This window comes from Megascapheus bottae, chromosome 17, assembly GCF_031878675.1.
Source record: "Megascapheus bottae isolate mThoBot1 chromosome 17, mThoBot2.hap1, whole genome shotgun sequence".
In the NCBI taxonomy this organism is placed as follows: Eukaryota; Metazoa; Chordata; class Mammalia; order Rodentia; family Geomyidae; genus Megascapheus; species Megascapheus bottae.
Genome location: NC_143525.1, coordinates 45,002,700 through 45,435,199, shown reverse-complemented (window position 1 = coordinate 45,435,199; position 432,500 = coordinate 45,002,700). Strand labels below are relative to the sequence as shown.

Here is a 432,500-nt window from a genome sequence, read left to right as displayed (position 1 = left end):
ATGTTAGCCCAAACTATATTTGATCAGTCAGGGACCAGACCTCCCAGCTGCCATCTATTTATTCATATAAGAAACATCCATGCGTGCTGTGGTTAATCAGCAAATACAGGGGCTTATGAGTGTGAGACAGACACCACTGGAAGAATGTAAACTGGCACAATCACTTTGGGATATAAATCAACTAGTAAGGCTGAAGATATGCACACCTGACCTGGAATTGCTCAGAATTGCTCCAGCCCAGAACAACCCAGATGTCCAACAACAGTGGATGGTTCGCCTGTGGTATGCTCATGTAAAAGTGAAGCAGCTACAATCAAAGGCAACAACACAGATGAATCCTAAAAGAACAGCGCTGCAGAAATTTAAACAATCACAGATGCACCTAGAGACAGATAGAATACTGTGTTCCTATTTGACAGACACCAAAAGAAAAAGATCCAAAAGAACAGAAGTAAAACATAACATGTAGGTGTTGAGGGTTATATTTAGAGGAGAAACAAAATACAGAGAAAATGCATAAAGTTACTTCTATTGAAATCTGGGGAGCTCCTCATTGCCCTGGGGAGGGGGGAGTGTGGGAAGAAAATGGTTCTCCATCTATACTTGCTATACTTGTGTTTTATTTAAAAATCCTTCATTGCTGTCCATTTGTTTGATGTCTTTTTTTCCTTCATGTTATAATTCACAGTATACAAGGTTAGACAAACACCACATTGATTTCCAGGAGTTCAGGATCCTGACAATAATTCAGCTCAGCACATTTCCTCTCTGTCAGCTTCATAGAATCCAAAACCTTGTTTGCCTTCTACCCTGGTATTGAGCACAGTACCTGTGGCCTGATCAAAGGCCTCCATAAATGTTTTCTCAGTTGTTCTAATTACCAGTATCTTAAAATTGCAGACCTGGACCTAACACATTGCTTTCCTTTCTTTGTCTTCATCCTGCAAAGCTTTCATAAATAATAAAGCTACTACCTTAAATGTTAGTTCTGTAAGTTTATACTCAGGCTGCCGTTGCTTTAGCAACTCTCTCTCCCTTCCATGCCGCCACAGAAGCAAAGGAAAAGCAAATAGACCAATCCTTGATCTTTCCTAATGAGAAAGCTTTCATTTGCCCCTGAGAATAACCCTGGGCTCATGATGTTGTTTACTAAGGAGTCACTTATTTTCCTGCTTTCCTGAGAAATGCCACCATGCCACTGGGGTTAATAAAAGCTTACAATCAGTCGTCCTTAAAAAGCAAGCTCCCTGTCCTGAACAGAAACCAAATCTCCATACACAACAGGAGTCAACTTGAAAACAATTTCAGTTAAAAAAAAAAAGAATCATTGTACAAACTGATAGAAAATGCTTGGAGTCTAAAGATTCGAACCGATACACACCGCAGTTACCTTCTGAAAACAAGATGCTCAAAACAAGTTTTAATTTTTCTTATACATGCTACTTAAAGCATTTCTTGTGATTGTGGGAGAAAAAAAAAGATTTAAATCTATCTTGCCTTAAGACCCAGTTCCAATGGCAACGGAAGCCACCAAACAGTTCCCAGGCGAGAGCTTTTTTTTTTTTTTTTACATTTCCTTGAACTGAATCTGGCCCACGTTTTACGCATCCGTGTGCACAAGCGCGTCCCCCTCTTAAGGGACACCCCGAGTTCCTACCTGCCGCCGGCGTGAGACCTCGGCGCAAACGCGTCCCGCCAGGATGCCAAGACGACTCGGAACCAGGGAAACTGTCTCCGCGTTTTTATGGAGGGGGGAACCAAAAATACCCCGCAGCGATCCCTCCTCCCCGCGCGTCAGGAGGTGAGTCAGAGCCGGGGGCAGGCGCGGGGCGCGCGCCGAGCCGCCTCCCGGGATCCGGGCCTCGGGCGGCCTCGGGAGGCGTCTCTCCCGGAACGCCCGCGGTGGTTGTGCATTCTGGGGCGGCTTCCATTCCCCCCGCAGCTCCAGGGAAGAGAGACACACGGGAGGGACAGCTCCGGCGTGGGGCTCCCCCAGGGAACACGGCGGCGCAGCTCGCGTCCCTCCCGCCCCGAGGCGGCCGGGGGGGGGCGCGCGGGGAGGCCAGGCCGGGGGTGCGGACTGCGGCCCCCATCCCACCCCGGGGGCCTCTCTCTTGGCTTTTCCTAGATCCCAGCTTCCCCCCGCGTGCCGGGCATTTCCCAGGAATTCTAGGAAAAGTTTGGATCCCTCCCCTGGGTCCTTGTTCCTTTAGGATCAGGGTTCGCCCCCACCCCGGCTCCATGCCACACCCCACGTCCGAAGCAGGACCCGGGCTGTCCCGAGGACACTCCGGGGGAAAGCTCGCCGGCCGGCACGCCCTGAGGTCTCGCCTGGTGGAAAGTGCAACCAAGTAGTTCAACCACGACACCCCTCCACGGGAAGCCGGCCTGGGCGAGCCCCTCCTCGTTCCTTCGCCTCTGGGATGCCCGAGCTACCCTGACCCAGACCGGCGCCCTCGGGAACATCTACTTCAATAAAGTGACTCGATCCGCGTTCAGGCCGGCAGCTCGGCCCACGTCGCCGGGGGGAGCCGGGGCGCTCGTCCGGGGCGCACGCCGATCCCCGCCACCCGCCGGCTCAGGCGGATACTCGGCGTCGCTGAACGTCGAGTGGATTCTCTCCAGGCGCAAGGCGGCCGTGGCCCCGGGGCCCCCCGCGCGGCTGGACGTGGACGGAGCCTCAGCGGGGACGGGGGGGGGGAGGCAGACCCGGGTGCTGGCGCCCCTGGGGTCCCAGGCCCGTGCGCGGCGGCAGAAGGGCGCTTAAGCGAGTTGGGGGGACGCGGAGGGTCTCCCCCCCTACTCGAAGGGGGAACAGAGCCGCCCCGGAGCAGGTGCGGACGCCCGCACAAAGTTTGCCAGACATTGGGGCCGCGCGGAGGTGGAGGGGCCCGACCTTCCGGGTCCGCCACCCCCCTCCCCACGCTGTCCCGGTGCATGCCAAGTCCCCACCCGGCCGGCCTCCTCCAGCCCAGCCTCCGGGCTCCCTACCGTCGCGGTGCGGCGCGGCTCGCGGCTGGGCTCTGTGCTCCGGCTCCGCTCCAGGCTTCTGCGGGCCGGGCGCGGCGCGCGCCTCCCGGCCCCCGCGCTCGCCTCCCGGCCCTTCCCTCACCCTCCCCCCGCCCCACTCCGCCCCCGCCCCTGGACGCGCGCACGCTCCCTGCGCCCGGCCGTCCGCTCCCGTGTGGGGAGCCCGGGGCGGGGGCGGAGGGTCCGAGCGGCCTCGGGGCGGTGGGGGCAGGGAAGGAGAAGCGCCGGGCGCTGCGCGTGCGCGCTCCGTCCTCTCTGCCCGCGGCGCGACCCGCGCGCCTCGGGCTCGGGTAGGGCGGCCGGGCACGCGGAGATGCCCGGCGGGCCCGGGCTGCGAGCTGTCCCGTCTCACGCACCTAGACCTCGGCGCTGCCGCAGCCGAGTGGGGAGGCGGCGGTGCAGGGATGGTGGCTCCGAGGCCGGTCTAGGTGTGCGAGGGAAAGGCGAGAGCACACCGAGCGGAGCCGGTGCGAGCGCCGAAGGTACTGACTAATCGCCGCCTCGCACCCACCACCCCCGCCGTCGGGCGCTGCAGAGCCCACGGGTGAGGCCAGGGGGCTCGGGGCACCTTCGGGCTGCATTTTGCTTAGACAGGTCTGGGCAGATGCCCGGGCCTCCGCCCGCACCGCCGCCCCACCCCGCAGGTGCCCACCGGCGCCCCGACCCCCCGGCAGGGCCTCCGGAGCCCGGGCTGGGCTCGCGAACTCGCGAGGCTTCGCTGGCCCCCTCTGGAATCTAGTGTTATCACTGTGACCATCGTCATCGTTATTTTAAGGTCTGCTCGGGTCTGCCTCCCTCCTTGGGGGTCCCGGACGGGGGAGGGGCGACACTGGGAGGTAGAAATGGCTCCTTCAAAGTTCCGCAGTCGGAACACCCAAGTCCTGACTCCATGCCCAGCCCTGCACTCGCCAGACCCAGCTCCTCACCGTGGTAAATCGCCGGCGTCACAACTGCTGAGCAGTCAAAGGAATAGTTACAGATTTGGGGGTGGGGGCGAGGAGGGAGGGCAGAGGTGGTTGGGGACCAACGTGTGCACCACGCTGTGGGTTTAAGCGTCCCACATCTCTAAGCTAAAGCTTTGAGGCTTTTAAAAAATGCTTTTCCTGATGCCATTGGCTTAGCCAGATTCAGAGCAACTCATGGGTGCTGGAATATCTAGAAGTTCTGTCTGCTTCCCAGACCAAAAAACATATAAATATAACATCAAAGCACTTGAGTGATAATCCCGGGAGAGCTGAAAAGGCCTAGACTGGGGGAATTTATTTTTGTCACCATTAAAAGCAGCAGAAGCTTCAAAAATTAACTTTCCTGAGAGAAAGAGAGAGAGAGAGAGAGAGAGAGAGAGAGAGAGAGAGAGAGAGAGAGAGAGAGAGAGAGAGAGAGAGGCGCAGATGGTTCAAGGTAAAGCACCAAGAGTTCGGATCTTGCCTAGAAAGGCATCTTCCCAGCACACAATGATCCCAGCAGCTTTATCTAATGACTTATTTTTGACATGCCAAATTTGCTATGGAAACAGCAAAATCCCTAATAGAAATGATTGCTTGTGGCTTACATTGCATCATTTCGACTTCTCCCCCAATAATTGAGTGACTCAGCAGCACAGATAACATCCCTCTTCAGATTCCAGCTTGTTTGTTACACAGAGCAGTTTTCCTGGACAAGCTCCAGGTAGTGTCAAGAAGCTGGGCTTTTCCCTGGACTGTGGGAACAGAAGCCTTGCGTGAAGAATCAGACCCAACATCAGTGAAAAGAGTAGAGGTATAGGAACAGAATGTGAGGTACAGGTAAAGGGCTAGAGATTAAGCAAAGTAAGAAGTGCTGAAGTCAGTAAAACCAGGTCATAACTGGACCTCTGCCTACAGGGGAGGGAGCTGCTTGGTGCCTTTCTGGCTTCTATCTGCCTCTGCAACAGAATGTTCTATATCTTCACACTCCAGTACAATAACCCTAGCACCGGCAAGTGGTTATTTAGTACTTAAAATGTGACTCTGGAAGTGAATTTTTGGTCTATTTTAGTCAACTTAAGTAGCCACATGTAGCTAGTGACTGCTTCAATGGGCAGCGCTTTCTGGAGCTAAGTTCATAGGTGGCAAGTATTCTAAGGACCACACACTACAAAAGTAGGTGGGGCCCAGCAAGGATTTAGGTTCTCCTGACTATAACTAAATAAACAGTGCTCACATGAGTGTGCTATGAAAACTGATGTGGTAGCCGGACTCGAGCTCCTCAGGAGGCTGAGAACTGAGGCTCAGAGTTCAAAGCCAGTCCGGGCACTAAAGTCTGTGAGACTCCTATATCCAATTAACCACTAGAAAACCAGAAGTGGTTTGTGGCTCAAGGCGTAGGGTGGTAGCCTTGAGCTGAAGAGCTCAGGGACAGTGCCCAGGCCCCGAGTTCAAGTTACACAACCAACGAAAAAAAAAAAAAGAAAACTGATGGACTAGACAAAGCAGGCAGAGGGTGGAACTTCTATTCTAATTAGCTTCTCCCACCTTCCTAATTCATCCTTCTTAGTTGCTTGATTAGTTACATAGCAACTATACATCTCGGTCACATAGGTTAATTAGGTTTATTACATGTAAAATGTTTGAGTTTTTATAATTCTCATAAAATTAGCTTGTCTAGCAATAAAGAAATGTCATATTATAAAAGAAAAAAATACCATCACTTTAACAAGTTAGCAGTTGTACTGCTTTGCCTTTTTTCTATGCAATGTTTTTGTTCTATTTATATAATCGTAATATAGTTTTTTTAATTAGGCATTATATAAGGGATGCATGTCTAGGTTGAGTATTGCAGTCTCTGAAATTTTCTGAACTTAATTCAACACTATGGCTGTAGCAATAATGCAATGATGAGCATTCCAAGATAAGCAACATCTTTTGTAAATAAAATGCACATCTGCTTCGTATAATTCCTACCACACCAGGGGGGAAACCTGGTGCTGCTAAAGGGAAGTCGTGATACACATTAGCACAAAAGCCTGAAGACTTGTCCTCAGGTTATGAAATGCTTAGCTCATCTCAAGCTGCTGAACATGCAAATGAAGGAACAGATTGTCAATGGAAGGGCAGGGAAGGTTCATAAAGGTTCAAAGGCACCATCTTGCCTAGTGTGGTGCACCTGCGTTTTACAGAGCCACAGCAGCAAATCCATTAAATTAGGGGAGTGGAAGTCTCAATTATTCCCCACCTGAGCCAATTTGCATGCATTGTTGTAAACATATCCCCTGTGCAAAGTGTCTCCCCAGACCTGACTGAGGAGTGTCTGGCTACATGCTGGATGAAAACTAGATTATCACCTTTCAGGAGAGAGCCTGGAAGAAGCTTCTGGTCCTCACATCCAACCTCCTCTTGCTGTGTGTGCTGGAAATCCAAGGCTTGCTTCTCTGCCCCTCTTAGTTTCCATGGAGACGCAACAGTTTACTTTTATCCCCCAGTTCTAAGCTGGTTATTTTTAACTGGAAAACTCGGAGCCAGGTCACAGCTGGGATCTGGATGATGCAATGACGTCTATAGCCACCCTTCTCTCCCACAAACGCCTTCTTTTCTACAGTTGCTGGGGGCTGAGGCACTCCTAGGAGACTGTGCTTTCAGAAGTTGTTTTTACTTTGCATTAAGTTAAAACCTATGCCTTAACTGAAGAGCTGACAGGTGTCCTGAATCCTGAATTGAAGCCATGCACAACCACAACAGGGTGTGTGTTTGTGCGTGTGTTGGTTCTGGGACTTGAATACAGAGCCTACTACTTGAGCCACAGCTCCACATCTGGCTTTTTTTGGGGGGTGGGGAGTTTAATGCCATTAAGCGTCTCATGGACTTTCCTGTCCAGGCTAGCTTTGAACTGTGATCCTCAGATCTCAGCCTTCAGACCTCAAGCCTCCCGGGTAGCTAGGCAGAACAGGGCCTTTTCTCACTGGGGAAGGAAGCAGGAAAGGCTGACATTGCTATTAGCTATTTAGGGCTGAATTTTAAACATGAGGGCACTGGCTCCTGCTCCTGTAAGAGAAGATTTACTTGTTGCAGCATGCCCTGAAAAAGAGAAGCCTAATGAGGCAAAGTTGGAAATGGCTGCAAAAATTTCCACCACTGCAAGGCAAAAAGGAAATTCACACCAAACTAAGGTCTGCAGAGTGCTGCCCATTCTCGTTGGTGCTGTGAATGGATCCACCCATCCTGTAGCCAGTGTGCCTACAAGAAATATCTCAACTGATCATTTTTAATAATTCTTTGGATAAACTATTCAATTTAACTGAAAATTGCTGGTTGACAACTCCCTAAAATAAGACAACTGAAATGAAAAACAATAACAACAACAAAACCAACTTAGACTTCTTAGCCTTAATTCAAAAATTGCATTTCATACGGGGAATATTTTGGTTTAACAGCTCAGTAGAATTAGACACATTAGATGTGTCTTGAGTTGGTAGTTGGCTATCCGTTTACTGGAAAAAAGAACAGCGTTTCAGCATTTTATTTTTTCATGGGTCATGGGGCTTGAACTCTGGGCCTGGACACTGTCCTTGAGCTCTTCAGCTCAAGGCTACCCCTGAGCCACAGCCCCACTTTCCTGTTTTCTAGTGATTAATCGGGGATAAGTGTCTCACACTCTTAGTGCGGGGGCTGGCTTTGAACTTCGATCCTCAGATCTCAGCCTCCTGAGTAGCTAGGATTATAGGTGTGAGCCATTTCACCATGCCTGGCTCAGTATTTTTTTATTTAAAAACTTTTTTTTTTAAAGAAAGTAGTTTTGTAGAAAGCATGTCACATAGATCGATATGTATCTATGACATACAAAGTCTCAGCTTAATTTTAATTATGTTCTAAAATGTATGTGCCAGTGATTGTATATATACTCCCTTCTTGAATACTTGTTTGTTAAACATGGCATTTGAAATATGATGTAAAAAAATCAATGTTAATAAAATCTTTTATTTAAAAAAAAAGGGGGGACCAGGAGTTTGGTCTAGTGGTAGAACATTTGCCTAGCATGCAAGAAGATACGGGTTAGATTCCTTGGTACCACATACATAGAAAAAAGCTGGAAGTGGTGCTATGGCTCAAGTGGTAGAGCTCTAGCCTTGAGAAAGTCCAAGGACAGTGCTCAGACCCTGAGTTCAAGCCCCACGACTGGCAAAAAAGAAAGAAGAAAAAGAAAAAAAAAAGTAGTTTTGGTTTCTCTTTTTGTGCTGGTACTGGAGCTTGATGTTAGTGCTTCACGCTCTTACTTGGCTTTTGGTACTCAGCCATACTTCTACTGTTGGCTTTTTGCTGGTTAGCTGGAAGTTAAGAGTCTCTCAGACTATTTATTTATTTATTTTTGCCAGTCTTGGGCTTGAGCTCAGGGCCTGAGCACTGTCCTTGGACTTTCTCAAGGCTAGAGCTCTACCACTTGAGCCTCAGCACCACTTCTGGCTTTTATCTATGTATGTGGTACCGAAGAATCGAACCCGGGTCTTCATGCATGCTAGGCAAGCACTTTAATCACTAGGCCAAACTCCCGGCCTCAGACTATTTATATCCCAACGGGCTTTGAATTTTGATCCTCAGATCTCAGCTTCTTGAAAGCTAAGAAAATGTCTCTTCTTTAAAACAACTGTGAAATCTTTCCATATTCTCTGATAGCGATTTGGTTTAAACTATGAACCAAGACAGTATTGTTATTATTATTTATTATTTTCAGTACTGGGGTTTGAACAGAGAGGCCTTGAACATCTCAGCTGGTATTCTCCCACTTGAACCATGTCTCCAAATCTCTTTTTTTGTTTGTTTTTTTTTGCTGGTTATTTTGGGGATAGGGTCTCATAGACTTCAAAATAACCAGTCCTGACTGGCCTTAAGCCTCCAGTCACTTAAAACCTTGACCAATGGAAAAAGATTGCTTGGTTAGGAAGAATTATCTGATGGTTCAGAAATCCATCCACTGTGCTCAAAGGTAGAAAGTAAGTATACCACACTCAACAACCCATCCCTTAAGAACACAGAACAAGTCTGGGCTAGCAAAATTTAACTACAGGGTTTTCAAAGACAAGGCAAATACAGTCATCTCCAAGGCTACATGTTAAATCTGTGTTGTTGTTGTTTTTAAGGACTCAGTTTTGGATTTTACAGTTTTTAGTAGGCAGTGTGTGCGTGTTCTACATTCCTCTTCCTTCCCTGATCTCCACAGGGAAGGGCAACAAACAAGTAACTCATTATGACAATGGAATTTTGTCAAATACCACATTCGTTCTTCCCCCCATTGCCTGTCTCTGGTTTGTAAACTGGGCTAACCAAATCAAAGGGCAGGTAATACCCTTTCACTGCAGTATAGCTCAGCTGCAGGAAGCCCGGACAATGAACAATGAACAGAAAAAGGACTCTTGACACTGGATATGGGAACTGTCCCAGTGTCTGCTTCTCAAAGGCAACATGACCACTTCTAATTCTGACGCACAGTTCCAAAGTTGGCTAACAAGGATGGCTAGTCAAATCCTCTTCACCTCTGTTCACATTCTCCAAGTCACTCAGCATCACTGTGACGATCAAGCTGCTCAGGACCTGCTTTACCTCACTTACATTTCACTAAAAGGGCTGGCTTCTGTGCTTAGCTTTTTTCTTTTTTTTGTAAGGAAACTTGGCAGAGCTTTATTGAGTAGGCAAATGAACAAGCAAATAGGCAGCAGGCCTGCAGGCAAACAGACAAACAGAAAGGTAGAGACATACTCTAACAGAGTGTGGGTGCTCTAGACAAGGGAAACTGTGCTTGCTTTTTGTTTTGTTTTGTTTTTGCCAGTCCTGGCTTGAATTCAAGACCTGAGCACTGTCCTTGGACTTTCTCAAGGCTAGAGCTCTACCACTTGAGCCACAAACACTACTTTTGGCTTTTTTCTATTTATGTGGTACTGAGGAATCGAACCCAGGTCTTTGTGCATGCTAGGCAAGCACTCTACCACTAGGCCAAACTCCCAGGCCCCGTGCTTAGTTTTAAAAGGAAATCTTTTATCTTTTGCTACCTCTTTATACATTGTAGTAGTGTCCCATTATACCAAATCTCAATACCAGCAAAAACACACACAAAAAAGCCAGATATGTACAAACTTTCAGTGTTTGTATGTGTTGAGAACAATAACTTAGCATGTATTTAGAAAGTATTCACAACGACATCCTTAAAAATACATGGATACATTCGAAGAGAAAAGGTTTTGCTGAATATGGTTGGTGACATAGCTTTATAATCTCAGCAGAAAGGGAGACAAGGCAGGAAGATCTTGAGTGGAAGGCCACTCTGGGTTACAAAGTAAGTCTATCTCAAGAAAATGAACAAGGAAAAGGAAAAATGAAAAAAGAAGAATGAGGAAAAGGAAGAGAATTGGGAGGAGACATATAATCTCATGACTCCTTTCAAGAATGCTACTCATAGGCTGGGAATGTGGCTTGGTGGTACAGTGCCTGCCAAGCACGCATGAGGCCCTAGGTTGGATCTCTCAGTACCACATAAGGCAAAAATAAACTTATAAGAAAAAAAAAATGTTAAGAAGAGCACTATTCACCCTAAATAAAGCTAGATTATCAAGAAACCCACTAAAGACAGATACAGGAAGTCTTAACTTTCACCAAGTTGAGTTAACCAAACCTGCAGTAACCCTACTATCTAAAATCTAGTCATTTGTATTTTAGCTTTATTTTCCTCTTTTTTCCCCAACCATGTTATTTCCTCATCATCTCTACTGGTCCTCAATCATCACTTGATGTTCAACAGGTTGCAAGGTTTTTATCAGTCTGTCCTACCATCCTCCTACTCCATTCTACAACAGCTGCCCTTTGTGTTCTACCAAATACATCCCTTGGCACCATTTTCCTCACTCCCACTGCTGCCTCCACACCATCCTCCACCCCCGATGTCTGGAACAGTCTCCTACTCCCATCTGCCATTTTTGCTCTCTTCTCCAACTTACCATTGCCTCAAAAGCCCACTTCTCTGAGGAAGTTTTCCTGAACCAAGATTAATGACAACAAATATCACCTGATACTGGGTCACTGCATCTCAAACTTTCTCAACAGGAATTGCCATTTATAGGTAAGAAGCGATGCCTTCATAACCAACTTAGGTTGATGGTGGTGGTAAAATGCAATTTCTAAGAGACATTACTATGCAAGAAAGAATTCCCACAGCTGTGTGTGCACCTACTCACACACACATGTGGGTGTAAGACCTCAGGGTCTTACACTTGCTAGGCACGCCCTCTACCACTAGAGTCACAACTTCAGTCTTCACGTGCCATCCATTTGAATTCCCTTAGATTCTAAGAGTGTTCATTTCTTATGTTCTAGATATCTATTAGCAAGTGGCATACATATTCCTATCAGCTTCAAGTTTTAGAAGATATAGGTAGTCAGGTAGCTCATGTTTGTCATTTTAACTACTCAGGAGGCTGAGATGAGGTAGATCAATGTTGGAGGCCAGCCTGGGAAAAATATTTACAAATCACTAAAAAGCTGGGTATGCCTATCTTTGCAGGTACCTCAGGCAGGAAGTTCAAAAAGGAAGAACCTATGTCAAAAATAATCAAAGCAAAAATAATCAAAGGGGCTGATAGCTTATTTAATCCTAGCTGGTCAGGAGGCCGAGATCTGAAGATCATGGTTCGGAGCCTACCCAGACAGTAAAGTCAGTGAGAATCTTACTTACAACTAACCACCCAAAAGCCAGAAGTGAAGCTGTAGCTCAAGTGGTACAGCACCAATCCCGAGTAGAAAAAAGCCCAATACCCAAGTTCAAGTCCTAAGACCAGAAAAATAACAAAGCAAATGGGCTGGAAACGTGGTTTGTAATAGATTTCATACTTAGCAAATGGCAAGGATCAGACTTCAAAGCTCAGTACCACCACCAAAAAACAACAAGAAACGGCTTAGCAGATACTTTCAACAAAACACATACTAATTAGATGTTGAAATGTTAAAGGAATTAAAGAATCAAACAGCTACTGTGGTGATTTGTGCAGACTTTAAAGAAGTTACTTTCATACACAACATTGCTTCCAACAGAAATTAGATTACTGTGACTGTGGGTTTAGTTTCTTATTTTGAAGAAAGGCTTGAGGACTAAGTTTTAGATGTGGTGGGGCTACTCACCCTCAACCCAGTGAGTCTCATATGAAGCTGCTTTGCTTCTGTTTTAAAAGCAGCTTTTATTGCAGGTTAAGGGAGGAAGGGTCCAGTCTTGATCCAAGCAAAGCTGAGGTTAGTTGCATCATCTCCATCACCAGGGCCCTGATATCCTGGGAGCCCAAGGTAAGAGCAGGGTTGAGTCCAGGACATGAGGACACACATTAGCAGAGACAGTGCAGAGTGTACGGTGGACGTTAAACACCCTAAGTGTGCATTCGTTACCAGAATATCCACACACCCATAAATTAGATAGCAAAACATTTTAATCCATTAACTCTAAAAATAACAGAGACATTTTATTTCCTGTACCACCTCCTCTAAAGTCTACTATAGATCAGACAGCCAGACTGCAAAATATAAAAGTCAGACATTCAAGTTACAAAGGCAGTTGGGGAGACAAGATTATCATGGGGAGGTTTTCATCCTATTTGCTCATAATCACAGGGTGTCAGCTTTAAAAATCACAAGAAAAGAAAGCATTCTCATGATCTTAAACAATTCGTTTTAATTGTGTCTGACATGTCTGATGGCAAAACACATGATTAGCAAACTTAAGCTCTCAAGTACAGGGTCTGAACTAGATTCTTGGTACTAAACACTGTGGTTTAGTTTGGTTCTATTTCTACCAACACTGTGATGTAAGGTACTATGGTTCTTGTTTTATTATAAGAGGTGTTAGGAATGAATGCCCACTTGCATTTAATAATAGCTTCTGTAGCACACACTCTACAGCACAATACCAACACAGGAGTTTCTTAAACCAGGAAAGAGATGAAAGCAGACATTAATTCAACTTAAGGTTTTCTTTGTCCTCTTTACAATGAGAATTCTGCTCAAAAACGAAACTCTTCAGAATGCTTATCCATCCTTCAACCCACAACATTCCAAACTTTTGACTTGCGTTCCCAAGCTTGTAGAGATTCAGGCTTTAGTGATATAGCCTTCTCGGATGAGGAAATCATAGATTTTCCGTGTTTTGTTCACATCTATCTTGATGAGAGCTCTTGCCTGTGCCAGTCTCAAGCCTCCTTGCTTGTTACATTCATTCAATAGAGCAGATTTGTATTCTAAATAGGCCCCCGGGACCAATCTCACCATCTGACAGAGCTGCAAGACATGGCAAATTTAATAAACATTAACATCTGTCATTCTCATAATTTAATCCAGCAGGTATAGCAAAAACAAAAAGTGACATCAACCTCTAACTATTTATAGAAGCTGTTGAGTGGCTGGACCACATTCCACTTAGTTTCTTCTACGGATAGAACACTCCCTAAGGATAAACGCCCCGGAAGAAAAAGCCAGGATGTAAAAAGCCAGGATGTGATGGCAGGAGAGCATTTGGCAAGGGCAAGCTAGCTCAGGGGCCTGGTTTTCTCAAGCCTCTGAGAAACACATGTGTTTTTGAGGCACAGCCTGGCTTACTCAGGATAGAGCTTGGGTAGAGACCAATACTAAGACTCATCTCTTATCAGGGATGAGTTAGAGGAAGTAGAGGGAAGAGCTGCAGTTGCGCAGATTCCTAAGTGGAAATCTTGTTAGTACTGGCATAAAGGAATACTGCCTGCTTTTGTGATTACATTTCCTGCTCTGAAGAAGAGGCCACCATGACTACTAAATACGTTGAAAATGAATTCAATTCCAGTTTACCTGCCATTATCAAGCAATAAGCAGTGTGAGGTCATCATTTTGAGGGTAAGATAAAAGGTGCTTGAAACTGAGCTCTGGTGGCTCATCTCTATAATCCTAGCTACCCAGAAGGCTAAGATCTAACGATTGCAATTCAAAGCCAGCTGGGGTAGGAAAGTCTATGAGATTCTTATACTCCAATTAACTGCTAGAGAGCAGGAAGTGGTGCTGTGGCTCAAGTGGTAGAGCACTAGCCTTGAGCAAAAAAACTCAAGGGACATGGCCCAGGCCCTGAGTTCAAGCCCCACAATGGACCAAAAATAAAAAAGTGTCAGAAATTCCAGGTCATTTTGTTGAACCAGTCAGCCTGAACTATGACTTCCTTCAGTACCTGCTTCCCCTAACTCCTAAACTACTCTTAGAGTTCTTTTTTTCCAAATGGACTTTAGAGCTAGGAAATACCCTTTTGATGATGATTTCTGTGAGGTGTATGGATTTAAATTTTAGAAACAGCCAAAAGAAATATAAAAACCAATGATTATTATAGGAAAGAAAAACAGGTCATGGTATTAAAAATAAAACAAACAAAAACCAGGTTTGAGGGGCGAGGAGTTTGGCCTAGTGGTAGAGAGCTTGCCTAGCATGCATGAAGACCCGGGTTCAATTCCTTGGTACCACATACATAGGAAAAAGCCAGAAGTGGTGCTGTGGCTCAAGTGGTAGAGCTGTAGCTTTGAGAAAACCCAAGGACAGTGCTCAGGCTCTGAGCCCAAGCCCAGAATTGGCAAAAACAACAACAACAAAAAACAGGTTCGATTCCTTAGTATCACCTAAACAGAAAAAGCCAGAAGTGTAGCTGGGGCTCAAGTGGTAGAGTGCTAGCCTTGAGCAAAAGAAGCTAAAGGACAGTGCCCAGGCCTTGAGTTCAACCCCCATGACTGACAAAAATAAAAATAAAATATAATAATTATTTGTTTATTTTTAAAAAGAAAACAAAAGAAAAACCTCATTTCTAACCACCTAAAAACTGGAAATGGAGTTGTTGCTCAAAGTGGTAGAGTGCTAGCTACAAGTAAAAAAGCTCACAGACAGTGTCCCCACCCCTGAGTTCAAGGTTCAAGCCCTAGGACTGACATACCCATACCTATTCACTACCCCTGGACACATAGAGAAAAAAAAAATTTTTTTTTTTTTGGTGGGTCATGGGGCTTGAACTCTGGGCCTGAGCACTGTCCCTAAAGCTCTTCAGCTCAAGGCTACCGCCCTACCCCGTGAGCCACAGCACCACTTCTGATTTTCTGGAGTTCAAAGTCTCATGGACTTTAGTGCCAGGCTGGCTTTGAATCTCGATCCTCAGATCTTAGACTCCTGAGTAGCTTGCAGGCATAGATTACAGTAGTTTGCAGGCTAGTAGTTTGCCTGGCTAGAAAAAAATTTTAAAAGTTATTTTATTGGGCCAGGAGTTTGGCCTAGTGGTTAAAGTGCTTGCCTAGCATGCACTTGGTACCACATACATAGAAAAAAAGCCAGAAGTGGTGCTGAGGCTCAAGTGGTAGAGCTCTAGCCTTGAGAAAGTCCAAGGACAGGGCTCAGGCTCTGAGCTCAAGCCCAGGACTGGCAAAAAAAAAAAAAAAGTTATTTTATTTACATAAAATACCTAGTAAAGTTTCTGACACAGAATAAAGGATATTTTTCTGAAATGTAAGACTATTAGTATATTTTTTTGTCTTCTGTTGGTCTTGGGGCTTGAACTATGCGCTTGGGGGTTGTCCCTGAGCTCTTTAGCTCAAGGCTACTGCCCTATCCCTTGAGTCATAGTGCCAGTTCCAGTGGTTAATTAGAGATAAGAGCCTCACGTTCTTCGGTGCCCAGGCTGGCTTTGAACCAGATCCTCAAAGTTCAGTCTCCTGAGTAGTGAGGATTACAGGCATAAGCCACCGTTCCTGGCTTATTTTCCTTACTTCTTCTTACCTCTTTTTCCTTCTCATTCAGTTTCTCTGTACCAGGGAGGCCAGTGAGGTTCAAGGGTGGTGCACTTCGTCTACCTACAGACACAGAAAGAAGAACTATTTTACACGAGTGACAATGGTTTACGTGAGCAGTACAGTACAATGAAGCAGTGTGACATAACAGAGCTCAGTGCAGCTAGGCTAGCTATGTACAGGAACATTACATTCTTGTAGGAAATCCATCTCTGCAGGGCTCGATAGTAGGCACACAGATACTTTAGCATCAAATACAAATCCTCACTGCAGTAATTATCACTATCTCTTCCTACCACATAAGAAACTCAAATCTTAAATCCAAATGTCATCCAGTTAAGAAATCTGCCTAGCTGGGAGCTGGTGGCTCACTCCTGTAATCCTATCTACTCAGAAGGCTGAGATCTGAGGATCACAGTTCAAAGCTAGCTCAGGCAGGAGAGTCTGTGACACTCACAACTCCAATTAACCACCCAAAAACCCGAAAGTGGAGTTGTGACTCAAGTGGTAGAGCAGCTAGCTTTGAGCAAAAAAAGCTCAGAGATGAGGAGCAGGCCCTGAGTTCAAGCCCCAGGATTAGCACGTGCATGCGTACTCATACACACACAAGGAGCTTGGAGCTCAGTAATGGAATGTTGCCTTGTATGTGTGAGTCCATACATCCAACCCTTAGTACTGGAAAATTAAAAAAGAAAAGAAACCATCGAAACAAATCAACAAATAAAATCTTGCCAGAGGAATAATTACCTGAATTCGAAGCCATTGGAATGGAAGGACTCAACCCAGAGTCGCTAAAAAACAAAAATAAAAAAGAGTTTAAACTGAGGTCTTATGAAAGAAGACAATTTCCAAAAGCCACTGTGTGACTGGGGGCCATTTATCATGAAGGTTGTCCAGAAAGAGATGTAATGAGATAGCCTATGTGTGTGTATGGGGGGGGGGGTCAGTGAGGGAGGGAAGGAGAGAGGGAGGGAGGGGGAGGGAGAAGGAGAGGGAGAGAGGGAGAGAAAAAGAGAGAGAGAGAGGGAGGGAGAGAGGGAGAGGGAGGGAGGGGGAGAGAAGGAGAGAAGGGGAGGAAGAGAGAGGGGGGAGAAGGAGGGGGAGAGAGAAAGAGAGAGAGAGGGAGAGAATGAATAGTGGCCTAACATCTGCTAGAGAAGCACTCTGTCACTGAACTGCACTTCTAACCTTTTTTGCACTAGTTGTTTTTATAATAGGGTCTTACTTTCTGCCTGGGTATGCTAACACTATGATAGAATTTTTTATTTTCCCATGGCGAGAATAACAGGTGCACATCGCTATACCCAGCTTCTTCCACAGATGGAATCTCATGTCTTTCCTTTCCTGGGCTAGAAACTACAATCCTTCCACAGATAGCATGACACATGCCACAGCGCCCAGTAATTGGTTGAGAAAGTCTCATGTGTATGCTCAAGCCTACCTCAATTTTCAGTTCCCCTTATCTCAGTCACCTGGGTAGTTAGGATTGGACCAATTGAGTAATAAGATGTGGAGACCATGAAAAAACTGTTCTGAGGGGGGGCAATCCCTCAGCTAAGAACAACTTTTAACATGGAATATCACTGATTCTATTCATGAGGAAGACACAGGAATCTGATCTTCAATGAAAATCATCCTAGTTGAGCTGGGCGTGGTGGCCCTTACTTGTAATCCTAACTATTTGGTAGGCAAAGATTGGGAGGACTGACATTCAAGGACAGCTCAGGCAGCAAGAAGTTCACACCATCTCAACCAGGAGCTGGGCAGAGTGACATACAAACGTCATCCCCAGTGAAGCAGACAAGCACGAGTGGGAGAATGGCAGACCAGGCTGGCCTAAGAAATAAGGCAAGATCTTACCTGGAAAATAGTGCAAAAAGGGCTGGAGGCATGGCTCAAGTGGTAGAACACCTGTCCAGTGAGTGTGAATCCCTGAATGCAAACCACAGTATCACCCAAAAAACAACAAAAATCTTACCAATCGTTAAGGAGTGAGAAAGAGAGAAAACATGAATGAGAGGTTTGGGGTAGTTACTACATTTTTTTGCTGTTGTCGTTGTTGTTTGTTTTTTGCCAGTTGGACTCAGGGCCTGAGCACTGTCCTTGGGCTTTCTCAAGGCTAGAACTCTACCACTTGAGCCATACCACTTCTAGCCTTTTTTTTTTTTTTTTTTTTTTTTACTATGTATGTGGTACTGAGGAATCAACCCAGGCCTTCATGCATGCTAGGCAAACACTCTACCACTAGGGGAAATTCCCAGCCCTACATTGTTGTTTTTTTTTTTTTTTTGCCAGTCCTGGGCTTTAGCTCAGGGCCTGAGCACTGTCCTTGAACTTTCTGAAGGCTAGAGCTCTACCACTTGAGCCTCAGCACCATTTCCAGCTTTTTTCTATGCATGTGGTACCATGGAATTGAACCCGGGTCTTCATGCATGCTAGGCAGGCACTCTACCATTAGGCCAAACTCCTGGCCCCTCCTACATTGTTTATAAAGTAGGAACAAAGTAGAAAAGTAAAACTGTAGAAGGGGTAGGGGTGTGTGTGTGCGTGTGTGGCCTCCACTCTAGGCTGGCACTCTTACCACTCAAGCCATACCTCCAGTTCCAGCTTTCACTGGTGAGAGATAACAGTTTGAGGAACCTTTCTGCCTGGGATGGCTCTGAATTACAATCTTCAGTTTCAGCCTTTTGAGCATGTTTCATAAAAATGTCAGTATTATCCTGCTTCTGAAACTGACTGAAAAAATCTTTCTGAATTCATGTAGGTACCCAATTAGTGTACTGGAGTACCTATAGAAGTGTCCCCAAACTTATGGGGAGGTCAAAGCCTCCTTCACCTTAGACTAAACACGCACATGTCGGCTTGCCGGCGGAGCCACTGCTGGCAGGCACTACTGTCCTGGATGTACTGGAGAACTTCAGAGAGCATGGTGCGTTTGAGGCGCTCTTCCTCCCTCGTCTTCTTTAGGTGATCATACGTCCTGGCACCTGGAAGGAGAGCAGTGACAACAGTGAGAATGCAATGGAAGTTAGAAGTTGGTAAGCAAGGGTTGGGTTCTTTTCCTTTGTAAAATCATTTTCACAGTTATTCTTCCAACAGACAAGCAGATTTCCCTGAGCTTGAAATCCATTTCTTGACTGTAAATATTTTTATTCCTTATCTTTTAAGAAATCGGGCATTTAAAACTGATTTGCCATGTGCTAATGCCTGTAACCAGGAGGCTGAAATCATAATGAAAATGATAATGGGTAACACCTAATCCCAGGACTGACAAATATATAAATGTAGATAGATAGACAGCTTGTGTTTTCTCCCCCTCCTCCACAAAAATATCCTCTTTGTTAAGCCCAGAGGTAGAACAATCAATTATCAGGAAACCAAAATAGATATCTGTACATTCATCTTGCTACCACAGAAGAGTTTTATATTATCTTCCACATGCTAACAAGGTTATATTGATTGCAAAATACCAAATCAATGGCTTTCTTTCTAACTCAATGAGACTTGGCACTGAAGCTTAAACAGAATCAGAGTGAGTAAACAGAAGTTAGAATGGAAGTAACCCGTCTAGTCTGAGTGTGTGTGCACTACAAAGCACTGACACTAATCTCCATTAATCACCAGATAATTGGAAATGGTGCTGTGGCTCAAGGGTAGGGCAGTAGAACACAGTGCCTAGGCCCAGAGTTCAAGACCCATGACCCCCCCCCCAAAAAAAAAATCAAAAGATGGGGCCAGGAGTGTGGCCCAGTGGTAGAGTGGTTGCTTAGCATGACTGCAGTTCAAAGCTAGCCTGGGCACAAAAGTCCAAAAGGCCATGAGACTCTTGGGGGGTAGGGAGGGTCATTGGACTTGAACTCTGGGCCTGGGCACTGTCCCTGAGTTCTTTTAGCTCAAGGCTACTGCCCTATGCCTGGAGCCACAGCCCCACTTCCCCTTTTCTAGTGATTAATTGAAGGTAAGAGTCTCAAGGTCTTTAGTGCCCAGGCTGACTTTGAACCTCGATCCTCAGATCTCAGACTCCTGAGTAGCTAGGATTACAGGGGTAAGCCACCTTGCACAGCTCCATGAGACTCTTGTCTCTAAGTAACCACCAGAAAATGGGAAGTGGAACTGTGGATTAAGTGGTAGAATAGTAGGACACTAGCTTTGAGCTGAAGAGCTCAGGGATCGTGTCCAGGTCCAGAGTTCAAGCCCCTCTACCAACCCCACTCCACCTAAAAGAAATTCAAAAGACAGTATGTAGGTAAAGCATACTTACTACAAAAATTGGTGATGCCTGCTATCCTGTATTCCTGGAGCCTCTTGATTTCCCTTCGGAGTTCAAATTCCACTGATTCCCCAAGAGAACAAAGGAGAGAAATAGGAAAAAAAAATATCAGTGAGTCCTTTGCGTCTTTAGTAATTATGTCTTTCATGAAAAGGCTGGACAATTTTATCAAGGAAATTCTTTTTACTGGTTACGTTTTCATTAGCAATTGTACCTAAGAGCTGAGAAAAGCCTACTCCACCTGTCTTCCAGTCTCTAGATGCAACAGCTGGAACTGTTCCCTAGAAAGCCTGAGTGAACTGGCTGAATTCATTTAGCTACAAAATTAATTAATCCTTTTTCTTTCCTTGCTTTTTTTTTTTTGGGGGGGGGGGGGTCCAAAATTAGACTCAGACTTGGTACCTGACACTTTTGCTCAGTCCCATGAAATCATTTTTAAATAGCTAAGTTTTTCTTTCTACCTGCTTTCTGTTAAAATGTCTACTCCCATAACCAACTTCTATATATGAAATGTCTCTAGTATTACTTGTGGCCCTGATGCAAGGGTGGACAAAACCTTTGCGCTCAAACCCTAGTTGTTTCTTTATAGCTTCTCTCTCTCCCCGAGGGACAAAAAGAGCATTGTATTTTTCACAAACCAAAGATTTCTGTCTTCTCAGAGCACACAGATCAGGTTCCACTGCTTGGGTCATTATATGAGAGACTATTCAAATTTGGGTACTTTTGAAACAGGATGAAGGAAAATCTATAGGGTGTGACACATGTATGGAGTGACACATAAACCAGACATAACACAAATTGGGACAGGAAATAAAGAACTAGTCATTCAGCACAAACCTCACAAAGAATGCCAACCAAACAAGGTGTTTCCTGAGGACATTCCACCTGGCTCAGATAAATGCCTGTGATACTATAGAAGGAAGAGGATTGGTTAAGAATCTTGGTAGAGAACCTTCCCAGCCAGGTGCTGGGGACTCATGCCTAGGTAATCAGGAGGCTGAGATAAGGGGATCATGGATCAAAGCCAGCCCAGGTGGATTTATAAATCCTCAGGACTCTATTTCCAATTAGCCAGCAAAAAACTAGAACTGCAGTTCTAGTTCTTCAAGTGACAGAGCACCAGCCTTCAGCAAAAAAACAACAACAACAACAAAAACACAAGAGTGCAAAGTTCTGAGTTCAAGTCCTTGGAGCTTCTTGATTTCCCCATTGGAAAAAGAAAAGACGGATGGACAGACAGACACATATCCTTCCCAGAACTAAACTAAGGAGCCAAATATACATCTTATCTCTCATGATGAAAAGCATAGACTAAACCACCATAGCCAGTTTGTCTTTAAGTATAGACAGACAACTTGTCTCCCTTCCCTTCCCTTTTCCCTTCCCTTTTCCCTTCCCTTCCCTTTTCCCTTCCCTTCCTTCCTTCTTTTTGTATGTGTGTGTCTGTCAGTACCACAGCTTAAAAGAAACCTTATAATCTTGCTTAGTTTTTTTTTTTTTTTTTTTTTTTTTTGCTCAAGGTGGGCCATACTTGTGGCCCAACTTCTGTTTTGTTTTGTTTTTTTTTTTTAATATAAAAATATCAAGGACTGGAAATGTGGCTTCGTTGTAGAGTGCATGTCTAGCATGCATGAAGCCCTAGGTTTGAGTCCTCAGTTTCATACAAACAGAAAAAGCCAGAAGTGGTGCTGTGGCTCAAGTGGTAAAGTGCTAGCCTTGAGCAAAAGAAACTCAGGGACAATGCTCAGGCCTGAGTTCAAGCCCCGGGACTGGGGAAAAATTCAAATTATAAAGCCAACTACTGGTGGCTCATGCCTATAATCCTAGATACTCCGGAGGCTGAGATCTGAGGATCACAGTTCAAAGCCAGCCTGGGCAGGAAAGTCCATGAGACTTTTATCTCCAATAAACTACTTAGAAAAATCCAGACTTGGCACTTTGGCTCAAGTGATAGAGTATTAGACTTGAGCACAAAGAGGCTCAAAAACAATGCCTAACCCCTGAGTTCAAGCCCCAGGGCTAGCAAAAATAAATATATAAGTAGAATTATAACTCGAAGGAAAACCAGGAAAAGGCAAGTAAGTAATACTTATACTACTTTCATGAATCATCCAACTCTTTTACCATTTTAACAAGTAGTTTTAATACTAAAATATTTGTGCATATTCCAATATGTCACTAGGCAATGAATCATAGCATGTAGTCTCAGCTACTTGGAAGGAGGAGTGTGGGAGGACTGCAGCTTGAGGCCAACCTGTGTAAAAAGTTATATGGAGATTTCATCTCCAATAAGCAGGTACAGTGGTTCATGCCTGTGACCTCAGCTATGCACAGGAGGGCAACTGTCTGAAGCCAAACCTAAGAAAAACTTGAGACCCTTCCTGAATACTAAAGGAGTATGTAACTGAAGGGCTACAGTACCTACTATATATAAATAAGTAAAAATAATTGAAATAAGATTTAATTTCTTCTAGAAATTATATACACATACATGTGTTCATATATGTCTGTGTATGTACATATATGCATATGTGCATATATATATATTTTTTTCTCTCCCTCTGTAATTTGCTTCAAATCAATTCAGTTGAGAGAAAGAGAAAAGGGGAGTAGTAAGTAGAGGTGAACTGGAGTGTCAGTGCGTTGATAATTACTAAAGCTGGTTAGAGGGATACAGAGGACTTCATTATATTATTACTTCTATTTCTATACAGATTTGAAGATGCTCACAAAAAAATGAAAAGATGCTGGTAAATGCCTGTAGTCCTAGCATCTGAAAACTAAACTTGAGGGTTTCCTGGGATATACAGCAACATCAAGACCCAATTTCAAGAAAAATAAAACAAATAAAAAAGTAAAAAACTACTACTAAACCGGGTTATCTACTATCTGAAAGGAAAAGGCAAGCCATTAGTTTTATGAAGTTTTTTTGGCCAGTCCTGGGGCTTAAACTCAGTGTCTCAGTTCTGTTCCTGAGCTTTTGTGGTCAAGGCTGGCTAGTCCTCTGCCATTTGAGCAACAGCTCTATATCTTTTTTTTTTCCCCCTTTCTTTCTTTGGTAGTTAACTAGAGGTAAGAGTCTCCTATGCAAAGCTGAATTCACACTTTCCCGCCTGGACTGTCTTTAAATTGTGATCCTCAGATCTCAGCCTGTTGAGTTGCTAGGACTACAGGTGTGAGTCAATGGTGTCTAGTATCCCCTCTTACCTTCACAGAGTTAAATTTGTCTCATGGTAATACAGAAATATCCATTATTTATTTGTTTACAATACATAAAATATGCCATTACGTCTCTTATTTATCTAAGCAAAGTCAACACAAAAATACCTGTTCCATGAGGTTTATAATCCACTTACGTGCATGACTTTCAATGAATTTATCATGTTCCACTGGCCCCACAATCCTTGCAAAACGTCTCATTGTTTCATAAAGGTCTTGGACCTCCTTGGGATAGCGACGTTCCATCACTCAAAGAAAGGAACACACAAACCATGTTATGAAGAGTGTGAAGACCTCTAGGATTGCTGTGTGGTTTTTTTGTTTACAAGAAATAAAGAAATAAAAAATGGAGGAGTGACACTGTCTAAGATGCATTGTACTCTTGGCTAGGGCAATGGGAAAGATAAATACCTACTAAGGGCCTGGGTACTGCCAGATGTGGTACTGTGGCTCAAGTAGTAGAGACTGTTAGCCTTGAGCAAAAGCAGCTCAGAGAAAGTACCCAGGCTCTGAGTTCAAGCCCCACAATTAGCAAAATAAATAAATTGAACCATGATCCTCAGAACTCAGCCTCCAGAGTAGCTAGGATTATAGTATTGAGCCATCATGCTCGATTTAAAAATGTAGTTTTGAAACATGACACTATCTAGAAAATCATCCATTAATATCCACATTCTAATTACTACTTAAGACATTTTACACAAATGCAAATAATAGTTCTTTATTATCAATATAGGAGCACTCTGAAAACTTCATTTGTTGTTGGTGATCTGTCATTTATTTTGGTGTATGTGGTGTGTGTGTGTGTGTGTGTGTGTGTGTGTGTGTGTACCAGGGGGTCAAACTCTAGGCCTCAAAAATACTCTTCTACCAAGACATGTGAAAGGGTATCAATGTATGTGAATTAATGCACCTTCTATCTGGCAAATATCATGTAACCCTTTTATTAATTACAATGAAAAATTAAAAAAAATACTCTTCTATTGAGTAACATATCCAGCCCCGTATTAGAATTTTTAAAAATCTTCCTAGGTAAAGCAACTTGGATTAAAAACCACTGCCATAAATAAATAATTTAAAACTACTTAGTAATATTAAAAAGTAGTTATAGATTTAAAAAGTTTATATGTGGGCCAGGAGCAAGCCCTATTGGTAGAGTGCTTGCCTAGCATACATGAAGGCCCGGGTTCAATTCTTTGGTGCCAGATACATAGAAAAAGCCAGAAGTGGTCCTGTGGTTCAAGAGGTAGAGTGTTGCCTTAAGAAAGCCCAATGACAGTGCTCAGGCCCTGTGTTCAAGCCCCAGGATTGGTTTAAAAAAAAATAGTTTATACTTACACTGAAACTTTCTAAGGTTGATTAATCCATGATCTCTTATAATTCTAGAATAAAAAATATTTATCTTAGAGTAAATTTCACATTTAATGTCTTCTATATGCAGCCTTTATTAGCCATCCTCAAAACAATAAAGTTACTCCTCACCAACTTTTGCAGGTCAGTAAATCACTAGCACAATTTTAGCATCTCAAGCAACCTCTTAAGTACAGCAGCGGGGTGAATAAATGGAACTAATTACCACTTACAAAAATATGTGTCACGTAAGCTTTTATTTTTGTGGGGTTTGAACTCTGGGCTTAGGCACTGTCCCTGAGCTCTTCAGCTCAAGTGTGCCACCCTACCCTTTGAGCCACAGCACCACTTCCAGTTTTCTGGTGGTTAATTGGAGATAAAACTCATTTTTTTTTTTTTTGGTGGGTCAGGGGGCTTGAATTCCACCTGGGCACTGTTCCTGAGCTCTTCAGCTCAAGGCTACCACTCTACCCTTGAGCCAAGTCCCACTTCCAGTTTTCTAGAGGTTAATTGGAGATATAAGAGTCTCAGGTCCTTTTGTGCCCAGGCTGGCTTTGAAGCTTGATCCTCAGATCTCAGTCTCCTGAGTAGCTAGGATTACAGGTGTGAGCTAGAGCGCCCGGGTATTTTTTAATCTCTTGATAGTGATTTCAGGAATGGTGGTTAGGACCTTGTCCCCTATCTCTGAGTTTGGTCATATCTGATGCTTGCCTCATGATTTGATGGCATTAATGGGTTTACAACATACTACAAGGGTAAAGGTACCCTCTGTATACCTTTCTCTCACCTATTAAAGTTTCTGTGATCCAGTGATGGACTAAGGTTTATAATTTCTAAATCCAAATATGTGTATATGTATGTATAATACATATCCATCCATCCATCCATCCATCCATCCATCCATCCATCTATCCATCCATCCATCCATCCTCACACAAACATACATACATGCTTTTTTTTTGTTAGGTTCTAGTTGAATGAATGAGTGAGATAAATTACTCAGGGTTTGCTCTACCACTGAGCTACACCTCCAGCCCTCAAGTGTAGCTCAATCGTAGACCAGATCTGCTGCAAAGGGAATGAATAACCAGAAACTGAATAACCATATAACATTTAAAAATCTGCTTACAGGCCGGGAGTTTAGCTTAGTGGTAGAGAGCTTGCCTAGCATGCACCAAGACCAGGGGTCGATTCCTCAGTACCACATACAGAGAAAAAAAAAACGGAGTTGGTGCTATAGCACCATTTTTTTTTTTTTTTTTTTTTTGGCCAGTACTGGACTTGCTCTCAGGGCCTAGACACTGTCCTTGGGCTTTCTCAAGGCTAATATCCTAACAACAACTGGCTCACTTCTGGTTCTTTTAGAGTATTTTGAACTACCTGGGCAGGGTGGCTATTCAGTAATCATAGCTACTCAGGAGGTGGAGATCTAAGGATCATGGTTCAAAGCCAGCCTGCACTAAAGTCCGTGAGACTCTTAACTCCAATTAACCACCAGGAAACCAGAAGTGGCGCTGTGGCTCAAGGGGCAGGGTGGGAGCCTTGAGCTGAAGAGCTCAGGGACAGTGTCAAGACCCAGAGCACCATCAACCAAAAAAAAAAAAAAAAAAAAAGAATACTTTGAACTGATCTTGTTCCTTTTTTTCCCCAAAGAGTTTTAAACAATATACTCACATTAAAATAAAGAAAAAGAGGGCCAGGAGTTTGCCCTAGTGGTAGAGTGCTTGCCTAGCATGCAGGCAGACCTGGGTTCAATTCCTCTGTACCACATACATAGAAAAAAGCTGAAGTGGTGCTGAGGCTCGAGTGGTAGAGCTCTAGCCTTGATGAAAAAGCCCTAAGTACAACCCCAGGACTAGGAAGGAAGGAAAGAAGGAAGGAAGGAAGGAAGGAAGGAAGGAAGGAAGGAAGGAAGGAAGGAAGGAAGGAAGGAAGAAAAGAATTTGAAAACAAGAAAAGAATGAATTTGAGGGCTGGGAGTTTGGCCTAGTGGTAGAGTGCTTGCCTAGCATGCACGAAGACCCGGGTTTGAGTCCTCAGTACCGCATACATAGCAAAAGGCCGGAAGTGGTGCTGAGGCTCAAGTGGTAGAGCTCTAGCCTTGAGAAAGTCCAAGGACAGTGCTCAGACCCTGAGCCCAAGCCAAGGACTGGCAAAAGAAAAAAAAAAAAAAAAAGAAAAGAATGAACTTGAAAACAAGACAGGATTATTGCCCCCATTTAAGAGAAACACTGAAGCTTAAGGACAGTAAGTATCTTCTCCAGATCAGAAAATGAGCTGAGTCCATGTTGCCATGGACTACTGCAACCAATGCAGTAATCCAAAGTCCAAAGAAGGCTGGACGGTTTTCTGTACTTACTTTTTTCGTCTTTGTCTTTCCTTTAGCCTGGAATGATAGATATCTACCACAGCCATCTTCAGAGCTATAAATACATTCATTTACATAAATTAATAGAAATAGTTTAAAAATCCATTACCCAATCTCTAAATCTAAAATTGCTATCTACTCCAATTCCACATTTGCCAATCTAGGAAATACTGCTTTGAATGGAACATAAAAATATCCTAGCCAGGCGCAGGGAGTTTGGCCCTGGTGTGGTGACTCAAGCCTGTAATCCTAGCTACTCCGAAGACTGAGATCTGAGGATCAAGATTCAAACTCAGTTGGCACAAAAGGTCCTCAGACTCTTATCTCCAATTAATCTCTAGAAAACAGGAAGTGGGGCTTGGCTCAGGGGTAGGATAGTAGACTTGAACTGAAAAGCTCAGGGACAGCGCCCAGGCCAAGTTCAAGCCCCATGACCCACAAAATGGAAAAAAAAAAAAAAAGAATATTCTAGCATATTGGGTGTTTTTTTTGGTCTTGTCTTTTTGTTACTAGGGTTTGAACTCAGGGACTCTCAATTACTAATTGGCATTCTACCATTTGAACCATATCTCTAGTCCTATTTTCTGATAGTTATTTGGAGATGGAATCCAGCAAACCTTCTTTTGGGTCTGGCCTTAATCTGTGATCCTTTACACCTCAGACTCCTAAGTACTGAGGTATAAGCCACCAGTGACCAGCTCCTGATTCCTTTATCAATAAATTGTAATGAAGTTATTTTTTCCTCTATGTATATATGTCATTACTTTCTTGTTACAATTTCCACTTAATACTAAGTGCCTATTTTGACTTACATATTTTACCACAGAATTTCTAAAAATCTACCAGCCTGTATAGTAAAGAATTTGGCTATATATGAGAATAACTTCTCTTCTCTCTCTTTTTTTTTTGGCCAGTCCTGGGGCTTGAACTCAGGGCCTGAGCACTGTCCTTGGGCTTTCCTACAGGGTAGCACACACGTGAGCCACAGCATCACTTCCAGCTTTTTCTATGTATGTGGTACTGAGGACTCAAACCCAGGTCTTCCTGAATGTTAGGTAAACACTCTACCCTTGGGCCAAACTCCCAGGCTGAGAATAACTTCTTTTAAGATAGTAAGCTTCATTCCAATCAGTCAAAAGCCTCTAGAATGCCAGTAATTCAAACAACAATGAAATTTCATCCTCATCAAAAGAATATGACATCCAAGTTTGAATTGAGCCACTGTGGAGGTGAGAGGGAGGGCAATGAGTCATGTTTCATTATAGTAAATATTTAAACATTGTTTTCCAACAAAACATTATTTGGCACAATAAGTCAGATCTGCTCTAGCTAAGCCTCCTACTCGAGAACCCCAGCTGCCTTGCCTAGCAAGCTGTCCTTGAGGGTATCTGCATGGAACAGTCTGAAACCCACACTTTTGCTGGAACTAGACTTTAAAGTAGAGAAAGGAAAACGTGTGACCAATCAAGTATAATGGATCATAAGAAGCTCAATTTTATTTTTTAGTATATGAAAGCAAATAAAAGTTGTTGGGCTAGCCAGGCGCTGGTGGCTCATGTCTGTAATCCTAGCTATTCAGGAGGCTGAAATCTGAGGATCATGGCTCAAAGCCAGCCCAGGCAGGAAAGTCCATGAAAGTCTGTGAGACTCTTATCTGCAATTAACCACCAGAAAACTGGAAGTGATGCTGTGGCTCAAGTGGTAGAGTACAAGTCTTCAGCTGAAGAGCTCAGGGACAGTGCCCAGACCCAAAGTTCAAGCCCTACAATTGACAGATAAAAAAAAAAAAAAAGTTGTTGGGCTATGTCCATTCCCACATTCCCAAAGCACTGTCAATTCCAGACACGTACTAACCCATTACTGTGTATCTTGCTGCTATCTACTCTTAGGATATTGTTAGATCAGATCGTTTAATATCAGAACCTTTCATGCTAGACTATGAGATATGTAGTTATGAGATATTATATCCAGGCTATGTAGCTATGAGATAGTATATCCAGGCCATTCTCTGAGGATCTGAGATTAAAACAAAACAAAGCAACAAAAACTAAATCTGGGGCTGGGAATGTGGCTTACGAGGCCCTATGTTCAATTCCTCAGTACCACATAACCAGAAAAAGCCAGAAGAAGTGCTGAGGCTCAAGTGGTAGCCCACACTAGCTTTGAGCAAAAGAAGCTCAGGGACAGTGCCCAGACCCTGTGTTCAAGCTCCAGGACTGACGCACGCACGCATGCACAAATAAAGAAAGAAAAGAAATATCTTGAAAAAACAATAAAAATTAGTACTAATTCCGATGAAGTGTTTCTGAAATTCTTGTCACACACTAAATTTATCAATTTGTTTCTGGAAATCTGTGTGGGAATGACTTAATTTAAAAAAAAAGATGAAGAGGAAAATGGGGACCAAGACATGAGAAAGGGTATCCATGTATGTGAAGTAATGCACCTTCTATCTGGTGAATATAATGTAACCCTTCTATTAATTACAATAAAAAATATAGAAAAAAAGAAAATAAGTACCAAAACAAAAAAAAGATGAAGATAGCAAAGATATGGAACCAACCCAGATGCCCCTCAGTTGATGAGTGGATCAACAAGATGTGGTATTTATACACAATGGAATTCTATGTTGCTGTCAGAAAGAATGACATCACCCTATTTGTAAGGAAATGGAAAGACTTAGAAAAAATCATATTAAGTGAAGTAAGCAGACTCAAAGGAACATCAGCTCAATGGTTTCCCTCATTTGTCATAATCAGTAGAAACCTTGGGCTCTCCTAGCAGAGATTTACAATAGAGCAAAACCTAAATACATAAGCCATATAGTATGACTCTAAATGAAAGGACCTCAGGATACAGAAACCAAAGCCATATAATGAGTGATTGTTGTCCTTAGTGTACTATGTTTTCTCTCATTTCTTTTGCTGTCCCTTGGTTATCTCATATTGGTACAGTATTTTACCTTGTTATCTGATATATTGTATATATGCTTATTTGGTTATTTGAAATAGGATAGGGAAGGGGAGAAAAAAAGATGAGGGGTGTGGTGGGGGGAGGGAAATGGTGACCAAGACATGAGAAAGGGTATTAATGTTTGTGAAGTAGTGCACCTTCTATTTGGTGAATATAATGTAATCCTTCTATTAATTACAATAAAATATATGAAAAAAAGATGAAGAGAGTATCTTTCCAAAATTATCAACAAACGGTATCAGTGGTTCCACTGCCTCATTGCTTCAGTAGTTTAAGCTTGAGGGGGGAAAAAAAGGAAACAAGCAGAAACTCTGGAACTCTCCTAAAGAAAACTAGTATTTTTCTCAAATTTTCTTTATAAAGTATAGTCAAGTAGCAGCAACTGATTACAACTGCATGATTAACCCAGGGAGACCACAACACAAGCAGAATAGAAATCAGAAAGCAGATACTACAAGAATGAGAACCTAATGGTTCTCATTAAAGCTACTGGAAGCTTCAGTAAGAGCTAGCAAACAAACAAAAAAAGAGATCATTAATCACGAGCCAACCAAAACCACCCATCATCTATCCACTGATATGAAGTCTCTGAAATCCCCGCTCTGAGGGAAGATCAGTGTGCCTGTGATTACACTGAGGACTGATAGTTTCCAAACTGCTGCCTTAAAATATTTCAAGAAGTAGGCAGAAGACAGAGGCAGTGCCTCCCACTGCAATGTATTTCTATCATTGTTCAAAATAGCTTGCAACATGTTTCTGTTTTCTGGACAGAAGGCACTTACTGCTTGCTTGGCAAGAAAATTAACTCAGAGTTTAACTTCAGAGGGGCCAATCAAAATCTTCACCCCAACAGCACAAGCACAAACCTGTGACTCAGGTATTCCTCGGAAGCAAAAAAAAAAAAAAAAAATTTTTTTTTTTGCTAAGTCCTGGGGGCTTGAACTCAGGGCTTGGGTACTGTCTTTGGACTTTCTCAAGACTAGAGCTCTAACACTTGAGCCACAACACCACTTCCAGCTTTTTCTATGTATGTGATACCAAAGAATTGAACCTGGGTTTTCATGCACTCTACCACTAGGGCAAGCTCCCAGCCCAGAAGTAAGGCTTCTACGACATTTCCTCTGTCAAGCTTTTGAGTTATCTAAGCTGCACACTAATAATTCTATGAAGGGAAAAAAGAGTATGTGACCATTGGTTAAAGTTAGCAAGTAGGAAGTCTTGGACAAATTACTTCTTATTCATTTTTCTGAGTACAATGGAAGATAGCTTTCTCTAAATTACAAAAAAGTAGTGAAGTTATAGAAGATAATAAATGTGCAAAAAAAGGAACAGCAAGAAAAATTCAAGAATACAAAGAACGAGTATGAGTATTGTGCAGTATTAAAAACATGAACTTTGGGGCCAGGGGTTTGGCCTAGTGGTAAGAGTGCTTGCCTAGCACCTCAGGTTCAATTCTAGGTTCAATTCCTCATTATCATATATATAGAAAAAAAGCTGGAAACGGTGCTATGGCTATAGTGGTAGAGCTCTAGCCTTGAGAAAGCCCAAGGACAGTGCTCACGCCTTGAGTTCATGGGCCACAACTGGCAAAAAATAAATAAATAAATAAATAAACAAACAAACATGAACTCAACATACACCAGTGGTTCATGTCTATAATATCATACCTAGCTACTCAGGAGGCTGAAAGCTGAGAATCAAGGTTTCAAAGCCTGCCCTGGCACAAAAATCTGTGAGACTCATCTCCAATTAACCACCAGAAAACTGCAAGTGGTGCTGTGGCTCAGGTGGTAGAGCACCAGCCTTGACCTGAAGAGCACAGGGCCAGCATCCAGGTCCACAGTTCAAGCTGTATGACTGGCAAAAAAAAACAAAACCCAACCATGATTGCTCACTCGTTGGCTACATATTTCAAGCAAGTTACTTGACCCTTTCAAGCTTCAATTTTCTCTTCTATAAAATAGAAATAATAACACTCAACTCATAAGGTTTTATGAGGATTAAATGACTTCAAAGAGCTGGGCACATGCTTAGAATCACGACACTTATGAGGCTGAAGAAGGAGGATCACAAGTTTGAGGCCAGCTTTGGGTTATAAGGACTCCATCATAAAACAACTTTGTCACTATAAAATGAAGGTCACTGTCAGCAAGTAAATGCACACAGAGACCCAAGTTGGACCTCTATCTACTAACTGTAAAAGATTTTAAACGCTAATATTACCTGAAGATGACAGTGGGGGGAGGAGTCCGTACCTAGCAGAGAAACTTTGCTGAAACTAGCTTCCCAAATAGAGGAAACTAAAGTACTAATATAGTACTAAAGTAAAATGTTGAGAAGTGCTGAAAACACAGACTTAGCACACAGGAGTTTATCATGCCTCTAGCTTGTACCACTGTGATATGACAACTAGATGGATGTCGCATCCCAAATTACAGGACTCCAAAAAAACTTAGTGAAAGAATAGTCCACAAATTTAGAAGAGGTTTTCATAACTGACAGGAGACAGGAAAAAAGATGTCAGCCAAAGGGAAATCAGCCCTGAGATCTCATAATATACCCTGAGATAGGAGAGTTCCAAGTTAGGAGTTTTCTATATCTCTTTCAGAACCAATAATCCTGTATATTAATAAAACAGAAGAAGTTACTATTCAGGCTTTTTTGGTTGTGGTTGTGGTTGGTTGTGGGGCCTGAACTCAACCTGGGCACTGTCCTTTAAGCTTTTTTAATGACTCCATAACTTCATTGTTGCTGTTTTTTCACTGCGTAACTTACAGTGCAGGGCTAGGAATATGACTCCATGGTAGAGTGCTTGCCTAACATACATGAAGGCCTGGGTTCAATTCCTCAGTACCACATAAACAGAAAAAGCCAGAAGTGGAGCTGTGGCTCAAATGGTAGAGTACTAGCCTTGAGCAAACTGCTCAGGGACAGTGCCTAGGCCCTGAGTTCAAGCCCCAGAGACTGGTGATCCCCACTGCCTCCACCCATTCCCCCCTCCCCCCAAAAAAGCCTCAGTGTCCTTTCTAAACCCATTCTGAAAAGTCTTTGGCATAACTGGATACCGTCTGCACACATCTCTCATTTCCATGCCATCTCCCCATACCAAGTAGTCAGCAGACACACTGTGCCCAATGGAGAGGACACAGGCAGAGAGACGGCTGCCAGGCTGGGGCTGCTGCTCCTCGCACTGCTTCTTTCCATGCATATTTATTCAAGCCAAATAGTTGTACCATTCAACTAACTCCTCCCAGAGTACCACTGCTGCCCCAAATTCAACTATTACCACCACTGGGGAAGGTGGCAGTGCCCTGCAGTCCACAGCTGGTCTTCCCGTGGTTTCACTCTCTTCTGTATCTCCACTGCTGGAGACTCTGGCCAAGCAATGGCTCTACTTCCCCATCTTCTCCACCCAACCTAAATGGCAACTAGAAGTCCTATGTGGCAAGAAAGAAAAGGGGTCTGCATCAAATCAACTGATTCCACAGCTTATTTTCTGGGCTCAGAAAGGGTTAGGAATTCCAAATTTGATTGAAGAACATGTGAAGGGTCTGACAGAGGATGAATGCCAATACTGAATCTGCTGGAGTTTCCTGTGGAGTTGAGATTTCCTCAAATGTGGCTTAAGAAACAGAAACCCTGAAGTCTGCCCTTAAAAACAACCATAAGGACCCGGGAGTTTGGCTTAGTGGTAGAGTGCTTGCCTACCATGCACGAAGACCCCGGTTCAATTCCAGCAAAAAGCTGGAAGTGGTATTGTGGCTCAAGTGATAAGAGCTCTAGCCTTGAGAAAAAGTCCAAGGACAGAGCACAGGCCCTGAGTTCAAGCCCATAAATGGAAAAAAAAAACAACCCACACACAACCATAGGTTTCTATCTAGAGATAAGGATGGACTATGGAATGGAAATACCATTTTAATTTTCTGGTTTATTAAACTTATTAGCTAGGCCATATGTCAATTAGATAATACAGAAGGCTCCCATGATTCTATTTATATGTACACTAGCAGAAACTACCAAGTATTATGATAAATTCTCAATGTATTGTCTCAGTGGTACTAATTTAATGCCCATTTACTAGAGGAAAAGTTTCATTGTTAAGCTGTCACTGTTTTGAAAATTCTGTTATTGTTTTCCTTCCCCTTTGTGACTTTGGAGTGGACATTACATGCCACATTGTTTGGATATGCCAGACCAATCATGGCCTAGAATCCACCACCAGTCCAAACATCCTGAGTAAATCCTATCCTTACAAAGTTAAAAAAAAAAAGTCTTTGGTATAACACTTCACTGTTATCCAAGGCAGTTTTATTAGACAAATTCCATAAATCAATGTAAGTCTTTAGGTAGAGCAAAGAAAAGGCTTGATGGCATCAGCTGATATCCCTTCTAGTAGTTATAAGTGAGAAATATAAAAAGAATGTAAATGTTCAGTAATAATAAGAGTATAATGGTATGGAATGGTAATAACACCAATCTGAATTGTGTACCATCATTCTTTGAAGATATTTATACTCTGACTAATTGGTATCACCCATTCTTTACAGGTAGGACACAGAAAGAAGTAGTAAGCAAGATTCCAAAGACTTGCCCAAGATGATAATGACTCAGAAGCAAGCCTAGGATTGAATCAGCACCCTAATTTCCACCAAATACATGCCTTTCTCTGTGCGCCAGGTATTTAAAAGCTCCTTCTCATCCTACCTGAGTTTACCTGGACTTCTAGAAGGATCTAGGGGGTATTTTTTTTTGTGTGTAACGTATAATCTACAGGGTATTTTGAGAGAGTCTACTCAGGACAGTATGCCCCAGACATGAGTCATGCTGTCACAGAGTTGCTCTTAAAAGCTCACAAAAAAAATCTCCATGGCATTGCCTACAAAGCATCCTTTTGGCTTCCAGTGTTTGTAAGTCTCTTAAAAACATCATCTCCTCAAAAATACCCTTAACATTAGGGAGTCAGCTCAGTAATCGAGTGCATGCTTAGTGTATGAGAGGCTCCTCAGTGAAAAAAAACTAGCACCCATATAAATATCTTCAGATTCTGCTTTGAGAGCAGTTTAGTGTTTTTTGGGTTGTTGTATTTTATTTTGAGTTCCGAGGGGATCAATAGCAGGACTTCACTTCATGCAAGACAAGCAAACCATACTAAACACATTCCTGACCCCAGTACCTAGATAGCCTACAATACTGGGCTGTGGGATTCTTTAGTGTTAAGAAATTACTTATGTATGAGAATTAATATCTGATGCTTCAGCTCTAGTTCAAATGAAAACCAGAGAATTATAAGATTCTATGTAGGAATTTCAGGAATTTCAGGTAGATAACTATCAAATTATAGGTTTGAAGAGCGAACTGAACTAAAATTTACTTATCAGCCAACTACTTGTGATGATTAAGTTTTTTTGTTTGTTTTGTTTTTTTTAACCAGTTCTTAGCTTGAGCTCAGGGCCTGAGCACTGTCCTTGGACTTTCTCAAGGCTAGAGCTCTACCACTTGAGCCTCAGCACCACTTCCAGCTTTTTTCTATGTATGTGGCACCAAGGAATTGAACCCGGGTCTTGATGCACGCTAGGCAAGCACTCTACCACTAGGCCAAACTTCTGATGATTAGTTTTATCTCCACTTACTTATAGAAAGAGCCACAAATGCATTTGAAGAAGTTATAAATCCTGCTGGGCGCCAGCAGCTCCTAGTTCTCAGGAGGCTGAGACCTAAGGATAGAGCTTTGAAGCCAGCCTGGGAAAGAACGTCTATGAGAATCAACTCCAAAAAACTAACAAAAAGCCGGAAGTAGGCCAGGAGTGTGGGCTAGTGGTAGAGTGCTTGCCTAGCATGCATGAAGCCCTGGGTTTGATTCCTTAGTACCACATGCACAGAAAAAACCTGGAAGTGGTGCTGTGGCTCAAGTGGTAGAGTGCTAGCCTTGAGAAAGCTTAAGGACAATGACCAGGCCCTAAGCACAAGCCCTAGGACCGACCACACACACACACACACACACACACACACACACACACACACACACACACACACACACACACGCACACTAGTCATTATATAAGTTTTCTTAATATTGTTGAGACATAAGAATGTAGACCTTGGATTAGAGCCTAGAGAAGTGATTCAGCAAGTCTCTTACACAGTTGAGCCATTATTAACATCAGAGCTTTTTACTTCCCAAAGTGTGGTCTTTTTTTTTTTTTCAGGGCTTGGACACTGTCCCTGAGCTTCTTTTGCTCAAGGCTAGCACTCTACCACTTGAGCTACAGTGCCACTTCTGGCTTTTTCGGTTTATATGGTACTGAGGAGCTGACTTAGGTATTCATGCATGCTAGGCAAGCACTCTACCACTAAGCCACAATCCCAAGCCCTGGTCATTTTTAATACTGTCTAAAAGGATATTTATGAAGCTCTTTTTTATTTATAATATAACAACCTAGTGTTTTGGTTAAGAAAGCTACAAGCAAGGAAACACTATCATTTTAACAAGAACTGGTATATAATATGTATGGCATTACTGGATGGCAATCTGCACATCACCTTAAAGAGAACAATACAAGAGAGAAAAGACAATATGAGTCACTGGAGTTTGAAGAGACTGACATGGAAAACTGAACAAACTCAATGGATCCAGTGAATGTTAAAGTAGCTTGCTTTCAAGCTTTCCTCTTTATAGTTCAATCTGCGTCACTTTGACTCTCCCAAAACTGTGTGGGAGAAAAAAAGAGGAATGAAAATTTGCAAGAAGAAATTTTGCTTTAAAAATATGTAGAAATAGTGCTTGCTTAGCATGCACAAAGACCCAGGTTCAATTCCTAGGTACTACATACATAGAAAAAAAAGCTGGAAGTGGTGCTGTGGTTCAGGGTAGAGCTCTAGCCTTGAGGAAAGCCCAAGGACAGTGCTCAGGCCCTGAGCTCAAGCCCAGGACTGGAGGAAAAAAAAAATGTAGAAATACCTGGGTGCCAGTGGCTCTCACCTGTAATCCTAGTTACTCAAGAGGCTGAGATCTGAGGATCTCGGTTCAAAGCCAGCCCAGGAACTAAACATGAAATTCTTATCTCCAATTAACCAGCAGAAATCCATAAGTGAGGGCCAGGAGTTTGGCCTAGTGGTAGAGTGCTTGCCTAGCATGCACAAAGACCTGGATTCGATTCCTCAGTACCACATACATAGGGAAAAAAAAAAGCCGGAAGCGGTGCTGAGGCTCGAATGGTAGAGCTCTAGCCTTGAGAAAGTCCAAGGACAGTGCTCATGCCATGAACTCAAGCCCAGGCCTGGCAAAAAAAAAAAAAAAAAAAAGTGGTGCTGTGGCTCAAGTGGTAGAGCGCTCTACCATATTCGACTTTGAGCTCAAAGAGAATATGGAGAATTATTTTAAGTATGAAATTCACTAAAAATCTAAAGAGAGGGAAAAATAGGCTCAATTAAGGTCTACTTTTTTGTTTGTTTTGTTTTTTTGTGCTAGGGATTGAATATAGGACCACCAGCATTCTAGACAAGCCCTCCATCATTGAGATGTAACATATTCAGCCCAACCACTAAGCTGTATATTCTATTAGGGCAGGGTACTTATTACATCCATCTTTTTGGGGGGTTGGTCATGGGACTTGAACTCTGGGCTTGGGTGTATTTTACCCATTTTTATAATGGTAGCATCCAACATCACCCATCACATATTTCAACTCAAAAAATTGAGGGAATAAAAACTTACCATGTAAAATGTCCGAGTCATCTTCAACAAAATCAATGTCTCTCAAGTCCCATTCTGCATAATTGTCAAACTCCTGTTAAGGAAAAACAAATCCCCACCCCAAGCCCATAGGTTTAATAATGCCTTATCAAGTTGCTATGCTTTACAAGCAGAAAATACACAAACCAGCATTTGTTAAGAGTTGGTGGTGGCTCACGCCTGTAATCCTAGCTACTCAGAAGGCTGAGATCTGAGGATCAAGGTTCAAAGCCAGCCCAGGCACAAAAGGATCTGAGACTCTTGTCTCCAATTAATTTCTAGAAAAAGGGAAGTGGGGCTTGGCTCAAGGATAGGATGGTAGCCTTGAGCTGAAGAGCTCAGGGTCAACACAAAGGCCCAGGGGTAGGGTGGTAGCCTTGAGTTGAAGAGCTCAGGGACAGCACCTAGGCCCTCAGGCCAAGTCCAAGCCCTAAGACCCACACCTACACCCCCACACAAAAAGAACTATTGGGTGGGAAGGATGGAGGAGAGGGGGAGTGGGAGAAAAATGTGTGGGGGGATAACAATGCTCAACAAGAAATGTAGACACTATCTTAGATATACAACTATAACCCCTCTATACATCATCCTGACAATAAAATTTTAAAATAAAAAAGAAATTTTAAATAAAAGAAATGTTAAGTGGCATAATAGTCCAGAATACTGATATAAGTAACAAAAAATGGGGGTAGGTGAGGGAGAGATAAGAGATCTGTAAGACTTTGGAGTAATAGTAGAAACAAAACATTAAAATAATTGTGTCTAAGAATGAGGTTTTAATCTATTCTAAAATTTTCCAAATAGCTTGTTGGTTCCCTCCAAAATGTAACTTCAATTAGATGTTCAAGTACATAAGAACATTGCCAACAGTAATTTGTTTACCTTTTGTTTCTTTTCCAGGGATCTAATGTGTACTTTTTGTTACCTTTTCAGGGATCTAGTTTAGTCAATACTACACATCATTCATACAGTTCAATTAGATTCAGTGAGTACAATGTGTTTGGGGTAGTGTCTATGAAGTCAGTCTACAATATCACCGGCCATGAAGAAGATACTGATTCAGGTATGGCCAGCAAAACTGTCTGTAGTTGTTAAACTTTTGTGATATATCCAAGAGCACTATAGATAGGGTATAGGTGATAGATCAAGATTCTTGTAATTATATTCACATGGTTTTTAATTCTTTTTTTTTTTTTGCCAGTCTTGGGCTTGGGCTCAGGGCCTGAGCACTGTCCTTGGACTTTCTCAAGGCTAGAGCTCTACCACTTGAGCCTCAGCACCACTTCCAGCTTTTTTCTATGTATGTGGTACCGAGGAATCGAACCCGGGTATTCGTGCATGCTGGCAAGCACTCTACCACTAGGCCAAACTCCTGCTAGGCAAGCACTCTACCACTAGGCCAAACTCCGGGCCCATGGTTTTTAATTCTATGGCTGAATGAGAAACGCCTGGTTTTTATACAAATTCATTGTTCTCACATATATAGGATATCATTCAGGAGTCAACAAATTACTGCTTGGTTTTGCACATAAAATTTTCTTTTTTATAACTAAAAGATTTTATTAACACTGATTTTTTTTTTTTTTTTTTTTGCCAGTCCTGGGCTTGAGCTCAGGGCCTGAGCATTGTCCTTGGACTTTCTCGAGGCTAGAACTCTACCACTTGAGCCTCAGCACCACTTCCAGCTTTTTCTATATATGTGGTACCAAGGAATCGAACCTAGGTCTTCGTGCATGCTAGGCAAGCACTTTAACCACTAGGCCAAACTCCTGGCCCCAACACTGATGTTTTTAAATCATATTTGAAATGTCAAGCTTAACAAACAAGTATTCAAGAATGGAATCCCTATATGCAGTCACTGGCACATAAATTTAAGACAAAATTAAAATTAAGCTGAGAGTTTGTGCATTATGGATATATATCAAGCTATATAATATCAATATGTCTATAGAATATATATCCCATCATAGATTAAATGTCTATATAGTTATATTTATGTCTCCAAGTTCATGTCAATGACCTTGAGTACTGAGTATTGAGTCATCGCTCTTGTACTGTTTGGATCTAATGTCCACATATCAAGGAGACCATGTACCTTCTGTTCCTTTGGTCCTGGCTTATCTCACTCAACATGATTTGCTCTAGTTTCATCCACTTCCCAGTGAATGCCCTTATTTTATCTTGTCTGGTGGCTATGTAGAATTCCATTGTATATATGTACATTTTTTGTAACCATTCATCTGTAGTGGGGCATCTGGGTTGCTTCCATTGCATGGCTATTGTGAATAGTGCAGAGATGAACATGGCTATGCAGATGTCCTTATCACATCCTGGGTTAGAATGCTCAGGGTAGATGCCCAGGAGTGGTATGGCTGGATTATAGGGAAGATCTATTTTTAGTTTTTTCAGGAACCTCCAAACTGCCCTCCAGAGTGTCTGTACTAGTTTACATTCCCATGAATAGTGCAGTAGGGTTCCTCTTTTTCCACATCCCCGTCAGCATTTGTTATCTGAGTTCAGAATATTGGCCATTCTGATTGGGGTAAGGTAGTATCCTAGGATTGGTTTTATTTGATGTGCAAAAAATTTTATAGGAACATGCAGACATACTCATCTGTTTACATATTATCTATGTTGCTTTTTTAGAATAACAAAAAGTTTTGTTGTGACAGAAATCTACTATGACCTGCAAAACTTAAAAATATGTACCACCTGCCCCTTAGTAGAAAGTTTGCCAACCCTTGATATTAATGAATAAGAACCAGACTGTAAAAATTCCACACCTACAAAGAAAGTGGGAACTAGCACTGAGAGAACTTAAATAGGTTTTTAGTACAAGTGAAATAGGTTTGTGCAAATGAAAATGTATACAAATGAAAAAATGAAGATATGACTGTACAAAAGTCATACAAACTATAGTGTTCTACAAAGCTCCTTTTAGTGATAAGAAACCTATGTGTAAAAAAAGTCCACTCAAAAACAAGGTTTTTCTCTTATGCTAACAATTTTCTCCTACCTCAACAAAATCTGCTCGGGCTGGCATGTATCCTGCCATGTCACGAGAAAGCAAGGAGTCAAAGGTAGGTCTCGGAGGGTCATCTGTAGCTGGAAGAATTAATAAATTTTTATTAACAAAATAGTGACAGGAAAAAAATATTTTACTCCCTATTTACACCAAGAAACATAAGTAAAATCAATTTTGGCCTGTCCTTAGTCTTAAACTCAGGGCCTTCGCACTGTCCTTGGGCTTTCTCAAGGTTAGAGCTCCATCATGTGAGCCATAGCACCACTTCCAGCCTTTTCTATGTATGTGATGCCGAGGAATCAAACCCGGGTTTTAATGCATGCTAGGCAAGCACTCTACCATGACCACACTCCTAGCCCTCAAAAGTTTTTAAGGACAAGAAAAAAAAGATATTAAAGGGCCAAGAGTGTGGCCCAGTGGTAGAGTGCTTGCCTAGTACACATGAAGCCCTGGGTTCCATTCTCCGATACCATATACACAGAAAAAGGCAGAAGTGGTGCTATGGCTCAAGTGGCAGGGCTCTAGCCTTGAGAAAGCCCAAGGACAGTGCCCAGGCCCTGAGTTCAAGCCCCAGGACTGGCAAAAAAAAAAAAAAATTATAGCAAGAAACTGATTTCTTCCTTTGTTTTCTTATGGTGGTGGGAACTGAACCTCAGGCCTTGCCCATACTAGGTACATGCTCTATCGCTGAGCTATACCCCAGCCTAGTTTAGGCTTCTTGACCCAGAATAATTTAAAACAGTCCAGAGTAGTTTCAAACTTAGATCATCCCGCCTCAGCCTCCCAAGTGGTGTGATTATGAGCATGTTCTACCACATCTAGCTCTGACTTGAGTTCTTTAAAAAGATAAACCCTACCTATTCAGGAAGCTGAGCTCTGAGGATCATGGTTTGAAGCCAACCTGGGCAGGAAACTCCATGAGACTCTTTTTTTTTTTTTTTTTCCAGTCCTGGGCTTGAGCTCAGGGCCTGAACAGTGTCCTTGGGCTTTCTCAAGGCTAGAGCTTTACCACTTGAGCCACAGCACTACTTACAGCTTTTTTTTATTTTTCTATGCTTGTGGTATCGAGAAATCGAACCCAGGTCTTTGTGCATGCTAGGCAAGCACTCTACCACTAGGCCAAACTCCTGGCCTCCATGAGACTCTTATCTCCAATAAAATAATTTAAAAAGCTGGAAGTGGCATTGTAGCTTAAGTGGTAGAGAGCCTGCTTTGAACAAAGAATCTCAGGGACAGCACCCAAAGTTCAAGCCCAAAGACAGGCAAAAAAATAAAAATAAGTAAATATAGGTAATACCCTTTGATTTTTGCTTTCTCAAAACAAAGGGAAACCAAAGACCTTTATTCTTTTTCTTTTTTTCCTCTTTTGGTGGTACCAGAGTTTAAATACAGCGTCTTAAGCTTGTTAGACATACTCTAGCCATTTTTATTTTTAGGTTATTTTTCAGATAATGTCTCATTTTTCCCCCCCAGGCCCCTAAGATTATAATCTACCTATCTATGCCTCCTTAGAAGTGAAATTATAGATCTGTACCACCATACCTTGTTTGTTTTAATGATCTCAGTATTTGCTAAATTTTCATCTTCTTTTTGGCCAGAATCTGGGCACTATACTTGTGCTCTCTTTTTTCTTTGCTAGTCCTGGACTTGAGCTCAGGATCTGAGCACTGTCCTTGGGCTTTCTCAAGGCTAGAGCTCTACACTTGAGCCTCAGCACCACTTCTGGCTTTTTTCTATGTGTGTGGTACCAAGGAATTGAACCCGGGTCTTTGTGCATGCTAGGCAAGCACTCTACCACTAGGCCAAATTCCGGGCCCCAAAATATTTGTGCTTTCAAAAAGCCAGAACTCTAACTTTGAGCCATAGCACCACTTCTGGCTTTTTCTCTGTATGTGGTACCAAGGAATCAAACCTAGGGCTTTGTGCATTCTAAACAACCACTTTACCACTAGGCCATACTTCTAGACCTAAATTTTTATTTTAACTGCCCTCAATCCACAATCCTCTCTTTCTCTGTTTCTCAAGTAGCAGGGATTACAGACATGAGCCATCATATGTACCCAAAAGCCCTTTTCTTCCCTTCTTTCTTCCCTCCCTCCCTCCCTTTTCTTTCTTTCTTTTTATGTTCATACTGGGGCTTGAACTCAGCCTCAAAACTGTCCCTTAGCTTTTTCATTCAAGGCTTGAGTTTTATCACTGGAACTACAGCTCCAATTCTGACTTTTTTTTTGATGGTTAACTCAGGATGAGTCTCATGGACTTTCTTGTCCAGTACAATTCTGACCCCTGGGATGTGTTCCCTCTTTGCCAGCCCATTCCTCTCAATAGCTATCCTATCGACAGCTCTTACCTTTCATCAGTTCTTGATTTATCCAACTCATCAAATCACTGTTTACCTACCCCGAAACAGGGCCTAAAAACAGGCTAATTAGGGGCCGGGAGTTTGGCCTAGTGGTTAAAGTGCTTGCCTAGCATGCATGAAGACCCGGGTTCGATTCCTCGGTACCACATACATAGAAAAAAGTCGGAAGTGGTGCTGAGGCTCAAGTGGTAGAGCTCTAGCCTTGAGAAAGTCCAAGGACAGTGCTCAGGCCCTGAGCTCAAGCCCAGGACTGGCAAACAAAAAAACAAAAAAACAAAAAAAAAAACCAGGCTAATTATTTGTTACAAAAATAGGAAGGGGCCAGGAGTTTGTCCTAGTAGTAGAGTGCTTGCCTAGTATGCACAAAGACCCAGGTTCGATTCCTCAGTACCACACACATAGGAAAAAGCCAGAATTGGTGCTGTGGCTCAAGTGATAGAGCTCTAGCCTTGACAAAGTCCAATGACCAAGCCCAAGACTGGCAAAAACAACAACATAAAAATAGAAAGGTACTTACAATGAAATGGAATGGCTGTGTCAGCAGTTTTAGCCTCCTCTGCTTGTTTCAGATTTAGCAGGGTAGATGCAAATAAAGGATTATTGATGAAATGCTTCATGTAGTGCTTCTCACACTCTTCCTTGGTCTTGGTGCACATCTGATTAGCTACATCCTGCCTATAGAAAAGAAAGAAGGATAATAGTACTTCCAGCTACGTATAATGAAGACATGGTTATTTCCACATTTTAAGTAAAGTTCTTAAAGTAGCAATAATCTGACACTTCCAAACTGGTATCATGAAAATATCAGAAAAATAGTGAGACACTATTGCTATAAACTGGTATTGCAAATCTTGCTATTCTAAGACACAGAAATGGCCCTTTCCTTGCCACTGTAAGAAAGGAATATGACTAGAGCTGGAAGCATGGCCTAGTGGTAGAGTGTTCACCTAACAGTTATGAAGCCCCAGATTCCATTCCTCATACCACATACTCAGAAAAAGCCAGAAGTGGCACTGTGGCTCGAGTGGCAGAACACTAGCCTTCAGCAAAAAGTGTCTGAGGATAGTGCCCAGGCCCCGAGTTCAAGCCCCAGGACTGTCAAAAAGAAGAAAGAAGGGACCGAGTTTGGCCTAGTGGTTAAAGTGCTTGCCTAGCATGCATGAAGACCTGGGTTCGATTCCTCGGTACCACATACATAGAAAAAAGCTGGAAGTGGTGCTGAGGCTCAAGTGGTAGAGCTCTAGCCTTGAGAAAGTCCAAGGACAGTGCTCAGGCCCTGAGCTCAAGCCCAGGACTGGCAAAAAAAAAAAAAAAAAAGAAGAAGAGAAAGCAGAAAGCAGAAGGGAATATGACTAAAAAAAATCTATAAACTTCCCTCTGAGAAAGGCCCTATGGAAATAATAGGTATAAATAGCAATATACAAAATGTTCCAAAGTGTAGTTTTATTTCTTTACTAGAGTGTTTATATGTCAGTCACTGAGCTATAAACATTCAAACATAATTACAGCTGGCTTTAGTATTACTACCTGGAGGTGTAATATTATCATTTCAGTTTTACAGGAAAAAAAAACAAAAAACAAAAAAACAAAGATAAGACAATATGCGATTTTTTTCCCCAAGAATATAAAGCTCCTTCCTAAGTGACAAAAGCAGAATACCATTGACTCAGGATACTCCAGTGATGAAGAGGTAAAGTGAAACTCCCCAAATCCCCTCCTCAAGCTCTCTTCCACAGCACCTCACTGGTCCTTCTCCTAAGACCCTACTCTGTTCCACTTTGTACTTTAACCATTTGTATATGCAGCGTGACTCCTCTACTAGATTATAAGCTTCTTAAGAGTAAGCATATAACTAATTCTAATCTCTAGTATTCTCATCACCAAGCTCATGACCTTACCCACAGAGAAACCAGATATAATTGTCTGCTTGCCTGCCTTTCTTCCTTCCTTTCCTTCATCCTTCTCTCCTTTTCCTTTTCATTTCTTTCGCCTTTGTCTTCCTTTCTGCTGCCATCACCCCACCCCTTTCCCCATATGTATGTACATGTGTGTTTCTAGGGATTAAATCTAGGGCTTCACCATGGTCCATGACTAAGCAGCTTTAAAAGGTCACTTTGGATGTCAACACAGGGAAGGCCGAACTACACTCAGCCTCAGAGAAGCATTTTGTTTGTGTGTGTGGTCTTATGAGATACAACTCAGGGCCTCTTACATCCCACATTCCTGTGAGGTATGTCAGGCTTGGAAAATACTGTGCAGAGAAAAGAACTTGTCAACAGAAGAGCGGGACAGCTTTCTTCTGAGACTCCTCTCTGCACCTATCAGCAATGATTTATTTTTTATTTTTATTTTTTTGCCAGTCCTGGCCTTGAGCTCGGGCCTGAGCACTGTCCTTGGACTTTCTCAAGGCTAGAGCTCTACCCCTTGAGCCACAGCACCACTTCCAGCTTTTTTCTATGTATGTGGTACCGAGGAATCGAACCTGGACCTTTGTGCATGCTAGGCAAGCACTTTACCACTAGGCCAAACTCCCGGCTCAGCAATGATTCTTTGAGTCTACTAGACCAGGACTACTCTTAACACCATGTTCTTACCAATTTCCAAAGCCACAGTCCATCACAGCTTCCAATAGGGCCATTTCTTCTTGAGCAGTCCAGCTGGGGTCAAGAACAGGAAAGTCAGAGGTCTAAGGGGAAAAAGGTTTTATCTAAGAAAGGAGAAAGAAACGACACCTAGGAATTTCAACTGTAGAATTATCATTCTGCATTGTTTTTGGTGCCAATACTGGGGCTTGAACCAAGGGCCTGAGTACTGCTCCTGAGCTTTTTCTGCTCAAGACTAGCACTCGAGTAATCTTACTTTTTATTTTATTTGTCTTTATGCGAAAGGTTCTATTTAGCCCAGGCTGACTTAGAACGTGCTATGTAGTCCAACCTGACCTGCCAAAAAAAATTTTCCTTACATTGCTCATAAACATTTCTAGTGCCCTGTTCAGAACCTTTAAATACTATTTCCCACTAGGTCTCCCTTAAAGACCTGGTGAAATGTAGTTCTAGGTCAGGAAATGAGTAATAAGGCTAGACTAGAACACTGGGTCACACTAAAAAACAAAGAGTTCTCAGACAGCTTGAAGGTTTCAAAAGCTAAATGACTGGAGCTTCTGGTTACCAAGCCTAGAATACTTGCATCAATAAAGATAATAACTGCAAAGGATTAACACATCAAATACCTGAAATATCTGAATGATGCTAGGCAACTGACTTTCAAAATCAATGAGTAAAGGACAGTATTTTTATTTTGGCTGGTAGTAAAGTTTGAACTCAGAGCTTCCTACTCTTCTTTGGCTTACTTGCTTGGCTGGTGGTCTACCGCTTAACCCTACATCTCCAGCCCAGTGCTTTACTGGTTCATTGAAGTTGGAATCTCTCAAGGCATTTTTACCAACCCTAATTAACAGAGATAATGATAATAACTCCATCTAACATAGTCAGTGAATACCACTCCAAATTTACAGAAGCAGGAGAGACAGAGAAATACATTAAAGAGCATAATCCAGGCTATACGAGTAACATCTAGTTTGTCGATACTAGACTATACTAATTACCTAGTGTGTCAAAATTTAATAAGTTATAAGAAATGAGACAGAAAAATTTCTGGATGATTCCTAAACATATAGAGCTTCCTGAAGGGTGGTGAAGCTAGAAGGGACATGGAAGCTTGCGCCCACACGCTCTACCAAATGTATCTCCTCTACCTAGTCATCTTTTAACATTAGCATTATTAATTAAGTCACCCTGATGTCACATAGCAACTGGTATGATGCAGTGAGAAAGCATTTTAGGCTTCTGTGGTCTCCCTAAGTACTCATAATCCAAAAGGAATCATATCAATCCTATGAAAAGAATCATTTTTGAGTATTTCACAAAATACATTTTGAGCTGCCTTTAGTCATAAACAAGAAGTTTTTTGTTGTTGTTGTTTTTGCTTTAATGATATCATGCCACACCTACTAAAATAGCCAAAAAGTTTAAGACTGACCTTGCATATGTGAAGCAATCACAACTGTCATAGACTCATGGGGGTATAAAATGAAAACTCTTTGGTCATTCATTTGAAATAGTTAATCATTTATTCTATGACAACAGTTCCACTAGTAGGCATTTATCCAAGAAAATGAAATGAAAATATATGAACACAGAAAGTCATATACAAGAACATTCACAACAGCATTATTCATAACAGCCAATAGCTGAGTCCATTAAAAGAAGAATGGGGTCGGGAGTTTGGCCTAGTGGTTAAAGTGCTTGCCTAGCATGCACGAAGACCCGGGTTCAATTCCTTGGTACCACATACATAGAAAAAAGCCGGAAGTGGTGCTGAGCCTCAAGTGATAGAGCTCTAGCCTTGAGAAAGTCCAAGGACAGTGCTCAGGCCCTGAGCTCAAGCCCAGGACTGGCAAAAAAAAAGAAGAATGGATAGACATGTTATGTATATTCATGCAACAAAATATTCTTCTGTAATTGAAAGAATTACCACTAATATATGCAATAAGAATTATGCACAAAAAATTGAAAAAAAAAGAAAAGAATTCATACACCATGATTCCATTTATATGTAATTCTACAATATCCAAACTACATCTGCATTGATAAAAATAATGCTGATTAGTACAGGGAGTTTGGCCTAGTGGTAGGAGTGCTTGCTTAGCATGCAAAAAGACCCAGGTTTGATTCCTTAGTACCACACAAAAAAAGTCAGAAGTGGTACTGTGGCTCAAGTGGCAGAGTGCTAGCCTTGAGAAAGCCTAAGGACAGTGCTCAGGCCCTGAGTTCAAGAGCCAGAACTGGTAATAGTAGTAATAGTAATAGTAGTAGTAATAATAATAATAATGCTGATTACCTTTATTTTTATTCTAAAAATAAAGACTTTAGCCTGCATAGGGTATATGAAGAGGTTCAATTCCTCAGCACCACAAAAACAGAAAAATTTGGAAATGGCCCTATGGCTCAGGTGGTAGAGAGCTAGCCTTGAGCATAAAAGCAGCTCTGCCGGGCGTTGTGGCTCACCCCTGTAATTCTAGCTACTCAGGAGGTTGAGGTCTGAGGATCAAGGTGCACAGCCAGCACAGGCCACTAAAAACAATGAGACTCTTATCTCCAATTAACCACCAGAAAACCCAAAGTGGCACTGTGGCTCAAGGGGTAGGTGGTAGCCTTGAGCTGAAGAGCTCAGGGACAATGCCCAAACCCACAGTTCAAGTCCCACAAACCGGGGCGGGGTGGGGGTGGGGGTGTGGTGGTGGTATAGGGTGGGGTGGGGGGAGAATTCCAGTTCAAAACCAGCCCAGGGTACCGAAAATTTAGCCTAGTGATAGAGTGCTTGCTTAGCATGCACAAAGACCCAGGTTCAATTCCTTGGGACCACATACATAGAAAAAAGCCAGAAAGGGCCTGGAGTTTGGCCTAGTGGTTAAAGTGCTTGCCTAGCATGCACGAAGACCCAGGTTCGATTCCACGGTACCACATACATAGAAAAAAGCCGGAAGTGGTGCTAAGGCTCAAGTGGTAGAGCTCTAGCCTTGAGAGAGTCCAAGGACAGTGCTCAGGCCCTGAGCTCAAGCCCAGGACTGGCAAAAAAAAAAAAAAAAAGAAAAAAAGAAAAAAGCCAGAAATGGTGCTGTGGCTCAAGTGGTAGAGCTCTAGCCTTGAGAAAATCCAAGGACAATGCCCAAGCCCTGAGTCAAGGCCCAGGACTGGTAAAAAAAACAAAAACAAAAACAAAAAAACACCAGTCCAGGCAGAGAAGCCTGATTCTTCTCTTCAATTAACAACAACAAAAAAACAGAAGAGATGGGCTATTCTTGGGCAAAAACAACCTAAAGAAGAGCACAGCAGCTGAATTCAAGCCCTAGTATTAGCACAATAAATAAATAAATAAATAAATAAATAAATAATTAATTAAATAGAAAAGTATGCTTAAAGATCTAATGAAAAACTAATGTTACATCTGCAGTCTCTGCTTAATAATAATCTGGAGAGCTGAGAGTTTAGATGAAATCTATGAGCTAATTTTATTTTTTTTTTAATTTTATTTATTTATTTTTTTGCCAGTCCTGGGCTTGAGCTCAGGGCCTGAGCACTGTCCTTGGACTTTCTCAAGGCTAGAGCTCTACTACTTGAGCCTCAGCACCACTTCTGGCTTTTTTCTATGTATGTGGTACCAAGGAATTGAACCCGGGTCTTCGTGCATGCTAGGCAAGCACTCTTGCTACTAGGCCAAACTTCCGGTCCTGAGCTAATAATTTTAAAAGCTAGCGACAGACATATGGAAATTTATTTCACTATGTGGTAATTGGTTACAATGGTGGCCCAGATGGGGCCCCAAATTCTGTTAGAATTCTTTTTTATTGTTTTTGGTTGGAGCCTATCAAGAAATAGTTGTTAATCTAAACACCTACATGAATGTGCCTAACATAATGAGGGCTAAAAAAAGAAATTTCAGGGGCTGGGAGTTTGGCCTAGTGGTACAGTGTTTGCCTAGCTTTGAGAAAGCCCAAGGACAGTGCTCAGGTCCTGAGTTCCGTCCCCACAACTGGCAAAAAATAAATAAATAAATAAAATAAAAAACAAAAATAATGAAAGGGTATCAATGTATGTGAATTAATGCACCTTCTATCTGGCAAATATCATGTAACCCTTCTATTAATTACAATAAAAAATATATGAAAAAAACAAAAATAAAAGAAAATACAAATAAAATAAATTTTAAAGTCCATGTCTGAATTTACAGAAATAGTTCTCAAACTATCAACTACCATGACAATACATAAACAACTCATCTAGTTAAGAACTTATTTGTAAAACTATTTTCAGAATACTAGTTATCTCTTACCAACTTTTATTGTGAAATACATAATGAGAACTTTCTGTGCTATGGGGGAAGGGCACAAGGCAGTGTTTTGTGAAGTTTAATCAGTGTTATTCAACACTGGCACAAACATAACCCTACTAAAGCCAGATTCTGTAACAATAGGAACTACCAAGCTGTATTTTGAACGTGTGAGGCAATTCTTATGTACTGAAGTTTAAGAATTATAAAGGGTGTGGTATAAAAAGCTGTATTCACTTCTTCAAAGTTCTAAGAATTACAAGACAAAAATAGGTATAGAACTCAGAAATCTTGATTATCGCACCACCCACCACAGCATGAGTAACACCCCCAAAAGACAGCACTGTGAGATTATAAAAGTACTGAAAACTATTTAAAGTTATGAGGTTTCATTTTGCAAAAGATCCAATTTTTAACAGCTTTCCTCCCTATAGAAACAAAAATTCATCTCAATAGATAAAACTAAAAAACGAAGAAAAAGAGTATTAGTAAGCCTACAAAACTCCACAAATTAAAGATCTCTGAAGTATTCTTACATTGGTGTTGAACACAGGAAAAAGATGATGCAGATAAAATTAAATGGACTTGGGAGAAAAACTAAAGTGCTTTTAGTATTCTGCAGATTTGCTCTCCAGGACAGCTAAAGAAAGCTCAGGCCAGCATTCCTATAATGAATAACCACAACTACCAGAATATCCAAACTATACTCCTGTACTCAATTATCCCTTGAGAAATTATTTTACCTTTTTTTTTTTTTTGGTGCTATTCTTGGGGCTTGAAGTCAGTCCTTGTGTTCCAACCTTGAGCTATTTTGCTCAAGGCTCTGTGACTACAGCCATATCTCGACTTCCAGCTTTTTGGTGGTTAACTAGAGATAAGAGTCTCATGGACTCATACTCAGGGTTGACTTCAAATCAAGACATTCAAAAATCTTGGTCTCATGAGTAGCTAGAAATATGGTGCCTGACTTATTTTACCATTTTAAGTAAATATAACTAGAGACTGATGATGTATTTGGTGATAGATAGATAGCACAGATGAGGCACAGGGTTCAAGCCCTAGCACAAAAGGAAAATAAAAGTAGCTGGTCAGCTGGGCACGGTGGCTCACACCTATAATCCTAGCTACTCAGGAGGCTGAGATCTGAGAAACACCAATCAAAGCTAGCCAGGGCACTAAGATCCATGAGACTCTTACCTTCAATTAACTACCAGAAAAAGGGAAGTGGATCAGTTGCTCAAGGGGCAGGGCAGTAGCCTTGAGCTGAAGAGCTCAGGGACAGTGCCCAGGCCCAAAGTTCATGTCCCACTACTGACCAAAAACGAATTTAAAAAAGTAGCTGGTCACGGGTGGCTCATGCCTATAGTTGTAGCTACTCAGGAGACTGAGATCTGAAAATGGTGGTTCAAAGCCAGCTCCAGCAAGAAAGTATATGAGACTCATCTCCAAGGAACCAAGAGAAACCACCCTAAGTAAGGCTGTGGTTCAAAGTGGTAGAGTGCTAGCCTTGAACAAAAGATCTCAGAGATAGTCCCCTGGCCCTGAGTTCAAGCTCCATGAAAAACAAAATTAATAAGCATAAAGAAAAGTCTGTATTTTAGCTCTGAGCATTTTTTTTGCCAGTCCTGGGCTTGGGCTCAGGGCGTAAATGCTGTCCTTGGGTTTTCTCAAGGCTAGAGTTTTACCACTTGAGCCACAGCACCACTTCTGGCTTTTCTCTATGTATGTGGTAGCAAGGAATCAAACTCTGGGTTTTCGTAGATGCTAGGCAAGCACTCTACCACTAGGCCAAACACCCTGTCCCAAGAGTCTCTCAAATCTTTAATGCCTCGACGGTTTTGAACGCAATCCTGAGCTCTCCACCTCCTCAGTAGCTAAAGGCATGAGCCACAGCACCCAGCAAAGAGGTTTTTTGTTTTGTTTTAATTCAAATCTTATAATTAGTAAGTAGAAAAAGAGACTGAAGGTGTTTTGAAATAAATAGGACTTGCCAGTTAGCTCCCAAGATCTTACTAAGTAGCTATAGTTTGATTCATTATAGTCTAGAATCTGAAGCAGTTTTATAATCCCAGAAATTCATTTTAAAAGGACGATACAAAAAATATCAGGCTCAGAGATGTTCTTTTCTTTTTTTTTTTTTGGTGATACTGGGGTTTGAACTCCTCAGGGCCTTTCAGTCTGGCTTTTCTTGCTGCTTCTTCTGAAGATGGAGTCTAGCATCTTGGTTATTTCCAAATATTGAGACTGAAGTAATACATTGTAAATTGTATAGTAGGGGAAAAAATGTAAATATATCCCCTCCTCCTCTTCTCAAGATTCTTGTTCAGTCATATAAAAACTGAGTATTGCTGTAAAGAGACTTTACAGATAGAACTAAAGTTACTAATAAACTTATCTTAAAACAGGGAAATTAATCTAGTTTATCCAGGTCAGTTCAGTGTAATCACATGGACTCTTCACAGAAGATATGGAGAAGAGAAATTCTGAGCAGCAGCAGTAGTTCACGCCTGTAATCCTAGCCTGTAATCCTATCTACTCAGGAGGCTGAGATCTGAAGATCAAGGTTCAAAGCTAGCCCAAGCACAAAAGGACCTGAGACTCTTATCTCTAAATAGCCTCTAGAAAAGGGAAGTGGGGCTTGACTCCAGGGTAGGGCCATAGCCTTGAGCCGAAGAGCTCAGGGACAGCGCCCAGGCCCAGTTCAAGCCCCTTGAACCAGAGAGAGAAGAGAGAGAGGAGAGAGAGGAAAGAGAAGAGAGAGAGAAGAGAGAAGAAAGAGAGAAGAGAGAAGAGAGAGAGGAGAGAGAGGAGAGGCGAGAGAGAGCGAGAGAGAGCGAGAGAGCGAGAGCGAGAGCGAGAGCGAGAGAGAGAGAGAGAGAGAGAGAGAGAGAGAGAGAGAGAGAGAGAAAGAGGCGCTGTACAGGAAAGATGGGGCAGAAAGTTACAGAAGCTGCAAGCTCCCAGACCCTTCTCCATGTTAATTTTCTAACTTAACTCTCAGTTAAGTAACTGGTCTCCCCAAGACAGGGAGATAGAGATCCAATGGGAACTTCTTCAGTACCTACACCAATGACATGAAAATGCTAACTGCACACACTGACAACACCCTGGCTATAATGTTTACTGACAAACTTGAAAAGCAAGCCTCTTATATTCATGTCAGAGTATCTTGAACAATATTCCCATTAAATATCTTCTAAATTTGGAAGCAAAATGTATAGATTTAGAACTACTTTTAAAATGCTTGCCTAGAAAATACAAGACTCGATCTCTAATACCACATAAAACTATTTTTATACTTAAAATACCTTTGTAGCTTGCACAAAACCCTCACAAAAGCTAATTGGTGATGGTTAACACAGAAGAAAAAAAAAGCTAAATGGAGATAAAACTAATAACCCATTGTAGTTTTTTGTTTTTTGGCCAGGCCTAAGGCTTGAACTCAGGGCCTGAGCCATGTCCCTGGGCACTCTACCACTTGAGCCACAGCACCACTTTTAGATTTTTTTTGTGTGTATGTGGTACTGAGGAATCAAACCCAGGGATTCAGGTATATTGGGCAAGATGCTACCACTAGGCCATGCTCCTGGTCCCATTGTAGTACTTTTTTAAAAGATGAATTGAAATTCCCAACAATTTTATTACCATTATTTCATAAGTATGATCACTTTGATGTTTCTTGTACTCAAATCCTCGAGTGAAACACTGCAAGGAAAGAAAAGTTAAATTATTAAAGGTTCCTTTAAAATACTTTCTTAAAAGACAGGTAGTTTGAGGTTGCTCTACTCTTGTAATCAGTGTCTTTTTTTTTTTTTTTTTTTTGCTAGTCCTGGGGCTTGAACTCAGCACCTCAGCACTGTCCTTGAATTTTCTCAAGGTTAGAGCTCTACCACTTGAGCCTCAGTACCACTTCCGGCTTTTCTATGTATGTGGTACTGAGGAATCGAACCTGGGTCTTCGTGCATGCTAGGCAAGCACTCTACCACTAGGCCAAACTCCCGGCCCCAATCTGTGTCATTTTTTATTTGGCTTTTGGGTATTTTAATAGTATAGGGCCTTGCTATCTAGTCTGGGAGGCCTGACTTGAACTCTTGATCCTCCTGCCTCAGCCTCTTGAGTGCTGGGATTATACATGTCACCATGCCTGATTCCTAAAGTCAGGATTCCTCCTACAACTAAAACTGTAACAAACCACAACTGTCATCAGCCACTTTTATATTATAACACCTTTTTTTTTGGGGGGGGGGCCCAGTCCTGAGGTTTGAACTCAGGGGCTGAGCACTGTCCTTGGGCTTTCTCAAGGCTAGAGCTCTACCACTTCAGCCCGAGTACCACTTCTGGCTTTTTCTGTGTATGCGGTACCGAGGAATCGAACCCAGGGCATCATGCATGCTAGGCAAGCACTCTACCACTAGGCCACACTCCCAACCACACATTAACATTTCTGAAGCTGGGATATTTTTCTTTCTTTCTTTCTCTCTTTCTTTAACTCAGGGCCTGGGCACTCTCTTTGGGCTTCTTCTGCTAGGCTAGCACTCTGCCACTTGAGCTACAGCACAACTTACAGCTTTTTTATCTATGTGGTACTGAGGAATCCAACCTGGGTCTTCGTGCATGCTAGACAAGTACTCTACATCTAATCCAAACTCATGGTGGGATATTTCTTATATGGATAATATTATGCCAGGTGAGATGGCTCACACCTGTAATCCTAGCTACTCAGGAGGCTGAGATCTGAGAATCAAAGTTCACAGCCAGCCCAGGCACTATAGCACTAAGGACCATGAAACTCTTATCTCCAAATAACCACCAGAAAACCAGAAGTGGTGCTATGGCTCAAGGTGGTGGCCTTGAGCTGAAGAGCACAGGGATAGCACCCAGGCCCGAAGTTCAAGCCCATGACCACCCCCCCCCAAAAAAAGATAATGTCGTAGATCTGATAAAATAAGACATTTGCTGTGTGACCTTAAGTAAACTACTTATCTGCTCTTTCCTTGAGTTTCATCTATAAAATGGAGATACTTATTCATTTCAAAGGATTATAATGATGCTTTATTGGTTAATTCATGTACAATACACAAAATACTGCCTGGTATACAGTAAGTATTTATAATTGGTGTTACTATTAAAGCCCACAAAATAGTCTGTCCCCTTGTTTATCTGTTTATTTATTGTGGGTCATGAGGCTTGAACTCTAGATTTGGGCACTGTCTCTGAGCTTTTCAGCTCTTCAGCTTTAGGCTCTGCCCTACCCCTTGAGCCACAGCCCCACTTCCTGTTTTCTAGTGATTAACTGGAGATAAGAGTCTCACTTCTTTAGTGGTTCTTTAATGCTCTGGCTGGCTTTGAATGGCAATCCTCAGATCTCAGCCTCCTGAGTAGCTAGGATTACAGATGTGAGACACTATGCCAGGCTTGTCCTCTTGTTTTGTCATCTGTACAGAAATAACTCCAGCAAGAAAATAAACAATGCCATCACATAGAACACTTTCATTTTTGATTCTTGTAATCCCAATACTTCGAATCTACTTGAAAAAAAAAATTATGCATTAGATTGAGATGCCTTTGTGAAACAGTTAAGAATTTGCCACAGCTAGTTTGTTTTTCCTTACATACTATACTTTAAAGTATGTAAGGAAAAGGACTGGGAGTTTGGCCTAGTGGCAGAGTGCTTGTTTAGCATGCACGAAGACCTGGGTTCAAGTCCTCCGTACCATGTACATAGAAAAAAGCCAGAAGTGGTGCTGTGGCTGACGTGATAGAGCACTAGCCTTGAGGAAAGCCCAAGGACAGTGCTCAGGTCCTGAGTTCAAGCCCCAGGACTGGCAAAAAAAAAAAAAAAAAAAAAAAAGTATGTAAGGGAAGACTGACTAGAAAAAATAGATAACAAGGTTTGGTCCTCTGAAGCAATCTATGGCAATCTCCATATTATTATATCCATAACACTAGACTAGAAAAGATAAGCCTAGTCTCAGTGAGTTACCTGCAAACAAAGGAAAAAGGGAGGTGGCCCACACTCAGCACACTTAATATAAGGCTCCATGAGGTAGGAGGAGCAGCCTCTGCAAGGTGGCTTATCCGAGGGATCATCTAGAACAAAAAACAACAACAGTAACAAATATACTAACTTTAAAAGCACCTTATGATCATCACAAATGCAAGGAGAAAATGTGCAAACAACTACAGATAAGTCAGTAAGGTATGTTGATAAAAGCATGGAGACAAGATGAGCTCATTCCATATAAGCAAAACAAAAATTATGCTCTTTTTTTCCTTTAGTGCAGCTTTGTTCCTTGCTATGGTGTAACCATTACTTAAACAGCAATAAGACAAATATAGCCCCCTGCACAGAAATTTATAAACAGATATTTTAAACTAAGTTTCATAAAATATAGCTTTATTTTTCCATGGAGGAAAAATGCGTACATAATAATACAACATATATATAAATAGAAAGTCTGACAAGATATAAATAATTGCGGAATCTAAGCAACGAGCACATAGTTTTTTGTTTTTTGAATAAGTTAGCACCACAGAAGTGGTACTATGGCTCAGGTAGTAGAGTGCTAGAGTGCTAGGCTTTGACAAAAGAAGCTCAGAGCCAGTGTTCAAGTTCTGAGTTCAAGACTCAGAGCTGGTTTAAAAAAAAAAAAAAAAGGTATTACACAAGAGGTCTTCTTTTCTAAAAAAAAAAATTATGTTTTGATTATTCTGTCTTCTTTTCCTTCTGTGTAGTGTATTCAAATGTCTATCTTGGAGGTGGTACAGAACTTGAGGGGAAAATGAAAAACTGCAGCAGTGGACACTGATGAAAGGGAACTTAGGTGATGGAGTTGGAAGGGAGGGAATGGGAGAGAGTAAGGGGTAGGGTGGTAGCCTTGAACTAATGAGCTCACAGACAACTCCCAGGCCCAGGGGTAGGGCAGTAGCCTTGAGCTGAAGTGCTCAGGAACAGTTCCCAGGCCCCAGAGTTCAAGCCCCATGACCCACACAAAAAAAAGAAAAAAAACCCAAAACCAACAAACAATAAAACAAGGGCAGCACTCAAGCCCTGAGCTCAAGCCCAGAACTGCGGGGGAAAAAAAGGCTGAGAGTACAACACAGTAGAAAAACTCTTACATGTGTAAGGTCCTGGGTTAAAATCTCCAGAAGTAAAAAAAAAATTGATAATCTCTACAAACTAATATAATCTTTAGAGCAGATTCTATTAAGTGGGAGAATGAAAGACAAAGTACAAAAGATGTGTAGTATGCCATCTTCCCTGTAAGAAATTACAGGGAAAAAAACAAAAAACAGAATATGGATCCTAGCACTCCAGAGATAGAGGCAGGAAGATTTCTGCTTGGGTTGTACAGTAAGATTCAAGGGAAAGGTAGAAGACGGGAGGAGACAGAGCAAAGGGAAAGAGAAAAAGGAGGGAAAAGGGAAGGAAAGGGAAAAGAATGATTAGTATTCACTGGAGGACCTGTTCCCACTGTACTTACTGCTAAAGGAACCCAAACAGTCCATTCTCTGTTCACTGCAGCTTTGACTTCCTCAATACAGAAACTTCTTCAAGATTTCAGAGGCCCACACATTCACAAAGGCTTGATAACCTTCCATGAACAAAAGAAGTGGTAAACGGATGAGAAAAATATTCAGAGACAGAAAATAAAAAAATGTATTCAGCCTAGATTCTGTATCACGTTGTAATGCTAAGCAAATTGGTTTGCCTTTCTGAATCCATTGCTGCTCTGGAAAAATGGGTACAGTAGAATCTATTTCCCCTAGTTGTTGCAGAATCAAATGTCAAAATCAAATATATACAATGTAGCATGATGCCTAGCCCATATTTTGGGGGAGGGGGTCTACAAATGCCACATATTACCTTTTGGTTTTTTCCTCTTCTAATTTTTGCTTTCTTGTTGAATCAGGGTCTATGCAGCTCAGGTTGGCCTCTTAGCTGAATCCCTTCCTGCCTCTTGTCTCCTGAGTTCTGCGGTTTTAGAAATACACTGCGCAAGCCAGAAAGCACGATGTAGCTCTAGCCAACAGCTGTTGGCTTTCACTGCCATGATTTCTCTCTTCAGTCTTCTTTCTTTGATATACTGACATTCTTCTTTTTTGGTATTGGTGGTGCTCCCAATCACAAACTTCACACCTCTACACTTTTAATGTAAGTTAAAGCAAGCATTTCCTTTTTTTCTTTTTTCTGTGGGTCATGGGGCTTGAACTCTGGGGCCTGGGCTACTACCCTTGAGCCAGGCACCACTTCACAGTTTTCTAGAGGTTAATTGGAGATGAGTTTCAGGTCCTTTGGTGCCTGGGCTGGCTTTGAACCTTGATCCTCTGATCTCAGCCTCCTGAGTAGCTAGGATTACAGGCATGAGCCACCAAGCTCGGCTTAAAGCAGACATTTCTTATAAAATCTTTCCAATAAAACTTGAACCCCAGAGCTCGGAGTGTGGCCTAGTGATAGAGTGCTCATCTAGCATGCACAAAATCCTGGGTTTGATTCCTTGGTACCACATACACAGAAAAATCCACAAGTGGTGCTGTGGCTCAAGAGTAGAGCACTGGGGGCCGGGAGTTTGGCCTAGTGGTTAAAGTTTGGCCTAGTGGCCCAGCATGCACGAAGACTCAGGTTCGATTCCTTGGTACCCCACATACATAGAAAAAAGCCGGAAATGGTGCTGAGGCTCAAGTGGTAGAGCTCTAGCCTTGAGAAAGTCCAAGGACAGTGCTCAGGCCCTGAGCTCAAGGCCAGGACTGGCAAAAAAAAAAAAAAAAAAAGAGTAGAGCACTAGCCTTGAGAAAGCCCAAGGAGAGTTCCTAGGCCCTGAGTTCAAGTCCCAGGACTGGGGGGGGGGGGGGGAAACTTGATCCTAAATGAGTTTCCCTTACTGGGAACCAAGGAATTCTATCTAGAATACATTGGTTCAGTAATCTACTCTTTCAGTCACTGAACAAAAAAGTACTTTTCTTGAAGGCAGAAATGAGATCATAGTTTACACTAGGAAATGTACCCCTTCCTTCTAAGCATCTCTTTTTGAGCTCACTCCTAGCAGTTTTCATTTTATACTTTAAGATTACTTCTGAATGTTTATTTTCCTCCCACCTTTAGACTAAATGAAATTAAAGCAGGAACTTCATCGAACACAAATTTGTATGCTGAACACACGGAAGAAAGTATGCACTGGGGGGCGGGGGGGGGGGGAAGAGGGAATTGCACAGTTGTAATTTCAACTCATAGAGGCTAAAGTAAGTTCAGAATTCAAGGCCAGCCTAAATTAAAGTAAGACTCTATTCCTTTAATAATAAATAAATACAGGGGCTGGGAATTTGGCCTAGTGGTAGAGTGCTTGCCTAGCATGCATGAAGCCCTGGGTTCCACTCCTCAGTACCACACAAAACAGAAGAGGAAGGAAATGGTATTGTGGCTCAAGTGGTAGAGCATTAGCCTTGAGCAAAAATAGCACAGGTATAGCATCCAAGCCTCGAGTTCAAGTTCCAAGACTGGCTAAAACAAATAAACTCACATGATGAAAACTAGAAGCTAGCTTGAGGAAACTCTTATCTCCAGTTAACTGCCGGAAAGCAGGAAGTAGAGCACTGGTTCAAATGGTAGAGTGCCAGATTATAGAGCTAAAGGACAGCATCCTGAGTTCAAGCTCCAATATCAGCACAATGCCATCACACACACATAGACAAACACACACACACACACACACACACACACACACACACACACACACACACCTCAAATAATAGATAAATAAATGCTAATTCTACAAAAGGTTAACTGATTTTACTTTTACCATAGTGACTTTTTCACACATTCATTTTTAGCTTAGAGAATAAGGTAAGTCCGATAATAAACGTATCTTTTTTAGGGTGGGGTGAATCTCCTATGTAGACTCAGGGGAAAAAAAATGGGTCTTCTAGGAAAAATTAGCAAGGAAATATTATATGCAGTAGTAACCTAATATATTATACCATAGTACTAAAGTAACATTTGTTGAACTTGCATGTCGGGTCCTGGTTGTATGAGGATTCTTTTTGAATTCTTCCAATCTTGCTGTTGGGCAAGTTGTTTTGTCAACAGAAAGGAGGCATGAAGATGCTGTACTTGCAGAGGTTAGGACCAACAAGCTGATAAATGCTCCTCAGTACCCAGGCCAGGCAGGAAAGTGCATAAGGTTTTTGTTTTTTTTTTCTTCTTTTGCCAGTCCTCAAGGCCTGGGCATTGTATCTGAGCTTCTTTTTGTTCAAGACTAGCACTGTACTATTTGAACCACAGTATCAATTTTGGCTTTTTCTGTTTATGTGGTACTGAAGAATTGAACCCAGTGCTTTGTGCATGCTAGGCAAGCACTGTACCACTAAGCCACATTCCTAGGCCCCATAAGACTTATCTCCAAACAACCACCAAGAATCTGAAAGCAAAGGTGTGTGGCCTAAGTCTAGAGAATCAGCCTTTGGGGTGGCGGGGAGGGAGAGGGGAGAATGAAAGGGCTATGCTGGGGCTAGGAATGTGGCTTAGTAGCAGAGTGCTTGCCTAGCATGCATGAAGCCCTGGGTTCCACTCCCCGACACCACATACACAGAAAAAGCTGGAAGTGGCACTCAAGTGGTAGAGTGCTAGACTTGAGTAAAGGAAGCTCAGGCCCTGAGTTCAAACCCAGGACTGGCAAAAAAGAAAAAGAAAAAAGGGAGTCTGGCCTACTGGTAGCGCACAAAGATCCGGGTTCGATGCCTCGGTACCAAATACATTTAAAAAAAAAAAAGCTGGAAGTGGTGCTGTGGCTCAAGTGGTAGAGCTCTAGCCTTGAGAAAACCCACGGACAGTGCTCAGGCCCTGAGTTCAAGGCCCCAGACTAGCAAATAAATAAACAAATACCTAAAGGACCATAGCCAGCACTGATTTAAAAAAAAAAAAAAGCGCCCAATTTTACAATTAGATTCTCCCCCACCCCTTTTTTTCTCTCATAAAAGATTATTCTGAGGCAGGCGAGGTGGCTCACGCCTATAATTCTAGCTACTCCGGAGGCCGAGATCTGAAATCGCATTAAAGATCAAGAGACTCTTCAATTAATCGTTGGAAAAGGGGAAGTGGCGCTGGGGCCCCAGGGGTAGGGCGCGGTGGTAGCCTAGAGCTGAAGAGCTCAGGGACAGCGCCCAGGCCCAGAGTTCAGACCCCACGACCGACCAGGGAAAAAAACACAAAGATTCTTCACGTCCTTCGGACTGGCTGCACTCGCGTGGGTCTAAAGCAAGGCCAGGACCGCGAGGTCGGGGCCCCGCGTGGGGCAGACAGGGGGCTTTGCAGTTCCGCAGCCCGTGTTCATCGTCCCCTGTTGGCTGTAGGGTCTTGGACGAGTCGTTTCCCCCGAGCCTCGGCTCCAGAACCGAGCTACAAACAGGTGGTCGGAAGGGGTCTGCGGCCACCCGCAGACACGCGGGTTAGCCGCGCCGCGCCGCGAGCCCGGAGCACTGAGGCGGGGACACCGCAGGCCGCCCGGGAACGGGGCGGGGCCTAAGAGGTCAGCCGGGCCGCGCCTTCCTCCCCCAACAGCGCCGCGTGGCCGGACGGCCGCCGCCGCCGCCCCTCGCCACCCCGCTTCCCCTCCGTGCCGCCACGGGGAGCACGCGCCCGCCCGCCGCCGTGAGCCACCCCGTCGATCGCCCGGCGCCTCACCTCCCGCGTTCGTCCCACCGCGGAACGAAGAAATCGCCCTTCGCGCGCACACGAGCGCGTTGCCCGGGGTCTCTACGTGCGCGCCTCCTGCGTGCGCGACTCCGCTTGACGTGCGCGCTCCCGATCCACGGCGGCCTCCGCCCCTTCGCTCCGTTCCTCAGCCTCGGAGTTCCCGCCCGCCGGCCCTCCCCACCCTGCCCGAGCTCGGGGCGGGGAAGCCGGCTCTCGGAGCCCCGCCGCCCGAGGACCGGGCGGATGAGGGCGAACCTCTGGCGACTCCCCAAGTCTAACCTCTTCCCCGGGGTGGCGCGTGGCCGGTCGCCAGAGGAGCCCTCTGCTGGTGCGGCCTGGTCCTGCCCGGGTGCGGTGAGGCCGAGCGGGCCGGGCTGGATTTCTGGCTCACGTTCCCGGTTCTCACCCCTGTGTTGCCAACGAAGGAGACTGAGATCGAAGCCCCAGGACCAAGTCGCGGCCGCCTTCCCATTCCCGGCCCCCCCGCAGTGCCATTCATGGATTAACCAGACCGAATGGCCTCAGGGATGAAGAGGGTTCGTGTCCTTCAGATGCTTCGGGGACGTGGACATTGTCATCTTTGAACAGAGCCATCCCCTGTGTGGGCTTTCACCTGCCCCAATGGCGGTGCGATGATGTCGTGGTCCACTCTGATGTCATTCTTGAGGGCTAGGTATGTCCCGACATCTCTTACGACTACTGGTAGTGATTATTGTAACGAGAGCTGCCACTTGTCAAGTGTTTATTGCATGCCAGGTATTGTACCAGACAGGTTACACAGAAGGTCTCATTTAACCTGCCTTATGGCCTAGGTACTGTTATTATCCTCATTTTCCAGGTGTCGAAATTTAGGCCGTGGGATATAGACTTAGCATCAAACTGCTGGAAAGCGTTGATTCCAGACCATGGTTTATCTTAATTGTGATATAGTTATGGTTCTCGTTGATCAATTTGCCCATTCCGTGTTACAATTCACTTATTCCTTCTGCTTCCCTTTTCCCCCTTTTAAAAAATAGATCTTGGGCCGGGAGGGTGACCTAGTGGTTGAGTGCTTGCCTACACACATAAAGACCAGGGTTTGATTCCTCGGTACCACATACACAGAAGAAGCTGTGGCTCAAGTGGTAGGGCTCTAGCCTTGAGAAAGCCCAAAGACAGTGCTTAGGCCTTGAGTTCAAGCACCAGGACTGACAAAAAAAAAAAATAGATCTTGGTCATGAGCGGTAGCTCATACCTGTAATCCTAGCTACTCAGGAGGCTGAGATCTGAGGATGGCGGTTCAAAGCCAGCCCCGGGCACTAAAAGACTATGAGACTCATCTCCTTTAACCTCTAGAAAATGGGAAGTGGGGCTTGGCTCAAGGGTGGTAGCCTTGAGCTGAAGAGCTGAAGGACAGCACCCAGGCCCAGAGTTCAAGCCCCATCACCCACAAAAAAAAAAAAAAGAAGAAGAAGATCTGGGGCCAGGAGTTTGGCCTACTGTAGAGTGAGTGCTTGCTTAGCTTGCACAAAGACCTGGGTTGGATTCCTCAGTACCACATACATAGAAAAGCCGGAAGTGGTGCTGTGACTCCAGTGGCATAACACTAACCTTAAAGAAAAACCCAAAGACAGTGTTGAGGCCCTGAGTTCAAGCTGGAGGGGGCGGGGGAGAATGTATCTGTACATTCAGTTCAGTTTTAGAAAAGAAGGACGTGCTGGGCAGGTGTGGCTTAAGGGCTAGGATGCCAGTCTTGAGTGGAAAAAGCCAAGCAAGAGTGCAAGGTCTTGAGTTCAAGCCCTAGTACTGGAAGAAAAAAAAAAGGGGGGGGGGCGGAATCTAGCCAGTCACCAGTGGCTCACTAGCTATTTAGGAGACTGAGATCCAAGGATGGTGGTTCAAAGCCAACCGGGGAAGGAAAGTTCATGAAACTCATCTTCAATTAACCACCAGAAAACCAGAAGTGGAGCTCTGTCTGACTCAAAGTGGTAGAGCACTGACCTTGAGCTAAAAGAGCTCAGCGACAGTGCCCAAGTCCTGAATTCAAGCCCTATAACCCACAAAATAAAAAGAAAGAGAAGTCTCATGAGCAAGAGTGAAGACCCACATTTGATTACTCTGTACCATATACAAAGAAAAAATCTAGAAATGGTACTGTGGCTCTAGTGGTAGAACACTCTAGCCTTGAAAAAGCCCAATGATAGTGCTTAGGCCCTGAGTTCAAGCTCCAGGACTGATTAAAAATAAAGAAATGTACTCTTTACCTTTCTTTATGTAACTGTAACTCCTCTGTATGTCACCCTTATAATAACAATAAAATCTATTTATTTATTTATTTTGGGGGTCATGAAGAAAGAAAGCAAGAAAGATTCTACATTTGGTGTGAGAGTGTGACTCAAATGATAGAAAGCCTGCCTGGCAAGTGCAATGCCCTGAGTTCAAACTCCAGTACTATCTAAAGAATTTGTTTGGGCCAGGTTGGCTAGTACTCAGCATTAGAATTATAAAGATGATATACAGTGGAGTTACTGTGACATAAGTCAGGAAAAGAGTACTTTTCTTTTTTTTTTTCTATGTATGTGGTACGGAGGAATCGAACCCCGGTCTTAGTGCATGCTAGGCAAGCACTCTACCACTAGGCCAAACTCCCCACCCCAAGAGCACTTTTCTTTTGGGACAGTTTCACCCCTTTCCTCACTCCCCCTTTTTCCCTCATGTCCCCCCCCACAAGTTGTATAGTTCAATTTCAACATAGTGTCTAATGCAGACCACTGCTGCATCTGTTCACTCTTGGTGTTTCTTCACACTGTGTTCCCTCCTTGCCCTCCCAAAGACAGATAAATGAATAAACAAAACAAAAAGAAAGCAAAAACAGCAACAAGGGGGAAAAAAACTTCCTGTTTCCATTTCCTGGATTTTTCTTTTTAATTAAAATCAGGGGCTCCTACTCAGCAGAACAGGCAACGAATCGGAATTTCTTTGGCTGCCTGCTTCTTTCTTGCTTCAAAAACCTGAAGTATACATTATCCCACAGGTCACAAGATAAATGCATAGTTGCAATCTCAGGTCGAAGACATAGTCTTGCTTCAATGGAGAAAAGCTCCGGAGCTATGTCCCATTTAATTGATGTTATGGATGACACACTTAGGTATTATGAACAATTAACTATAAGACTGTTCTTGGGTATAGAGTATTTTACTATTGTAATCAAAACTTACAAAAGGTTAATTTGATGCATACTTAATGATATGTGTAATTGTTGTGCTAGGCATGATAATTAGGCCTTAAATGTTCAATTGTTTACAGAAATGACTATAATTGGTTATTTTTACACAACCAACACATTTTCCCACTGTTTGCTCATTTTATTAACTTTCTAGAATCCTCAATCATTCCAAGGACATTTTTTCTCTGAGACTCTTTTCTATTTAGTCATAAGCTCATAACACATTCCTCTTCAAAATGACACAACAGAGTACCCCTCCCAACTAGCAACTAAAAATAGCTACTGTGCAAGTGCAAGATTCTCCATATATGTTTCTTCCACTTTAAGCCCCTAATAGACTCAAGGAAGGTGATATAAGCTGGGTGTAGTGGCTCATGCCTGTAATCCTAGCTACTCAGGAGGCTGAGATCTGAGGATCAAGGTTCAATGCCAGCCAAGCACTAAGAAGACCCTAAGACTCTTACCTCCAATTAATCACCAGAAAACCAGAAGTGGTGCTGTGGCTCAAGGGGTAAGGCAGTTGAGCTGAAGCGCTCAGGGACAGTGTCCAGGACCAGAGTTCAAGCCCTATGACTGATAAAAAACAAAACAAAACAAAAAAATCAAATAAACAAATTGGTTTGATTTGCTCACTACATACTGTATATGTGTATTAGAATATCACTTTGTATCCTATAAGCATAGTAAATTAAAAATAAAAGCAGAAGTTGGGTGTGGTGGCTCACACCTGTAATTCTCGCTACTCAGGAGGCTGGAATCTGAGGATCAAGGTTCAAAGCCAGTAGAAAATGGGAAGTAGAGCTTGGCTCAAGGGTAGAACTGTAGCCTAGAGCAGAGAAGCTCAGGGACAATGCCCAGGCCCAGGGGTAGGGTAGTAGCCTTGAGCTGAAGAGCTCAGGAACAGCACCCAGGCCGAGTTCAAGCCCCTTGAACCACTAAAAACAAAATGAAAGAAAGAAGGAAGGAAGGAGAGAGGAGAAAGAGAGAGATGAAAAAAAAAAAGAAAACAAAGAATAAATTGCAAAAACAAATTGAGAGTTCTTGAAGTTTTCCTAAATACGTTTGGTTTTGCAGGACTTTTAGGCATAAGCATTGATAGCTTTTTAAAACAACATAGAAGGGCTGGGAGTTTGGCCTTGTAGTAGAGTGCTTGCCTAGCATGCATGAAGACCCGGGTTCAATTCCTTGGTACCAAATACATGAGGCGGGGGAGCCAGAAGTGGTGCTGAGGCTCAAGTGGTAGAGCTCTAGACTTGAGATAAGTCCAGGCCCTGAGCCCAAGCCCAGGACCGGCAAAAAAAAAAAAAAGCATAGATGACAAGATAAAAACAAATTATTGCAACCCAGTGGGTTTTCTAGCACCTCAGAATAAGCAGCTGTAAACCTAAATTCTGAGGAATATTATGTTAGAAAATTACATTGGACGGCTGGGAGCTTGGCCTATTGGTAGAGTGCTTGTCTAGTATTCACAAAGATCCGGGTTCAATTCTTTCCTACCATGTACATAAAAAATTACATTGGAGCAGCCTAGAGTTTGGCTTAGTGGCTTGCCTAGCATGCCTGAAGACCCGGGTTTGATTCCTTGGTACCATACACTTAGAAAAAAAGCTGAAAGTGGTGCTGAGGCTCAAGTGGTAGAGCTCTAGCCTTGAGAAAAATCCAAGGACAGTGCTCAGGCCCTGAGCTTAAGCCCAGGACTGGGAAAAAAAAAAAAAGATCCTGGTTCAATTCCTCAGTACCTCATACATAGAAAAAAGCCGGAAGTGGTGCTGTGGCTCAAGTGGCAGAGCCTTAAGAAAGCCCAAGGACAGTGCTCAGGCCCAGAGTTCAAGCCCCAGGGCTGGAGAGAAAAAGAAGAAATTACATGGGATTGTAACCTGCATTACAGATAAGGGCTTAATATTCAGGAGTATACCCAAGATTACAACTCACCAAAAAGATTAACAATTTAGTTAAGAACCAAACAAGCTGGCTGCTGGTGTCTCACACCTGTGTTCCTAGCTGTTCAGGAGGCTGAGATTTGAGGATTATTACTAAAAGCCAGTCTGGGCAAGAAAGTCTATGAGACTTGGGGGGGGGGGGTGCCAGTCTTAGAGCTTGAACTCAGGGCCTGGGTACTGTTCCTGAGCCTCTTTGTGCTCAAGGCTAGCACTGTATCACTTGACATAACACCACTACAGGCTTTTTCTGAATGATTTATCGGAGATAAGAGTCTCATGGGCTTTCCTGCTCAGCTGACTTTCAAACTATGATCCTCAGATTTCAGCCTCCTGAACAGCTAGGAATACAGCAAGGTGTGAGACACCAGCGCCCCCCTAGTTTGTGAAACCCTTATCTCCAATTAATCACAGAAAAAGTTGAAAGTGCATTGTGGCTCACTGATAGAGCAACAGCCTTGAGCAAAGGAGCACAGGGACAGCGCCCAGGCCCAGAGTTCAAGCTCCAAGATTGGCTAAAAATAAAAAGAGGGCAATAAGAACTTTAACCAAGAGTCTGCACTGTTTTTTTGTTTTGTGGATAATGGGCACTGGTTGTCCCTGTGCTCTTCAGCTCAAGACTACTGCCCTACCCTTTAGCCAAGCCCTAGTTCCCGTTTTCTAGAGGTTAATTGGAAATAAAAGTCTCAGGTCCTTTTGTGGCCTGGCTGGCTTTGAACCTTGATCCTCAGATCTCAGCCTCCTGAGTAGCTAGGGTTAAAGGTGTGAGCCACCACACCCAGCTTAGTCTGCACTGCTTATAATTATTTTCCTATACATTAGGGGGAAGTACTGACCTGAATGGATACTTGAAGAGTCTGTGTATCATTTTATTCTGTGTAGATGTCATGCCAAACCTCCTAACATCATTCTTCATCCTATTTAAAGTTCTAGTTAAGTGGAACTTAACTAGGACAAAGGTTGGCTGGTATGAATGATTCCTTCTGCCATTGGCTCAGCAATACACACTTCACATTTGTTGTGATTTATCTGTTACATTTATTCATTTATATCCCCCCCCCCTTTTTTAGAGGATGTAATTTATAATTTCAGCCACTAGGTGGCATGAATTCACACAAATCCAGTGCAAGTTCCAAAACTAAATCTGAGCTGCATAGAATGTGTTAGGGAGAAGGAAAGCCTTCTGAGACCTGAGGTTTCAATATATGCATAGATCCACACCTCTTAGAAATTCAAATAAAGGTAAATTTTGGATGATTTGTAAGTTAGGTCATTTGACTGAGAAAAAAGGGAAAATGTGGTGGAATGAAGGACAAAAGAAAACAAAAGAGTCTAAGACAAAAGTATGAATGTAGAGCTTAGAGCAGGACTTAAATGGTGGAGGAGAAAGCTGTGAGTTCATGTTTCAGTACTCTACCTCCAAAATAAATCTAGAAAGATGAACTGAAGAATTATGAGCAATTATGGTATAGGCTCTGGTAGATTTGTTTCTCTTTAGTAACTATGAGCAACTTATATTTGGAAAGTTTTTTTTTTTAAAGCTTCTGTTTTGAGGGCTTGAACTCAGGGCCTGTCATTGGGCCTTTCCTCAAGGTTAGGGCTCTACCACTTGAGCCACTGCACCACTTCAGGCTTTTTTCTGTGTATGTGGTACCAGGGAATCAAACCCTGGTCTTTTTTTTTCTTCAGGGCCTGAGCACTGTCCTTGGACTTCCTCAAGGCTAGCACTCTACCACTTGAGCCTCAGCACCACTTCTGGCTTTTTTCTACGTATGTGGTACCGAGGAATCAAACCCGAGTCTTTGTGCATGCTGGGCAAGCACTCTACCACTAGGCCAAACTCCTGGCCCTATTTTTGCTTTTTTTGTAACAGTCTTGAGGCTTGAACAAAGGGCTGGGGTTCTGTCCTTGAGCTTTTTCACTCAAGGTTACTGTACCGATAGATACCTGTTTCCTGGCAGTAAAAAGAATTATCCACATTTGTTTTATAAGTGAAGCAACCTGTTACCTTCAAGCACTTATATGTTAACCCTGCTTTGTTTTTTTTTTTTTTCCCAACAAATGACATAAACACTTGCCTTTCCAGGCTGAGGGGCAAGTTGGCACTCACTGGTTCCAGATTGCAGGCCCCACTGCCTTTGCCTTCTCTATAACTGCTGGCATTGACACAGCTTTCTAGCTCCTCCGTGACATTGACCCTGAAAGGAGGAACATGAATGTTGCTTACTTTAGTGATGGATAAACGTCTGAATATTTTCTAAGCTTCTTTAGAACTATCTGTCCTGAACAAAAGGAGAAGATGGAGGGTGAATAGTCTCAAAAATAATTTATGTGCACATATGAAAACAGAACTTTGAAACCTGTTAAAACTGTTTTAAGAAGGGAAGAGGGGTTAAGGAGAGTGATAAAAAGGTGAAGTTGGGCTCAGAGTTTGGCCTAGTGGTAGAGTGCTTGCCTAGCATGCAGGAAGACCTGATATTAAATTGTGTGTGTGTGTGTGTGTGTGTGTGTGTGTGTGTGTGTGTGAATGTGGATGTGGATGTGTTAGGTATTAAAGGTTGAATAGCAAGGCAAGTATTTGAACCTGTTCTATCCAAGTCTTTAGCTCCTTTATTTGATTTTTGAGATAAGGTGTCATTAATTTTGCCCTAATAAGCCTCCAACTCAACTTCTTCCTGTTTCTGTCTCCCCAAGTAGCCTGGATTACAAGAACATACCTTGCAGTCACTTCTGATATTAAGCTTTTAATTGTGGCTCCAGTGACCTGAGTGTTCATAGGTTTAGGATGTAGGTATTAAATACTGCCAAGAATAAATGAGCACAGAGATACTGAATCTCATAAAAGCCTTTCACTAGCTTAGGATCCGTGTAAAGAAATAAACCTTATCTTGTTTGCCTATTATTCTTAAGGTCATAATAATAATAAAGATGGAAGGGTGTAACACCGTTGAAAGTTTCTTTTTTTTTAATAGAGGCGACTCCAAAGTCCAAGGAAGAACATGAAATGTAATGTGAAAGAATTATCGTTGTAAGTAAATTATTCTGGAAGGAGACTGAAGAAAACAAAAGGGAACTACCCCCTACCAAGCTTCATGTATTCAGTTTCATTCAATCAGCAAATGTTCACACATGGATTCCTTATACATGTTTGTGTACATGTTTGCATAAGGTATACAACCCAGAAACTGCTTCATTTGTATATATCAGTTGGATAATCTGACGACTCTCCCAAGGGAGTAAGCCAAGAAGAGGAGGGGGAATTGTGGGGCAGAACAGAGGAAGCAAACTACAATGAATACAGTAACTATGTTTTATATTAGGAGGGATGAATGCTACTAAAACCAGACAAAAATAAGTAAGTAGTCTGAGGAGCACAGATTATCAATAATTGGCAGTCTACTGAAGGATTTAGGGACATTGCCAATCCCAGAGTTCAAGTTTCACAATGCACAAAAAGAAGAATTGGTAGCCTACAACATAGGTTAGGTGACATTAAAGCGAGTCTTGAAGGAAGTGATGGGTTTTCCCAAGCAGAAGCCTGGAAAGTACTGCCTTTGGGGGAAAGGCAATGAGAGTAGGCTTCAAAGCTACAGTAGAGGAGTAGCAGAGTAGAAAGAGGTCAATGAAACATCCTGGAGTAAGCAGTCTGGGGAGGCAGTTTCAGAACGTGAAGATCTAGAGGAAACCGGTGGAAGGCCTAGCAGGCCAGTTTAAGGAATTTTGTGGTTTTTCTTTCCCCCTTTTCACTAGTGTTTGTGCCTTACTTTTGTTAGGCTGGCACTACACAGCCTGAGCCACCTCCAGCCTTGTTTTTTTGAAGGTTATTTTGGAGATAAAGTATAACGGACATTTCTGTCTGTGCTGGCATCAAACTTGGATTCTGTAGAGCTCAGCCTTCTGGGTAGCTAGGAGTATCGGTGGGAATGCCTGGCAGGACTTCAGGGTTTTTTTTGTTGGGGTTGGTAATGGTGGTGGTCCTGAGGCTTAAACTACTCAGGGCCTGGGCACTGTCCCTGAGCTCTTAGGCTCTGAACTTTTGCTCAAGGCTACACTCTACCACTTGAGTCCATCATCACAGCACCACTTCTGGCCTTTTATGTTTATGTGGTACTGAGCAATGGAACCCCGGCTCTTCGTATATGCTAGGCAAGCACTCTACCATTAAGCCACATTCCCACCCTCATTTATACTTTCAAAATATATTGGGGCCGGAGTTTGGCCTGGTGGTTAAAGTGCTTGCCTATCATGCATGAAGACCCGGGTTCGATTCCTCGGTACCACATATAGAAAAAAGCCGGAAGTGGTGCTGAGGCTCAAGTGGTAGAGCTCTAGCCTTGAGAAAGTCCAAGGACAGTGCTCAGGCCCTGAGCTCAAGCCCAGGACTGGCAAAAAAAAAAAAACAAAAAAAAAATCAAAATATATGACATACATGCTTGGACTATCCCATCCCTGCAAGAAATATAGTAAGTTGAACTGGGCACGGTGGCTCATACCTATAATCCTACCTACTCAGGAGGCTGAGATCTGAGGATCAAGGTTCAAAGCCAGCCCAGGCACAAAAGGACCTGAGACTCAAGAACTGGAGGATACAGAGACAGGCAAAGGAAGGAGACTTACTTTTCTCTACACACTCCTGTGCTGTTTGAATGCCTTACTGTGCACGCTCAAAATGAAATTTTTCAAGAAAAATCAAAGACTCATCAGAAGTTAAGATCATATGAACATCACAGAATGCCAGTGCCAAAAGAGATCTTAGAAATTAGAAAACTGATTTTCAAAGAGGACATAGATTTACAAGACAGAATGATTTAGGATAATTAATTTCCTTGTGGCTTTTACTGCCACACAGCACCAGCTGCCATTAAGGATTTCAACTAACAGTACCTACCTCTATCTGTCTCCCTTTTGGCTCTCACCTTTGCATATTAAAAAGGATCCAATCTAAAACTTGGTTTCCAGGGTTGAGTGACAGCTGGGGATGTCAGAGCTATCGCTTTGGGGTACAGCAGTGATTCTGAGGTTCTTCAGAATATGTTCAACCTCTGGCTTTCTCTCTGAATAAATGAGGTTGATTTTCACTTTGCTCCCAGAACTAAGGCACAGTAGGGTAGCCATCGTACAGTTTTGGATCACGGGTGGCCATTTTGGCTTCTGTGTAAGTTTCTGGAGGAAAAGTCAAACAGAAAACTACAGCCAGGCCTCTATCCAACCGTGCCTCACTAATCCCCTCCCCTTCATGATCCTTGTTAAACTCCACAGGTGGGCTGAGAGTGTGGCCTAGGGGTAGAGTGCTTGTCTAGCATGTACAAAGACCAGGGTTCAATTCCTTGGTACCACAAACAGAAAAGCCGGAAGTGGTGTTATGATTCAAGTGGTGGCCTTGAGAAAAGCCCAAACACAGTGCTCAGGCCCTGAGTTCAAGCCCCAGGGCTGACAAAACAAAACAAAACAAAAAACTCTGCAGGTGATTTCCTTTCTTTTAGTTCACCTCCTCTTTAGTAAATATTTCTGGTATCAAATGTTCAAGTCCTGCTTTTTTCTTTTTTTAAAATTTCTTCCTACCATGAGTCCCATGGAGAAAGTTGACTTCAATAAACTCAGTATAGAGAAATGCTCATAGATAGTTTAAGGCAGAGAGAGCTAGGCACTGCCTCCTCTTTCTTTCCATCTGCTTGATTTCTATAGGCCTATATTAGGCAAAAGATAATTTAAAAATTAGTTTCCCTAATCCCAACAGGGGTGTGTGTGTGTGTGTGTGTGTGTGTGTGTGTGTGTGTGTGTATGCACGCCTGTGTGTGTGTTAAAATAGTATATTAAAGATCTAGGTTAAGAAGTGGGTAGACAAGGCATTTTCAATAGATAAAGAAATATTGGAAGCCAAGCGCGGTGACTCACTCTTGTAATCCTAACTAGTCAGGAGGCTGAGATCTGAGGATTGTGGTTCAAAGCCAGCTAGGACTCTAAAGTCTGTGAGAGTCTTATCTCCAATTGACCCCTAGAAAGTGGTTCAAGAGGTAGGGTGGTAACTTTGAGTTGAAGAACTCAGGGACAATGCCCAGGTCCAGAGTTCAGATCCCACAACCAAAAAAAAAAAAAAAAAAGAATTATTGGAATGGCAAGATGATTTTGCAGAAAGGGTTCATTCCTTAACCTGTATTAACAAATTCCTGATGCTTCTCACATCCTTTCGGAAAAACCCAAGCAATTGTTCCACTTGGCAGCTGCTATCTCCAAAGTCTGGGTGGAAAGGGGACAAGACTTTACCCAGTATTTACTCATTAGAATTCTGGGCACGGGAGGAGAATGCAAAAGAATGAAATTCTTGCTCATTCAACTTGCAACTGGGGAAATCAAACCCTTCCTAAAAAAGACTTTTAAACATACAGCCAATTGTGTATAAGAAGTTAGCTTATTATAAAGGAAACTGAGTACCAACGTATCACTTTTAGGAGAAAAAAAGCGAAAAGAGTTAAGTAAAGTTCCTAAATTAATGAAAGACTAACCATCTTATTTCTTAAAAAAAAAAAGCTTATTTTTTCTTCTCCATCCTGTTCTATCTACCTGCGATACTAAGGAGACTCTTCAAAAGTTTATTATTACAATATAGTTTTTCACAGAAAAAGAGATCATAGTTACTTATACTTTATTACACTTATTTCTGCATCTTATGCTATTTTACCTTAATGCTGACTAGCTAATTTTAGAAATGTAGCATTTAGAGAACTCTGAAATTATAAATTTTTCTGGTGGCAGTACTGGGGTGTGAACTCAGAGCCTTACTGTCGCTTTGCTTTTTCACTCAAGGCTGTACTACTTGAGCCACACCTCTAGTTCCAGCTTTTTGCTGATTAATTGGAGATCCCCAGCATAGACTTTTCTGCCCAGGCTGGCTTTAAACTGTGATCCTCAGATCTCAGCCACAGCCCCACTCTGGCTTTTTCTGTTTATGAGGTAACGAGAAATCAAACCCACAGCTTCATTCATGCTAGGCAAACACTTTACCACTAAGCCATGTTTCCAGCCAGGACTTTTAAATTATTAGTCATATGACTAGGAAAGAAGAATGCCTCATATTCTCTGAAAACACCTGATTATGAAATAGATAGCTTTCTCTCTGGCTAAAGTTGCAGTCTTGTTTAAAGACGAGGATACAAGAAATAACTCCTAGAAAGTTTTACTTGTGGGAGACTCAGTACATCCAGATATGTTGGAAGAAATCCCAATAGCTAGTAAGCTTCTCTGAAAATTTTTTTACATTAGCCTAGAAAAGAGTTTACCTTTCTTGGAATCATAAGGTGCAACAATTAGTCTGAAGACCAAAATGGTATCCATGTTAGTTTGAACACTCTTTGCACACTTTTTTTTTTCAGTCCTGGGCCTTGACCTCAGGATCTGGGCACTGTCTCTGAGCTTCTTTGGCTCAAGGCTAGCACTCTACCACTTGATCCACTTCCAACCTTTTCTGTTTGTGTGGTACTGAGGAATTGAACACAGGGCCACATGCATGCTAGGTAAGCACTCTAACACTGAGCCACATTCCCAGCCCCCAAAGATAGATATTTTTAGCAAAGAAAACCTCATACAAAGATCTACAGAATTTTTTTTGTGTACAGAGGATCTCATTATGTAGGCTGGGTTGACCTGTAACTCATGATCCCTTTGCCTCTGTCTCCTAAGTGCTGAGATTACAGGTGTGTATCGTCATTCCAAATTCTAAAGGCTTTTTGGTTGAAGACACATGAAGATCTTCTCAGATATTTGCCTAAGTCCAAAGTCTCTACGTCTGTAAATATACTCAAATTTCAGACCCTGAGGATTTAGCTAGAGGCTAAAACTGATTGATGATAATACGAAGAAAACTTGGGGATGGCTTGGTGGTTCACTCCTGTAATTCCAGCATTGAAATTCAAGGCCTGTTTTGGCTTCATAGTGACATCCTATTATCTCAAAAACCAAACAACTTAATGAATAAGTTATTAAGTAAAAGGGGTCTGGTTTAAAGGATTTTCCACTCATGAAATTTGAATCTAATTATAATAAGTTAAATATCACCCTGTTTTCGGACATACAGAACTTGACATCTGGGCTAAAGTGACTGGGGAAATAAATGTAAAAGGAAAAGATGTCACTGAAAATCAACATGTTGGTTGACATGTGGAAAGATAAAAGGAAGTATTGGGCATTAAGTTTCAGAGCAAACCTTTGTTGATATTGTTGCTCCCTCTCCCATGTGCTATAGTTGCCTATTTCTCTTGGCACAGGAGGTGGCTACACAAGAATTAAACCGTGTCTTTACCTTCCTTGGTTTCATAATTTTTATTTACTATTTCCTCAACACAATTACAAGATTCTTTGCTTCCTGGTGATGGACCATTTACCTTGTTATTCTATTTAAAATTCTCTTTAGATGCCATGTGACAGTGCTGCCACCTGGCAGTGGGGTAGGAATGAGGTCTAGTCATTCTCATTCTCATCCTGTGTCACAAGAGGACAGAAGAGCTCACTTTTCCCATAGGCCAAAGATAAAGTAGAAAGTTTTCTTTCCAACTCTCAGAAACCTAACTGCCATTTTTTTCTTTTTAACTCGGGGGCTCCGAAATCAGCCTGTATTTTGGAGCAGGCCATACTATGGGATACTGCAATTAACACATCAAAGTATCTAATGATGGAGAAACAGACCCAGAGTTGTTTCTAGATGCTCCCACCAGCGTTTTAAGTGTTTGATATATGTGGTTAAAATGGAGAGTATCTCTTCTGATCTCTCCTCCCACGCAAACTTTTAGGAAGAAAAAGAGACTATAATCATACTAAGGAGATTTATGATGTGTCAGATTTTGAGCCGTGACCTCTGGAAGACAACAGGGAAAGACACACTAACTAGATGAATCGGAATGGGTCTGCAGGAGGAACACTTGACTAGAAATTAGGAGGCTTATCAAAGCAATAGATTAGGCTCTATAATTTGATTGAATTATTTTGAGCAAGTTATTTAGTAATTTTCTTTAATGAAGTGATTGGAAAAGATGACTTCCAAAAGCTTGAGTTTTAAAATCATCTTACCTTAGAGTGGGAGTGTGGTCTAGTGGTAGAATGCTTGCTAGCATGCATGAAGAGTCCCTGAGTTTGATTCCTTGGTACCACATACACAGAAAAAGCCAGAAGTGGTGCTGTGGCTCAAACGTAGAGTGCTAGCCTTGAGAAAGCTCAAGGATAGTGCATAGGCCCTGAGTTCAAGCCCAGGACTAGCAAAAAAAAAAAAATGTAAAGGCTGGATGATATATATTTTTTGCCAGTACTCTATCATTAGGCCATGCTCCCAGCCCTCTACACTTTTTAATGGTGCTTTTTATTATTATTTATTTATTTATTTATTTTGGATCATGGGGCTTGAACTGTGGCCTGGGCATTGTCCCTGAGCTGTTCAGCTCAAGGCTACTACACTACCCTTGAGCCACAGCCCCACTTCCGGTTTCCTAGTGATTAATTGGAGATAAGAGTCTCTTGGCTTTATATTGCCTGAGATGGCTTTGAACCAAGATCCTTAGGTCTCAGCCTCCTGCGTAGCTAGGATTATAGGTATGAGTCACCGTACCCGGCTTAATTTCTTTTATTTTATTTGTGTGTGTGTATCCTGGCGCTTGGGCCTGGGCACTGTACCTGAACTTCTCTTGCTCAAGGCTGGCACTACCTCTTGAGCCTTAGCGCCACTTCTAGCCTTTTCTGAGTTTTTTATTGGAGTTAAGAGTCTCACAGACTGCCAGGGCTGGCTTTGAACTGTGATTCTCAGATTTTGAGTAGGTAGGATTACAGGTGTGAGCCACCTAGAGCCTGGTTATATTATTTTTTAAATGCATTTTAATTGATAAAGTAATTATACACATTTATGAACTACAGTGTAATATTTTAATTGGCCATTATCTCCTCATACATACATCATTTTGTGCTAGAAACACTTAAGATCTGCTGTACTAGCTGTGTGTGAGTGTGTGTGTGTGTGTGTGTGTGTGTGTGTGTGTAGAAACCCAAGGCCTCCTGAATACTAAGCAAATGTTCATGCCTGAGCTACACCTCCAACACCTCTAATGGCTATTTTGACATATTTAATTTATTGTTGTCAACCATAGTTACCTTACTGTGCTACAGAACATTAGGAAATAGTCTTCCTATGCAAGTGTACCCTAGTGCCAATTGCCATCCTTTGTCTTTTTTCTTATCTTCAAATAGTTGCACAGAGGTTTTAATTTAACATGTTCATTTATGTGCGCAATACATCTTGATCAGTGTCACTCCTCCATCACTGTCCTTCCCACCATCTACCCCATCCTCATCCGTCTCAAGTTCCCTAGTCCCATTGCCCCAATCCTCTCTCCATGCATCCAACCCCCGCCCCTTAAACCTCCACACCCCTCAGACATTCAGTGTTCATTTTGTTCAACTGTTAGTTGTGCAAAGGAATCATACCAGGAAACCTATTCTGTGAATACCATACACTAGTCAGTTTTGTTCTATGGGTTTTCATATATGTCTCTATTTTAGGTCTAACTTTCACATATGAAAGAAAACACATACCTTTTATTTCTCTGAGCCTGACTTACTGCACTCAACATTATTTTCCAGTTCTTTCTATTTCTGTGCAAATGACCTAATATCATGTCTCCTGATAGAGGAATAAAATTGCAGTGTAGGTGTATATGTGTTTATGTATATATACATATATATATATAATTTTTCTTGATCCATTCATTGGTTATCTATGTACTTTAAAGTAAATTTTTCATTATACATAACACATTAACAACATTCCAGAAGTGTTCCTTATGTTCTCTTCTAGGTCATACCTATAACCTTCCATAAGGACTAAATATTACCTAGAGAAGACTGGGAATGTAGCTTAGTGGTAGAGTGCTTGTTTAGCATGCATGAAGCCCTGAGTTCAATTCCCTAACACCACATAAACAGAAAAAGCTAGAAGCAGTTCAAGTGGTAGAATGCTAGCCTTGAGCACAGAGAGGCTCAGAGACAGAGCTCATGCCCTGAGTTCAAGTCCCAGGGCAGGAAAGGGGGGGGAGAAGGGGGAGGGAGGGAAGAGACAGAGACAGAGAAGAGAGAGAGAAAGAGACAGGAGACAGACAGACAGACAGAAGGAGAAAGAAACATCGTGGGGCATCAGTGGCTTGTGCCTATAACCCTAGCTACTCAAGAGATTAAAATCTTAGGATCACAATTTGAACAGCCACTTGGTACAGGAAAGCTGGTGACTCTTATCTCCAATGAATTATCAAACAGCCAGAAATGGGGGCCTGGAGTTTGCCTAGTGGTAGAGTGCTTGCCTAGCATGCACGAAGACTCAGGTTCGATTCCTTGGTACCACATATATAGAAAAAATGCTGGAAATGGTGTTATGGCTCCAGTGGTACAGCTCTAGCATTGAGAAAGCCCAAGGACAATGCTCAGGACTCGAGTTCATGGCCCAGGACTGGCAAAAAAAAAAAAAAAAGCCAGAAATGGAGCTGTAGCACAAATGGTAGAGTGCTAGCCTTGAGCACAGGGAAAACCCCCAAACCCTGAGTTCAAGGCCCAGGACTTGCTTATGTGCGCATGCACGTGCACGCACACGCATGCACACGCACGCACGCGCGCACACAGACACCAAAAAGAGAAAAAGAAGAAGCATATTATGTACTCTATTATATTTGTAAAATTTATCCATATTGGGAAGGGAGCGTAGCCTAGAGGTAGAGTGCTCACCTAGCATACACAAAACCCTGGGTTCAATTCCTCAGTATCACATACTCAGAAAAAGCTGGAAGTGGCACTGTGGCTCAAGTGGCAGAACACTAGCCTTGAACAAAAAGTGTCCAAGAACAGTGCTCAGGCCCTGAGTTCAAGCCCCAGGACTGGCTGGCAAAAAAAAAATGTTTTCCAGTATATTCAAGTTGATCATTTGTTCTCTTTAGCATTTCTACTTGTGGTATATAAAAGTTTCTCATGTTTCACATTCTTTTTTTTTTTTTTGCCAGTCCTGGGCTTGAGCTCAGGGCCTGAGCACTGTCCTTGGACTTTCTCAAGGCTAGAGCTCTACCACTTGAGCCTCAGCACCATTTCTGGCTTTTTTCTATGTATGTGGTACCAAGGAATCGAACCCGGGTCTTCATGCATGCTAGGCAAGCACTTTAACCACTAGGCCAAACTCCCGGCCCTCATGTTTCACATTCTTGCCAAAAAGGCCAAAGAACCTTTTCTGTGTGGCGTGATAATGAGCTGACGCAGAGCCAGAGGTATCTTCACATAATGCCAACTCTTTTATTAGTCTCAGAATCTCAAGCCACAGACATTTGCTTCCTCCAAGAAAGAAAAGAGGATTCAACTTATTGCTAGGACCCTGCACCTGTGGAAATGAATTGACTAATAATTCCTGAATCAAGAGAACATCTACAGGGCATTCTGTTGTTGTGCTAAACCTACTAGGAAACAGGAGAAGGGAACATACAAGGGAAAATAACATGGCTCAGTGCTAGAGACTTTTCATTTTCTTTATATCACTTATTACACATGATCAACTTATGAAGTAGATCTCCTTCCTTCCTTCCTTCCTTCCTTCCTTCCTTCCTTCCTTCCTTCCCTCCCTCCCTCCCTCCCTCCCTCCCTCCCTCCCTCCCTCCCTCCCTCCCTCCCTTCTTTCTTTCTTTCTTTCTTTCTTTCTTTCTTTCTTTCTTTCTTTCTTTCTTTCTTTCTTTCTTTCTTCCTCTCTCCTCTCTCTCTCTCTCTCTCTCTCTCTCTCTCTCTCTCTCTCTCTCTTTCTTTCTTTCTTTTTTTGTGGGTCATGGAGCTTGAACTCTGGGCCTGGACACTGTCCCTGAGCTATTCAGCTCAAGGCTACCTCTAGAGCGACAGCCCCACTGTCCCCTTTTCTATTGGAGATAAGAGTCTCAGGTTCTTTAGTGCCCTGGCTGGATGTGAACAGCGATTCTCAGATCTCAACCTCCTGAGTAGTTTAGGATTACAGGTGTGAGCCACTGCACTGGCTTATAAAGTAGATTCATAGTACAAATGGATAGGCAAGGGGACTTGACTTCCAGGTCATAAACCTTAACAGAGTTAAGGTTTAAAATGTGGTCTCTGTGAATAAAGAGCTTAAGCTCTTTTTAATTTTAATACAGAGCACAGAGAAGGCTACTTCTTTTTTTTTTTTTTTTGTGGGTCTTGGGACTTGATCTCGATCTGGGCACTGCCCCTGAGCTCTTGCTCAAGGCTACACCTTACCCTTGAACCAAGCCCCACTTCCATTATCTAGGGGTTAATTAGAGATAAGAGTCTCAGGTCCTTTTGTGCCTGGGATGGCTTTGAACCTTGATCCTCAGATCTCAGTCTCCTAAGTAGCTAGGTTTACAGGCCTGAGCCACAGCACCCGGCTTGAGAAAGCTACTTTTAAGGAGTCTTTGCTTAAGATTGACAGCACCAAGATAATTGTGCATATCAGCATGGAAGGGCCACTAATCAGTAAATCAGACTTGTGAGATAGCTTTCTATTTATCTGCAGGTCTAGGCTGTTCACTGGAGAACAGGTCCTTTTGTGCCCAGGCTGGCTTTGAACCTTGATCCTCAGATCTCAGCCTCCTGAGTAGGTAGGGTGAACTTTGAGGATGAGTTCAATCACTATCTAGTATTGCTGAAACAAGCAAGCAATCAAGCAAGCAAACAAACAGGAAAGAAATAAAAGGGAAAAAAGGCCTTTGAAGCCTTTTCCAGGTATTTAATTGTAAAGTATATAGAACTTAGAAGTCTATTATATATTCATATTTAATCCTATCATATTTTTCATGAAGGAAGAAGCAAAGATTTGGTGACTGATTAAAGTGTAGTTAGGAACCAGAGATGCTTGAGATTAGTGATTATTGGGGAGGGAGAACTGAAATGCCATGTAAACACCCAAGTATCCTGTGACAACCCTGGTCTCCATGTGAAAATATTGTGAACAGTCTTCAGCATAAACAATCCTTCATTTTATAATTCTACCTTTCATTGTCCGGACCAGTATTATAAAGTGGCCTCCCTAAGGTAATTTCTGACTTGATGGAGTGAAGTTCCTTTAGGCTTGTGTGTGTGTGTGTATGTGTGTGCATATGTGTGAGTGTGGTGGTATGTGCTGGTCTTGGGCCTTGAACTCAGGGCCTGGGCACTATCATTGAGCTTTTGTATTCAAGGCTAGTACTCTAGCACTTGAGCCACATCTCCACTTTGGGCTTCCTTGGTGGTTAATTTAAGATGAGGGTTTTCAAACTTTCCTGGCTGGGCTGACTTCAAATCACAATTCTTAGATCTCAGCCTCCTGTGTAGCCAGTAGAATAGGCTTGAGCTCGCAGGTTGGCTTCTCTTAGGCTCTTAGCTTGGACAAACCAGAATGGGTTACCTGGATATAGGGGAGTAGTGTGTAGATAAGGTCTTTGTATTTTTGTTTATCTCACAAATGGAGTCACAGTACTTGGCAAGGCATTGACTTTCTTGATGAATTTTGATCATCTGTAAAGCAGCTGAGTATTGCACTAGAAGCTCTACCTCCCAAATATGAAGGGAAGACTGATAAAGCAGATATCAAGAGCACAATGACTTCTTGGGTACAGAATTAATCTTTGTTTTACTCAATGAAGCACTCACTAACAGCTACATCTGTTTCTACTTTAAGAGCTATATATAGGTTTTGTAAGTGATAAGAAATGCTCTTTGCTCAATACAATACACACAATTACAGCCTGCCTAAATGCTGAACTGTGATAGTAACTATACTTAATATTTGCTGTGAGAGGGCTGGGAGTTTGGCCTAGTGGTAGAGTGCTTGCCTAGCATGGTTCGATTTTTTGGTACCACATACATAGAAAAAGCTGCAAGTAGCTATGGCTCAAGTGGTAGAGTTCTAGCTTCAAGAAAGCTCAAGGACAGTGCTAAGACCTTGAGCTCAAGCCCAGGACTGGCAGAAAAAAAAATTTGCTGTAAGAATTCAGAGAAGAGACATTGATCCCTGAAAACTGGAGGAGCCCTTCTTGGAGAAAATGGATCTTGAAGGACTAGAAAAATTTAGAAAAACGAGAGGAATGAGGATGCCTGGTATTTTAAACAGGTACAGAACATTAAGTATAATTACAGCAAATGTGAGAAGCCAAATAAGAGTACACGACTATAGGAGAGTCAGTGGGAAATGACATGCCAGTTTTTCTGTCCTTTTCTACTTAGGAAACTTGGCACATAGGCATAGGGTACTTCTCTCTCTCTCTCTCTCTCTCCCTCCCACGCTCCTTCCTTTCTGTATCAGGCTGGTGCTCTACCACTTGAGCCATACACCTCCACTTCTGTCTTCTTGCTTGTGAATTGGAGAAAAGTCTCTCTGATGTCTGCTCTAACTCACTTTGCATTGCAGTCCTCAGATCTCACCCTCCTGAATATGTAGGATTGCAAGTATGAGCCATGAGTCCCTGGACATGGTTCCATTTTCTGTTAAGGTACTTTTGTTTTTTGGGGGGCTTGTTGGTTGTAGAGCTTGAACTCAGGGCCTGGTGGTTGTCTCCAAGTTATTTTGCTAAAGGCTAGCACTTTACCACTTTGAGCCCCAGTGCTCAAACTGTGTGTTTTATCTTCCCAAACAGATTTAATCACCTTAAAAACAATGATCTTTTTCCACAGTCGGGGATTTGTTCAGGAGAATTCCTGATATCTTTATTCAACCTTCTTGAAAATCCTGGGAAATGTTTGGTATTTGAGACCTTGTATTATTATAGGGTTGCTGTTACAAAGTATCAAACCATATAAGTCATATAAATTGATTTCTTCACATTTCTGGAGTTTACAGTTTCAAGTTCAGCGTAACTCGGTTTCGTCTGAGAAATTTCTTCTTGGTTTGTAGATGGCTGCTTTCTCCTTGTGTTTTCACAGGGTCTTCCCTCTGTGTGTGTCTACCTCCTTCTTGTTTTAAGGTCATTAGTCATATTTTATTAGGGTTTATCCTGATTATCTTATTCTAATTGCATCTTTAAAGACTCTGTCTTCAAATATATTCACATTTTGAGGAGTCTAGGAGATATAAATCAGCCCTCTAGTTTCAACTACTAGAAATATACCACTCATCTTCTCTTCTACCCGTTTGTCTTGTGTAATTAGTTTTCTACACCCTTTGGCTCTCCTTCTCTATTTCTTAAAGACATGCAATTTATGTAGCAAGAACTCATAGAGCAGCATGAAAGAATCTACAGAAAGGATGGGCAGGCTTGGACATGTACAAAACAGAAACTCCATAGTATTGTTGAAAGATACAACTCTATGTATGTATGTATGTATGTATGTATGTATGCATGCATGTTGTCAGTTGTGGGCCTTGAACTCAGAGCCTGTGCACTGTCCCCAGCCCTTCTTTTTTTTTTTTTTTTTGCCAGTCCTGGGCTTGAGCTCAGGGGCTTAGCCACTGTCCTTGGACTTTCTCAAGACTAGAGCTCTACCACTTGAGCCTCAGCACCACTTCTGGCTTTTTTCTATATGTGGTACCGAGGAATCGAACCCGGGTCTTCATGCATGCTAGGCAAGCACTTTAACCACTAGGCCAAACTCCCGGCCCCTGTCCCCAGCCCTTCTGCTGAAGGCTAACACTCTACCACTTAGAGCCACAGTACCACTTTCAGTCTTCTGGTGGTTAGTCGGAAATAAGAGTGTCAGTGACTTTCTTGTGCCAGCTCACTTTGAACCATGAGCCTCAGATTTTAGCCTCCTTTTCCTAGGGTTATATGCATGAGCCACCAGTGCCCAAAAAGACAGTGCCTGTTCTCTGCCCAGATGTATTAACATTTGGTGAACAGTTAGATCCACTGTTTAAGTGGTCTTCGTAGTGTCATGTATAACTCATCCTTCGTTTTCCTTTCCTTGTAGACTTTTCATCAGAAGTTGCCTTGGCTAAGGTGTGTGTGTGTGTGCTGGTACAGAGCTTGACTCAAGGCTTTTAGCTGTTGCTGGTTAATTGGAGATAAGACTCTCTGGGATTTATTTGTTTAGGTTGGTTCTGACCTTAGATTCTTATATCTCAGCCTCCTAAGTTGCTGAGATTATAGTTGTGAGCCATCAGTGCCCCCACTTAGCTGGTTTCTAGGGATAGTTTTGAGGGTAAATTTCTAGTTTTGTGACACTCCAAAAGCCACACCATAGAGAAGGAATTCTTGGGGAAAAGGTTCTACTACTTAGTAGGAACTAGAAAAGATAAAGGAAAAATAGAAGAGGCCACTTTGAGGTTTTTTATTTACTTCCTAAATAATTCCTTCATGGCAGCTTCAGAGTGCTCCACTATGGAGAGGCCAAGCTTCCTGTTCCCAGCCCATTTTTCAATTAAGTTAAACATCTTGTTAAACCTGAAAGTCTTGTTTTAAATTTCTGAGCTTCTTATGTTTGTCAAGTAACATTTATCCCAATGACACAGTTTATAGTAAAATATGGGTCACAGTTCTATAAAATGTAATTTTCAATTTGTTTTCAATCCCTATTACTTAAAAAAAAATGTATGGCTAAGCTTTTAGAGAGAAGACATTGTCTGAAGGTATGAGAGATCCTAGACATTATTCCTTCTTGATCTATCTTTCTTAGATTTCACCTAGGAACTTGTTTCCTGGGGTGTATAATTTTCCCCTATTCACTTTTTGCCCTCTGGCATAGACCTTTTTGTCAACTTGTCACTCTGTGCCTCTTCCAGTCTTCATCACAAACTGTGTAAGGATTGGGAAAGTACACAAGATGCTTCATTAAACTCCCAGAACAGGGGCTGGGAATGTGGCTTATTGGTAGAGTGCTGGCCTAGCTCGCATGAAGCCCTGGGTTCGATTCCTCAATACCAGGGACAATGTCCAGGCCCTGACTTTAAGCTCCAGGGCTGGCAAACAAAACCAAAAAAGCAAAACAACAGCCACGACAAAACTGCCCCAGAACAGGTTAGAATCCCCTCCGTCTCCTCAAGGCAGTTTCCCCCGGTTCCCCTTGACCTTGCCCAATGGTGTATTGTTGGATCCTCTGCCAGTTACTATTAATTTTTGAGTCTTGCTATGAAGTAACTGACAAAACTGAAACTAGGGAAATTGGTTGGCTTCTCCTTGAAGGCTCAGGGACAACCCCAGTGGAGGCTGGAAGGCAATCTCCATTCTGAGACGTCTGAACTCGCTGACAGTCGTGTCCCTGCGTGGTGCAGGCAGAAGATCGCAGTATTTGGCGGTGGGTGTACCTAGGGGACCTCCGCCCTTCTCCCCACACCTCTTAAGATCCAGCACCCTCGTTCCCCTTGGGGTGGCGTTGCAGGACCACGGCCAACCAGCCTGCCCTAACGAGGGTACCTGTGGCGGGACAACACCCACTTCTTCAAGGCTTAGGATTAAGAATGCTGAGATCGCACGAAGCCCGCACACCCCTAAGGTCCCAGGCCTGCCACACTTTCCGTGGCCCCAGTTCCTCTATCCCGGATGAGAGGTGCAAGCGGGACCATAGCCTTCACTCCTCTTCTCCAGGAGGGGGAGCCGGCGGGCTGGCCCCACATCCGCCTAGGCCGGCCAGGCGCCACGACCGCCGAGAGCCCGCCCGCCCCAGCGCCTCTCGGCCCCGAATGGCAGAGCCAGGCTCGGACCATCGGCATCGCCTCACGTCGCTCCGCCCCTCGTCGCCCGCCCATTGGCTGCAGCCGGCCCTCGCCCCGCCTCCTCCCACAGCCTCACCGACCGAGCTGCAGCCCAAAGAGGGGTCGGAGGTGAACGGCCCGGAGTAACCCCGGCCCTGGTCACCTCATGAGGCTCCGCCGCTGAGGTGGGAGGCGGGGGCGGGGCGGGGGCGGGGCGAGCCGGCTCTCTGAAGTCCCGCCCCGCCCCGCCCCTCCCCGTGCGCCCGGCCGGCCTGGTGCGCGCCTGTCAGCCATCGCCGGAGCCGCCGGCTTCTCCTCCCGCCCAGCACGCCTCCACGCGGGGGCTCGGTGACCACCGGATCTCGGACGCCGCCAGTCTGAGGTGAGGTGGGGACCCACCAGAGCCCAGGGCCCCGAACGCGGAGAAACTGAGGCAGGGGAAGGGTCGCGGCCGGCAGGGGCCCGCCTCCCAGCCTTCTCCGGCACGCGGCCCGGGCTCCATCCGGTCCAGACCGGGGACCCCGCTGCCCTGCCTGCTCCCCAGCTCTGGGGCCTTGCGGTTCCTTTCCTCCGAGCCTCGGACCTGCGAGGTGCACACCCAGGGCCCCTGCGACGGGGAGGGACGCGAGGGACGCGGAGGGACGGGGAGCCTCCCCCCTTCTCCCGCTAGGGTCCCGACGGGGGCCGGGTCTTTCCTGTGTGCCCCGCGCTCGGGAGGGGGAAGCCCACGTGGGAGGGAGAGGGTGGTGCGGGCTGGGTGTGGATGCTTGGAAAGTCGAGCCGCGGCTACTGTGGCTCTCGCTGTGTCTTTGTATGGCGGGGAGAGCTCGGGCCGGGCGTGCTGCCCGCGGCCGGTTCCTCTGGGCTTTCCGCCTCCCTGATTAAGAGCCGCTGTTGGAGAACCGGGCGCAGGAGGGTGATGTGGGTTTGAGGCTGAAGATCCTGCCCAGGCCCTAGCCAAATCCTGTGGATTTGGGGACCGGAAAGTGGGCATCAACGCACACTTGAGGTCAGGTCTAAGACCCAGGAACTTCTTGGGCCTGGTGGGAATTACAGAAGCATCTAAGAATGGAACTGCACCAATAGGAGAAATACTTGAATTTCCTATGTTTTGGTTTTGAAGTTTAAGACTGAAATTAGAAGACTCTAGGATTTCCTTATTCCGTTTTTTTTTTCCCCCAGAAATGTCCCAGTGTGTAGAATAAGCATAATAACGTTCATGGGCTTCAGTGTAAGAAGTTGCTCTGAGAAGTTGGTTTCCTTGATTATCTCCCTCCCCTATCCCATTTTAAAGATTGAGAAACACCTGTTTTTGTCTCCCTGAAGGGATAGAAATACTGTAGTTTGCTTCTTTCTTCGTTTTGGGAATGCCCAGGACATCTCTTGAGGATTTCTGTGCTTTCCTTGGAGCACGCACTTTTTGGGAAAACACTAAAGCAGGGACCCTTTTAGCATGAAGTACCTACTTGTTAAAATAAAACAAAACCAAGTCTCTTCCCATTTGTTTTGTGTCTATTTCTAAATACTACTTGATGCCTAATAGGAGAACTGATATAAACTCCAAAGTAAATCACACTACAACCTGGAGATATGTGTATGTATATATATATATATATATATATGGCAGTAAAGTATCAATTTTTGGAGCTGCTTGTGTCAGTATCATTCATTTTACCAATGCAGAATAGAAATACATCACACATTGGAGTACATTGTTTTTAAAATGAGAGGACACGTTGAAAATGTGACATTGCACTTCATGAGTTTATTCACCAGAGAGAAGATCATTACATGCTGACCACTCTGAAGTGGAGAGCAGGTTCAGGTGTAGAAAGCTCTCTGTAACATCCTGCACTACAGTATTTCCTTTTCTATCATTGACTGGGGAATTTTAAAATCTGTTACTGAGACTGGCTTAACACAACATAAGGCATTTTGTTGTTGTTGTTGTGTGTTTTGGTTTATTTTGAGGAAAGGTCTTGCTCTGTTGCCCAAGCTGTCTGGAACTTGCATTCCTGCTTCAAGCTTCTCAGTGCTGGGATTACAGGTATGCACCACCATACCAGGCTTTTTTTTTCCCCCTCAGTGCTGAGGATTGAACACAGCTTTATGCATGCCAAAGCGGCTGTTCTACTACTGAGCTATTCCCAGATTTTCTTTCATTTATTTTATTTTTTTCTTTTTCTGCATGGCTAGTATCCAAAGTCTTGGTTGAACAAAGAAGTAAATAAAAATAGGGACTGGGAGTTTGGCCTAGTGGTAGAATGCTTGCCCTAGCATGCATGAAGACCGGGGTTCAATTCTTTAGTACCACATACATAAAGCGAGAAGTGGTGAGGTGGCTCAAGTGGTAGAGTTTAGCCTTGAGAAAGCCCAAAGACAGTGCTCATGCCCTTAGTTCAAGGCCCAGGACTGACAAAAGTAAATAAATAAAAAATAAAGGTTGTGGAATAATACATTGTATTTTAACTTGAGGACCAGAAATTACTTTGGTAATTTAGAGAAACAAGTAGCCATCTCTTTAACACATTTCTTCTTCTTTTTTTTCCCCACATATTTCTAAAGGTAATTTGGAGAGGTATGTATTCAGTGATCAAGTGTCTTTGTGTGATTATGAAGAAATTTTAATAAACACTAAGACACACTGACTGATTAAAAACCTGTGTGTGGGTCTGGAAATGTGGCCTAGTGGTAGAGTGCTCTGCGAGCAGGCACAAAGCCCTAAGCCCTGGATTTGCTTCCTCCGTACCACATACACACAAAAATCTAGAAGTGGTGCTGTGGGTCAAGTGGTAGAGTGCTAGTCTTGAGAAAGCCCAAGGACTGGCAAAAATAAAACAAGAAAGCAACATAAAAGAAAGGTGGGAGTGTGCGCGCCTGTCCGCATGCTTGTGTGCGCTGGCAGTGGGGCTTGAACTTAGTGTCTGCATTCTCACTTGCTTTTTTGCTCAAGGATGGCACTCTAACACTTGATCCAGAGTTTCCGGGATTTGTGCTGATTAATTGGAAATAGTCTCAGACTTTTCTGCCCTGGCTAGCTTTGACCCTTAGTCCTCAGATCTCAACCTCCTGAGTAGCTAGGATTACAGACGTGAGCCATCAATGCCCACCTGTTAAAAACTCTTGATAACGTTTGTGGTGATCACCATATTCAGATAGTATTTTAACCGATTATTACTCAGCTTTTTCTTTTCTTTCCTTTTTTTTTTTTTTTTTTTACCAGTTGTGGGGTTTGAACTCAGGGCCTGAGCACTGTCCTTGGATTTTTCTCAAGGCTAGAGCTCTACCACTTGTATGTGGTACTGAGGAATCGAATGTGGGTCTTCGTGAATGCTAGACAAGCACTCTACCACTAGGCTAAACTCCCGGCCTCAGATACTTTTTTTTTTTTTTTTTTTTTTTGCCAGTTGGGGCTTGGACTCGGCCTGAGCACTGTCCTTGGACTTTCTCAAGGCTAGAGCTCTACCACTTGAGCCTTAGCACCACTTCTGGCTTTTTTTCTATGTATGTGGTACCGAGGAATTGAACCTGGGTCTTCGTGCATGCTAGGCAAGCACTCTACCACTAGGCTAAACTCTCGGCCCCTCATCTACTTTTTGTTTCTTTAATTTTTATAGAACTTTAGTAAGTATTTCTGGCTTTACTTGAATCTTCTGGTCTGTCTGAAGGTAATAGTGATGGGAAACTTGACAAATATTATTATACAAAATGTATATCTGATTTGGTATTAGTTCTTAAAGTTTGGCCAATTAGTCTTAAGTGTACTCTTATGATTCAGTTCTCTTACCAACTTATTACTTATTCAAGCTACTGTTACACTTGAGTTTCAGGACATGGAAAGAAGGCACAAGAAGCGTGGCTTTAGCAGAAAGAGGTGTTTAGTAACTAAAGAACAATGCCCTGTATGATCCCATATTCCAGTGATGTTATTTGATAAGCTCATTCTATCTTTCTTGCATGCCGTATTGATCCTTAATATAAGGAACTATAATAGTATTTACTGTTCTGTGACATTGGGAATTGAATGACTATATTAATTATGAAGTGGTCATTCTAGGTAGGATAAGCTTGTATAAATGAGTTTAAGTTTGAAAAGTAGACTCAGAAAGCTATGTGGAGTTACTACTAGTGGTTCACACCTGTAATTCAAGGTACTAAGGAGATGGAGATCTAAGGATCTCAGTTCAAAGCCAGTCTAGGCAGGAAAGTCCATGAGCCTTTTTTTTTTTTTTTTTTTTTTTTGGCCAGTCCTGGGCTTGGGCTCAGGGCTTGAGCACTATCCTTGGACTTTCTCAAGGCTAGAGCTCTACCACTTGAGCCTCAGCACCACTTCCAGCTTTTTGCTATGTATGTGGCATACTGAGGAATTGAACCCGGGTCTTCATGCATGCTAGGCAAGCACTCTACCACTAGGCCAAACTCCTGGCCCCGAGCCTTTTTTTTTTTTTTTTTGCTAGTCCTGGGGCTTGAACTCAAACTCAGGATCTGGGCACTGTCCTTGTGCTTTCTCAAGGCTAGCACTCTACCACTTGAGCAATAGTACCACATCTGTCTTTTTCTCTGTATGTGGTACTGAGGCATTGAACTCAGAGCTTCATGTATGTGAGGTAAACACTCTACCACTAGGCCATGTTTCCTTCATGAGACTTTTATGTCCAATTAATCACCAAAAAGCTGGAAATAAATGTGTGGCTCCAGTCAAAAAGTGGAAAAAGCTAAGGGACGACACCCAAGGTCCAAGTTCCAGACTCTGTATGGGGCTTCTAAGCAAGTAAAAAATGACTTTTTCTTTTAGACTTTTTTGCTCAAAGCAAAAAAAAAGAAAAGCTCTACCACCTGAGTCACAGCTCTGCTTCTCACTTTTTGGTAACTAATTTGGAGACACGAGTCTCATAGACTTTTTTGCCTGGGCTGGCTTCAAACCTGAATCCTCCGATCTCACTCATTTTATTAACTAACTACATTACAGGTGTGAGCCACTGGCTTGCACCTTGGTCTCTTAACATTGTGGGAGGAACTTTTTGTTGTTGTTGGTTGTAGGACTTGAACTCTGGGCCTGGGCGCTGTGCCTGCGCTCTTCAGCTCAAGGCTACCACTCCATCCCTCAAGCCACAGTGCCACTTCTGGTTTTCTAGTGATTAATTGAAGATTAAGTCTCACAGACTTAAGTGCTCTGGCTGGCTTTGAACCTTGATCCTCAGATCTCAGCCTCCTGAGTAGCTATGATTATAGGCATGAGCCATCGTGACCAACAGAACTTTTATATTTAAATTTTTATATTATACATATACATAGTTTGAAATATACAGTTTTATGAGTTGGTTTGAAAAACCTAGAAGTTCTCAGCCACTTCATGCTTTGGTTTCTTGTAACTAATATATCCTTATTTTTTCAATATTAAGAATTGCCTGTTAATATCACACTATGGAAAATAAGGATTTGGCTTTTATTCTACTCACCTCACTGTTCATCTTTCCCGTCTCTACCACATTTATGTTATAACTTTATTTCTGTAGTTACTTTATATTGATATTACATTAATAATTTGTAAATGTATAGAATTTAGTTGTGTGATATCCCACGATAACTTTTCTTTTCCTCATGGTTTGTTTCACTATTTCTAGAGCTAACAGTCTTTTTTTTTTGTTTTTGGTCTGTTGTGGGGCTTAGACTCTGGGCCTGGGCACTGTCCCTGAACTCTTCAGCTCAAGGATACCACCTTACCTTTGAGCCACCTCACCACTTTTGCTTTCCTTACCCTTGAGCCACCTCACCACTTCTGCTTTTCTAGTGGTTAATTGGAGATAAGAGTCTCTCTGTCTTTAGTGTCCAGGCTGGCTTTGAACCACAATCTTCAGATTTCAGCCTCCTGAGTAGCTAGGATTATAGGCATGAGCCAAGACACTCCTCTTCCTCCTCTTCCTCCTCCTCCTCCACCATCTCCTCCACCACCACCTCCACCACCACCTCCACCACCACCTCCTCCACCACCACCTCCTCCTCCTCCTCCTCCTCCTCCTCTTCCTCTTCCTCCTCAACTCAGAGTCTGGGCACTGTCCTTAGACACTTTTTGCTCAAGGCTAGTGCTCTGCCACTAGAGCCACAGCTCTACTTCCAGCTTTTTCTGTGTATGTGGTACCAAGGAATCAAACCCAGGGCTTCGTAGATGCTAGGCGAGCACTCTACCAGTAGGCCAAGCTCCTGGCCCAGTCATCTTTATTTCTGTTAGCTGTGTGTGTGTGTGTATGCGTGTGTATGCGTGTATGTGTGTGTTGGAACTGATACTGGGATTTTTGAACTCAGCATTATACCCTTGCTTAACTTTTTTTGCACAAGGCTGGTAACTCTACCATTCTACCATACTTCTACTTCCAGCTTTTTCCTAGTTTATTGGAGATGAAGGTTTATGGTCTGGGCTGGCTTTAAACCTTGATTCTCAGCTTTTAGCCTTCTGAATAGCTCGGATTACAGATGTGAGCCACTGGTGCCTAGCTCATTTTTGTTAGCTTTCAATGTATTTATCACTTATTTACTCTACCCTTGTTTTCTGAGTCTCTTAGGACATCGATAAGGGCCTGATGGTTCCATTAATTTTATCTTCTGTAAACTCTCTCTCAGACTCTTCTGACTGGCTCCAACCTAAATTGCTTGCCCTCTGCCTCTGGCACATAGCTGTCATCCTGGACTCATTCCTCATCATCATCCTGGGAATTCTCTTTACTTCTCTTCTGCTATGGAGAAAATTTTTTCCATGCCTTCCACATTATTTGTTTGTTCCTTCGTCTTGGTGGAGAATACCCTCTAGTGGCATCCTGAGAAAGAGTATGGGAGGTAAATATTTTTTAACTTTACTAAAAATTTTTAAATTTACAAAGAACAGTACAATAAATGCCCTGTATCCTTGACTTAAACTCACCAACATTTTTCCTTTTGCTTGTGTGCGCGCACGCGTGAGTGTGTGTGTGTGTGTGTGTGTGTGTATGTATGTATATATGTATGTGCTAGTACTAAGGCTTGTATTAGGACCTATGGAAGTGTTCTTTTTTTTTTGCCAGTCCTAGGCTAGAGCTCTACCACTTGAGCCTCAACATCACTTCTGGCTTTTTTTTTCTATGTATGTGGGACGGAGGAATTGAACCTGGGTCTTCATGCATGCTAGGCAAGCACTCTACCACTAGCCAAACTCCCGACCCCGGAAGTGTTCCTTTTTTTTAATCATCTATTTAGAACATAAGTGTTCATTTGAAAATTTAGAATTTGTGTATAAGGTTGTAGGTTTGAGCTCTGGCTTTTTTTTTCTATATGTGGTACCGAGGAATTGAACCCGGGGCTTCATGCATGCTAGGCAAGCACTTTAACCACTAGGTCAAACTCCCAGCCCCCTGGCTTTTTTCTGTATACGGAGAACTGAAGAATTGAACCCAGGGCTTCTTGGATGATGGGCACCACTCTACCACTAGGCCATGCTCCTGGCCCCGTAAATGAATTTCTTAAAATTTTACTGTATAAAAACACTCATGTTGGACCTTAGTTTACAAAACCCTCTTCACATGTTTGCAGTCTTCACAGCAATCATGGGGTAAATATGAGTACCTTATTATGTTTACAAAGAAGGGTCAGAGAGATGTTAAGTAACTTGTTCTAGTTTACACTGCCAGTACTTGACAGGACCAGTGTTTAATCCTGGATCCTGGGTTTTGACTTCAGCTCCATTGCACTTTGACTCTAGCTTTCTTGCACATTTGATTACTGATCCAAACTACTTCCTTTTCCCATCTTATCCTTTTCCTAACAAGTTGTAGAGAATAATGCTAGCTCAGAGCACATGATTCAGAAAATCCCAATTTCCCAATTAATGTGCCCTCAAGTCGTGTTCTTTGTCATTTAGGATCTTTCCTTAGAAGTTTGTGTGTATGTGTGTGTATGTGTGTGTGTATATGTGTTAGTCGTGGGGCTTGAACTCTGGGCCTGGGCATTGTCACTGAGCTCTTCAGCTCAAGGCTACCACCCTACCTCTTGGGCCACAGTTCCACTTGGATTTTCTGGTGGTTAATTGGAGATAGAGTCTCACGGATTTTTTTAGTGCTTGGGCTGGCTTTGAACCGCAAGCCTCAGATCTCAGCCTCCTGAGTAGCTAGGATTACAGGTGTGAGCACCATGCCCAGCTCCCTTAGAAGTTCTTATTTTCCCTCTTAGCATTGTAGTTTTTTCCCTTTTATTTTTCCTCTCTGCCCCTAACTAATGGTTAACAAGTCTTAATTTACAGTCTAATTTTGCAATTTAAAATTTTGATTGCTGGCCATTCTGACTGTATTTCTCCAATTCAGTAGATCTGGGATTGAATTTAGACATATATGTTTTGTTTGTTTTTGCCAGTCCCGGGGCTTGAACTCAGTCAGGGTCTGAGCACTGTCCTTGAGCGTTCTCAAGATTAGAGCTCTACCACTTGAACCCAGGACTTCATGCATGCTAAGCAAGTACCACTAGGCCAAACTCCATGAAGACGCGGGTTCGATTCCTCAGTACCACATATACATAGAAAAAGCCAGAAGTGGTGCTGTGGCTCATGTGGTAGAGCTCTAACTTTGAGAAAGCACAAGGACAGTGTTCAGGCCTTGAGTTCAAGGCCCAGGACTGGCCAAAAAAAAGAAAAAAAGCCACTAGGCCAAATTCCTGGCTCCAGCCAGCTGTCTTGTTGCACATGCAATTTTCCTGGAAAAGTCACCTTTCTGGAATGGTAAATTTATAATATTGTTTAATACTGTAATAAATAATGAAGTATTTGAGTGTTTAATGCTTCTGGTTTGCAGAATTGAATGATAAAATTCTGAACTTTACACTTCAAGTTAAATTATAGATTTGACAAGAAAAAATGGTAATTTGGTTATAATTACTTTTGTATTATACTAAGCTAAACAGGAGTTGATACAAATTTGGGATTCTTATAAGTTACCATATCATATCTGTATAAGGCAGGTTCATTGAGACATTTCCATATGTGCACACAGTATTCTACAACTTCATCCCTTCTATCACTCTCCCTTTTCTTCCCCTTCTTAAAAATGATTTCAGCAGGTTTTCTTATTGTTAATTCATACATGCATATAAAATACTTTCACAATATTCACCCTTTTTCATTAATTCCATTCATTCCTACCTTTTCGGATTGCTGCCTTCCAACAGAGCCTACTTTACTCTGCCATTTACTTTTCAGTGTATATTAATTATATTAAAGGATTTGTTATTTTACATGTGTACATATTGTATATTTTGTTAGAATAACTTCCTCTGTTGCTGTCTTTACCCAGCCACCTATTATTTAACAGTTTATAGTGGGATTCCTCATGCCATCTTTTTATATAGATGCAATTTATTTGGTATTATTCTCTTTTCCTCATTCCCCTTCTATACCTAGAAGTCCCATAGTTACACTTAAGTTATATGTATATATATAAGCATTTACAGGTATATCCTACGCTACACAAAATAGGAATTGGTACAAATAGGATTTTTCTAGTAACCTCAAATTTTTCTTTCTTCCTTTAGTTCTTTTTGGAGGTGGATATCTGCTCAGACAGTAAGAATTGTAAGAGGTCAGTTACAAATAATGCACTTTATTTACAGTGTAATTCAAAAGGTTGTTCATGTATTGAAATATTAAACGTTTACATTAAAAGTTGGCTTCACATAGAATATTGGCAGATGGGAGGAATAACCTGAAGTTTGGTATTCTACCTCTTCTCTGAAAATGGGACAGGTTGTGGAGCTTCTAGAATGTCTGGAGTACTCAGTGATTTTCCATACATGACCTGTCTTTCCTGGTGGTTTGCATGCTTGTGTTGGGGAATTCTATTCTCAACAGATGGTGGCTGCTGGACAAACTATTTAGCTGTTAATACTGAGCTGCTTCCTAAATGTCTAAAAAGACTGCCTTTGTCATCTTAGCAAGGAAAGAAAAGCTTGAATCTGTCCTTATCTATTAATTTCTTTCCTTTTCCCTTTATGGTGTCAAAGGATCATTCATTTCTCATGAATTTTATTTTATTTTGTAGGTGTGTATTAATTGGAATCTATACTTGAGTGTTTTACTCTCTTGTGAGGAAGGCAGCATTTATTTTCTGTTAGTTGGGATGGAATTTTTCTGGTTCTACTATGATTTATTTACTTATGGTTAGTCCTGGGGCTTTCCTCAAGGCTAGCATTCTACCACTTGAGCCACAGCACCACTTCCAGCTTTTTCTGTGTATGTGGTACCGATGAATTGAACCCACGTGTTTGTGTATGCTAGGCAAACACTCACTACTACGCCACACTCCTGGCCCCTTTGGTGGTTAATTGGAGATAAGAATCTCACAGACTTTCCTCTTCAGGCCAGGTTATAACCACAGTCCTTAGATTTCAGCCTTCCTCTACTATTATTATTATTATTATTATTTTGCCAGTCCTGGGCTTGAGCTCAGGGCCTGAGCACTGTCCTTGGACTTTCTCAAGGCTGGAGCTCTGCCACTTGAGTCTCAGCACCATTTCCGGCTTTTTTCTATGTATGTGGTACCGAGGAATTGAACCCTGGTCTTCATGCATGCTAGGCAAGCACGCTACCGCTAGGCCAAACTCCCGGCCCTCTACTGTCATTTTTAATCTTACTTGTTCTAAAATAGAAACGATTTTTTTTTTTTTTTTGGCCAGTCCTAGGGCTTGAACTCAGGACTTGGGCACTGCCTCAAGCTCCTTTTGCTCAAAGTTAGCACTCTACCACTTCCAGCCACAGCTTCACTTCCAGTTTTCTGGTGGTTAATTGGAGATAAGAGTCTCTTGGACTTTCCTGTCTGGGCTGGCTTTGAACTGTGATCCTCAGGTTGTATCTTCCTGAGTATCTAGGATTACAGATAAGAGTCACCAGTACCCTTCTTTAAATAAGCTTTTTTTTTTTTTTTACACCAGTAAGGTTTCATTGATCATAACTATCTCCTGGATTTTAAATTATAAAGAAATTTGCAATGGCTTATAGGTTTTTGAAAAGAAATTCTTTGGCAGAAAAATGAAGTTGTTTTAAATTTTTAGGCATCGTTAACCATGATCTCAATTCTTCTTCTTGTAGAAACATAGCCCTAAATAGAATAGCCAAGAAAGCAAATTCTGAAAATACCTTGCTTTTATAAGGGCAAGTAGTTGATTAGTTATAATATCTGAGTGTCCTCATCTATAAATTACTGTTCCTAACTTGCTCTTCTCACTCTTCATTATCCCAATAGCTTTGAGAGCTTTATTTAAAAGAATAATGGATGAACCATCTTCCCTGGCCAAACCTCTGGAGCTGAACCAGCATTCCCGATTTATAATCGGATCCGTGTCTGAAGATAACTCTGAAGATGAGATCAGCAATCTGGTGAAGCTGGACCTATTAGAAGAGAAGGAAGGCTCATTATCACCAGCCTCTGTCAGCTCAGATACCCTTTCTGATTTGGGGGTCTCTAGTTTACAGGATGGCTTGGCCTTACACATAAGGTAAGAGAGAATTTAATGGTGAATTTACTTCACTTATCTTAATAGTTCTGCAGATTATGTTCTGAAAACAATCATACTAACCAAGATTCCTTTATGTCTTCCAATATCACTGGATTCATAACTCTGTAGGAGCTGATGTATTTTTCAACTTTTGGAAGTACTTTTTCCTAAATATTCTCTTTAGTTTTTTCTGACCCTTTTACATGGTGTTTTAGTGAGAGTTAGGCTGAGGAATTTCAGTCTTTGTATAGTTTGACTAATATTATTATTACCATTACTTGGTACTGATCTTGGGCCTTGAACATGGCCTGGTCACTGTTTCTGAGCCTTTTTTTTTCTCCATACTGTTATTTTTGTTTCAATGTATAGAGGGGTTTTTGAGCCTTTTTGCTCATGGCTAATGCTCTTTTACTTGAACCATTGCTCTACTTCCAGTGTTTTGGTTGTTAATTGAGGTAATAGTTCCACATACTTTCCTGCCTCAGCTGACTTCAAGCTGTGATCCTCAGATCTCAGCCTCCTGAGAAGTTAGAATTTCAGGCCACAGCCACTGGTGCCCGCGAGCTTTTTTTTCTTTTCTTTTTTTTTTTTTTTTTGCCAGTTGGGGCTTGGACTCAGGGCCTGAGCACTGTCCTTGGGCTTTCTCAAGGCTACAGCTCTACCACTTGAGCCTCAGCACCACTTCTGGCTTTTTTTTCTATATATATGGTACCGAGGAATTGAACCTGGGTCTTCATGCATGCTAGGCAAGCACTCTACGACTAGGCCAAACTCCCGGCCCCGAGAGCATTTTCTAAAGAATGCTATGCAAGTGATTGTAATGTAACCAGAATGAAAATTATAGGTCTAACCTAGGTAAACATACATTGGGGTGGCTATTACTGTTATTATCTTGGTGCTCCTATTATTAATAGATTATAAAATAATTCAGTTCCTTTTCATGTACTCAAGATACTGACTCTATAGTAATATCTCATATGAGATCTGGCTAGATGTGACTGTTCTGCACATTGTTATCCTTGAAGTTTTAGATCCTGGTTTTTGAGAGAGATAATGATGTATATTAGAAATCACTCTCTCTTAGCTATATGGAGATCAAATGAAAGAGTAATGAGTTGATTTTGTTTTATTTCATAGATTCCCTAGAACTGCAATGACCTTGAAAAATAATTTAACCTAAGCTTTTTTTTTTCCTTTTGTGGGTCATGGGGCTTGAACTCTGGGCCTGGACACTGTCCCTGAGTTCTTCAGCTCAAGGCTACTGCCCTACCCCTGGAACCACAGCCCCACTTCCTTTTTTCTTTTTTTTTTTTTGTGATTAATTGGAGATAAGAGTCTCATGGTCTCTAGTGCCTGGGCTGGCTTTGAACCTCGATCCTCAGATCTCAGCCTCCTGTGAGGCTAGGATTATAGATGTGAGCCACTGCACCCGGCTCTAACCTAATCTTTGTTTTTGTTTTGGCTATGAGGCTTGAGCTCAGGGCCTAAGCACTGTCCTTGAGTTCTTTTTGCTCAAGCCTAGTGCTTTACCACTTTGAGCTACAGCACCACTTCCGGTTTTCTGGTGGTTAATTGTATGTAAGAGTCGCATAGACTTTACTGTGCTGGGTGGCTTTAAACCTTGATCCTCAGATTTTTTGCCTCCTGAGTAGCTGGGATTACTGGTGAGAGCCACCAATGCCTGGCTTAGCTTAATGTTTTCTTGTCTCTCCCCCGCTATCCAGAATTTCCATATGTAGCATTGACTTCATGATTCCAGCAAGCCTAAAGTTTTTTTTTTTTTAATTTTTTTTAATTGTAATTAGTAAAAGGGTTACATGATATTTGCCAGATAGAAGGTGCATTAATTCACATACATTGATACCCTTTCACATGTCTTGGTACCCATTTCCCTCCCCCCCCACACCCCCCACCTATCTTGGTTTTCCCCCCTTCCCTATCAAATTTCAAATAGCCAAATACAAATAAATTCAATATATCAGATAACAAAGTGAGATACTATACCAATATGGGATAACCAAGGGACAGCAAAGGAGATGAGAGACAACATAGTACATTAAGGACAACAATCATTCATTATATGGCTTTTGTTTCAATATCCTGGAGTTTCTACTCTCTCTGACAGTAAAAGTGTGTGGTGTGTGTGCTGCACACACACTTGAGGTGTGCTAGTCCTGGGGCTTGAACCCAGGACCTGAATACACCTTCCTTAGCTTTTTGGCTCAAGGCTAGTACTCTACCACTTGGCCCACAGCTCTTCTTGCAGCTTTTTGGTGGCTAATTGTCTTTTTGCCAGTGCTGGAGCTTGAACTCAGGGCCTGGGCACTGTTCTTGAGCTTTCTCAGGCTAGTGCTCTACCACTTGAACCACAACACACTTCTGGCCTTTTCTGTGTATGTGGTACCGAGGAATCAAACCCAGGGCTTGGTGCATGCTAGGCAAGCACTCTACCACTAGGGCCACTCTCCTGGCCCCTTTAGTGGTTACTCAGAGGTAGGAATCTCACAGAATTTCTTCCTAGACTAGCTTATAACCACAGTCCTTAGATTTCAGCTTACTGAGTAGCTAAAATTATAGGCAGGATCCACTGGTACCTGGCTTAATGTAAGTGTCTTAATTATGTAACTAGTCCAGACATGGAGTTCATGAACAAAGTATATTATACCTTTGCCTAAAAATGAGGAATTAGTGGCAGGGAAAATAGATTAGGTGTTTATGTAAACATTTTTATTACTTTATGGTTCACTTAAGATTATATTAAGATTAATACTGATGGTGTTATTTTCCCAAGGTCATTTGGAAGTATATGTGTAAGTTGTGATTGTTGTATTGAGAAGACAAAAGACCAATGATACTAAACTTTTGCAATATAGTGGATAATCCCACATAACCAAGTATTGTCTTCAAAATATCAGTCTCCTATTGAGGAAGGTTGGGTTACTTCTCAATTCTTGAGGTCACATACCACTTAGAGAAATTTGTGTAATTTAGTTCTATATGAAATGTGATATTCACTTGCTGAATTGGGAAACTGTGGGTTAGGCAATAGTATGATAAATGCCATTGTAGGAGATTGAGCTGATATTATGAGGCAGTTTTCAGTTGCCAGATCTTTCCCAGAGTTCATGGCAGTTGTGCGTAGATTGTGTGGACAGTGGCATGAATGCCAGAGAATGTCTGTTGAGGCTTTCCTTGTGCCAAACCCATGCTGTTCGCTCATGGGATAGTCACGGACAGAAGTGTGATCAGGAGCCTAGGAGGAAGATGGTTGCATTTCTTCTAGCTTCTCTAGTAGAATGTTCTAAAATAGAGCGAAGTGTTTCCTTTGGTCTATTTCTTTCTTTTTGTTTCTCTTTTTGGTTATACTGGAGTTTAAACTCTTGAGTCTCATGCTCACCTGCCAGGCACTGGAGCCATACTCCATAATGTTCTTTAGAATAATATAAAGTCTTCAAATTCTTTTGATAGGTGAAAAACTTTTGCTCTCACACCTGCAATTAATTAGGCATGTGCTCATTGACAATTCATGTTTTTTACTTAAACTAATTGTCTAGCTCCTGTCAAAATGGTGATGGTGATTTAGATATTCATTTTCACTCTGAACTCAAAGTTAAACAGAAACTGATTGGTTTCATTATCAGCTTCTAGAGTAAGTAAAGAGGTAGTCACATTACTAAGAGATGTTAACTAAAGTTAACAAATGCCAATTGATGTAACTACCATAATATGACATTGGCCTTTCTCTGAAACTGTCTCCTGTCCTTATGTTTAAGGCTTTATTAAGTGCTAAATGACAAGTCTTGTGCTATGATGGTTGAACCAGATTTTTAAAAAATAGACTTTTCAGTGATAGAGATCACTTTTTCTTGGGTGGGTGGGGGTGGGTTATGGAGCTTGAACTCTGGGCCTGGGCGCTGTCCCTGAGCTCTTCATCTCAAAGCTACTGTCACACCTCTTGAGCCATAGCCCCACTTCTGGTTTTCTAGTGATTCATTGGAGATGAGAGTCTCAGGGTCTTCAGTGCCTGGGCTGGCTTTGAACAGTGATCCCCAGATCTCAGCCTCCTGAGTAGCTAGGATTACAGGCGTGAGCCACCGTGCCTGGCTGGAGACCACTGTTAACATACTTTTCTAGAGTTCATTGAAAGATTGGGTGAATTTCTCCCAAATAAAAATGATATGAATATTTGAAAATATGGCCCTAAGAAAATAGTTATGAATTGGCAGGAAGATAAAGAACATATTGAGGATAATTGTTTTGTTTTTTTATTTTTAGATGAGGTCAGCTAGGAGTTGTCTATTAGCTAGGTTGATATATTTCTGAAACTTAATACTAGCATAAGAACATTGTTTAAAGACTGAGTGTAGACATCTTAATTTTGATTACTGATATATGATTTTGTGGCATAAAATAGAGAAGTCTGTTTAGGTTCTTGCCATTTGTTTCTAATGGAATGCTACTTGAGATTTGTTCAGTATTGTTCTGTATACCAAAAACACAACACATGCTGTCATCCTGTGCTACAGTCAACTAGGATTGTAAACAGATTTGTCAAGTTAGTATTTTTTTTTTGTTTGTTTTTGTTTTTTTTTTTGCCAGTCCTGGGCTTGAGCTCAGGGCCTGAGCACTGTCCTTGGACTTTCTCAAGGCTAGAGCTCTACCGCTTGAGCCTCAGCACCACTTCCGGCTTTTTTCTATGTATGTGGTACCGAGGAATCGAACCTGGGTCTTCATGCATGCTAGGCAAGCACTTTAACCACTAGGCCAAACTCCCGGCCTCAAGTTAGTATTTGTAACTAGCAGAATTACTGGTTGAAGTCAATTGGAAATAAGTAATCTCTGTTTTCGTCTTTTACATTTTGGGGGCAGTAAGATTGCTTTCTTCTTTGGCCAGTGCTGGGGCTTGAACTTAGGGCCTGAGCACTACCTCGGACTTTTTCAAGGCTAGAGCTCTACCACTTGAGTCACAACAACACTGCTTCCAACTTTTTCTTTTCTTTTTTTTTTTTCTTGCTAGTCCTGGGCTTAAGCTCAGGGCCTGAGCACTGTCCTTGGACTTTCTCAAGCTAGAGTTCTACCCTTGAGCCTCAGCACCATTTTCGGCTTTTTTTTTCTATGTATTTGGTACCAAGGAATCGAACCCGGGTCTTCGTGCATGCTAGGCAAGCACCACTAGGCCAAACTCCCGGCCCTGCTTCCAACTTTTTCTATATACATGGTACACAGGATTGGAACCTGGGTCTTTGTGCATGCTAGGCAAGCACTCTACCACTAGGCTAAACTCCTAGCCGTATGATTTCTTTTTTAATCACCTCCTTTGTGGTGTAGCATTTGAAACCCCATTTCAATTTTCTCGTATAGCAACTTAAATTATGTGCTCAAAATATTGATTAGCAAACATTTCATGCCTAGACAGCACGCTTAAAGTCTTTATCTGAGAACAGTCTTTAATCGTTGATATCTATATATACATAAATCTAGCATAACATGTCCTTTTTTTTTTTTTTTGGTGGGTCATGGGGCTTGGCCTGGGCACTGTCCCTCTGCTCTCAAGGCTACCACCCTACCCCTGGGCCTGGGCCTTGTACCTGAGCTCTTATCCTCAAGGCTACCACCTTACCTTTGAGCCAAGCTCCCCTTCCCCTTTTTTGGAAGTTAATTGGAGATAAGAGTCTCAGGTCCTTTTGTGTCCCGCTGGCTTTGAACCTTGATCCTCAGATCGCAGCCTCATGAGTAGCTAGGATTATAGGCGTGAGCCAGTGCGCCTAGCTTACATAACAGGGAAGTAGTGCTTCATGCTTGTAATCCTCCGGAGACAGATCTGAGGATCAGGGTTCAAAGCCAGCCCAGGCACTGAAGAACAAGAGACTCTTATTTCCAATTAATCACTAGAAAAAGGGAAGTGGGGCTGTGGCTTAAGGGGTAGGTCGGTATCCTTGAGCTGAAGAGCTCAGGGACAAAGCCCAGGGCCAGGGGTAGGGCAGTATCCTTGAGCTGAAGAGCTCAGAGACAGCGCCCAGACACAGAGTTTGAGCCCATGACCAACAAAACAAGAACAAAAAAGTTTGCTGCTTTGGAAGAAAATAACAAGTTTATTCAGGGAGAGCTTTCAGAAAGATCCCCTTTGGTTACAGGAAATAACCTTGGTTACTGAGTTTGCTTCTTTCCATTTGACAAATATTTATTATGAAGAGTTGTAGACACAGAAATCCTAAAAATTAAAATTATAGCTCCTGCTTTTTAGGGTTTCTTAGTAGTGACATGCTTCCTCATCCTGCATTCTTCTCTTGGAGAATGATAATTGGTATTATTTGTTTGGATTGGATCTCAGAAACTACCTACATAAACTGTGCTGTCTTCCTCCCTCTGGATTTCATGACCTAATTATTTTCTTAGCTTTCTTGTCTTGGTAAACTTTGCCTTCTTTTTATCCTGGGCCCTCCCTGCCAGGAGGGACAGTGGAACTTTTCCCTGGAGATTGTCAGGAGTAAGTGACAATAAAACATGTTTGCTGCTGCTGAAGCAGAGCTGTAGTTTTCTAGTTACCCTAGATTATTGTACATTCCATTCCCCTCACCTCCTTGTGGTTCTCTTGGGAAATCAGCTAATTCTGTATGTGATCCATGTGTAGGGTGAAAAATGTTTAAAAAAAAAGAAAGAAAAGGCAAGGAATATAGAAATTGAGGACAAAGTAGATAAAAGCCTGTAGTTTGAGGCTGTCAGTTCTCTAACCTGACTGAAGCAGGGCCAAGAAGTGGATGATGGCATAGTATCTCTTGTCCTCTTGGGTTTTAAGCAGCTGCAACGGGAGGAGGAACTGCGGCTTGTGTTTTCCAGGCCGACATCTGAAGAAAAAAGTTCCATCGTTTGACATCTTGATATGGAGAGTTTTGCTTAGGAATATAAGGAGATGAGCTATTACATGTTTCAAAGGTAAGTTTTAGGCAATGCATACTTTCAGTAAGACACTGACAGCTAAACCTTAGAATTTATGGGAAATTTGATGAATTTTTAAAATAACTGTGACAGTGAATGCTTTTTAAAATATTTTAAGGAGTGCAACTGAATATATTTGATCTTGAATTTCTAAATGATTTATGTTCATAATTTGAATAGAAGATATGTGAACATATATGTGTTACTATAACTACACTACAAATAAACATCTTGTGGACCTTGTTATACTATTAGTTTGTTAAGGTAGTTAGGTCTGTGCTAACTTTATCCACTCGGTTTTGCTGTCATTTGAAGAGTAAAGTCTTTTCACCCGTTGTGAAGGATGGGCATTCTTTATTGTGTGTAGCATTCTGTAGAAGCTGGTTTTACTGAAGACCTTCTCTCTCTCTCTCTCTCTCTCTCTCTCTCTTTCTCTCTCCCCCCCCCTTTCTCTTTCTTTCTTTTTTTTTTTGCCAGTCCCGGGATTTGAACTCAGGGCCTGGGCACTGTCCGTGTGTGTGTGTGTGTGTATTTGTGTATCTCAAGGCTAGTGCTCTCCCACTACTTTGGAGTTTTTGTGTATGTGTTTCTGAGGAACTGAACCCAGGGCACTCTACCACTAGGCCACACTCCAGGCCCTGAAGACCTTTCTTGAATAGTCTCTGAGGCCTGAAAAGGTACCTATAATAATTGTCTTGGCATAGAGCCAGACTGGAGTTGTTGAGAATGCCCAACTCTCTTATCATGGGAACTTTTTTGTTAGATGTCAGACTCAGGAGGAAATAAGTGGGGCTTTTTGGCTTCTTACAGATTTCTAGCTTCACAGGAGAGATTTGTCATGAAAGACTAATTGGAAAGTTCCCTCCATTATCTGTATGTTCTTTTACTTGCTTGGCTTGTAATCTAAAGTTTTTATTGTGAACAGAATTTCTTGAAAATTAAACAGGAGCTGGGCAAAGAACAAGAAATAAAAAAAACACCCACGGTCAATTGTGTATCTGTATGTGTACATATGCATACATTTGTGCACATATGTGTTTGTGTATGTGAATATATATTGGCCTTGAACTTAGAACTTCAGGCTCTCCCTTGGCTATTTTGCTTATGGCTGGCGCTCTACCACTTGATTCAGCTTCTGATTTTTTTTTTTTTGCCAGTCCTGGGCTTGAGCTCAGGGCCTGAGCACTATCCTTGGACTTTCTCAAGGCTAGAGCTCTACCACTTGAGCCTCAGCACCACTTCCGGCTTTTTTCTATGTATATGGTACTGAGGAATCGAACCCGGGTCTTCATGCATGCTAGGCAAGCACTTTAACCACTAGGCCAAACTCCCGGCCCCTCCTTGGACTTTCTTAAGGCTAGAGCTCTACCACTCGAGCCTCAGCACCACTTCCGGCTTTTTTTCTATGTATGTGGTACCGAGGAATCGAACCCGGGTCTTCATGCATGCTAGGCAAGCACTTTAACCACTAGGCCAAACTCCTGGCCCAAGCTTCTGAATTTTTGTTGGTTAATCGGAGATAAGAATCTTATAGACTTTCCTGCCTGGTCTGGTTCTGGACCATGATCTTCATACCTCAGGCTCCTGAATAGCCAGGATTATAGGAGTAAACCCCTAGTGTATGGTTGCTATAACATTTTTTTTTCAAATGGTCTATCAGGGTAAATTATTGTCTATCAGGGTATATTGTATTTCTGGAAACAATTTTAGAAGATTCAAATTCTTACAAATACAATGCTAACTGAATAAATTCAGACATATGCATAAAGATAATTTTCCACAAGAAAGTTGCACCACTAACACAAAGTGATGGAAGGATCAATTTTTGTAGATCACATGTATATAAATGCTTTGCAGTGGCCGAAGACAAAGAAGAATTATGTTTTACATTTATATGAATGTAAAGGAGAATATTAAAACCATTGGTGTCAATTCAACAACCACAAGTGAATAGATAACATTGTCATAAACATTTTATACAGTAATATTAGATAAACACTAGTAACTGGCAAAGTTGGTCAATATATAAAACTGTTATGTAAACTTGACTATCACTATAGTTATATTTTTTTGAGATTTTCTTTTTTTTAATTATTTTATTTTATTTTTTTATTAAAGAATTTATTAGCATTGTTTTTACATCATTTCAAATGACATGTTTAACAAACAAGTATTCAAGAAGGGAATCTCTATATAGAATTACTGGCACTTAGCCTAATTTTGATTATGTTCGAAAAACTAAGGGTTTGTATAGCATAGATACATATTAATCTATGTAATAAAGCAGTATGTCTATAGAGTCAAAGGTTTTTATGTCTATGTAGTTGTGTTTATATTTCTAATACCATTGGGTATGCAAATATTGAGTCCTCGCTCTTCTACTGTTTGGATCTAATAGCCACATATTAAGTTTACCATGTGCCTTTTGTTCCTTTGGTTTTGACTTGTCTCACTCAACATGACTCGCTCTAGATTCATCCACTTCCCTGCAAATGCCATTATTTTATCTTGTCTGTGCCATAATATTTTGATTTATATTTTTATTTTTTTTTTTAAATTTCTGTCCTGGGGCTTTAACTCAAGTGCTCTCCTTGAGCTTTTTAGCTTAAGGCTGTAGCACTGGAGTTAAATCTCTACTGGCTATTTGGCGGTAATTGGAGATAAAAGTCTCAGTACACTTTCTTTCCTAAGCATATTTCAAGTCCTCAAATCTCAGACTCCTGAGTGTTAGGATTACAGGTATGAACTACCAATACTCAGCTGACATAAAAGGTTTTTTTTTTTGTTTTTTTTTTTTGCCAGTCCTTGGCTTGAGTTCGGGGCTTGAGCACTGTCCTTGGACTTTCTGAAGCTCTACCACTTGAGCCTCAGCACCAATTCCAGCTTTTTACTATGTATTTGGTACCAAGAAATTGAAGCCGGGTCTTCGTGCATACTAGGCAAGCACTCTACCACTAGGCCAAACTCCTGGTCCAACATAGAAGTTTTTAAAAGTCAACTTTATTTAGTTATAATTTACAAGCAATCAAATATGCCCCTTTTTGTTGTATGTTTGTTTTTGGTTGATTGGTTTTGGGGCTTTAACTCTGGGCCTGGGCACTGTCCCTTAGCTTAGCTCTTTACTTCAAGGCTAATGCCCTATAACTTGAGCCACAGCGCCACTTCCAGTTTTCTTTTCTTTTTGTTTTTGTGGGTCACTGGGCTTGAACTCCGCCTGGGAGCTGTCCGTGAACTCTTCAGCTTAAGACTACCCCCCCTACCCTTGAGCCAAGCCAAGCCCCACTTCATTTTCTGGAGGTCCTTTTGTGCCTGGGCTGGCTTTGAATCTTGATCTTCAGATCGCAGCCTCCTGAGTAGCTAGGATTATAGGTTTGAACTACCACGCCTGGCTCACTTCCAGTTTTTTTTTTTTTTTTCCAGTCCTGGGCTTGGGCTCAGGGCTTGAGCACTGTCCCTGGGTTTTCTCAAGGCTAGAGCTCCACCACTTGAGCCACAGCACCACTTTGGCTTTTTGCTACGTATGTGGTACCGAGGGATCGTACCCAGGTCTTCGTGCATGCTAGGCAAGCACTCTACCACTAGGTCAAACTCCCGGCCCTCACTTCCAGTTTTCTAGAGGTTAATTAGGGATAAGAGTCTCACTGAGGGGCTAGGAATTTGGCCTAGTGGTACCACACACATAGAAAAAAGCCAGAAGTGGTGTTGAGGCTCAAGAAGTAGAGCTCTAGCCTTGAGAAAGTCCAAGGACAGTGCTCAGGCCCTGAGCTTAAGCCCAGGAATGGCAAAAAAAAAAAAAAAAAAGTCTTGCTGACTTTCGTTCCTGGGGCTGGTTTTGAACTTTGATCCTCAGATCTCAGCCTCCTGGAGTAGCTAGGATTACAGACATGATCCACCAGCTTACACCTGTTGTTGTTGTTGTTGTTGTTGTTTAATCTTTCTTTGCTCTCTCAATCTAACTGTGGGCCTGGTCACTGATTCTGAGCTAATTTTGCTCAGTGCTAGCATTGTACCACTTGAGCCACAGTTTTACTTCCAGCTTTTTCTGATTATGTGGTACTGAAAAATCGAACCAGGGCTTCATGCATGCTACCTAAGCACTCTACCACTATGCTACATTCCCAGCCCCAGAGTCCTAATTTTTAATATTCAGTGAAGTTTAGATCAAACTACCAACACAATAGGAATATAGGTATATAAAAGATGCCATCTATAGAAGTAAGTTATATTTCTGTTTTTCTTTCCTTTTAATTTTTAAGTGATTCCCCCTAGCAAATATTCCTTTAGTATCACTAGACCATTAATTGAAATCATGACCAATCCCTTCCATATCTTGTTTTGCTTTTTTTCTTTACATTATCTTGTTTCTATTTTTTTTTTTTTTTTTTTTGCCAGTCCTGGGCTTGAGCTCAGGGCACTGTCCTTGGACTTTCTCAAGGATAGAGCTCAACCACTTGAGCCTCAGCATCACTTCTGGCTTTTTTTTTTTTTTTTTTTTTTTTTGCCAGTCCTGGGCTTGAGCTCAGGGCCTGAGCACTGTCCTTGGACTTTCTCAAGGCTAGAGCTCTACCACTTGAGCCTCAGCACCACTTCTGGCTTTTTTTCTATGTATGTGGTACTGAGGAATCGAACCCGGGTCTTCATGCATGCTAGGCAAGCACTTTAACCACTAGGCCAAACTCCCGGCCCCTCTTGTTTCTATTTTTTTTTTTTTTTGCCAGTCCTGGGCTTGAGCTCAGGGCCTGAGCACTGTCCTTGGATTTTCTCAAGGCTAGAGCTCTACCACTTGAGCCTCAGCACCACTTCCGGCTTTTTTCTACATGTGGTACCGAGGAATTGAACCCGGGTCTTCATGCATGCTAGGCAAGCACTTTAACCACTAGGCCAAACTCCCGGCCCCTCTTGTTTCTATTTTTATATTGCTTTCTGTTTTCCCCTCTTTTCCTTCCTTGCTTCCTTTTTTTTTTTTTTTTTTTTTGGATGCTTGCCCTTGGCCTTGAACTCAGGGCCTCAAGGCTAATGCTCTACCACTTAAGTCACAATGCCACTTCCAGGTTTTTCTTTTTTTTTTTTTTTTTTGCCAGTCTTGGGCCTGAGCTCAGGGAGCACTGTCCTTGGACTTTCTCAAGGCTAGAGCTCTAGCTCTTGAGCCTCAGCACCACTTCCGGCTTTTTTCTATGTATGTGGTACCAAGGAATTGAACCCGGGTCTTCGTGCATGCTAGGCAAGCATTTTAACCACTAGGCCAAACTCCTGGCCCCTCTTCCAGGTTTTTCTGAGTAGTTTATTAGAGATAAGAGTCTCACAAATTTTCCCGCATGGACTGCCTTCAAGCTGTGATCCTCAGATCTCAGCTTCCAAGTTTCTAGAATTACAGATGGAAGCCACTAGTATATTAGTCCTCCCTCCCTTCCCTTCCTTGGATATGGAGATGGAACTTAGTGCCTTATGCTTACAAAGGAGGCACTCTCCTCTTGAACTAAATTCTGATCCCTCTTAAGTTTAAAAAGATGTCCTTTTTGTTGTATTTAGATCTGGAAACTATGTATATTTTAAATTTTATAATGGTTTTAATCTGTAATGTCTGTGAATTTTTTTTTGTGGGGGGAGAGGATGATGGGGCTTGAACTTGGGGCTGTCCCAGAGCTTTTCAGCTCAAGGCTACCACCCTACCCTTGAGTTGAGCCACAGCAGCACTTCCTGTTTTCTAGTAATTAGTTGGAGATAAGAGTCTCATGTATTTTAGTGCTGGGGTGGCTTTGAACCTTTACTCAGATGTCAGCCTCCTGAATAGCTAGGATTACAGGCGTGAGCCACTGCGCCTGACTAATTCTGTAAACTTTTTTGTCTAGACATTTGTAATATTGTGGCCTTCTGTATTTCCCTAGCATATATCTTCTAGGCCCTTGGAAAATGCTTTAGTTGCATTTGTGTCAGGTATATTTACACCTTGGACACACTTTTTTTTTGTTGGTTGTGGGCTTGAACTCCGGGTCTGGGCACTGTCCCTGAGCTCTTCAGAAGAGTTCAAGGCCAGTGCTGTCTTTTAAATGAGAAATGTTTTTTGTATGGTAATGGAATGATTAGTGGTTTGGAACTAGACTCCTGGATAACCTCTGGATGGGGCTGGTTGCCATGGAAATCAACCTGCGATTAGAAGGCTGGAACTTTCTGTCTCAATCCCTGATCTCCAAGGAGAGGAGAGGAGGCCCTAAAGGTACAGTGGATCACCAAAGACTTGAGATGCTGGAGCAAATTAATACAGCACAAAGAGCAGTTGTAAGAATCCTAATTTATTATTGATAGGTCAGAAGTACAAGTTATGGCCTGGGATTTGGCCTTTTGAAGAGGGTTGAAATCTTAAGGACTGATCTTCAGTATGGGCTCTGCTATTATATCCAGGTAGATAGTTTCAGAATTGAATTGGAGGACACCCAACTTAATGCTACAGAATCACTTGGTATATGGGGAAAATCAATTACACATGTGGTCACAGAAATGTTCATTGTTGTGAGAGTATAGTAACAGAAAACCTATTCTTTCTAAGTCTCTTACTGTTTATATAGATAATTTATATAATTTGTGTAAATAATAATACCATCCACAAATGATAGTTCAGTTTCTTCCTTTTTGATTTTTGTGACTTAAAAAAAATTGACTTTCTAGATCCTCCTTCAATTTTCTATTTATAGAGTTTCTAAAATCAAAGCATCCTTGCATATCTTGCATACCTTGGGATAAATTCAACTTGACCATCATGAAGTAATAATTCTTCTTCTTCTTTTTTTTTTGGGGGGGGGGGCACTGTCCCTCAGGCTCTTCAGCTCAAGGCTACTGCCTTCCCCCTTGAGCCACAGCGCCACTTCTGGTTTCTTGGTGGTTAATTGGAGATGAGTCTCAAGACTTTAGTGCTTGGGTTGGCTTTGAATTGTGATCCTCAGATCTTAGCCTCTTGAGTAGCTAGGATTATAGCTAGTAAACAATCGATTTTCTCCTTTCTGACTTCTCATTTACAGAACTGACCAGGAGAGAATGATTAAAAGTATCTTAGCCACACTGACAGAGAACAGAGTATAAAGGTAGGCCTGCAGTTGAGAGAAAGTACCTAAATAACTGGAACAATAAATATGCATATTTTATAAAGAAAAAAACAGAAGCTGAGAAAAATTGTCAGGGTTACTGGAGTTATTAAATGAACATATCTGGAATTTAAATGGAAACTTGTTCTGCTTCTGTCACTGTTTTGTTACAAGTGCTATTATTTTATGTACCTTTTGGAAAGTAGCACTACCAATTAAATAAGGCCTTAATGTAAGCTAGATATCAATTTCAGAGATACAGAATTTCTGTAAAGTTAAAAAAAAAGTGAGGGCAATTTTTTTCCCCTTGTGCCAGGCCTGGAGCTTTTTTTTTTTTTTTTTGGTACTGGGGATCGAACCCAGGACATTGTACTTGCTAGGCAAGCCCTTTGCCTCTGAGCTACATCCCAGCCCCAGACCTAGAGCTTTAACTTCAAGTCTTGTACTACTCTGGCTAGGCATTTTTACTCAAGATGGATACTTTACCATTTAAACTACACCTTTGGCTTTTTGGTGGTTCTGATTTTTTGTTGGTTAATTGGAGATAAGAGTCTCTCAAATTTGTTTGCCTAGCTATCTTCTTCAAATCTTGGCCACCTGAATAGTTAAAATTGTAGACAGATGCCACTGGTGCCTGAAATGAGGCTGCCTTAAAAATTGATAAAAATAAGCCTGGCGCTGTGGCTCATGCCTGTAATCCTAGCTACTTAGGCTAAGATCTGAGAATCACGGTCCAAAGGCAGCCTGGCCGCTGAAGACGGTGAGACTCTTATCTCCAGTTAACCACTAGAAAAGAAATGGTTCTGTGACTCCAGGGGTAGGGTGGTAGCTTTGAGCTGAAGAGCTTAGGGACAATGCTCAGTCCCAGAGGGTGGATGGTAGCCTTAAGTTGAAGAGCTCTGGGACAGCGCCCAGGCCCAGGGTTCAAACCTGTGACTGACCACCCCCCCCAAAAAAAAAAATTGACCAAATATGATATGTTTCTAAAGAACATGATTTTAGTTGCTGATTTTGACAACTGTGTGATAAGTAAACGCTTCATAGGTAATAATTGCAAGTGTGGAGTTCTAGCTCATAAGAACAGTAGAAATATAGAGATGATGGTCGTTTGTATGCCATGATTGTGATCCAGAAGCAGCCTAGCCAGGTTTTGGCATTCACCTGAGTCTTACATTTCTTAATTCTTTGTGATAGCATCTGTTGGCAAATCCTTATTTGTTGTTGCTGTTATTCAAGAGCTCAGGCCTCCCCTCCCCCCTTAAATTTTCCCAAGTAAGTTGTTTCTTTTTTTCTTTATGGTCATGGGGCTTAAACTCAGGGCCTGTTTGCTGTCCCTGATCTCTTCAGCTCCTGGTTAGAGTTCTACCACTTTGAGCCACAGCCCCATTTCCAGTGTTCTGGTGGTTAATTGGTAACTTTCATGCCTGTGCTGGATTTGAACCTTGATCCTTAGATCTCAGCCTCCTAAGCAGCTAGGATTATAGTGTGAGCCTCTGGTACCTGGCCTGTTGTTTGTTTTCTTTCTTCTGTTTGAAAGTGTGTGGTCTGCCAGCATGTAAACCCAAAGGTCTACTCTAGAAGTACTGTTATCAGTATAGTAATGAAATCAGATCTCCAGAGGATGTGGGTAATATGATGAACTCCTATCTATGTATTTTCACATTATCTCTCTTTTTATAGGTCCAGCATGTCTGGCTTGCACCTGGTAAAACAAGGTCGAGACCGAAAGAAAATAGACTCACAGCGAGATTTCACTGTGGCTTCACCAGCAGAATTTGTTACTCGTTTTGGGGGAAATAAAGTAATTGAGAAGGTAAGTTATAACTTACTGAACTGTTTAATCAAGAGTATGTGAGATTTAATTTTAGATTTGTTTAGATTATTTTTCTAAAATGATACTTAGATTTTCAGAGACTTTTTATTAAAAATTGTTCTTTACACTTCTAGCATCAGAATATAATTTTACTGTTTTCTGAAGTATATATTTATTGGTAATAAATTAGTTACTCCTGATTAAGGAAAAGAAACTGTGCCCATAAATTCCCTTTAAAAGATTTTGTGGTTTTTGTAAGGAAAATGGAGGAGAACGGAAAAGGAATAGGCTGGACTTGGGCTGGATTGTCAACAGGTGAGGACCGTTTTTTGAGGAACAACCGGGGGCACAGACCTTCCCATGGGATTGGAGGTTGTGCTAGGGACTGGATTTGGGGGTAGGTTTATGTAGGGCTTAACAAGGGAGCAAGATTAAAAGATAGGTGGTGGTCTCTTGGAGGCCCAGGGCGATGTGCTTGGCCAGGCCCACAGTGGAATGCTCCTCCTGGGGTGTGGGGGCGGAATGAGCTGCCTGCAGACTAGCAGTTGAGCAGACACCTTGGGGAATAGGACAGAACTCAATCCTAGGGACTAGGGGGAAGAGGCAGATCCTTCAGTTTTACAAGTAGAACTGTGCAGGGAGCATTTAAGGAACTGATTGACTTCTGGGATACTGGTGGAAGATAACGTGGGATAATATTGGACTTAGAACTAAAACAATGGAAAGTGCAGACTTAAACATTTTGTTGCACTGCGACGTCCTGATTTCTACCAGACAATACGGGATGTTTCAAGGGACTAGCCACCTTAAATACTTGAAGAGATTTTTCACATAGTTTAGATATGTCAGAGCTGAGAGAATAACTTTGATGAAGTAGTTTATTATAATTAAAAAATTAAAGGATGGGGGGCCGGGAGTTTGGCTTAGTGGTTAAAGTGCTTGCCTAGCATGCATGAAGACCCGGGTTCGATTCCTTGGTACCACATATAGAAAAAAAGCCGGAAGTGGTGCTGAGGCTCAAGTAGTAGAGCTCTAGCCTTGAGAAAAGTCCAAGGACAGTGCTCAGGCCCTGAGCTCAAGCCCAGGAATGGCAAAAAAAAAAAAAAAAAAAAATTAAAGGATGGGGACTAGTATTCCTACTCCTAAAAGTATCGCTTTATTGGTGTCTGTGTCCTTCTATTGTCTTTTTTGTTTCATTTTGTTTTTATTCCCAGTTCTGGGGCTTGAACTTAAGACCTGGGCACTATTCCTGAGCTTTTTTTTTGCTCAAGGATAGCACTGTATCACTGGAGACACAGCTTTACTTCTGGCTTCTTCCTAGTTAATTGGAGATAGGCATCTCATGGACTTTACTGCCCAGGCTGGATGTGAACCTTCATCCTCAGATTGCAGCCTCTTGAGTAGCTAGGTTCATAGGTGTGAGCCACTGACCTGCACCTGGTCTGTTAATCTTTCAGTTAAGGTAAATGATGTGTTTATTAGCCTATGTTATCCTTAGGGACAAGATTGAAAGACAATGAGGTAAAAAGTTTATTTACAGAGAAGACTCAGAATTATTTGATTCTTTCATTGCCTGCTTCCCTTCGTCCTTTCCTCCCTCTCTCCTCTCCCTCTTTTTCTGTCTTTTCCCCTCCCCCTCTCTCCCTTCCCCTACCCTCTATCTCCCTCTCTTCCTCCCTCTTTCTCCCTCTCCCTCCCCCGCTTCCCAGCAGTACTGGGTCTCACAGTTGCTAAGCAAGTGCTCTTAGACATAGCACTTGTGCCATGCTCTTACCCCTTGATTCTCTACCTAGATTCTCTACCACTAAGCCAACTTTCCTAGCCCTTGACCTGTTTTAGAGAGACAAATTTATAAAAATTCTCCCATTATTTTTCTTTTGTCATTGCGTTTCATTTTTCCCTTTTCTTTCAATTCCCATCTCCCTTCCATCCAGGTTCTTATAGCTAACAATGGAATTGCTGCAGTGAAATGCATGAGATCTATCCGTCGGTGGTCTTACGAAATGTTTCGAAATGAGCGTGCAATCAGATTCGTTGTCATGGTAACACCTGAAGACCTTAAAGCCAACGCAGGTGAGTTATTAGCTTTATATGTGACACCAAACATAAAACATCAAATGGAATAGCCTGTAATTAGGAGAATAGATTCTCAAATACAGAATTTCTTTCTTTCTTTCTTTCTTTCTTTCTTTCTTTCTTTCTTTCTTTCTTTCTTTCTTTCTTTTTTGTAGGTCGTGGGGCTTGAACTCTGGGCCTGCGTGCTGTCCCTGAGCTCTTCAGCTCAAGGCTGCCACCCTACCCCTGGGCCTGGGTGCTGTGCCTGAGCTCTTCAGCTCCAGGATACTGCCCTAACCTTGAGCCAAGCTCCACTTTCCCTTTTCTGGAAGTTAATTGGAGATTAACTTCTAGAGGCTAGGGACCTGGGCTGGCTTTTGAGCCTTGATCCTCAGATCTCAGACTCCTTAGTAGCTAGGATTACAGGCGTGAGCCACCACACAGGCTCCAAATACAGAATTTCTAGTGAAAGCTTATACAAAGAATTTCTTTTTAAAGAACTTCAATAATAGACATATAAAAGTGGTTATAGCTGGTGCAGCACAGTGCACAAAGAGACTTATGGACAGTGCCCAGGCTCTGAGTTGACACCCCAGGACTACCATAAAAAAAAAGTGATAGTTCTATAGTTATTCCTGTTTTCTAAGATAAATAGGTCAATATTTAGCACAAGTATTAAATTTGACCTTCAGATATATGCCTCTTTGAACATTACATATTTGCTATGCCACATAATTGAAAGGAAGCTCTATTTCCTTTATGAGTTATATTGATTGCTGGAGGAATTAAGAATAAAGTTTTTTGTTTTTTTTCTTTTAATCTCCTCTTCTTGAGGGAGAGACATGGAGGGACCTAAAGATTTTTATTTTGTTGTTCCCGAACTGGTGCTTGAACTCAGGGCCTGAGCATTGTTCCTGAACTACTTTTGCTCACGTGCTCTAAGATAAGTCTCATGGACTTTCCTGTGCAGATTTCAAACTATGATCTCAATCTTTGTAGAAGCTAGGATTATAGACATGAACCACCAGTGTCTGGCTTTAAAGGTTTATTTGCTAAGTAAGTTTTTCAGTATATTTTCTCTGAGCAAATGGTCCTGTGCACTTGTAGAGAAAGACTATTAGTATGGTTGAGATGTGTGGCTAGTCTTTTCTACACTTTATATCACTGAAGTATAATCTCTAAAGGTAGATAAAGATTGGGGGGGTGGGGGGGAGGGTAATGGGTACCAAGACATGTGAAAGGGTATCAATGTATGTGAATTAATGCACCTTCTATCTGGCAAATATCATGTAACCCTTTTACTAATTACAATAAAAAAAATTTAAAAAAAGGTAGATAAAGACTGTTCCTAAGGAGAATAGATTATTATATCATCTTATTCAGAAACGGTGAAGTCATTAGTTTATTAGAAACCAGAAATTTTCATGTTAACTCATTTAGATCACTTTGTAATGTCTTTGAGCTACAATTTTTGTGTAAGAAAAATGGTGATCATAATGTCTTTTACTGGAGAGTTTTAAAGATAAGATTATCTTTAATAAATGTAAACTACCTTCAGTTGTTGCTTTTCCCCAAATCCATTCTGCTTGGTACTCCTGTGAATTCATTTATTCATTCATGCCATGAACATGGAGACCCATGGTTGAATAAGATGTGATCTTGCTCTAGGGCACAAATAATTTCAATGTAACCAGGTAAGTGCTGTAATAACATACAGTGTTGTAAAAGGACTGTAAGAATATAGAAAAGAAACATCTAGCTCTTGGAGACACACTTAAGAAAGTATTCTGAAAGAGGTTATGCCTAACCCAGAATGAGTAAGAATTCGTGAACAAATTACAGGGCACTAACGTATGTACTAGGCAGCATATGTAAACATATGAGGGTGTGACACAAGTGGTTTTCTGGAAATTACAGGTGCTTATTAAAGTACAAGCCTTGATAAAGTATTCGTTAAGGATGTCCTTGTTTCCCATCCGTAAAAGTCAGACTTTGTTTGTTCGGTGTGGGTGTGTATTTTTATTTTTGTATGTTACACATAAAAGTTTTTGTAAGCCGGGTGTGGTGGCCCATACCCATAATCCTAGCTACTCTGGAGGCTGAGATCTGAGGATCAAAGGTTCAAAGACAGCCTGGGCATTAAAGTCCATGAGACTCTTATCTCCAGTTAACCATTAGAAAACTGGAAGTGGCACTGTGTCTCAAAGGGTAGGGTGGTAACCTTGAGCTGAAGAGCTGAGTGATAGTGCCCAGGCCCAGAGTTCAAGCCCCACAACGAACCAAAAAGAAAAAAAAAAGGCTTTTAATTTTAAACGGATAAGCTTTTTTTTTTTTTTGCCAAGTAAAAGTAGCCTCTTAAATAGCTGATGTTCCAGGTATGAGCTACAAATGCCTGGCTAAAGTTATTTTTTATTATCTTTTTTTTTTCTTTTTTTGCCCGTCCTAAGGCTTGAACTCAGGGCCTTAGCACTGTCTTTTGTTGGGAGCCGAGTGTGGAGTCAGGCTGACCCACAGATCTGCATCACTGAGTAAGATAACCACACAAAGAAATGAGCTGACGTGTATGACGCCATGCCTATGAACTTTGAGCTATATCGTCAGTATTGTGAATTTCCTGGCCTTATTGATTTATTGCTTTGTCACTTTCTGCTTAACTGATCTGAGACTTGATTACCATTTGGTACAAACGTATTACTGCTTTATCACTTTCTGATTAACTGATCTGAGACTTGATTACCATTTGGTACAAATGTAACCCCTGACAGTTTCTTGGTCTTAAGAGAGTATATAAGACTGGAACTAGAAATAAACGGGGCTACAGTCATAAGCTAACAGCCTTACACTACAGTCTTGGTCTGCGGAATTAAGCTGTAGACCTCCCAACCCCATCTGTTTCTTGTCCTTTTCTTTTCATATTCTCACCCCCTAAATTGGGAATCCCTCCTTGCTGCCGGCTGGCTCCGATAGTCTTTGGGCTTTTTCAAGGCTAGCACTCTACCAGTTGAGCCACAGCACCACGTCTGGGTTTTTTTTATGCATGTGGTACCAAGAAATCGAACCCGGGTCTTCATGCATGCTAGGCAAGCACTCTACCACTAGGCCAAACTCCTGGCCTCTTTTAATTAGTTTTATTTAGTTGTGCAAAGGGGTTTCAATTCAACATGTTATGATATTGGTATGCTGCATCTTGGTCACTGTCACCCTTCTATTGCATTGTAGTAGATGCTTTTTAGCATCTAGGATGTAGTATATCATGGAGCCAGGAATTTGGGCACACCAGCAAAGTAACAGAAATTAGGTTCAGCTGAGTACCAACAGCTCATGCCTATACTACTAACTACTCAGGAGGCTGAGATCTGAGGATCATGGTTTGAAGCTAGTCTGGGAAGGAAAGTTCATGAGACTTATTTCTAATTAATCAGCCAAAAGTTGGTAGTGAAGTTATAGCTTAAGTGGTAGAGCACTAATTTTGAGTGAAAAAGCTAAATGGTATTGCCTAGGCCCTGAGTTAAATAATAAAAATATAAAAGAAAAAGGATTGTACTTTCCTGGGTTGTTAGCTCCTGTCTGTATTCCTCACTGTTCAGTAGGCTGAGGTCTGAGGACCAAGGTTTGAAGCCAGGTTGAGTAGACAAATCTGAAAGACTCTTATCTGCAATTAACAAGCAAAAAACAAAAACTGAAACAAAACAAAAAACTGAAAAAAAAAAAAACCCAAAACCCAAAATTGCTGGGTACTAGTGGCTCACGTCTGTAATCATAGCCACTAAGGAAGCTTAGATCTGAGGATCGTGGTTCAGAGCCAGCCTAGGTAGAAAAGTCTGAGATTCTTTTTTTTTTGGCCAGTCCTGGGCTTGAGCTCAGGGCCTGAGTACTGTCCTTGGACTTTCTCAAGGCTAGAGCTCTACCACTTGAGCCTCAGCACCACTTCCGGCTTTTTCTATATATGTGGTACCAAGGAATCGAACCCGGGTCTTTGTGCATGCTAGGCAAGCACTTTAACCACTAGGCCAAATTCCAGGCCCCAAGTCTGAGATTCTTACCTCCTGTTAACCACTAAAAAGCTGAAGTGGAGCTGTGGCTCAAAGTAGCAGAGTGCTAGCTTTGAGCAAAAGAGCTCAGGGACAGCACCCAGGCCCTGAGTTCAAACCTCATGACTGACAATTAGAAAAGAAGCCAAAAATGGAGGTATGGCTCAAGTGATAGCTTTAAGTGGAAAAAGCTAATAAGGAAGAATTCAAGCCTGTGAGTTAGTTTCAGTACTGGCACACATACACACACATACACATAGCACAAAAGATTGTGCCCAAATTCTTCTCTTGTTAGACAGTTCACCATCTTAAAATGAATGCATCGTCCCTCTGGATAATTTTGATGATAGCTAGACTTAAATTGGTCTTCCTGAAATGGCTACTATTGGTCTTTAGTTTAGACTGTTGCCCAAAATCCTAGTCAGACATCTTTACCGGATCTTTAGCAACTTTTAGCTGAATTTCCTTTTCTAAGTTTATCACCTGAATCAGTTACAAGGCAGAATCTTTCCTCCAGGAGGTTGATCCAGAGACTCTGTGATAAAGTAGAGCAAACACAAGATTTAACTCAGTCTTAGTTCAAAGTCCTGATTGTGCTGCCAGTTAGTTGTGTGTCTTTGGATACTCTGTTTAACACTCATTTACTTTTGTATCAAGACTTGGAGGTACTAAACCTAATATTACAAATGGGCTTCTTCTGTCCTTGCTCATAGAGCAATGTGAGCTAATAACAGAAAGACAGAGTAGGACAGTAGCTAAGAATAAAGGTTTCAAGCAAGACCAGTCCTGCACCTGGACCCCACACATGTTTGCAGAGCCCTGCACGTTATTTAACTTTTCCTTTCCTCATGTATAAAGCAAACAGAATAGTAGTATGTTTGTTGCAGAGTTATTTTGAAGATTAAATAAGAAACATGCTAATACATAGTGCTTGATACTTAAAAATTAAAGTGAAATGTTAAAGAACTGTTGGATTAGCATAGGAGTACTCATTACAAGTAAATGGTAAAGAGAATTATTCATGTTTGTTCTGGGGCTACTTGTCATAGCCCTTTGACATAGTTTTGCTATGCCATTATATTTCTGAAGTCAAATCATGTGTTATTTATCTGCTTGTTTTTGCAGAATACATTAAGATGGCAGATCACTATGTGCCAGTGCCTGGAGGACCAAACAACAACAACTATGCAAATGTAGAATTAATTCTTGACATTGCCAAACGGATCCCAGTACAAGTAAGAGAGCCCTTTTGAAACAAATTCAGCATTTTATAGTTAGGTGCAAGCCTGTCAGCTTTTAGGTACAGCATCTGGTTTTGAATTTTTTTTTTTTGCCAGTCCCAAGGCTTGAACTCAGGGCCTGAGCACTGTCCTTGGGCTTTCTTAAGGCTAGAGCTCTACCACTTGAGTCACAGTACCACTTCTGGCTTTTTCTGTATATGTGGTACCAAGGAATTGAACTCTGGTCTTTGTGCATGCTACGCAAGCACTTTAACCACTAGGCCAAACTCCCGGCCCTGTTTTTGAATATTCTTAAGCACTTTTTTTGGTCCATTATGGGACTTGAATTCTGGGTCTGGTTTCTGTCTCTGAGCTACCTTCCTACTCCTAGAGCCACAGTGCCACTTCTGGTTTTCTGGTGGTTAATTGGAGATAAGAGTCTCATATTCTTCAGTGTCCGGGCTGGCTCTGAATTGGAATCCTCAGATCTCAGCCTTCTGAGTAGCTAGGATTATAGGTGTAAGCCACTGCACTTGGCTTCTTCAGCACTTTTATATGGGATATTTAAAACACAAGTAAAGATGGAAAGAAAATGATTAAAAATAAGATAAACACTATAAATAGACGGTCTAGAAGAGTCTTGGAAGAGATTTTTTTTTTTTTAAATTCTGTATATCTCACCTCTGTGCTATCACAAGTAAGTAAAAGTTCACTATTTCCTAGAGAATATACTTAGCCTAGAATATATCAGTGTTTTGTGAATAGATTATTTTTTCCTTATCACATTTGTTAGAAAATGTAGAGTAAATGCTTCAGACCAAAGAGAGAAAAAATCTACATTTACATGCTAGTGCCACCACTAGATACAAAGGAGGGGCAGGGTGACGAAAATAATAGTGTATCTGGGACATGGCCAGGATTTCCAGGGAGGGCTCTGTAGAGCCCAGGTGAATGTCTATGAATTGAATCCTCTAAAGAACAAGGCTAACTGTCTTGTAGTATCTTTTCTTGGTTTTGACCTCCTCGGAAGTTTTACTACAATGAACTGCTTACTGTTATTTGAAGAACTGTTTCCCAAAACAAGCATGTAAGCTGAATTAGCCATTTGGCTGCTGTGGAATTATTGTACTATGTAGTGGGGCCAGATTTGATAAAGAACAAAGCAGTGTATGGTTTAGGGTAGGACTTTTAAAGGTGAATCATATTCTATTCCTTTGTAGGCAGTGTGGGCTGGTTGGGGTCATGCTTCTGAGAACCCTAAGCTTCCAGAACTACTCTTGAAAAATGGCATCGCATTCATGGGTAAATCTTTATGTTATTAAAAAATTAGTCTGTCTGCCCTCCTGCCTACCCACCTGCTACCTTCCTTCCCCCTCCCCTCCCCTCCTTCCCCCTTCCCTCCCCTCCTTCCCCCTCCCCTCCCCTCCTTCCCTTCCTCCCTCCCTCCCTCCCTCCCTTCGTTCTTCAGCTCAAGGCTAGTGCTCTACCACTTTGAGCTATAGTACTACTTTGGGTTTTTGGGTGGTTAATTGGAGATAAAAGTCTGTCAGACTTTCCTACCTTTTCCTCCCCCCCTCTTTTTTTTTTTTTTAACTCCTTCCTTATCTCATTTTTCTTCTTGAGTGTTTTCTATCCAAATCCTTTTATTTGAGATATGAAAAAGACTAATTGCTAAAACTGGCCATTTGTCATTGGCCTATAGAAAATTAAAAGCCTCTTTTTAAGTAGTGAAGATAACTCAGGATATTCTGGCATTGTGCTCATAAATATGAATTAGTACTTTTGCATTTAGTTTATGTTCCTATGGATAATAGGATAATGGCAGAAAAAGAAATATGAAGGTTATATGGCTCAAACTCTTTCTCAGTTTTGATTGTCCTCAGTAAACATTATTAAAGATAAATCCCTTTGGGTTCTCTTAAGACAAAGAAAATATAATATTAGAAACGTGAACCCCAAATTTTACTGTCTTTTTTTTTTTTGTCAGTTGTGGGGCTTGAACTCTGGGACTGGGCACTGTCCGTGAACTCTTCCACACAAGGCTGCTGCTCTACCCCTTGAGCCACAGCACCACTTCCAGTTTTCTAGTGGTTAATTGGAGAGAAGAGTCTCATGGTCTTTAGTGCCCGGGCTTGTGTTGAACTGCAATCCTCAGATTTCAGCCTCCTGAGTAACTAGGATTACAGGCATGTGCTACCAAGCCCAGCTTACTGTTTTTATTCTTTTTTTTTTTTTTTTTTTTGCCAGTCCTGGGCTTGAGCTCAGGGCCTGAGCACTGTCCTTGGACTTTCTCAAGGCTAGAGCTCTACCACTTGAGCTTCAGCACCACGTCCGGCTTTTTTGTATGTATGTGGTACCAAGGAATCGAACCCAGGTCTTCGTGCACGCTAGGCAAACACTTTAACCAGTAGGCCAAACTCCTAGCCCTCATATTTTTTTTATTGTAATTAATAGAAGGGTTACATTATATTCACCAGATAGAAGGTACATTACTTCACAAACATTGATACCCCATTTCTCTCCCCCCACCCCTGTCCTTCATCTTGTTTCTCCCCTTCCCTATCCTATTTCAAATAACCAAATACCCATATATCAGATAACAAGGTGAAATACTGTAACAATATGAGATAACCAAGGGACAGCAAAAGAGATGAGATATAACATAGTACATTAAGGATAACAATCACTCATTATATGGCTTTTGTTTCTATATCCTGGAGGTCCTTGTCATACTACATGGCCTTAATGTATCTAGGTTTTGCTCTATTGTAAATCTCTGCTAGGAGAGTCCAAGGTTTCTACTGATTATGACAGATGAGGGAAACCATTGAGCCTTTGTTCCTTTGAGTCTGGCTTACTTCACTTAATATGATTTTTTCTAAGTCTTTCCATTTTCTTACAGATAAGGCGATGTCATTTTTTCTGACAGCAGTATAGAATACCACATCTTGTTGATCAACTCATCAACTGAGAGTCATCTGGGTTGATTCTATATCTTTTTTCCAGCTGTTTTCTATGTATATGGTACCTAGAAATTGAACCCGGGTCTTTGTGCATGCCAGGCAAGCACTCTACCACTAGGCTAAACTCCTGGCCCTATTTAGTTATGTTAAAAATTGTGCCGGTACTGGGCTTGAGCTCAGGGCCTAAGCACTGTCCTTGGGTTTTTTCAAGGCTAGAACCCTACCACTTGAGCCATAATACCACTTTCTGCTTTTTTTCCATATATGTGGTGCTAAGGAACTGAACCTGTGTCTTTATGCATGCTAGGCAAGTACTCTATCACTAGGCCAAACTTCTGCCCCCTTTTCCTCCCGCTTTTTAAGAAAAGACTTTGTTGATTTATAGAAGTAGATTTTTCAGTTATTTAGAATGTTTCTGCTTTTTTTTTTTTTTTTTTTGCCAGTCCTGGAACTTGAACTCAGGGCCTGAGCACTGTCCTTGGGTTTTCTCAAGGCTAGAACTCTACTACTTGAGCCCAGCACCACTTTGGGCTTTTTCTGTGTGTGTGGTAATGAGGAATCAAACCCTGGTTTTTGTGCATGCTAGGCAAGCACTCTACCCTTAGGCCAAACTCCTGGCCCGATATTTCTACATTTTGAGCTCCTATTGTGTACAAAAGCTTACTACAGTTTAAAGGGTACAAAAGTGATCAAAATAGTAGTCCCCATAATCAAGTTTATGATTCTTTTGATAGATGAGGAGCCCAAGAGAAATACACAAATACATATGTCAGAAATGAGACAGGAATAATATAGGTTCTTTTTCTGTTTTGTGTTTTAGGTCCTCCAAGCCAGGCGATGTGGGCTTTGGGAGATAAGATCGCATCTTCCATTGTAGCTCAGACTGCAGGTATCCCAACTCTTCCATGGAGTGGCAGTGGTAAGAAATAATGTTTTTGTATCTTTGTTTATTTTAGAGGGTGCTTGTCCTGGTGCTGCAACTCAGGGACTGGGTACTATTTCTGAGCTTTGTTTCTCAAAGCTAGTGCACTACCACTTGAGTCACTGTCTTTATTGGTGATTAATTAATTGGGAATATGAGTCTCATGGACTTTCTTGCTTGGAACCATGATCCTCCGGTCTCAGCCTCCTGGGTAGAGAGAATTACAAGCCCAAGTCACCAATGCCTTGTTTCTTGTTTGTACCTGAGTACAGAAAAACCTCAGGATATTTAGGTTTGTGGTATATGGCTTAAGTTTAAAATGTTGATTGGAAGACTTGAGAAAAAAATAGAATCCTGGTACTTCCTGGCTTAATTCATGAGATTTATTATGTTTTAGGACATATAAGTATAGTATCAGATATACTAATGCTAAACTGATCGGGAATGATTTTTAGAACTTGATGTAAAAGATTTTGGGAAAATGGCTTATCTAGAAATTCAGATCTCAGGCTAAAGGCTTCCTTGGAGATGTTAGACTTCTGGACAGCTATGAGTTAGAACTAAGCCTCTGGACAGCCTTCAGGTAGCTTGGATCACTAGGAAAAAACTTAAAGCCTTGTTACTTAGATGTTTAATTGCCTGTGTTTTCTTGATGTCTGTTCAGTCTGTGGATGAGGTTTTTTTCTTTTTTTTTTTTTTTCTTTTGGCTAGTCCTGGGGCTTGAACTCACGGCCTGAGCATTATCCTAGGTGGTACTGAAGAATTGAACCCTGGTCTTAATGCATGCTAGGCAAGCACTCTACCATTAGGCCAAACTCCTGGCCCTGCTGATTTGCTTTGAGTGTCTGACACCATTGAATCTTATTTGTCATTGATGTAGAAAATGAAGTTAATAATTTTTCTTTCAGTCATGTTGGAGGGATAAAATATTTTAAAATTGTTTTATTTAGGCAAGTTTATCTTAAAGAATGCTGTGTGAATTATAGTTAATAATAATATGAACTTCACCTAGGAAGTAGTGCAGTGTTTCAAAGTGGTAGACCACCAGCCTTGAGCCTGGGGGCTCTGAGTTCAAGCCCCACAAGTGGCCAAAAAAAAAGAATGTGAACTTCATTTTTCAAAAATTATTCATAAAAACATAAATTAAGACCTCCTTTAAACAAGTCTGACCATTGTCTTGAGACGTAATAATAGATTTGAACCCTGTTCCTCTAGCTTCTAGGGTGATAGCATATCTTTCCAGATTTACTGGGTCAAATGATTTAACAGGTTAAATTTTTTCTTGTTTGAATGGAGAGACCACAGTTTTCCCCTTGTGGCTGAGCACAGGCACAATCAGGGAGCATGGAATCATGACTCTACTGAGGCCAATAAAACCGCCATTTCCGTTTCCAAGGGCTCATAAAGATTGAATTATTTCTCAGACCTCTGGACCTGGAGCAGGCCTGAAAACACAAATTGAGGGTATATTGCCTGCTGGGTTTCTGTGACATGCCTAGCATGCTTTCCCTTCCACCTCCCTGGCCCTCCATTCCCCACCCCTTCTTATATGTCCCTGTGTTTTTGTAAGTTGCTGCATTAGTTCTGTTTTTTTCCAGCCTAGGAACCCAAAATGTCAGCCCATGCTATTGATAAATGGTGTTAATTCCAAAGACTGATCAGGCTTTTATGGTATCCTTTCTCCTACCTACTTTCAGTTTTGGAAAAATATTACAGCATTTTAAAGAAGATACAGAAGAAATTGACATGAGCTCTTGTACTTACTCTCAAGTCCCGGTTGTCTATTACAGGTCTTCGTGTGGACTGGCAAGAAAATGATTTTTCGAAACGTATCTTAAATGTTCCACAGGAGCTATATGAAAAAGGTTATGTGAAAGATGTGGATGATGGACTGCAGGTATGCTGCTAATCTAGAGAGTGATGGCTTACAGCTGACCACTTGCAATCAAAAATAGGGGAATTTTAAGCCTGGTTCATGATCTATACCCATACTGGCATGAGTGTCTTAAGACCAGAAGGTGTACTTATGGAGTGTATGTGAGTAAATGACTAAATAATTTTGTCTTAAAGCAAGATGTTCTTCTGGGCAGATAATTTCTTAGGTGATTAAATCAGTGTTTCAGTGACCTTCCATTCTGTAACCTTTTATTGTATGAGGGGGCCAACAAGCAATGCACTTTTTCCTTAATTTGAGTTCAGGGCCAAAAGGCAGGCAGATAGCGGCCAAAATATCAGCTTTATTATAAAAGAGATGTTAGTGAAAGTGGCTTACATGTATAGGAACAGTAAAGTTTACCAACTACGTGCCAGAGTGAATCAGGCTTACTGCTTCACTGGTTACTGGTAATGTCAAATAATCAGTTTCTCTTACACAGAGACACAACATTTTTATTTATTTATTGCCAGTCCTGGGGCTTAACCTCAGGGCCTAAACTCACTTCCTTCCTTCCTTCCTTCCTTCCTTCCTTCCTTCCTTCCTTCCTTCCTTCCTTCCTTCCTTCCTTCCTTCCTTCTTCTTTCATGAGTCATGGGGCTTGAACTTTGGGTCTGGGTACTGTCCCTGAGCTTTCCAGCTCAAGGCTACTGCCCTCCCCCTGGGCCTGTGCATTGTCCCTGAGCTCTTCAACTCAAGGAGCCAAACCCCACTAAGCGTGTTTTTGTTTTTTTGTTTTTTTTTAAGAGGTTAACTGAAGATAAGAGTCTCAGATCCTTTTGTGCCATTCTGGCGGAGCTGGCATTGAACCTTGGTCCTCAAATCTCAGCCTCTGGAGTAGTTAGGATTACAGGCGTGAGCAAATGTGCCTGGTGCTATCCTTGTGCTTTTTTTTGTTTTGTTTTGTTGTCTTTTGTGGGGCCTGAACTGGCCCTGGATGCTATCACTACACTCTTCAGCTCAAGGCTTCCTACCTTTGAGCCAAGCTCCACTTTTCTTTTTTCTAGAGGTTAATTGGAGATAAGAGTCTCAGGTCCTTTTGTTCCTGGGCTGGCTTTGAACCTGATCCTCAGATCTCAGCCTCCTGAGTAGCTAGGATTATAGGCGTGAGCCGCCGTGTCCAGATGTCCTTATGCTTTCTTAAGGCTAGCATTCTACCACTTGAGCCACAGCATTACTTCTGGCTTTTTCTATGTATGTGGTACCAAGGAATCAAACCTGGGTCTTCGTGCATGCTAGGTGAGCACTCTACCACTAGGCCAAACTCCTGACCCAGAGATGCAACTTTTATCCTTCTTTTTATTGTGTGGTTAAGAGCTGTTGAACATACTTTTTGTGCAGAAGAGAAAGGATGAGCTATGTATGCTCAAGTTTCTCCTTCCAAACTGACAGGTCAGAGCCTCTGAGTTACAGTTGCAACCCTTGTCATTCTAGTTATTTTTTAACATAGGGTCTGTGTTTTTTTTTCCTAGGGCAGCCTGAAATGAGATGCTCCAGTTTACATTTCCTATCATGGCTGTGCAGCTTTTTTTTTTTTTTTTTAATTGAGATGGGGTTTCATAAACTTTAAGAAAAAATTACCTCTAAATACTTCTACAAGGGAATTTCAAGTCACCATAAGTATAAGGCTTCTTGATTAATGTCATCATTTTTGTCATTCTACCCCACCTCTCCCAGACTTTCCTATCCCCTCATTTTTGGGAGGAGTGCAGCCTCTCATGTAGCTGAAATGACAAACCTAAGTCACTGTGCCCATCATTATTAACTTTTTTTTTGCTGAGAATTACATGGAACCTTGATCATTCTGATTTTAACTTCCCAAAGAGGATTACAGTATGAGCCACCATGTCTGGCTCTGATAGCTTTCTTAAGGAGAGAACATGCCAGTCCTACTAATTAATACAACTTTGTTTTTCCTTTTTTTGAAGGCAGCAGAAGAAGTTGGATATCCAGTGATGATCAAGGCCTCAGAAGGAGGAGGAGGAAAGGGAATCAGAAAAGTCAACAATGCAGATGACTTTCCTAATCTCTTCAGACAGGTAGATAGAGTACAAGTTGTTTTTATTTATTTGAACTAACACGTGTTTTAGGGCTGTGTGACATAACTCATATTGTGATTTGGATATCCAGAGAATAATTTTTAATTTTATCTGTATCTATGCTTTCTCTAGTCCTCACTTGTTTGTTATTAGCAATTAGGAAAATTTAATGAAATGTCCAGTTTAACTCAAGTTTATTCAGTTAGATAATTCAGAGATAGAATCTCAAATTATTGCTATTAACTTTTCATGTGGTATATTAAGTAACCAAGACAAAATAAATAGGCACACCAAGCTACCTAATTGAAAACCAAGAAGAAAACTCAAGGGCTTGGAGCATGGATCAAATTGTAGAGCAATTGCTTGGTAAGTGTGTGACCCTGAGTTTAGACAGCACAACCAAAAAAAGAAGTGAAAAAGAACAAAACAAAGTTGGTAGAAACAGATCCACAGAAGATTTAGTAATGAAGTCCTAGACTAGGAGGTACAAGGCCCATGCTTAATGCATTCAAGGAAGCTAATGGCAAGATTGTTACAGAAGAAAAAGTGAGGGGCTGGGAGTTTGTCCTAGTGGTAGAAGACCCGGGTTCAATTCCTTACTACCTCATTCATAGAAAAAGCTGGAAATGGTGCTGTGGCTCAAGCGGTAAAGCTCTAGCCTTGAGGAAAGCCCAAGGACAGTACCCAGGCCCTGAGTTCAGTTCCCAGAACTGGCAAAAAAAAAAAAAAAAAAAGAAAAGAAAAAGAAAAGAAAATCCTACAACTGAAAATCTAATCGCTGAAATTACATCAATATAAGAGTTTAATAACATGCAATTAAGTAAAGATTTAGTCACTGGAAAAGAGAAGATAATTCACTCTGAGGACTGGAGGGAGACAAAAAATGATAATATAGAGCAATCTGAGCTATGCTTTGCAGAGAAGACCGTGGAATTCATCTCTGTACCCCTTCCACTCTACCGTATAGGGTAGATATAGATAATGATATTCTTTCTCTTCCCATTAGAAAATAGAATCCCTTTTCTGCCCTTTCAATTTTAACTGGCTTTCGACTTGTTTTTGTTTTTTTGTTTTTGTTTTTGTCAGTCCTGGGGAGTAAACTCAGGGTCTTAGCACTGTCTTTGGACTTTCCTCAAGGCTTGTACTCTACCACTTGAGCCACAGCAACCCTTCTGGCTTTTTTTTTTTTTTTTTGCCAGTCCTAGGCTTGAGCTCAGGGCCTGAGCACTGTCCTTGGGCTTTCTCAAGGCTAGAGCTCTACCACTTGAGCCACAGCACCACTTCTGGCTTTATTTTTTTCTATGTGTGTGGTACTGAGGAATCGAACCCCGGTCTTTGTGCATGCTAGGCAAGCACTCTACCACTAGGCCAACTTCCCGGTCCCAAAGTCATGAATTTCTATACAAAGAACTGAAAGTGTCTATTGAGTGCATCTAGTTGTTTATGCTAAGAAATTACAGCAAATGAGCTGAAGAAGATACTTTATAAACCGAATTTGTAGAAAATGGAAAGAAGTTGGAACTTGTGTTTGAAAATATGCTGTTTCTGCCTTCCAGTTTCTCTAACTGCTAAAATATTTGCAATGTAAAAAAAAATGCCTCAGCTTAGGTCAGGGTAGTTCTCATCTATAATCCTAAGTACAAAGGAGACTGTAAGTAGAAAGATCAAAGTATGAGTCCAGTTAGGCTGAAACTAGTGCCTCTGTCTAAAAAAAATAAAAAATATATATATATGATGCAAAAAAGGTCTTATGGTTTGGCTCAAGTAAATGCTCTGAGTTCAGATCCCAGTACCACCAAAAAGGAAAGGAAAGGAAATGAATTAAAGATCAAGTCCAGAGTGCTGGTGACTTTTAAGACATCAGAAATTTATGTTGTACCTGGTACATTACCAGTGAAGCACTCTTTTAGTAATATTGAGGATGTTTTCCCACAGTACCTCGACATAATCTGAGTATAGAGAAGTCCAGATAGGAGTTCATTATGTATGTGGTTTTGAGTTAAGCTTTGAACCCCAATATGATTTATAGGAAATTCAAAAGTTGTGATGAGGTTTGTATTGATGATTGTACCAAAAGAATGAAAAGAGACAGAAGTAGCTTGAGATGAAAAAAGGGAATTAGCTTTCTGTCATTGTGACAAAATACTTGAAAACAATTTAAAAGAGTAATTTTCCTCATCCATTAGAAAGAATGATAACATCATTTGCAAAGATATGGATGGACCATGAAAAAAAATTAAGTGTAGTAAATCAGGCCTAGAGAGACTAGAACTAATTAATAATATACAAGTAAACATATATAGAGTTGTATGCAAGTGTGCATAGATGTATTAACTGGAGTATCATGGTGTAATTCCTTAGAACAACTCATAGTCTAACAAAATGAATACTGAGAAACTGGCTGAGTGCTAAGGGGATGGGGAGTAGATGAATGAAGAGAAGATGTGGGGGAGAATGCAGTTATAATACTCAATACAAAGCCTGTGAAACTAAGAAAAATGAAGCAGGGATTGAGTTGGTAGGGATGAGAGTGAATGATGAGAAATGGGATTCATTAATCAAGATGTACCTGTGTACTCATTTGTTGGATGCTAAATTCTTTGTACAACTAAAAGGTAATAAGAAATATACTTTTTTTTTTTTTTGCCAGTCCTGGGCTTGAGCTCAGGGCCTGAGCACTGTCCTTGGACTTTCTCAAGGCTAGAGCTCTACCACTTGAGCCTCAGCACCACTTCCGGCTTTTTTCTATGTATGTGGTACCGAGGAATCGAACCCGGGTCTTCGTGCATGCTAGGCAAGCACTTTAACCACTAGGCCAAACTCCCGGCCCAGAAATATACTTTTTTAAAAAGTGGAAAGATTTGTTTATTTGCTTATTTGCTTGTCAGTCCTGGGGCTGAACTCAGGGCATAGGTACTGTCCTTGGACACTTTTTGCTCAAGGCTAGCATTCTACTCCTTGAGCCATAGGGCTATTTCTCGCTCTTTTTTTGGTGGTACCAAGGAATTGAACCCAGGGCTTCGTGCATGCTAGGCGAGCACTCTACCACGAGGCTATAGTCCTGGCCAGAAATATTTATTTTGTCTCACAGTTTCAAAGATTTCAGTTCATGATTGCATGGTCCAGTGACTTTTGGGCCTATAAGGGAGTTTATCATGGCAGAATTAGTGTGGCAGAGGAAAGCTGCTTACCTCAAGGAGCTAGGAAGCAAAGTGAGCACAGGGTATAAGATTTATCTTTCAAGCATAGGTTTCTAGTTACCTAAAACCTCCAATAAGGTCCTTACTATCTAGTTTCTATCATATTCAATCGTCCCGTTCATTATGAATTGATTAGGAGGTTAGTCTGTCAGTGAGATAAGAGCTTACTTGATTTAAATCCCAAACCCCACCTATGGACATTGTTGCAGGGGGAGTCTGGAAGTGAGTATTTGGGGGATATTTTAGGCTCTATACAATAACAAAAGCCTTTGGGTTTTCAACTTTTTATGGACTGAGAAGGTTGCTGAGTTCTAATCATTAGTCATTTCTAATAAAAAGAGATTTTTTTCAGTAGAGTGGGCAAAGGTATGAGTGTCTGTGTGTTCATGTTTCATGTGAGTACAATTCTAAGAGTGTTCAGAACCATATTAAAATATCCATTCCTTAGAATAGAATCCCCATGTATTCATCTAGATTTTAAAATTGTTATGAACTGGTAACCACTGTTTACCTCTCATCATGTCTGTTTTGAACAGAAGTATCTTTTTTAGCTCTTTCTCATAATCATGTCATTAAATGTTGGAGGAATGGGCAGATAACTTGTCTTTTTAGTTTTCAGGCCTTTGGATCATTAGAAAGTGTATCTAGCCAGGTGAGGTGGCTCACACCTGTAATCCTAGCTACTCAGGACTCTGAGATCAGAGGATTGTTTTCAAATCTAGAATCATTAGAAACAGAAAGTGGGGCTATGGCTTAGGGTTAGTGTGGTAGCCTTGAGCTGAAGAGCCCAGGAACAATGCCCAGGCCCAGAGTTCAAGCCCCATGATCCACAAGAGAGCGGGGGCAGGGAGAGAGGGAGGGAGGAAGAGAAACTCTATCTGAGGAGGAGCTATACCTAATCTAACAAATCTTATTTACTTCTGGCCATGTGCCATGAAAAAAGTGGATGTCAAGCCTGATGCCATGGTTGGATGAGACTTGGGAGGTCATGGATGAGGGCAGGTCTAATTTACATGTGGGAGGTATGTGAATTATTGTGGCCTTAGAAGGACCATAGTAGATTGTTTGCAGAGCTGGCAGCAATAACTTCTCCTGTTCCTGTATGTACACCCGTTTCGGGGTGACTTTGCTATTCTTCCCTCAAGAGATGGCATTTCTTTCCTCATGGCTTGAATTGGAGTTGGCCTTGTTGATCGCTTAAACCGTGACTAAGTAGCCAAAGTGATATTTAAATTCTACAGCCTACACTTCAAGACTGCCACTTCTGCCTTGGCCTTCTAGGAACACTACTAAAGAAGCCTGGTTTAGTGAATTGCAAAATAAGATGGCACATGAAAGAGAAATAATCATGTTCTAATGTGGTTCCCTAGACCTCCCAGTGAACAGCCAGCAACAAATAGCCAGACATCTGAGTAGGACCACCAGTCCACCCTACTCTAGTTACCAGGTGGTGATATGCAAATGCATGTGCATAATCCAATAAATATCATAAACAAAGAGTTTGACCTACTAAATAAAACCAAACAGCTTAAAAAAAAAGAAGAACCAAAAAGCATACAAGACAGGTGAGATACAGCACAATGATTATTACATCATGTGCTTTAAGTCTCAGAGAAAAGAGAATGAAGCAGAAACAATATTTGAAGGAATAATGAAGCAGAAAAGTCTTATTTGAAGAGATTATTGCTAAGAATGTCCTTGAATGGCCGAAAGAGTTGCCAAGCACGGATTAAAAATACACTATGAGCCCAAAGCAAGACAAAACTTCACCTGAGCTTATTAGACTTAATTTTCTACCTGACCTACCCTGAACTTGGCTACAAAAGAAATATGATCCTAAAGCATCTGGAGGAAAAAAGTTTTTTTCAAAGGAGAAAGAAGACCAATAGTTGAAATCTCAGTGGAAACCCTAGACATTACCAATAGTCCTACTCACAGTGGTTTTCACAATTACAGATGGAAGTTCTTTGACTCCAACACCACTATATGTAATATACTGTGAACTGTCTAGTTTGGAGCAAGTTATACATTAGGCTGTATGGAGTACATGACAGTGTTTTACGTTGTTGCAGGGTTTGTACATTTATTGTCACATAGATTGTTAATCCTTGTAACATCCTGGATGTTGTATGTTTTTGAAATTTTAATAGAGTTAAATAAGAGTGTTATACTTTAAAAATCGACCAGGCTATGTACTATTTTTTATTCATCTTATTTTCTTACTGATCAGGAGCCTCTGACACTTCTAGGTATCTGCTTATGGAAATCAAAGTAAGTTATCAGTGTAGAACAAATATTTACTATTTAATAAGGATTTATTTTGTTTCCTTTTCTAACATAGGTTCAGGCTGAAGTTCCTGGATCTCCAATATTCGTGATGAGACTAGCTAAACAGTCTCGTCATTTGGAGGTGCAGATCCTAGCAGATCAATATGGCAATGCCATCTCTTTGTTTGGCCGTGATTGTTCTGTACAACGCAGGCATCAGAAGATTATTGAAGAAGCACCTGCTGCTATTGCTACCCCAGCAGTATTTGAACATATGGAACAGGTATGTCTAGTAAATGTTTTATTTTTTCTTTCCTTTTCAGTTCATATATAAACCTGACAGTAATGCAATTACAATTACAAGTAATGATTTTGAAATTGAAGGTTATTTTATCTTTCTCTTAGGAAAAAAAAATACAAAATGACATGTGAACTTTCAATATACTTAAAGTTTTAAGAAAATAATCCTATGAAGACTTGATGTTAATCAATCCAGAAAATGGAACTACTTGTTAAAAACCTCAAACAATCAGATTAAAAATGACAATATCAGCTGGGTGCTGGTGGCTTATACCTATAATCCTAACTACTTGGGAGGCTGAGATTTGAGGATTGCGGTTCAAAGCTAGCCCAGGCAGGAAAGTCCATAATGCTCTTTTTTTTTTGCTAGTCCTGGGCTTGAGCTCAGGGCCTGAGCCACTGTCCTTGGGTTTTCTCAAGGCTACAGCTCTTCCACTTGAGTCTCAGCACCACTTCTGACTTTTTTTTTCTATGTATGTATGTGGTACTGAGGAATCGAACCTGGGTCTTCATGCATGCTAGGCAAGCACTCTACCGCCACAGGCCACACTCCCTGTCCTCCATAATGCTCTTATCCCCAATAAACGACTCTGGAAAAGTCAAGGTGGTGCTGTGGCTCAAGTGGTAGATTGCTAGCCTTGAGCAAAAGAAGCTCAGGGACAGTGCCCAGGCTCCTAGAGCAAGCCCCAGTACTGGCCAATAAAAAAGTAAGTGAATAAGTATCACAATATCTCTACTCAAAATAGCACACTGAATTTTTAAACAATTCATTAACTACTTTTAGAGCATTGTAACTTTTTAAATTTATTTATTTTTGTCAGTTGTAGGACTTGGTTATTTTTGAAAAGCAGGTGGGGAAAGCCTACTGAATAATAGAAACCATTGGGGCAATCTCTAGGTTGTTACAATTTATTTTTGCCTATATTCCCTATCTTGTCTGATGGGTAAAGTTGATTGTGATCTGATGATGACATTGAGTTTATGATTCATGTCCTAGGATATTGCATTATAATGAAGGGTAAAACTTGCTGTCCAATAATCAAATCTTCAGTGGCTCTTCCAAACACTGGATAGTTGAGCCAGGGACTGTAGGTCATTGCAGTGATGGAGTAGCTGACTAAGATAATATATTTGTTTGTCTTCCAAGTGTGCCGTTAAACTTGCCAAAATGGTTGGTTATGTGAGTGCTGGAACTGTGGAATACTTGTATAGCCAGGATGGCAGCTTCTACTTTCTGGAACTTAACCCTCGGCTACAGGTAGAACACCCTTGTACAGAGATGGTAGCTGACGTCAATCTACCTGCAGCACAACTCCAGGTGAGTCACCCTGAACTGGGCTTCAGTTAGAATATAGAGAAGTTAGGAATGTTGGAGGTGCCTGAAAAACTTGTTTAACCAGTATCTGAATAAAGAGAAGTACCTCTTATCTGAGTCTCACCTAATGTTCGTTTCTCTTTTGCTTTTTGGGATTATACATGTGTGGGTTAGTTTTCTTGATGAGGTACAAATAGACATATTACTGCATTTTCTATTATAGCTTCTCCCCTTTTCCCCCCCATGCCCAGAGCCACGGACTGAACTGAGAGCCTTGCATTTGCCAGACAAGGGCTCTTCTGCTGAGCTAAATCCCCAATCAATCCCTATTACTGCATTTTCTAATCAGACATATCTGATACATGCTCTCATAGTTTAGAAAAATACTGTATATAGCTATATAGCAAACTTAGCTTTTTTTGGAGGGGCTTGGGGGCACTCTACCACATTGAGACACTTCCAGTTTTCTCGTAGTTAAATGGAGATAAAAGGGCCGGGAGTTTGGCCTAGTGGTAGAGTGCTTGCCTAGCATGCACGAAGACCCGGGTTCGATTCCTTGGTACCACATACATAGAAAAAAGCCGGAAGTGGTGCTGAGGCTCAAGTGGTAGAGCTCTAGCCTTGAGAAAGTCCAAGAACAGTGCTCAGGCCCTGAGCCCAAGCCCAGGACTGGCAAAAATAAATAAATGGAGATAAAAGTCTCATAGACCTTTATGCCCAGGCTGGCTTTGTACCTCGATCCTCAGATCTCAGTCTCCTGATTAGCTAGGATTACAGGCATGAGACGTCGGTGCCCAGCAAAAATTTGCAGTTTTGTAACTAGCCTTTATTCCTGTTTGTAGGGTTATTGTACTATTTTATTTATTTTTGCCAGTCCTGGGGCTTAGACTCAAGACTTGGGTACTGTCCCTGGGCTTCTTTTACTTAAAGCTAGTACTCTAACACTTGAGCCACAGCGCCACTTCTGGCCTTTTCTGGGATTAATTGGAGATTAGAGTTTCCGTAAACTTTGTTTACCAGGCTGGTTTTGAACTGCAATCCTTGTATCTCAGCCTTCTGAATAGCTAGGGTTATAGGTATGAGACACTGGAGGACCAGCTTTATTTCAGTAATTTTGTGGGGGGGAGGGGCTTGAACTCAGGGCCTGGATTCTATCCCTGAGCCTTTCTTTGCTAAAGGATAACACTCTACTACTTGTGCTACAGCGCCACTTCTGGCCATTTCTGTTTATGTGGTACTAAGGAATGGAACCCAGGGCTTCCTGCATGCTTAGCAAGATTAAGCAACTACCACTAAGCCACATTCTTAGTCGTATGTCAGTTAATTTTTATCAGAGTGGTGGTCTAGAATTTTTCTGGCAAGATTGTGATAGTACACATTTTGTTTTTATACCACATAAAGTCATTATTACTATTGAAGTATTGTTGTCTTCTCAGAGCCCATGAAACAAATTTTATCGGAAGCAGTAATAGGAAATGATAAAGTTTGATAATACTTTTTTTTTTCTTGACAGTCCTGGGCTTAGGCTCAGGGCCTAAGTATTATCCTTGGGTTTTCTCAAGGCTAGAGCTCTACCTCTTGAGCCACAGCACCACTTCTGGCTTTTTTCTTTATATGTGGTACTGAAGAATCGAACCCGGGTCTAGGCAAGCACTCTATCAGCAGGTAAAACTCCCAGCCCATGGTTTGATATTACTTTTAGTATTTTTTCTTTGTTCTTGGGAATACCTTCTAGTTAAAGAAAAAGTACTTTCTGTGGTTTGTGGGAATGAAAGAGATACTTCAAATATTGTTGATTTTTTTAAACAACTTCTTGGATTGCTGGTAACATCAGCTGTTGCATTGGTTAGTTTCATTCTTATCCCTTCATGGAGAAATGACAACAGAGGAAATATTAGATCTGTTGCATTCGGAATTTGAGGATATTTATTTATTTTTGCTGGTTGTGGGACTTGATCTCTGGGCCTGGGCACTGTCCCTGAGCTCTTCAGCTCAAGTCTATTGCTCTACCACTGGAGCCACAAGTGCCACTTTGATTTGAGGACATTTTTATGAGAAGGGAATACTCCAGTGACTTATCTGTGGTTATATATTGTATTTCAGGTAAGGTAGAGTTGTTGATTGTAAAATACATTTATAAGATTGGGATATTTAAGGTTGTGGTTACAAAAGAGAAAAAAAATCCCTTAAAGACTCTGATAGCTTCTATGCTTTAAGGAAAGTAACTGTGGTAAATGAATTATATGTTTCTTACTACCTTTCAGATTGCCATGGGGATCCCTCTATTTAGAATCAAGGATATCCGCATGATGTATGGAGTCTCTCCCTGGGGTGATAGTCCCATTGACTTTGAAAATTCTTCTCATGTTCCTAGTCCGAGAGGCCATGTTATTGCTGCTCGTATCACAAGTGAAAATCCTGATGAGGTAACCCCCACCACTTAAAATGTGTATGCTCCCCACTTCTCCCCCTCCGCCCCCACCCTGCCTTTCCTTTTAATCGTACTTCTGAAATATGTTGGAATTTCCTCTAAAGAGAGAAATTCATACAAGTTTCTCAGCAGGTGAGTGCTCGTTTCACTGTCCATTTTACTGTAGTGTCTTCAGTGGGTCTGTAGCACTGAGCCTGTTGGGCCTTTATGTATACAACTGTACATGATTTATACAAAACTTGAATATAGACTGTATCAATGCTGTCTTAGAAAAATGACATGGTCTCTTGTTACTCATTTTTGAACAGGGATTTAAGCCAAGCTCAGGAACAGTTCAGGAACTAAATTTCCGCAGCAATAAGAACGTTTGGGGTTATTTCAGTGTTGCTGCTGCAGGAGGACTTCATGAATTTGCTGATTCTCAGTTTGGTCACTGCTTTTCCTGGGGAGAAAACAGAGAAGAAGCCATTTCGTAAGTATAATAGCGTTTGTTTGCATTTTGCCAAACAAATTGTGCTAATCCTTAGTGAAAGTATAGACATGAGAATAGGAATCCCTTACCTTCTATGAAAATAATACTATAGATAGATCTTTAAAAATGTCTTGTAGGTATTTGCATTCATATTATGTCAATTTATGCAGTATTTGGCTCCATGTTGTTCTGTTAGTGCCTGTAGTCTTCACATTTTTCTGCATCTTGGTTTTGTTTTTGTGGTACTGGCTATTGGATGCTCTACCACTTGAACTACAGCCCCAAGTTCTCAAAACTTCTTTTTTTTTCCAGTCCTGAGGCTTGAGGTCTGGACACTGACCTTGGGCTTTCTCAAGGCTGCCACTCTACCACTTGAGCCGCAACACCACTTCCCACTTTTTCTGTGTATGTGGTACCTAGGAATTGAACCCAGGGCTTTGTGCATGCTAGGCAAGCACTCTACTACTAGTTTACATTCCTGGCTGCCTCAAGTATTCTTTTTGATGAACTTATAAAGTAATTCGTTTTAAAGGTATAATATTTTTCCCCACAGGATAGTATTATTGGAGAGAGCAGATTCTTAGTATCAAGAGCTTGGTATCAAATAACTCCTTTTGTTTTGTTTTTTTTTGCCAGTCCTGGGCTTGGGCTCAGGGCCTGAGCACTGTCCTTGGACTTTCTCAAGGCTTAGCACTCTACCACTTGAGACTCAGCACCACTTCCAGCTTTTTTTTTCTATGTATGTGGTAACAAGGAATCGAACCCGGGTCTTCGTGCATGCTAGGCAAGCACTCTACCACTAGGCCAAACTCCCGGCCCCGGTATCAAATAACTCCTAGAAATAAAGATACAACTGTAGGGTTTTTACCACCCTCCTCCACTACTCCAGCACCACTTCTGGTTTTCCAGTGGTTAATTGGGGATAAGAGTCTCATGGTCTTTAGTGCCTAGGCTGGCTTTGAACTGCAATCCTCAGATCTCGGCCTCCTGGGTAGCTAGGATTACTGGCGTGAGCCATTGTGTCTGGCAGAAAGTTTTTTTTTTTTTTGGCCAGTCCTGGGGCTTGAGTACAGGGCCTGATCACTGTCCTTGGTCTTTCCTTGACCACTGGAGCCACAGCACCACTTCTGGCTTTTCTATATATGTAGTACTGAGGAATCAACCCCAGGTCTTTGTGCATACTAGGCAAGCACTCTACCATTAGGCCAAACTTCCGGCCCACATGAACTTTTGTTTTTTTTTTTCATATGTTTTTATTGTAATTAATAGAAGGGTTACATTATATTCACCAGATAGAAGGTGCATTACTTCATCTACATTGATACCCTTTCTCATGTCTTGGTCCCCATTTCCCCGCCCCCCACTCCCACCCCTCATCTTGTTTTCCCCCTTCCCTATCCAATTTCAAATAACCAAATACCCATATATCCAATATATCAGATAACAAGGTAAAATATTGTAACAATATGAGATAACCAGGGGACAGCAAAAGAGGTGAGAGATAATATAGTACATTGAGGACAACCACTCATTATATGGCTTTTGTTTCTATATCCTGGAGGTCCTTTCATTTAGCATCGTTCTATATGGCCTTATGTATGTAGGTTTTGTTCTATTGTAAATCTCTGCTAGGAAAGCCTAAGGTGTCTACTGATTATGACAAATGAGGGAAACCATGGAGCCTATGATCCTTTGAGTCTGGCTTACTTCACTTAATAGGATTTTTTCTAAGTCTTTCCATTTCCTTACAAATGGGGAGATGTCATTCTTTCTGACAGCAGCATAGAATTCCATTGTGTATAAATACCACATCTTGTTGATCCACTCATCAACTAAGGGACATCTGGGTTGGTTCCATATCTTTGCTATGGTAAATAGTGCTGCAATGAACATTGTTGTGTTAGTGACTTTAGTATGTCCTTGTTTCTGGACGATTGGGTAAATGCCAAGGAGTAGAATTTCTGGGTCATAGGGGAGCTCTATGCTTAGTCTGTTGAGGAACTGCCATACTACTTTCCATAGTGGTTGAAAGAGTTTGCACTCCCACCAACAGTGTAGTAGTGATCCCTCTTGGCTGCATCCCCTCCAGCATCTGTTATTAGTTTTCTTGATCCTGGCCATTTTAACTGGAGTGAGGTGGAATCTTAGAGTTGTTTTGATTTGCATTTCTTTTATGGCCAGAAATGTCGAGCATTTCTTCATGTGTCTATAGGCCATTCTTATTTCTTCTTCAGAGAAGACTCTTAAGTCTTTGCCCCATCTTTTTTTTTTTTTTTTTTGCCAGTCCTGGGCTTAAGCTCAGGGCCTGAGCACTGTCCTTGGATTTTTCTCAAGGCTAGAGCTTTACCACTTGAGCCTTAGCACCACTTCTGGCTTTTTCTACGTATGCGGTACCGAGGAATTGAACCTGGGTCTTCGTGCATGCTAGGCAAGCACTCTACCACTAGGCCAAACTCCTGGCCCTAGCTCATCTTTTAATGGGATGGTTGTTTCTTTGGAGATTAGTTTTAGAGTGATTCAATTTTTGGAGCTGTTGATATATTTTAGATATGAGGCCTTTGTCTGTTGTATGGTTAGTGAAGATCTTCTCCCACTCTGAAGGTTTTTTAGTTAATTTGCTAGTTCTTTGCCATACAGAAGCTCTGCAGTTTAATGCATTCCCACTTTTCCAGACTTTCTCTGATTTGTTGTGTTTCTTGGTCCTTATTAAGAAAGTTTCAACTTGTCCCAAGGAGACCTAGTGTATCTCCTATTCTTTCTTGTAAAGTTTTCAGTGTATCTGCTTTTACCTTGAGGTCTTTAATCCATTTGGAGTTAATCCTGGTGCAGGGTGACAAAGAAGGATCTAACTTTAGCTTTCTGCAGGTGCTTAACCAGTTCTGCCAGCACCACTTGTTGAAGAGCTTTCTTTCTTCCATTCTACTTTTTTGGCTTCCTTATCAAAGATGGGGTGGCCATAGGTCTGTGGGTTAATATCTGGGGCCTCAGTTCTATTCCATTGGTCTCCAGGCCTGTTCTTGTGCCAGTACCAAGCTGTTTTGGTCACTGTAGCTCTGTAATAGCATCTAAAGTTTGGCATTGAAATTCCTCTTGCGCCACATGAAGTTTTATATCCTTAAGTTGTGAATTGCTAACTCAAGCTGTATGTGTGTGTGTGTGTGTGTGTGTGTGTGTGCACGTGTATATGCGTGCACACTTGCATGCATGTTCTCGCAGGCATGCGACTTAGACTTTGTGGGCACTCTGATTTGGTTTTGTTGCTCAAGGCTAGTGTTCTGCCACTTCCATTTCCACTTCAGCTTTTTGGAGATGAACTTTTATGGCTTCAAACTGAAATCCTCAGATCTTAGCCTCCTGAGTAGTAAAGACTATAGTTTGAATGTACTACCAGTACCTGGCTTAACTCAAGCTCTTTAGACATCTGTATTATTTTTCCACATACTTACCGTGTTTTTGTGGTAAGAGTGCTTTAAAATCTATCTTCCTTGAAAATTTCAGATATATGTGTTATTAACTATAGTCCCCAGATACGTTAGTCATGTAAAGTAGTAAAGTTATATTGTTCAGTTTATGGAAAGGGCCATAAAAGCATTGTCTACATTATACAAATAGGACTTGAGTGCTATAATGTATTGAACAGTTGATACTAGCATGTTATAAATGTTGGTTTACATCCTTTTAGTAATAAACTTTAAATGTAAAAATAATTATTTTGTTTTCTTAAAAACTTATGAGTTTTACGAGGTAATTTTGATAGCTTATCTATTTAAAAATATCTGTCCAGAATTGAAAATCGAACTGATATCTCTTTGTTTCTTGTTTTCTTTCTTTCTTTTTTGTGATATTGGTAAACTCAGGGCCTTCCTCATATGCTTGACATTTGTTCTTCCACAGAGCTGTACCCTTATCTTTTGATTTTAATTAATTTTTTATTGCCTTATACCACACATCTGATTGCATTCCTTTCACCTTTGAACTATACACATTGTAAACTAATCAATAAATATGAATATTCTTAGTTTTTATTTTATTTTTTATTTTTATTTTTTGGTCGGTCGTGGGGCTTGAACTCTGGGGCCCTCGGTGGTGTCTCTGAGCTCTTAAGACCTATCCCTTGAGCACAGCTCTACTTCCAGTTTTCTAGTGTTTAATTGGAGATAAGAGTCTCCCCGACTTTAGTGCTGGGGCTGGCTTTGAATTGCTATCCTCAGATCTCAGCCTCCTGAGTAGCTTGGATTATTGTCATGAGTCACCGCGCCCAGCTTAATATTCTTTTCAGATATAGAAAAATCTCTATTTCTTGTCTTTTTTTGTTCATGGGGCTTGAGCTCTGGGCCTGGGCACTGTCCCTGAGCTCTTCAGCTCAAGGTTACCACCCTACCCCTCGAACCACAACTTCACTTCTTGTTTTCTGATGATTAATTGGAGATATGAGTCACCTGGTCTTTAGTGCCCCTGCTGGCTTTGAACCATGATCCTCAGGTCTCAGCCTCCTGAGTAGCTAGGATTACAGGCGTGAGCCACTGCACCCAGCACTGTTTTGTTCTTTATGTCCTTCATTTGGTTAAAACCATAAGTAGAATTTTACAAGTTTATAAAGTGCTACTAGAAACCATACCAAACTAAGAAACCATACCAAACTAAGTAAGCATCGGCTCAATGTTACCCTTTACTGTCTCTTCCTGCTCTGCTAACTTCACACTAGAGCTTGTAAGCTTGGTAGCTTTGTAGCCACTATCAGTTTGTAGATTTTTTTTTTTTTTTTTTTTTTTGCCAGTCCCAGGCTTTGAGCTCAGGGCCTGAGCACTGTACTCAGTCTTTCTCAAGGCTAGATCTCTACCACTTGAGCCTCAGCATCACTTCTGGCTTTTTTCTATGTGTATCGTACCATGGAATTGAACCCGGGTCTTCGTGCATGCTAGGAAGCACTCTAACATTAGGCCAAACTCCTGGTCCCTGTAGATGTGTTTTAATCGGCTCACTATGGTTTGTTTTTTGCTTGATTGTTTTTAACTTGTCAATTGGAGATTAAAAATATGTATTTTTTTTTCTCCTCAAAAACACAAACCAAAGCAGAAAACAGATAATAATGACAAACAATATTGTTCTTTTAATCTGTATGGCAAAAGTTAAGTAAAGTTGTATGTGACTATGTTTTTTAGATGGGATGTAAACTGTAGTCTACTATACCCCATCCATGCACCTCATTTATGTTGGCGGACTGGCCTCTAGTGGTATTAAAGTTTAAGTCTTGATTAGGCAAGTCCACTGGTATTTTCTAAAGATATCACGTGACCTGGTTCACAAGCCTTGTTCCTTAATTTTGCCTTGCCCTGTTATATTTCTCTATAGAATAAACTAGGTTAACTTTTTGATATGTTAAAAATGTCTTCATAATAATCTTGCTTCTAGATAACATTCCAAAGTTACCAATAATTATCTATACACCAGCATTATCCATAGATTATGAGACTAGAAGAATATCTATCTTGTTACTGGTGTATTCTCTGTATGTGGCAGGCATTCAGGAAATACTTGTTGAATTTGCCTAGTAACTCTTCTCAGACCTTTTGCTTCAATTATACCATCCACTGACACAACCTACATTCTCTTTATTTTGTTCTTGCTGTTTCCCTCTGTTCATTTATTCATTCACACTACTCAATAAATATTAACTAGTAACTATTACGGTAATATCTGGTAATATCATACGGACCAAAATAGGGTCTCTGTCATCATGGAAATGTGTAATCTAGAGGAACAATACAGTGATGGAATGGGGGAAAATGAGGAGGAATGATGGAAGGGGTGACATTGGTCATGATATATTCTACTCATAATTTCACTTGTGGAAATGAAACTCCTTTGTACAACTACTTGTCAAAAAAAAAATTCATTTTTTTGCCAGTCCCTGGGCTGGAACTCAGGGCCTAAGCCCTGTCCTTGGGCTTTCTGCAGGCTTGAGCTCTACTATTTGAGCCACAGCACCATTTCTGCCTTTTTTTTTCTATGTATATGGTACCAAGGAATTGAACCCCAGGTCTCCATGTATGCTGGGCATGCATGCATTCTACCACTAGGCCAAACTCCTGGCCCCCCCGTTTCGTTTTTTTTTTTTTTTTTAATCCACAATGTAGTGGATGTGATGATGTTGGAATTATTGAAGTGTAGTAAAGGAGTTTACCACTGAATCAATTAACTTGGTCTAGTCCTGATAGGCTTCTCTTAGAAGGAAAAAATATACATATGCATACACACATATTTCTTATATGTATTTTGAATGATTACTGTCTTTATTTTTTCTTTCTCATGATCCTATTGTCTTGAGCATGTAGATATGTAGATACATAATAAGTATTGTTGAAAAAGTGGTTCAGGATAGACCCTTAGACATAAGAAAAATCCCATAGTTAAAATGCAGTCACTGGCCCAGGAGTATAGTCTAGTGGTGAATGATTACCTAGCACACATGAAGCTCTGAGTTTGATTCCTCTGTACCACATACACAGAAAAGTCTGAAAGTGGTGCTGTGGCTCAAGTGGTAGAGTGCTAGCCTTGAGCAAAAAATGTCCAAGGACAATACCCATGCCCTGTGTTCAAGACCCAGGACAGGCCAAAAAAAAAAAAGTAATCATTTAGTCAGGTGCTGGTGACTCATATCTATAAGCCTAGCTACTCAGGAGGCTGAAATGTGAGGATCATGGTTCAAAGCCTGTCTGAGGAAGAAAATCCTGAGACTCTTCTCTCCAATTCGCCAACTCAAAACCAGAAGTGAAGCTATGGCTCAAAGTTGTAGATTGCTAGCCTTGAACAAAAAAAGCTCAAGACAAGCACCTATGCTCTGAGTTCAAGCCCTAGGACCGACTTAAAAAAAATATATATATTTATATAAATAACAACAGCAACAATATTAATTATAATTATATTTTGATACTTTGGGAATGAATTAAAGTAATGAACAAGTCATCTGACACATGCCTAAAATGTAGCTTAAAAATATTCTCCTAGGTTTTGTCAGGCTGATATCTGTCAGTATCTAGCCAGTTGCCTAATTGTAGGAAACTTATAAATTAAAGTATATTAGAGGCCGGGAGTTTGGCCTACTGGTAGAGTGCTTGCCTAGCATGCATGAAGACCCGGGTTCGATTCCTCGGTACCACATACATAGCAAAAAAAGCCGGAAGTGTTGCTGAGGCTCAAGTGGTAGAGCTCTAGCCTTGAGAAAGTCCAAGGACAGTGCTCAAGCCCTGAGCCCAAGCCCAGGACTGGCAAAAATAAATAAATAAATAAATAAATAAAGTATATTAGAATTTATCAAAACTCATTGAACTCCTGTACTTGAAGTGTGTTTTGTTACATATAAATTACATGTAAGTAAGGTAAAAGGAGAAATTACATTTTAAATAAGATATATAGCACATGTTAGTTCTAGTTAACAATAAGTGAATGAATGAATGATGGAAAAAAATCTAACAGATGAATGTAGAGGGTGATTTACATATGATTTTTTCTATGTTCTGTGTGATAAAATGTATCTGATTTGCTAATGTTTTTATGCTACTATCAGAGAATTTGTAAGTATGCTTTCTTTTAAATTCTTCTATTTGGAATACATGTGAGTGAGTGTACTTAAATGTGTACCATTATTTATTCTTGGAACTTATCTGTGTCCTTGCCTTTGTAAAATTCCAAAGGAATGAAAACATTCTTTTAATATTATTGAAAAGCAATAAAACATTAGTGGCTGAAACAGATTGTCTTCTGTTCTTCCCATAGAAATATGGTGGTGGCTTTGAAGGAGCTATCTATTCGAGGTGATTTTCGAACTACAGTTGAATACCTGATCAAATTGTTAGAGACTGAAAGCTTTCAGTTGAATAGAATTGACACTGGCTGGTTGGACAGACTGATAGCAGAAAAAGTACAGGTATACATTTCTCTTCTTGCATAAATAATCTTTGGGACTAAGTTTTTTTGTTTGTTTTGCTGGTCCTGGGGACTGAACTCAGGGCCTGAGCACTGTCCTTGGGCTTTCCTCAAGGCTGGTGCTCTACCATTTGAGCCACTGCACCACTTCCAGCTTTTCTGTGTATGTAGTACTGAAGAATCGAACCCTCATCTTTGTGTACACTAGACAAGCACTCTACCACTAGGCCAAACTCCTGGCTCTGGGACTAGGTTTGTTTGTTTGTTTGTTTATTTATTGTTGTTGGGCTTGGATTCTGAGCCTGGGCACTGTCCCTGAGCTCTTCAGCTCATCTCAAGGCCACCACCCTCCCCATGTGCTACAGCACCACTTCGAGTTTTCTAGTGGTTAATTAGAGGTAAGAGTTTAACAGGCTTCATGCCAGGCTGGCTTTGAACTGCGATCTTCAGAAATCTCAGCCTCCTGAGTAGCTAGGAATATAGTCATGAACCACCATGCCCAGCTTAGGTTTTCTATTTTAATAGGCTTGTGTTATGATCAGTCCTTTTCCCCAGGTAAAATTTGATTGTATGTAGATGTTTTTTTTTTTTTTGGTTGGTCTTGGGACCAAAAATAGAGCTCTTCAGCTCTATTCTTGTGCTTACCACTTTGAGCCACAGCACTGGCTTTGAACTGATTCTCAGATCTCAGCCCCTTGAGTAGCTAGGATTATAGGCATGAGCCACTGGTGCCCAGCTGTGATTGATTATCTATCTAAAAATTTCAGTATCTGGGGCTGGGAGTTTGGCCTAGTGGTAGAGTGCTTGCCTAGCATGCATGAAGACCCGGGGTCGATTCCTCGGTACCATATACATAGAAAGAAGCTGGAAGTGGTGCTGTGGCTCAGGTGGTAGAGCTCTAGCCTTGAGAAAGTCCAAGGACAGTGCTCAGGCCCTGAGCTCAAGCCCAGGACTGGCAAAAAAAATAAAATAAATAAAAATTTCAGTATCAAAGTGTTTTTATTTGGTGCAATGGCTCCTACCTGTTGTCTGAGTTGCTTTGGTGATTGGAATTGGGAAGAACATGATTCATGGCCAACCTAGGCATTCCTGCGAGTCTCAATCAATAGCTGAGTAAAGTGGTTTGTGCCAACATCCCAGCTACACAGAAGGCTTAGATCATGAGAATTGTGGTTTCTGACAAAAACTGATATTCTTGTCTCAAATATAGAGCACAAAAAGGGCTGGAAGCATAGTTAGCAGGCATGTGGCCCTGAGGTCAACCTCTAGTACTACCAAAAACTAAAACAGTTCTTGGGCTGGGCTGGTGATTGAGATACATACTCACATAATTATGTTTCTACTAACCTACTGTGTACAGTGAAAATAATGTGTGTGTGCATTCCTACAACTGGGCAGTGGTCTGGATACTGCCAGTTATCAGCCTGACAATGCATCGGAGAATATCTTTAAGTTGCATTTTAGTCATCTGTCAGAAGACTTGTTCATTACTTCCATTGCACACACACCCACAACAATTCTTTTTTTTTTTTTTTTTTGCCAGTCCTGGGCTTGAGCTCAGGGCCTGAGCACTGTCCTTGGACTTTCTCAGGCTAGGGCTCTACTACTTGAGCCTCAGCACCACTTCCACCTTTTTTCTACGTATGTGGTACCATATCACTTTACTATCTCTTTTACTTGTTGTTCAATATGGTTTCAAGGTACCAGCTTCTACATCTTCAAAGTGTTGGTGAGAGGGACATGTTTAAGCTGTCATTTCTTATTCTTGAATGCTGAGCTATTTTAAGTTACTCAAAAATATGTTTTAAAACAGAAGTAACTGGCTGGGCATTGGTGGCTCAGGCCTGTAATTCTTGCTACTGTGGAGGCCGAGGGTCACATTTTAAAACCAGCCCTGCTCTGAAGTCTATAAAACTCTTATCTCTAATAAACTACCCCTGAAAAAAGCCTTGGCTGAAGTAGAGTGCTAGTGTTTTTTTTTTGGTTTTGTTTTTTTTTTTTTGGTGCCAGTCCTGGGCTTGAGCTCAGGGCCTGAGCACTGTCCTTGGACTTTCTCAAGGCTAGAGCTCTACCACTTGAGCCTCAGCACCACTTCTGGCTTTTTTCTATTTATGTGGTACCAAGGAATTGAACCCGGGTCTTCATGCATGCTAGGCAAGCACTCTACCATTAGACCAAACTCCTGGCCTAGAGTGCTAGTTTTGACTAAAAAAGCTCAGAGACAGGATTCAAGCCATGAGGTCAAGCCTTAGTACAGGTACAAAATAAGAAAGGGGAAAAAAAAAGAATATCAACTGATCAGAATTTTTAGTATATATTTATTATCTAAATTGCCAGAAGGTCCACATTTTTACTAGATATCAATAGCCAGATTTTTGTGTCCTTTTGAATTTGACAGTTTGTTTTTGAACTATACTTTGATTAACTCACTGAAAAGTTAGATTATAAAGTTTTTTGAAAATACTTTATATGATGCCTCTATTCAAATTCTAATAGTAAATGTCTTTATTTTTATCTCAAAACTAAGACAAAGGGTAGAGATTTTTTTACCTGTTTCTTCAGAACAAATTTGAGTAGTTTTACATTTTTCCAAGTGTCTAGGCTTTTGATATGTTCCCTTTTTCTTCCTTTCAGGCAGAGCGTCCTGACACCATGTTGGGAGTTGTATGTGGAGCGCTTCATGTGGCAGATGTGAGCTTGAGAAACAGTGTCTCTAACTTCCTTCACTCCTTAGAAAGGTAGTCTTTGTTTTTGTGGGCCGTGCAAGTCAATGAGACTAACACACTACAGTTGAAAAACAAATCGTTATTATTATTGTCATTTCCTAGCAGCTTGTGATTGCTATTTGTTGTTCATCGGCAGTAGTTGCAAGGAAGAGAGAGTATGTCTGGAAATGAGCATACCACAGTTACAACAGGTTGATTTATTTTTCCCCCCAGAAACTGTAGCAAATTTCTCCAGACTATGGTGATAAAGATCTGGTATTTTCTTCCTAGCATTAAACCCTAAGTATTTCCGTGTATTACTGGTACTACCTTTTAGGGATTAATAATTGAGGCTGATATTCAGGATGACCTCATGAGTTTTTCAAGTAGAAGGTCAGACGTGTATAGGACTAAACTAATTTCTCACACTGATTTCAGAGACTAAGCTTTGCCTTTGATTCCCCAGAGGAATGGTCCAAAGGGCTAATCATATTAAAGCACTTAATCACAGGCACTTTATTTCCTTCTGTGTCTCTAGACTTCTATCAACTCCCTTTTGAAGTGTCTGAAAGGAAGAAAAGAAACAAAATTTTCAAAATTGAACTGAGATTTCAGTTATTCAAGTCCTGTGATAAATATCTTTCACTATGTTAGTCTCATGCACTAAAACCTTCAGCAGCTTTCATTTTTCTCGTTATTCTCTTGTGTATCAAATCTAAATCCCTGTTTGACTTTCAGCTCACCGAACACTTGGTCTCTTCTTACCATTACAATCTTACTTATTTCTAGTGTCTACCTGCTTACATGATTTTTCTGTGGTATAAATGTGCCACTTAGAATTTTCATTATGACCTCTCTCCCCTTTTAACATTTTTTATTTTTAGTTTATCTTTTTTCTTGATTAAAAAAATTGTTATTTAGTGTACAGCGAGTTACCATTTCCTAAGAGTGGTAATGGAATATTTTTTTGGGGATCAGATTACCTCTTCCTTTGCTGTCTCCCAGTTTTTTCCTCCCATCCTTGCCCACAAGTTGTATAATTCAATATAGTGTCTATTGAGTACCACTGCTGCATTTGTTTACCCTTTTCGCTTATATTTAAAACTAACCCTCATTCACAAGTTGTTAATCATTCCATCTATTAATTTTCTATAATTATGCTTTTTTAAAAATATATTTTAATTGTAATTATATTCGCCAGATAGAAGGTACATTACTTCACAAATATTGCTACCCCTTCTCATGTTTTTGTCCCCATTTTCCTCCCTCCACCCTCTTCCCTCATCTTGTTTTCTTCCCTTCCCTCTCTTATTTCAAATTATAATTATGCTTTTTAAAATTAGCATATATTAGTTATACAGGGCAGTTTTCATGGTGAGTTAATTTTTCCAATTTTGATTTTATTTATTATGTTTATTGTTATTATAAAGGCGATACACAGATGTGTTATGGTTACATAGGTCAGGTAAAGAATTTTGTGTGTGGCCGGGAGTTTGGCCTAGTGGTTAAAGTGCTTGCCTAGCATGCATGAAGACCCGGGTTCGATTCCTCGGTACCACATACATAGAAAAAAGCCGGAAGTGGTGCTGAGGCTCAAGTGGTAGAGCTCTAGCCTTGAGAAAGTCCAAGGACAGTGCTCAGGCCCTGAGCTCAAGCCCAGGACTGGCAAAAAAAAAAAAAAAAAAAAAAAGAATTTTGTGTGTGTGTGGCTTGAACTCAGAGCCTGGGCACTTTCCTTGAGTTGTTTTGCTCAAAGCTACCCCTTTGCCACTTTGCATCATAGTGCCACTTCTGGTTTTCTAGAAATAAGAGTCTCATGGACTTTCCTGCTCAGATAGGCTTTGAATTGTAATCTTCAGATCTCAACCTCCTGAGTAGCTAGGATTATAGGCATTAGCCCCTGGTACCCTGTAAGAGTATTTAGTTTTTGGACAGTGTTATTCCTTCCTTGCTCTCGCCCAGTTTTTTCCTACCATCTCTATTCACAACTTATGAGGTTCATACAGGTCCATACAGGTTCGGTTTTATAGTTCAGGGTGTCCAATGAGAACCATTGCTGCATTTGTTCACCGGACATTCATTCATTCATTCATCCATTTATTGGTTATTGGTCTTGAATTCTGGGCTTGGGTGTTGTTCCTGAGCTCTTCAGCTCAAGGCTCTACCACTTGAGCCACAGCATTACTTCCAGTTTTCTGACATTTAACTGGAGATAAGAGTCTGAGACTTTTTGCGAGGGGCTGGCTTTGAATCAAGATCTTCTGATCTCAGCCTCTTGAGTAGCTAGGATTACAGGTATAAGCCACCGCACCCGGCTGTTTTATTTTTAAAGAATTTTTTTTTTTTTTTTTGGCTAGTCCTGGGCTTGAGCTCAGGACCTGAGCACTGTCCTTGAACTTTCTCAAGGCTTGAGCTCTACGTCACCATCTATGTTTGTGGTACTGAGGAATTGAACCTGGGTCTTGGTGCATGCTAGGCAAGCACCACTAGGCCAAACTCTTAGCCCTTTTATTTTTTAACTAGTTTTCTTTTTAGAATATGAGTGACAGCATGTTCTGAAACTGCTCTTTGTCATGCTTTTTTCACATAATGGTATGTTTTTGAATGTTTCTTACTAGTAAGCAGGATGTTTTACTTTTTAATGATTATATAGTATTTTGTTGTATATATGAGAAAATGCTCAACATCACTGATCATTTGGAAATACACCTGAAAACCACTATGATATATTACCTCACACCACTTAGGATGTCTATTATCAGAAAACAAAGTGACAGGCCAGGTGTAGTGGCTCACACCTGTAGTCCTGGAGGTGGTGCCCTGGCTCAAATGGTAGAGTGCTAGCCTTGAGTGAAGAGCTCAGGGCCTAGAGTTCAAGCCCCATGACCCACCAAAAAAAAAAAAAAAATGACAAGTATTGTTGAGGTTGTGGTGAATTTTAAGCGTTTGTACAGTATTGGAATGTAAAATGGTGGGACCATTTTGTAACATAGTATAAAATTAATATGTAATCTAGCAATGGTACTTCTGGATATGTCCAAAGATTTGCAAGCAGAGTCTAATTGAGATAGTTTTATGTTCATAGCAGCATTATTTAATGCCCCAAATGCCTACTGGAATGAATAAACAAAATAAGGCATGTATGTAACAATGCAATGTTATTCAGCCTTGGTAAGGAAGAATATTCTGACACAAGTTAAAAAATAAATTTTAAAGTTATTAGCATCTGTGAAATGAGCTTATCACAAAAAAGACAAATATAGTATAATTTCAATATCTCAAGCTAGCAAGAACATATAAACTTATAGAAAGAAAATAAAAACAGGGACTTGGGCTTGTTCACTAAGTAGACCCTTAGTATTGGCTAACATACGTTTATGAGGACACAGCTGTTGAAGAAAAACTGAATGCTTATGATGATGAGTTGAGTACAGTTTTATGGCTGCTTGATTTATTTTCTCCATAATGCAGCTCAGCTTGCGTTGAGGACATACCACCTGTCAACAAATCTAAAATTTTTGCTTTGTTAATTAAATACATTAACTTTTGCCTTGCCTTTTGGTTACTGTTTGCTTTTGAGGAAGAATATTTTCATAAAACTAAGAGCAGGAAAACAGCAGAGTACACAAAGATTTACTCGTAAATGGTAACAGTATAGGACTGACAAAGCTTCTCTGCATCTACTGTGTATGAAAACTTGAATATATTTCCTATACTGAGAAAATAGCTATACACTTAAAAATAGTTTAAAAAAGTAGTATATATATATGTGTGTTTGTGTATATGTATGCACACATACATATTTTGCCCCAATCACAACATTTTGGGGGAGTCAATCATGGGGCTTGAATTCTGGGCCTGGGCCCTGTCCCTTGAGCTCTTCAGCTCAGGGCTACCACCCTACCTCTTGAGCTACAGCACCACCTCCAGTAGTTGATTGGAGATAAGGGTGTCACAGACTTTAGTGCCTGGGCTGGCTTTGAACAGTGATTTCAGATCACACAGCCTCCTGAGTAGCTAAGGATTACAAGTGTAAGCCACCACGCCCGGTTTCCTTACAACTTTCTAAAATGTCTCTTATATTGTCTTTAGGGGTCAAGTTCTTCCTGCTCATACACTTCTGAACACAGTAGATGTTGAACTGATCTATGAAGGAGTCAAGTATGTACTTAAGGTATGTGATCCCCACAAGCCTGCTCTTCAGTTTTTGTCTCTTAGTTAATTAGTTTTCTTTAGCTCAAAAGATGGGAGAAGTCAGATATGGTGACTCACACTATTATCCTAGCTACTGAAGAGGCAGACAGAAAAATTTTAAGACTTATCTCCAAGATAACCAGTAAAAATTTGTAACTACAGCTCAAGTGGTAGCATGTAAGAAAACTGAATGAGCCGAAGGATTTTGAGTTCAGACCCAGTATGGGGATGGAGAGAGGGAAGAGAGAGAGAGACAGAGGCAGATAAACAGGATAAATTTTCATCAATTGAAGAGGTGAAGATCAGCAAGGTTGAGTTGTTAAGTCAATACTATGAAGCATTATTTGATGATTGTATGGAAATTTTTTGACTTCTTAACTTACTCCCACGAGCTAAAGGGGAAGAAAATTCTGACACTGCAGAGAACAGCAACTGAAGTACTTGACTTATTTTCAGTAGGACTATGCCATGCTCACAGACACTGGTGCCGATAGTGTGAGTGCTGTTAATTAATTATTCTTTTTAAAAATGTTCATCCTGGGGCCGGGAGTTTGGCCTAGTGGTTGAGTGCTTGCCTAGCATGCACGAAGACCCTGGTTCAATTCCTTGGTACCACATACATAGAAAAAAAAGACTGGAAGTGGTGCTGAAGCTCAAATGGTAGAGCTCTAGCCTTGAGAATGTCCAAGGACAATGCCTAGACCCTGAGCTCAAGCCCAGGACTGGCAAAAAAAAAAAAAAAAATTTGATCCTGTGGCTTGAGCTCAGGGTCTAGGCATTGTCCCTGAGCTCTTCAGCTCAAGGCTACCACCCTACCCTTGAGCCAAGCCCTACTTCCAGTTTTCTAGAGGTTAATTGGAGATAAAAATCTCAGGTCCTTTTGTGCCAGGGTGACTTTGAACTTTGAGCCACTTGAGCTCCTATTCTGTCTTTTTGGTGGTTAATTGGAGATAAGAGTCTTACAGAAGTTCCTGCTTGGGCTGGCTTCAAACTGCAGTCCTTAGATCTCTGCCTCCTAAGTAGCTAGGATTACAGATGTGAGCGCTCAGATTTTTTTTTTTCCTCCTACCCTGACTTGCCACTTCTGGTTTTGTTTACTGTAGGTGACTCGACAGTCCCCCAATTCCTATGTGGTAATCATGAATGGATCGTGTGTAGAAGTGGATGTGCACCGGCTAAGTGATGGAGGACTGCTCTTGTCTTATGATGGTAGTAGTTACACCACATACATGAAGGAGGAAGTAGATCGGTGAGTGGCTATTCCTAGACCTATTTGCTTGCTGGTCATTGTATTAAGTTTTCCACTTTGTTAGTCACTAGCTTTGAGGATGTTCTTAGACTTATTTTGCTATATTCATATTTATTTATTTATTTATTTATTTATTTATTTATTTATTTATTTTTGGTATGTTGGTCTTGGGGCTTTATATCTGGGCCTGGGTGCTATCCCTGAACTCTTCAGCTCAAGGCTGAAGAGCCACAGCGTCACTACTCGTTTTCTAGTAGTTAATTTGAGATAAGAGTCTCAGGTTCTTTAATGCCTGTGCTGGCTTTTCAGATCTCAGCCTCCAGAGTAGCTAGGATTATAGGTGTGAACCATCTTCATTTTTATTAAAAAATTTTAATGTCAAGAATGTGAAAGTATTTACAGTTGAAAATATCACATGTGAAAGGGATGTTGAATTTGTAATTAATTCAGAAAAATTTTACATTCCTATGATCCCCAGCTACTTTGGAGACTGAGGCAGGAAGGTCACTTGAACCCAGGACTTTGGAGTCTGTATGACAATTTGATTTGAGACCTGTTTAAGGAGAAAAAAGAAAAACATGTCTCTCTTTCATGCCAATTTATACAGACAATGAAAATTGTGTGTCTTTATAATCAACCACTGTTAATAATTTTTATGTATTTTTGTAGAACTCTTATGATGCATATATAAATTATATGTATATTCTGTGTATCATTTAAGTATTTTCACAAATAATATTCTTTAATTAGTCAATAAAAGAAAAGATGAACTGGACAGTTTTCAACAAAAGAAGTACAAATAGCCAATAAATATGTGAAAATATGTCCAGTATTCCTGTCAGGGAAATGGATACTGAAACTACATCTAGGATGGAGTCACAGCCTAGTGGTAGAGTGCTTGCCTAGCACACATGAAGCCCTGGGTTCGATTCCTCGGTACCACATACTCAGAAAAATCTGGAAGTGGTGCTATGGCTCAAGTGGCAGGGTATTAGCCTTGAGCAAAGTGTGTCCAAGAACAGTGCCCAGGCCTTGAGTTTAAGCCCCAGGACTGGCAAAACCAAAAACTACATCTAAGTGCCAGGTATGGTGGTGCATATTGTAATCTCAACTCTATTGGCTGTATAGAGATCAGGCCAGTTAGTTAGTGAGAAACTTTACCCCAGAGGAATTAGACATGACGATACAAAAGTAGGAGGATACATTAGGATACAGAAGTAGGATTATGATGTGAGGTATTAGCTAGGGCAAAGTATGAGACCAGCCAGGTTCTGTTTGTTCATACCCGTAATCTTATACATGACTGAAATAATAATGATTATATCATTTGTAAGAAAATGGAGACTATAAAACAAATATAAATACAAAAATAAACATATCACGTTTTCTCTAATGTACAAAATCTAGATTAAAAGGAAAAGACCAGATGCCCATGACTTACCTGTAATCCTAGCTATCAGAGATTTGAGTATTGTTATTCAAAGGATTGTAATTCAAACCAGCCCAGGCAGCAAAGTCCATGAGACTCTTATCTCCAGTTAACCATCAAAAAGCCAGAAATGGAGCTGTGACTCCAGTGGTAGAGCACTATCCTTGACTATGAAAGGTCAGGAATAGTGTCCAGGCCCTAAGTTTCAGCCCTAGAACTAACACACATACACTCACTCATTCTCCTCTCCCTCCCTCCCTCCGCCCCCTCCCAGTTTAAGCTCCAGGACCAACACACACACTCACAAAGGGCTTTGGCCTAAGGGCAGTGACTTGAGATGGCCTTAAGAAAGTCTATTTGTTCAGATTCCTTTGAACTCTGTACACAGAGTTGAAAACTGTTTGGCATAAAGTTTTTAGGACTACTTTTTTTTTGTGTGTGTGTGTGTGTGTGTGTGTGTGTGTGTGTGTGTGTGTTGGGGGGGGTTGTTCATGAGGCTTGAACTCTGAGCCTGGACACTGTTCCAGAGCTCTTCAGCTCAAGGCTACTGCCCTACCCCTTGAGTCATAGCCCCACTTCCCATTTTTAGTGATTAATTGGAGATAAGCATTTTTTTTAGTGATTAATTGAAGATATGCTTTTTAGTGATTAATTGAAGATAAGCATCTCATGTTATTTAGTGCCCAGGCTAGCTTTGAACTGTGATCCTCAAATCTCAGCCTCCTGAGTAGCTAGGATTACAGATGGAAGCCACTACTCCTGGCTAGGACCTACTTTGGAACAGGTAGGTCAGAGTATTTATTTATTTATTTTTTGCCAGTCCTGGAGCTTGAACTCAGAGCCTAAACACTGTCCTTGGGCTTTCTTCAAACAAAGAGCTCTACCCCTTGAGCCACAGCACCACTTTCAGCTTTTTCTATGTACGTGGTACCAAGGAATTGAACCCAGGTCTTCGTACATGCTAGGCAAGCACTCTACCACTAGGCCAAACTCCCTGCCATCAGAGTATTTTTTTATGGTCATATTTCAATTTTTCTATTTATTTCAGTTAACAAGTATGTGCCATCATGTCCAGCCTTTTTTTTTTCTTATTTTTTGTTGGTTGTGGGGCTTGAACTTAGGGCCTGGGCTCTGTCCCTGATCTCTTTTATGAAAGGCTAATGTTCATCCACTTTGAGCTACAGCCCTACTTTCAGTTTTTGAGTGCTTAATGGGAGATAAGAATCTCATGGGGACTTTTTTGCCTGGGGCTTCAAATCACGATCCTGAAGATCTTAGCCTCCTTAGTAGCTAGAATTATAGAATTGTGATAATCCAAGGTACCGGTGCTGAGTTCAAGCCCTAGGACTGGAAGAAAAAAATAAAAAGATTCGAAATTAGAAGTAGGGGCTGTTTGGGAAAAAGATTAGCAGAAGGTAAGATAAGCAGAAAAGGATTATTAGGAATTAATATGATCAAAGTATAGATAGATAGATAGAAATATTGGAGGAAACTGTTAATGAAAATGTAATGAAAAATTACAATGAAGGTCCTATGTGCTTACATGCTTGTGTTTGTACAGGATAAATTTTTCTGTTATTGCTTTAAAAGATAGACATTTTTGCCATTTGTTTTTATATTCTGAGTGTTTTATTGGCTAACATTACCACTTATCTTCTAGATACCGTATCACCATTGGTAATAAAACTTGTGTATTTGAGAAGGAAAATGACCCATCAGTGATGCGCTCACCTTCTGCTGGGAAGTTAATCCAGTACATTGTGGAAGATGGAGGCCATGTGTTTGCTGGCCAGTGCTATGCTGAGATTGAGGTCAGGATGGTGAATAAACCATTGGGTCATGGGAGGGAAAAATGGTTGGCTGGCATGGACTAGGAGTGAAAAACAACAGAAAAATAGAAAGGAAAGACATTAGTTGGTTTAATTGGGGTTGTGAACCTTAAGATTTTGAGAACAAATAATAAAGCTTACCGTTTCCTTTGACACGTAAAACTATAAATATAGATTGTAGGCAATAGTTTTTACTGGCTGTTAGATGCTGTGCTAATTGATTAGTAGCTACATTAAAAAAATGTGATTGTAGAGTTAGAGCACAAAACAGACAAGTAATAAATTCTGAGTAAACTGAGCAGAAAATACAGAGCACTACCTGTACTGAATTGAGATAGGGTAGAAAAGAGCCTATCTCAAAAGGCATCCTTGAAAGGCAGGGTATTTCATCTCTTTTTTTTTTTTTTTAAAGGATAAATAGTACTAGATCAGATGATAGAGGGTAGAGGAGGAGTGTTCAGAGTTGTGGGAATACCATGTGTACAGGCACAGAAGGAAGAGTGGCGCCTTTAGGGAGCACAGTCATGTTTTAGTATTGCTTGAGAATAGCCTAAAATTGGATTTGGAGTGGCAAGCAAACATGCTTAACAGATAATGTGAAGTCTTAGTCTTAAATGTGAGTTCATGAATGCCAACTTGCAAATTTAGATTATCCTAAAGGTACTAGGGAATCATTTAGGATTTTAAGCAGAAAAGTGATGCATGATGAGATTTGGGTTCTAGAATAATCGTTTTGGGGGAGCCTTGTTGGAGATACAATGCCAGGTAGGAAAATCTCTTCAGAGGTTTTTGCAGTACATAACAGGAGATTTTAGAGAGGTTTAGAAGATATTCTTGGCTGGCACTGTAAATGGGAGAAAGAGGAATGAAGAGTAACTCTTAGATTTTGGCCTCCTGGACATTTTAGTAGACTATAGTGAGGACTCAGTTCCACTAATAAGAACAAGTGAACAGTGAACTTAAGGCACTTGTCATTAGTATAAAACAAGACCATAAACTGTAGCAAATTGATTTAAAAGTTAGAAACACAAATGTCACTAACTCTTCTTAATCCTCATAGCTAGGTCTTGAGAAATACTTAGTCGGCCTTGGTACTCAACAGGGGATTTTGACAGATTCTCATTTTAACTAAGTTGAATTAAGTATAGTTCAATCAGGATACTAAGGGGAAAGCTGACCTCTTTTTTTTTTTTTTTTTTCCTGTGCCAGTCCTGGGCTTGAGTTGAGGGCCTGAGCACTGTCCTTGGACTTTGAGCCTCAACACCACTTCTGGCTTTTTTCTATGTATGTGGTACCGAGGAATCGAACCAGGGTTTTTCGTGCATGCTAGGCAAGCACTCAACCACTAGGCCAAACTCCCGGCCTGGAAAGCTGACCTCTTTAAAACATTTATCTGTACAAAGAGAGATTTGACCAACTTGCATATTTTGCATTTATAGGTAATGAAGATGGTGATGACCTTAACAGCTGCAGAATCTGGCTGCATCCATTATGTGAAGAGATCTGGAGCAGCTCTGGACCCTGGCTGTGTAATAGCCAAAATGCAGCTGGACAACCCAAGCAAGGTTCAGCAGGTGAGGAGGAGGAGGTACTGTGAATATTGTTCTTTAAGAACTGAAGAATGTGGTTGTTTGAGGGGCAGTTGCTTAATTTGACAGCTTCTTAAACTCTTTCACTCCACTCTGTTGCCTTGTGTTTGTGCCTGTAATATTGTAGAACTAGAGTCTGTAATATTCTGTAATGTCCTTTTTGTATTTCTTTTACTTCTAATGACTGGGCACAGTGAAGGGATATCTCAATTTTCAGTAGTATTGAAATGTTGAATAGAAGGTAATGAATGGCAATCTCTCATTGGGATTGACAGGCTGAGCTTCACACGGGTAGTCTGCCACAAATCCAGAGCACAGCTCTCCGCGGGGAGAAGCTCCATCGAGTGTTCCACTATGTCCTGGATAACTTGGTCAATGTGATGAATGGATACTGCCTTCCAGATCCTTTCTTCAGCAACAGGGTATGAATGGCCTCTCTTGGGAAGGGGGTGTAACAAATGGAGCTGCTATTTTCCAAAGTAGTTTTTTTTTTTGCCAGTCCTGGGCTTGAGCTCAGGGCCTGAGCACTGTCCTTGGACTTTCTCAAGGCTAGAGCTCTACCGCTTGAGCCTCAGCACCACTTTTGGCTTTTTTCTATATATGTGGTACTGAGGAATCGAACCCGGGTCTTTGTGCATGCTAGGCAAGCACTCTACCGCTAGGCAAGCACTCTACCACTAGGCCAAACCCCCGGCCCTCTCCAAAGTAGTTTTAAATCTCAGAATCTTTCAGAGGGAAGGAAAGAAAGCTGTGTCATCTGAAACTCCCACCTTTAGTTGTGGGATTTGAAGTCTTTACTTGCTTTTTAGCTTTTTTATGGACTTCGTATTTACTTGGGATTACTGCTTTTTAAATTAGAGAGTAGGAGCAGTGCTTGATGCTTAACTGCAGGGTTTTTTTGTTTTGTTTTTTGCCAGTCCTGGGCCTTGAGCTCAGGGCCTGAGCATTGTCCTTGGACTTTCTCAAGGCTAGAGCTCTATCACTTGAGTCACAGCACCATTTCTGGCTTTTTTCTATGTATGTGGTACCGAGGAATCGAACCTGGGCTTTCATGCATGCTAGGCAAGCACTCTACTACTAGGCTAAACTCTAAACCCTACCACTAGGCTAAACTGGCCCAAACTGCAGTTTTAAAGTAAGTATTACATAATAATGAATTTAGATACTTTATCTTAGGAACTGTGCTAACTTTGGATCTTATTTAATTCATTCTTCTCAGGTAAAAGACTGGGTAGAACGGTTGATGAAAACTCTCAGAGATCCCTCCCTGCCTCTCCTAGAATTGCAAGATATCATGACCAGTGTCTCTGGCCGAATCCCGCTCAATGTGGAGAAGTCTATCAAGAAGGAAATGGCTCAGTATGCTAGCAATATCACATCAGTCCTATGTCAGTTTCCCAGCCAGCAGGTACTTACAGGAAACACTTTCATTGTCCAGACTACCCCTGGAGTTTATATTGTAGGATTCTTTGGCGTTTAGACTTTGCTTTCTATCTGGCCATAGTACTTTTACAATTTTAAACATTGTATCTTTCATAAAACTGCCTTAGCAGTTTTTTTCCATAATTGAAAGCACTGTACGTGAAAGTTTACCTATATAGATTAAATCTTAAGGTTATTCCCTAATTAGACATATTTTCGTAAATTTAAAGGGTAGTTTTAGTTTTACTGAGGTTTGAACTCTTGTCCTGAGTGCTTTTGTAGTTCAAGGTTAGTGCACTTGAGCCACAGGTCCACTAACAGCCTTTTCTGTAATTAATTGGAATTAAGAGTGTCTTAGACCTCTTGACATGGCTGGCTTCGAACCGCTATCCTCAGTCTCAGCCTCCTGAGTAGGATATAAGAGTGAGCCACTGGCTCCCAGCTTGTTTCAGTTTTGTTTACCTGAAAGGCTGATGTATATAGGGAATAAAGCTGGGCAAGTGCTGAGTAAAATTTGGATCTAGCCCTTAGATGTTTTTGCCCATCAAAATTGCTAGGAGACTATGGTTTTTGTGATCTAGCTATGAATTCATCTGGACAGGAAAAAAAAGAAGCCTGGGCACTGAAGTCTGTGAGACTCTTACCTCCAGTTAACCACTAGAAAACTGGAAGTGATGCTGTGGCTCATAGGGTAGGGCAGTAGCCTTGAGCTGAAGAGCTCAGGGACAACTCCCAGGCCCAGGGGTAGAGTGGTAGCCTCGATTTGAAGTGCTCAGGGACAGTGCCCAGGCCCAGAGTTCAAGTCCCATGACCGACCAAAAAAAAAAAAAAGTGAAAAGTGATAAAAGTTACAGTAATGTTTAGCTGCTGGTAATGTGTCAAGGTAGGAATTGTCATGACTAAGAAGATTCCTAGAAGTGGTGCTATATTGGCTAATACTTTTAGTCCCTTTGTTAGACTGGGCTTCATTTCTTTTTCCCTTTACATTCTTAGATTGCCAACATCCTAGATAGTCATGCAGCTACACTGAACCGGAAATCTGAAAGGGAAGTCTTCTTCATGAACACTCAGAGCATTGTCCAGCTGGTACAGAGGTACTTAATATGCAACTCCAGATTCCAGGAACTGTCTACTTTTGTACTTTCTTCCTCTTTTAAGTTGTTATACAGAGATTTACCTCAGTTCTGACTTGGAAAATAAAAAGCAGTTTATCTATTATAAAATACTATATGTCTTTGAAATATCTTAGAATTGTGGTATAACTTTCATGCACTTATTGTGGATTCTTTATTTTTTGGTTCTGATCTTGGTGCTTAACTCAAGGCCTAGGCTCTGTGCCTGAGCTTTGTTGCTCAAGGCTAGCACTCTGCTTCTTGAGCCACGCTCCACTTTTGGGTTTTTAATGGTTAATTGGAGATGAGAGTATTTACTCCCTGGGCTGCTTGGAATTATGATCCTCATATCTCATTCTCTTGAGTAACTAGAATTATAGGCTTGCCCAGTTTTATCGTAATTTCCTTTCTTTCTTCCCACCCCCCTCCCTTAGTCCCAGGGCTTGAACTCAGGGCCTGAGCACTGTCCTTGGGCTTTTTCAAGGCTAGAATTCTACCACTTGAGCCACAGCACCACTTCTGGTTTATTTCTATATATGTGGTAACGAGGAATTGAACCCTGGTCTTTGTTCATGCTAGGCAAGCACTCTACCACTAGGCCAAACTCCCAGCTCTGTCATTTCTTTATATTCTTTCCATTAGTTACTAAGGCAAAGCAATTGTTAGTAGTTTTCATCCTAACTTCAAGGTACTTACAAATATTTCAGAAATTCCTTAGCCATTTCAAGAGTGTGCTAATAATTTCTACTTAGCAGTAGAAACTGAATCTGAATGGAATTAAATATGAAGTTTTTTTGTTTTGTTCTTATTTTTATCTCCTCTTTTCCTTCATAGGAGGCACTTTCTATAGAGAAATTTAAGGCGTAGAATTAATCTGGTTGTATGATTGAATTAACAACCTAAAAATACAAATCACATCCCTGCTCTAGAGCTTTAGATTCAAAGGGAAACGTGGTTCAGTGGAGTATCCATAAAGTAAATTTGTCTCAGGGCTTATTATTTAATAGTTTTTACCTATCAAGTTTTTCAGTGGGGAAACTTGCCTGAGCACTGTCCATGGGCTTTCTCAAGGCTACCACTTGAGCCATAGCACCATTTCCAGCTTTTTCTGTGTATGTGGTACCAATGAATTGAACCCGGGTCTTTGAGCATGCTAGGCAAGCACTCTGCCACTAGGCCAAACTCCCAGCCCTCAGTGGGGAAACTTTTTTTTGTTTGCTTAGGTACCGAAGTGGCATCCGAGGCCATATGAAGGCTGTGGTGATGGATCTGCTCCGTCAGTACCTGCGAGTAGAGACACAATTCCAGAATGGTAAGCTTCTTTCTGGGGACTCCCACAGAAAGTTTCTAAGTCTTATCACCAAACCATATAGAATACGACTGTGTAATAGCTAAGCCAGTTTACGCCTTTACTAAGACTTTCTTTTAACAAACATTCTACTTTTACCCGTCTCAAAATCTAGACTTCCATAGCCCACTAGTTCCAAGGAACGAGCAACAATAAAACACAGCTTGATGAAAGTGTAAACCCGTTTTGCCTCTGGGAAAGGCCTGATATAACCTGTCTAGCAGAGATTAGCATTCCCTGTTGACATCTTCTTGACCTTGTATAGTGAGAGTTGGTTGAGTCATGACCAGGCTGAAATTGAAATTTCGTATCTAAAGAGCTTGCCTTTCAGCTACTAATCCATAGGTTGAACCACAGGCATATGGGAAGGCTTGGATTTTGCACTATTTTTTTTTTTTTTTTAGTATATCATTAGATGGAATTTATCCCCAAATTTCTCTGAAGAGCTTTACTAAATGATTTGTTGTCTTTTAAGTGTGGCTGTAATTTTAAAGCTATGTACTGTTGGTGTTGCTTCCTGCCACAAGATGGCAGTTAAACACCATGAAACTGAAAACATTAGCTGAGGTTGTTTCTTATCCATTCTGGTCTCACTTAAAAACATAATTCTGTCAGTTGCGACCAGCCAAATCCTTAACTAGATATTAGCAAGCTGAACTCAACAATGTCATAACCAAGTTCGCTTTATCTCACTGATAAAAGGTTGATTTATGTTACTTATCATGTAGTAATAGATTAAAGGAGGAATAAATAAGCTTATCTCAAGAAATGGGAAGAAAAGCAAAGGTGAACATTTGTTCACAATAAACTCTTGAAAATGAGGAAAAGTCATTGGAATTGGTTTTTTTGCAATATTGGGGATATAAGTCAGGCCCTTGTGCATGCTGGGGAAGTCCAACCCCCCCACCCCCATGGAGCTTTTTAATCTTATAAAAGGGACTAACAAAATAATTAGCTATAGGATATATGTAGTTAAATAACATGTTTTTTTAAATTTTATTTCACTTTTAGCAAGCAGTAAACAAGAGGTTCTCCATGTAGGCAAGTGTTGTGTTATTGCCCCTCTTACTTGCTTTACTGACCACTTAGAACCCTGGTCAGTGCTCCTGTCATAAAGAGAAAAAGATACAATCTGATAAAGAGTTGGGAATATTCTGGAGTGCATTTTTTTTGTTATTTAATTTTATTGTAAAGGTGCTATACAGTTATATGTTACAGAAGTTATATATGTTATATAAGTTAAGTAATGAATATGAAAACATGGTTTTTAAAATCATGTTTTAAGCAAAGGTGCTTGTTATTAGCATCAGATCGAAGTTCTAGCCAGTACAATAAAACGAGAGAAGAAAGTAAAATATGTGAGGATTAGAAAGGAATAAGACTGTTGCTGATAGACATAATGTCTACTTAAAAGATTCAGAGGGACCGGGAGTTTGGCCTAGTGGTTAAAGTGCTTGCCTAGCATGCGTGAAGACCCGGGTTCGATTCCTTGGTACCACATACTTACAAAAAAGCTGGAAGTGGTGCTGAGGCTCAAGTGGTAGAGCTCTAGCCTTGAGAAAGTCCAAGGACAGTGCTCAGGCCCTGAGCTCAAGCCCAGGACTGGCAAAAAAAAAAAAAAAAAAAAAAAAGATTCAGAGTGGAAGTGGTGCTGTGGCTCAAGGGGTAGAGCAGTACCCTTGAGCTGAAGCTCAGGGACAGCACCCAGATCCAGAGTTCAAGCTCCATGACTGACCCCTCTCCCAAAAAATATAAAGGGTTCAGAGTGCCCAGATTTATTATTGTTTAAAGCCTAGCAAAATTGTTGGGTGCAAAAGTCAACATACAAAATCTCATTGTGCCAGGCACTGGTAGCTCATGCCTGTAATCCTAGCTACTCAGGAAGCTGAGATCTGTGGATCATGGTTCAAAGGTTCAAAGCCAGCTTTGGATTGAAAGTCCCATGAGACTCATCTCCAGTTAATCACCAGAAAACCAGAAGTGGCGCTGTGGCTCAATGAGATAGAGGGATATCCTTGAGTTGAAGTACTCAGCGACTGCACCCAGGCCCAGAGTTCAAGCCCCACAACCGACAAAATAAATAAATAATAAAATAAAAATAAAATCTCATTGTAAATGCTTGCCTAGGATATGGAAAGTCTTGGGTTTTATCTGCCACTCTACCATCACCTGAGAAAAAGTCTGAGGTGGTATAGCCCTTTGGAGGTAGAAGCTGGAAAATCATGAGTTTGAGGCCAGTCCTTAGCTACATAGTGAGTCTCTACCTTAAACCCTTTTCTACCAAAAAATTGGGGCTTGTATTTTTTTAATAGTAGAATAGTTGTTTAGAGAATAAATTTAGAAAAATGTACTATTTAAAATAGCAACCAAAATATAAAGTACTAAATCTAACAAAAAGTGTGCCAGACTTTTGGAAGAAATTATAGTCAGTGACTAGTAATAAAAAATATCCATGTAATTATCAAAGTCTTAGGTTCAACTATGTGCCACTGCAAAGGTATTACTTCCCAAATTCATCTGTCGGCTCATTGACATTCTAATTACTAATATGTTACTAGCATACTTTTGTGGAATTTTTCATGCCAATTTAAAAATTTACATAAGTCTTCCAATAGCTGAGGTATTTCTGGGGAAATAAGATTTGCTTGATATATCAAGATCTAACTAAAAGCCATATTAATTAAGCAGTAATGGCATTTGTGTAGGGACTTATTTTTAGATCAAAGAAGCATAAAAACCCAGAAACTAATCTATACATGTGTGAAACTCATTTTATGGTAGAACAGACATTGTAGATGATGAGAAAAGAATGGACTTTTTCTATAAATATTGGGATAGTGAGCTGTTGCTTTTTTTTTTTTTTTAAGGAGAGGTAGAAATAATTGGATCTCCTACTATACATAAATAATTTTAAATGAATTAAAATTAAATATTTGCCAAGGAAGCAAAACTATTAAGTTTATAGATTCTCCTTAAGATCTCAGAGACATAACAAATATAACCTAAAAGAAGAGTTTCTCTCTTCAGAACTTCTGCTTATAACTGGGGTCATGGCTGAAGTAGTAGAGTGCCTGCCTAGCGATTCCTTGAGTTCATATCCTATTACCACCTCACCCACTTTAAGAAAACAGCTGCATCAAAATGTATCATTAAGAGACTAAATAAAATGTAGGCCATAGTATGAAAGAAGGTAAAATAGACAACTAAGATTAGCATTTAGAGCTTTTCTGAGTCAATAAGTAAAAGCAAACTAATAGAAAAAGGGACAAAAGATAGAAAAAGATATTTCAGATATATTTTTGTGGAAATTATCCCTAAATTAACAATAAAATGCACACTAATCAGATAAATGTGAACCAAAACCACATGTGATTGGCAAAGCCACATCTTTGTGTTTTATACTTCTTGTAAGTGGGAGTACAAGTTGTCGTGACTGCTTTAGAAAAGTTTGTCAATACCTAACAAAGTTGAACTTTTTTGTTTTTGGTCGGTTTTGGGGCTTGTACTCGGCCTGGGCGCTGTCCCTTAGTTCTTCAGATCAAGACTAGTACTCTACTACTTGAGGCATTTCTGGTTGTCTGGTGGTTAATTGGAGATGAGCGTCTCAGAGACTTCCGTGCCCAGAATGGCTCTGAACAGCGATCCTCAGATCTCAGCTTCTTGAGCAGCTAGGATTATAGGTGTGGGCCACCAGCCTTTAACTTATTTTTTTCCACCTAGTCATTTTACCCGAAGATGAAACAGGCATGGGCCACTAGCCTTTTAACTTACTTTTTTCAACCTAGTCATTTTTACCCCAAGATGAAACTCTTTTACAGTTGTTTATTAGGAGGCAGATACAGGACTGTTTAGTGTCATCATTGTTCCAAAATGTTTGGAAATAATCTATGCACAGTAAAATAGACTTTTTTTCCCTGTTTGGGTGCTGTCCCTGAGCTCTTCAGCTCAAGGCTACCACCCTACCTTTGAGCCAAGTCCCACTTCACATTTTCTAGAAGTTAATTGGAGATAAGAGTGTCAAGTCCTTTTGTGCTTGGGCTGGCTTTGAGTCTTTTGTGCCCAGGATGGCTGTGAACACTGATCCTCAGATCTCAGCCTCCTGAGTAGCTAGGATTACAGATGTGAGCCACCGTGCCCAGCGGGTGAAATAGACTGTTGATTTCTGTAATAGTCCTTTAACAGATTATGTCATATGTAGTGATAATGGATGGCCCAAGATATATACATATGAGCACACAGGAAAAATTAAGCTGTTTAAACTGTGGTAAAAAACAAAAGTTATTGTGAAATTCAGCTTAGTAATATTTTCTGAGAGGAAAACCATAGAAATTTTCAAAGGCACTAAAACAGTGCCATTAAAATTTAGTAGCTTTTAGTCTGGACATAGTAGAGAATGCTATAATCCTCAGCATTCGGGAGGTGAAAGCAGGAGTTCAAGATGAGATAGCAAGGCTCTATCTCAAAACAAATAAAACAGCTTTGAAATATCACTTAAGATATTTATTTTGGCTGTTGACATGTGTTTTATTCTGTGTGTATAATAGCACAGTGAGGGTTGGGGGAGCGAATCACCTGGCTAGTAAGTATTCGAACCCTAGTTTAAACCTGAGGACTAGGGCAGGAAGCATAGTGCTCGCCTAGCTTGCACAACATCCTGGGTTTGATTCCTCGGTACCACATATACCACAAAAGCTGGAAGTAGTGCTGTGGCTCAAGTGGCAGAGCACTATCCTTGAGCAAAATGTGTCCAAGGACAGTGCCCAGGCCCTGAGTTCAAGCCCCAGGACTAGCAAAACAAAAGAAACAAAAAAACCCTGAGTACCAGACTCCCTATTAAAAAAATAGCTTTGAAATAACACATGAGCATATTGTTAGTATATATTTTATGTATCTACCTGTATCTAGGTAGATAGAGATACATAACAGTAGTTTTAATAAAGAGAATGCTTGGTGTCAGTGCTTTCCTTGGCTGTGTCCTATAACCCTGAATGCATGTGTTGTTTTTTAATTCCCCCTCTTCCTAATAATTGCACTGCTGAAGTATTCCGTTGCTACTTCAAAATTATTTCTTAGGAGGAAGAAATAGGAAATTAGGACAGTACTGGGGCTTGAACTCAGGGCCTGGGCACTATTCTTGAGCTTTCTCAAGGCTAGTACTCTGCTATTTGAGCCACAGCACCACTTTTTCTTTGTATGTGATAACAAGAAATTGAACCAGGGGTTCATGTGTGCTAGGTAAGCTCCCTATTGCTAGGCCAAATTCCCGGCCCATTCCCTAATTAAAACAGATAAACTAAAATGCTAGTCAAATGCTAGCTTTCTAGAAAACCATGGTAATACAGTTCGAGAATCACTGTTCTGCTTTGTAACTTCATATGGAATCTCAACTGAGGTGTGTTAATGGTTTAGTATTTTTATGATTTCATAAATTGCTGACTCATGAATATTTAAACACTGACTTTTTTACTCAGACAATTCTGAGCTAAGCTGTTTTCTGAAGAAGTAAATGTTACACATCTGCAATACACTGGAAGCTTACATTTGAGTTGCAGAACACAGCTTTCCCACCTAGAACTAACCTATCCCTTACGGAAGGGGCAAGTGCAAATAACACAGCTCTGGTTTCTCTAGAGACCTTTTGACTTAATGCAAGGTTCTCCTTGGTCTATACCTTGGTTTGTATTTGGAGTTTCTAGAAATTGGTTAGCTGTTTCATGGGATTATAGGGGAAAGCGTTGATTCCTGAGGTAGCAGTCACATTTCTTGCAGGTATTGATAAGTTTGGTGTGGTTTTGTTTCCTAGTAGAGTGAAGCATTTTCATGTGCCAAACATTGAACGAGAATCTTAAGCTGAAACTTTAAAGATCAAGTTTATTGTTTTTGGTATTTGTTTTGAAGCAGCATAGTTCTCTCTTTTAAGGAAATTATTCCTTCAACTTAAATGAAAGTGGTTAGAGTAAGGGTAATATTGGTCATATCTACTCTCCCCAGTCTTTATGCCACATTCAAATGTTTTGCTAAAGACCACACAGTAAATGAGCCACAGGGATAGACCTTGAGTCTAGATCTTACATGATCCACCTGATTACTCACTAACCTGTACTGCCAGTTCAATACAAATTACCCAATCTCAGTGCTTATCAGGTAAATTATTGACATTAAGAAATGGTGAGTAGCCGGGTGCAGTGGCTCATGTCTGTGATCCTAGCTCCTCAGGAGGCTGAGATATGAGGATCTCAGTTCAGAGTCAGCCCTGGCACCAAAGTCCTTATTATCTCCAATTAACCACCAGAAAAGTTCAAGGGGTAGGGCGGTAGACTTGAGCTGAAGAACTCAGCGACAGTGCCCAGGGCCAGAATTCAAGCCCTATGACCGACAAAAAAAAAAAAGAAAAAAGAAAAGAAAAGAAAAAAGCCTTTATACAGGGTGAAGACTAGTTCTTTCTGCTGCTTGCAGGTCACTATGACAAATGCGTGTTTGCTCTTCGGGAAGAGAACAAAAGTGACATGAACACTGTACTAAATTACATCTTCTCTCATGCTCAAGTCACCAAGAAGAATCTACTGGTTACAATGCTTATTGTGAGTATCAGTTTTCAAAAACTCAAAGGATGATCAATGCTATTAAAAGGTTGTCCCATTGCCTGTCCTCCCCAGCCCTCATGCCACAATCAGAGGAAAATCTGCTGTGTCTTTAAATTATGAGGCGAGTAGAATTCCTTTTTTTTTCCTTTCCATTATCAGTTTCTTGCATCTAACTTTCTACTTAATCTGAAGAAAATCACCACTTATAAATTGCTCTGTTTATTATCTGGTAATTATGCATACAACATTTATAAGAAGTTAAACCTCTTGGCCTTACTTAGAAGATCTTTCACTTCCCCATTGCTGCTGTTGTCATAACCGTAGCTTCAATTTTGTTGTTTTTATTTTATTCTATTTAATTTTTTACCAGTCTCATACCAGTCTATGTATGTGGTACTGAGGAATCGAACCGGGTCTTCGTGCACTCTACCACTAGGCCACACTCCCGGCCCCGTGTTTTTTATTTTTTTGTGCCAATATTGCGTCTTGAACTCAGGCCTGGGTGCTATTTTTTTAGCTTTTTTGCTCAAGTGTACCAGAACTTCTGGCTTTTGCCAAGTAATTGGAGAAAAGAGTCTCACAGAATTTGCAGCCCTGGCTGGCTTTGCATCTTGAATTCTTGATCTCATCCTCTTATAGTTAGGAACTTATAGGCATGAGCCACCGGTGCCCTGCATGACAGTAGCTTAAAAAAAGCCATCTAACCAGTGAGCCTTTTCTTTTCTTTTCTTTTTTTATAGGGATAAGTAATAAATCTCGTTAATTTTTTTAAGTTATAAATTTAATACTGGTCCTCTTCCACCAAAGAAATTCAGATGTATTTTGCATCTTCTTTGGTCTTTTAAAATTTTACTTACATGAAAATCTTAAGCTCTGATTATTATATTGGTATGAAATATATTATTTTGTCCCTATAACCCAGTAATATTAGAATTAAGTGCTCAAGCCTATAATCCTAGCTCCTTGGGAAACAGATTGGGTATTTAAGAACAAGGTCAACCTGGCAAAAATAAGTTTGCAAGACTATCTGAACCATTGTATACATGTGGTGGCACAAGACTATATTTCCCAGTTTAAGGGAATCACAAGGGCTAGGAGCAGTGATATGTACCTGTCAACCCCAGTGACATAGGGAGGTTATAAGTTGGAAGATCACAGGCCAGCCCAGACATAAAGGGAGGTCCTACTTTGAAAATAAACAGTGGAAAACAACCTGACTATTGTAGCTCCCATGTAACAGTACCTGTCTAGCAAGCATGAGGTCTTAGTCCAATTTCAGTATTGTTAAAAGAAAAACAACAACAACAAAAAAACCCTGAAACAAAACACAGACACACATACGAGAGAGAGAGAGAGAAAGAGACAGAAGACAAAATGGGAATCAAGGATGAGACCAGGAAGTTGTTTATAGGCCTAATGTACATTTGACTTATGCGTAGAAGTTTTGCAGACTTAAGATTTGTGAAGTTCATTTGCAGGACCTTCATTCCTAGATATTTCTACTTGATTTAATTCTAGGAGTCTGAGAACAGTAGGATTTAGAGTCTCTTACCTGTGGTTCTGAGGGATTGTCTTGCTACATACTTGTCTTTTTATGAGACTATAGTACCCTTTTTAATTTTCGAATTTCCTTTGAAGAGTGGGCTTTCTTTTTGTTACTTTAATTCTATTATTTTTCTTAGAAGAAAAATCCCACAAATCTCTGCTACCATTTTTTTTTTTAAATTTCATACTACTAAGCCAAGGGAACTATCTTCCTCATGCCTCAGGCTAACAATGTTGCCACTCAACCATTTGCCTAGAGTATTAACTCTAAAAGACAACATGTTTTAGATAGCCAGTTAAAAAAATACATAATTACAAAAAAAGTATCTAATTACAGGGACAGTTTACTACCTTCTTCACCCTGAAGTAGCCAGATGGTGTGGCAAGATACATGAAAAAGGGAAAAAACACATATTAGACATCTATAATATATATCAAGTAAAAGCTTCCTGCAAAAAGATTATGTAATATGTGGCAATTTGTTAATTTATTCTCAACCAAAAGAGGGAACAAATCTCTGACTTTTTTTTTTCCTTCAAATTTTAATGTAAGGCTTGTTAATTCTTACTTGGATAAAGTTAAGACATTCCAGCAAGAATGGGTAATGACAAGAGGGTAGAAGAATCCATCAGTTTGGACCTAAAATAGGATGGAATTCGCCTTTATAAGAAGCTAATTATAGTGAATTTTTCATCTTATTATGATTACCTTTTTAAGAACTTAACAGTTTTCAGCACTAAAAATATACCAAAGCCCAGAATCCTTGGAGCAGCAGAAGAGTAATGATTGTCCAGGACTGTCGCTGGGTTTCTTAAATTCTAATTTGTAAGATATAGGGGCTCGGCTCGCTCCTTTTGCGGAGTGATTGTAAGTAACGCTTGCCTTAAGAATCTCATTATTGGAACACGGAGCCATATTTCCTCTGAGAATTCTGGAGTAGCTTTGAGCCAGGGCTGTTCATTTCTCAAGTAATCACGCTGGTGTGATGGAGAGAGAAAATGGCAGCTGTTCGGAGCTCAGGCCTTCAATTTTCTTCAGAGTCCAGTCACTCAAGTGTGTAATTACACGGGGGTGCTGCAGAGGCGTTGGGCCCTGTCAGAGAACTGGTTTGAGGCTTTGCTTTCTGCTTTTGCCAGCCAGGACAGGCAGAAGCCAATGGGACCCTGACTTGCTGCTTTTCTTTTTTCACCCCAGCCTTGTCATTCTGATTACTTCTTACTTGCATGGGTAGTACCCAAACTTTCTTTCCAATGGACTGAGTGAGCTCTTTGGTGAAAAAAGCTCTTTCAGAACATCTGGGTTTGGATGGATAGAATTAAGAGGAAGAGGAGGAGCCAGGAGGCTAAATTTGTAAACCATGCAACTGGATTATTTTAACATCTTCACATCCCCGCCCCCCCCCCCCAAAAAAAAAACAGCCATAAAATGTGACTTGGTCTGATAGGATATCTGGCTTTGCATGCTATATTTTTTTTCTGATATCACTTATTTTTACCTTATTTTAGAGATTTGGAAACCAAGAAATTAATTGACATAACTGAACTCAGAGCCAGCCAGCAGTGACTTATGGATCAGGGAAAATCTCACAGGATGTTCCTTTCTGAGCCAATATTACTGAATGCCAAACATGTCTGTCTTTCTCTTTTCTTGTTTGACAGTGGCTGGCTGTTCCCTTCCCCCTTATATCCATTAATGGTAGTAGCTGGTAAGAATCATTTCTGTTGTTAGGATTATTCTTTCTGCAAATCTCATAGTGTTTTACAGATGTCACTGAGACGTGGTAGCATTTCAATTCCCCCAGCTTATGTTCTCTGCTGGTTTCCCTTTCTTTGCTTACCTTGGCTTCCTGATTGATGATTATGTGCCCAGCATTCCAATCTCTGCTTTCTGGAAGTAGGAATGTTGATGCTGTGCTTTGCTGAGCTAGATGATGACTTCTGGGGCCTTTGAACTTAGAGGAGGGGGTCAAGAAAATCAAGAGTGTTGTAGGGAATAGGTACCTTCATCCCTTCTAGATGTTAACAGAAGTTGTCAGGAACAAATTTCTTCTAATCTTTTATCCTATCTAGAAAGTCAAGTATTGTGTAGAAAGTTAATATCTTACCAAGTTCTGTCTATTTGGAGGAATATTGTACACCAAAGAAAACAAAGCTTGGAAGCCCAATAGTAAATGCACTAAAGCTCTTTTTATTTCTTCAAATTTGTAAGTAAAAGCTGATCAGTGCCTTTCCTTCTTTTTATCGTGACCACATATAATTTATCCACTGTGTAACTAAAGAAGAAAAGTTTTGAGAACAGAGATCTCATTTGTTGATCAATCTGTTTTATAACATCTTTAGAATGTAAGGAAAAAAGTAGGTATGACTGGAAGAAACTCTAGTTCATTTAGAGCTTTATTTAGTTGAGTAGTAGTTCATGTTTGAGTATTGTATGTAAGATCATATTCCTTCCATTTTAATTTCTTCAAAGGCACTTAAATGCTTAGGTCACGTTGGACTGTATTGGGGCTTTTCTGTCAGCTGTGTAATTTAGGCTGTGTTTTTTCCTTCCTTCCTTCCTTCCTTCCTTCTTTTCTTGTTTTTTTTTTTTTTTTTTTTTTTTTTTTTTAACTACTTTAGCATGCTGTGTTCCTGCAAATCCACAAGATTCCCTAGCAACCATCTAGGATGAGATGTAAACCAAGAAATAACTGTGTTGTACCAGTCTTGACTATCAGTGAATAATGTTTGCTTTGGTTTGCAGATTTTCGTATATAACTTGTTACCCAATATGAGCAGGTTTAATTGCCTAAAACTGTCTAAGGAAACAGACTATATCTGGGATAGGGGATTTTGCATTGTTGGTCAACATTTCTGTTCAATGTCAAGTGGTTCTAAAGAACATTGCTGCTTTTTTAGTTGTTGTTTTGTTTTTCAAGACCTCAGTCCTATGTCTAGATAACAACAAATGTAAGAATATTGAGAAAGTTGAAAGACTAGTGGCAAGTTTATGCCTTGAAAGTTCTTGTTCTTCAATTTAACTTCATAAGGAAAAGCTTGCTGCTCACAAAGTGGTCATTTAAAGATAATTAAGGAACTCTTTAGTTAGATTATTTGGTAGAAATGAAAAGTAGCAACATTTTCATAGCTGTCTGGGCAGCAATGTACATATGCTTGTAACCACCTTGATACACATAATTTTTATTACCAATCTTTTTCTAAGTATTAATGATGACAGCGGGAAGGATAATATTTAAATGGAAAGAATCTATGTCAAGGTAAACTAATGGAATTAACGGTTTATTCATACTGTCTTCAATTTTTTACATCCCAGAAAGGTCTAGTTTTAATACTATATCACAAGGAATCCAAGAAGATTGTCAGCCTGTAGTCATAAATGAATAATTACTCACTTTCATTTTTCCTAATCTCCGTAGTTCACTGTTCTTACAAATACTCTTTCTTCTTCCCTACACTTCTTCATTGACTCATGAAGGTGGAATGAAAAAGCGGTTTTGTGTTTTTTTTTTTTTTTTAAGTTAGAATTCAGCCTGTAGGTAAGAAAGGTTATTTTTCTTTAAGTTAAAGTAGACTTCCTTCAAAAGAAAACTGTTACCGAACCTGATATAGGTTGAGCAGGTAAAGGTAACTAATGTTATTTTATTATGTTGTCTTTTGTTGGTAATGCTGGACTGTAGGCTGGCATTTGCATAGTAGTTGAGTTATCACCTATCATACGTGCTATGTTTTAAGATGTCTTGGTGGGTCATTCTGATGGAAGAAAAGTATCTGAGAAAGGAATTTTTTTTTTAATGTTGCTCTACTGGGAACATTAGGAAAGGAGACGTTGGCGTAGAAAAAACTTAGTTTTCTTACCTGTGTTGTTCCTTAACCGTTCTTTCTTCTATCTTTATATGTGTCTCTGCAACCCCCCCCCACCTCAGGTGATTTATATATTCCCTTGAAATTCTATTTTGCTTATTGTTCTCAGCAAAAGACAAGATGTGGTTACATTTTTCTCCCTCCTCTTTCCTGTCATACCTGCATGGGTGGTACAAGTTCTTCAGTATGTGATTGCTTGATCAACAGACGCCTGGGCTTATCCTTAATAGCAGCTTTTATTGTCTTCATTTAGAGGAGTAAAACAACACTTGTGCTTCTTTCAATACAAAATGTGGTTTTTATGACTTTGAGTAGTTGGAGCAGACCTCTGGTTAGTGGATTGGGGAATGAGATTCTCATGTTGTAAAATGTTTTTTTTTTTGTTGTTGTTGTTGTTGTTTGTTGTTTTTTTTGCCGGTCCTGGGCTTGAGCTCAGGGCCTGAGCACTGTCTTGGACTTTCTCAAGGCTGGAACTCTACCACTTGAGCCTCAGCACCACTTCTGGCTTTTTTTCTAGGTATGTGGTACCGAGGGATTGAACCTGGGTCTTTGTGCATGCTATGCAAGCACTCTACCAATAGGCCAAACACTCAGCCCATGTAAAACATTTTTGAGGGAAGGGGCGAGGAAGAGGTAGAAAGAGAGGGAGAAACTGTCTTCCCAGCTGAATGGGTATAAAAAGTATTTACCTTGTAATATGGAATGTAGTGGGTGTTTTAGAACATGTTTGGGGAAATACATGACTACTATAAAAGTCAGGTTCCATGTTTTTATTTATACTCCTGTGATAAAGCATATACAAGGTATCTCTGAGATGGAGGTGGTAAGCAGGCATTAGTGATTCTTTAAGAAAAGGGCTGGTAATCAAAGGGAATGGGGTGGGAAGATTATAAAACACCAGTGAAGCTGGATGTAGAGTAGTAGGTAATAGTGTTTACCTACTGTCCAAGAGGCCCAGCTTTCATTTTTTATTTATTTTTAATTTTCGGGGGTCATGGGGCTTGAACTTGGCCTGAGCATTGTCCCTGAGCTCTTCAATTCAAGGCTACCACCCTACCCTTGAGCCAAGCCCGGCTTCCCATTTTCTAGGGGTTAATTGAAGATAAGAGTCTCAGGTCCTTTTGTGCCTGGGCTGGCTTTGAACCTTGATCCTCAGATCTCAGCCTCCTGAGTAGCCAGGATTACAGGCGTGAGCCACGCCTGGCTCTAGCTTTAATCTTGAGGACCATCTTTCATGACCTAGTAGAAAGAGCAAAAGAAAGATTTATTAAACTATAACAATTATTTCAAATTACAAAAAGGAACAACACCTAATCATGTATGTTTCATTTTGTGGTATAAATTTTTTTTTTTTAAAGCCAGTTTATTTTATTTTATTTATTTATTTATTTATTTTTTTGCCAGTCTTGGGCTTGAGCTCAGGGCCTGAGCACTGTCCTTGGACTTTCTCAAGGCTAGAGCTCTACCACTTGAGCCTCAGCACCACTTCTGGCTTTTTTTTTCTATATGTGGTACCGAGGAATTGAACCCGGGTCTTCATGCATGCTAGGCAAGCACTTTAACCACTAGGCCAAACTCCCGGCCCCAATTTTGTGGTATATTAAGAACCCATAAGTTTTGCAAAATTAAAAAAGGACAGTCATGGGGCTGGGTATGCACAAAGCCCAGAGTTCAATTGTGACTCAGCTGGTAGAGCACTGGCCATGATGAAAGCTCAAGGATAGTGTCTAGGCCCTGAGTTCAAGCCCCTAGACTGGGGGGGGGGGGGAAGAAACATTTGTTTTAAAAACTGCATGTATTTATTTTCAGTTTATTTTTAATTTTGGTAATATATGGATTTAGGGAATAAACTAATATTCCATTGGACTCCAGTAGAACTCTCTCAGAATATTCTAGGGATTATTTTCCTTAACATTTTGTAATTGAAGTAAGTACCAGTACTGAATAAGCCCTGGCCTTGGATCCTATAGTAAGACTTTCCACCAGTCTAAGGATTTGCCATGTTTAAATTCATGAAATGATTTTTGGTACAAGAACTGGATATATGATTTGGATACAGAACTTCCAGAATATGAGAAGCATTTTTAGTGTGCATTTATGAATGAATGATTTGTTCTTGTGTTTCACTCTTCCATCCTCATAGGATGCTGAACATATGGTTTGTGGTCTTAAAACCACCAGGGTGGTCCCCTTGCCTCGTCTACTTTCTTTCCCAAAGTGGGAGAATGGCCTTTATTTTCTACATTATTTAAAAACCTCTTGAAACTCTAAAACATCATTTGTTATTTCTTACTCAGAATCCCCCTGACTCCTTTTAGAGGTCTCTGATGATTTCTTCTGCATGTTAAAAGTACAGTGTTAATTTATAAAGAAATACATTAAAATATTTGAATCGGAATGATTGAGAGAGCTGACAGAAGGAAGTTGCATTTTCTTATGCTTTGTTTACTTTTGTTTTTATGCCCTTTCTCTGTTTTAAAGTTCCGTCTACTGAGTTCCTTTTTGATGTAAATGTCTACGTTTTCATTTTTTTTCTTTTTTCTCCCAAATCACTCTTAGGATCAGTTGTGTGGCCGGGACCCTACTCTCACTGATGAGCTGCTGAATATTCTCACAGAGCTAACTCAACTCAGTAAGACCACTAATGCCAAAGTGGCACTTCGGGCACGCCAGGTAAGGCAGTGTTTGACTATCTTGAAGGAGGGATGAGTTTTCATAGTTTTTGCCCTTGTGGACAGAATGTAGTAGGAAGATCATGAAAATGTCACAGTGCCTGCAGAGCAATGTTTTTATGTGGTAAGTGTTTAAAGAGAAAGGACAGTTAATTTTGGGACTGTAAGACAGAACATTTTTCTCATTGTAAAATCCTGTTCTTAGGGGTTGGGGGTTTATTTAGCTCAGAAGAGGTATACTTGCCTGGCAAATGCAAGGCCTTGAGTTCAGTCCTCAGCTGGTGCGGGGGTGTGGGGCGGCGGGAGATCTCGTGTTGTTCCTAATAGCCCTATGGTAGTAACCAGGGTCAGGTAGAGGAACGTAAACTGAGAGAAGGTAATCAACTCACTATTTCTTTGTTCCCAAAGGGAGCTTAGAAGCAGATGAGGACTTGTAAGTGTGTAGGAAATAATCAAGCGTAGAAAGCAGAAAGATAATGAAATGAATCTTAGGCACTAGCAATCAGGACAACCCCAGAGAAGTCCAGTTAGTTTCACCCAGTAGTCTTCATTTCCATTCCAAAGGATTTCAGCAGGGAAGCAGAGAGTTGGTACTCCCTTTGTGTCCCAGTGTATGGGCATTGACAAGGAGGCCTCATTTGAAGCTGTTCAGTGACCTTCTGCTTTCTCTACAATTGTATCCATGTCACTGAACTGCTCAAAGTTATTGAACCTCTCAGTGACCTGCTGAGAATATTCAGGTCCTAGGGTGTTCCTGTTTGTTTGTGACACTGCTTTCACTCGCTGTGCCCTTTATATGCATTGGTGTTACTTTATGACATCTCCTTGGCACGGAGTACTGGGGCTGCCAAAGCAGCTATTCTTAGTCTTTCTTCTAACTTCAGAGTTGCAAAAGGCTAGCTATGATGCATCCACCTTCCTCACAGCTGCTCCCTGCCAGACCTGATTCCCAATTAACAGCTAGTCATGCAGTCTGCAGGACTAGCAGCTTTGCAGTGGTAAATCACATGCACTGATGGAACTTGATTGAAGCTGTTTCCTCTCCCTTCCCCTAACCCCTATGGGAAATTGCCCACAACGCAAATCATGGTGAGAGTCAACTGAGATTCAGTATTTGGTGGCATTGACTTTATGCTACAGGACCTAGAAGTTGTTTTACTTGGTCTCTGTTTTATCTTTGATGCCTGCACTTACAGATTTATATTTATTGCTTCTGTATCAGAGCTGCCTAATAGGAGTCTAGAATAATCACTCCCTTAGGAACTTATGGCTCTTATTTTGCTCTCACTCTAGGTTCTTATTGCCTCCCATTTGCCATCATATGAGCTTCGCCACAACCAAGTAGAGTCTATCTTCCTATCAGCTATTGACATGTATGGACATCAGTTTTGCATTGAGAATCTGCAGGTATATATTATAGCCTTTTTCTAACATTCTACTCTTATTTCCCTTTATTCCCATAAGCATGTTCAATTAAGCCATCAATCAATTAATTTTGATTTCCATGTAATGAATTTCATATCTAGACTATAAAATGATACATACTTATGAGTATTTTTCCCACTCAAATACTATTAACTGTAGCTTATCTTAAAAATTGTAGACAACTGGGCCTTGATAGAAGCATCCTGTTAAAGTCTTTACCTCTTGTGATTTTACATAGAAAGCATTCTAGACCAGAATTAAGTAGCAGCATTGTTAGGTTTCAGATATTTGATGCATATATTGCATCAGAAATTTGGATGCATACATTGGATGATTGTTACTCTTCTGGAGACAAAGCTATTTGAATATCATTTAATTTTAATTTTATTTTAATGCTTTTTAAGCATTATAAAAAAGCCAATTTTCTAAGAGAACATTGGCTAATTTTACTTCTAATTGGAAGGGTCTAAACTAAATTTAAAAAAATGTCAGTTGAAACCTGACCAATATGAATCTTCAGAATCTCTGATTTTCTTTTGGGAAAGATGATTTGTTGTCTTAGTTGGAATCAGCGTTTTCAGTAGGGTTCAAATTTAGGATATGCCCTGTGGGCAGGAAGTCCTAGTTGAATATTTAGGAAGTGAAGTACTAATGTATGCCAGAAAGGCATAGAATTACTGGCATAAAATTAGTATATTTTAATACACAGTTGTAATAATTTAAGCTTATAACTTATATAATCTTCACAAAAGCACTGTAAAAAAGATATTTTTCTATTTTGTAGCTGAGAAAGCAGGCACAGAGAGTTTATTCTGACAGGTGACGTTCAGAGACATAATTCTTAGGTTTAGCTAAATGTTTCGAAACAGTGCTCATTGAAATTGTCCCTTTTTTGGATGTAATAGTTTAAGCCTGTCATTATACTTTGCAGAAACTCATCCTATCTGAAACGTCAATTTTTGATGTTCTGCCAAACTTCTTCTATCACAGCAACCAGGTCGTGCGGATGGCAGCTTTGGAGGTGAGTGTTTGTGTCACGTGACACAAGTTTCTCCTCGGCTTTTGGCTGGTACCTTTTTTCTGTTAGCATATCATGACAGTGTTTTTTTGGGGGGGAGGGGAGCTTAAAGTTACTTCCGATAAGTGGTAGTTTTCCCATACAGTTAGTGTTTCATTAAGTGCCTCCTTCAAATGTTTCACCTACACCTACCAACTTCTAGATTATAATCACAGGGAAGTAGCTGCCAGCATTTTTCAGTAATTTTTACTTTCCAGATATTTGACTTCTCCCATTCGTAATGAATTATAATTACTTTTATACAATAAGTGAAAAGTATGTGGCTGATTCAGATATGTAACTTGGCCATTTTGTGATTGTGCCAAATTAAAAATGGATTTTAGGTATAGTTTGAATTGTCCAGCAGCTCCTATAAAGTATTGCCTCATAGAAAATAAAGAAATAGTATTTGATGAATTGTGGTTTAGGTTCTTTTTCTTTTTTCATTTAATCCTACAGTTACTTCATTAAGTAAAAGAAAATGTGACAATTAGAGGTTAAGTGACTAGCCTGAATATCACACTGATGCTATGTAGAAGAGTTGATATTTGAACTTGGGTTGATCTGAATCTGGAGACTTTTTCTGTTTCATTGCATCACATTACCTCATTAAGCATAAAATTTTCAGTCCCTGACTATTGCCATATGGCTATGCCAGTCCTGGGGCTTGAACTCAGAGCCTGGGCACGGTCCTTGTGCTTTTTTTTTTTTTTCCCTCAAGGCTAGCACTCTACTCTTGAGCCACAGCACCACTTCCTGGCTTTCTCTGTGCTTGTGATACTGAAGAATTGAACCCAGGGCTTCGTGCATGCTGGGTGAACACTCTACCACTAGCTCCTGGGCCCAAAATACATACATTTTGAAAATGGGGGAAAGTGTTGTTGGTGTAACTGAACATTGGTATAGTCTGTGTCGAGTTCTATTGGGTTGCTTTTATTTGTAGTCTATAAGTAAAATACAAACTATCCTATTGAGTAAATATCAAATACTTGAATTATCTAGGAATTTCTTAAGGCTTTCATGTCATTTAATGAGACATGGTACCTCATGTGCTGACAGAATCCATGTACCATTTTATGTGCATGGCAAGTTGAATGTGAAGAGCATAAGAATGTACTGATGTTTTTTTTTAGTGTGTTGTCTCTAAATCTCGAGTCAAGTTGCCATGTTTGAAATACTATGTGTCAAATTATGCTTGACTACATTTGCTTAGAATTTGAATTCTAAATTCAAAATTGATTTGGGGCAACAGGGTGAATAAAAACATACAGATACAAGAGTAAAAGAGTTGAATTGTTCTGTGATTGCTTCCATCTTCTTTCTTTTTTTAAATTTGATTTTATTGTTATTATTAAGGTGTTCTGTAGACAGGTTACCATTTCATAAGCCAGTGAGTACATTGCTTTTTTTGGACCGTGTCACTGCTTCCTTTTTTCTCCAGGTTTTCTCCTCACATCTCTGCCTGCAAGTTACATAGGTCATTTTCCACATAATGTATATTGAATAGCATCATTGCATTTGTTCATCCTCCCTTCTTCCCTTTCATCATTCCCCATAGCCCGACCCCCAATAAAAAACAGGAAAGAAAATCAAAACACCAACATCACCAGGAATAACAACAGAAAAAACATGTTGTTTTCTGTCTTTACTCCTTAGGTAGCCTAGGGTCAGCACCTCCCATTTTTCTCAATGCTTGTTTTTATCTTCTATTGAAGTGATCGTGTTTACTGAGTTAACACTTATGGTACTATATGCCTGCTTTACTAACGATAAAATCTTCTTGAGTTTACATTAGTGTGAAATGTTTACCACGTACCTAGTGGTGTCCAGCAGAGATAGCCTACCCTCATTTACATTTATATAATATTCATATATATAAAGGCTCCAACCTTGGGCAGGGAGTTTGGCCTAGTGGTAGAGTGCTTGCCTAGCATGCATGAAGACCCTGGTTCGATTCCTCAGTACTACATACATAGAAAAAAGCCGGAAATGGTGCTGAGGCTCAAGTGCTAGAGCTCTAGCCTTGAGAAAGTCCAAGGACAGTGCTCAGGTCCTGAGCTCAAGCCCAGGACTGGCAAAAAAAAAAAAAAAAAAAAAAAAAAAGACTCCAACCTTATTAAAATAAAATGTGTGTATGTGTATGTGTGGTGTGTATGAGTGTATCCCGTTGGGTTCTCTCTCATTTTTAACCAACAGCATCTTTTTCCTGATCTAGACATTGTCTTGGTTGTGTGTTTTGGTGTTTGACTAAGAATACTTTTTAATCAGGTGTATGTTCGAAGAGCTTATATTGCCTATGAACTTAACAGCGTACAACACCGACAGCTTAAGGACAATACCTGTGTGGTGGAATTTCAGTTCATGCTACCTACATCTCATCCAAACAGGTGAGTTTGAGCTGATACGATGTATACCTGAGCCAAACAAGATTATCAAGACAGTTAAGGGAAGTAATGAACATGACAACTAATAGGATGGTTTTTTTTTTTTTTTTTTTGTTTTTTTGCTATAAATGCAGAGCAAAACATGAATAGATTTGAACCTTAAGAGAAATCAATCTTTTCCCTCCTTCCCTCCCTCCTTCCCTTCTTTCCTCCCCCCCCCTTTTTCTTTTCTTTTCTTTTCTTTTCTTTTCTTTTCTTTCTTTTCTTTCATCATGGGGCTTGAACTCTAGGCCTGAGTGCTGTCCTAGAGCTCTTCAGCTCAAGGCCACCGCCCTACCCCTAGAGCCACAGCACCACTTCCCCTTTTCTAGTGATTAATTGAAGATAAGACCCTCACAGTCTTTAGTGCCCAGGATGACTTTGAACCATGATCCTCAGATCTCAGACTCCTGAGTAGCTAGGATTAGAGGTGTGAGCCACTGCGCCTGGTGAGAAATATTTTTTGGTGTTCATGTCTTTGATCTGGAAATAGAGTATGGTCTAATCAAGGATCTAAGGAATTACACACCTGGGAGTCCCATAGCCAAGAAGCTAAAGCAGAAGGATTGTGAGTTTGAAACCACCCTGAGTTCCAGAAGGAAGCCAGGTCATTAGCCCCTTCCCTCCCTCCTTCCCTCCACACACAAAAGAGATAAAAGTACACAATTACTGTTTATTCTCATTTTTCTTTTTAAAATCTTTGTTAGCATAAATTGTACAAAGAATATCTTATTGTGATTTTATTTTTATACCTACATATAATGTATTTCAGTTTTATTCACCCATTTTTTGTTGTTGTTTTTGTTATCCTACATTAGTTCTGTAAGGGGAGTTCAGTTGTAACATTTCCATGCAGGCATGCATGTATACAATGTGTCTTCATTCACATCTCTTCTATATCACTGTCACCCATTTCACTGTCCCCTTGTTTCAACAAGTTTCATTGTTCTGTTTTCATAAATGCATCGAAACTGCTTTGACTCTGTCCTCAGGTTCCCTTTCCTTTAACAGAGCTACCCCCACTTTCCTGTCCTTCAACTCTATTCATTCTGGCTTGGGTTATATCCCTGAAGAAACAGGATTTCTTCTTTCCTCTCTTCCATGTTCCATTCTTCTTGTCTTCTTGTTAGAACTCTGCAAATAGAGAAATAAACAGTTTTAGTCTGCAGTTGAAACAAATGATTTGTGCTTTTATATGCTTGCTACAGGTTGAGCTACCTGAGCTAGTTTCATTAGCTCTGAAAAACAGCTGAATTTAATTGAAGTTCCATCTAATTTTTTAAATTAAATTTATTAACATTGATTTTTACATCATATTTCAAATGACATGTTTAACAAACAAGTATTCAAGAAGGGAATCTCTATATACCCATCTGATTTTTTAAAGTCACACTTGAAAGCCAAACTTCTTAAATTCAGGTATATTACTTAATTGGCTATGATAATTCTATTATTCTTTCCTTCCTAAATCCTTAAAATAAACATACAAATATTTGTTTCAGTATTGCTTTGATTTTAGAATAAAAATATTTCTTATATATTCATTAAAAATCATTCTGAAGCAATGAAAATGTTTAGAATTCTACCCACACATATATTCTCCTTCTGTATTTTCATTCTTTTTAGTAATACCACAGGAAATATAAATACCACAGCCAATCTTAACCTGCCCTTCTCCATTTCTTCTTTATGGCCCTTAGTTCTTCGCTTGGTATTACAAAGTACTATGTCTTTGGGGAATTTTAGTTATAGACACCAGAAATGGTTTTGTTCTGAATTGCCACTTCACCCAACGCCGTAGAACCTTTCTGGAGACAAAGAAATCTGTGCTGAGATTTTTGGCCACTGGATGCCACTGTTGATCCAGCAGAGGTGGGCAGATGAGCAGAAGCATCTTTGGAAAAAGTACCTCTCTTCTTTGTCTCAGAAGATCCTTTCACTTCTCTACCTCAAAAATGCCTTATGGCTGACAGAGAAAAGCATATATCCTTGATTTAGCAAGCATCTCTCGGTACATTTTTGCCTCCATGGATTTCAGAATCTCATTTTCTAGAAACGAATGGTTGTTCTTCAGTGAGCAGTGAAGTAGTCATGGCACACATGGGCTCAGCACTCGCTCTTCTTTCTTTTCCTGCATTCCTTGAATAATTGTAGAGAACTACATGCTATACTTAATGCTCTTGTAATTCTCAAGACAATCTCCTTTTCTTCCTGCTTTCTAGGACCTCCTTCCTTTGGGCAGTGATTTGTAGTCAGCCTACAGAGCTGATTCTGATTTCCTGCCCTTCTCATTGCTTCTCTTGTCTTTCTGAATTGCTTTCCTTGTCTTACTTTTTTTATTTGAGACTGTGTGTTCAGTTTGGTGAGGGAAAGTTGACTTCAAAATGAGGGAATTCTTAACTGCTTTGTTAAGAAATCTTATTCACCTTTTTACTCCAAGGGTGTGAATCTTGGTTTAAAAACATATGCCGTTATCTTCTGACACTTGAAGTTTCCACGCTGCTTTGAATAAAGATTAGTCCTAAACAGAACTCTAGTCTGTAATCCTTAATATGTTCTTTGATTGTTTGGAATATAATTATTGTTATTATTGGACTAGATGTAAAGGTGAAGAAATTTGCAAAATAAGGAGCAAAGATAAACTTTTGCTAAAGCCCAGGCACTTATTCCTGTTATCCTAGCTGCTTGGAAGGCTCCAGTTCCAGACCAAACTGAGCAGAAAAATTCACGAGATCTCCTTCTTAACGGAGTATTAACTGTGATGATACATGCCTATAATCTTAGTTAGTATGGGAAGCCTAAAGCAGACAGATCTCAGCGAAGACAGAGCCAGATCGGGAAGAGACCCTATTTTAAAAATACCCAGCCCCCAAAAGGGCTGAAAGCCCCTTTGACTCAATGGTAAAATTAACACTTAAGCATAGGTCCAAGGCTAGGACTTTGGCCTAATGTTAGAGTGCTTGTTTAGCATGCATAAAGACCCAGGTTCAATTCCTCAGAATGGTAGCTGCTTACTAGAAAGAACACCTATGTGACTAGAGGACTAGGACTTTGAGGTAGCCTGACCTCTGGGAGAATAATCATAAAGCCATGATTTAATCAATCATGCCTATGAAATGAAACCCAAGACAAAAATACTGACATTGTAGCTCAATAGAATTTGTTAGGTGAATACACCTGCTGAGAAGGTGGTGTATGTACCCTTATTCCATAGAGAAAGAGGAAGTAAGTTTGAAGTTCTCCCAGACTGCTCCAATTTGTGTCTTCATCTGGCTGGTTCTGATCTATATTCTTTACAATAAAATTAAATAAAGCATGTGGTGGTACATGCTTGTAACCTCCACACTAGGGAATTAGAGGGAGGAAGGAAGGGAGAAAGGGAGGGAGGGAAGAAGGAGGGAGGGAAACCAGTCTGGACTGCAAAAAAGTTATAAATGGGAGCCAGGAGTTTGGCCTAGTGGTAGAGTGCCTGCCTAGCATGCATGAAGACCCAGGTTCGATTCCTCGGTACCACATATATAGAAAAATCCAGAAATGGTACGGTGGCTCAGGGTAGAATACTAGCCTTGAGGAAAGTCCAAGGACAGTGCTCAGGCCCTGAACTCAAGCCCAGGACTGGCAAAAAGAAAAAAAAAGTTATAAATGAAATTAGTGTTTTGGTTCTGAAGAATTAATGAACAAAGAGGATTGTGGGGTGGTAGTGGTGGTAGCGCTAGTGTTTGAACTCAGGACCTATGCCTTTTTTTTTTTTTTTTTGCCAGTCCTAGGGACTGAACTCAGGACCTGACCACTGTCCTGGGGTTTCCCTCAAGGCTGGCGCACTACCACTTGAGCCATGGCACCATTTCCGGCTTTTCTATGTATGTGGTACTGAAGAATGGAACCGGGGCTGGGAGTTTGGCCTAGTGGTAGAGACCTTGCCTAGCATGCACAAAGACCTGGGTTTGATTCCTCGGTACCACATACAGAGAAAAAGCCAGAAGTGGTGCTGTGGCTCATGTGGTAGGGTTCTAATCTTGAGAGAGCCCAAGTACAGTGCTCAGGCCCTGAGCTCAAGCCCAGGATTGGCAAAAAAAAAAAAAAAAAAAAGGAGCCTAGGTCTTTGTGTATACTGGGTACTCTACCACTAGGCCAAACTCCCAACCCCAGGTATCAGGTTGTTGTTGTTTTTTCTTTTTTCTTTCTTTTTTTTTTGCCAATACTGGTGCTTGAATTTGGCCTGAGCACTGTCCTTGGGCTTTCTCAAGGGCAGAACTCTAACTCTTAAGCTACAGCATCATTTCTGGCTTTTCCTATATGTATGGTACCAAAGAATCAAACTTGAGTCTTGGTTCATGCTAGGCAAGCACTCTACCAGTAGGCAAAACTCCCAGCCAGCTTTATTATTTTTTTTCTTCTTTATAATTCATTAAATCATGGGGCCGGGAGTTTGGTCTAGTGGTAGAGTGCTTGCCTAGCATGCAAGAAGACCCGTGTTCGATTCCTCGGTACCACATACGTAGCAAAAAGCCAGAAGTGGTGCTGTGGCTCAAGTGGTAGAGCCCTAGCCTTGAGAAAAATCCAGGGACAGTTTCAGGCCCTGAGCCCAAGCCCAGGACTGGCCAAAAACAAAACAAAACAAAAAACTAATATTTAAGAAGATGTATGACTATCATTCATTAAATCATTTGGTATTCAGGATTCTATTTTTCCTCTGGGCATTCTAAATGGTTCAGTATCTTGAAACATGTTCTTCAGTCAGCCTATGTAGATAATATTCTAAAATATATCTATAATATACAAACATGTAAAGTATTATCCTTTAAACTGTGCATATAGCTCTGTGTGTGTACATTATGTATATATATATATATATATATATATTTTTTTTTTTTTTTTGCCAATCCTGGCTTGAGCCCAGGGCCTGAGCACTGTCCTTGGACTTTCTCAAGGCTACAGCTCTACCACTTGAGCCTCAGCATCACTTCTGGCTTTTTTCTATGTATGTGGTACCGGGGAATTGAACCCGGGTCTTCGTGCATGCTACGCAAGCACTCAACCACTAGGCCAAACTCCTGGCCCACCGCAAACGATTTTTATACATAATACATACTAGTGAATATGAGTATCTTGAGAACTTTTAATCTATGTTTCAAATAAGAATTAAAATTTATTCAGAAGATGAAAGTGTACTCTATTGTATATTTCTCGGCATATATAATAACTGAGGACCTATTGGTCTTTGTTTCCCTCTATTTTGGCTGAAAATCGATGCTTTAATTAAGTTGGATGGTGTTGTATGTAGCTTCTGTGCTGTTTTGTTTTTCCATGTGAATTTGACCTTCAGTGTAATATTTTAATTCAAGTATTTTCTTTTTCTTACCTTTTACATCCACAAGAGGTGGTTTGGTAGTGATTTAGGCTGGTTGACAACTTCAGTATTCAGCTATCCATTAGTAATCTCTGGACTGCCTTTTTATTTGTGAAGATGGCTAGAAATCAGATACTTTCTATGTGGCTAATCAAAAGTCTGCTGGCATTCTTGAGAACTCTGATAAATCTTTGACACCCAGAGATTAGAACCTTCTTTGGATAATACTGAGATAGTTAAAAGTCATCCAACTTGTAGCATTTTTAGCAGTGGGAGTACTTAGTTGTAGTTAGCAGGCCAAAATGAGCTATAAATAAATAAAATCCTACAATGATTGCCTCTTTCACTCAGGGCAGTTGCTGATAAGATGCAAGCATCTGGCAGAAGAGAAGATTCTCAGCAGGTTTAAGTGCTTACCAAAGTGCTTTTCTGTATCCATGGCTCAGCTTCTAGTCTCTGCTGTGTTATTTTGGCACTCTAGACTTGTAAGATTGGAGAGTTGAGTTTAAAACTCTCAGTATATCATTAGGGAAGCCCAAGGTCCCTTCTTGTCAAGGAAGACTGTCTGATTCCAGAGGGAAGGAAAAGCAGAATCCAGGACACCTGCAAATCCCTGTAGTTTTGTGCTGTGGGTTTGTAGCTAATTATACAGCAGGCAACTTTAATGTGCTGTAGCCCTGTTGGTGTATTTGTTTCAGATAGAGCAAAATCTTCCAACAGAGCAAAGAAGGGGCTTTGGAGGGGCTGCAAATGAATAAAGCAATGCTCATTTTATTGTAAACTAAACCTTTGCAGCTGAATCAGGGCATCTGAACTGTGAGGAAATGTTGTGGGTTGGGGGCGGGGGGATGCCAGTAGAAATACATGGTTCCGAAGGGCTTTATAGCTCTTGATTTGGATTCTCCTGAAGAAATATAGTCACACAAGGAGACTACCACTGGTCACAGCTAGTCAAATTGCTCTTTCTCCTATGGGTACTGTTGTTAGTGACTGCTAGTGGGTTATTCACCTGACCTCTTCTGATTCTGCTTTGCTGCCTGATTTCAAAAGATTTGCCCTATACTGGCTCTCAGGCACAGCTTGATGTAACCACTGCTTGTTTGCATGCATCCCCATCATTTTTGAGCAGGGTCTTGGGTTCTGTTTGTTTTCTCTTTTAGTTTGAAGGCAAAAGCATCAGGAACATTTTTATATGATTAAAAAGATTTATACAGGGCCATCTAGAATCAAGCAAAATGAAATTCAGCTGGAAGGGAAGGTAAAAACTTGTGACTGCCAGAGAAGTCAGTGTTTCTTGAAGAGAGTTCAGATAGCAGGCAGCAACTCTGACTTTGCATTCATATTGAAGCAGACTCTTCAGCTATTCTGGGCAGGCAGATCAATAAAATCAGAGGTGACTTAATGCCAAGAACTTCAGAATTCAAAGGATTTTTCTCTTGTCCTTTTTTAAAGTCTATATTGATGTGGAATGCTAGTTTAGGGAGCAGAGATGAGAAAGTGCCAAGTATAGATTTTGTTTTATGGCAACCATGTTGAACAGTATCTCTTGAAAGCATCCATTTTGGCTGCTCAGTTATTGTATCTGTAAAATGGAGGTAATTTACTAAAAGGGCAGTGGTTTTGATAAGAATTAAAACATTATAAATGAAGATTTATTGCAACAAGTACTTTGAATAGTTCAAGTAGCAATTTAACATCTCATTTATGTACCTAAAAATATAGTTGATTTGCCTTGCTAGAGATTGAACAGTTTTAACTTTTTGCATGATGAGTGTACAGTAGAATGTGGTAAGTTTTATTTCATTTTACTTTTAGCTATGTAAATGGGATATTTGATCTATAAGTAATCTCTTATTTTTGCACAGGCCATAGATCCAGCTTTTTGTTGTTTTGCACTATTGTTCAGGAGGCCCCATTCGTCATATTCCTAAGCTGTACAGGATAACAAAATATATAAATGACCATTATGGACATAGCTAAGCATTTACCTGTTAATAGCTGACTTATCTTTCCTTCCCTCTTAATTTCTCCTGTGACCTCACAAGCTCTTATGCTACCAAAGAGGATGACTAGCTCTAAATTTACTTCTTACATGACTGGTGTGGGGCCATTCCTTTAATAATTACTTGAAATGTTCTGTTTTTTTACCCCATACTGTGTAGAGAGTGCATAATTTCTATAACAAAGCAGCAGGGGGCTCCCTATGAGAACTTGAGAATTGCTGATGAAGAAGGACTAGCTTTTGTTGTTAGTGGTGTTCGTGTGTGTGTGTGTGTGTGTGGTGTATTTTCCCAATTTAGGCCATTTTTTTCCTAAAATCTTGAACTTTATCCTTTGAAATCATCCTAAGGATGTCAGTGTAACTACAGTAGCAGAGAGACTTTTTTCATTGCCTAAGTGATCGGTTAATAGTTGCAAAAGATTGTACTGGTTTCTAATACTAGAAACCTGGATGAATGGAGCCTGCCATTTCTTTGGTTGTAAGGTCCTTCTCTCTGGACTGAGGTTCATGGTAAGACAATGCAGGTAGTTCCATTTGTTAGAATCTTTTACATGGTTAAAGAAAGCTGCTCTATAATCCTGTAGTTAGTTTTCTATTCAGCCATATCTCCATCTGCTGTGGAATCTATGCACACATTTTGTGTATTCATGAGAGCTAAATGCATTGGAACCAAAGATAGCTTATAAAACCCATTCTCCTGAATGAGAGACTCAAAGAATCTAGATAGCAGAGGTTTAAAGCTTTGCACTAGTTGTTTGTTCTTGCTGCTTATGAGTTCACTTTGTGATACAGGTTTGATGCAAAGAGCCTCACTGCTCACAAATCACACGAGGTACACAGTTTGTGTGCAGTGATATGTCACAGCTTTTTATTTATATAGCCAGCTCAGTCTGTTCTGCTCCTTTCACTGCCATGGAAAGTGCATCATTTTCCTCCCTCAGTCCTTCTTCCCACATATCATCAGCACCACCCACTATGTTCTGCCCGTTAAGTCTCTGTGCCAGAAAACCCCAACAATGATTAAATGCTGATAAAAGAATATAAGGTTAAGATATCAACCAACAGGACCCTTTACAAAGCACCTAGATTATGAGCGATAAGTATCATTTTACCCTTTTAATATTAAAAATAAAGGTTTTTAATTTGACTCTTGATTTTTTTTAAGTTGGAAAAATTTTATGAAATAGTGGCAAAGATCAAAGAGAATTCAAGAAACTTGCCTTATTTCCCATCATACTGTAGTTTTTCGGCTTATTCTTTGTAAGGCGGTCCTAGGCCTAGTCAAATTTAGGTAAGATTTTTGAGAGGCCAAAAGTTTTAAAGCTAAATATAATTTTAAAAATAATTGTTAACCCTAAACCATTTAATTTAAATGTATTAATTTTCACAAACTATCCACCGGGATGGTAGAATCATTCATCCTTATTTCTCTGCATGGTTTTCAGTTCCTTTAAATTCCTGTGGTAGAGTATCCTCCAAGTTCCCTAAGGAAGGAAAAGCATGACTAAAACTTAGGGAGCTTAGATCACTAGATTCTTTAGAGTATAAATTGTAGGTCCACTATATGTTATTTAAACAAAAAATCTAGATAGAAAGCTGTGAAATCTGTAAGAAGTAAGTGTTGTCAAGGCTTATTTCATGTTGTAGCTTAAGATAATAAACCAAATCTTAAAACTTGGGTTAATTTTTTTTATCAGTCTGTGTTTTATACCACTGCTATGCATTTTTTTTGGTTATAGAGTTATTTTATTTAAAAAATTTATTGTAAATACATTTGGACCCTTTTCTCAACAGCTGTTGTGGTTTGGTAGGTCAGGAGGCATTCCTCTTTGGAGGCATCCTGGGGTTTGAAGGGTAATGAGCACTTAATTATGTCTACTGAATGCCAGAGCTGCCAAACTGGAGCTCCTTATGACTGTATTTGCTTTGACAATACTTTTATGATGGCTTTCACTAACCTATCAGTAACTAATTGTGGTTGTTTAATTACAGAGGGAACATCCCCACGCTAAACAGGTACCGTATACTTAGTTTCTTTTCCGATTTAAAGTACCTTTATAAATAAAGTAGTAATAGTAAAATCAGAAAAAAAATACTTCAGTTGACAAGCTTATGTGTTATGATTTTCTCTAGGGAATTCTGAGATTTCTCCCTCAGACATACTAAATTACCTTTTCTGTTTGGAAAACCTGTCTTTAACTGTTCAAAAAATAGTAATTTAAAAAGCACCAGCTTGGAAAAGCTCCCTTTCAGCTGTGTGTGATAGGGACTTTGTCCGTCTGATGTTCAATTTTACTGGAAATATCTTTTTGTTATTATTATTTTTTAATCTAGTTTAGGACTTTGAGAGAAGAAACCCTTAAGGTCACTTGTAGCCTTTTGTTTTCAGTTTTTAGTTTCTTTAATTTGTTTCTCCTTAGCAAATCCAGAAATAGACAATGTCATTTCATCAGTTTTTTAGCTATTGCTCGAAAAGGGTTAAAAGTATTACAATGACTTGAAAGTCAATTTTTAATTTAAACTTATAATAAGCTTAACATTGGAAATATATATTTAAATTTTGGTATCCTAACTTTGTGAAGAGGTTTCTAGGTCAGCGTAACACAAGTGATAGTTTTGTATATATTTTAAGTACTTCTTGCCTCTTGAGCCAAGCAAGGTAACAAAGCAAGTTTGAGAGGATAGCATTTCTGTTTGGAATTGATTCTACAAAATGCTAAAGTGGGGTAAGTTGGTGGCAGGCTCTTCATACATTATGTTTCATGTGGAAATATTTTCAGTCTCACCTGTATTTTGTCTTTCTCCCTTTAAAATATTAATCAGAACTGATCTTATCCTTTAGAGCCCAATTTAGAAGTGGAGAAGAGACTGTGCTTTTATAAGGTCTTCTAGTCTTCTTTTAGACAGTGGACTTGGTTCATTCCTGCCTGTCTTCAGCTTCTCTGGCCATAAGCATAGTAGTGGAATGAAACTGAATAGTATATGTATTTCCCATGGGGTTTAGTCAAGTGAAAAAGATATTTAACTCCATGTTTGACACAAACATAGCCAATTAGCTCATTTACAGGGAGTTTCTTATCCATGTTGCCTGTAACCATTTTCTTTTTTTTAATCCTGTCTAATGTGAGGCAGGTAGAAAAGAATGCCTCACAAACTTGCTCCGTTAATAAATACATTTGTTGCTCCTAGAAAGAGGGACAATAGCATTTCTGAGTTAATACAGCTCAGAGTCTGTTTCTAGTGGGCATCATGTGTAAGACTTGCTTGATGTGTGGTTCATTTGTTTGTTTCACTCATGGTATCAGTGGCTTCCTCTCCCCCCACTCTGCCTTTTTATTTCCCAGAACTGTCAAAAGATAAAGTACTTTTTCTATAGTCATCACTTAAGAAAGGAATAAAAACCAGGAGTGTCAGTCTCTCTAGTCTGTGTGAGCAGCATTCACATCCTATAAAGCATTTCATTCTTTTTTATAAGTATGATTTACAGTGGGTGCAATAGGTACCCAGATCTTAAGTTTACATTGCCACCTCTCCTCCTCCTGACACACTGCAGGCAGTGTACTGTTAAGGAGATTTTTGGACAGTTTCCCGAAGCGTAGGGGCCCTTGCCATGCTCTGAAGTTGCTTCAGATCAGTATGCCAGTAACATGCCAGGCAAAGTCCTAGAGGGATCATTTAGTTTTGTCCTTCTTAATAGATTGCCCTGATTGGACATTCAGAAACAATTTATAGTATTATTTATCTGTACATGCTGCTGAGGTGCATCAAGGAATATTCAGATTCATTATGATTTTAAATTGAACAAATCAGTTCAATTCTCTTTGCACATTTCCATTGAGCTGCTGCTTGTCATGTTTACACATACTTTGAGACCTATGCTCTGCTTTTTGTATCTTGCTGGAAATTATTACAGGCTTTCAATGAAGATATTTTTTACTCTGCTATAAAAGTTTTGTGACCTGAGGTTGGAAAATCTTTTGAAAGGGAAGAACTATAATTCCTAATATAAATACCTCAGTAAACTTTGTTTTTAAGACTGTGACTCACTTCTGTCCTATAAGTAATGATTTTGTAATAAGCACCTAAGCAATTCTATTCTTTTAAATGAACCTACCTTTCCCTATGTCTGTGAATACTAAATTTATTATACTTCCTAAATAAAAAATTCTTTTAAGTATGATATAACTACAGCTCTCTTGCCTTACATATTTCTTTGTAGATGACAGAATGCTTTGGGGAAGGGGTTGATGCAGGATGGTTTTTAACCCTCTTATTCATTCATCACAAATGAAATAATATCACTATATTAAAACTACCATGAAATTCCTGACAGTTTTTAGGTTTCTATCTGAAGATGTTTTTGAGTGATAAAAATATAGGTTTATGGGCAAAGGCAAATTAAACATTTGTCTAGAAAGACAGCTTTATTTGTAGGGGGTAAAAAACCAAATCTGCTCTGTAACTTGACTTTGTTTTAGAGTTTTCTCTTCACTCTTTTTCCTGTTATTTTCCTAATCTTTCCCTCCTTGTCTAATACACTTGATTGAATTACCATTTAGAATGTCCTTCTCCTCCAACCTCAACCACTATGGCATGACACATGTGGCTAGTGTCAGCGATGTGCTGTTGGACAATTCTTTCACTCCACCATGTCAGCGGATGGGAGGAATGGTCTCTTTTCGGACTTTTGAAGATTTTGTCAGGTAAGACATTATGGATCTCTGTTTCTTCAAGGAAAGTTATGAACTCTGTTTTGAGGACTTTCTTTTTCTTTTTTCTTTTTTTCTAAAGAATAAAGGGTCTCAGGATGGCTACAATCCAGCTGAGACATGGCCCTCGCTATACATGCCCTCAGAGAAGTGTTTATCTTTCCATTTCCACCTTTCATTCAGATTCCATAAGTCTCTGTTGTAGGTTTGAACCTGGTCAGGAAAAAGGAAAAGAAAAGAAACAAACAGAAATCATCTTTTCCTTAGGAGCTAACAGAAAAAGCTGTCTGCTCTGTGATGAGTGAAATGTCAGGAGAAATTAAACACAACACTAGAGTGAGCCCCACTAGAGACGATACATCTTTTGATTAAATGCATTCAGCATCTATCTGTTGATGTATACTGATGCATTACCCTAGGGGGAGGGGTAATTACATTGGTCTGTCAGTGCTCTGATCCCAGGTTCTTTCTGTTCCTTTAAGACTGATGGATGACGGTAGTGTTCATATCTTACCGATGAAAAACAAAACAAAAGCCGTTAGATAGTTCTGTTTTAAGAAGAAAAACTATATATGGTTTATGAGAGTTTAAACAATCTGTCCTTCTAATTTCTGCCACTTGGTGAAATTTTGCATGTCGTCTCTAGCCACTGGTGATTCTGTTCAGCTAGTGAGCACAGGGTAGAATAGATTATTCTTTTAGACTGAGCTGCCAGTGGCAGCATTAGTTTCCTGCCACTTAGGTTTTCTGCCACTTGGGTTTTCATGGTGGGTATTTCTCTGGTATTTTTCAGGATCTTTGATGAAGTGATGGGCTGCTTCTGTGACTCCCCACCTCAAAGTCCCACATTCCCAGAGGCAGGTCATACATCTCTATATGATGAAGACAAGGTACAGTGTCCGTTTTGGAAAACTGCTTTGTTCCCTCACACATGGGGCTTATACTATATATTGTCTTTCTGACTTCAGAGCACCATAGAGAAGATTTACCTTTTCTGCTTCTCTCTGTATATGCCTCATCAAAGTCTTTTTTGGAAATAGGTTGAATATAAATTCAAAATTTTAAAACATGATATTTATCTTGAACTCTGTGTGGGAATAGGCTCCGCTATTTTATCCCATGTAGCCTACTCTGGGTCTCTGAGTGTCATTTAAAAAATTGGGTTTTTGGATGCTAGAGTTCTTAATCAGTGATAACATACATTTGTTTTTTCATAATGATGCCTATATTACATAGTCTTCAAGGAATGGTGGATTTTTAGGCTACAGAAAAGTGGGACATTTTGCTTAAAACTTTGTCCTTTTAATAAATCTCTTTTTATTACTCAGTAAACAAATTGTTCTGTTCTTAGTCTACATTATTTTTCCATAGTTTGATACTTCCATTGTTTGATAAATTATAAAGAAATACATTATGTGGGAATATTTTCAGATGGCTTCTTCTACTCATTTCTCTTCACATTCTGTGAAGAGATGTGGTGAATAAAACAAATAAAATGGTTTCACCTCTGTTTCATTGGTGAAAAAGTTGAGGTCAAATTAAGATTTGAAGCTTTATGTGCTTTAAGTTCTGCCATTGCTATTAGACAGTAGTTTTCATTTGCCTATTCCTACTGATGACCATACCAAAACATTCTGTGGAGATACATTCCCAGTCGTTCCACTGGGCACTTTAGTTTCTTGCCGCTTCTATAGTAGCTAACCTTATAATTTCTTTGGTTTGTGTTTTGGGTTACAGGTCCCCAGGGATGAACCAATTCACATTCTGAATGTGGCTATTAAGACGGACTGTGATATTGAGGATGACAGTCTGGCAGCTATGTTCAGAGAGTTTACCCAGCAACATGTAAGTCCTTGATTACAATCTGGCAGCTATGTTCAGAGAGTTTATCCAGCAAAATGTAAATCCTTGGTTGGTAAGAACTGATGTTAGAGACTGTTGGTTGCATCAAATCCATCCTTTTATCAGTTGCAACTTGTAAGGCTTATTATTGATAATGATTGACTTCTAGCAGATCTTTTAGAACTATGGTTAGTTCTGCCTATGGAGATAAAATTCCAAAGTACTTCAATTATATATGATGAGTATCATTTTATGTTAAGTAATATAGACCTTAAATACTTTTTTTTTTTTGACAGTCCTGGGGCTTGAACTCAGGGCCTGAGCACTGTCCTTGGACATTTTTTGCTCAAGACTTGTGCTCTGCCATTTGAATCACAGTGCCACTTCTGGCTTTTTTCTATGTATGTGGTACTGAGGAATCGAACCCAGGGCTTCGTGCGTGCTAGGCAACCACTCTTATCACTAGGCCAAAATCTCAGCCCCACGTATTTAAACCTTTTAAGGGAAGTATGTTCCTAAATCTTTCATAGAGTTCTAGTTTTGAAAATTAGAAAATTTTGCTGAAAATTTGTCTTTGGAAACTTAATTCTTCACTCACAGCCCTTCTGTGTCCTTCCCTTCTCTATGATGAAATACTTGTGTCTCCATTTTCCTTTGATTTTATTTTACTTGGCATCAAACTCCATAGTCTAATCATTTTCCTTCACCTGGAATATTCTGTCATATCCCCCTCTTTCCTTCCCTCTTTCTCTTCTCTCCCTCTCTTTCTTCTTCCCTCTCTCCTTCTGTTCATCTTAAGAACTGTCAAGTGTTACCGCTGATGAGTACTTTTAAGTAACTAAAATATATTTTATCCCTTGAGTTACTACTAATTGATCAGTATAACATTTAATAGCAATAATACTGTTATTCATAAAGAACTTGTGCTGGGTGCCAGTGGCTCATACCTGTAATCCTAGCTCCTCAGGAGGCTGAAATCTGAGGATCATGGGGCAAAGCCAGCCTGGGCACGAAAATCTGTGAGACTCTTATTTCCAGTTAACCACCAGAAAATCTGAAGTGCTGGGGCACAAAGTGGTAGAGTACTAGCCTGAGCTGAAGAGCTCAGAGATGGCACCCAAGCTCAGAGTTCTTCAAGCCCCATGACCAACAGCAACAACAAAAAAAAATAATTTGTATCTAAATTTTTTTTGCACCATGCCACAGTCCCATGGGGTTGGATAAGTGAAGAATTATTTTACACGGAGAAAAATTCAAGCTCTTAGGAATTAAAGTCCTTTTGTCACCCTATAGAAGGTGATTGAACAAAGGCTTTGATATCAGCTCTGGAGACAAATAACTAGGAGCTTTAGTAAATAAAGTTCTGAAGATGGTTATAATCTCGTTTAGGAGGTCTTGACAGATATACTAATTATAGTTCCCCACCCCATGGTTTTTGTTTATTTTCTTTTTGCCTTTTTTTTTTCTGGTGCTAGGGGTTGAATTTCAGTGGTCTACTATGGAGCTACACCTCTAAGACCTACAATTACATTTTATTTTAAACTACTCTCCTAATTTGCTCTCATCTATCTATCTATCTATCTATCTATCTATCTATCTATCTATCTATCTATCTTGCCAGTCCTAGGTCTAGAACTCAGGGCCTGGGCACTGTCCTTGGGCTTTCTAAAGGCTAATGTGCTACTACTTGAGCCACAGCACCACTTTTGGCTTTTTTCTGTGTATATGGTATTGGGGAATCGAACCCAGGGCTCTGTGCATTCAAGTCAAGCACTCTACCGCTAGGCCACATTCCCAGCCCCCTAATTGGCTATTAATGACCAATCCATGTGCTCTCCTTGCATAATACTTAGCACTTGCAGAAAATAACTAATCACATAGCCACTGATGTCTCCCTTATACACCTAGCTATTCAGAAGGCTAAGCTCTGAGGAGTTTGGTTCAAAGCAGCCCAGGCAAAAGTCCAAGACTCTTATCTCCAATTAAGTAGGAAAAAGGCTGGAACTGGAAGCATGTCTCAAGTAGGACAGTGCCAGAAGAGGAAGAAAGGGAGGTTCTGCCTTCATAGTAGTACTCCCCCCCCAAAAAGGAAGAAGCACAATAAATGTTTTTAAACCTAATTAAGAAATACAAAAATTAATGCTGGGATTATGGGGTTAACTTAGGTGGTGTATTGCTTGCCTAGGAAGTTCAAGTCCCTAAGTTCAAACTGCAGTGAAGCAGATCTGAAGGAGGGAGGGAGTTATGCCATGTAAGTCTAATGATCAATGCCTGTGGTGGGGGTGGGGGGCAGTCAGCTATGTGGTTTACAGAGTCAGCATTAAGTCAAAATTGGGAATTTCCTTGGGAATGTTTCTTTAGAAGAAAAGTATACCTTCTTGCCTTGAGCTGGTGAGCACATAAATTAAACTGAGGACATAATCTTAGCAGATGAATACTACAATTGCTACTGTTTCTTTGAATTAATTTATACAAGTCTCTTCTTAGATTGTGCTTTTTTTATTTTTGCAGTACTGGTAATCTGAACTCAGGGCCTTGTGCTTCCTAGACAGATGTATACAGCTGAGTCATGCTTCCTGCCCTCTCCTCTTCCCAGATTTTTTTTTGGTTGATTGTGGGCTTGAACTCTGGGCCTGGACATTGTCCCTGAGCTCTTCAGCCTTACGCCTTGAGACTACAGCGTCACTTCTGGTTTTTAGTAGTTAATTGGGGATGAGTCTCATGAACTTTAATGCCCTAACTGGCTTTGCACTGTGATCCTCAGATCTCAGCCTCCTAAGCAGGGAGGATTACAGGTGTGAGCCGCTGTACCCCCCTTCCCAGATTTTAGGACCCTAGTTGCCCACATTTGATTTTTCCATAACTTGACAACAGCTTTAGGCTTTTAAATACCCTTATATCTAAATGCTGTATATTGTCTTAGAGTGACTTAAAAAGATGATTACTTCTTTCTTTTTTATCTTTTTGCAATGCTAAGGACCAAATTCAGATATTCACATTACTTGCCAGGCAAGTGATCTTTCACTGAGCTAAATCCCCAGCTCCGATTTCTTCATTTTTACTACATGTATTTCTAATATTAGTGATCAATAAGTCATTTTTTCCCTTTTACTAGATTTGTAAACTGGGGCACAGAGAAATCTAGTGTGTTTGCCTAAGGCTGTTCAGAAGAGTCAGAGTAGATTGAGAACATTCCAAACCTAGAAAAACTATTAACTTCATTGGATACTATGCTTGTCTAGGAATATTGGGTGTTTTTATCTTCTTATTTTAAATATATATAAGAAGAAAAAGCAATTTAAAAAAGAAACCTGAAATAACTAGTTTTGTTTTTCACTTCATGATCATGCTCCTAGCAGTTTGGAAAAAGTTCTTTTTTTTTAAAGCACACATTAAACTATCAAATAGGTTGATCCAAATTGTCCGAATAATCTTCTAGTCCCAGCATGTCTTTTTTTCTCTCATAGAAATTAGGATCATATATTTGTAAATGACTTGTGGAGGAGATTGAAGCAGTCAGTGTAAATGGAGTTTCTCCAGGTGCTGATGCCTAATCGCTGGGTAATAGCTGTGGACTTGCTGTGAGACCCGCATTATTACAATGTAATCAGAATCCTGTTGCTCTGCTGTTATTGTCAGCCACTTGTGGAATTTTAAAAGCAATAACAATTTTGATTTTAAATCATGGCATTATTAAAGTTATTTTCTTTCCTTGCCTGAACATAGCTATTGATGCTTGTCTCTAAAGGACTTGACTGTAGTGGAATTCTTTGTTGATGTCAAAAGAAATACTTCTGTTACTATACACATTGAGAGACCAAGTATCACCACACCCCCTTTCGTTCCACAGTGTTTCCTTACTGTGCTGTCAGTATTTGGTAAGGAACATGATAACAGTATGGATAACTTGCAAATGTGAACTATATTTAAAATGTGACTTGTAAATAAGACATTTGACCTGGGAATTTTTAATTAGAATTTTTAAATAGGAAATTTATTTTTCAGATTAATTTTCTCTAGTGATACTCAATAAAAGGAAGTGACCCAGGAACATACTTTTTAATAAAAGGAAGCCAATTTGCATTTTAAAACTCCATATGGTACCATGAAAGTTGAGAAGTGGCTTGTATACACATTTCCTGTTTTAAGTTTTAGCAAGAAATGTGAAGTCAAATGTAGGTTCTGAAAGTTGCTCTATTCATATATTCTCTCACACCAAACTAGTGGCATTGATTTCCTACTTGGCTATGATGTAGCTGTTTATTAAGGACCATTGAAAGCTTGTCTCACTTACTTCACAGTTTGTTTGTTTGCCTTTTGAGGTAAGTGAGCAGTATAGGATAGAGGAAGGCTTTAGGCCAGAAGGGCTTGAAAACTACTGATGTGTTTTTTTCCCCCTTCTCATAAGTTTGTCTGTGTGAATCTTGTATGTACATATATGTGTATGTATTCATGTGGATGTGTGTTTAATCTTTAGTCCTTCACAAAGGGGTTTAAAGTCAACAGTGTCATTTTATGGGTGATACAATGAACTTTGATCATTGTCACCCTTCCATTGCTTTCTTTGATCCCTCCTATTTCACCCATCCCCTCAAGTATTTTTGTTTGCTTGCTTTGAGAGTAACCTCTAATTCATTATGTAACCCAATCTAGCAAGGGTCATTATCCTCCTACAAAATTCTGGGATTATGGGTAGATGCCACCATACCCAGATGCTTGTACCAGTTTTTAAAGGTGTCTTTTAAAAAATATGTTAGTGAAAAGTAAAGGAGAGCAGTTTTAGAATACATGCAAGGTTAGGATTTATGAGGTTAAATTCTAGTAATGCTGTAATTGCTACCATGGAAACAACTGTATAGGACCTATGTTGTTGTTGTTGTTGTTGTTGTTGTTGTTTTTTGCCAGTCCTGGGCTTGAGCTCAGATCCTGAGCCCTATCCTTAGACTTTCTCAAGGCCAGAGCTCTACCACTTGAGCCTCAGCACCAATTCCAGCTTTTTTCTATGTATGTGGTACCAGGGAATTGAACCCAGGTCTTCATGCATGCTAGGCAAGCACTCAACCAATAGGCCAAACTTCTGGTCCCAAAGACCTATATTTTCTCTTTTGTAAAACATTATATTCCTCCAAAAGATTTCATTTAGCTTCTATGTCAGAGATAGTCTTCACATTTGGATGCACAATAGTGTAATTTCTATAACTTGTGTGAAACTTTACCTTGATATGAATGAATTCTGAGTAAATGACTTCATTGAACTTTTTCTCCTCCACAAGATTTTCTTTCCATTTTGTCCAGATCAGTATAAAACCTACATCATAAAACTTAGTCTTAGGAGTCATGTTGATTTATTTGCAAATATGAGGGATCTGAACTGAGATAGAGATATCCAAAAACATATTTATCCCAATCAAAGCCTTGTAAGAATTGAAGAGGGAAAAATCTAAAATGAATGGAAATGTATTATTCTCTTCTTTTTTATGTGTTTGTTCCTAGAAAGCTACTCTGGTTGAACATGGGATCCGGCGCCTTACTTTCCTTGTAGCACAAAAGGTATTGACATGTGAATTATATTTTTCTGGTATTTCTTACACTGCTGGCTGATAAAAATGAATCACAGTTACATGTTTACTTGTAGAATTTATGTCAGGAAATAACTTTTCCTTTAAATTTAATTAAAAGATTAGACAACATGTATAATTCTGGGAAGGACTTTCTAAACATATATTACTCTATTTGAGTCTAATGTTATTACTGATTGACAGTTTCTGCTGGTTTTTTTTCCCCTCCCTTTCTGTCTTTTATCTGAAAGGATTTCAGAAAGCAGGTCAATTGTGAGGTGGATCAGAGATTTCATGTAAGTATAAAGAATAATTTTATAAAAGGTGACTTATAATTTTATCTGTTGCCACTGTTTATACTGTTTACACAAATACAGCTAAGTTAGAGAGAAAGATGAGATTGTCTTTGATCCTTCTTCTTTTAGAAAGTAGTATAGTGAATATAATTAATTTTCCTAAGTGTTTGAATGAAAACTATTCTTCTAGTGGAAATAGTTAAGAATATCGAATATATTTTTTTCAGATAGGTATGGTATAAAAAGGAGCCAAATGGTAATTTAGTGACTCAGTAATCAAGAATAGTAGTTGTATTTTAGATTGGGGCTTCTATCAAAGAGAAATTCAAATTCTGTTACTGAAAAGTCTCAGTTCTGAAAACCAATATATTATTATTTAAAATCCCTTTACAGAGCCCAGTACTTTTGTCTTAGGTTAATTCAAAGATTAGGAAATAAATAAAAATTAAGCATTCGGTTGTTCTTTCACTTTGATTAAATTTACTCAAAATTACTACAGTTTTACTGGAAAGAGAGATAAGCCAATAGGCAGGCATCTGGATTATGGTTTACCTAATGAATTTACCCAGTATGGTGATAATAGTAAGGCCAAGAAGTCAGTTTATAATCATGATGTTGTTCTAAAAATGACTGATGGTAGTCTAAATGTCCCATTAAAAATCTACTCTGTTGTAGCTAAATGTTCCAGAGGATGTTAAGAAGTCTTAATTTTCCAGATAAAAATTTTTACTTTTGTTTTTTCTGTTAAGTTAGGATTCAAGTCCTGCTCATTTGCAGTAATGAACAGGTAATATTTGCAGTTCCAGAAAGGACTTTCTAAACCCAGGGACCTGTGTGTTATTCCTTTTATTGCCTTTTGTTAAGTCTCTAGCACTTGACATTTTATTTTTCTTCATACAATTCACCTTGCTGAGCTACTATACAGAGAAACAAGAATGCATACCCTGCAAGCTCAAGAGCTAAGATTTTCTGAAATGCTTTAGGAAATGTTGTCTACTATGTGATTCCCTTGTGTTATTGATGTCAGGAAATCAAGTAGAGTGTAGATATATATCAATCAATAATTTTAGATAGAAAACTGGAGTCAGTGGAGAAGTATGAGGGGCTTAAAGAGAACCCTGGGGCTTTAGGAAGAAAAATCAGGAGCTTAGAGTATAAAATTGATACTAGAGGACAGAATATGAAAGCCCATGAATAAACTCTGCCTGGTAGTGCTGTGCAGAACTAAAGTATACATGACAGGCCCTGGATTTTGGAATTTTAGGTTCATGAATGTTGGGAAACTTTTCTTTTTGTACTCACTCTGGAATAATAGCATATTATTCTTGAAAATCACACAGTTTGTACATTTATCTTTTCCTAACAATAAAGTCTTCATGACATAGCACACTACTTGGTTTCTACGGTCATCGTTCCATGATCTGCCAGTTAAGCCAGGCAAGATGGCTCATTCATTCTTGTAACCCATCTAACTGGCGAGGCAGAGATCAGGAAGATCAAAGTTCAAGGCCAGCCCAGGCAAAAAAAAGTTCATGAGATTTCATCTTAGCTGGGTGCAGTGATGTGTACTCAGCTCATAAGGGCTAAGACTGTAAAGATAATAGTTCTGGGCTTGCTCAGGCAAATAATTCATGGAACTCCATCTTAGTAGAAGAAGCTGGGAATGGAGCATGCACCTGTTGTTATCTTAGTTTCTGTGGGAAACATAAAATAGGAAGATCTTGATTCAAGTGCAAACCTGGGCAAAAAACAGGACTCATTCTCAAATTAACCCACTGAAAAAAGGAGCTAGAGGCATAGCTTAACAGTAGAGCTCCCACCCGACAATTTCAAAGCCTTGAGTTCAAATCCCAGGACCAGAAAAACAGACAACAAGAAAAACTTTCCCACTAAAAAGCCAGAATTATTAGTCCCTAAAGTTTTTTTTTTTAATTTTATATGTGAAAACCTTTCGTATCTCTGAATCTGCTATGAGTTTAATAGCTTGAAAACATTTTGTTTTCCTCTGATGTCCTCATATTTCTGGATTTAGATTGAAAGACATGTATAGGTAAAATCTGCTAGGACAGGGTAGCTGGTAGGGGGAGGCTCTGGTAATCATTGTCCAGCTCTTATTTATAGTGAGAAATCATTGAAATCATCAAGTGACCTGTCGTGAATTTAAGAAAGGCTGCTTCAGAGCATAGAGAATTTTAAGGTTTGGATATGGGACTGGACTTGCTTTAAGGAAATGAATGAAAGAGGAACTAGGGTGCTTTTTTGTTACACTTCTTATAAATAATGATTAGTGGACTTATTGAGTTATTTTTTGTTTGTTTTTAATGGGGGAGGACAGCTATTACTGAACTCTATCCAGCACCTGCAATCGCCAGAAAAAACTTGGCAGCATTGTACAAATCTGGGGCTCATTGGAAGGGTGTTGCTGTGAGTTCTTTCATTGGTGGTATTGTGCTATTCAAGAAGGATGCTTAACTTCTGTCATGTCATGTGATGTGTGCTTGGCCCATAGTTAGTGTAGAGTGAAAAAGGGGAAGCTTTCAAGGAGTGTTAGAGATGAATCCCTTGATCTCCCTGGCTTCTTGGTAATCCGCAGTGATGTATGCAACCTCCCCTGTTCTACACTGTGAAATTGGTATATTATTGAAGAGAGAATGTGCACATTAGGGGGCAAGGAGAGGAGGAAGGTTACCAAGTTTTTATTAAGAACAACATTGGTTGGTATGGAATGAAGCAATCTGTGGTATTTAAAAGTTTGGGATCTTTCAGAGTATCCCAAAACCATGAGGCAATTGAGGGCCCAGACAATAGGGGAGAAGTATCATATGAGATGTCAGATGTCAAGGAAGTTTATAGCATTTTGAGTACTCATTGTGTAATCACCATAGTTGCCAGAAGGCTGGCCATAGATAAATCTGCTGCCTTAGTAGTTTGACTCCTCTATGTGGAGATTGCTGTTGGGATAGAGCAAGATGGACCATTGAAAGGGGACTGGCTGTCTGAAGAGTTTGCTTCCATAACTAACTAACTAAATGCAACCATAATGAGACTCAAATAACTATATAACTTGACACTTAAATAAGTTTGAGTAGATACATGTCTTATTAAAAAGAAATAAGAAAAAAAAGCCTCTAAAGCAAAAGGATACTTGTCTTCAATTTCTGTAACTGTCTATAAACTGTGGTTCTGTAGTTCCATGTTAAAATTGATCAAACCGTGTTACTTATATTCACATTTTGGGTCTGTAATTTTAAAAAATTATATCAGAAAGTGTTAATTGGGATGCCTCAGGCTTTCTAAAGGAACTTTTTGGAGGCATACTAAAATGGAGTCTCAGGATTTCTTCCTTCCTTTTGCCACATAAAACAAAACCATGAGATCCAAAAACTATGCTAAGTTCTAACTCAGTTTTACAAACATTGTTTGATAAAATATTTTCTTTGATTTATTTTCTTACACAGTTTCATGAGATTTAAAAATTACCAAAATTGTCTAGGAGGTAGTTACAGTTTTATGACTTTTGTGTAGCTCTTACTTTAAAAATAGACATTTTGGATTACTTGGGCCCTTGTGGGGAGACACTCAATAACATAGCACAAAAATTTATCATGATTAGTAGCCTGCCTTCCTTTCCCCTTTCGCCTTTCGCCTTTCGCCTTTCGCCTTTCGCCTTTCGCCTTTCCCCTTTCCCCTTTCCCCTTTCCCCTTTCCCCTTTCCCCTTTCCCCTTTCCCCTTTCCCCTTTCTCCTTTCCCCTTCCCTTCCCTTTCCTTCCTCCCCCTCTCCATCATACAAAGGTACTTCTCTTTGCTAGTGGACCAACTATTAGTTTTCAGGAGGTTTGGTTTGGGTTTTTGTTTTAATTACAGTCTATATAATTAGTTCTCAGCATGTTGAGGTAAGAGAGAATTGCACCAGCAAGCTCCCAATTTCTTCATCTCATTAGGTTTTTAACACGATTATTAGTATCATAATCAGCTATGATGTTTTCTGTTGCAGGTTTTCACATTCTCTGATTTGCAGGGTGTCTTGATTGGCTAATTTAGGCAAATTATTTTGATTGTCTTGATGATGGTTGGCTGATTAGAACACAGCAGGGGCATAATTTCTTCCTGAGAAATGTTACATTCTTTTGTGTTTTTTGTTTTTTGTTTGGTACCAGAACACTAAGAGGGTTTTTTTCTTTGTGTACATTCAATTATGATATTTGCCCATAAACCTAGTAGAATGCCTGGAAAGCAATTGCATTAGTGATGGAATAAGCATGAATGCTGCTAGTGGAAAAATTGGCAGCATGAAAATGAGATGTAGTGAAGGATTTTTTTTTTTAATTTTTGGTAATAGGAGTGAATACAGGGCTAGTTGCTTGCGAGGTAGGCATTCTACCACTTGAGTCATGCCTCTTACCCCTTTTTATGCTGGATATTTTCAAGACAGGGCCCCGTTTATACTCAGGCCAGCTTGGGCTATAATCTTGCTACTTCTGTCTCCTGTGTTGCTGGAGATGACAGGTATATTCTACTGTGAAGAGATATTGTGGGGTCCCTGAAGCTGAAGTGAACGGTTTGTGCCACTACTCTCAGCCATTGAGGTGGAGTCTAGAGAACTTCATTTTGCCCTGGCTGATTTCCATTCTTGATCTTCAGGTTTAAGTATTTGCTGTGATGCTGTGGTTTCTTTCGAATGCCCAAAGAGGAATAGCTTCTATAAAACAAAGGTCTTTAGACTTCTGGTATCTCAAAGATTTTCTTCCCCAGTCCCAGGGCTTGAACTCAGGGCCTGAGTGCCGTCCCTGAGCTTTTGTGCTCAAGGCTAGCACTCTACCACTTGAGCCACAGCTCTACTTTCCTTCCTTCCTTCCTTCCTTCCTTCCTTCCTTCCTTCCTTCCTTCCTTCCTTCCTTCCTTCCTTCCTTCCTTCCCCCCTCTCTCCTTTCTCTCCCTCTCTCCTTTCTCTCTCTCTCTCTCTCTCTCTCTCTCTCTCTCTCTCTCTCTCTCTCTCTCTCTCTCTCTCTCTCTCTCGTTTAGTAGAGATGGTCTCATGGACTATCCTCTTCCAGCTGGCTTTGAACCACTGTCCTTTAGATCTCAACCTCCTGAGTAGCTAGGATTATAGGTACGAGTCCGACTGGCACCCAGCTCAAAGAATTCAGTAGCCTTGCTTTCAGCAAGATTTGAAGTTCTTGATACTTACTGTTGTAAATGCTCAACATAAAAAAAATTGCCATGCATATATAATTTACCCAAAAGTTACAAATAAAAAGAAATTTATTATGATACTCTTTCTTAAATGTAAATGGGTTTTTTGGTTTGGTTTTGTTTTTTGCTAATACTGTGACTTGAACTCAGGGCCTCATTCTGTTACTTAGCTTTTCTCCTCATGGCTGATGTTGTACGGCTGAGCTACCCCTGTAGCCTAAAAATGGTTTTCTTAATTGATAGTTGCTGTATAATCTTGTCACCTAGAGATATTTTGTTCTCCTTTAAGAATTAGTCTCTTTCATTATTATTATTATTTTTTTTTTGCTAGTCCTGGGCTTAAATTCAGGGCCTGAGCACTGTCCTTGGACTTTCTCAAGGCTAGAGCTCTACCACTTGAGCCTCAGCACCACTTCCGGCTTCTTTCTATATATGTGGTACCTAGGAATCGAACCCGGGTCTTCATGCATGCTAGGCAAGCACTTTAACCACTAGGCCAAACTCCCAGCCAGTCTCTTTCATTATTTGTAACAAAGATATTTCCACTTAAGCTGCTTTCTTTTTCTGCCTTTCAGTTACTACAAATTTTCTTAATAGGTTTGGTAGAAAAAGAAAGCATTTTATTTTTGGCTTTTACTGTTGTATTTTAAAAGAAATAGAACAACTGTGTAATTGAATAAATGATACACCAAATAAGTACTCTTATTAATTAGGTAATAATAGTCTACACAGACTAGTAAAGTATGTGCTTAAAGTTGCATTATCACTTTTGAAAGTTTTTTTTTCATATTGTTTTGGACTTTTTTTTTGGTAAAGTATAAATTCAAGGTCTCATGCTACCTAGGCTGGATCTCTACTACTTAATGCCACACCTCCAGCTCTGCTTTTTTTTTCCTCACTATTTTGGGGATCGAGTCTTTAATGATGCTTCTGCTCAGGCTGGCCTCAAACCACAACACTCCCGGTGTAGGCCTTCTGAGTAGTTAGGATTAGAGATGTGAGCCATTGGTGCTCAGGAACCTTTCCTCTTTGACATGTATTACTTTTTAGGTAATTTTTCTGAAGGCTAGACTAGGTATATAAATGCTATATGCATGGAGTTTACTGTCAACTCAGCTGAAGTTTTCCTACTTGTGTATGTCCCATTAGGTCAGAGGGAAGAGATTGTGTCAGTCAGAGAATCATTTAGAACAAAACACTAGTAAAGATTAGTTTCTTATAAAAATCAATTTTTTTTTTTGGCCAGTCCTGGGCTTGGGCTCAGGGCTTGAGCATTGTCCCTGGATTTTTTTTTCTCAAGGCTAGGGCTCTACCACTTGAGCCACAGCACCACTTCTGGCTTTTTGCTATGTATGTGGTACCGAGAAATCGAACCCGGGTCTTCGTGTATGCTAGGTAAGCACTCTACCACTAGGCCAAACTCCCGGCCCTAAAAAATCCATTTTTAAGGGGTTAAATAGTGTGGACAAGGCATTTCCATGGGCTTGGTAAATAAACTCCTACAAGTATATTTGTTGTTGTTGTTGTTGTTTTAGTTAAAATGTCAGGGATTTATTAAGTATTCATGATGAGGACAAGATGTAATACATGTAGCAACTATTCAAGACACTTTCAGCAAATTAAAAACCTCAGATTTTCAGTGTGTCTTTTGCTTTGTTTGCTTGCCTTTTTCTCCCTTTCTTAAAGTCTTTCGTGCATGCTAGAAAAGTGCTCTACCTGAGCCCTCTCAAACTCCTCAAATTTTTATTTTCTGGTTTTTCATTGTTGTTTGTTTCATCAAAGAGAAATTCCATGAATAAGGAATTTGGATTACAACAAAAGCAGAAACATAATGTCTTGTACTTTAGAAATGAAAGAGCATTAGTCTTTGCAAAGGAAAGACTGTAAGGTTTATTTTTCTCCTCTTCTATGATCCTTTGCATATCTTGTTAGCCAAGACTTGCTTGTTTGTAAAATTTGGAATGAGAAGGAAGTCATGATAACTTCCTCAAGGTTATTCAGAGCATTTGATGGACCAACACCTACAAGATTTGCATTTTGTTTTTCCTTCATGTTTCCTAAAAAGCCCACTGGAAGGGTATGTAGGCAGCCAGTTCTGGTCTCTGTCTTGTTTTGTAGCAGTGTTTGATTATATTGCACTCATAATGAAGAAGAAGATGCCTAATGAAACCTCCTATAGAGACAAATAGTAATGACTTGATGCTAGCACTGCCAGTAGACCTTCCCATCCGAGAAACAGGGGTATTCAGCGTTAATAAGTTAAATTTCAGAAACTAATGAACTCTACTAATTGAATTCATCTTTGTTAATTAATAAGGTTCTAGTGAATTGGTTGCTTTCTTGTGTAATGTGCTGCAAAAGAGGAGTTAAAACCTAGCAGTTACAAGTTCACTAGTTCTGCCCCTTTTTTTCTTAGGTATAAGAGTGGTAGTGACCAAAGTGGCATCTCATACTATACTTAGTTTTGAAACATTATTATTTAAACTCTTGAAATATTGACTTGACAGTGAATGTGGAAAACAACAGTACCCTTGGACTGAAGAGTCTATGTTATCTGGCTAGTTTACATTTTAAGGGTTTCTAAAGGAGAAACTTGGGAAATGAGCCCAGTAAATACAACTGCAGTGGCTACAGCATAAAGGTATATTGGTTTTATTTGCCAGGTTTGCTAAAAGCAAACACTCAGGAATGTTTTTTTCCACATGGAAGGTTAAAAACAAAACCAACTTCTTTTTTTATGAGAGGATCAATACTAAAGTTAGGTTAACAGCTGGGTAATCTCAAGTTTGGATGTGGGGGTCAAAGTGATAGTTACCCAGAGAATGTTCATGTTCCCTGGACTAAGCTTGAATAAGGACCATATTTTTGAGGAAATTCTCTTCTGGATACTTGACTGCTTTTATGTCACATGTTTGTCCCCAAAGAGCCATATCTCTGAAGGCTAACATTTCTTTCTGTACTTCTTTAATGCAGAGAGAATTTCCTAAATTTTTCACTTTTCGAGCAAGGGATAAGGTAAGGACTGCTTCCTCCCTCTTCTTGTGCACCTATGCATTTATGATTTAATTTTTTTCTTAGTTCCATTCTTTTATTGAAATTGTGTTTCCATTTGCCTTTCCCAAGTGAGGACACTTCCTTCAGGAATTGTTTGGTTTAGGACGCAATCATACATGTTCGCAGATTACTCCTATCCTTTAGAATAAACATCATGATATTGAAGGTTCCACACTTTATATTTTGAACTCTTGATTGCTTTTCAGTTTTAATGTGTAAGAGTTCATACTAGTTGCATTTCTTCTTTTTACAAGCTTACATTTTTAGCTCTCTGTTCATTTAGTTGACATGTACACTGCCAAAAAAACCAATTCAGTTTCAGCAAAACAAAAAATAGACTATTTCAACTTTTGAAAACAAAATACTATGTATCTATGGACATATGTTCCAAATTCAAATATCTTTAAGAAATACCCAAAACATCAGCATGTAAAAAAGGCGTTAATATGAAGCAATCTATATTTAAATATAAAATTAATTATAACATCATTAGTGTTACAGAAATTCTGAAGGAACTGAAGTGTTTTGCTTGCTTGTGTCTTTGTTTTCAGTTGTGACCTGGACCATTTGTAAAAGCATAAATGCTGAAAGTTTGGGAAAGAAATAGGTATTCTGTCCTCTAAGCTTACATAAGCCATAACAATAATTTTGCAGTTATTTTTGTTATCTATTAGCACACTGGAGCTTATGCTATATATATAATATTATATATATATAAAATATTTTTTGGGGGGGTCAATCATGGGTTTGAACTCTGGGCCTGAGTGCTATCCCTGAGCTCTTTAGCTCAAGGCTAACGCTCAACCACTTGAGCCACGGGCCACTTCTGGTTTTCTGGTGGTTAATTGGAGATAATAGTCTCACGGACTTTTATGCCTTGGCTGGCTTTGAAGTGTGATCCTCAGATCTCAGCCTCCTGAGAAGTTAGGATTAGATTACTGGTGCCCGGCTATTATATATTTTTATGTAATATAATACATAATCTAAAAAAAATTTTTTTGGTGCCGGTACTGAGACATGAACTTGGGGGCCTTGGTGCTATCCCTTAGGGTTTTTTTTGCTCAAGGCTAGGGTTGTGCCACTTGAGTCATGGTTATGCTTTGTTTCTCTTAAGCGTTCCTTTAACATAGGTAGTCATAATATAACTTTGTAATTGCCTCTGGTGAGCCATTATTTTCTCTGATTTTTGTGCTCAGTTTGAGGAAGATCGGATCTATCGTCACTTGGAGCCTGCTCTGGCTTTCCAGTTAGAACTGAACCGGATGAGAAATTTCGATCTTACTGCCATTCCATGTGCTAATCACAAGATGCACCTGTATCTTGGGGCAGCCAAGGTTGAAGTGGGCACAGAAGTAACAGATTACAGGTTCTTTGTTCGTGCAATCATCAGACATTCTGATCTGGTCACAAAGGTGGGTGTTGTATTTTAATGGAAAGTTATTCCTCAAGGAAGCGACAGAGACATAAGCCTGGTTCAAAATCAAATTTTCATAGTTTGAATCAATGCTCTCATTTTCTTTTCTAGTCTCTCGATAACTCGCAGATGTCTAGAAGTCATTTTTCTCACAAAATTAAATACTGCAAATAATAAAGGCTTCTCTCTCTTCCCTCCTTCCCTCCCTCCCCTCCTTCCTTCCTCCCTTCCTTTGGTCTGTCATGGGGCTTGAACTCAGAGCCTGGGTGCTGACCCTGAACTCTTCAGCTCAAGGCTAGTACTCTACCACTTTGAGCCACAGTACCATATCCATAGCTGGTTTTCTGGTGGCTAATTGGAGATAAAAGTCTTACAAACTTCTGTGCCTGGACTGGTTTTGAACTGTGGTCCTCAGATCTCAGCCTTCTGATTAGCTAGGATTACAGGTATGAGACACAGATACCCAGCAAGACTTCTTTTTCTTTATCTGATATTTCTTGGTCATAAAACCATGAGAGCACTCACTTCACAAAAGGAAGTGTGTAATAGAAAATTGTGAGGGCAGGGGGCCGGGAAGTTTGGCCCAGTGGTAGAGTGCTTGCCTAGCATGCATGAAGACATGGGTTTGATTCCTTGGTACCACATACATAGAAAAAAGCTGGAAGTGGTGTTGTGGTCAAGTGGTAGAGCTCTAGCCTTGAGAAAAGTCCAAGGACAGTGCTCAGGCCCTGAGCTCAAGCCCTACAACTGGCAAAAAAAAAAAAGAAAAACCTCAGGGATAGTTGGGCAATGACAGAACAAGCAGAAATGTTAAATGGCTAGCCCCATTGTAAACCTGTCTAAAGGTAGTGTGTCTATACAGTGAGGGCTTCCTCCTTTATTAGTTATTAATGCATTCTATAGGAATAGCTTTCTTCACCTTCTCATTTCTGTACAACCCTGTTTGGCACGTGTGAAATATAGTCATCTGGGGTTTTAGCTCTGGGGTGCTCACCTTCTCCACCTATTGGGTAAAAATGCTACACTAAGGGGCAGAAGAAAGGATCCTTCTGTGGGTCACTAATGTGACGCCGGGGAGAAGGGTAAAGTAATGTCTTTAACAGGTGCTTTATGAGTCATAAGATATGAACCCTTAAGTTAGCATAATAGCAATGTCTTTATTGCCTGTAAAACACGTGAATGTTGTTGATGTTCTTCCTGTGTAGGAAGCTTCTTTTGAATATCTACAAAATGAAGGGGAGAGACTGCTCCTGGAAGCCATGGACGAGTTAGAAGTTGCGTTTAACAACACGAATGTTCGCACTGACTGTAACCATATCTTCCTCAACTTTGTACCCACTGTCATCATGGACCCATCAAAGGTATCTTTGTTATAATTTCTCTCTGAGCACTAGCAACAAGATTGATTTATGGTATCTCACTTGAACTTGGAAATGAGTACTTGTGTCAGCAGGTCGAGTTGTTCATCTTTAAAGTTTACAGACTGCTTCTAAGACCTAATTTCTGAGGCCATGTCAAGAGTTTGATGTATCCATTAGGAACAGTCCTCATGGCTTGAATGGGTGAGCCATAAGCTTGCTGGTCATTTCTAACTATAATATAAACTCCACATTGGTACTAGTTTTGTGATACCTGCCACAATTGTGGCCAGCCTTTATATTCCTTAAGAATTCTCTTCTGGAATAATTAATTTTTCTATATTAGGCTAGGGCTAAATTACTGCTCCTGTGTACTAGGTGTTAATTAGCTGGTGGCCTTGGTGAGATAAAGCACTTTCCAAAATGCCTGACCTTTTTTTTTTTTTTTTTTTTTGTATTTTTCTACACTAAGAGAATTTGGCTAATGGCATTTCACACGTACTGTCTTACTTTCTTCCCTGAGGCTGTGTTCTTAAAATGTGTTCCATATACTTTAAGGAAAGGAAGCAAGATAATTCTGTACTTGCTTCTTTCCCTGGGTACAGGAAGGACAAGCTGCTGCTGCTCTGTTTCTGCTCGCTCTGACTCTGTCATGATTCTGAGAAGTTTAGATTGGATGACCAGTATTTCCCTTTTTCCAGATCTATTGTAGGCCCATACTTTTGCTTGTTCTCAAATTTCCCTCCCCTCCCCCCCCAGTCCTGGGCTTGAGCTCAGGTGCTGAGCACTGTCGTTAGACTTTCTCAAGGCTAGAGCTCTACCACTTGAACCACAGCACCACTTCGGCTTTTTTCTAAGTATGTGGTACCAAGGAATTGAACCCAGGTCTTCGTGCATGCGAGGCAAGCACTCTACCACTAGGTCAAACTCCCCTCCTATTCTCAATTTTTTTTTTTAACGTCAGTCTTCCTGCTTCTTCCACTCCAGATACCCACATGCCTAGGTACTCCTTTGCCAATCATAGACATCTGTCGATTTCCTGTACATAGAGATTGTTGGCTTTCATTCTCTTGAGAAGAGAATGGATAAATATCTTAGTGGCAAGCAGATGTGAAAATACGGAGGGTAACACTTTGAAACACATTTTCAAACTAGCTGCAAGAAGGCACAGATGATAAAGAATCATTGGAGGCTTGGTGCTTGGTGGCTCAAACCTGTAATCAGGAGGAAGATCTGAGGATTGCAGATCGAAGCCTGCTGAGGCAGGAGACTCTGTGAGACTTATCTCCAGTTAAACACCAGAAACCCCGAAGTGATACTATAGCTCACTAGCCTTGAGCAGAACAGCTCAGGAATAGCACCCAAGCCCTGAGTTCAAGCCCCCATAATTGACAAAAAAAAAAAAATTAAGAGAAGGCTAATTGAGATTTTGTACAGGACATTAAGGAAGTGTTTTAGGAAGTTTTGCTTTTGTATGTCAATAACAAAATCACCTATAAGGTCACTTAACTAAAATAACTCTTAACTCTGAAGCTATAGGTAGCATAAGATGTAGAGAAACCCGGGAGCTCCCACTTCTTTAATTCCTTTTTAGAGTTAGCAATGACCAAACTTTAAGGTCTCATGTTTAGAGAGAATGGTATAGTAGAAACTACAGATTGCCTTTCTTTAATTTGTGCAATTTACCAAGAGACATATATTATCAAGTTTAATAAAATTGTATGGAAAAAAGCTCATGGTGGTAATTGCTATGTTGATTTAAGGTCCTGTAACTGCAATGAAACATAGTTAGCATGCATATAAATGCTACTTAATAGCTATTTAACTAGAGATTTTATTCTTATTTGGGGCTTTCGCTTAAATCTCATGGCTTTTAATTTTAGGTGCTGCAGATCTTTGATATAGAATAGGAATATAATTGGGAAAGGGGGCAAGGAATTGCACAGATTAGGTATTGTTAGTCAAAGGAAATCACTGAAATGCCAGACCAGCAAGAAATTGTCCCTCACTTGTTCCAAGGAGGAGAAACTATTTGAGCACTTTTTGTCAGGAATATGTGTGGTGTACATCTCTACAAGCCAGCATCTTTTTCCATTTCTCCTTTCCCAAAGATGGGCAGACCTTAACCAGGTCTTAGTTACAAGATACTGAAGTTTTGTGCTTGGTGGTATGTCTGTGTCAGATTGAGGAATCTGTGCGGAGCATGGTAATGCGCTATGGAAGTCGGCTGTGGAAATTGCGCGTCCTCCAGGCAGAACTGAAAATCAACATTCGCCTGACACCAACTGGAAAAGCAATTCCCATCCGCCTCTTCCTGACAAATGAGTCTGGCTATTACTTGGACATCAGCCTCTACAAGGAAGTAACTGACTCCAGGACAGCACAGGTACAGTAGTCAAGCCAGTTCTTTCCCCATTCTGATTTGGTCCTACAGAGAAGCCACTTTGGAAGACCCAAGCTAACAAACCCAAGTGATACACAGGGGTACACTGTGGTACGAAACACACTGGTACACCCTTAAATTCTTTGAGCTTAATTGGTTATGTGAATTTGAAAGACCTCATTTGCCTTAGGAGATATGCCTATGTTCTCATCATGGCTGTTAGAAAGCCTTTAACATTTGACCACATTCTGATGAATACTAGCAAATGCCATGTGAACCTGACTCCACAGGTAATTCTGCAATTTGGGGCTGATTGGTTGTTGGTTTTTTAGTTGTGCTGCTTTAACAGTCTGGTCTTCTAGTCTCTTGTCTTTCTTGCTTTCAGTGCAGTTAGACAACTCTTTGGCAAGTAAGCAAAGAAGAATTGTTAGAATATGTCACCGATTTCTATCTTGAAGAAGTAAAATTTGAACATAGTATAATGAGTGTCAGTGACCTCATCATACTTCTCCATTATGCTTCTCTGTTTATGTACATCTTCACTTATTTCCCGCTTATTTCATGTCTACATGGGAACAAAGTCAATTTTTAATTCATGGTTTTCTTTTTCAAGGAAAAATACTGAGAATACAAAGATGGAAAAAGAAACAGTATGCAGATTATATGATAATACTAATGGTACTTTTTAAAAAAAGTTAAAGGAATTCTATTTTGCTGAGCAATGGTAGCTCGTGTCTAATCCTGGCTACTCAGGAGTATTAGATCTAGAGGATGATGGTTCAAAGTTATCCTGTTGCCGAAAAGTCCTGGTTCCAGTTAACCAGAAAAAAAAAGCCAAGCTGGAGGCATGGCTTGAGTACCAAGAAAACAAGCAAGCATGAGGCCTTGTGTTCAGATCCCAATACCAAGCCAGGTACAGTGGCTCATGCCTTTTTATTACTGGCTACTCTAGAGACTGAGATTTTGTTTTTGTTTTTGTGTTTTTTTAAGCGGGAAAAAGATGTATATTTAGGGGCCAGGAGTTTGGCCTAATGGTAGAGTGCTTGCCTAGCATGCACGAAGACCCGGGTTCGATTCCTCGGTACCACATACATAGAAAAAAAAAGCCGGAAATGGTGCTGAGACTCAAGTGGTAGAGCTCTAGCTTTGAGAAAGTCCAAGGATAGTGCTCAGGCCCTGAGCTCAAGCCCAGGAATCTGGCAAAAAAAAAAAAAAAGATGTATATTTATAATTAGCCAGCTGGATGCAGTTTAGATGATTCCAATTTTGTTGGCAACATCTAGAGCATCATAGTCAGGGAGCCAGTCAAACATAAGACTTCTTTTCTTCATCAGGCCTGATCAGGGTATTGACCTTAGCCACATCAATGTCATAGAGCTTCTTCACAGCCTGTTTGATTTGGTGCTTGTTGGCTTTGACATCCACAATGAACACAAGTGTGTTGTTGTCTTCTCTCTTCTTCATGGCTGACTCAGTGATCAGGGGGAACTTGATAATCGCATAGTGGTCAAGCTTGTTTCTCCTTGGAGCACTCTTCTGTGGATATTTGGGCTGTCTCCGGAGCAGCAGGGTCTTGGGCTGCCGGAGATAGGTGTGTATCTTCTTTTTGTGGCTGTGGACGCCTTTCAGCACTGCTTTCTTGGCTTTCAAAGCCTTTCCTTGGCTTCATCTTTAAGAGGGGCAGGAGCTCCCTTCTTCGCTTTTAGCGCCATCTTGGTGACGAGACTGAGTTTTAGTTTTTGTTTTTTTCCCTAGTCCTGGGGCTTGAACTTAGGACTTGAGCATTGCTCCTGAGCTTCTTTTGCTCAAGGCTAGGACGCTACTACTTGAGCTACAGTGCCACTTCTGACTTTTTCTGTTTATGTGGTAGTGAGGAATCAAACCCAGGGCTTCATACATGCTAGGCAAGTACTCTACTGCTAAGCTACATTCCTAACTCCTAGAGATTGAGATCTGAGGATCATGGTTCAAAACCAGCCCAGGTGGACAAATCTGTGGTACTTGTTAAGTCCATGAAACTCTTCTCTCCAATTAGCCTATAAGAAGCCAGAAGCCAACTGGTAGAGTGCCAGCCTTGAGCAGAACGCTAAGGGACAACGCTCATGGCCTGAATTTAAGCTCAGTTCTCTCTCTCTCTCTCTCTCTCTCTCTCTCTCTCCTCTCTCTCTCTCTCTCTCTCTCTCTCTCTCTCTCTCTCTCTCTCTCTCTCTCTCTCTCTCTCTCTCCTCTCTCCTCTCTCTCTCCTCTCTCTCTCCTCTCTCTCTCCTCTCTCTCCTCCATACCATATACCTGGTACCAGCCCTCCATCTCATAAAATAATTCTATTTTAATCCTATTTTCTAAAAATATTTTGTATCATTTTTTGATATTGTCAGATATTGATTCATTTACCTTTCTGATTTTGTTTAAGAACTATGATGTTATGTTTATTTATTTATTTTTGCTAGTTGTGCGGCTTGAACTCAGGGCCTGAGCACTGTCATTGGGCTTTCCTCAAGGTTAGCATCCTGCCACTTGAGCCACTTCAGCACTTCCAGCCTTTTCTATGTATGTGGTACTGAGGAATCGAACCCAGATCTTCGTGCATGCTAGGCAAACACTCTACCACTAAGCCACACTCTTGGTCCCAAAGGATGTTATTTTAAAATTTTTTGTAAGTGCTTGTAAAGCATATTCCTTTTGATAAAAGGTTGAGCTTGTCGTTCATGCCTATAATTCAAGCTACTCTTGAGGCAGATAGTTAAAGTTAAGATGAGCAAAAGTTATTGAGACACCCTATCTTATAAAAACAAGTTGGGCATGAAAGTTGTATTTGTTCAATGCAAACACATTTTTTAAAAATTCCTGTCTGGGCTTGAACTCAGTGCCTAGGCATTGTCCATGAGGTTTTTTGCTCAAGGTTAGCACTCTATCATTTAAGCCACAGCTCTGCTTCTGTCTTTTTTTTTTTTTTTTGAGTACTTAGTTGGAAATATGAATTATGGACCTTTGGGGGCGGAAATTTGGCCTAGTGGTAGAGTGCTTGCCTAGCATACATGAAGACCCAGGTTCGATTCCTTAATACCACATACATAGAAAAACCAGCAATGGTGCTGTGGCTCAAGTGGTAGAGCACTAGCCCTCAGGAAAGCCCAAGGATAGTGCTCAGGCCCTGAGCTCAAGCCCAGGCCAGGCCAAAAAAAAAAAAACAGAAAAAGAAAAAAAAAAGAATTATGGACCTTCTTGCCCAGTCTGGCTTTAAACCACAGATCTCATATCTCCTCCTGAGTAGCTTTGATTATAGATGTGAGCCACTGATGCCCCAGTAGAAGTATATTCTTGTAAAAATGAGATATTAATGTTCATGGTAAATATATTTGGTTTTCATAACTACTCCCTTTTTCTTCTTCTTGTTTTATTAGCAGGCTCTTACATATCCTTCATGCTAACTAGTGGTGACACAGGCCTAGGAAAGAGCTTAGTACTGTGCTTGGCATAAAATCAGCACTGAGGAGACACATGAAAGAATGACACTGAACCAGAGGTCTCCTCTTTTACTGTGATCTTGTATATGCAAGAAGACATTTTGTCAGGTTCTTCAGCTGAGAATTGGGACATTGATGGGGTATGTTTTACTATCCCATATGTGCTAGAACTGAACAACCTCCAGCCCAGTTCCTGTGCTCCTAGGCCCTCTGGGTACATATTTCCAAGCTTTTTCCTCTTTCTGTAATGAATCACTAGAGGATTTAAGATAATACGGAGCCATGTCCCACATTCACTCATATATTCAACAGCTAACTTAATATTTATTGACCACTTGGAAATTTACATCCGAATGGAAAAACATCATTTGTTTCTTTGGGGCATATGTGTCATCCTAATGTGAAAGTGCAAGGTTCTAAGGCAGCCGACTCTGGAGTAGAGATTGTTTTCTAAGACAATCCAATCTGTTAGTGTCTCATAAAAGGGGAAACTATATAAAAGTGTGCAATTATCACAGTACTGCTTCTGGCTTTTTTCTGTGTATGTGGTACAGAGGAATCGAACCCTGGTCTTCATGCGTGCTAGGCAAGCACTATCATTAGGCCAAACTCCCAGTCATTAATTCTTGTGGAAAGTAGACCTAACCTTTCTAGGTGGTTATTCAGAGGCTTCTGTTAGTCCCTATCACCTCTGGCCCTAGCATATCTGTCATTTATTCTACCAATAAGCAGAAGGGTGACTGGCTTTAGTTTTCCTTTTCTTATGTAATCCTCGTGTTATAGATCTATAGTAAACAATGTCAGGTAGTCATAATAAAACATGAGTTGAGTAATCTGTTGCAGAAGTAAAATAATTTCTAGCATGTAGTATAAAAGCAATATAACTACTTTTTTTGAATTAATGGGGATTAAATTAGGTTTTATGCTTGGTTAGAAAGTACTCTACTGGGCCGGGAGTTTGGCCTAGTGGTTAAAGTGCTTGCCTAGCATGCATGAAGACCCGGGTTCGATTCCTCGGTACCACATACATAGAAAAAAGCCGGAAGTGGTGCTGAGGCTCAAGTGGTAGAGCTCTAGCCTTGAGAAAGTCCAAGGACAGTGCTCAGGCCCTGAGCTCAAGCCCAGGACTGGCAAAAAAAAAAAAGAAAGTACTCTACCATTTGCTCTATGGCCTTAAACTTTTCTATTTTATTTGGTTTGTGTTTTGGGAGAGTGGTACTGGGGTTTGAACTCTGGGTCTTGAGCTCTACAGGCAGGTGTTTGGCCACTTGATGTACTCTGCCAGCCTTTTTTACATTGGTTAATTTTGAGCTAGGGTCTCTCTTTATGCCCAGGTTAATCTGGTCTGCTATCCTCTTTGTTATTGGTATGTCAACATGCACCACTGCATCCAGCCCTTGGTTTTTCCCAGTACCTTAGGAGGATAGGCTCATACCACTCTATCCAGTCATGAGCTATGGGAGAATCTTGTGAACTTTATTCCTAGGTTGGCCTTGAACTGTAATCTCCCAGTCTCCACTTCCTAGGTAGCTAGGCTTATAGGCTTTGAGCTACTCCACTCAGGGTTTTTAGTGTTGTTGAGATTCAGTCTTGCTAACATTACTTAGGGTGTGCTATATAACTTGTGATCCTCCTGCCTCTGTCTACTGAACAGGTTTGCACCAGCACACCTTCCTGAAAAATAGCATTTTCAAATCTGTCTTTGTTGAAATACCGTTAACATATAATACAATGCACTCCTGACAGCTATACACACTTGATAGACTGGATTTCAGTCATGATAGGAAATATCTCATGTTGTTTGCCACAAAAGGTTTTCCTTTTGTGGTTGTCCTTTGCAGTACACCATCTCCATTCCTGGGTATCCACTGATTTACTTTCTATCACCATAGACTATTTTTTCCCTGTTCTAGAAATACACATATACATACATATACGTGTGGGTGTAAACAAATGAGGTAATACATATTTTATCCTAATCTGACTTTTTTAACATGTTTTTGAGATTAGTCTATATTCTTTCTCATTGCTAAGTAGTATTGCACTTTATGGACTAAATCTTCTGTTGATAGTTTTATCTCCTAGTTCAGGGTGTTGGGAATTCTTTAATAAGTATTTATATTTATAAATCTTTATGTACATATATTTTCATTTATTTGAATAGAATTATAAGAGTATAATTACAGAATGATCATGAGTTGTAGGACAGCCTGGGTTATACAGTAAGCTTTCAAGAAAATAAAAATAAAGGAAAAGAAAGGAGGAAAGAAGAAGGAAGAGGAAAAATAATAAACTACCAAAGTTGTTTATTATTTTAGATTCCAATAATATATGGTCTTTGACTCCCTTCCTCAGTGAATTATTATGTTGCTTAACTATGAGCTATCTTAATTTTATTCTAGAAATTGGCACAATTCAGCCTTATACCCTAAACCCACAGGTCTTATCCCTTTAGGAGACAAGAAATGTTCCAAGTACCTTCTGCATTTACTTCCTCTGAGTCCAGTTTGTTTATGTTATATCCTTGCCTTACAGACACTTTGCTTCTCTTTAATATTACTATTTCTATTCCTAAGTCATTACTAATTTTTGTCTTACACATTGTAACTCTTCCCTACTGGTCTGAGGAGCATTGGAGCTCTAGTCTGTGGGCTTTTAAGTAATCTCAGATAAGTTTTGCTCACAATAGGACCTGATTGACAAGTCAGGAAAAAGGGCCTAAGGATTCACTCAGCTGAGCTATCCCTAGGGTTTAGAAAAGTACTTAATCCCATTTTTATGCCTATATATCAGGTCCACAAATCTATTCATTAATGGTAGCTTGTGCTTATATTTTAGACCTGAACAGATATGTGGGTGTACACATACCCTTTCATCCCAATAACCATTTGCATTCGCTGTGTCAGGACTCTATATTTTATGTATTCATACATAAAGTGCCTAGTTTAGTGTTATACAACCTCTGAGCACTCAATAAATATTAATTGAATTGAAATAATGGCATCCCTTATAAATATTCATGAGCAAATAAGAATATGGAATACTCTTCTAGAAATATTTGAGTTAAAATGATTAAAAACTGGCATGATTTCATTATGTGTCAATATAGGTATTCCAGGAATTACTAGTTATAGACATACTAGAGAGAAATACGTATGTATATAACTTTGTAAAATATAGTTATTTTAGCATATGCTATTCCTTAACCAGCTCACAAGAATGTCTAGATGGATAAAAGAAATCATCAAACTTTTGTGTGGCTAATAATACCTACATAGCACTTTCTAATCAAGTAAACCATAATGACTTGGTAGAACTTTGATCTGGCCTTAGAATAAGAATTATCTTCAGTGCAGAGGACTTAAATACTGGGACTGCCAGAGTTAGTTGATATAGTTCATTTCTGAGTATTTGGGATTCAGGTCACTTAGGAAGGAAAGGAAGCATCCTCAGTATATCTCTGAGATGGGAAATTTATACCATGTGGCCTGAATTTCAACTAATCCAAAAAGAAGAGCAGCTTCCCATACAGGGCTGGTTATGTGTCACATTTTTGGAGGAGTTTAACCTCCAAAACTGTCCACAATGTTTAAGAAGCTGTTTAACTCACCAAAAATGATTCTCAAGGGAGAGAAAAACAGAAGGCTGAAGGCAAATACCTGATTTTTTTTTCCATCTGTCTTTTAATTCTGCATACCATTTTATTTTTTCCTACAGATCATGTTTCAGGCATATGGAGACAAACAGGGACCATTGCATGGAATGTTAATCAATACTCCATATGTGACCAAAGATCTGCTTCAATCAAAAAGGTTTCAGGCACAGTCCTTGGGAACAACATACATATATGATATCCCAGAGATGTTTCGGCAGGTAACTATGGCTAATTGTGGGAATTCTGACTGTTCCAAGAAGGCAAATTTTTCCTGAATTTCTGTTGAATAAAGCTCTGATTAGAAAATGGCCCTTCGTTTCTACTTTGTTCAAGATCCATTGGCTGCCAACTCAAATATTGAGTGGTTCTTTCAGAATGAATGAGGGGGATGGTAAGACTGGAAGTCACTCAAGTAGAAGAAAGTAACCCAAGACCAATCTGTGCAGGTAGCTTACAATGACCTATGTGAGGAGTTTTATACATTCACTAAGTCTATATTCAAATGAGGGGTATTAAAAGAGAAGTATGAAGCTCTAGTTCTCATTCTCCTGTTTTCCAAGATAACCCTGGTCCCTAGCTGATAGCCTGGGCTAATATGATGAGAATCAATACAGATAGCATAGACAAATGAATATAGAGTTCATGGTACACAGTTTAAAGTATAACTTCTTTTGTGGGAGATTTATTATAGCTGAATAAAAACTAGCATGAGAAAATATGACATTATGAATCTCATCCTCTATATGAAAATAAATTCCTTTGATCTATATGGTGAATCATCTCTATGCTGCAGCTTTTTCTTCCATCAATAGAAGGCAAGAAAAGCATTTCACCAGCAGAAAATACAACAGATAAAGAATAAGGTATCAAAAGAATACTGAACTTGTTTTTAAAAAATTCTGTGAATATAGGATTCTTCCAAGTTTCCTAGTGAATACTTGCAGTATTACAACATTTGAATCTTAATAAAGTAACACGTGTGGAATTGGCAGATAGTCTATAATTCCTGTATTATTCACATATTCAAGGATTACCTTTATGTAACCATTCATTTGCCAGTTCTTTCTCTTTAAACACATATATCTCAGTTCTTTATTTCCCTTTAATAACATTGTTAGCCTGAAACTGAGTGAGGGTTTTATTTCTGTGTCAGTGCTATAAATAGAAATTTGGTTATATATATGTATGTGTGTGTGTATAATTAAAATGTATATATAAAATGTATATATTTTGGTCTTTTGGGGGTCTTGAACTCAAAGCCTAGGTGTTGTCTCTTAGCTCTTTCACTCAAAACTAGTGCTCTACCACTGTGTCACAGCTCTACTTCCTGTTTTCTGGTAGTTAAATTGGAGATATCAGTCTCAGATTTTCCTGCCTGGGCTGGCTATAAACTGCAGTCCTCAGATCTCAGTCTCTGGAGGAGCTAAGATTACAGGTGTGAGCCACCAGCACCCAGCCTAGCCCATGTAATTCTTTCTATGTGATAGATATAAACACATCATGTAGGACATGTAGGTTTATATGTGTCATTTGTGCTTTAAATATTGCCTTAAAGTATACAAAGGAAGACCAGAGCTGGTTTCCACTTTAGAGAGGATTTATTTCATTTATATAGAAAGTTGCAAATAGAAATCACAATGGCTTTTAAATGGATAGTTTTGCTTTGTTCTGGTTTTTCTGGATTTTGTTTGTTTTAGCTGAATGTGTCTTATTCCCCCTCCCAGTTCCTTTACCCCCCCCCCTTTTTTTTAGCAGTTCCTTTACTCTTGTTGTCCTTAAAATTTTTTAATATTTGTGTTGGTTTTTTACCTAGTCTGATTCAGTTTCACTCCATAATTGGAATTTGTTGGAAAAAGACCTGAAGGTTTTGCATGTCAAAAAATATGTAATACATAATTATAGATCTGTATTTAGTAATAGTAGTAGTAGTAGAGCATTTCGTCTAATGTTTATATTCTCTGCAAAGCACTTGACAAGATTGACTGAGTCTTAGTAATTTTTTCTGTTCATATTGAAATGTTAATTATCACTGATTAGTAAAATTTCTCTCTCTCCCTAGTCTCTGATCAAACTCTGGGAGTCTATGTCTGCTCAAGCATTCCTTCCCTCTCCTCCACTGCCTTCTGACATGCTGACATATACTGAACTGGTGTTGGATGATCAAGGTCAGCTGGTGCACATGAACAGGCTTCCGGGAGGAAATGAGGCAAGTGCTTAAACCCCCTTCTCCCTGTCCTCTTTCTGTGCTCATTAGTACCAGCATTCTGTACGTGTTCATTTAATAGTATTAAGACCCATGTGGCACAGGTAGCATGATGGTCTTGGTAAAATTCTTTTGTGAGAGAAAAGTGAATGGGAATCATGGAGTTACAGTAAAATTTTCAGGTGAGACACTGATACTACAATATTGTTTTTTGAAAAAGTTGTATTTTCTAGTCATACATAAATAATTACAAATGAAATAAGTTGAGGTCTAAGATTTTCTTCAAAATAAAAAGGATGAAAGTGGAGGTACAGATGCATAAAAGTTGGTAAGTGATAGGTGTATGAGAATAGATTGTGTTCTTTATTTTTGTGTGTGGTTTGATATTCACTCTGTGTGTGTGTGTGTGTACTGGGACTTGAACTAAAGGCCTGTCCGTTAGCTTTCTCACTCAAGACTGGCACTCTTATCATTTGAGCCATAGCTCTACTTCCAACTTTTTGCTGATTAATTACAGCTAAAAGTTGTAATGGACTTTCTTGCCCAGGCTGGCTTTGAATCACCACCCTCAGATCTCAGTTTCCTAAGTCTTGAGTAGATAGAATTTACAAGTGTGTGCCACCAGTGTACAGTTTCTTCTTCGTGTGTGTGTGTGTGTGTGTGTGTGTGTGTGTGTGTGTGTGTATGTCTGTGTCTGTATCTGTGTGTCCCGTGTGTCTCTTGTGTCTCTGTCTCTGTCTGCCTCCCCTCACCCCCCGTCTCTGTCTTCCAGGCTCAATTCATTTGATCTGACCCAATTGTGAGCATCATAGATAATTCTTTTAAAGGCAGTCAAATAGAACTAGGAGTTTAAAGATAAAAGAAACAGAGAACCCATTTCTTGATAGTTCTAACCCTAGCGTCCTTTCTCATATAATGGCATTGTAATAGTAATATAAAGTCATATTCTGCTGTGTACCCCTATACCCTCCTCCATGCATTGAGATTCTTCTGGTTTTAACAAGCCTCTACTGTACAGCTGTAACAATGACAAAAACAGTAACATATATGTAGATAACCATCCCATAGAGCAGTTTGGTGGGAGTTCTAGCCATAAATAGACTAGGTAGATCACTAAAAATAATATGCAGATTTCTGTGTTTCAGTCAATATCTTTTTCAAAAAATTTTGGTCTGTAAACAAGGTTTATGGCTATTTCAGCAAGACAGCGAGGGCTGCCAAGAATACATGATTTAGTATTAAAGTGGAAACAAGCATTGGATCAGATAGAGAGTACCAGACTTGTGGGAGTTCTAATCTAGCACCTCAACAAATAGAAATGGCAAGAAGATGAGACAAAATTCTGAAAGTGCATAGAATTTTGACGAGTAGATATATACTTGTCAACACACCAAGCTGAAGCAGAGATTTGTGCTACTGTGTGTAGCATCTGCTTAGTGAGCTCAGCAGCAAAGAAAAGCTTCATTGTGCTAGACTTAAATTCTGATTCATTGGACTACTGTTCAGGAATGGAAGGCACCCTTGTGAACATGGAGCTGAGAGTAAAATGGTTTAACTAATGTAATTAAAACACAAAATGAGATTTTTGGCCACGTGAAAGCTAGCTGCAGTGCTGTGTGAGCCCTCTTGCCATGATCTTTCTCTCCTGCTTTCTCTCTGCTCTTATTCTGTGTTTGAGCGAACGGAGACTAGGGGAATAGTGAAGTCCCAGAGGGACAGAGCTCTGTTCTTGCTGAAATTACAAGCACAGAGCTGCCTGGGCATGAACATGTAGTGTTTACTCTGCCAGTATGAATACAAATAGTCTTATTATACGGGACTCTGTACCCAAAGACCACACACACTCACACGCACACATGCGCACACACACACAAACGAATAAAAAAAAATTAAAGGTTTTTTTTTTAACTCTTTAAAATCTAACCTGAGGGAGGAGGTGACACTGTTAAAAAGAAAATGTGCTCATTACCTGACTCATATAACTGTAACCCTATACAACCAAAAATTTTTAAGTAATAATAATTTTTTAAAAATCTAACAAACCTTGTAGAAAGGGTATTGCCCTACGTAGCTAATAGGACTGTAATTACATGTAGTAATCTAGCATAGTGTCACATGTTTTCTTTTGCCCAATACTTTAATGGTTTTTGAACCATAAGGCTACTAGCCTTTATCAAAATGATTTCTTGCTTTTTACAAATTCTCACTTTTTTCTATACTTTTCCCTCCTTAGTTACCTATTTTCTTTGTTCTCTTTCTCTTCACTTGATTGACTGGGATTGAGGCTGAGTGTTAGTTTGCTGTTTCTGAGCCTTTGAGCCCAGGATGAGTAAGACTGATGTTCTTTTGTGAGCAGTTAGTGACTAATGCCCAGGATAGCTGGTGAAGTCAGTGGCCTTAGCTAGATTATAGGGCACTGCACGACAGGAATGAGGTTAAGGTATTAGTATCAAACTCGGCTACCAATCGCTTGGACATACAATGGAGCTTGTCCACTGTGAGACTGACCAATCTAAGGATGGAGTTCAATAGTCAGAACTCTGAGAGACAGCTGTGCGTAAGAGATGACGAGGTGTCAGTAGAATGTATTTCCTCATGCTGAGCTCAGTTTTGTCAGGGCACGTTGACTTTCAGCTATTGCAATTTAATTTTCTTTAGCCAAAGAGACAAGTTTGTCATGAGCCTCGCACTGTACATATTACATCAAGAATGATGTGAGGGGGAGGAAAAAGAGCTCTTGTTAATGAGATTTGGAGCAAATATGTCCTGTCCCAAAGAGAATGGACATCTGAATAGAGCCTTGAGAAATAGTTTTATTTAAAAAAAAAAGGAATAAAAAATTGACCTGTTAATGTTCTGAGAGCCAAGGTTCAATGTAAATGCATTGATGCTATGTGGACATTAAATCACTGTAATACAGTGTTCTCCAAAAGTGATGGCTCTACCAGGTCGTCATTGTGGGTGGTATTACATTACCTTGAAGCATAGGAGTTTTTAGGTTTAAAAGCTAGCACATGGATATAAAAAATAAAGGTAAAACAAAAGATTCCTGCAGAGTTTTTCCATGAATTGAGATGCTTTACCCTACGATCAAAGGCAGAAAACCTGCACTTATCAGACCATTGGTTATATTGGTAGCCAGCCTTCCTTCCCTATTTCCTTCTCCCTCCCCCCCCACCCCCGGACAGTAAATAGGTGAAATGGTGATAGGACCAAGACTTGGACCAATTCAGTTTCATTTAGTTTTAGGTAACTTGTTTGCCATTTGAGAAAGAATATTGGCTATTTCAGCAGAGATGTGACCTGCATTTTGAGCATTCATGCCTGTGTTAAAAGCAGAAGAAAGAAAGCTTTTCTGATTCGGTTAGCTGCTTTCTCCTTTCTGTTTTCCTAGTTGTCCCTTCCCCAGAAAGAAAGATGTAACTAAAGGACTGTTGTCTCATGTCTGATGAAAGGTATAGGAGCACACGTTTTTCTCTTTGTCAGGTTTGAATGGCATAACATTTAACATAAATTTGGAGTAGAAATAAAAAACAATGTATCCCAAATCTGTGAACTATGTATGTTATTTGCTCAAAAGATGAGTTGCTAGGATTTTCTTGATGGTTTCAAGTAAAAATGAAAATTGAGGAAAATGTGATTGCAACAGAGACTAAACTGATTTCATTTTTAGCTACTGTGATGCTACTGTGATGGGCACTGGATGTAAATGCACAGTTAGATGAATGTATGCTGCTGGGCCCCCATAGAAGAGAAATGCAGCTGTCCAGCCAGTATACTTTACTACTTTGCAGTTTTTGAGGAATTGTTTTCATTTTCCTGCCAGTTAACTAATCTGTTTTGATCATTTGGTGGAAGCTGTAATTGCAGGTGGGAACATTTTGAGTAACAGTTCTCAATCCAGTGCAGCTTCTGTTCACACTAAATCCCATTATTAAAAAGCTCACACTGGGATCAAGCCAAGGGCTGTAACGGACTTGACAGAGAACAACTTAACTTTGCCTGGTAGGACAAAAAACATGCTTGCCTTCTTGAGGCTGTTATTTATTCTGCAGTAAGTCATTAGCATTTTATTTTGTTCATTCAAAATCAGCTCTGTGAACTGGATCAGGAATCTCTGAATCAGGCAATGATGGCAGACAGGATAGAGAGAAAGCTAACTCTTAGAGTAATTTCAGTGATAGTAGAAATCAGTTCCCAGTGTTTCTTATTATTTCAAAATATAGTCTTTTAAATATTTCCTCTCTTCACTCTTATCAGAAAAACAGTTATAATTAGCAATAATACGTCTACCCAAAACGAAATTGTAATCACAGACTGGAGTTCTTAAATGGTATAATGTTTATTTCTTAAAATATTTTTGGGAGGAAAATGTTTTCAATATAGTTTGATGGCCACCTCAGCACACACAATTCTGAGGCTATAGCTTCATTTTCTCAAATGGGCACTAGGTGTCAGGGTTTTTCCTTTCAGTAGATTAACATTCAAAGAAACCTATTGAATTACCTTGTTGGTGAGGCAAATCCACTCGTGTCTTTCTTTCCCCCCACGCCATTTTTTGTAACTAGTGAGTACAGATTTTCCCTAATATACCTACAATACGTAATTGCCATTTTAAGTCTTTGGTTGCAAATGTGTTGAACCTACATGCTTTTATACTTTTTTTTAAGAAGGTAATCAAAGAAGAAATAAATTAGGATATATTAAGATTTTAAAGTCTAGCTGCTGTCATGATTGATACCTAATTTCAGTTTTGCTTTATTTTCTCAAGCCTGGAATGATAAAAATAGTGGGAAATTAGGAATTCAGTGCTAGAACTGCATAACCCTCACAGTACCCATATTTAATTATTGTTGAATTGTTCCCAAGATGCCTCATCCCACATCAACATAGTATTGTGTCTTTTCTTCTAATTACAAAGTATTTTAAACAATATAGAACATGAGAAAATGACAACTACTCTCGTTACTGATCACTTAAGTCTTAACCACTTAACTACTGTGCTTCTCATTTATATATTGCTATGGTTTTTTTAAAAATAATTTGAAAGATAATTTGGAGTTGAGTACAGAAAGGATCTGTAAGCTTAAACACATCTAAAACAGGAAAAATTAGTAGTTTCATCCTAACTGTTCTTAGGCCAGCTCTCTTAACTCAAAAGACCTCTTTATTACTTTAGCAAAACCACCATAATCCTCTGTTTAAATTCACTTGGTTGACATTTTCCACACTTCTGAAGAAATTACTTGGATCATCCTGGACCCAAATTCTAGTGGGACCCATTATGGTCTAAAACTGGCTGTTTGTGGACTTGAGTTTTAATATTAGATGTTTACACATTGTTTTAACCAACCTCAAAGTAACTTATTAGAAAAAATTTAAAGTTCAAGTCCCATAACTGACCCTCCCCCCCAAAAAAATACAAAGAAAAAAATTGAGACTGACTTTTGAAAAATAAGTTTTCCTGAGCAGAATTCTGATGTATTTTAACACTGTTCTTTTGGGGTGCACATATTTAGGATTCCTTTGAATGGCTGGTTATTTGTTTTGGAGATTTCTCCTCAGGTGGATTAGATATGGCTTCACCTTATTTCAGTTAGTAAACCAAAGCTCAATATGCTTGATTGACTTTGAATATCTTAAAGCAACCATTGGCCCACTGCAGCAGTGTCTGTAGACAGCTCCTCTGTTCTCAAAAAGCCTGAGAGATATCCCTTAGACAAAAGAAGGCACTTGCCCACATTTTTGTACATATCTTAAGTTTTAATAGTCTCCTATAAAAAGCGATGACATAGTATCCTGTGTCAAGACACTTTATAGCTTTAGCTGGAGATAATATTGAACATTAGGATAACAGCAGATGACAGCAGAGAATGAGGTGCAGCACAGAGCATCAGAGTTCAACATTTGTTCCTGTAATGAATAGACCATGCTTCTGGAACTACATACAATAAGCCAACTTGGTTAATTTTCATATTGACCAATTAGCCCTGTGCCCCATTTTCCAAGTACTACTGGCTTGTATTGCTCCAATACATGTGTTTTTTTTTAATATGTTCATTAAATTACTGTGTCTACATGTGTAAAATTGTTTTAGTTTCTCTCACACATACCACACATATGTATGTTTTTGTTTTTTGGGGGTTGTTTTTGGTCAATCGGGCTTGAACTCTGGGCCTGCTCACTGTCCCCGAGCTCTTCAGCTCAAGGCTACTGCCCTACCCCTGGAGCCACAGCACTTGTGGTTTTCTGGTGGTTAATTGGAGATAAGAGTCTCATGTACTTTTGTACCTGGGCTGGCTTTGAACTGATCTCAGCCTCAGATCTCAGCCTCCTAAGTAGCTAGGATTGCAACTGTGAGCCACAGGCACCTGAATTATATTCTGCTATTTCATCATATCTTTTTTAAGACTAATTTTAGTTAAAATTACTATGACATTTTTGATTGTTTGCAATTAAAAGTACATGTTCAATAATCTATGTAAGGTACAAAACGAGCAAAAGATAATTCAAATTCCAATTTACTTTCTCTCTCTTAATGTAGATAATGTACACATTTAGTTTGAATCAGAGGTAACATTCTAAGACTTTAGTTTATTTACTTATTTTTATATCACTGTATTAGGGTATTAGAATAATAGCTATTGGAGATTTTGCCAAAAACAAAATCCTCGTTTTTTTTACTTGGCTTTTAACATAGAAAATGACAGGGTTTCACCAAATTAACAATATATTAGCCTGTGTTTAAATCTGTATGGAAAGATATTGGTACAAGTGAACTTTTAAGTGTGGAGATAGAAGAAAGGCAACTCTGGCACAGATATTTCCTTTCTGCTTCCTATAGCATAGTTAGAGCTGATGGATGTTCCTTTATCTCCTCCAAAAACAAAATCATGTTTCTTACCTTTGTTCCTTAGCTTTCCCTTCAGATTTCCCTGTTGAGTTTAATAATACTGTTTCATTTTATAGTAACAAAGCTTTGGAAAGTGCCTGTGTGTGCTTTCACATTCTACTCATGCTGATAGTACAATTAATGTTGATGTCAATTTCGGTGTTAATTTTGGGTCATGATTAGTGTTGACACTTCATGGTAGACTAATAGCATTTATGGGTATCACCAGAATAAATGTTAATATTATCATGTTTTTAGTATCTGTTATAGTAACATTAAACCAGGGTCCTCCCAAGAGAAAAAATACATATATAGTTAGATAGATAATGCCTTTCTGTACTGCTGGTGTTACTCAGCGAGAAAATGACATCTCAGGGCAGAATCCTAATCACTGTTTGGAGCATCAGAAATAATGATCACCTCTGATCGGAGGTTGTGAATAATTCATTTGGTTTGATTTTCACGTCCTGTCCAGTGATACTTTTCAAACCAAATGTGTTTCTACAGGAAAATAATGGTCCCACTTCTTATGGAAATACTGTGGCACAAATCATTTTACCCACATAAAAACAGTTAAATAAGACTGCTCTCTTCTGCTTCCTTTCTTCTCCTAGTTCCTTCCTCCTTCTCTTGAGTATGTTTATTCTGGAACCAGATTGTGACCAGAGAAGTATCTCCCCCCCTCCACCCCCCGGACTGGTATAAGGAAAACAAATATTTATTTCTGTTAATCCTTAGCTTATTTACTGTAGCTCTTTTGATCCTTTTCTCTTTTTCATTTTAAGATAATTATCTTACGTTGATAACCCTAAACCTAAGAAACCTATTCATTGGAAGCCCTGTTATGAGAAATTGTCTAAAATGAAATATTTGAAAGCTGACTCATGACTATTAATGAAAACAGCCTTTTTCACAAGTGCACAGTGCCATTTGGTTTGTCTGTGCTCAGGCAAAGCAGTTGTGAAGGAAGAAGATTCTAGCATTGCTCGTACTAGGAATCCCAAGTCAGAAACTCAACCCACCCACTCACACTGCAGGCTACAGGTGGCCCTTAGTCCGAGAGTGTCAGTCATACCTGATTTCACTTGTGAAAAATATGAAAAGAGAAGACAGGAAAAAAGGAACTTGGTGACAAGATATCCCTTGGTTGTTACTCCTCCGTTCATATACAAGCCAACTTGGGCTTAGATGAAATCAGTGAATACTGCATTGCTAATCACATTGTCACACTTGTACATACTTTCTTAGGGATTGCAGAATCTGTGATATAGAATCTACATTGTATATGTAACATTCATATAAAGTAATTTGTCTGAAAAACGACAGTGAACTAATTAAATTGGGGGAATGAAGTATGACTGTCTTCTGAAGTAATGACCCAATCCTCTGAGAGAAAGCTATTCTTAGGTAGAATATTTTGAGCCATTTCTTCTCAGTGTTGTGACCCTTCCCCCACTCTCCCAGTTTAATAAGGGCAAGAGGAAGCGTTTTTCAACCATAGTGTTCATCATCAAACCAAGTGTTTTGCATTCAGAATCCATTTCCAGTATCAAATTCAATTTTGTCAAGTGATTAGTTGAGTTTGGTAGAGAATAATTTAAAAACACAAAGCTGGAAATGGCAGTGGTACTTGTGCACTCGAGGAGAGCAGTTGCTGTTTTCAAGTTGCAAGTCTCCTTTCGGTGACTACGAGTCGGAACTGGATTATTGTGTTACATGTCTTTGCAGCTGTTACAGACCTGCATCTGTCGACACCATGTGTTCCTCCCCAGGACTGCTGGAAGAAATAGGGGAGTGGGAGAATTGATACCTTGCCTGCTGCTCAGTGCTTCCGTCCTTTTATGTACATATGTTTGTAAAGCTCTTTAGCCCCCATCAGGATGAAAGGCTTTATATAAATATAAGCTTTCGATTTTAGTACATGTTTGTAATACATGTGGTACAGTCCTAAATATGTATTTAGCTGATAGGCACTGTTCTTGTCTAGTGTACAAATATTGACTTTAAAAGTATAAATATGTATTTAACCATCAGACCAGAAAAACAGTGAAGCAGTTACTTCTCAGGTGGAAATATTAATATTGTATAAGCCTATATATACCTATGTTTACATTCTGCTACAGCATTGCAGGGCATTTCTCTTAAAAAAATGAACTGATACCCCCAATAAACTCAGGTTGATTTTTGAGTTGGTTTTTTATTCCTTTTTTTTTTTTTCCCTATGTAGTCCAACTAGCCCTTAATTTACAATTCTCCTGTCTCAGCCTCGTAGGTGAAGAGATTCTGAGATTACCACTATGCCTGGCTACTAAGACCTTGATTTGATATTCTCTGTTTAAAGTGGTAATTTTTGTGTGTGTGGAGTTTGACCTGAGAGCCTGGGTGCTGTCCCTGAGCATTTTTGTGCTCAAAGCTAGCCCTCTTCCACTTGAGCCACCTTGGGTTTTGAGTAGTTAATTGGAGATGAGTCTCACAGGGACTTTTCTGTCTAGGCTGGCTTCGAACCACAACCCTCAGATCTCAGCCTACTGAGTAGCTAAGATTACAAGCATGAACCAATAGCACCCAGGTCAAAAAAAATTTTTTATCATGATGTGTTCTTTGCTTGCTTGCTTATGGCAGGCTTCAAACTCCCTATGCAGTTGAGGTTCACCTGAACTTATGTCCTCTCTTGCCTCTGCCTCTTGAGCACCAGAATTGCAAGCATTCTCCACCATGCCCATTAATTGTTTTAGCTTTGCATTTTCAATTAATTTTGAACCTTTGAAAGTAGTATATAGACTTCTCTTCCTTTGCCAAGTTGCTTGACCCTGCATATGCGTATGTGAACATGTTCTCTACCATCGAACTATACTTCCAATCCCATCTTCCTCTGTTTCACATCAAATATAATGATCACAGATTTCAAAACCAAGAAGTTAACATTGTTCCCATTGTATTAAATAAAGTGCAGACTTCGGAACTGAGATGTTGAGCATTGTCCTCAAGCTTTTGTACTCAAAGTTCTACTATTACTAGGTCTTTGAATAATTTTTTTCCTGTTTCAGGATCCTATCCATGAAACCATGTAGTATTTAGGGGTCAGTGACATTTATGTTTATATTATAATCAATAATCTTGTTCTCTATTATATTCAGCTAAAGGCAGTGACACTATTCTGAAAGATACTTCCAAATTTGTCTAGTAAAAAATACCATTTCTTTTTTTGTGAACTTCAAAAAATAAGCAATTCACAGGACTGGAAGCCTGGCTTAAGTAGTAGTATACTTGCAGCATGAGGCCTTGAGTTCAGTCCCCAGTACTGGCAATAATAATCATAACCATAACCAGGAACTAATAAATGTTTATTCAGAAATGTTTATTAAGAAAACCTGTAATTTTGATAGCTTTTGAGCATAGATATCTACTAACCCCAACATACAGAATTTTCCCTTTTCACTCCATTTTAAAAAATTTTAAGAAAGATTAAAAGGGGGAGATAAGCAAGAATAATAGAGGGGGGTAAGCATAATCAAAGTATATGAATGTATGAGTAATGAATCCCCATGTTGTTTAACTAATATGCACTAATAAAAATGTGGGATGATAAAAGAAGTCTTGGTAGTATATGAATAACAGATTCTGTAACTGAAAGTATTAGAGATCAGAGAAGAGAGGAGGTATTTTAAGCTGGGGGATGCTTTATTGAAGAAACAGAATTTGAATGAAGTTTTTGGAATGATGGTTTATACCTATAATCCTAGCTACTCAGGAGGCTGAGATCTGAGGATTGCAGTTGGAAGCCAACCCTAGGCAAGAAAATCCATAAGACTCTATCTACAATTAACTACCATAAAAAATGGAAGCTGGGCGTGGTGGTTCACGCCTGTAATCCTAGCTACTCAGGAGGCATTGCAGTTCAAAGCCAGCCTGGGCACTACAAATCCGTGAGACTCTTCAGTTAACTAGAAAATGGGAGATGGGGCTGTGGCTAAAGGGTAGGGTGGTAGCCTTGAGCTGAAGAGCTCAGGAACAATGCCCAGGCCCAGGGTTCAAGTCCCATGACCCATCAAAAAGAAAAGAAAAATGGGGGTGGAGCTGTGGCTTTAGTGGTAAGCGCTAGCCTTGAATAAAAAACAAATCAGAGACAGTACCCAGGTCCTGAGTTCAAGCCTCAGGACTAGTACCAAATAGTAATAATAATAGTAATAATAATAGATTTCTCTTTCCAATATTTATCAAATTCATGCTATTTCTTAATTTTGCATGTAGGAATACTGAAGTTCAGTAAGATTAAGCAGCATATCCAAGGTCACAAAACTAATAAGTGATGGATTTGTATCTGTTTGGTTGACTTCTAAGGCCCCTTTTTGCCATATATGTCTTATTTTTAATGAGTAATAAACTCCAAAATTTTAATGTAAATTGAGTCACAGATGCATTCTTGTATATTTGTCCATTGTGGTATCTCCACGGAATCTCTTCCAGTAAGAAATCTTGCTGTGTTAAGACTTGGCTACCATACTTGGTTTTGTAATGATACTTTGGAAGGTGGCAGGGAGGCAGGGGGAAGTCGGTGAGGAACTCACTTTGAAAAGATACTGCTGAAGAATAGTGTGTTCTTGGTGGTGCTATGTTGACACCTAATTAGAAGTCAATATTGCAAACATAATGACCTGGCCAATTGCTGAACTGACTGTCCAAGTGACACAGTTACAGTCCCCAGGTACTAACAAAAGGTAAGAGTATTATTTGCCTGCCCAGTGCCACATAGTCACAATGTTTACATTAGCACACAAATGATAACGTAGATTCGTCAGGGCTTGTATCAAAGCAGCTTCTAGCCTAGGTGGCTAAGGTTAATATAGCATAAAATGTGCTGTGAAACCTAATCTTCCTAACTACAAATGCATTTGGAAGATGGCAGACAGGAAATAGCTTTTCTTTCCTAAAAACAAAAGAACATTTGGACTGGGGAGGTATGTGAGAAGGCAGATAAAAATATTTCTTCCCACACATGCATTATATTAACTAGCTTCTGAAGAACTGCAACTGAAATTATCCTGATATTTGAGGTTTCTCTGTACTATATTTTAGATGATGCATTTCTCTTTTCCCTTATCTGTCTTTAATAAGCAGATAGAATAATACCTTATCTCAGAAAGTGATTGGATTTTTTTCTTGTGTGTTATATCCATTTTGATTTGTATTTGGCCAATGGTATGATGCATTAAATAGCTTATATTTATCTGTGGGTGTTTCATATATATATATGGATATATATATATATGTATGTTTCTTAATTCAGAGAATCACAAATAGCCATGTGGAAAGCTTCAACCAGCTTGATTACAGTGGATGTGCAATTGGATTGAGGAATGTGTACTCAGAGCTTATGATCACTGGCCGGGTTGAGTCTGGGTGATGCATGTGGCTTTCCAGGGATGCTGCTATTTACATCTGTTAATGGCCCTTCTTGATGGCCAGTTCCCCAATGAGGTGATGTGCAGTGGCCTGGGGATGAGGGGCCAAGGATGCAGATGTGACTGGGCTCCATTAGGCAGGACCAGGAATGCTCATCTGGTAGGCATTGTGTTTGGGGGTGAGTGGTGGGGGCAGGGAAGAAAGAAAGCGAGGGAGGAAGGGTGGAAAGCATTACTTCTCTAGGTATATTGTACATAGACAGGCAAATAGGAGCGGCTGTAACTGGGATGTAAGTGAATAGAAAAGAAAAATGAGACTACCAAAAACACATAGAAGGATTAACTAGTTTTCATATAGAGGGGGATTAAAAGAGGAGAGGGTCATGAGGGTTTGAGAAGAGACACGTAACCTCTGCCTTTTAAGTTGATATTCTTTGTGTGACTAGTCAGGTGCCGCTGAACAGAGACCAGAAATTTACATATATCATAGTGAAGCAAGAGATTAGTTCTGTTGCGTTCTTTGGTTTTTCTGATGCTGTGAGAAAGCAGCAAGAGATGCTCAAAAGGATAGTGTTGAGCAGTACTAAATCCTTGCAGAAATGGAAGATTCCTGGAGCAAGCCAGTAAGGAATGATTTTATTATTCTTACCAAATACTAAAGGATAGTAAAAGCACCTCAGATCACAGAACTCACACAGTCCATGAGAGGTGATTCTCTTTCTATACAACTTGTATGTTGAAGATTTCTTGGAAAGAATCTCACTAAAGCTGGAATAATGCCTTAGTATGTAGGTTAATGAAATGAGAATTCTGGATTTAGTCATCACTGTTAAGGTATTCATTCATACAGTGCATTTACACTGTTATTATTGGTGGGTTTTGTTTTTGTTTGTAACTATCTTCTTTGAGTAAGCTCACAGAGGGAATTGAGACAGCTCTTTGGAATACATAGTAAACCAGCTGTTCTCAGCATTGTTTAAAGCAGTATACTATAGAATGTTTTTCTAGTTTCCAATAGGGAATATGGCTCTTAGCAGTAAATATCTTTATATGAAGGATGTGTCACATGATCACAGTGTCATATCATCAAGAAACCTGGGAAATTTTTGCATGTAAGAAACTTACATTCATTTGTTTGTATTTTTATAGATTGGCATGGTAGCTTGGAAAATGACCCTTAAAAGTCCTGAGTATCCAGAAGGCCGGGATATAATTGTTATTGGCAATGATATCACATACCGAATTGGGTCCTTTGGGCCTCAGGAGGACTTGCTGTTTCTCAGAGCTTCTGAACTTGCCAGAGCAGAAGGAATCCCCCGTATCTATGTAGCAGCCAACAGTGGAGCAAGAATTGGATTGGCAGAAGAAATTCGGCATATGTTTCATGTGGCCTGGGTAGATCCACAAGATCCTTACAAGGTACGGACTAAGAAGAGATAAAAATACTCCATGGTTATGAGTATTTGTATGCATATATAGAGAGATAGAAGAAAAGAGATTTGGGTTCAAAGTATATATACAAAAAACCAAAATATAAATAATTACAGAGATTCCTTGAGACACAAATTGCTTGGCAATAGATTTATCTGATTTTCCGTCTGGCCTTAAAATAAATGGCTGTTTGTTTGGTTGAACATTAGATGGCATGATAGGAATGCATTTGGCATGACATATGTAAATCTAAGATGTATATCTTTGAACTATTCCACTGTGGTTTCCAGAATTTACTATCAATCATCAGGGAAAGCCCTTATATCCCTAGCTTCTTCTCCAACCTAAAAGCATTCTGTAAAGACATTGGTTCTCCTGTTTCCTTCCCAAGTATTCTCTTTCCCTTGTACTACTGATCCTAAAGGGGGCATGCTATCGTCTTGCATCTTCATTGCTACTTCCAGACTCTTTCTTCTCCCTTTTCCTAGGGTGAGGGTCGGGGGGGGGGGATCCATTTTTGAATTTCATACCTGCCATACTATTTTATTATAGTATTTCTTCACCCTTCAGTTACAATCTCTTATTCTTTCTATCTTTTAGTTTCTGGCACTTGTCTCTTTTCCATTACTACTTAATCATGTGACAATTCTTTGTGACTACTATATCTTTGTTAAAAGATCCCTCCTAGAATCTAGCTTCTTGGATCTTGACTTCCTATATCATCCTCTATTGGTCCTGTCCAACATCTAGCTCAGCCTCATCTTCCCCATAATTTCAAGAATGCCTTTCATTGCCACTCTTTTATCTTCTTCTTAGCTGGCAGTCTCCAATTTTCCAAAGCAACAGTCCATCTTGAACATTTTGTTTCTCCCTTCATTCTGTCCTTCCAAAATCTCTGTTAAAAATCCATCTGTTTGGCCCAGGAGTTTGGCCTAGTGGTAGAGTGCTTGCCTAGCATGCATAAGACCCAGGTTCGATTCCTCGGTACCACATACGTGGAAAAATTTTAAAAAGCTAGAAGTGGTGCTGAGGCTCAAGTGGTAGAGCTCTAGCCTTGAGAAAGTCCAAGGACAGTGCTCAGGCCCTGAGCTCGAGTCCAGGACTGGCAAAAAAAAACCAACCAAACAAACAAAAAAAAATCCATCTGTCTACTCCATGAGTATACCTGTGTGGTTCTGTTGACTTGAAGCTTTTAAAACCCCTGCATGATAGTTTTACATCTTTTCTCCCTAAGCTCTCACTGCCTTCTTCTTCCATCTTCACTCTTAACTGATTGTAGACCTTGTTTCTCAATTTACTCAGAAACAGAAACAAATTGGACCAGACTGTCCACAAGCTTCCCTATGTCTTCGTCTGTACTTTTACAAAAGTTGTTTGGACAAATGACCCTGCTCCTGTCTAAGGCAATCCTCTACTTATACATTGATCTTCTCCCTTCTTGCAATTAAGGATGTAGATCAATACTTGTGCCCTGTTCTTATTTTGCTTTCATGTTTTTTTGGGGGGGGTTGTGGGGTCACTCATAGGGCTTAAATTCAGGGCCTGGGTGTTATCCCTGAGGCATCAATGGTCCATGCCTATTAATCCTAGCTACTCAGGAGCTAGAGAACTGAGGATCACACAAGTGGAAGACAACACAGGCAGGAAAAACAGTGAGCTAGCTAGCTTGCTTGCTTGCTTGCTTTCTCTTTCTTTCTCTCTTTTTCTTTCTTTCTTCCCTCCTTCCTTCCTTCCCTCCTTCCTTCCTTCCCTCCCTCCCTCCCTCCCTCCCTCCCTCCCTCCCTCCCTCCTTTCTTTCTGTCTTTCTTTCTTTCTTTCTTTCTTTCTTTCTTTCTTTCTTTCTTTCTTTCTTTCTTTCTTTCTTTCTTTCTTTCTTTCTTCCCATACCCCCCTCTCTCCCTCTCTCTCTCTCCCTTCTCTCTCTCCACTCCTCTCTATCTCTCTTCTCTCTCTCCTCTCGTCTTCTCTCTCTCCCTCCCTCCTCCGTCTCTCTCTGCCAGTCCTAGAGTTTGAACTCAGGGCCTGAGCACTGTCCTTGAGCTTTCTCAAAGCTAGCGCTGTTCCACTTGAGCTACAGCATCACTTCTGCCTTTTTCTGTGTATGTGGTACCAAGGAATTGAACTCAGGGCTTTGTGCATGCTAGGTGAGCACTCTACCACTAGACTACACTCCCGGCCACTCATTTTACCTTTGAAATAATTTTTTCTATTAGCTTTCAGAACCCTATAATCTTTTTCTTCTTCTTTTCCTCTCTTTCTTTCTTTCTTTTTTTTTTTTTTTTTTGGTCTCCCTCCTTGGCTTCTCTTCCTCAGCTTCTTTTGTTGTCTTTCATATCTTTACACATAGGATTCTTTTGAGATATAATAGACATATTTTATATTTTAGTTGCCATACTAGTTGTATAAATATATAAATTTGTCAGAAGTCATCAAATTACAACACAAGGTTGTATATACTGGTTCAAGCCTTTAATCCTAGCTACTCATGGGGCTGATGTTTGAAGGCCAGTCTAAGCAATATAACAAGATTGTCTCAAAGCCCCCCCTCCCCAAAAAAGTTTAACACTTAAAATTGATGGATCTTATTGAATGTAAGTTCAGTAGCAGTTATTTTAAAAATATGTGGGAATTCATAATGAGTACTAACAGGTGGGTAGTGAGAGTATGCTAGAATTAGTCCTAATTGTTGCACAATCATCCCTTTTACAATTGTGAAAAACTACTGAATGGTACAGAGGTAAATCATATGTTAATTACATGTGCTGCAGTACTCTTATTTTGTATGTGAGTATATATGTCTCTAAACATTTCAATTATCAAATATTAATATAACTTTAAGTAGAAATTGAATATTTGTTTAAAAAAACAACAAATCACCGAGCTCATTGGTTATTAATTAGCATTGGATAGCCTTCTGATTTCCATATTGAATCTTCTAGATTTGTCAGTCTGTTATTATTCTTCACACAATTCTTTCTTGAATTTCATGTAAATGCCATTAATAAAACTCACCAAAAGGTCCAAAAATGATCCTGTAACACTATTGAAAATGAAATAAATTGAATATACGTGGAGTTGTAACCACAAAGTATCAAGGGCATTCAGTGATTTGGTTGGGGAAAAGGCATGGTACTTCTATGCCTGCACTAACACTTTAATATACAGTAATTCCAAAAGTGCTGTGGCAGTTGACAGCTAGCTATGGGACTAGTTTATTTTTTTATGCACTCCTTGCTGTGTCTTCTGGAAATATAATGGGTTAAAAACTTGTGCTTTACAGGGATACAAATATTTGTATCTGACCCCTCAAGATTACAAGAGAGTCAGCGCCCTCAACTCTGTCCATTGTGAACATGTGGAGGATGAAGGAGAATCCAGGTAGGTATCCATACGTCAGAATGACTTGGCTATGACAAAAGAATTGGTCATTTTCTGTATTGTTCTACTGATTATTACTTTGAAGAGCACTGAAGATTACTCAATAAATAATCTAGGTGACTTTTTTTTAAAACTAGTCCTAGGATTTGAACTCAGAGTCTGGGCACAGTCCTTGAACTTTCTTAAGGGTAGTACTCTACTACTTGAGCCACAGCACCAGTTCTGGTTCTTCTGTGTATGTGGTTCCGAGGAATCAAACCCAGGGTTTCATGCATGCTAGGCAAGCACTCTACCACTTAACTCTATTGCTTACTAACTGAAGGACCTATTATTCCTAGAAATTTTAAAATTATATTTACAATATTTATTCATTTTAGAAAAATAGAAGCATATGAACAGTTATGAGGGAAAAATTTAGAATCAACCACGGTTCTATCTGGTCCTTAAGCCACAATTATGAATTTGTTATATTCTGTCTTTCTACATTCATACCTTTTCATCTACAAACTTGGGATTATAGTAAATACATTGTTTCCTTTACATTTGTTATTTTTAGTAAAAAATATTCTTATCTAAACTTATATTCTTAAAATATTATTTAAAAATATGAAGTTTAATGGTTGTATTCTGTCTTAATGAATATATAGCATTTGAACATTCAGGCTATTTCTTATTTTTCACTGTATGTCTTCGGGTGCACATTCTTTCATATAAACGTTTATGAAAATCTAATTATTCATTTTAGGTCAGTTTCTAGAAGCATAATTATTAGTCATAAAAGTCCATTTTTAAGGTTTTTTAAAAATTTCAGATCACTCTCTATAATGTATAGTTCTAATCAGTATTAGTGCTTACCTTCTCTCCTTTAATTTGTCTCTACTTTTTTTTGGGGGGAGGAGGGTCAGTCATGGGGCTTGGACTCTGAACTCTGTCCCTGAGCTCTTCAGCTCAAGGCTACCACCCTACCCGCTGAGCCACAGCTCCACTTCTGGTTTTCTAGTGGTTAATTGGAGATAAGAGTCTCAGCGTCTTTAGTGCCTGGCTGGCTTTGAACTGAGATCCTTAGATCTCAGCCTCCTGAGTAGCTAGGATTACAGGCATGAGCCACCATATCTGGCTAATTTTTCTGTACTCTTGCCAAGACTGATTATTCTCAATTAATAAAGTAGGATAAAGACAGCAATTGTTATTTTAACTTGTATTTTTGATTACTCATGAAGCTGAACATTTTTATAATCTTTCTACAAGTACTTTCTCGAATGCTAATTACTCTAATACTATTTATTGAATAATTCATATGTTCCTCTTTTTTGTTTTATCTATTCTTGGACAAATTCCACATTGTTTAAATACACTCCTAAAAATTTTTCTTTCATCTTTAAATTTTTATTCAAGTCTTACTAGTTGTTTTCACCTGAGTGTGTGTATGAGTGTGTATCGTGTGCACATGTGTGCATGCATGCGTGCAGCACCTACCTTTTTTACATAGAAAGTATACAAATCTGGCTATGTCAGGACAGAACATTTTCAAAAGGAATAGAGCACTACCCAGTGTTGAACTGTTAACTAGCTAATACGAGTCACTAACCTGACGGCCAGAAGATACTACATGTCACAGTGTCTAAAAAGTTAAAACAGCCTTGCCATACTCCAAGAGTGTCCTAAAATGCTCGGAACACTGAGTATGGTGGGATTTTGGCCAGGTTTTTGAGTTTATTTCTAAATGTTTTGCTTTTTCTGTAATTGGTGAGAACTGTTCCCCCATTACATATTTTTAAAATTCTGTATTAGTGGTGGTGGGAAGGTATTTCCAAATACAATTTAGTGCATTGTTTTTGTTACAAAATAAGTAATTTTTCTTCACCTGCAAAAATGAGATTAGATAGACTAGGGCCCTCAGCACAAGCCCGAGCTCATAGTAAACAATCAAATATCCTGGCTATTAACTATTATCTGTAATAATGGAGATGATATTGTTTCTCATATTGGATTGTAATGAAAATCAGAATAATGTATCATTAGAAAGGCTGAAGCAGGAGGATTGAAAGTTCAAGGCCAAACTACACTAGACTTTAAATCATGTATGAGTTTTAAAGAGCAGAATAACTTAATTGTAATGATACTCAAGTTTTTTTTTAATAACATTATGTTTAATACTTCTTTAAAGAATTACAGTCTTGGGGCCAGGAGTTTGGCCTAGTGGTGTAGAGTGCTTGCCTAGCATGCATGAAGACCTGGGTTAAATTCCCCAGTACCACATACAGAGAAAAAAGCCAGAAGTGGTGCTGAGGCTCAAGTGGTAGAGCTGTAACCTTGAAAATCAAAGGGCAGTGCTCAGACACTGAGCTCAAGGCCAGGACTGGCAGAAAGAAAGAGAGAGGAAGGGGGAGGAAGGAAGGAAGGAAGGAAGGAAGGAAGGAAGGAAGGAAGGAAGGAAGGAAGGAAGGAAGGAAGGAAGGGGAAAGAGAAGGGGGGAGGGAGGGAAGGAGGGAGGAAAAAGAAATACAGTCTTAACAGAAAATGGGAGATTTGAGTACTTTTCCATATAATAATGTAGAAGAAAAGGCTTCTTAACAAATCCTAAACAAATGTGAAGAAATAGGCAAGCATTATTAGGTAGGGATCTCCTTATTTGGACCCATGAGTATTTGTCATTATATATCATGTTAGGAACACGTTATCACCTCCCCAAATTAACCTGGAACATTCGCTTTTTAAGGAAGATTAGCTTAATTTTTTTTATTTTTATTTTTTGCCAGTTATGCGGCTTGAACTCAGGGACTTTTCTCAAGGCTAGAACTCTACACTTGAGCCACAGGAGCACTTCCAGCTTTTTTTTTAGTATGTATGTGGTGCTGAGGAATCAAACCCTGGTCTTCGTGCTTGCCAGGCAAGCACTCTACCACTAGGCCAAACTCCTGGCCCCAGATTAGCTTTATATATAAAATAACTCTAGAACCTAAGGTCTAAGGAAGAATTGAGGTATTAATACATACTGTTAGGGGACTAAAAGTAAGAAGTTAAAAATCTGGGAAGAAGAAGAGATGTAAAGTCACAGGCCAATATCAAGGGCAAATAAATGGAATTAACAAAAAAAAAAATGGAGCAGAGAAAGTGGGGAATAGTTTGAGAGCCACTGTGGGATACTAATTATTTCAATTTATAAAACTACCCAGTGCCATACCTTCTGGGTACACTTGGAACAACAAATAACATTTGCCTATCTCTGCTTCCAACTTTATATTTTTCCTTTCTTTTATTATTGGCATTCCCCACTCCCATTTCCCATTATCAGCTATCATTCCTTATCCCTTGCCAGGAAGACAGATAAGTAACTCCTACTAGATCAATCCGCAGGCTGTTTTCTGGTTAACTTGGTCAGCACTTCACTGTGCATATACGTTCCACTTGCTCCTCTAGAGAACCATCGCTGGGAACCCTGATGAATACACTTGGTATATCTTAACAGGAAGGAATACACTGCTTTGACTTTCCTATTTTTTATATTAGAAAAGGAGAAGATTTTGATTTGAGAAACTTGGCTGAGCTTTCTGCTACTTCTATCTTTGGATTTAAAAAAAATTTTTTTTTTTTTTTTGCCAGTCCTGGGCTTGAGCTCAGGGCCTGAGCACTGTCCTTGGACTTTCTTAAGGCTAGAGCTCTATCACTTGAGCCTCAGCACCACTTCTGGCTTTTATCTATGTATGTGGTACCGAGGAATCGAACCCGGGTCTTCATGCATGCTAGGCAAGCACTTTAACCACTAGGCCAAACTCCCGGCCCTAAAAAAATTTTTTTTGATGTAGATCCTAGGATTTGATCTCAGGGCCTGGGTGCCAGCTATGAGCTTTTTTACTCAGGCTAGTGCTCTTATTTACCACTTGAGCCGAAGCTTCACTTCCAGCTTTTTGGTGATTAATTGCAAATAAGAGTCTCATGGACTTTCCTGCCCCAGCTAACTTCAAACTGCAATCTTCAGATCTCTGTCTTCTGAGTAGCTAGGATTGCACATCTGATCCACTGGCGCCTGGCCTTTGGATTAAAAAAAAAAGACCTGAAATTGTGAATTAGTGGCTATTGCTTATTGTACTGACATACATTGACCCCACTTTTAAGAAACTGGATCAGGCCGGGAGTTTGGTGTAGTGGTAGAGTGCCTCCCTTCCACGCATGAGTCCTTGGTATCACATACATAGAAAAGGCCAGAAATGGTGCTGTGGCTAAAGTGGTAGAGCTCTAGCCTTGAGAAAGCCCAAGGACAGTGCTCAGGCCCGGAACTGAAGGTCCACGACTGGCAAGGAAAAAAAAAAAAAGAACAAAAAAGAAACTAGCTCAATCTACCCTGAGAATCATAACCCGGGATAAAAGGACACCTGCACAGCCATGTTCATCATTGCGCTGTTCACAATAGCCAAGCAATGGAAACAAGCTAGATGCCCCACTACAGATGAATGGATACAAAAAAATATGGTACATATATACAATGGAATTCTACATAGCCACCAGACAAGATAAAATAATGACATTCACTGGAAAGTGGATGAAACTAGAACAACACATGTTGAGTGAGATACAAGCCAAGACCAAAGGAACAAAAGGTACGTGATCTCCTTGATATGTGGACATTAGATCTGAACAGTCCACGAGCGATGACTCAATACTCAGTACTCAAGGTCATTGACATGAGCTATGAGATATAAATATAACTATATAGACATATAAATCTATGGTGGATATATATTCTGTAGACATATTGCTATATTGTATAGATCGGTATGTATCTGTGACAAACTCTCAGCTTAATTTTAATTTTGTTCTTAAATTTATGTGCCAGTGATTAAATATAGAGATTCCATTCTTGAATACTTATTTGCTAAACTTGACATTTGAAATATGTTGTAAAAAAATCAGTGTCAATAAAATCTTTTAGTAAAAAAAAGAAACTGGCTTAAGAAAGCCAGTTATCTGTGTGCCACGCTGTCTTGTTGATTTAAGTCCCATGTCAGTGCTTAGAGGGGATGATCTTTTATACCCATTTCGCCAAAGTTAACTGTTACCACCAGAGTCACACTAATGCAAATATCAGAGCAAGGACTTAAACCTCTTTGCTTAATTTCAATTTTATTTTGTCTACTGTACTATATTGTTTTCAGGTAGAATAGAAAACAAGCTAAGAAGGAAAGACATGGATAAAGAATATAATAGAAGAACATAAAGCCTACATGTTGAATATAAATTTTTCAAATGTGTTCTGTAGTCTTTTAATAATGACTGGTTATTGTTGTTGTTACCATTGTTGTTGTAGCTGCTGCTGCTGAAATACTTGGATTTGAAGTCAGGTCCTCCTGAGCTTGCTTCTTGCTCAGCTAGTGCTCTACCCCTTGAGCCAGCCTTAATTGTTCATTTAATGGATTATTGTTAAATATGTTTAACTTTTATTACTTTGCATGGCTATTTCCAATAGGTACAAGATAACAGATATTATTGGGAAAGAAGAGGGACTTGGAGCAGAGAACCTTCGAGGTTCAGGAATGATTGCAGGAGAATCCTCATTGGCCTATGATGAGATCATCACCATTAGCCTGGTAAATCCTTCTAGAATGTTGGATCTTCTTTTCCTATCCGCTTCCCCTTTTTCCCCTTCCCCTGTTAATTCAAGGCTGTGATTTAACCCAGACCCTTGTATGTGCCTTGTACCCTGAGCTACACCTTAGCCCACTGAGTGTGAATTTTTTTTTGAGTTAGCTTATGTGCCTAGGTTTGTTTCTTCCCACATTCAATGCTACTCAGTCTCCAATCATACCATTTCTACAAATTGTATCATTGTGTATCTATAATTGTGTCATTATCCGTACAATGAGAAAATCGGTGGTAATTTAGTAATATAAGTTACTGGATCTTCCATATAAACCTAGGTTTGTATCAGGCTCTAGTTTGACTTATCAAACTTTTAACAGTGTGAATTTCTTTTCTTCATTCTTTGTATATTCTTTGCTCATGTCATTAGTAGAGATGCCAGGCACCTGTGAAATGGACAAGTAAAGGGTTGTGATCCTTGAGTATCTAATAACTTGAATTACTAAATAAATAATTTTTTCTCTTCTTTGACCAAGAGATTGGTTTTTTGTTACTGAAGACAATGTATTTGTTTTTAAGGTCACATGCCGGGCCATTGGGATCGGGGCTTACCTTGTCCGGCTGGGACAAAGAACGATCCAGGTTGAGAATTCTCACTTAATTCTGACAGGAGCTGGTGCGCTCAACAAAGTAAGTTTCTAAGATTTGAGTAACGTATGTGATCTATTTCAAATAAAGATTGCTATATTTTCTTAATTTAAGGTCCTAACTGGAGGAAAGCCATTCAGTCCATGCTTTTCTTCGTGTATCCTCCTCTTGCCTCTCATCTTTACTCATTGACTTGCTTACCTTTATATCATTCATTCATGCATTCATTCATTCATTTCACTCAATAAATACTGAGAATCTACTGCATGACAGGCACTGTTCCACACCCTCTGTAGACAGTAGTGAACAAACCATATAAAAATCCTTGCTCTAAAGAGCTCACATTCTCAGAAAGCTGAGCCTTAACCTGAATGCTTTTGTTTTGCCCCACACCTTTCCTTTTTCTGACCTGTAAATAAGGAATATGAGAAGATCTACTCTCATGAAGTGTCTCAGATCTACTCACTAGGTGTTAAGGATATCTAGTTTTAATGTTTGTGGGGTTTTTTGTTGTTGTTGTTGGTTGTGGGGCTTGGAACTATGGATCTGGGCATTGTCCTTGATCTGAAGAGTCACAGTGCCATTTCCTTACATGATATTTTTTTTTACCATCAACACAGAGATAATTTCTAAACTGTGTCTTATTATATGCACATACAGACACCATATTACAAAAAGCAAAGTTAAGGTTATTAGAAAGCTTGTTTGGTTGGCTTTTGAGTTTTTTGAGGGGTGAGTTTTATTGTTACTTTAGGATTTGTATTGCTTTGTTTTGCCTGAAAACTTGACTGTTGAATTTCATTTATGTCATGAAGAAAATGCTCAGGATTTCTTTCTTAAAATCTGTGGAGCTTATGTTGATGGTTTGCCTATAATCCTAGGCTGAGATCTGAACAGTAAGGTTCAAAGCCAGCTTGGGCAGACAAATCTGAGAGATTTTGTCTAATTAACCAACAACAATAAAAACAAAAAACAAAAAACAAAAACCCTGTGACTGGATGTGTGGCTCCGGGATAGAGCACCAACCTGAGGAGAGCATGAGGTCCTGAGTTCAAGCCCCAGTACCAGCACAAAAATAATATCTGGTGAACTGGTCAAATTCAGTATATTTACCTTCCTAGTGTGGTTAAAGGAAAATGCTAGTTTCAGAGGAAAGACAAGTAAAGCTGCTGTTATAATGTACTAAACAGTGCTCATTTCCAGAAGGACGTGATCATCTTAGCTAAAGGGAGTTATCATTTGTAGATGTTACCTAATCTTGTTCTACTTCACTGTCTGCGTGTCAGCATCTCTTAAGAAGAGTCATGTTGCTGCAAGACTCTGGATTTCATGCAAATTCATTTAAGAATGTTCTACCATCCCCTTTCCTTATGAGGTATGAAAAAGAACACCCGAGAGCTACTACACTCAACGTGCTTCCTCTTACCCTCTCCTTGTGCATTCTCTTGTCTTTGTGTGTTCTGATGTCTTTCTAGTCCCTTGTTAGCCTTTCGCTCTCTAGATCGTTTTCTGTCTCACTTATTCTGAGTGTGAGCAAGTCACTCCAAGTACATGTCTCTGTGTGAGCACTGATCTCTTTGTTACTGTGTCTTGCTTATGGAGCTGTGACTGTCGTCCTCCCTGAGTGTGCACAGATGAGAAAGTCTTTGTGTGTTTGAAATACTATAGAGACTCCTTTTTAAGCCTTGGCCATTTTGCTCATAGTATATGTGTGCCTCTGTAGGGTGGAAATATAAGTGGTATGTGAAAGCTTACATACAGTCTGAGACTGTAAACATTTGACCCATCTACGTTTTTGAGCCTTCATCTTTTATGTTAAACATTGGGGTGAAGAATAAGAAGGGGGTTCACAGAGGTTGCTGGGGGGAAAAAAGATCTTGTGTGTGCAAGTGCCGATCCCGTTGACCCCTTTGAAAATTGAAATAATGATAATGCGCGTCTCCTGACTGCATCAAAGTATCAGCACATCAAAAGCCAGGAGGCATGAAATGCAAATGATAAAGTGAAAGCAGATGGATTGTGCATGATCGCCTGATGCCCAATGAATTTTAAAAGGTGCTGGTTTGCAAGTGGGGGGTGGGGGTATGAGGATGGGGGGATTGAAATAAACACGTTATCCTTGCAATTTTTTTGTTCTTGACGCTCACTCCTGACAATATTTTTTCACACTTGAATGAGTACCCACTCCATCTCTCTCTCCCTCTCTCTTTCCCCTCTCTCTCCCTACCTCTCTCTCCCTCTTCTCTCTCTTTCTCCTCTTCAGTGCCCCCCCCCTTTCCATCCCACCTCTTCCACGTCTCAGGTCATGTCACTGCAGCTCCGGTGGAAATAATAAGATATAAACCACGAGGTTGTTATTTGCATAGAAATAGCATGGAGCCCCAGGCAGCAAGAGAGAAGGACACAGGGATCATTTGTCTAAAATTTTAATGAAAACTTTTGCTGAGGCAGAGATTTTTTGAAAACTTTCTTTCTCCCTGTTTTTCTCCAACCTTTCCACCCCCTCACTGATTGCACTTAGCATGACTTGATGTGAAGAAGAAGGGTTGACACTCCACATAGCATACTCACATAATGCAGCAACATGTAAATTGTTTGTTCCTTTAATAGATATAAAACTGAAGAGTTCCCAGTTAATACATTGCATGTGTGTATCGAGTTTTTATAGCTGTATTCCATTTCAGCACACACATGGTACTAGTGATCTGTTTTTAACTAGTTTATACATCCCTAAGTTTTACTTCCAAAGGCACTTACTTTTAACATTTCATGGGTGGCAAGGGTTGGTTTTTTAATTTTGCTTTTGTTTTTTAGCTAATAGTAACAGGAATATAAGAAAGTGTTGCAGCTTGATGCTTTTCATGTTCAGTGGTTTTACAATACATGTTTTGTTCTGCATCATCATCCTTTGCCACTTCATCCTTTTGTTCCAAAATCAGTATTCTTCTTTTGCACCTGTCTTATTTTGGTGCCTGTAGTTATTTTGTAAGAGATTCAGAATATTACTAAGTCAAGGAGAAAGAGAGGCCATTTCTGGCTTTCTTGATTGTTGTGGTGTAGATTTGACTTTGAAATTAAAGCAATAGGTTTTTTATTGGAAGCAGTCCAAATAGATTTATTTGAATTTCAAAGTCAAGAACACCTGTCTGGGTGTTTGTTTGTTTTTTGGGATAGGCAGTGGTTTAAGGGCCATTTTACAGATGGGAATACTGAAGCAGAATTAGCTAAAACAGAGACTAGAGTCAGAACATGAATATATTTTTCCTAAATTTTCTTACAGAAAAAAATTCTGCTTAGTGTCCATAAGGCCTACAAAAAGATGGTGGCCTGTTTGTTTTCTTTTGTTTTTTAATACAGATCTCATGAATGTAGTGACATAAACTACAATCATTTCTAAACACTTGCTGTTCCATGTCTCTCAAAGTACCTAGTAGGTCATAGTTTCCTAACTCTAGGAATTGTAGATGCAAGAATCTCAGAATGCTTCATTGAATGATAGGATAGACTTGATAGATATGACTGACTAAATTCTTGAAGGGACTTAGGTTGACATGGCAATGGCAGTAATCTCTATACCTGGTGGATATTTACTAACATTCAGCATCATCACCACCACTACCACCACAGCTCCTGTCAGCTTCTTCATATGTTTAACATGGTGTCATGTGACTGCTATGCCTCTGATGGTAACTGCTTGAAGGAGGTATGGCTTCTGTAATGCCTACAATGTGTGAGTGATAGATTGACTCAGGAGATCATGTTATTTCCTTACGGCAAACAGGTTAGAGCTTCTACTTTTTTAAGGGGGGGAAAATCTATAAGCTCATTTCCTTTAATGAGATCAGGCATCTATTTCCACTGAAGATGCTAGGGGAAAAATGATAGGTATGGCTAGGGCTCTTCGTGGGCTAATTCTGCTAATCTTGCTTTTGAGAATTGATATAAGTAGTTCACATCCTTCTCAGTTTCTATATAGAAATGTATATGTCATTGTGCAACATAAAACATACAGTTGTTACATTTGACTTTATTGAGCACGGTACCATATTCTTTCCAGATGGGGACATTCCTCTTGTACCAAGGGTGACAGTACAGTTCCCATGCTCATCCACAAAACTGTGACAGAGGGTCTTGGATTTTGGCCTAGTAGTAGAGTGTCTGCTTAGCAAACATGAAGACCCAGGTTTTATTCCTTGGTACCACATACATAGAAAAAGCCAGAAATGGTGCTGTGGCTCAAATGATAGAGCTCTAGCATTGAGAAAATCCCAGGACTGGCAAAAAAACAAAAAACCTGTGACAGAATGTGAAATTCTTTGGGTTCAAAGAGAGAAGAGAGCTTATTTAGCTCTCATTGTAGGGCATACATCATTGTCACCTTCATATAACTTGAAGAGGTGAAAAAAGCCCAGGCTCTAGAACCAAGCTGCTTCAGTTTAATTCCTGGTTCTCCTTTTCCCTAGTTGTATGACCTTGGGAAATTTACTTAATCTCTCTGGGTTCCAATTTTATTCACTGGAAAATTGGAGGTGATTATAGTACCTATCTAGTAAGGTCATTTTAGGGATTAAAGGACTTAGTACAGGAAAACATAGGCATTGTTGTGATCTTCTCTGAGGTCCTTTCTCATTACTATTCATTATTTGGGTCCTGGAAAGAAATTACAAACCCAATATTCTCCATGCTTTATATATCCCAAGGCAAAATTTCCTTTAAGGAAATGTTAGATAGAAGTTCTCACTGAGGCCTTACATTCACATATTGATTTTCTCGGTAGATGTTATTTATTTAAAGATAACATATTTTGAAAAACCATTGATGTGAGAGGCACCATGTTAAGTCATGATAGGGTAGTATATGTGTCAGTCATCTGTCTATAAGTGTTCCCAAGGACTTGTTGATACAATAACCCATAATCACTAAAGATCTGTCCAGCAATTTGCATTTTTTTTTGCCAGTCCTGGGCTTGAGCTCAGGGCTTGAGCACTGTCCTTGGACTTTCTCAAGGATAGAACTCTACCACTTGAATCTCAGCACCACTTCTGGCTTTTCTCTATGTATGTGGTACTGAAGAATCGAACCCAGGTCTTTTGCATGCTAGGCAAGCACACTACCACTAGGCCAAACTCCCGGCCCAGCAATTTGCATTTTTAAAAGAGTCTAACTACCCATTTAGACCATAGAAAATTCCTGTACTCCCACAGCAACAGATGGGAGCACTCTTTTTTCTAAAGAGGACCTTTTTGTTTCCTTTAAGGATATCAATGTATGGGAATTAATGCACCATCTATCTGGCAAATATCATGTAACCCTTCTATTAAATACAATAATAAATATATGAAAAAAATAAACCTTTCTGTAGTAGTAGGAATAAATTCTAAGAAAGGATTGCAATACACAGGTCTCCTTAATTTTGAAGTTACCCCCTGACACAAATGTGAATAAATCTGACCCGTTGGGGGCAGTGCAACTGTTTTGGTTTTCATTTGATGTTCCTGGGCTCAGGAGAAAACAAGGTATATTTGGCTATGTTCATGAGCCTTAATGATCCATCAGCAGTCTAGTTCTTTTCCCCCCCCCCCCCCCTTTTTTTTTTGCCAGTCCTGGGCTTTAGCTCAGGGGCTGAGCACTGTCCTTGGACTTTCTCAAGGTTAGAGCTCTACCACTTGAGGCTCAGCACCACTTCCAGCTTTTATTTTTTTTTTCTATGCATGTGGTACCAAGGAATCGAACCCGGGTCTTTGTGCATGCTAGGCAAGCACTCTACCACCAGGCCAAACTCCCAGCCCAGCAGTCTAGTCCTTTTTTTTTTTTTTTTGCCAGTCCTGGGCTTGGGCTCAGGGCCTGAGCACTGTTCCTGGATTTTCTCAAGGCTAGGGCTCTACCACTTGAGTCACAGCACCACTTCTGGCGTTTTGCTATGTATGTGGTACTGAGGAATCGAACCCAGGTCTTCGTGCATACTAGGCAAGCACTCTACCACTAGGCCAAACTCCCGGCCAGCAGTCTAGTTCTTAATATACTGATTTGAAGATCTTACAGGGTAGAAATTGCCACTTAGCGCTTATCACAAAAGTTGCCCTGATTCTCTTAAGACATCCCATATGTGTTTGGTGACTTAGATACCAAGGACTTGGGGAAACTTCCAAGTGATAAAGTGGGAGCTTCTAGGTAAAGTGGGAATTCTGAGGCTCTGTTTTAGACAATTAAATATAGATTCAGGAGGATTTTGTTGGACATCCTATTATAAATCCACTCAAACTTTTGGGAGTAAAAAAACTTTCAGATTATAACAAAACAAACTTTGATTGATCCCTTCCTTCCCGTTTATAGATAAGCTACTTTCAGCTTAAGTAGGGTCTCAATTTCCTCTGTATATAACAGGAAATAAAATGCATTTCTTGTCTTAGTCATAATTTTTCTGTAAGTTTTCTAGTACTCTGTAATGCTGGGAAGATGATGTGTATTTTTTTAAAGCTAGAGAACCATGTTAGGCTGGGAAGAGGAATTTGTTCACAATCTTAAGTGACCATAGAATTGTAATTTGGAGCAGTGAAAAAAATTCCCCAAAGTCTAACCACTCAACTATTTCCTATCTGACAACTTTGTGAAATATTTATTCACTTAGTTGTGCTTGAAAAGTTCAGGTTTAAGAAAGCTCAATTTTTTTTTTTTTTACCAAGTCCCTTCCCCCCTCCCTCTTTCTCCCCCCTCCTTTCCCCCCACCCCCTACCCCCCATCGTGGGGCTTAAACTCTTGGCCTAGGCATTGTCTCTAAGCTCTTCATCTTGAGCCATAGCACCACTTCTGGTTTTCTGGTGGTTAATTGGAGATAAGAGTCGTGCCCAGACTGGCTTTTAACCTCAATCCTCAGATCTCAGCCTCCTGAGTAGTTAGAATTACAGGCATGAGCTACCAGCACCCAGCCCCAGTCCATCTCTTTTATCTATATCAGATTCTTCTTGGCCAAAATCTTTCTGTATTTAGACAGATTTCTACTAAAATGTATTCAAAATCAACAATGAAAGTTCCAGTTTTCTGATATGGGGAATTGAGCAATTCTTTTGATCCACAGTCTGCTCATGTCTGAAAAATAAATGTAAAGATGAAAATGCTTTTTTCAGAGAGAAAGGTGTTATATTCATAAATAATACTCTTATCTGTTACAGATATGAAATAAATAATTAATACAAGTGAGAAAAACAGTGAAAATTTAATCTAATTTGAACTTAGGCTGTGGACCCTTAGGGGTCCAATTATCTACCGCTTTGCCATTACCTGCCCTGTCAAAAGTTAGGTTAGAGGATAGGTCTTTTTCTTTCTTTCTTTCTTTCTTTCTTTCTTTCTTTCTTTCTTTCTTTCTTTCTTTCTTTCTTTTTTTTTTTTGGTGGGTCATGAGGCTGGAACTCGGCCTGGGCACTGTCCTTGACCTCTTCAGCTCAAGGCTACTGCCCTATCCTTGAACCAAGCCACACGTCCCATTTTCTGGAGGTTAATCAAAGAGTCTTAGGTTCTTTTGTGCCCTTTTGTGCCTGGCCTGGCTTTGAACCTTGATCCTCAAATCTCAGCCTCCTGAGTAACTAGAATTACAGGCGTGAGCCACTGTGCCCAGCCAGGATAGGTCTTTTTGAGCTAAAATTCAGTCCAAGGTTTGGTAGAATTGGTGAAGATGATATAGACTGAGGTACTCAAAGCCTGAAGGGTACACAAACAAAGCCAAACTGCTAGGATTTATTGTCCTCTCACTGCAGTGAACAGTCCCTGGTTCACCTCATCCATGTGGACCTCCGATATATCTTTACCCCATCTCCAGCATGTCCATTTCAACTTTCAGGATTCTGATGTATCTTTAGTATTAGAATGAGGAAATGTCTCTACTTCACACATTCAGTGGCACACGGTCTCTGTGCTTCCCGCTTCTACAAAGGCATTGCCCCTGAACTCAAACTAAGTACCCACTTAGGTCTATGAACATGGTCCCTTAGGCAGAGCTATTTCTTCAGCTGCTTCATTTTCCAGTCACTCATTTGTTATACCTTCACATGGTAGATTTCCTTCACTTTCTTCACATGTTCATAGCTTTGTCTTTGTAGATCAGTGTTAGCTTGAAGCTTGCTACTCTGACAGCCCTCTCTTTTCCCTTCAACCTTTCTTCTCCCCCAACCCCAGCCAGAAATTCAAGTAAATTAGCTTCTCACCCTTGCCCCCAAGTTTAAAAAAAAAAATCCCATATTCCTCCAACAGTGTCTGCTCTTGGATTTGCAGTCAGCAGCCATCTCCAATAACCATCAGGCTGTCAGCTTTGCAGCTCCCCACTACCTCCCACCTCCCCCATCACTCACCAGAGGAAAAAGAGAGCCAGAGCAAGAGCTTGAAATATATCATGCAATAGTGTATCATGAATTTGTTGTGAATCACAGCGGTGAAGCAGGTTTATTTATTTCTGAGACCTTAAATCAATACAAAGTAGGTCTCTTAGTTCTGAAGCTGGGATGGAGTGTGAAAAAATGAGCCCATTGTACTCTTAAAACTTTGGGGAAAGGAGATGACAGCTATATAATTCCATTTACCAGGCACTAGGGGCTTTAATGTGAAGGTGACAGGGAGCTCTTTGTGCATTTAGAGCACCATATCTTCTAAATAAAAGATCTGTAGACCTGATAGTGGAGCATAGCTCCAAGTTTAATAATCTCCAAGCATTAGACCAAGCCAATATGTTCCCAAGTCAGAGAGGTCCCCCCTAAACACTCATAAATTAAAAGTGCAAGAACTGCACACGTTGTTAGATTAGAAATGCAAGGACTCCAGTCTTTTCTAAGGAAGACAGACCTGGGCCCTTGCTGTTCACAGGCTGCTGTGTGAATATGATAAAGACCTAGGAAGTAAGACTTGAGAAACCTGACTCTTCGCTGTTCATCATGCTAGTAAAAGTCCTATGTGCATGGATCCAAATCTAGCCATGTCCCTTCTCATTCCAAGTGGCCTCACACAGTCTAATCAGCTAATGTACACAGTCAGGAGTGCTGAATTATGAAAGGAGAAGCTTTAAGAGCTTTTTAGATTGAACTACAGATTACCATGCCTGGGCTTCAAGTTTTTGTGGGTTTATTCTTGGCTGACTCCTAATTTAAATAATGTCCCAGTGTCTGGGACTTAAACCCGTTAAAATAGTGTGCATATCTGAGAAATTGAGAAATCAACGTTATTAAGGAAAAGAATCCACCTAAATTTAACCAGCAGTATAAGATGCAAATAAGAGCAGTCAAGACCATTGGAATATATAATCAAGTTTTGAAAGAGCATTTTCTTTCTGCCCATTGATAAAATACAGTTTTTCTCAACAGATAAAATGGATGTATGTAGCTCAGTAGAGCAGCCCTAATATAATAAGACTTTAGAGTTATTAGTTTAATTCTAGCCCAAGTTAAGACTTTTAGAAACGCAAGGAGGAAAAAAAAACCCTCCTAACATCTACATTGAGAACCACTAAAACAGTAAGAAAATTGAGTAAGAAAATTTGTTGACTAAAACCACTACACATTATACGTGAATATGAAAGACTTAGAGTAGTTCAAAGTGCTCAAAAGTTTGAGTTTGTATAGCCCACTAAGAATTGTAGTACTTCACATGTATTTATTGTGTGCATGTTATATATAATGCTGTTCTTGTGTTATGGAGATACAAATGTAATTCCTGCTTTCATAGAGCTTAAAATTTAGGCCAAAAAACAGCAATATGCTTTTCATGGGCTTTAAGGATAAAATTAAAATGAGAAAATACAAAAAGGCTGCAGAGATACAGAGCTGAAAAGTCATTTGTTGTTGTTGTTGTTTTGTTTGTTTCTTCTTTGGGTCTTGGAGCTTGAACTCTGGGCCTGGACTCTGGCCCTGAGCTCTTCACCTCAAGGCTAGTTAGTCCTCTACCACTTGAGCCACAGTGCCACTTCCAGTTTTCTGGTGGTTAGTTGGAGATAAGAGTCTCATGGACTTCTTGCCAGGCTGGCTTTGAACATCGATCCTCATATCTCAGCCTCCTGAGTAGCTAAGATTACAGGTGTGAGCTGCCAGTGCCCAGCGAAGCCAGGTTTTGTAATAAATGCCAAACTGGTGCCTGGCCAGTATAGTCCTCTTCCTTCAGTACCAGTTATTGAGAAAACTCAGTACATGGCTGAAAAATGGACTTAATTTTTTTCTATCTTTAAGAAACACATGCTTAATAAAAGACTAGTATTCAGAATATATAAAGAGTTTTCAGATCCAGGTTCCAGCAGCTCATGCCTGTGATCCTAGCTACTCAGAAGGCAGAATTCCTGAGGACCATGGTTCAGGGACACCCAAGTAGAAAAGTCATCTAAGATTCCATCTCATTTTAGCAAAAAAGTAGGACTGGCGTTATGTCAGCCTGACAAACAAGTTAAGCAAACATGAGGCCTGTTGCTGGTGGTTGCTAAAGAGGCTGAAATCTAAGGATCAGCATTCAAAGCTGGGCAATAAGGACCACAAAATTCTTTTTTTTTTTTTTTTTGGGCCCCTTTCTCTTTCTGGCCCCGCTCGCTCCGGCCCTGCTCGCTCCGGCCCGGCTAGGCCCCCTTTCTAGCTCAGGCCCCGCTCGCTCCGGCCCCGCTCGCTCCGGAAGGGCCACAAAATTCTTATCTCCAGTTAGCCAGCAAAAAGGAAACTGGAGTTAAAGCCCCAGTATTAACACACTCCACACACACACACACAAAAGGAGGGGCCAGGAGTTGGTCTAGTGGTGGTGTGCTTGCCTAGTATGCACAAAGACCCAGGTTTGATTCCTGGTTACCACATATATAGAAAAGGCTGGAAATGATGCTGTAGCTCAAGTGGTAGAGCTTTAGCCTTGAGAAGGTCCAAGAACAGTGCTCAGGCCCTGAGTTCAAGAAAAACAAAAAAAGGAATTCTCAGAACTCAGTAATAAGTTTTTTAAAATCTTAGCATGAAAAGATGCTTATCACTGTTCAGTAGGGAAATGATCATTAAAACCACAGTAGACACCATGAAATTTTTCCCAGAATTATTTTGTTTTAAAAGTGCTAAGGATCTAATCTAAGACAGGCATTATACTGCTGAACTCATCCCCAGCCCTAGACTTTAAAAAAGAAAGTTTAGCAGTTTCCAAATGCTGATGATGTTATATTCTTATATACTACATTTATATCATCACACTATTAATGAGAATATGAAGCAGGTATAGCCATTTTAAAAAGGTATACTTTTTGGTATTTCTGTTTTTACAACTTAGTAGTCATACCCTTTGCATTTACTCAATAATAGAAGTTAGAGGGGTTGGGGGTGATTTTTTGTTTGTTTGCTTGCTTGCGGACTGGTCCTTGGGACTTGAACTCTGAGAATGGGTACTCTCTCCGACTTTTCTTGCTCAAGGCAAGCACTCTACCACTTGAGACATAATGCCACTTCCTCCTTTCTTTGAGTAGTTTATTGGAAATAAGAGTCTACATTATGGGTTGGCTTTGGGCTGCAATCCTCAGATCGCAGCTTCCTGAATAGCTAGGATTGTAGGTATGAGCCACCAGTGCCCGGCACAGAAATTAGTTTTAATTCCACTAAACTGTTAATCTCCCAAATGTACATCAATCAGCTGACAAACATTTGAATGACTTGTGGTACCTTCATACAATAGAATACTGCTCAACAATAAAAAGTAACTAATGGCACCTACATCATTATGAAAGAATCTGATGCCCTATAACTAACCAAAGGAAACTATAAACTGAAAGGACTATATATATACTGTGTGATTTCATTTATATACCATTCCACAAAAAAACAGCACTGTTGGGCCAGGAGTTTGGCCTAGTGTAGAGTGCTTGCCTAGCATGCATGAAGAACCACGTTCAATCCCTTGGTACCACATACATAGAAAAAGCCAGAAGTAGTGCTATGGCTCAAGTGGTAGAGCTCTAGCCTTGAGAAACCCCAAGGATAGTGCTCAGGCCCTGAGCTCAAGTCCAGGACTGGCAACAAAACAACACTGTTGAAGCAGAAAGCAGGCCATGCTATGAGGGGTAGCAAAGGGGGTGGATTACAAAGGAGCATGAGAGCTCTTCTGAGGGTGATTTCTTTGAGGAGGTTATATGACTTAGTGTGTTTGTCAGCATTCATAGATTTGTGTACTTTAAAATGGACAGTATTGTTTTGGGTAAGTTATATCACAATAAACTAGATGTTATTTAAAATGTTAACTATTTCCATACTTGGAATTTATTTCTTGTTAATACCCTCAAGTCTCTAACTAAAAAAGCAGTTGATGGATCTTTGGGATGAGTGATTTCTTTTTGGAAGTCAGTTTTGCTCCAGAAGCCTACACTTGACAAGCAAACTGTCATGTGGCTCTTCGCTATCCCTTACATTAAAAATGAGTTTCTGTTCCTTACCCTTTCTACCTTCAATCCTTACCATTGTTCTGCTGACTAATAAATCCTTGTTCTCTAGTGAGAATACCTCAGTAAGTAGGCCTTCCAGGGCTGTTTCTGACATGTATCTCGGGTCTATGTTGGGCATCTTTCCCTACCATTCATGGCATAGCCACACAATTTATTCTTTGGCATACCTGATCATAATTTACTTTGGAGAGATTTTTGTGACTAAAGATGTGACTCAAGTGATAGAACAGATACCTATAGAGATTTTCAGTCTTAACTCCAACTGTGGCTCAAATTAGGGACCTGTGAGCTTAATGTTACTACCCTAGCCCTAATCTACCAGCCAACAGACAGATCTCCAGTTTATCGGGGATAGTATTGGCAATAAAGATGGGGAAGTAACCCTATGGCTGTACATTTTGGAACACTCGCATATTCTTGGTCACAGAGGCACTGTTCCTGGCTCCCTAGAGATTTAATTCCATCCACCCTTAGATATATTCCTGGAGAAACATTTACACAGTAATATGTGCTGCACCACTTAAAACTGTTAATTGAAGATTGAATTACTTGTCAGCTTTCTAAAATGTAGTCCTCTCAGGTCAAGGAGGAGGTTGTTAGCAGCACTGAGGAGATGAGCTATTACATTTTTCTTTCCCTCCTTTTCTCTCCCCTTCCCTTACCCCCCCTTTCATCTTTCTTCCTTTTATTTTTGTCTTTACCACTTTTTTCTTACACTCTTTCTCATAACCATTTTTATCTGTGCCTTAGCCAAACCTTTATCAATAATCTAGCAGATTCCAGAGAGTGATTTTTAATACCTAGAATCATGGATGAAGTCCAGTGATGATGATTGCTCAGTAAATTTACAAAACACCTCCTCAGATCCTCTTGAGAATGGAAATATCATAATGAGAAGAGGATTGCAGTAAAGACTGGGCTTTTGTATAGCCTAATTCTTAGATGCAGGAGGAATTTTTGTACTCCCTGCTCCTTTAAATATAAGATGCCTTAACCCACTAAGGATTGTCATAAAAGGGGGAGAGCAGCGGTAGATTTCCTTTTGTATTTGATCATCGATATGCATCATTATTTTTCACATCTTAGCACATGATTGCAAATGTTTGTATATAAGTCTAAAAGGTCCCTAACATAATGCATGTATCAGGACAAAAGCAATTTTCTAAAAAATTGAGCTAAGTTGCATCTATGAAACTTGGAAATCCAAATGCCTATGCTGACAAATATCCTGACAAGTAAATACTATGCTCATTCAGTATTACACAGTGATTTCATTTGCACAAAACCTCACAATGCTGTGCCACTTCAGTCAAATGTCTGGAGCACTGGGAAAGGAAGAACGTGTTTATCTTGATCTCCAAAAAGGGATTTAAGGGCAAGAGCAGGCTGTATATTAGACAGTTTTCATTGCCTGTCAGCTATGGTAAACCTGAGCTGTCTGCAATGTCTCTAGATAAGCAGCAGTAGCAGCAGAGGCCTTAGTATGTATGTATGACTACATTCATTTTTACCTCTTATGTATCTCAGACTTTCTAAAGGCTCTGTAGCATCATTGGTGGAGCCTTTAACAATCTCTGCTAATCACTGGCTTTTATGTGGTGCCTTAATTCTCGGGTCAGCCAGCTCAGTGAGTGGAACACTGGATGAGTTTTAAGTTTTTCAAGAAACTGTGGAGATTCTCTTTCCTCTCAGATTGTCTTCATCCAGCTCTGCAGCCTGAGCATTCTTCAGCAAAGGATCACAAGATGTGCCACCCCTAATATTTCATGGAGTTGCCTCTCCACTTAGATTTGGAGGGCAAAGGGGACTTCAGGAATGTCACCTCCTGTTTCAATGGCTCCTATGTTGAAATACCAGTTGATGATTATTGGGCAGATGTATAAAAAGTTGTACCTTCAGTAGAAAGTGTATGTGAGAGGGATAATTTGGAAACTGAAGCATTGTAAGCAAGGTGACATATCAGAAATACCTGTGTCGAGGATTAAAGAGTGATAAACGAAAGTTGCCTGCAGGATGAAAGTCCTGTGATGATGAGAGCTGTTGATCCTAGATTTTTCTGTTGAAGGTTGGGGAGGCCAGCATATTGAAGGAAATAGCATGGTTCTCCGTGGACTCTTGTCATCTTTCTAGAGGCTGATGAGGGCTTGTGTGATCATTTCAGAGTTAGGCAGAATGGTTTCTGCTTCCTTGGTTCGGAGCTTTTGTTTTGAACTATTCTAAAATCATTAAAACCACTTGAGTCAGCAACAGCCCCTATAAATCAGGAGCCATTGTGTGTGCCTTCATCCTACTGGTGCCTACTCCAAATCTGCAGTGAAGATGAGGGGTGGGGGATTCTGCTTTCTCCTCACTGATTGTTAAGTAGCTGTGATTGTTGCTATTTGTTTGTGGTTAGGGCAGCAGGTTTAATTTCTGTGTGTCCATCTCCACCTCCATTTCCAATGATAATGCTGATCAGAGATGGTTCTTTGGGTGCTATATTAGTCTGGGCTATGATTATTTTTTCTTCCAAATTAAATGAATCTTCTCAGATGAGTGACATTTCTTGAGCTTAGGCATACTGTTCTTGATTTCAGTAAACTGTAGTTCAGTTTCTTGAGAACTCAGAGAAGGGATGTAGAAGTGCTGTTGCTTTTCTAGAACAGTGCTATATAGCATCAGTTTTGCATTTTAGCTTGGAAAGAGATGTGGTAGGTTTGAACTTACTCCTTTCAAATCAGTTTCTTATCATAAAAATATAGGGTCCAGAGTTGGTAGAATTATATATAGTTCAGTGTAGATACAGTGTATACTAGGTTTCGGTCCCCAACTCACACACTAAAAGATAGGATCAGTGACAGAACCTCTTTCTGAGACTGCCACTTCTCTTCTTTGGAATGAGAGGGAGTGACATCTGAGGAAGATGCCGTTTTTGTTTTGCCAGTCCTGGGACTTGAATTCAGTGCCTAGGCCCTGTCCCTGAGCTCCTTTTGCTCAGGGCTAGCATCTACCACTTGAGCCACAGAGCTTCTAGCTTTTTCTGTTTTATGTGGTACTGAGGAATCAAACCCAAGGCTTCATTCATGCTAGGCAAGCACTCTACCACTAAACCACATTCAAGGAAGGTGCATTTTAAACACCAAAGCAGCTCTTGGTCTGCTTTGATCCCTTTTTCAGAACATGGTCCTTGGTTTGTTCCTGAGTTTAGAAGTGTATACGATTCTACTGGCCAGACATTATCAAGTATTAAAGATAGGACAGAAAACAGTGCTTGAGCAGAAAATGGCCCTCTTTTGTAGGCCGATTGAGTACTTGCCTCCTGATCTAGATTGTGAATATCAGATATCCAGGGTCAGCACAGTGTCTCCTCTTTATCCCCTTTTCTTCATTCCAATTTTATTTTGATAATTAAAAATACTGCTGATCAGACTGAATGACTTCTAGCAGAGAGGCAGTCTGTCCCAGAAGGACCAGTTTTGGGCCATCAGGTTTATGACGACCATAAAACCAGAGCCAGATCAGAGCATGGCCTCCCTGAGTGACAGGGTTTCTGCCTCCACCCGGGTCTCCTGCCGACTGGCTGCTTTGGCTATTTGTTTGGGTTGGATTTGGTTTGTTTTTCTTTGGCTCTGTTTTGTTTTCCAATGCATGTGCATGTGTGCACACACTTTAAAGATAGAAATGAAACAGGTATGTAATGTCCTCTGCCTGTTAGAAAGACTAAAGCCATAAAAATAACAAACGGCGTGTATTTGCTAGAATGTCAAAGTTATGAGTTTATTTTGTAATGATGTGCTCCTGCCTTCATGAGGTAAACTGGCCGTGGCGGAGGTGTTATTAGTAATATGGACTCAGTGGAGCAGAAAGCTGAGTGACCGAGAGATCAGTGTATCAGTCAGAGAGAGGGCAAATGGAAAGAGACAGCAGGAGAATGAGAAAAGAGCCGCAGCGCCTGGGCTGAGATTAAAGACGGACTGTGAGGAGGATGGGAGCCCAGTGGTCAGATATGGTCTCCCCTGTTCACGGGGCTTCTTCAAAGGAGCAGCCAGCATGTTGCTCAGCTTGGGGCTGCCTGTAAAGTCTTGTTCTCCCTGCTTCCTTATCAAAGAAAGCAATAATCTGACAGCAATTTTGCTTTCCATATTCCTTTCGGGAAACTCTCTTATGCCCTTCCTAGCTGATGTTAAATGAAACCAAGGCCAGCTGGGTCACAGTGAGGTTATTACTTTAGTCACCGACTTCCTCAGCCTTTGGAAAGCCTTGGTAGGGGTTGACCCCGTATTCAGGGGAACCTTTTAAAGTACCTAACAAAAAGGGGCCGATTGGGAATATATAGGTACAATTGGCTGTTCCTTAATTTATTAGATTCTCCCCAGAGACTGAAAATGAATAAAAGTTGGTAAGGAAGAAAATTTGTTTTGTTATTTTTTTAGAGAGGAGAAAGGAAAAAGAAAAGAGAAAAATACAGTAAGCGCTCCACAACTGGTTAGAGCTCTCCAGGGCTACCCTAGATGACTGGCAATTACCACACACTCAGCAGTTTGCAATAGTCAGTGATCAGGCTGCCCTGCTTCCATCTGCTGGGTCAGAAAACCTCCCTCCCTGAAAGAAATTATTAACCAATCTTCAAGGGGGAATAGAAACCCTACAATTTCTAAGTCCAAGAATATTTCTTCTTCCATTTTTCTTCTTTAAAGGAAACTTTGTGATTTCCAATTATAGATGCCCTTTGACCTGACAAGGGTTAAACTCCTCCAGAGAGACACTGGGATGAAGTCTTGAATTCCCACAAGCCTTGGAAGGAAGGAGGGAAGAAGAGAGGAAAAGCAGGCTAGGGAATAAATCATAGCCCTGCACCTAACACACAAAGAGGACTTGAGACTCGGGTTTGTGTGTGCCACATGAGCTACTTCAGGATTTTACCAGCCTTACGGCTGCAAGAAATAAAACTAATCATTCAAAAAAAATTGAGAAACCCAACCTCCACAGGGTTTCTTTAACAGAGACTCATCCCTAAAGATTGTCAGGTGCTAAACATGTTATCTCTTGTGTATGTGTGTACATGTAACAGCTCTGCCAGACCTGCACATGAAAAAGTAGCCTGTGCCTTAACAGTCCCAGCCTATACACCATTGCTATTCAAGCTCTTAAGTGTGCTCCCCATATCTATGGCACCTATTTGAAGGGAAGGAGGCTTATGGAGTTCTAACCGTGTACATGATTACTAAAAACCTCTTTGCTAAGGTCCCCCCCCCCCCACCTTCTTTCGTGGGTATGATCCTAATAATAGTTCCCTAGGATAGCATCTCTGTCTTATGGGGAACTGGAACTATTTTAGGGATGATTATGAAATGAACTGTCTTTATTTCTGTAGACCCACGTGTCTTGCCATTTTTCTAGGTTCTCGGTCGCGAAGTATATACCTCCAATAACCAGCTTGGGGGCATCCAGATCATGCACAACAACGGAGTCACCCACTGCACTGTGTGTGATGACTTTGAAGGGGTTTTCACTGTCCTGCACTGGCTGTCCTACATGCCTAAGGTGAGACCTTACCCTCTATTACCACTTCAGCTTGCTGGGTCTGTGGTGCTGTCATTATAGTCGAGAGGTTTTTTTTTTTATTGTTTGGGGTTTTTTTAATGAAATATTTCTTTGAAAGATGTAGACTCCTTTTATTACTGTTGTTTTTTTAAAGTTATTTTCTACCTAAAATACCTTTGAATTTTATTAGTTAGGTCCCTTTCTAGAGTTTTCCTGGCTTGAACACTTTCTTTACCTATCTAGGCTCAGATCCCAGCATAGTAAGGCTTCCTGGTAACACAGTCTGTCCTCTGGGGAGCTTCCCAGAAAGCAGAGGTACACTGAATCATAGTCAGAATGCACTAATTTAAGTCAGCCTCTTAAAAGACTCTATCTAAACTTGTGCATGTTCCCCGGAACTTGGCATGTAATGGGGATGCTTCTGGTTGGTAATCGAGACTAGTGGGTATAATTCTATATATGGACCCTGTTGTCTTTTTTTCTATTGTTCCTGAGTTGAAGTAGAAGGCTAATGTTCACTGATGATTGTGCTCTCTCTTTCTCTCCCCTCACCCCAATCTTTCTTTAGAATGTTCATAGTTCAGTTCCTCTCCTGAACTCCAAGGACCCTATAGATAGAATCATCGAGTTTGTTCCCACAAAAGCCCCATATGATCCCCGATGGATGTTGGCAGGCCGGCCTCACCCAAGTATGTATATGTTTAATGGACCCTGGGTACCTTGCTTCTCAGGCTTTCAGTCTTCTTTCTAGTACTATCCAATTCTCATACAAAAGCATATAAGAAATCAGAGCTTCTTAGAAATATGGATGGTCTAAAACCAGCATTATGAAGAAAAACATAGGAATTCCTTTATAAACAAATGAGACATAAGAGATTTATAAATAACCCATCAGCTCATAGCCAGTATAGTTACTGATTTATTCATTTTGATATTAAAGCATTTACTATTCGGTAGGATATGGTTTAAAAAATCATTAAAATGTGAGCTGTAAAGTCATGGACTTTTAGAATTGTGTGTGTGTGTGTGTGTGTGTGTGTGTGTGTGTGTGTGGAATCAAACCTATAGCCTCAGGCATGCTAGCTGTTTTACCACTGAACTACATTCCTGTCCCAGAACCAGAATCTTTAGCCCATTAGTGTCCCATAAAGAGAGATTAATCAAGTCAGCTTTTAGGAAGTATCTTTAAATGCAGAATGTGACTACATTCTTTTCTGCAAGCTATTTCTGCTTACCTACCCCACCTAGACGGTTCTGTGATACTGGCAATAGCACTGCTATTCTAGCAAACCCCTCTTCTCAGGAGATTCTTTTGTAAAGCCCCAAATCTCCCAGATGCTTTTTAATATATTTTATTTTAAGATATTGCTGTCTAGTCTAGGCTAATCTGGAACTCACAATCCTCCTGCCTCAGCCTCCCAAGAGCTGAAATTATAAGCCTGGGTCCACCGTGCCTGGACTTTGCTATATTTTTATCGCATTCTCAAGTTTTGTGAGGAAGTGTTTGTTCTTTTTTGTATATTTATTACAACTATTTAAAGAACTCTTGTAATGAAAAGTTTTTATTTTTCTTTTTTTAAATATATTTAATAGTCATTGTAATTCTGCTGGGGGGAAAACACTCAGAAATCGAAAGCATAAACCTCATGGGAGATTTAATAAACCTTCCTGAGTACCAGCCTGATCTGGGTCAAATAAAAAGCATTTCCATATGTGAGCTTATCTGAGCTTGCTACCTTCAGAGATAAAGTACCATTCTATAAGCTCAAAGAATTTGAGATTTATGTAAGATCATGCAGCTTTTACTTTAGACCTGGGGTGTGTGTGTGTGTCTGTGAGTGATTCCTGGAAGTTAAACTCTGGGGTTGGGCACTGTCCCTGAGCCTTTTTGTGCTCAAGGGTAGCACTCTACCATTTTGAGCTACAGTGCCACTTCCTGGGTCGTTGATTGGAATTGCGTATCTCATGGACTTTCCTGTGTGGGCTGGCTTCAAACTGCAGTCCTTAGGTCTCAGCCTCCTGAGAAGCTAGCATTATAGGTGTGAGTCACCAACATCTGGCTAGGACTTCTTATAACTAACTACATCATAGTAGCATTCTCCTTGCCTCTTATTTTTATATGTGATTATGATATGAACAGAAATTTAATATCTGCCTCAAACTCCAGTACTTTTCTGAGAATGAAGTAGACCTCTTCTAGAATTCAGAAGGTTCAAGTAAGCTTTTCTCTGGGAAGTATAAAGGAAACATTTTAGAAAGTTTCTAAATTCCATGTCTGAAATATAAATGATCTGCTCTTTGGGGACTGTGAAGCCCAACCACAGTAGCCAATGGCTCCCTTTCCCCTAATGTTTCTGAACACTTCAGTTTTAAAATAAATTCCGTAATTCATAAGAAGCATTAAATGATCCAAGCATATAAAATTAAAATATCAGCATGCTGTGTATGACAAACCCACAGCTAGTATTATACTTAATGGTGAAAAGCTAAAGCCATTCCCTCTAAAATCAGGAACGAGACAAGGATGCCCACTCTCTCCACTCCTCTTTAACATAATATTAGAATTCCTAGCCAGTGCAGTAAGGCAAGAAGCAAGCATAAAGGGGATCCAAATAGGGAAAGAGGAAGTAAAACTTTTCCTTTTTGCAGATGACATGATTCTTGTATTTAAAGAATCCTATAGACTCTACTTCCAAGCTCCTTGAGCTGATTCAAAACTTTGGAAGGGTAGCAGGGTATAAAATTAACCCTCAAAAATCAACTGCCTTCCTCTATGCCAACAGTGAGAGGAATGAGGCAGCAATCAGGAAAGCAACTCCTTTTTACAATAAAGTACCTAGGAATTATCTTAAGAATGTAAAGGACCTTTTTGATGAAAACTTTAAAACACTGAAAAAGGAAATTAAAGCAGAACTGAGGAAATGGAAAAACTTCCCATGCTCCTGCATTGGAAGAATCAGCATCGTGAAAATGACAATCTTGCCAAGGGCTATCTACAAATTCAACGCAATACCCGTCAATATCCCAATGTCATTCTTTAAAGAAATAGAAGAGGCAATCCAAATTTCATATAGAATAATAAAAGACCGCATATAGCAAAAACACTTCTTAGCAGAAAGAACAGTGCAGGAGGAATTTCAATACCAAACTTCAGACTCTATTATAGAGCTATAATTATCAAAGCAACTTGGTACTGGCACAAGAACAGGCCTGTAGACCAATGGAATATAACTGAGGACCCAGATATTAACCCACAGACCTATGGCCACCTAATCTTTGACAAGGGAGCCAAAAAAATAGAATGGAAGAAAGACAGCCTCTTCAACAAGTGGTGCTGGCAGAACTGGTTAAGCACCTGCAGAAAACTAAAGTTGGATCCTTTTTTGTCACCCTGCACTAGAATTAATTCCAAATGGATCAAAGACCTCGAGGTAAAAGCCGACACTCTGAAAACTTTACAAGAAGGAATAGGAGATACACTAGGCCTCCTTGGCACAGGTCGAAACTTTCTTAATAAGGACCAAGAATCACAACAAATCAGAGAAAGGCTGGATAAGTGGGATGGCATTAAATTGTAGAGCTTTTGTATGGCAAAGGACATAGCTAGTAAATTAATTAGGAAGCCTACAGAATAGGAGAAGATCTTCACCAACCATACAATGGACAAAGGCCTCATATCTAAAATATATCAACAGCTAAAAAAATTGAATCGCTCCAAAACTAATCTCCAAAGAAACAAACATCCCATTAAAAGAAGGGCCAAAGACTTAAAGAGAGTCTTCTCTGAAGAAGAAACAAAAATGGCCTATAGACACATGAAGAAATGCTCAACATCTCTGGTCATAAAAGAAATGCAAATCAAAACAACTCTAAGATTCCACCTCACTCCAGTTAGAATGGCCAGGATCAAGATAACTAATAACAACAGATGCTGGAGGGGATGTGGCCAGGAGGGATCACTACTACACTGTTGATGGGAGTGCAAACTCTTTCAACCACTATGGAAAGCAGTGTGGCAGTTCCTCGAAAGACTAAACATAGAACTCCCCTATGACCCAGCAGTTCCATTCCTTGACATTTACCCAACCATCCAGAAACAAGGACATACTAAATCCACTAGCACAATGATGTTCATTGCAGCACTATTTACCATAGCAAAGATATGGAACCAACCCAGATGTCCCTCAGTTGATGAGTGGATCAACAAGATGTGGCATTTGTACACAATGGAATTCTATGCTGCTGTCAGAAAGAATGACATTGCCCCATTTGTTAGGAAGTGGAAAGACTTAGAAAAAATCATATTAGGTGAAGTAAGCCAGACTCAAAGGAACATAGGCTCAATGGTCTCCCTCATTTGTCATGATCAGTAAAAACCTTGGGCTCTTATAGCAGAGATTTGCAATAGAGCAAAACCTAAGGCCATACAGTATGACGCTAAATGAAAGGACCTCTAGGATATAGAAACAAAAGCCATATAATGAGCGATTGTTGTCCTTAATGTACTATGTTATCTCTCATCTCTTTTGCTGTCCCTTGGTTACAGTATCTCACTTTGTTATCTGATATATTGGATATATTTGTATTTGGTTATTTGAAATTGGACAGGGAAGGGGGGAAAACAAGATGAGGGGTGGGGGCTGAGGGGGGTGGGAAATGGGGACCAAGACATGAGAAAGTGTATCAATGTATGTGAAGTTATGCACCTTCTATCTGGCAAATATAATGTAACCCTTCTATTAATTACAATAAAAAATATATGAAAAAATATCAGCATGCTTATGGACTTAGAAATTTGGTGTGTTACTTCACCAAAATCTCAACTCTTCAGCTAGGCACTGGTGGCTCACACCAGTAATCCTAGCTACTTAGGAGACAAAAATCTGAGGATTGAAGTTAAAAGACAACCTGAGCAGAAAGTCTGTGAGACTTTTACCTACAATCAACCACCAGAAAACTGGAAATAGATCTGTGGCTCAAAGTGGTAGAACGTTAGCCTTGAACGAAAGAGCCCAGGAAGGCCAGGAAGATGGCCTAGTGGTAGATGCCTATCATGCATGAAGCCTGGGTTCGATTCTTCAATACCACTTACACAGAAAAAGCCATGTACAGCGCTGTGGCTCAAGTGGTAAAGTGCTGGCCTTGAGAAAGCCCTAGGACAGTGCCCAGTCTCTGAGTTCAAGCCCCAGGATAGGCAAAAAGAAAAGCTCAGGGACAGCATCCAAGTCCTGAATTCAACCCCATGGCTGACAAGAAATAAAAGCAAAAATTAAGCTCTTTGCCAGTCATGGTGATACATGCCTGTAATCCCAGACTCAGGAGGCTAAGAAAAGAAAATCTTAAGTTCAAGGCCAGTCTGGGCTGCACAAATCCTCTCAAAAAAAAAAGAAAGAGAAGAAAAAAAACAAGATTGAGTTCTTTTTCTGATATGGGATGAATAGAAGTATGAATATCTATATGTAGGTGGGCATTTTCCTGTCCATTATTAATGTAATCCACAAAAATGAAATGAAATTTGTGATAAACTTAAGTTTTCTGGGCAGTTTTGGATAATATTTTTTTCATCGACTCCCTAGTAATTCATCCTGCTGTCTATGTGCAGCTAACACTCGCTCCCAAATCGAGTGACTTCAGATTTTAATTTAGTGGAAGCGTTAAAGAAAGCAGATGATTCCCTGTGATAAGTTAAAGCAGATATCTTCTAGGTGAAAAGTTAAAGTCATTTATTAGAGGAGATAGTGCTGTGATATTCTTCAAACTGACGCCCAACACGAGACCAGAATCTAAACGATCAGCTTTGGACTCACGATAGAGAGATAATTTTGAAATGGATGATCACATTTTACACCGGGGCCATAGAGGCAAGGAATGTAGAACACAGTAATTACAAGTTTAGTCTTGATAAAACACTCTCCATCCTGTTTAAGTCAGCAAAGGTTAGCTTGCTTGGATCTCTACTTTTAATTGGTTTTGGACTTGGGTTTTTAGAGGGTAGAGGGCTATGTTCAAATTAGAAGAATCACTGAGAAACTGAGCTGAGAGGGCAAATGAGCAAACAGTTATTTGCAGAAGCCTTTATGGGCACTTGGTCAAACATTCATACCTGTGGAACAAAAGTTTGTCTTAGGATGTTGAAGTTACATGTGCAAGGGAGGCTAATGGAGTAAGTGTGTGCATCTGATCCACATTTTTGCCCTGTGAAGGATATGTATGGTCATGTCTGTCTTCTTGAAGAAAGATTATAAGTTGTCAGCTATAAATAAAATGGATCTATCTTGTTGCTGTTCTAGCAGAGAAACTGAATCTCTTTTCTCTTCCCCAAATTTGATTCTTCATCTGATCATTAATACTTATTGCTTGGCTGTTTTCATCTTTCCATGAAAATCATTGGAATCGAAATTATAAGGCAAATTTTAAAATATAAATAGACACGTTAAAAGCATCTTTAATGACTTGGCTGCCTTTTGACAAATGTTTGTGGTGAATTGAAAAGAAAAACAAGTTATTTATTTAAAAGCATTCAAACTCTTCTCTAGCTAGCGGAACCCCATCGTTTAACAATAAATGATGCTTTTGCTGATAAATGACTCTTTTTCTACAGACTAACAAATGAAATAGGATATGATGGCTGGAGGCAGATGAACATTCAGCTGCTTGATGCTTTTCATTTATTATAATACGGTTAAAAACAAACTCTCCAAAATAATCCCCCAAAACTGACCTTAAATTCATCAGTTCCAATACACTGTCAATGAATCAATTTGTCTTTATTCTTTGTTTTCTTTTTTCCTTCTGTAGCCCAGAAAGGTCAGTGGTTGAGTGGATTTTTTGACTATGGATCTTTCTCAGAGATTATGCAGCCCTGGGCACAGACTGTGGTGGTTGGTAGAGCCAGGTAAGAGCTTTTTCAGTTTATTTTCCTTCCAAGTAAAAGTAATAAAGGACTGTGATTGCATAGATTTTTTTTTTTTTTTTTGCCAGTCCTGGGCTTGAGCTCAGGGCCTGAGCACTGTCCTTGGACTTTCTTAAGGCTAGAGCTCTACCACTTGAGCCTCAGCACCACTTCCAGCTTTTTTCTATGTATGTGGTACCGAGGAATCGAACCCGGGTCTTCATGCATGCTAGGCAAGCACTTTAACCACTAGGCCAAACTCCCGGCCCTTGTATAGATTTTTTTAATGAGTAATATTCTTTGTCTAAATTTTGCACAAATACTAGATTATAGCCATTTATAAGTCAGCCTAACAGTGGTTCCCAGTAGTCGTTTACTATTGCGCTCCAATGATGTGTTTAATCTGAAGGCTGATTTGGACATTATTTGCTTTATAAAATCGTGTGAGAAAGGAATATACACCTATAATCCTAGCTTCTTGGAAGATAGAGAATGGTAGGATCACCGCCTAGGCAAGAAGTTAGCAAGATCTAAACAAACAAACTGGGTATGCCTGTAATAGCAGGAATCTGGGGAGAGATAAGTAGGAGGATCTTAGTCTGAGGTTAACCTTTGACAAAAATGTAAGACTATCTAAAAACAAAGCAAAAAAGTCTTAAGAACATAGCTTACATGGTAGAACACTGCTGAGCAAGTGTTCTGAGTTCAAACCCCATGTATCACAGAAAGAAAAGAAAAAGAAAAACTAAACAAAATCATCCAAATTGGTCCCCCCAAAAAGCTCTTTAAGATCTGCGAAGATCACCTACAGTAGCCACAGTCACCTGCATAGCCACCAGCAACTTTCCTTCCCACGTAGAGGACTTGCAGAAGCATGTGGTGAATAAATCATACAGACACTCACATGTTTCTCTGTGCACCCTGAGCGTTCCTTCCTGGCATCCAGATTATTTAAGTATCTTCCGTACAGCCTTAGATCTTAGATTGAGATTTGGAACACACACACACACACACACACACACACACACACACACACACACACACACACACACACACACACACACGAGTAAGTAAAACAGGCTGGAATGGGTTGCTGGGATACCTGTATTTTTCAAGTGAGAAATTGAAGTTTCTATTAAATTTTAATACCCACTCTAAGAAGTGCTTCACTCAACAGCAAGCTCTGCACGAAATAATCTGCAGCGCTCACTATAACGAGCACCTGCCAAGACTGATCTTAATCTAGTTCTTGCTGCAGACATGCTGCCCGAGGGACCCGCATGAGGCCTCACCTTCCTCCTGGGCAATCAGTTTTCCTTATCTTGGGGGAAAAAGGCACCTGCTCAAGATTCTCCAGCATGCCACCTTGACTTGAGATTTAGATTCTAGCTCTGAAAATAATTCTAGGCTTTGTGGTTCTCTCAGTGCAGCAGGTCAGCACGCCTCATGCTGCCAGTGACAAGGAGCCATCAGATGGCAAATCCCACAGACAGTTGTCCACTGTGACTCTAAATAGGAGTCGGGCCTCAAGTCACCTCAGACAAAAACTCACAAAAACTAGCAGCTCATTTCTTCCAAGTCTCAGGTCTTTTACCTCACTCCAGGCTTTCAGGTCCCAGCGAGAATCATTCTTTGAGCCAATTAACATTCTCATTGAGGAGGTAAACATGGGATATGCACCAGAGCTAGTGCCCTTCCACCCAGAACTGACTGCCCCTTACACAGTCCTCATACCACACCAGGACCAACTTTTCTCAAAATTTGGCTCTTATATATTCTACTTCAGTTTTCCTGTCTATAAAAAATATGACAGGGGCCGGGAGTTTGGCCTAGTGGTTAAAGTGCTTGCCTAGCATGCATGAAGACCCGGGTTCGATTCCTCGGTACCACATACATAGAAAAAAGCCAGAAGTGGTGCTGAGGCTCAAGTGGTAGAGATCTAGCCTTGAGAAAGTCCAAGGACAGTGCTCAGGCCCTGAGCTCAAGCCCAGGACTGGCAAAAAAAAAAAAATATGACAGACTTTTAATCTTACAAATCCACCTTCTTCCCCCCCACACACACCCTCCCCCCCCCCCCCCCCCCCCGTTTTTTAAGGTCTTTAAGCTCATCCCCTGGGAAATAAAAGAACAATGCTTTACATTTAACAATGGGAAAAATAGGGATTGTTCTGCAGTCAAGGTTGGCTTTGCTTAGCTCTGCTATTGTTTATTCTGACACTCACTCTGACTTCTTCCTTTCTTTCCATCTGATGAGTTCTGGGGTTCTCACTCCAAACACATACACATGCTCACAAGTATATAAAACAGAAATGAAGCTAGCTTCTTTCAAAAGCAATGGCATTTCAAGAAATAAATATAAATGTATTCTTCTGGGATTGTTACTGTAAGTGCTGCCAAAACTCATCTTTGGTATGTATGTTTGGAATATGTGTGCTATTGGCTGTAAATTGTCTTTTATTATTCCATGGCACCTTGTCCCGGGACACACTATAAAACAAGATGTAGCATCTTCATGTGCTAGCCTGATAAAATTTATATGAAGTATAATAGAAAACAGAAGTTGTTCTGAGCTGTTTTCAAGTTCAATAAATAACTGTAATACTCGGATAAAGATGTTCTTTATTAGGTCACATGGGCCCTAATATATAAGTTATAAGTTACCGATTTAGGGTGGCTTTTGCAATTACAAGTTTCCAGTTGGATTATTAATCATTGTGAACAGAAATATTTCTAAATCCTCCTGTGTACCTCCTGCTCGTTGTCTGGTTGTCTAGAGGGCTTTTGATTCTGATTCAGTGCAGGCAAATGACAAGGGGGTGGGTGGTCTCCACTCACCCCGTGTTAGGCCTCTTGTGATGGCAAGAATCCATTTCCAGTAGCCAGTGTAATGGCAACTGGAATGTAACCAAAGACTATTCTTCATGGGGAGGTTTGTGATGGAGATGCTGTGGGGAATGAGAGACTATAATCCATCCCAACCCCAAGGAATGCGACTGAGAATGAGTATGCATCACATTTTCTACAGGAAGGACTCATCCTAGGAAGGACTCATCCTATACTGTGTGCCCCCCTTCCTCTTCTCCCACCCCATCTTCCCTCCTTCCTTTCTCTATGAGTTTTCCTTGAAAATATTATGAGAACCAAGTTGGGAGGGAATCATAGACTTACAGCTGCAGAATCTTTAAGCCTCTTGATTTTTTTTAATGATATAGTTTGGAAATTAAATATGTACTTTTGGTCGCAGGGGGTGGCTGGGTAATACTGGAGTTTGAAGTCAGGCTTTTCAGTTATTGGGAAGGTGCTTCCCCACTTAAGCCCTTTTTGCTTTAGTTGTTTTTTCAGATAAGGATTCAGGACTGGCCTTAGACCACAGTCCATCTAACAGTGTACCCTAATGCCCAGCTTGTTTTATTGAGATGGAGGTCTTACTTTTTTTTTTTTTTTTTTGCCTAGCCTGTCCTTTAACTGCAGTCCTAATTATCTATACCTGCCTATTAGTTGAGGTTACAGATGAATGCCACTGTGCATGACCAAAGTTTAATCACTTACCTACTCTTGACATCATCATCATCATCATCATCATCATCATCATCATTATGACACATCTATATACTTATATAACCAATTGTACAACCTATTATACTACCCTCAAATCCCTGGTTCCACTTGTTAAAAATGGTATCAGAACCTCACACCTTGTTAGACAGGCACTCTTATTGCTGAGTCATGCCTCTAGCCTTAGAACCACATTATTAATATTCCATAGAAAATCACAGCTGTTTCTATAGGCTAGCACTCATGAAAAGTTCCTGAGTTTCAGGCTTCTGGTATTTTTTTTTTTTTTTTTTGGCCAGTCCTGGGCTTGAGCTCAGGGCCTGAGCACTATTCTTGGACTTTCTCAAGGCTAGAGCTCTACCACTTGAGCCTCAGCACCACTTCCAGCTTTTTTCTATGTGTGTGGTACTGAGGAATCGAACCTGGGTCTTCGTGCATGCTAGGCAAGCACTCTACCACTAGGCCAAACTCCCAGCCCCACTTCTGGTATTTTTTATACTATATTTCTCATCATCTTTACCAAGAGATACTAAAAAACGAACTCCGATTTCATTTGGTAAGTACAGAAGGACATGTACATAGGTCGTTGAGTTTCACTGTAGAGGCTTCACTATTACAATCCTTAGTTGTACTAGAGTGATTCTGCAGATGGCTTTCTACCATATTTATAGAGTGAATACTAACTCTACAGAGTCACATTTAATTCTTACTTTAGTTTTTCCTCCAGTGTCAATGTGGTATTGGGAAGTAAAGGACCAGCTATAATCTGAACACGTAGTGGGTTCTTATGTGGCTTTTTTTTTTTTTTTTTAAATCAGGCTAGGAGGAATACCTGTAGGAGTAGTTGCGGTAGAAACTCGAACAGTAGAACTGAGTATCCCAGCCGATCCTGCAAACCTGGATTCTGAAGCCAAGGTAGGTCACCTTAAGTACCCAGTGCTTGGAGCTTCTTCATGCTGCAAGCTTGTTTTCCTTCTGTAGTGCCTACGGATATATTGGGAGCATTGCAAACCACCAAATCTTAGAAGGAAGAACAGTTAGCAATATAATTTCAGATCATTACATTGTTTACTTTCAGGATGATTCTAAACTCTACCTGAAAAATAATAGGCCTTTACAGTAGTCTTAGTGATACTAGAGACTGGTCTGGTTTTGCAGGGTTATACTGGCTGAGCTGGTGAAATATGCCAGTATTCCTAACTACTCTGATGGCTGAAAGCTGAGGCGCACTGCTTGAAGCTAGCCTGGGTATAAAAGTCCTTGAGAGGCCAGGAGTTTGGCCCAGTGGTTAAAGTGCTTGCCTAGCATGCATGAAGACCCGGGTTCGATTCTCGGTACCACATACATAGAAAAAAGCCGGAAGTGGTGCTGAGGCTCGAGTGGTAGAGCTCTAGCCTTGAGAAAATCCAAGGACAGTGCTCAGGCCCTGAGCTCAAGCCCTGAACTGGCAAAAAAAAAAAAAAGTCCTTGAGACTTTTATCTCCAATTAATCACCAAAGTGCTGGAGCTAGACCTTAAGAGGTAGAGCACTAACTTTGATCAAAAAAGCTATGAGAGGGGCTGGAAGTTTGGCCTAGTAGTAGAGTGCTTGCCTAGCATGCACAAAGATCCAGGTTCGATTCCTCGGTACCACATACATAGAAAAAAAGCCACAAGTAGTGCTGTGGCTCAAGTGGTAGAGCTCTGACCTTGAGAAAGCCCAAGGACAGCCAGGCATGGCTCATGCCTGTAATCCTGGCTACTCAGGAGGCTGAGATCTGAGGATCAAGGTTCAAAGCCAGCCCAGGCACAAAAGGACCTGAGACTCTTTATCTCCAATTAACATTGAGAAAACAGGAATGGGGCTTGGCTCAAGGATAGGGGTGGAGGGTGGTAGCCTTGAGCTGAATTGCTCAGGGACAGTGCCCAGGCTGAGTTCAAGCCCCATCACACACACACACACACACACACACACACACACACACACACACACAAAGTTGGGCCGGGAGTTTGGCCTAGTGGTAAGAGTGCTTGACGAGCATGCACGAAGACCCCGGTTCAATTCCTTGGTACCACATACATAGAAAAAGCTGGAAGTGGTGCTGTGGCTCAAGTCATATAGCACTAGCCTTGAGAAAAGCCCATGGACAGTGCTAAGGCCCTGAGTTCAAGCCCCAGGACTGGAGGGGAAAAAAAAAAGCTCAAAGACAGTGCTCGGGCCCTGCACCCAAGCCAAGGACTGGCAAAAAACAAAACAAAAACAAAAAAACGCTGTGAGATATCTTTTGAGTTGTATCTCAACTCAAGGACAGGGCCCAGGACCAAGACCAGAGTTCAGGTTCCAGGACTGGCAGAAAAAGGTAGGTAGGTAGGTAGGTAGGTAGGTAGGAAGAAAGGAAAGTAGGTAGGTGAGGGGGACAGAGAGAGAGAGAGAGAGTTGAGATAATGGTACAGCTTGCCAGTCTCCTAGCATACACACCAAAGCACTAAACCAGAATTCATTCTACCAAATGCCAGACATGGACAGCACAGCCCATATTTTTTATAGGCAGATTACATTTACATCTTGACACCTGTTATAACGCTAAGAGGTAAGGGAGATCAGAGAGGAGACTTTTCAGCAGTATCACTTCATATGTCTTGACTAAGCACAATAAAAAAAAATGGCTATATTAAGTAAACGGAGAGGCAGAAAGCCTTAGCATCTATATAGTTGGCTTGTTTTGTTAGAATTGTATATTGGGCCATTTAAAGTTGCCTTTGAGAAGCTGAATGAGAATTCCTAGGAATTAGTGGTGTATCAGGGTTCAAAAAGAAGGATATTTAACAAGGTCAAAGATCTCAGATGCTTAGTTTTTTTTTAATGGTTTGCCTCTGTGTTGTGTGTGTGTGTGTGTGCGTGCACATATGCATGTGTGTACACACCAGTACTAGGGCCAAGGCACTATCCCTGGGGTTTTGTGCTCAAGGCTAGTGTTACCAGTTGAGGCACAGCTCTACTTGCAGTTCTTTTTTGGTAGTTAACTGGAGGTGAGTATCATGGACTTGGCTACCCAGACTGGCTTTGAACCCTACTCTTAAATCTCAGCCTCCTGAGTAACTAGGATTACAGGGATCACAGGCCTGAGCACTGTCCTTGGGCATTTCTCAAGGCTATTGCTCTACTGCTTGAGCTGCAGAACCATTTGTGGCTTTTTCTGTGTATATGGTGCAGAGAATTTGAACCCAGGGCTTCATGCATGCTAGGCAAGCACTCTACCACTAGGCCACACTCCCAGCCCTAAATTTGCCATTTTTTAATAAAGGCTTCTTCATAGAGTTCTCTTTCAAAGTTCTCATTCAGTATTGTTAATAAGTACTTCTTTGATTTTCCTCACTAGATAATCCAGCAGGCCGGCCAAGTGTGGTTCCCAGATTCTGCATTTAAGACCTATCAGGCTATCAAGGACTTCAATCGTGAAGGACTACCCCTGATGGTCTTTGCCAACTGGAGAGGCTTCTCTGGAGGGATGAAAGGTGATTGGCCTGGCTGTGGGCAGGAAGGGCATCACTGGTTACTGAATAAGAGTGGACAGGAGGTAGGATATGCACTCTGTAGGGTCTGTGATTATTCAGAATTAATCTATCCTGAGACATCTTTTGAGTTGCATCTCCAATGGGAAAACACGATATGTTGTATAATTTCATAGAGTATCATGGAATAATCTAGTATTATCTAGGTGGACTGCCGTTGTTTATTTAATTTTCACAAGTGAATGTTAGATCATTATGATGGTCCTAGGAAATAGGACACACTTGTCCCTGTCCCTCTTTTCTGGACATTTCCTTCATTCACTATTCTGTAATGATAAAGATAACTTCTAAAATGAAACAGATTCTGTACCAGGGGCTCTTCTTTGTGGCAATTTGTAATATGTTTTATTACTATCCACCAACAGTCCTGAGCCTGTGGCTCTAGCAGATTAGACCATTATTATAAAGGCACTACTCCATGCTGTGGGAATGGCTTAGTGATTACAAAGCCCATGTCATCATTAACCAATAATCCTCCTGTCCACAGTCCATAAAGAACCAAAAGAAACTCATTCCACTTCTTAGAGTGACAGAACCCCACAACTATGCAGAAGACAGAGACTACACACTTGAGGGCTGAGATTATGTCGATTGTGCAGACCTCATTCACTTCAGGGTTTTAAGGTAGTAGATAGGATAGGAGAATGGAAAAAGGAGAAACTTCCATGGTAAGTAATTAGAGAGTGCCCAGAATGTATGAAATAGGAAGCAATGAATACTTAATAGGGAACCTAGTAATAGTGTAGGATTGTCCCTTTCTTCTGAGGAGAAAAACCCTGGAGAAGTTCCCCTTTCATAGCCATGTAATGAGAGATACTCAAAATCTTTGCCAGTGTTTTTCTCTTGCCTGGCTAGGAAGAGCCCTGTCTGGACAAACCTCCCTAGCAAAATGTGGACCATGTTGACTGCAATGGGGCAGGGATATGTGGGGGTGGGGGGGTTGAGAATTTACCCTTTGCTGGAAAATTACTGTATCTGGCATTTTTCTTGGGGAAGATATAAATTATACATTCAGTTTAATGTTTGTATATTTTTTAAATGCTAAAGATGCGGTATTTCGTTTTAGTTTTGGGGCTTGGGGGTTGTTTTTGTTGTTGTTGTTTTGTTTGTTCTGTTGTTTTGGGGGTTTTTTTTGATCGGTGGTGGAGCTTGAACTCTGGGCCTGGGCACTGCCCCTGAGCTCTTCAGCTCAACTCTCTAGCACTCTACCACTTGAGCCACCGTGCCCTTTCCAGTTTTCTGGTGGTTAATTGGAGTTAAGAGTCTCATGGACTTTCGTGCCCAGGCTGACTTTGAACCTGGATTCTCAGATCTCAGCGTCCTGAGTAGCTAGGATTACAGGTGTAAGCCACTGGTACCTATCCTTAACTCCATCCTCCTGCCTCAGGCTCCCAAATGTGAGGATAATAAGTATGTACCAACATATCTTACTTAAATGTGAATTCCAGAATTACCAAAGCAGTAACTTGAGAAATTGACAGTATAGGTTAAACAAATCAGTCCTGTAGTCTTTCTAAGATCCTATATACAAGAAACTATTAGATATCCAGAGGAAATAAAATAAGTTGAAGCAGACAAGGCCTCACAGAGTTAAGAAAAATGTCTTGGGCAGAATGATATGACATATAAGCAGAATGCCAGAGGGTTCAAAAGAGGACAGTAGCACGTGCAAGTCAGGAAGTGGAGGAATATTAATACACACCTTTCATTTATTTAGCAGTGAAATTCTCTAGGTCCCCATTTTCTTGGCTCTGTGGTTTATGTTAGGACCTGTTAGCACCTGTTATTGGTCTCAGGCACTCTTTATGACACCAGAGGGAGTCAACTTAGCTTTCCTGTTCTACCAAAAGTTCAGAGTTCAAAGGTTCCAGAGTTGCCACTTGTCGGAAAAGGTTCGATTCTGCTTATTTTGTCTGAGACCCAGTTCACTGCTAGTCCATAACCTTAAAAACAACTATTGAATTTCATTGAGCACCTTTCACCAGAAAATGTTAACTATTTTACATTATCTTACATAGTCATCACCAGAAGCACCTCTAAAGTATAGCTTATATTTCATTTGCCATGGATTAAGACTTTAAGTAAAATTCCCAAGATAATTCAGCTTGCAAATAAGAGCTGAGAGAAGTGTGTAGATCCATCCAACTCCTAATTAAGAGAGCCAGAACAGGATCAACTACAAACATCCCTGGAGTAAGGAAATGTTAGTCTTTTATTGTGCTAAAATATATCTTAACCATTTGTAAGTATACAATTCAGTGACATCAGATGTAATCAGTGTTGTGTGACCATTGGTTCTGTCAGTATACCCATACTTTTTCACCATCTCAAACTTAAACTCTATTCATTAAATAGTGACTACTTTTTTTTTTTTTTAACCTTATCAGACTGGAGTTGTTGACCTAATAGAGACCTGAGCAAGGTTTTCTTTTGACTTTCGGTGCTCATGTATCCATTTACATACCATATAAGACAAATGAACTTTAGGGAAGATTGAGAGTATGTGAAATTAAGAGGGTAGGAATGGTGCCTTTCATATTTACATACAGGTCAGGATGCTTCCTGCATATTATCTCACGTAAAGGGACCTAAACTGAGAGCCTCTTGTCATTCTCCACATCCCTTGGGGAGATGTTTGCAGTTTTGGTTTCAATACTGACTGGGGATTATGCAGGGAGGGAAAATAAACAATTATGCCATCCCTCAGTGCACACAAACACACAGCCAGGAGCCGACTGCACTGTGGGTAAAATGACTCCAAAATTGTGTGTAATGAGTAGGAAAAGATTAGAGACAGCTCTTGCTATGCTGAAAATTGACATTAGTGGAGGGAAAAAAAAACTCTTTACTAGTCGGCCTAGGAGGTCTAATTCAAGCAGTAAAAATATAAATAAATAAATAAAATCTTGTCAAGATGGTATTGGTGCTTTTTTTCCAATGAGTTCTATCTGGCCGGAAGGCTATTCAGCATAATGCAAAATTAAATTATAAAAACTGGCTGAATATTTAGATGGAAGAGCCATTTGGAAGCAGTTTATTTAGACGAACCGGCAATGACCCACAACAGGGAGACATCAAGCGTGAAATTTACTAGAAATTAGCACCAGGGTCCCAGCCTCAGCATGAATAGCTTGATAGGATGCAAATCCCAGTGATATTAAGCCGCCTCACTGCTGGAGCTACAGGGTCACTCTCAGCTGGCTTTTCATGTTATACTTATTATTTTGTTCCTGGGACAGGTTATAAATAACAATAAAAAAACACACTTATTGAAAACTTTAACTGAAACGAAAGTCTATTTTAAACTCTCTGATTACTTGGATGCTGAAATAGTGTCCACTGGCCGTCAGGAACTTAGGAGAGACATAATGCATATGCAGCTTGTGTGTGCCTAGTGTTTACCTCAGCTTCTCACAGATCATCGTGCTCAAACCAATAAAATCTGTTCCAGTGTTGAGAGTGTGAGGCACTGTGGAAACCCTCTCAGCCACCCTGCTTCCTTGTTTAGTTCATGTTGTATAACAACTAAAGCCCTAGGCAAAGTTGATGCCTGGGTGCTAAGAACATGCTTCAAAAGCTGTATGTGATCACCATTCATGCAGATGTACTTAACACAGACTGTTCAGAAATGAAGCTTCTGCCTCTCCAGTGAAGAAAGAGCCTAAGAGCAGTTTCCATTTTCAATTGCATTTCTCAGGGCCTAAGAATGGATAGCAGAGCAGAGCCTTAAAATTCCCTAGACTGATTTTTTGGCATAAATCCTTGAGGCTCTCCCTACTATACTATGGTGGCTATTCCCTCCCTCCCCTCCTCTCTTAAATATGAAAGGATTTCAGACAATTGTATGTTAGATTGTTGCTAAGTGTTTCAGCCTGCCTTTCAGAATAGATGGTCCAGAGGAGTTTCAGTTCAGTATGAGCATGATGATTATAGAATTTGTTTTTGTGTTTATGTTTTAATAGCTTGCTTTTTGTGTGTTTTGATGGTTGGATTGTGAGTCTGTTAGTGTTTAAGGGTAGATGGAAGTATTATCCTCATTCCAAGAATGTCAGCTTTAATGAAGCCATTCTAGCTTGCAGTCTTGGGGCCTTAAAGATATTTCTTCGGCATCCTGAACCAAGCTCTTCACATAGTTGCTAGTGTCATCAGTACAATCTCTGACATTTCTGAACATAGAGGAAGTCTAGGCAACATTTAGAAGTGTCATTTAGTCAAGTCTCTTTCCTGGTTTCATTTTAGTCAGCCATTGCATTAGCCTGGTAAAGCAGATAACCCCAGCTTCGTGCTCTCTTTGGTAGCAATAGAAATGATTAATAAAAAGAAGGATTTTAGCTGGGTGCAGTAGCTCACACCTGTAATCCTAGCTACTCAGGAGGCTGAAATCTGAGGATCAAAGTTCAAAGCCAGCCGGGACACTGAAGGACGTGAGACTCTTTATTTCCAATTAACCACTAGAAAACCAGAAATGGTGCTGTGGCTCAAGGGATAGGGTGGGAGCCTTGAGCTGAGGAGCTCAGGGACAGTGCCCAGGCCCAGAGTTCAAGCCCCCAAATCAATTTAAAAAAAAAAAAGGTGGGGGGATTTTAACATATATGGATGGACTTTAGAACCAAAAAAGATCTGAGATTGAAGATGGGTTTGGTGGTATATGTCTGTAGTCCCAGCTTTTAGCAGTCAGAAGCAGAAATACTACAATGTGAGGCTAACCTGGGATACCTAGCAAGACCTCACCTCAATTTTGTTTTTTAAAGGGATCTTTGGGGCTGGAAATGTGGCTTAGTGGTAGAGTGCTTGCCTAGCATGCATGAAGTCCTGGGTTCCATTCCTCAGTACCACATACACAAAAAAAGCCAGAAGTAGTGCTGTGGTTTAAGTGGTAAGAGTGCTAGTCTTGAGCAAAAGAAGCTTAGACCCTGAGTTCAAGCCCCAAGACAGACCTCCCCCCCCAAAAAATGGTATATGTGTAGGAATATTATTTTCGTTACTTTTTTTGTGTATGTGTGTGTGTATGTGCTGATACTGGAACTTGATCTCTAGGTCTCATACTCTCCTTGGCTTTTTCATCCAGGTTGGTACTCTTATCACTTGAGCCACACCTCCACTTCTGGCTCTTTGCTGGTAATTGTCCCTAAGAGTCTCAAGGATTCATGTACTCTGGCTGGCTTCAACCTCAGTCCTCAAATACCAGCTTCTCCTGAGTATCTAGAATTACAGGTGTGCACCTCCAGTGTCCAGCTACTTACTCTTACTTAGCTAAGCCTCCATCCACTTCCTTGCAATTTGGATATATGAACAAGATGATGTTCTGATGATTAAGAGGTGTGTGTGTGTGTGTGTGTGTGTACAAATACTATCCATTTTACACAATACCAGCTAACTACATTCACCAAAAAGAAACCCAAGTCCATTTCACAAATTTGAAAAATAAGCACAAACTCCACTTCAAGCTATTTCTGTATAACATGAGATCAAATTATTTTTCAATTAAATGAATAAAAATACATTTTCTCTTTGGGGAGTTGAATTTATACCAAGGTAGTACAGAGATAGATTTTGATATTATTTTTAACAAACAGAAGTTGAGAGGTTAGAAACTTTCTTCATTTACCTGTAGTTTATTCTTTATTTTTCAGGTAGAATGACTTTGTGCTATCTCTCATTATATTTTCACCTTTTGTCTATACTACAGATTGTGCATGATATTGACAGAAACCACTCCTTTCTTATTCTGAAACTACTCTTGGCAGCACTGAAAAATGTACTGCTAATTACACAATTATTTTATTATGTAGCACTGGCTGAAATACCCACTGAAGAATTAATTTAGTTAAAATAATTTGAACTGAGCAATTATTTTCATAACCACAGAATTAGCGTAAGCCCTTAAAGTCCTTTATTCCATGCTCTTCATACAGCAGTTGTGCAATTAGCAGTAAATTTTTTTTGGGGGGGGTCCTTTTTTCTGAAAGGAATAAATGTCTACTCTGATCATACATACAGAGTATGTGACCATACACATTCCGTATAAAGCAAGGAGTTCTTCCTGGGGCAGCTTGGAGTTTTAGAAGTCTATACAAACAAACCAAGTTGGGACAACAGGGAAAGGCGTGTGCCTTGCAGTGGATTGTGCTCGCTGATGGTTGGAATATACAGCCATTTTTATTTTGGAGAAGGTGGCAGTTTAATTTGCCAGTAGCTACAATGAAAGCAATTTCTATTTACTTTGCTCTTAACTTCCTGAAAAATGCTTCTTTGCCTTGGATTTCCAGAATTGATTTATTCCAAATTGAGATCCTCTGTTTGATAGGAAAGTTTGAACTCAGTTGAACCTGTTATTTGGTGTTTAGAAAGACCTCATTGTAGCTTCAGTGAAATACTCTTTAAACTTCTGGAATCATAAACCTAAAACTTTAGCAGTGTTTAGACTTCTGGAAACTAGTCCATATAAAGTTGGAAAATAAATAACTGATCCAACTTTTGAAGGACTCACTTTATTCATGGACCAGGAATCTTTTCTTCAGGCTACTCTGGCTGTGGGAGGATTACAAATTGTGCTCTTTAGCAGTCTAAAGAGGCCATTTTTCTGTTATATGTGCATTTATAACAAACACTCTTCTCATGTATGGACACATATGTTTATGTTCTCATTGATTTCCTATAAACACATGACTAAGAATTTGTTCTTACTTTCAAAAGTGCATGCGCTTACTTACTCAGCCAATACTTATTGAGGACTGTGTTCTAGGTATTGGGAAGTCCACTGGGTATATCAGGATGAAAGATTCAGTTTGGATTTGTTTATTTCTTTTGGAAACCTGATGAAACCTCTTGCTGGCCTGAAACTCCCCCTGAAGCCCAAGTTCTACTCAAACAGATAAGCCTCCTCCTGACTTAGCCTCCCAAGCACTAGGATTACAGCTGTGCCTCACCACATCTGACTGGCATTTTTTTGGGTGGGGAGGGGAGTTGGCGGTCATGGAGCTTAACTCTGGGTCTGGACACTGTCCCTGAGCTCTTTAGCTCAAGACCAGCCCTCTACTGTTTTGAGCCACAGCTCCACTTTTGTTTCTCTGGTAGTTAACTGGAGATAAGAATTTCACTGACTTTGGTGCCCGGGCAGGCTTTGAACCAAGATCTTCGGATCTCAGCTTCCTGTGTAGCTAGGATTACAAGTGTGAGCCACTGGTGCCCAGCTTCTGACTCCACTTTTTAAAGATAAAAATTTTGTGGGATCTATTTCCGTTAACTGTGCATTTTAAAAACTTTATACACTAATAATCAGAGGATTTGAAAAAGCTAGAATAATTCCTTCAGAAAACTTAATGTAGTGGGAGAGATCACATATTGACATAAAAAATACTCAACACTGGCAGAGCAAGTGTGAATTAATGTGGTGAGACCTTAGTACAGAAATTCAGGGAGGATATAAAATGGATATGTAACCAAGGGTTTTCACACTGTGTCTTGTGAAGATAGTGCATTTGATAGTGCATTTTTCTCCCCTGCTTTTGAAGATCTCTGGAGTAGAGAACAGGTAGAGATACCATTCCATTAGGCTTTGGGGTAGCTACCCCAGGACCTACTACCTCAAGCTATGAGCGGCCTCCTTAGAGAAAACATAGTGTGCTGTACAATTCCTTTCCTTGTATCCAATAGCCTGAGCAATGTTTGAAACCACTGCTTTGAAAAAGATGAATTTCATGATTACTTTACTTATATCATTCTCTATAGACATGTACGACCAGGTGCTGAAGTTTGGTGCTTACATTGTGGACAGCTTGCGAGAGTGCTCCCAGCCTGTGATGGTTTACATTCCTCCCCAGGCCGAGCTTCGAGGTGGCTCCTGGGTTGTGATTGACCCTACCATAAACCCCCGACACATGGAGATGTATGCGGACCGAGAAAGCAGGTAATATGCTTTCTAGATTTCCACTCGCTACCTCTAGGGATTCAGCAGCTATTGTTGTCCTCCCAAAGAACACGATGACCAAAGGAACATTTGAATCTGTCCATTCCCAAAGAAATATAAGGTAAGAAAATAGGTTCTCTAAATAGTGTCAGCAAAAGAAGAAAACCAGGCTGGAGTCAGTCTTCCTGTATAGTCCGTCATCCCAGATTCTTTTAAGTATTGAAGTCCTCTATCCACACCACACTAAAATTTGTTATATGCAAGCCCTTTAAAATGTATGGAGTAAAGGCTGAGAGTTTGGCCTAGTGGTAGAGTGCTTGCCTATCATGCATGAAGGCCCTGGTTCAATTCCTCAGTACCACATACATAGAAAAAAAGCTGGAAGTGATGCTGAGGCTCAAGGAGTAGAACTCTAGTCTTGAGAAAAGTTCAAGTACAGTGGGCCCTGAGCCCAAGCCCAGGACTGGCAGAAAATAAAAAAAATAAGATGTATGGAGTAGACATTAACTGTAATTTTTAAATATTAAAAAAATGTTTTGGGAATGGTTTCTGATAATAGAGCTCTTCAGTTGCTAGAAGCAACCCTGAGGCCTTTACTGCGCTCATTTCCATAACATTGGTCTTACCTACAGCTTGGCCTGACCTCCTATGTCCGATCCTAGTCCTACCAGCAAACTGACAGCTGTGGTGTGGGCTCATCAATACTGACCCCTCACTTGTGTTGCCTAAGTGCTGGCGGTTCTTCCCCTGCCACTGCACCTATAGCATAAGGTGACTCGTCACAGTCTTTAGCTGTAGATGGTGGAATCTGTACTCTCCCTTTGAGATACAAGTCAACTGGTGTGGTAATGAGAATTATTTTAATTGCTTTCTGCCAGGCCTTTCTCATACCTCACTTAGACACTTCTCTGGTGTCTGCTTTTTTCCCCCAGGAAGAATTCTGTGAACCATGGGTGGGCAAAATGATAATGAAGCTATTTCCTGGTCCACAAATTGTAACTGGCCTCATTCTGTTGTCTTCTTTCCTTTAAAGTGCCTCTATTTCTGTTTTGTTTTCTTTCTCTCTGATCCAGGGGATCAGTTCTGGAACCAGAAGGGACTGTAGAAATCAAATTCCGAAAAAAGGATCTGGTGAAAACCATGCGTCGTGTGGACCCAGTCTATATCCACTTGGCTGAGCGATTAGGTATGTCTGCTTGTCCTCTTGGCAAATCAATGAGCCATTCAGCTGATTTGTAATGAGTGCATTCATAGGCCAGGGGAGGAGGCACTGAAGCATTTGATCAAATTCATGATAATCTTTATTTACTGTCCTCTATATGGTAAGAACCCTGGTAGAATGAAATAGTGTGTGTAATAGGAGGGAAAGTGGGCCCAAAAAAGCAAGTCAGTTTTTCCTCTGTTATTTCCTTATAGTGCAAATAGCCTACTTTTTTATTTTTATTTTTTAAGAATATTCTTTTTTTTTTTTTTTTTTTTTTTTTTTTTGCCAGTCTTGGGCTTGAGCTCAGGGCCTGAGCACTGTCTTTGGGTTTTTCTCAAGGCTAGAGCTCTACCACTTGAGCCTCAGCACCACTTCCGGCTTTTTTCTATGTATGTGGTACCGAGGAATCGAACCCAGGTCTTCATGCATGCTAGGCAAGCACTTTAACCACTAGGCCAAACTCCTGGCCTAAGAATATTCTTGTAGAGAATTATTAGGTAGAAGTTGCTTTGGAAAGCAGTTTAATCGGGCAGAGAATACTCAAGACTTACATATGTCCTGTTTCTGCTTGTCTCTGTGGACAGCCTATCTTGTTTCTGAGAAATGTTGTGTTATGGAAAAGCCAGAGCCTACCCAGGCGGTGTTCTGGGGTCATCGTGGGCTATAGAAGTAAAGATTGCGCACTGTGTGCTTGCTTCCAAATAGTGGCTGTGGCAGTCAGCGCCCTGAGATGCTTCCAACTATTACTGTGTTGCTCATTTGTTTTCTGAACTTTTGGGAGATGCTTGCAATTTGAACGTAGGATGAAACTGTGGGAGCCCAGTGATGAGTCCAGAGTCTGAATGAGTTTTAGGTTCTTTTGAAACACTGATTTTTCTTTTTTTAATCCAGGTCTCCCACTGAGACCCTTCCTGTGTTAGTAAAGATAGTTGCTTATGATTCTGTTATTGATTATTTGGTTCTGGTTTTGGTTTCCTAAAGGAGTAGAGAGATTGTCTTAAATTTATAGTGAAACACAAGTACACAGTACATGGAAGGAGTAAAAGAAAAGTGCTAGCTCACTTATGTTCCAAAGAGAATGTAATTAATAAAGTACCATGTATGGTGTCTAGACTCCTCCCTCCCCACTGAGAATCAGGAAGAACTACTTAGTGTGTGCATGGTGATGACCCATCCAGGCCCCTGCATTCCAAGTTAGGTTGTTTGCGGAACACGGTGACCTGGATTACAAACCCTGTTGGTGTCCCATTGTTTGCTGTTCGGTAACGGCCACCAGTATCTAGCCTACCACAGCCTGATCGTTTTATGGGAAATACACACATACAAAAATAAATTGGTGAGGTTGTTTCTAAAATCTATTGCCACCCAGAATTGTTGAGGTGGTTAAATTTCTCTTTCTTTTCCAAACAGGGTAATTACTTCTGACCAACCCTATACACTTTAATTAAAGTAACTGCAGCTCAGGAGCAAGTTACTTAGAACCGTACATAGAGAAAGCTGTAAAAGCTTCAGTCACTGATAAGCATCTCACTTAGATGGCTCATAATTGCTCCCAGCATCCAGTGATCATTGCTGCTGTTTTTAAACACTAAATTCTGTAGGAAGGCCTCACACTTGTCAGAGAATTACCAGATTTCCTTCCTTTCTTTTTTTTTTTTTTTTTTCCACCACCCCCACCACCACCTTTTTTTCTGGTTTTCTTTCTGGCCAATTTAAAATTTGTCAAAGTCGGTCTTCTTCTGGATCACTGCCCTTTGATATTTCGCGCACTCCATTTGCCACAAACAAGCCGCAGGGCCGCAGTTCATGCTGACTCTAGCAGAAGCAGAGAGAGCTCCATTTATCTTACACTGCCTGCTGAATTCCTACTCATTAACTGGGGGTTCACTGCCTCTTTTTAACCCCCCAATGGCTGTTATCATCCCTTCAGAGTAACTGGATGGTAGGAAGAGAGATCCTCTCTATATGGGTTGGAGGACTGGGAGAAGAAGGGTATGGGACCAAGCTTCCTTCTCTCCATGGAAAGTGGTTTTGCTCCCACCTTCACCCAGCACTTTTAACTTTAGAAGCCACTGTAGGGGAGAGGGAGGAGATTCCCAAGTGATGGCCGTTTAATCATTTGTTACAAATCATCTCATTATCAATTTCGTATCCACACTGAAGGAAATCATATTTATTTAACCTTGACCAAAATGGCACTCAAGAAAGAATCAGTAGTCTGCTAAATGTGAAGAAAAACACATGGGAACATGAGCAGTGGATTGGGAATGGAAATAATTACGTATGAGTCTTGGATATGTTACGTGTAGGTAAATTGTTTAACTTCTCTATCAGTAAAGCGAGGGATAACACTGTCATCTAGCTAGTGTGAGGATCAGATAAATGTATATTAGATCTGAATTTGCAATGCATTTCTCAAGCATGGAGGGTGGCATCATTTTACAGTCATAATCATTAGAAAAAGCATAGAAAGTTTTCTGTGTCTCAGGTCCACATTTGGGATTACAAAAGAAACAAAAGTAGGCCTGTCTCTCAGGCATTTCAGTCTTCCATGTCTGATGTGTCAATGACCCAACACAGCAGATCAGCCTGGGTGTGAACCTGATTCTTTATGAGATCACAATGGCTCTTGACTCTTCTCACAGTGCCTGCAAAGACTACCAGAATGCTTTTGCATAAACTGAGTGAAAAGGACCTTGTTTTCCAGATTAGGAAGTTGAAACATATCTTCCAAAATAAAATTAATGTATATAAGAGCCCAAAATAGAATTCTTGGTCCCTGTATTCTATTTTTCTCAAGATTTTCTCAGATTATACCTCAGCTGAATACTGAGCTTGACCTAAATTAAACAGAGATTCTTTCCCCTTTGTGAGCTAAAGCCAATTGCACTGAGAAAATCTGATTTAGAAGGCCTGTAGGAGTGGATGTTATCTTGTATTCCTGATCTCTTCCCAAATCAGCCTGTGCACTAGGGAGCACTCACAGATCACTCAAGATGAGTCAGTGCACAACTGATTGTGTTCAAAATGATGATGTATCCTCCAAGGATAATGAGTCACATTTAATTTCTGAACAGCTAGCTTCATCTCTTCCAGAATTATTCTGTAAAATTATGTGTGTATCTATATACACATATAATTCTTTGATGCTAGAGATTGAAAACAGTCACATATTTCAACAAATGACCTTTGGTCATTTTATGCACCTAGTTTGGATTGGATAGTGGTATATTGCTGTTTTGTTGGTCTACGACTATAACAGAGAATGAAAATAGTGTAGATGTTGAATTCTGAAGAATTGCCTCAAAATGAAAAGCAAAGTTTAGTCCACTTACCAGAATCTTGTATTGCTGAACCGGTTTTGGCCCTGGAATTTCAGAACCAGCGTTTGGTAAAATCATTGCAGGGAAGATTACTACCATAGTTGCCTTAAGGAAAATAAATTCCTACTCTGAAAATAGAATCCCAGACCTCCAAGGTCTTCTTGTGTCTCACTATCAGCTATCTGCTGCTTCTCATAATCAGAGCAGAAAAAGTGGCAATAGAGCTGGACTTCCATGTTGTTAATCAGAAATCTGGAGTGCTGTGACCCCAGGTCTCAGCTGCATCTTTACCCTCCTCTCATGTTTAGAAAGAAATAATAAATCAGGTTAGATGGAGAGAGAAGCATCTGGCCCAAATGTGAAGTAATTATAAGTTCCCCACTGTCACTCTGGCTAGCGCGCCTAGCCAAAGTAAGGACATAGGCAAACTTTGGTCTCCTTCATGGCCCATTCCCAGACAGCTGGGCAGCTCCTTGGCTGTCCCTTGATGAAGAAACACACTGTTGTAGCCCATTTGAGCACCACTGCTGACCTTCATGCCTGTTAGCCCCAGGTGTGATGGGTGATAATGGAGTATTGCGGCCACCGATGAGGACATCTGTCAAATTCTTCAGGAATTCCTTTCCTCACAGCCTTCTCTTCAGCAGCCAGAATGACAAGAAAAGGATTGTTCTTAGGTGTAGGGATCCAGGAATGACTATCTGAGCTGTGTGGTTTCCATCTCTTATATCCATCTTCATGATGTTATCAACTGAAAAGAGCCAGTGTTGCTTGTCTGAGATTGAAACAGGTTTTCCAGAACCTGACACTGTTACAAGGAACTTTAGGGTTAAACATCTTTGAGATGTTAAAATCAATATGCAAATACAGTCGTATTTAGATAGGTAAGGCCCCCTTTGAAGAAAAGGAGATATATGAAAATGGGATTTAAAAAAAAATAGATACATTGGGAGAAATTATTCCGATTACAAAAGGATTATTTGCCTTACCAAAGGATTCACTGCAGGGTTCCTTCTAAATAGCTCCCTTAAGGCATTTAAAACAGGATCTGATTTACACAGTTTTTCAGGAATGCTTTTGTGCTTTAAAGAAAATGGCACACCTGTTATGGATATAGAAATAGTTTTGCAGGATTTTTTTTCACTATCCTATCTTTATAGATTAATTTCCTTCCACACAAAAAAATGTGGTTATATAGATGTTTTTAAACAGCTACTTATAGTTTGTACTTTTGAATCTTAATAAGATTCCAGACTTTTTTATGCTCCTATTTCCATCTCAAGGTTGAGATGAGGGTGTGTTTTAATACCACAGATCCAGGAGCTATGTGTCAAGGGTAGTCTGGTTCTTTTCTCTAGCATTTTAAGTATTTAAGCAATCAAAGCAAGTTGCTCTTTGAAGAGAAGGACTAAAGCTCGTAAAATTTAAAATTGGATTTAAGTGTTCACAGTATTCTTAGTGTAACATTTTAAAAAATAATTTAGTATTCTATTGTTTTATAAAACCTGATCCCTCTGTGTTCGGGGGATTTTGTATTCATTCATTCTTGCCAGTCCTGCGGCTTGAACTCAGGGCCTGAGTATTGTCCCTGAGCTTCTTTTGCTTAAGGCTAGCATTCTAGTTGAGCCACAGCACCTATTCCAACTTTTTCTGAATAGTTTATAGGAGATAAGAGTCTTGCAGATTTTCCTGCATGGGCTGGCTTCAAGCCATGATCCTCAGATCTCAGCCTGCTGAGTAGAATAGGATTTACAGCACCCCACCTGATGCCTTTTTTTTTTTTTTTGGCCAGATTAGGATTGTTATTACATAAGTGAGAAACTGAGTTGAGAAAAAGAAACTTGGAGCTAAGAAGTTTTAGTCTATGAGTTTGAATTTTATTCTAGACTTTTAGAGATCCCACTTTCCTCAACGCTTACTCTCTAAGATTTGTCCTACTCATATGTACAGTAAGTCTGACTCGCCACCCTTCTGACCCCATCCAAGGGAGAGCTGGCTCTGTATTGAGTCTGAGGCACACCTAACTGGCTCCTGTACTGGAGATCCGGTGACACTATTGTGTTTAAGGATCCTGGTCTCTTAAACAAGCATGGGCCCAGGCCCCCAGCCCCATTTCTCCTGGCTTTGGCCTTGAGCCAGCTTACCTAACTTTGTATCCCTTGGTTTTCTCATCTGCTATTGACTTTTATTTGGAGTTAATGTGAGGATTAAATAAGAAGAAACGTTCTTAAACAGTGTCAGCATAACAACATAACAATAACATTAGCATTTCATATTTGATCATACTAGTGATGCCTCTTCTGTTTTAACTTTTTTTTTTTTTTTTTTCTTGGCCATGGGGCCTGAACTCTGGGCCTTGGCACTGTCCCTGAGCTCTTCAGCTCAAGGCTAGTGCTCTACCCCTTTGAGCCACAGCACCACTCCAGTTTTCTGGTGGTTTATTGGAGATAAAAGTCTCACGTACTTTTGTGCCTAGGCTGGCTTTGAACATGATCCTCATATTTCATCGTCCTTAGTAGCTAGGATTAGAAGCGTGATCCACCAGCACTTGGCTTTGAATTTTATGTATTTATTTATTTTTTTGTGGGTCATGGGGCTTGAACTCTGAGCTCTTCAGCTTAAGGCTACCACCCTACCCTTAAGCCAACTCTACTTCCCATTTTCTAGAGGTTAATTAGAGATAAGAGTCTCAGGTCCTTGGGGCCGGGAGTTTGGCCTAGTGGTAGAGTGTTTGCCTAGCATGCATGATGACCCGGGTTCGATTCCTCGGTACCACATACATAGAAAAAAGCCGGAAGTGGTGCTGAGGCTCAAGTGGTAGAGCTCTAGCCTTGAGAAAGCCCAAGGACAGTGCTCAGGCCCTGAGCTCAAGCCCAGGACTGGCAAAAAAAAAAAGTTTCAGGTCCTTTTGTGCCCAGACTGGCTTTGAACCTTGATCCTCACCTCTCAGCCCCCTGAGTAGCTGGGATTACAGGCGTGAGCCACCTGCCCAGCTTGAGATGTTTTTAATCATGAAGTTTTGTTTATAGGATTTCATAGGACCTTGTTTTGGTAGCAAGGTCCCACCCTTCTTCACCCCGTTCAGTGTCAGCCTACCCTAGAAGTCTAGGAAAGAATGGCTTTTCCCTCTATAGCATATTCTTAAACACACTCACACGCATACACACTGACTTGCTTTCCTAAAAACCCCGAGGCCCTGCAATCTAGCTAGAAAAGAAAGAAAACCATTCCAAGATATTTAATTGTACAGGGAGCTTACAGGATTGATCGAGAGCTTAGCTTTTTACAATAGTCCAGTGAATAAGAAATGCTCCTGACAAACGATCAATGATACGATAATCACTCTTTATCCCCCTCCTCATTCTTACCTTCTTTCTTTCAGGAGAACAGGGTTCAGAAGTCAAAAATCTTTATAGACGCCGCTTTTAAATTAAGCAGAAAATAGACATTGACATATTTGTTAATCTCCCCTAAATCATTACCGGGGCTGGCTGCTTTGCTGTACCAGGAGACGGAGGCCCGCCCTCAATGTTCAGCACAAGGGTACAACTAGCTTAAGAGTCAGCTTATTTTTCAAAAATGAAATTTTCTAAACCAATTTTTCCCTAAAAGCACATGAATTCTTGCTCATCCTATGTGCATTGTCTACATCAGTCTTTTCGTGCTTTGAGGGAATGGCCACAGCCTTCCTCATCTCAGCAGAGCCAGAGAATTCTAGTTGTTCATTTCTTTTTTTCCCCCTGAAAGATCTAGAATAGCTTTATTGGGTGGGCGAAATCTCTGCTTTCCTGGAGCCCACCTCTTTTGTCTCCAACTTGGTGAAGCCTCTTCCACATCCTATGCTGGCCTTGCTCTCACCACCTCTCTCACTGCTCTCCTTTCTTTGGCTGTTGTTAAGATACTCTGTCTGCTTGGCCCCTTTCAGTCCCATATAGGAGCCGACTTTGCTTCTTATGAGCTGGGTCCTCTTGGGCAAGTCACTTTGTAGTATAGGCCTTCTTTTTCTTATTTGTAAAATAAATAACCTGCCTGTAGAGTTGTGCCTCAGGATTGGAGATAATATATGTGAAGTCATCTTGCAAAACCCTCGGTACTGTTGAGATATTCAGCTTGACATCAAGATTAACAGCTGGCCAGGTCTACATCTGAGTTGTACATGCTGACCCATGGGGTGGGTGACCTGAAAGGGTTTGAGTGCAGCACCTGATAGCACAGTAAATGCTTAGTAAGCCCTGTCTCCTATATGGCCCACATAGAGATTGTGGGGATTCAAGCACAGTGGTAGTTGTTTTCCCAAGGAGAAAAGGTTGAAAGTGTCTGGAACGCCCCACTGTCCATGTCCACAAACCTAGGCCTTGTCAAGGCTGCCTGTGGTTTTACCTGCTGTTGTAGTTGGCTCTCGGTCCCATAGAAGCTAGAAAAGCTACCCTGACATTTTAGACTTGCCTTGGACCTTGTTCTTGACGTCCAGTGTGGCTGGGACTTACCGGAGAGCTCGTCCTGGTCCTAGTCGTCAGTGGCCCTCAGCCCGAGCTTCAGCTTTATTAGCAGCACACTGCCATCACCACTAGCCTTTCTGAAGAGAATTTGCTAGTGTCACCCAAGCTCTGGTCTGCTGCCTAGGTCAGGAAGAGAGCTGTGACCATGTGCAAAAGTGTAGGGCCAAACTGATGCACTTGAGTCCTGGCACTTGTCACTTTCTTGGTTTGTGACTTCACGTAAAGTCTCTATGTCTCACTTTCCTTACCTGGAAATATCATCCCCCCCGTAAGGGGATTCATGAAGATGTATGACTTAACAAATTTAAACCACCTAGAATGGCACTCAGCTCCCAACAAATATTAGCATGGATTGTTGATTATACACATTGGATAGCCAGGCAAAACCGTCTTTTCAGCTGGGCAAACTTATATAACTTTTTGTTTGATGTAACTTCACAAGATAATTATGAAATAATACAAAGAATGTCTGTGTTTTTTCCTCAGATTTGTCCCAGGCATTTTATCATTTTCTCTTGCACATGTGTGTGTTCACTCTCATGGCTCTACACACATACACGTGTGCGTGTATGCACATCTTTGAATTATTAGACATCTAAAGACATTTTATCCATATTTACTATTTCTAAGAACATAGACTTCTCTTGCATAACCATACTATATTTATCAAAGCAGAACTACAAACATGGGTATAATACCACACATTCATGAGTCATATTAAACTTCTCCCAGATGTCTCAGTAATGTCCTTTAGATCTTTTTTCCCTTTGGATTTGAGCTGGAATCCCAAAGCTAGGTTGGTTGTGCATTACTTCTCATACATTGATACCCCTTCTCATGTTTTTGCCCCCGTTTTCCTACTCCCACCCTTCCCAGTCATCTTGTTTTCCCCTTTCCCTTCCCTATTTCAAATAAACAAATAAATGTATATACAATATACCATGTAACATGAGATTAACTATAAGGGCGAAGAAAGAGAAGAAAAATAACATAGTACATTAAGAACAATAATCACACAAGATAAAACTCATGTTTCCATATCCTAGAGTTCATTTCATTTAGTCTCATCCTATATGACCTTCTGTACATAGGTTTTGTGCTGTTGTAATCCTCTGCTAGGAGAGTCCTAGATGTGTATTAATTATTACAGATGAGGGAAACCATGGAGCCTGTGTTCCTTTGTGTCTGGTTTACTTCACTTAATATGATTTTTTCCCCAAGTCTTTCCATTTCCTTATGAATGGGGCGATGTCATTCTTTCTGATGGCAGCATAGAATTCCATTGTGTATAAGTACTACATCTTGTTGATCTACTCATCAACTGAGGGGCATCTGGGTTGGTTCCATATCTTAGCTATGGTAAATAGTGCTGCAGTGAACATCCTTGTGCTAGTGACTGTAGTATGTCCTTGTTTCTGGACGATTGGGTAAAGGCCAAAGAGTGGAATTGCTGGGTAATAGGGGAGCTCTATGTTTAGTCTTTTGAGGAGTCACTATATTGCTTTCTGGAGTTGTTGAACGAGTTTACACTCCCACCACCAGTGTAGTAGTGATCCCTCCTGGCCACATCCCTGCCAGCATCTGTTATTATTAGATTTCTTGATAATGGTTTGTTTTCTCTCTTCTTTTGTGTGCATGTGCATGTGTGTGTGTATACACGTGTACTTGACATTGAACTCTGGGCCTTACACTTCCTAGGCTTGCTACATATATGAGCCATATCCCAGTCCTGATATGTATTTTCAGTCTCTGTCTGTCTCTCTGTCTCTGTCTCTCTCTGTCTCTGTCTCTCTCTGTCTCTCTCTGTCTCTCTTTCTGTCTCTCTGTCTCTGTCTCTGTCTCTCTCTCTCTCTCTCTTTCTCTCTCACTCTTTTTGGTTGGTCATGGGGCTTGAACTCTGGGCCTGTGCACTGTCCCTGAGCTCTTCAGTAGGCTACTGCCCTACTCCTTGAGTCACAGTGCCACTTTCCAGTTTTCTAGTGGTTAATTGGAAATAAGAGTGTCAAGGGTTTTTGTTGTTGTTGTTTTATTATTTTTTAAATTTCTTTTTTCTGCCAGTCCTGGGTTTGGGCTTAGGGCCTGAGCACTGTCCTTGGATTTTCTCAAGGCTAGCGCTCTACCACTTGAGCCACAGCACCACCTCGGACTTTTTTCTATATATGTGGGACCAAGGAATTGAACATGGGTCTTCATGCATGCTAGGCAAGCACTCTACCTCTAGGCCAAACTCTTGGCCCGAGTCTCAAGTCCTTTAGTGCCTGGGCTGGCTTTGAACCACCATCCTCAGATCTCAGCCTCTTGAGTAGCTAGGATTACAGGCATGAGTCACTGTGCCCAGCTTTTTTTGCTTTGTTTGGCCAGTCCTAGGGCTTGAACTCAGGTCTGGTCACTCTCCTTAGGCTTCCTCAAGACTAGCACTCTACCACTTCCACTTTTTCTGTGTACGTGGTACTGAGGAATCAAAGCCAGGACCAGACAAGCACTCTACCAGTACACCATGCTTGTGGCCCCAAAATAAGGATTTTGTTTTTTTGTTTTTGCCAGTCCTGGGGCTTGAACTTGGGCCTGGGCACTGTCCTTGGGCTTTCTCATGGCTATTCAGTCTTCTTTTATTTCAAATAATTCTTTAGCCTTTCTTAATCTTCCCTGTAGGGTACAGATCAGTTCTGTAGCATGTTCATCGGTTTGGGTTTGTTTGTATTTCCCTGTTTTTATAGGATATTGCACAAGTGCTGTTCTACTCTTCTCAGTACATCTGATGAACAGGCACAGAATCCCAGTCTGTCCTGTCACTAGTGATGGTCACTATTTGTGGTTTTTGTATCCTAGGTTCATCTACTATAAAGTCACTAATTTCCCCTTTGTAACTAGCACTCTATAGAAAGATAATCTGAGGGAAAAAAGATACTTTGAGACTTTGTGAACATTCTGTTCCCCAACAAACCTTCCTTCCTTGCCAGTCATAGGGCTTGAACTCAGGACCTAAGAACTATCCCTGAGCTTTTTCACTCAAGGCTAGCACTCTGCCACTTTGAGCCACACCATCACTTCGGGTTTTCTGGTGGTTAATCAGAGATAAGTCTCACAGACTTGGGGCTGGGAGTTTGGCTTAGTGGTAGTATGCTTGCCTAGCATGCACAAAGACCCATGTTCAATTCTGTGGTCCCGCATATATAGAAAAAAGTCCAAAGTAGTGCTGTGGCTCAAGTGGTAGAGCTCTAGCCTTGAAAAGGCCCAAGGACAGTGCTCAGGCCCTGAGTTCAAGCCCCAAAACTAGCAAAAAAAAAAAAAAAAGTCTCACAAACTTTCCTGGCCTGGCTTGCTTTGAATCATGATCCTCAGATCTCAGCTTCCTGAGTAGCTAGGATTACAGGCATGAGCCACTGTGCCCAGCTCCCCCCAAAAAACTTCTAAGTCAGTAACTTAAGCTACCTATAGATGCTTCTTGGAAGAATCAATTATTATGATGCTTATAAAATGGTGATCTTATAATTTCATCATTTTAATTATTACTCTGCTGGAGGGGAAAACATTCCTTTTCCATTCCCCCCGCATTTAATTACATCAAGATAGGTTCATACCAAGACAGATTCTTATTTTATTCCATAAATATTCTAGTATCACTTATTTTGGTGCTCAAGTTGTCTTGAATTTGGCCAGTGGGACACCTTCAAACTGGCTCCTACATCCTTCTGACATGCCCAGGTGCTTAGATTTTTGTCATACATTCCAAGCTTATCTTACATTTTCTGTACCATAGTCACCATTCCTCCAAAATTATTTCCAATAGAAAAGAGTGATAATTTCACTATCACCAGTGTTCTAAGAAAGTCTCATCATAGGGCTGGGAGTGTGGCTTGCCTAGCATGCATGAAGTCCTGGGTTCGATTTCTTAGTACCACATAAATAGAAAAGGCACTGTGGCTCAAGTGGTAGAGTACTAAAATGCCATTCGCTGGGAAGTGGATGAAGCTAAAGTGAATCATGTTGAGTGAGATAAGTTAAGACAAAAGGAACAAAAGGCACATGGTATCCCTAATATGTGGATATTAGATCCAAACAGTACAAGAGCAGTGACTCAGTATTTGGGTACCCAATGTTATGGACATGGTACTGGAAATATAAACATAACTACATAGACATAAAAATCTATGATGGGCTATCTACTCTATAGACATAATGTTTTATTACATAGATTAATCTGTATCTATGACATACAAACCCTCAGCTTAATTTTAATTATGTTCTAAAATCTAAGTGCCAGTGATTGTATATAGAGATTCCCTTCTTGAATACTTGTTTGTTAAACATGACATTTGAAATATGATGTAAAAGTCAATGTTAATAAATAGTAAAAATAATTATAAATGACAACTCTTTAAAAAAAAAAAAAAGACTAGGACTGGGTGGAGGGGGCGGAGTGTTGCATGTCCTCATAAAAGATACCATCCAGCCAGGCCCTGGTGGCTTGCTCCTCTAATCTTAGCTACTTAGGAAGCTGAGATTTGAGGATCATAGTTCAAAGCCAACCTGTGCAGGAAAGTCTATCTCTCTGGAGATAGACTTGGAGACTTATCTCCACTTAACCACCAGAAAACTAGAAGTGGCACAATGGCTTAAAATGGTAGAGTGTTAGCCTTAGCAAAAAGAGCTTAGGGACAGTGGCCAGATCCTGAGTTCAAGCCCCACAACCAACCAACCAAACAAACAACAAAAAGATACCATCAGAGCCTCCTTCGTGGTGTCATTCATTACAGGTCACCTCGTGGCCCAATATCTAAAATACTGTTGGTTTTGTTTTGTTTGTCTCCTGTGGGGCTTGAACTCTGGACCTGGGCGCTGTCCTTGAGCTCTTTAGCTCAAGGCTAGCGCTCTTACCACTTGAGCCACAGCAGTTTTCTGGTGGTTAATTGGAGATAAGAGTCTTGGGGAGGGCCGGGAGTTTGGCCTAGTGGTTAAAGTGCTTGCCTAGCATGCACGAAGACCCGGGTTCAATTCCTTGGTACTACACGCATACAAAAAAGCCGGAAGTGGTGCTGAGGCTCAAGTGGTAGAGCGCTAACCTTGAAAAAGTCCAAGGACAGTGCTCAGGCCCTGAGCTCAAGCCCAGGACTGGCGAAAAAAAAAAAAAAAAAAAGAGTCTCAGGGACTTTTGTGCCTGGGCTGGCATTGAACCATGATCCTCAGATCTCAACTTCCTGAGTTGCTAGGATTATAGGCATGAGCCACCAGCATCCGGCCCTGATGAGTTTCTTTTTTCCATATATTTTTTATTGTAATTAATAGAAGGGTTACATTATATTCACCAGATAGAAGGTGCATTAATTCACATACATTGATACCCCTTCTCATGTCTTGGTCCCCATTTCCCTCCCTCTGACCCCCAACCCTCATCTTGTTTTCCCCCCTTCCCTATCCAATTTCAAATAACCAAATACAAATATATCCAATTTATCAGATAACAAAGTGAGATACTGTAACAATATGAGATAACCAAGGGACAGCAAAAGAGATGAGAGATAACATAGTACATTAAGGACAACAAGGACAGTCCTCAGACCCTGAGCTCAAGCCCTAGACTAGCAAAAAAAAAAAGAAAAGAAACTAAAGCAGATACCAGTGGTTCAGATGTGTATCCTAGTTAATCAGGAGGCCAAGATCTGAGGATTCGAGATTGACGCCAACCCAGGCTATGAGTTCTAGCCCCAGTACAGCACTAAAGAAAAGATGGGGTTGATGGCATGGCCCAGTTGGCACTATTTACTAGCACTAGCTAGTAAGCTAGAGCATCAGGAACCAAGTTCAAGTGCCAGTGTTAGACTGAAATAGGCAAAAGAAATACTAGGTACTATAGTTCACTGTTAACATGTGTTTATGTATTCTACTTATGGCTCATTCAGCAGCCCAAGGCTGTTTATGACTTATAGTAGCATAAAGAGCAAGGCCTGTTTTCAGACAGGCAGACCTGAAATAGATCTTTCTATTCTGTAACCCATCACCAGGGCTCACGTATTTGTCAGCTTTGGTAACAAAGCACATCAGATTGTCCCTAACACCAGGGACAGTCACCCACTGTTCCATCACCTACACTTATTTTTCCTTACTAGGCAGGCAGTTAAATTTTCAGTATTGATTGCAGATTCTATTTTGAAAGCAGTTAAGCAAAAAAGTACAATATAGCAAGACCTCTACTAGGACACAGTTGACGAGGGGCGGGGTTCTCCCTGTTGTAAGAACTCTAGTTTCTCCTCTGCTAAGTGAGGGCATGGGAAGGCCTTTCCCCTTTTTTACTCTTTTTTTCTCTCTTAACCCAAGAACCAGAAGATCTCTATCACTCGGGCAGCTGGCTCAGCTGTTTGCAGCCTTGGTGGGCAAGCAGGGCCTAATCCGCTGAGCTGACACAAGACCCAGTATTAGAATCTGTGAGGTACTGAAGTTTGCAGTATTATGGTCAGGAGCTAGCCAGTTTGACAGATGACTGGGTGCAGGCATGGAGACGCCAGAACTGCAAGTTTGTGCCCGGCACAGGGGCTGCTCTCCCCCCATCCCGCTCTTATAATACGTGAGCTGTAATCAGATGAAGTATGGCAGCCCTGCCTTGTGCGCAGTGCACGCGGGTGGGACGTTCAGGTAAGTAGTTCCACTTGCTTGGGAAGGCAGGGTCACTGTCACTGCTTTCCAACTGGTGACCTCACAGGAAAAGAGGACGTGTGGGCTCCCTACAGCGAGGGAAGAGCAGGACTGGTATCTTGAGTCTGGTCATGCACCAGAGATGTGAAGCCTGCAGAGAGCCGGCCCCAGAGGGAAGCCTACCAGAACGCTGGTTGCTTCTGTGTCGAGATTTAGTCACCACAGAGGGTGACAGGCAGCTTTATCTAATTGCAGGCACCCCAGAGCTGAGTGCAGCTGAGCGGAAGGAGCTGGAGAACAAGATGAAGGAGCGGGAGGAATTTCTAATTCCCATTTACCATCAGGTAGCCGTACAGTTTGCTGACTTGCACGACACACCGGGCCGGATGCAGGAGAAGGGTGTTATTAACGTAAGTGTCATGGGGCCTCTCTTCCGACTTGTCAAAGACCCATGAGTTTGTCATGCACAAAAGCCCACAAGCAGGGAGCTGTTAGTGCCGATTAAGACAGCTTGTATAGACAACTATTTCCAGGGCCGATTAAGACAGCTTGTATAGACAACCATTTCCAAGTTGTTGTTTTTCCTGTTTTATGCATCTATTATCATCTTGAAACAATCATGATTCAGGTTTCCAGAGACTCCTTAGGAAGCAGGCTCCGTTTTACTGGTGGGAAGCCGAGTTACACATGGCTTTATTGGTGACAGCCGCCCAGGTGGTCCTCATACTGTGAATTCCCGCAGTGTCAAGGTTCCAGTAGGAACTGATTCACTTTTGATCTGCATGCAAGTTGTTTGAGCCATCTGCTCAGACACTTCCTTCCACTCTGCTGATTCGCTCTCTGCCTCAGAACCTCAGTCATTATGGAGGGAATGTATGCTGAGCCTGTGGCTGCAGAATGTGTGTGTGTAGTCCTGCACTGAAGGGGGCATCTGAGAGTGACAGGAGCTCATGGCTAGGTCTGGAGTCTGTGAAGGGCTTTCCTAGAAAATAGGATTTGGGGAAGATTCTTTTTGTGGTACTAGAGGGTGAATGCAGGGCATGATACACTATCACTGTAGCTACACATCCAGCCAGAGCACAGGATTCTATGCCTGCGTGGTTCTCCCAGGCTGAATGCTGAGCAGGGATTAGGGCTGGGGTGACTAAGCTTATTCTTTTTTTGGTTGTTGGTCTAGAACTTGAATTCAGGGCCTGGTACTGTCCCAGAGCTGTTCTGTCAAGGCTAGCGCTCTACCACACTGAGCCACAGCACTGCGTCCAATGTTTTGGTGGTTAATTGGAGATAAGTCCTCAGACTTGCCTGTCCAGTCTGGCTTTGAATCTGCATCTTCAGATCTCAGCCTCCTAAGTAACTAGGATTGTAGGTGTGAACCACCAGTGCCCGGCCAGCTAAACTTATTCTTGTCTGCCTGTAGGACATCCTAGATTGGAAAACGTCGCGCACCTTCTTCTACTGGCGGCTGAGGCGTCTCCTGCTGGAGGACCTAGTGAAGAAGAAAATCCACAATGCCAACCCTGAGCTGACTGACGGCCAGATCCAGGCCATGTTGAGACGCTGGTTTGTGGAAGTGGAAGGAACGGTGAAGGTGAGTAGTGACTACTTCTCACCCCCACCTAAGGATCCACACCCTTCCAGGGGCACAAGTAAGGGGAGCCTGGAATCTAAGCCCTATTGTCCATACACATAGCCCAGAAACATGTGTGACCTCACGGAAGGTCTCGCAGAACATATTTGTCATTGGTCCTGCACAGCAGTGAGGCTGGAGCTAAATTCAGCAAGGAGCAGAGTCACAGTACATACAGCTCAGGCACCGTGCTTGGGGAAGGAGGAGGGAGACTTCTGGAGGAAGTGGTATCTTAGCATTTGTCCCACTTTTTTTCTGTTACTGCTAAGAAAAGATTGGATTACGGGCAGGGACAGCACAAATGTGTCAGGCAGAAGCAGTAGTGTGTTCCGAGGCATAATAGCAAACGCAGCATGCATCCAAGAAACTGCAGATCTTTCAGGATGACTCAGAGGTTGGGTGCCAATAAGAAAAAGGAAGAGGCCTCATTTTGCACAAGGCTCTGGAAGAAGCTGAGGGGTCTGGACTTGAGGTCTGTGGAAGCCACGGGGGTACTGTCAGCAACAGGGTAACGTTTTCTGGTTTCTGTTTTATAAACACCACTTGGAGAGCTGTGGAAGATGGAATGGGGGGGTGGAAGCAGGAGGCCTACTGGGCCATGATAGTATATAGTGTAATACAGGGGTGCTGGCACCACAAGTGAGAGCCGGAAGGACGCGTCCAGCCTACATGCAGGAAACTGCACCTGCCATAGTCTCGGGGTGATGTCATGGAGAATGTGTGAGCCTTGCCGCTGTGATCACATTGAGACACTTGCTCTTGCCTCAGGGCTGGGATGAGATGGGCCAAGGTGATGTCACAGCCAAGAGCACCTGTATTTGCTCCGAGATAGGGAGGGGGAGAGGAAGGAAGGAGGGAAAGAGCATGTCTGTGCTACCTTGACTTGTGCAACTCTATCAGAAATTTTGGTAATATAGGCTTAATATGTTTTTCTACCTTTCTGAAAACGACATGATGATACTGATGGAGGGCTGGCTGGCCCTGTTCTACAAAGAGGGTCACTCTAGCCTTCCTGGAAAGTGCTGCTTTGAAGTCTCAGCTAATGGTTCTCAGAGAGGAGCTACCACCAGATTTAAAGCTAGTGAAGTCGGGTACTTTGAGACTCACCTTTGTGTTTGGTCTGCCAGAATTCTTTACAACTGAAAAGCTTTTTTGGATAAATATTTCAGATGTGCAGCAGGGGAAACGCAGCGTTCGGCGACATTAGGTTAAGGTCAGGCTGTGGCATCATAATTGAGTGAGACAATTTTGTCAGTGGCTACTGGCAGCTTCTAGTGGAAGTTGGCATTGAAAGTCACGCAAGTGTAAAATAAGAGGTTGTTCTCCAGTTAAGAGCGGCCAGCTAGGTAAATGGAGTGAGTGTGTGTGTGCATGCATGTGCGCGTGCATGCGTGCGCCTTCCTACCACATTAGTTACTAATGGACTTGCACAGCCTCAGTGGGCACAAGGATGAGGAGAAGGGATCACTTCCCTCCAAGCATGAAGTAGGAGATAGGCCCCTCACTCTCTCCTTAGCGTCCTGGAGCAGGACACCGAGTGTGTCTGAAGAAACAGGTCAGTGTTATCGCTCCTCAGTGGAGAGAACAATAAAAGCCCAGGCTCCTAGCTGAGGCTCAGGTACATAAGGCACCTCCCAGTCCCACAGCTCAGAAAGGAGTTGTTTACCCAAACACTGGGGACCAAGTTTACCCACGGACTCAGTTATTTCTCTTGCCCCCAACTACAAAGGATGTACTCCTGAGCTTTTCGATCTAGGGATAGGAGAGAAAGGAAGGACGACAGAGCCTATGAAGACAGGGTGTGCTGCTTTGAAACCTCCTTCCACATTCTGCAGGCTCAGCAGGACCTATCCAGTGTAGGGCGGGTGATAAAATCTTGAGCGCCCTTGAAAGAAGGAAGTGTTTCAGTGTTGAGAAGCTGGTGTGCTGCTTCTGAGGGGCTGACACCAGAGCTGCGTGGTATTAGAACATGGCTTAAAATCACCTATTCCTATTTTTTTAGTTCATCAAACAGGCCCAGATGCATCTCTCAAGTACAAGGAAGAGCCGAGAATAGACTCTGACTTTGCACCAAGAACTGCCCCTCCCGCCCCCACCGTGGTGACTAGTGAGGAAGCGAGTCGGGATGGGTGTCTGCAAGCTGTGCACTGGTGTTCTTTGTCCCCAGAGAATTTGCTTTCTTAGTCTTAATACTGAAAAAATTGGAAGCACCAAGATGTTCTATAACTGAGCAATATAATTCTTTTGTTTCCCTTCGTAGTTATCTGTTAGCATGAGTTACGGAAGTCTGCTTGAATCCACTGGGACGGTCCTTTCGTAGGAAGTCGTTGAGCTTCTGGTTCATGGTTTCACTGCAGGCAGAAGCAAAGCGTCACTACAGCTCCCTGAAGGGGGAAAAATAGCAAGAAGTGTGGTTTAAATTGGATCATAAGAACACGGCACACACTTGTTTCATGGGCATGTTTTCTGTGTTGACTGCTAGTTCACACCGTTTGAAGTATGTGGTTTTGCAAATGGGCCAGTTAATTTGCTACCCAAAAACTCCAACAATAAAAATTAAGATTAGGAGACTTCGTGGAACACTGAGAATGTGGGGTTTGGAATCTCAAGCTTTTGGGATATCAACTTTGTACTTATTGGCATAGGCATATATATTTATTTTTGAGGTGTCTTTTTAATGTAGTACAACAATCTCATACAGCAGATTTCAGTGGCACAAGTTACAGCATCTATGTGTAACACAATTCCCACTGCGGGTGGAGTCTTGGCTACCCAGCAGGGAAGCAGTTGCACTTTTTTTTAAATAATTTTTTTATTGTGATTAGTACAAGGGTTACATTATATTCACCAGATAGAAGGTGCATTACTTCACAAACATTGATACCCTTTCTCATGACATGGTCCCCATTTTCTTCCCACCCTCCCCTCACTTACCTTGATTTCCCCCCTTCCCCATCCAATTTCAAATAACCAATATTTCACCTTCTTATCTGATATATTTTATACGTAGACATTTTTAAGCTTTCATTTCCTCATTTATAAAATGAAGATGATGTTTGACACAACAAGCTTCAGTGAATTGAAATGAAGCATATTACCCTCAGCCCAGCATGTTACAAGTTCAAGATAATCTAGGTTAGGAGTTAACGTTATGATGTCATGATATTCATAAGCACGCCTTGGGCTTCTGAGCACCGGAACTGCTAGCGAAAGTGCTTTAATTTAGCTCCTCAGAGGTTTCTACAGCCTAGCACCATCATCTAGTCTTACAGTCCAGTAGCCCCACTCCTTATCTGAATTTCCGAAGAGAAATAATGCACAAGAGAGGCCCCTGTGAGGGCAGCAGTGGAAAAGCCTTGGCATTCACTGTCCTCGACGTAAGTCTCTTCTTCCAAGGGGCAGAGAGTGAGAAGAACAGCAGAACTGCTAAGTCCTTCTTGGCCCCACTGTGGGCCGGGGACTGATTGGGTCGCTCTCAAGATAGGGAGGTTTGGCGAGCCACTGGGTCCTATGAGGCCTTTTGGTGTTCTATTCCACAGTCCTTGGGGGGAAAAGTCCTTGTTTTCTGGACTTCTTTTGGACATTAACCTTGTATTTGTAGACATATTGAAAATGGTCTGGTTAGTTGGCTCTTGGAAGTCTAGGTCCAAGCTGGAAAGAACCCCTGGCAGGCAGTGCTCTAAGCGGGTCCTAGGGGAGTTGTTTGTAGGGCATGGGAATCGGGGCCCCACAGCCACAGGTGGTGCCCTGCATTGCCAGAGAGAGTGTAACAGTTGTTTAGCACGTTAGACATATAGCTTCCCAAATAGTCTCTTACAAAATCTAAATGAACTAATTACTGCTACAATTAGTGAGGCTGAGTGGTGCCTGAGATATTACCCACTGGTAGAATGAAGCTGCTGAACCACACGTGTAGAGTAGCCAGTGTTGTGATGTGATTGGTATTGTCTGGTCGGTAGAGTATGAGGCAGGTGATACAACACCACGGCCTAGCGTAAGATGGACAGCCCAGAGTCTTTTACCTGTGAATGAGTGTTGAACATGTAGAGCAGGCAGTGTTGTGGTGTGATTGGAAGGGACCCAGTTAGTTCTCCTAGGTCTGTGAAGGTAAACCAGTGGCATTCTAGATACTAAGTTTTACTCTGCCTACCCTGAGCTATAGCTGCTCTTCACTGTATTGGGGCTGGGTGTGGTAGCTGTGATTTAGTTGTGCTTTGAAAACATCAGATCTTTTATATATACAGGGTCCATGTTTTCAATTAACTGTGAAACTTAGAATGTATTGCTGTAGACCTGTCTCGGAACTTTTTAAATGTTTAAACACCTATCAAACTTTGTGGCTGCAGGAGGGCAAGGCAGAAGCATTTTCTCTAGAGGGTAGCTGGCTTTCCAGTGTAGTGTCTGAGCATCATTAGAAGCAGGCATCTCGTTAGCTAATACATTACACCAATCAAGGAGAGTTATCTTAAGCCACAATTAATCTGCTCCCTGGCATATGTTGATAGGAAAGCATCATGCTGTTTCTTAATTAAAAGCAAACGGATTAAAAATGATTAATAAGAGTATTAAATATTCTCCTAAACTAAAGGCTTTGGGATTCTTGGGCAAATCTGGTTGGTTTGGGGGGTTTTGTTTTGTGTTATTTTCCCCCCATTCTAAAATCCAAGAAGCATTTTTTCATCCTTCACAATTCGGAGGAAGGTGTAAGTCCTCAAACCAGAGAGAAGCTGACATTGCCAGGGAAGGAAATGCTGAAATTTAGGTGGCAGTAGTTGGAGCCCAGGTGTTTCCATCCATAGACGCCTTGCTGTGTCCTTAGACCTATTGGTGACGGGGCAAACTGAAAGCTAGCCAAGGCTCACTGTTGACTCTGCGTCTCAGGGATCCTGCCCTTTCCATGTGCCGAACCTCTGAGGGGTTTGCAGAAGCATGGAGGTCCACAAAATGTCTCTTAATAGCTACTGACAGCTAGCCAAGTCACCAGCTCTAAGATAGGGAAGGGAAAAGAAACTATTTTCAAAGTCATGAAATAGTTAGGAAACAGCCTAGTTTCATGCTGTGCCCGTGCGGGGTGGGGGAGGGGGTTGCACAGAGAACATTTCCTCTGTACCTCCCAGGTCCTGGGGTTTCTGTACCTCCAAGCCCTCGAGAACCCCTAGTGTACCCACCTCGTAAGTGACAGCGCCAACTCATTGTCATTCTGACTTTGGCTTCGTTAGTGATAACGGAGAAGGATAGCACACCTTTAAATGACGAGCTCTGTGTTTAATTACCCAAACAAAATGACATAAATATGAATGAGCCCTAATGGTGGTACTTGGTTTTCCGGAAACCATTAACAAAACGATCCCTAAATGATTTGTAAAGAAAATGAGAGGAGGAGAGAGCAAGGAGAAGGCTATTAGGCTTCTAACACACTCCTGAATTATTATGTAGTCAACTACCTAGGAAATGCTCAGCTAAATGATCTTGAAAAAAAGGAGGTGAGAGGTGGGTGGTTGAGACTTTCGGGGCTGTGGACTTCTTGACCTTCTGAATACTCTCATAGCTAATAAAGTAGGTTTGCTTTCTGGCCTGGTGGCTACATCCTACAGCAGCAAAGCCGCTCTGACATTAGTCCTCTCGGTGGCTCATGAAAGAGTGACAAGCACAGGAGGAACCCCAGCCGGGGGCCTCATCTGCCAGACCTTGCTGGGATGGGAGACATGGTTCTAGAGCTTGTGTCCATTCCTGCCCACGTAAACCATCACCGACCCCTCCCTCGCCCCCAGTTGCTTTACTAAATTGGACTCTTGAGTTCTCAAACTCCGTGGACTGGGCTGACAAGAGTGTGGTATGAGCCCCAGTATACTGAGAAAGCATCTGCCCACATCATGAGGAGACGAGGCCCGGGCCCGGGCGAGGTCATCCTCTCCTCCTCCAGTGCCAGCAGGTAAGGAACCTTGAGCAAGCCTGGAATGAACTTTCCAGGTGTCCCTGCCTGACTCCAGCCCGTGTGTTTGCAGGCCTATATTTGGGACAACAATAAGGACCTGGTGGAGTGGTTAGAGAAACAGCTGACAGAGGAAGACGGTGCTCGCTCGGTGATAGAGGAGAATATCAAGTACATCAGCAGAGACTACGTCCTCAAGCAGATCCGCAGGTGAGTCGTGCCGCAGAGCCCCCCTGCTACCAGACCAGTTTGTTTGGAAGTTCAGGTTTGGCACAGCTAGGCACTGGTGGCTCATGCCTGCTTGTAATCTTAGCTCCTCGGGAGGCTTAGAGCTGAGGGTTGTGGTTGGAATTAACCTGAGCAGAAGTCCGTGAGACTCACATCTCCAAAAAAAACTACCCCAGAAAAGTCGGAAGTGGAGCTGTGGTTCAAGTGGTAGAGTGCTAGCCTTGAGCTCAGGGACAGCACCCAGGCCCTAAGAGCAAGCCCTACGACCTGCACACACTAACAGACAAAAGAAGTGTGGCACAAACCATGCCCCCACCTGTGTGAAGCTGACCCACCAATGCCGTCCTGAGGCACCATTCTTTACAGTTCGTCCTCAGCCTGGTCCTCGGGGCTTCTCAACTCGACGCCCACTCTGAACACAGAGTCCACACTGGTGAACCATTCCAGGAGGAAGGAAAGCAGACTGGTGGTAGCTAACACTGTGGGAGACTGAGGATAGAGCTCAGTGGCAGGATGCTTGCGTAACATGTGCTACAGGTTGAATCCCTAGTACCAAAGGAAAATAACTATTTGGAAATATTTCCCTTATGAAAAAGTTTTAACAGCCTATATCTGTACCTAGCTTTACCTGTTGCTTATGTTTTACTCCATTTATCACTTGCATGCTTACTCCAGGAATAAGAATATTCTCACAAGTAACTGGTAAAATTAAATTAGTAATATTAAAACCTTGTATCTAAAGCCCTACCATTTGGCCTGGGGGTATAGTTCAGTGGTATAGCACCTGCCCAGCTTCACAAGACTTGGTTCAGTCCCCAGCACTGCCTCCCACCAAATAAAGGTCTGCCATTTATAGGACATTGCTCACGATGAGGCTGGCTCGCTTTCCTGTGATTCAATTCTTGTTATACATTGAGGCCAGAATGCGTGATGTTGCGTCACCATCTGAGCCGTTGGTGGTCCTCTTCCCTGACGTTAGTGTGGCTTCCATCTCCTGGTCAAGGTGGTACTCGATGTCTTTCTATAATTACCAATTCACACACTTGCTATTGCTTCCCACAGAAGGTTGTTAGATTTAGTCCACTGACAATTCTTACTCAAGCCACTCAATGACTTTGGACTCGAGCTACCCTCCCATTATCCCATCACCACTCAGACCCTTCAACCACAAGTCCTCACCCCCCCCCCCCCCGATTCACTAGATGCCCATGAGTGGTAGACTGGCGAGTATCTAGTTTTCTTCAATGTCTAAAGTACCCCTTGCCTGTAGTTTTCGCTGTCAGTGCCCATCTTGTTTTCAAGGCTGGCATTCTACCCCCTGAACCATAGCTTCCGGGCTTGTGTGTGGTTAACTGCAGGTTACACACACTGCCCCACAGACTGAGCCACAGTCCTCAGATCTCAGCCTCCTTTGAAGCTACGATTAGAAGCTTGAGCCACTGGCAACCCTTTTGACACAGCTAAATGTTTTCTGATTCATTTGTACTACACTGTTGGGAACTTTTTTTCTGCCAATCCTGGGGCTTGAACTCATGGCCTGGGTACTGTCCTTTGGCTTTCTCAAGGCTAGCACCTTGAGCCACAGCACCACTTCTAGGTTTTTCTTGGTATGTGGTACCAAGGAATCGAACCCAGGACCTCATGCATGCCAGCCAAGCACTCTACCACAAGACCATGCTCCCAGCCCTTTTGGGACCATTTTTAAGGTGGAAAGGGTGAGGTGAGGCTGTGACTGCAGGTTGGCCGAGCCGTGCTACCATGTCCGCCTGTGGTTCTAAAGCACTTGTTCTTCTGTCTCTCATCACCACCCCCTTCCTCCCCAGCCTGGTGCAGGCCAACCCAGAGGTTGCCATGGATTCCATCGTCCACATGACCCAGCACATCTCACCCACTCAGCGAGCGGAGGTCGTCCGGATCCTCTCCACAATGGACTCGCCCTCCACGTAGGGCGAGCTCCCCGCCCAGCCCCTGCCCTGTCCGGAGAAAAGGACTAGAGCTGCCCCGCACAACGGAAGACCCCTGTAATGGGAAGGCGCAGTGTGGTATTCTGCTTCCCCTGAGTGTTTCGAGTTATGCGTGACATCTGGGACCCAGGACCACCAAGGCCTGGTCAGCCTACACCATTCAGTATTTATTACCCCAGCCAAAATGACAGTCCTCTCTCCCTTCACAGGACTGAGAAGGCAATGAAGGGTACGAGCAGGTACCTTGAGTCTTACTCACAAAAGCAGGGCTGCCGCCCCTCTTGACTGCCAGCCCCAAAGCCCCAACACAGGGCCGTGTGAACAGTTTGCAAGCATCAGCAGCCCCCCTGCCCCATGAGCCGCCGCCACAGGCAGCAGAGGAGGGCTGGGGCAGAGGAGGAGAGACATGGATCCCACCCTTCATACCCCATGTGCAGCCTGGCACACACTGGGCGCTGGAGAGGAGCCACTGCCTGTGGAACCACATCAAGATCTCTGTTGATGAGGAAATCGTAAGAGCACAAGGTCTAAGGCAGACCCCAAGAGAATTCAGAGAAGAGGGAAAGCCCCGGCCAGAGAAGCAGACCAAAAATAGACCCACTTGTGCTTCTTGATTTGTGGACTTCCTCCTCATCCACGGACAGAGTGACAAGCAGGGTAGTGGCAGGCCTGTCACTTTAAGAGCAAAGACCCGTGTGGGGAGGCCCCGCCCTGTGCTGTAGCCCAAGCTGGATGCCTAGACAGAGGAGCTGGCTCCCTTTTCTGATAGAAACTTCTAACACAGAGGGAGTGGGACAGGAAAAGCGAAGTCTCTTCTCAGGAAAGCGAAGCCTGGAGCCTTGATGGCCATGAAGACCCACAGTGCCTCGGGATTCACTTACTCCACTCCAGGGCAGCTCCCCCGGCCCTTTCCACAGGGTACGCGGGCAGCAGGTATGCAGGTCTCCCCCAGCCATCCGGAGGATCCCGGTGACAGCTGTGCTGAGCTCCGAGCACCGGCCTTCCCGGCGGGTAGAAGCTTCCAGGAACCCAGCCACACGACCTTCGGATCCTTTCCACCTCCGTCATGGTGCTCGTGTCTCGGGCTTTCTGGCCCTCCCAGGCCAGCAGCAGGGCCTCCCCAGGAGTGGGGGAGCCGATCTTCAGCAACCACTTTATCCAACAAAGGAGCGTACGGATTCCCTCGAGGGCGCCTAAAGCAGGAGTGGCAGGTGGTCAGGCCTGGTGTGGCACCCGGCCCATCCAGTGCAGCTAATTGCACTTGGCACTAAAAATCAAGGAGGAAATCACTAGGATGCCATAGAAGCAGTGCAATGAAGACTTCAGCTCAGAGTGGAGGCGCAAGAGCAAGCGCCCCGGAGAGGGAGCGGGTCTCCTCAGCCCAGGAGTCTGGGCCTCTGCCTGGCCTGGAGGAAGGTACAGGAGTTCGGCACCTTCAAAGAAGGGCAAGAAAAGATGGGGGACAGTTTTCATCCCCCCTACGTACTTGCTTTCCTAGTAGATAAGGATGGGCCTCTTCTCAGCCTAGATCTCCCCCCAGCACACGCTCACACGCACGCACACGAAGAGGCATCCAACCCACATGCCCATGGGTGAGCTATCGCCTCTGCTCCCCGGGAAGCGTCTGGCGTTTCTTCCAAGGTGGGGTGACTGCTCATCCAGCTCCCCTCGCCCCGCTAAATGCTAACACATTAAAGAAATGTTTCCTCTCCAGAACCCCGCAGTGCCTCTCCCGTCCCCAGGACAGGGATTTTTCATATGGAGAAGCCAGAAAGCACATGCGCAATCTGCTATTCCCACAGCCCATTACACATGCACGGTTACTGAGGCAGGAGGAGGATACATGATGTATTGACCAAGACTTGCTTGAGCCGAGATCGCCATATTATCTGTTCACGCCGTTCACAAAGCAGCCTTCACTCATGTCAGTGAGAATTCGATGGACATATGCCCTGACGAGCAAGGAGCTTCAGTCCAATGCACTCTTTTCACATTTTGTTGAAATAAACTTCCACATTTTTACAAAAGCCACAGTTTGTCATTTCTGTCCCTGCCCGGTTGCTTGTTCCACTTTTAGCAAAGTTGCAGGGGCTCAGCATGGACTGAGGCAAGATAGAATTCTGCAAGGCCCCGGATATCCCACCCCACAGCGCCATGGGAATTGTTGTGTTTTCCCATAGAAAAATCTACCTGCTGAGACCCCCCTGTTGGGGTCCTCAGGAAATGATGTCATCCTCTCCCACAAAGTATGTGGGACAAAGGCCACAAGGGAGAAGGAACTCTGCTTATTCTTAGATGACAGTTCCACATTCCACTGGCCCTTGTTAGAGGTTTCACCCTGTCTGTCTCTGCAAGATGGAGGTAGGGATAAGCAGTCCTCAAATACCTGCAGAGAAAGGCACAGTGGCTCACACCTGTAATCCTAGCTACTCAGGAGGCTGAGAGCTGAGGGTCAAGGTTCAAAGCCACCCTAGGCATGAAAAGTATGAGATTCCAGTTAACCACCAGAATATCGCAAGTGGTGTTATGGCTCAGGTGTAGAGCGGTAGACTCGAGCTGAAGAGTTCAGGGACAACATTCAGGCCCAGAATTCAAGTCCCACGACCAACAAAAAGAAAGGCACAGGCCACTGGTAAGCTGGGCAGGGAAATCACTGGTCATTCTGTTACTGAAGTCCCTTTGCTGCACATCTCAAAAGAAGTAGCACAAGAGGGTAGATTTTTCTGAAAAATGAAATAAAATACTAAGTTACCGAAAGAATAGGTTAAGCAATATAAATGATTGTTCTAGAAAAAGGAGCAAGGAGGAGATGCAAAGCCTGATGATACACACCTGTAATCCCAGCACTTAGGAGACTGAGGCAGGAACATTGTAAGTTCTAGGCTAGCCTGGGCTACATGGCTAGACCTTGTGTCAAAAAAAAAAAAAAATGGGGGAACTACAGACTCGGAGTGCAGCAGGAACACTGCTTCTACACTCTGCAGCTCTGAACCCAGGTCAGGAGAGGCCATCGCGCTCTCCTCAAGCAGTCAGTCAGCCAGGCCCGCCTGTGCGTGCTCATGCCATCCCAGAGCTAAGCCGGCACCTGCTGGTGGTTCTGAGCAAAAAGAACTGTGAAAGATGTCCTTCACAGCCACTGCCCTGAAGGTTCAAGTCTCCATTGGCGTGGAGGAAAAGACTCAACAGCAAGGGTTCTCGTCCCGGGCTACTCCTAACCTGAAATGGAGAGCTCTGAGGCATGCAATGCCTGTGGCACCCACAGATCTCTCACACAGCACCTCTCCCAGTCTCACGATGGGGCTCTTTTGGGGGAGGGGTGCCCTTGGGTGGAGCAGAGCAGTTGTGTCAGGCTGGATGGACGAAGAGCAGGGGTTAGATCACGGGGATCCTGAAATGCGTGGAGGAAGCGCCCCGCGATGCTGAGCTGCGGCCCTGGTGGCCTGGACAGACCGCTCCATAGGCAGGTTAACGAGCAGCAGCAGCCTGAGGAGGAAGGAACCTGGTTCTAGGCTCAGCTCTGAGTGTGATCTCCACGTTGTAGGGTCAGCCCGGATGAGAGGCGCTCGTCCGCCATTTTTAATCCTGCAGAAGCCCCATGTGTTGCTTTGTTTGCTTTTAATGATGTTTCTGATTTCATAGGGCTTTCCACCTATATATGGGATATGTATCATTTCAGTACATGAATATATTGCATAAGATTCAAATCTGGGTAAAATATGTTCACTGATCCTTCAGTGTAAATAAGCCATTCTCCTCTCTTTCCAAATTGTGCAGTGTATTATCAGCATCAATGGTTCCACCCACCAGAGCCTTCGTGTCATGTGGAGTTTTATTCACTGCAGATGGTACCACCGCCCATCTCACGCTGGCCAGGCTTTAGGGGAACCAGTGCTGGACATCAGAACACAGCATCTCCCTAGCACCGGCACAGGGCTGGCTAGCATCTTTGCCCCTGGGGACTTAGAGCCCAACAGGCTCGACCCAAAGCTGACCGCACTGAGGCCGCTCCAGTGATCACAGGGCCGGGAGAAGCCTGCTCGGGCTGCCCTCATGCCTGTCCTTGAGCATGCTCCTAGCTCTTTGTGAAATGTGGGTAACAGGGACCTCTGTGGGACTTTCTGAGAGTCCATCTTCATTACCAGGTGTTACGTAAGATTCCCAATACATGTCCAGTTTCTCCATGTCCCGTCCCTTCTTCATACTCAAAATTTTGACTAGGGGTCTGACATGGCTCAGGCTTTCCTCCTGGCTGACGAGTGGAAGGGCCCGTGAGGAGCAGGGCAGGGATGAGAAGGCTGCCCGGAGCCCAGCTGCCCTCACGCGAGGCCTTGGTCTGTTCAAGTGTCCTCTGGCACCCGCGTTCCCTGGGATGTAAAAGGTGAAAGATCTCCTCCAGCTCTACCAAGGTTCAAGTCAGGATCATGGGTGAAGCTGAAGTCAAGTAACATCCACACTCGGGCATTGTCAGTGACGTGGTGAAAATGCTCAAGGGACCGGCAAGGGACCCATCTGGAAGTAAAACCCACAGCAGACTTTCAAAGTCCTAAACTTGGAATGTTTCGTACACACACACCCCACCTCCCGCCACCCCACACAAACATCAACAAAACAGGCCTTTCTGAGGCCAGGAACGTGGCCTCGTGGTAGAGTGTTTGCTTAGCATGCGTGAAGACCGGGGTTCAATTACTTGGTACCACATACACAGAAAAAGCCAGAAGAGGTGCTGTGGCTCGCTAGCCTTGAGGAAAGCCCAAGGACAGTGTCCAGGCCCTGAGTTCAAGCCCCTGGGCAAAAAGAAAAGCTTTCTGGCTCAAGGTGTATCTGCCCAGATCTTGCTAGCCATTAGGCACAGAGTAACCGTAGTAAATTGAGAGACAAAAAGAAAAATGGAAACTGCTATGTGGAAAGCAGTCTACAGATCTAGTGAGATTGTTAATAACCAGGCAGAGTGGTCACACCTATAAGCCCAGTTGCTTAGGAGATAAAGTTCAGGATTATGATTTGAGGCTAGACTGAGAAAAAATTTGCAAGACACAATCTTAACCAACGAAGAGAAGACCTGTTCTGTACTTGTTCCCAGCTCCGAGGGCCTAGTGAACAGAGACCCTGTTGGAAAATAATGAAAGCTAAAAAGAGCTGAGGACATCGCAGAAGTGGTAAAAGCACCTGTGTAACAAGCTCACGGCCCTGAATTCAAACCCCAGCAGGGCCAAAAAATAAAAATAGGCAAGAAAGGGGCCGGGAGTTTGGCCTAGTGGTTAAAGTGCTTGCCTAGCATGCACGAAGACCCGGGTTCGATTCCTCGGTACCACATACATAGAAAAAAGCCAGAAGTGGTGCTGAGGCTCAAGTGGTAGAGCTCTAGCCTTGAGAAAGTCCAAGGACAGTGCTCAGGCCCTGAGCTCAGGCCCAGGACGGGCAAAAAAATAATAATTATAAATAAAACTTTCTGCATTAGTCCAGACTGTAATCCAGACACAAAGACTTCAGGTTGACTAGTTGACTGTGATCAGGGGTTTGGACAAAGTCAAAGAACTAAAGAAACCACAGTTAGAGTTAAAGAAAAGCAGGGCTGGGGTTATGGCCCGAGTGGCTAGCATGCCATCCTGGCAAGCACAGGCTGTGAGTTCCCCTGTGAGCACCACCCAACAAATCAAAAGCAAAGTGCAACGAAATCTCACTAACAGATGAGCCTTGAAGCTGTGCTGAGTGAAGAAGGCCGGGTATGGGCACAAGTTTGCTGGTGGCTCACACCTGTAATCCTAGCTATTCAGGAAGCCGAGAGCGTAGGACTGTGGTTCAAGGTCAGCGGGGGCAGGAAAAAGTCTGTGAGGCTCTATAACCTCCAATAAACTACCCAGACAAAGCTGGAAATGGAGCTGTGGCTCAGGTGGAAGAGTGCTTACATTCCTGTCAGCTGATGTTTTGGGGTTCACATCTCTACAAACACTGCTGTTGTCCAATCATAGCCATTCTAGTAAGGCTTCCACTTAACATTTCTCTAAATGGTGAGGTAACAAGGTGGAACATTTGTTCAAGGTTTCATTCGATTTTCATAGGAGAAGTGTCTACTCGCATTTTTCTTTTAAGATCCATCCCAGGGCCTTGCACGTGCTGGGCGAGCACCGGAGCCACGGACCAGTGCAGCCCTTTTGCTCAGTTTTAATTGATTGAGATGTCTCATTGCTAAAAGAATTCTTTATACAAGTTCTTTTTTGCCAGTCCTGGCACTTGAACTTGGGGCCTGAGCACTGCCCTTGGGCTTTTTGCAAGGCTAGTGCTCTGCCACTTTGAGCCACAGTGCCACTTCCATCTCTGGTGATTAATTGGAGATCGAGTCTCACAAGCTTTCCTGACCAGGCTGGTTTGGAACTGTGATCCTCACATCTCAGCCTCCTGAGTGGCTAGGACTACAGACATGAGCCACCAGCACCCAGCTTATTTAATCTTGAGACGCTCCCTTATGTAGCCCAGGCTGCTCTTGAACTGATGGTCTTCCTGTTTTCGCCTCTAGTGCTGGGAGTGCAGGTGTGTGCTATGTATACCACTACACTTGGCTAGCTCTTACATTATGTTCATTTCTAGTCTGTAATCTCATTTGGATTTCTGGTGATGTTATGAAGTCTAAAAACGCACTTGTATGTATTGATATCTAATTGTCTCAGTCAGCACCTTATGTTGGAAAGACTATCTGCTATTGAATTGTCTTGACTTCTCGTTGAAAAAAATCAATTGACCATAACTGCAAAGACTCTTCTAGATTCTCAATGGTTTCGTTTACTTTTTTCTATTCCTCTGATTGTTTTTAAAGTCCTCCAAATTAGCTATGGCTCTAGCACTTGACCCACTGCTCTACTTCTGGTTTTTTGGTGGTTAGGGATAAGAAGCTTAGAGACTATCCTGCCTGGAGCCCGGCCCTCAATGTGGTTTTGATTTGTACTTTTCTAGTGGTTGGTGATGGTGGTTATCTTTTATCATATGTTTGTTGGCTGTTAGTGTAAAATCTTTGGTAAGATATCTAAGCCCTTTGCCTATTGTAAAATCATTTTTTTTTTGTTCTTGTGGAGTTGTAGTTCTTTGTGTATTTTGCAAATTAACTTATCAACTATAAAATTCTCATTTATATTTTTAAATTAGATCGTTGATGGTTCTAGGGAATATATTCAATCTACTTGAGGTTAGTTAATATTAACATCTCTCTTCAGTCTTCTACTTAGTTCTATTTTCGTCCTTTTCCTTTGTATGAATATCACATATGCCTTGAATCCTAAATTACGGTAGTAGTTAACTGTTTCATATGTCTCTGTGTTTATTTTTGGATACTGGTCCTGCAACTTGAACTCAGGGCCCTGACACTGTCTCTGAACTTTTATGCTCAAGGCTAGTGCTCTATCACTTGAGCCATATCTCCAATTCTGGCATTTTGGGTGGTTAATTGGAGATGAGTTTCACAGACTTTCTTGCCTGGCATGGCCATGAACCATGGTCCTCAGATCTCAGGCTCCTGAGTAGCTAGGAATACAGGTGTGAGCTATCAGCATCTCGCTAATTTATTTGACCTTTGAGACCAGGACTTGTTACACAGCCCAGTCTGGTGTAGAGCTCAGTATTCTTCTGCCTCAGCCTCTCAAATGCTGGGACTACAAGTGTGTGCCACACCTGGTGTAACCTCATGTCTTTCTATAAACCAGAGAGACCATACAAGAGTTTCGTTTATCCATCTATTCATCTTCTCACATCCTTCTTCATTTCTTTGGGTTTGAATCTTTTTTTTTTTTTTTTTTTTTTTGCCAGTCCTGGGGCTTGCACTCAGGGTCTGAGCACTGTCATTGGACTTTCTCAAGGCTAGAGCCACAGCGCCATTTCTGGTTTTTTCTATGTATGTGGTATCGAAGAATCGAACCTAGGTCTTCATGCATGCTGGGCAAGCACTCTACCACTAGGCCAAACTCCTGCCCCTTAAATCACTTCTTTACAGCCTGGTTGTTGCCTTTACACATCCGTAACAGGAATGTAAGTGATGCAAAGCACTCTGGGAAACTAAGATATTATCTTTAAAGTTACATATCCTGCAATTCCATGTCTCGAGGCTTCTATTCGTGGTGGTCCACAAAGACAGACTTGTGATTGATTGTTCCAGCAGCTTCGTTCAGAATAGCCAAAACTTGCACACATTGCAGCAGAGGTCAGTGCACAAACTGAATTCAGTACTCTCCAAACAAAATCTGCAACCAACAGACATAAGCTACCAATGTGTGCTACAGTGGAGACACAAAGTTCTGCAAAAACGCATGAGGGAACTCTGTGGGCGGGGCGGTGAAAATGTTCTAACGTGGCCTGTAGGCTACTACCACAGCTCTACCAATCTACTAAAATTCACTGTCCATTCACACCTGTAATCCCAGCTACTCAGGAGGCTCAGACCCAGGTCAAAGCAGGAAAAGCCATAAGACTCTTACTGTCAAATAACCATCAAAAAGGCAGAAACGGAGTTGTGGCTCAAATGGTAGAGTGGAAAAGCCAAGCAAGAATGTAAGGCTCTGAGTTCAAGCCCCAATAGCAGGGTGCACTCACAAGCAAGCGCGGGCACACCACCAGCAAGCCTGTCCATGTACAATGGACAGCTTTTACGTTATTGCCACCTCAGTAGCAAAGCAGTTACATGCACATACTCGTAGGTGGGCGGGAAATGCAGGGGCCAGTGCCAGCTCTGGTCCTTGCACCCTGACCACTGGTTTCTTTTTAGCTAAGCTGAGGAACACAGCTCTCTCCCGGGTACTTGCCAAAAGCTTGTGAAATGAAGAGAGCCGAGTCTGAAGTTCCTCTGCAGGCTCCATTAATGTCTCACCTGGGAACCGAGAAGCTGAAACTTCTGTTCAGCACAGAAATGGACCCTGGTGCCTTTGTAGGCGGCTTTACAAGATGAATCTTTAACATCAAATTCACTACCCCTGCTGTGCTTACGACCCGTTTCTATTATTACATCCCCTCAGAACCTGTCCCCCAGCCAGGTGCTGGTGGCTCACGCCTGTAATCCTAGCTATTCAGGAGGCTGAGATCTGAGGATCGGGGTTCAAAGCCAGCCCAGGAAGCAAAGTCCATGAGATGCTAATCTCTGATTAACCATCCAAAAAGCCAGAAGTGGAGCTGTGCTTCAAGTACAGCACAAAAGCTCAAGACAACACCCAGGATGAGCACACCAAAAGAACCTCTTCCCTGCCGCTGACCCAGCCACACCTGCCCGTGCCTGCCGCAGGCTGCTGGGCCTGGCTGCATCCACTGAGGATGAGGGACGCCAGGCACCTGGAAACACTCTGGACCTGCACAGCACCTGGCACCTACACACTGAGCTTGTGATAACCGTGGATTTCTGGGCCTTCAAGGCCCAGCCGTGCCCTGGCCCAGGCCTGGGTTTATTAATGAGCATCCACTGCAGCCCAGCACAGATCCCTTCCCGGCAGACACTGCAGCATGAAGTTCAAGCTTGGGGCTCCTGTCCACTGTGAGGTCACATCACAGCTGACCCTCAGCACAACTGCAGGGCTGAGAACAGGAGCAGAGCCACCCGGCAGAGCTCAGACTGGGGACATCAGGCCTGGGTCACTCAGATTCCTGGGCTCTGCCCTCCATGGGCTCTGCTGGGGGGGGGAGGGACCCTTGGCTACCTACTTGAGTAGATCCGCCCCTTCCACCACTTCCAACACCGTGCCCGAGACGTGGGTCACTCACTTCTAGGCACTCATGGAAATGCAACTTGGGAAAGGGGAAATTACCGAACCCCACTAGTGCAAACTGAACGCCACCCCAAAATATCTGCATATTAAATTATCAAGGACAGTGACGCCTTCAAAGGGAGAAGATCAAAGTGATGTCATTTTTTAATTTAATCCTTTTGTTGCATCAGTGGTCTGATGAGGGATGAGAGGGCTCAAAATAAAAATGGAAACAAACTATATCTTTGTGGCTGTTGTGTTTTAGTCTTTTTCCCCCCTCAATTTGGGCCATAAAATAGGTCAGCTCCATTACTGATCAGCCTTCCCACAAATATTTAAAACAAATTGAATTGCACACCCAATACCCATCACAATTACACCAGGCACAATAACTAAATTAGCAATTCAACAAAATAATTGGAAATGCGATTCTCTCTATTCCACCAGTCTCCCTCGAGGGTTCAGCCGATCTATGGGGGAAAACTCAGCTTTCCTAATTCTGCAGCTAATTAGAGACACACTTGTAAATGAAGTTGTTTGTCTTAAAGTTGAAATTCTCTTCTGGGGGTGGGGGGAGAATCGGGAGAGGTGAGAAAGTCCTTCGCTCTGGAGCAAGTGTACAAGCCAACAAGTTTAACACACACACACACACACACACACACACACACACACACACACACACACGATCTAATTAGCCCCATCTGCAATTAATAAAGTGTCACTATTTTAGCATAGCTTATCTGTAACAAACAACTTCAGAAGAGCCCACCTGGCTCATGGCCTTGTAAACAGAGACGCACACATCGCAAGCTTCCGTGGAACCTGAGGTCAGCACGCACAGTTTGAAGGAGACCGAAGAGTGGGGAATCACAAGAGCTGTCAGAAGCAGAGATGAGGTGCCCAACCTGGGCGCCCTCTGGGTAGAGAACCGAACCGGGACTTTCCACCCTCTTCCTCTGCCATCGGCTGAGATGGAGCAGGGACCAGGGGGCCAGCCTGGTGTGGGCTGCCAGCCCCAGCCTGAGCTCAGCCCTGGTCCACTTGCTCGAGCCACTCAGAAGAGCAATCTCAAGGCTCCTGTTAGGCCGTCCTTGGCCTCTTTTTGTCACTTCAGGAAGGAAAAAAAGTTTAATTATATAACCACGAACTAGGGCTCACATTCATCCCTCCTCACTCTCCTGTTCAACAATCTCCATGTGACCTCAAAAAACCAAGCTCTCCACAGGGCTCCAAAGGCTAGGGGGCTGAGCCATGGGGAGGCAGAGCCCCCTCCCCACACACACCTGGGGCGATCTGCAGGGAACAAAGCTGGGGAAGTGGGGGCCTGTGGGCAGACGAAAGTGATGCGCAGCCTGCAGGGCCTCCAAGTCCATGACTCTCCCGGATTATCACAGCTCCAAGGTGGGGGTGCAGGCCCAGGTGCCTAACACCCTATAAGTGGGTTCAAAAGCACCTGCCTCCCCCCCCCCCCCCCCCGCTTATCTCTCAAACAATACTGACCAGAGGTACAGCGGCAAAGCATCCCTATCAGCCTAGCACTCGGCTCTTAAGACCAGGAGTGGTGCACGACAACTCTAAAGGGCAGGAGAGGCAAGCTGGAAAGTAACTGTGTGGCCCCAGGGAGTCAGGTCTTCATCTAATCCCTTAGGAGGGGTGGCAGGCCCCGCGCCTGGGCTTACCTCAGGTCTTAGGGCCATGCAGTCAGCGGGTGGAGAAAGATGGCAGCCCCAGCCAGTCTGAAGGCTGCGGACCTAGGGCAGAGGCTCCTCCAAGGTGCAGGGGTGTGGAGGCCCTGGGCGGCTGGGGAGGGCTCACTCCCACCCGGGCACCATTTACCCCAGTCTCAATCCCGGTGCTTGCTCTGACTTGCAAAAAGTTGAGAAATAGGCATATGGACCCGGGCCATCCAGTCCAGTAGCCCCCGCCCACTAACAAGAGCTCAGACGCCACACCAGGCACGGAATGACGGGACCAGAACCCCAGAATGCGCCCGAGCAGTTCCTGGCATTAGCAGAGATGCCCCCTGCATTCCCCGGGCCTCTCCACAGGACAGAGGCCGTGCTGACCACACGGGAGACACACCAGAGGCTTGACGCCGCACTCTCCACGGAAACCCAAGAACTGCAGAGCAGCCAGCTAATTGCTCTGTGCTCAGCGCCAGCAACAGCTGCATACTAACACACCTGGCTCTCCTGGAGGCTCCTCGCTCAGCCACACTGATGCCCAGGCCACCAGCGCAGCCACCCTCTTGCCAGGCTCAGCTGGGACAGCCAGCAACTTGGTGAAAGCCAGCTCAAAGACAGGTCCAGAGCCTGTCTGGGTGTCCAGGCTCCCCAACCAGGACTGGCAATGCCACACTAGATTCAAGACAGAGCACCAGATCCGTGGCGGGCACGGGGAAACAGCCTGTGCGAGGCTTCCCCAGTGCCCACTTCCCAGGCACTGAGGCCCAGACAGCAGCCTTCCTTTCCCTAAAGACAGCAGGCGCAGATGGAAGGTCCTTAGGAAATCAAGTCAGCGGACCCTCTCAGGGCCTCGTGGGAGGGAGCCACACCCCATCCTGCTTTCCTCCACTTCTTCACCTTCCACTCACGAGTCCTCTACCCAGAATATCACAGCACCTGGCAATGCGCCCCTAGACAGGCAGAACACCACCTACCCTGGAAGGCTGGGCCTGGGCCCCACCCCACTGCCACCCCGGGGGAGGAGCTGCCTCCCACCCCACAGCGCACTCTTCTGTTTTCCTTCCTGAGAATTCATGGCCCTCGACCTCAGCCACAAAGCAGAGCAAGTACACCAAGGAAACTTCATGGGAATATAAATGCTGCCAGCCACGATGCCCGCATCCCCCGCGGAGGGCAGGAGAGGCGCTGCAGGAAATCTATAGACGCACAGGAGCCAAAGGTAGATACCCCAGGCAGGAGAGGTAATGAGGACTGGGTCAATAGAGCTGTCTGACAATTGGAATCAACAGGCTGATATGGATCCCACAGACTTCAAGAGAATTAGGTAATGAACTTACCAAATCACTGGCAATTATTTCTGAAGTGTTATGAGGGAAGAGGGAAGGAGACATGCGGGAAAAACGCAAGGTCCTGTTCCGGAAGGCCAGCTCCACCTAAATCCTAGCACCCCTTCACCTGTGCTCAGGCATGGGCTCCAATTAACAAGCAGGCATACCCACGCACGAGGGCTCACACCTGGCGTCCTGGCTACTCACGACACCAAGTCTGAGGATCATGGTTCAAAGCCAGTTTGGGCAGGAAAGTTTGTGAGAATCTTATCTCCAGTTAGCCACCAAAAGGCTGGAAATGGAGCTAGTGGTAGAGCACTAGCCTTGAGAGAAAAGCTCACGGACAGTGCCCAGGCCCTGAGCTCAAGCCCCAGTACTGGCACAAGACAAAAGCAGTAACAGCAATAGGCAGAAGCCCCAGTGGAGCCTGGCCCCTGGCCCCTGGTCGGGAGTGGTACTTACTGAGTGGTGGCAGGTGCCCCATGGTTGGTCTTGGCATCACAGGCGGGCACACGCTGGCCTCTGGCTCCTTCCTGCACCCCTCACCTCTCATGACCCAGAGAACACACCTTCTATGAACACAACTCGCAGACAGGGCGAATGTGCCATCATGGGGAATGGTAGTTATGATTATAACGCAGGTCCTGTCTGGATGAGCTCTAGGCCTCACCTCACTCCCTTCAGGTCACAGGGCAAGGGGTTAAAGCAGCAGTAAGGAATCTCGCAGAGGTTTTAGCAGTGCATGTGGGGAGCAGGAAAATCAGCTTCTGGAAGGAAAAAGAAATCTTTGTGTTGCTTTGTTTGCTTTTAATGATTTTTCTGATTTCATAGGGCTTTCCACCTATATATGGGATATGTATCATTTCAGTACATGAATATATTGCATAAGATTCAAATCTGGGTAAAATATGTTCACTGATCCTTCAGTGTAAATAAGCCATTCCCCTCTCTTTCCAAATTGTGCAGTGTATTATCAGCATCAATGGTTCCACCCACCAGAGCTCCCTGCTGCCACCCTTAACTCTTCCCCTTCCTCTCCTCTCCCTCTCCTTAGCCCCTGCTAGCCCCTACCTACCCTGTTTGTCACACCAACTATAGATCCCACCTGAGAGTACGTGGGTACTTCTGTATCTGCTTTACTTCCCCTAGCATAGTACTGTCCAGCTCCATCCACTGTTACTAAGGACTGGCTTTGCCCTTGTTCTGGCTGAGTATTCCGCTGTGTGCATGTGTATTTTCTTTACCCTTTCATCAGTTGATGGGACTCGTAGGTTGATGTTGTATCTTGGCTATTGTGAACAGTCTTACAAGAAACACAGGAGTGTTGTCTCTCCACCATGCTGACTGTTGCCACACACCCAGGACTAGGGTTGCTGGATCGTGGGGGAGTTCTGTTGGAAAATGTGTGAGAAATCTGTCGTTTTCCATGACTACATTGGTCTTCACAACCATGTCTAGCCTGCAGGGGTTTATCTGTTAGTCTAACAAGTGTGGCACTCACTGATTTCCATGTGCCTTTCCTTGATGCTTGGTGGGATTGGGCGTTTTTTCAGTCCTGTCAACAGCTTATACATCCTCTTTTAAGAAATACCTGTTTTGCTGTGTTGCCAGTTTTTTTGGAGCAGGCATCAATTCCATGTGTACTAAACACACGCTTTGCTACCCAGCTACATTCCCCAGTATTATTTTTCACTTTTTCTGAGGCAGGATCTCAATCTCTCAATCCTCCTGCCTCAGCCTTCAGAGTTCTAGGATTCTAGGTGTGAGCCACACACTTTTTAATCCAATTATTTTATTCTATTATTTTGCTTTTGAGTGTCTTATCTACATATGCCCTCCCCTTGCGGCAGCTTCTCACAGCTTGTTTTTTAGACCTTTTCCCAACCTGAGGGGCTGAGCTGGGCTGGCTGCAGCTGGCTTCCGGAGCTTCTCCACACATGCAGGGAAGGGGTCTGTGTACCCAGAGAGACGTGCCCCCACGCCAGGGACAGCAGACAGCAGCGGGAGGAGCTCAAAGCCCAGGATGAAGTCACTGAGCACAAGTGTGGGGACCGGAGCGGGACAGGAGAGCAAACATGTGGTCCCACGGGCATCTGGGGAAACAAGATGGCGCTCCTGTCCCCTTACCTACACCTCAGTGCTCATGACAGGCGGCGCTGGATCTTCCCAGGGACACGGACACTGATTTGAGGGGTTCCCTGGGGAGCCAGGAATAACCCCAGGATCACACTCCAGAGATGTCCCGCCTGCTTCCGCAGACAGCCCAGCCTAGGCAAGTGTGGAGACATAGACCTCAGCCCCGAAGAATTGGGGACCAAGAATTTAACTAGCTAAAAGCCAGGCTGGAGATGTGGCTCAAGTGGTAAAGTGCCAGCCATAAGTAAAAATGCCAGTTGACCAAACAAAGCCCTGAGTTCAAGCACGAGTACTAGTGCTTGTGTGCACCAGTAGACACATGCGTATGCATGTGTACACACACACACATAATCTAGATCCGCTTGACACTTTACTCCATATATACATATATATATGAACATATATATGCCAAAAAAATAAAGGTTTCACAAATAATCATGCTTTACCCACAAATGTGGATCATTATTCATAGATGCAGAAGCCTAGAAAAAAATGTAAGTATGATCAAGGAATGTGACTAAACAGATATTAAAAATGAAATAAGTCATTAGTGTGCAAGGAAAACACAGTATGCGTACCAAGGCAGCAAGGAACTTCTACTGCATTATTAGGGTGATTCCGGTGTGGCAGGGTGTGTGAGTGGGAGTAGAGGACTCAAGATACAGCTGCTTATTGGTTGTGACTTTTTAAAGTGATGTGTTTATGCATTTACATGTTCTGTGGTACTGAGATGCGGGCCCAGGGCCTCCTGCCTGCTAAGCTACACTCCCAGCTCTGGGGATGTTGCCTTTACTGTTTAAAAGGGTTCCAAGAAAGTGGGCTGGAGGTATGGCTCAAATAGTAGAGCCTCCTGTCTTTCAAGTACAAGGCCCCCAGTTCACGCCCCCAAGGAAGAACAAAACACCAGCAGTGTGCACAGGGAGCTGATCCAGCATATCTGCCTCGACGTACAAGAGCACAGCGAGCAAGCATGCCACGACTGCAATGCCAAGTCAATCTCTCTCTCTCTGCTTTGTTTTTTCCTTCTTTTTCAGAGGGAAGAATCTCATATAGTCCAGGCTGGTCTTAAATCCTAGACTCTCCTAAATTGCTGGTATTATAGGTGTGCACCACAACATCCAGTTTAAGGTCATTTCTGGGCTAGCAGGTTTACAGCCGAGTCTGCCTTTTGTACCTTTAACCTTTTTTTTTTCTTGGTCCAGTGTGGGGCTTGAACTCTGGGCCTGGCTGCTGTCCCTGAGCTCTTCAACTCAAGGCTAGTGCTCTACCACTTGAGCCATAGCACCACTTCCCTTTTTCTGGTAGTTAACGAGAGATAAGAATCTCACAGACTTCCTGCGTGGGCTGGCTTTGAACCATGATCCTCGGATCTCAGCCTCCTGAGTAGTTAGGATTATAGGTATGAGCCACCAGCCCCCAGCTTTTTTTTTTTTAAACTCAGTGTTTCACACTTGTTATACAAGCCACATACCCAGCCTTTTTTGCTTTTAATGTTTTTCATATAGGGCCTCCTGGTTTTGCCCATTATCTTACTTCTGCTTCTAGAGTAGCTGGGATTATAGGAATATGCCAGCATATCCAGCTTTTCTTCTGAGGGTTTCACTGACTTCTTGTCTGGTCTGGTCTCAAATTTCAGTGCTTCTGTTCTCTGCCTCCTAAGTAGTTAGGATTCTAGGAATGTACCACCATACCTACTCAGTCTCTTTTTTTGGTGGTGGTATTAGGATTTGAACTCAGGCCTTGCACTTGTTAGGAGGAAAAGTCTTTAGCATTGCTGGGGACCCAACTCCCAGGCTCTTCAATAGGCAGTGCTCTATACTGAGCTACATCCCCAGCCATAATTTTCAAGGTGAAAGCAGAACACATCAAGAAACCTGCCTTCTTATCTTGTCTATCCTGCATCCTTCCCGCTCCGCGCCAGCTGCATTAATGGGACACTGCTCCTGTCTTAGTGTAATGTAGAGCAGTCAGCTGAGCAGAAATAAACTCAGCAAAGTCCGCACAAAAGGGAAGAATGCTTCAGTCACCACTGAAAAAAGCTCAGGATGAAAGCTCCTGATAACTTCTCAACTCATTTAAAAATCAGCATTAGCTACCAAAATGTAAAGTATTAGTTTTATTAAAATGCAAATCAATCAACTAATCTGTCTTTCTAGTAACAGTTGAATTGCAGTATCCGTGTCAATTAAAATACTTTCCAATTTATTCTTGGCTGGAAGGAGGGTGGTCTTCTGCATTCTAAAATGCAGGCCTCCCTGTCATGGAAATGCTGCCAGTTCCTTCAGTTTCATCTCTCCAGTTTTAAGCTCGTTCTAATTAATCTTGCTGGACCCCAAATATTTTAAAGCACCTGTTTAACCTTTCTCCCCATCAGATGGAGTGACTTCTACCTCTTGTGGTTAGCATAATGCTTCCAGAAAGTTCTCACTGGGATTGGATGCTATTTTAATTTTTTAAATAAATCATTTTAAAAAGAGGCCGGAATGGAGGACTTTATTTCTGTTGATTTTTGGGTAACCAGGAACATTTCCCTGACAGTCACACCCAGGAAGTAACAAAGGGAAACCACTCGGCATGCTTTAAGACCTGATTCCTATGAAATACCGGTGAGGCGCCTCTGTGCCTATCATATGAGCTGCACTCAGCTCACAGGACTCCCAGAAAACTAAACCTCATGAAGACTGCTTCATTTGGAGTCCAGACTATAAGCTCCACAGGATTCCGCAAGCTGAGAGCACACGGGATTCCTGCAAACTTGACATCTAACAACTGCACACGGCGGCCTGGCACAGTCCTCCCCCCACACCTTCCATCACTGTAAATCCTGAGCCAAGTCCAGTGAGATGTCAGCGGGTATCCCAACTCGCACGCCATGTTGCTCATGCAAGGCAGTCTCCACCACGTATTGACCACAGCAGCCCAATAAATCCCCCTTATGAGGGTTTCATTCCAGCCTTTGACCTCTGGTTAAGAAACAAGTGAATCATCTCCTCCTGCTAGATTTACACGAGTTAATCTCAACAAATGATTTAAGAATGTGGAGAGCAGAGAAGGACCTGAAACAATCTTCCTAAATGAAAAAAGGAAATTAAAGAGATGCCAGAAATCTATAGATAGCAGCCAACTGGCAAATACCTACAACTTGCAGGTCTCGTGCTCAGAGCCATGCGGCCGTCACCTAACGCAGCAAGCATCCTGCCCCACAGCTTTTTCCTTAAAAATAACTTGAAACTGGAAGAGAGTGAGGGAAAGGGTTACACTGTTCACTGTAGTACATATAAAGTACATATGTTTAGACCATTAACAACAACAACAAAACACATTAAATTGGCCTTTTAATTAAGCTAAGGATCAAACCCAGGCTTACTACATGGGTAGACAAGTGCTCTACCCCAGAGCCACACTCTCAAATACTACAAAATGTTATTTTTCTTTTAAAAGTCCTAATGGTATTTATTTCTGTGGTAGAATGAAGTGATATTTAGAACTAGGTAGATAGACAGATGGCTGGATTAAGGTTAGATCAGCATATCTTTTCGTGGTGAGCTAGTTGGAATTTAGTTTTTCTATTATTAATTAATTCTTTTGCCAGTCCTGGGCTCGAGTTCCAGGGCCTGAGCACTGTCCTTGGACTTTCTCAAGGCTAGAGCTCTTCCACTTAAGACATAGTACCACTTCTGGCTTTTTTCTGTGTATGTGGTACAGAGGAATTGAACCCGGGTCTTCATGCATGCTAGGCAAGCACTCTACCACTAGGCCAAACTCCCAGCCCTAGTTTTTCTATTATCTTGAGATATACAACATGTTATTAACTACAGTCATCCTGCTGGGTGAGGCCTGCCTAAATGACACTGTCCACCCCCCTCCTCTGAGTCTGGGAGCAACCGTTCGAGGTCACTGTTCTAACCCTACACTTACAAGGGAGATCGTGTGGGTGGCAGGCACGGGTCTGTTAGGTCACTCAGTACAGTGCCCTCCTCTGGGATCGTAATGCTGTCACAAAGGACACAATTCTTTGCTTAAGGCTGAGCAGTATTCAGTGTGGATATATACCATATTTTATCTAGCTTTCCATCCATCCATCCATCCACAAAAGTAAAAACCAAACCAAATCAAACCAAAAGAAAAAAAAACCCTAAAAATAGGGGTGGGGAGTTTATATGGCCTAGTAGTAGACCAGATAGTTGAGCACAGGCCCGTGACTGAGTCTCAGACAAACACGTCCCAATCATATGAGCAGCAGCCTGTCTGAGTAGGGATCAGAAAGCCCGGAAAAGAGTGAGACCCAGGGGTATCTGCCTCCTACAGTCACTGAAGCACTGTTTACAATATCCAAATGTGGAAAAAGCCAAAGGGTCCATTAATGGATGAATTGATAAAGAAAATTGAGTTTCATGTTGTATGAGACTATTTGAATAGAAAAAACCCAAACTAAATGAAATGCCTCCCAGTAAATATGTCCCCTGCTACGACTCTAAATCAGACTTACTCTGTGCTGCTTAAGAAATCACACATGGTGTTATGACAACACTTTTTATTTGTGATGGTAAAAGGCAAGGCCCGTGCCCTCCACGGTTCGGCTCAGGGTCTGAACTGAGCACCTGTCCAGGGAGGTCCCCAGAGCCACAGCAGAAGGGACAGTGATATCAATCTCCATGGCTTGCGTCAGGAAGGCTGAGCTGGCCAAAGAGAGATCGATACAACTCCGTCCTGGAACACAAACAAAATAAACTGGTTAACACGTCAGTTAACTTTTCAAGGTTAAGAAACTATGAAGCTAGGAAACACCCTCATCTGTTTCCTCAACTGAAAACACAGCCATGTAATTAAAAAATGCATCTCAGAGCTCTTATCCACAAACAGAAGAGGAATATGAAACCCACAAGCAGCCAATCAAACAGTAAAATATGTAAATAATCCAGTGTGGCCAGATACCCTGTCTCCAGGGAATGAGTTTTCTATAAGTTTGCCCTTTACAGACAGGCTCTTCAGTAAGAAAACAAGATTGAATATTTTAATAGGATGTATGAGACTGCCACGCGATGAGGAGGATTCAATCAGACATGGGATGTAGGGGATATAATTTAGTTTTCATACATTTTCTTGGGCTTGGCAGTACTTGAAAAACAATGAAAATGACCCAGCAACAAGATTCCAATTACCATCATGTGTTCAGGAGTAGAACCAGGGTACCCCGCTCCCAGCCTGCTTTCTCTGGTTTCAGTCGAACAAGCAACGTGATTGGCTACATTTATTCCTAAAGTTGGTTTTGACACTAAGAAAAATCATAACATGGCAGAGTCTTGGGGACATGTAAATACAATAAATAATCACTTCCAACCTCTGTTTGTATCACATAGAGTGCCTACAGACAGACAGACACACAGACACACAGACATATACCCCCCCCACACACACACACAGAGATCAGGGCTTGGAAAATGTCAAAGGGGGGTGGGGTCATGGGACAGAAGTTCCAACACACTCTCTGTGACCAAGGAGCAGATACTGCTGCAGACAGGAGGAGACATGCAACCCAAGAGAGAGCCACTTGAGATAGCCTGGTGATCATGTCTGCCAGTGTGCAGGTCCCACCAGGCCTCCTGGAGGCAGGGAGCACAGAACTAAGGCGACCATCCAGGGAGTCTACAACCCTGAGAAGCACTACACCAGCTCTCACATCTCCAAATCTAAAAAGACAATCCTGTTAAGAAAACGGGCTTCAGAGAGCACTCTCCCTGGCTCTGCTCTCATCACAAAACCCCTATCTTCCCAACAGTGTTTTCAGTTCAGCAAAAAAAAAAACCCCACAAAAACTGATTTACTGAAGTCATCCTACTGTCGTTGTGGAGTACTACAATCAGAAAACCCAGCAATAAGAATAGTGCATCAGAGCCTCAAAAGAGAAAAAAACAATCTTACACTATGGAAAGCAAAATGTAAAGTAATCTCTCATGTTGCAGACCCCAGGCCAGACAGGGGTTTTTTTAACTACAGGAATTCATTGTAAGAACTTGCTGGGGCCTCACCTTGAAGCCTGAGGACAAGAGAGCATGCCTGAGCTCCAGCAGCTTTTTTTATTCCCTTGTGCACCCATCTATCTATTTATCTGGCCTCCACCAGCCCCAACACAAAGGTGTTCAGCTCTGCCACAGAAACAGTAGCGCCCCTGACCAGTCTTCACCACATAAGCCAGCCTACTCACCAGTAAATATGCATCTCTCTAGCCACTTGGCAACAGAATTAAATGGCATGAAAGAGAGAGCTGCCATGACAGGGACAGTATGACCGGGCTGCTGAGGGGAGATGTGAGGCTGAATGCCACTCAGCCTTCCCACCCTTTGCTTGTCTGCACCAGCACCACGACTGCCTGGAGTAAATGCTTCCCCTCTGTGCCCAGCAGCAGTGCAGCAGCTTTGATCACTTCACACTCAGGTGTGCAAAGCCGACCAAATAAGCAGCTGCTTATGGCAAAGCAACCTGGGAAGCAGGTTATTCTGAGTAACATCCTCAAGTAAATTCGCTGTATCAGGGGCTATGTGGGCCTGTAAGAGTCCCCAATCCCCACCAGTTCAGACTGTACCACCTCTGTCCAGCATGGTCACAGCTTTCCACTTGCTACTCCTGCTTCCTTCTGGCACCTTTCTGCCCACAGCCCTGGCTCTGCAGCCAGACCAATGTAGCATGGATTTCATTGGAGGTGTCACAAAGGCTTGTAAACTTACTATATCTAGATAATTGTATCCTTTGTGACTATTTAAGTTTACTAGGAAAAATTTCATGTAGCAGCTTAAAAATGTGAGCTGGATGCAGGGTTTGTGAAATTCTTGCAGGGCTCCAGAGCCACATTGACGTGCTATCTATCATCATTTATTTAAATAACATAACTGGGCTGAGAAAGTGGCTTAGTGGTAGAGTGCTTGCCTAGCATGAAGCCGTGGGTTCCACGGTACCACATAAACAGCAAAAGCTGGAAATGGAACTTATGGCTCAAGTGGTAGAGCGCTAACCTTGAGCAAAAGAAGATCAGGAACAGTGCTCATGCCTACAGTTCAAGCCCCAGGACTGGCAAACAAAACAAAAACCATGAAACTCTTTTTGCTGATTGTGGGGCTTGAACTTTGGACCTGAGCACTGTCCCTGAGCTCTTCAGCTCAAGGCTAGCACTCTACCACTTGAGCCACATTGACACTTCAAGTTTTCTGGTGGTTAACTGGAGATAACAAGAGTACATAAGACTCTTGTGCCTGGGCTGCCTTTGAAACTCAATCCTCGTATCTCAGCATCTCAGCCTCCTGAGTGGCTAGGATTAGGATTACAGGCTTGAGCCACTGGTACCGGCTCCTAAGTAAACACTTTAGCTTGGAAATGGTGTGTGTGTGTGTGTGTGTGTGTGTGTATGCACGCACACGCACACGCACACACACCAGTCCTGAGGCTCTGAACTCAGGGCTTGGGAGCTGTCCCTGAGCTTTTGTGCTCAAGGCTAGAGCACTACCAACTGAGCCATAGCTCACTTTCAGCCTTTTGATGGCTGAAAGTAATAAGTCTCACAGACTTTCCTGCCTAAGCAAGCCATGAACTATGATCTCAGCTTCCTGAGTAACTAGGATGATGGGTATGACCCACTGAGTTTAACTTGGAATTTTCAGAGCATCTCTATGTATGTATGTATGTATGTATGTATGTATGTATGTATGTATGTATGTTTATTTTGTGCCAGTCTGGGTGCTGTTACTTAGATTTTTGCTTAAGACTAACTCTACCACTCCAGCCACAGCTCTACTTCCAACTTCTTGGTGGATGAAGTAACAGTAGACTGGCAACTTGGACTGGCTTTGAACCCTAATTCTCAGATCTCAGCCTCCTGAGATCTGTTTTTTTTAACTGGCATTTCCATTTGATTTTCCCTAAAGATTTCTATTCTGTTGTACATGCTTTATGCTTGATTTTTTTAATAAAAAAATAGAGGGGCCGGGAGTTTGACCTAGTGTTAAGAGTGCTTGCCTAGCATGGATGAAGACCTGGGTTCAATTCCTCAGTACCACATACATAGAAAAAAGCCAGAAGTGGTGCTGAGGCTCAAATGGTAGAGCTCAAGCCCAGGATTGGCAAAAAAGAAAACATCTTAACTTCTTTAATAGTCTTAACGGTGATTAAACATTTCTCTGGAGGTGGGTTGTCTACATAATTATCATTAGGGCACATAATCTATCTATACAATACCAATACAATATAATGTCAGTATGGGCATATAAAATGGCACTACAGATGCATTTTTTTGTGACACAGATGAGGCATTCCCTCCAATTTGTTCATAAAGCTAAGGATGAAGATTATTTACTGGAACAAAAGAGACTCCAACATCAATGGTCACATAAACAAGCATGTGAGAATGAGAGGGGTCATAACAATGTCACTTAATTCTTTTCATACTTTCAAACCTTAGCATCAAGGTGGCTCACACCTATAATCCTAGCTACTCAGGAGGCTGAGATCTGAGAATCAAGGTTCAAAGGCAGCCTGAGCACAAAAGGACCTGAGACTCTTATCTCCAATTAACCTCTAGAAAACGGGAAGTGGGGCTTGGCTCAAGGGAAGGGCAGTAGCCTTGAGCTGAAGAGCTCAGGGACATTGTCCAGGCCAAGTTTAAGCCCCATGACCCACCAAAAAAAAGAAAGGAAGGAAGGAAGGAAGGAAGGAAGGAAGGAAGGAAGGAAGGAAGGAAGGAAGGAAGGAAGGAAGGAAGGAAGGAAGGAACCTAAAAGGAGAAAAATAGAGGCCTGGAAGCCATCTGACTTACAGAGTTCTTTTTACACTGACTGGAGAATTTGTCTTCTCAATCCCTGAGCCCATGTTTCTTTTCTACTTGGCCCCCTGGTTGGTACTCTGGAGGCCTTCCCCTACAGGACTGGTTAATGGTACATGAGGGTCAATGCAAGGTAGATTTGTGCAAGGGAGGACAACTGTGAAAGATCAGCAAAGCGAGGCTGCCTGGCCAGCCCAGGTGTGTTCCATACCTTCAAACTGTCTACTCTGCCACATCCAGTAATAGGATGGAGGCATAGGAAACACCAATCTTTCCCCCGACTTAGACAATGCTAGACCTGGTATCAACTAGGAGACAGGCTAAAACATCTGAAAAAGAAAAAAAAAAAAAAGTACTGTGCACCTAAATCCCTCACCTCACCCCAGGGAACAGAAGAAGCAAGGCCGTCACAAGGCCAAATGCACAGGGAGCCCGATTCTGCGGCAGCATGCTTCTCCCTGCCACATCTTTTCCACCCCAGATGGGCTGTGTGAGAGGCTCTCTGACAGTCTTCCAGGCTAACCTGGGCTCCCTTTGGCTCTCCAGGGGAAGTGAGGAGTTTAAGACCTCTGGTCCTCTTAAGGCTATGCAAATGAACTTGGCTGTTGCTTTTTAAAATACATAACTCCAGCAGCCGATCACATTAGGAATCAAGATTCACACCCGTGATCGGAAATGCTTCTCCCACTTAATCCCCATTCTTGGTCTCAATGGCCAGTGGGAATGTCTATGAAAACGTATTAGTGTTGGTATCATGCTGGAAAAAAAGCGACCAAGTAATTAACAGGACTTGGACCTAAGGTAGAAGGTCGATAGCAGGGGCTCTTCCTTGAATTAAAATTTAACTTACCCTTTATTGCAACCTACAAAAGCAAGTAATGAGCACTAACATTTTTATTTCTTTTAAACTGTCATTTAGGCTGTAGAGGGGATAATTACCTATCTCTAGTGTAGTAAGGTTTTATAACCCTTAGTGAGGCATTTTCTAATTTAATATTTTTACTATATTATCATAAAACTTGTTTCTGAAAAAAATGATCATGGATTAGCAGCCATTTTCTACAAAGACAGAATGTGTGTGTGTAGTGCATGTGTGAAGAGCGGGCTTCGGGAGACTGGCACGGTCTAGGTCTAGCTGTGAGCCGCACGCATGTGGTGGGTGAGAGGCAGTGCCCACGTGTAACAACGTGGCCCCCAGACAAACGCATGGACCCAGCACATTCCCTTCAGTTCCAGGCTCCTCACACGTCTCAGCACAGACCACTTTCACGTTATCTAGACAAACAGAACAAAGAAGCCCAGTAAACCTGCAAACGTTCTGTGTGGGGCTGTGGTCAGGAGCTGGTGGCATCAGGGGCCTGGATGTGCTCTCTAAGACCAGTCCTCCTGCTCTGCCTGGAAACCCCAAGCTTTGAGATGATCCTCTGAGCTGACACACCTCGCACTCCTGCAGTCAAGGCAGATGACTGGCTAAAAGAAGCAGCTATTCTTTCTTCCCTAAAAATGCCTGCACAGGTAAAACATAATATCTAAGCAAGAATCACACCCCAGTTTTTCAAATGTACAAGAGACAATAATGCTGATCGCATTAAAATTATTCAAATAATCTGAATAGAGTATGGTGGTACATGCCTGTAATCCTAGCACTTAGATGCTGAGGCAAGAGGATTGGGAGTTCCCTGGGCTAAACAGTGAGACCCTGTCTCAAAAAGCAAACAGGGTTACATCCATAACTTTCCCTTGATTAATGTGAAATTATTCCTTTGTTGCCTAAGGCACATCCGGCATGCATCCTCGCCATGCATCCTCGCCTTTCCTTCCTTTCCATTCCTCCAGCATGATGTAGGACTTTGCCTGCACACTGCAGCACTGTGGTATTTTTTTTTTCTGCTGAACTTAACCCCCAATACACACACACACACACACACACACACACACGCGCGCGCGCGTGCTCACAAGAACAATAGAATGTAATACAAAAAAAATCAGACTAAAGATTCCAATTCTATCAGCACTCACGTGGGGCAGACACAAGGTTGATGCAGAAATTCATGCGGGTTCTTGCACCTCAAGCCATGTGTTTCCAAAAGTGCTGGTGATGTTACTGCTGTCACCTTTTTTTTCACATTGTGTTCTGAACACATTTACTTAGTACTAGTACTAAGTGTACTTAGTACACTCACTAGATGTAGATGGCCCCTAGCCTCAAAATAACAATATGGAAGCACGATATTTAATAAACAATATCTGAATGCCTACTTGAACTTCATTAGATACCATGGAGGATCACAAACATGTGACACCATATAGCAGTCCAGGATAGCCCAGTCCACATGCACAGACATGCAGGAACTCCTTCTGTGGCTCGCCCTTACTGTTCCTGGGCCAGTCTTCCTGTGAGCCTAGCTGAATCCTCCAGTCTGCAGAAGCTCTAAGGAAGTCCCTGAGCTCCTCAGTGCCAATCTCAGCATTATCAGCCTAATCTAGCTGGGTGAGAAAATGCAGGACACAAAAGACAGCATTGAAGCAGGCACCTGTAGCTCACATCTGTAATCCTTGCTGTTCAGGCAGTTCAAAGTCAGCCCAGGCAGTCACCCACTGACTGCTATTTCAACCAACAAAAAGCTGAAGTGGAGACGTGGCTGAAGTGGTAGAACACTAGTCTTAAGCAAAAAAGCTTATAGACAATGCCAAGCCCCTGAGTTCAAGCCCCAGGACCGGCATACAGCAATACCCATACATTGACTCTTACGTTCCTCTCCGCTCCCCTATCCCCGCCTCTGTCTCAGGGTGCTGGAGCAGTATATATGCAAAGCAAGTATCTTACCACCAAGCTATACCCCAGTCCTGACCCTTAAATTCTGAACACTTCTCTCTGCCTTTACAAAAGCTCCACTCTCTTCTGTTTTATCCATTAGATGCCCAGGCATCCCACAGATCTGCTGAGAAAGGTTATCTTGCCAATTATTATTTGGCACAAACTGGAAAATGGCACTGAACAAGGTATCCTCTTCCAGGAGGATGCAAACCCTCATTTTTTTCCTGGGGCTTGAACTCAAGGCCTGAGCACTGTCCTTGGGCTTCTTCCTCAAAGCCAGCACTCTGCCACTTGAGCCACAGCACCACTTCTGGCTTTTCTATGTATGTGGTATCAAGGAATTGAACCCAGGTCTTCGTGCTTGCTAGGCAAGTACTCTACCACTAGGCTAAACTCCCAGCCCCTGCAAGCCCCCATTCTAACTGTCAGAAACTAAAGTGGGCAAAAGAGCAAAGGCTGGGCATTGTTCCACTGTCCTCCCAGAGAAGCCTGAAGGTCCTAGACAACAGCTTTCCCTTGCGTGTAGTGACAGTCACCAAACACAGCTGATCATTTGTACTGACACACAGCACATAATAAGTGTGCAGTGCTGCAACCTGGAGTCTGGACTGGTTCTGACTGTGTCTCAGACCCATGGCCTGTGGTGAATTCCACAGGCCCCCAAATCCCTGCTTGCTCAGCAGTAAGACAGCAGCAGTGTCCTCCTTCACCATGGTGGTTTTATATTACTAAGCCAAGTCCTTGCTGCATAAACAGCCCAATCATCTAAGATGTTATAAAATGCCACAAGGCACGGCAACCAAAACAGAACCTGGGAGTCCATGTGAATGTCCTGTGGTAGGCTCCCAAGAACACAAGAGACTAAAGGACATTTTCCTTTATCTATTATTCCTTCTGCGGCTCTGACCCAAACTGTCCTGCTCAACATCAGTGACCAGGACCTACAGGGGCAATGTGACAGAAACAGCAGGCGGATGTTACATTCTAAAGGGTGACCCAGTGCCCACTCTAGGATGGGACTTACACTGGAACACAAGATTGTCAAGAGGACAAATCAGAGGCCATCCAAGAGCAGAGCCAGGCACAGCTCTAATAAACAGTGAGCATCACTTAGAATATCCTGCAAGTCAGGAGTGCAAAAAGCTTAGGGTTCTGGAGTGCAGCCAAGTAGAGATCAAAGCACAGCTCTTCCTTTCTTACTTACTCCTTCTTTAAGTCCCCAACAGTAAGAAGATCACAGGCTTTTTCCCTGAAATCACACCTTATTCCTTTCCTGAAAGCACATCAGTTTGAATGCTAAACCACAAAGGAGTGACAGAAAACACAAAAAGCACAAAACAGAGAAAGGAAATAAAAGAAAACAACTGTCTTTCTCCCAAGACCTACTGTATAACAGTTTCAAACTGGCAAAGTCGCTGACAGTGAGAATCCCCTCCTCTCCCTAGTTACCTAAGCCAAGATACAAGGCAAAGCCATCTCAACTTAAACCGCAGCTGCCCAAATCTGCCACAAGGTGGCACTACATGACTCATTTCTAAGAAGACCAGAAGCTGGAGCAAACTAGGCCCATAAATTAGTGGTGTGTCTGCTCTCATCACCATCCTCCCAGGGCTTGAAAGAGACTAGGAAAGGTCTGTTCCAGTGTACTCTTTGGCCAGGTCAGAACTAGGTCCTTCAAACCTCTGCAACTGTTTTTAGCCCTACAGCTTTAAACGATACATGATGACGTCTGGCCTCTGGCCTGTCTCCTAAAGATCCGACAGACTCAAGATTTATAAACATTCAAAGAAGCAGGTTAAAGCCCCAAACAAAGGAACTTCGAAGGATGGAGAGGAGGAAGAAGATGGGGAGAAAGGGGGAGGAAGATGACGGTGAGGAAGAGGGAAAGAAGAAGGGAGAGAGGAGGGCCAGAAGGAACCTAGGATGCAATGTGTGAAGGTTTTCTCTCACTTTAACAAAGATAGAACAACACTTGAAACTTTCACCACTCCACTCCAGTCATCAACATTCTTTTAAAAATTACCTTAGTGGACTTAACAAAAACAAACCAAAAATGGCAGAATGGGGACAGAAGTTGATCTTCAGAGTAAAGGGACACTGCTCCTTCCTATGCATTCCCATTCCATATTCCTGGAGTGAATTCTGCTTTCAGTTTGACTGTTTTGTAACAGATTTGATGAGAGAGAAGACAAACAGCTTCACAGGAAAAGATGACCAAATCATCTATTTTTTAAAGGCGCGTTTTCTCTTTATTTTTATTTTGGAATCAGATGTAAGCTCTCTGTCTTGCTGGAGATGTTGAATATTAACGTCAGGGCACTGTCACTGTGGCAATAGAGTTGGCCGGTGTTGTGTTTACGGTTTTGTGACTGCTGGCTTCAGGAAGATGAAGCTCCTTGTTCAAACAGCAGCCCCTCTAACAGCTCCTGTTAAAAGCCAGGGGATGCTTCGCTGCATAGACGTGAATCACTTCTAGTGGCAAGCAGGGGAGGGAAGGGAAGGAAAGGGGAATGCTGCCCCGTTACACTGGTGTCCACATGAAGACCACTGCCCCATGACCCTGGGCCTGGGGGCGGCCCAGCCTACATCTCCTGCTTCACTGAACTTCAAGGTTCAGGGGGGTCAAAACCCGTAGAAATCAGTGAGGGCATTCAGCAGCAGCCTGGAGAGCCTCAGCCAGGCTCTCCGCCCTCATGCTCGGGAAGAAGTTGGAGGGTTTTGAGGTCCAATCCAAATATAAAAGCAGCAACTGCTGAGCAAACACAAGACAGCTGGCCCACAGACGGCGAGGCAAGGAAGTGCCGGACAGCAGCAACCAGCTTGTCTGCCTGCTGCCCAAGGCTCGGTCCTCTTCTACACTGGGCTCTGTCCTGCCCATCTCAACAGCCTGCCTGACCTGGCAACTCTATTCTCTGCTCTGACCATCGCCTCTGTGTGGAGGTCACTACAGCAGGACCTCCATTCCCACACAGGCGTTAGCCACTCTGCTAACGTGAAATAACGCTGCACCCGCTCTGTCCTGCAAGGCTGTCCTGTCTGTCATCCAAACGGCCATTTCTATTCATAATCGCAATGGATTCTGTTATACAAGCCCTACATTTAACTGTTGTAACCAAGTTTCAGAGATCAATACCATATTTTCTAATTAGAAAATTAAATTCAATTTGAGATGGACCTCTAGCTTAGACAGTTTACTGAAAAAAATGAGAACTGCTTCCTCCATTAGTTTTGATTGCTAATGGTGTCCTTCAATGGGCCTCCTCCTCTCCTGAGGAAATTGAGAGGAATGCAAACTGAGTCTTGTGGCTCATGCCTGTAATCCTAACTATTCAGGAGGCTGAGATTCCTGAAGGATCTCTATTCAAAGACAGTCAAGGTAGGAAAGTTCATGAGACCCTTATCTCCAATTAACAACTAAACCAAAACAAAAAGGCTGAACTGAAGCCGCAGAAGCTAAAACCACAGAGAAAAAGGGGTGATGAGAGAAGGGAGAGGAGAAGGAAGAGAAGGAGGAGGAGGAAGAGCAGGAGGGGGAGGAGGAGGAGGAGGAGGAGGAGAAAGAGGAGGAGGAGGAGAAAGAGGAGGAGGAGGAGGAAGAGGAGGAGGAGGAAGAGGAAGAGGAGAAGGAGGAGGAAGAGGAGGAGGAGGAGGAGGAAGAGGAAGAGGAGAAGGAGGAGGAGGAGGAAGAGGGAAAGAAAGAGAAAGAGGGAGGGAGAGAGAAGAAAAAGGGGAGGGGGGAAAGAGGGGGAAAGGAAGGAGAGAAGATCTGCAAAAGGCCACTGTGTGCCAGCTCTGGTCAGGTAAGCCTTCTCCAATGGCTCAGCCCAGGACTCCTGACTTTTCACACCCACAATAGGACTATCCCTCGGGTACCAGTGGCACCAGGGAGTGCTTGTAGTCTGCAGCTTAATGGCCTCAGCTGCGTACTCGGCTGGCTTTGAAAAGCTTGATTGCTAAGTACAAAATGAACAGTTTGCAATTCCTCCCCTGGAAGCCTGTGCTGTGGCATACTTGTGCCTCCTCTGCAGGCTGGAGCTATGGAAGAGGCCACAGAGTGCTGCCAAGTGTGTGTATGAGAAAATGTGTATTGATTTCTTCTTTCTTATAAGGGAGCACAAAGCATTGAAGAACAATTGCTCGTCTTTGCAGCGTTTCACATTCCACACACAAGACAAAGGCCCAGCCCCCACTCCCTGAAAGCAGAGGGAAACAGCACAGGTGTCAGGGCCACCGGCCCGCAGGCCTACTGCTGGATCTCCTCACCTATCTCTGCTCAAGTAATTTCCCTCTCAGGCTGATGTTTCCTCATTTATATTGGAGAAGAAAGATCCTTTAGTCTTATTTACCTTTTAAGTGGAGGTGCCCAGAGGGTAAAAGAGTTCATGTTTATAAAGTGTTCCACTCCCCAGAAGGAGACAGGGCTAAAACATAAGGTGTGGGCATGGCTTACTCCAGACCTCATTTCCTGGGCAGTTAGTAACACTCCCCGTACAGGTGCTTCCCAGCAACTGGACCTCAGTGCACACGAGGTAGTACCCTCTTCTACAGACCCTTCTTGGTTTGATGTTTAATGCCAACACTAAAAATAACAAAAGGTAACCATAGGGCCGGGAGTTTGGCCTAGTGGTAGAGTGCTTGCCTGGCATGCACACAGACCCAGGTTCAATTCCTCGGTGCCACATACATAGAAAAAAGCTGGAAGTGGTGCTGAGGCTCAAGTGGTAGAGCTCTAGCCTTGAGAAAGTCCAAGGACAGTGCTCAGGCCCTGAGTTCAAGCCCCACGAGTGGCCAAAAAAAAAGGTAACCATACACAATGCTTTCCAGAGCTTCTATCTGCTTCTTAAACAAGTTGTGAAAGCAGTCCAAAATACTGACATGAAGTGTAATTGGTCATCATAAAGTCCTGCTGGTGCTCTCCACAAACTAATCATTTGTAGGAGGGGCGCCAAAAACCAAGCCTGCTATAAACATTACAGACAAGATGGCCAGAAGAGAAACTTACTGCAGAATATAAAGTTCAGAGAAGTGATTGAAAAGTAAGAGTAGTCTAGAAAAATCTTTTCCTAAAGTTCATCCTAGCAAAAAAGACTTCAAAAGCCTTTTACGTAAAGGGACATTAATGAGAAGTCTGCTCTTCCTTTCTGGTGCTTTTCAAACCGGGCCACGAGCTATGAATAAAAGTAGTGCAACATTCTAGAATGGAGGCACATACCACAAAGAATGAGGTGGCAACCTGGTGCTGAGCAGGATGTAATAGGGACATAGACAGGGGTTCACAGAGCAAAGGATATGACCCAGAAAGCTTTAGTAAAAGAGACAAAAACAAACAAACAAACAAAAACAGGGGGAAAAAAAAAACCTTCTCACCAATCTTACAGGACTGTTAGCAAAAACAAGAGCAGTCAGTTTGTATATAGGTTTCTAAGCTGAAGGCCTTTGGAGGAGTTTTGGAAAGGAAGTCTATAACCAACTGTTTATAGGATGGCATAGATATGGTTCTGTCTATATTGTAGGCAAAGGGACAATGGCACAATATACAGATGTTATAACACAAATTGTTTATTTGAATAATTATCTGTAAATACAGACATCTAGAATAATCCTTTCTCAGAAAAAAAAGAAGATATTTATTCTCTGGAACTGGTGGGCAAAGGAAAAACACTAATCTGGATACCTCACATCTGTAACCTTAGCTGCTTATGAGGCTGAAATCTAGAAGAGGTAGCCTCCTCTCCAAAATAACCAGCAAAAGGCCAGGCTGGAGCTACGGCTCAAGTGGCAGAGCACCAACTGAGTGAGTAAACAAGGAGGCTGAACAAATGTGAGGCCCCTGGTTCTCCTTCAGTACTGGCCAAAAAGAAAAGAAAACCACTAAGGCATACAGAGAGGATATCTCAGGGTTGCATTATACCTGAGGACAAGAGCATATAACCATTTGCTCAAAAATTCCAAGCCAATTCTCAAGCTGAAAAAAGACCTCATAAAAACTCTCGAAAATATTTGTGCTACAAAAAATGCTATATAAGACAAGATGGGAATTAAAATACATTATTTTAAATGCATAAGCATAAAGCACTGATAATACAAGATAGAAAACTATAATAAGCTGAATGCAGTAGCTCAAGCCTATAATCCTAGCTATTCAGGAGGCTGAGATCTAAGGATCATGGTTCAAAGCCAGCCTAGGCATTAAAATCTGTGACATTCTTGCCTCCAATTAACCACTAGAAAACTGGAAGTGGTGCTGTGGCTCAAGGGATAGGGCAATAGCCTTGAGCTGAAGAGCTCAGGGACAACGCCCAGGCTCAGAGTTCAAGCCCCATGACTGACCCCCCCCCAAAATAATGGGGTTCACAAAAGTCCCCTGGCAAGAGGCTGGCACCTTCAATGATTATGAACACCTCCACAGGAGGCTAGAGTTCCTACAGGTTAAAGAAGCAGAATGAAGACAGGAAAGGGAAGAAGAATATGCTCTGAGAAAGCAGGGCCCCACTCCAAATGGTATGAGGGCATGCTGCCTCAATAGTGACAAGTAAGAGAAAGAAGGTAGCAAGACAATCGATTGCTGAAGACCTTCAGTGTGGGCTCCACACTATAAGCTCTGTTTCACGGCAAAGAGGAGTGGCCCCACATCGTATGTGACAAAGGCAAGTCTCCACACGTGCAGAGCCAGTGAGGTCGGATGGGTAGTTAGAGACTGTTAGGGTGACAGTCTACATGGGAAATTAGAACAAAAAAGATCTGGGCTCAAATAAAAAGGAGAAATGCAAAATGGAGCACAAAATGTGCTTCTCACATTGTAGGTCCTATCATTTGCTATGTAAGTTTTCTTTTTTTATAAATAAGAAAGTGATGACGTAGTATACTAAAACAGAAAGTAAAAGCTAACTCTTCTCTATTGACAATGTCACAATGGCATAGCCTCACCAGGCAATGACATGGGAGTTAGTCCAGCCTATCAAGGATCAGTCCATACATTTGACTCAGAATCACTCTCCTTTTTCCCCCCATCAGTTGTGGGGCATGAGTTCTGGGCCTGGGCGCTGTCCCTGAGCTCTTCAGCTCAAGGCTAGCACTCTACCACTTGAGCCACAGTGCCACTCCCGGTTTTCCGGTGGTTAACTGGAGATGAGTCTCACAGACTTTCATGCCCAGGCTGGCTTTGAATCATGATCCTCAGATCGCAGCATCCTAAGTAGCTTGGATTACAGGTGAGAGCCACCATCATCAAGCTCAAGTTTTCTTCTATAAGCATGCATTATTCCGTGTGTGGGGGGGGGGGGTGCGAGCGCGCGCACGTGCTCGTGCATGCGCGCACATGTGATATACCACTTCAAAGTTTTTGCTGATAATGGGAAGTAAGGATTTTTTAGACGTATGCTAGGCTGGTCTTTGAACAGAAATACTTTAGATCTCAGCTTCCTAAGTAGCTAGATAGTATTATAGGTAAAAGCACCTATGCTTGGCTCAAGTGGTTTGTTTTGCAATGTTAAGGACCAAACAGCAAGGCCTTTGAGCATGCTAGGTAAGGGCTTTATCACTATGCTACATCCCTAGCTCTGTTAAGGCAGTGGTGACAAGGTTTCAATGCATGGCTTCATGTTCGCTGGATTGCTTGGCTGGTGTTCTACCACTTGAATCATGCATTTTTTTTTTTTTTAAATCAAAGGGTAAAAGACAGTGTCTTTAAGGAAGTTAGATATCTATCTATGGCAGAGATGAATTGTAAAAACAAAGTGACTGAATATGATGCATGAGAATTCAAAGCTGATTATAATGCAGAAGAATTAAGAGCAGGTTGGGGAATTCAATGAGTCACACTAAAATGTGAATGCCTGATAGGTAACACTTTCCTATACAGAAAAAAGATATCTCCCCCCCCCTCAGTTTTTGATGATTCTGTCTTCTTTACCTTATGCATGGTAGATTCAAGTGTTCGTTTTCCAAAGGGTTGGGGTGAGGCATTATCTGATTCATGTAATTGTAATCCCCCTGTATATCACCTCTATAATAATAAAGTAAATTAATAAAAAAGAATAAATTAAACCAGTATATTCTCTTTTTCTTTTTTTTTCTTTCTTTTTTTCCTTTTTGGTTGGTCATAGGGCTTGAACTCTGGGCCTAGGTGCTGTCCTTGAGCTCTTCAGCTTAAGGCAACCCCCTAACCCTTGAGCCACTGTGGCCGGCTAAAATAGCATATGATTGAATAATAGAATCGTCAGTTAGAACTTTGTGTATTATTGTGCAAAATTCTCCAAGGGTTTGATACTAGACTGGAATAAATAATTTAAAAAAAAATAGCAATGGGGCCGGGAGTTTGGCCTAGTGGTTAAAGTGCTTGCCTAGCATGCATGAAGACCCGGGTTCGATTCCTCGGTACCACATACATAGAAAAAGCCAGAAGTGGTGCTGAGGCTCAAGTGGTAGAGCTCTAGCCTTGAGAAAGTCCAAGGACAGTGCTCAGGCCCTGAGCTCAAGCCCAGGACTGGCAAAAAAAAAAAAAAAAGCAAGTTTGGGGCCAGGAGTTTGGCCTAATGGTAGAATGCTTGCCTAGCATGCACAAAGGCCTGGGTTTGATTCCTTGATACTACATAATAGAAAAGAAAAAAAAAAAAAAGCCAGAAGTGGTGCTGAATCTCAAGTAGTAGAGCTCGAGCCTTGAGAAAGTCCAAGGACAGTGCTCAGGCCCTGAGCTCAAGCTCAGGACTAGCAAAAAAAAAAAGCAAGTTACAGGGATAGAGGGATAGATACATCTGTATTCTTTTAAAATATGTGTATGAAGTATGAACATTAAAAAATGAAGCTGTTGCAATTGGTTTGGGAATAGGAGATGAAAAGTGATGAATAGGTGAGTCTGATCAAGATACATTATATGCATAAGTGGGCATGTCAAAATGAAACTCCTCTGTACAACTAATTGATGCTAATAAAGAATATGTACATATGCTCAAAAAAAAAAAAAAAGAAAAGGAACAATTTGGCTGTCACCAGTGGCTTATACATATAAACCCAGCTACTCAGGGAAGCTGAGATCTGAGGATCACAGTTTGAAGCTAGCCTGGGCAGAGGGAAAGTCCATGAGACTCTTAAATAAGTGGAAGAGGAACTGTGAACCAAGTGGTAGAGTGTCAGCCTGGAGTGCTCAGGCCCTGAATTCAAGTTCCATTACCAGTGCGTGTACCCACATGCACAAACACACACACCCTCAATCTAAGCAAGTTTCAATTATTTTCTAAAAAAGCTTTTAATTGAGCCAGCATGGTGGCTCACACCGGTAATCTAGCTACTCAGGAGCCTGAGATCTGGGGATCACTGTTCAAAGCCACTAAAGAACTTGAGACTCTTATCTCTAACCACCAGAAAATGGGAAGTAGGAAATGGGGCTGTAGCACAAGGGTAGGGCAATAACCTTGAGCGGAAGAGCACAGGAGGGACAGCGCCCTGGCCCAGAGTTCAAGCCCCATGACCCACAAAAAAAAAAAAAAAAAAAAAGCTTTTAATTGAAAGGTATGCATGAATGGGCATACAGATAACTTGCCCCTGGCACATTATTTCCAAATAGTCTAAAAGCTTGCTGATTTCTTCGAAGTAGCAGCATCTGCATATACTACCAGCTCCATTGCTTGATGTTTAACCTGGGCAAGTTATTTAATTGTCCCATGTCTTAGTATTCCCATCATAAAATGCAGATGTTGAACATTTTATAGGTTTCCTATGAAGACTGAATAAAAATGCCCATGAAAGGCTTAGAGCAAGTAGATGTGAGGTTGTTACCCTGCTCATTCCTAGCCTATCAGAAACAGAATGGCACACTTGGGTGGCTGAATCAGAATAAAGAATGACTTGCACTCAGGAATGGAAATGGCATATATTAGCAATCTAATGACAGCCTAGTGACCACTGTGGAAAGCATATTAATGATATATAAATAACTAACTTAGATAAAGGTGAAAATCTTAGGTATCTGCCTACCTACTTTCAAGTTACTTTTTTTTTTTTTTTTTTTTTTGCCAGTCCTGGGCTTGGGCTCATGGCCTGAGCACTGTCCCTGGATTTTTTTCAAGGCTAGGGCTCTACCACTTGAGCCTCAGCACCACTTCTGGCTTTTTTCTATGTATGTGGTACCGAGGAATCGAACCCGGGTCTTCGTGCATGCTAGGCAAGCACTCTACCACTAGGCCAAACTCCCAGCCCTCAAGTTACTTTTTATATACTATAATATCTATAAAATATATTTGAAAAGCCAGTAATAAAATCTTTTTTTTGTTGTTTGTTTGTTTGGTTATGGGGCTTGAACTCTGGACCTGAGCACTGTCCCCAAGCTCTTTGGCTCAAGACTAATGCTCTACCACTTGAGCCACAGTGCCACTTCCGGTTTTCTGGTAAAGAGGTTAAGAATCTCACGGACTTCTGTGCCCAGGGCTGGCATTGAATTGTGATCCTCAGATCACAGCCTCCTAAGTAGCTAGATTACAGGCATAAGCCACCATGCTGGGCCAATAATAAAATCTTTAAAACAACAAACCCTTAAGAGAAATATTTATACTCAAAAAATGTATTGAACAATTAGCATACACTACAAAAAAGGACAGGAATATAGAATGGATCCTATTTGGGTGAGAGTACTAGAAGAATGTGAAAGGATCAAAATACCTTATATACGTGTATGAAAGCAGAACAATGAAGATAATTGAGACTGGCTTGGGAAAGGAGGAAGAAGGAGGGGGTGACAGATGAGGTAAATCCTATCAAAATATACCTATATTAGCTGGGCACTGGTGGCTTAATCCTAGCTACTCAGGGGGCTGAGATCTGAGGATCTCGGTTCAAAGTCAGCCTAGACAAGAAAGTCTGTGTGACTCTTATCTCCAATTAACCACCAGAAAAGTGGAAGTGGCACTATAGCTCAAAGTGGTAGAATAATGCCTTAGCAAAAGAGCTCAGGGACAGTGTCCAGGAAGGCCCATGATCAACAAGAAAAAAAGAAAAAGAAAAAGAAAAATGGTTAACTGTATGTAGATGGTCATCCTAGTGTAACTAATTGGTGCTAATTAAAAATGTAAAATAAAACAAAAGGAATATTAAGTATACTTTGGGGGGAAAACATAATATTTTGAAGAAATGCTCAGAATGTGACCGCAGAAATGACTTCTCTTTCCAGAAGAAGTCATGTACTTTTTTTGGTCCACTACCTACCTAGAACCAGGACTTCAATCTGACAATACAAGTTCTCTAGAACAAGCTCAAAAGCAGAAAAATCAGGAAAAAGAGAAGAAACAACAGCAGCGATTTTTTTCCCCCACATCTTAGGTTTGAACTTTTCTTTGTCCTCTGTGACATTACTGGAAGAAAGCCTCAGGCCTCCTGTCTCTGCACTGGGCGCCATCTTTAATGATGATATATGGGGATCTCTTCCCCTCAGCACTGCTGGGAGGGGGGGGTCAAACATGTGACATTGCCTGCTTGAGTATCAACAAGCGAATTATAAACCGTGTCAATCCGAGTTAATGCAAAGCTGTAATCCTCTTTAACAAGAGATCAAATCACTGCCATGAGTTATGTTTGTTCTATAATCTGATAAGGAAGAGTGGGGGACTGCTAATAAAAGAGTAATGGGCACCTTTAATGATGCTAGTAAAAGGTAGCACTAGTTAAAACACTGCTCTTGTTCCTGCCGATTAGATCAGTGTTGAATATTTGCCTGGACTTGTTTCACCTGTCAGAATAACCAGTGTCTTTTTAGGAGATAAGAAGCCCCAGAGAAAACATCTCATGTTAGCCATACTTGCCTGCAAGTTTTGACCCAGCAGACAGTGTGCTGAGGAGAGTGCTTCTGGGTAATTACCGACAAGTTCTCAAATGTTGAGTGAATTATAGCACAATATCTCACCACAATCTGCATGTTTCTACCAAATGAAAGGGTATAGTAGGGAAAGGGTAGGGGGGAGATAGTTTAAGTAACCCTTAAATTGCCAACTGGAAGACAGGCATGTCACACAAAAATGGCAGGTGTAGACAAATAACCTGTAAGAACTCTAATATATACCCAGGCACCTAAAAATAGCCTGGCAGTGATGTGGACAAAGCCCTTTACAAGACCTGATTGCATTTTTACATTTCTTTTCCAAAACCTAGCAAAGTATTAGGTCCAACTAGAAGAAATGACTTCTTCCCTTGGCTCTCTCCTACTGCACCCTGGAAATCCCCGCCCAGCACCTGTAACCCTGGCAGCTGGCATGCCTGGGGTCAGTGGGAGGTCCCCACTGAGGCATTTCCCCATCCTCTGAGATCATATCCACTTCCTCTGTGTCTATACCCCTCCCCCTCTATAATCTCTCACTTCCCGCCCTAAGCCCTCTTGCTCACCCAACTCATTTTAGGCAGCAGGAGTCTGCTCTTTCTTTACGCAATAAACCCTCTCCTCCTGGACTGCGTGGTCTTCCTTTCGGCAAGAACCTCTCCTTTTTAAATGCTAGCTGTTTTCCAAAAGAAGTCAAGGTGGAATTCTCTGATGGAAGAAAGAAATCCTGGCTGTTCCTACTGAGAATATGTGGTTGCCACATTTCAAGTAAGAAAGCTACACAGAAAAATGTAATGCACTATACACAGAAGCTTGTCTGAAAACCCCTCTCTGAAGTCGCAGATAAAAACCAGAGTGAGCTTTCTTAAGCCAAGAGAACTCAAAATGTTGGGTTCAAACCTTTGTATTGGCCAAAAACAAAAAGCAAACAAACAACAAGCACAAACTGGATGCAAATGTGGCTCAGGTCTGCAAGAAAGCCAATGAACACCGCTCCAAACCAGCAGGATAGTCCATGAGGCTCTCGTCTCCAATTAAACATCAAGGCAAGACAAAAACAGAACAGAAGTGCAGTAATGGCTCAAGTGGAAGAGTTCTAGCCTTGAGCAAAATAAACTCAGGGACAGCATCCAGGCCCTGAGTTTAAGATGAAAGAAAGGGGTAGGAGAGGGGAGGGAGGAGAGAGAAAGAGGGAGGGATGGAAGGAGAGAAAGGAGGGAGAGGAGGGAGAGAAGGAGGGGAAGAGGGAGAGAAGGAAGGGAGGGAGGGAAGGAGGGAAGGAGGGAGGGAGAAGAGTTGAGAGGATAAAAAAAAAGAAGAAAAGAGAACGCCAGGGGCAGTGGCTCATGCCTATAATTCTAGCTACTCAGGAGGCTGAGATCTGAGGATTACAGTTCAAAAGCCAGCTTGGGCACAAAAGTCCATGAGACTCTTACCTCCAATTAGCCATCAGAAAACCAGAAGTGGCTCAAGTGGCAGAGCTGAAGAGTTCAGGGACAGTGTTCAAGCCCTAAGACAGACCAAAAGGGGGGAGGAGAGAAAAAGCACACGTGCATGAGCACATGTGCACACTTACACATACACACACACACACACACACACACACACACACACGCACACACACACAAAACAATTACCATGGGTCATGCCTAATTCTAGCTACTCAGCAAGCTGAGATCTAGATTGACGTTTGATTTCAGCTCAGGTAGAAAATTCCAAGAGACACCATCTCTAGTTGATGAGTAAAACGCATGGCTTAAGTGGCAGAATGCCTGCCCTGAATAAGAAAACTGGGCAAGGAGTTGGAGCCTAAGTTCAGTAGAAGAATGCTCTCCTGACAAGTACAAGGCCCTGAATTCAGTCCTCAACACCCAAAAAACAAATGAACAGAAAAGAAAGGTGAGTAGAATGTTAAGACCCTGAATCCAAGATCCATTATATCACAAAGGGAGCAAGTGAGCGAGATAGAAAAAGAACCTACAGAATGGGAAAGAAATCTCTGCCAGCTATTCAATGCATAAAAGATTAATAACCAGATTATACAAAGAACTCAAGAGCTCAAAAAAATTAAACAGTAAAAGAATAATAAAATTAATATATGGGCAAATAAATTGAACAGACCCTTCTAAGAAGACGACATACAAATGGCCAATAAGTACATGAAATGTTCAATAACCTTAACCATAAAGGTAATGTAAATCAAAACAACACTGATTCCATCTTGTCACAGTCAGAATAGTAATCATGAAAACAAAAAGGTTATGTATGTACTTGTGGCTCACACTTGTAATCCTAGCTACTAAGGAAGCTGAGGGCTGAGGTTCAAAGCCAGCTCAGGCAGAAGTCAATGAGACTTCATCTTCAATAAGCCAGTATAAAGCAGGGATGCTAGAAATGTGGCTCAAATAGTAGGGCATCAGTAGTAAGTCAAAAAGCAAAACTGAATACATTAGGTCTTGAGTTCAAGCCCTGGTACCAGCCCAAAAAGTAAATGGGAGAGGCCAGGAGTTTGGTTAGAGTGCTTGCATGCAAGAAGACCCAGGTTTGATTCCTCAGTACAACATATAGAGAAAAGCCGGAAATGGTGCTGTGGCTCAAGTAGTAGAGCACTAGCCTTGAGGAAAGCCTAAGGACAGTGCCCAGGCCCTGAGTTCAGTCCCCAGGATTGGCAAAAAACAAAATAAACAACAACAACATATATATATATATACACATGGAGGGAAGGAAGGAAAAAAGGAAGGACAAATGCTGATAAGGAATCCTCATGTCCACTGGCAGAAATGTGAACTAGTGGGGCAACCACTATCAGAATGGAGATTCCACAAAAAGCTAAAAATGGACCTATGTAGGCCCTGAACATACCACTCTTAGGCATATATCTGAAGGAGTATAATTCAATATACCAGAAAAATATCAATATACCTATGTTTATTACAGTTCTATTCACAGCAGCCAAATGTGAAATCAACAGGGGTGCCCAGTCCTTAAGGATCCAATGAATGGAAAAGAAATTATGATGTATATTATACACCATGGACTATTACTCAGCCAGAGAAAAATGAAATTATGTTATTTGCAAGAAAGTGAGTAGATCTAGACACTTTCATGTTGAGATAAGGCAAACACAAAACACTAAATATAACATGCTTTTAATCATTTGTGGAATACAGACGCAAAATGATGAGGATGTGATAGTACAGTATTGGTAATGGAGCATGAGTAGAAAAAGGGAACTATCTGAGAGATCAGCATGGTACACTGAAGCGTGAAGACACACACACAAACACATACACACACACAGCATAGTAAAACCCACTAGATGATATTTGAAAAAGTGGGGAAATGGGGAGGAGAGAAACAGGAATATGGCAAAGGATATGAATTGTTCAAGATATACTATATGCAGGAATGGAAATATCACAATGGAATCCCCTATAACAAATGTGTGTTGACTCAAAAGTAATAATGACCAAGAAGAAAACCAGCAACCCAGTAAAGCTCAGATGAATTCCATGACAGTGCCTTTTGTGTCTGTGCAGACCACAGGATTCCTTGCCTTCTAGACAAGATGACAGGAAGGCAAACATAAGAACTGTGGGAGCTGAGTTGCCTCAAGACAAGAGTACATTAAACAAAGGCATTTTTAGGATCATGGTAACTCTTCCCTTGTATCCAAACACAGATCAAAGTGGGATTTCTTTGGGTTTGTCTCAATGCTGGGAATGTTCGCCAGTCACACAACAGAAACTACCTGTCTACCTCACACTCCAGAAGGCACAGATCTACTGGGCCAGCACAGAGTCAATGCCAGGGATACATGAAATTTCCACGAACACAAGCAAACTACTGACAGCATACAAACCATGTCCAAAGTATACCAAAAATGCTCCTAAAAAGGAAACTTGATAACCCAGAACTTCATATTTTAAAGTTTTCTCTTGGGGCTAGGAGTTTGGCCTAGGGGTAGAGTGCCTGCCTAGCATGCACAAAGACCTGGGTTCAATTCCTCAGTACTACATACATAGAAAAAGCTGGAAATGGTGCTGTGGCTCAAGTAGTAGAGCTCTCGCCTTGACAAAGCCCAAAGACAGTGCTCAGGCCTGGAGTTCAAGCCTCAGGACTGACAACAACAACAATAACAAAAGTGGTTGCAACTAATACAATATTGTGAATAGGAATTTTTTTTTATGTTTTATCTAACATTTCAGCTTTACAAGCATGTTCTATTTTTTTTAAAAAAGAGTAATATTAAACAATAATCTCAATAAACACATTATATGTACACTTCTCCAATGATTTCTACAGCCATTCTGTAAGAGCACACGTACAAGTCTCCTATGCACACAGTCACGTCATCTATCCTGACCCTCTGCCCCAGAGAGGAAGTCAGATGTCCTAAGCAGATTGACTAACAACATTAAAAACAACAAAGCAATGCAGCAAAATGAATCATTACAGATGGCATTGAGATTTATGGAAATTGTTGATTTGGCTTTAGTAATTATGGGAGTGAAGCGATGAGACGAGGATCCTTGCTATGATACCTACCAATGACAAATGGTTAACTGATAAGAAGAAACAAGAGGGTGACAGGCAGTAGAACAGGTCAATATCAGGCTGTCATGAAGCCATTTGAGATACATAATTAATCTATTACTCACCTGGCGTCATCATTCATTGTAGTATGGTCAATAGGTGCCATGAAGCTCAGAAGCTTGCTAAGGACATGAAACCTAAATAAAGCAAGAAACACACAGACAGCAACTTTAGAGATCATTAACCTAGCAAAGGATACATATTCTATGAATTTGCAAACCCAGAACCATCATGGAAACAAACATTTGGCTCCCCAGTAAAATAGGGACATTTTCACAGGCAATTACAACTATATTTTTCCTTTATGCTGCAGGAAGAGAGTCTGATAAAAGCACATGGTAAATGACAGCAGTTCAGCACAGATCCATCTGTATCACAGGTGAAGAAAAAGAGTAGATATACTAATGCTTTTAGCAACATATGAATTTTAAATATTCGAGACAAAAGTCAGTGAGAACTTGACTCCTCCATTTTCCTCAATGTTCATTTTTCATTATCATTAAAGCACAGCACAGACACTGGAATAACAGCGAGTGCAAGACCTCCCCACATCAGCCCTCGCTGGCACCAGTTCCCTGAGGAAGATCTTGGTCAGAAAACGTTTCTATAATTATGCATCATCTTACACAAGCACCATTGGTCTTTCATTCCTTCATCTTTAAATGAAGGCTCACAACTGAATTCAGAGCAAGTTTAAGACCTTTAGTTGAAGTGCTATAGATATTAAAGTTATATCACCTAGATTTCTTGCCAAAAAATAAAAAGGATTTTATTTGTTTATTTATGCCAATACTGGGGCTTTAACTCCAGGCCTTGTGTGTTCTCTCCCTCTCTTTCTCTGTCTCTCTCTCTCTCCCTGGTACTCTATCACTTGAGCCACACCTTCAATTCTGGATTCTTGCTGATTAATTAGAGGTTACAGTCTCAAGAATTTGTCTGCCTAGGCTGGTTTGAACACAATCCTCAGATTTCAGTCTCCTGAATAGCTAGGATTTTAGATGAGACCCAGTGGCACTGACAAAAGGATATTACTGTAATGTCTGACCAAGTTATGCCAAAGAACTTTCAGTGAGGTATCCCCATCTACCATGGAAGACAAAAAACAACAACAACTTTGCTCCATTTCCAGTATTTGGTGGTTAATTAGAAATAGACATTTCACAGACTTTCCTGTCCTCAAATTGCTAACCTCAGATTTTAGCCTCCTGAGTGCTAGGATTACAGGTGTGAGCCGCCAGTGAGCACTCAGCCAAAAACCCTTTTATATCTCTATTGTATCACTTACATCTAATTCTTTCAAATACCGTTCTTTCCTCAACAAACACATTTTACAATGATTCTGAGATGGGGCTGGGAGTTTGGCCTAGTGGTAGAGTGCCTGCCTAGCATGCACGAAGACCCAGGTTCGATTCCTCAGTACCACATACATAGAAAAAGCCAGAAATGGTACAGTGGCTCAGGGTAGAACACTAGCCTTGAGGAAAGCCCAAGGACAGTGCTCAGGCCCTGAGCTCAAGCCCAAGACTGGCAAAACAAATAAACAAACAAACAATGATTCTGAGATTTCCCTCAATCCAAGAGTAATAGAAAAAGTATAAATTCATCACAAAAATGCTGGAAAATAAAGCACACACACAAAAACACAGTTCCTTTACCTTCAAACCATTGTTTCTGTTAGCTATGTGAGTGATTCTCTTATTCTACTTTCCTCTTTTTCCTTCCCCCCGCTCTTTTGGCCAGTACTCTAGGGCTCTTGCTTGCTTGGCTTTTTCACTTAGTGCTGTAAGCCACAACCCCAGTCTAGCTTTTTGCTGGCCTTGAACTGTGATCTGCCAGATCTGTTCCCCGAATGGCTAGTAATACAGGAATGAGCAATCAGTTCATACAAATTTTCATTGTGTGTGGGTCATGGGGCTTGAACTCAGCCTGGGCGCTGTCCCTGAGCTCTTCAGCTCAAGGCTACCACCCTACTCTTGAGCCAAGCCCCATTTTTCATTGTCTAGGGGTTAATTAGAGAGATAAGAGTCTCAGGTCCTTTTGTGCCTGGGCTGGCTTTGAACCTTGAGCCTCAGATCTCAGCAGCCTGAGTAGCTTGGATTACAGATGTGAGCCACTGGCACCCAGCCTCACACAGATTTTTGTATTATTCTTTCTCCATTCAGCATTGTTCCATAAAAGTAATATCTGAATGGCGGCATACAACGCAGTCTTCAGTAGGTTATTACCTAGAACGGCCTGCTATCATTTAAACTGTTTCCACAAATGAATGATAATCTGAGCGGTAACTTTTCTGGAATTTTATCTTTCTAAATCCATCACAAACAAGAAGCAGACTGCCTGATAGGGGGCTAGTATCAGTGATGGCAGCTGGGATACTTAGCTGTTTTTGAAGTTCATGGAAGTTACGTATAATATTCTCATCTACACTAGAATGCTTAGATTATTTCTTTAGGACAGGATACTTGAAGTGCCAAGATGTCACTTTGTTTCTGTTTGTGTAACAAGTTAACAAAGAGGGTAGAAGCATACCCTTTGGAATCAGGCCAACTACTTCAAAATCCAGTTTGATACTTACTAGCTCCTAATGCAAGGTAAGGTACTTATCTTCTTTAAACACTTTACATAAATTAATTCATTTAACCTTCCTAACAACACTGTAAGATGTGACCAAGGAGGAAATTGAAGCACAGTGATGGGAAGTAACTTGCTCAATATTTCAAGGCTAGTAAACAGAAGATTCAGATTCTAGAACTTCAGTGTGGCTCGAGACTGCTCTTTTTATAAAGTACCTGACAGTGAGGCTCATAGAGTAGAGTTTCCTAGATTCAGAAGCCTACTTTCACATACACATCTTTTTTCTCATCTCCTTTGAGCATGATATTAACATTCTCTGGAGTCCTTCATTTGTGTCTTTTTCAAATGTAAATTATTTCAACTTGTCTTACCTTTGTTTTCTTACTATTTCTCTTTTCAAAAGCACAGTATTTTATTTATCCATTCACAATGGCAGAACAAAAATGCAATAAAACATTAAAATTTTAAATTTAAAAACACTAAGTAGGAAGAAATACTTGAATACCATTTTGTTTTTTTCTGATTCTTAAAAACAGAATCATCAAAAAGAGAAAAATGATATAATCAAAACTTAAGAGAAGACATACATGATACATCATCATAATTTTCCCCCCAAACTCACCGAAGTTTCCTTCCTTTACTGGCCTTCCTATCTACCTTCTTTCGGATCTTGCTTCGCAGCTTCTGGATTGCAAGCCACTGCCTGGGAATTTCACAAGCAATGTTATGCATCATCACAGGCAGAAATAAGTCACACATATTGACAAATTAGAATTTTTCCTCACTAACAACCCTGCAGAAGGAAATCATCAACCTATACCAAATTCCTTAAGATAATCTGGGGCCAAAGTGACTATAATCAATTGAAGAGGATTTGTGCAATGGTAAAAAACAAATGGCAGCTGCTCTACAGCAAATCTAGTTAACAATGCTCTTTAGTGTTTGAAGATGCTGTGACAAGCATGAAATCTACCAGTCTGCAGCAAGCCCACCAAACTGAATAGAGCTGCTTGGGCTTCCTTCTAAGTTCTCCTCTGAACTGCAACTAACTGCTGGTTGGTCTAAACACAAACAGCAGTTGGTTCTTTAACTCTTATTTCCCCTTTTGTAACACTGGGTGCTTTTTTTTTTTTTTACTCTAACTTTGCTATTTTTATTAAAATAATTTATCAATCACTGACACGAGGGTTTGTTTTTAGGGGGATATGGTAGTGGGGTTTGAATTCCAGGCCTGGGCTTGCTAGGTACACACATGCCCTACCACTTGAGTCCAGCCATTTTTTTGTTTTATTTTTCAGACAGTGCTCTACAATGTATATATGTATGTTTGTGTTGCCTAAAGCCAGCCACAGATTGCAAGTCTGCTACCTATACCTCCCACATAGCTGGGATTACAGGAAAAGGCCTCACACTACTCAGTTCATATGTTGAGATTGAGCATGGCAAAAAGAAAAAAAAAAAAAGGGTAGCAAGGACCTATCAGTGGTCCCTCTGATCTCTATCTCCCAAGGTAGCTAAGAGTATATATGTGAGCCACCATGCCAGCCTGGCCTGATGCTAGTTTTATAGTCACTTACTTAATTTGCATTTCAGTATGTGCTGATAAAAGGACACTTTGCCACTCCAAAATTTAATTTCCATACCATTATTCACCAAAAAAAAAAAATACTTAGCAGCATTTACTATCGAATATTTTCTCTTCAAATTTCCCTGATTGTCTCAATTTTACAGCTATTTTATTTGGATCAGTGCCACAAATAAATCACAGATTCTGCAGTTATTTTATATGAAGAAATTAGTTTTTCAAATAAGGGATACCAAGCTAAGGAAATCTTGGCAGATTGCTACTATGAACAAATGTAGAGAAAGGAGGAAGAAGTTGAGAAACAGCAAGCGGCTCGTCATCTCACCTGATTTACACAATGGAAGTGCAACATCAGAAAAAAAAAATCTAGGGAAATCCAATTACTGTAATCTTAATATAATCTTAATTACCATAATCTATTTTATTGTAAAGTCAGATAAATGTACAATATAATCACCACTTAAATGCAATTTTCTCTATCACATTAAATTTATGGCAAACAGCCTCTATAACATTGCAGAGGTACATAAAAAAATCAACATTGTACCCTAAAATTCAAATAATATTCTACTCAAATAAAATTATTTCATCAACTTAAAATTTCTCATTGCTCTCTCAAAATATGGCTCTGTCCAGAATCCCATATTGGCACTTGCAGCTTTTGTTTCCTTTCATGCTTTTGCAAATTATGTCTCATGGCTATTTAAATGTACACTATTTGTTAGGTAGCACTCTAAATGCCCTTTTTATTTTCCAACTACAGGAAGAAGCATACAAGAGTAAGCCTTCTCCCATACTTTGCATTCTACCCTGACATCTGGGAAATGCTGCCACGTTCCATTTCCAATTGTACTGAAGCTTTTACTGAAAGGGCGGAGGTCTAAATTAGGGCAGACTAACAAAGCAGATTCGACTCTTTGCAAGGAACCTGTTGTACACACTGCCACATTCTGACAGCTGAGAGCAGTTTGGGGAACAGTTCTTTATCCACAGGACAGAAGAATGATATGGATACAATCACAACCTACACTCAGCAAAAAGCATAAGAGGGACTTTAAGACCATGTAGGACAATCACTTCATCTTTCTAGCTCTTATGATCTTCACTTAGATAATTATAGGACCAATCATTGCCTTCAAGTCAAAATTAAGGAGACTCAAAGGGAGACACATACAGGTTGTTTGCATGAGTAGAAAAATACATTTAATTAGGGTGCTGTAGTTCATGCCTAAAACCCTCTACTTGGGTGGTAAAGGATTGGTTTGTGGCCAGCCGGGGCAGAAAAGCTCACTAGACTCCATCTCCAAAATGCCCAGCAAAAAGCAATACTAGAAGGGTGGCTCAAGTAGTAAAACACCTACTGGCAAGTGTAAGGCTCTGAGTTTAAACTTCAGCACACCAAAACAAATGAAAAACAACAACACACACACACACACACACACTTCTAAATTACCTTCCCATAGCCACCTGGTCATTGGGATCCAAGGAGCTGGTCTTCCTTTCTATGAGTTCTCGAAGGAGCTGGGGAAAGGAAAGCAACTGATTTATTTATCGTCTCCAAGCACCAACTGACTTTAAAAGAACACAGAAGGAATTCTGAATGGCACAGTGACAGCTCTTAAACTACAATCAATAAAGGACAAGCCAGTGGCAAGAGCATGGCTGAATTCCCATTAACCCTTTCATATTTATATACCTTTAAAACAGAGGCATACCAGTAGTAGAGAATAGAAGTTCATATTGAAGAGTTATCATACTGTAATTCATCTCAAATGGATCAATGTGTGTGCAACATTCCTTCATTGTTTTTATGATTAGTTTTGTCCCCCCCACCTATACCAATAAAGAATCTTTAAAAGGTCAGGTGGGAAACGCTGTGTGGCAAAAAGGAAAATGTATCAGCTTTCCAGCCATGGGATAGATAATGGTGCATGAACTATAAACTTCAGGAGTCAGAAAGATCTTCAGGCAAAAGTCTTGACTACAATTAAGAGTATGTACTCCAAATTAAGAGTACGTACTCCAGAAATGGTGGGACAAAGAGTAAACTAATTCAGCAGTGATACCCACTAGACACTATGCTGAAAATGAGCTACACAATTTGTGGGGGAGGTAATAAAACTGGGAGAAAATGAGGGAAGAGGTAACACTGTTCAAAGAGAAGTGTACTCATTACATGAGTTATGGAACTGTAGCCGCTCTGTACATCACCTTTACAATGAAAAATAAATGGGCACTCTGTTTCCTTGCTTTACATAGCTGCTACTCTCCCATATCGTTAATGTGACCAGACATGACACTAACACAGTCACAGCCACAAAAAGCTTAAGAAAGCTAGGCACTGGTAGCCCATACCTATAATACTAGCTACTCAGAGGCTGAAAACTGGTTCAAGGCCAGCCCAGGCAGAAAAGCCCCCATGATACTTCAATTAATCACTGAAAAACTGAAAGTGGCATCTGTGGCTCTAAGTGGTAGAGCACTAAACTTGATCAAGAGTTCAGGGACAGTGCTCAGGCCCTGATTTCAAGCCCCATAACTGGGCGGGGGGGAGGGGGGTGGCCACGGGGAGAAACACAACAGTTTAAGAGAAAACCAAAAGTCATTTGTGGGCCAGGAGTTTGGCCTAGTGGTTGAGTGCTTGCCTAGCATGCATGAAGACCCGGGTTCGATTCCTTGGTACCACATACATAGGAAAAAGCCGGAAGTGGTGCTGAGGCTCAAGTGGTAGAGCTCTAGCCTTGAGAAAGTCCAAGGACAGTGCTCAGGCCCTGAGCTCAAGCCCAGGACTGGCAAAAAAAAAAAAAAAAAAAAAAGGAAAGTCATTTGTGATCACTGAAAGTATAATACAGATAAGCTCTTGTCCTCTATAAATAACTCCACAGAAACTCTAAATTATTTTCTACTGTTCTTTTAATCCCAGGTACTCCACCACATACAACTGAAAACTAAATCTATATCCTTTACACAGATTTAGGAATTTGCATGGGACCCTTAAGTCCTGGGTGAAGAGAAACAATATAATTCTAAGTCAACATTGAGGGAAGAGAATTGTAAGTTACAAAATTAACAAAAGTAGATAACATCTCTGGTCTACAACTGCTATGTGCAGAGAAATTGTAAGAGATTAAAATTGCAAAAATTGAAGAAAAATCTATGGGAGGAAAACTAAAACTAATTTTTGCTAATCATCTGTCAGTAATATAGGTCTGACTTTAAAACTTGTTCTTGGGGCTGGGAGCATGGCCTAGTAGTGGAGTGCATGCCTGGCATAAATGAAGCCCTGGGTTCAATTCCTCAGTACAACATACACAGAAAAGGCTGGAACTGGTGCTGTGGCTCAAGTGGTAGAGTACTAGCTTTGAGGAAAGCCCAAGGACAATGCTCCCGCCCTAAGTCAAGCCCCAGGAATGGCAAAAAAAAAATATGTGTGTGGGGGAGGGAAAACCTGTTCTTTCCCCAAAATAAGCATTATTTTGTAGGTAAGGCATGCCAGCAATATAGATATTTCACTAAGCTAAATAGCTAAAGCCTGTGGAAATGGAGAAAAAATAAATACCTTTGAAAGCAGGTTACTTTCTAATTCTCACTTGTTTATGTAAGTAAGTACTGGAAGAAGTGCCTAGTTCTAACAAATGTATAAAAATATTCATTTCCACAAGATGCATCTTTATTGCAAAAGGGAAACAAGTATCTCCATCACAATTAAACATCCTCCTGGGATTTTTTTTTCATTTGCTTATTTTGGACATTATTACCACAGCAATCACATTTAAAAATTCGGGGACCAGAGGCCACTGGTTTATTATCACTAGAAAACAGCAAGCTATTTCTTTACTCTGTTTATCTGATTGATTCCCAACATCTTTCTGGCAGCCAATCTATCAGTTTATCTCTCCTACTTCATCACAGTCACTTCTGGCAGCTAAATACAAGATCCAAATCCAGTGCTACACAGACATACGACCCAGTAAACCTATGTCACCGTGGCTGTATAAACAGCCCTTCAGGCCCAGCATAAATGGGTTCCAGTCAATATTTTCTGAAAAGCAAGGTTGGAGAATTAAGAGTAGGGGTTAATAAGTATATATACACATTATTTATATATGTGAAAATATATTATAGAGAGAGATGTATGGAAATGATGAAATAACTCCATTTTGTCACCCTTACCCTGACTTAGCTGCACAAGGGGTTGCAACCACCACTCCTGCTTTCCTAATCATCCTTGATCCCTTGAGGATAGACAGGCATGGCCACTGGGGAGTATGTGGTTTTAGAAGGCTGCCCCAGTACAGAGGATGGCCTCATTTGGAAGAGAGCCACGCAACCTCCTTGACAAAGGCTGGAAATGGGAGCTGCACAACTGCTGAGCAACTGCATTGGGTCTGTAATACTGCAGTGATCTCAGCCATTCAAACAGGATTTCCTTTCAAGCACTGTGGTCTATATTACATCCTGATCTTAATTTTCACTCCCCAAGTGTTCTTGGATTCTTCTTAGCATTTATCTGGCTAAATCTAGTTTATTCAGTCCAAACTTTCAAAATTTCTGTTTTATTTAAGGTAGGAAGGATAACAAAGCAAAAAACAGTAACAAAAAAGCCAAAATTAAACAAACTATTCCCATGGCAATTACCATTTCCCACAGCTGTCATTATCACTACTTTCAAAAAGTTGCTGAAAAATAAAGCTTTAAGAATATTGGCAGGATAACTTTGCTTCTGAATTCAAATTTTTTAAAATAACTTTATGAACAAATTTTTCTACTAAAATTCAAGTTTCTTTTACAGTTATTGGAGCTCATTATTTCAACAACGATGGCAGGACAGTTACATTAACTTTCTATGGGACTTGGAAATGGAGAGATATATGAAATAGTTTTGTTGTAGTCTATTATAATTCCTCAAGAGTCGACTTGGAAAGGCTTGATTCTGTCTCTGGGGAAATCACAGATGAAGTCAGGTTTCTAGGCCAGCCCCCCAAACCCTACTTAACCCCTGTACATGTACCTTGACGAAAATAAAATTTAAAAAGAAGAAGCCAGCTTGGAAACTAAGAACAGCTCTTGCTAGACAACTTAATCTGCTGATATTTTGATCTTGGGCCTCCAAAACTGTGTAAAAAAAAGAAATAAATAAATTTCTGTTCTTTATAAATTACCCAGTTGGTAGTATTTTATACAAACAGACTAAAGCACAAGTTCAGACACTTAAGGATGCATATCAAGAGGCTAATTCACAGCATAATTGTATTTTAAAAAGCCCAAAAGCTCTGCTCAGGCTTAACAGATTCCAAATCTTTCTAATGGAAAGGAAAGAGTGTGTGTGTGTGTGTGTGTGTGTGTGTGTGTGTGTGTGTGTGTGTGTGTGTGTGTGTGTGTGTGTGTGTGTGTGTGTGTGTTTGAACTTAGGGCCTACTCACTGTCCCTGAAGTTTCTGCTCAAAGTTAACTCTTTCATTTGAGCCACAGCTCCACTTCCAGATTTTTGGTAGATAACTAGAGATAAGACTATCCCAGCCTTTCCTGTCCAGGTTGGCTTTGAACTGTAATCCTCAGATCATAGCTTCCTGAGAAGCTAGAACTGGAGGCATGAGCCATCAGTGCCCAGCTAATGTCTTAGTCTTAAACACAAAACAGGAAAATAAAAATAAGAATCCAATAAAGAACTATAAATTCTTTAAAATCTATAATATGAAACAAAAAGGCAAAACAGTATCTCCCTTATTTGTTAAGAGCAAGAAGTAAAAATTAAGAGGATACTCTAGGAAGTTAACTATATAACTAGCAAAGACTGGGAGAAGAATTTTAAAGACATCATAATAGAAATTTCTAAAGAACAGAACAGCTTCTAGAGATTAAGTGAGAAGGGAATCTTGCTAAGACATATCAGTATGAAATGTAGAATACCAGAAAAAATCCTCAACAGAGAAAAAGTAGGCCATGTAGAAAGATAGCAACCATATTTGTCCCTGTTTAGGTATTGTTTGCGTGGTATAGCACTTGTCTAGGAAATATGAAAGCCCAGTGCCAAAATCATAGTGCTAGGAGAAGAAACATGTACCAGTTTATCCAAGAAAGTTCTGTTTTGGGCCTATTCCCCTACTGTTCATCTACCTTAAATGCCCAGTTCTGACAACAAATTATATGGTTACACTTCCTATTAAGGACTGGAAATCATGACAGGATTAGATACCCCATCAACAGCAATTACAGGTAGCAGATGGTAGCAAAGGACTGTCTTCAAAAATCTGTTTCCAACCTTAAACTCCATACATGGCCAAATCACTAGCCAAGTATAGTAAGAATTATATAAACATAGCATCACACATGCAAAGGATTTAACAATTTATCTTTTACACACCCTTTCACTGGAAGACATGCTTCAGTAACTGAAAACACACAGCAAACAAGGAAAAGATATAGAAAATACCCCTTACTCCAGAGAGAAGCCAGGGCAAGTCCCAAAAAGCACAGGCTAAGAGCAACCATCCCAGAGAAGATGAGCCCAGGGCGGGGAAGGGGGAGATAGACTTCCAGCCATCCTAGTGGACATGCTCCAAGTGTCACTGAAGTTTTCATCTGTATGTCCCTGAGGTCTAATAATACAGAACACATCTTTCTGAGCTTACTGCCTATCTGTATTTTCTTTAAAGAAATGTCTACTTAGATTCTTTGCTCACTTTTAAATAGGTTCTTTACATGGTCCCTTGGCGGTCTCAATTCTGTGGTGTTTTTTCATTTTTTGTGGGGGCAGGACTGGACATTGAACTCAGGACCTTGTCTGTTAGACAGGCACTCTACCACTTCTATGCCTGTACTCCTTTCTTGGTTACTTTGTTTTTCAAGTAGGATCTCCTGCATTTGTCTAGGACCAGCCTCAGAAAGTGACCCTCCTACCTAATTCCTCCTAGTTTGGATAATAGTCATATTATCTCAACAACTTTTTTCCTGGATTGAACACAAATATCTATCCTCTCATGTCCTAGCTCAACATGAAACTGGGATAACTGGTGCATGCCTCCACAGCTTGTCTCTTTTTAATGGCATCATTTGCAACAAAAGCATTTGGGGGGGGGGGGTGAGAGAGGTTACTGTTCTACCACTTTGAAGCAAAGCACCACTTCCAGTTTTCTTGTGGTTACTGAGTAGCTAGGATTGCCCAGCCTTGAGCAAAAAAAGTTAAGGGACAGTTTCTTCACCCAAGTTCAAGCCCCAATACTGGTGTGTGAATGCCACCCCCCAACACACACACAAAATTAACAGTGCAATCATCAGCTCCAAAGGAATCCCATTAACCCTTATTTTATTTGCTAGTCCTAGGGCATGAACTCAGGGCCTGAGCACTGTCCTTGACCTTTCTAGAGGCTAGAGCTCTACCATTTGAGTCACACCCCCACTTTCGGCTTTTTCTATGTATGTGGTACTGAGGAATCAAACTCAGGTCTTCATGCATGCAAGGCAAGCACTCTACCACTAAGCCAAACTGATAAGCCTCATTAATTCACTAGTTATCACTCTCCACTTTCTCCCAATGTCCCCAGTCCTAGGCAACCAAAAATCCACTTTTTGTTCCTATAGGTAGGTCTTTTGTGGTCATTCCATAAATGCAATTATGCTATGTGATCTTTTGTGACTTTACTCAGAGCATGGTGAAGTCCAAGTGCAGACATCAGCACTTCATTCTTTTTATGGCAAATAACATTGAATTGCATGCATAAAGCCTGTCTTGTTTATTCATTTTTCAGCAGAGGGATGTTTGGCTTGTTTCTTTTGTGTCTATGATGAATAATGCAGTGAATATTCATGTACAAAGTTTCTGTGACACATGCAGCTCATATGATAACTATATAATATTTTCAGGAAATGCCAAACTTTTCTATACAGACTAAAGATCAGTAATGCATAATCGCATCCTGTAAATATAAAGTTGTATTCACTATGGTTAATGTTCATTTCCTTAAAGTCTAAATATATTATTCATCTTTTCTTTTGCTTACTGGTGACCTGCAGAACTTAGAAGAAATCATTAACCAGACCTTTTGATATTTTTCATTATGATATGTGTCTTATGATTGAGCTATAAGACTTTGTTTTGCATTTTTTGCGGGTTTTTTTGTTATGAGCAATATTCTTGCTATGAAAATCAGATTAACCACGAACTTCCATCCTTGTGTCTCTTTAGTGCTAGAATTAAAAATTTTTGCCACCATATCTGGTTAAGAATCCTTTATATAGTCTGTATACTAGCACCTTTTCAGATGTATGATTTGAAATTATTTCTCCTTGTACTTTTATTCTTTCTGTGGTCCTAAAGATCTTATGCTTACTATGCAGCATTCTACTACTTGAGGCCTTTTTTACTTCCTTTAATACCACTGCAGCACAAAGCTTTTACTATCAGCAAAGCCCAATTCAGCTGTTTTTTTCCTTTAATTGCTAATGTTTCAATACCATCCCAATATGGGGATCTTGAAAGGATTAAATAGAGATGTTTGTCAACTATCTTTCTACACAGTACAGTACAGGAGCTAGTCTCAAACTAGTATTCAGTAAATATTTGTACTTCCCTAAATTTTTTAAAATATTATTTTATATATGATCACATGCATGTAGCTTTTGAACATTTGTGACTTTTTTTTTTATTTTTATTTTTTATTTTTTTGCCAGTCCTGGGCTTGAGCTCAGGGCCTGAGCACTGTCCTTGGACTTTCTCAAGGCTAGAGCTCTACCACTTGAGCCTCAGCACCACTTCTGGCTTTTTTCTATATGTGGTACTGAGGAATCGAACCCAGGTCTTCATGCATGCTAGGCAAGCACTTTAACCACTAGGCCAAACTCCCGGCCCACTTCCCTAAATTTTTAAAAACTCAGGCTTATCAAGCCGAAGGACATCTAATGGCTTAAGAAGCTAAACAAAAGAAAAACTTTAAATGGTACAACAGACAACCACATCCTTAAAGAATTTAATGTTGGGGCTGGAAGTATAGCCTAGTGGTAGAGTGCTTGCCTAGCATGCACAAAGCCCTCGGTTAGATTCCTCATAGCACATACACAGAAAAGGCCAGAAGTGGTTCTGCAGCTCAACTGGTAAGAGTGCTAGCTTCAGAAAGCTCAAGGACAGTGCCCAGGCCCTGAGTTTTAAGCCCTAACACCGGCACACACACAAAAAAAATTAATGTTATAAAGTACCAGATAAGATTATGAAAATGAAGCCAGGCTCACGCCTGTAATCCTAGCTACTCAAGGGGCTGAGATCTGAGGATCATGGTTCAAGCTAGCCCAGGCACTATAGTCTGTGAGACTCTCATTTCCAATAACCACCAGAAAACTGGAAGTGGCACCGTAGCTTAAGGGTAGGGTGGTAGCCTTGAGCTGAAGTGCTTAGGAACAGTGCCCAGGCCCAGAGTTCAAGTCCCACAACTGACAAAGACAAAAAAAGAAAGAAAAAAAGTGGGGGTGGGGGGTAGGCAGGAGTTTGGCCTAGTGGTAGAGTGCTTGCCTAGCAAGAAGACCCTGGTTCAATTCCTTGGCACCACATACATAGAAAAAAAGCCAGAAGTGGTGCTGTGGCTCAAGCAGTAGAGCTCTAGCCTTGCGAAAGTTCAAGGACAGTGCTCAGGCCCTGAGTTCAAGGCTCAGGACTGGCAAAGTAAATAAATAGACAGGGGGGGGGGAGAGACAGGGGGAGAGACAGGAAAAGAAAGAAAATGAAAAACACATATTGAAAAAATTTCTGAAGAGGCTCATCCTTCATAGTTATTTACAACTATGATGCTTTGTGAAACTGACTTTAGGGATGAGCCTCAAAAACAAAGCAGCCAAATACAAACTAATTCCATTTGAAAGCAACCCCACCCCAATGATTTTCCACAGGAGGTGAATAGTTCCTCTCATAACATCTTTTTTTTTTGGGGGGGGGCAATCCTGGGCTTGAGCTCAGGGTCTGAGCACTGTCCTTGGACTTTCTCAAGGCTAATGCTCTACCACTTGAGCCACAGCACCATTTCTGGCTTTTTTTTCTATGTATGTGGTACCGAGGAATCAAACCAGGAGCTTTGTGCATGCTAAGCAAGCACTCTAGCACTAGGCCAAACTCTCAGCCCTCTCATAACATCTTCACCAGTGGCTATACTTCAAGCTTTGAGCAATTCTAGTTTCAAAAAAATATCAGTAATGAAAACTGTAAAGCTAATTTTCTCATTGGAATTAAGTAACGTGATTTGATAAATCATTTGCCTTCCAAGGAAAAAAATACTTTCTAACAGCATATTTCTCCTAGTTCTAGGAAAATTAACTTATTTATAAACTGAAAACTGTAATATTATAGCAAAATCTTTTATAACTCAAGAGTAAGATATTTAAGAAGTAAGGTTTAGAGAAAGAAAAACTAAGCAATCTTCATATCAAGTACTAGTGTTGCCATTTGCTATATGACTTTTAGGAAGTTGCTTCAGTTCTCAAGGATTCTATTTCTTTTCTGCTCTAAAAATGATCAGATTAATCTGTGCATGGTGAAACAGAGCTGTCTTCAGTACTCATGAGGCAGATGCAGCAGGATCACAAGTTCAAGGCTAGCTAGGCCTACACAGCAAGGCTCTCAAAAGAGCTAAATAAAAAAAATGTATAAAAATAAGAGATTTGCGATATCTGATATTGTCTGTAGAGCCTCACTTTATCCATATACATGTATATATACAAGCATATCATACACACATATACAGAAATAATACAGAAATACTTTGTAAGTTTAAGGCCCATCTAAGAAACAAAGAGAATGAACGTGAGCATGCAAGAGCACAGTGTTGGGGGTTGTCTGACCCCACATTATTCTCAGTAGTTAGAGCATTTACACAGCCACATGACACCTGAATTAACCAAGTAAGCCTTTAAACCCGTACAATGAAACATTAAAATTCAATGTGGCTATAATCTCTTCCTTACAAAACATGGACCTAAAGAGTCTGGCTTCAAGTATGGTTTTAAAAAAAAGGGGGGAGGGGGGGCTTGAAATGTATTACATCCATCTAGCTCTTCCATATGACATTAAAAAAAAAAAAGAAATGAAAACTCACAGGCCCATTGTAATACATTGTACCACTTCTGAATGCAACACTTAGCTCAAGCTTACTACACTGACAAATAAAGGAAAGCACTTTATGAAGCCAATTTAATTGGGAGGTGACAGAAAACATACAGCCATTTTCTTTAGCCTTATCATTGAATTGGCTTCAGCTCCAATCTCTGGCAAATCCCACTCAACAGAAGAAATTAACCAGGTCAGCAGAACAGGTGCTACGTTGTGTCTGTCAAGGGCCTGGCATCACCACAATTACTTGCACACAATGAAGCAGTAATCTTTACAGATCATCTCTCCCAAGAAGCATATTGGGGAGGGGGAGAAAGTGTAAAGGGAGGAGGGAACCTGTAAGTGAGAAGGCAGTGGAAAGAAGAGGAACAGGAAGCAAAGAGAAAAGGTAAGAAAAGAAAATGAATGTGCAGCTGCCTTGTAGCTCAGCAGATGTCGTGATGTGATGTACGAGGCTAGGATAAGCTGTCATAGCCTGCTGCCAAAGAGTGGTAAGTGATTAAAGCCTACACAGTTCTAAGTACCATATTTAGAATCTGTGGGGTTTCAAGACTTGCACCCATTCCTTGCTGTGCTGCCAGATGTTGGCAACTGGTCCAGTTCCTACTGACTGTGCATGGATGGCAGCAGTTGGTACAGCAGCAAAGCAATCTGGAATGCTTCCGGAGATGCCGTACATTAACAAGTGTCACCCATCATTCACCTTTACAGAAGGCTGAAACAACTCCAATTTGCTGCCACTTCCCTCTTGGGAAACAGCCAAGATAAAGTTGCACCTGGCAGCCCCATTTGTTTCACTCAGGTGTTTCGGCTGCCTTGCTGACCTCTATTAGTTTAAGTTTTAATTTAGATTAACCCCAGAACCCCAATTAACCAGCAAGGGGAAAAGCTAAGATGTGACTAGTCATAACTCTAATATCAGAATTTATCGAAGTTAAAATTATTGTGATGAAGGGCCAGTCAAATAATGCTATTTCTTTAACAGACTTCTGAGCCGGGGGAGGGGGTGTGGGAGGAAGGAAAAGAGAGAAGAGAAGGGGAAAAAAGTGAGGTGAGGGGGAAGCAAGGGAGAGAGGAGAGACAGAGAGAGGAAACAAGAGAAAAAGCAAAGAATTATTTCAGAATAAGAACTGCTAGTAGAAGCAACGTCTCCTCAGTAATTTTAGTTTACTTTATTAGGCCTATTTAATTTATGATGCACTTTCCATCTTACACTTCAATTAATGAGGACTGAAACGTTTTTGATCATCTCCCGTGATCTCACACAATTATACAGCATTAATATCCTATATCAGGCACTTCTTCAAACACTCCAGAACAAAATAGAGTTCCTTACTCTTGTGACAAATGGATATAAGGGAAAAGAAAAGGAAAAAAGAATCAGGAATTGGGAACAGCTGAGGCCACACTGACTCTCTAAATACCAATCATTATTTTTCAGACTAACATGACAATAATTTTATCAAATATTAAACAATACATTAAAAGAGTAAAACCAAGTCTCTCTTTAGAGCCAAATCAGAGGTGTTTTTTTGTTGTTTTTTTTTTTGCCAGTCCTGGGGGTTAAACTTAGGGCCTGGGCACTGTCCTTGAGCTTTCTGAAGGCTAGCGCTCTACCACTTGAGCTGCAGAACCACTTCTGGCTTTTTCTGTGTATGTGGTACTGAGGAATTGAACCCAGGGCTTTGTACATGCTAGGTGAGCACTCTACCACTAGGCTACGCTCCCAGCCCCAGAGATATTCTTAATATAAATTAACTTGTTCTGGTTTTACATGTAACTTTCCTAAGAAATTTCTTAACATACATATCAAGTACAGCTATCATTAAATTTACAAAAAAGCAGCTGTGCTGAAACAGGACTGTAGAGAGGAAGAAGCTTGGAGGAAGATGATTGTGTATGTGTGTGTGTGTGTGCGTACACTATACCAGTCGTGGGCTTGAACTTGGGTCTGGGTGCTGTCCCTGAGCTTCCTTGTTCAAGGTTAGTACTCTACAACTTGAGACACAGCTTAGTTCTGCTTTTTGGTGGTTACGTTTTATGGACTTTCCTGCGCAGGCTGGCTTTGACTCCAATCCTGAGATCTTAACTGAGGATCTAGGATTTCGATGTGAGCCACAGGCACCCAGTTGTATACTGTGGTTCTTCAGAACAGCCAAATTGTAATTGTTCAGTTCACCTGGACGGTCATGAAAATTATTAAAAAGAGCAGCATGAGCCAGGTGCTGGTGGCTTACACCTACAATCCTGGGTACTCAGGAGGCCAACATCTGAGGATCACAGTTTAAAGCCAGCCTAGACAAGAAAGTCTGTGGGCTCTTATCTCTCATCAATCATCAAAAAGCCAGACTTCAGCAAAAAGCTAAAAGGACAGAGCTCAGGACCTGAGTTTAAGCCTCAAGACCAGAGGAAAACAAAAGACCAGCATGCCAACAGACAATTACTGGGAATAACTGGAAAATAACTGGGTTATTTGTGAAGACATATTGAGAACTATACTGTATTTCAACTTCTATCAATTTTTTTAAAAAACTTTACACTAGATTACAGTCAACTGTAGCAGACATTCACAATATAGTCTTAACTGATTTGAACAGGCACAAAAGTCATTTAAAACAAGAGACCTAGTAAGTTGCAGAACAAGAACTACAATTCAAGAACTCTGGGACTCCTGATCTTTATAGCACAATGTCCCAGTCTAATAGTAATGAGACAAGAAAGCGCCCTCCCCCTCTTTTTCTCTCCCTCCTCCTCCCCTCCCCCCCCAGTCCCAGGGCTTGGTCTCAGGGCCTGAGGGCTGTCCTTCGACTCCCTCAAGGCTAGAGCTCTACCACTTGAGACACAGTACCATTCTAGCCTTTTCTATGTATATGTGGTACCAAGGAATCAAGTCCGGGTCTTTGTATATGCTAGGCAAGCACTCTACCACTAGGCCAAACTTCCAGCCCCAAGAAATCTCTAAATAGCCAGGCACTAGTGGTGCATGCCTATAATCCTAGCTATTCAAGGGGCTGAGATCTGAGGATTGAGACTCATCTCTAATTAATTCATAAAAAGCTGGAAGTGATAAAATGTGAACCTTAAGCCTTGAGATGGTACCTAAGCCCTGTGTTCCAAGCTCCAATACTGGCACGAAAAAAAAGAAGGGAGGAGAAGGGAGGAAATTCTTTAAATAAATATCCATTATTATTATTATTATTAAGGGCTGGAGATGTAGTAGAACATCTCCCTAGTATATAAAGGCTGGGATTGATCTTTAGTACCAACGGAAAATAATAATAATAAATAAATGGCTGGAAAAGGATAAATCACCTGACTCAAAGAAGCAAAAACTGTTTTGTAGATAATTTACACTCCAGCAACAACTAAAAAAAAAAAAATCCAGCTGTAGATGTTTTCATTTCAAAAGGAAAACATAAAACAAAAAAAAAGCAACAATCTAGAATGACACAGTAAGTCAATTCTGAATGTAGTTTTCCTAACTCCTTGTCTTGACTTACAAAATAAGTTACCTTTTAATTCAGAGAATTCTATCAACTGTTTTAAAATTCTAGAACCTGATTTCTTATAACAGAGGACCATGTAAAACTCATACCTGGTGGTAAAAATCATCATCATCAAATATTTCTTCATCTAAGTCCTTCAGGTGAGTATTGGCAGGGACTTGAGGAACAATCTCCTAGGCCAATGAAAAGTAAAAAAGAGTGAATCCAGTAAATTATGTAGCTGTTTCCTTTAAGATAGGGATTGTCCTTTAAATTTAAAACAATTTCACTAGATAAACAAGCACACTAGATAGATAGCTCAGGACTTGGGAGTCTGAGGCAGGAGGATATGGACAATGAGGTCAGCATAGACTACATGGACAAGGGAAAAGAAAAGACAGACAAAAACAAAAGGCAGTTGACAGAAAAAAACAATTACACAAAAATGTTTAACGTATTGTATAAAAATTTGAGTGATAAAATACAATTTTTCATCAACAAGGCTGGCAATATTTAGAACTTCTGGAGACACAGCTGGAGGAACTAGCTTTCTATGAGTAATTTGGAAGATTCGGTGCACTTTAACATTTTCACCTTAAGATATCTAGTCCTATGTTCACACAAATATAAAAGTTCAGAAACGTCTCCTCTCATATTCTTTTGAAAACTGGCGACAACATAAATATATATTATTTGACTAAGCTAAAGCATATGGCATACTTTGAAGCCATTAGAAAAACAATAAGCAAAAGGAGGCGCGGTGGCTCACGCCTGTAACCCTAGCTACTCAGGAGGCTGCCCAGGCATTTAAGTCTATGAGACTTTTATCTCCAATTAACCACCAGAAAACTGGAATTGGTGCTGTTGCTCAAGGGGTAGAGTGATAGCCTTGAGCTTAAGAGCTCAGGGACAGTGCCCAGGCCCAGAGTTCAAGTCCCATGACCAACAATAAATAAAGTAAATCCCTATGTAATGAGATAAAAAAAATTATATATGCCAAATTTAAAAAGCTGTTAAGATTTTGAACATAATTGTGATATTTTAATTTTTTTCTTTATTTTTTGTTTATGTGATACTAATGAATTGAGCCCAGGGCCTCTTGAATGCTAGGCAAGCATTCTACCATTAAGTCACATTCCTAGCCCAATTGTGATATTTTACAGATTCATATGTAGTTATATATCTTATTTAGTAAAATTACTACTTTAATATGTGTTATATGCATAAAACAACACAACTGTTAATATTACATTAAAAATAAAATTTAGGATTAGGAGTATGAAAATTTTTACTTTTTATTATTCTTTTATTTCCACATTAAAAAGTTTTAAAAAAAATGTTTCCCTTATAGGAAATTTTAGAATTTGCTCCATTTCCTCCAGTACCCATATGGTAGACACAATGTGCAAATCCATATGTGCTTCAATACTAACATTTCTAGAGTACCTTTAAAACTAAATTCTAAAGACTAAGGATATAACTTAATGGCAGACAGCTTACAAAACATACATGAGGTCATGGGTTTGGTTCTCAGCATCACAAACACAACATATGACCTAAGCAAATATAAAAAATCCTAAATCTTAAAGCGACATTAAGAATATATCCAGGCAGGCGCCAGTGGCTCACACTTTAATCCTAGCTACTCAGGAGGCTGAGACCTAAGGATAGAGGTTCAAAGCTGGCCCCAAAGCCAGCCTGAAAGTCTGTGAGACTCTCTTATCTCCAATTAACCACCAGAAAATTAGAAGTGGCATTGTGGCTCAAGTGGTAGAATGCGAGCCTTGAGCTGAAGAGCTCAATAACAGCACACAGGCCCAGAGTTCAAGTGCCATAATCGACCCCTTCTCGCCCCCCCCCCCCAAAAATCTACCAGCAGACTCCTACATCAAACTCAAAATTAGGATGAACTACAAGTAAATAGAATTCCACTTTTTTTTTTTTTTTCCAGTCCTGGGCTTAAGCTCAGGGCCTGAGCACTGTCTTTGGATTTTTCTCAAGGCTAGAGCTCTACCACTTGAGCCTCAGCACCACTTCTGGCTTTTTCGAAGTATGTGGTACCAAGGAATCAAACCCGGGTCTTCGTGCATGCTAGGAAAGCACTCTACCACTAGGCCAAACTCCCAGCCCAGAATTCCACTTTTTTAAAGCCTTCCTCAACCTCACAGATTTTCAACAATCCAATAAATTAGTAGTGTTTTCCTTCCTTTCACTAACAACATCTCATACTTAGAGGCAGTATCTACAAAGTTTCCATTAATTAGCTTTCTAGAAACTTCAGGACAATCAAACTGCATCTTTGTTCTTACTGGTTCTCCTGGCAAAGTCTCTGGCATAGGTTGAGCAACTGGTTCAGGTTTGCCAAGAACTCGGTAGCTAGAGCGCTTGGTCTGTGTTCTTCGAAGTAATCTTTCTTTGTCCATCAAAATATGATCAATCTGAGTCAAGATTGAGCGTTCAAAGGCACCAAAACCCTGAAAAAAAGTACCCAGAAAGTCAGTGCTGAAGGCAGTTACACTGGTTTGTCTATCTTTCTATGTCAGCAGAGAAATATGACAATCTTCTTTAGGAAGGTTTTTCTGAGTTTGTAAATGGTTATAAGTGTTCTCAGAAAGTAAATTTTTTTCAGTCTTAATCAGGTCACATCACTTTCCTATCTCCAGAGATGCTCCTTTAGTAATTGTTTCTTTAAGTTATTTCATACTTTCAGCACTGGATAAGGCTTCATTTCAATAAAAAAAAAACATTCTTTCTAATAATAAAGTTAAATTCTCAAATCTAAATAAACTCCAGTAGTTCAGTACATTTTTGTAACAGAAATGATTGATTACTATTACATCATAACAACCTCCACACAAATAAGCTATAGTTCTAGTTTCTTACAAATGTTTCCATCTACCACTCCAAGCTATCATACACAGACACATAGACACATAGATACTTGCCTTTCCGAGTTTTCCAGAAGCCAGCTTTGTTTTATCATGCCATTTCTGGAGTGTGCGGTTCCTGAAGACTGTAAAATCAGCAAAGCGCTTTGCCATGAAGTCAGGATAATCATCCATCTTCAGCTTCCGCTTCGGTGGGACCCTTCTCTGCTTCTTCTCTTCTAGCTCATCATCTTCACTAGAAATCTCACTAGAAAAACCCATGAAAAGTCTAATGTAAATAAACATTATTTTAAAACTGAGTTCACATGAAGTAAGAGTAGAATTGAAATAACACTAGAAACATCCCCATTAGGTCAATCAAAAACTCATGTAACTTTTCAAATAAATATAAAGCACTGAGTTTCAAAATACTTTTTAAAAGGTAAGCAAACTGTAAAAATAAATTAGGTTGTAAAATATTATTAGAAACGTGTATGAACCAAGCCTATTCTGAAGGGTCTTTAAAAATTAAACACATAATCACATTTCTATGACCTTAATCCCCAAATCAATAAGAGAAACATGTCTCTGTAACTAACTGTTAAGGAGAGGTGAACATATTAGTTTAACCAAACAAAGAGAAGCTGAATATGAAAAAAAAAAAACTCAAATGGGCAAGTTCCCAAATCAGCTCTACACTGCAATGCAATCAGCCCTCTGAATCCACAGGTTCAAATCTGAGGAACCAGTCTGATACAAACCAAACATATTCAGGTAAAAAAAGGAAGGCATATGTCTGGACAAAGGATGCTATTAAAATAGACTATTTTCAACTATGAAAATCCAACAAGAAAACCCACTGAGGTTTCTTAGAGGAAAGGGTGGAGGGAGTATGATACAGAGGATTAAACAGATTGGAATACAGTATAAACATGTAGAGATGCTACAATAACATCTCCCCCCCACACTCATATAATTGAAATGAGCCAATTTAAAATTTTCAGGGGGAAAACCCCCTATCTATAGTGAACATACACAGACCATTTTTTTCTTGTTATAATTCACTAAAAAACAGAGTACAATACTTCTTTAGATTTCATTTGTGTCCTATGAATTGTAATGTCAGATGATTTAAAGTATAAGGAAAGCTGTCTATAGGTTATATGTAAATCGTGCCATTTCAAGGTCTTGAGCAGATCCTGCTGTCTGTGAATGGTTCTGGAACCACTCCCCGATGAGTGTAGAGAAGGACAACTGTATATGCAATGAGAATTGCCAAGACAATGTAACAACCTTCAGCTACGTAACCAATTTTGCACTCACTGGGTTATAGGTACTCAGTAAGTGTGAGCTTCCTTTCTTGTGTCTCCAACTAGCTCAGCAGGAAACACTTTAAGTAAAGGACAGGCCAGGCCCAAGGGAAAAAAGCAAGCAGGTACTAAATCAAGACTAAAGCAAGCTCAAACAAAGGGGCAAAACCTTTCATCAAATGTGATCATCCAGAAAAGAAAATGTATTATTTTACTGCTGTTTTCTTAAATCTTTCCACCTTCCAAAATAACTGCTCTTATTAAAGGAGATAGTTGTAACCAGTTGATTTTATAACATGAACAAAAATACTTTGTAGACAGTAATTAAGCATTAATAACCAAAACATATTTTTATCTTACCAACTTCAATACATCTAAACAGAAGGCATGATGATATTGCCTTAATCCATAAAGAGAATCATTACAAATAAAAATCTTAACAAGCAGTATCTGTTTTTTTCTGGTTGGTCATGGGGCTTGAACTCAATCCTGGGCACTGTCCCTAAATTTCTTTTTTTGGTTCAAGGCTTATGCTCTTTAAGACACAGCTCCTAGTTTTTCTGGTGGCTAATTGGAGATAAGTCTCACAGACCGTTTGCCCAGACTGCCTTTGAACCACAATCCTCAGATCTCCGCCCCTGAGTAGCTAGGATAACTGATGGCAGGAGCCATTGGCACCTGGTTAAAAAGCAGTATCTGATTCCTACTTTATGTGACATCTTGACCACCAGTTAAAAATGTTAACACACTGTTTTCTTTTTTTTCCAGTCCTGGGGCTTGAACTCATGGCCTGAGCACTGTCCTTGGGTTTTCTCAAGGCTAGAGCTCTGCCACTTGAGACACAGCACCACTTCCAGCTTGTTCTATGTATATGGTACTGGGGACTCCAGCCTGGGTCTTCGTGCATGCTAGACAAGCACTCAACCACTCGGCCAAACTCCCAGCCAAAAATGTAAAACACTTTTCTTTTCTTTAAAGTAATAGTAAGTCTAACATCTGCCTTCATGGAAAAGATCTGTCTTTCTCCTTCATAAATGTTGGGACACTATACAGATTTTTTTTAAAGCTATTCCATAGTTCCATTTCTTACCTTTCTGCTTTGGATTTTATCCCATCAACTAGATATCTAGTGTCTGGGTACTGGAAAAGCAACTCTTCTTGAAGATCTACCAATGACCTCAACAATGCTTTTAAGGCCTTGTGACCTGGAAAGAAAATAAAGCATAGAGAATAGCTGATTGATCTTCTACCATTCTCCAAGGTGGAAGATGTCTGTACCTAATGTCTTCCATGAAGTTCTATCTAGGGGGAGTGTATGTGAATATGTGGGATATAATCAGAGATCTCTGAAATTTAAAAAAAAAAAAAAATCCCTCCCTATTTTTTTTTGAGACTCTTTTTTTTTTTTGCCAGTCCTGGGCTTGAGCTCAGGGCCTGAGCACTGTCCTTGGACTTTCTCAAGGCTAGAGCTCTACCGCTTGAGCCTCAGCATCACTTCTGCTTTTTTATATGTATGTGGTACCGAGGAATCGAACCTGGGTCGTCGTGCATGCTAGGCAAGCACTCTACCACTAGGCCAAACTCCTGGCCCCCTATTTTTTATAATAACAATATTTCATAGGGTTATTTTGAGAACAGGTAAGACAGCATGTATAAAGTGCTTAGAAAGGTATCTATAAATATTAAGACTTAATTGTCAGTATTTAGATTTATTAAGTTTGACAAACTCTACCCCAGCATGTCATCATAACCAATAAAGTGTCCCTTTGCAGTAGGCATCAGTGGGTCACACCTGTTATAATCCTAGCTATTCAGAAGACTTAGATCTGAGGACCATAGTTTGAAGCCAGCCCAAGAACAGTCACACAACTCAATTCCCAGTTAACCAACAAAAATGTCAGACTAGAGGTGTGGCCCATGTAGCAGCTGTGAGCAAGAAGCAATCCAAGCAAGAATACAACCCTGAATTCAAGCATTGGAACTAGCTCCCCAACTATCCCTTTAGTATTCAGTTTCTTGGGTATATTCATTCCTACAATTAGCCACAGATCTCTTGGGTTGTGCTCCTTTAGCAAACCATTTCTCAGGTAAGTCCTCTTCCTCCTGACAAGCACAACTTAATTCTGGACTATCATCCACATTCCTCTTGCCAGATCTCATTTGCCTCTGGTTTGAGCTTCATCTCCCCTTAACCTCACACAAATTGTTCTTGTTCACCAAGGAGAGCCCACGTTAAGGATCTTCTATTTTGCAGTACTGATTTTTTTTTTAATGGTTAATGAACAGCACTCAGAAACCTGAGGCAGGCAGATATTCCAAAGTTTGAGGTCCATCCGAACTACTATAGCACGATCCTGCCCCCCAAAAAAGGTAACATTGTACACTGAGATTATGCTTTCACTGGATCCTTGTAGCCAATAGCACAGATACATTATGATTACAGCTGGCTAGGATTAAGTAGACAATCTATGGCTAGGAACCTGTTTTATATGCCCCTTTACCCACTCAGAAAGTAGCCCCAGGAATAGCACCACCATGCATCAAAGTGTCAAGAGATGTACCAAAGATGATATCTGTAGTTCCATGCTTTTAAACACCATAGCCAAAAACATAAAAATTAATTAATTAATAAAGAAGTCAACAATGGCCACCACACAATTTACAAAAAAAAGAAACAAGAACCAAGAAAAGAAAGAAATTTACAAGACAGGATTCAATTTCTTTGCAACAGAGGTGACATATACATCTAGATGGTATGTGAAATCTAGAAACAATACTGATAAGTGGATAATATGCTTTCTTCATTCTCCATATTGGCCCCTGGCCATAAAAGAAATTGAGACTGTCAAGAATATCTGTTTGTTTTGCCCTACATGGTTCATTTGGAAAGGTCTTTTCTTTAAAAGCAGATTAAGAAGGACATATGCCTTACCATATTACCAAGATATCTAAGCATGTGATCATCAGCTTTAGGAATAACTCTGAACAAAGAATAAAGGGAAAGAGTATTCACTGAGAATCAGAAGCCCTGAGGGCTATCACTAACTAGTCAAGTCATATAAGTAGACCAATTTAATCTCTTTGAGTCTCAATTATCTCCTCTACTAAATGTACACAATCATTTGCCCATTGATTGCACAAAAAATGTGAAGAAATATGTGAAGACATTTTGTAAATTTTTAAGCAAAAAGCATATTTACGTACGTACGTATCAAAAAGCCACCACTTTGCACATGGTGAAAATATTCTAAGCTCTGCTAATACTGATCTATCACTGTACTCATTTTCATATTAGAATCTTATTCATTTACATGCTACCCATATGCAAGCATTCTATATGTAAAATGTCACCAATCTAAAAACCATTTTCACCTAACAGCTCTATTTTTCCCCTGATTCATCCAGGCTGTCCAACGCAAACAAAATTATAGGTTAAGAATCTGTTTGGGCATGGCACACAGTTCATTAATTAGATTATAAACCAATAAGTAAAGTTCTGGCAATGGGATGGAGAAAAAATTAGAAGAGTAAATGTATAAGGTAAAATAAAGCTTACTTTATCTATTAAGTGTCTACATAGTTATATTTAAATGAATATGCAAACATGCAATTATTTATGTGCAAATACACATAAACTCCCACATTTCTATTACCTCAGATAAATACACTGAGCTGGAATTTACAGATTACAAGAGAGCATTTTTTTTCTCCTTCAAAAGTAACTCCAGAACTAGAGCTAAACTATAGGTCAAAATGACACACAATATATTGGCCTGAGAACAATACTTTTCATTCAAATCCACACAAGCCTGCCACTTGCACTAGTCATCCCCAGCAATTAATCCCCCAAGAAAGACGTTTGATTAAATCTTTTCAAGCAAATCCTTTGCTTTGCTTTTGTTAGTTCACTTCTTGTCAACATCTATTAAAATATGCCTTTAATTCTCCCACAATCTTAAAAAACACCGATTCCACTGTCTTCAACTTTAATCAACTGTATGGCCAGCATTTTTCATTTCATAATAATGTGCTGCTTGGAATTCAAGAGGCAGGCTCAGCATCAATCATCTGGTAAGAATTTTTCCACTGCAATAAATATGCAAATGAGGAGAGCCAGTCAGTCGTATTTCAGGCCCGACTTGCTAGTGTTTTAAAAAAGACACAAATTTATTAATTGCCGGTGGCCAGAGGAATCCTATTACTTTGGGCATTGATTACAAAGCTGTGTGAGTGATTATTGTGCAACTCGCGGGCTACCCAGGCATGAGGAAAAATTATTAAAGCAAGGCAGAGATTATCAACTCAGAATAACAATAAGCCTTAACATTTAGGTTCTAACTTCTTCAACAAAGAATTACGTGAAAGCTCCACTGTATCATAATTCCGAATTCTGTCAGTATTACTGTGTGGGCTTGTTCTATATTCCCCAACCAGAATGGTGTTTCCAGTAAGAAAAAGGAGAGCAAGTTACAAATTCCTCAACAATCACCACTGGGATAAATAGCTATCATTTCCAATATAGGCCCAACTAGAATTATCTATTAATATAAATATGTACATATATAGACTGTGCACACACATGTAGACAGATTTAGGTATCTGGGTATGCCATTAAGAGGACCATGGTGTTAAGAACTGTAAGGAGTTCTGACCCCAGAGTGTCAGCTAGCTCTGTGAACCAAAAGTAGAATTTTCTTAGTGGTACAAAAATAACCACAAGGTAACTTTTCAAGTCAGAGTATGGAGACTTACATTCTAAAATCATGAAGGTTAAGCCACAACTAGACTTGGGTTTCATACCTCAGAGAGCACACCACAGTAGATGATGCGAATCTGAGGGGTCTATGGAGAAAAAGGCTTGATAAGCTAATTCTGAATGCAAAGTGCTTTGTGAGAACTATTCAACCCAAGACACATTAAATAAAATAAGAAAGAGGACTCGGTGGACAAAACTTTTTCTTTTAAGAAAATGGTGTGGGGAATTGAGGGAATAAGTGAAAGTTGAAATAAAGAAGAAATGAAGAGATATATGACAAAATATGTGTTAAGAGAGCCCCCTCACAGAAACAAACAACAACAACAGAAAAAAAAATCCTTAACATTTTACATTACTGCTACACTAAGTAACATGATAAATAGTGGGCATTTGAGTTCTGTGGAGGGATATCCCACTCATGCTGTAATTTCTGACCAGGCATGAATTTATAAGGAAGGGAAAAGGAATTGCAGAATTTCTTTGGTTTCCCTGAATACACTCTCAAATACCTTGATGAAGTATGTCAATAAATCCTTAAAAAGCCCTATAGGACACAGCAATCTAACTGATCAATGTACATCCAGAAATCCACTACAATTAGCTTTTACTTCACAGATCTAGACAATCTCTACTGCTGAGTACTTTTCCTAAAAGGAGAAATTTACTTTCTCCCTTTAAATAGGAAGAGCTCAGAATGCAAGGTACTTAAAAATCCAAGTTTATTTACAAGTAATGATTTAAACTGTCTAGCAGCAGTTATCCAGAGAGAATACGGACACTTTCATTTGTGTTTGATATACTTTTAACTATCTGAATATTTTATAAACATATATTACTTTCATAATTTAAATTCTTATTAAAATTTAAAGTAAGGTGCAAAGTAACGAAATTTATTAAAAATAAAATTAGAACCAAAATCCAAATAACCCTCTCACATTTCATTTAAAGTTCTCTGTTTCTTTCATATTATAAAACTCTCTAGGTAAATCTGTCTCTAACCAAATGCCCAAATTCTCTAAATAACACGGGTTGGGAACTAATTCTGAAAATGAAAATTCAGAAAATTCTTTGCTGGAACTGGCATGGTGGCCTAACTACTCAGGAGTCTGAGATCAGAGGATCAAGGTTGAGAGCCAGCCAGAGCACAAAAGGATCTGAGACTCTTATCTCCAGTTAACCTCCAGAAAACTGGGGCTTAGCTCAAGGGTAGGGCGGTAACCTTGAGCTGAAGAGCTCAGGGACAACACCCAGGCCCAGGGGTATGGTGGTGGCCTTGAGTTGAAGTGCTCAGCGACAGTGCTCAGGCCAAGTTCAAGCCCCATGACCCACAAAAAAAAAAGAAAAAGAAAATTATTTGCTGAAAAATCAGAATTTTTTGTGGAATCAACCGCTCTTCTTTTGGGATCATTCATATCAAACTTAGTACACTGTACTCTGCTTCTAATTTCACTAGGTTTAAGCTGCTTCACAGCACACACCCACCTACCTCGTAATGTCACTCCAACATCCAATATATCACATTGGCCATAAACGGTATCCTAGAAATGTTTTCCTAACAGAATTGATGTTGAAGTCATATGACAGAATGTCTGATCACATTATCATTTCCATCTAAATGCTGACAGCCCAACCCACTTATATTCTAACTTTAAATCAGTTATGTATTCTCAACCTTTTGTTAATAGATAGAGTTGCCAAACGTGGCATTTTCTTTATAACTATATGCCTTCCTATGTACTCTTTGTGAGCAAGGACTATAAACTATTCACCATAGAACCTTGATGTTAGTAAATAATTCTGTATTTTGGAAAAAATTATATACTTATACATTTTATTTACATGACATCCTGATCTCTTTCCTGGCATATTACCCGCCCCCGCTGTTTTCCCCAGAACTCAGGATCTTGTACCAGCCAGGCAAATATTCTTCCACTGAGCTAAATCCCCAACTTGGCATATACTTTTTTGTGTGTCCTGGTACCAGGGTTGAACTCAGGTCCTTCCACTATTTCTTCTTGGCTTCTTTGCTGTGACTTTACCTCTCAGGCCATGCCTCTAGTTTAACATTTTGCTGGTTAATTACAATTAAGAGTCACTAGATTTTTCTGCCGAACTGACTTTACCCTGTAATCTTCACATCTCAGCCTCGTGAATATTTTGGATTACAGGTATGGTATATACTTTTTGTTTGTTTGGGTTTGGGGAGATAATGAGTGTCAGGGAATTCCCAGCACAGCTGGCTTTGAACCATGATCCTCAGATCTCAGCCTCCTGAGTGGCTAGAATTAGTAATGAGCCACCAGTACCCAGCAGTATATACATTTGATACATGCATTTCAATTAACCAAGTATGTAATTCACATAATCTTTTCAAGAAAAAGGAAACAATTATTGTTTCCAACAATTATTGAAGACCCATATAAAATTCTGTGCTATAGGGAATGGATCAGCCAATGAGCAAAAGCATCAAGTACTGAGTCTAAGTCCTGATCTCAAATAACAAAAAATCTCTACTATCCATTTAAAATGAACAGTTAACACTCAGTAAGGACCTACTAAGCACCAGATTAAGCACTTTGTAACTTATTTAAATGCTCACAGCAATTCTTTGAAGGATGTTCTATTATATCACCATTTTAGAAATGAAGAAAATGAAGCACTACTTACAAGCTTAAAAAAATTACAGTTTTCATTTTCTACATCAATTTAACTTTCTGAGTTATATATCAAAGCTACCTGGGGAACAAAGTGTAATAAAACTTTCAATTACTAAAAATGACCAAAGTTCTAACATATGATAAAAAACACTAGTGAGACTGTTAAAATGTTAGTGCCAAACCTGATTCCCAAGTTGAAAAATAAAGTGGAAAACTAAAGGAAGCACAAATTATGTGACAGGCAAGCAGGTCCTGTATGGCAAAATAATGCTAAGGGCCAGGTACTGGTGGTGGTTCATGCCTGTAATGGTTAAGATCTGAAGATCATGGTTCACAGCCAATCTGAGCAGGGAAGTCCAAGAGATTCTTCTCTTCATGAAAAAGCCAGAAGCCACCACGTGCCATTGGCTCACACTTGTAATCCTACCTACTCAGGAGGCTGAGATCTGAGGATCATGGCATCTAGGCAGGAAACTTCATGAAACTCCTAATCTCTAACAAACTATCCCCAGAGAGCTGGAACTGAAGCTGTGGCCTAAGTGGTAGAGTGCTAGCCTTAAGCAGAGAGGCTCAGGGACAGCTCCCAGGCCCTGAATTCAAGCCCTACAACCGACCAAAAAAACAAAACAAAGCCAAAACCAGAAATATAGCACAAGTGTTCTATACACAAGCCTTGAGCAAAAATGCTTAGGGACTGTACCCAGGCCTTGCATTTGAGCCCTGGAAAAATAAAATAAAATAACATTAAGCAAAGGTTTATAAGCTCCAAAATTAACTAAACACATGAGGTGATACGTTCAGATTCACTACTGAAAAAACAAAAAAAGCAAAACACACAAAAAAACCTTAAATGACATTAGAAGTTAAAACACTGTGAGACAAATGACATTTAATTCAAATTCTCTATAACCACTTTCTTACCCTAGGACGCAGCCCAGTGGCAAAGTTCTTGCTGAGAATGTACCAGCCCTGGGTTCCATCCCCAGCACAGCAAAAAACATATACCTATATAAATAAAATAGCATAATGTGATATTTTTATGGAAATGTTTTATTCTGGAAAGATGTGAAGAAAGGAGAATTCTCCATTCACAACTGATAAAGAGTTTAATTGGCATAACATATCCAGGAAGCCATCTAGCAAAACTTATCAAAGTTGTACATATGCATGTCCCCTACTTCTGGAAATTAAGCATAAGAAAACAGATCCAAAGCAAAGAGACGGGTACAAACTAGTATTTTTAGCATTATTTATAATGGTAAAAACAGTAAACATTTTAGGTGCCAATTTATATAAGACTGCTTAAGTTAATTTTAGTCAGAAAACTTTTTGTGCAGCTATTGAAAAGGTAAGTTCAAATGGAATTTTGTTTGAATAAATCAAGTCATAAAAAATGTTTTGGGGAGCCAGTTACGGTGGCTCATGCTTGTAATCCTAGCTACCCGGAGGCTAAGATCTGAGGATCACGTTTTAAAGCCAGCCCAGGCACTAAAGTGTCCATGAGACTTGTTTCACCAGAAAACTGGAAGTGGCGCTATGGCTCAAAGGGTAGGGTGGTAGCCTTGAGCTGAAGAGCTCAGGGGCAACGCCCAGGCCCAAAGTTCAAGAACCATGACCACCCCCCCCCCAAAAAAAAGAAAGAAGAAAGAAAGAAAAAAAGAATCAAACGTGAAGAAGAAACAGAATAAAATACAATTAGGAACCAAGCATCATGGTGCCCATGAGAATATGGGGAAAGGAAGCTGAGTCAGGATAGTTAGCCAATCTGGGCTACATAGTGAGTTAAAAGCCCTGGAATATAGACTGAAAGTCAGATTTCAAAAAACTAAAAAAAGAAACAAAAATATAACCAGCAGATTCAAAGGTTTCCATAATTCAATAAGAAAATATTTCCCAGCTGGGTACAGTGGCTCACGCCTGTAATCCTAGCTACTTAGGAGACTGAGATCCGAGGATCATGATTTAAAGCCAGCCTGGGCACTAAAGTCCATGAGTCTCTTATCTCCAATTAACCATAAAAAGCCAGAACTAGAACTGTAACGCAGGTGGTAGTCTTGAGCAAGAGAAGCTCAGAACAGCACCCAAGCCTTGAGTTCAAGTCCTAGAACTAGCACAAAAATATTAACACTGTAGAACAAAATTTAATGTCGGGGAAAGATAGATATTCAGTTATTAGTAGTATCAGACTACAAAATAATGTAGAATATATTCTCACTTTGGTTCTAACTTTACATTCACAACAAAAAATGGAATCGATACAATATAACAAAATTTAAAAGTACTTAAGTTTTTTCTTCTTAGAGACAGGTCTCCAAAAAGGCCCATGCTGGCCTCGGTTTCCCAAGTCTGGGATTATACATATACATCATCACATTCAGCTTTAAAGTACATAGCTCTTAACAGGTAGAACTGAAGGACTATATCCTAATTTTATGTAATTTTTTTTCTATTTTTTTCCTAAATTTTGTTCAATGAATATATAGACAAACTCGTCTACTTACCCATTATTTTATCATCTAAAAAATCGAATCTGCTGTTAGGACAGACTCCCTGCAGGCCTTTCTAGCCTTTACGGAAAACACAGATGTAAGAAACATCATTTTAGAAAAAGAGAAAGATATATCTATTTTAAAACTGCCCTACAATAGGATCTATTTCTTCTGCCTTCTTTTCTTTAGGTATTGACAGTTTTTCATATATATTCCTTCATACTTCCTTTGAAAAGGACAGGAGGGAATCTTTAGTTATGAGCTATATGAACAAAGACTGGACAATGCAGCCAAGAGCAAAGGCTTAGAAATGGAGCAGACCAGTTCTAGCTAATGGCTGTTAAACACTGTTACCTAACTAAACTAGATTCCCTCATCTGCACAACTCAGTTCTCAGTGTTTCACAGGCTGCTATGAGAAGTGAAATGACACCCATACACAATTTAGCGCGTGGGAAATAAAGGATGATAAATAAATGGGAGCTATTTTTGTGAATTGCAGAATATACTGATTTACAATAATACTTAGGCAACAAAAATACCCAAATAGAAGTAAACTGATAATTCTCAGTCTTACTATGGATGACAGAAATGCTTTTGATTCCTTGAGTCAGAACATTTGTCTCTGCCCAGCTACTCAACCCTCACTATGATTGACAGGTATGTAGCACATATTATACTACCTCAAAGGCACAAAAATGCTTAAGATTGTCAAAAGAACTTTATCTACCCACAAAATTTTGAGCAGCTAATAAGAGGTCTTCTTGCACTAGTAGCATTTTAGATTTCTCCCAGGACAAACTTACTCAGATATACCAAATAAGAACTAATCAACTTAAGAGTAAATAAAGCTGAGAGTAAACAACAGGCAAAACAATATTATATGACAGATATTAAGAATCAACCAGAGTAGTGAGGAAGGAGAGTGAAGGAAGTAATGAATCTGATCAAGATACCACACACACACACACACACACACAAAATGGTGGTCTGGAGTTATGAATCAAAAGTAGAAGAGACCTGCTTGTTAGCAAGTGCAAGATGGAGTTCAAAACCTAGAGCCATCAAAAATAATGAAAAATAAAAATGAAGTGGATATTTACATATTTATTAGGCTTGTTCTCTACCACAAAGATAAAAAAAAAACCCTATGGAACCTAACTGAGAACTACATAAATTAACTTGAAAAAAATGGCAGAATCCATATTTAGTGTAGTCCAAATATAACTTTCAAATATATAAACAGGGACGGGTTATAAACATAATTACAATAACCCACAGAAAATTATGATATCCTGACATATGGTAATTCACAAGTCGTATTATAGGCCAGTTTTTTTTGGTATATGTTTGCTGTTTTAAACTCAGGGCCTGGCACTTGCCCCAGTATGCCTGCTCAGCTGGTGCCCTTCCACTTCACTGAAGCCAACCCTCCAGCACTCATTTTTTTTTATCACCCTTGCACTTATCCTGTTTTGTTTTTAAGTAGTTGTACAAAGTTGTACAATTCAACGTGTCAGTTTATGAGTACAACACATCTTAACAACCTCCTGCTTTTTGACAGCTGTCATTAAACTATAATGGAAGGTTGAAGCTCAGGAAAAGAGTACCTGAGTACAAAGACCTGAGGGTTCAATCCCCAGCACCAAATCAAAAACCATTAAAAAACAAACAAAAACTAAATAGAAGATCCTTTAAGTTATAATTAAAGATAATAAAATATTTTTCAAAGAAAATGTACATATCATGTCCAAAGCAATACATACCAAATTTTGTTGGTTATGTTATTCCTGCATAGAGGTAAAATTGTTGACATATAAATAGCTTTTATGTCGGGAGTTTGGCCTAGTGGTAGTGTTTGCCTAGCATGCACGAAGATCTGGGTTCAATTACTCAGCACCACATACATAGAAAAAAGCCGGAAGTGGTGCTGAGGCTCAAGTGGTAGAGCTCTAGCCTTGAGAAAGTCCAAGGACAGTGCTCAGGCCCTGAGCTCAAGCCCAGGACTGGCAAAAAAAAAAAAAAAAAAAACCTACAACAAATGCAAATCTAAACCAACCAGGGGTATGAGACAGGAAAATATTTTAAATAAATAGCTTTTACTCTCTTAATCACACACACACACACACACACACACACACACACACACACACACACACATATAGTTTTGTTTTAACATTTTAAGTGAAGACACTTCTTTTCTTTTGGCCTGTCAGGGCTTGGATACTGTCCCTGAGCTTTTTTGCTCAAGGCTTGCACTTTACCATTTGAGTTACAACTCCACTTCCAGCTTTTCTGGTAATTTACTGGACATGAATTTCACAGGGCCCAGAGCATGGCCCAGCGGCAGAGTGCTTGCCTGGCATGCACAAGGCCCTAGATTCAATTCCCTAGTATCACATATACAGATAAGGCAGGAATTTGTGCTTTGGTTCAAGTGATAGGGTGCTAGACTTGAAAAAGTTCAAAGACTGTGCCCAGGCCCTGAGTTCAAGCCCCAGGACTGACTGGTAAAAGTAAAAATTAGGAGGAGAAAAAAAAAAAAAAAAAGAGTCTCAGAGACTTTTCTGCTTAGGCTCGCTTTAAGCAACCTTCAGCTTCAACCCTCTTCAGTTGCCAGCCTCCTGGGTAGTTAGGACTACAGGCATGAGCCACTTAACGCCTGGCTCTTCATATATTTTTTACACAAAGGAAGAGTGTAAAGACAAATTAAACTAACTCCCACAAAATTCCTACCAAGTTTCATAACCATCAGGAGATTCCAAGAATGGGGACACAGGCATGTCTCAGTACTCAGGAGGCTAAGGTAAGAGGATCAGGAAAGTTCAAGGTTAGGGTGGACTACATAATATGACTAGTTCAAATTAATATTAGGGAAAAAATATCTCCATTTTTTGAAATTTCAGTTTCTTATATTTTTAGAGATAAACCAACTTGATAGGAAATATTATGAGTATTAGCCATGCCAAAACTGGGAAGGAACCTGAATTAGCAATCTGATTTCATATTTCCAGCTACTTTTCCAACTCTTAACTCATTAAAACAGATACCAGCACTGACTCAGACCAAGACTGCCAGGAGGAACTAATAACAGAACATATACTCCATAGAAAAATGATTTTACGAAAAAGCTCACTTAACATAGGCATGAAGCCAGTATGTTTCCATTTCCAAGGTTATTTATTTATGATGACAATTACTATGGGGGAGGACAAGTCCTGAAAATTTAAACAGAATTACAATTCAATATTATTATATCTTACACATTTAGCCAAGTGAAAAAACTAACAAAAACAAAACTCACAAATTCTCTTTCCTTAAACCAGTAATTTCTCTTTCCTTAAACAAAGGATTTACCATTTACTCTTCTACCCAGTCCTCTCAATCAGATCATTTGTTCTGATTTTGGTACAATGTATCCCTAGGGTGTTTCAATGAGTTCTGAAATAATTGTTACTCACAAGCAAAATGGAAAGAAAAAAAGAAAAAAAAAAAAAAAAACAAGAGAGAAAAAGAAGGATTAACTGCAATTGCTACAACTGAGAAACTTGCATCTTGCACTTTTACCATGTAAATAATGCACAGATCCTGCGGGGACATGCCAAACACCAGGATTCTTAATTAATGGAGCTCTTTAATGTGCAAATCAGGAACAAATTGCAAGTTCTGACTTGCATTGATTATGAAAACATTAATTGAATGAGCAAAACCCTAAGAACGACAGAAGCCCAAGTTTTCCAAGAGACCAAAAGAATACAAAGCTCTGGAAGCCAGACAAGTCTGACCAATGTCTAAAATACAAACCTACACCTGAGTGTTCTCTCTATACACAATGAATTAAAAAACAAGAGACAAAAATAAAAGCACTATAAAAGCATCTGTTCAAAAAAAAACATCTGTTCTTCCACTGTGTCACATCAAACAGAAAATGGGTGTTTACTCCGTAAGCTTGACATTGCTTTAAAAAAAAAAGAAAGGGAAAAAAAAAGCTACTTTATACACATACACATACACACACACACACACACACACACATAGGTGCAACAAAACAATGCTGTCTCTTTAAAAAAAAATTCATCCTATATAAATTATAGCCATAAACTTTTCCTGCAGTGCAGCCTAATTAATTCTTGTTCTATACACAAAGGGAAATGCTGGGTGACAAATGGGTGTGAAGCCAGAAAGCTGCCAGGTCTGCAAAACATTTTCTACTTCAATTTATAAGCAATTTTGCAGTAAATCATCAACCAGAACCTGGAATCTCAGGAATCTCTGAGTGTCCAAACCACATTATATCACTTATCAAAGGGAGAAGAAAAAAAAAAAGAGTTTAAAGACATCTCATTTTTCAGTTCTAGCCCACATCAAAATCTAGAAGCTCTGTGTAATCTATTATTCTTTTCTGGGTAAGATTTTAGTACCAAAGATACATACTTCAAGCAAAAATGACACTATAGGTTGATGTAGCTCATTCCTCTACTTCTAGAAGTACTGTATCATGAATCCATTACCAGAAGAAATATTCCCAGAATTTTCTGGGAATAAGCATACAACTATTCATACCCCTACCCCCACAATCCAAGCAAAATGTTCACAATCAAGGCAAGCTAAAGAAAGGGTTCCACAATGAATCAGTAGAAAACAGGTGGGAAGCACTCCAGTGAAATGAGGCTACTGGAGAGGAACATGGAAACTCATAGGAGACAAAGAAAAAGCCGGAGCTGCCTCTTTGCAGTCAAACTCTTCCTCCCACTATAACCTGTGGCAGCCACTAATCTGTTCTCTGTCCCCAGAGTTTTATCTTTTCTAGAATTCCATAAAAAATGGAATTGTACAACCTTTTGAGACTGGTATCTTTCATTTAGTATAACACCTTAGAGATTTATTCATTTTTATTGCTGAGTAATGTACTACAATTTGCCCAATTTGTTTGAAGGACATTTGGATTGTTTCCAGTTCTGCTGATTATGAAGAATGTTGCTATAAACATTCATATACAAGTCTGTGCGGACACATTTTCATTTCTCTAGGAAGATCTAAGAGTGGGAGTAGTGAATCAGGAGGATCATATGCTAAATATATGCTCAATTTTATTTAAAAGCAAGCAAGCAAGCAAACAAAAACACCTGTTTTCCCTAACTAGCTGTACTATTTTGTATTCCTACCACAAACACATGACCCATCTATCCAGGTGCCCTGGCATTCTTGCCAGCAATTGGTATGGCTACTAATCTTTTATACATATTTTATTTTGCCAGGCTTGGGGCTTGGGCACTGTCCTTGGGCTTTCTCAAGAATAACACTCTACCACTTAAGCCACAGCACCATTTCCAGCTTTTTCTTTGTATGTGGTACCAAGGAATTGAACCCAGGGTTTCCTGCATGCTAGGCAAGCACTCTACCACCAGACTAGGATCCTGGCCTCTGTTTTTATTTTTATATATATTCTAATTGGAATGTAAAGGTATCTCGTTGTGTTTGAATTTATAACTCAACACTAATGATTATATTAATGATTATGATTATTTTATGTGAAATGTCTTTTCATAAGCTTGTCATATTCTTTGGTCAAGTTTTTGCCCATTCTTTTTCTATGTATGTGATGTGGAGGAATCGAACCTGGGTCTTCGTGCATGCTAGGCAAGCACTCTACCACTAGGCCCATCTTGCCCGAGTTTTTAAGCGAATTTTTTTTTAATTGTTGAGTTTTAGAGTTCTTTTATATATCCTGGACATTAGTTTAGGCAGAGTTCTTATATACAGTGTCAAATGCACAGTTCATAACAGAAGAAATTAATGGTCATGCTAAATTAGAATGTAAATATTTTGCTCTGTGAAAGATGTATTAACAAAGTGAAAAGACAAGCTACAAACTGAGAGGAATCATTTGCCAAATCACATATTGACAAAAGACCCAAGTCCAGAATATATAATGGATCACATAATTAGAATGTCTGAAATTAAAGATTGGCCAAATCAAGTGTGGTTGTTGTTGCTGGTCCATCATGACTCTTGAACTTGGGGTATGGGTGCTGTCCTTAGCTTTTTTGCTCAAGGCTAGTGCTCCACAACTTTGAGCCACAGCACTACTTTCAGTTTCCTGGTAGTTAATTAGAGATAAGAGCCTCATGGACTTTACCTCAGAGCCTCAGGAACTTTAGTTCCCAGGCTGTCTTTGAACCACAACCCTCAGATCTCAGCTTCCTGAGTCACACTGGTACCCAGCTTAAACCAAGTATTTTTGAGGATGTGGATAACTGGAATACTGCTGGGAGAACTGAAAAATGGTATAACTACTAGGGAATAGAGATTCGCAGGGGAGTTTTTTTTTTTTAAAGCTAAACATACATTTAGCATGTAACCAACTATTTCATAAATAGTTACCAAAGAAAAATGAAAATCTATGTCCAATGCTGGGCACTGATAGTTTATGTTTGTAATCCTAGCTACTCTGGAAGCTGAGATTTAAGGATCTTGGACTGAAGCCAGACCAGGAAAGAAAGCACAATACTATTATCTCCAATAAACTACCAAAAAAGCCAAAGTAGAGCTGTGGCTCCAATGGTGGAGCAAAAGAAGCACAAGTTCAAACCCCATGACTAACAGGATAAGAAGGAGGGAGAAGAGGAAAAACAAGAAGAGGAGGAAGTGGAGGAGAGGGTGGAGGGAGGAAGAAAGAAAGGAGGAAACTAAGAGGAGGAAGAAGGAAGGAGGAAGAGGAGAGGAAGGAAGAGGTGGAAGGGGGAGGAAGAAGAGGGGAAGGTGGAGATGTGGGGAGGAGGAGAAGTTGGAGGTAGAGGTGGAGGTGGCGGATGAGGAGAAGACTAGAGAACGTAGTTCATGTTAAAGCCCTGCATTCTACCTCCAGCACTGAAAGTCAGAAAGAGAGGGAAGGAGGAAAGAAATTGGATGGGGTACAACTAACAAAAATCAGGCTGGGCACGGTGGCCCACACCTGTAATCTTAGCTACTCAGAAGGCTGAGATCTGAGGATGGCTATTCTAAGCCAGCCAGGGCACTAAAGTCCACGAGACTCTTACCTCCAATTAAGCAGTAGAAAACCAGAAGTAGTGCTATGGATCCAGGCGACCAACAAAAAAAAAATCAGTACTGGTACTTTAAATGTTCTAGTACTAGTTATCATATCCACGATATTTTAATAAAATGTTTTAAGAGTAGGTTTTAACCAACATTATAGATTTGTAAATGCCCTTACAAGATACATGTCATTTTCTCTTCAGGTAGTGTACAACATGTGTGTATAAATGTGTATGTATAAAAATACATGTATATATGAAAATAAAATATCCGTTTTAAGGTATTTTTTAAAGGAAACCCAATAGAGTAGCATCTTAGGTTGTAGTTATGTTTTAAAGACTGAGCATAAACAAAAATAAAATTTAAAAAGTTCTTACAAAATGACTTTGAAGCCAGGTGCGGGGGGTCATGCCTGTAATCCTAGCTACTCAGGAGGCTGAGATCTGAGGATCAAGGTTCAAAGCCAGCCAGGACACAAAAGGACCTGAGACTCTTACCTTTAATTAACCTCTAGAAAATGGGAAATGGGGCTGGGCTCAAAGGTAGGGTGGTAGTCTTGAGCTGAAGAGCTCAGGGACAGCGTCCAGGCTGAGAACAAGCCTCATGACCCACAAAAGAAAAAAAAAAACAAAAAACAGATTTTGTGGGCTGGGAGTTTGGCCTAGTGGTACAGCACTTGCCTAGTATGTTTGAAGACCCAGGTTTCATTCCTCGATACCACATATACAGAAAAGCTGGAAGTAGTACTGTGGCTCAAGCAGAAGAGCACTAGCCTTGAGGAAAGCCCAAGGACAGGGCTCAGGCCCTGAATTAAAGCCCCAGGACTGGCAAAAAAAAAAAAAAAAGACTTTGAAAATCCTTTAAATCACCTATTAAGTACATAAATATGTTTTCTCTAAGTCAGAAATCTGTTTTCCACTTATACATTACAGCACACTGAAAATTTCATCAATTAAACACACATGACCACATTTAGGAATCACGCTATACAAAGACTACATGCTATGGCCAGGAGTTTGGCCTAGTGGTAGAGTGCTTGCCTAACATGCACAAAGACCTGGGTTCAATTCCTTGGTACCACATACAAAGAAAAAGCTGGAAATGGTGCTGTGGCTTAAGTGGTAGAGTGCTATCCTTGAGAAAGCCCAAGGACAGTGCTCAGGCCCTGAACTCAAGCTTACCATAAAAACAGAAACCTTTTATTCTACCACTGAGCTATTTCTGCAGCCCACATAGTGAGGATCTTATCTCACTATGTGGGCAGATCCTCACTATGTCACTTAGGCTGGCCTTGAATTCATTGTATAGCACCAGATCAAATTCATAATTCTCTTGTTTCCAACTTCCAAGTACTGGGATCATGGATATTATATACTACCTTTTCTGGCACAGGTGTGTGCACGCAGATTCACGCATGCATACCAATCCGGGGCTTGAACTCAAGACCTTGGGTGCTGTTCCAAAGCTATTTTTGCTCTACTACTTGAGTCACAGCTCCCCCCTTCTTTTTTGGTAGTTAATTGGAAATAAGAGTCTACAGGCTTTCCTGCCCAGGCCGGCTTGGAACACAATCATAAGATCTCAGCCTCCTAAGTAGCACAGGCATGAACCACCAGCACCCAGCTTCTTTTGACTTTTTATTTGGAACTACTTAGAATTGAACGCAGGAGCTCACATTTGCTAGGTAGGTACTCTACCACTTGAGTCACATCCCTAGCCTCTCCTTTTACATTGGCTCTCTTCCAGAAGATGGAAACTTCTATCCACAAGAGTTAGCCAAGACTAGGAGATCACAGCTATTAACATATCTAAAGTATTCAACTTTCATTGCTTGATTAAGCTACCTAACCCTCTCATCAAGAAGAGGAAAAGAGCTGATGCTGGTAATACACTGCCTAGTGTGCACAAGACCCTAAGTTTGATACCCAACACCACAAAAACAAAAACGAGACCCAGAACAAGAAAGGAAAAAAATGCTATTGTAAATGTCTCAGTCTATCAATCGCCCTTTTTTTTTGGGGGGGGGGGTGCGCCAGTCCTGGAGCTTGCAGTCGGGCCTGGGCATTGTCCCTGAGCTTCTTTTGCTCATTCATTTGAGCCACAGTGCCACCTCCAGCTTTTTCTGTTTATATAGTACTGAGGAATTGAACCCAGGGCTTTATGCATGCTAGGCAAGCACTCCACTCCTAAGCCACATTCCCAGCCCAATCCCCCATTTTTCATCTTATCCCTTGGAACCTTTGTATGTAAACCGTTGTACACTTTGCTCAACAATGGTGAAACTTTCACTAAAGGATAGTTTTTATACAAATTAAGTTTTCTATAAAAACCTTTTGAACCAATCTATAATTAAGTCTATTAAAATTATCCCTAAAATAAAAGGGTAAGGGGGGAAGGGCGGTTTTCACTAACAATATTGACTGCCTATTTAACAGGGACCACATCACATGGTCCTGAGGATCTTTTTTTCCTATATAATCTTCAGTGTTTTTTTTTCTTTCTTTCCTTCCTTCCTTTTTTTTTTTTTTTTTTTTTTTTTGGTGGATTGTGGGACTTGAACTGGGCCTGGGCGCTCTCCCTGAGCTCTTAGGCTACCACCCTACCCCTGGGCCTGGATGTTGTCCCTGAGCTCTTCAGCTCAAGGCTATCAACCTACCCCTAGAGCCTCAGCCCTACTTCCTATTTTCTAGAGGTTAATGGGAGATAAGAGTCTCACTGTCTGTTGCTCTTTAGTGCTCTTTAGTGCTCGGGCTGGCTGTGAACTGGGATCCTCTGATCTCAGCCTCCTGAGTAGCTAGGATTACGGATGTGAGCCACTAGGCGGGTTACCTTTTCAATTTTGAACTATGTGAATGCACTGCCTACTTAAATACTTTTAAAAATCAAATAGAAATTTCATGACTTTCTCAAAATCCAAAATATTAGCCAGATGCTGGTGGCTGACATCTGTAATCCTAGCTACTCAGGAAACTAAGATCTGAGGATTGTGGTTTGCAGCCAGCATGGGCAAGAAAATCCATGAGACTCTTTTTACCAGAAAACTAGAAGTGGCTCTGTGGCTCAACGTGGTAGAGTGCTAGTCTTGAGTGAAAATGCTTAGGGACAATGCCCAAGCCCTGAGTTCAAGCCCCTCAAACCAACAATGATAACAACGACAAAAATTGAACCATTATCCTTTAAGGGGTGTACCAGATGTTTTAGTCTAGAGTTAGGGATACAGTTCAGTAGTAGAGTGATTGCCAGACATTCATAACATCCTAGATTTAGTTCCTAGCACCAAAAAAAAAAGAAAATAACTGGGTAGGAATCCACCAGAGAGATGAAAAGGGATGAGTATAAATTAGAAATAGAGCTAGGCATTGGTGGCTCACACCTATAATCCTAGCTACTCAAGAGACTAAGAATTGAGGATAGTAGTTCAAAGACAAGCCCAGATAGACAAATCCTTCAGACTCTTATCTCCAGTTAACCAGTAAGAAGCTAGAACTAGAGTCATTGTTCAAGTGGTAAAGTGTAAGTTGTGTGCATAAAGGCTGAAAAAGAGTGAGGCCTCCCATCTACCTAGATCATTACAAGTCAGGATATAATAAAGACATTTACACATTCATGTTTACTGCTATACTACTTACAATAACCAAGTTATGGAAATAGCCCATATGCCCTACAACAGATGAGTAGATTAGTAAAATACAGTATGTATACATAATGGAATTTTACTCATCCACTAAGAAGAATAAAGAGGGGAACATTGTCTAGTGGTAGAGTGCTTGCCTACCATGCTCGAAGCCCTGGGTTTGATTCTCTAGTACCATAGAAAAAGCCAGAAGTGGTGCTGTGGCTCAAGTGGTAGAAAGTCCAAGGCCAGTGCCTAGACCCTGGTTGAAGACCCAGGACTGGCAAAAAATAAATAAATAAATATATAAATACATAAATACATAAGATTATTACATTTGCAGGGAAATGGATAGACCAAGAACAAATCACACTAAGTCAGGTAGTCAATATCAGAGAGACAAATGGTACACATTTCCTCTTATATGTGGAAGCTAGACCCAAAACCTAACTAGATATGATAACCTATTTAGGACTCTAGGCATTCACACGCAAACAGACCAAAAAAGGATATCGTTAGGGGAGAATCACAAAGGTGTAACTTCTCTGAACATTTACTATTTGTCAAAACTCCAGGAAATGGAAGCACGGATTTCATTGTTAATGGTGGTAGTGTTTAGTGTTTTTGCTTTGTGCTTTTTTTTTTCTCTTAAGGGAAATTAAAGGGGGTACAGAAAGACAGGGAAGAAGGGTGAACAAATGCAATCATGCTATTTGGATACACTATGTGGAAAATGTCCTGTATAGCTTGGGGACAGAGATGGGAGGGGAAACCTACAGAAAAGTAAAGGAAGGGGTAAAACTGTCAAAAAAAGAAATGTACTCATTACCTAACTTGTGAAATGGCAACTCCTCTATATACCTTAATAGTAATAAAATTATTTTAAAGAAAGAAAGAAAGAGCAAGGCCTTGAGTTCAAGCCCCAGTATGGGTACCAAAAATAAAAATAAAAAATAGGAAGACTGGGGGCTGAGAGAGGAGAGCAAAGAAAATGTACTCTATTAATATCAGAATTTGTTCTTAAGTTCCTATGTAAGTAAAAAAACATAATGCCCCCTATACATTTATGTTACATTATATTGTGTTCTTGAACGTTTTTTGCTTATGGGAAATACCAAAATGTCAATCATTGTTTCTATTAAAGGTCTTTAATGATACTGCATTTTAGACCTATAATGAAACATGGTGCTGACTGCAGTTTGTAATGTATCTCATTAAATACATTAATAACATGCATTTCACTAAAAGGTCAACTTATTATGGCTAAAGTTTAGCTTTCCTTTAATCACTTCATATAAAGCTGTAAAGCAAACTCTGGAAAAGACAGTAAAGAGTGCCTATTACAGAAATGTTCTCAATTGTCCCATTTACCCATTTACCTAGAGGTGTAGCTCAGGGGTCGTCTTTACCTTCTGTGTGCAAGGTCCTGTATTGGAACCTCAGGACCAAGCAAAAGCACATACATGTGTACATACACATACATACACATACATGCACATACACACAAACACACAATAACAATGCTGTTAAAAAATTACTGCTGGGGGGGCAGAAAAAAATTACTGCTAATGTTTTTAGATATCATAATTGTATCCATTTTTGTCTATTTCACAGTCTTTAAAAATGCCTTGTAGGGGCTGGGAGTTTGGCCTAGTGGTAGAGTGCTTGCCTAGCATGCACCAGATGCCAGATGCCGGGGCCTACCGGCAGCAAATTGGGGTTCCTGAAATAGGGGGAAGGGACTGGAAAAAATAGAAGAGAGACAAACACATCGGGTCCGGGAGGTCTGCAGCCCAGGCAAAAACTGCCGCCCCCGTTTATTCTCAACTCAAAGCTTATATCCCTTCTTGAGGCCAGGGCACTGCCAGGTGTTACATCCAGATGGTTAATCAGGGAGCTGTTGGGGGTTACATTCATATGGTAAATCTCAGATCAATTGAACAGGAGAAGGCCAAAAAACAATAAGACAATCAAGCAATTATCTGATGCAAATCAAAGTACAGTTTGATTCCACTCTTGCTCCCAACACACGAAAGACCCAGGTTCGATTCCTTGGTACCCCACATACATAGCAAAAAGCCAAAAGTGGTGCTGAGGCTCAAGTGGTAGAGCTCTAGCCTTGAGAAAGTCCAAGGACAGTGCTCAGGCCCTGAGCTCAAGCCCAGGACTGGCAAAAAAAAAAAAAAAAAATGCCTTGTAAAGGACTGAGAGTTAGGCAGAGTGGTAGAGCAGTAGCCTAGCATGCACGAAGACCCAGGTTTGATTCCTTGGTACTACATACATAGAAAAAAAGCTGGAAGTAGTGCTGTGGCTCAAGTAGTAGAGCTCTAGCCTTGAGAAAAGTCCAAGGACAGTGCTCAAGCCCTGAGTTCAAGCCCCATAACTGGCAAAAAAAAAAAAAAAAATGCCTTGTAAAGCTAAAACTACACAGAAAAAATTCTTAGCCAGTTCAAATACAGTGTCATTGGGGTATGTACTCATCTTCTAGTAAAAAGGGCAATATAAATAAGCATCTTCAGGAATATATTCATGAACATCTGCATGTCTGCTATAGAGTACACAGCACAATGGGCTTGCAAGCTGGGCTTTTTAATTCTTATCTTTTAGACATACATGTTAAGAATTTAACAGATAATAGTTGCTCTAAAATAATCCAGAAAGGAGGTAAACTAGTTTAAGAATAAATGAAAGCCAGGCGCCTGTGGCTCATGCCTATAATTTTAGCTATTAAGGAGGCTGAGATCTGAGAATTACAGTTCAAAGTCAGCCAGGTAGGAAAGTCTATGGGAGTCTCTTTTGTTGTTGGTGGTGGTGGTGGTCATGGGACTTGAACTCTGGGCCTGGACACTGTCCCTGAGCTCTTCAGGTGAAGGCTACAACCTCCCCCACCAAACCCCTTGAGCCATAGCACCACTTCCAGTTTTCTGGTGGTTAATTGGAGGTAAGAGTCTCACATACTTTAGTGCCCAGACTGGCTTTGAATCTTAATCCTCAGATCTCAGCCTCCAGAGTAGCTAAGATTACAGGCGTGAGCCATGCCCTGCCTCTGTGAGATTGTTATCTATAATTAACCAACAACAAGTAGAACTTGTGGCTCAAGTGGTAGAGTACTAGCCTTGAGCAAAAATGCTCAGGGACAGAGCTCAGGCCCTGAGTTCAAGCCCCAGAAATGGCATTAAATAAATATAATAAATTAAATTATTATTATAAATAAATATAACCATAAAGACTATATATAGTTCATGATGAAAAGGTTTTTTTTGTTTTTTTTTTTTTTGTTTTTGCCAGTCCTGGGCTTGAGCTCAGGGCCTGAGCACTGTCCTTGGACTTTCTCAAGGCTAGTGCTCTACTACTTGAGCCTTAGCACCACTTCCGGCTCTTTTTTTTTATGTATGTGGTACCAAGGAATCAAACCCGGGTCTTCGTGCATGCTAGGCAAGCACTTTAACCACTAGGCCAAACTGCCGGCCCTCATGATGAAAAGTTTTAAATAATTACTGCACAGATATCTCTAAGTAACCTTACATACCATTGGCACAATATAAAAGCTCACCTTCTAATAGCATAAGCCTTATTAAAATAAAGAGGAATAAAACTAATCTCTTTAGAAATGTATCCTGTACACAGAATATCACATGTCTGTTGAGGTTACTCTACGATTCACCACTTATGAAGCTTCTAAAACACCACACATCTATGAAATAACTTTATAGTTACAAAGATGGTTACCAACATTAGCAAGGTGATTGGAGACTAAGTAAGTGAATGTGTTGATGAGGGAGAAAATCAAGGGGGTTTTTGTTTAGTTTCTGAAAAGTGGAGTTTAAGCTGCTGAAGTTACAAAGACTTGACACTCTAGAGTTTACTGTGCTAAAAAAAATAGCTGGAAATCTATGTTAGAGAGTAAATGACAAAGCAAGGAAACACATCGTGAGAAAATACAACCAAAGACAGGATTCTAAAAGCAATGCAGATTACATTGAGAAAGTAAAAGAGCCTACCCAAGCAGTATGAAATGTCATCAAAGCTGAAAAGAAATATATTTTAAGAATCAATGATTCTGGGAGGCAAGAAGTAAATGTGGCAAGTAGGAAATCTCCAGCTACCTGTCCATAGTGTCACAAAAAGCCAAAGCTGAACTTTAAATATGATAGTAGACTATAATCCTACTCACTTTCCATAACAAATATCTAAAATCATGTAAGAAATCAAATCCTAATAAAAAATTAGAAATAATAAGCTACAACTGAGGACAGTAGAGATAATGGCTGTTTACACTGATGACAATCACTCACATGGTGAGTGACACTGGCAAATGTCCTTCAAGAGAATGGTACGATGTGTGCCTGACCCTGTGCTAATGCTTTACACTGATTTGCCCTTTACTCTTCACAACCCCATTTTACTGTGAAGTAACTTGTTCAAGCTCATATAGCTAGCTAATTCACTGCTGAGATGAAATCTAAACCCAGACAGTCTGATTTTACCCTATAAGACCAAGCAAAATGAAAAAATTTAATTAAAGACAGTAAGTTCTACTATTTATTCTGCAGTTGGTATAAATTCAGCCTGTGTTTATATGGTACTATACAGCACCATATAATTCGGTGATGAATAGCAAGATTAATGTAGCCAAGAAATTGTTCTGTAGGCTCTATTTACCTCAACAGGCTATTATATCATATTCAGTATTATATCATATTCTCATGTGGGTTGAAACAAACAAAAATTAACTATGCTTCAGATAAGTTCCCTATCCTCTCACAATATGAAATAACAAACATCTCCCTCCTCCACCACCATCCCATCATCAGATTTATACAGAAAACAGCCTGATGAACTGAGTTGAGCAAAGAGTAACTGGTTACATACCAAAGATCAGTCCTTTAATAAAAGCAATGACTAAAAAAACTTAAAACATCCTTAATAATAAGAACATATGTTTTTAGCCAGAGACTGGTGGCTCACACCTATAATCCTAGCAATTTAAGAGTCTGAAATCGGAAGCTCATGGTTTAAAGCTAGCCTCGGCTGGAAAGCCCTTATCTTCAATTAACTACAGAAATAGGTCAAAGTGGAACTGTGACTAAAGTAGTAGAGAATTAGCCTTGAACACAAAAACTCAAGGATAGTGTCCAGGCCCTAAATCCAAGCTCCAGGACCAGCAGTACAAAAAACATATTAAAAAAAATATATACTCTTAAAATTAAGAATGTATGCCAGGCGTGGTGGCTCATACCTATAATCTTAGCTACTCAGGAGGCTGAGATCTGAAGATTCCAGTTCAAAGCCAGCTCAGGCACTAAAAAGTCCATGAGACTCTTTATCTCCAATTAATCACCAAAACCTGAAGTGGCGCTGTGGCTCAAGGGGTAGGAAGGTAGCCTTGAGCTGAAGAGCGTCCAGGACCAGAGTTCAAGTACCACAAGAGACAATAAATAAATACAAAAGAATGCATTCATCATATCTTATGCTAACCTTTAAGATACCTGTATTTGACTCAGTCAAGCACTGCCTGTTTTTTCATCCATGGATCTTATAATACTAGTTACTTAGAAGGCAGTTAGGTAAGATCACCAATTAAAGGCAATGTAAGCCAAAACAGCCATTGAAAAGGTGGATCGCGCCTGACACCTCAGCTATGAAGGAAGTATAAGTAGGGTTGTCTAGGTGTGCCCCATGGTTGAAGCGATCTAGAGGCAAGGCTAACCTAATAAAGAACATCTGCCTAGCATGCCCAAGACCTGAATTTAAGGGGCTGGGAGTTTGGCCTACTGGTAGAGTGCTTGCATGAAGACTAGGGTTTGTTTCCTCGGTACCACATACACAAAAAGCCAGAAATGGTGCTGTGGCTCAAGTGGTAGAGCACTTGCCTTGGGAAAGCTCAAGGACAGTGCTCAGGCCCTAAGTTCAAGCCCCAGTACTGAAAAAAAAAAAATGCCAGAAAGAGGGACTATTAAAAAATTGGAAAGGGATGGGCTAGGAGCATAGCCTAGTGGTAGCGTGCTTGCCTAGCATGCACAAAGCCCTGTGTTCGATTCCCCAGAACCACATACACAAAAAAAAAACAGAAGTGGTGCTGTAGCTCAAGTGGCAGAGTGCCATCCTTGAGCAAAAAGTGTCCAAGGACAGTGCCCAGGCCCTTTGTTTAAGCCCCAGGACTGGCAAAAAAAAAAAAACTGGGAGGGGATAGAAAGAAGGGTAAGTGGACTTGGTAAATGCTTTGCTGTTTGTCTATGGAAATGCCACTGTGAATCTCATTTTGTCCAAATTTGTAATTTGTTTGAATAAAACTATGAAACGTAAAAAAAAAAAGATACCCGTATTTTAACAATGAATTCTTTAAAAAAAGAAAAAAGGAAAGACTCAAGAATAAATAACAAAATGGAAAAGGCCTTAATGTGATAGTCTAATCTAACACAGTTTAGATCTCATCTAAAAATATTCCAGAAATTAGGCTAGTAGGGCATTAAAAATAGCAGAGAAGTGCTACAATCTCAAAATCTGAAACCATCAATCTACCATATATTAAAAGGAGGAAGGCAGGGGCCAGGAGTGTGGCCTGGTGGTAGAGTGCTTGTGTAGCAGGAACAAAGACCCAGGGTTCAGTTCCTTGGTACCACATACATAGAAAGCTGGAAGTGGTGCTGAGGCTCAAATGGTAGAACTCTAGCCTTGAGAAAGTCCAAGCATAGTGCTCAGGCCCCGAGCTCAAGCCCAGGAGTTCCCCCCCACCAAAAAAAAGAAGAAAAGAAAAAGTATTTATCAAAATGAAGGGGAAAAAAGGGATATGAAAGACCCATTCTCACAGCATCCTCGCATCCTCACACAGGGTTCTAGGAAAGAATTGCCCATTCTTCACACAAAACAGATCTTAACTATCGTAACACAAAAACTAAAAATTTGGACCCCAAAAAGCCATTCCAAGTTAAACCAGATAATCTATAAAGAAACATATGTTCACAGAAATTCTTACTATGAAGGACTTATTATTGTTTTAACTGAGATAAGATCTTCATATATTGCCCAGGTTAACATTGAAACTCTTGGGCTGGAAAGATTTCCCTACTTCACTAAGAAGTCTAAGTTAGTAATACACTCATATCTTAAGTTGTAAAGAACAAATACAGATACTCTCACCATGCTAACTAGAAAGTGATTCCAAACACAAAGGGCTCAACCTGAACCTTCTTATGCCCTAGTTATTGGTTGAGGGGATGTGAAATGAGGAAACTGGGACCCAAATAATGTCTAAATTGTCTTTTTTTTTTTTTTTGCCAGTACTGGGGCTTGAACTGGGGCCTGGGCAAAAGCTACCTATCTATCATTTGAGTCACAGCTCCACTTGTGGCTTTTTTTGTAGTTAATTGAAGATAAAAGTCTCTCAGATTTTCCTGTCCCAGCTAGCTTTAAACTGTGTTCCTCAGATCTTAGCCCCCTGAATAGCTAGGATTATAGGCATGAGCCACCAGCACCTAGCTTTATAAATTATTTTCCTCCTTAAAATTCTTTAACATTATAGTTCAGCAAATATATGCCAAAATTATTCCTCCCCCTGAAGTCATTATCTTTGCACCCAAAGGAATATATTAATATTTTATCTTAGCATGGTATTCTAAAAATCTCCCAAACAAAACAAAGCATACTTTTAAGCATCTGATACAAACAACTTAAGTGTGTTTATTTAATCATTCATCCTCTCCCTTTTGTTCTATACCAGTGGTTTCCCATGTTCATTAAGCATTAAAGAAACAACTCAAAAGCCAAGGAGAAGGCAGGGAGTGAAACAGCTAAAAAGAAAGTAGAACAGACCTGGCTCAAGCACCAATATACTTTAATCAAAACTGTCTTTGGTAAGTAAATGGCACCTTTTTTTTGGACAGTAGTAAGGTTTGAACACAAGACTTTGAGTTGAGCTTGCTAGGGAGGTGCCAAGGCATGCCTCCATCACATTTTTAAATAGAGATGGTGGATCCATATGTTTCTCAGGTTGACCTTAAATCCTGGACTCAAAAATTCTCTGCCTCAGGAGACCTGTCTTACTGTTCACCAACAGATTTCTGTTTATTTTTAAGAAGTCTCATTTCCTGCCTAAGTATACTGCCTAAGTATACTCCAGGACTATAGCCCTAGTTTAGAATTCCAATTGCAGCTGGGATAACAGACACACACGACCACATCCACGTTTTTCCATTGTGATGGAGTCTCAACATATTTTTCTGCCAAAGCTTGCCTAGAACTGTACTCCTCCAATTTCAGCATCCCACCTACCTAAGACGATAGGCACATATCACTATGTTCAGCTATAGGTAAGAGGTCTTTTAAAATTCTTTAACTGGGCTGGCTTCAAATTATGATCCCCTGATCACAGTTTCCCAAACAGCTAGGATAGCCAACATGAGCCCCTGGTGCCCAACATGCTGGGTTTTTTTAGGAATTGAAACCACTATTCTATACCCTAATATCACTAAATTAAAATATTCTCTTCTAGGGCTGGGAGTTTGGCCTAGTGGTAGAGTGCTTGCCTAGCATATACGAAAACCTAGGTTTGACTCCTCCGTACCACATACATAAAGAAGCTGGAAGTAGTGCTGTGGTTCAAATGGTAGAGCTCTAGCTTTGAGGAAAGCCCAAGGACAGTGCTCAGGCCCTCACTTCAAGACCCAGGACTGGCAAAAAAAAAAAAAAATTCCTTTCTATCCATCACAGTAATGTCCCAATGTACCTTATAGATTCTAAGCATCCCAATATGGCATAATTATTCTTACTATTTTTTAGGGCGCTGGCAAATTCTGGGCCACCTTTGTCCTTGAAAACAGGGAAAACATCTGGTTGAGGCAATTGATTGGTAGTCAGTAGGGCTTTTTGTAGTTTGATCCTTGCTTCCAAGAGCTGGTCCCACAGTGCTGAGAAAGAAGAAAAAAGAACCCACTCTTGAGTTACAAAATTTTCTGGGATGGGGATGGGGGAGGGACAAGAAATCATGCCAGTCTCTACACAGCACAGCTCTATCAGTTTCATGCCACAGAAACAGTACTCTAGAAAATAATTTCTGTATCCTGGAAGCAAATTATTTTCAACGAGAGGAAATGCTAAAGCTCAGGGAAAGAAAAAAACACTTTCCTCGTCAATCTTCCACAGTTGCTGGAAGTACCGAAGCAGAACCAGCTAAGCAGCTCAGCACAGAAACGGCTGGCTAAGCATAGAGGAATGGGGCTTTAGGCCTTTGGACAAGTGAGGCATGTCACAAACTAATTGGAAGGACACAGGAGAGACAGAACAGCCAAAAACAAATGAACAAACAAATACACAAAAAGAAGACCAAATACAGATCCTTGAAAAAACAAGCTATCAGCAAAGCCATGGACAAACCTATCTGGTTCTTCACAGCTCTTCCTTTTTCCACTTCTTCAGAAACTTTGACACTAGAGAAGGTCATCACCACACCATCATCTTCACTGTGCCGGTCTCCAGCTCTGTCTTCCTCACTTTCACCCTCCAAGTCTTCCTCAACATCCCCTTCTTCCATACCACTCTCTTCCTCATCATCTTCATCCCCACTGTCTCCAAGGTCATCCATTCCCTCAGTAAATTTCTCAAAGTCACTGATGCCCCGGAAACTGAAGCCTGGTGTTTCTGCAGAATGGTGTTTGTTCTTCTTCCCCCAAGCCAGACTGCTCTGTCCATCATCCTCAGTATCTTGGGTCTCAGCAACACTCTGGTTATCGTCCTCAGATTCCTCCACACCTAGTCCCTCTGAATCTCCATCTCCAGATCCTTCCTCATCAGATATTTCCTCATCTGAGCCAGAAAGAAAAATATTGGTGTTAACCTGCAGAAAAATACCAGACCATATCTTTAATTCCAACTATGTTATCAATGACAGGGAAACTATTATTGTACTCAATTCAATTGAACAAAAACATTTACTACACACTTATAATCTCTAAAATGCTAAAGAAAGAACAAAGACAAACAGAACACAGGTTTAACCCTAAGAAAAGCTTCTAGTGGGAAAAGACTGCTAAAAAAATGTAATACAGGGGCCAGGAGTTTGGCCTACTGGTAGAGTGCTTGCCTAGCATGCACAAAGACCCACATACATAGGAAAAAGCCAGAAGTGGTGCTGAGGATCAAGTGGTCGAGCCCTAGTCTTGATAAAGTCTAAGGACAGTGCTCAGGCCATGAGTTCAAGCCTCATAACTGGCAAAATAATAATAATAATAATAATAATAATAATAATAATGCGGAGAAGAATTAAAAATGCTTTTCAAAAAACTTCAATAACAAAGAGAAATTTTAACTGTGGGGCAAATGAATGTAAGGAAGACTATAAAGAAGAGGTGTCAGGGCAGACTCCTGTAATCTCAGCATCCAGGAAACTGAGGCAGGGGGATTGTGAGTTTGGCAAGACTCTCTCAAAAATTAATTAACCACTTCAGGAGGCTAAGATGAGGATCATGATTCAAAGCAAACCTAGGCATGAAAGTCCAAAAGATTCTCATCTCCAATTAACCACCTAAAACTCAGAAGTAGTACTATGACTCAAGTCATAGAGCACTAGCCTTGAGGAAAAAGCTAAGGGATAGTGCTAAGGCCCTGAGTTCAATGCAAGCCCCAATACTGGCACCCACCAAAAAAAAAAAAAAAAATGAGAGTATTTGGTCTGCATCTTGAAGAATAGTGAGAATGGTTTTCTAAGCCTACATTAAAAAGCCTCAGTTTATCACTTGCTATCCCAAATCTTTATATTAGTATACTCTACTTACTGAATATTTGTTATGAGCCAAGCATCAAAGATAAAGAAACAAAGAATTAAACACCTGTAGAGAGATGTGTATACTCTCATAGGAACTCTATAAATACATCAATAATTATATTACAATGTTATCAATATGATACATCAATAATTATATTACAATGTCATCAACATAGAGTATATGAAGTAGGAACCACAACTCTCCTGGAAAGGCTAAAGATGGCTTTAGATGAAAGAGACATCTGATTTTACTCATGAGCATAAGGTACAGCTCATTAAAAAAGGGGGAAGGCAAAGGAAACAGCAGTAAAGTGCAGATCCGACAAGAAAGTGGAAGGAGATGTACTTGGAATGTTGCTAGCAAAGCAGACAGGTTCTAGCTTCGGTGGATACAGTTGGACTTTACTCTATAGTGGAGTGTTAGTTAAGGTTTCTGGTTTTACTTGCTTTTAGGTCATCACTTGAAACTTAAAGTGTTTTTTACTATTTATCCAATTTCTTCCTCTGTAGAACATAAAAGCTTATGTATAACAAACAGGATTCTTAGAATTAGTTACCAACAATCTTCAATAAAATTAGCTATTTTTAGTAAAAACATGATGGCACTTCAGTACTTCTTCAAAGACATACATAAACTTAAGACTGCTAATGTTGTCAAAAATATAAACATAGAGGCTAGGAGTATAGTAGAGTGCGTGCCTAGCATGCATGAACACCTGGGTTCAATTCCTCATTACCACGTACATAGAAAAAGCCAGAAGTGATGCTGTGCTGTGGCTCACCTGGTAGGATGCTACCTTTGAGGAAAGCCCAAGAACAGCACTCGGACCCTGAGTTCAAGCCCCAGGATTGGCAAAAATATATGTGTGTGTGTGTGTGTGTGTGTAAACACAAAAATGAAGTACAAAAGCACTAAGCAATCCTTTCAATACTCTAAATGTATACCATTTCTCAGACTTAGAAACACCCATTCCAGTACAGTAGTTAAGAGTGCATATCTTGACCAGGCACTGGTGACTCACACCTACAATTCTGGCTACACAGAAGGTGAGATGTGAGGATTGAGGTTCAAAGCTAGTCCAAGAATGCAAGTCCATTTTATCTCCAATTAACTACCAAAATGCAGGAAGTGGAGATTTGGCTCAAGTGGGTAAGCACTAGCCGTGAGCTAGGGATAGTGTCTAGGCCCTGAGTTCAAGCCCCAAGACCAGCGTTCAAGCCCCAAGACCAGCATACACACACACACACACAAAGAATGTATATCTTAGAATCAAACTACTTTCATTTGATTACCAACTTCAAAAAAGTTACTGAACTACTTAGCCCCTTGCTTTATCTGTAAAACAGAGCTAAATAATACCAACCTCAATGGGTCTAATGGCTTAAACCTATAATCCTAGCTACTTATAGGGCTGAGAATGGAAGGACTGTAGTTCAATCTGGGTAGAAAAGTTCTTGAAATCTCTTCTTAACCAGTAGTTGGGTATGGTGATTCCTGCCTCTTAATTCTAGCAGTGACAAGAAGCCCAAAACAGACAGATCACTATCCAGGCTCACACCTGGACAAGGAGAGACCAAACCTCAAAAATAAGGACTGGATGGCCACACAGTGGCTCACGCCTGTAAATTCTAGCTACTCAAGAGGCTGAGATCTGAGGATTAAGGTTGAAAGCCAGCCCAGGGACAAAAGGACCTGAGACTATTATCTCCAATTAACCTCTCGAAAATGGGAACTGGGGCTTGGCTCCAGGGTAGGGTGGTAGCCTAGAGCTGAAGAGCTCAGGACAATGCCCAGGCCCTGGGCCGAGTTCAAGCCCCAGGACCCACAAAAAATAAAAAAAATAAAATAAGCATTGCTAGAGTGCCTGCATTGCAAGTATGAGGCCCTGAGTTCAAAGCCCAGTACCAAAAATAAATAAATAAATAAAATAATAAAATAATAATAATACCAACCTCTTGGGCTATTGGGAAGATGAAGTGATATAGGTAATAATAGTACTATTTTGATTATGTTCCAGGCTCTCAGGACAAAAGAACCACAGTAGCTAATATGTGGTCAGAGTTCATGATTGGTCCCTAATCAGCATTTAAATATAAACATAAAATAAGCTTATCAGGAGCTACTGGAACTACAATAAGTTTATGAATAATAAACTACCAGTGGACTTTTGATCTGGCAACCCTGACCTCCTTAAAGAAAAACAAACAGCATCTTCTCCATAATCACCATATCCACTTCTCATTTCACCTTGAGACATATGGAAATTACTTAAAATTATAAGCTCACATCTTCCTAATTCTTTATCAGGGAAGCATTATGTTATTTTTACAATGTCAAAAATAAGTTTCATTAATAACAACAATGAGTCAATAAAGACCTAAGGCAACTAAAACTGAAGAAAATGGTCAAAATCCAACAGTAGCATAACCCTCTCCAATTCCAGGATAAAATAAATGCCTCTTCACTCATTCTATTGTAGGTGAAATGTTAGGGTTTTTTTGTTTTTTGTTTTTTTGCCAGTCCTGGTCTTGAGCTCAGGGCCTGAGCACTGACTGTCCTTGGACTTTCTCAAGGCTAGAGCTCTACCACTTGAGCCTCAGCACCACTTCTGGCTTTTTTCTATGTATGTAGTACCGCGGAATCGAACCCTGGTCTTCATGCATGCTAGGCAAGCACTCTATCACTAGGCCAAACTCCCGGCCCTGAAGTGTTAGTTTGAATTTGAGTACAACAAAGTACTTGATCACTGTGGGCTGCTTATGAAAATAATGAAGCAACTTCTAAGGTTCTTTCTATGTAAAACAATAGTCTCCTAACTTTCATTTAAAAAAAGGGATTTAACCCCTAAAAATTTAAGGAAGATATAGTTCCATGCCCCCCAAAAAGTAATAATAATAATAATAATCTACTTACCAGATGAACCTGGCAGAGTCTGCCCCCAATGGTCTTCCTTCCAAGCTTTTCTAGATGTGGTCTTGCCGGAATACTTTTTGTCTGTGTCCAGGAGGGAGGCTGATGCCAGTTTTCTAATGCTACCCACTGCCAGCAAATCAGCTTCCCCATCTTCCCCTTCATCAAACCTATCAATCACTTTGGCAGCAGTGACTGTGAGTGGAAAAGTAATATGAATGTCAGGTTAGAAGGAATTTAATAGCAACCCTGTTCAGCCCTTTCAACTCATGCTTGAATGTCCTCTACCAAGTTCCAAACAACTTTCAGGGATAGAAAACTCATTAGCTTTCCAACTGCATCACTCACTGTCTTTTGCTGTTTCTGAACAAAAAGCTGCCCTCTGCTTCTGTTAGGCAGATAGATTTCTACATCTTGGATCCTCTAAAAACTAGTTTAACCCTTGCTGCAGGTGACAGTCGCTCCACTATCTTACACAGCCCATCATCGTGTTCTATCTTCACTCCATCCCATCCCTCAAGGGAGTTTTCTTCTCGGATCTAACTAAACCGTGTTTCTTCCCACTTATCCCTCCTCTTGATCCCTTCCTCACACTTCTGTGACTCAACTGTAGCGCAGGATTACTCCCAGCTAGACCTGCGAACATCAGCTTACAGAGTAAGGGTCTGTCCTCGATCCTGAACAAGCGTCGTGAAACTTTAAAGAGGCTTAAAGCAGCACGACGGGAATTCCGCCTTCGCCTTCGTTTCTCCAAAGAAGTTTTTAGAGGCAGGCAGTGTGAACGCAACAAACAAAACAATCACAAAAACAAAACGCAAAAACGGGCTGGGTTTTCCAAGGCACCCACGAGATGTTAACTTCCAACTGACTGCCAGCCTACTGAAACACCGGCTCCTTCCAACAGCATCCATCACCCTAACCTGCTCCTCTCTCCAGACCTCGGTAAGTCCACCCACACACCAAACCCGAAGAGAAGTCGGAGCCCGCCCGGATAAACCCGCGCTCCGGGCCTGCAGGCAACCTGGCGGGAGGCGATGCTCCTCGCTCTGGGAGGAGGCTGCGCACGCGCACACACGCACGCACGCGTCCACGCAGCCCCAGCCCACACCGGGCCAGACCGCAGCTCCGCACGTGGCCTAGCCCCAGTCAGGCCTCACCTTCCTCCGGGTCGGCCTCGGGGTCCGCCTCGCGCGGTCTCGGGTTCAACAACTGTTCCAACTGCAGTGCCAGAGGCTGCGGGTCCGCCATCGTCACCAGGCTCCCTGTTCGCTCGGCCTACACCTGGGCCGGAAGCTCCTTCTCCGGTTCTCTCACCCCGACTCGACTCGGTACCACAAGCAGAGGAGCGCACCGGAGCTCTCCAGCTCCAGCAGCTACCCCGCCAGTAACTTCCGGGCGGCGCGCGCGGGAAGGGGCGGGGCCAGCGCGTCACCACGGGCGTTGCTAAGGAAGGAGACGGAAGCGCGCCGAAGGCGGAGGGGCGGGGCGAATGGAGGAGGAAGAATTGCGGCCTCCCGCAACGCCTGTGCGCGTGCGCGTGCGCGTGCCTCCGGCCGCCGGGCGCGCGGCTCGGGCGCGCGCGGGGGAGGCGGCCACGTGACCGCCCCGGGCGCTCCGCACTGAGCGCGCGGCGCGGCGGCTCCGCCGTCCCTCCACGCGAGGTCTGCCTCCAGCTTTGTGTGCGATTCGTGTGGAAATAAAGCGTCGTGGGGCCCGTAGGGTGGCCGATTTAGGAAGGTAAAAGGTCACGCTCCTCACTGCTTGGTCTCGGGGACTCACGATAGCGCGCGTGGACGCCCCCCCCCCCGTAGGGCTTTTCACAATCAGAGGAGTCTGGTGTCCCTGTCAATCGGAGCAATTAGACGTGGCGATGACAGGGAAGACCTGTCTGTTTTTAAGAAGGGGCGTGCGGGATGGAGTGGGGCTGACGTACCCGGCCGCCCTCGCCGCGTCCGGGTGGATTCCGCTCCCCGAGACCGGGGAGGGTGCAGACCCGCTGGGGCGGAGGCACAAACGCAGGGTTCACGTCTGCCCACCGGAAGGTAAAGATGGGGTACGATGGATGTAATGGCCCCCGGTCCAAGGAGAGGGGACATTCCTCCCCCTCGTCACACGTTCTCCCACGGCCCGCCCCGTGGCAGACACGGCTAGAGGAGGTGCGAGGGGAGTAGCTTAGCCTCCGTCCACACGCTGATCCGCCTGGGGAGGGCCGAGGAAGGTAAAGGTAAACCGCCTAAGGAAGAAGTTCCGTCAGCACAAAAACGGTCACAAAGGAATCCCGGAGAAAGACAGAAGTGGTCAGCGAGGAAGTGCTCCTTCTTGTGTACCACTTGGACCCAGGGCCTGAAAAATCTAGGCAACGCAGCCCCAGTGTCTCCTGTGGAACACAAAGGAAGAGACATTTCCTTCCTTTCAAAGTCTTCACAGGCTTTGAGAGTCCATCAATGAACCTCCGAACCCTACTTTATCCTGCCTCACATCCTTGTCCTGGGTGGCTTTATGTGAAGATGACAAAGGCTGCAGAGAAGGGAGGTCGCTGTCTCCCCTCAGACATGGAAGGGAAAGAATGTCACATGAGGCAGGAAACCTCTTCTTACAATCTGTAAGAAAGCTCGGTTTCACTGAACAGACTGGAGGCTTTGTGTCGAAACATTGCAATAATTGGAGTCCTGTGCATATCTGGGCTTCCAGAGCAAAAATGTGCTGCTCAGTCCTCCACAAGGTGCCATTGCTCTAGGCTTCAGGGGACCGAAATTCTTTTCCCACTCCACATTCAGGAAAACTACCACCTGCAATCCTCTTCCACAATTGTGCTTTGAAATCTGCCCTTTCAGCAAGGAGAAGAGAAAAAAGGGAGAGGGAGGTGAGTTAGGACAGAGACCACCTTGAAACCGTCAGGCAAACAGGACAATGCTGGCACATTTCAGGCTATGCTGGCCAAACACTCAGAAGAAACTATCATTGACCTGTTTACCTAACTCTGGCTTCCATGCCCTGGTGGCTAACCAAGTTTCAAAATGGTTTTAGGAAATGATCAAGAGCTCTCTACCTCCATCCTATTCAGCCTAGGGCCTCCAAAATGCATGCTGTACCCACCGAAGGTAGGAAGAGAATTCCTAGAGCAAAGGAAATAAGTTTAGAACTTGAGATGCAACTGAGGGGAGTTGAGGTATGGAGCAGACAAGAAATCCAGAGTTCTTCCCTACTGCATCTAATTCTTGTGTTATGGAGAATGAATAGGAGTGGACTATGGTAGACTTTGAGAGAGGATGTTTGAAAGACTAAATATCTCCTTAGAAGAAGTATCAACCTTTAAATTCTCTACAGATGAGAGGCAGAGATGGGCAGAAAAAGGAAAATAAGAGTGGGCAATCTGGTAAAAGATTAGCCTGTAACTTGGAAAGAAGGTTCCAAGAATCCCCAGGTACACATCTCTTTTCCTGTTCTCTGCAAACTGCAAAAGTGACAGGTAGTTGTAGAAGTTACATGCCTCCTGCAGTCACACCCAGTTGTCTAATAAAACTGTTTACTTGATCAGAAGTTCCAAAGAGTGTGGGGAAGACCATCTTCCACCTGTTTCTCTTTTCAACCATCGACAAACTTCAGATCCCAAACACTTAGCAAAGCAGGTCCAGGCTCTCCATCCACATTTCTGCCCCACCTAGCCTTCTACCAAAACAGCTCTCCAGAAGCAAACCTGGCTTCCTCTTCCTATATAGATGGTGGCTCCAGGGCAGGTGGCTGGAGGTACCTGGTTGGAATTTTAAAGATAGCCAAGGAGAGAAACCAGGTTGTTCAAGCCCTTTATGAAAAGGCTACTCTCCCTGGAGACCTGGGACCATGTCCTTACACCCTCCATTCTGTCCTGTAGCTCTGAATGAGGTCTGTCCTGTAGCTCTGAATGAGGACTGTGCTGTGTGTGCTTCCCTGCACCTTAGGGCAGGAGATGGGCAGGGAGACACCGATGGAAACACAACCAGCCCCTACCATTTCTAGAGCCTTTCTTCTTCCAAGTCTTGGTCTCCAAGTTAAACCGCTGAGCACTGCCACCTGTTTAGGGGTATTTGCCAGAATTCATAATACCACGTGGAGGGTAAAGGCTGAGCCAATGTCACTGGGAAGAATTGAATCCACACTGCCTGTTCAACTCTTACCAAACACCCAGATACCATAATAAAGCTACTAAATAATTCAGCAGTCTTGATAGGAAAATACGGTTTTCAGTCAAGTGAATGTCTTTAAGAGGAAGGGGATAGAGAGTGGTCACTATAATGGATAAGTTTGCTATGATTTAATGTATAAAATGCTAAAAGAACAAAAAAAACATACTGATCCATTCATTGCAGATAAAGCAGATAAAGAAAATGTGCTGTGTGCAGATATTAGGAGTTTCAAAAGTCTCCCTTGTATTTCATAATTTTTTTCCAGAAGAACACAGCCAGATTCCTTCCTAATAGTGGAAGTCCCCCCCCCCGTAGAACAAGCTAGGGATGCAGTAAAATATTGCTTATTTTAAAGCCTTCTTTGCAGGAAAGATAAACTTACCAAAATACAGAAAGAATGCTGGAAATTGCATTCAATTTAATTTAAATCTTTGATTTAAAAAATGATCAAAACTAAAATCTAGATAGATGAATGGAGAAATTCTAGAACTCTAATAGTGTCTGATATTAAAACACATGTGTGTCCACACATGGATGTTTCATAATAGATAAAGCAAATTCTTTCCATTTTTAATAAAGGCTTGGGAGGGAACTGTTGGCAACTTCCAGTTAAAATTTAATTTCTATATTAGTTATTTTTGTTCATCTCTTCTTACTGAAACTTAATATGTATCATGTGCCAGGCAAAATAATTTTCCTTCTAGAGAAGTTCATATGTATAACTGCTCATAACAAATTCATATCAGTTCTGTGAAAAGGATTGAAGTATTTCATTGCTAGCTATCCTGTAATTCAGTCTACATTATCTTTCCAACTACCAAATTAGAAAGCAATATTATCTATGGAAAATGAATTATAACTGAAAAGGACCTCTTACTATGTATATAACAAGAATCTGACATTCACCAGGCCAGTTTTGCATACAGAAAGAGGAGTGTATACTTTGGATTTCATGTGTAATTGTAGTTATGGATTTGATTTCTATTTCAAATTCTATATAAATTTATCAGCAAATACCCCTTCAACTGTACCAGCTAAATCCACAGAAATGCAAATTTGTATTTAATAACAGCAAAGAGTCACAGAAAAAAAAAGCTTGTCTGGCATTAGCAAAGTGATTCAACTACAGTCAAGGTGAAAATATATACATCACTGAAATCCATTGTCTTTATCCAACTTTTGTGGGCCCATTCCACACCCCAGCAAGTCTCCCCTCCGCTCATTGAAAACATCAAATACAACACCAATTATCTAAACATCAGATTTTCTATTTTTATTAAAAACTCACAAATTTATTCAACATGTTTTCTTTCATACAGTGAATGGTCTAATATGCACTGGAGGTCACACAAGCTTAGGTTTATTAGAACAATAAAAGACATATGAGAAATTTAATATATAAAGAAAAAGTAGCAGCTGTTGACTGCATATTTGACCATAAAATTTAAATATTTTGGACTTTTATTTTAAAGACACAAAAATAAAACCTGTGTGGGTCTATATAAGTCATATTAACAATTCCATGAATGTTCAACAGGACTAAAAATTAGCAAAGATGTTTTTTTTAAACCTTGTAACACTTTTTTGTTTAATACTTTCTCAGGTTGCTGGTGCCAGGCACCTTTACAGTATTTGTGCTATATTTATTCTATTTGGCAACTGTCTGAATATCATGTTTTCTCTTTGCCTTGTGTAAACAACACCTTTTTTTTTACATACTAGCACAGTGAGCCACAAGCCCTGCAAATCTGTCAGAACATCTACAGGAAAAGAAAAGGAACGATTTTGGTTGATTGCTCAAAACATTTTGTTTTTGAACAAGAGGTTTCAAACAGGATAGAGTAGTAAAACACTGAACTCCTGAATTTAACATTATACGTAAACAGTTGACTGTTTTTTTTTTAGTTCAATAGTCTTTTTTTTTTAACCTTTGTGTGTGTGAAAGTAGAATACTTTTCTTGTACAGCTGCTGTTCAAGTCATTTTACTGAGAGGTCTGGGTTGCAGACCGTCCTGTCCTGTGTGTGTGTGTGTGTGTGTGTGTGTGTGTGTGTGTGTGTGTGTGTGTCTGTGTCTGTGTCTGTGTCTGTGTCTCTGTGTCTGTGTCTGTGTCTCTGTGTCTGTGTGTCTGTGTCTGTGTGTGTAGCTTTGTGAAGGTAGAATAGTTGATACTGAGGGCTTTACATTTAGAATTTTGCAATTTTGGCAAAAACAGAAACCAAAAAACTCAGATAGACAAAAAATATATATATAGAGAGAGAGAGAGTCCCACCTGATGCACAGCAGGTCGGCGTTTCTGAAGCTATAAGAGTTTGTTGTCGCTGTGGTGGATGAACTCTGAGACAACACTACCAAGAGCTAGCATCCCAGAGCTGGAGCCCCCGGGCGGTACAGGGGCGGCCCCCTCCCTCGGCGCCCGGCACCACCCGGCCGCTCCGCCCGCCGGGGGCCGCCGTCGCCGTCCTTCGGCCAGTTCGCCGGCCGGGGGCACCGACCCTCGGAGTCCATCCGGAGATCCGGGTCCGGGAGGGCGGCGAGGACGGCTCTGCATCCCCTCCCTCGGGCATCTCCGGTTTCGCAGCCAGGACACGCACGGATCCCAGTCCCGCCAGTCGAATTTGGATCCTATTTTATGTCCCTGCCACCCCCAGCTTTTCCCCATCTGGTCTCTCCAGACCGAGAACGGTCTTCCAGACTGGAGAAAGTGCTGCAGGAGGTTTTGCTTTTTATGGATTTTTTTCTTCTTTTTTTTCCCCCCTCTCTATTTTTCTTAAATAAAAGTTCGATTCTGTACAATCACGAACTCTTCGGACCGTGGGAGACCCCCGCTACCACACGGCCGCCTCGTTCATTTCGGGGGGGTGGGACAGGTGGTTCCCGTAGCTCGCCCCGCCGTTGACCGACAGCGACGAGAAGGGCGGGCTGGGCCCGAAGACCTCCGCCGACATGGAGTGCAGAGGCCCGGGCAGGCTGGGCTCCGGGCTGGGAGAGTCCCCCGGAGGATGCGCCAGGATGTCGGTGAACCGCTGCGCCTCGCTCGACGGGTGGTGGCCGGGCAGCGGGTGCTCCAGGCCGCCCAGGGGCGTTCCGGACGGCCCGGACGACGGCACGAAGGGGAGGTCCACGGGCGTCTGCGCCTGCGACGACGGCGGGCCTTGCGGGAAGAAGTCGTAGTTGCCCCCGGGACCGTAGTACTCGCTCTGGTAATCTGCGGGTCGGGGAGGAAGAGCGAGGATCACGGAGGAGCCGGGGCCCGGGCAGAAGAGGGGGAGGAAGGGCAACTCCGGAGAGCTGCGGGGAGGACACGGCGCGGAGCGGGCAGCGGCTCCCCGCCGGGCCGCGGGGCTTGGCTCCGGGAGGGGAGTTTTGCCCCTGAGTCTCGGCACCACCCCGGGTTTTCTCCCCAGCCTTCCCCACCACCCTCCCGCTTCCTGCGAAGCCGACCCGGGTCTGATCGCGCCCCGCCACACTCACCTCCGTAAAAGGAGAAGGGGCCGTTGGGGATGAGCTCGCCCGGCTCCAGGCGGTCCACCAGCGGCCGCATCCTGCGCGGACTTCGGAAGAAGGCGTGGCGCCGCGCGCCCAACGCGCTCAGCTGCTTCATCCTGCGTTCCTTGGAGCGCCGGTTCTGGAACCAGACCTGAAGCGCACACATCTTGGGGTGAAGCTACCAAGACACCCCCCAACACACACACACTCCCTCCACGGCCTCCCCGCTCGCCGCGTGGACTTTGGAAGGGGCAGTGGGGAAGGGGAGTCCTGAGAGCGGGCAAAACAGACGTGGACACTAAGGTGATCAGGATTTCAGGACAGAGGGATTTGAACTGGCCACCATGCCTGCTGTGAAGCAAGAAGTAGCTGAGTTGTTTTTTTTTAAAACGAACTATCACAGTTACAGCGTCCAAGGGGCTATGCGCATGGAAACACTAAACGTCTCCAAAATAGTCTCGCACACAGCTTCCCTTTCATGATCTCTCTCTCTCTCTCTCTCTCTCTCTCTCTCTCTCTCTCTCTCTCTCTCTCTCTCTCTCTCTCTAATCTCTCTCTCTCCCCCCCTTAGGAAACTGTTTAATCAAAGATCTCAAGAAAATAACAAGGAAACTGTGTTGAACTGGTCTCTTGAAGTGCTCTCTCCCTATCCCCACTGCACGAACATGTCAGAGACACAAAAAGCTTCCCACTGACACTGTTTTCCCAAAGGTGGTGACACCAAAACCTACCATCTCTGTTTTGTACCCATGCAAATCTCCCCTGCCCAAGCATACTGATTCACAACCTTTTGCCGATGGTGGCAAACAAACCACCCCGCATTCACAAACGTAAGTTTGCACAGCGTCCCAGGTACCTCAGAGCCTGCTGCTGAGGTGAATACCCAGTGCAGGACAATCACCCACACCCTCACAGCCTCCAAGCACATTGACCCAACACCTAGCAGTAAGCCAGAGACCCCTGCTGCCTAATCACACACATTCTCACCTCCTCCAGACACCCAGCCCAGCTGCCTCCAGATGGCCTCTCCTCCCCATCTCATAGAGGGCTGCACCCAGGCTGGACTGACTCTCACTGACTACCTTCAAGCTAACGTGCCCACCTCTTTTCAGAGGGGGATCTTCCTGCTCTGGTGTTTTCTTAACGGGGCAAGAGACCCCACAAAGTTAAGGCTGAAGACTTGGAGGGAGGAGGAGAGGATGTGCAGAAGCCACTGACTGATCCTTGCAACAGAATCAACCTCTCCAGTTTTTGTTTTTGTTTTCCAGGCCTGGGGCTTGAACTCAGGGGTCTGGGTGTTGTCCCTGAGCGTCTGTGCTCCAGGCTGGTGCTCTACCATTTGAGAGCCACAGCTCCACGTCTGGTTTTGTTTGTTTGGTTTGGTTCACTGGAGATAAAGGTCTCCCATACTTTGCTGCCTTGCAGCCACAACTCTCAGATCTCAGCATCCTAAGTGGCTAGGATCACAGGTGTGAGCTACCAGAGCCCGGCTCTCTCCATATCTTCTTAACAAGAGTGCCAGTGGGCTAAGGTGTATGCCTCAGGAAGACTAAGTACCGTGCTGTAGTGTTGGACAGCGTCCTTTCGGCCAAACTCAAAGCCAGCCCCTCCTATTCCCTGGCCAGTATGCTTCTGTGGCTCTGGGAAGAAGGGGGAGGGTGGGAGATGCTCCAGGAATCCTGCGACCTTCCTCCGTTCACCACCCTCCACTCTCCTCCAGCCTCCACAAACTCTGTCCCCTCCTAGGCACCACCTGGGCCCTCTGAGCGAGCGGAAGGGCCCGCCAGGGGTCGGACCTGGATGACCCGCATGTTGAGGCCCGTCTCCTGAGCCAGCTGCTCGCGGATGTGGCGCGTGGGCTTGGGCGTAGCGGCGAAGGCCGCCTTCAAAGTCTCCAGCTGCTTGGCTTTGATCGTGGTGCGAGGCCCCCTCCGCTTGGCGCCTAGGTTCTGATCGTCGTTCTCATTACTACCACCTTCCTTGTCTGACACGTTGGCACTCTCGGAGTCCTTGGCGTCGTCCTGCGACGGGTCTTGTGAATCCGGAGACAAACTAGGGTCACTGCCGGTGGTGGCTGGGAAGAGGGGGAGGGGGGAAAGGACAGGTGAGCAAGGGCCTTGGCTGGCCTTCCTCCCCCGGAATCCCAGCCCCGGATAGGAGGCTGGAAATCGGGGCCTCACCCGAGTGGAGGCTGTTCTCTTTGGCGACACTGCTGTTGCTTAGGTAATCCTCTTTGCAGACGAACTTGTTCTCGTCTATGATGTAGAGCTCCTCGCCGGTAGACAGCTGCTTGTTACACATCATGCAGGTGAAGCAGTTGAGGTGAAAGACTTTGCTCCGCGCTCTCCGCACCAGGTCGCTAGGGGAGATGCCCTGCGCGCAGCCCGCGCATTTGGTCCCGAAGCATCTGCGCCAGGGAGGGTTGGAAGAGGGACGGGAGGAGGCAGGAGAGAATGAAATGAGAGAGGAAGATGGGGCAGAAAGAAACAAGTTGAGGAGGAAGGAGAGAGAGGAAGAGAGAGGGGGGAGGAAGAAGAGAGATTATAGATTATATGTCGATCAACACACTGCAGAAGCAGGGAGGAGAGAGCCACGGCATGGGGAAGGGGGAAGTGAGGGCGGAAAATACAATGCTTGTAGGGTGAGGGGCCCAAGCTGTCCCCCAACCCCAACCCCACTTCACGCCCAAGTTTAATCCCCAAGAGGGGAGAAGGCATCTCGGGAAATGGTGACACTTAATCTCCGATTGGATTCGGAGATGTCTCTCTCTCTCTCTCTCTCTCTCTCTCTCTCTCTCTCTCTCTCTCTCTCTCTCTCTCTCTCTCTCTCTCTCCTCCCCCCCCACCCCGGGCTAGGGTTGAGCTTGGCCCACGGTAGGGAAACAAACACGGGTGGCCCAGCCTGGGGAGTGGAACTGCGCCGTACCAGGTTCGTGCGCAAAGCCTAGCAGATTGGCGCTAGCGGGAGGCGCCGCGGGCAAAGCCGGGCGCAGTGCCCTGCGGAGCTTGGTCACCAGTCAGGCCTCGGCAGACCCGCTGGACGCGGGTAGGATTCGCCGAATCTCCGGCTCTGATCTCCGTATTGCGGAGGAAACTCGACAGACAGCCGAGGCCACAGGGTTCCGCGTCAGGTCTGCTCCACAGTTCCGCGCAAACCTAAGCCACGCGTCCTCCTGGAACTGCTTTGGAGACTGAGCGCTGAGCTAAGGGGCCCCGGGTGGCTTCACATCCCGCCCCCCCTCCTCCCGTTTGATCCAGCGCTACAAATTGAGAGAAAGTGGAGCTCAAGTCAGTCTCCTTAACTGGGAGATTTCAAACCTGTACAGTGGAATTAGAATTCACATTTGTTCCTGTTCTTCTCTATTGACTTAGACTTTGTGGATACGGTGGCCACACAGCGAGGTTAAGAACATACAATTCAAATGTTAAAACAGGGGGTGAAGCAGAAAGTTCCCTGCTCTCTCAGGAGCCAGTCTCTGCCAGGCGGTGGTGACCGGCCTGAGGGGGATATGGAGGGGGGCTGGTGCGCTTTGATGCCCCAATCAGTGTGGGGCCCAGGCCGAAATGTATGCCAAACCTAGCAGGAGGGACAGAGAAAAAAAGAAAAAGGAAAAGCTACAGCCCTTGCAAGCTGCAGGGTAGTAGTTTGCCCTTCTTCATGCTTAAGGACCAAGTCGGTTTCGGGGTCGCTTCCCGGCTGTGCAGAGTTGCCCATAAGATCGAGTTTCTTACAGCTGCTACCGGGTCGTGCTGGGAAGGGGCACTGTACCCCCAAAGGCTCAGCGTTCCCGCCAATACTTCTCCTGAGGAAAAGGCAATGGCCGGGAAGAGCCTGGGCTTCACAGCTCAGCTTTAGAGAGAGAAGAGAGAGGGAGAGCAGCAGAGGGGTGGCTCCGAAAATGCAATGTTTGGAGAGCTAGGGTTTTTTTTTGGGGGGGAGGGGAAATAAAAACAAAAAGAAAAAAGAAAAACTGGAACTGGCTGCTCAATCTCTTCCAAGTTTGGGGGTGCTCCAGAGCCCAGGCGAGCTTGGATCCTTTCTTCCCAGCCACATGCACCCTCACTTTCCAGGCCACAAGTACAGTCCCTTTTTATCCCCCCCCCCCCCGGGCTCGCAGCACGCCAGCTGGCCGAGAGGCAGGAGCCTGGCGGGGCTTGGCTGCCCTTTCCAGAGGTAGCTCCTCCTGCGTCTGCCAGGGGCCGGCCACGCTGACCTCTGCTCCGAAGCTGGTTGAGAAAGGCCCTTGGGGAGGAAGCGGCCAGAGGTACGCGGAGGAAAATACTCACCGGAAGAAATCGTTTTTACAGTAGAGCTTGCCTTCCCGGGAGAAGCACTTCTCGGTCAGGTTGCATTTACATTCACAGCACTGGACGCACTTGACGTGCCAGGCCCTGTCCAGCACGTTCAAGAGGAAGCGGTCCAGGATGGGCCTCTTGCAGCCGGCACAGTGCACCATGGTCTTTGGTTTGGTCGGGTGAGGCCCCCCACCCCCCCAGACACAGAGCCAAGTCGAGAGAGCCGAGGGGATTTTACTCCCAAAGGTGACCAGCCCCGGGCTCCCCAGCCCCTCCAAAGATCGGAGACACACCTCGGCTGTGCAGCTCAAAAACCCGCACCAGGAAAAGAAGAAAGAAAAAAAAAATCAACCCCGGGGAAACCCGGCCGTGGAGAGGCCGGGGGCGCCTGGATGGAGAGTCCCAGGGGCGCGCGGCGGAGCGGAGCCCGCGGAAGAGTGAAGGTCACCGGGAACGGAAATAAATACAAATAAAACCGTGCCGGGGACGAAGGGGGTAGACCGTGGCGAGCTCGGGTTTTCGGAGGCTGGGAGGGGGGAAAAAAAGCGCTGCCGAGTTCTCCTCTCTCTCTCTCTCTCTCTCTCTCTCTCTCTCTCTCTCTCTCTCTCTCTCTCTCTCTCTCTCTCTCTCTCTCTCTCTCTCTCTCTCTCTCTCTGGCTTGAGGTAGAGCTGTCAGGAGTCAAAGTGCAACTGCTTTTGTCGGAGTGTGAAGGCGGATGTGTGCGTGCCAAGGCTGCCCACTTTAAAAAAAGAAAGAAAGAAAGAAAAATACAAAAACAAGTCGAGAAGCTTTGGATCCTAAACGGCGGGCGGCATGGTGAAGCCGGAGGGGACGCGCCGGGCCCGGGGAGGGGGCGGGACAGCCCGCGGGGGGGGGGGGAGGAGGGAGGAGAGTGGGAGAAGATCTTGTTGATTGCAGTGGTGGCTTAGGTTCCCCCCCTCGATCTTTTCTGGAGAAGTGTTCGTGCGTGGGAAACCACGAGGGATAACTTCGGGCGGATGCGATCAGGCGCGCTCGCTCCGTCCCCGCCGACCCAGCCCCGTCACCTCCGCCGGTGGCCGGCCGCGCGGCCCGGGTCCGTGTCCTCGGGGCGGCCCCCCTCCCCGCTCTCCGGGACGCGTCCGGGTCTTCACCGCTCCTGGTCGTGCATAGCGGCTCGGGTCACAGCTCCTGGCCGCCCGGGCGCGCAGCCCCGCATCGCTCGGCCCGCGCTCCCGGCCCCACGCACACGGCCGCTCCACCTTCTTCTACTTTCTTTCTTTTCCTTTCCCCTTTCTTTTCTTTTTTTTCTTTTCCTTTTCGTGGTGATGGCAAATCTGCGTCTCCTTTCTCGTCTCCTTCCTCTCTGGCTTGTTTTTGTGGTGGTGTTTTGTGTTGTGTTGTTTTTCCCCTTTCCCCTGGTGCCACGGGGGGGAAAAAGTCGATGGAAGGGGAGGGGAAGCGCTGGGAGAGCTCGAAAAAATAAGGTCCTGGTGTGGCGGCGGCCGTGAGGCCAGCGGCGGGGCAGTTCCGAGCGCGCCGCCGGCCGTCGCCGCCCGGGCCGCGGCTCCTGCTTGGCTTTCTTCCGGCGCGCGTCCGTTCGATCCCCGGGTCTCCCGGCCCCCGGCGGCCGCCCCGGCGCGTCTCTCCCCAGCTCCAGCGACTCGGTCACTGCTCCCGGCTGTTGGCTGAGCTCTGGAAGCCCCCCTCGCCTTAATGCAGCGCCCGCCGACGTCACGACGGCCGGCGACCAATCAGCGCCGCGCGGTCCCTCTGTAAACCATTCTGCAGCCGCGGGCCGGGGAGAGTGCGGGGAGACCGCGCTTAGACCGTCAGCGGCGGCGGCGGGACCCGAGGCCCCGCGCGGCGCGGGCGGCGGGCGGCGGCGGGGTGGTCCGGTCCCCCACGGCCCCGGTAAGCCCGGCTTTCGGCGAGAGAGGGAGGGAGGGAGGGAGGGAAGGTGGGAGTCGGCGCTGGCGGGGGCGGGGGGGGGGGTCGGAGTTCTGAAAGAGGGGAGAGGCCAGGCCGGACCGAGCCTGGTCTAGGATTGGGGTGGGGGTTGGGAGGAGCGGGGGGGGGGGAGTGGGGGGGGTCCGGAAGCTCGACGGGTCCCGGCGCAGTTTTGGCTCAGCGATTCCCCAGGTGTTGGGATTCTTCTCCGCCCTCCCGGCTTCCCTGGGCCTGGAAGTTTGCCCCGGGCCCAGCGCGAGTCTTTTGGAGAGGTAGGGGGCGCTTGGCAGCCAAATCTCCCTCCTCCGGGGCCTCCGGCCCTGCCCCCTCCCTCGCCCCCCCCATCCAGCCAAAGTCCGCCGGGTCCCGGTGTCGCCGAGTCGCGGGTGTCAGTCCCCCGCCGTGCGCGCTTGGAAAGTTGATCCGGGTGGTTTCCTGGCGGGGGCGGGGGAGAGCGTGGCGGGGCGCCGGGACCGGGAAAGGCGAGTGTAGACGAGCGCGTCGGGAGAGGGGTGGCCACCCAGGCGAGGAGTTGTGAGAAACCGTGATCCGGAGACACTTCTTCTTTTTCTTTTTTTTTAAACAAACAAAAACAAACGACGAGGCGGGAAACCGTGGGGCCCCTGCGTCGGGTGACAAAGGGTGGCGGTGGGAAGGGGGAAAGAGGAGAGCGTTCTCAGGACGTAGCAAGGGTCCGGCTTCCAGTCCTCCCCCTTTTTTCAGGCTTCGGGCCCGAGGACCAGCTTCCTTCGACACCGGCGACCCACACTTTCCAGAGCTCACCCCTCCTTCCAGAGCACCCTAAATCCGCCGCGTGTCACCTCTGGGCCGCCGCCCCCGGGACGGGTTTGCTTAGCCCCGGGATCAGATCTCGGATATGAGACCATCCGCCCCCCCCCCCCCCAGAGTCATTCCAGTTCCACGGCGCCCACCAGCCCCACATCCGGTGTCCATCATTTCAGGTCTTTTGGTTTTTTTTAAAGGTTTCCCCCAGATTTCTTCCGAAGTGGAGTCTGGGGTGGTAGGGCCGGTCGGTCCCACTCTTGCTCCTCACATTTTCCTTTTTCCTGTAGGCTTTCATTGTGATGATGATTCGTTTTTGAATCTAGGAGGGAGGCGCGTTAGGAAAGCGCGTCCGGTTCGAATACGGAAGACATGAAGGGGAAGCCGTGTCTTCAGTACTTAGCCAGGTCTGGTTAGTTTGGAACTGGTCTTTTGGCGATGCGCGTGGAGTGGAGCGGCCGCGTTTAAACCAATGTGAGGGCCAGGGGCTGAGGTAGTGGGAGCTGGGCCCCAGCGCAGCTCGGCTGGCGGGGAATGCTCTGGCCGTGCCAACCGCGCACCCTCTTCCAACGAACCGGGAGCGCGCGCACGCCCGGCGGGGACTCGGCTTGCAGTGCTCCGGCAACCCCTAAATGTCCGCCCTGGCCAGCCCCGCTCTGCAATCCCGATGGGCTCTCGGGCAACACAACTCCAGCAGCCAATAGCCTGCCCACCGCTCCCCCCTCCCGGACCTCAGGATGCCAGGCCTCGCACGCCATCTCCCTCCTTCCGCACCTCCTGACGCCTCCACACCTGAGCACGACGCCCAGCCGCGGGCCGGGGTCGTGCGCCCGGCCATCCCTCGGCCAGTGTCTCCCGAGCCTGAGTTTGGGGCTCGTGCCAGGGTTGGAGAAGGTGGTTTCTTCCATCTAGTTCTGCGGGCTCGGATTTGGCCTCGCACTTCTCCCCTGCGGATCCAGACACTGCCCTCCGCCCCGGTGTTCAGACACCCCCGGGGGCGATCCGAGCGGCTGGGGGTGAGGTTCTCAGCCGCACCCCACTCCTCCCCGACCCGGAGGCGCCTCCCGGCTTGCGGAGTAGGTAAAAAGCCGGGTGACCGAGGGCCGGGCCGGTGCCGCAGCGGGGCCGTCTCCAAGCCCCCACCCCACACCCTCCAGCTGTCTCCGTACTCGAGGCTAGCGCGACCCAACGGCCCCTTTCTGGGATCCACAGCGGCTTCAGTCCCTAGCGGCTCTCCCCGGCCCCAGCTGGGCTCCTTCTCATGCAAAGCAGAGAGGCTGCGGGGTGGGGGAGCTGGGGAGCTGGGAGCGGTTTGTCTCGGGCCCGCGTGGTGACAGCTGGACTCCACGGCCGGCCCTTCCCAATCCGGGGCCCGCGCTCTCCTCCCGGTGGGTAGGAGGAGGAAGAGTTTGCTCCGTCGGTCTAGGAGTAGAGTAACCTTGGAAGCTAGACGCGGGGAAAAGAGGTGCCCTTCTAGAAGACAGCAGGGGAGTTGGGGTGAGGACAGGACGCTGGCTCTGGGACGTGGACTCTGCTTTTCCCCGTGTCCAGATGGCCCATCCCTGGGGTCCACCGGGAGTGGAGGAGTGCAAACCAAGGCGTGCCTCTTGGCTTCTGATACTAGATTTAAAGTCTACATTTAACACTTTCAGGATATCTACACTAGCACAGCAGACCAATGGTTCCTCCCGTACACACACGGGTTTATTTCCATTTAGTGTTTTTTTTTTTTTATTTCATGTATGTGCTTTTATACTGCGGCTTGAATTTAAGGTCTGCGTGCTGTCCATTAGCTTTTTCTCTCAAAGCTGGCACTACTCTATCACTTGAGTTACAGCTTCAGGTCCAGCCTTTTTAGTGGTTAATTGGAGATAGGAATGTCACTGACTTTCCCTGCCTGGGCTGGCTTTGAACCGGAATCCTCAGACCTCAGCCTCCTGAGTAAAGAAAGCTAGGTTTACAAGTATGAGTCTGGCCAGGATTTATTTCAAAATGTATCCAGTGGCAGGGAACCAGAGAGAAAAAAACGGAGGCAGCTTTCTAAATTCCGCAGCTTTGAAGCCACTGAACTCAGCTCCACATTTGAACCCCCAACCTAACTTCCTTACCCACAGCATCACACACTATCCTGGTCCCCAAGTACACCAGGGCTTCCCTACCTTGCTTCCTTCCAAATCACACAGACCCACAGCCACTTCCTGCCAGCCTTGTGAATTCTGGCTGGGTGCCATGAGGTTCGGTTTGGAGGCCTGGCCATCTCTCGTGGTCTCAGAATCCTCTCTACCGAATTTCCAAGGGACCTTAGGGGAAAAGAAAAAGAGCCCATCACTTCTGTGATCCAAAACCTTACCACTCTTACCACCCAAGTTCTGAAGTGTTGGGGGGGGGTCCCTTAAGAATTGAGCTTGCTGAGCCATGGGCCATTGCTATGGATTCCCGGAGTGGCTGTCACCCCATTTGCACATGTCTCCCATTTGCACTCTTGTCCAGCCCACTAACTCCACAAAAAGGCAATGATGAGGCCGGGAAAATAGGTGTCCTGGCTGCCTAGGCTCTAGAAGGTTACCTTGCAGAAAGCACCCCAAAACTGGGTATACCCAGGCATGTAGGTCCAATGAGAAGAAGGCAGGGAGTCAGCCAGGTGCATCCCAAGACCCTACCTATCCCCAAAGCCACATACCCTCCACACAGGCTTTCTGAGAAGCCAGGGAACTGTTGGGATGGGATCCCTTGGGTCTGATCTCGATCTCTCCCATGCTTTCCTTCCCCTGTCTTGATGCCAGGTTGCTTTTATCTCACCCTGTCACTATTTTGTGGACTAAATAATTTATATCTAGTACTTTATCATTTAGACCACAATCTCCCTTGAACCACATAGTTTAGCAGGTGGCGATGCGGGAGACTGCTGGGTATTATACTGTGGCTGAGCCACACCAAAAACCCAAGTTTAGGGAGCTTGCCCAAGATCACTCTGAATACATCTGGGAGGTGAGAAGTGTTAGGGTGTTTTGGAGGACTGATCGCTGCCCTGTTCCTGGGTGCACATTGCTCTCCTCCGTCTTTTTCAAGTGTGGCTTGGGTGGTGATGAAAGAGGGACAGCTGAGCTGAGAAAGGACAGCATCGGGCCCAATGTCATGGTGATCGCCTGGCCTGAGTAAACACGGCTGGCTTCCCACGAGGACCGGAGGGACCCCTGGGCACGGGGAAAGGGCGGCTGGAGCAGTGAGGTCGAGTGCGCTGATCTCAGATGCATGTCAGCTCAGTGCGGTGGAGCAAAGACAGGACGTGGAAAGGGCGGGAAAAGATAATAAGGGCAGGAAAGAAGAAACGGAGTGCAGGAGAGCAAGCAGGCATGAAGGGAGGAAAGATCTGACAGAAGAATTACGTGGAGGAGTGGAGCGAGAAACCCATGGGGGGAAAAAAAGCCACTCACTGATAATAAGAAAAGAAAAGGTGACAGGGAGACGCCTAGAGCTGAGGACCCCCAAGTTCACAGGGTGTGTGGGAGAGGATGTTCTGCGGAAGGACCAGAGGAGGTGCCCTGTGTGACAGACGCGTTCTTGGCCAGGAGAAAAGGAGGCGATATGTTTGGTGGGAGACTCAACCCATTGGAAAAGCATATGAACGGCTCTGGGCAGGAATCCAACAAATAAATAAAACGTCTAAGGCGGCGTGACAACAATGTGTGTTTGGGTGCGTGCCCGTGTTCCTCTGTCTGAGCACACACTCACACTGGGTAAGGAAGACAAACGGGGCTCGTGTCTGGAGTAATCAATCCTCTTACTAATTGACTCTCTCCTCTTACCTAATGGCATGGCAGTGGTCACTGCTGATATCTGGAGAGATATCAAGGGGGAAGAGAGAGGAGGGATAAGGAGAGAGAGAGGAGGGATAAGGAGAGAGAGAGAGAGAGAAGAGAGAGAGAGAGAGAGAGAGAGAGAGAGAGAGAGAGAGAGAGAGAGAGAGAGAGAGAGAGAGGAGATTGGACTCTAAAGCTTACAACCTTTGGGACTGAGATTAAGTTCTCAGTTCTTTTCATCACCTCCATTTTGGGCAGAGCCAATAGGTTCTGTCTTGCTCTCCAGGTTTGGGCAGTATTAATAAAGGTCTTTTCAGTGTAGGGTAAGCTAGACACCCACATACTGATTGTCTTCTATTGGAGAAGTGCAAATGCCACCTACTATCTCTCTACAGGACATCTCCCTTTAGGCAATACACAGCTTTCTTCTCCTCCCTCCCCCCTCCCTCCACATTGTTCCTTGGAGCCAGATTCCTAGGGTCCCGATTCCCAGCCATCCTCTTGTTTCTGTCACTTTTTACCCTTCTAGGACCTGGGATGCATTCCGCAGTGCCCCAGTTAAAGGAGGTTTGGGATGGGCTGGGAAGCAGCCTGAGGGTAGATAGAGAACCCTGTAAGAGGGTGAAGTTAGGGCCAAGATGGGGAAAGACTTTCAGAGACAAACCACTA

The 432,500-nt window shown here is 41.5% G+C and overlaps 6 protein-coding genes and 2 pseudogenes across 15 annotated transcripts in view; 2 read left to right on the top strand and 6 right to left on the bottom strand.

Annotated features, from left to right (window-relative positions):
- Dusp14 (dual specificity phosphatase 14) overlaps positions 1 to 3,125 on the bottom strand; it is an 18,861-nt gene extending 15,736 nt beyond the window's left edge. For 2 of the 4 annotated variants that reach the window (XM_090351212.1, XM_090351210.1), the window contains exon 1: positions 2,992 to 3,125. The gene's annotated coding sequence lies outside the window, so the exon portion shown is untranslated. Of the gene's footprint in view, positions 1 to 1,657; positions 1,922 to 2,991 lie in introns of those variants that run through there. The other 2 variants (XM_090351213.1, XM_090351211.1) reach the window with 2 other exon arrangements.
- Positions 3,126 to 12,456: 9,331 nt separating this feature from the next.
- Tada2a (transcriptional adaptor 2A) lies at positions 12,457 to 61,829 on the bottom strand. 3 transcript variants are annotated; one of them, XM_090351207.1, is made up of 16 exons: positions 61,655 to 61,829; positions 57,462 to 57,572; positions 55,961 to 56,067; positions 53,623 to 53,682; positions 45,684 to 45,775; positions 43,607 to 43,764; positions 40,719 to 40,807; positions 37,685 to 37,757; positions 26,989 to 27,052; positions 24,618 to 24,661; positions 23,417 to 23,527; positions 20,052 to 20,123; positions 18,645 to 18,777; positions 16,538 to 16,581; positions 15,780 to 15,853; positions 12,457 to 13,286 (listed from the first exon to the last, which is right to left on the bottom strand). In XM_090351207.1, the coding sequence occupies exons 2-16, from the start codon at positions 57,484 to 57,486 to the stop codon at positions 13,101 to 13,103; spliced, it is 1,332 nt and encodes a 443-aa protein (XP_090207333.1). In that variant the 5' UTR covers positions 57,487 to 57,572; positions 61,655 to 61,829; the 3' UTR covers positions 12,457 to 13,100. The 3 variants fall into 3 exon arrangements, with proteins under 3 accessions (XP_090207333.1, XP_090207334.1, XP_090207335.1); XM_090351208.1 differs by lacking the exon at positions 61,655 to 61,829 and adding an exon at positions 57,845 to 58,562; XM_090351209.1 differs by lacking the exons at positions 55,961 to 56,067; positions 57,462 to 57,572; positions 61,655 to 61,829 and having other exon boundaries at positions 45,684 to 45,746; positions 53,623 to 54,672.
- Positions 61,830 to 62,063: 234 nt separating this feature from the next.
- On the top strand, positions 62,064 to 313,782 carry Acaca (acetyl-CoA carboxylase alpha). Of its 4 annotated transcripts, none has more exons than XM_090351203.1 (56): positions 62,064 to 62,339; positions 94,983 to 95,029; positions 96,689 to 96,941; positions 112,634 to 112,766; positions 114,701 to 114,839; positions 119,978 to 120,087; positions 121,293 to 121,374; positions 123,856 to 123,954; positions 125,748 to 125,854; positions 127,819 to 127,929; positions 133,471 to 133,680; positions 134,845 to 135,015; positions 137,277 to 137,438; positions 137,752 to 137,915; positions 145,692 to 145,842; positions 148,476 to 148,579; positions 152,639 to 152,720; positions 153,844 to 153,989; positions 157,079 to 157,229; positions 158,687 to 158,821; positions 159,112 to 159,258; positions 160,056 to 160,244; positions 161,252 to 161,352; positions 162,594 to 162,682; positions 169,175 to 169,299; positions 177,267 to 177,380; positions 178,673 to 178,786; positions 179,736 to 179,825; positions 182,130 to 182,248; positions 191,629 to 191,652; positions 194,196 to 194,339; positions 195,139 to 195,235; positions 196,083 to 196,190; positions 201,681 to 201,737; positions 201,997 to 202,041; positions 210,209 to 210,250; positions 211,486 to 211,701; positions 212,909 to 213,064; positions 215,244 to 215,447; positions 222,626 to 222,781; positions 224,623 to 224,769; positions 238,210 to 238,479; positions 241,772 to 241,869; positions 247,334 to 247,454; positions 248,026 to 248,136; positions 265,898 to 266,041; positions 266,610 to 266,730; positions 272,840 to 272,936; positions 277,307 to 277,403; positions 279,848 to 279,983; positions 287,772 to 287,949; positions 289,023 to 289,135; positions 303,861 to 304,015; positions 305,023 to 305,193; positions 311,238 to 311,374; positions 313,216 to 313,782. In XM_090351203.1, exons 1-56 carry the CDS (start codon positions 62,299 to 62,301, stop codon positions 313,337 to 313,339), a joined length of 7,155 nt encoding a protein of 2,384 aa, XP_090207329.1. In that variant the 5' UTR covers positions 62,064 to 62,298; the 3' UTR covers positions 313,340 to 313,782. The 4 variants fall into 4 exon arrangements, with proteins under 4 accessions (XP_090207329.1, XP_090207330.1, XP_090207332.1 ...); XM_090351206.1 differs by lacking the exon at positions 62,064 to 62,339 and adding an exon at positions 85,723 to 85,818; XM_090351204.1 differs by lacking the exon at positions 191,629 to 191,652.
- Positions 71,750 to 74,140, bottom strand: C17H17orf78 (chromosome 17 C17orf78 homolog). The gene is made up of 3 exons (XM_090351461.1): positions 74,086 to 74,140; positions 72,960 to 73,045; positions 71,750 to 71,971 (listed from the first exon to the last, which is right to left on the bottom strand). Exons 1-3 carry the CDS (start codon positions 74,138 to 74,140, stop codon positions 71,750 to 71,752), a joined length of 363 nt encoding a protein of 120 aa, XP_090207587.1.
- On the bottom strand, positions 216,670 to 217,159 carry LOC150051992 (large ribosomal subunit protein uL23 pseudogene; annotated as a pseudogene).
- An 18,955-nt stretch (positions 313,783 to 332,737) lies between the features above and the next one.
- Aatf (apoptosis antagonizing transcription factor) lies at positions 332,738 to 414,780 on the bottom strand. The gene is made up of 12 exons (XM_090351202.1): positions 414,530 to 414,780; positions 413,376 to 413,567; positions 409,075 to 409,503; positions 408,471 to 408,608; positions 380,241 to 380,355; positions 377,919 to 378,108; positions 377,283 to 377,447; positions 375,084 to 375,167; positions 361,854 to 361,921; positions 359,438 to 359,518; positions 356,307 to 356,378; positions 332,738 to 332,928 (listed from the first exon to the last, which is right to left on the bottom strand). The coding sequence occupies exons 1-12, from the start codon at positions 414,618 to 414,620 to the stop codon at positions 332,865 to 332,867; spliced, it is 1,689 nt and encodes a 562-aa protein (XP_090207328.1). The 5' UTR covers positions 414,621 to 414,780; the 3' UTR covers positions 332,738 to 332,864.
- Positions 414,781 to 419,641: 4,861 nt separating this feature from the next.
- Lhx1 (LIM homeobox 1) lies at positions 419,642 to 427,051 on the bottom strand. The gene is made up of 5 exons (XM_090351201.1): positions 425,310 to 427,051; positions 423,204 to 423,430; positions 422,820 to 423,097; positions 421,009 to 421,174; positions 419,642 to 420,742 (listed from the first exon to the last, which is right to left on the bottom strand). The coding sequence occupies exons 1-5, from the start codon at positions 425,477 to 425,479 to the stop codon at positions 420,363 to 420,365; spliced, it is 1,221 nt and encodes a 406-aa protein (XP_090207327.1). The 5' UTR covers positions 425,480 to 427,051; the 3' UTR covers positions 419,642 to 420,362.
- The window catches only part of LOC150051988 (uncharacterized), a 12,968-nt pseudogene continuing 5,945 nt past the window's right edge, over positions 425,478 to 432,500 (top strand). The window contains exons 1-3 of the transcript XR_016538383.1: positions 425,478 to 425,487; positions 426,278 to 426,541; positions 426,577 to 427,212. The product of XR_016538383.1 is annotated as an uncharacterized LOC150051988 (transcript). The remainder of the gene's footprint in view (positions 425,488 to 426,277; positions 426,542 to 426,576; positions 427,213 to 432,500) is intronic.

Coding starts and splice junctions, on each gene's coding strand:
- Acaca (XM_090351203.1), top strand. CDS start 62,299: ATGATGTCGTGGTCCACTCTGATGTCATTCTTGAGGGCTAG. Junction 127,930..133,470: donor TTCCTAATCTCTTCAGACAG/GTAGATAGAGTA, acceptor TTTCTAACATAG/GTTCAGGCTGAAGTTCCTGG. Junction 213,065..215,243: donor TCATCATGGACCCATCAAAG/GTATCTTTGTTA, acceptor TGTCTGTGTCAG/ATTGAGGAATCTGTGCGGAG.
- Lhx1 (XM_090351201.1), bottom strand. CDS start 425,479: ATGGTGCACTGTGCCGGCTGCAAGAGGCCCATCCTGGACCGCTTCCTC. Junction 423,431..425,309: donor TGTAAAAACGATTTCTTCCG/GTGAGTATTTTC, acceptor TCCCTGGCGCAG/ATGCTTCGGGACCAAATGCG. Junction 420,743..421,008: donor CCCCTTCTCCTTTTACGGAG/GTGAGTGTGGCG, acceptor CCCGACCCGCAG/ATTACCAGAGCGAGTACTAC.
- Aatf (XM_090351202.1), bottom strand. CDS start 414,620: ATGGCGGACCCGCAGCCTCTGGCACTGCAGTTGGAACAGTTGTTGAAC. Junction 380,356..408,470: donor TGCCAGCGCCCTAAAAAATA/GTAAGAATAATT, acceptor TTTTCTTTCCAG/GTCACAAGGCCTTAAAAGCA. Junction 356,379..359,437: donor AGTAAAGGAAGGAAACTTCG/GTGAGTTTGGGG, acceptor TGCTTTATTTAG/GTTTCATGTCCTTAGCAAGC.
- Tada2a (XM_090351207.1), bottom strand. CDS start 57,486: ATGGACTGTTTGGGTTCCTTTAGCA. Junction 56,068..57,461: donor CTGTTTGGGTTCCTTTAGCA/GTAAGTACAGTG, acceptor TTTTTGTTCTAG/ATGATCCCTCGGATAAGCCA. Junction 37,758..40,718: donor CCCGAGCAGATTTTGTTGAG/GTAGGAGAAAAT, acceptor TTTCCTTAACAG/GAGTTTGACAATTATGCAGA.
- C17H17orf78 (XM_090351461.1), bottom strand. CDS start 74,140: ATGGATACCATTTTGGTCTTCAGACTAATTGTTGCACCTTATGATTCC. Junction 73,046..74,085: donor ACCTTATGATTCCAAGAAAG/GTAAACTCTTTT, acceptor CTTTCCACCCAG/ACTTTGGAGATAGCAGCTGC. Junction 71,972..72,959: donor TCAGGAATTTGTTAATACAG/GTTAAGGAATGA, acceptor CTTTTCCTCCAG/AAACTTACACAGAAGCCAAA.